The 566,436-nt window shown below is 53.1% G+C and overlaps 5 protein-coding genes, 2 long non-coding RNA genes, 1 other non-coding gene and 1 pseudogene across 24 annotated transcripts; 3 read left to right on the forward strand and 6 right to left on the reverse strand.

Moving 5' to 3' along the window:
* The first annotated feature begins 22,707 nt into the window (after positions 1-22,707).
* On the forward strand, positions 22,708-440,798 carry CDH23 (cadherin related 23). 8 transcript variants are annotated; one of them, XM_086679923.1, is made up of 68 exons: positions 22,708-23,077; positions 72,321-72,392; positions 79,687-79,764; positions 148,277-148,419; positions 148,960-149,007; positions 149,122-149,214; positions 204,346-204,540; positions 208,100-208,228; positions 215,987-216,065; positions 253,709-253,821; positions 255,439-255,627; positions 281,012-281,161; positions 281,628-281,786; positions 311,294-311,358; positions 313,029-313,266; positions 314,866-314,971; positions 317,265-317,392; positions 322,031-322,103; positions 323,826-323,942; positions 327,079-327,191; positions 328,378-328,485; positions 335,442-335,631; positions 335,969-336,114; positions 338,406-338,625; positions 340,109-340,261; positions 342,278-342,391; positions 345,271-345,419; positions 354,078-354,138; positions 355,076-355,224; positions 360,322-360,457; positions 362,022-362,410; positions 363,508-363,601; positions 367,778-367,938; positions 369,228-369,356; positions 370,278-370,406; positions 371,157-371,384; positions 408,989-409,210; positions 409,527-409,646; positions 410,286-410,466; positions 413,887-414,020; positions 414,566-414,775; positions 415,314-415,421; positions 416,866-416,968; positions 418,317-418,442; positions 418,768-418,971; positions 421,007-421,465; positions 424,526-424,642; positions 425,746-425,970; positions 426,562-426,731; positions 426,954-427,091; positions 427,982-428,101; positions 429,637-429,814; positions 429,942-430,153; positions 432,178-432,369; positions 432,521-432,634; positions 433,476-433,605; positions 433,714-433,965; positions 434,046-434,207; positions 435,721-435,977; positions 436,340-436,437; positions 436,853-436,973; positions 437,058-437,137; positions 437,277-437,317; positions 437,501-437,561; positions 438,029-438,158; positions 438,361-438,483; positions 438,850-438,954; positions 439,827-440,798. In XM_086679923.1, the coding sequence occupies exons 2-68, from the start codon at positions 72,326-72,328 to the stop codon at positions 440,151-440,153; spliced, it is 10,059 nt and encodes a 3,352-aa protein (XP_086536049.1). In that variant the 5' UTR covers positions 22,708-23,077; positions 72,321-72,325; the 3' UTR covers positions 440,154-440,798. The 8 variants fall into 8 exon arrangements, with proteins under 8 accessions (XP_086536049.1, XP_086536043.1, XP_086536045.1 ...); XM_086679917.1 differs by lacking the exon at positions 438,850-438,954 and having other exon boundaries at positions 22,715-23,077; positions 363,508-363,609; positions 367,789-367,938; positions 437,486-437,561; XM_086679919.1 differs by lacking the exon at positions 438,850-438,954 and having other exon boundaries at positions 22,715-23,077; positions 363,508-363,609; positions 367,789-367,938.
* On the reverse strand, positions 202,212-202,327 carry LOC112854915 (U2 spliceosomal RNA; annotated as a pseudogene).
* CD2H10orf105 (chromosome D2 C10orf105 homolog) lies at positions 346,956-363,381 on the reverse strand. 8 transcript variants are annotated; one of them, XM_086679935.1, is made up of 2 exons: positions 363,261-363,381; positions 346,956-348,911 (listed from the first exon to the last, which is right to left on the reverse strand). In XM_086679935.1, the coding sequence occupies exon 2, from the start codon at positions 348,904-348,906 to the stop codon at positions 348,538-348,540; it is 369 nt and encodes a 122-aa protein (XP_086536061.1). In that variant the 5' UTR covers positions 348,907-348,911; positions 363,261-363,381; the 3' UTR covers positions 346,956-348,537. The 8 variants fall into 8 exon arrangements, with proteins under 8 accessions (XP_086536061.1, XP_086536060.1, XP_086536056.1 ...); XM_086679934.1 differs by lacking the exon at positions 363,261-363,381 and adding an exon at positions 352,248-352,471; XM_086679930.1 differs by lacking the exon at positions 363,261-363,381 and adding an exon at positions 351,633-352,208.
* On the reverse strand, positions 377,847-400,072 carry VSIR (V-set immunoregulatory receptor). 3 transcript variants are annotated; one of them, XM_086679927.1, is made up of 7 exons: positions 399,791-400,072; positions 389,325-389,750; positions 388,771-388,827; positions 383,392-383,499; positions 380,504-380,531; positions 379,309-379,519; positions 377,847-379,148 (listed from the first exon to the last, which is right to left on the reverse strand). In XM_086679927.1, exons 1-7 carry the CDS (start codon positions 399,870-399,872, stop codon positions 378,969-378,971), a joined length of 1,092 nt encoding a protein of 363 aa, XP_086536053.1. In that variant the 5' UTR covers positions 399,873-400,072; the 3' UTR covers positions 377,847-378,968. The 3 variants fall into 3 exon arrangements, with proteins under 3 accessions (XP_086536053.1, XP_086536054.1, XP_086536051.1); XM_086679928.1 differs by having other exon boundaries at positions 379,309-379,505; positions 399,791-400,069; XM_086679925.1 differs by lacking the exon at positions 399,791-400,072 and adding an exon at positions 394,263-394,400.
* A 375-nt stretch (positions 440,799-441,173) lies between the features above and the next one.
* On the reverse strand, positions 441,174-475,268 carry PSAP (prosaposin). Its single transcript, XM_086679924.1, has 14 exons — positions 475,114-475,268; positions 457,054-457,187; positions 454,334-454,408; positions 453,637-453,762; positions 452,328-452,528; positions 451,623-451,766; positions 450,276-450,332; positions 446,365-446,496; positions 444,805-444,900; positions 444,319-444,505; positions 444,078-444,235; positions 443,661-443,741; positions 443,307-443,414; positions 441,174-442,221 (listed from the first exon to the last, which is right to left on the reverse strand). The coding sequence occupies exons 1-14, from the start codon at positions 475,151-475,153 to the stop codon at positions 442,186-442,188; spliced, it is 1,575 nt and encodes a 524-aa protein (XP_086536050.1). The 5' UTR covers positions 475,154-475,268; the 3' UTR covers positions 441,174-442,185.
* On the forward strand, positions 455,554-455,659 carry LOC112854936 (U6 spliceosomal RNA). The gene has a single exon (XR_003223008.1). It is a non-coding gene; the product is annotated as a U6 spliceosomal RNA (small nuclear RNA).
* Positions 460,508-466,872, reverse strand: LOC147575978 (uncharacterized). Its single transcript, XR_015241638.1, has 2 exons — positions 465,028-466,872; positions 460,508-464,968 (listed from the first exon to the last, which is right to left on the reverse strand). It is a non-coding gene; the product is annotated as an uncharacterized LOC147575978 (long non-coding RNA).
* A 23,653-nt stretch (positions 475,269-498,921) lies between the features above and the next one.
* Positions 498,922-500,551, reverse strand: LOC147575979 (uncharacterized). Its single transcript, XR_015241991.1, has 2 exons — positions 500,439-500,551; positions 498,922-500,260 (listed from the first exon to the last, which is right to left on the reverse strand). It is a non-coding gene; the product is annotated as an uncharacterized LOC147575979 (long non-coding RNA).
* Positions 500,552-557,791: 57,240 nt separating this feature from the next.
* CHST3 (carbohydrate sulfotransferase 3) lies at positions 557,792-565,795 on the forward strand. Its single transcript, XM_086679937.1, has 2 exons — positions 557,792-558,017; positions 559,521-565,795. Exons 1-2 carry the CDS (start codon positions 557,878-557,880, stop codon positions 560,818-560,820), a joined length of 1,440 nt encoding a protein of 479 aa, XP_086536063.1. The 5' UTR covers positions 557,792-557,877; the 3' UTR covers positions 560,821-565,795.
* Positions 565,796-566,436: the final 641 nt, after the last annotated feature.

The raw sequence follows: 566,436 nt of genomic DNA on the forward strand, positions 1-566,436 counted from the left end.
TCTGACCCCAGGATGCCAGCGCCGCTAGGTTACTAGAGCAGCGGGCGTCCCCAGCCTCACCTGGAGCGCCGGACGGGGTGCAGCGTGCTGTGCCCACCCCCAGAGCTTCTGATTCCCTAAGTCTGGGGTAGGGCATGAGATGCTGCCGGTCTGGGAATCCCACTTCAAGAACCTCTCTGCCAGACCACCAAAGGCTGATGAGGGCCCCTTAGGAGCTCACACCTGGCCCAGGGAGCGAGAACAAGGGCTCCATCTGCTCCAGTTCCAGTTGAGGGCTCAGGACTAGAAAACCTTTAAAGAAGCTACTGCATTGTGGACACTCAGTCATCGTTCCTTAAAAGTGATCGCAGATTCAGGGCAGGGCCTGGGCACTTTAAGGGCCAAAGTCATGTTCCCCGCTAGCCCCAGAGGTTGGCATCCAGTGGCTTTACCCCCTCGGTTGGCTCTTTCCCACCTGCTCCCTCCACCATAAATATTGAGGAGGGAGGTGGGAGGAAGGGTGAGAACTGACGGGCAAGGCAAGCCGTCCCACCCACAACTCGGAGGTGACAAGTTGGAGGGAGCTGTGGTCTCACTCCCTCCCCTGCGTTCTATAATTGGGCAACATCAGCACGGGGGTGCAGGGCCGCCTCCTGCCAGGGGCAGGGTCACACTTCCTACCTGTTCTCTGGGCTCATTAGCTGCTGAGGTGGTGGTAACTGCTTTTCATTTTGCTGAGTCTTCGCTGAGATTCAAAAAGGGAAATGAGCCATTACCGAACAGCCAAACAGCAACGCTTTTTGCAACAGAAACTGAATTGACTGCCTTTTCTGATAACCTTCCATGAGCCAGGGATGCAGAAGTCTGGCCTTGCTTTATCAAAGTTGTTCGGAAGAGAGTGGTCGGTGGCTCGCCTCCTGCCCACAAAGGTCTGGGAGAAGGGAACAGGAGGGGTTAAATGTCAAAATGTGCCGGGCCTGTTAGCACCATGCCAGCTGACCTGTTGGGAGGATGTTTGCACAGCAAAACTCTAAGAAGTCAGAGAATTCCAGATGCAAACCCGACCTCCCAGGTTGCCATAAAGGTATGTATGTCAAGGTAGAAGGAAGAACATAAATTTAAGTTTGCTAACCGACTTATAATGTACATATTGAGACACAGGGGATATGGGTCTCGATTTGTGCTCTTGCCCGGGGCCCACAAATGTTCCTTTTTTATTGTTAGAAGTTTGAGTTCCACTTCCTTTGAGCCAGACAGACTTCTTTAGTTTCCTCTTTATCTGTGCCTCTCTGACTTCCTGTACCCCGTCTTCCCAAATATTCAAAGCTGTGCCTTATTTAGACACGTGGCCAGGACTCATAGAGGTCTGTCGAGATTTCAGGGGCTCCCTTCTCTTCCTTAAACCACCTCTCACCACCCCCCACCCCCCCTTGAGACACACAGGACAGACCAGAGGCAGAGATCATGGGTCCTTCCTGGGCCTCCCTTTTGTCTCCTAAGCAGTTTTCAGGCAATGGATGCCTGCGCAGCTTCCGGGTAAGAAGACAGAACTTCATGATGCTATCACTAGGGTAGCCCCTAAGCCACGGGGACTGGATGATACTAAGCCTTGGGCTCCATCCCAGACCCTAGAAACCTAGGGGACAACTATAACAAAAGGGGTCCTGCCTGATCCTCCCCATCTCCACCCTGGTGGGGGAAGGTCCTCAGCAGACAGAGGGGAAAATCAGTCGGTGAGAGACAGCAGCCAACGGCTCTCCCCCCCTTTGGGTTCTCCCGACTCTTCCTGGCTCGCTGCTGGGTCATCGTCCACATTTTGCTCCATGTAAAACCCTTTTCCGACGTCCCCTTCCTGTTCAGACCCCCTTCGGCCATGCTGGGACTGATCTGGAAGTGGGGTTGCTTGCCTCTGTGAGTTAAGTCTCCCCAGCCCCAGAAGGGGAGACAGGAATAGCTGCCCCTCCCCCTCGTCTCTGTGGCCCTAGGAAAAGGCAGCAGCGGTGGGTGAAGACTTTGTTTGGGGCACATCAAATTCTGCCCAACGGCTTCCCCTGCCCTGTGCCTGAGGTGGCGGCAGGTAGAGAAGGCAGGGCGTGAGGGGACAGCCTGGTGGCGCACACAACGTGGCGTATCTCCTGCTCAGACCCGAAGAGGACGAGAGCAGAGGCTGCATAGTGGACAACTCCACGGACTGTCTCGGCCACTGGGTCTTCAAGCGTGACAGTGAGCTCCAGGTACCGTGCTGGGGGTCTGAGAGGTCACGAGCCCGAATCCCACACATGGAGGTTCTTCCCTTTTCGGTTCTCTCGATCCTGCCTACCCACAGGAGCAACTTCCGGTGTGGTGCCTGAAAGTCTTCAACACCTCCCTAAAACTTGCCATTTTCCCTTTTTAAAAAATTCTTTTCTTTTTCTTTTTAATTTACATCCAAATTAGTTAGCATCTAGTGCAACAATGATTTCAGGAGTAGATTCCTCAATGCCCTTTACCCGTTTAGCCCATCCCCCACTCCCACAACCCCTCCAGTAACCCTCAGTTTGTTCTCCATATTTAAGAGTCTCGTCTGTTTTGTCCCCCTCCCTGTTTTTGTATTCTTTTTGCTTCCCTTCCCTTATGTTCATGTTTTGTATCTTAAAGTCCTCCTATGAGTGAAGTCACGTGATATTTGTCTTTCTCTGACTAATTTCACTTAGCATAATCCCCTCCAGCTCCATTCACGTAGTTGCGAATGGCAAGATTTCCTTCTTTTTGATTGCCGAGTAATACTCCATTGTGTGTGTGTGTGTGTGTGTGTGTGTGTGTGTATACACCACATCTTCTTTATCCATTCATCCATCGATGGACATTTGGGCTCTTTTCATGCTTTGGCTATTGTTGATAGTGCTGCTATAAACGTGGGGGTGCATGTGTCCCTTCGAAACAGCACACCTGTATCCCTTGCATAAACACCTAGTAGTGCAATTGCTGGGTTGTAGGGTAGCTGTTTTTGATTTTTTGAGGAACCTCCATACTGTTTTCCAGAGTGGCTGCACCAGTTTGCATTCACACCAGCAGTGCAAAAGAGATCCTTTTTCTCTGCATTCTTGCCAACATCTGTTGTTGCCTGAGTTCTTAATGTTAGCCATTCTGACAGGTGTGAGGTGGAATCTCATTGTGGTTTTGATTTGTGTTTCCCTGATGATGAGTGAAGTTGAGCATTTTTTCATGTGTCGGCTGGCCATCTGGATGTCTTCTTTGGAGAAGTGTCTATGCATGTCTTTTGCCCATTTCTTCTCTGGATTATTTGTTTTTTGGGTGCTGAGTTTGATAAGTTCTTTATAGATTTTGGACAGAATGATATCAGGCCTCAGTTCAAGGTCTTGCCCACTAGAATTGAGACTATTTTGGCTTTATTTGCATTTCTTTATAAGGTTTTTTGCGTCCAATTTGTGACAGGTGGTATTGGTTTTCTATTAAAGTAATGATCTATAGTTTGCTTTTTTGCTTGTTTTTGTTTTTGATGAAGCAAACTCTACACCCAACGTGGAGCTTGAACTCATGACCCAAGATTAAGAATGACATGCTGTACTGACAGAGCCAGCCAGGAGCATCTATAGTCTGCTTTTTAGTCAATGTATGTAAATTGAGTTAAGGAATATTACATTAGGGGCGCCTGGGTGCCTCAGTAAGTTAAGTGTTCAACTTTGGCTCAGGTCATGATCTCACGGTTCTTAAGCTTATGAGTTCAAGCTCTGCATCGGACTCTGCCCACTTCGGAGCCCCGGTCCCTACCTCTCTCTGCCCCTCCCTTGTTTGCACTCTCTCAAAACTAAGCATAAAAAAAAAAAAAAAATTAAGAATGTTAAATTTAAATATGTATGTGGCAAATACCATTCAAATTTATTATTTTAGAAGCAGGTACACTGACACCCAGGCAGGAGTCCCCAGATCCTAGAATGAGTGTCCCTGACATTCAGGAAGAACACAGACATCTATGTGCCCTGAAAACCAGTGTTCTTCTCGAAAGTCAAGGGCTAAGTAAGGCCCCCTTTTAACTTTAGGCCCCATTAACTCTCCTTTCCTCGCTGTTTTCGCTATTTTCATTTTAGCCAATGAAAGTGAGAACTTCTGAAGTTATTCATTGTCCCCTTTCAACTCAGAGCACAAACCTGGCCATTTTCAGAGGCAAAGGGCTTCAGCCCTGGAGCCAGCAATAACTGGTAGAAAGGAGAGGAAGGGGTAAAAAATAGAAATGGAGAGAAGTGAAATGTAAGTAGGAAGTACAAGACACAATAGCTTCAACACTTTTAAGGACTTGAAACTGGAATAGGGCAGTTTCGTCTTCCAGACCGTTCCTGTCCTAAGTGGACAAAGCAACAGGTCTCTGACAAAGCTCTAGCCAAAGTCACTCTTTCATGCTGACACAACAATTGTTACTTGTGACCATGAATCTGATGGTTTGCCCGCCACCCTTGAGCACTGAGTAGATGCCTAGCACTTGGCTAAGACTTGATATCCTCTCATCAGTCCTCACAAGAAGGCCTTAAGTTAAAATCTTGGACTCTGGAGTTGCACTATCAGGGGTTGGAAATCTGGTCCGTGGAGCTGTGTCACTTCAGGCAAATTAATTCCTTCCCTAAGCCGGGTTCTTCCCCATCTCTCCAAGATGGGCATAGTATAAATACCGATCTCTTGGGCTCAGAAAGAGTCTATAACAGAATGCTCATCAAGGGTAAAAAGTAAGCAATCAATAATAAGGTCACTTAGTACTGATATTATCGGTACCAGGAAAGCTAAGAAGCTTCTGGGGCGCGGGGAGCGGCATCTGCCCAAGGTCACAGAGCTGAACAGGTTAGCTAGCTTCATGGGCTAGGCCCAGGAGTGTTGGAGCCTCGGGGCCCAGGGCTGGGATGGTGTGGCAGGAGCTGTCGGAGAGGGGCCCAGGCCGCGGATGCTCCAAGCTACCTCCGGACTCAGCTCCGTCTTCCCCGGGGGAGGGGAGGGGGTTCGGACTGGCAGGAGACTCACACCGCCTGGGGGGAGGTGGCAGATCCTCAGCCTCGCGAGGCCGCCGTCCCGCCCGGTGACTTGCGGCGATGCCGACCCGCCGCGCTCAATTCGACCGGGAACTGCTGCCAGCACCGCGGTCTCACCGCTCACGTACCTCACGCTCCTCTCTGGAGCCACTGCGGCCACCCGCCAGGAAACAGATGGCCCAGCGTGGCTTCCGGGAGCCGGGGGGCATGCCGGGAGCCACGCCGCGAGCCAATCCCTGTGCGGGGGCGGGCAGTGGTTGCCCGGCAACGGGCCGGGCGCCAGGGTGAGGGGGCGGGGCCAGATGGGCAAGGGAGAGGGTGTGGTAGCAGGATGGGGGGTGGGCCTACCAATCCCGAAGGAATCTTTCCTGTCCCTGGTCCCTGGGCTCCTACCTGGCCTTGGACGAAGGAGATCATGGGGCAAATGATAAACGAGAGTAAAGCATGGGGACTAACACTAATAAAAAAGATATTCATATTTATTGAACATTTACTGTGGGCCTGGCTCTAGGGGTTATTTCATTTGATCCTGTAGGGAAAAGATGATTACTGTCCACATTTTGTCAAGGAGCAAATGGAGGTCTTAGAAAAATTAGGCACCGTTTCCAAAGTAACTCAGCGAGGGCGTAGCAAGGCCGAATTGAATCTCGGTATTCTTGAACCCAGGTGGTCTGTGTTCTTGGGTCAGTTCAGCCAACCAGTCTGTGTTCTTATTAGACCTATCTGCAGGGGCCAGAGCAGCTTTTATGGGGCCTGACACATAGACAACTTAGGGGGCCTCTTTAGGAAAAAGAATTACAAGTTGCAAATATAAAATTAGTCACAAACATAATACTTGTGTAGAATGTTCAACCAGGACGAAACACCTGCTAATGTTACAGAAACATACGACCATATGTACACAGGCCTAGGGCCCTACACAAAGGCATCCTTGACCTTTAGTTCCCACTGAAGTCCTTCAATCAGACATCAAACTGCCTTGCAGACTTCTCTGCTGTTTCTCTCCCTACCCTGCAACCCAGCTACAGGTGCTCCCCTGGGTGGGGTCTAGCAATGGGTTTAGTAGGGCCTTCTGGCTGTGGAGGCAAGCTTGGGCCGAGGTTCCAGGGAGTAAGTGCCCTTCCTTGGAAGCAGTTCGCAAACTCCCGGACACAAAGTTGGCGGACGTCAACCCTCAGGTAGGATCATGCCAAGATATCTTTTACACCAGTGGCTCTTAAGTGTGGTCCCCAGACCTGTAGCCATCTGCACCGCTTGGGAATCTGTTACAAATGCATATTCTCAGGGCTGCCTGGGTGGCTCAGTCGACGAAGCGCCTGACTCTTGGTTTCAGTTCAGGTCACGATCTCACGGTTTGTGAATCCAAGTGCCGCATCGGGCTCCGAGCTGGCAGTGTGGAGCCTGCTTGGGATTCTCTCTCTTCCTCTCTCTCTCTACCCCTCCCCAACTTGCTCTCTCTGTCTCTCAAAATAAATTAACTTAAAAAAAGAAAAAAGAAAGAAAAGAAAGGCCTATTCTCAGATCCCGCCCCATATCTACTGAATCAGAAACTCTAGGGGGTGGGGCCCAGCAACTCGTGTTTTAATAAGCCCTCCAGGTGAGTCCCACACTCAGAAAAGTTTGAGAACTACTCTTCTACAACACTGGTTCCCAGAATGCCCTGTGGGCCGGAGCTCCAGATGCTTACAGCGGTAACCACACCTTTTTTGTGTTTTCCTTCCCTCGCTTGCCTCACTCGCTCACTCTTCACCTGGGGCTTCCTGGGATCATCTCCAATAACCCGCCTGCCCTTGAATCCTTGTCTCGGGTCTGCTTCTAGAGCAACACCACCTTAAATGAACACAGGAGGAGGTGTCATTGCCCAGCGGGGAGGATGACGGTGGCCGGCACCCATGGAAGGTGGAATGCCCTGCTAAATGCTTTGCTTTCATTGTCTCGTGCTCCCCAGCCCTGGACCCCGAGGAAATTGGGGGTTGGAGGATTTGAGTGGCTTGCCCAAGGACTTGAACCCAAGTCTGCCCGAGTTCTGAGGGCAAGCTCCTCACCAGTGAGGACAGAAGGGAGGCTCACACTTACATCACGCTCCCTAGTCATCTCTCCTGGAAGGAGGCAGGAATCCAGCCTTGTTGGGAGGGGTGCTACAGTCCGTGCACTCAGGAGAGGTGCAGAGTGCCCAGTGTGGGGGACTGCGCTCCCTCCCCGTGCCTGAGGTCCCTTCACACTAGCACTCTCAAGGCTGGTCCCTGCACCCACAGCACGTGCCCTTAACCCAGAGTTGGGCTTTTCCCGTCACAAACACCCGGAAACTGAGCCAGATCTGTAGCTGAGGGATGCTGCTTGTGGGGGGCGGGGGACTTGTCCCTGAACTCTGCTTTCCCTGATGTTCTGAGGCCCAGGGCTGCTTGGTTCTGCACATTTCCAGGAAACTACAGCCCTCACTTCCTTGTCACCTGCCCATTCCTGTGATCTGGGAAGGATGGCCGTGTTTACACGCAGGGGTTAGATGACAGTGGGGGGGCGGGGGGTAGACACTGACGAGAACACAGGCTTCAATCTTCGGCTGTGCTGCTGACTTTGGGTCAGTCTTTTTATTTTAACCCCTTAGAGCCCCGTTTTTCTCATCTACAAATGGGGAATCCGACTCGACGCCTCTGGGAGTATTCTAATGATGTGGTGCTCATGGCAGAGAAGCAATATACATACATGACACAGGCATGGGCAGTGATGGATACAAGTTTACAACCGTGACTTTCCTCGGCTTCTTCCATTACAATGAGGAGAGTACTTGGAGGCTGGTCTTGGATGCAGTTGATGCCCAAAAGGGGGAGCCCTCTCCCCAGGACCCTGCCAGCCCACCTTGCGGGGTGGGAAGAGACAGAAAGGATTACTTTGGCCATCACTAGGCTTCAGGATGCCCCAGTGCCTCACCCCATCAAAAATGGTCTCCCCTGACTCCCCAGTAGAAACCTGGGTGATTTCAAGCCCCGATGGTCTGTGTTCTTAATGAGCCCAAGCAGTGGAGACTCCATTCAATGATATCTCGCCACGTCATTTGTTTTCCCTTCATGGCACTCACCACATGTTATTTATCTGCCTGTGTGTCTTTTCAGCACTTTTTTGTTGGATGGAAATTTGCAAGCATTTACAAAAGGAAACAGAATATTACACGGCCTCCCTGTACCTATCACCTAGCTTCAAGAGTGACCAACTCAGGGCCACTTTTTTTTTTTCACCTCTACCCCCACACCCTCCCTTCCCTGTATGATAGAGGCATCATATCATTTCATCTTTAACTATTTTGGTATGTATCTCTAGATGATTAGGGCTCTTTAATGCACTATAGCCACAATACCATTATTATGCTTAGAGAGATGAACAATTCCTCGATATGTGATTATTGTTAAGTGTCTGTCTTCTTCCAGGAGACTGAGAGCTTTCTCTCATTTTTGGCTGTATCCACAGCACCTGAGACCTAGCAGACGGTTGCTAAGCATCTCTTGGATGGATGGATGGATGGATGGATGGATGGGAGAAAGGCAAGGGCAGCCTTCTTTCTGTGGATGCTGCCCCTGTCCCTTGACACTGGATGTGATCGGGGCCTTGCAGCCCCAGCGTCACTCACCCCCACTGGGCGAGCAGCACCGTGGAGCCATAAACCTCTCAGTTCCTCTCACTCCTAGCCTGCCTTCGGCTTAGTCGGGCAGCAAGTCATTAACCCTCTCCTGGTGGCTGCAGCCCGCTCCCCCTGCTCAGCTAATTCCACCTTCCGACTTAATCATTATACTTAGCACTCTCAATAAGGGCTTTGCATCTTCAGAGCCCTACTCAGGCATTAGCTGATTACTGTAATCTGTCTGACTCCCGAGGTGTCAGCCAGGATGGTGGGGGAAGAACTGGTTTCCCCTGTCCGCTCGAAGCCTCGGTTTTCCCATCTGGAAAATTAGATGAATATACCTAACTGGCAGGGCGCCTGCGTGGCTCAGTCGGTCAGGTGTCCAACTCTTGATTTCAGCTCAGGTCATGCTCCAGGGTTGTGGGATGGAGCCCTGCATCTGGTTCTGTGCTGAGTGTGGAGCCTACTTAAGATTCTATCTCTATTCCTCTGCTCCTCTCTCCTGCTCACAAGTGCTCTCTCACTCCCTCTCTCTCTCTAAAAAAAAAAAAAGCAAACTGGGGCACCTAGTGGCACAGTCGGTTAAGTGTCTGACTCTTGATCTTGGCTCAGGTCATGATCTCACGGTTTGTGAGTTCAAGCCCCACACGGGGCTCTGTGCTGACGGTGCAGAGCCAGTTTGGGATTCTGTCTCTCCTCGCTGCCCCTCCCCGCCTTGTGCGCACGCGTGCGCGTGCGCGCGCACCCTCTCAAAAACAAACTTAAAAAAAACCTAACTGGCATGGCTGGTGTAGGGATTAAATCAAATGAAATACAGAGACTGTTTGTCCCATGGGAACACGCAGGGATGATGACCTTTTCCCAGTATAACTCAAGGGTTCACGCTGATCAGAGAGCCAAACAGATCTTGGTTTGAATCCAGCTTCCTCCACTTACCGTGAAAATTTCCAAGCCTCCATTTCCTCATCTCTAAGTCGGGGTTTGAGGTACCTCCCTTACCTTTGAGCGTTTGCTGAAAGTACTGAGCCACGTGATAGGTGTATGTGATGTTCCCGGGCGCCTCGCCAAGTAAGTGCCTGTGGTTATTGCTGTTCCCACGAGGAGATGGGGGCAGGAGAAGTCTCTGGTGCCCTCTGGAAGGCGCCTTTACATCTTTTCTCCTTTGCAAGGTGTACAAGTCGGCAGAAGACATTCCTTGCGCCCACTGTCGTAGTCCCAGCCCTTCGCCTAGTGGTGTGCTCAATAAATGAATAAGCAAATGAGTTTGGTGATGTGGGAGTGGAAATAGCGTGTCTGAACAAGTCAGTTTCTAGAGGACTTGCAAGATTTTTCTTTTTCTTTCAACCAGAGAAAGTAAGCGGGCTAGGGATTATACCCCACAGGCTCCAGACGAGGAAAGAGGTTCGGGGACACAAACACTAGGCCTGTAAATGTTAGCAGCCGTGGCCGCTCCCACCCCAGTTTGGATGCAGCAGGAGGAGTTTGGCCTCTGGAGGAGTTGGGCCTCTGTCTCAGCTGGAATTACAGGATTTTGCCTGCTATTCCTTTGTCCTCCTACTGTACCTGGCATGGGGCAGCATCCTAGCGTTCTTGTTTTTAACCACTGAGAATTTCAACATCGGGGCTGACATGAACAGCCACCGAGGTTGTACACTGTGCAACTCCAGGGGGGCAGACATTGTTCACTGTGACAGCAGTGAGTCACCAGAGGTTACGGCCCACTGTGAAGCTGAAAGCGACTTTAGGAGGAGCTGAAAGGGCCTTTCCCATGTGCTGGGTAGACCCGGGTCAGGAGCACTGTGCCAGGAACCAGGGCTCCTGGGCCCTCCCTGCTTTGGTGTGGGAGGGCAGGGTCCATGTTCAGAGCGTGGGCATCCGGAGACTGATCTCCACTCTTCTTAGGAAGAAGGGTGTGGAAGCCCTGGGAACTAACTGAACCCTAGTTTTAAAACTTGAGGAAGTTGAGGAAAGAGAACAAGACTCTGAGGCAGGTACTTTATATACTCTATTACCTATATAAGTAATAATTTAATCTCAAGAACAAAGCTCTTGGAGAAGAACCATCTGCCCATTTTATAGATGAGTTCACTGGTGGCACACGGAAGTTAATTGACTTCCTCCAAAGGGTCACACAGCAAGGGAAGTGGCACCCTGTCCAACTCCAGGCCTCGCTGTAACCTGCACTTAATAAGGGAGGCAGCTGAGGCCCCGAGAGGGGCAGTGCCTTGCCCAGGGGCACACAAGCCAGCTAGTGGCCGAGCAGATAGTGAACCCCAAATTCTAGACTCTCAGTCCCAAGATGAGCCCATAAGGGCACCCGGCCCATCAGTTAATATTTGTGATAGAAGAAAGTCTAGGGAGAGAGACCTAGGATGGCTGGGGGAGGTGGAGCAGGTGGTGAAGGACAGAAACCAGGACTCCACATTTTCCACCGGGTCTCTAAGACTGGTTTCCTTCAGAACAGGGCTGGAGGGTAAGGCCCTGGTAACGGGAGAGGCGCCACGCGGCCCTCGACCTCTAGGTGGCGCCCCGCACTGCAGATCTGGACTCCCTTGGGAAGCCAAGCCACCGGGAATTGGTCTGGGGTGGGGGGGGGGGGGGGCGCCAGTCTTTCTCTGTAGTTTTCAGGGTGCCCCTGGAAAACAGCTCCCCTCTCCCCCCAGGCCATCTCCGCCCGGGGCTTTGGCAAGGAAGGGTTGGTAGGTCTCAGACCTGCGGATCACACCTCAACCCTGTCCTCCTTCGAAAGCCTTCCGCTTTCCCTTCCTCCAGAGGGACTTGGACGAGGCTGCCTCCAGATGCTTCCCTTGTGCTTGCTTGACCTTGGGCAGTTTGCTCAACATCTTTGCGCCTCGCTTTCCTCATCTGTAGGGTGGAAGTGGGTTTTATTTCCAGGACATTGAACAGAATCAGAGGGAACATTTTATGGCCTGTTGCAGGTGTTCAACAGATGGGAACTATTAGGATTGTTCCCGTGGACAGTGGCTGCCTGATGTTATTTCTGTCTGGCTGCTGTTTCTTCCTTTTTTTTTTTTTTTTTTTTTTTTAATCATATGATGCCAGCCCATCACGCCATGCCACACCTGTCACCACCAACCTCTATTACTCATCCCCTGTAGACCCGGTACGTCCTCGGAGACAATACAGAATAGTGGTTCAGCAGAAGGTCCTGAAACCTCCCTATCTGGATTCAGATCCTTGCTTCTATCACTTCCTATGTAGCCTTGGTCAAATTCCTTGACTTCAGATTCTCAGGGCTCACCACTACATCAACCAGCCTCCCTGGTCGTTAGGTCGGAGCCACGGGATAAACGGGTTCTGGTCAGAGAAACGGGAACACAGTGATGTGTGTCACTCCAGACCAAAGCAGTTCAGAGCCATGCCTTTTCTTGCCCTGTGACAGTCACCTGTGTGTGGCCAGATTGTACAGCTCTAAGACGGAAGCGCCCTGGGCCCCCACGCAAACTTTGGAGGGGGGCCGTCCACTAGCACTGCACCGTATACGAGGGAGAAGTCAACTTTTATTGCCACCGAGAATTCAGGGTGTGCTTATACGACCCCTAATCCTAGTTTAACTTCACCGATACAGCTTTCCCGCGCCTCAGTTTTCTCATCAGTGAAGTGGGGACAGTACCGCTCTCGTGGAGTTGTTGCATGGATTAAATGAGTTCGTGAATGCAGCCCTCTTCAAATGTAAAATCTTACTTTTTACGACTTCTCCAGGAAGATAGGGAAAAGACACAGAATGGCCTTAGATTCTGAGGGCAGGAGGGATCCTGTCATCTCGAACTCACTCTTCACGGTGAAAATGAGGAAACAGGCTCAGGGGGAGAAATGCCTTGTTCAAAGTCACCCAGGCAGAGAGTGGCAGGGTCAGGGCTGAACCCCAGGCCTTCTGACCTCTGTCTAGAACTCTTTCGGCTCTCTGGGAGCTTATGATTTTATTGGAAACAGACAGACATAAGAAGAAAAGGTCACTAAGGATTCCATACTATGTACGGGTATGGGGAGTCATCCAGATTGGGAGGATTCTGAGGGTCAGAGGAAGAGCTGGGGGTCCAGGAGGTGGTCAGGGAAGGCTTCCGGGAGGTGGTGGGACTTGAAGGATGGCTTTCAGCAGAGGGCAGGGGAGGACGGCGAGCAATGGCAGGAGAGAGGGCCGTGTAACCTAGGTGAGGGGCTAGGGGGGTCCGAAGAGCAGAGTGGCCCATAGGACAGATGAGCCCAGGTGCCACCTGTTTGACCAACCCCCTAATGAAGGACATGTAGGTTTCTCCCCCTTCCCATTATAAAGACCGCTGCCCTGAACATCTTTGTACTGACCTCTATGTGTCTGCCTATTCCGCTGGCTGAGACAGAGACTTTGTGGGGAAGCAAGTTTAGGGTGAGGCCTGAAAAGTATGCTGGGCCTCGTTTCTTAGGGTGAGGGGGCTGGGGCCTTTGAATGCTACACTGATGCTTCCACGTCATTCTAAGGGTCAGGACCTCCAATTTCAGCCGCTTACTCACGGCAGTGACAAACTCTGGCCAACCCATGTGCCAACTACACCATTATTCACTCTATTTCCATTTCAATCCCTCACTTTTCAACTTGTCTATTCATTCTTTAAAATCTAAAGAAAAGAAAATCTAAATAAAGACAGCGCTAGTGGCAATAAATGAAAGATAACAATAAAAATAAATACAACAGGGACATCTGGGTGGCTCAGTCTGTCGAGCATCGACTTCAGCTCAGGTCTTGATCTCACGGTTTGTGAGTTCGAGCCCCACGTCGGGCTCTCTGTTGTCAGCGTGGAGCCTGCTTTGGATCCTCTGTCCCCCTCTATTTCTGTCCCTCCCCTGCTCACGCTCTCTTTCTCAAAAATACATAAATATTTTTTTAAAAAAAATACGTAAATACAACAATAACAATACGATACCACTAAATACAGCCAGCCAGAGTTGCCGGCTGGAGGCTCAGACGAAGCCTGATCCTTCTGGTTCAAGGAAGAGGGGTTATGGAGTGGTAAAGACATAACTGCACAGAGATGATGTTCTGTGCGTGCTTGCATAGACTACAACAGACCTGAGGACAGAACAACCCTCTCTCTCTATTCGAGGGGCCCCCATCCCTGGAGACCAGTATGTAACCAGTACGAGAGTAAGATCTTCTCTGGGGTGGCTTGACTGCAGTGGCGTCCAGAGGTGGGGAGACCGGACCAGCTGATCACAGGCCGCCCGGATGTAAGATTTCCTGGTGTGTGACGAATGGGGGGTGCTCGGAGCCCGGACAGAACAAGGCTTGCCTACTGCTTCCGGTCCAGGCTGCGGACACTCCCACGGGCACTGCCTTCTCTCTGCCCCATTGTCTCAGTCAGGGCTGGCTCTGCGGGCATGTGACCTGTGCAGTCACATAGCACCCCAGGCTCGGAAGGGCCTGATGCTCAGTTTCGTGCTCTGTTGTCAACATCATTCTATGGAACACATGCTGGCAGATTAAAGAGAGGAGCCAGACCCTCTGTGTTCCAGCGTGGAAAGAGCTCCGGGACATATTTTAACAGAAAAAGTCAAGTTATAGAACAATGGGTGAAGTATGACTCGATTTATAAACAACAAATAATTCTCGAAATACACACACACACACGCACACACGCATAACTTTATTATTTCATTTTCCCTCCTATTGGCTGGTGAGTTATACATCCATTTACCGTTCTTTTAGGGTTAGCCTAGAGATAGACCAGATATCCTTGATTTATTAACGTTTCCCATACGTTCCCATTTTTACCCACTTCCTGGACAACGCAAGGACCTTAGAACAATGCTAACTCCATTTATCCCCTTCCTGACTCATGTGCTATTGTGTCGTGTATTTTAATTCCCTCTATATATTTGAGACATTAGTTTTATTGTTTTATCCAACCAAGATTCATTTGTATTTGCCTGTATTTTCCTTTCTATTCCTCTTCTTTCCTTCCTGAATATCCAAGCTTCCATCTGGGACCACTTTCCTCGCGCCTGAAGCATACCCTTTATATTGAGTTTTATATTTGAGCCATTCATATGGTTCGAAATTCAAAAGTACAGAAGTGTGCCATGATGGATGTCTCTCTCGCATCCCTGCCCCCAGCTGAAAACTATACATTTCCATATGGACATAGAACATTACTTGGAAGGGGGTGCCTGAGTGGCTCAGTCAGTTGAGCATCCGACTTCAGCTCAGGTCATGATCTCACAGCTCGTGGGTTCGAGCCCCACGTCGGGCTCCGTGCTGACAGCTCAGAGCCTGGGGCCTGCTTCGGATGCTGTGTCTCCCTCTCCCTCTCTACCCTCCTCCGCTCACGCTCTGTCTCTCTCTGTCTCAAAAATAAATAAACATTTAAACAAAATTTTTTTTTTAATAAAAAGAACATTACTTGGAAGGATACGCACCAAACGGAGAAAAGTGGTTTGTCTATGTGGTCTGAAATGTTTGAGATGATAACGTGTTCCTGTCTCCTTTGTGCAAACAAAAGGAAAGTCAGGGCCCGGGCAAGGTAGCCAGGAGGCCTGTCTTTCTGACCGAAAACCTCCACTGTGCCCCACAGTGCGCACAGCCTCTCTGTGTCACCCTCGTCCTCATTTGATCCCGGCCACAGCCCTGTGGGCCAGGAGGGGCAGGGTTCCCCATTCCCAGGACAGCGAACGGCCATGGCTCTGGGGTGCCATTTTATATTCATCAACTCGCTCAATCCTCATGACTCTTGTCACCACTTTCCAGATGAGCAAACTGAGGCAAAGGGAAGTTAAATAACCTGCCTAAGAGGCGGAGCCAGGATTCAAAATGAATCTAAACACCTCGGCTCTGGAGCTCAAGATAGTACTAACCCCATTTTACAGAGGAGGAAACTGAGGCCCCAGGAGCTTGAGCCATATACTCAAACTCACAGTCAGTAATGGCAGAGCAAGAACTCCCATCCATGACTTCTGGGATCAAAATCCACTCCCCGGCCCCTGTGCCCAGATAAATGGCTTTCCTTCGCACATTAGAATCACACAGGGAACTTTCGGGGTGCCTGGGTGGCTCCGTCGGTTAAGTGTCTGACTTTGGCTCAGGTCATGATCTCAGGGCTCCAGCCAGCCGAATCGCAGGCTTTTCCCACCACCTTTCCCCACCCCTCTGGAAGCCAAGCCCTGCCCTGCCCATTTTGTGCGGGGGCTGCGCAAGGCACGCGCTTGGAGAACCGGGGGTGTGCTTTTGTGGCGTGAGTCTAGCCTTGGTTATGGTGTTGACATCTCTCACAGCCAGCACATGCTGGGCTCTGCAGGGAGAAATTGCCCATTGGGAGGTGGTGGCCGACAAGCCTCCTCTTGTCCCCAAAGTCAGAGGGCCCAGATGGGGGGCAGGAGAGGCAGGGGTGGGGGCCCTGCTGGAGCTGGGGGTCCTGTATCCACTTGCCAGAGCCCAGGGCAGTCGGTACCAGTCCCTGCCACCAAGTGCCATTCCGTACCAATGCATAATTCATGCCCCCGTGTGCCAATCTGTGCCAGCTTTAATTAGCTTCTAACTTTTTGTCATTCATTTTGCTATGAATACCTTATAAATAAATGATGGGAGAGGGGAGCAGGGAGCAGGCCAAGAACGTGAGGGAAAGAGCCATGGTCCGTAGGCCACGCTGGGGAGGGGTAAGCTTCCAAGGTGGGGCCAGGGAAGCCATGCCCCCTGGGGGTTCCCTGGGGCCCTCGACTTTGCAGACGGGTGGCCCCAGCCCGCCTTGTCCGCCTTCCAGCCTCTTCTCTTTCACAAGCCGAGTCGAGCCACCACAGCTGTGCCAGGCTCCAAGGGCCCACAAACCAAACTCAGGAGCACACACGTCTGGTTTATGGTGGCAGGCGCTACCGCGGGAGAGGACCAGCGGGCTGGGGACGCAGACAGGAAGCAACAAACGGCTTTGCGCCAGCTCAGGGATGGGAATAGACGGAGAGAAGGAAAGGGTACTTCGTTGTGAGGAGGGACAGGGAAGCTGTTATGGAGGACACCCAGAGGAGAGGTGTTTATGTGCTTTAAAAATAATAATCGACCCTCGTGGGGAGGAGGGACTTGCATGCAAGTGTTGTTTTTGTTTTCACAGCTTATGAAGCGTCTCGATGTGTGTGTTTTCCCCTTCTACCTGAACGGCAACCCAGGGAGGCGTTCAGGGAGCCTGGGGGCTATCTTGCCCACGTACAGCCGAGGAAACTGAGGCCCAGACCGGTCGGCCAAGACCCAAGTCCACTGCATTTCTGTCTCATGAGCTCTGCATTACCTCGCACTGGCCTACCTCCATTTCCAGGGAGGAAGCAGGGGAGCAGAGCTCCCCACTGGGGGCTGGGGGTAGATGTGGAATCTGGTCCAAACCCAGGTGAGGTTTAAAACAGCACGTTTGGATTCATTCCTCTTCCTTCCTTTCTTCCCTCTCTCCCTTCCTCCTCCCTTTCCTTTCTTATTCGTGGAGAGTGCCAGTGAACGAGCCGATTATTTGGTGCTCAGGAATACAAAGACAGTGAAGGCAGGTGCCTCTTCCTCCAAGGTGTCAGCCCGGGACCAGCCGGGACAGTGCATTCTCTTCCTGTTCATCCTTCACCCTGTGCATCGGCATCGCTTGCTGAGTGACCCTCAGACCCAGCATGGCACGCCAGGCCCTTTCTGTCTAGCTCTGGTCCATCCCCTGAGACCCCTCTCTCATCCCTGCCCAGCATGCCTTGGTCCAGCCCCACCACCATATCTCCTGGAGCCTCTTTGCTGTTTGATGCCCCCGGGGATTTGCATACACTCACTCCTCCCCCTTTGACCCATCAGATGCCCTAGTGGCCTCATCTTGCCAGGGGCGGGTATCTTTCAAGGCTCTCCTTAAGCGGCCCCTCTTGCTGGAAGTCTTTCAGTCTCCTTGGTTGGGGTGGGGCAGATCTTCCTCCCGAGGGCCCTCTGTCCCTGTTGAACTTGGTCCTGGTTTCCAGAATGACACTATCCTATGCTTCCTATTTGTTTCTGTGTCTGTCTCTCCAACCGGACTAAGGACCAGAATGCCATCATGGGCTTCTCTGTGTCCTCAGCACCCAGTTCAGAGCCTGGCACACTGTGGCCTCTCCGGGAATGCCTGCTAAATGAAAGAACAAGACACTGTCCCTGCCTTTGAGGATCCTAAAATTGAGTGTCTCTCTGAGCTAAAGATGAACTGGAACCTACTACAGAGATGTGGCTATTTCTGGAAATTCCTGGACAAGGTATTCTTGTATGGAAGAAGCCAGGATATCTTCCTCCCTCCCTTCCTTCCTTTTTTAATTCTGGGAAAGGGGAGGTCCAGGTACTCACCGGTGCTGACCCCATGTTGGGCTGGGATCCCCCACGATTACTGGGAGAATCATCATATGGTCCATACCAGGCAGAGTTCTTATGATTGCCGGTCACAGCAATGAACTCTGGCTAATTGATGTAGAATATGAATGTCGTAGATAGATGAGGTGGCGGGGAGGGCGGATTGCACAACCTGAAGGCTGGAGGATCGGTCCAGGAAACAGCAACCAAACAAGGCTGGTGGCCAAGAATGCAGCTGAGAATACAGCCCAGGGCAGGCCTCAGGAGCTGTCCCTAGGCGTTTGGTGCTTTCCATAACCTCTCAACTGCTCTAACGGATTTCTAAACTTCAGGACTCCCCTCCAGGGGCAATGTCGAGAGCGGTGATTCCGATTGGCTAGCCTAGGCCACGTGCTGCACCCAGGAGGCGGGACCTGGGGGAACCTACGCCTCAGTTGCTGCAATCCAAGCGGGGGTTGGCCCATCCCTCATGTCCCATGGCGGGGCGTCCCCCCAACCCTCAACCAGAAGGAGAGGGGGTTCACGCTGCTGGGGCCCTGGGCAGTGAACATCTGTGTGGTTCTTTACTGCTGTCGACGTGCTTTCACTCCACCCCTGGAGGAAGGCCGGCCAGGCTGCACGATCTCCGGCTAAGGGAGCGGAAACCCAAGCTCGGAGAGGTTAAGCGATTTGTCCAAAACCACACAAGGTGGTGAGAGGTGGCTCTTTATCACACTGTCCATCTTCCTCCATGCTGCAGGTGCGTGGGGAGGGGCAGATGTTTTCGAAGGAAAGGGAGGTGGGGAGAACCCCAAGAGCTGTGTGGGTGGGCAGCCCTGAAATGCTTTGATGGAGGGCAACCCTAGCCCGGGAGAAATGCTAGATTTCCAGGGATTCATCCAGCTCGTCCAGAGGAAAGATGGAGTTCTTTCCCCACCTCCAAGTCTCCCGCAAACGCCTCCATGCTTCCTTTGGCTGCTTCTTGTGCAGAACATCAGGCCTGCTACTCACCTCCAGGATCACCTTTGCTCCTGCTGTTTCTCCACCTGGACTGTCCTTCTGCTTTTGCTGCCCGTGGAACTCCTGATCTTTGCAGCAAAATCAGCCCTCAGGTCCCCTGGTCCCGGCAGCCTTTCTGGACCAAACTTTCTTGGAAACCTGTCACTTCACTCTCCTTGGGGCTCCCTCTCTGCTTTGCCCCTCTCCCTTGCTAGATTTTAATTGATTTCTAGGTCTGCCTCTCTCTCTGTCTTACACCGGGAGTGCCTCAAAGACCGGGGGCTGGATTTTATTCGCCATCTGTGTCCCCAGTGCGTGGTGCTGGCCGGTTCCGCTCACGTCGGTGCCCCTCTCTCCTCTGCTATGCTCTGGATCCCAGCGGAGCTGCTGCTACAGGCTGGACTTCTCAAGCTCCCGGGTCTGCTGGCTTCTGGCTGGGGTCGACCAAAGGGAGGCCCGGGTGGGAGGCCAGAGGGCTGGGGGAAGGGAGACGCCAAGGTATGCTTCCTTCACACCAGGCTGCAAGCAGCGCTTGGCCGTGGAAACATCCTCAGTCCCCACCAGACAGGCCCGCGGTTCCATCTTGCACTGCATGATCCTGAGCCTGGTAACACTGCTTCCTCCTTTTGTCCCTCCAGCCCAGGGCGAGTACGGCAAGTTCTTGCCGTCACCCACCTCTGGGTTACCTTGCCATTAATTCCCCGTTTGAATTCTCAGCTCTTTCGTCGCCGTGCGGCCAAATTCGCTTGGAATTGCGTTACACACTCAGAGTGGCTCTGTGGGCTGGATGCGCCCTGGTAGACACCCCAGTTTCCTAGCAGAAAGGTCCTACGAGAAGAAGTATGGTGCCCGCGGCAGAGGAGGTGATGGTCTCCCTGAGCTGAGTGCTGTTTCGGTCACATGGAAAATGCCTGAAGATGGCTTGGGGAGTCAGTTTAAGACAGATGGGGGCAAACCAGAAACAAAGAAGGTTTTAGGGTTGAAGAAATTCTGAAGAACACCTCTCCTAGCACTTTTATTTCATGAATGAGAAACATGAGGTGAAGAGGGGCCCGGTGTCCATCGAGCTAACGAGGAGTCTCGCATTCAGAACACAGAACGCCCCGCTTCTGGCTCTGTCACCTTGTCTAAAATGTGACTACCTGTGACCTACCGTACCTCCAGCTCTACCCTTTCCCCTCAGGCCTCGGACTCGCGTGTCCAATGGGCGGCTTGACGTCATAGCACACGCTTCTCACTCAGCAGGTATTTGTCCCCCCGTGGTGGCCCTCCTCCCGCAGTCTCCAACTCGGGGACCACCCTGTGCATCTGCCTCCACAAGCTAGAAGCCCGGGGTCTCCTGACACCTGATCTATATCATCCCTCGATGGCTACCTTTCCCAGTCCTGGGGCCTTTTTGCCTCCTGAATGCCACCTCTCTCTCCACTTCCGTCACTTCCACCAGGTCCCAGCCTCTTTCACCTGGACAGCCGCCACAGGCAACAGGAATGTGAGCTCTGGGAGGGCAGGGATTTGTGTGCAAGCACGCGTGTTTTGTTCACTCACGTATTCTAAGTGTCTAGATTCACGGGGGTCAGCCACCGTTCTCTGTAAAGGGCCAAAGAGTGGATATTTTAGGCTTCAAGGGCGGCATGGGCTTGGCTGCAACCCTTTAATTCTGCGGCTGTAGTGTAAAGGGAGCCATAATGAGCATGTTTGTGTTTCACGGAAGCTTTAGTTACAAAAATGGGTAGCAAGGTAGATTTGACCTGAAGGTGGAAGTTTGCTTACCTCCGATCTAGAAAAGTTCCTGGCACACAGTAGATGATAGGTACATTTTTTTTTTTTTAAAGGTCATTTATTGATTTGGAGACAGTGAGAAAGCATAAGTGGGGGAGGGGCAGAGAGAGAGGGAGAGAGAGACAGAGAATCCCAAGCAGGCTCCGCACTGTCCGTGCGGGGCTCCAACCCACCGTCAGATCATGACCTGAGCTGAAGTCAGACGCTTAACCGACTGAGCCACCCGGGAGCCCCAGTAAATATTTTTAAATTGAATTGGTCCCTTATCATCCGTTGCCTCCCAATGAATTCCCCATTTTTCCAATCATAAATCGGATCATGACGCTCCCGTCCCGCAAGTTCCACCCCACCACCTGCCTCAAAGCCTCCACTCTTCAGATAAAGATCAAATCCTGAACAGTCTGGCTGCTGCTCCCATTCTGGCTCCATACTCACGGTCCTCCTGGCCATCTCTGCACCCTCTCTGGCCTTCCTTCCTTCCTTCGCTCCCTTCCATGTGCCAGCTCCTTCCACCCACAGGGCCATTGTGCGGGAGGTTTCTCCTGCCTAACGCTTTCTCTGTCTCTCCGTTGCTCATCCTTCAGATCTCAGCTCAGCGTTACCTCCTCCAAGAAGCCCTCCCTGATCCCCTAGGCCAGGTGCCATGAAAGCACTCATCTTTCTAGCACTGATTCTGGCCGTAATTCTAGCCGGTTATGCGTTTCATGGGTTGAAGGCTGGTTCCCCCATGAGAGGACCTCCTCCACCAGGCAGAAGGACCAACTGCTTTGTTCCCCATCATAGTCCTGGAACCTATTTCAGTCAACCAGCGCAGAGTAGCAACTGTGAATGAGCGAGTGAATGGTGAAGAACGGAAGGTCTGGGGTCAGACTCTCGGTTCAACACCTGACTCGACCACGTGGGTCAGTCACCCACCTCCCTAAGCCCGTTTTCTTACTGTAAAACCAGGCTAATGACAGGACCTACCAGAAAGGCTGTGTTGAGGACAGGAGCGGAGTCTCAGCCCAGAGCCTCGCTCCAGGCAGCTATTGTCAATATGCCCACTGCAACACTGACAGGTCCAGAAACCCTGTCACGTGGTAAACATGTAAAAGAATTCAGAATGTTTAGCCTGGCCAAGTGAAGATCAAGGTCAAGGAATGACCCTCCTCAGCAACAATTCGTGAATCAAATACGACTCCTCCCCAATCCAGCCGTCCGGAAAAGTCATGAAGTCTCCATCCCTATAGGTGGGCAAGAAAAGGCCTGGGGACCCTTCCTGCAGGATGGTCTACTGCACAAGTGAGGGTGTTCTGGTGACCTCAAGGCCCTCTTCCCATCCGGGGTCCTTCATTTGTAAGCACCGGGGGGCATTCTGAGCTCGAGTGAGGGAGACAGCGCAGGTGGGAGCGCCATGAGTGGTGTGGGCAAAGGCAGCTGGTTGAGCCAAGCGGCCTCGAGGACTAGAGGGACCGAGCCCCGCTCGGCGCTCAGCGATTCTGGGAGCAGAGAGGGGGCGCTTAAAGCCAACAGATGGCGCCGGCTCACCCAGGCCGTGGGCCGGCTCGCTGGCTCCGGCTTCCCGGGAGCGTTTCCCGGTTCGGCCGGAGGCGCGGAGCCGGCTGGAGGCCCGCCGGGCCCCCACCCCTCTGCGCGCCCCTCTCTGGGAGGGCGGACGGCCCTGCGGGGCAAGGCTCCCGCACACACCTGGGGCCGCTTCCGCGGGCGTCCTCCCTGCCCCTTGGGGGGGATTCGTCGAGTTGCCACAGCAGCCGGTGCCATGACATCGGCAGAGGGCAGCTTCGCCAGCACTGAAATATTCATGCCCTGAGCGCCTGGCCGGGCTCCGCGCGGCTCCCGGGGGTCGCAGCGGGACCCGGCAGGGGCCACCGCGATCCCGACGCGCAGCGTGGAGGGGGTGGGCGGCGAGGCGCGGCCCGGCCGGCGGGGGCCGGGGAGGAGGGAGCGCGGGAGGGAGCGTCAGGAGGCGGGGTCTGGGTGGCGGGGGCCGAGCAGGGCGGAGGAAGCGAGGGAAAGTTGATCGCGGACTTGAGCGGCGGCGGCGGCGGCTCGGGAGAGAGGGGCGCGGGTTGCGCGGCGCGATGCTCGGCGACAAGACGCGTCCGACGGCGGCCGGGCGCTGAGCCGGGCGGGGCGGGGCGGCCCGGCCCCGGGCATGGAGCGCGGGGGTGCAAAGCCTCGGGACGTTTGGGGTGCGCCTCGTCCGAGCCCGCGGCGCGCCTGAAGTTGCAGGCGGCCAGCGGCGGGCCCAAGGGGACGCTGGAGCGGCCGGCGTGCCGAGGGTGAGCCTTCGTGCCGGCGGCGAGACGCGGCGGTGGCCAGCAGCGGAGCAGGCGGCCCGTGGGGCCGACCCGGCGGAGAGCAGAGCCCGAGGCGCGACGCGGCGCTTCTCCGCACACGGTACCGAGAGCCGCGCACCGCCCCTTCCCTCCCCGCTTCCCTCGCTTTCTCCGCGCCGTTCGCCCGCCACGCGGCGGGAAAGTTGCAGCCGTGGGGTCGCGACCGCCGCCGCCGAACCACTTGTTCCGGGCGCGGCCCTCGCCCGCGGCGAGCGCCCGGGGCCTCCTTCCGTCCCCCGCCCCTGGCCGGGGTGCTGCGCCCTGTTCCCAGCCCGCGGCCGGACGCGCGGCAACTTTGATTCCCGGGAACTCGAATTCCCGCCGGGTTGGCCTAGGGGGGACAGGCACTGCACTCCTCACCCGGTTCCTGGACATTATTAGGTCGCTCTGCTCTCCGCGCCCTGGATTGGGTCGGGTCTGGGTCTGGGCCTGGGGTGGGGAGAATTTCGGCGGTAAAGAGAGCGTCGGGATCCCACTCCCGTCCCCTTCGCGCTCTGGGTCCCCAATTGGACAGTGGAATGGGGTGGGGCGCACCGCCACCGCGGGATGGGCAGTGGCGCTGGAGGGACCTCCAGTCACGTAGGTCTGCCCTACCCTCATCACCTCTCAGTAACCGCGAGAGACCCCAGAGGACCCCCGCAACCTTCCCAAACCGATCCGGCTTTGGGGAAATGCACCCCTCGCGGAGCAGGGAGCCTAGTGCGGCTTGCACTTCGCTTCCCCAGTCAGTCCGCGGGCAGGTCCACCACCGACGGTGCTGGCTGTCCCTGGAGGCCTGCGCTCGGGATTGCTGCCCCTTATCTCCCCTGCAGGTCAGCCCGGGACGCGTGGACAGCCCGCGCGTTCCAAGGTGGTGGCGGCATCAGCCGGCGAGCTCTCAGTACCTTGCTCTCCGTGAGCCGGCACCTAGAGTCGCTGCCTCTGTGCTCGGAGCGGAGATCCGGTGCCATCGCCGCCGGCCACCGCCCCACTGCGACCCCAATCCCCCAGCCCTGGTGTTGTCAGTGGCCACCGGGGGAAAATTAGCCTTTCCTGAGTAGTAACACGCGTCTTCCCTCCTGCCTCTTGTCTGTACTTTGCCCTCTTAGACCGGAGGCTTTGACCCTTACCGTTCAGGCAATTAGCAAGAGCCCCCACCCCAACTTGAATTTTGAAATAAGCTGGAGAGGCACGTGAGGATTGTGTGTGCGTCCCCGCGGGCGTATTGGGTGGAGTCAGTCCCTCGCCTGGGTGGGGGTGGGCTCCAAGAGCCATGGTTGGAGCCGGGTGCGAGGTGCTGATGAGTCAGCCCATGGTGGGGAGAGCTGGCTGGAGTTAACATTTGGGTCACGGTGCAGGGGTAGGCGCACTGCGGGCAGCACCCACGGGGTGGGGGACTAGAGGTCATTCTGCCGGAGGAAGGGCCAGGAGGGGAGGGGGCTCAGCTGCGAATAGGAATGCTTGGGGAGGGTTCCCCTCTGGCGGGAGAGGGTCAGAAAGCAGAGGACCTGGATGACAGGGAGCGGGGGTACCCCATGGGCTGGAGAGATAGCGCAAGGAAGTAATGGGTGTGAGCTAGGTGGTGGGAGACAGTGAGCGAGTGGGAGGCTTGGGGCTGGCATCCTGGACCTTATTTGGGCTGGGTCCCCATACACATGTCTGTCTTGGCCTTCCTGATCCTCAAACAGCTGGGGTCCTCACATCTGCCTGCTGAGGGGCTTGGTTTGAGGGTTCTATTGGCAGATGGTCATGTTTGCCTCCCAGATAGCTTCCTCTTCCAACAAGCCACCTTACCTGCAGTTTCACCATTTAGGGTTCATTTCTTTGAGCTTAATATTTTAAAGGGCGTCTTTCTGAAGTCCTTACTTTACATGTGCATATTTCTGGGAGGTGAAGGCATGGCGGAGCCTTGCGGTCCCGAGGGTGGCCTGTGGACACACAGCATCAGTATCCCCTGGGGGCTTGGTAGGAAGGCAGACGCTTCTTTCCCATCCCAGAACTCTTGAATCAGGATGTGTATTTGATAAGATCCCTGAGTGATTTGCTCAATAAAGTTTGAGAAGCCCTGGTCCACGGTATCTTCTAGGGACATGAGCATTTCACAACCTTTTGGTGCAGAAGGAGTGTCCCACATAGGGCAGTGGATCAGAACGTGGGTTTGAGAACGAGACTGGAACTTCCTTTCCTGGATCATGCTAGGGTCGGGTAACAGTTTTCTGCTGGCGCCTCGGGGCCATCCCCTGCTAATGCCAGAAAGTGTCTGTGTTTTGGGGACCTATAAACAGAGTCACGCAGCGGCCCAGCTTTCCGTGCAGTCAAAACGTTAGTGTGTGTGCTGCCTTTGGGCTGGTAGAGAGTGGGCACGGGGCAGGGTTTCTGGAATCCGATATACTGCTCTGCCCCTAGGAGCCCTGGGGCTGGATAGAGGCTGTCCCTCAAAGAGAAGGAATTGAGTAACTGTCCTCCACTTCATCTGTCCCTCCCACACGCTGGAGGGCCTCACTGATCACACCTCTCAGCGGCCACAGGACTTACGCAGAGGGAGCTGCATACGTGTTAATCTGGGATAGCCCACGGAGGGCAGGGTACTGACCAGGCTCCACTCTCACCCCCCCCAGCCCAGGCTGGACATTCCACTTTTGCCGCCCTGGGGCCGGGGGAACCCCTGAGCCCCAAGACACAAGGATGATGCCAGCCAGGATGGTGGCAAGTTACCCCCTGGTCTTCTGAAGGAATAATGGCGATCCGGAAGCCATCAAGGCTGGCCTGAGCATAGAAGATTTGGCAGATTTGGCTCAGCGGCCAGGTGAGGCCAGTGGTGTCACAGGTGAAAGGTCATGGCATATGCCCCAGCCCTGTCAAAAGAGGACTGCCCTTCCCCTAAGCTGGCTTCCTTGCCAGAAAGATGGCAAGCCTTCCGGGGTGCAGAGTGACCAGAAAGCCACGTGGGAGGACACAGGTCAGCCCGGGCGTGGGCCTGACCACGGTGACGCTGATGTGAGCCATTCCTTCGTCAATAAGAGTTCAAACCCAACTCGATGAGGAAAAGACTTTTTTTTTTTTTTAACGAACCCTCAGGTTTTTAAAATTGTAATGTTTTAGAATGTAAAGCTGTTTTTAAAAATTGCCTTAATTGCCTTTGAACTCGTTGATTTCGAGCAGTTACAGTGGTTTGGTTTTTTTTTTTTTTTTTTTTTTTAGTTCATTTTTTATTTTGAGCCCCGATTAGAGTGTTTCTTGGCGCTGGGGCCGTCTTCTTCGTGCGGGTAATAGGTGAGCAAGGTCATTCACCAGGTAGGCTCTTATGCATGGGGGTAGTTAGCCTCCAGGAAGAAAGGAGAGGGGATCAGAGGGGGTTTTTCTGTGCTCCAGCCTTGTGCACTTACATGCATATTACTGACGCTGTTTGGGGATCGCCAACCCTGGGAAGCCTTCACTGACTCCTCTCCAGCCCGTGCTCCCTCCCTCACCTCCTTCTCTGGCGCATTTTACTATTCTGCAGGGGTCTGACCCCTCCCCTGGACAGTGAGGCCCCCCCCCCCCCCAAGCACGGGCTGTATCTTACTCCTCCTTGTATCCTCAGGGCCTGCCACGCAGGTAGACTTATGCTTGTTGACAGAATGGCCTATTGTTGCCAGGCGATCGATCCCCTACTTCTAGCCCCGCTGTTAACTGGCCCTTAACACGCAGGGCATTTGGTGCGGCCATAGCCAGTTTTCACTGTTCACGTTGGTTACTCTCAACACCGGGCAGCTTTGCCCGTCCTGCTGTGTTCTGGGCCGCAGGCATATATATGCCCTTGGAGCGGAGGTCCCAAACTCACGTGCCTGCGAGGGCCGGGAGGCACACAGATACACGGTGCCACATGTGGGATGACAGGGAGTGGAGGGCACCGTGAGAACAGAAGGGCCCGGGCCCCGTACGAAAGGGGCCGCGGAAGGCAAAACCCGCCTCTGCGACAGAAGACGGAATCATGGTTGCCCGGGGATGTAATGACGAGGGCACGAGGTGTGCTTCTGGAGTGCTGGAAATTTCCGTACCTTGATCTGCATATCTACATCGGTGGTGACTAATCATTTGTGCAGAAGAGTCAGCTGAGAAAACTGGAGCATTTATGGGCCATATCTATTTTGGCTCAATATGAAAATAGCTCTATCGAATCCCCTTGGGCAGAAAATGCGTATCCTCACCAACTTTATCGACCAGAAGGGTGTCCGTGAGAAACTTGGCATATTTAAGAAGGAGCCACACAGAGACAGCTTTCTCGTCTTCCACTGTGAAATTTAATCTGGATCTGTCATGGGGAAGGGGGCAGGCCTCTGCCGCCCCTTGCCGGTCTCTATATTTGGGTCTCGGCCTTCGTGCTCTTAAGGCACTCTCTCGCATCGGCAGTGAACGTCCGTGTGGCTCAGTGTTTTGCCAAGGGGCATGGGAAGAGCGGATGTCGTCCTCGGCCTCAGGGGCCTCAAGCTGTGTCATGAAGGGGGATTGCAAACCTGTTCCCTTCGTAATTTTTGGAAGGCAGCTTGGAAGCAGGCGGAGAACACTGGGATTGAACACCAGTGTGTCTGCCCTTGAGCTCCGAAGCCTTGGTCCGGCATGCCGCCTTGCCCAGGCCTTAGTTTTCTCATCTGTTACATGGGAATCATTCTCAATTGCCTTGTAGGCTTGCTGTCAGCGTGAATAAGGGGAAAATGATAGAGCGAGCCTTTTGTGTGGTGCCTGGCTCACAGGACACATGCAAAATGTAGTAGCTTTCGTTCCTACCCCTTTTGATTTAGTCATGTGTGAGGCACGTTGTAGTCTAGCAATTTCGAGAGGTTGACAGTCTGTAAGCTCATAAATTGAATTCTGCCTGAAGGCGTGTGTGTGTGTGTGTGTGTGTGTATGTGTGTGCACGTGCGTGGCTGTGAGTTTTAATTTTAAATTAGCTACTAACAACATTAAAACGACAGCAGTTTTGCATGAAAGTCTAGGTTTCTGGCATCTGTGACTGGAGCTGGCGCTGGAGGGTCTGTGTTCCCAGTTGGCAGTTGTCGGTCTCTGCCGAATTGCAGCCTTTTATTTACTTATGTTTTTAGTTTAAAAATTCTTTGAAGCAGAGTGGAAATAGAAGTGGCGAACCTGTGCGCGTGTGCCTGCCTGTGTCGCCGCCACGCGGACGGGACGCGTTCCCAGTGCCTCGGCCGGCTCCCGCATGCCCCCTCCCAGGCAGTGTCACCCACTCCAGAAGTAGCCACTTCCGACTTCGCTCTGACTTCTGTCTCACATCTGAGGTTTGCCTGAGAGCCTCCCTTTAGATTTCGGTGAGTTCACAGCCTTCATTCTCCACGAAGCCCCACCCTCCCTGCCATCTCACATTTGATCCCTCTCTACTCATTTGCCCTTTAGTCGTTTGAGGTTGTGACCTCCATTCCAAGGGCTGGAAGGGTCCTTAGAAATAGCTAGACTCCCCCTGTTACAGGTGGGGAAACTGAGGCCCCGAGCTGGGGAATGGGCTTGTTCTAGGTCCTCTCCCTGGGTGAGGTATCTGGGCGGTGGCCGGTCAGGGGCTGAGCCCTGCTTCTCTTGCCCCAACATGAGGTGTGGAGCAGGCCAGGCAGGCCTTCGTCTCTTGGACCCCAGCAGCCCCGCGCCTGGCTGTGCGGTCACAGGCACCCTGAACCTCCCGCAGGCTGATCAGCCTACGAGGGAGGGAGTCTCTTGTGGCCCGTGCCTTCTTGGAAATGCATCTTCCCCCCAGGCAGGCTGATAGCGGCACTGCTTTTCTCTTTAAAGGCCATGCTCCATTTGGAGAGGACCTGAGATGCCATTTGTGACAAGGGCCCTGCGTGCCACCTTGATTGTCTCTGTTTCTGACAGAAGGCTGTAATTTGGGAGCCAGTGAAAGTGAAGGAGGGAGGGAAGGAGAGGAGAGAGCGAGAGAGGGGGAGGAAACAGAGAGAGGGAAAAAAAGAAACCCAGGGTGGCTGGGACCATGTCTGGGTATCCATTTGTATCACTGGTCCTGTCTGCAAGGGATACTGACTTTTCCTGGCTTCTAATTAGGGAACCAGCGGTGATGGAACTCGAAGCCTTACTGACCCTTCTACGGAGGCCCGTGGCTTCCTGTTAGAGGGCGATCTTCGGGTGGAATGCCACTGGGAAACCAGCACGTCCTGGGCAGTGGGGCAGAAAGTCCTTCCAAACTCATCCTCCTTTATATTTTAGGGTCTCATGTGCACTGTTGGGGAGGCCTCTCATTCAGCCATTCGGTCAGCGGGTACTGAGCATCACAGTGTTCTAGGCTAGCTCTATCCTCTATCTATCAGGGATTCATGCCGAGAATCTGCAGCATGGCTGGCCCATAGAAATATAATGCGAGGGGCCCCTGGCTGGTTCAGTTGATTGAGCATCCGGCTCTTGATTTTGGCTTAGGTCATGATCCCAGGGTCGTGGGATTGAACCCTACCTTGGACTCTGTGCTGAGAGTGGGGCCTGCTTAAGATTCTTCCCGTCCCTCTTCTCCTCTCCCCTGCTCTCTCTCTCCCTCTCTCTCTCTCTCTCTCTCCCTCTCTCAAATTAAAAAAAAAAAAAGAAATATAATGCGAGCCACAAATGCAAACCACAGGTGTGGTTTTAAATTTTCTAGTAGCCACTTAAAGAGTTACAAGAAATAGGTGAAATTACTTTTGATAATCTATTTTGTTTAACCCAGGACATCTAAAATATTATCATTTCATGGGGCGCCTGGGTGGCTCAGTCGTCGGTTAAGCGGCCGACTTCGGCTCAGGTCATGATCTCGTGCGGTCCATGGGTTCGAGCCCCGCGTCGGGCTCTGTGCTGACAGCTCAGAGCCTGGAGCCTGTTTCGGATTCTGTGTCTCCCTCTCTCTGACCCTCCCCCGTTCATGCTCTGTCTCTCTCTGTCTCAAAAATAAATAAATATTAAAAAAAAATTTTTTTTAAATATTATCATTTCAACATATTATCAATATAACAAGTTATTATTTGTTGTATATTTTACTTTTTTTTTTTTTTTGTACCAAGCCTTTGGAATCTGGTGTGTGTGTTGCATTTAGAGCACATCTCAATTTCGACTGGGTACATTCCAAATGTTCAGTGGCTCCCTGTGGCTGGTGGCTACTGTGCTGAACTGGGAGAGGAAGTCGGGTAATAAAGACACACCCAAGCCTTTTACAGATGGCCCCAGGTGCTACGAAGAAGACAGGTGACAACAGACACGTAAAGGCAGAAAATAGGGTGGTTGGGCTCCGGAGGCCTCTTGGTGGATGGGAAGACGTGGGCCATCTGTGTGGACCTGAGCCCTGGCAGGGTTGGGGAGGGGGTGGTAGGAAGGAGGGGCCCAGGTGTCCACTGCAGCCCCCACCATCCCCCACAGCACGCAGGACACCAGGCTTACTGAGCATATGACACCATGTCCCTGTCCATAGGAGATCCGAGTGGAGTGGGCCTGACATGGAGACTAATACTTTAGAAAAGCACTTTATCTCTGGTGTGTGTGTGTGTGTGTGTGTGTGTGTGTGTGTGTGTGTGTTTCCCCCATCTTCTCTGCACACTTCCCATGAGAAAGGTAAGGATTAAGTTCATCTGCCCCTTGCTATTTTATGCTGGGGAGTTTTCAACCCAGCGAGGATGGCAGCCTGGAAAGCTGGGAAGTCGCTTGCATTGTGGAGCATTTGGGGTCACGTCCTCTGGGGAGAACGGCTGGCCTGTCTGCAGTGGGGAGGGGGCGGCGGGGCTCAGGTGCCCAGGGACGGGGGTGATCCAGAGACCTGGAAGCTTGTCTCCTTTCCCGGACCGGGAGGTGGGAGTGGAGCCGGGAGGGGATCCTGGGGCCCTTGAAGAAGAGCCCGTGGGCAGATTGCTCTGGGGCTGGGGAAATGCAAACCTTACTTGCTGTCTGGACTTTACCCGTGACTGACCGGGACCAGGGCGGACATTCAGGTGCCTACGGCTTCCAGACGGCAGACGTTAAAGGACAGACTGGCTGCTGCATAGGCCCTGCGGCGAACCGCACATGCCCACCCCGTCTAAAGGGGGTGCCAACGCTTGCATTCTCTCCCGTGCTTGTCAAGCTGGAAGGCAGGCCAAGCGTGGCCACGCGCTGACTCCGAAATTATCTAGAAGTGCAGATTTTAAGAAATGCAAAATTTTGGTATTCTCAATGTTAGCAACTAATTCAAGTATTTAAAAACACCATGAGGCCATTCATTCATTTATCAAATACTTACTGAGCCCTTACTGTGTGCCAGGCACCGTTCTAGGCCCCTGGGACCAATCGGTGGCCCCTGCCCTCGTGGGATGTATCTTATAGGGAAAACCCTTCAGCAAGCTGCATGTGGCCCATGGATGACCAGTTTACTGTGACCTCTGTCATAGACTTCTAGAGCATCAGGACTGGTAATAATAACAGAAAACACTTCCTAAGCGTTAACTGTATGCCAGGCCCTGGTCTTAGCACTTCCTCAGTCCCAACAATAGCCCGGTGAGATAGGGATTGCTGTTACTCGTACCTTACAGGTGGCAGACCTGAGGCACAGAGAGGTTAAGCAGTTCACCCAAAGTCACATAGCTAGCAGGTGATGCAGTAGAATCTGAGCAAGGCGGTCAGACTCCTTAATCTTCAGTCTGTGCTTCATCCTGCACTGGGCTTGGAGAAGGCCAGAGCCAAATTCCTGATTACACAGATGGACACTGAGCTCAGAAAGGACAAGTGACCCACCTCGGGCCTGCACAGAGGCAGCAACAGGGGTAGACTCGGAGTCTAGCCCGTCGTGTGTGTTCAGTGCCGTCTGGACCTTACCTGTGACTGGCCCTGGTTTGGGTCATTCAGGTGCCTACAGCACCCAGGCATTTAAAGAGAGTGAGGCTGGGCAGTGATTTAAACGTCCATGGGGTTGAACAACAGGGCATCTCCCTGGCTCAGGGCATCTGCCCTGATGGGGTTGCCCCCATCCCAGAGGGTCATGTCTTCGGTGGTTTCTGCACTTGCCTGGACCTGGAGACCCCAGCCGGACCCCCAGCTCTTCCCACCTGTAAAGCCTGCGGGTCGAATGCAATGACTCCTGGTTGAATCCCACCCCACACTGCCCCTCAGCTGTTGGCCTGGCTGGCGACTAGCTACCCGCAGTGTTTCAGGCCAAGTGTGAAGGTGCTTGGCGAAATGTATTGTGATATGTAGAAACTGCAATCAATCAATCAATCAATATTTGTTAGTTATCACTATGTATGGATGACTTAAACTATGTGGGATTTATAAGATATATGCAGATAGATATTTAAATAACATGAAAATCTCTGAACCCAACAGCGGTGTCTTCGAATGGCTTAATGACTTATGCCCACTCTATCAATTTGGTGCCCATCTTTTGGGGCGAGTGTACGAGTCAGCACATATTTATTAAGCATAATAAATAAAAAAAATTTCTAAAGTACAGAAAGAGACAAGACAGGACCCTTCCTTCCTGTGGGCTCTCACACTTATTCAGAGTACCGTACTGGGGACAGCTGATACACTGTGTGTGTGTGTGTGTGTGTGTGTGTGTGTGTGTGTGACAGAGAGGAGGGGGCCTGCAGCTACCTTTGGAAATGTTAGCATCTCAAGCCTAACTCAGCCAAGGTGTTCCTTCTTTGCTCTTCCTCACTGACCCCAAAGCTCTCCTCCTTCCTCGAAGTGCAGGTTGACGCCTGGGGGCTGAGTTAGCACCGGGATGGCTGCATCCTAACAAGGGGGTGGGAAGGGCATGGGGGGGGGGTGGGTAAAGAGTGGGGATTGCCGCAGGCTAGGCCTGCCAGGCTGCTTGACCTGCCAAGCCGAGCCCGAGGGCTGTTGGAAACTGGAGCTCAGGCCGGAAGAAGGGAGCCCATGAATAATACAGCGGGAGGGAGGCTGTTAACTAGGTGACCTGGTTGCACCTGCGTGTTTCACAGCTTCCTCGGGAGGTGCCCCGAGGAGGGCCTGGCTGTCAGGCGAGGGCAGAGGGGAATGGGAAAGGCCAGGCAGAGACACAGCTTCTCTGTTATCCTTTCATCTCTCCGGCTTAGAAGTTCTTTGCGCTAACAGCTCGCTCTCCGTCTGACTTTGACCCACATGGCCTTGGCTGTGCGTGTGCACGTGTTCTCACAAACAGGTGCGCTGCAGTGGGCACACCTGGTCCCTCCTCAGCAATGGCCGAACATAAGGGTGGTCCTTCCCTTATGCCCTGCCCCCGGGCCGGATTTCCAGGGCTTTTAGGCGAACTGGGTGTCAGGCCTGCCCTGGTCTCTGGCATGGATGTGCCGTGTCACCTTTGCCAGGGTGGCCCCCTGTCTGGGCTGCTTCTGGTTGCCATGGACATAGGACTGTTTTGTCTCCCCGGGCTTGGGCCTCTGACAAGCCAGGACTGTTTGATGTAAGCCGGAGGCGGGTAACTCTGACTTTCTCTTCGGATGCTGTGGGGTCTGTCGTTTTAAGTGTTTGTCACTGGAGCCCGGATACGGCCACCCAGACCTGGCACCAAGGAGCTTCTGTACCGGCATACCCCCCCGGAAAACAAAGAGAGCCCCTGGCAGAGATGAGGGCCCCTTCCAGGCAGAGCAAAGGGCATGTGCTTAAACTGCAGCAGGACAGCTTAAAGGCAGATTCAAGAAGAAACTTGTGACACAGCCTGTCAGGTGAGGGGTGGAGAGTCCGAGATGCTAGAATTCATTCCCAGAGGAGGCTGGCTTTGCCTTAAAAGGAGCTGTTTCCAGACCCGTGGGCTGGGGGTGGGAAGCAGAGGGCCCCTGGCCAATGCCTACAAGGGGAACGGGGGCCCCCATCCCGCACCTCCTCTTTGTCCTGAGTGCTGTCAGCGGGGGTCTGACCTCTGAGAAGGTCCCAGGCCCTCCTCTACAGGATAAGGAAGGAACTTGCCCCCAACCCAGGCATTGGCTCCAGCTGGCTTCCCCAGGCTTAGGAGCCCAGACCCAGTGGCCGGGCCTGCCTGCTGTGTTTTAGTTTAGAACCGGGTTGGGGCGGGGGGTGGGGGGGTGGTTCAAGACATTACACACCTCATCCCTGTCCACAGACACGTAGACGCATTGCCAGCCTGGAAAGATGGCAAGCATCTCTTCATTTGTGCTTGGCCTGGGCGGTGTCCCCGGGGCCCCCGGCACGAGGCCTCATCGGTGGGCTCATGGCTGAAACAAAGTGTTTCTGAGCCAGACTACCCAGGTTCGAATCCTAGCTCTTCTAATTATTAGCGGTGAGGCCTTAGGCAACTCAATAAATCATTCTTTTCTTTGGTTTCCTCATCTGGAAAATTGGGATAACTGCAGTATTGACTTCACAGGGTTATTGGAAGGACTAAATGAGTTGCTGCATGTAAATTGCTTAGAAAAAGTGCCTGCCGTATAGTAAATGCTCAACAAATGCTATTATTATGTATTATCTCAGCTCCTGCATTCTGGAGGCTCACGGCCTTGCAGGCTGCCTGGGGATGTCAGGAATAACTATTATATCGATGAGAAAGGCTGTGTAGGTTCAAAGGAGGGTGGGGGAGGGGATTGGCAGTCTTGGAAGGCTTCGTGGAGGAAAGGGCTCCCTTGTCCAGAGGCTGTGGCTTTTCTCTGTGCCCACTGGCACTGTGCTCCCACGGTAGGCAAGCAAAAAGAGAGGCAGGGCACTGTAGTCTTTAGGAGAACTGATGGTGCCTATCCAACTGGGGCTTTTTAGCCAACTTTTTAATTGGAGTAAAACACATAAGAAAAGTCTCCAAATCATACAGCTTGAATTATTACAGTGACCACTCCCATGAAACTAACTGCTGCCCAAACTGAGAAAAAAAAAAAAAATATCAGAAGCCATCTCCCTGTCATCAGTCCCCAAAGGTAACTGCTAGTCTGACTTCTAGTGTCATACGTTCGTGTTGTCTCTTTTAAACTTTATAACATTTAATCATGCGGTGTGTTCTCTTTGTGATGTTTTCTCTTATTCGGCTTATTTGTGAGATTTATCCTGTCGTGTATAGTTACACTCATGCATTCTATTTACTGTGTAGTATCCATTGTGTGAATATTCCACAGTTTACCCATTCTACTGTCGATGGACAATTGGCTTGCTTCCGGTTTTTGGCTGGAAAGGATGTTATGATTGTTGGTTATGTGTCTTTTGGAATACCTATATGTTTATGCAAATTTTGTTGGGCGTATTTGACTGTCTGTGTACCAATACACACTTTATAGTGTAACTACTATAGCTTTGTACATGTAGTCTTGATATCTAGTAGTATAAACCCCCCAGCTTTGTTCATCTTCCACATTTTTGTTTACTTTCTGTTCTTTAAATTTCTATATAAATTTTAGAGTTGGCCTTTGAGGGGTGCCTGGGTGGGTCAGTCGGTTAAGTGTCCGACTCAGGTCATGATCTCACAGTTCGTGGATTCGAGCCCCCACGTCGGGCTCTGTGCTGAGAGCCCAGTTCAGAGCCTGGAGCCTTGTTGGGATTCTGTCTCTCTCTCCCTCTCTCTGCCTTTCCCCTGCTTGTGCTCTGTCTCTCTGTCTCTCTCTCTGTCTCTCAAAAATAAACATTAAAAAAAATTTAGAATTGGCTTTTGAAATTCCATAAAATCCCTGCTGATTGAGACCGGCTCAAAAATATGTAGGTCAACTTGAGGAAACTTGACATTTTTACAACATTTAAGTTTTCTGATCCAGGGATAAGATAAGCTCTTCCATTTACCTCGGTCCTAGTAAACTTCTTTTAAGAATGCATTTTATTTGTCTGTGTAGAGGTCTTACACTTTTTTTATTAGATTGCTTTCCCTGTGTATTATGTTTTATACTATAATAAATGCTATTTAAATATTTTTCATTTCTAATTGTTTCTGGCATATAGAAGTACAATTGATTTTTAAAATATTTCCCTGTATCCAACAACCTTTGTTAAATTTACTTATTAATTCTAAATGTTGACAGAATTTACTTTTTAACATCTAGAATCATGTGTTTTATAAATAACAATTTTTTTATCTTCCTTTCCAATATATTTTTTTCTTGCCTTATTGCAATGGCCAGGATTATCAGCATAATATTGAATAGAAGTGATGATAGTGGGCATGTTTATTTTGATTCTGGTGTTGAGGAGAAAGTCTTCAATATTTCACCATTAAGTATGATGTTCGCTGTAGGTTTTTTATAGATCTCATTTATCACATTAGGGAAATTTTCTTCTATTCCTCCCCCCCCCGAAATTGTGGTAAAATATTCTTAACACAAAATTCACCATTTTAATTATTTTCAGTGGATAGTTCAGTGGTATCGAGTATCTTCACAATGTTGTGCAAACATCACTACTATCCATTTCCAAACTTTTCATCACCCCAAACAGTAACTGTGTAAACTCTGTGCCTTTTAAATAATAACTCTCCATTCCCTCTCCCCTAGACCCTGGTAACCTCTATTCTACTTCCTGCCTCTATGAATCTGCCTGTTTTAGGTATCTCGTATAAAGAATCATAAAATATTTGTCCTTTTGGCTTATTTCACTTAACATAATGTTTTCAGGGTTCATTCATGTTGTAGCACTTGTCAGAATTTCATTTTCTTTTTAAGGCTAAATATTATCCCCTTATATGTAGGTATAGACCACACTTTGTTCATCCATTCCTCTGTTGAAGGGCATTTGGATTGTTTCCACCTCTGGTTACTGTGTATCATGTTGCTGTGAACATTGGTGCACACGTATCTGTTTGAGTCTCCACCATCAACTCTTTTGAGTATATCGAAGAGTGAAATTCCCGGATCATATGGTAATTCTACATTTGATTTTTTTCAGTTTATTTATTTATCTTTGAGAGACAGAGGGAGAGAGAGAGAGAGAGAGAGCGCACACACGTGAGGCAGAGAGAGGGGGAGAAAGAGAACCCCAAGCAGGCTCTGTGCTGCCAGTGCAGAGCCCCATGTGGGGCTTGAATTCGTGAACCATGAGATCATGACCCAAGGCGAAGTCGGAGGCTCAACCGACTGAGCCACCCAGGTGCCCCTTTTGCACTCTGTTTTTAGATGCACGAAAGTTTTTCAATTTTGAGGATGTCTGCTTTATCGTTTTTGCTGTTGCCAAGAAATCATTGCCCAATGTCAGTGTCACAGCCAAGAAATCATTGCCAAATCCAATGTCGTGAAGATTTTCCCCTAAGAAGTTTATAGTTTTAGTTCTTATATTTAGGTCTTTGGTGGGTTTTTAGTTAATTTTTATATATAGTGTAAGGTAAGAGTCCAACTTGATTCTTTTGCATGTGGATGTCCAGTTTTCCCTGCATCATTTGTTAAAAAGACTGTCCTTTCCCCAGTGAAGAGTCTGATACCGTTGTCACAAATACATTAACCGTGGGTGCAGTGGCTTATTGCTGGGCTCTGGGTTCTGTTCCAGTCATCCAGTCCTTACATCAGTGTCACACTGTTTTGATTACTGTAGCTTTGTAGCAAGTTTTGAAACCAGGAAGTGTAAGTACTCCAACTTTGTTCTTCTTTTTCAAGATTGTTTTGGTTATTCGGGGATCTTCTGAGATTCCATATAAGCCTTAGGATGAGTTCTTCTACTTCTGCAAAAAATCACCCAGTGGGATTTTGGCTGCATTAAATGTGTAGAATGCTTTGGGTGGTATTACATCTCAATAACGTTCAGTTCTTACAGTCTGTAAACGTGTAATGTCTTCCACTTATTTATGTCTTCTTTAACTTCTTTCAGCAATATTTGGTAGTTTTCAGAGTGCAAGTCGTTTGCACCCTAGGTTAAATTTATTCTTAACTATTTCACTCTTCTTGATGCTATTGTAAATGGAACTGTTCTCTTAATTTTCTTCTCTTCGGGTTATTTATTGCTCGCGTACAGAAATGCAGCTTACTTCTGCCCGTTGCCTTTGTATCTTGCAACTTTGCTGAGTATATTCATTACCTCTGACGGCATTTTAATGGAACCCTTGGAATTTTCTACATAAAGATCTTGTCATCTGTGAATGGAGGTCATTTTGGAGTTGGACATTTCTTGCCTAATTACCCTGACTAGAACTTTTAATACTATGTTGAACGGAAGTGGTAATAACAGGCATCCTCGTTTTGGTCCCGTTACTTACACCTTTAGCCATTTAGTATGATGTTAGCTGTGCGTTTTTCATCGATGGCCTCTTGTATTCTTCTATTCCTTTTTGGCTTGAGTTTTACCATAAATGCGTGTGGAAGTTTGTCAAATGCGTTTTTGCATCTTTTGCAATGAACGTACAAGTTTTCTTCCTTCTGTTGTGGCAAATTACATTGATTGATTTTCAAAAGTTAACCAATCTTGCATTCCTGGACTAAACCCAACCTTGTCATGATATATTATCCTTTTCATAATCCCTTGGCTGCTAATAGAATGGCTACAGCAGCATCCTTTGACTATATTTTTCATGGTGTATGTGAATTATTAATATTCTGTTTAAGTTTTTTTAAATCTGTGTTCATGAAACAGATCACCTGTGATTTTACTGTCTTATGACATCTTTGTCAAATTATACCTTGCAGTTATGCTCGCCTCATGATATAAATTGGAAACTGTTAACTCCTTTTTTGTTTTTCTGCAAGAGCAGGGATAAGATTTGTGTGTTTGTGTGTTTGTTGTTTTTTTCTTTAACTTAAATGTTTTAGAAAAATTCCATAGAGGAGCCGTGTGAACTTAGATTTCTTAGTGGGAAGGTTTTTGATTACAGTTTCTATTTCTTTAATAGAAATAGGATTATTTATATTTCTGTGTTCTTCTGTGTCAGTTTTGGTAAACTGTATTTTTTGAGGACTTTTTCTATTTTATATAAGTTTTTTAATGAATTGAATAATCTTTGTACCCTCTGTGCAATCTGCAATGATACTTTCTTTTTCGTTCATGATATCGGGAATATGTGCCTTCTCTCCCGTTTTCTTCAGCGTCTTGCTGATTGCTGGATTTCTCAATTTTGTTAGTCTTTTCAAAAATTACTTTTGTTTTTACTGATTTTTGTCTATGTAATTTTTTTAAAATTTCATTACTTTCTTGTCTTATTAAAACTTTTTTCATTCCCTTTCTAGTTTCTTTGGGTTTAATTTACTTCTTAAAAATTTTTTTTTTGAGGGGCGCCTGGGTGGCGCAGTCGGTTAAGCGGCCGACTTCAGCCAGGTCACGATCTCGCGGTCCGTGAGTTCGAGCCCCGCGTCGGGCTCTGGGCTGATGGCTCAGAGCCTGGAGCCTGTTTCCGATTCTGTGTCTCCCTCTCTCTCTGCCCCTCCCCCGTTCATGCTCTATCTCTGTCCCAAAAATAAATAAACGTTGAAAAAAAAATTAAAAAAAAAATTTTTTTTTGAGTTAGGTACATTGATGATTGCTTTTAAGATTTTGTTCTTTTGTAAAATCTGAATTTAAGGGCATAAACGTTAAGCACAGAATTTGTCACATTTTCATTACCGTATGGTCCAAAACATTTGCTGATTTCTGTTGTAGTTTCTTCTTTGACTTAGGGGTTTTTATTCCGTTCTGTTTACAAGTGCATTGCTTCATTTCCAAACATTTGGGGATTTCCTCACTTTTTTTCGTGGTTGTTTTTGAGCCTAATCTGCTACAATCAGATCACATACTTTTAATTATTTCATTTCTTTGAAACATCTTGAAAGTCCCTTTATGGCCCCGCATGGTGGATTCTGGTAAGTTTTCCGTTGCCTCACCAGAAGAATGTTTATTCTGTTATTATATGCAGTGTTTAATTTGGTCTGTGAGGTCAGATATGTAAATCATGTTTAGATGTTGGTCTCCTTACTGATGTGTCGTCTCCTTTTTTTTTTTTTTTAAATCAGTTTCTGAGAGAGATGCATGGAAGTCTTCCACTGTGTTTGTGGGTTTGTCTGTTTCTCTTTCTAGTTTTGTGCATTTTTGTTTCCTATATATTGAAGCTGTGTTAGCAGGCAAGTAAAAATTTAGAATTTGATTATCTCCCTACTTTCCTTATCTCCAGGTGATTTCCTGGTGGATTTACCCTCTGATCCTCTTGCAATGTCAGTCTTTGAAATGTCTATCCTCATTTCTGATGATCTTGGTAGCTTTTTCCTCGAAGTGCAACTTGCCTGCTGTTAGAGCACCTCCGCCAGCTTTCTCGTGATTGGATTTTGCGGGGTGTAACTTTTTTTATCCTTTTGCCTTCAGTGTTTATGTGTCCTTATAGTCAAGGCGTGTAATTTGTAAACATAATGTGGTATTTTAAAATCCAGCCTGATTATCTTTGTCTTAATTTGAATATTTCATTTGTCGTTGAAGTAATTACTGGTATATTTCTGTTATGGCCATTATCTTCATAGTTTTGTAAAAAAATTTTTTTAATGTTTATTTATTTTCAGAGAGAGAGGGGGGAGGGGCAGAGAGAGAGGGAGACACAGAATCCGAAGCAGGCTCCAGGCTCTGAGCTGTCAGCATAGAGCCCGACGCGGGGCTTGAACACACAAATCACGAGATCACGACCTGAGCTGAAGTTGGACGCTTAACCTACTGAGCCACCCAGGCGCCCCTCTTCACAGTTGTTTTCTATTTCCCACTTACTTAACTGCGCCCCTTTACTACTTTATTGCCTTCTTTTGGATTCCTTGGGTATTTTTTATTGTTCGGTGTTCCCCTCTATTAGCTTGTGTATGCAGTTTCTTTACTCTTCATGCAGCGGCTACTCTGGAGACTATAGCCAGCATCCTTAACTTACTCGAGTGTTTTTTTACTGCCTCTCAGAGAGTGCTAGTCTTTAGAACACTTTAACTCCATTTACTCCCTTTCTGCCTCTTCTGGTAATGTTGTTGTAAGTTGTTTTTTTTTTTTTTTTTTAATGTATTTATTTATTTATTTACTTACTTATTTATTTATTTATTTTTGAGAGAGAGAGAGAATGTGCTAGTAGAGGAAGGGAGAAGAGAGAGGGAGACACAGAATCCAAAGCAGGCTCCAGCTCTGAGCTGTCAGCCCAGAGCCCGATGCGGGGCCTGAACTCATGAACTGTGAGATCATGACCTGAGCCGAAGTCAGACGCTTAGCCGACTCAGCCACCCAGGTTGCCCATGTTGTTGTAAGTTTTAATCGTGTGTGTATTTTATATTCCACAAGACATTTATTGTTTTTTTTCCTTTTAGTCAATATTCATTTGCTTACATATTTACCCTTTTTGATGTTCTTTATCCTTCACTGTATTTCCTATTTTCCTGTGGACTAATTTTCCCATGGCCTACAGATTGCTCCTCTCAGTGCAAATATGTTGTTTAATTTTCTGTTTTTGTGCGTCTGGAAAGGTATTTATTACATTGTCACTTTGGGAGGATGTTTTTATTGAATATAAAATGTCCTTGTCACACTTTATTTTTTTAAAGTTTTATTTATTTTCAGAGAGATGGCACGAGTGGGGGAGGGGCAGAGAGAAAGGGAGAGAGAGTGAATCCCAAGCAGGTTCCACACTGTCAACATAGAGCCCAACATGGGGCTCGATCCCATGGACCATGAGATCATGATCTGAAACCAAATCAAGAATTGGCCGCTTAACTCACTGAGCCACCCAGGCGTTCCTCTTGCCACACTTCAAAGATGTCATTCCATCCTTTGTTTTCTGGTTTCTGTAGTTTCTTTCGAAAAGTCAGGTGTAAGTTTTATTAGCAGCTTTGAAACTAATGTTTCTTCTCTCTGGCTTAATTTTTTTTTTTTTTTTGCCTCTTGATCTCAAGAGTTTTACTTCATTTTATCCTGCTTTGTATTCATGGCATTTATCTAATCTGTAGCTTGCTATTTTGAATCAATTTCAGAAGATTCCTGGTCAATATCACTTCAACTATTGTTTCTGCCCTACGGTCTCTCTTTCTCTTTGGCACTGCAACTAATACCTGTAGTAGACATTTTCACCGTATCCCATGTATCTCATGACTTATCTTAAAAATCAATGTTTTCTGTGTGTTTTTCTCTCTGTGCTTGGGTCTGGTTATTTTCTGCTGGCCTATTTTCAGTTCACTTATCTTCTTTTCAGCTGTGTCTAATTCACTGTCATACCCATCTAGTGAGACCTCAAATTCCATTATATTATTAATTTCTGGAATTTTTAATTTATTTTGTAGATTTGAATTCTCAGATGAAATTGCCCATCTTGTCAACTATTTGCCTGATTATACCAACCCCTGTTTTTATTTATTTTTTATTTTTTGAGAGAGAGAGAGAGAGAGCACGTTTGTGCACACATGAGTGGGGGAGGGGCACAGAGAGGGAGAGAGAGAATCTTAAGCAGGCTCCACATTCAGCACAGAGCAGCTCCAGCTGGGGCTCGATCTCACGACCTTGGGATCATGACCTGAGCTGAAATCAAGTGTTGGATGCTTAACCACCCGAGGCACCCAGGGGCTCTACTAATCCCTATTTTTAAAGCCCATATTTGATAACTCCAGCATGTGGGTTACCTATGGGCTTGCTTCTATTCTCTGTTTTTTCTCTTAGTCCTGTCTATGCTATGGTTGGCAATTCTTATACGAATGTCAGTCACTTTGTGTGACAACCTGTAGAGACTCTGGATGCTGCTACTTTACTTCACAGAGGATTCACCTTATCATCTGGTGGGCGGTACAGCAGCCAGTCACCATAATCTGGTCAGGGACAGGGCTGACTCAGGACTGAGTTAAAGTCTTTATAATGCTTGCGTTACCTTTGGTGCATAGACACTTTGGGAGCAACCCTGCAGGGGTCTTTAACCGAGAACCTGGATATTAACCGAAGCCACTTCTCCTGTTACTCCTACACTCCATTTTTGCCTCCTCGATAACACGAGTCAGCTGAAAACTCCATTCTACTGTTCAGCTGCTCTCTGCTTAGTTCCTGAGCCTCCCTCCACAGCTTATGAAGTGGCAAACACCTTGAGGGGAAAATTGGTGTTGAGTGCTGAATTCACTTCTCTGTGCCTCCCTTCTCTCTGGGATCTTGGATCCTTAAGTGTGCTGGCTGCCTTTTTCGCCTCAAATTCCAGTTTTTATTTCCCCAGGCTCACAGGATGGCCAAAATTCCGCTGGCTTCCCCGCTCTCATTTCTTGCCAAAGCCCTGAGTGGAAAAGAGGCTCCTAGAATGTTGGGCTGATCTCTGGGAGCTCCCCTTTTCTCTGGATGTTTGCGTCTAAGGTTCTGTCTGCCCTGACACCTCTCTAGTGCTTTCAAGCCGACTTTTTTTTTGGTCCAGATTTTTCTAGTGTCGTCAAGATCCTCAGTCTGCTCCAAGTGACTGCCTCACAGCACAAGGTAGAATAGGACCCAATTGGGATTTGAATCTCAGTTCATTTATTTCCTGGCTGAGCAACCTTGGGTTCATGACTTCTTTCTTCTTTTAGCCTCAGTTTTGTCATCTGTGAAATGGGTATAATAATCATTGCGTCTTTTTTTATCAGATGGTTGTGAGAACTGAATAATAAACGCAATGCTTGACCAGATAGTATGTGCTCAATAAATGATAGCTCTCCCCGTCACCATCACCATCTTTGTCCTTGTTGTTGTTGAATGATGAAGTAAGTAATATCTCTGGCGAGGTGTCATAGGGTGTCCTTAGTATGACTTGAGGGGACTGAGGGTTAGCGTTCTTCTATGGCCTCAGCACGTATTCAGCTACCCCACCCCCCGCCGCTCCCCTGCCCTGCAGACCTGTGCACACTCTCCTCCACTTCCCTGCCTTCCCCCTGAAGCATTAGATTGCGCACAGCTTTCTTCCTAGTGGGGCTGGCTCTCACACTGCTCGTGCTGCGGGAATTGGCTCTCTGCAGAATGAAGGGAACTTAAGGGAGGATGAAAATGAAGAGGCATCCCCTCTGCCTCCACCCTGCCGCTGCTCTGTGTCACCCTCAACCCATTAGTGTGCCCATCCCCACGCTGGCTGGTAGGGGAAAGTCACTGGGGACTGCTCCCAGGCCCTTTAAGAAGGACGTGCAGAGACCTCTTCCCCAGGGAAAACCCCTAACCCATAGGAAGAAGGGCATTGGAGGGCACCTGGATGTGAAAAGCCACTTGAAGTTTTGTGTGGTTTTCATTCTCCTAATTTCCCCCTGACATTCTATCATGAATGGTTTCTTATTTTTTTAATTTTTTAAAAATTAAAACGAATATTTTTTTTTAATTTATTTTTGAGAGAGAGAGAGACAGAGTGAGTAGGGGAGGGGCAGAGAGAGACAGGGAGACCCAGAATCTGAAACAGGCTCCAGGCTCTGAGCTGTCAGCACAGAGCCCGAGGCGGGGCTCGAACCCACAAACTGCAAGATCATGACCTGAGCCGAAGTCGGACGCCCAACTGACGGAGCCACCCAGGCGCCCCTATCATGAACATTTTCAAACATGCAGAAAAGTGGAAAGACTTGTACAGGGAACACCCATACGCCCACCACCGGGATTCTGAAGAATTTACATTTTGTGGCATTTCCTTTTTCGTATGTATCCGTCCATCTATCCATTCCCCAAACATCCATCAAATCATTTTGTTGGGGGGCGGATGCCTTTCAAATTTAAGTGTGCACATTGGTTCACTTCACCTCTAAACATTCACATCACTAAGTGGTCACTTCATATAATTTTTGCATCAAATGTAGGGATCTGACAATTCAGACACAAGAACAGCTTTTTAAGGGAAAGTGAGCCAACAAGGGAGAAGGTGGTATCACTAGAAGAGTTTTGCCCGGAGGACCCGGGACAGGGATGGTGAGGCTGACGACCCCTCTCACCTGCCCGGCTGCAGGGCTGAGGTCTGTCTCAGCCTCTGCCGAACGCCTTGCACCCAGCGGCTCAGGGCTGGTGCTCGGGACGGGTTTGTTGGGCGAATAAATGACTTGCTTGGAAGAGCGGCACAGACTCTGTGTGATTCCGGAGACCAGAAGTCCAAAGAGGGAGCAGAAGTCTCTAGGAGGCAACTTGAGATCCATGAGAAGAAATTTGTCTTTTTCTTTTTTGAAATACCAAATTATCGTGTGTTTTATCCAAATTCACGAGGCCCAGACAGGTGACGCATCTCAGGCAAGCTCACACCCCGAGGTGGGCAGTCGGGATGTGAGTCCATCCAGGCCAGTTGCTCTCTTGACCCCCTGCGCTACTCTTTTCAACGTTTCTTGGCTCTGGCTTCATCAAAAATTCCCTCCAGGGGCCTGGCTGCGGTGTATTTGACGGAGGGAGTGAGCTCCCCGTCCCTGGACGGGGCTTCTCCACGGACGGCTTTGTTACGTTTTCCCCCAGCTTTGGTTGCTGCCTGTGGGGTCGTCAGTCTCCTCTCGTGTCTTTAGGGGGTCACAGGTGCTCCTCCTGCTCCCGTGAACCCCCAAACAGCAGCCCTTTCAGCATCTTACAAGGCAGGATGAGGTTTGCCCTCGCCAGCCTGTTGGCAGGAGCAGTGGCGAGGCTCAGAGTGGGCAGAGGGTGCTGCTCAGCCACGGAGCAAGGCTGTGGCTGGCAGGGAAGGTTCTCCGTGCTGCTTTCCTGGGGTTCTGCCTGTGCTCATGCTTAACCCGACTCTCCCCTCTCCACCTCCGACTCTAGGCCCGGCCCGAGGCGAACCTGTCTGCCTGGGGAGGTGGGGGGGGGGGGCGCATCTGGGAAAGAGGGAAGTAAAATTCTTCACTAGGAACAAATCTCATTTTCAAGAAAGTCTTGACAAAATGAGGCATTAAATTACAATATTTCGGAGAGCGTCGTAATTCTATTGCAGACAGCCCTTCATCATGGAATCTGAAAGCTGGGAAAATACAAAACTCATTAGATTAAAATAAACCACCTACTGCTCTGGAGAAAAGCTTATTTATCAATATCAATTTACTTATGATTACTCTGGCCTGCAATTTGTTATTTTTAAGAATTATGATTTGTGTATTGCTCATACAGATGTGAAATATTTTTTTCTTAAATTGAGTATTTTAAAAAAGATATCCTTGCCCTTAGTAAAGGTTAAAAAGTGGCTGCTGGGGAGGGGTAGAGGGTGGGAGGGTCAAAAGATAAAAGAGGCTGGGGCAGGGGATGGTGAGGAAGTGGGTGTGTGAGGGGCTGAAGGGAAGCAGATGTGGCCAGAGTGAACCTGTAGTCACGTGAAGCCTTTAGGTCTTTAAAAGATGCTTTTGGGGGGCACCTGGGTGGCTCAGTAGGTTAAGCGTCTGACGCTTGGTTTCGGCTCAAATCATGATCTCGCGGGTCGTGGGTTCGAGCCCGGCGTCAGGCTCGGCGCTGACGGCGAGGAGCCTGCTTGGGATTCCACCCCCCAACCCACCACCTCTCTCCGTCTCTCTCTGCCCCTCCTGAGCGTGTGCTCTCTTTCTCAAAATAAGTAAATAAACTTAAAAAAATAAATAAAAGATGCTTTTGGTCTTTTAAGAGGAAGGACACCCTAGTTAACCAAGCTATCCTTAAGATAGAACGCATTCCGAGTAAGTAGTGAGCTTTCCATCACTGGGTGTATACAAGTTCAGGCTGAGTTTCTATGGGCGGGGATCCCGTAGCACACAGCAGTCAGGTGAAGAGCCAACTGTGGTCCAGTCTTGGCCAGGGATTCTTCGGATCGCACACAGCGGGGCCTGCAAGGCAGGACAAGGTGGGGCAGCCTTATCGCAAATAGGAGGAGCACCGGGTTGGGTGTTAAAGAACCTTTATCTTGAATTCATTGGCTGTGGGGCTCCTGGCCCCAGGCAGCCCTTTGCTCTGTGGTGCCAGGGAAAGAACGCCATTTCTGGAACCGGAGCCTCTAGGATTCAAATCTCGCCGTCCTCCCTTTCTGCCCTGCGACCCCAGTCCAATTACAGACTCTCCCCGATTCTCAGTTTCCTCATCTGCAGAATGGGTCAGTTTGGACGCCCTCGCAGATAGTGCTGAGGATTTCTGAAGTTAGAAAGTCTAGCACATCATAAGTATCCTCAGTTCATGCTAATTCCCTTCCTGCCTCCGTCCCGGGCTTCAGTTTTGCTGTCTGTGGAATGGACAGCCTGCTGAGGATCTCTGGGTTTCTTCCGGCTCTAGATTTCTGCCCTAGGTTTTCAGTATGCGGAGGGAAGGTGGTTGAGGGGACGGGCTGGACCCCCCTGGGTCTTTAGGCTTCCACAGGCCTGCCCAGCAGTATCCAGCATGTCGAACCCCCTTCAGGGCTGCTTGTGCTGATGTGGGTGGTTTTGTTGGTCAGAGGACCAGCTGTAGGTTCTCCATGTGCTTGCCTTGCCTTTGGGACACCGGATCCCCATTTCACAGGTAGGAAAATGGAGGCCCAGAGAGCAGAGGAATAATGTGCTCAACTGCCTCCCCCAGAGCCCCTACCCCTGGCTCCTTTTCCTGTGCAGCTCAGTGCGCTGGGGCGGGGGGAGGGAGCAGAGGGGAAAGCGTTCACACTTCTTGGGAACATTTGGCGTTGGGGACATCCCTGCTGTAGTCTCTGGGAGAAGAGTTGTGCCCTGGCCCTCCGCATTCACTCCTTCCTGCCCTTCCTCTCTCCCTTCCACTTACTCTCTCAGGTTTTCAGCACATCGTACTGAACCCCCACCCACCCCCCCCCCCCCCCCCCCGTATGCTAGGACAGCCCCTGTGTTAGTCTGTGGAGCATCCAAGGTGAACAAGGCCCTGATTCCAGGGGAGTTCAGGGTTCCAGTGAAGGAGACAGATGTGTGTGCACGTGGGGAGCACCCGAAAAGGGGAGTCTGTTTGTCAGGGGCACAGTGTGTGGAGGAAGGCCTGCCAAAGCCCAGCAGGTGAAATCAGAGAAGACTTCCCAGAGGAGGTGATGGCCAAGCTACTCTAGAGGCAGGACGAGGAACCGCTGTGAATTTTGTGCCTGCAAGGAACCGGGGCTCAGGAACCACCAAATGGGCCAACAGCGCATTGCACCTGGGGCCGAGTTGGAAACGACTTCTTGCCCCAGGCCCCAGGCTAGCCCTTTGCCCCCAGAGGAGGGAAGAGGAATAGGAGGACCCTCCTGGGCTGGTGAGGAGCACATCAAGGTAGAGGTTAGCAGTAGAGAGAGGTTAGGAAGAGAGAGAGCCAGCCAGCAGCTCCAGGACAGGGAGGTGGCCGCTGTGGGTGGGTGCTTGCTGGGGACTGGGATCTGGGGAGGCAGGTAGGGCCGTGGCGGGAGGTGACAGCTTTGAGGCTCCCCTAAACTCCTGACTCCTAGTTTGGCCGGTCATGCTGAGGTCCAAGCACTTCAGGGCTTCGGGGTCATGGCTTTTCTCCTCCCAGAGATTCAGTTTCACCATCTGGAACACGGGGTGACGCTCTCGCCTCCAAGATGCTGTGAGAGCCAGGTGACATAAAAGGCTGGACAGCGCTGAGCTGGGGGCGGGGGTGGGGACGGGAGATGGTGTTCTCCGTTCTGCTCACCGCCACCAGGTGCGGGGTGCCTCTGGGGTCCGCAGCCCGGGCCTCTGAGCTTGCCGCCCAGGCGTGTGGGGGGCTGTCATGAGCAGCGACGTGCTCTACGTGGGTAACCGGGCTGCTGCTGCCCTCAACGTTTTGTGAATTGGGCAGAAGAGACAGGGACTGAGAAGGGAGGAAGCCAGGGGGACATTCGACTCCGTGGACGCTCCCCTTGTGCTGGGCGTACTTCTGGGCTCTCTCATTTAGTCCCCTCACCATCCCGGCCAAGGAGGTGCCATTCTCTTGGTTTGCGTGGAGGGGAAACTGAGCCTGAGCAGGGATTTGAACCTAGATCTCTCACTCCAGCCTCCTGATGGTTCCTGTGTAGAACTGTCCCTTTGTGCCACCTCAGTGGGAACCAGGTTCCTCACTGAGCTCTTAGTGGAGGGTCCGAAGCTCCTTTCCCCTGCCCCCGGGTCCCACTGGGTCCCCCTTTCTCCCTTCAGGAGCAGTGATATTAATAAGCATAAAAACAATCGAATAGCATCTCACACAATTATGTGGGGATGAAGTGGCTGTCACAGGCAATTTGGAAAAGATTTATCACTTAACTTACAGGGAAAACTATCAGGTTGCTGTGATACACGGTGCAAGCCTTGCCCTCCCTCCCCGTTCCCTGAGGTGGGGACACGCCCCCCCACCGGTACCCCGTACCCCAGAGTGCCTCCTCCTGCCGGCTGGTGGGCCTGGGCCTTCCCTGCACCATGGCCTCATGCTGTTTGAGCCAGAAGGGACCTCCTCGATTTATTCATTCAGCCCTTTAGTCATCGAGTGTTGACTATGCATCTACTATGTGCTGGCTCTGGGCTGGCTGGGAGGCCTTCCCAGCATAGCCAGCGAAGCCCGCAGGTAAACAAGGGCTCGTGCTGCCCTAGGCTCTTAAGTGCTTTAAAGCAGCGCGGGTCACGTGTTAGGGATCCCAGGCAGAGACGGAGGGACCACTCCTACCTGGGGTAGGATTGCAAGGGGCTGGAGGGAGGTGACGTTTGGGCATCTTCCTCACAGGTGAGTCCCCGTATGGCCAGGTGGGATGCACCCCTCTGGCTGTAGGAACCCGCCCAAGCAAACGCATGAAGTGTGATGCCCTTTGTGGCCTTTTGCAGACAAGGACACTGAGGCTGGGAGATACTCGATGCCTTGCCCAGCAATTTGTGGCTGTGCTGCATCTGAGAACTGCCCTTTGAACTTAAGGACAAGGAGGAGAGGCTGAGTGCCGAAGGGGGTGTCCATGAGGTACCGGAGAATGTCGTGGAAGGCATTCCGGAGGGAGAGAGGGTGGAAGGCAAGGGAACAGTTGGGCTATAATCATGGTGGGAGAGCGGGGAGAGGGCCGGGGAGAGGGGCAGGGGGGAGAGAGAGAGAATGGGCTCCCAGGTCACCGAGGAGGCATGGGGATGAAGAGCCTGGGAAGGGCCTCTGCCTGGGAGTGTGGCCGGCCTGGGCTTTACAGCTCCTGCATGGAAGAGGCCACAGCAGGAAGGGGCCACCTGCATGTTCTTTCCCCTGTGGGCCCCTGGGGTCCTGGGCCAGGGAGGGGGCTCGCTGTTCAGGTGGTAGGTCCAGATTCTGCCACTGACCCCTTGGCCAGTTCTCAGCATCAACTTGATCCTCTCAGTGCTCTGCTTTCTCGTCTGTGAAATGGGCACAACACCCGCTTATCTAGGTTGGCAGTCACATTTACAAAAAGCCTTTACACGGTTAAAGCCGCCAGAGATGTTCTGGCAGCCACCTGGAGTGGGGGTTCTGCCTCGGGACATAGAATGGAAACTGCTGGGTGAAGCTCGCCCAGCATTCTGGACTCCTTTGGGGCAGGTTTTGGGGTGCTGGGGGCAAGAGTGGGGAGAGCAGAAGGAGAGAAGGAGGTGGAGTCTTGGTACTGATGTGAACCCCTCCATCTGTCTGGTGGTCTTCTGACCTCCCTCCCACCCCTCTGCCTTGGGGGTACCAGGAATAAGCCAGTGGAAATTGAACAGGTGGCCGCTAAGAGTGGCTTTGGTCCCATCCACAGGTCCCTTGACTGCCTGCATCGCTCCTGAGTAAATGGTCTTGACTTTTTTTTTTTTTTTTTTTTTGGAGGGGGGTGGGCAGCATGTGAGAGGCTGAGAAGAACAGAGGTGGGAATGCCAGGAAAATCAAATCCACCTTGCTCTTTACAGAGGGGTGGGGGCAGGACTTTGCAAAGGCCACGCGGCAAGTAAGTGAGTGGTGAGGACAGGCTCAAGCCCTGGGTCTCCGTTTCCATCCCGGGCTCTTGGGCTGAAGGTGTGAAGACAAGGAAGGCGGCCTCCGTGGCACTCAGTTTCCTTGTCTGGAAAAACGGTTTGCGTGGCCCAGATCGGCTCATGTGGAGAATGGCTTCAGGAGCGGCAAGAGGGGGCTGTGAGCCTGGGTCGGGTGGGGCGCAGGACACGGGGAAGCAAGCCGAGTGTCTGCGCGACGGTCGAACGTGGCAGGTTAGCGAGCGTAATTCTGAGAAGCTTCAGTTTCTATACTAGCTTTACTTATTGCCTTATAAATTTATTTTAAAAAGTTTAAACAGCTTTATTGAGCTATAATTCACACATAATACAATTTATCCAGTTAAAGCGTACAACGCAACGATTATTAGTACATTCATAGCAAACTATAACAGCCGGCACAGTCTATTTCGGAATATTTTCATCCTCATGGAGAGACACCCCATACCCTATAGCTACCAGTCCCTTATTCTTCGGTCATCCCCGGTCCTCAGCATCCACTAATCTACTTCTGTCTCTATCGGCTTCCCTATTCTGGACATTTCATACACATGGACTCAAGTGCTGTTCTTTCGTGGCCGGCTTCTTTGGCTCAGCATGTTCTTAAGGTTCATCCATGTTGTAGCATGGATCGGGATTTCATTTTTATGCCTGAATAATATCCCATTGTATGGATATACTATACTTTGCTTATTCATTTGTCCATTGGGGGGCATTCGGGTGGTTTCCATTTCGGGGGCTATTATGAATAACGCTGCTGTGAACATTTATGGACAAGTTTCTGTGGGGACGTATATCTTCATTTCTCTTAGGTATATACCTAGAAGTGCTGGGACATCTGGTGGCTCTGTTTAATCGTTTGAGGAACAGCCAGACTATTTTAAAGTGGCTGCAACACTATATTCCCATCAGCAATGTAGGAGGGTTTGATTTCTCCACATCGCCTCCAACGCTGTTATTATCTGTCTTTTTGATTATGGCTATACCAGTGAGTGTGAAGGACTATCTCATTGTGGTTTTGATTTGCATTTCCCTCCCGACTAATGATATTGAGCATCTTTTCACGTGCTTGTTGGCTGTTGGTACATCTTCCTTAAAGAACCGTCTGTTCAGATCCTTTGCTCATCTTTTAATTGTCTTTTTACTGTTGAGTTGTAAAAGTTCCTTTTATAGTCTAGATAGGTCCCTTATTAGATATGCGATTTGCAAACATTTTCTTCCATTCTGTGGGGGCTGTCTTTTCACTTCTTTGATCGTGTTCTTTGCAGCAAAAAAAAAAAAAAAATTAATTTTGATGAAGTCCAGTTGAATCTATTTTTTTCTTCTATTGCTTGTGTTTTTGGTGTCCTAAGAAACCATCGATGAATCCAGGGTCATGAGTTTACACTGACTTTTCTTCTAAGAGATTTTAGTCTTGGCTCTTTCATTTAGGTCTTTGATCCATTTCGAGTTAATTTTTTTATATGGAGTGAGGTAAGGTCCAGCTTTATTCTTTTGCTTGCAGCTATCCAGTTCCAGTACTGTTGGTTAAAAAAGACTGATTTTCCCCAGTTGAATGTTCTTGGCATCCTTGACGAAAATCAGTGGAACATAGACACATGGTTTGATTTCTGAACTCTCAATTCTACTCCATTGATCTGTATGTCTATCCGTATACCTTTGGTTCTTCTGATGAGTGTTGCATGTATTTCCATTTATTTGTGTCGTCTTTAATTTCTCTCATCAGTGTTTTTCACCTCTTTGGTTAAAATTATTCCCAGGTATTTTATTGTTTTTGATGCAATTGTAAATGGGATTGTTTCCTTAATTTCTTTTTCTACTAGTATATAGAAATGCAACAGATTTCTGTACATTGATCTTGTATCCCACAACTTTCCAAAATTCATTTATTAGTTCTAATAGCTTTTTTGGTGGAGTCTTTAGGGTTTTCTCTATATAGTATCATGTCCATCTGTAAATAGTGACAGTTTTACTTCTTCCTTACCAACTTGGATGCCTTTTTGTTCTTTCTTCTTTGATGCTCTGTTAGAACTTCCAGTATTGTGTTGAATAAAATTGGACAGATTGGACATCCTTGTATTGTACCTGATCTTAGAGGAACAGCTTTCAGCTTTTTACCATTGAGTATGATGTTAGTTGTGGGCTTGTTGTATACGGCTTTTATTATGTTGAGGTATGTTCCCTCTATACCCACTGTGTTGTGGGTGTTGATCACGAATGGCTGTTGAGTTTTATCAGATTCTTTTTCTGAATCTATTGAGATGATCATATGACTTTTATCCTTCATTTTGTTAATGTTCTGTATCACATTGATTTGCAGATATTGAACCATCCTTGCTTCCCTGGAATAAGTCCCACTTGATCATGGTGAATGATCCTTTAAAGTATTGTTGAATTTGCTTTGCTGATATTTTGTCGAGCATTTTTGCATGTGTGTTCATCAGGGATATTGGTCTGTAATTTTCTTTTTTTCGTGGTATGTTTTTCTAGTTTGCAATCTGGGTAATGTTGGCCTTGTAGAATGAATTTGGAAGTGTTCCTTCCACTTCAGTTTTTTGAAATAGTTTGAGAAGGACAGGTGTGAGCTCTTCTTTAAATGTTTGGTAAGTTCACCTGTGAAGCCATCTGGTCTTAGACATTTGTTTGTTGAGGGTTTTTGAATTACTGACTCAACTTCATTACTAGAAATTAGTCTATTCAGATTTTTAATTTGTCCCTTACTAAGTCATGGAAGATTGTATGTTTCCAGGAATTTATCCATTTCTTTTAGGTTGTCTAATTTGTTGGCATATAATTTTTCTTATAATATTATACTCCTTTTGCATTCCTATGGTGTCGGTTAACTTCTCTTTTATTTCTGATTTTATTTATTTGAGTCCACTGTTTTTTCTTGATGAGTCTGGCAAAGTTTTATCAATTTTGTTTATCTTTTCAAAGAGCCAGCTCTTCGCTTCATTGGTCTTGTCTATTGTTTCGTAGTCTCTATTTTATTTTTTATTTTGTTATTTTATTTTCACTCTGAATTTATTATATTTTTCCCCTTCTACTAACTTTGGACTTTGTTTGGTCTCCTTTTTCTAGTTCCTTTACATGTAAGCTGAGATTATGTAGTTGAGATTTTTCTCGTGTCTTGAAGTAGACCTGTATTGCTATAAATTTCCCTCTTTGAACTGCTTTAGCTGCATCTCATAGATTTGGGGACATTGTGGTTCCACTTTCATTTGTGTCAAGGTATTTTTTGAATTCCTCATTGATTTCTTTATTGACCCGTTGATTTTTAGTAGCATGTTGTTTAGCCTCTATAGGTTTGTGTTTTATCCCTTCTTCTTTTTTTGTAATTGCTTTCTATTTTCATAGCATTGTGGTCATAAAAGATGCTTTATATGATGTCAGTATTTTTTAAAAATGTTTTGATATTTTTATTTATTTTTGAGAGAGAGAAACAGAGCATGAGTGGGGGAGGGGCAGAGAGAGAAAGGGACACACATACAATCTGAAGCAGGCTCCAGACTCTGAGCTGTCAGCATGAACTGCGAGATCATGACCTGAGCTGAGGTTGGATGCTTAACCAATGAACCACCCAGGTACCCTTATATGATGTCAGTCTTATCAAATTTATTGAGTCTTGTTTTGTGGCTTAACATGATATACCTTTTTTAAATTACTTAATTTTTATTTTTTTAAATGTTTATGTGTTTATTTTGAGAGAGAGAGAGAGTGGGGGAGGGGCAGAGAAGGAGAGAGGGAATCCCAAGCAGGCTCCATGCTGTCAGTACAGAGCCTAACATGGGGCTGTGAGATCATGACCTGAGGCAAAATCAAGAATCAGACGCTTAACTGACTTAGCCACCCAGGTGCCCCTAACATGATATATCTTGGAGTATGTTCCACATGCACTTGAATATGTATTCTACTATTTGGGGATGGAATGTTCTACATGCATCTATTAAGTCCCTCTGATCTAATGTGTCAGTTAAGGCTATTGTTTCCTTGTTGACTTTCTGTCTGGATGATCTGTCCATTGGTGTAAGTGGGACGTTAAATCCCCTACTATTACCGTATTGTTGTCACTTTCTCTCTTTTTAACACATTCTAAAAGCACTACATTTTTTACTGTCATCCTCCACATTTTATAGATATCATTTTTTACATATTTTTATTTTGTGTATCCCTTTATTATTGTAGATGTAGTTGATTTTACTATCTTTTAACCTCCGTACTACCTTTATGAGTGATTGATACACATACTGTTAGCATATATTTGCTTTTGCTTTGATCTGCAGAATTTTTTCTTTTCATAATCTTCCTACTTTTAGTTGTGGCCTTTTCTTTTTTTTTCATTTTTTTCATTTTTTTTTATTTTTTAAAATTTACATCCAAATTAGTTAGCCTATAGTGCAACAATGATTTCAGGAGTAGATTCCTTAATGCCCCTTACCCATTTAGTCCATCCCCCTTCCCACAACCCATCCAGTAACCCTCAGTTTGTTCTCCATATTTATGAGTCTCTTCTGTTTTGTCCCCTCCCTGTTTTTAGATTATTTTTGTTTCCCTTCCCTTGTGTTCATCTGTTTTGTCTCTTAAAGGCCTCCTATGAGTGAAGTCATAAGATTTTTGTATTTCTCTGACTAATTTCACTTAGCATAATACCCTCCAGTTCCATCCATGTACTTGCAAATGGCAAGGTTTCATTCTTTTTGATTGCTGAGTAATACTCCATTGTATAGATATACCACATCTTTTTTATCCATTCATCCATCGATGGACATTTGGGCTCTTTCCATACTTTGGCTATTGTTGATAGTGCTGCTATAAACATGGGGGTGCATGTGTCCCTTCGAAACAACACACCTGTATCCCTTGGATAAATGCCTAGTAGTGCAATTGCTGGGTCATAAGGTAGTTCTATTTTTAGTTTTTTGAAGAACCTCCATACTGTTTTCCAGAGTGGCTGCATCAGCTTGCATTGCCACCAATAATGCAAAAGAGATCCTCTTTCTCTGCATCCTCACCAACATCTGTTGTTGCCTGAGTTGTTCATGTTAGCCATTCTGACAGGTGTAAGGTGGTATCTCATTGTGGTTTTGATTTGTATTTCCCCAATGATGAGTGCTGTTGAGCATTTTTTCATGTGTCAGTTGGCCATTTGGATGTCTTCCTTGGAGAAATGTCTATTCATGTCTTTTGCCCATTTCTTCACTGGATTATTTGTTTTTTGGGTGTTGAGTTTAATAAGTTCTTTATAGATTTTTGGTACTAACCCTTTATCTGATATGTCATTTGCAAATATCTTCTCCCATTCTGTTGGTTGCCTTTTAGTTTTGTTGATTGTTTCCTTTGCTGTGCAGAAGCTTTTTATTTTGATGAGGTCCCAGTAGTTCATTTTTGCTTTTGTTTCCCGTGCCTCCAGAGACATGTTGAGTAAGAAGTTGCTGCGGCCAAGATCAAAGAGGTTTTTGCCTTTCTCTTCGAGGATTTTGATGGCTTCCTGTCTTACATTTAGGTCTTTCATCCATTTTGAGTTTATTTTTGTGTATGGTGTAAGAAAGTGGTCCAGGTTCATTCTTCTGCATGTCGCTGTCCAGTTTTCCCAGCACCACTTGCTGAAGAGACTGTCTTTATTCCATTGGATATTCTTTCCTGCTTTGTCAAAGATTAGTTGCATACGTTTGTAGGTCCATTTCTGGGTTCTCTATTCTGTTCCATTGATCTGAATGTCTGTTCTTGTGACAGTACCATACTGTCTTGATGATTACAGCTTTGTAGTATAGCTTGAAGTCTGGGATGGTAATGCCTCCTGATTTGGTTTTCTTTTTCAAGATTGCTTTGGCTATTCAGGGTCTTTTCTGGTCCATATAAATTTTAGGATTATTTGTTCTAGCTCTGTGAAGAATGCTGGTGTTACTTTTTTTTTTTTAATTTTTTTTTCAACGTTTATTTGTTTTTTGGGGGGGACAGAGAGAGACAGAGCATGAACGGGGGAGGGGCAGAGAGAGAGGGAGACACAGAATCGGAAACAGGCTCCAGGCTCTGAGCCATCAGCCCAGAGCCCGACGCAGGGCTCGAACTCACGGACCGCGAGATCGTGACCTGGCTGAAGTCGGACACTTAACCGACTACACCACCCAGGCGCCCCTGCTGGTGTTAGTTTGATAGGGATTGCATCGAATATGTAGATAGCTTTGGGGAGTATCGACATTTTTTTTTTATTTAAAAAATTTTTTTTAACGTTTTATTTATTTTTGAGACAGGGAGAGACAGAGCATGAACAGGGGAGGGTCAGAGAGAGGGAGACACAGAATCTGAAACAGGCTCCAGGCTCTGAGCTGTCAGCACAGAGCCCGACGCGGGGCTCGAACTCACGGACCGTGAGATCGTGACCTGAGCCGAAGTCGGCCACTTAACCGACTGAGCCACCCAGGCGCCCCTAGTATCAACATTTTAACAATATTTGTTCTTGCTATCCAGGAGCATGGAATCTTTTTCCATTTTTTTTTGTGTCTTCTTCAATTTCTTTCATAAGCTTTCTATAGTTTTCAGTGTGTAGATTTTTCACCTCTTTGGTTAGATTTATTCCTAGGTATTTTATGGTTTTTTGTGCAACTGTAAATGGGATTTATTCCTTGATTTCTCTTTCTGTCACTTCATTGTTGGTGTATGGGAATACAACCGATTTCTGTGCATTGATTTTATATCCTGCAACTTTGCTGAATTCATGAATCAATTCTAGCAGTTTTTTGGTGGAATCTTTTGGGTTTTCCATATAGAGTATCATGTCATCTGTGAAGAGTGAAAGTTTGACCTCCTCCTGGCCGATTTGGATACCTTTTATTTCTTTGTGTTGTCTGATTACAGAGGCTAAGACTTCCAGTACTATGTTGAATAACAATGGTGAGAGTGGACATCCCTGTCTTGTTCCTGACCTTAGGGGGGAAGCTCTCAGTTTTTCCCCATTGAGGATGATATTAGCATTGGGTCGTTCATATATGGCTTTTATGATCTTGAGGTATGCTCCTTCTATCCCTACTTTCTTGAGGGTTTTTATCAAGAAAGGATGCTGTATTTTGTCAGATGCTTTCTCTGCGTCTATTGAGAGCATCATATGGTTCTTGTCCTTTCTTTTATTGATGTGATGAATCACATTAATTGTTTTGCGGATATTGAACCAGCCCTGCATCCTAGGTATAAATCCTGCTTGGTCGTGGTGAATAATTTTTTTAATGTATTGTTGGATCCAGTTGGCTAATATCTTGTTGATGTGGCCTTTTCTGCCTAAGGAAGTTGCTATCACATTTCTTGTAAGGCCAATTTAGTAACTTTGGTGAGCTCCTGTAACTTTTATTTGTTTGGGAAACTCTTTCTCTCTCCCACAGTTCTGAATGATAACTTTGTCAGGTAGAGGATTCTTGGTTGTAGGTTTTTTATCCTTCTAGCACTTTGAATATATCCTGCCCCCTCCCTTCTGGCCCACAGGGTTTCTGCTAGAAAATCAGCTGATAGCCTTATGGCTACATAATTATTTGCTTTTCTCTTGTTGCTTTTACGTTTTACTCTTTATCTTTAATTCTCATCATTTTAATTATTATGTGTTTTGGTGTGGACCTCCTTGGGTCTACGTGATTTAGAATTTTCTATCTTCTCAGACCAGGATATCTGTTTCTGTCCCCAGGTTAGGCAAGTTTTCAGTTATTTTTTTTTCAAGTAATTTTGTCACTCTCTCTCTCTTCTTCTTTTGGTTCCTCTGTAATGCAAATGTTAGTATGCTTGATGTCCCTGAGTGTCTTAACCTGTCCTTATTAAAAAATATTTTTTTCTGGGCGCCTGGGTGGCTCAGTCGGTTGAGCGTCCGACTTCGGCTCAGGTCATGATCTCATGGTCTGTGAGTTCGAGCCCCACGTCGGGCTCTGTGCTGAGAGCTCGGAGCCTGGAGCCTGCTTTGGATTCTGTGTCTCCCTCTCTCTGACCCTGCCCCGTTCACGCTCTGTCTCTCTCTCTGTCTCAAAAATAAATAAACATTAAAAAAAATTTTTTTTTTCTTTTTGTTGTTCAGCTTTGGTGCTCTTCCCTACCCACCTTCTAGTTTGTTGATCTGTTCTGAGTCCTCTGATCTGCCGTGGATTCCCTCTAATATATTATTCATTTCAGCTACTATATTCTTCAGGTCTGCTTGGTTCTTTTATGTATTCTCTATCCCTTTGTTGAAGTTCTCACTGAGTTTTTCCACTCTTCTCTCGAGTGCAGTGGGCATCTTTATGATCATTACTTTGCACACGTTATCAGGTAGCTTGCTTATCTACATTTTGTTTATTTCTTTTTCTGAGGTTTTCTCTTGCTCTTTCATTCAGAACATATTTCTCCATCTCCTTATTTTGTCTGACTCTCTGTGTTTGTTTCTACGTGTTAGGTAGGTCAGCTACATACCCTCATCGTGAAAGTAGTGGCCTTATGCAGAAGAAGTCTTGCGAGACCCAGCAGCACAGTCTCCCCCGGTTTCCACAACCGGGCCCTCCAGGGGTGTCCTCTGTGTGGACTGCATGGTGTGACTGGGCCTTGACTGGGCAGGCCCAACCCTTGGCTTGGCTGTGGCAATGACTCGGTGCCACTGCTGTGGGTACATGGCGGGCAGGGCCGGCCCCGGTGTGGTTGGTTGAGAGGCCCGACTGTCGTTGACTATGAGCTGTTCGTTTTCACTGTTATAAACAATGCTCCGTAAACATCCTCAAAACAGAGCCCTGTGCCCTGATTCTGATGATCTCCTTAGGGAAATTTCCTATTAGTCGAATTGCTAAGTCAAAAGGTATGAATGCTTTTAAGGCCGTGGTTTGTTTGTGCCAAATGGCCTCCCACAAAGTTGTACCACTTATGCTAGAGGAGATTTTCATCAAAAAAAAAAAAAAATTGCCGTGTGGAATAGTCTGACTGAAAAGCAGAAGGATTCGCTGTTTTACCTTTTAGGGCCTCTTCCTGTTTCCATGTTCCGATTTCTTGCATCAGGGGAGACAGCAAGGCTTGTGCAGAGAAGATTGTCAAAGGGAGCCCACCCTTTGACAGAACCTTCCTCCACACCTTCTCTCCTTGGCCTTCACCTGGCCAGATGTCTGGGTCTCCCACCCACCCGTGACTTTAATGGTGTCGGGGAGACAGACAAGCAACCAGAGGATAACTCTTCATCTACAAAATGTGTTGAGAGGTATGAAAGGCAAGAGCAGGGTACAGTGAGAAAAAAAATAAGGGTGACCAACTGTCATAGTGGTTAGGGAAGGCCTCCCTGAGCAGGGGACAATTAAACTGACGTACGACAAAATAGGGGTCAGAGTGTGGTGTGTGGGGGAACTTCACATGTGGTGACTGGGCTGCTTTGCAGCTGGTGGTCCCCATAAGTTTATTCTTTATATTTTTAAAGTAGGCTTCACACCCAATGCAGTGCTTGAACTTACGACCCTGAGGTCAAGTCAGATGCTCTACCTACTGAGCCAGCCAGATGCCCCACCCCCCACCCCCCATAAGTCTATTCTGATTGGACCGGGCCCTGATACGATCGGTATGCCTGACTCTACTGACGGCTTATTAATTTTTTTTCTTAGTAATAACATGAGAGGAGCCTTTTATTTATAATAAATAAATATAATTAAATATGATAATAAATAACATTTTATTTATTTTATGTATACATATCATATTTTATTATGGCAGGATTTACAAAATGTAAATTTTGCCATTGAGTCATTTTTAGCATTTTTTATTGCAGCAAAATACGTATAACAAAATATACCATTTTAACCATTTTTTAAAAATGTTTAATTTTGGGGCGCCTGGGTGGCTCAGTCGGTTGAGCATCCGACTTCAGCTCGGGTCATGATCTCACAGTCTGTGAGTTTGAGCCCCATGTCAGGCTGTGCTGACAGCTCAGAGCCCGGGGCCTGTTTCAGATTCTGTGTCTCCCTCTCTCTCTGACCCTCCCCCATTCATGCTCTGTCTCTCTCTGTCTCAAAAATAAATAAACGTTAAAAAAAATTAAAAAAAAATAAAATAAAATGTTTATTTTTGAGAGAAAGAGAGAGGGCAAGTGGAGTAGGGGCAGAGAGAGAGGGGGACAGAGGATCTGAAGCAGGCTCCGTGCTGACAGCAGAGAGCCTGATGCAGGGCTTGAACTCACAAACCCTGAGATCGTGACCTGAGCTGAAGTTGGACGCTTAACCGGCTGAGCCACCCAGGTGCCCCTTAACCATTTCTAAGTATATAGTTCAGTGGCATTAAGTACATTCACACTGTTATGCAACCTTCACCACCATCCATCTCCAGAACTTTTCATCACCCCAGACTGAAACTCTGCACCTGTTGAACAATAACTCCTCCTTTTGCCACCCCTACCCCCAGCCTCTTGTAACCACCATTCAACGTCTCTCTGAGTCTGACAACTCTAGGTACTTCATATAAATGGAACCATACGCTCATTGTCCTTTTGCGACGGGGCTTACATCTCTTGGCATAATGTCTTCAAGGTTTATCCATGTCATAGTATGTGCCAGAATGTCGTTCCTTTTTAAGACTAAACAATATTCCATTATATGTGTATACCACACTTGGGGGTATCCATTCATCTACTGATGGACATTTGGGTTCTTTCCACCTTTGGCTATTGTGAATAATGCTGCTATGAACATGGGTGTACAAATATTTGCTCAGGTCCTTATTTCCAATTCTTTTGCATATATGCCAGAAGTGGAATCTCTGGCTCGTATGGTAATTCTATGCTTAATTTCTTGAGGAACCACCGTACTGTTTTCTACAATGGCTACACTGTTTTATATTCCCCCTGAGCAATACACAAGGGTTCCCATTTTTCTACATTCTTTCCAACACTTATTTTATGTTTTCTTTTTTTTTTTTTTTTAATTTTTTTTTTCAACGTTTATTTATTTTTGGGACAGAGAGAGACAGAGCATGAACGGGGGAGGGGCAGAGAGAGAGGGAGACACAGAATCGGAAACAGGCTCCAGGCTCTGAGCCATCAGCCCAGAGCCTGACGCGGGGCTCGAACTCACGGACCACGAGATCATGACCTGGCTGAAGTCGGACGCTTAACCGACTGCGCCACCCAGGCGCCCCTATGTTTTATTTTTTTTAATAGCTATCCTAATGAGTGAGAAGTGGTCTTTCATTGTGATTTTTATTTGCATTTCTCCAATAACTAATGATGTTGAGCATTGTTTCATGTGTCCCTTGGCCATTTGTATATTTTCTTTGGAGTAATGTATATTTAAATTTTTTGCTTATTTTTGACTTAGATTTTTTATTGTGCTGTTGAGTTTTAGGAGTTCTTTATATATGATAGATACTAATCCCTTATCAGATAGGTGATTTACAGATATTTTCTACGTGTTAGGTACAGATATTTTCTACGTGTTGATAGTGTCCTTTGATGCATGGAAGTTTTTCATTTGAATGAAGTCCAGTTTATTTAACTTTATTGCCTGTGCTTCTCGTGTTATCTCCTTGAAATCATTGCCAAATCTAATCGTGAAGCTTTCCCTCTGTTCTCTTACATGGTTATATATATTTTGTAGTATTGGTATTGTAGTCCCTACCAAACCACTACAACAATCATTTATGCTTACTTATGTCTGTGGGTCAACAGGAGGGTCAGCAAATCTAGGCTAGGGTCAGCAAATCATTAACATGATTCTGGGCCGTGTGTGGTTTCAGTCTGCTCACTCTGCCTGGGGTGTGCTCATCTCAGGTTGACAGGCAGGAATTCAAGAGGCACGCTCCTCTGCGTATGATTCCTGTGCCTCCACTAGTATGGAGGTGGGCCAAAACATCCATTGGTCCAGATGAGTCATACGGCCAAGCCCAGCTTAAAAGGTGGGACAGCACACTGCCTACCATGAGACCCCAAGATGGGTGCAGATGTGTAATCCTATGCAGAGTGAAGGCTTGGGACCGATCATTTGATCAACCACAGTGATGGCCAAGGGTTAGGAATGAACTTGGCAGGGGTGAGGCTTAGAGAGGGCAAGTGTGCCCAAAATATGATGATCATGAGGCTAAGGAGGAAACTGCCACTTACTGGCTGTATAAAATGTGTTTGTTAACTGAACGAAAAAGAAAAAGAGTGTATCAGTGGAGGTAAGCTTACTGAGGCAAGAAAGGGGAGCATGGGAACCTCTTTGGAGAAGAAATTGGGTCACTGTAGGATATGTTAAGTGTTAGCGACCTACCCAGGAGGGGATGTTAAGTGGGCAAAGGCTGTATGGGATAAACTGGACTCTACTTGCAAGGAGCTGAGGGCCTTCTGGGAGAAGGAGGGCGTGTACAAGTCTAGCCCCCACAGCTGGAAGAGCTGCCTCCAGAAATGCAAACCCAAAAGCCAGGGGAGCTGAGGGTCCAGCTTCTAGCAGGGATCCAGGATGACTTTGTGGAAGAAGTGACAGAGCTGTGCCTTGAAGGCAGAACTGGAGGTGCAAGATGGAACCAGGTGGCACTTCGGATGGAGAGAACAGCCTGGCCAAGGACAGGGTGTGGTGACTGGCAGTGACCCCAGTGAGGGAGAGGGTGTACATTGCAGCAAGGTCACAGAGCCGGGCCAAGGTGTGTTGGTTTTCACCCTACTGGTGAGCCAGGGGGTAGGAGAAAGCCAACCTTGGTCAACTCCATTCTAGCTCCATGCCCCAATGGGGTGGCGGAATCTGAGGATCAGGATCCTTAGCTACCTTTTCTGGAACTTGAAAAAATAGTGACCACACAGCTCTGGGAAAGGTATGGGGACACGCCCTTCTGTAAGAGTTGGGGGGAATGCAACTTGGTGCATCCTCTTTGAGAGTAGTTTGTCAACAGCTATAAAACTATGAAAGTTTCCTTCTTCATATGGTGCGTGTAAATATAGGAACAAGGCTATTCATTGTGGCTTCATTTGTCAAATTGCAAAGTTAAAAACAACCTCGATGTCCATCAGCAGAGATAAGTTATGGTCCCCCCCCCCCCCCCCCCAACTACAACTGTTAAAAAGAGCAGGCTCTGTATGTTCTGAAACAGAACAGTCTTCGGGATATATCATCATGCGGCAAAACGGACTAGGATAGCACGGATACCGCTTAGATTTTTCTAAGAGAGGGAGAGACCTGTATGCACATACGATAGACACTTCAGGAACCCTCCATCCAGCGTCCTCTCTGGGAACATGCGAGCTTGGGTAGAAGGGAGACTCACTTCCTGCTGGGGCTACGCTAGAAGGGAGACTAACTTCCTGCTGGGGCTACGATGGAAGGGAGACTCACTTCCTGCTACACACCCTTTTGTATAGTTATTTACCATGTCTGTGCATTACTTCCAAAAAGAACAGACTAAAATAAAATATATTGCCTACGGAGTGACTTAAAAAAAAAAAAAAAAAACGTATAGGTCAAGGAGACTCAGATACCAGGCTTCACGTGGAGGATGCTGGGCCACTGTGGTGCCCCTCCTGGGATTCTCAGTCCTGCCTCACTCATCTACCATCCATGGGCATCAGTCAGTGGGAACTTTGGGGAGGGATCCAGGGGAGGGCACAAACACACTGATCTTTTCCCTCCTTACGGGAAAAGTCCCGCTTAGTGACCTCTCACAGCAGCCTCCCCTGACAGTGGCCTGGACGGGGTGGGCTTTGAAACATGGCCATCAGTGGCTGACAGTGGCTTGTCCGTTAGTGGCCCTAATGGTGTCATCTGCGGGCACCTCCTTGCACGCACGAACCCCTCCATGTGTAGTGGTGGTGAATAATCCCCAAATTGTATTTGATTTCTGCTGTGTATTTCTGTATTTCTATTCAAAGCTGAGTGCATCTGATTTTATGGGAATTCATAGCAGTTCAAACTAAATTGTGGCACCCTGCTGTGAAAATCTTTCACTCCTGAGAAACTGAAAAGCTGCTCAGATGTCCCCTCCTGCCCTTTCCCTCCCCCTCGGCTCCGTTTCTTCCTGTTCCCTTGCTTGCTGGATGGAAGGCACTGCCTCTCGCCACCCTGAGCACACCCTCGGTTCCTGCATCCCCTGACTGGGCTGCAGGGAGAGGTGGGAGATGGTAACCATCGAGGGCCCTGACCTGGGGGTTGAGCCCGGAATGCACCGATTTCCCAGAAGAGGGGAGTGTGTCCTTTGTGCCTGCGGCCACAAGGAACATGCTTTCCAGTCTCCATCCGGGAGACCAGGCTGTGATGGGCTGTCTTGGGTTTGGTCCAGAAGCATTTGGTGACACCCCTACAGATCGGGAGGAGCTGTATGATGAACCTGGCTTCCTCCAGCCTGGGGGAAGCAATGGGGACAGGAAGGAGGGGCCATCCAAGGTTGGGTCAGGGGCATCTTGAGGGCACATTTCGTTCGGGGATTCACTGGGCCCAGCTTTTGTGTGTGTGTGTGTGTGTGTGTGTGTGAGCGTAGGAGTACCTTCGGACACTTGTTTTTCTTTTCAGTTGTTAGTCCCCACCTTCAGCCTGGGGCCTGGTCTCTAAGGCCAGGTTTAGCTCATACTGGTACTTACAAGTCCCCATGGCTGGAACGCAGGGAAGTCCTCCTGAGGGTGGGCGTAATCAGAACAACCCCCCAATCTGCCCTGGTGTGGGAAGGTAACAGGACTGGGCTGGGAGGCAGGGGTCTCTGAGCTGGGACCGCCTCGCCCCCTGTCCAGGAGGGAGAGAGCCCCTTGTCCACGGAAGGGCCTGAGTAGTGGCAGAGGGGTGTTATTAGCCAGAGGAACTTTGAGGACCCTCCCAGCCCTAAGGGTCTCCTCCTGTAGTCACATCTGGGGTGTGGACTTCAGGGAGGCTCAGCAGAGCATAGGACAAAACTTTATTTTTTTAAATATAAATTTATTTTTATTTTTTTATTTTAGAGAAAGAGCATGAGCAGGAGAGAAGGGCAGAGAGAGAGAGGGAATCTTAAGCAGGTTCCACACTGAGCATGGAGCCTGATGCGGGGCTCAATCCCACGAACCTGGGATCGTGACCTGAGTCAAAATCAAGAGTTGGACGCTCAACGAACTGAACTACCCAGGTGTCTCTAGGAAAGATCACTCTTTCTTTCTTTCTTTCTTTCTTTCTTTCTTTCTTTCTTTCTTTCTCTTTCTTTCTTTCTTTCTTTCTTTCTTTCTTTCTTTCTTTCTTTCCTTCTTTCTTTCCTTCTTTCTCTCTTTCTTTCTCTCTTTCTTTCTTTTTTCTTTCTTTTTCTTTCTTAATGTTTATTTTTGAGAGAGACAGAGCACGAGCATGAGCAGGGGAGGAGCAGAGAGAGAGAGAGAGAGAGAGAGATGGAGGCACAGAATCCGAAGCAGGCTCCAGGCTCCGAGCCGTCCGCACAGAGCCCCGCGTCGAGCTCCAACTCACGAACTGTGAGATCACGACCTGAGCGGAAGTCGGACGCTCAACCGACTGAGCCAGCCCGACGCCCCTAGGAAAGAACTTCCTAATCAGAGTTGTGTATCTGTTCACATGCTGCTGCCGATGTTTTGGTAGGATGGACATTAGCTAAGTCTCTGGTTGTAAAAACGTTGGGTGTTCTAATAGAAGATTTGGAAAATGCGGTGAGTGTGTAGAAGAATGTGGAATCAGCTGTAACTGCACCTCTCAGATGAAACCGTTTCACCTAATAGTCCTGTCCGTGCACGCGCTGCCCCTACCCACAGACACACACATACCCATCCGTATGTGGTCCTCTGCTTCTTGTGGACATCACACAGTGGAACCAGTTCCCGCTGGGTGTCTGGGCTGCTCCCCTGGGCTGCCGCGAACATCGCTGGGGCTTAGCGTTCATGCGCCGCCATAATCATTTCCTCAGCTAAAGTTCTGGAAGTGGAATCGCTAGGCCACGCGTTGAGGGTGGCTCTTTGTAGGTTTTAAACATTGATGGATATTCTCAGCCAAGTTGCCTCGGCTCGAGGGTGTTGGGATCTTGGTGATCTCGTCTCTCTGGTGGCTCCAAGTACCACCTACACGCCGATGACCCCCACGTCTACGTCTGCATCTCTGGCCCCACCTCAGGCCTGACGTCTAGGTGGGGGTGTCCTCCTGCCTGTCCCACGATGCTGCTGGGTTCTCAACAGCCTTTCCAAGCTCACCGTGCCCCAAACTGAACTTCTGCGCTCAGCTCTCAGCTCGTTCCCCCTGCTGCCTCCTCCCAGCTGGGTAGCAGCAACTCCATCCTTCCGGGCGCCTGGGCCAAACCCTCAGGCTCGGTCCTTTCTCACACGGCCTCGTCTTCTCCAGTAGGAGACCCTCTCAGCTCTACCTCGACACATGCCAGACCCCACACCCTCCACCCCAGTCTCTGGCCAGAGCCCTCAGATGTCTGGCCGCCACACCGGTCTGCCTGCTTCTGCCCTTGCCCCTGCAGTCAGTCCCCAGTAGTGCGGCCAAGTGCTCCAGTAAAACTTGACTCTTGCACGGCACTCTCGGGTGGCTTAGGACCATGACTCCCACGTGACTCCCATCAGTGATGGGCCCATTGTGTCTGTGGCCTCGTCTCCTGCCGCTCTCCCCCACCATGTACCCAGTTACAGCCCCGCTGGCCTCCTTTCCATGTGCGTTAGCACCCTCTTGCCTCAGGGCCTTTGCACAGGCTGTTGCCTCTGCCTGGAAGATGGCTAACCGCATGGCTCACTCTCCTGCTTCCTCACTGTTTGTTCATATAGCACCTTCAGTGATAGGCAGACTACCCTCACCCCGTTCCTTGCCTCTCTCCTTAGTACTTATTCCCAAGCACGCCGTAGAACTTGCCCACCTACGCCGTCTGTGTTGGTCTCTCCTGGAAGTGTCAGCCCCCACCCCGGAAAGGTCCTCAGCTTGTTTCCTTCTGTGCGCTTGTGTCTAACACAGTGCCTGGCACACGGCAAGTAATGTCAGGGCAGACGCGTGCGGTGGGGCCAGACCCGGCTTAGAAGCCTCTCCTTGCAGCTCCCCGGCCCTTGGGGGTGTAAATGGAGGCTATGATTGGGGAGGTGATTCCCAGGTGGGGTGACTCCCTAGATGCTGTAACCGTGCCACCTGCCGGAACATCCCCTGTGGCCCTCAGCCCAGGCCCGCGTGAGCAGCAGGTTTTTACAGGTTGATCACAGGAGAAGGCACAGGCCAGTGTGGGTCGCGTTGCTGCCTCGAGTACGGCTGTCTTTGCAGTCTGCTCCCTCCAGGGACAGAGGTGGTAACCTCTCGGGGATGGTGCCGGAGAGGGCCATGTGGGAGGAGGAGGCGGGGGGCTTGGTCACCTCTGATGGTGCAGACGTTGTCTTATTGGTAGCGGTTCTCGGGCCAAGGCCTGTGAGATGCCAATACGCCAGAAAGGCAGGCTAAATAGGAACCCACTTCCCGGCCCTGGCTGTCCCCCTTCTTCCTGGCACACGCACTCGGCCTTGCTGCTGGCTCTTGTATCCTGTGGCTGTGAAGCAGTTGTAAGGGTCGGGGCTGAGCCTGGGCGACCAACTTTTGACGGCCATCGGAATGGGGTTCGAATCCCGACCTGGCCACTTATCAGCTGTGTGACCGTGGGCAGGTCACTCAAACTCTCCGAGCCCCAGCACGGACAGCACGTCGCCCGCCGCAGTGACTGGCACGTCACGTGCACTCGGCAAACGTTAACACTGTGCAGCCCGCATCTCACCTCCTCTGGAAGGTTCAGGACTTCTCTTTCCATGGCCTTGGGCAGCAATGGTCTCTATCATTTATTTGACACCTGGCACATGTTCGTAGCCATCCTCCCCCAGGGCCTGGCCCCGGGCTTAGCATGAAAGAGGCTGTTGAGAACTGACAGCCCGACGACTCTGAGGCCTGGTTCTGTGTCTTCTTGGCAGTGGGTATGTTTGAGGGATTTCTGGAAGTCTTCCTGCAAGGATGGGCTGTAAGCCAGGTCCCTGAGAGATTTGGGGGCAGCCAGCCCTGACCCTGCTCCTACCCCTGGGGCACGTCTCTGGCACTTATCCCAGGCCCAGAGCAGAACCCCCACACGGAAGGCTGTGTGTCTGTGTTTCCTGGTTCGGTGGGGGCAGGTGAGGGTTGGTAGGAGCCCAGGCCCCATCCTGAGGTGGAGGAGGTCACGCAGCTCTGCCGGGTGGGAGGTGGGAGGGCTGGGAGGTTGGAGAACAGCCGTTGCACAGGGCAGGGCGAGGTCAGGCTCTCCCGGGGGACACAGGCCACTTGCTGTGGCCCCAGTGTCAAGGGAATGCCTGCAGGCAATGCAGCATCCATTGCGACGCCTGGGCTGGAGGTTGGAACGCAGGGGCCTCTTCCCACTGCCGTTAGCCTCTCTCTCTGGGCCTTGCTTGCCTTCCTGTAGCCAGAGAGGCCAGAGAAAAGGCAAGAACTGGGATTTCAGGGAGAACCCGGTAGCAGGAGGGACCCACTTTTGCCAAGCTACTCTGCTTCACCCTTTGGAGCCGGGGTCCCCGCGACCTACGGTCTCGGCTCCCTTGCCCCAAGCTGAGGACAGAGTCAGCATGGAGCAGACATCACCCCTGCGTCTAACGGCTTCAGAGCTGCCCCCCGCCCCCGATCCTGCAGAATCAGGGCTGTGTTTGGCTGCCCGTAACCCACAGAAGAGAGGCGCCAAGGCAATGTGACTGCCTCCGGAGGGGAAGCAGACGTTTAAGGAGACAGGCTGGGGACAGTGTGCCTGGCAGTGTTGGAGCCCGAGCCAGCGTCGTGGAAATGATGCGTTTGGCACATGTGGGTGTGTTGTGCACAAGTGTGCACTGCTTTGCAGACGTTCATCCTGTGTCTATTGTGCATTGTACTCCCGAGGGAGGGGCTGTGCCTTCCCTTTTATCTGTTAGGAAACGGGGAATGGCGGGCAGCAGCGTGGCGTGATGGAATCAGTTCCAGTCCTGGAGTGACCTCTCTGGGCCTTGATTCCCTCATCTGAAAAATGGGGACAATACGTTATGGGGACACTTCAGAGGACTGAATAAAACAACACCTCTGAAAATCCTTGGTCTGTGGGAGTTGCCCTCGTAAGTGTTTATTTTCTTCCTTCCTTCCTTCCTTCCTTCCTTCCTTCCTTCCTTCCTTCCGCTGCAAACTTCGTGCAACACCTTGCAGAATGGCTACACTCCCCAGCTATTTGTGGATGATGTTCTTGGCAGATGTTGTTTAATTCTTATAACATCTGGTTTGGGAAGGCAGAGGGCTGGAGATTTTTTTGAAAAAAACACTCACTCACTAGGAGATGTCAGATTGTCACTTAATTGCTCTGTGCCTCGGTTTCTCCACTTGTAAATCAGGGATAATGCCAGCAATGCTGGCTAGCTTCTTTGTAGGATATGCTATGGCAATGCAGGATAACAGATGGAAAGTGGTTTGAACGTTTAGAAAAAGGCATCCCGCTCAACCTCGCTAGTAGTTAGGGAAATGCAAATTAAAGCAACAATGCCATACCATTTTTCATGCATCCAATTGGCAGCCATTTAAAAGAGGGATCACTTCCAGGTGGGCACAGAGGCCCTCTCATACGCTGCCGGAGGGAGCGGGAATTGCCACAACCTTTCCAGAAGGTAATACGGCGATGTCTAATAAAGGTTTACATACATGGCCCGGGTTGTATCTAATCCACCCAGTAATGCTGCAGCTGGAGAGCCAACTTCAAGAGCAACCAAGGTCCCGACACTATTATTTTCGGAGGGAGGCTCCTCGTGGCATTACCCGTGGTGGTGGGAACCTGGGAACACCCAAATGCCCAACAGTAGGGGATGCTTGTCTCTCTTGCAAACACCCATGCTCTGAACTATGATTTAGCTCCTAAAAAGAAGGGCGCGGATGTAGCAGTGTTGACGTGGAGGGTCATCCGTGAAATATCGTGATGTGAGAAGAGCAAGTTCCTTTTGTGTAGAGACAGTTCCATCATTCTAAAGATAAACACAGCCGCACCGCTCCATACGTGTGTGTAATGCGAACGGATTTGCTTGGGTGCAGGGAAGGACCCGGTAGGACGCGTGCCCAGCCCAACCCACCCACTCTGGCCATCAGACACGTCCTGTTTGGCTCCTACAAGTTGAATTATTTGCCAACATTTAAAAAGTGAATTCATAGAAAAAGCCCGATGGTCGGCTTTTCATTGAGAGAAATCAGAAGCCCTGGCCGCGCTGGGCCCACATCCCTCTTGGCCGGAACACATCAGCGGCTGCCCCTCTTGGACAGAGCCTGTGGCCTCTGAGTGGCCATCATCCCCACCCACCCGGTGTCTCCCTCATTTCTGTTCCTGGCCTGGCCCCTGGAGCATCTCAATTTGCATCCCTGTGATGCTGTTAACATTCCAAAGCTCAAGGGGGTGGAAATATAGGAATATATGAATGGGGGGGGGTCTGTCTTTTATTATTTAAATACATCTTAGGATCGTTTATTCTGCAAATTACCGTTTCATGCCTAGTAATCAGGACATCAGGGAAACAAATGTTAGAAGGGAAACCAAAGGGCGTCACGGGCCATTGCGTGTTGTATGTGGCAGGAACCCCGGTGGGGTCGTGTCACAGGCCACTCGGGCCACTCTGGGTCTGGAATTAAGGGATCTGAGCTTGTGGCTCTTTTGGAATCTCTCGCCCCTGGATCTTGCAGACATGTGGAAGTCTCTCCAGAGATCCCTTCCCTTCCGTTCCCTTCACCTCCCCGTGGCTTTCCTGGCCTCTCATCCACGAGGGAGGCGGCCGGTCAACTTAGGTCCAGATGCTGAGCCTGGTGCTCGCTAGCCGGGAGTCTCTGAGCAAGCTGTTGAACTGCAGGATGACGTGCAGGCCCTTGGCTAGGCCCTGCGGGGATGTGGAGGCGTGTGGGCTGTGTCCCTGTACTAACAGGGCTGGCATTTGAGAGGGCCGTGGCATCCCTAGCTGAGGAGCGTGGGCCCCTCCTGGCACCTCTGCTGGTCTCCGGGAGGCCTGTCCCTGAACTGCTGCAGGGCTGAGAAGGAACCAGAGGACCGTGGCCCTGCTGTAACAGGGCCACCACTATGGTGCGAGGTGCAGTCACCCTCCCCGACACTCTTCGAGGGATCTCGCCTCGCTGAGCCGCTGGGGGCTGGGCTCCAGATCTCGCTGGAGCTTTGCTCTGAGCCCCTAGAAATTTGGCCTCAGTGTTCTACAGACTTGCTGTGGAACGCTGTGCAGTTACCTCCCCTCTCTGTGCCACTCTGGACACTGCTGACTGCCGCCACCTTTCATATCCCAGATTATGAGATAGTAGGGTGGGTAGGAAAAGTGGGAAAAGACATGCCCATTGGGCACTTAGGCTGGGGGGATCCGGGGTGTTGGGCCTGCCAAGCCCGGTCTTAGACCCCTGACTGCCCGCTCAGCACCTATCTCCTATCCGTGTCCCCAGGCTACCCAAGCCCCATCACTCCTGGGGCTGCCATCCTGGAGGATGTAGGCAACGGCCCCTCCCCGCAAGGGGCCCAGAATGCCTCGGTCACGCATTCCTGTGCCTACCGCTTAGCCTCGCTCACTCTCTCGCTCGCTCGGCTGTGCAGCCAGCCTCATGAGGGCAGACGCACCGTTGCCCCTGCCCCCACCCCCAGGCCGCTGAGCTATACCCAGCCCTGGACGATACGAAACCAAGCGATGCAGACCCTCTCTTCTTTCCCACACCCGCCTCCCCACCACGTGAGTTGATTCCCTCCCTTCTTCCCAGGCCAATTCTCCCCGGAGCTGCAGGGGTGGGCAAGTGTAGGAGGGGCTCGGAGGGCAGGCTTCTCACCTCTCCTTCCTTGTGTCCCCAGGAGACATGAGGTGCCACGTTGCCACCGGCTGCCTCGTGGCCTGGCTGTTTGTGCTGATCTCCGGATGCCTGGGTAAGTCCGATCCTCTGCCCTTCCTGCCGCCGCCAGCGTGGGGTTTGTGCACTGGGAGGGGGCTGGGGGTGGGGCGCGGCTGCTCTGGGCCCGCAGACCTCGCCTTGCTGTGTGTGTGATTGCACACACACTTCCCTCTCTGGGCCTCGGTCGCTTCCGCAGCACTCACAGGACTGAAAATACCAGCCTCCCCGGGAGGGAAGGGGAGGAGCCTTGAGAAACAGGTGAGCTCCAGGGGAAGGAGGCATCTGTGACCGTGAACCCCTTCTGGGATGCAGGGAGTGGCTGCAGTGCTCTTCGGTTTCAGAGCTGTCTTTTGAGTACCTACTGTGTGAGGCTGTGTCTACTGTGCCCAGTTCTGGGGTACGGGGCAGTGACTCGTGCTCAGGGAGCCCCGAGCCTGGTGGGGGAGGAAGCCACAGCTAGGATTTACTACCTAGAAGGCAGGTGAGTATAGTGGTAAGAAGACGGACATGGCTCTGGAGAAGCCCATCAGAAGAAAAGATTGATTGGGCCTGTGGGGACAGGAGGGACTCAGCCAGAGGGAACATTTAATCGGGGCTTTGAAGACTGAGAAGTAGTTTTAGCGTAGGGAAACAGGAGGAAGGGAATCCCGGGAAGAAGGAACAGCTTGAGCGAATCGTGGTGGTGAGGTGCCCTTTCCCCTGGCGGGGAGGACCGGCCCTCCTTCCCCAGCGGCCAGATCAGCGTCAGCTCTGGTGGCCGCGGAGGAGGCCGGGAAAGGCCTGGGCATTTGCCTGTCCCTTGGCTCCTGGACAGCTGGTGGCAAGGAGCAAAGCAGCTCTGGACTGCGCTGAAGGAAGGTTAGGACTGCAGGCACGGCTGGCATGGTGTGCCCTGGGGCCAGCGTGTCCCCGGGGAAGAGCTGTGGGCCCGGCCTGCCTGGTGACACGGGCAAACATATTCCTGAGTGAGGCCAGCTCCTTCTGTCACTCCAGGGAGCTAGGGAGTCGCTGGAGGAAGCCAGCCTCCCACTGGCTGCCTGAGAGTCCCTTGAAGCTCCCCTCTCCTGGCCACTGTGTCTGGAAGGATCTCTGCTGGAATGCCTCTGTGATGGGGAGCTCACTTCCATCCAGGCAGCCCGGGATTACGGCGCAGTTTCACGGACTCTCAGGGGAGAGCTGGAGGCGCTCTCAGACCCTCTCTCGAGTCTTGACCTCCTTTGCAGAGAAACTGACACCTGGAGATGTTACTGGCCCGAGGTCATGCCAAGCAGGGCGTGGCTGAGCCTCAGTCATGGTCAGGATACTGCTCCCACGGCCATTGCAGGAGACCTCAGTGGGGGCACATGAGATCGGCTCTGACCCTCTGGCTTTGCTGGATGGTGGGGGAGTCAGGACACTCTCCTCAGCCGGCTCTATGACCTTGGACACTCATGCCCTTCCCCCGCTGTTAAGAAGAAATACATCGGGGCGCCTGGTGGCTCCGTCGGTTAAGCGTCTGACTCTTGATTTCAGTTCAGGTCATGATCTCATCATTTCCGAGTTTGAGCCCCACGTTGGGCTCTGTGCTGACAGTGCGGAGCCTGCTTGGGATTCTCTCTCTCCCCCTTGCTGCCTGCCCCTCCCGGGCTTGCACTGTCTGTAAAAATAAAACAGGTGCTAAGAGCTCGGCTGTATCCTCAGCAGAGGATAGTTTCCTCTTGAGCTCTCTGGGTGGAAGACGGTTTGTGCATCTCAAGTGGGCACGAGGGGGTAGCACAGAGCCAGGACTCCTGGGTTCCCGCCCCACTTCTCCAACCGCTTCCCTCGGGCAAGTGTCTTAGTCGCTCTGTCCTTCAGCTTTCTTATCTCTAAAGTCAAAGGACAATAGGACTCTCCTCCTTCAGTTGTCAGAATGATCAGACGAGTTAATGCACATGTCAAGCACTTAGAATAGCGCCTGGCACGTATTAGGTGCTAAAATAAAGCGTTAGCTCTTTTATTATGAGCTGTATCTTTCTCTGGGTGAAGGAAAATGGGGCGCAGAAAACAGAAAAGTTAAGCAAGTTGCCTGGGGCCACACAGCAGCTCTGTGGCAAAACCAGCCCATCTGGGGACTAGTCTGCTTTGCACGTATAGGAGGGTCCCTCTCTCTCATTGCCGGGTATGGTCCTCCCTTCCTGGTGCCTGTCTGAAGTGGCCAGTGTTGTTCCTTTGGCATGGTGAGGCCATGGCTGACCTTAGGGACTGAAGGACACCGTCTTCCACCCTGCCTTTCCGACACCTGCCCCTGACCCCTCACCCTCCTCTCGTTCCCACAGACCCTCCCGCATCACTTCTCCCCACTTTGTTTTCATCTGACCCACAGGCCCAGTGGATCTCTCCTCCCATCCCGGGTAGTCAGAGATGGGTCAGGCTCACAGATGTCAGACCCTCTTGTCAGCCTGTCATCTTCTCGTTGCCGAAGCTTGTTCCGCCTTCTTCCCTCCGGCCTGGACGTGTTCTTCATCTGTGGGCTTGCTGGGGGGCAGAAGGTGGAGGCCGGCAGCTCGCATGGTGTGTTTTCTGTGAGCCTCCCCGCTCCCTTCTCCCCTCAGGCCTGCGGTGGTAAGAAGCTAGATGCTGTGCGGTGTTTTTCTGTTTTTTCTTTTTTTTATCATGAAATTTATTGTCAAATTGGTTTCCATACAACACCATACAACAGCTGCCCTCCTCAATACCCATCACCCACCCTCCCCTCCCACCCCCATCAACCCTCAGTTTGTTCTCAGTCTTTAAGAGTCTCTTATGGTTTGGCTCCCTCCCTCTCTTTGTTTTTCCTTCCCCTCCCCCATGGTCTTCTGTTAAGTTTCTCAGGATCCACAGAGGAGTGAAAACATATGATATCCGTCTTTCTCTGTATAACTTATGTCACTTAGCATCACACTCTCCAGTTCCATCCATGTTGCCACAAAAGGCCATATTGCATTCTTTCTCATTGCCATGTAGTACTCCATTGTGTATATAAACCACAATTTCTTTATCCATTCGTCAGTTGATGGGCATTTAGGCTCTTTCCATAATTCGGCTATTGTTGAAAGTGCTGCTATAAACATTGGGGTACAAGTGCCCCTGCGCATCGGCACTCCTGTATCCCTTGGGTAAATTCCTAGCAGTGCTATTGCTGGGTCGTAGGGTAGACCTATTTTTAATTTTTTGAGGAACCTCCACACTGTTTTCCAGAGCAGCTGTATCAGTCTGCATTCCTACCAACAGTACAAGAGGGTTCCCGTTTCTCCACATCCTCGCCAGCATCTATAGTCTCCTGATTTGTTCACTTTAGCCACTCTGACTGACGTGAGGTGGTATCTCAGTGTGGTTTTGATTTGTATTTCCCTGATGAGGAGTGACATTGAGCATTTGTTCATGTGTTGGTTGGCCGTCTGGATGTCTTCTTTGGAAAAGTGTCTATTCATGTCTTCTGCCCATTTCTTCACTGGATTATTTGTTTTCCGGGTGTGGAGTTTGGTGAGTTCTTTGTAGATTTTTGGATGCTAGCCCTTTGTCCGATATGTCATTTGCAAATATTTTCCCCATTCCGTCGGTTGCCTTTTAGTTTTGTTGATTGTCTCCTTCACGGTGCAGAAGCTTTTCATCTTGATGAGGTCCCAATAGTTCATTTTTGCTTTTAATTCCCTTGCCTTTGGAGATGTGTCGAGTAAGAAATTGCTGCGGCTGAGGTCATAGAGGTCTCTTCCTGCTTTCTCCTCTCGGGTTTCGATGGTTTCCTGTCGCACATTCAGGTCCTTTATCCATTTTGAGTTTATTTTTGTGTTTGAAATATTTAAAGCTGGTGGACTCCTCCAACTACTGTGTGGGGAACAATCAGTAGGCGTGTCTGGCAGAAGTGGGAGGAAGCCACCAGGGCGGAGCCAACAGTGGATGTGGACTCACGGGGAAGGGGTGTGTGGGGCACGGGAAGTTGGGACTCCCCCATGTCCCCTCCCCTTGTACATCCACTCACGGACCAGCTGGGCTGGAGGTCTCACACAGAGCCTTTGTGCCTTGAGAGTGGTTTTTAAGAGAACACCTGTCCGTGTGCCCTTTCCCCACCCCTGCCCCGTCAGCCCCCTCCTGGTGCCCAGGGACCGCACTGGCAGCCCAGGGCCACGGGGTCTCTGGGGGCAGCAGGACTGTTCTGAGGACCCAGGCCCTGCTTGGTAGGTGGCAGGAGACATCTGCCCCTGGGGCCCTGCCGGCGGCCAGTGCAGAGCACTCAGCAGGTGATTATCGGCAGGTCCTGTAAAAGAAAATTTAAAAATGAACAATGCTGCTGCACGCGGTGTTTTTTCCTGGCTGGTTTCCCTCCCCCAGCAGCCCAAGCCCACCCCAGAGCCTTCACCCGGGTTCAGCCCGCTTCCCATACTGGAGCCCAAGGCTCTTCTTGGTCAAAAGCATCCCTCTCTGGCTGAGCAGGTGGCTCCATTATTAATACCAATATTAATAGTAGTTACCATTTATCTACACAGTGCTTGCTGTGTGCTGGGGCATGGCGCTAAGCACTTTATGTATGTAATCTCACTTAATCCTCATGGCTGCCCTGAAGTAAGTCTTGTTACTGCCATTTTACACCTGAGTAAACTGAGGCATGGGAGGATCGTGTGGCTGGAAAGAAGCACAGGGAAGTTCCAAACAAAGGCAAGGCCCTTGGCCATTGGCCTCTTTCTGAGGCTGTTATGTGTGAGAGGGGTTCTGGATTCCTGATATGAGAGGATGGAGGAGTGTGTGTGGGTGCACGTTTGTAGTAATGGTGATCAAGGAGGGCTTCCTGGAAGAAGGGATGTCTAAGATGAAACTTGAAGGATGTCTAAGAAGAAACTTGAGCCCACTCCGCACTAGGAGCATCTCAAGCGGGAGGGGGAAGTGCTCCTCCTCGACTCCAGCCTTCTCACTTCCTGGGAGCTAGCCTGGCACCAGCCCTGAGACAGCCCCAGCTCAGCCGAAATGGGGAAAAGAAGGACGTCCCCGGAGGACCCAGCAGGGGCTCCTTATGGCTGCACGACATCAGCCCTGTGCGAGACAGACCAGCTACCTACCCCCTGGTTGGCAGGGGCAGAAAGGGAAGAGCCCTCACTTGCCTACTTCTCGGGTGTTTTCCATACCAAGAACCAATTCTCTGGACACCAACTGGGTGTCCAAAAATTTAATGAAATTCAGTCTGACACTATTTGGAGTTAGTGTCAAATTATACACATTTAAGGGCTCGGGCGCACAAGACAGCCCCCATGTCACAGGCCAGTCATGAGTCCTAGGCCACCCATACTTCTCACCTACCGGCCATAAATCAGGGCTTCCTATGACCCCCTTCCTCAGGTTTTATCAGCTAGAATGACTCACAAGACTCAGGGAGGCAGTTTACTTCCATTTCCTGGGTTAACATAAAGAGTACAGCTCCGGGGCAGCCAGATGGAATGGGGTGAGAGTGGAGCTTCTGTGTCCTCTCCAGGTGCGCCACCCTCCCAGCACATGGATATGTTCACTTCCTGAGCACTCATCAGATCTCTTCAATCTCCAGCTCCCTCCCCTCCCCAGAGGTCTGGATGGGACTAAAAGATCCCCCCACTAACAAGTTGGTCTTTCTGCCCACCAGCCCCATCCTGGGGCTGCCTAGAGGCTCCCCACCCCCCAACCAAGTCCCCTCACTAGCATAAACTCAGCTGTGCTCAAAAGGGGCTCCTTATAAATGATACTCCTCTCTCTCTGGAAATTCTAAGGAATTTTGGAGCTCTGTGTCAGGAACTGGGGCAAAGACCAAATATATATATATATATACACACACACACATATATATATACATATATATATTAAATATATATTATATATATACATGTATATATACATATATATAGAAAAAAAATTTTTTTAATGTTTATTTTTGAGAGAGAGAGGGAGAGAGACAGAGCATGAGCAGGGGAAGAGCAGAGAGAGAGAGGGAGACACAGAATCCAAAGCAAGCTCCAGGCTCTGAGCTGTCAGCACAGAGCCTGAAACGGGGCTCAAACTCACAAACGATGACATCATGACCTGAGCTGAAGTCAGATGCTTAACTGGTTGAGCCACCCAGGTGCCTCCAAATATATATTTTTTATTATACTGCACTACTGAAGGCTGTTAAGAGGAGGTTCAGGGGACAGGTAAAGCCAGCCTTGGGGAGGCCTTGTGTGGGGAGCTTGAGGTTTGGGGGGCTCTTTGGAATCACTAAATTCCTCAGCCCGTGCCACTACTTCCTCAACTCCTTCCAAACCTGGCCCTTGTCCCAAGGCCATCACAGAGTGATACAAGGTCAACCACCCAGGGGTCCCCTAAGGCCTGTGCCACTTACTAGCTGTGTGACCCTGGGCAAGTTACTGCTTATTCCCCACAGGCCTCGTTTTCCTCAGCAGTAAGATGGGGATATGATAGCCCCGGCTGTACCATGAAGATTGGTGGAGGGGACGTAGTGGCTGGCATGGAGAAAGGTTCTATACATGGCATTGTTGTCATTCATCCTATGGGGCCGGCTCACGTTCCTTCACACGACAAATACCTCCTGGGGCTCCTGAGTCCTCGCTCTTCTCTGAGCACCAGGCTGGTAGCCATCGAGGAGGATAGCCCTGGTCCTTGGTGTGCTCACATGTCATCTACAGCCAGGCTGCCTGGTGGGAGTACACGTGAGCCACATGTGTGAGTTGGAATTTTCTAGAAGCCGCATTAGAAAAGAAACACATTTTATTTAAAAAAAATTTTTTTAATGTTTTTATTTATTTTTGAGAGAGAGAGACAGAGCATGAGCAGGGGAGGGGCAGAGAGAGGAGACACAGAATCCGAAGCAGGCGCCAGGCTCCGAGCTGTCAGCACAGAGCCCGACGCTGGGCTCGAACTCACGGACCGTGAGATCATGACCTGAGCCGAAGTTGGACGCCCAACCGACTGAGCCACCCAGGCGCCCCAAGAAACACATTTTAATAATAAGTTTAACCCAATATATCCACAATATTTTCATTTCAACCCATGTTCAATATAAAAGGTTAATGAGATATTTTACACCCATGTTTTCATATAAAGCCTTTGAAATCCTGCGTGTATTTTATGCTTCATCATGTCCCAGGACTCATTAGCCATGTGGGGCTGGTGGCCTCTCTCGCCGTACGACCTCCCTACTGGCATTATTCCCCATTTACCCAGAAGCAGGACAGTGACTCGCTGAGGTCCTGGGAAGGTGGCCATGGCACTGGATGCAAGCTCAGTGCCCTCTGCAGCCCCTACTCTGTGTCTCCCTTGTAGAAGCTATGGCATAAGGTCCTTGACTGACACTCTTGTCCTCTGACTTCCAGGCCAGGTGAACCGACTGCCCTTCTTCACCAACCACTTCTTTGACACGTACCTGCTCATCAGCGAGGACACGCCCGTGGGTGAGTTGGCACAAGGGCTGGTGGGCATGCCGGGTGGCATAGGGTGGGCTTCCCTTCCCACAAGCGAAGGTGATCTTAGAGATTGAGGCCATCTTCTACCAATTATTGGAACCTCTTCCGTGGTGTCCCTCATGGGGGTGTGTATGGCCTCTCCTTGGGGATGGGGCGCTCAGTCCTTCCCAGGGCTGTCCCTTCCCACACGGGGGGGCTCCAAGTGCCCAAGGAGTTATCACATTGAGCCCAAGATGCGTGACTTCCTCCACTTCTGTTCTACAAGATGGCTCGTTCCTCTTCTTTGGGCAAACTTGAAGTTGGCAACTGTCACAGAGTTTGTTTTGTAGCCTTTTGCACTTTTCCGTGATCACCAAGTTTTCCGCAATGAGTCTGCCTGTTTTTGTCATTAGGGGAACAATTACCTATTTTGGAGGTGATCACAAACATCCCTCACACCCCAGCTTGAGTCACCTCATTACCCAGCTCTGTCCTCATGATCCTCTTCCTGAGGGCCTGGCCTCTATGCCTGTGGCTGGAGATGTGCGCACATAGCCCTGTGGCCTTCGCTCGGCTCCGGGGACCAGAAGGTTCTCGGGAAGTGCAGCTGCACTGATGGGAAGACCCTCATTCCTGTGAGAGGCCCCTCCTGCCTCCCCCCACACTCCCTCCCTTGTCCTCATTCTTGTCCGTGTCATCTTAGGGAAAATGCCCGTCATCTGGGGCTTCTTAAACTCAGGTCTGCCTCCTCCGTGGGTCTGCGGGCGGGGCTCAGGGCCAGTGTGGTGCTTCTTTCTGGAGCGTCGCTTGTCCTTGGAAATGAAGCAAGATGGCATGGAGAGAGGGGAGGAGTGTGAAGGCATTTAACGCAGAGGTCATTTTAAACACTCTCTTACGTAAAACCAAAGGTAGGTGTGTGATAGAGAAGATGCAAAATTCTTCATAGACATCTCTGCTTGATGAGGGGAGCCTCAGCATGCCCCGGCCTCTCCCCTGCTGTGTGTGCGACCAGGACGGCAACCCCTGGAGAGACCTTTCCTTCCATCCTTCCTGGTGGAAGCTTTTTTGCAGGTGGCTGCAGAGTATAGCAGGTGTTTCTGACTGTTGTGGGGATTGTCCCCACAGTCCAATTGCTCCTTTCTAGGACCCATGGGGTTGGGGGGGGCCCTGGGGAAAGTTGCAACTCCTTTGGTGATTCACAGCCTCCCTTGGATCAGTGCTGCAAGGCTGGATTTGTGGGTGTAGGTGCTTAAAGGCTCCTCCGAGAAGGAGGCTGCCCTCCTCTCTGTCTGCCTCTTCGTCAGGCTTAGCTTAACTCCTGGTGGGGGTTGGGGGGTGGAGAGGGAACCTAGAAGTCTCCCGGGGATGCTGCTGAGCTTCAGGCCATGTGCGTGGGCTTCTGGATTCATCTGGGGGTTCTCCCCAAACCCAGGCCTCGCATGGGGCTGGTGTGGAGGTAGGAGAGTAGCTGCCTAGTATATGTGGTTCGAGAAATGAATGAACATTAGCAGCCTTGTCATCAGTAGAGGCTCTCCCGGTTCACCCATCAGTCCATCAGCTATAGAGGGGTGCACCCTCTGTGCCAGGCCTAACTGCCATGCACCCAGAGAGGAATCCGACAGAAAGATAAAGAAGTCGATGTTGGGGTGATGGGGGCCGGGTTGTATGTCCGGTTAAGTTCCAGTGGGGCCTTGAAGGAGGAAGGTGTGTTCTTCTGGGGACAGAGCAGAGGCAGGAGGAAGCTGGAGAGGTTTTGGGGAGGTGGTGGCCCTTGAGCAGAGTCCCAAAAGACTCCCTTTCTGTTCCTTCACATACTGTTTCCTACAGCTGGTTTTTACAAGTGTCAGTTCTTTTTATTTTTTAACATTTTTTAATGTTTATTTATTTTTGAGAGAGAGAGAGAGAGAGAGAGAGTGTAAGCAGGGGAGGGGCAGAGAGAGAGGGAGACGCAGAATCCGAAGCAGGCTCCAGGCTCCGAGCTGTCAGCACAGAGCCCGACATGGGGCTCGAACTCAAGAACCTCAAGATCGTGACCTGAGCCGAAGTCAGATGCTCAACCGACTGAGCCACCCAGGCGCCCCTAGAAGTGTCTGTGCTAACCTCAGCCTCCCAGGGATTGCTCTGTGGTGGAGGGACTATATCTGGGACAGGGGGGGACCACTGAGGCAGAGGCATGGCCAGCCGTTAACTGACGGGGCTGTTGGCGGGGAGAGGCGAAGGCCGCCCTCAAGTGAGCGGTGCTGGCTGTGACACCCTATCTGTGACCCTGCTCAGCCCCGAGTGTGGCGTTCTCAGAGGCCTGTGGTGCAGGGAACGTGGTGGGGTGGAGTGGGTATTGCTTGGCCAGTGCTGATGGTGATAAGCCCCAGGCTGGATGCCCCCACTCCCAGCGAGCCCTCCCGCAGGCCCTGCTCTAGTTACTTTTGGCTCCGGTTCCGCAAACGCGTTCTGCAAATGCTAAGCATCGATCGGCTTCCGGGAGCAACTCCTAGGACGTGGCCCCATTAAGCCTGCACTTGGCAGTCACAGCAGGGCCGTCGATCTGGTGCCGTGGGGATTGATCCCTGGCACTAGGGGACCTTAGGAACGAGAGAGGGCTCAGTGAGCTGAAGACAGCTCTGTTCGTCTCTCCGGGCAGGGGCTGGTGCTGAGTTGGCCCACACCTTCCTGGCTTCCCCCTTCGTGTTGCATCAGGATGGGACAGCAAACTCTGGCCTGAAAGTCATGAACTTAGTTTTTGTTCTTCACTGTGTGGCCTTGGGCACAGCACTGCCCCTCTCTGGGCCTTACCTCCTATCTCACCAATGAGAGGGCATGGGGCCCATCTTGGGCGGCCCAGGCCCTCAGATAACAGGCCTGGAGGTGTCCACTGTGTGCTGTCACCTGTGTGGCCCTGGGCCATTCAGAGGTTGATGTGAACTCACATGGATGTGGCGGGGTGCAGGCCTCAGACCAGCAGAGGCCAGGGCGAGGGTGAGGGTTGAAACAGTTTGTCCAAGGGGCTGGCCCTTTGCTTGCCATGTGGAATGGGGTGGCCTAGAGACTTGGCTTGGAGGCTTGGTTCTCACTGGCCCTTTGCTTTCTGAACCTCAATGTTCCAGCCTGTAAAATGGGGATGGAATGGACCCCTCTCTGGATTCCATGCCTGGAATGGTTTGTTAGTGAACGGGGAGCCTGTGTGTGGCCTGGAGATGACTGGTTGAGCTGTCCTGCCCGCCATGGGCTGTGGAGGGGAGAGACAGGTGCACAGAGGAGCTGGGTCTAGGGAAGGTCACTATCGATGGCTGGAGGCAGAGCCCAAGCCAGTCTGAAAGCGGCAGGAGGTCAGAGCTGTGGGCAGACCAACTTCCAGCTTCGGTGCTGATTATCCGGCTTCTGCTCAATGCCCGACGGTGGGGAGCTCATGATCCCGGAAGACAGTTCGTTTTCGTGCTACGGGACGGTTCTGGGAATGAAAAATCCTTCCTAATAGGAATATGAAATCTGTCCCTGGAACTCCCACCCATTGAGCCTAATTCAGACCACTGGAGCCTTTCAGAATAATGATAATAATAATATATGATATACTGTATATGTATAATATATACAATCATAAAAACTATGTTTGTTGACTGCTCAAGGTAGGGTACAAAGTGTGTTAATCAATGTGTTTTCCAAATTCCTCTTAAGGTTCCGGAGGTAGAGTTGGCTGTGGGCTGTTAGTGTGTGGTTTCTGCAAATGTTCTCTCCTGAGCTAGAGATTGGGTCTTAGATTCACCCCAAACCTTCCGAGCCTTTCCATTCTTTATGCTGTCGCCTCGGTTTCGGCCGGCGGGCCAGCAGCCGTGTGCTGGGGAGCAGAGGGGGAGGGCACAGCCCAGCCGCCCCAGATCCCTCGCGGAGGCTACGCGTCGTGTCACTCTATCTCCTCACCCATCTCTGGTTCCAATTCCCTCTGCCTGATGTTCTCTTTGAGGACCATCTCCCAGCCGGAGAAGACAGGAGCAAAATGAAGTCATTACGGAGCCCTGCCTGTTAACATTCAGGGCCCCCTTGTCCCTGTGTGTCTTACTCTAGACACGAACGTCCATCATTGGCAGCTGAGCTGGCCGGGGAGGGGCAGAGCAAGGGCAGATCAAGGACTCGGTGCCCGGTCGGGCTGGTGGCATCGCCCACACCGTGGCCTTGGCTGTCAGCAGTAAATGACCACGTGGCACCGGCATCCGAGGGAGGGACACTTCCTGGGTGCTGTCTCCAGGTGACCTCCCGAATCCACTCCAGACACTCACCAGTATGGCCCACGTCAAGGTCACCAACGACCTCCCGGTGGCTGAAGCCAGTCCTTAATTCTCAGAACTGTGGCCTTCTGGCAGTCGGTCTTTTTCTCTTCCAGGGCATTGGCTCTCTGGCTGTGCCTTCTCAGCTCCCTTTGCCAGCTTCTCCACACCTCCCGCACCCCTGAGTGTTGCAGGGCCCCAGGCCCAGCTCCTGTGTGCCTTCCCCGTCCGTGTTCTAGCCCCGTGGCCATCAACTCTGGTCTCGCGGCTTCAGGTCCTGTCGTGTGCTGACAAGTCGGAGGCTGCTACCTCCTTCCCAGGCCTCCTTGCAGAGGACGTTCCAGACTTGTGTGTCTGCCTCTGTGCTCAGCATTTCTACTTGGGTGTCTGCAGGGCTCTCAGCCTCTGTGCATCCAGGCTGGACTCCTGCCCTTCCCCCAGGCCCTGTTTGCCCTACAGCCTTGCCCGGCTCAGTTGCAGCTGCACCACCTGCCTCAAACACCAGTTGCCCAGGCCAAAAACTCGGGGTCGTCCCTGTCTCTTTCCTCTCTCCCTCACCTCACTTCCGATTCATCGGCAAATCCTGTTGGTGCCATCTTCAAAAGCTTTCCAGAATCTTCTCGCTTCTCGCCCCTTCTGCTCCCGCCACCGCGGTGCAGGCCTGGATTCTCTAGCAGCTTCCTGATGGTCGCAGTGGTCTCCCTGCCCCCTCACCCCGCTGAAGCCTTCTCTCATCCCCGCAGCCGAGCGGTCAGGGGTCCTGAGACAGAGCCTGTCATGAGGTGTGCTCAAGTCCCCCGCCCCACTTGGAATGAGAGTGGCACGAAGGCTGTCGGCTGTCTGGCTACGTGTCAGACCTCGTCTCCTCCGCTCCCCCATGCTTGCTCCCCTCCAGCCACACTGGCCTCCCTGCGGTTCCGTGAGCGTGAGAGGCGGGTTCCTACCTCAGCCTTGCACTTGCCGCTCCTGCTGCCTGGAAGGCGGCGAGCCTCCGCTGGTCGGTCAAGTCCGTTCTGATGGCTGCCTCCTCCGTGTGACCTTCCTGGGTTTCTCCAGGCAGGGTTCGAGTGCTGCTTCCTTTGCTTTCTTTCCTCTCTGTTGGTCCCTGTCACAGTGCTAGTGTGGCTCAGTTCTCATCTGCCTCCCCTCTTGCACTGTGAATGCGCCCAGGTGGCCTGGACCATCTTTGTGTCCCCAGGGCCCAGCTCCGGCCCTGGCTTGTGCCTGGGGCCCGGGGTGTCTTGGGAAGGAGTGAGGTCTGGAGCGTATGGGCACGTGGGGAATGTTCCCACTGGCTCCGTGCCTGTGCACCCTCCTTCCTGCGGTCTCAGGCCAGGCGCTCCGCTCCCGAGGGTGTCAGGAGCGAGCTGTCGGTGATGACGGGGATGGCTGCCCAGGAAGTGGGCCCGGGAGAGCACGTGCCCCAGATGGCATGGACACCGTACGTGCCTGTGCTTGTGAATGACGAGGCCCACGCCGTGCCAGGGGTCATGTTTTGATCACCCCAGCTGCCTGCCGGGGCTGCATATGGTGTGTTTGCTAGGGACCCACAGGGAGTCACAGGTCTGGTGGGAGGTCTGGTGTGGAGACACCAAGCTGACCGAGGGGCTCTGTGAGGGGCGGAGGACATCTAGTCCACCTGCCTTGGCTCCTGAGCCCCTGGAGGGGGACAGTGTCCCTTGGGGCTGGGCACCAACGTCCTTCCTTCCATCCCAGTTCTAGACACTGCCAGCCAAGAGCCTCCCAGGTGCCTAGAGGGAGGAGGGAGAACTCTTCATCACGGCCTGTCACCTGCCACTCACACCCTGATCTCTAGTCACGGGGACCCTCTCAACACCCCAATACCTCACCTCTGTCTCCCCACACCTTTGCCATGCTGGTGCCTCGGCAGGGAAAGCTCTTTCCCCTTCCTGCCTGGTGAATTCCTACTCATCTTTCAAGGCGTAGCTCAGATGTCACCTGCTCTGAGGCCCCCACCCTCCCTCTGCTTTGTATTCGCCCCTGTGAAAGCTCTGAGCGAGTTCTAGCCGGGTTGTTGGTGTGTAACTCCTCAGCAGCTGCTCATTTTTGCTCACTCCTTTTATTAATATCGACATTCCAATTAATTAGCATTTTAGCATTTATGTATAATAGAAGATTGTAGAGTGGTAATATGAGCGAGCATTTATTGACTGCCAGCCTCCTGCCAGGGCCTCTGTGAAGGGTTCTCAATGCCTGGCCTCCTACAGACCTCACAGTGAGTCTCCGAGAGGCGGCACCGTCTCCATTTCATAGCTGGGCAAGCTGAGTCTGCATGTGCTCTGCGCCAAGCACGGCGCCCCCTACAGAGGGAGTCTCGGCAGACACTGAACGAGTATAGGGGGGCGAATGAAAGCAGGAGGGCCCGTGGATGCTGGATGTCTTGTTGAGCCCCCTCCCCTGGGCTCCTGGACCCTCCATATGTCGCCAAGGTCAGTGCCCGTCAGTGCCCGTGGAGCCGCCTCCCCCCCCACCCCCCAGCCCCCGCCCCCGGCAGACCCCTCACTACCGCCAAAAGCATCCTGAGTCACAATTCAGGTGCTAATGCCCACGCTAATCACCTGCGCCACTAAATTAGTCTTGTCTGGAGTCATTAAGGCGGGAGCTCGGGATTCATTAGGACGGATCGGGCCCAGGCAGCGCCTGGCACCGCGGCCAGTCGGCGCTGATTAATTTTCCTGCAAACCCCATCAGTGCCCAGCTGTTCCGTCTGGACCCGGGGAGAACAGTTTCCAGGTGGGCCGACCCCACGTTAGCCGTCTCAGTAGACGGAGGAGCGGGGAGCCTGCGAGCGCGCTTGGACGGCTCCCCGCAGGGAGTCCCCTACCAGGCAGGGAGCCGATGCGGGAGGGCTGGTGTGAGTGCGGGCAGCAGCCGTTCAGGGAGGGCCAGAGCTCCGGGCACGGGGCTCCGGAGCAGCCGTGGACAGGCCTGGGTAAGAGGGGAATCTGGGAGGTGTTTTGGCCTTCCCTGGGCCCATTCTCTGTACCTAGGGTCCTGGAGGGAGCTGTCCCTGGTCCTGTGCCCCTCCCCCTTTCTGTAAAGGGAAGAGCTCCCGTCTCAGGAGAGAATGAAGACATCACCGAGTGAGAATGTTGTTGTTTTTTTTTTCTCTTAACCAAAGGGTTCCTTTGGACTGACGTGCAGGAGAGGGGGTCACGGTCCCCCAGAGCAGTTCCCTGGCAAGGGCTGGAGGCAAAGCCTCAGTGGGGTGACGTGGGGAGGCCAATGAGGGGCTCCCAGACATCAGTGGAGTGTGTGCTCAGAGGGTGGTGTGGGCCTTTGTGCCAACCACCCGCGTGGAGGCAGCGGAGCCCGGTAGCTCCTAACAGCACAGAAAATACACAGCGTGTTAGATGAGAATAAATGCTGAGGGCAAATAATTATCTGTGGGTGAAGTTAGGGCCACAGGTAGACAGTGGGGACGAAGGGGCACCCTCCCAGGTTGGTGAGCTGTGAGCGTGGGACTTGAGGTTTGGAGAAGGGGCTGCAGGGGCCTCACAGCTGTCTCAGTCTGGGGTAGAGTGCTTCAAGAGGGAATGTGAGGTGGTCCAGAGGCTCCCTGGGGCTGCTGCCATTGGAGGAGGGTGTGGTGTGAGATTTTGGAGGGAAGGAGGTGACCCACTGTCTGTCCAGATGATCAGATCCTGGGACTGAGGAGCCCAGGGCCCTGGGTTCTTGGTGACCTCAGCGCAAGGATTTTACTATTCCTTCTAGGAGCCGGGGATGATCACAGGATCTCTGGAAGGGGCTGGCTGCTTCTGTGGCCTTGCCTCCTCTCTGTCTTTCTCCAGGGCAGCCTAGGCCCTCCAAGGGTGTGCCCTTGTGGGGAACCTTGTGATCTGTAGCCACTCCGGCGAGACCCCTGCCTGGTCACATCTGGGGCCCGTGGCAGCTACGGACGGACTGTACCACAACACATAGGTGGGGTGGGCCGGGTGGTTTGGATGTTGCCATAATAACACTAATGATAATGACGATGTGCCCACCTGTCGTGTGGGCAGGCTGTGAATGGCCTGCCCTGGGCACCTGTACTGGGCTGTGCTAGGGGGTAGGGTAGGGACATGCACATTCAAGATAGATGGCGAAATGGCAACTGTCTTTTACTACGCTGTGTCCAGGTAAGCTCTTCATACATGTGACTCATCGAATCCTTATAGCAACCCCAGAAGGTGGGCTGTGTAACCCCATCTTACAGATGAGGGGGCAGGGGCTAGTGAAGGATAAGCAACCCGCACAGGATCACACAGCTTATCTAGGCTGGGGATTGGGCTTGAACTTGCCTGACCCCAGGCCTGTGTACTTAACCACAACTTTGGGATTCTGTGTGTGGGTCATTGCTTTGAAGGAGCCCCCATTTGGAGTGGAGGAGGGGGCCGACGACCAGTGCCTGGTCCGCCCCAGGCAAGCGGGAGGCAGGAGCTACAGATGCTGTCAACGCTCAGAGTGGGAAAGAATTCATTCCGGACTCAGGGACAGAGAAGGCTTTATAGCAAAGGTGGCGGTAAGGGTTTTAAGAGGCTGAAGCCAGAGGAGAGGCATTTCAGGAGGTGACAGAATAGGCTGACCAGCCGTGGAAAAAGCAGTTTGTGTTGTTTCTTGGACAGCAGAAATAGGTCGTTGTGGTTAAAATAGAAAGAATAATATTTAGTACTTGTGTCTTAACTAGTTAGGTCACCTGCGTGGTCTCATTGACTCCTTGCAGCAGTGATGGGAAGTTTGTCCTATCATGACCCCCAGGGTATAGACTCAGGGAGGTCAGGCAAGCTACCCAGGCTCCCACAACCAAGTCAGGATTTGCACCCTAAGAGTTCACCATCCGACGTCCACGCTTGATCCCCCACTGTGCTACCTCTCAGGATTATGTGGGCCTTTCCTCAGTCTGTCACCCAGGAACAGGTCTCAGTGGCCAAGGGTCCACATAGGGTGAAGGTACAACGGCTTCAGGGAGAGGAGAGTGGCCAGCATGGCTCGGTCTGGGCACGCAGGCCTAGGACCAGGGCCGGAGCCTGGGTCCCAGGCGGGCTCTGCTCGTGCATTCGAATGAGCTTAGGCAAGTCCGTTTCCCTGTCCAGGCCTCTCTTCCTGGCATTACTCAACAGATGCTAATCCTTGCCGGGCACACGACACAGAGTTGGGTCTATTGCTAAAAAATGACTGGGGAAGAGGGGCACCTGGGTGGCTCTGTCAGTTAAGCGTCTGACTCTTGGTTTCGACTCAGGCCATGAGTGCCACCCTCCTGCTGATGGGATGTCTGCCTCCTGCTGTTGCCCCCTATTCGTTCTGGTCTGCCCAGCTCCTGGCGTCAGCCTGACTTCTTCTGACAGCTGCCCGGGCCTGCAGACAGAGGCCTGCCCCCGAGTGATTCCGGAGACCCTAGCTCCTGTGGCCAGCCCTCTGACTCAGGACAGATTTTGCCCACCTTCTCCCTCCTGGTCACCCTCCTGTCTTTGCTGCACAAAGGTTTTGCAGGCCTTGCTCATTTAGTCTTCACAGCACCCCATAAAGGCGTTGGTCATTAAGCCCATTTGACACACGAGGAACCCGAAGCTTAGGTTGTCACCTGCCCAAGGCTCATGGTCATTAAGTTAAAGAGCCGGGTTTGTGCGCCCGGGTGGCTCAGCCGGTTAAGCGTCTCACTCTTGATTTCCGCTCAGGTCGTGATCCCGCCCCCCCTCGTGAGATTAAGCCCAGCGTTGGGGCTCTGCGCTGACAGCACGGAGACTGCTCGGGATTTTCTCTCTCCCTCCCTCTCTCTGCCCCTCCCCTGCTCGCTCGCTTGCTCGTGCGCAAGCACGCACGTGCACATTCTCTCTCGCCCTCTCTCCCTCAAAATAAATATTTGAAAAAGAGTTGCAGAGCCGCATTCAAACCTAGGTCTTTCTCCCTCCGTCAGTGACACTTGACCCTCTGTGGGTGAGTGGATGAGAGTAGGCGGAGAGGAGACTCTGCCATCCCCATGGCTGCTGTGGGCTCCTCACTCACTCTCTCTGGCCGGTCTTTCACTTCCGCACCCTGCCTGCGTATCCCGGTGGATGCAGGGGTCCCCGGTCCCTTGGGGCCCCCTGCCCTGGGACGAGGGAGAGGGCGTGCCTGGTCTGCCTCTCTGTCCCCACCCCCGGTGTCACAGCGCTGCACGCGGACCTCCTTCCCTGCAGCAGGGCAGCGGCAGGGGCCTCGGCGCTTCCTAGGATTGATTTGGCCTTCGGAAAGGATAATTCACGATGAATATGCCGGCGTCCGACTGGAGTGAGATGGAGGGATTATTGAGTGTAGACCTGCTTCGCCGCATCAGCTGCTTTATGAGCTCTCTAGAGAAACCCTATGTTGGGGATAACTCACCCTGACGGGCAGGGAGGTGGTGTTTGTCTCCGCTCCCTTGGCGAGTGGTGCCAGCGGGACCCAGGCACCCTGCTCGCCCTCTTTGCAAGCAGGTCATTGTCCCTCCCACCTTGTCCATCACGTGCTGCCCCAGGGTGTGGGGTGACGGCATGGGTGCCCGCCTGCTGGGTCCCCGTGTGGCCTCTGGCTCCAGACTCCTCACACGGGCCTGGTAGAGTGGAGGCGAGTGCATTGGAGCCTGCAGACAGATCTCCTTGATGTCTGGTAGGTTGTCACCCCCGGGGGGCAGCCCAGCCTCACTGCCGGGGGTACCACCTCCGCAGGTTGGCAGATTCCCTGGCAGATCAAAGTGGGTCTTTGGTCCGGGGCCTCAGCGCACCACTGGGGAGGTGTCCTCGTGGGCTCAGCCTTGCTCAGCGTTGACACACGAGGGCACGAGGCCGGGGAGCGCAAAGCCCCTTGTGGCGTCCCGGCCACTCAGGTCAACTCTGGTCACCCTGGGTATTGGTCCTAATCAGCCAGCCCTGCAGTAACTCAGTATTCTGGGCTGGAGCCAGGGAATAGACCAAGTTGGAAACTCTTTGAGAGCAAGGACCACGTCTTAGGGCCTTGTTAGGTGAGGTTGCCTGGAAGGTGCAGTAGCCAGACAGGGATGGCCTTCCTTTCTTGGTGTCCCCTTTGGAGCCTGGCATGGGCAATGGCCACGGATGGGACTCCTCCTATGTGTATTGACTTCCGCATCTGTCCCGGGACAAGAGCACATTCATCCCTAGGCTTCGACAGCCTTAGATCAGGAAACCCTTTTCTGAGGGGCAGGTGCCCAGAGGAACCGGAAGGGAGACACATGGCACTGCTCAGGGACAGGAGAGCTCAGGTGGCAGGGACTCCCCTACAGCAGGGGTGCACAATAATAGTGAGTAGTCAGTGCCCTGGGCGGGACTAGGGGTGAGTGCTGGCGTTCTATTATTTGTAACACGGTCCATATCTCAGATCTCGCCCTTCTCTGTGCCCTGTCCCATCACGGGCCTCAGAGTACGATGGCAGTGCTTGGATGAGCCTGTGCCAGGTTCCTTAGCATCTGACCCCCTGGACTACCCGGTGGGACCACTGCTGTCCCCTCTTCACAGATGAGGAAAAGTTAGTGCCCTACCTTGAAATGTCGGTGCCAAGGTTTGAAGGCGATGGTCTGACCACCACCCCACCCCCCACCCCGGGGCGCACTTGGTTCCATTTTCAGCTGTGTGATCTTACGTAAACGCCCTCAGCTCTTCGGGCCTCAGTTTCCCCATCTTGTACACTGAGCAGAGCAGGCCTCTCCTAGCGTTCTTTCCGTTTCCCCAGCAATTCAGAACCTCCTGGAGGGCTTGTTAGCACATGATTGCTGGCCACATCTCTGAGTTTCTGATTCTACCCGTCGGTGGGGATGGGACCCGAGAGTTTGCATCTTACACATATTCTTAGGTGATTGTACTGCCGTTCTGGAAACCCCACTGTGAGACCGCCACCCTCGCCATGTTGCTTCCCGGCCCCTGGAATTGGCTCCTGAATCTGGCCTGCTGGACCTGCAGCCCCAGGGGCGGCTGCCCGTGGACGTGGAGCTGGGCTCCCCAGAACCGCCCCTCACCCGCCTGCCTGCGTTGCAGGGCCCCTGCCTGGGATGTCACCTGTGCTCTCCACACCTCAGCTGTGGCTCCTCCTCGGGGGGGCACGGATGTGGGAACTGAGAGGGGCCCAGGTGGGAGGCGCAGGAGAGCCGAGATGCAGATTCCCAGTGCCCCCAGCCCCGCCTTCGGTGTTTACATAGAGTGGCCGCAGGGCAGCCGAGGTAATTACGCCTGACGGCCTCCATTAAAAGCTCTGGGGCAATTTACAGTCAATTAAGGAGAAGGGACCTGCTTCCCTCCTCAGGTGCCCCCCACTGCCAGCTGCTTTGAGGGAGTCCTGCCCAAGGGGCTGTGATCTGGTGGAAGGGGCAGGTGTTTTAGGGCCTGAGCAGAGAAGGAGGTGGGGAGGGGGGGCGCGGGTGGCTTCTGAAGCCACCGAATCCGCTGTCCTCACAGTCCGCACCCAAGCCATCAGTCGCCAGCTGTAGGCGGAGGACTCTCGGTATGGTGTGAGGACCTGTGAGCCGTGGAGGAAGGAGCCCTGAGCCCTGGCTCTGCCCTAAGTGCGCCAAAGGGTCGAGTAGATCCTTTACCTCTGGGAGCCTCAGTTTTCTCATCTGTAACATGGGGCTGGTCCTGCATACTTTGCAAAGCTGTCATGGTTGTTGAGGGGGGTACTGGATGCGGTGAGCACAGGGCGTGCCCCCCACCCCCCAGATGCTCAGTGGCGGGGATCGTGACTCCTGTCCCACCTGGGGAGCCTCACCTGTCCCTGCATGCACAGGTGTTTTCTTTTTCTTTTTTAAAATTTGTTAATGTTTATTTATTTTTGAGAGAGACAGGGCATGAGCAGGGGAGGGGCAGAGACAGAGGGAGACACAGAATCCGAAGCAGACTCCAGGCTCTGAGCTGTCAGCACAGAGCCCGATGTGGGGCTCGAACTCAAGAGCCATGAGATCATGACCTGAGTCGAAGTCGGACGCTTAACCGACTGAGCCACCCAGGTGCCCTGCACAGGTGCTTTCTGAAAGCAATGTTGACAGTCTGAGGACCTCCTGAGCCTGGCCCAGTCCCTGCCTCACTCTTTGGACGCAGGAAACTAGAAGACTTCCCATCTTAGAGAGCCTCAGATCTGAGAGTGAACACCTCTCCTTTTGCCTAAATGCCAATTTAGGAAAATCAAAATATTTACCAGCTGCATTTCTGTCCATCTAAAATGAAAATAGCTAAGGGATGCCCAGGGGGCTCAGTCGGTTGAGTGTTGGATTTCACCTCAGGTCATGATCTTGCGGGTTTGTGAGTTCCAGCCCCGCGTCGGGCTCTGTGCTGACATCTCAGAGCCTGGAGCCTGCTTCAGATTCTGTGTCTCCCTCTCCTATCTGCCCATCTCTGACTTGCTCTCTCTCTTTCTCTCTCTCTCTCAAAAGAAATAAACATTAAAAAAAAATGAAAATAGCTTCATCGAGTCATGGGGGGGGCAAGGGTGGGGGAGGAGAACGTATATTTTACAACTTGGATTACCTACTTTATTGACTAGAAACGTGGCCAGGAGAAAGGTGACATTGCTTTTGAGCTCCAGAAATAGAAATATCTGAGCCTATTTGAGAAGTGGCAATAAGGAGGCTGCGTTCTGGAACTAGACCAGGGGCCACATCAAGCAGACAGCCTGCCTGGGAGCCCCAGGGTGCTGTCCCTGCTCCAGCCTGGTGCCCTCATTTGGAGGGATGACATACAGGCTGTGACATATGACGTGTGACATTTGCCCAGCACAGAGCCTGGCACATCACCAAGGCTGGTTAACCTCAGCCTGCCCTCACCCAGTTGGCAAGAATTGCCTTTGCCTTTCTAGTTATTTTCTGTCCAGTCTGATGCTATTAAAAGAATATTGAGGAATGAGGATGGGATTATTCTCCCTCTCTTCTACCCCTATTTCTCACCCTTGGGAGAGTCCCTTTCTCAGCTTCCCCTCTCTGGCTCTGGGGGAGGTGGGCGAGTGGCAGGGAAAACAGGACCAAAGGTGAAGGAAGTTCGCATTTTCTTACCAGTCAGCTCTGCTCAGCGTTTTCCTGCCCATAAACCAGGATGTTGACTCTCTCGTGACCAAGCACCAGTGGGTGTAAAGTCCCCAGGGTGTCCAAGAGCCAGGACCCTTGAGGTCAAAGTCATCTTTATGTTAGAACTGCTCTGTTTTGCCTGAAGTTCTTCTGGTGAGTTCCTCATCCCCTGCCCCTTTGCTTCATCTGGCCAGCGTCCTGCCATCAACATACTAAAACCCAGGGCTGCTGGGGTTTCTTGCATTGGCCGCTTCTTTGCGAGGAGGGCCTCTTAGGAGGCCTCACCAGAATATTTCACTCAACCAATGCATGCAGTACTTAACTCTGTATCAGTGATTGCTGTAAGCTCTTCTAATCCTTATAACGACTCTGTGGGGAAGGTGCTGTTGTTATCATTACCGCTTTATAGAAGGGGAAACGGGGAGACAGTTGCCCAAGATCATAGAGCTGGTGAGCGGGGGTGGAGATGGTATTTGAACTTGAGTGGTATGGCACCAGCCGCTAGCCTCTTACCCCGTGTGCTCTGCTGCCTCGGGATAATAGTGATGGTAGTAACAATGGCTTCTGTTTATTGAGCACCTATGAGGTTCCAGGTACCTTGTACATGTTATTGCATCCAACCTTCATGGTCACCCATCATGTAGGCATTTATGTCTCTATGTAGCTGATGAGGAAACTGAGGCTCAGAGAGAACAATGAACTTGCCCGTGGTCATAGAAGTAGTGAACAATCCAGTGCAGCCTATCCATGAGTCCCTGCCTGCACAGCCTTAAGAGATGGTCCAGGAGTCATTCCCCCAACTGGTCCTGCTGCACCTCTTGGAGGCTCTGGCTGCAGAGAAGACGGGGGTCTTCTGAGACCCACCAGTTGCCTGTGATGAGGACTTTTCTCAGACAAGAGCAATTCCACTCAGTCCCACTCTGCCAGAGCCTGGGCAGATGACTCCTCCTTATGGTTTGGGTGATGCCAGGAGTGTGAGGAATGGGGGTGGGGGGGGAGGGCGGGGGTACAGAAGAGGAGGGGGATGACGGTGCAGGGCAACAGGACCTCTCCCAGACAAATGATTGTTGACCCTGGCCATGTGTCCCACGTGTCCCTCAGCAGTGGCAGCTGGAGTTCCTCGCCAGTTAAACTGAAAACCAATGGCGGGAAAGTAAGTTACTTAAAGTGCTGCTCTAACCTGACACTCCTGAGTTCAAATCCCCCCTTCCTCCTGTCCTTCTGACTGTGCCCTATAGAGTTAATAAGAATTGTCACTTACAGAGGGCCAACGAGGTGCCCAGACTCCATATGCATTCTCTCATTTAGTCCTCATAATAACAGAAGAGGACCTATAGTCAGTTTGAGATACTACAAGCATAAAAGTGTAACACTGCATTGTCCCAAGCAGTAGCCCCTAGACGTGTGGTTATTTACCCTTCTGTTAATTACAATCTAAGTAGAAACATAAAACTCACTTTCACATTCACCTGGTCACATTTCAAGCCCCCAGTAGCCAACGCGGATGCACAGGACAGCACGGATAGAAAATGTTTCTATTATTGCGAATTTGGTCAGACCACAAACAGCACTGGTATAGAATATCTCAGTTTTTCACATGAGCCACCAAGACTCAGCAGCCTTCCAGTTGTCACTGGGCTGGGGACAGGAGACCCCCCACAAGGGAACCCCTGGGCTCTAGACCACTGTTGTCTGTGCCTGGCCATCATCCTTCTGACCCTGAGGGTAAAGAACGTTCTCCCCAGGTAGCAGCTGAGTGCTTCAGGTACAAAGAAGCAGATTATGACCTACTCAAGGTCAGAGGCTGGAGTTGATGGGCGTAATAGGAGCTGAGGGCCTGAGTCACTGAGTGCCACCTGGCTCTCCGGACCCCCAGCCAGGCCAGCTCCGAGCCTGAGCTGTGGGCGATGCGCCCACCCCCTGTCCAGAGGCAGCCCCGCAGGTTATGAATTTTTACAGCTGTTTACCTGACGTCGTTCCGTCCAGGAGTGAAATAACTCTCCCCACGGCCACTATGAATTCTTCGCTTCCCTGGGAAAAAAAAAAAAAAAAAAAAAAAACCCAGCCCCTGTGATTGGAACATTGTCTGCAGTCCTGTCAGGTACCCGGCGGTGAATGACAGGTGAGAGAAAGCAAACGGCTGAAAGCCATTACCCTCTTACTTCGGTGGACTTGGGAAAATAGTCATAAATTAGTGCCGTGTGCCGAACGAGGGGAGAGGAGAAAACGCGAAAAATAAAAAGACCTCCTCCCTGAGAAAGTCATAATTTTCCTCCCGAGGGCGGGAGGAGGAGGATGTTCAGAAGGGAATGTCTCAGCTGGAGCCCGCACGTCACCCACACCCTTGCTGGCCGGCTCCTGCTGCCACACCCCAGGGACAGAGTCAAAGCAGGAAGGTCCATAAAGCAAGAGGGACTTGGCTTCCCCACCCCCTTGATGGACCACTGCCTGCTGAGGCAGCTGCCTGTGTGCGCGCGCGTTTGTGTGTGTGTGTGTGTGTGTGTGCATGCCCACGGAGTCACAGACCACCTTGGAGGCTGCTATTTATTATGAAGTTAGAATCTCAGGGAGGGCAAAAGTACGCTTGTCAGCCCCGTAGGGATGCGTGTGCTCTGGGGTTATTATTACTCAAAGGACATCGGCTGTGTTTTTCTTTGTGGAGGATGGTAGGAGGACGGATGAGGAGGGGCTGGCTCCAGGCAAAATGGCTGACGGAGCCCCTTTGGAGACCCCAGAGGAAGAGAGGGAGGGAATGATCTCCAGGATTTGGGCTGCTGGGAACAGCCATCTAATTTCAGCAAGTTAAGCTTACAAACAGAAAAGTGTGAACTTGAATAAGAACATTCTGTGGGTAGAAAACGTATACACCAGTGGGTCTCAGACTTCAGTGTGCGCTGGAATCCTCTGGAAGGCTTGCTACACAGGTTATGGGACCCCATCCCCAGGGTTTGGTTCAGCAGGTGTGGGGCGGAGCCTGAGAATTTGCATTCCTCACCAGCCTCCAGGCGATGCTGATGCCGCTAATCTGGAGACTACTCTTTGAGAACCACTGAGGCACACCTTTAACAAAGTCCTTTACTGAATCCCCAGTCCCACAAGGCTGCAAGGTTGGTGAGGAGGTAGTCTGTGCAGTGGTTAAGAGCCTGGGAGCAGACTGCCAGGACTCAAAGCCTGACTCTGGCACCTACCGCCTGTGTGCCCTTAGGCAAGTGACTTCACCTCTCTGTGCTTGGGCTTCCCCTTCCGTGAAATGGGGATGATGAGAGTATCCGCCGTGCAAGGCTGGTGTGCAGAAATGTGGTGTAAGTAAACAGCTTAGAATTGTGCCTGGGATCCAGACAGCGCTGTGCGAATCGGTTACTGTTCTCCCCACTTTGCTCAAGAGCAGACTGAGGGTATGTGGAGCCCCAAGGTCACACTGCAAGTTAAGGAAAAGCTGGACGGGGAACCAGACCTTCTGACTCCATTTCGTGCTCGTCAATTCTTCTTTACTGGCGTCCCTTGGTTCCAGATGCCCGTGCGTCCTGCCCCTGCAGGGTTGTTTGTTTTTTCCTGAGCCTCCTTTCAGAGTGGGAGGCGGCAAGCCTTTACTTCTTCCCCCTCAGAGAGAAAGTAGGGATGAGCAAACCCTGACAGCCAGCTCTGGCCTCTGCCCCGGCCCCCGTGCTCCCCACTGCCCCCCTGTGCCGTGCTCTCCAAGTTCTGCCAGCGTATCTCCTTGCCCTGCCTGGCTGTGCACCTGCATCACACCGGACTCGGCCCGGCCTGGGGTGACGGGTCAGGGAAAGGGAAGGCAGAAGGGCGTGGGCAAGTCACACGCACCAATGTTTGCATGGGTGTGCCCATACACGTGCACACGCTTACACATTGCAGCGGTTCAGAAGCTTCGGGCTCCGGGCAGAGGAGGAAGCTGCCAGAGCAGTTTGTGACAGGCGGTCGGTAGCTGTGGGCCAGAAACTGGTCTTTGCCTGCTCTGCCCCGGCCTCTGGAACCCACCTTAGGCCCCACAGGACCTTCTGGGGAACAGACCGGCCGCGTGTCCTTGCCAGAGGAGCGGGGGATGGCAGGTAGCTGCGTTGGAGGGGCAGGTCCCCGAGGTTCCCACTCACTGTGTCCGGGGTGGCCCTGACTGTGGGCATTTGGGGCAGGTTCTCCCGCAGCGCTGATGTGCGCTGTGGCGAAGGAACCCCTACTGGAAAGTGAGTCTTTGCCCTGAGAAAGGAGATTCCCAGGGGCACCGGCTTACCAGGGATTCTGTTGGAGGGGGAAGGGCAGAGCCTTCTCAGCCAACCAGCAGTGCCCAGGCTGAGAGGGATGGGGGTGGTGCAGGAGAGGCATGCCCCGGGGCGGGGCCCAGGCATTGCAGTCAGACGCCACGTCTCTGCTGCACGTCTGGGCAGGTGCCCCCAGGATGCACTGGGGGCACGGTCGTGGTTGGCCTTTCCCGAAGATTAAGGGAGCACCATGTGTGTCTGAGGCTCAGTGTGCGGCACAGGCACTTGGACGAATGCTGTCCGGGGTCAGCCTCGTGCAGAAGGGAGATTTGAGGCAGGTCTCCGTGGAAGCCGGGCAGAGCCTCAACGGGCGGAGATGAAGAAGAAAGGCAGACTCGGAGGCAGGGACTGCTTGGGGGTCATTGCAGAGCCCAGGGTCCTGTTGCTACACCCCCTGTCAGACACCCTTCTTCTGGGGTGACAGGCAGCATTGGCTACTCCTCCTTTGGGCTTCTGGCTGTTTCACGTGACCTCTGTGTCACACGTAGCATGCTGGGTTCAGCCATTAGTTCCTTATCTGTCCTCCTACCTCCCCGGATGGGGCTGACCTCCAGGGGGGGACCATGACTCCAACATCCTGGTCCCCCTGCTCCCAGCCCAGAGCCAGACCCAGTTATTAAGCTCTCTGCTGTATGTGACATGCGTCCCTTTTCGTGTACCTTTCCCTCTTCCACGCCCCTTTCCCCCTGCCCTGTCCCTTTTCCTGTCATTGCTCAGCTTTCTTCTCCCAGATGTCCTCACTGTCCCCTGGGCCTGTCTCTCTGGTCCCCAGGACCTCTGGTCAACCCTTTTGGTGGCTCAGGAGAAGATGGCTGTTTTTGCCCAGAAAGGGTGCTCTGCTGTAAGAACAACGTCATCTGCCCCCAGGAGTGGCATTCAGCCCAGCCCTGCCAGGCGGGCCAGCCCTCCTCCCCCTCCCTCCTCCTTCTCCCCCTCCGTCCTCCTCCTCCCCCCTCTTTCCTCCTCCCCCCTCCCTTCTCCCTCCTCCTCTGTTCTCCTCCTCTCTCCTCCATCTTCCTGCTCCCTCCTCCATGTTCCATCTTCTGTCCTTCATCCTACAAATGTCACAAGCAGAGCCCTGTGTTTGGCACTGGGGGAGCTTTAAATTTATTGGTTTTTTCTTTAGTATTTTTTTTTTATTTTGAGAGAGAGCATGAGTGCATGCGCGTGCGCACACACACACACACACACACACACACACACACACACAATCTCGATCAGGGGAGGGGCAGAGAGAAAGAGAATCCCAAGCAGGCTCTGCACTGTCAGCCTAGAGCCTGGCGTGGGGCTCGATCTCATGAACTGTGAGATCACGACCGAGCCAAGATCAAGAGTTGAGTCACTGAGCCACCCAGGCGCCACATGTTTATTGTTAATATTAAAAGGAATTTTCTGGGGCGCCTGGGTGGCGCAGTCGGTTAAGCGTCCGACTTCAGCCAGGTCACGATCTCGCGGTCCGTGAGTTCGAGCCCCGCGTCGGGCTCTGGGCTGATGGCTCAGAGCCTGGAGCCTGTTTCTGATTCTGTGTCTCCCTCTCTCTCTGCCCCTCCCCCGTTCATGCTCTGTCTCTCTCTGTCCCAAAAATAAAATAAACGTTGAAAAAAAAAAAAAAAAATTTAAAAAAAAAAATAAAAAAAAAAAAAAAAAAAAAAAAAAAAGGAATTTTCAATTTGGTGGGAGGCACAGCCAACCACCTACATATAAAGATTGAGGTCAGTAACCAAGAGAGTCTGTCACAGGAGTTTATGATGGAGCCCAATCTAAATGGCAGCCACCATGAAGACATTCAGAGAGGGGTCATCACTGACACAGAATAACAGTGACAACAGTGATTGGGCACTTACTATGCAACAGGGCTCTGCTGAGACAGTGAGATCTCTCTCTGGTACAAGCCAGGAGACTGAAGGGTAGTAATGCCCCAGGGTTGGTTGCCCATGTGGGCGGTGGAGCTGGATGGGGCCGGGCACATGGAAAGTACTCACCGAATGTCACCTTAATGAATGAATAAGGAGGTATCTAGACAGGTTCCTCCAGGAGGGAGGAGGAAGCTTCCTCCCCTCCTCCCTCCACAGCCACCCAGTCCACCATCCACCTAGACCAGCTAGAGAAGTCATTTTAAAATGAAGATCGGGGCAGCCCTTCCCTGCTTACAACCCTGCCTGGGCTTTCCCTTCTAGTCAGACTTAACCCAGACTGCTCTCTTGGCCTGCAAAGTCACGTGGCCCGAGCCCCACCCACCTCTGACTGCTTTTCCTATCCCCTCCCTCCCTGCTTACTCTGTTCTGGCTATGGGACTTGCCTTTGGTCTTGGAACAAGCTCAGCATATTCCCACCTCAGGGCCTTTGCACTTGCTCTTCCTCTGCCCAGAACACTCTTGCCTTGGGCCCCTACAGAGAGATTAAAAAAAAACTGGGACCTCCTCGTTGTTCGTTTCTCTGGAAGCCTTCGCCGACCGCCGTCTCTAATGTGGCCCACACCTATCTCTCTTCCCTCTCTCCCATTACCCTGTTTTGTTTACCTCTTGACACCCAACTGCTAAAAGTATTCACTGTTTATATGTTTATTATCTGCCTCCCCACCTCTTCATCCCCCCCCCCCACCCCCTCCACAAGGGCAGGGACTTTGTTCTTCAATGCTGGGTCCCTGGTGCCTAGCTGGGGGCTTGGCACACAGTGAGACTTCCAAAGGTATTTATTGAATGAGTGAATGAACGAATGAATGAATGTCACGGATACCGATGGCATTTGGGTGAGGGGACACTGTAAGCAGAGTCCACGAGTGGCCTTGTGTGCCCAAGGAGAGTGGGTCGGCTCGTCCGGCTGCAAGAGGGCTTGAGGGAAGGAGTCATGGCAGAAAGATGGTGTGAAAAGGCATGGTCCCATTGTAGGAGCCCTGACACCAAATCCTCATTACCTGGATTTGAGCCTAGGTAATGGTGAGCCGTGGCCGGTCTTTGAGCATGATACACGCAGGGTCTTTGAAGCAATGCCCTCCTGGGTGTCATTCTTCGGCTCCACAGCCTTCAGGGGCTCCCACCACCCACACATCGATCCCAGGCCCCTTGGTCTACGAGGCCAGGCCATTTGTGATTGGATTCACCACCCTTCCGGCCCTGGCTCCCCTCAAAAGATCTGCTGTCATCCCCCACGCGTTCTCTGGGCTGTCATGTTCCACAACTCCGGGGCGGGGGCGGGGTCAGTTGCGCAGCATGGTGGGACTGTACTTATCTTGGGACTTTTCAGCTCGTGTCGTCCCTGCAAGGTTCTCCTCCACAAAATCCTCCCAGATGCACCACTGGAGGTGGTTTCCGTTGCCTGTGACTTCTGGGAGTCCTCCGCTTGTGCGATTCCCACACCCTCCCTTGTTCACGGTGAATTTTGTTCCTCTTACTGGAACGCTGGTTCCCTACACGGCTGCCACCGCCTCTGTGCAGGGACTGGTGGGAGGGTGGCGGGGAGGCAGGCAACTTGGCTCTCAGCCTCTGCTCCTGCCTCTCAGGGTTCTTCTCTGTGGGCCCGAGGAAGGCTCAGCAGCCCCCCCGTGCCCCCAGGAGCCCCAAGGTAGGCTCATGTCCCTTCCATCCTAAATCACAGCCCTCCCGGACCCCATACCAACTCTCCTTCCTTTTGTACCCAATTGTCTTTAGAAAAACAAGCTCTTCTACAACATTGTTGAGGTATAATTGACATAAATGAAAAACGACACCATTGCACATGTGTAGTTGATCATTTTGAGACATGTTACCTACTCATGAGACCATGACCACAGTCAAAGTAGCGAACCTATCCATCACCACCCCCCCCACCAAAGTTTTCTCACACGCCTTTGAAATCCTTCCTCTCCCCACCCTGGTAACCACTCCCAGGAAACCACTGATCGGCGTCTGTCGCTAAAGATTAGTTTGCATTTTCCAGAATTTTCTGTAAATGGTATCATACTGCACGTACTTTTTGTCTGTCTTCTGTCCCTTGGCGTCATCGTTGGAGCCATTTGTGAGATTGCATACGTCAACAGTGTGTTCCTCTTTATCTCTGAATTACGTTCCGTTGCAAAGATAAACCACAATTTCTTTATCCATGCACCTGTTGCTGGACATGTAGGTGGTTTCCAGTGTTGAGCTATTCCACATAAGGCTGCCATGAAATCTGTGTGCTTTGTGTGAACATAGGCTTTTATTCCTCTTGGGAAAAGGTCTCAGAGTGGGATGCCTGGGTTGTGTGTGTGTTTAGCTTCCTGAGAAACTGCTGAACCATTTTTCAGAGTGACTGTACCACCCCCCGCCTCCATCAACAGTGTGCATGAGCCCCAGCTGCTCTGGTCCCCAGCACTTGGCATGGGAGGTCTTTTCCTTTATTTATGTTTTAATGGTGGTGAAATACACATAACAAAATTTACCCGTTTTAACCATTTTCAAGTGTATTAATTCAGTGGCAGTAAGCAATTCACAGTGTTGGGCAACCGTCACCACCGTGTTTCCAGAACATTCTCACCACCAGAGACAGAAACTCGGGCCCCATTAAACAATCACTCTCCACTCTCCCCTCCCTCCAACCCCTGGTAACCTCCATTATGGGAGGAATTTTTAATTTTAGTCATTTTAGTAGGTCAATTGAGTTTCTCAATGTGGTTTTCATTTACATTTTGCTAATAACTAATGCTGTCGAACATCTTTTCACGTGCTACTCTGGTGAAGTGACTGTTGAAAGCTTTTGACCACTTTTGAAAAATGAGTTGTTTCTTATTAGTGAGTTTTGAGAGTTCTTTATACAATTCTGCATAGGAGGCTTTTGCGAGATGTAAGATCTGCAAATATTTGCTCCCAGGCTGTGGCTTGTCTCCATTCCCTTAGCAGTCGGCGTCTTTTGGGGAGCTGAAGTTGTCATTTCACACACTGGGCAGCCGGGCTCTTGACTGGGTGGGCTACACTTGCTTGCTCTTGACCTCAGTCCCCCCCCCGCCCCCCCCCCCCCCCCCCGTTCACTCCCCTGCCCTTTGCAGCCCTGCTCCTGCTCCCACACGCCACTGACGGGGCTCACGCTAAGGCCAGCCAGTGGCCTTTCCCGTGCCTGGCCCAGCAGGCGCTTTTCAGACCTTACCTCCCAGGCTCTCTGCCGTGTTTCTTTCTTTTTTTGTTTTCTCAACGTTTATTTATTTTTGGGACAGAGAGAGACAGAGCATGAACGGGGGAGGGGCAGAGAGAGAGGGAGACACAGAATCGGAAACAGGCTCCAGGCTCTGAGCCATCAGCCCAGAGCCTGACGCGGGGCTCGAACTCACGGACCGCGAGATCATGACCTGGCTGAAGTCGGACGCTTAACCGACTGCGCCACCCAGGCGCCCCTCTGCCGTGTTTCAACTCACTGCTCTTTGGGCACCCTCCTGCTTCCCTCCTATCTCTGTGACTGTCCCTTCTTAGTCTCCTTCCACCCAGCTGCGGTGCTTCCTGGGAATGTGCCCTTTGTCCCCCTTCACGTGTTCTCTCTGGTGGGACCTCCCTCTCTGTTCATCTCATGATCGCCCCCAAACCTGTGATAGCCAAGTCACCTTCTGGAGCCTGGCCGCGTCCCGAGCACTGAAGCACAGGCTGAATGGACCCCGCTGTGCCCCAGAGGCCATACAAGGACGGCCAGAGCCCGCTGTGCTTGTCATAACCCGCCCACGCTCTCCCGTTCCTTGCTTCCGTGCCTTGTTCTCATAATTCCTGCTTCCCAGTGCACGCTTCCTAGGTTTCCTTTCCTCTTCCTTTCCCTTCATCTATCTCCCGAAGTCTCTCTTCCAGGAAGCCTTCCTGGACTTCCTTCTTTGTGCTCAGTCCGGGGATACAGCCTAGGACCTGTCATATTACTTGGAAATGATCTGTTTATGTGTGTGTTTCCTTAGCCAGGCAGTAATATGAGGGCCGATGTGACGTCTGATTCATGTTTGTATCCCCCACACGCATAGGTGTGCCCGGAATGGCATCTGCGCTCAGTGAACCGTGGGGGATTCAATTTCAGGGCTGAGCCCTGAGGCTTGTTTGGCCTCGGGGCTGTTCTTGGCCTTCTCCAGCTCTGCTCTGAACTGCAGGGAGCTGACCCTGTGGGCTGCCTTTGGCCGACTCCCGGGTCAGCCAGCTCCCATCTGGATGTAGCCAACGGGAGGCCGTGGCAGGAGCCTGGACGGCGGGAGGAAGGGAGAAGCCAGCGTATTTGTCCCCATCGCTCTCTCCTGGGGCGGTGGCTCCAGCTCCCACCAGGTGACCACAGCCCCTAGGCTTTGGAAACATCGCTTCCTCCCTGTCCCTCCCGTGCAGAGTGGCCGTGGTGGCTTCCTGCTGTTGTTGATCTCTGGGTCACTGCAGCATCCTCCGTCGCCATGTGACCGATTCCCTTCACTGGATTCCCTCTCCGCTCCACGCTAAACGGTGCTCTGTCTTCCCGGTTGGACCCTCTCACAGCGTGGGGAACTTGGGAGCAGGGGGCTTCTTGCTTTTCCCGAGGACCTGCTTAGGAATCCTTCATCCAAGGAAGGCTCAGTAAATGGCAGGCATGAAGACCCAGGCCCCAGCTTGCTCTGCCCCCCGGCCTTTGGCCCTGAGGGTCCTGCCAGGCTCTCCGCCGCTAAGTGGGGCCTGCGTCCTGCGTCCTTGCGCAGGACGCATGGAAGGGGCGGCTGAGCCGTGGGTCAAGCCGGGGGTGGCAGCACCAGTGCCCCCCATCCTCTTGACGTGGCTCCTTTATCTGTTAAGCCTGCTGAGAGTTAAAAGCCAAAGTGGCCCCAGGTGGTGGGATAATAGCATCTTTAATTGTGCTCGAACGAGATTAACTTCTTATCTGACAGTTTGACATCTTTATTGTTATTAATGCCCGAATAATGCATTGTTATTTTTATAAGCTCCATGGTGGCAAACATTTTCCCTTTATTTGGATTAAAAATAGATGTATCTGTTACTTCCCCTCATTACCCTGGGAGGGACTCAGGGTCCCCAGCTGGGGAGCGGGGACGGGTGTGAAGGGAAGCCATATCTGCCAAGTCACCTCCCAAGGGGCCCCAGGGACCAGGTCCCAGAGCTGGTCACTTGGCAACAGCATAGCTGGGACCTGGGCGAGCTGAGGCCTCCGGGCTTCCAGTCACTGCCTGGGAAGCAGGGGTGCCTCTGTGTGCCCCTCCCTCAGCCCCTCACCGGAGAGGCAGTGTTCTAGGATGTAGAGTCCGGGGACCGTCTTGGGTGGGCTCAGGAGAAAGGCCTTAGTGGCCCCCGACTGAAATTCGGGTTCTCCAGAATATGAAACAGGTTGAGGAAGAGGAGGTAACAGGTAAGTAAATATAAAGACTCTGGAAGATCAAAGAGCTCGCCCTGCTTAGTCATTTGTTCATTTGTAAGCGTGTGTCGCTAACCTGCTGTGTGCCAGGTACGGCGTCAATGCTGGGTGTGCTGGCCTCCACATTGTCGCTTCTGGGGCTGGGGTCAGGGGGAAGGGTGGGATCACACGGAGGTCAGGAACATGGCTCTGGAGTCAGAGCACCTGGGTCCAAGTCCTGCTACCCATACGTCCCAGGGCAAGTTACTCATGGCCCTGAGCCTCAGTTTTCCTCCTCCGGAAAATGGAAATAATGGAAGGATTTATTGCTAGGGATTTGGAGAACATTAAATATCTGTGAAAACACTACGCTGCCTGGGGCACAAAGCAGCCAAACAATATTAAAGGTAGTTATAGGTGAAGTCTCCTTGGCCCTCTCGCTGCCCCAGGCTCCCAGGGGCATCCCTGCTATGGGGATAAGCCCCTGCGGAAAGACTGCTGGAGGGTCAGGTGAGCCCTGGGAGGGAACGCTCGTGGCCCTGCCCCCAGGGCTGAGAGCTGCAGGGGGACAGTGTCCCGGAGAGCCTTGTGTCCCCTTCGAGGGACCCTTTGCCCACTCCCAGGCCCCCTGTCGCCTCCGCTTACCCAGTCGTTAGCCCTGCTGACAAGGTCGATGATGCCTCTGCCTTGGAGACTGGTGCCAACGTCTTTATCAAAGCCAATATTAATTTTCACTAATTAGGAGCTGCCGCTAATGAGCGTCACAGCTAATTTAGCTCATCTATAACCCAGCGATGGTGCCACTCTTGTGCCAGGCTCTGGAGTCTAGGATGCTGGCACCCACCGCCTCTCCCGCCCCCTCTACGTGGTGTTGGTCACCAGCTGCCATTGCAGCCTGCACTGCCAAGCCACCCCAGTCAGCTCATTCTGCCAAGGGCCCATGACCCTGCCTCCAGGGAGTCCCCCAGGCAGGCTCAGTGGTGAGCTCCTTGGCAATGGGTGTGTCTGCCAGCCCCAAGTCTAGGAGGCTTCCTACTGGGAAGGCTCCGGCTCTATTCTGATGTCTCTGCTGCCTCCTCCAGGAAGCCTTCAGAGATTGCCTCAGCCCAACGAGCTCTTCCCCTTCTTGGAGAGCCCAGCCCTCACCTGCCAAATACTGGCTCTAATCAAGGGCTGTCTATGATAGTGTCTGCCAGGTTGACTTTTTCTGGGAGAGAGTAGAGCATGGTGGTCAGAAGATGGGCCCTGAATTCTCATAACTAGCAGCTGTCAGACCTATGCCTCAGTTTCCTCATTGGTACGATGGGGAAAATAATGTATTACTCCTGGTCATTGTGACGGTGAGCTGAACCCATGCATTGGCCGTGATCATTGCCCTTTCCCACTGTGGTTCAAGGGTCCACATGCTTAAGTCTCGCTTCTTTATCTGTCCTTGTGCCCGCTCTGTGCATAGTACAGGGCTCTCCCCAGAGCAAGCAGCAAGTGAAGAGCCCTGGCTGACAGGTCAAGTCCCCACTGTGGTGTCAGTAATTGTCCAAGGAATCAACAGACTTGGACTCTTATATCGCTCCTCTGAGCCTTAGTTTTCCCATCTGTAAAATGGGACTGTTGCCCGGATCAGTCTCTAAGGGCCCTCTCAGCCCTTCTGTCCTGTGATCCTCTGAGGTTCTCGGTAAGGATTAGGTGAGTGAGTGGACTTTCACCTCTGCCCTCGCTGGGAAGCCCAGGAGCAGTGATTTATCTTCCCTCCAGGCCCCTCAGTCCCAGTTCTCCAATGGGACCTGAGATCAGATGCGGGTCTAAGCTGTGCAGGCTTGGAACAGGGTCCCCTTGCCTGGGCCAAGACACAGCTCTTTCTTCCCCTCGCCACCCACCAGGCCATCACTTCCAAGGGGCCAGAGAGGTGATTCACCTGGCTTGACCCTCGAGCATACAGTGACATCCCCAGAGCATCCTCTGGCCCTTCCTGGCACCCCCAGCCACGTGTGAACACGCTGTAGGATCATGGCGGGAGTGGGCTTAGAAGGGAGGGCGCATGTGGGTGATGGGCTCAGAGTTCCGTTTGGAGAAGTTCCATTCCTGTCTCCTCTTCTCTGATTCCTTCTGCGCAGTCTGAGCTCTTGCTTGGAAGGGGGAGGGCCCGGAAGGGCGGGTGAGGACATCTTTTTTGCACTTATCACCTCGGAAAAGCGACCTTCAGGCCGAGCCAACTTTGGGGGAAGTGCCTTCAGCCGTGACAGATTTGACTATAAATCTTCGGTATTAATGCCGGTTCCCAAGGTCTGTCATTCGGTATGCCCGCGTGACAGGCGAAAATAGTGCGTGGCCCATCCGTCACCCGAGGGGTCCCCACCCCCACTGGATTTGCCTGGGATGGGGTGTTGGGTGGGGGGCAGGGGAATGAAGGAGAAGGAAAAAGTGGGGCAGATGGGGCCAGTGGCAGAAGGGCAGGGGTTGCAGCCGATGGCCAGGCGTGTGGGTCCTGAAGGACAGAGGCTGGAATCTTAGGGGGGACAGGCCCCAGTTCAGCCTGGAGGTGGGTGGGAGGAAGGTCAGCCTGTGAGTCCGGGCCTGGGTTTAGTTCTGGTTCCATTTTCAGTCTGCCGTGGAGCCTGGACAGGTTGGTTGCCCTCTCTGGGCGTCAGTCTCTGCTCTTCAAAATGAGAGGGTGATTTCCACGGTCCCTGCCATCTGGTTGTGTGTATGGAGCCCCCTGTCCCGCCCCCAGGGCTTGTGAGCCTTTGGTGATTTGTTTGGTGGGAGCCGACATAGCAGCACCCAGACGACAGCACATACGTTGCAGGGAACCGGCAAGGGGGCAGACGCATCCCCAGCTCCTCAGGGTTCTCCGCAGAGATTTGTGGCCAGAACGCTTTATGGCCAAGTGGAAAACCACTGACCTGGTTGAGGGGACAGCAGCAGCATTGGGAGGGGACACTGGGCAGCTTAGGGTTTGTCTGTTAGACCCTGTTCCATTTGCGCCCGTTTTAAAATTCGTATTTTTACTTTTGACCTCAATTGTGACACCTATCTCACAGACAAAAGAGTAAATAGACCTTGAACGTAGAGATGGAAGAAATACTACAAAGGGAACACCTGTGCGACCGCACCCTGAGCATTGCCGGGACGCTCAAAGCACCCTCCCTTCCCATGCCTGCTTGGCCTGGGCCCTATTCTTCAGGAGCGGGGATACCCCTCCTCTCAAAGCCCCTGCAGGGTGAGAACATTCTCTGGAACAGCCTGGAAAGAACACGTGGAAAGAGAGGGGCACCGGAAACATCGGGCTGCTTCATCCTTGACCTTGAATGTGATTTTCCATGCAGCGTCCCACATGGCCCACCTCTCTCACTTCCCCAGGCTCTCTCCCAGGCCTCCCCTCCTACCTCCCTGATCATCTTGGCCTCCCTCTCTGGCTCCTCTTTGAGCGCTGGTGTTCCTGAAGCCCCCGCCCACTGGGCCTTCCCTAAAGTACTGCTCAGGCGCCCCAGACACAAGTCCAAACCAGAACTTTTCTCCTACCTATCTTCCAGAATGCAGTGAGTGGTAGTAAGTTAGTTGCCTAATCCAGAACTTCACAAGTCAACCTTTCTGTCCTTGAGTCTGTTTAGTAAGTACGTCATTCAGTCTTGCTGTTTCTACTCCCGACGTGTCTCTCACGTTACCTGTCCCTTTCTTTCTTTTCGTTTTTTATCTTAGAGACGGTGTGAGTGGGGGAGAGGGGCAGAGGGAGAGAGGGAATCTTAAGCAGGCTCTACACGGAGCGTGGAGCCCGGCGCAGGGCTCGATCCCACGACCCTGGAATCACGACCTGAGCCAAAATCAAGAGTTGGGTGCTCAGCCGGCTGAGCCACCCAGGTGCCCCTGCCTGTCCCTTTCTTTCTATGCTGGGTTCTTATCTTCTTTGTTTAGCCCAGGATTGGTAAATCCCTAGCACACATACCCCGTTTTCCTTGTCTTGTGCCCACGCCAGACATCATTAGTCCATCGTCGCACTTTTTCTCTTCTCAACACAGAACCCCAGACAGCCATTACCAATCTACTGGAATTGGTACCTGAGCTGGAGATGATTTGCTATCCGTAATAACTTCCCACAGTGTCTTTGCCCGCAGTGGCTGCCCACGCCCATCTGTCTTCCGCACGACCGCAGAAGTCTTTTTCAACGTACAGAGTCTTTTTCTTTTTTTTTTTTTTTTGTAATTTTTTTTTTCAACGTTTATTTATTTTTGGGACAGAGAGAGACAGAGCATGAACGGGGGAGGGGCAGAGAGAGAGGGAGACACAGAATCGGAAACAGGCTCCAGGCTCTGAGCCGTCAGCCCAGAGCCCGACGCGGGGCTCGAACTCCCGGACCGCGAGATCGTGACCTGGCTGAAGTCGGACGCTTAACCGACTGCGCCACCCAGGCGCCCCAACAGAGTCTTTTTCAACATACAGATGGGGCTAGGCTACTCATCTACTTTAACATCCTTCCGTAGCCATCGTTTAATGGGTACGGAGTTTCAGTTCTGCGAGGTGAGGACTTCTGGCGACGGATGGGGCCGATGGTGGCATGCCGGCGTGCACCTACGTAATACCGTGGAAAACTGTGCCCTCGCGAATGGTTACGATGACACATTTTATGGTATGTTTGTTTTACCACAAGAAAAAAACATCGAAGGGAAATAATGAAATTCTGACACCTGCTATGCGTGGGTGAACCTTGAGGACGTATATTGAGTGAAATAAGCCAGTCACCGAAGGACAAATATCGTGTGATTCCTCTTACGTCAGGTGCTTAGAATGGTCAATGTCCTAGAGACAGAGTAGAGCTGTGGTCACCAGGGGCCGCGGGAGGGAGTGGAGGGAGGTCAGGGTGGGACGGTGACAGAGATCTAGAGGTGATAGTGGTGATGGTGGCACAGCACGGTGAATCTACTTCGGGCCGCTGAACCGCGCATTCAGATATGGTTCAAGTGATGAGTTTTATGTGATGGCTGTTTTATCACAATTAAAAAAAATGTTTTTTAATGTTCACTTTTGAGAGAGAGAGAGAGAGAGAGAGACAGAGCACGAGCATGGGAGGGGCAGAGAGAGAGAAAGAGACACAGAATCGGAAGCAGGCTCCAGGCTCTGAGCTGTCAGCACAGAGCCCGACGTGGGGCTCGAACTCATGAACCGTGACATCATGACCTGAGCCGAAGTCAGACGCTCAACCGACTGAGCCACCCTGGTGCCCCTATTTTACCATATTTTTCAAAAGTCTTTCTATGCGTCTTTCTTGCCAACAAAATAAAAGCTTCTCGGCCTGGCATGCAGGGCCCTTTCTGACTCAAGTCGCCTGCATCTCCTGTCTCGGCTTCTTCTACCACTGCTTCGTTGTCCCCTGCCCCCTGAGGATTTACGGCTATGTTGACACATCATGCAACCTCATGCCTCTGGGCCTTTGCACCTGCATTTTTTGGTGCTAAGAATCCCCACCTTCTAGTACTTCCTTCTTCCCCTTCAAGGCTCTATCTTCCTGGACTCCCGTGGCCACCTTCCACCATCACAGTGCGTTGCCCCACTCTGTTCTTCGGGAGTATCCTGAATATCCCTGCTTGGCAGAGCTCGTGGCAGGGGTCTCTTTGCTACTCTGACTGCATCTGACTCATCTTGACTGTTCCAGGCCTTAACGCTGTGCCAGGCGCACATGGTCCTCGGGCAGTCCACTGGATACTGTGGGGGCAGAATTTGGGGTGCCATGCCTCCCCTCTCCCTCCACTGTTCAGTAGTATATTAGTAACCCCTGTAGGTATATAGAGAGAAATCTAAGAGCCTATCCCCAAAGCCTGAAATATCTAATAAAAACATTTTCATATTTTCTTAGAGCCTCTCCTTAACAAATGCTTAACCAAAAAGGAGGTTCCCTCTCTCTCTCTCTCTCTCTCTCTCTCTCTCTCTCTCTCTCTCTCTCTCTCCTTCTTTAAGAATGGAGAGGCCGGGGCACCTGGGTGGCGCAGTCGGTTAAGCGTCTGACTTCAGCCAGGTCACGATCTCGCGGTCCGTGAGTTCGAGCCCCGCTTCGGGCTCTGGGCTGATGGCTCAGAGCCTGGAGCCTATTTCCGATTCTGTGTCTCCCTCTCTCTCTGCCCCTCCCCCGTTCATGCTCTGTCTCTCTCTGTCCCCCAAAAAATAAATAAACGTTGAAAAAAAAAAAAAACAATGGAGAGGCTGTGGGCAGGCAGGGCGCTGGTTTATCTGTCCCCTTGGTTCTTATGTCTGTTCTCTGGTCACATGGAGACTTACCGGCTTTGGGCTGGGGAATGGAAGGGAAGGGTCATTTACTGAGTGTCCATTTCAAAGCAGGGACTTTCAGATGTGTTTCTCCTCTTAATTCCCAGAACAGTCCTAGGAATCAGGAATGATTGTTCTCATTATATAGATGAGGTTCAGAGAGGTTCAGCGCCTTGCCCAGGGCCCCACAGCAGGTAAAGGGTCAGCATTCAAACCTACATGCCTCTCCGTTTCCTGAGGTTAGGACGGATCTGTAACCTGTCCACATGAAGGGAGGCAAGAAGGCAGGGCTACTGTGGTTGGGGTTTCCCTGTGTTCACTTCTTTCACCCTTTCTCTCCCCTCTCTCAAGGAGTGGTTCCTCCAGGTTCCTTAAGGGAGCCTGCAGGGTGAAAGCCTTTGGAAAGTTTGTCTAAGGAGTCAGCAGTGGGGAATGAGCTGAATCCCTTAAGAGAGCAGGAGTAAGGGGAAAGGGGTGAGGCCAAGCCTGGGCTTGCCCTCTGCAGGGGGACCTTTGTGAGGGGCAGAGTAGATTCAGTGGGACCAGGATAGGTTTGAGCCAGGAAAGTGTCCCTGCTCCTGTTTGTGCCAGAAATTCTACCATTAGGGTGTCATTCTTTTGTGTCTTTAAGTTTTTGATGCTTCAATACCTTATCGGTACTCCTGGAAAGCATCACCCCTTAGTTATTCATCATGATTCATGGGAGGGGCTGTCCGGTGCCCCACATTAGAGATTGGGGAGCCAGGTGAGGAGGGGGGCTAGGGGAACCAGCCACCCTGGGGTGATGGTCATGGATAGGGAAGAGGGCCTGGGGCCTGGAACCGACGTGCGGGAGGTGAGGCCATGCAAAGCACACCTTGCTGTGATAGCCACGCGAGACGTTCAGAGGAATGTGGGTGTGCATACGTGTACCTGAGTGTGCATGTATGTGACTGTGAGAGGACCTGTTACAGGGACTTGGAGAGCCACTTCGGGGCTCAGAGCCATGGCTGAGGTCACGTGCTCACTGCTGTCCTCTCGTGGGCTTAACACGATAGACTTCTTTCTCATCCCCACAAATGCAAAATGGGTGACTCCATGCGCACGTGGCCTCCCCAGGGCAATTCGGCGATCAGCCTGCTTCGCCCTCGTGCTCCTGCCGCTGTCTCACCACAGGCGCCCCTGGCAAGGAAGGAACAGTCAGGAGAACTTGCGTCTCCCCTTCCGTGCTTGGGCCAGGAGGTGACGCACGGCACTGCCTCCTGGGTACGGTTGACCAGAGGCCATCCATGGGCCCGCCCAGGTGCCAGGGGGCTGGGACACAAGGGCGTGCCTGAGAATATTAGGGTAGTAAAGAATGTCTGCCACTGATGGCCAGCTAGGACACGGGGTTCCGTCTAGCGTGTTTACCGATGTCTATGTATTGTCACCCCTCTCTAGTCGTGCCGCGTCATTTCCGCAGTAGCGTGTCCCGTGGGCGTTTACACTGTCCTACTGTGCGTCAGGATCCTGGGTCTGCCAGTTGAGCGAGGGCTCTCACGTTACCCAAGCCACCCGGCAGACGAGGGTGGGGCCACAGTGCTGGAACGTGCTCTCAGGGAGAGGACAGCTTGTTCTGCGGGCCCATTCCAGGCAGGCAGGCAGGCAGGCAGGCAGGCAGGCAGGGGAAATGGCGTTTGAGCAAGGGGGGTGGGGGTGGAGGGTGTTTTCAAAGTCCTTTCAAGAGGACTTTGTGAAAATCTGTAGCCTGACAGCCCAGAAACTTTGGGTTGGGGCTGAGGTTGGGGGAGGAGGATCAAGACCCCCGAGGAGCCCCATCTTCCAGCCTCGTTGTTGTCCAGCTGTGGCCCTGGAGGCAGCTCCATTCTGGAGAGAAGGCCCGGATCTTGGCTCTGCTCGTGGCGGCACTGACTTCTCCTGGCTGTGTGCAGGGTCCCGGCACCGTCTGGACCAAGCCTCAAAGCAGTGCTTTGATAAACAGATACGGTGAAAGGGAGAAAGTTCTCTGTCCCCAGAGGGTGCAGAGCAGTCTGGATGAGTGAAGGGCTGAGGGCTTGAACTGGGGGCTTACCTGAAACAGGTGTGTGGCAGGCAGGTGCCCACCCACGCCACCCTTGGGAGTCAGGAAACAGGGAAGGAGGGGGTGCGCGTTCAGGAGCAGAAGGCCCCCCAGAGTCCCAGGGAAGGGAGAAGGCTTATGAGAGAATCTTAATGGTGCCTCTTCTCAGAGCTCACATTGTTGGGTCCCCGGGCACCCTGGGCCAAGGCCCTGACCTGCCACGTCCCTCCGCTTGGGTGCCAGTCACCAAACAGTTCGATCAATACCAGCTTCTGTCTAAACAATGGGTAATTAGGGCTAGGGAGGAAAGCTCTTTAAAACCAGAAGCTGGAAAATCACTGGAGAGGGCAAACGGCAGGGAAGGACTTCTTGGATCAGTTTCTCCTCTGCAATTCCATGCTGAGCCAAGCTCTAGAGACCAAGGGTTTCCTCCCATCCCCCAAGCCCAGTCTTGGGAGGCAACTGTGGCCATGACCTCTGGGGCAGCCCTGGGGCAGCCTCGGTGTGGGGGGTCCTCTTGCCTACACGGGGTGAACGCATTCTGCTGGCCCACGGCGGCACGGGGATGCTGTCCCTAGATGGGGGGCATTGGATGCTGGGGGCCTGGCACGTATCTCCACTGTTTCGGGTCAGCTCGGTTGCAGAGTGGTCCCGGCAGAGCTTGGGCTGCCTTCCCTGCAAGGGCCCAGGGAGTCAGGCTGGCTTGAGTCCAATTTGCACTCACCCTTCCCAGAGGAGCGGGAGCTTGATCGAGGCCCTTTGCAACGGGGACCGGACCCTGAGTCCTGGCTGTCCCCGTTCTGTATGGTCCCCACCCCCGGGGCCCCCTCTCTCCCTCCTCTCCTCTCCCCTCCCACTGCATTTCTTTAATTCCTCCACTATTAAACCTTCAAGGCACAATTCCTTGACATCAAGGACCTCAGATCCTAGAATCCCTTGCAAGTCTTCTCCCACCCCACCTACCGCCACCTCTACCCCAGGAGAGAAACCTCTCTGTCTTGTCCCAGCCACAGGACTGCTTCAAAGTTAGTGCCAGAAGTTTCTGGCCCCCTTGCAAAGTTCTCCTCTAGGCTGGGGCAGACCCCGCAGGCAAGGGAGAGGCTGTCTCCTCCACCCCAGGAGGACACCGGTGGGGTGGGAGCTCCAGTGCTCAGGACCACAGGGGCCAGGCCACACTGCTGGGCAGGTGGAGGGTTGGGGATACTGTCGATGCTGCTGGGCTGGTTGTTTATTTCAGATTTCTTACTTCCCCGGGGCGGGGGCGCTTAACAGGAAAGCCCAGAGCGACTGGAGACACAGAGGGGGAATGTCACAGCGTATCCGGGGGAAAGCCAAGGGACTAGGTGGTCTCACTAGGTGACTGAATTGAGCAGATTCCAATATTTGGGTGTTGAGTTTGCCCCAAAGTGTCCTAACAGTGAAAGCCAAAACGGAGCCACACTGAGGCGTTTCCAGGCGACAGACAGCGTGCCCATTAATCTATAGGGTCCGTTTTCTCCCTGGAAGTAAATCTCTAGCAGGAATGGATCATCTGGGTGTAAGTACAGAGGACATTGAGGGACGCGGTCCGTGGTGCCTTCTGAAGTGGGGGGTGTGGAAGATCTGAAACGCTGCCCACCAGTCCTGGTGTTAACGAAGGGGGACAAAGGCAGGGGCCTCGTGATAAATCACAACACGGGAACAGCCCAGACCCCGTGTAGAGCTGGAGCCCAGGCCTTGCTTTCTAGGAGGCCCGCGTGATGAAGGGTAGTCAGAGGACTCAATGACCTAGCCTGGTATAACCTCGCCCTGCTCAGGCTGGAAATCACACCCTCACACCTGCCACGGGTGACATTCAAGATGCTTCCTAACCTTTCCAGCATGGGACATGCTGAGCGGAACAGACGCTGGCCTGGCATGGGGCTGGAGCAGGTCCCATAAACCCTCTGGTGGGAAGAATGAGTTCTTTGGGGGCAGCGGGGTGGCCAGTGCCCGGGGCAGCCGTCCATATCTGTGGCACGTAGCACTTGAACGTCTAGCCTCCAGAGTGGCCGTATGGGCGTGTCCCAGCCGAGTCACCCAGCTAGAGCCCTGTGCCTCCTCTTGTTCCTCTCTGCTCTGTTCCCAGCATCCTCAGCAACCCAGGTAGACACTCTCTCTCTCTCTCTCTCTCCTTCCTCTCTGACACTTTCTTGCTGGCACTCTCTCCCAGGAGCAAGTGTGCTTTAATAATTATAGCAATGGGAAGGAGAAACTCCCCACCCTTCCCTGGGCCGTCTACATCCTTGGAGCCAGACCCCAGTCTCAGTCCTTTGTGTAAATTATCTGATTTAATCCTCCCAGGAGTCTGTATGTGGATGTGGTTGTCGCACCCATTCTACAGACGAGGACCCTGGGGCTTAACAAGTTAAAGTTCCAGTCCTCGGAGAAGGTGAAGCAAAAATCACTCTGTCCCCGTATATGCTCACTCGCACACATTACCTCTGTCTACGATCATGCTCCTACACACACGAGCACACCTGCACGCACGCACCCACGCGCACACACGCTCTCCCACAGGCATATTCTCATGCCCTCGCTGCCTGAGCTCCCAGGGGAGGTGCTGGCTCCTGTCCTCCAGCCCGAGCGCTCCTGTCGAAGTCATAGTTCTGGGATCCCCTGCTATCCCACAACCTCCCATGACCACAGAGAGCGGCTGCCATCTTCCCAGGGCCTGTACCTGGATGGGGGGGCCCAGCAGCCCCATTACTCACGGGTAGGAGGATATGAGAACAGTCGGGCCGCTCTTAAACATCTCTCCACGTCGTCCTCATTAATAACTGTAATGCCAGCATCACTCGCTCTTAAATAGCCTCATTTATCAACAAGCAATTTGCCGTGGCGAGGTGGCAGGGACGCAGATAAGCAGACGGGGCCGAGGTGCCTGCAAGACACCTGCCAAGTATCTCCCTCTCCCCTCTTCCATCTCCAGGGCAGCGGGAAAGGGAGGAGGCAGTGGGCAGGAAACTCGGTGGAGGCACCTTCCAGCCTGGAGAGAGGCTCTCAGAATCCCCTCTTTCCAGGCACAGAGGGGTCCCAGTGTGGGGCAGGCACGGCTGATGGCAAGACCTTGCCCTGTCTGGGTTCCAGGGCTCGTGTGGTGCTCACGGTGGGTCCTCTGTCCTAGAGATTCGTGTCCGTCTGTCTGACAGCTTCAGCGGACAGCAGGACTGAGAGTCTGAGGTCAGAGCTGGGTCCTGCCCTGCCTCCCCCTGGCGATGCCGTTTGACCAGCAGTATGTCGCCCGCAAACATGAGCACCGATGGCGGGCGCCCTTGTCTCGTTTCTGATCTTGGAGGGCCCGTGATTAAAGTTGTTTCTGTTCAGGGTAACGCCTTACGATGCTATAGGTGTTTGGTCTATGGATTCTATGGCGTTATGGCAGTTCCCTCCTCTTCCTGGCTGGCTGGGGTTTTATTACAAACAGGTGTCGGTGCTGTATACCCCGATAGGCTCTTGATCTGTAAAACGAACTCCTCATGGCATTATGAGGACGGAATGAAAAATTTACAGAGAAGTTGTTGTGCCCTCTGACGAGTTCGTTGTTTAGGGGGGTATCCGGCTGCAAGTTACAGAAAATTGGCTGACGGCGGTGAAAACAAGGAAGGGCCGGTGGTTACCTCATCACAAGGTCGGAGGGTTGGCAGTTGCTGGAGCTGGTGGGTTCGTGGGCGCATGATCGCAGACCCAGGGTCTTTCGCTCTCTCACCATCCTTCCCCTGGCGACCTTTTTCCCTGCTAGAGGTGGCCACTGCTAGAGGCCCCACCTCTACATCCTAGGGAGGAACGAGGGAGAAGGAGACAAAGGCTTTTTCTTTGCCGTGCCTTTGGAAAGATGTTCCCATCTGCACCTACGCGGGCCTCCCCTTCGTCTCATTGGCCGGAATCAGCCAAGGGGAGTGGGACTCTGGCCGCTTTAGCTCAATCCTGATTCTGCGTGGACAGGTGGGCATGCATGCCGGGCACGTAGGCCTGTTTTCACTTGGGTGGCAAGAACTGGTCTGGAACCCATTATTCTAGGCCGATCTCCAGGGGACCCCGCTTCCCGCTTGCCCCCAGGATGCTCAGACCCCGACGAAGCTGGGTGGAGAGGGACGCACGGTCCGGGCTTCCCACGCTGGGATACGTGGACCTAGCTGGCACACCAGAAGCCACAGATACATCTGACATGTCTTCCTGGGGTGCTGATATTATTTGACGGTGGAATGGAGAAGCACAAATTTTATGTCAAAATAAACATGAATGTATTCTGGGGTACGATGAAGAATTCACATCGATCGTCGAGGCAGGCCCATTGGACTCTAAGCTCCTTGAAGACAGGAGCCACAATCTGCCCTGGCGATCACCGTGGATTTGTTGAGTGAATGAATGAGTTCGCCGTTTAACCAAACAAGTAAAATATTAAACGCAAGACTTGGCATTAATTCAGTCTTCGGGGTCTGCGTCTTCAGGCTCTACATCTCGGGAGTCTGCTGAGATACAAGTTTTCTTCTCTGCCTCTAGGGATATTTTGGTGTGGAGCACTGAATTAACTGATCATTTGGTGGAGACTCTGAGCTCCCTGAGGGTACTGAGGAGGAGGCAGAGAGTGCGGGATTATCAGGGAAGGCTTCCTGGAGGAGGCTGACCTGTAGCTGGAAAGGATGGGATGGGAGGAGGAGAGAAGCAGGGTGCTTTTGTGGCGTGGGTCAGCCTAGAGCAGAGAGTGGGAGTGGAGGCCGGAGATGGGATAAAGGCTGGGGCTCTACTGCAGGTCGTGTGGCTTAAGGTGGCAACAGTGTCTCTCTCCCAAGGTGTCCCCGCATGTCATGTCACACCAGGCCTCCACAGAGTGGGACAAGTGTCGTAGTCTTCGTTTCATAGGTAGCAACCGTGGCTCAGAAATAGCCACGGTTATAGTCAGTAAGAGGGAGGCTGCGCTTGAACCTGGCGTCGCAAACTCCAGCTCTCCTACTTTGGGGCCATTTCTCGCGGTCTTAGGCCAGGCTCCCCAGAAGCAGACTCTGAGATGGAGATTTGTAAGCAGGAGGGTTATCGGGGTGCACAGGAGGGAGGGGAGCAGGATTGGGCAGAGGGAGAAGCCAGGTTGTGCTGCAGTCACAACAATGCCTCAGCTGACTCTTGGGGCGGTGGGGGGTGGGGTGGGGTGGGGGAGGGCATGTCAGGCTTCAGGGCTGGGATGATCCAGGCTGAGGAAGGGGCCAGGCCTTTGCACCCACTCTCAGTCACTCATGGGGCACAGGCCATCCTGGGAGGGGGCACAAACTTAGTCAAGATGCGTATTGGCAAAGGCCGCCTCCCTCCCTCACCTGCCCAAGGAACATGTTGTTCCCTCTGCCTGCAACTGTCCGTCTCTCCTCTTACCTACAGAACTTCAGCTTATCTTCCAAATGCAAGTTCATGTGTCATTTCCTTTAGCTCTAAAATCTGTCAGAGATATAGCAAAGGGCAGGACGAGACGACTACCTGTATAGAAAACAAGGGGGGGAAATAAAGTCTATATAAATATATGTATATGTAGCTATATGTACATACATATTTGCTCCCGTGTGCATCACCTAAACATCTCTTTGGAAAGATACATAAGTTTGCAAGGTAAGGACTGTGTGGGTGGGGGCTTTTGTATCTTTTGAATTAAAAAAAAATTTTTTTTTAACCTTTATTAATTTTTGAGACAGAGAAAGACAGCATGAATGGGGGAGGGTCAGAGAGAGAGGGAGACACAGAATCTGAAACAGGCTCCAGGCTCTGAGCTGTCAGCACAGAGCCCAACGCGGGGCTCGAACTCATGGACCGCGAGATCATGACCTGAGCTGAAGTCGGACGCTTAACCGACTGAGCCACCCAGGTGCCCCTTGAATTTTTTTTTTTTAATGCTTATTTATTTTTGAGAGACAGAGAGACAGAATGCAAGTGGGGGAGGGCAGAGAGGGAGGGAGACACAGAATTTGAAGCAGGCTCCAGGCTCTGAGCTGTCAGAGCCCGACATGGGGCTCGAACCCACAAACTGTGAGATCACGACCTGAGCTGAAGTCGGACGCTTAACCGGCTGAGCCACCCAGGTGCCCCTATCTATGCCTTTTGAATTTTGGATGGCATAAATTATTTAATAACAGTGAAATAAATAGTCGTTAAAAACACAAAGAAGGGAAAGAATGGTGAAATCATTTGATGGGTAGGGCCTAGATACTCACTTTCCTCTGTAAGGCCCTAGCATCATAATTAAATAATTTGGGGTGTCATTATTTAGTGGGACCTGTCTCCACCCCCAGACTGGAAGCCTGTGAAGGCCTTCTCGTCCACCATAGTAACCCCGTGTCCAGCACACCTTAAAATGAGCATTTGACGATATCAAGACTTACGTCCTCAGGCAGACTGCTGCTTCTCTTTTCCCTCTGTCCTTCCCCCACCCCATGCTTGGAAACAAACTGCTTTCCTTCCATTTTTTGCTTATTAATGTTCTTTATGATCATGTATGCAACCAGCCTAGAGGCCCTTTGCATAATATATCCACCCTATGCATCGGGCGGGGAGAGTCATTGCATACATAATGTGCAGGAATCTGCATTTCCTGGGCCATGGTCCCTGCCACTGTCTGCACCTTTCTGAGAATCTCAACCCCTGTCCCCTGGGTGCCTACCTCAGGCCCTGGAGGAGAGCCAGGGTCAAAATCTCCAGGGAGTGGGGAGATGGACCACAGATGCATTTATTTCACGTGTCTAAGTGATTGCTCTGAGGGCAGCAAACACAGGCAGCTCTGGGGTGGGCTAGGGAAGGCTCTCCACTCTCCCCCACCCCACCCCGGAGATGTCCGCGCTGACATGGGAAGAAGGATGCTTTACCAGGAGAAAGGAAGGAAGGGTCTCCCAGACGGGGAAGCTTTGGCCTGGCACGTTCTCCTGAGGATAGCACTCTGTGAGTGTGGAGAGAGCGCTCAGAGAAAAAGATGGGAAGGTTTCCCTGCAGGAATGAAGTCTGCCCTCTGGTCCTGGACCCCCTGGGGCTGCAAGATTTGCCTTCCAGAGCCTTTTCCTAGCACTGCCCTGGCTACTATGACATCCTTACCCTATCATTCGGTTGGTCCTTTGTGTCCCCCCATAATAGTATGTTCCAGTGAGATACTTGCTGCATTTTGTGTGCAGACTTGCTTTGTTGGGTCCGCTCAGGGTTCCTTTACACATCTGATTGGTGGCCAACCCTTAAACATTGGGAAATTTGGGATCAAAACAAATCTGATTTGTTCATCAGATCTGGCGACAATCAGCTGTAACAGAAGAAAGTGGCCCCTGTTTAGGGCAGCACAGTCCCCACTGAACTTTGTTCCCTCCCTGACCCCTACAGTGACCTTAAGCTGTGACTTCATTCATTCCTGACAAGACCAGTTAAATACCTGAACGTGTCTTTGTTTCATTCCTGTCCTAGAAAGATATTTTTGCTTCATAGAGAATTCCAGGTTGACACTTAGTTTTCCTCAGCAAGTTGAAGGTTTCAGTCTACCACCTCCGGCATCCATTGTTATTATTGAGAAATTCGTTCCCGGTTTAAAATGGCTCCTCGAGGGGCGCCTGGGTGGCTCAGTCGGTTAAGTGTCCGACTTCAGCTCAGGTCACGATCTTGCGGTCCGTGAGTTCAAGCCCCACGTCGGGCTCTGCGCTGATGGCTCAGAGCCTGGAGCCTGCTTCTGATTTTGACCCTCTCTCTCTGCCCCTCCCCCATTCATGCTCTGTCTCTCTCTGTCTCAAAAATAAAAAAAAAAAATAAATAAAACGTACTTATTAAAAATAAATAAATAAATAAATAAAATAAAATGGCTCCTTGAGGGTTGTCTGTTTTCCTTCTCTGGTTGCTTCTATATTTTGTTGTTGTTGTTGTTTTGCAGGTTTACTATGACCTGGCTGGTGTGAATTTCTATTTATCCGGCTTGGGTTTCCTTGGGCTTCTTGAATCTATAGATATGGAGTCTTTGCTCAATTCCAGAATGTTATTCCTTCAAATATTGCTTTTGTGCATTCTTTATTTCTGGAATCTCAGTTAAATATAAGTGAGACCTTTTCATTTTAGCCTCCATGCTTCTTAGCCTCTCTGTTATATTTCCCATCTCTGACTTTCTGTGCTGCGTTCGGATAATTTCTTCCATTTTATCTTTAATTCACCAAGTCTTTGTGGCCATATCTAAACTTCAGTAAAACCAACGCATTTGAAATTTTAATGATCATAATTGGATTTCTAGGAGTTCTATTTGCTCTGTTCTTTAAATTTATTTGTTCCAGGGGTGCCTGGGGGGCTCAGCCAGGTAAGTATCTAACTTCAGCTCAGGTCATGATCTCGCAGTTTGTGAGTTGGAGCCCCGCATCAGGCTCTGTGATGACAGCTCAGAGCCTAGAGCCTGCTTCGGATTCTGTGTCTCCCTCTCTCTCTGCCCCTCCCCCACTCACATTCAGTCTCTCTTCAAAATAAACAAACATTAAAAAAAATTTTTTTTAATAAAAGAAGTTTATTTGTTCCTTGTTCATATTGGCAGGCCTTTCTTTTGGCTCTTGAAGCATAGTGAGCATACTTTACATTCTGTGCTGATGACTCCAATATCTGGAATGTCGGAGGGTCTGATCACGCTGTCCATTTTTTCTGCAAGTTTTCAGTCATGGTGTTCAGTGTCTGTTGATTTTGACTGTGCACTTCTCATTTGGTTGGCAGGGTGGGGAGGGATTCTATGAGACCTGAGACCTTTGGGTGGGTTACTCTGGACAGGATTTGTATGTGTTTTTATTAAGCGCTTAGGCTTCCTATTTGTCTGGGACCACCCTAACTTAAATTTTTTTGCTTAGGGATTTTTCAGCACCCAGGCGATGTGAACTCAGGCTGCAAAGGTCTATGTGGCCCATCTGGTGATTATGAATCCTCGAGGGCCGTATCCCTTTTTCTATTCAAGACCACAATTTCAGAAAGTTTTTTTTTTTTTTTAAGACTTGGTTCATGTGGGGGTACAGATTTATTTCTATACTGATTTTCTTAATATATTTATTTCTATACAGATTTATTTCTATACTATATTTATTTCTATACACCTTATGCTGAAGGTGTGGTTCTTGGGGGTCCCTGCTGTGGTGGGGATCATTTTCTAAATGGGGCCCAATGGGCCCTGGGTCTTTCCTCTTCTCTGAGCTCCGGGATATATAAGCCCACTTAAAGTACGGCAAATTTGAGAGCAGGATTTTTTCTTATTATTTATGTTATGACTTGTGTGTGTGTTTTATTTTTTTTAATGTTTTTATTTTATTTTTGAAAGAGAAACAGAGTGCAAGTGGGGGAGGGGCAGAGAGAGAGGGAGACACCAAATCTGAAGCAGGCTCCAGGCTCTGAGCTGTCAGCACAGAGCCCAACGTGGGGCTCGAACCCACGAACCATGAGATCATGACCTGAGCTGAAGTCAGATGCTTAAACGACTGAGCCACCCAGGCGCCCCTGTGCGTGTGTGTTTTTAATGTGAGTCCTATGACCAACATGGGGCTCGAACTCACAACCCCGAGATCAAGAGTCATTTGCTCTTCCGACTGAACCAACCAGGCGTCCCCATGTCGTCACTTTTGTTCATTCTCACTGGATCGTCCGTAAATGTCAATTGAGTAACAAATGCGTAGCTGAGTGAATAATGGGTGGGTTAGTTGATAGAATGGAAGATCATCATATTACAGATAAGGCAACTCGGCCAACGGACTTTTCCACACCGAGGTTGGTAGCTGAGCCAGAGCTACTCGAATGAGGCTTGTTAAGGGACAGCCAAGGGCCTGGTTCGGAACAGGAAACTGAGAAATCTCCATGAATGAATGGCTTTGGGAATGGTATTAGCAGCCAACACTCGCGGAACACGTACCTGTGCACTGGACCCTTCTGAGTGCTTTGCCTGTGTTAACCTCACTCTCACAACAAGCTCGTGAGATACCTACTGTCATTTTCCTTGTACAGGTGAGCAAACTGAGGTGCACAGAGGCAAAGTAACTTGCCCCAGGTCACCCAGCTAGTGAAAATGCAGACCCAGCATCCAAGGGCCCGGCAAATCTAGCTCCAGAGCTCCCCCTCCTAAGGGCCGTGTGAAGAGTGGCCCTAACTGGCCTTGGCCCCACCCCAGCGATCAAGACATTTCCCCCCCACCTTCTCTACTGAGGGACAGTTGACAAATAAAAATTGTATGTATCTAAGGCCTACAACTAGATGGTTTCATAGATGTATACCTTGTGATACGATGACCACAATCAAGCCACTTAACCAACCCATCACCTCACATAGGTTTTATTTCCTTTGAGTGAGTGTGTGTGTGGTGAGAACACTCAAGATCCGCCTTCTTGGCAAATTTCAAGTATGCAGTACAGTATTGCTAACTCTAGTCACCACGCTGTACATCCACCCTCTAGCATTTACTCGCCTTGCGTAAGTGAGATGCTGTATCCTTGACCTACCTCCGTCGACTGAGACTTTTGGCACCGAGAGGAAATCCACGTGGCCAGGAGTGCCAAAGGCACCGATTAAGTGCATGAAAGTGAGGCTGCCAGACCCTCAGGCCGTGTGGTCACAGCTGGGTTGAGAGTGGTTGATAGAGGTCACTCCAGAGGGTTCCCTCCGGGCTGGCCGTGTGGTGAGGTTGTGGGGAAGGCTTCCATGACTCTCTGGCAGTGCCTCAAGCTTATGCACCTCACTTGTGAAAGCGCCCCCTTCGACAGTGACCGTGCTGGAATTGTTTCTTTGCCATTGTGAGGCTACAAGGTGAAGAGGAATGGGGGCTTTAGAGAGGAGCCCAGTCCCTTGCCTGGGTGTAGAAGTCTTATGGGAGCCACTCTAGACTGGGCCTCTGAGAGGGCAGTATTGTGGAATCATGCAATCCTGCTGTGTGGCTGGCCACGGCCCCCTTCTGCTCCTTCTTTCCTCCCTCCCTTCCTCCCTTCCGTTGACATACAATATTATGTTAGTTTTTTTTAATGTGTATTTATTTATTTGGAGAGAGAGAGAGAGAGAGAGAGAGAGAGAGAGAGAGATGAGTGGGGGAGGGGCAGAGTGCATGAGAGAATCCCAAGTGCTCAATGCGGAGCTCAATCTCATGGTTTCTCACGAGTGTTTAAATGTAAGGGGCACCTGGGTGTGAATAGTGATTCAACAATAATATACTGTATGAAATGCTCACCGTACGTCTAGTTACCATCTATCACCACACAGTTATTACAATATTATTGACTGTATTCCTTACACGGTACTCTGCGTACCCATGACTTATTTATTTTATAATTGTAAGTTTGTACCTCTTAATTCCCTTCACTTATTTCTTTATCTTTGGCAAGAATGAGTTTGTTCTCTGTGTTTACGAGTGTGTTTCTATTTTGTTTTGTTTGCTCATTTGGTTTTTAGATACCACATATAAAGTGACTTATGTGGTATTTGTCTTTCTCTGACTTATTTCACTCAGGATAATAGATAGGCTCTAGGTCCATCCATGTTGCTGCAAATGGCAAGATTTCATTGGTTTTAAAGGCTGAGTAATAGTTCAGTGTGTGTGTGTGTGTGTGTGTGTCTGTGTGTGTGTGTGTGTGTGTGTGTTATCCATTGATCTATCGATGAACACTTTGGTTGCTTTCATATCTTGCTTATTGTAAATAATGCAGCAATGAATATAGGGTTGCGTGCATCTTTTTGAATTTGTGTTTTTGTTTTCTTCGGATAAACATCCAGAAGTGGAATTGCTGGATTATAGGGTATCTCTATATTTAATTTTTATAAGGACCCTCCATACTGTTCTCCATAGTGGATGCACCAATTTACATTCCCACCCATAGTACACAGTGTTTCCTTTTCTTCCCATCCTCACCAAAAGTTGTCATTTTTTGTCTTTTTGATACTAGCTATTCTGACAGGTGTGAGATGGTGTCTCATTGTGGTTTTGATTTGCATTTCCCTGATGATTCATGAACATTATTGAACATCTTTTCATGTGTGTTGGCCATCTGTATGTCTTCTTTGGGGAAACATCTATTCAGATCCTCTGCCTCTGTTTTAATTGGACTTTTTTTTTTTTTTTTTGGTGTTGAGTTGTATGAGCTCTTTGTGTCTTTTGTATATTAACCCATTATCATGTATATCATTTGCAAGTATCTTCTCCCATTCAGGAGGTTGCCTTTTTATTTTATTGTGGTTTTCTTCACTGTGCAAAGCTTTTAAGTTTGATGCAGTCCCAATCGTTTCTTTTTGCTTTTGTTGCCCTGGCCCAAAGAGACAGATCCAAAAACATATTGCTAAGACTAATGTCCAAGGCTTTACTGCTTGTGTTTAGGTTTCAGGTCTTACGTTTAGGTCTTTAATCCATCTTCAGTTTATTTTTGTGCGTGGTGTAAAAAACTGGTCCAGTCTCATCCTTTTGCATATAGCTGTCCAGTTGTTCCAACAATATTTATTAAAGCAACTGCCTTTTCTCCACTGTATATTCTTGCCTCCTTTGTCATAAATTAATTGACCTTACATGCATGGGTTTATTTCTGGGCTCTCTATTCTGTTCCACTGATATTTGGGGTTTTGTACCAGTACCATACTGTTTTGATACTATAGCTTTGTAGTGTAGTTTGAAATCTGATACTTCCAGCTTTGTTCTTCTTTCTCAATATTGCTTTGGCAGAATGGGGTCTTTTGTGGTTCCATATACATTTTAGGGTCTTTGTTTAAGTTCCATGAAAAATGCCACTGGTATTTTAGTAGGGATTACATTGGCTCTGTAGATCTCTTTGGACAGTATGGAAGTTTTAACAACATTAATTCTTCTAATACGTGAATATTGTGTATCTTTCCATTTATTTGTGTTGTCTTTGATTTCTTTCATCAATAGCTTATAGTTTTCAGTGTATAGGTCTTTAACTTCCTTGGTTAAGTTTATCCTTAGGCATTTTATTGTTTTTGATGTAATTGAAAATGGGATTGTTTTCTTAATTTTTCTTTCTCCTACTGTATAGAAATGCAACAGATTTCTGTATATTGATCTTATATCTCACAACTTCCCTAAATTCATTTATTAGTTCTAATAGTTTTTTTTTTTTTTTGGTGGAGTCTTTAGTATTTTCCATATATAGCATCATATCATGTCTGTCTGTAAATAGTGACAGTTTTACTTCTTCCTTCCCAATTTGGATGCTTTTATTTACTTTTCTTGTCTGATTGCAGCTGCTAGGACTTCTAGTACTGTGTTGGGGAAAAAAAATGAGAATGGTGTGTTGTTCCTGATCTTAGAGAAAAAGTTTTCAGCTTTTCACCATTGAGTATGAACTTAACTGTGAGTTTTGTCATATATGCAGGCCTTTCTGATGTTGAGGTATGTTTTATAGCAAGTTTTTGTGATTTTTTATCATGAATATTGTTGAATGTTTTTCAGATGCTTTTGTGAATAATTATATGATGACAGGATTTTTATCCTTCCTTTGGTTAATGTGGTATATCACATTGATTGGTTTGCAGATATTGAACCATCCTTGCATCCCTGGAATAAATCTCACTTGATCACAGTGAATAATTTTTTTAATGCATTATTTAATTTACTTTCCTAATATTTCATTAAGGATTTTTGCATCTGTGTTCATCAGGGAATTGGTGTAATTTTATTTTCTTTAGTGTCTTTGTCTCGTTTTGGTATCAGGGTAATGCTGGCCTTGTAGAATGAATTTGGAAGTGTTCTTTCCAATTTTTTTGGAATAGTTTGAGAAGGATAAATATGAGCTCTTCTCTAAATGTTTGGTAGAATTCACCTGTGAAGCTATCTGGTCCTGGATGTTTGTTAGGCGGTTTTAAAAATATCTCATTCAGTTTCATTACTTGTAATCAATGTATTCAGATTTTCTACTTTTTCCTGATTCAGTCATAGATGATTGCATGTTACTAGGAATTTATCCATTTCTTCTAGATTCCCCAGTTTCTCGGCATATAATTTTTCATAGTAGTCTCTTTTGCTCCTTTTGTATTTCTGTGGTGTCAGTTTATTTCTCCTTTTTCATTTCTGATTTTTGTTTATTTGTGTTCTCTTTTTCTCTTGATGAGTTTGGCTAAAGGTTAATCAATTTTGTTGATCTTTTCAAAGAACCAGCTCTTAGTTTCATTGGTCTTTCTCTTATTTTTTTTTAGCATCTATATCATTTATTTTTGCTCTGATCTGTATTATTTTCTTCCTTCTACTAACTTTGGACTTTGTTCTCTTTTTTGTGACTGCTTATTGTGTAGGGTTAGATTGTTTATTTGAGATTTTCCTTGTGTCTTGAGGTAGGCCTGTATCACTATGAACTTCTGTCTTAGAACTGCTTTTGTTGCCTCTCATAGTTTTTGTAACGTTGCCATTTTAATTTGTGTCAGGGCATTTTTTGAACTTCTGTTTGATCTCTTTCTTGATGCATTGGTTGCTTAGTAGCATATTATTTAGCCTTTATGTGTTTGTGATTTTTCCCCAATTTTTTTCCTCATAACTGATTTCTGGTTTCATAGCATTGTGGTCAGAAAAGATGCTTGATATGATTTCAGTCTTCACAAGTTTATTAAGACTTGTTTTATGGCTTAATATATGATCTATCCTAGAGAATATTCCATGTGCTTTTGGAAAAAATGTGTATTCTGCTGTTTTGGGATGGAATGTTCTTTGTACATCTATTAAGTCCATCTGATCTAATGTGTCATTTAAGGCCACTCTTCCCTTATTGGTTTTCTGTCTGGATGATCTACCCATTGATGTAAGTGGGGTGTTAAAGTCCCCTACTATTATGTATTGCTGTTGATTTTTCCCTGCATGTTTGTTAATACTTGCTTTATATGGTTAGGTGTTTCCATGTTGGTTATGTAGATATGTACAACTGTTAGGCCCTCTTGTTGGATTGACCCCTTTATCATTATGTAATGCCCTTCTTTGTTTCTTGTTACTGTCCTGTTAAGGTGTATTTTGTATGGTATTAAGTATTGCTATCTCAGCTTTCTTTTCACTTCCATTTGCATGGGATGTTTTTCATTTCCCATCCCTTCACTTTAAGTCTGCATTGTCTTTAGGTCTGAAGTGAGTCTCTTGTAGGCAGCATATGGATGAGTCTTTTTCTTAGTTCAGTCACCCTATGTCTTTTGATTAGAGCATTTAGTCCATTCACATTTAAAGTAATTATTGACAGCTGTGTACTTATTGCCATTTTGTTCATTGTTTTGTAGTTCTTCTCTGTTTCTTCTTACCTTGCTCTCTTCCCTTGTGATTTGATGATGTTCTTCAGTGTCATGTTTGGATTCCTTTTTCTTTATTTTTGCATGTATTTATTATAGGTTTTTGGTTTATGGTTACCATGAGGTTCATGTATGACACCCTATACATAGAAGTCCATTATAAATTGATGATTGCTTGAGTTGGAACATATTGTAAGAGTGCTACATTTTTACTTCCCACCTCCCCCATGTTTCATCTTTTCAACATCATATTTTACATCTTTTTATTTTGTATCTACTTTAACTAATTTTGTAGACAGAATTGATTTTACATCTTTTGTTTTTAACCTTCATATTAGCTTAATAGGTGGTTAACCTTTACTCTACATTTGCTTTTACCAGGGAGAGATTTTTTTCTTTCATAATTTTCTTCTAGTTATGGCCTTTTCTGCTTCAAGAAGTCTTTTTAGCATTTCTCGTAAGGCCAGTTTCGTGGTGATGACCTCCTTTAACTTTTGTCTGGGAAACTCTTTATCTCTCCTTCAATTTTGAAGATTATAACCTTTCTGGATAGGGTATTCTTGGATGTAACTTTTTTCCTTTAAGCATTTTGAATATATCATGCCACTCCCTTCTGGTCTGCAAAATTTCTGCTGAAAAATCAGCTGATAGTCTTATGGGTATTCCTCTGTACACAACTATTTTTTTTCCTCTTGCTGTTGATTCTTTCTTTTTATCTTTAATTTTTCACATTTTAATTGCTATGTCTTGGTGTGAACCTCTTTGGGTTCATCTTGAGTCTGGGGCTGTCTGAGCTTCCTGGACCTGAATGTTTCCTTCCCTAGGTAAGGGAAGTTTTTTAGCTACTATTTTTTCAAATAAGTTTTCTGCTGCTTTCTTTGTCTCTTTCCCTTTTGGGGCCTTATAATGTGATTGTTAGTGATGTCGTGTCCCTTAAACTATCTTAATTTTTTTTCTTTCTGCTGTTCAGTGTGGATGATTTCCACTATCCTGTCTTCCATATCACTGATTCATTCTTCTTCATTCTCTAATCTGCCACTGATTCCCAGTAGTGTATTTTTTTCATTTTAGTTATTGTATTCTTCAGCCCTGATTGGTTCTTTCTTATATTTTCTATCTCTTCCTTGAACTTTCCACTGTGCTTATCCATTCTTCTCCCAAGTTCAGTGAGCATATTTATAACCTTTACTTTGAAGTTTTATCAGGTAGATTGTTTACCTCTGTTTTGTTTAGTTCTTTTTCTAAGGTTTTATCCTTTTCTTTCATTTGGAACACATTCCTCTGTTTCCTCATTTTACCTGAATTTCTGTGGGTTTTTTTCTCTATGTATTAGTCAGATCAGCTATGTCCCCTGGTCTTGAAGGAGTGGCTTTATTTAAAGAAGGTGTCCCATGGGGCCCAGAAACACAGTCCTCTTGGTCACCAGAACCAGGTGGTTCAGGGTTATTTCCTGTGTAGGCTGTGAGTGCCCTTGTCTATGGCTGGGCTATGACTGATGCAGGTACACTGGTAGGCAGGGCTGGCCTCCAGGGTGGCTGCAACTGTTGTGACTGTGCTTGTTGGTGAGGCTCCCCCCCCACCCCGCCCACTGCCAACACTGCGTCCCCAGTGGGAACCACCTTGGAGGGGTGCTAGTCCTGGCCGAGGCCATCACTTGGGCACCTCTAGATTCTCTGACAATGGCACGTCCCTAGGAAACACCAGTCACCTGAGGTCCCCAATCAAGTAAACATACTTGCACAGTTTGGGGCACAGAGTTGGAATCAGGTTCTCCAAACATGACATTAGCCTTGGCACCCATTTACCAAGGAAGGACTTTGACTGAACCGTAGTGGTGATGGTTCATTTGACTGAGTTGCTGTTGGAGGAGTTGGTTTTTCTTTTACAACCTAAAGTGGGGTCACAGTCTATGCCCTTCTTTTATGATACAACCAGAAATATCACATTTTGTTTACTATGATTCTCTTGATATATCTGGTACAATTTGTGGGTAGAAGGGTATACAGCAAAGCTGATAGGTAGTGGGAGATACATTTTGGAAGAGATGAGGAAGGAAAACACTTAACTGTGACAAAGGAGAGCAAGATTTTAGTCCTGACTCTGTCACTGTATATGGGACCTTGTCCAGTCCCACCCACCCTGGGCCTCCATGTCCCTATAAGCAGTCTGAGGGCATTTCATGATATTTGAGTCCCCATCCAGCTCTGACACTCTGTGATTCTTACTGGAGCCAGAGGACGCCCTTCTCCACTGGAGCATTATGGGGTGGGGGGCAGTCCTGGCCACTACAACCCCCTGGAAACCCATTCAGGGGCTCTTTGCTTCATTGTGCCCAGCTGCACAGAGTGCCATGTCAGCCTTGGTTAGGTGGGGGTGGGAAGACAGCCAGTACTTCCTTCATTTGCTTGGTTGGAGGTAGGATATTTTCACTGGCATCCTACTATGCTCTCTGACCTTCTCTGGTGAGGAAATGGTCTGCTGGGCACTGGTCACCTGGCCCATACCAAGTCTGCAGTGAAATACAGAAGGATCTAGAGGGCATGAGGCACATGTTCTCCACCTCCCTTTCTAGGCCTCTTGAAGCAGAAATCAGAAAACAGTTTAGGAGCGAAGACCCAGCTAGGGAGAGAGAGAGAAAAAAAAAAGAGAGGCCAGAGTCTTACCCACAAGTTTCCAGAGTAAATTCCACCCCCAACATTCAGAGAACGTGGGGGAGGGGGCAGTACTGAGAACCATGATGTAACAAGTATGGCTAAAAAAGTCTCTGGGAAGTTCCTTGGCTAAATGGCAAGGGGACCCCTCTGCAGCCCACCCTAGGTCTTCACTCACTTGTTCCAACCTCCAACCCACTAGCATACACCATTTTGATGATGTGGGACCTGAGCTCTTGCAACTCTACCCACAGGGGACTAGGAGGAAGAACCCTGATTCCAGTGGACAGAGGACCCCCCCAGGACTCCACACACTTCCTCTCTGCCTAATTAAAAACTAAACAGACCTAATTAAAGAACATCCTTCTCAGTTAGACAGGCACCAGACAGTTTGCTCACTGGGAAGGCTCTCTGCCCCTCAAAACAAAAACATCAGGATAGTCCTTGGGATGTGCCTTAGTAGAGACTGGGGGTGGAGTCCTTCGAATGGCTTTTTAGCAATAGAAAAACCAAACTCCAAACTAAATCACATTGTGTTTACACAGTGATTCATCACTTCATTCATTCATTCATTCATTCATTCACTCATATATTCATTCCTTCATTCACTCACTCACTTATGTGTTTAACAGACACTGACCAAAGGCCAGACCCAGGCCAGGCACTGTAAAGGCTTTGGGCATAGAGCTGGGAACAAGGGTCACAGTCTTCGCCCTCAAGGCGCTCTTAGTCAGACAGTAGATTCAGACCAGAAGATCAGCGGCTAGAGTGTCTGAAGTGGTTTCGTTGGGGTCAGCTGTGGGGGAATTGAAGCCTCTTTGGGATGTCTGGATTTATGAAGTACTTCCTCTTATGTTTTCTTATGACCCTTGCCATAACAGTCTGAGGCAGCAAAGAGGTCAGTGAGGTGACAAGACTTGCTTAGGTTTCACAGATGGGGCCAGGAGTGGGAACTGGGTGTCTGACTCCAGTTCCAGGAGCCCACACTGGATGACTCTGGACTCCTCATTCAGCTGTGCTGAACTGTAGTTCCTTTGCCATTAAGAGAGTGTGTAGCCACTAGCCAGCCCACTGCCTGGGGCTGTGGTGCAAAGGACCTGGAATGAATGGCCGGGAATGCACTTTCTGAGTGTTGGGCATCATCCACATGTTTAGAGTTATGATGATTAGCTCAGTGTGTCAGGTGCTTAGGATTTGGCATGAGTAAAAAGCAGGTCACCTGATGTCCAGCTAAGGAGGCCCCAGTTCCCTCATCATGAAACAGTGACTTATAACCTGGTGGGATGAGGGGCTGATTCATCTGGAGGAGTGGTCCCAGACTCTGCAGTCATGTGTTCCTCTCCATAACAGAGATTTGCATATGCTCCTTGAATGAGAACAGCTCATTCATTTATTTGTTCTTTTACTCATTTGTTCATTTGCTCATCTGTCCATCCATCCATCCATCCATCCATCATTCCTCCTATCCATCCGTCCATCCGTCTGTCCATCAATGATTCCTTCCATCCACCCACTCATCCATCCATCTGTTCATCCTTCCTTCCTTCCTTCCTTCCTTCCTTCCTTCCTTCCATCCATTCATCCACCCACCCATCCATGATTCCTTCCATCTACCCACTCATCTGGGGAAAGCTGTATCTTCTCTACCACCTGTGCAGCTTCAGAATGCATGTTAATGTAAGAAAGGCTCTGAGAGGTCCTGCAGGAAGGAACCCTGTTTACATTTCTTTAATGCAGTGTTGCCTAGACCTTTTTGACCAAGGAGTGCATTTTCATGGAGTACCCATTAGCATCTTAGGGAATTAATGATTCGTGAAATACACTTTGGGAAGCATTCGTTTTAATTATAATGACTTGTATGGAATATTCATAAGATCTATTATATATGTACCTGCCTTCTTACATAGGAATGACTCAGCATTTAGCACTTTCTTGGAACATCATTGAACATCGCGATGAATAACACTCTATGACGATCTGTGTACGATCTATGATGATACACCATCATTGACAGGAACTAGTGGAGGGACTCAGATTATTTTAAGTTCTCACTTTTCAGGACGTTTTGATCTTTCCCTCTTGTGAGCAGCAGAAGTTACTGCTTTTTATCATTGTTCATGTCCCTGTTTGAGATTTCTATGAATTGAAAAAACAAAAAAACAAAAAGCAAAGAACAACCTAATTATGATTGTATATAAAGCAAGAGTAAACAGGCTCTGAGGCGGACCTGACCTTATCTCTGTTTTTCATAATGGTCTTAAAATTTAGTGTATGCATCCCCAAAGGCAAGGGAATTAAAAGCAAAAATGAACTATTGGGACCTCATGAAGATAAAAAGCTTCTGCACAGCAAAGGAAACAATCAACAAAACTAAAAGGCAACCAACGGAATGGTAAAAGATATTTGCAAATGACATATTGGACAACGGGCCAGTATCCAAAATCTATAAAGAGCTCACCAAACTCCACACCCAAAAAACAAATAATCCAGTGAAGAAATGGGCAGAAAACATGAATAGACACTTCTCTAAAGAAGACATCTGGATGGCCAACAGGTACATGAAAAGATGCTCAATGTCGCTCCTCATCAGGGAAACACAAATCAAAACCACACTCAGATACCACCTCACACCAGTCAGAGTGGCTAAAATGAACAAACCAGGAGACTATAGATGCTGGAGAGGATGTGGAGAAACGAGAATCTTCCTGCACTGTTGGTGGGAATGCAAACGGGTGCAGCCACTCTGGAAAACAGTGTGGAGGATCCTCAAAAAATTAAACATAGACCTACCCTATGACCCAGCAATAGCACTGCTAGGAATTTATCCAAGGGACACAGGAGTACTGATGCATAGGGGCACTTGTACCCCAATGTTTATAGCAGCACTCTCAACAATAGCCAAATTATGGAAAGAGCCTAAATGTCCATCAACTGATGAATGGATAAAGAAATTGTGGTTTATATACACAATGGAGTACTACGTGGCAATGAGAAATAATGAAATATGGCCCTTTGTAGCAATGTGGATGGAACTGGAGAGTGTGATGCTAAGTGAAATAAGCCATACAGAGAAAGACAGATACCATATGTTTTCACTCTTATGTGGATCCTGAGAAACTTAACAGGAACCCATGGGGGAGGGGAAGAAAAAAAAAAAGAGGTTAGAGTGGGAGACAGCCAAAGCATAAGAGACTCTTAAAAAATGAGAACAAACTTAGGGCTGATGGGGGGTGGGAGGGAGGGGAGGGTGGGTGATGGGTATTGAGGAGGGCACCTTTTGGGATGAGCACTGGGTGTTGTATGGAAACCAATTTGACAATAAATTTCATATATTGAAAAAAAATTTAGTGTATGGATTTTGTGCTATGACTTTTAGCTGCCCAAAGACCTTTGGGGCTAATTTCCTGATTTTCATCTCTGTTCTGGGTCACTGAGTATGTGGGCTATGACCCTTCGATATATAGTATTACTAAACTCCCAGAAGAGGGAAGTCCTCTGTGACTCATTTGGAGTCAGTACTGAATGAAAACGTTGTCTTCAGGGTCAGATGGACCTGCCTTTGAATTCTGACTCCACTTCTTCCTAGCTGTGTGATCTTGGGCAAATCGCTAAACCTCTCTGAGACTCAGCCCCTTTATTTGAGGGTGGGAATACCTTTCTCACAGGTCTGTGGTCAATAGTAAATGAGACTGTGTGTGTGACGTGCTTAACAGAGTACCTGTCATACAACAGGTGCTCAGTAAATGGTAGCTAGTGGCAAGGTGGGGCCTAGGGTGAGGCAGGAGAGGCACAACATTTTAGGGGACACTCTGAGACTTGTACAAGTATAGGGTCAGCACCTGAGAGTGAGTGCCATCTTGAATTTTGCTTCCTATGTGCCTCTCTTGTCTCATGCCTGGGCGGGTGATATGCTGTCCTGGAGGCTTCTGATTGGGTGAGAGAGATCCCTGCTCATCCCAGAGAAGCAGCCCCACCACCTGTAAGGGTCTCCCCACCTGAGGTGGCAGGGGCACCCGCAGGGAGGGCTGGCTCCGGATGAGGAAGGGTGTATCCGGGGAGAGATGGGACTGAGGGAGGAGCCCAGTGGGAAGGCCAAGGGGCTTGCTCACCTGGGGTCCTCCAAGGGCAGGAGCCACCATAGAGCCTTTCCCCTCCGGCCCCTGAGCAGAGGTGGCACCTCAGCCAGCTGGGCTGGACCCCCGCTTCCCTATCAAAACTTTTTAAAACACAAACAGTGTCAAGAGCAGCATTTGCATAAATCTCATTAGAAAAAGTGCAAGTTTCATAAATCTTGTGATAAATTAGCGCGATATCATTCTCAACGTGATGTATTAATTTTAGGGCAAAATGAATGGTGCTGTGATCATCGTGGGTAATTATGAGTCTCCTCAAAGAGGAAGTGATTTCTGGAGGGACTTTTCTGGCCTCCTTCGCGGTGGTGAGTGGGAGGTGGAGCAGGGGTGAGGGGAAGGGTGTCTTTCTCACCTGCTTCCCCGTGACACCATTCTTAGTTTCTGAGTATTTTTTCTTGCCGTTGGGAGGTAGAAAAGGAGCCTCTGGGCCTTGGGCTCTGGCTAAGGGATGGGACACAGGAGGGGCTGGCATTCTGAAGTCAGACCTTAAGGTTCAAATTCCCTTTGAAAAGCATTTTAAATGACTAGGACCTGGAATCTGGCGTGCAGCCAGGCCTGAGACCCACTGGACTTCCCATCGTTGGCCAGAGAGGGAAGGGACACGCCGGAGAGAGCAGCTGGTTAGCAGAGCCTGGCCCCCACCTTCGTGTTCACACTGCAGGTAGGGGCTGGTGACGGCGGCGGGTGTAACCGCGGCCTCATTCAGAGCAGGGGGAGTGTGAGCGTTGACTAGGGCATGGGCTTGGGCAGGAGGGAGAGTGCCAGGGTTCCTGCGAGCAGGAAGGAGTCAGCACGTGCCTACAAATGTTTGGATAATCTCTTTGTGAGCCTTTAAAGGCCTGCAGTGCTCTGTTTATTTTAATGATAATGTCAAGTTCAATTTGCCGTCATTTTTCCACATTTCCTTTTGTAAAGTTAATTGAACAGTTCAATGAATTGAAAAGTTTCAGGAGAAGGGAAAAAAAAATACCCACCCCACTATTATCACTGTTATTAAATCTGGTAACTACCGCTTGGCTCTCCCGGCCCCTGTGACAGGACTTCAGCCCCCCCTGGGCCTGGGAGCGGAAGAAGCAAGGACTCAGGAAGGTCAAACAGAGCATTCTGGAGTCCCTTTATTCATGGCTGCTTCTTGTTCAGGCTGCTATTCCTGCACAGAAAGGACTATCCAGTCCAGCCCAGACCCTGGCTGTCGGGCCTGACAGGTGAAGAGATACCCCGGGTTTCTCGACCAGTATGGGAAGCCTTGCCAGATGGGGCTGGGGTGTCTGTGCCCTTCTCTCCTCCACAGTGCCTTGCACACGGCCTTGTACATGGTGTGGCAAACGGGACCATAGTCTTGTAGGTATTTTAACTGGATGGGACTTAAAGAATTTTTTTTTTTTTTAGTGTTTATTTACTTGAGAAAGACATGGAGAGGAGAGAGGCAGAGAGAGAGAGAGAGAGAGAGAGCGCACAAGTGGTGGAGGGGCACAGAGAGGGAGAGAGAATCCCAAGCAGGCTCCACAATGCCAGTGCAGAGCCTGACGCAGGGCTCGAACCCACGAACCACGAGACCATGACCTGAGCTGCAATCAAGAGTCGATGCTCACCCAACTGAGCCACCCAGGCGCCCCTAACTGGATGGGACTTTAATGTGGTGTGGTGGGAAGGGTACTGGGAGCCCAAGACTGATCTGAGTCTCACTCAGCCCTGCCACCTGTCGCCGTTAGCTGGGTGGCCGCGGACTCGGCACGGAGATGCCCGGCCCCGCTTTCTCCTTTGTAAAATGACTTCACTGGCCTCATCGAGAATGTGAGTGTGGCGCGTGTGCAGCTAACCCCCCGTCCCCTGCTCGCATCAGGTGTCTAATGAATCACAGTGTTCCTTCCTGCTGAACCCACGCAGCCTCGAGATCCTTCCCCATACAGTGCCCGTGCAGCCGCGACCGGGGGTGGCACACAAACCCCTGGCCCATTTGCCGGGCTTGGAATGGATTCTCCCCAAGGACCTGTGTGCTTTCGCCGTTGCCTTCAGCTCCGTCGTGGTGTCAGCGGGGAAAGGGAGCTCAGAGAGGGGAATGAGTGCCCCACGATCACACAGGAGGTCATTGCTGTGAGCACCGACCGAGGCAGCCGTGCCAGTTCTATGCCTGACTGCTTCTCTCTGTCTTATTTAGAGGGATTTCACCGAGGCCGTCTTCCTCTCGAACTGTCTTCTGTGCCCTTTGATCCTGTGTCCCGTGTCCTCACTCCCCTGCCAAGTGATCATCCTGGGGGTCACAGCCCATGCGTGAACCAGGGCAAAGGGTAGGAATGGGGTTCTTCGTACATATGGACTGTGACCAAACCCCACACCCCTGGCTCACGCTTCCCCCGTGTGCCTGTGAGAGGCCAGGAAAAAAGCATGTAATGTCTGTAGCTGTGTCCACTGGAATGTCGACTCCAGGAAGGCAGGGACTTCTGTCCGTTTCGTTCACTATTGTATCACCAGCGCCCAGGACGGAGCAGGTGCTAGGCAGCGTTTGCGGAGTGAATGAATGAAGGACTGTAGATGGCGTCACCGGGGATTAGATGGGTGGCTGAACAATCCCACTTCTGTCATATGCTAGCTGTGTGACTTTAGGCAAGTAACTGAACCTCTCTGTGCCTCATAAGGTTACAGGGGCGTAGAGCACATTGATGGCTGCCACTGGGCCTGGCAGCCCTTGGCAATGATGATTTTATTTGTTCTCTTGTGCCAGAAGAGGAAGAGCTCTGAGTTTCTGAGACTCGGGGCCACGTCCCTCAAATATTTTTATGTCTGATCTTTCCTCTTGGGATTTATTGCTTTAAAACAACAACGACAGGTGGCTCCTCCTCTTCCCTGCCGCTAAAACTTCTGGTTTATATCATCCCGCCCTGCTTAATGTCTCCTTCTCTGCTGAATTAGCTTGTCCCCTTGGCCCTCGGACTCCTGCGTGCCCAGGTGAGCCAGCCATCCCTTCTCTGACTCTCACGAGGGACTCGCCGTCTTGCTAGCTGGTGACAAGCGGGCTGTGGCAGGGTGATGGAAGAGGGGGGGCCCACAGTCTCTGCCTCAAGGGTACTCCTCTTCGTCCCAGCCCAGTCACCCAGGGGTCCAGGGCGGCCTAAACTATGGAGGGGTCTAATACACGGAGGGGGTCTGGGGGGGGTCGGTCTCTGGCGGGTGAGCAGAGGGCAATGCTTAGCTTCTCAGATTAGGGCTTGGATAAAAGGCTTTGCGATAGAAACCGTGAGGGTGGTGGAGGTGAGTCAGACCGACTAGAGTTCAAATCCTCGTGCTGCCACCTCCTAGCTGTGGGACCTTGGGTCGGTCCCTTTACCCCTCCGCACCTCGCTTCTCTCATCTGCATAGTAGGGACGCTAGTCCCTCTCTGTGGGGTCACGGTGAGAAATAGATGGCAGTGGGAATGAATGAAAACCACTGGGCATGGCGCCTGGCAACCAGTAGATGCTCCGTGAGTGCTGGTTTCCTTTCCGCCTGACCGTTCGTGCCATCTGCTCTGAGGGGACCGAGCTGCAGGAGAGGGAGAACGTGGCCATGGGTTTTGCAGACAGACGGTTCCCTTTATCCAGAGCAAGGGTTTTCTGATGCGAGTGAGGAGGCGGGTCAGCAGAGGCAGGCCGGGGGGCCACCTGCCTCTCAGGAGAGGGGGGGTCTGCTTCAAGGCTCTCTCTGGCTTCCCCTGGGGGGATAGAGCAGGGCCTAGGACCCGCCAACAAACACCCAAAACAAAAATCAGCTCCTCGGAGGTCAAACCAAGTTCAGGCCCCTGGGGTGGGGAGGGAGGTATGAGGAGGAAGGAGCCTTACTAAAGGCAGAAGAATGGGGAGGGTGAACCTAAGACAAATGAGATTATCCGCAGAAATCAAGACTCTTAACAGGCCTGTCTGATCCCAGAGGAGAGACAAATGAGATTGTAGGCTCCAAGGCCAGCCCAGGCTCTGGGGGGCTCGTCCTGGGGGAGCGGCAGAGGGCAGGAGCCCCTGGCTGTGACAGAGACCAACACCAGTGCCGCTGGGCCCCCCGGACCAGGAGGAGAAGGGTGGGCTTGGGGCTTGTGCGGCAGATCCCGTGGCGATGGCGAAGGGAGGGTGGTTATTCTCAGAAAGACCTGGTCGTAACCCATGGCCTGTAATCTGGGGTCAGGGCCCGTCATCTGTTGCTCCTCGACTCAGCCACTCGCCAGGGCACAGCCCCGTCCCTGCCAGGACCCCTGCTTCTCCCTCTGCACAATGGGGCGCTTTGTTTTTTTGGTTCTCACTTCGGCCGTGACTAGCCCTGGTTTCTGAGCTTGTCCTAAGGCTCCACGTCTGATTCTGTCCCTTCTCACTGCCCTGAGCCTGGTAGGAGCCGACTACAAGGTCTGTGGCCCCTGGATGGGAAGGGCCAGTAGGTCAGGGCTGATGAGAAGTCCTTTTAGGTTTGCTTTCACACGCCTTTGCAGATTGGCCAGGAGTGGCTGCATACGACCAAGTGTTGCAAGGGGTTCTGGAGTTGACTATGGCAACAGAAAAGGGAGCCACGATCGATGAGCAGCGTCTGCTTGGGCAAGGGAAGGAACTGGCTAGCTCCTTGGCCTCAGAAGAGGAGCCACAGTTAATCCTGGAGGGGTGGGGAGGTTTGCCAAACACGTCCCAGGACATCAGCCTCCGTCTTCAAGGGGCGATGGCCGTGCTGTGCTGCATGGAGGTACAAACGGCGGCCCAGGGAGCGCCGAGGGGAGAGAACCGTGTGACCGGAGTGGCATTTGAGGCACACATCTACAGATGACTGGGACTGCGGGGCCGTGGCAAGGAGGAGCGGCCTTCCAGGCTGAAGGAATAGCCGCACAGCATAGGAGCGTGGAGACCACAGCGTGCCTGAGGGAGGGCAGCTGCCTGGCGGGCCGAGCCCCAGGGACGCAGCGGGAATGAGACTGGCCAGGGGGCTGAGCACAGGTTGGGAGGGCGTCGGCCGCCTCGGGAAGGAGTGTGTTGAATTCTGCGGGCGCCACGGGAGGGCTCAGAGCGGGGGGCGGCACAGGCGGGGGTTTGTTGCAGGAGGAGGCTGACGCCGGGAGGAGCGCAGTGTTCTCTGCCCTCCATCCGTCCTGTGGCACCCTGTCCGTGTTCGGAGAGCCGACAGCTGTCACCTTCCCCCGTCTAGAATAAGCACCAAGACTTGCTGCTACCGCGGCCCTGCCTAAGTTTCTGGCCCGCCCCTCGTCTGGCAGGCGAAACTCACAGCTCTCCGGGAGTGCCTGACACGCCACCCCCAGCCTGTGCCCCTCGGTGCAAATAACAATAATAGTAATAGCAGTCATCTTGGCGAGCGGCGTGGGCCCAGCACGGCTGCAGGGAGAGCTGTTATTGTCCAGCCCTTGCCAGGAAGACAGACGTGGCCTCCTGCTGAGGGGCTGAGGCCACTGTGGAGATGTGTCGCCAGCCTGTGCCTCTCAGGCGCATTTGTAGCCCCTGAGTGGATCGCCACCCCAGCCAGGGCCCCTGGATGGGGTCCCTGGCCTCAAGGATGTGGTACACAGCCCCCAGGATAGGGTCCATGGCCCAGGATGGGGAGGATGGTCCCAAGATAGGGTACATTACCCCTGGATGGAGTACGGCGTCACAGGATAGAGTACATGGCCCCAGACTGGGGTACACTGCCATAAAGGATCGGGTACAGATCTACTTCTTGAGACACTGGGCCCCCAGCCAGTGTCCCACTATGATTCTGCCTGCGCCCAAGCACTACTGGTTTGGGCATTGTTAGGTTTTGATTAGCCATGCTTTTTCCTGTCCATTAGTATACATAATTAGGAATTAGCTGGCTATATTCTCTCCCTTCCTTGTGGCTCACAGATCTACACAACTTTGGGGACTGTTGTTGCATAGGACCTCCGGCAGTTGGCAGGACTCGTTTGTTCACCCAGCGGCCCTTGATTGAGCGCCCCTAAGATGCCAGCCCCTGGAGGTACAACAGGGAACGTGACAGGCCAGGCCGCACCCCATGGGGCCGACATGGGTAGGCTTGTGTGGCAGGCAGGGGGCTGGGGCACGCAGTCTACAGGTCAGGTGAGCAAACAAAATCAGCTCCGAGCAGGGAGAGCCGTGAAGACCATGACACGGGGTGCAGGGACACAGAGTGACGGGGCCTCTCTTTAGATAGACTCTCTCTGTATGATCGAGTATTGGAGAAGGCCTCTCTGAGAAGGTAGCCCTTGGACTGAGACGTGTATAGTGAGGAAGCTGCCAGGGTAGGGACACTCCCAGCCGAAGGCACAACCGGGGCAAAGGCCCTGGGGCAGCCACAAACTGTTCAGGAACAGAAGGAAGGGCCAGGGAGGGGCAAGTCCAGGGGCCTGTGTGTGATGCGGTGGGAGGTGTCTCAGGCCAGATCGCTAGGGCCTTGCACATAATCCGATTTAAGTTTTGGTTTTAAGTTCTTTAATGGTGGTAAAATCCACATAATGGAAAACTTGCCATCTTAGCCATCTTTGAACGTTCAGTTCAGTAGCGTTCAGTGCATTCGCGTGGTTATGTAACAAGTCTCCAGAACTCTTTCCATCTTGCAAAACTGAAACTTTGCGCCCGCTGAACAACAACCCCCCATTCCTCCCTCCCCCCCAGCCACCGGCAGCCAACCTTCTACTTCCAGAGTCTGTGAATTTGACTACACTCGGTCCCTCATGTAAGTGGAACCATCCAGTGTTTGTCTTTTGTGTGGCTGGTTTACTTCACTGAGCACAGCGTCCCTTCCTTTTTAAGGCTGAATAACGTTCCGTTACATGTATGCGCCACATTTTCTTTATCCATCCTTCCATCGATGGACACTTGGCTGCTTCCACCTTTTGGCTGCTGTGAATGATGCTGCTGTGAGCATGGGTGTCCAGGAATCTCAGGTCTTCAAAGTCCTGCTTTCTACCCATGAGGTTAAGCTTGCCCGCGACTCCGGGTTGGGCTGGCACAGAGTGGAGAGGGGCTAGCCTTGCTGAGCTACCTTTCCCCGTGAGGCCGGGGAGGGGGGGGGTGGGGGCGGGTGCCAAGAACAGAGAGTCCTCCCGCAGCACTGATTGAGCCAAGAGCCCGAAGACTGAGCCTTTAAATCATCCTGGGGCCCGAGAAGCTTTTCTCTGCATCTAAAATGTGAGCCATAAACCAGGCTGACTTACAGGCAGTACTCGCCGGTCTGCTTGTTTATGGCCGGCATCCTTTCTGATCGGTTGATGCCTATACTGTGCCCATTGTTAAATATTTGAATATCACCCTGCTATAAACCAGTCCCCCGACTTCCTAACCTGGCTGTGCGGCGGGGTCTCTTGTAGGGAGAGCGGGGCTGCTATTTAAACGTTCACACTCTGGGCTCTCCTCGGGCCAGCGGAGTGAGCGGGACCTGGTCATCTGTCTTGTTACAGGCTTCTGGATGATGCTGTTGCCGCAATTTTAGGGGATATCTTATGTGGGTTCCCCCCAAAGCAGTCCTTGTGATGAGGGTTGAAGTGCAAACCGTTTGTTGGGAAGGGATTCTGGGAAGTGGAGGTGGGGAGCGAGGAGGTGAGACAGGGAGAAGATGCTTGACCAGCTAGACACCCTGCCCCCCGCCCCCCGCTCTGAGGGCCACTGGAGCTTGAGTCCCGATGGGGAGCTCAGAGAGCCGGCGTATAATGCGGCCTCTGCACCAGCCCCCGAGCGGTGAGGGAGCTGGAACCATTATCTGCCAACTCTTCATCCGAGGCTTTGCCTCAGTCATTCTTTGAGCACTGCGGCCAGAAGGCCAGAACCCTCAGGCACAGGGTCCCCAGGCTGGCATTTGGAGGTCGGGCTGGCATGTGTGACATTGGGATGTGCCAAGGCCCAGTGGGCAGGGTATCGGTAGCATCGGGTAGGGAGCGCTGCCCGGTTCCCATCTCTCCACCGTACAGGAGGCGCCCAGCCCCGGTGAATCACCGAGTGTCCTTCCTCCCACTGGAAGGAGCTCCAGGCCTCATCCCTTGCTGGTGGGATGCACCATATCATTGGTGCAGTTGCTGTGGAAGATAATTGGTGGGTCCTTAATAAGTTAAATGTAGAATTACCACAGGACCCAGCAATTCTGCTCCTAGGTATGTATTCAAAAAGCGCTGAGAACAAGTGTTCCAACAAAAACTTGTCCACAACTGCTCATACCAGCGCCATTCACAATAGCCAAAAGGTGGAAACAACCCAAACGTCCGTCCGTGGATGAACGGATAGGCAAAATGTGGTATCTCCATACGATGGAATGTTACTCAGCAATGGAAAGGGATTAATGTACTCATACGTGTCACAACAGGGTGAACCTTGAAAACTTTATTCTGAGTGAAAGAAGCTAGACCCAAAGACTACATCTCAAATAATTCCATGTATATGGAATATCCAGAACAGGCAAATTCAGAGGGACAGACAGTGGGTTAGTGGTTGCCAGGGCAGGGGGAGGGAGGAAATGGGGAGTGACTGCTTTGTGGGTTTGGGTTTCCTTGGGGATGAGGAAAATATTCTAGAAGCAAATGGTGGTGGTGGTTGGGCCACACTGTGAATGTACCGATATCACTGAATGGTATGCGTTAAAATGGTTAACGATGTATTTTATCCCAGTTGTACAACAAAACAAAGCCAAACTCCAGGTATTCCAAAGCCTGAGTCGCAGGGTGTATTGCCAGGAAACAAACTTAGAATGTGGGATGTGTGCCCCATGGTCCCATAGCCGGGATGGTTCTCCTGAGTGGCCGCTTCTAGGGCCATTGGGCTGGGGCTGGGCCCCATAGATTGGCCTCTTTCCCGGGTGAATGGTGCAGAGGTTGCTAGAAGCCTCCCTGTTGGAGAAATGAACCCCGTGCCCAGGAGAAGCCAAAGCGAGGCCCAGCTTCTACAGAGTAGCAGAACAGCCCCGGGCGGGGGAGCATGTGCCCAGCTGGAAAATTGCGGGGCGTCTTGTCTTAAATATAATATTAAATCGGCACCTTTAATTAGTACACTTAGAAAAGGTCACTAGCAATTACCTGGGACACAAAGAAGGCGTAAGCAGGCAAGAGCCTGCGAGGAAGCCGAAAAGGACCATTTTGAGCAGCACATAATTGAGGGGAAAATGGATAAAAGTCCGGGAAATTATAGGGTGGGTGACAGCAGTTGATGGCCCCATCCATGTCCTGCCCAGTGCCCCCCTTCTTGGAAGGGCCTGAGCACCAGGCCCGAGAGAGCCATTTGGGATATCAGACCGAGTCATCTGACCTTGGCTAGAGGGCCAGTGTGGTCTTTTCCAGAATCCCCTCGGCTACCAGAGAGCTTGGTCCCATATTCCCCACCTGGGCTGGCCCCTGAAGGTGGTTGGCAAGTGAAGTGTTCACTCCAGGGGGCTGCCATGGGCTCGTAGTGGACGGGCAGGACCTGTCCTCATAGGGAATCTCCCCAAGAAATTGGGAAGTAGGTCAGTGTTCCTCAAACTTTGCCATTAAAGGACACTTGAGGGTAATGGAAAGGATATGGGTATGCCTGGAAGTCAGGGGGAGGCTGGAAATTCTTTTATTGCTTTAGGTTATGTCTTTAAAAATAAATTGTTAGACGGGGGCTCCTGGATGGCTCAGTTGGTTTGAGCATACAACTTCGGCTCCGGTCTTAATCTCACGGTTTGTGAGTTCGAGCCCCACATTGGGCTCTCTGCTGTCAGCACGGCGCCCGCTTCAGATCCTCTGTCCCCCCTCTCTCTGCTTCTCTCCTTCTCATGCTCTCTCTCTCAAAAATAAATAAACATTAAAAAAAAATTCTCTTCAAAAAAAATAATAAATTGTTAGATTGTGTTCCAAAACGTTCCCATTTATTTTAGTATGAAACAATCGCGGGGCGCCTGGGTGGCTCAGTCGGTTGATCATCCGACTTCGGCTCAGGTCATGATCTCACGGTGTGTGAGTTCAAAACCAGTGTCGGGCTCTGTGCTGACAGCTCGGAGCCTGGAACGTGCTTCGGATTCTGTGTCTCCTTCTTTCTCTGCCTCTCCCCCACTTGTGCTCTTTCTCTGTCTCTCAAAAATAAATAAATGCAAAAAAAAAAAAAATAAAAAAAAATAAAACAATTGCTTGCCATTGAACAATATAGATGCCTTGTGAGGTGTTTGGTCTATCTATGACTTCTTCCTCCTTCCTCATCCAGAAAGAGCACTGTACTGGGAGTCTGGAAACTTGGGTTCTAGTTGACTGACTCTTTTTCCCACCATTGTACTTTGAGCAACTAGCTAAATGCCTTCAGCTTCTCCATATTTAAAATGGGAAGGTTGGACCTGGACTCTCCAAAATGTCTCTGAGGTCATTCCAACTCTGTTCTATGATTTTCCTCCTCTTCCTCCTCCTCCTCCTACCTCTCACCTTCTCCCATTATCTTGGATGCTGCCATATCCTGCTGTGTTGTGTGACCTTGGAGAGGACACTTTGCCTCACTGATCCTCAACTTCCTAGTCTGTAAAATGGGTAGAATAATGGCTACTAAACAGAGTTGCTGGGGGTGGTGGTGGTGGATTTCATGAGAGAACCCATGTGGATGAGCCTAGCACTGTGTCTGGTATATCCTAAGAGCCCAGTGATTGCCCAGTGTCTTCCTTTTCCAAGCGTTCGGCTTCTGGTTAGGGTCTGATAGGGTCATGTTCATAGAAATCCTGCATCTGGAGTTCACATATCAAGTGTTGAGATGTGTAGGGTCATGGGAAGAAACATGGGCTCTGGACCCTGAATGCCTAGGATCTGAATTCCAGCTCTGCCATTTACTGTGTGCCATGGTTAATTACTTAAACACTCTTTGTTACCTTATGTGTTAAATGGGGAGAATAGCAGTAAGGATCGAATCAGAAAGTCCACGGAAACCCGTTAGCCCACTGTCTAGAATGTGGTTAGCACACAGAAACCTTAGTTGTCATTGTCATGTTAGAACTGTCCTTTAGAAAAGCTCATTAGCGTTCTTTTCTAGATGACAGTCCCAGAGTTTGCAATCCTTTCTTGCTTAGCTTGATGATCAGAGCTATTCAGTAAACATAAGAATCTGTATTTGGGGAAGAAAGCATATCTGTTCCATCTTATAGGGGAAACTGAGGCTTTCAAAGCAGTGATTGGCCCAAGGCCATGATTCTAATCTAGCCACCCCTTTGAGAATCGGGCTATAGATCCTCTCTGCAGAAAGCAATACCGTATTCTCAACATTTTGCACAGTTCCTGGAGGCTTGAGGACCACCTGAAACTAAGGTGGCCAGCCAGTCCAGTTGTCTGGGACCTCCTGGTTTTAGTATGTGTTCCACCTCCATCCCAGACAAACCAGGGGGGCTGCGCACCCTGACTGAAGGCTACCTAGAGAGGGCTGTGATCGCCAGGAGAAGATGCCCTACGCTATCGCTGTAGGCCAGGCATCCTGGGGGCTTCTGGCCAGGGCTGTGATTCCTGGAGAAGATGGACAGCCTCACTCCTCTTCCTGGGAACAGAAACCTCACCTAAAGCCAGTCCTAGCCTGGAGTTCTTCGAGGCTGGGTCACATCTTCCTAACCTCTGTGTACTCCAGCACTTAGCACAAGGCCAGCACCTGGTCACTGTTGGATGAATGCCAAGTTTTGTAATATATTCTGAATTAGAAAGGGTGCTTCCATTTGCAAAAGGCAGAAATCCAGCTCATCTGACTCAAACAAAAAAACAAAAAAGAAGAGGGGGAGGCAGATTTATTAGCCCATATAGCCAAGAAGTCCAGAGGTTACAGCTTATATCAGGCACAGCTGTCTGCACACCCTCAAACTTTCAGGAGCCATTTTTCTGTGCAGCATTTGGCTCTGTTTTTCTCCTTGTTGGCCTCATTCTCAGACAGTCTCTTCCTGGGCAAGCCAAAGATGGCTGCCGGCAGGGCCAATTTAGCAACCCCAGCGGAAGGAAGGCTCCTCCTTCCCAGTGGTTCCAGCACAAATCCCAGGGCTGGCTTTGATTGGCTAGCTGGGGTCACATGCTCCTCCCTGAACCAATCAGTGTGACTAGGGAGATGGAATGCTTTGATTGGCTAAGGCTGAGATATGTGCCCATCCTGGAACAAAAGAACTGAAGGGCTGGCCCCCCATCTGAGCCAGTCGGAGAAGGGGGTCTCCAAATTAAAATCAGAAAAGGGGGGACAGGCACAGGTCACAGTTGTTCATTACACACCTAAAACGTGGTGAATGACACTTCCCGGCTACAAACACATACACAGTGTTGAGTGGCCACGATGGAGGCAGGCAGCCTGAGTCAGAGCCCAGAGATGCACCGGGCTCTTACAGTAATCACCTGCTGGCGGTCTTCTGGGTGGCTTCTCCCGCTGGGATTCAGCCACCTGAGCGAGGTACTGAGCAATGGACCAACCTCCCATTTTTGCCCTCTGATCTCTCCCATGGCTCTTTCAGGTTCCTCTGTGACCCAGTTGCTGGCCCGAGATATGGACAACGACCCCCTGGTGTTTGGCGTGTCTGGGGAGGAGGCCTCCCGCTTCTTTGCCGTGGAGCCTGACACAGGGGTGGTGTGGCTGCGGCAGCCGCTGGACAGAGAGGTATGACCTGGCCATAAGCCTACCCTAGTCCTTTCCTGGGGGCGAAGGCAGACACTGAGGGAGAGTGGCTCCTCATCTTTAAGGGGCTTTCCTCTGAGGCCCCATTCTCACCTTCAAGTAGCATTTTCCTGCCTAAATGGTGTCCTTCTTCCAGGGCCAGGGAATGGGGTTAGTTAGGGGTGTCCCCAAACAAGGGGCAACACTGGATGGGTAGGAAGGACAATGAGCCATAGAACGGTCGCTTCATAGTATGCACAAGTCTACCCCCCACGAGCAAATGTTCCCCTAAAGGATATTTTCCAGAGATGCGGGAACGGGTGACAAGCAGCCCTTAGCAAATTAAGGTATGAGTTTGAAAACCCCAACCCTTGTTTTCTCCTTACATTTGATGAAGTGGCCACAGAGATGTCTAGTGACTTGCTCAAGAGCACACGGCGATTTAGAAGCGTAGCCCGGGTTAGAGCCCAGGGCCCAGGACTCAGGAGCCCAGCGCGCCTCTCTCTAACTCTGCCTTTTCCCCCTCCCTGTCTTCTCTTTCAGACCAAGTCTGAGTTCACAGTGGAGTTCTCTGTCAGCGACCACCAGGGGGTGAGTGTCTCCTGCAGCCCCTGCTGCCCTGGGAGGCAGGGTCCCCGGCTGTTGGGTGGAAAGAGGCTGAGGCCTATGCAGATAGACAGTAAATCCCCACCCTTTTCTTGCCAGGTGATCACGCGGAAGGTGAACATCCAGGTCGGGGACGTGAATGACAACGCGCCCACGTTTCACAATCAGCCCTACAGCGTCCGCATCCCTGAGGTAGGAGCCCCCAGCATCACGCTTGAGGGACACGGGGTGGGGTGCATGCGGTCGGCCCAGGGCCACCTGGGAATAGGCTGGAGCTGGGGAAAGGACAGCTTGCGCTCCACTTCTGACCGCGCCTCAGCTGGGGCACCGGCTCTGGGCAGGTTGCTGACTATGCCAGCACCTCTGAGGCTAGGGACCCGCCTGCTGGCCAAGGAGAAGGGGTGATGGTAGCCTTAGGTCTGATGGAAGGCCTGCCTTGGACGAGACCCACCGCTCCAGCTGGACGCGGGACAGGACGAGAGATGGGAGGGGCAGTGTGACCTCTTTCCTTCCATTCATAGCCAGTGCGGGCCTTGGGCGCTTGGGTTGGCAGGCCTGACCCCAGGCTTTCTTGCTGTGGCCAGAACGGGTCCCCCCACCCCCAGGACACAGGAAGCAGGTGGCTCCAGGAAGGGACTCTCTTTCCCTAGCCTTATGCTTGAGCCCCGTTGTCTCCCTGGGCCTCTGCTCCTTTGGGTCGTCTGTGTACTCTGTGTTTGCATGAGCGCATACATGTAAAACCAAGCCATTGCTGGTAATTGAGAAGTACAAATTATTGCATTACAAACGGTTCATTAATGAGCTGGCTGCTGGCTCCCGATGGTACTAGGGTTCTCGTCGCTTACTGTCCCTCTCCCCGTGACTGATGGCAGTCTTCTGGGCTGGCAGTTAGCAATTCAAAGACCTTGAAGGTGGTGGGGTAAAGAGCTTCTACCGGGCGTCCCTCAGGCCTGCCCTCGGGGCTCTGGGTGGGGCGGCAGCAGTAAAGGGTTGGCATGGGAACGTTGAGAGATGGAATCCACTGGAGACAGGCAGGTCGGCACCACGGCATTAGAGTTCCAGCCCCTTTGTATTCTATGTCACGGATCAGGAACCTAGAAGCGTCTTTAGAAAGTATCTGTTCAGTGTGTGGATGAGAAAACTGAGGCTCATGGTGGAACAGTGACTTACCCAAGGTCGCACAGCTTTGACTTTGAGCCTCCTGATTCTCTGAGGGCAGCCTCAGATACCCTTAGAGATGAAGAGACCTCGTCTCGTGCCCCCCACGTTCCTGTTCCTGGCCCTCCTTGCTCAGCTGTGAGCCAGTTGTCCTATGCTTGTGCCAGATGGCAGGAAGTGAGGACAAATGTGTGGGTGAGAACACAGCAGAGGCTCCCACGCCCTTCCCCTGATGGGGCAGGACAGGAGGAGGCGAGCCCGCGGTCCCAAGCATGGGGACACAGTGCCCTGAGCTGTGGCCAACATGTCCGGGACTGCAGCTTGGCTCCTGGCCCCCTCTCATTTGGAAGTCTCCCTAATTTAATTAAGGGGCTCTACGTGCCAGCCTGCACTCTGGGCCCAGGCTCAGAAACCAAGGGCACGGCTCGGAGTTAATGAGCCTTGGACCCATTGCTCAGCTGCCATCCTGGCAGGCATGGCTGCCCTCTGCCTTCCCTCACAGGGGGCAGCGGGCAGCAGCAACGCAAGGGGACGACAGGTCACGTCCCTCCTCCCCATCCTTTGGGCTGAGGCCAGCCTTTCCCTCACTTGCCAGGAGAGATGTGACCTCCAACGCTGCCCTGCTGGAATCCCCTGGGATTCTCCAAAGGCCTCTGCCTCCAAGGAGAGAGCCTCTTCAGTCATTCATCTATTTAACAAATATTTATTGAGTGTCTGCCGTGGGCTTGGTGCTGTGCCAGACTCTCACTGCACAGAGACCTGGGAGGCCAGAGGAATGTGCAATGACAGGAGCCGGAACTGGAGGCAAGGGACCCCAGGCCCAGCCCCCCGCTCTGCTTCCAGATTGCCGAGTCTCTGCGGGCACGTCACTTAACCTCTCTGGGCAAGTCACTTAAACTCGCTGGGCCGTAGTCCTCCTTATCTAATAAAAACAGAGGACAGACAGGATAAAGTGGCCTGCCCGATGCCCATCTGATGAAGAGAGGGTGGGTTGAGAGGGGCCAGCTACAAGGACACACAGTTCTTGGAGGAGGTCCTGTGGGGTTTACTTGCTCATGTGTAAACATCCCCAGGTCACCTGCTTGGCTCAATACTCGATGCCCTAGTTAGGGCTGCTCCGTGTGGCTGGTCGGGTGTGGTGTCAGCTGGATGGAGGCCTGGCCACTCCTGACCCGAGGTGGCTTGGCACTGACCAGCCCTGGCCCGGTGTGGTCACCCGAGCTAGCTGCCTGACTCAGGCCCCAGCTGGGGTACCAGCAAAGGGCCCGCTGGCTCCCGGCCCAGAATTGAGCGGGGCTCTCCCGCTGGTCTTGAGGTCACCCTGGCAACCTCAGGCCCCTGTCCTTGAGAAGTGTGATATGTGGCAGAGGCCCCACAGATGTGAACGGGATGAAAATGCAAGTCGGAGACAGAGGCGGGCACTGGAGACCCCGTGAGGTGTCAGTGCTGGGGGGCTGCCAGAGTGGTCAGAGAAATCTCAGCAGGCTTCCTGGAGGAGGTGGGTTTCCAGCTGAATTTGGCCAAGGCGAGCCACGGAGCCCCTCTGTTGTACCGTGGAAGACGTCGAGACACCTGGGGTTTTGTCCTGGCTGTGCCAGCGACCGGCTGGGTGACACTCTGGGCCTATTGCTGCCCCTGCTGGCTTCGACGCCAACAGCTGTTAAACTGGGAAGGTGGACCAGATCCCTTCTTGGGCCGATATCCCGTGGTCTGAGGATGAATCCCAGCGGGACAAGCTCCTACTTCTCCTTCCATACTTCATCATCCCTTAAGGGACGGCAGACGAGCTCCAGGGGCTGTTTCCATCTACTGAGCTCCTCTTGTGGTCACACCAGCTACCTGCACCCCATCCCTCCCCTTCGCAACATTCGCTGTCCCCACCCCTAGGAGCACTGATAATTTGGGGGTCTCTTGTGCCCAGAACACAAGGATGGGTGTCAGGAGCATATATAGGGAGGCAAATTCTAAGTTTACAGAAGAAAGAAGTTTCTAATATTGAAACCTACTGCCCAGTCACCCCCCCACAACCCTACCAAAGATGTACTGAGCTCCCCAGCCCTGGAGTGATGCAAACAGAAACGGGAGAACTGTCTCAGTAGTAGTAGAACATTCGGTAGTACTGAGTGTTAGAGAAGGGATGAATCGGAAGGCCGCGCCAGAAGTTCCTGGGGGACTGGTTAGGATGCATAGTCCCGCACCCCTGCAATTCTGAACGTGTTGTTTGGAAAGAGGGGGCCCAGGCTCTGCATTTTTAACAAAGTCCCCCGGGCGACAGCAAGCGCTGGAGGATGACATCGGTGGCCCTCCCCACCTGAGCTTGGAAGGTGCCAGGGCAGCCCATCCTCAGCTGCCTGGAGGCATGACCCACGGGGACCCACGTCCTCAGGCCTGGAATGGGGGCCGGTGGGAGGCCGGATCGAGGCCAGTTACTGCCGCTTTCTCTGGGAGCTCATTGTCCCCGGCCCCCCAGCCCTGCCCCTCATCCCTCCTGAAGCCCCCCCCCCGCTGCCCTGGCCCCGCCCCTGCTCGGGAGAAGCCAGACAGGTGTGTTTGGATTTGTTTGTTCTTGGTTCCCCTCCTGCCCAGCCCTCTCCCCTCACTAAGCTGTTCTACATGTAATTATCCATTTTATCAGGGTGAAAGGCCCTGCAATTCACTTGTCGAAGCCCTAACGAGGCAGCGTGGATGCTTTCAAGTCCGTAAAGAAAAGGGAAATCCTGCTAGAATTGGCAACTTAATTCACCAAGCCAGCCTCGACAGACCTCATTAAGTCCCCGTGTATTCATTTCAGGCTAATGGCTGTCATGCTGACTGCTGTTTGATTTGCTGTAATAGACTTTTATGGCGTTCCAATTTGCTCAAACGTGTTTGCCTGTGTCTGTGCCCAGCGGCACTGCTCCGCTACCTCCATTAGGGGCGTGTGTCCGCCTCGCTGACCTTCAGCGCCTCCCCCGTCCACCGTGTCCTCCTGGGGCCACCCCCTCAGCCCGCCAGGTGTGCCCTGGGGAGGCGCCCCTGGGTCCGGGGTGTTTGGGCTGGACGATGGGTGTGAGGTTAGACGTCAGATGCTGCCAGGTGTCTCCTCGGGTCCAGGAGTCAAGGAGGGCCTCTGTGATCTCAGGGACGGCCGTGTCCTTGATGTTCTAACAAGTTCAGCCGCCTTCGCTGGCCATTCAAGGCTGCTACCCACCTGGCCTCAACCTGCCTTTCTCAACTTACCTGCTGGCTTCCTCCGCACGGATCGGCCCAGGGGCCGATTCAGTGCCTGTGAGCGTATGTCTGTGTCTCTCTTTTCTCTCGCTTCAATGCACACACATTGTACTTGTTCTAACTAGATCCGGAGTGTTTGCTTTCTGCTCTCAGCCTAACTCAATTCTGCCTTCCTTCAAAGCCCGGAGCTGATCCTGAGCCCTGATCTACTGAGCCCTGATCTACTCAACTTTTTTTTTTATTCTTTTTTTCTCTTTGTATTTTTTTTCTTTTTTTTCTTTTTTTCTTTTAACGTTTATTTATTTTTGAGACAGAGAGAGACAGAGCATGAACAGGGGAAGAGCAGAGAGAGAGGGAGACACAGAATCCGAAACAGGCTCCAGGCTCTGAGCCGTCAGCCCAGAGCCCGACACGGGGCTCGAACTCACGGACCGTGAGATCATGACCTGAGCCGAAGCCGGACGATTAACCGACTGAACCACCCAGGCGCCCCTCAACTTTTTTTTTTTTTTTTAAATGAATACAGCAAACATTTGCTGAAAAGCTATGGAGCAAGGCCCAGGGATTCTAAGCTGACTTGGACATGTAGAGGAGAGCAAACAGACTCTACCGCTGGCCAGCTGTGCAGCTTGGGGTGGTGACTTAACCTCTCTGGACCTCAGTTTTCTTCTCTATGAGATAAGAAACAATACTGGCCAGGTGGGGTCATTGTGAGGTGTAACAATGCAGGTGGGTAAAGCCCTTAGCCCAGTTTGTGGTACATTCAGTAAAATGCTGGTGATTAAGACCAAGGTCTTGTGCTTAGAGAAGGTAATCTTACAGAGACAAAAACACGTAAGAGGATGTCTAATGAGGGGTGCCTGGGGGGCTCCGTCAGTTGGGCATCCGACTTCGGCTCAGGTCATGATCTTGCGGTTCGTGTGTTCGAGCCCCTCAGTGGGCTCTGTGCCAACAGCTGGGAGCATGGAGCCCGCTTTGGATTCTGTGTCTCCTTCTCTCTTTCTCTGCCCCTTCCCTGCTCATGCTCTGTCTCTCTCTGTCTCTCAATAATAAATAAACGTTAAAAAAAAAAAGAGGATGTCTAATGAGATATAAATGTACTAAATGCCGTGGTAGCTTAGGGTGTGCCAAAGCAGGATGGAAGCAGGAAGGAATGACCTGGTCTATACGCAGGGCTATTTATTTGGGACCTCACAGGATGTGTAGAAGTTTGGTAGTCTGAGAAGGCGATTATGGTGCCGCTGAATATCATATGCCTTCTGACCTTTCTTTAGCTTCTTTTCATATGTTGGAATTTCCAAAAGAGGGAGATGAACTCTACCCCCGACCAGAGATCCTGTTGAGGAGGGACAGTGGCTGTTTGGGTATGTGTGTCCCTTGCAGGTACCCAGTCTTACCTAATGGAAATGCAGCTGGCCTGGAAGTAGGCCCCCTGGGTCCCTGCCCAGGTCACTGTGACAGGCAGGTCCTGCATAGATCTTTGTCACCCGTGGCTTCAGATGACCAGCTGTGAGATGCGGAGGAGGTTGGAGGAGGGAAGATTGGACGGAGATGAGACAACAGGGGCCCGAGAGACTGAGAGTACTTGCCTGAGCCCCCGGCTGGGGGTAGGGTCCAAGCCAGGTCTGAAGCCTTCTGGCCCTGGGTTCCCCTAAGCCGCATCGTCTCTCCATGTCATTTAGCAAGGACAGATGAAAGTCACTCCTCGCTGTAGCTCCTTACTAGAGACGGGAAAGCAGGGAGAAGGATATTCCTGGTGACCGTTTGTCGGTGAAACAAAATAACTCATTTCTGTGATAATAATAGTAAGTTGACACTGTGGTTACTGTTGAGGGTTTCCTATGTGCCCACGGCCACGCTTTCCGTGGGGGAGCTCACTGAGTGCTTTCTCCCACCTCACAGGCTAGCCGCACACACGTGTTATTCCCATTCTGCAGGTGTGGACGCGGGACCAGAGAGACTTGGTGACTGGCCCAGAGCTCATCAGGGCTGGAGCCAGGATGAGGAGAGACAGGCCCGGGTACTTGACTTTTGGCAGGTTGCTTCCATTCTACCCGAAAAATGGGAATAATTACGCCCGCCTTGCAAAATCGTTGTGAGGATTAAAGTAAATGGGACCGCGGGCGGGAAGTACTTAGCACAGGGCTCCGCATAAATACGTGTCCAACGCACGGCCGTGGCTGTAGCCCTCTGTACATTCGTCTCCCCAACCCGCCTGAGCGGGGACCGTGCGCCCTCAGCACCCAGCCCGGGGCCTGGCCCGTGGACGAGAACTTCACAAATAGGCAGAGCCCCGCGGCTCCCTCCACGTCTTGGGCACTTGGGAGGACAGCGGGATCATTCACACAAAGTGCTCTGCCCCCGCCAGCTCTCTTCACCCAGGCGAGGGGTGCCTTACTGCTCGGTGAGAGCAGCCGGGCCCGGCGCTGGGGTGGAGAGGGTGCCCACACCTCACAGGACGCCTGAGACCTCACTGCTGGAGCTCTCTAGTGCCCTCTATTGCCCGCCAGGTCCTGAATCTCAGCCCTGCGTCCTCTGAGCGGTGGGCACACAGGGAGCCCCGGAGTGGTGGCCAGACGAGGCCCCGAGCACGCGGAGGTGGGCATGACCAGACTTACTAGCACCCACTGGGGCCGAGAGTGGCGGCCCCACTGCCCTCCTCACGGCGTGCCCATCAGACGCTGAATGATTTATAAACTGCATCCTCGGTTTGCAGCGAGGGGTGGGGGGGCAGGGGGGCTCCCACTGGCTTGTGCCCGCCGCTCCCCCTGAGATGTCAGCTCTGCTCAAGAGAGTGTCGTCTCCCACGCCAGGAGATGCAGCCCCTTGACAGGCCATATTAATTTATACCTTGGGGCCATGGTGCCCAGCAGCCCCCTCTGCATCTATAACCACCCACCTATTGATCTGGGAGAGGGAGACCAATAAATCATCTCAGGGGCTCTGGATCCTGCTGACCAGAGCCAGAGTGGTTTGTTCTAGCCAGGCGGCAGCCCCAAGCCGTGCCACGTCTCTGTGTCCCTCGGCGAGTACCCTGAGGTGCTCATGCCCCCTCTGGCCCCCCGCCGTCAGCACGGTGACGCATACTTCCTCCCGCAGCCGGCAGGTGCCACAGCCTGCGGCGGCCAGGGCAGTGAGCTTTGGGCTCGTGGGGCTGGAGCGACATAGGCACGTGGGCAAAGCCGCAGGGCCACGTGTTTCTACGTCGTCTTGAGCTGGAGCGCCGCGTGCGTGCTTATTTAAGTAATATCATCGTCTCCATATCCGAGTGTTTTCAGCATCTTTCGTTTGTCCTCTTGTCGACTCTATAAGTGAGGGGAGAATTGTTCTTCCCATTGAAGAGACGGGACAAACTGAGGCCGAGAGAAGTGGACCGGCCTCTCCGAGTCCCCCAGAGTCAAGTGTACTTACGGCTGGCGTCATGGTCTTGCTCTTTCTCTGTCACGGCGTCTTGGCGTATGTCCTTCTGTAGCTTTGCCATGGCCTGCCTGTAATTTGCCCGAGGTTGCAGAGAAGAGGCCTTGAGGGAACTGGGACGGGGGCGGATGGGCAGGGAACTGGGGGCTGTCACCTCGCACCCCATACGCAGGCTTCTGTGGCCCAGGGGAGAAGCTTCATTCAGCGCCCGCTGCCCACTCTCCGGAGTGAGGACCACCTCTGGCGGTCAGGACCCTGCCGCGGTCATAGTGACACGCTTTTCCTAGTGACCTGCAGGGTTAGTGTGTCCCCACCTGTAAGATATCAGTCCCCAGATGCGCGTGCCACATTGTTCCGCGAGAAGCAGAAGCCCCATCCCTACAGGTAAACACCAGCCTGCTCCCCAGGGGAGCCAAGGACCCCGGGTCCCCCATGACCCCTGCGGCACCCCCTCCTTCCGTGCCCGTGGGGGCACGGCCAGGGCTGGGAGCACCCTCCACCACCCTCTGCACGAGGAAAGAGGGCAGCACGCACGGGAGCAGGAGACAGAAGGAGCCCACGTGTGATTAAAATTATTTTTTGTTTGAACGGTAGTAATGCTCTTAATCACATCAGTTTCCTCGCCAATTCTGGCTGGGAGTCTTCGGGGGCTCATATCATGTCTATTGCGGTGGCTGCAGGACCCTCGGCCGTGAATACGAAGCGGGGGCCTATGTGCAGAGCCCAGCTCACGTGCATTAGGGATTCTCTGGCACATGCTGGGCACCTTTTATTGTGCCCTCCGCCCTTTAAATAAAGACCCTCTGAATGGAAGGAATTGAGAGCCGGCTGCTAGGAGATGTTCCTGCAGCAGCATTGGGCTGCCAGCCTCACGTGGCCCGAGTCCACCTGTCGTGGCCTCCTCTCCCCTGTGGTGGGGCCTACAGCCAGAGGGGTCAGGTCTCTGGCCCTCACCCCTTTTCCGTCAGGCAGTGGGGTATCCTCAGACCCTGGGTGGGCAGCGGGCTAAGGAAACCGATAGTCAAAGAAGGAGCAGGTTTTGCCTTATTGCAACTGACTTGCGCTCCCTTTGTGACATGGGGACCCTGGTCCCTACTGTGGCACACTCTGTGAGACAGCCACGCACACACAGGTTCTGACTCCAAACTGGGAGGCCATGAGCAAGATGCTTAGTCTCTCAGGGCCTCGGTTTCTTTATCTGTAAAATGGCGGTACGTTGGGTTGTGGAAAAGTTCAAGGAAGGCACATGTATGAAGCACGGCATTTTGGGGGGAGATGACTGGTATTCCCGTCGTTATGAAGAATTCTCGGAGAACGTTGGGAAAGCGGCTTGGGGTCCAAGGAACCTGACGGAGAGGCTCCGTTGCTGTGGACTGATTGCTTGACCTAGGGGTGTTAGTGGTCAAGAAGCTTACGGCCCAGTGGGAGACAGGAAGCGTGTGGAAAAAATGAAAGGAAAACGTGACAAAGAAAAAAAAGGAAACGGTCATCGAAAAATAACTGACAATGGCCCGAGAGCAGGCCTTCCAAATGGGTTCCTGGGAACCAGCGCCAGAGGGACTGAAGTGACTTGATCCAACCACACATTCTGTAGAGGTCAACAAAACCAGAGAGAGGAAAAGATTTTCCCCAGGTCCCCCCAGAAATCAGTGGCAAACCGCTGAAGACCTAAGGCGATCAGGGAAGATTCTCAGGGACATGGTTTCCAGAACCCAGAAGACCGAACCCATTCCTCCGCAGGAGATGCGGCACTGTTTCCCCGGGGGAGGGGGGCATGATGCCCAGAGCAGGGACAGGGAGGGGTGCTGCCTCCTGGGCTCCCACAGCCCCCCGCGAGCCCCAGGGCAGTGGCCTGATGTAGGGCGCTGAGGCCCATGCTGAGTGTGTTGGCTGACCGCCAGCAGGCTGCCACTGTTTCTCCTTGTTCTGGGGGCTCTGGAATTTTGTCGCAGCCCTTTCGTTTGCCCAAACGAGTTGGAATATTGTCAGAACAGCCCGAGGACAGGCCTGGCAGCCCCCGTGACATTGAGCCGCCCCCCCCCCCCGCCCCGCCCTCCCCATTCCCACAATAGGCTTGTTTGGATGTGTTTGCAGGCTGCCTGACCCACCTTGTTTTCTACCAGGAGGGGGAAAACAGGGGAAAGCGAGCAATCTCTTGGTTGGTAGAATTATTATAATTTCTCTGATTCCTTAGCAGCCTTTAATTACTTTGCAACTTTGTGGCACAGGCTGGAAGCCAGGAGGGGCTGGGCTCTCCCTCTTTATAATAACCTTACGCGGAAACCTCCCGTCCGTCTATTAAAAAGACGGCTCTTCTCTCCGAACGCAATAATGCAGCCGAGAGATTTCACCCCGGGCGTAATCACTAGGTACAATGTAATCTTCCTGCTCACTGTCTTCATCACCAATCGGCCAGCCCACCTTCCAGGCATGGGGGACTGCCAGCCACAAAGAGCCGAGTGTCCGGTCATGTCCTTGTCCACTAGGGTCACAGGCTCAGGAGGGACCCTCTCCCAGTCCTTCCTCTGAGAGGGAAACGGCACAAAGGCCTTTTCCCGCTGACTCCTCCCCTCTCTGCGCCCAGCCGCGCCTCCTGCCATTCCCAGCACAAACCCTACATGCTAGAAACCCATCCCGTTTGCATGAGGTTTAAGCTTCAGGCTTTCCTGTGCTTCCCGTCCAAGATCCTCACTGTGGGTGGCCGCTTTCCTGCCGCCCTGCCTTTGCTCATGCTGTGCCCTCCCCGGAGATGCTCTCATCCATGACCCCTGCACGTCTTTCCCCCAAATCCTATTCTTCCTTCCTTCCTTGGAATGGTACAGTGGGGGAAGTGGGTAGTGTGTCCCCATTTCACAGACAAGCAAGCCAAGCGTTAGAGAAGTCAGAAGACTTGCTAGGTTATTCCCTTTTTGGAAGGGGCTGGCTGGGGTGAGATCCCAGCCAGCCCCTTACCTGGGCTTCTCTCTGCTGGGCTTGAAGGCACAGGCTTCTTTTAGTCCCTGCCCTTGGAGTTGCTTCCTACACCCACTCCATCCTGGCTTGTAAACCCCACTCTGAGATGTACCTTCTGCCTCCTGACCGTGGCCTGACTTTTTCTGCCTTGCGGTGGCCTCAGGAACACTGTGGGCAGAAGTTAGCTGGATAAAGGCCTGGTTGCTGAGCCTTCCTGGGGCTGACTGAGCCAGGTCTTGGTCACTTGTCTGTACAGCTCAGTGAGTTAGAGTGGGGTGAACTCTAGCCTGGAAGGAGAAGGAAGCCCACCACCTGTGGCTGGGAGACGGGTCAGGCACTTCCCCCTTCCAGGGCTGCATGTGTGAATTTGCCCCTCTGTTAAATGAGACTAGGAATCCCGGACCTGACCATGCCATCGTGGAGATCAAGGACAGGACTGATAGGAAGGCCTTGAGCTTAAAGCCTTGTGCAAGTGGGACAGATTAACCCCTAGAGTATTTTCCCCCATGCGCCCTTCGCCACCAGCTTCATGAGTTTTCTTTTTTCTTTTTTGTTTTTGTTTTTGAGTCTATGTATTACTTAAGTACCTTTACAGAGAAGTGAACAGTCATAGGTGGTCAGCTTTAGAAATAATTGCAAAGGGAACCTATTTGTGTCACTAAAACCGCATCAAGAAACAGAAACTCTCAGGGCACCTGGGTGGCTCAGTCGATTAAGCGTCCGACTCTTGATTCGGCTCAGGTCGTGATCTCACGGCCTGTAAGTTGGGCCCCGCGTCAGGCTCTGCGCTGATGGTGGGGAGCCTGCTTGAGCTTCTCTCTCTCTCTCCCTCTCTGCCCCTCCCCTGCTCATGATTTCTCTCTCTCTCTCTCTCTCTCTCTCTCTCTCTCTCTCTCTCTCCCTCTCCCTTTTTCTCTCCCCCCCCCCAAAATAAATAGGTAAACATCAAAGAAAAGAAACTCTCTAGCACCTAGAAGCCCCATCATGATTCCCTGTCTCCCCTGCTAAAGGGCAATCACTACCTTAGCCTCTATCCCCATGGAATACATTTGCCCGGATTCATTTTTTTCTGCCTACCCTCTGGTTTTTATTGGCACCAAAGCCCAGGAACGGGCAACCTCCTCCAGGAGGCCACTTCCCACGGTGGTTAGGATCGGCGTGTGGGTTAGTGGTGTCATCCTGCTCACCGCGTCCACCTACAAGTCCCTGGGAAGCGTCCCGTCTCTGCCAAAATGGGTGTGGTGCAGACACAGGGGTGCCGCTGTGCTCATCCCACAGTGTTGCTCTGCCTGGGGCTGTGATGCTGTGTGTGCGGTGTTCAGGGGGCAGCCTGCGCTCAGAGAGACTGGAGGGACTCTCCCCTGCAGGCATCCCCCGCTAGGCAGCCTCTCCCAGGGTGGGCTTCTCTCTGCAGGTGGATATGGAGCTGCCCAGCTCCAGGACAGGAGGATGCAGGGGAAATGGAAGCTAAACGCAGTGAGCAAAACTTGGGCCGCGTGGAAGGAGGAAGAAACACAAGGGGAGGGGCCCTTTCCCCTTAGTGCCTCTTCTGGACCCCACAGGAGTCCTTCAGGTTAGTAAGGAAGGTCTGATTGTCCTGACATGTTATTATAAGCCAGAGAAGTGAGCCCAGGCAGGTTAAATGACTTGCCCAAGGTCATACAGCTAGTCCCGGATTTTGTCCTCATTGTACTGCCCCCAAAGCAAGTCCAAATGCATTCTACCCGCCAGCGTATCCACTCAGGGTTTGGGGTTTAGTGAAAGTGTCTGCTGCCTTCAGAGGAGCCAGCCTTGAGTCTGGAGAAGGTGGAAGGAGGAGGGTGTCTGGTTAGGACAAGGATTCTTCCGTAGTGACCTTTATTATGTTCTAGCACCTTCAGTCTCCCACAGAGCTGTGGCTTATATCAGCAACCCAATCTGAGCTCTGCGTGCACACACACACACACACACACACACACACACACACACACACACACAAAGATCTTTAAAGGCTTCTTAGCAGCAGCTTGAAGTGGTTGTTTTTTCTTCCCCCTTCATGGTCAGGGTTGGGGCAGGGCCAGGGCGATGGGAGAAGACGAATAAAATCTCCTAAAGACCTGTCTTTCTCCCCACCTCCCCAAACCATCAGATCCCTCAAATTCAAGGGCCACCAAACCTTGAAAAAAATCCCCCCAGTACAACCCAAAAGGTGGAGACGCAGGGAAATACAACAGCAGCTATTGGGGCGGAAAGCCCTAAATGGTGTGGAAGTAATGTCTAAAGTGTGCTGGCGATTACAGACATTTCCACGGGACCACGCTCAGGCTGCATGGGTCGGTGCCGGCAGCGGTGGGGAAATAAATAAATAAGTGAGCAAGCGTCGGAGATCCCGTTAACTGTTGCCGTGCGGAAGGGAGGGATGGGGCAGGTTGCTGGTGAGGGAGGAAGGAAGGTAGACAGGCTCATTCATTCGTTGTTCCATCCATCCATTCATTCCACTGTCCTGAGTCCCTGGGAGGCACAAGAAGTACTGCTAAAACCTTTCTGTAGTTGGTGGCCGGAGTCCCACAGGCTGGTGGGGTCTGATCCCAGCCTCCCTGCCAGCTTCCCCGTGACTCTCTGCTTCCCTGCGCCTCCACCTTCTTTCTGGTCCCCGAGAGCACCATGCCACAGGGTCTTTGCACGGCAGTACCGTCCGTTTTTCATGAACTCGAATCCCCTGAGATCTTCGATCCCTGATTGATCTCTTTTCCCAGTACAGAACCTATCCCTGTGTTTTGGGTCTTTGGAGCATCATAGCTGTGGTCTTGGGATATAATTAGTCACTTATTTCCAGGACTGCTTGATCACTGTCAGTCTCCCATGTGAGACAATGGGCTCCACGAGGGGCATGCCCATGTGGCCGTTTCTCCATCACTGCACCTTCAGGATCTTGTGTCCTGCGGGGACCCAGTAAAGATTTGTTGCATGATACAGTTGACGCTGCTTGCCTTCTAGGAGTTTCTCTTCCTCCTCTCCTCGGCGGCCCATATCCTTTCAGTGAGCAATTCCCTGGACCAGTGCTTGGCATGCCGTACGATGGAAGGCACCTCAGAAGTGCTAGCAAGTTCCCCACCAAGGCCTTCGGTCCCACCAGACTTCCCAGGCAACCAGCGGGAAATGGTGGGGCTGTTGGAGGAAGGGGTGTCATTAAAGGGGCTGGGCTGTGGTAGACAGAGGAATAGCCCCAAGGTTGTCCATATCCTAATCCTGGGAACCGTGACTGTTTCCTCGCATGGCAAAAGGCTCTTTGCAGGTGTGCTTAAGGACCTTTGTGGGGAGATATCCTGGCTTTTCTGTGTGGGCCCAATGTAACCCCAAGCGTCCTGATAGGAGGAAAGTGGGAGAGTCAGAAGGAGAAGTGATGTTGGAGGCAGAGATCAGAGAGACAGGTTTGAAGGTGTAAAACTGCTAGTCTGCCCGGGGAAAGAAGGGTCCAGAAGCCAAGGAACATGAGTGGCCTCTTGAAGCTGGAAAAGACATGGAAACAGATTCCCCTGCAGCCTCCAGAAGGAATGCAGGCTGCTAACCCCTTGACTTTGGTCCTGTAAGGCCCATTTTGGGCTTCTGGCCCCCAAAACTGTAAGATGCTCAAGTCGCAGGAATTAGTCGCAGCAGTGAGAGGAAGCCGATACAGGGTGCTAACAGGGAGGCATGGTGGTGGCAGCATGCGTTCTACAGGCCACCCCTAGCAACCCAAACTCAAGTTCGCTTGTTCCTGTGAGATGCTTCAGGCAGGAGGACTGGCGTCCCGGGGGTGGGCTTCTAGATATACATAGGTGTGAGGCTGGCAGTCACTGGGGATGATCCATGAGGGCTAGCCATGGGGCAAGGGCCCCTGGAACTGGGGAGGGCAGCTGGCTGGGAAGGGGCCCTGTAGAAACCGGGAGGGGTGAGGTGGGTGAGTCTGAGTGCCTGTGTGGCGAGCGTGGAGAGGGAAAGCTTTTAGGTGAGTGGGGGAGAGCGGTGCCGGAAGGGGCTGCGTCCGAGAACTGGCCGCCACACCGCTGGGTCCCCAGGGAGCCCTCCCATTGCACAGAGGATGGCTTAGCAGGGGCCAGAGTGCTGGAGACCCTCCTGGAAAGCGTGGCCTCAGGGCACCAACCAGCCCAGAGACCAGAGAGAGAGGGGAGTCTCTGCTTGGCTTGCTTCCAAAGTGACAATGACTGCAGGAGTGTCAGCTCCAGGCGCCTGACCCCACCGTCGTCCACTCATTCATCAGACATTGCCTGGGTGCCTCTAGACGCCACGCCCACGCGGGATGCTGGGGACACAAGACCATGAGCCACGGTTCCTGGCCCCCAGGAGATCCTGGCTGGGCCCTGCTCTGTACCCACAGGGCACCCTTTAAAACGGGAGGGGAGGCCAGTGCTTGAGGACCTGGGCAGCTACGACCCAAAGCCAAGCTGTCTCTAGGTTGCTGAGGGGTGGAGTGGGGCCCCCCACCCATCTCCGCTTTGGTGCTACAGGAAACCCGGGTCATGCCTCCCACCCGCCCCGTCCTGGCCCCTGAGCCCCTTAGGGCACGAGGCATGTATTGCTGGCGAGTGCGTCTCCCTCCAGGCAGCAGAATTGGACAAACAAGTTCTAAACGAGCTTAGCAAATTGGTTCTCTCTGCTCCGTCCCACCCCTCTGCCGCCCTGCCCTGCGGCAGGCTGGGCCTACCTGTAGGTCGCTCTCTGTAGGGCTGGGGAGGGAGGGAGCAGGGACTGACTTGGGTCTGAGGCAAGCAGAGAGAAACCCCCCCCCACACACACACACACTCCATCTCTGGACCCCCATCTGCTTCATTATATCTGAGGTGGATAGAAACCCCACGAGAGGGGCGCTTGGGTGGCTCAGTTGGTTGGGCGGCCGACTTCGGCTCAGGTCACGATCTCACACTCCGTGAGTTCCAGCCCCGCGTCGGGCTCTGTGCTGACCGCTCAGAGCCTGGAGCCTGTTTCAGATTCCGTGTCTCCCTCTCTCTGACCCTCCCCCGTTCATGCTCTGTCTCTCTCTGTCTCAAAAATAAATAAACGTTAAAAAAAGAAACCCCACGAGATGGAAACGGCCCTCCCAGAGGGTTCAGGGGCATTACGGAGATGGGGCAGGGCACGGGCCTCTTAGAAGGCCTGGCACAGGTTCGTGATCATACCTTTTCCTCTGACCTCCTATCCCAGCCTCTGGTTTATACCATTTGTCTGATAGGTGGGTCCTCCGGGTCCCACGTTCCAGCATTTATGATCTGATTAAAGATAGGGTCTGTGCCTTACAATTCCTTGAACCCATAAGCTCCGGGGGTACTGGGCATACGGGAGGCGCGAGGAACGGCAGAAATGACAGTACAGGAGACTGTGTGTACATTCACGCGTGTACTTGTTAGGGCCAAGCTGGGGTCTAGGTGCTAGGACTATTCCCGTGTTCAAGGCGGGGAACGTGAGGCTCCGAGAGGTTAAGTCAGGGGCAGAGCCAGGACGTGAGGCCTGGCGGTGCCACCCCGAGGCCCCCCAGACTGTGCTGCACCTGTGTTGACAGTCAAGGGGCTGAGCTGTGACATCTTCCTGTCTTGTACAACAAGTGCCCGGGACACTCAGGACCCAGCAGGCAGCAGACCAGCGTAAGACTTCTGGGCCGTGGTTTCTGGCAGGCCTCTCGAGGTCTCCCCTCATCCTTCTGTCCCAGGACAGTGCCCGGTGCGCCACGGCCGGCATGGGCCAGAGGCAGTGGTGGTGCCAGTCACCTCTCCCAGGCCTAGAGAGCCAGGCTGGGCCCCGGTCCTGGGGAGACAGCCTTCTCACCCCGCACCAATGCACACACGCATGCACACGCCTCAGGCATGACGTCCGCCCTGCCTCCTCCTGGCTTGTGTCGTCTCCCTCACGGGTCAGCGCCCCAGAGTGGTAAATCATGGACGAATCGGCCACAGCCAGCGGGAGGCCAGGAGGACAGAAGGAGGGGACACTGCCATGAGGGCCATTAACACCGAGCCGGCCAGGCAGGCAAAAGCACAGCTGATTGGGGCAGAGCAGACCAGCCTCCTCTGGGCCCTGCTCTGTAGCCCTCTAAGATGTGACATGGGAGGGGACACACACGTGGAACATGCGTGCTCCCTGGGAATCACTGAGCATGCAGGGTTCACGGCATGGATGCTTGGTCAGGCCTCCCCCATGAGAACAGTTTGCAGACGGGGACAGTCACTTCGCATGGAAAGTGGCGAGAAGAGAGAGGCTGGTTTCTGCCTGGAATCTTTGGACTCGAGCAGACCTCGTTCCCCTGCCACCCTCCATGGACAGCGCTGGACTGGGATTCTTCCATACATCCTTGGGCCTCCCTGGGTCTCAGTTGACCCACCTCTACAGTGGGGTTAATCCCCTTAGCTCTGACCAGCTCCTTGGCTGGTCAGTGTTATAAGAAACAGATGAACCAATGATGTTATGGGGTGTAAACCATGGCCCCAGTTCCCCGGCCGTGTTCCTGTTGAGTGATGCCATTGGACCATGGCATGAAGAGGGGGGTCTACATGGCACCCCTGCCCCCGGGAGGAGAAGGCAGAGCTACTGTTGTGACACAGAGGATCGCCATAGAACAGGCCACCCGGGGCGCCTCTCCGGACTTGGACCTCAGTGTTCCTTCCCCAAGGTCGAGGGCCAACCAGTCCCAACAGTTGCTGAGAAGTGGGGGCATGTGTTGGAAAACTGAGGTCGGGGACCCCGGTGCCCTCTCTGGGTAGCCGTGCCTTGGGACGGGTCCCTTCCCGCAGTGTCACCTGGAGGGATTGCAGGCAGGCAGGCCTGTCCCTTCTGCACGGCTGGCCTTGCAGCCGGCCTGCAGCAGACACGGCTTTTTTGTTTTTGGTTAAAAAGCCTCATTGGAGCGTTATGATATTGGAATGTGAAGGGTAATTGAGCTGAAAGCTATTCTCTTCCTGCGACCGGCACGATAGGAGTGATTGAGGCGCCCGGGCCTGCGCACCAGCCTGGGAATCCTGATGAAAGGTCTGTGCAGAGATGGGGGTGATAGATGGAGTAGAGCGAGGCTCCCCGATCCTTCTTCTCACCCCCGGGGCCCAGGCCCACCCTGCAATGTGCTCCTCTGAGACTCTGAGCTGCCAAGCTAGGCCTCCACCCACCTGGGGTAGAGATGGCCAAGGCCTCGGGGGGCTGGGCGCAGGCAGAGGGTCTCCAGGGACAGGTCCACAAGGAGAGGGCTGGACATCAGACTGAAACCAGCAGAACAACCTATTAGCTGCAGCCTCTCCACTTCTTACTGCTTTCTCTTCTGATAGGACTCAACTCCTGCCTCTAGTCCTCAGAGGGGTCTCTCTAGACTTTCTGCATTTCTATCCCCCCATGTTCTACCCGACCTCTGCCAGTGTTTGGACAACTGCAGTGTTTTCTAAACTGTTTTTTTTTTTTTTTAAGTTTGTTTATTATTTTGAGAGGGGGCCGGGGAAGAATCCCAAGCAGACGCGGGGCTTGATCTCACGAACTGTGAGATTGTAACCTGAGCCGAAATCAGGAGTCAGACACTTAACTGACTGAGCCACCCAGGCGCCCCTAAAATGGGAGCCCTATTAGCTCACATAGGAATCAGCTGAGGATCTGATTAAAATGCAGATCCTGATTCAGTGGGTCTGCGGTAGGGCCTGAAACTATTTCTGCCATGCTCCCGTGTGATGCCGACGTTGCTCCCACCTTGCTTTGAGGAGGAAGGTTCTAGGAAGTAAGCAGGCTCCAGATTCTCAGTTCAGGGCCCAGCTGTGAGGAGACACCACTTCCTGAACAGGGCTGCCCTCTGTGGTTGTGCGGGTAGAGCACTGAGCAAGGAAGGGTGTGCTGGTGCAGTCCAGCCCGAGCGTTGCTCTTGAAGCTGGGTACCTGGAACTGGGTGGCATCACCTGGCAAAAGGAGCACGTTTTTCTTGGCACAGATGGGCAGTTCGTGCACCAAGCTATGTATTCACAGGGCGGGGTCCACTCTGAAGGGGCGCCTTTTTCTGATCTCGTACAAAGGCGCCATACAGACCTTGCCCCCAGACTTCGAGCTGTTGCTGTCGGCCTGCTTCTGCCCACCCTCATCCTCTTCCATCCCACTGCCCAATCACCCACCTTCTTCTGGCGGAATATGGAAGTCCAAGGAAAAGGGAGACTGGAGTGCATTACACTCATACGCTTCTCCCTGCACACTCACCCCAGCCCCTGCTGGGTGGGGAGAGGGGGCCCAGGCCTTCCTGAGCCCCGGACGCCTAAGGAACAGATCCTTTCCAGCCCCCTGCTGCCTGCTGCTCCCAGAGAGCTCTCAGCTGGGTGGGTGAGGCTGGGACAGGCCCCTGTGTCCCAACTGGGGTCTGCTGCAGGAGGGGGTGTCCTTGAGGAAGGAGACTCTGGCCCACCCCAACCCAGCCTGTGCCCTCCCCCCAGCATGTACACACACACACACACACACACACACACACACACACACACACCATACTCAGTCTCTCGGAGTGGCCCATTATTAATTGCCATGCAGGCTGAGCTGAATGGGTCCCATCAATATGTGTTCCAGCAGCTTCAAGGAGCTGGGGCCTTTGGTGGGACGCCACAGCTTATCTCTCCCAGCCAGGCTTTCCCTGCACAGGACTCCATTGGCATATAACGAGCCCTCCTTGGGGGCTTCTGGGCCCTTGTGCCAGGCCCAGCAGAGGGAGAGAGGCCCGCCCCTTCCGGGCTCTGCCCTGCCGGCTCCCAGCTGAGCACAGGCCTGCCTCTTGCCCTGCAGGTGCCTCCAGGCCAGGTGGGGGCCTCTCTGTGGCAGCAGAGTCACAGGACGGGCCTCTGCAGCTGCCATGCCAGGTTCCCAGCCCCCACACCCGGCCTGAAGGGACCCGCTTAAGCCTTAGACTTGACTTCCCTCATCCTGCTATGCCAGCGGTTGCAATGACACTGTCGTTCTTCTGGCCTGGTGGCATGTTGTCGGTGGGCACGTGTGCAGGGCTGGGTCTCTGGTCTCGCAGGTGGGCAGAGCACCATCTTTCCCAAGCACCTGCCACAGCCTCTCCTCTCGCATCCAGCTGCCTTGGGTTGGCATTCACGGCCCCTCCGACCACCGGAAGAGGGAGGAGTCCAGATGGTCGTTTGTTTCACCTCTCCTACCAGCGAAGAGAGTCATATGCACAGTGACTGCTTTTTGGACGATTAATGCTTAATCACACACGTTCCACGTGCCAGGAAATGTGCTTCGTTTCGTTCTTAGACCATCCTGGGGAAAGGGATATTCCCTCTTCTCATTAGGCAGATGAAGAAGCAGAGACCCAGAGACGTTAAGTGGCTGGCCAGGGTCACATAGCTGGCTAGCAGCCCCTATGATATGGATGACAGATCTAGTGCCTCTGTGTGGACACTTGCCCGTGACATGGAGCTCTCAGCTTCCTGGGGCCACACAGGACATGTTCGGCCATCTCAAAATAAGGAAATTACCCCTATCCATTTATCCAGGCTTGCTGGCTAGGATTGGGCTCTGCGTATGAACGTGCCACCATGGGAGGCTGCCGTCGGTTGAACCCACTTCCGTGGGCCCATTAGCACCTGTGTGTGAGCCTCTGGCCGGCTTGTGACATGTTTGATAGGAGCAGAGGGGCCTCAGAGTAATCTCTTCTTCTCCAGGACTCCCCCAGCTGTGGACCCCTGGGCCTCATCTGCTCTAGCTCTTTGACAGGGAAAATAGTGAGTACTCCCACCCCCCGGAGGTCATAAGCCCAGTGTCCCCTGTTCAGGATTCGCAACCCCCTCTGTTGGGGGTCCCCAGACTCCACGGGTACTAACACGCCTCTAAAAGTATGGCTTTTCTTGCCTTCTAAGATGCCATTTTGCCCCTCCTTCTAAAATATATGAAATTGGGATTCATCTGAGTTAGCCACCTACAGCCTGTGCCTGCACAAGTAGTGACCACAGTCACCTCACCAGAGTGTGGCTGCTCTGTTGCTCCTTAGCTCTCTGCAGCCCCAGGAAGTGGCCCAGGGCTGCTGCCCTTGGAAGCATGGGCATGGCTCACCCCTCCCAGGCCCAGCAAAGCCAGGCTGAGTGGGGGTGGGAGCGGAGGCAGGGGCTGAGGATCAGAGCCTCTAAAGGCCATCACTTCTCTGATCCTCTTAGCCATAGACAACACCCACATTTGGCACGAGAGCGGCCTTAGTGAGGGTCAGATGGGGCTGTAATGAACTGAAGACGTGTGACAGCTACAGAGGAATAAGTTCCTGTGTCGGCAGGAAGTGCCGACATTTTGGACTCTTCATCTCGGCCCGCTTCATCAATAGTGTGGTGTGTCAGTACCAGTCCCTTTGGACCGAGATTTTCCGCATCCCCTGACCCCGAGTGTGGAAGTCGGAGCCCAAGTGGGGGGCAGCAGTGGTAAGTTTTGCATTCTGTTCACAAGTTCAGTTTCTAAGGAGTTGAAGAGTTGGGGACTGGACTGAATACTTCCCACTCTTATTCAGAAGACCCTTAGTCCTCAGGGAGATTGCTAGCCAGCCCCTCCCGGGAAGAGGCTGACCCCTGCTATCCACAGCAAAAGGCAGAAGGAGCTGCTTGGGAGCCGGGGTGGAGACCTCTCCAGGGTCCTGAGACTCGGGGAGCTGAGTAGCTTAGGCATCGGGACCTTTCGGAGGGAAGCCAGTCAGCCCCCTCCTCCCCCACTGCCGCCCTTCCCAGAAGTCCTCAGGCAAGAAGGCTCTAATTGATGAACTTGTTCCTCTGTAGCTGTCACACGTCTTCAGTTCATTACAGCCCCATCTGCCTCTCACTAAGGCTGTTCTCTTGCCAGCCTCCCGGCTGGTCTGAGGGAGAAAGCACACGTAGCAAGAGCAGCTGGGATCCGAGGCCCCGTGATTATCTTGGAGAGTCCAATCAGGGTAATGGCAGGTCCTTCTGGAGGGGGAACTGACCATCAGGACAGGGGTGCTGGAGGGGGGATCTTGAGGCGGTTAACCCTTAGCCATCTAAATCTGGAGGCCAGGGCCACAGCCAGGCACACCTTGCTAGTGCAACCCTGCCAGTGGCTTGGGAGTCACTTGACACACCTAGGGGCTGGGCCGAGACTCAAATAAGCGTGGCCTTTCGAATCTGTAACCCTGAGCTCTCCTTTGACACAAAGCACTGGAGCTTTCAGGCTAGGAGTGTTACGTTTGATTTTTAATTGCGCGTGTGCGCCCGGCACCGTATCTGGCACCATGGGGCGTGACCCCCCGCGATGTTCTGCGTCTCCTGGGTGGGCTCCCGCTCTTGGTAGAGTGTGGATCGCCGGTACTGCCTGAGTTCTAGATGATGCTCCGTAAGTGTGTCATTGAACAAATGTGTGGAGGGGCAGTCTGCTTCGCCGCCGGATCACAAGTCCCCTCTGATGCCAGTCCCGTCTTTGCCACCAGTCAGGTGACTCTGAGTGCCATTCACTATTGGACTTTGCACCGTGAGGATAAGACCACCTCCTTGCCCACCTCCCAGGGCTAGGCCCCGCCATGCTGTATTTGGCCTTCGATTTTATGGGCGGGACATTCAACAAATACTGGCTCCTAGGGTACAGAAGATACAGCCTTGCCATCCGAAGAGACACGTAGAAACCCACACAACTGTTGAGCCCAGGCTCCAGGTCACATGCAAATACCCACCGGGGGCTGCAGAGGCTGAAAGCCACTTAGTCGGGGAGGCGGCCTTTGCTCCCCACTAAATGGGCTGAGGTGGAGGGGAAGGGTTGCCCAGGTAGTGGGGGGGGGGGGGAGTCAGCACAAGGAAAGGCCTGGAGGCTGGAAAGGGCCAGGTATGCTTGGGGAAGAGTAAGGACAAGGTTCTGGAACAGGCCCAGCGGACATAAGTGAAACACAGATTGAGTAGAGCCATAATATAAAGGAGCCCGTGGTTTGGACTTTCTCCTCTCTGGTAGTAGAGAGGGGTGGAGCGCCTTTGTGCCAGAGAGGGATGCAGTCAGAGCTGGGCTTTGGGGCAGGGTCTCTGATGGCGGCAGAAAGAACGGATGTGGGTGGCTAGACGTGTGGATATTCTCTGCTCCCCCCGCCCCACCGCTACATCGTCAAAGCTGTCTAAATCTCTAACTCCCTGTTTTAAAGAAGGCACTGTCCCACTTCGCGTTTTCCCGCATTATTTTTTTCCTGAGGTTTCAGAAAACATCTCCTTTGAGGCTCCCACTGTTCCCTCCTCATTTCCGGCCAGGCTCTGAATTTTAACCATTCTATTTTCTTTACCGATTTTATGATAAACAGCCCATGTTTTCCGACGCCTTTCCTAAGTGTGTCAGGCTGTCCCTCAAGGCGCTGATGCGTCCCTTCACTCCGAGATGCCCAATCTCATCCCCACCCGGCGGCGTGATTGTCCCCAGATCTCACTGGTGCCTTCCGAGTGGCCGGCACATCTCCAGCCCACCCCAGATCCATAAAATTTGGGGGTGAGTGTCCATCATCTCAGGCTGAATCTGGGTCACTCTGGCTCATAAACTAACCCACAGAAACAGACCCCTTCAACTCGAGCAAGGGACATCTGTCCTGATTTTCACAGTTTTCCTGCCACTCCCAGGTCTGGAAGGACTGGCTTCCCCTGGCAACCACTAAATGCACCACCACTCTGCTGAGCAGAACTCTGCCACGCCGTGGAATCCCCGCCCCCCCCCCCCCCCACCCCGGCTTGGCTGATGCCTGACCCCAATTCAGGCTTTGTTGCTGAGAGAGAAATGAAATCAGTTTATTGAACCTCTCAGAGCGGGGTGCTTTCTTGAATTGCCTCTCATTTCTACTGTTGAGAAGGATCTTGCCAGCTTGGTAGGCACACCCATGTCCTACCCCCCACCCGCCCCCCTCCCCCGCCCCGGAAGGCTGCGGCCACCACCGGCCACCTCTCAGAACCAACAGTTAAGCTCCTAGGATGGTCGGACCAGGTCACCTGCAACGTTAGAGCCCAGTGACATTTTAAGTCTTCCACCCCCATTAGCTCTGTGCTGAGGGGGGTAATCCCCAGGTATGCTAGGCGCCAAAGGTAGGACAGATACAGACATTGCCACCGGCTACTTCACTCGAGGACCTGAACTCTCGGCTCCCGGAGCACCCCCTCCCCGGGCTTGGACAGGCAGAAGGAAAGGCCCTTTCAGACGGGAAAGCCAGCAGTCCCGGGCCTGATGCCTGAAGAGCCCCCGTCTTGCCCTCCCTGCCCCGGCGGCCAGGAGAGGGCCCTTGGGGGGGCTGGGTTCACTCGGCCTCTGTCCTCTGGGGCTCTTCAGGGAAGCATGGCTGACTGCCTGCTCCATGCCCAATCTCTTCCATCCAGACTGTTCATTGCACTTTTTATGGCTTGGAGCTGGTGGTTTATGGAGCAGGAGAAAGACAGCAGTAGAACTGAAGGAAGGGCAGACTGGTTGGGGGCGGGGTGGATGGGGCTTGTAACCTCTGGTTAAGCCCAAAGACATTGTGTAAATTATGGCCCGTGTCTTCCTTCATTCTCATTTTGCATTCCTGATCAGCTCATCACTTTCCGCCGGGAGGGGGTGAGCTCCGGTCCCCCTCACACGCGGCCCGGGACCCTCCGGCCCTCCTGGGTCTCGTTCTAGGTGCCGCGTCGTCTTTAAAGCCACAGGCACCAAGAGTCCGTTCATTTTTCAAGTTGATCCTGACTCACAAATATATTGGGGCTCATGGCATCATAGAAGGCTTTGCTCTACACCCTGGGAGCCCAAGAAAACTGCCTCATGCTGAGACCACTCAGTGGGTTGTGAGAAACAGGAAAGAAGCTCGGTTCACGGGCAAACCCCCATCGTAACGGGCTTTTACTGTGTGGAGCTTTGCGGGGTAGGATTTGACCTGTGTTCTGCCCGTAGAAGGGTTTGAGTGTTCTCTGTGCCCGTTGGCACTCGCCCTGGAGCTGGCTAGCGGGAGGAGACTCACCCCTCGTGTCACCTCCCCCAGGGCAGGTTCATCAGACTTGGATAATCAGGCCAGGGCATAGCTGGGGCCCACCCTCACCCGTGTGCCCTGGGACGCGGTGACTTATGTGAGGCAAGGGACATCACATCTCCACTCTGTCACCCAGAAGCGCTGACCAGGCAGCTGTCTGCGTGTAGCTTTGAGTTTGGACACCAAGGAAAGTGCCCATAACCGAAGCAGACACCATCAGCCCAAAAGAGAGAGTCCGGGAAATGGCTGAGGAGAGGACACATGCTCTTGGTTGACGTTCTTCGTCCGCATGTCGAGGGCCTGGCTGCCCTGGGCTCCACGCTGGCCAGATGTGAGGGGGCAAGCAGAAGGGCAGGTCCCCTCAGGCTTGGCATGGCCCCTGCCCTCAGGTCGCCTACATTCCGTCACAGGAAAGAGAACCTAAAATAGAGGGGCTTCATGGGGACAGGGAGACAGAGGGGCAGGATTGCTCTGTGGGGTGCAGGCTGTGGGTACTTCTGGGGAGACCTGTGGGGACATAAGGGCCTACCTCTGTGGAAGGATGACTAGAGCCCAGGATAAGGTCTGGACAGATGCTGAGGTGATGACGGAAGTGGGCAGAGGAGCAGAGGCGGGGACCGTGCGGTGTGGTTGGGCTGGTGAGGAGGGCTGGTGTGACCGAAGCAGGGCAGGCATCCAGGGGAGGGGGGGCTGGAACCAATGGAAGGAACTGACCATGGAGGGCTTTGAAAGGCATGCAGAGCATTTGCTTTCCAGGCAGTGGAAATAACGAGCCTCTAAAGGCTTTGGGGTGATGGCGTGCCACACGGGAGTGGATTGGGAAGGGGACTGCCGTGAAATGGGTTGAGTGGGCAAGGCTGCTGGGGTTTGGACTGCACCTTCCATCTAGGGTGAGGCTGGGGACCCGCTGAGGGCGCGAGGTCGAGTTGAAGACCAGGGGTCATGGAAATCCGCCATTGATAATCCGTCCATAGTCCTTCTGTTCCTTCCAGACCTAAAAGGGGGTCAGCGGGGCATGTGGCGTGACAGAGGAAAGGTCCTCACGAGCCAGGGCCACAACAAGACAAAGAGGCTGGGAGCCCATGTGTCAGGTGGTAAGAGGACGGACTCGTCAGAGCGCATCAGTCGTTAAAGGGTGAGCGTCTCAGACACGTTCCTCATGCCACAGGAGGCTTCATGGCCCTGGCAGGTGGTTCTAGTCTGGCCTATAAAACGGGAACAAGAGCTTGGACTGTTTGGATATTTGTTCGCAAGACTGTTCTTGAAGGTTCCATGTTCCTTTGACGCCGTAGATCTGACAGAATCACAGCACGAGCCAATGTTGACCACTCAGCTGTTCCCCACCCTCCGTCCCCATCTTCCCAGCTCCCACTAGGTCCACAGCTGAGGGCCAGGAGGTAGGAGCAAGGCACAGCAGTCACCCTTCGGGGCCGCAGCCCCTACTCCCCAGACAGAAGGGCAGCTCGGTTGAATAGTGTGTGGAAATAATGGGATTTCTCCAGAACCATCGGTTATGTTTCAGAGCCAAATCATAACAAGAAAGTCATTAGTAGTAATAAACACAGCAGAGAGGATCCGTCAGGGGCCTGACAGAGACACAGTGGGGAGGGGGACGGCATTCCATTTGCATTGTCGTTAGCTAGCAGAATGTCACCGACACCCTCCTCTCTCCCCGCAGAAGTCCAGATTCACAGAAACGCATTAATCCGAAGGATTTTTCTCTGGTGTTGTGATGCCAAGGACAACACAGCCAGTGATAGCCTTGCCTCTTCCAAGCGGCTCTTTATTTCCTTTAAAAACTGAGAGTTATCAAGGCAGTTTCCACACTCCCCTCCCTTCCCCCTTTGCAGGGCCCAGAGGAGCCCAGCAATGAATGAACTCTGTGTATGCCTGTCCTGGGCCTCTGGCTTGTCTCTGCTCCCTGCCCCGCCAGTCTGGCTCTCCGTCTCCCCAGCCCACCCCCCAAAAAGAGCCAGCTGCCAGCCATCTCAGTCACTTTCCAGGGCCCCGAACTAGCAGCGTTAGCCGCCATCCGCAGAGTAGCGTGGGCCAGCGCCGCGGTGACCGACTTCAAAACGTCCACGCATTTCCGGCTCCTGGCTCCCCCCGAGATGACAGCGTTAGGATCTTATTTCGCCAATGAGACCGAGACCGAGGAAAACTTAAAAAGTCAGCTACCGGAGTTCACTTGGCTGGTGTAGAGCAGAACTGGGATCCACACCCGTGGTTTTCCCACCTCCTTCCCTGCAGGGTGAGTGCCCAATAAACGCGTTGGTTCATTCCTCGCACAGCCCTCCTGAGTATGACCCAGGAGCCAGCATCGTCCTTTCCATCGATAGGAGTTAGCTGAGGCCCAGAGACGTTGCCGACATTCTACGGCAGGCAGAGGAGAAGGTAAACAGGTCCGTGTTCCTTCTGCCAGCACCCACGCCCACGAGTCTCCTTTGGTTATGCCGCTCAGGGAGGGGCAACTGGGAAGGTGATAAGTGCGTTAATTTTCAAACACACTAAGGGTGACCCCAAAACTGTGAGCTTCTCACACCTTCCCACGTGTGCTAATAACTCACCGCCAGGTCCCCAAGGAGCCAGGACAAGGAGGGGAATATGTCAGTCTGGTGCTTAGCTGTTTGTCTGGTTTGTGGTTATGACGGCCACCAACGTCCTAGGATTCCGGGGCCCTGACTGGCCTCGGTGGCCCGCTCCTCACTTGACATTTGGGGAAACTGAGGCCCAGAAAAGAGAAGTGAACTGTGCGTGGGCACACGGTCGGCGGGACCCTTGGTGCCCCCCCAAGACCCCTTCTCTTCCTGTTCCCCGGTCGTACCCAAAATATCTTTTCCTGCGGTTCAGATTAATCTGATTTTAGCAAAAACAGAATAGAAAGCAAGCGCACCGGAAGAACCCTCTGATGTTGGGGCAAGTGTATCCTGGCAAATGACAGGCAGCCAGAAGGACCGCCTTGTTGGTGGATGCATCCCACTGTGAACTCCCAGGAGTTAGCTATCGATCGTAACTGTTTGTATTTTCTTGTCTTTCAATGAGCACATTTGGGCTCTGAAAGTGTACCAGGTGATATCGTGTGCACGAGTCTATGAAATCCTCACCCACACCTCGTGAGGTCGACAGGACAGTCCTCATCTCTCCGGTACAGATGAGGAAACGGAGGCTGCGTTCACAAGGGAAAGGGAAAGGACTGGGAATCGGGAGACAATGTGTGAGTCAGCAAGAACCCTGGGCTCTGTGACTGCTGTCCCCCGCCCCCAGGACTGTTCCTGCCTGTCTCCTGGGAACCTAGGGACATGTCTCAAGTCCAGACATGTGTCCCTTTCCCACTCACTGCTTCCTGTTTCTGTTCTCCCAACTGGCAGGCGAAGCAGGTGACAGCGCCCTCTTAAGGCCAGAGGCCTGCACTCGCCCTCCCCATGCCCCCCTGGTCTCTCGCTCCGCCCGGGGAAGCCCAGCCAGGAACTCAGAGTGAGCCCCTGGGTTTATGGTGCTCCCCAGGCCAGGACGGACTCCTCTCCTGCCTGTCCTGCCCCTGGCCTAGCACGTCACGCCTCCTGGCTCCTTTAAGCAGGGAATCAACTCAGAATAAAAGTCTGCAGCCTCGGCTGTGCTCAGAGCCAGAGGAGGGCCACACTTCTGCCCGCCCCCTGCCTTGCTTAGCCTCTCTCTCTCTTTCTCCGATGCCTTTCTTTGCCTGCTTGTGGCTTTGTTAGACACATGTCAGGCCTGATGAACTAAATGATGCAAAGCTGGAGATATAACAGCTCCTTTTATCTCTCATTTCAAAACCCAATTTGTTCTTGCTGTCTCCTGAGGGCTGCACTACGAGCCCAGCCTCTCCCCGACCTGAGGAACTCTGCGTATCCTGTCCCTGTCCCCGGCTCTCTCAGCCCGCGCTCTCTCCCTCCCCTCCTCTTCCCCTTCCCTCTTTCCCCATTTATCCACTTCTCTGACTTGCTTGGTGTCTCTGTTCCTCTCCCTCCCTCTCCCTCTCCCTCTCCCTCTCCCTCTCCTGCTCGCCCCCCTACTCATCTTCCCGCTTCTCTCCCTGGGGACAAGCTGCATGCATTCGCCTTCGTTCCATTAACCCATTAGCTGGAATAAGAGCAGTAGCCGTGCTGGTCGAGACACGGGTGGCCGCGTGGCTGGTGGTGCGGATGGCAGGGAGTGGGTTGGCTTCGTGACCTTGCAGCCTGGATCCTGGCTGGGGACTCAGGAGCCTCTCTTCTAACAGGACCCCCCTGGGATTTGGGCGGGGTGGGGGGGGGGGGACTTTCTGCTCCTTAGGGTTGTGGAGCACCCACCACTATCTCAGGTGTCCAGTGATCAGGTGACATGACTTTTCTCCTGTCTCCCCACCCCCACGGCCCTGGGTGGTGGGATGGGGCCCGAGGGGGCCGAGGTCCCTCACAGACCAGAGTCCACGACCCTCCCAGGCTTGCACTGGGAACCTACCCCGTGAGCAGCCTAGACCCTGGAGCCAAAAACGGCTCCTCATCCTCCACCTTCCCCACACGTCACTTGGCAAGTTCGGCCTGAGTGGGTGACTCGGTGCATGATGCCGAGCCACCTGGGATCCTGCGGGCAGGGCTTATATGGCCTAGTTACTTGACCGTGGTTGTAGAGTGCCCTGCCCATCCCAACCCCCCCGGGCGCAGAGCTCGGGCCCTCGGGGCTTGACAGAGGAGTGGGGACCGCTCTGATCGCCCTGCACAGGCCATGCACGTGCTCCTGGTGATGACCCGATATGCCCTCCACTGCCCCGAGAGGCTGGGCGCACGATCACCCCAGCCTATCCCTTCCCTGCCCCCTTTGAACAGAGGAGGGGAAGAGCTTGAGATGGGCCAGAGAAGACCCTTTCGGGAAGGAGTGTCTCCTCCTACCTTTGTCAGGCTGTACCGACTAGACGCCAGCCCGGAATCGCCAGCCTCCCGGCTCTGTGCTAATCTGAGGTCCCCGGGGAGGACTTCCCTTGGGCCTCTCTGGGGCCAGGGATAGGGCTTGCCCAAGACAACACAGCAGATCAGACTGCTGCCTGGCCTGGTTGGGATGTCTCTGGTTGGGACGGATGGTCTCCCTCGTGAACCCTGCCGTCTCCACCCCAAGGCCTGGCTCTTGGGGCCTCGGATTCCTGGCAAGGAGACCCCGCCGAAGCCCATATCCGGGGTGGTCAGGAGGAGGCCAAGGATAGGGCCCCCGCTCTGCCACCCCACATAGCTTTCCCTTGTACAGTTATACAGGCAGCCAGAGCTCTGTTCCTCCCATATACAATTCTCATGCAGCTGATGGTCCCCTTGGAAATAGACAGTCATCAGGCTCTTATGGATCTTTCAAACCCCCTTTTCTCCCTAATAATCCCTCCTCTGGGGTGGTATTGATTCCTAGCCGCCGGCAGCCTCTTGGTATGCCAGGGCCCAGTTTGGGGTGGATAAATCGCTGTGCTGTCATTTTCACGCAGCAATTACCCGCTCTGATTCCTCTCCTCCCGGGCCCCTGCGCCAGCCACACAGCCACCTGCTTATTGACAGCATATCAAGACCAGGCCACCTGGGCAGGGGGCCCGCACACTCAGGAGCCACGGGAAGTTGGCAGGCACAGAACTTTGGGAAGGCGGGCCTGGAGTCCGGCTCTGGTCTGGAGGGCAGGAGGGAGGTAGGTCCCCAGGGCTGTGGCTGCTGGGTGGAAAGCTCTGCACCCCAGCCGTGGACCGGGAGCATGCACGTGGTGTGGCCCGGTGCTTCCTGTGACTCCCTGTGCCCTGTGAATAGAGAAGCGCTCTTCCACCCAGCTTCCTCCCTGAGTCTTTCCACCCCAGGCTACTCCCGAGGGCTCGGAGCCCAGACCCAGCTCAGCCTTGTACATCAGGGCTGAGCAAACACGTTCCGGAAAGAGCCTGACGGCAAATGTCTCTGGCTTTGCAGACCACGCGGTCTCAGTTACGGCCACTTAACGTTGTGGTGGCACAAAAGCAGCCACGGATGACAAACGGGCACGAGTGTATTCCGATATGACTTCATGGGTGCTGAAATTTGAATTTAATGCACTTTTTCACATGTCACAAAATAGGATTCTTTGACTTTTGTTTTTCAAAACACTGAAAACCGTAAAAGCCATTCTTAGCCATTGGGCTATAAAAACCATGCAGTGGGCTTAGATATAGCCCATGGGTCATAGCTTGCTAAGCCCCAATTTAGATGGAAAAAGGCCTACAAGGATTTGTGACTCCCCACACCCCTCCTCTCCCCATGTTCCAGATGAGGAAGCCCAGGTTCTTAGCCACATACAGGAGGAGGGCTCCCTGTCACAAGGGATCTGTGGGCACATGCAGACCTTCTTGGGGGAAAATGGGGAACAGTGGGCTAGAGGATGAAATAGTCCAGAAGGAACTTCCAGCTCCAAGAATAGTGATTAGTTTATGACTGATTATTCAGCCCTTGTTCCTTTGTCTAAATGTGTTTCGAGAGCCTTGGTCCAAAGGCCCCACCTCCTACAGCAGGACTCAAGGCGCGGCCTCCCTGTCTATCTAGCGGATATCTGCTCTCCAGGGTCCCTCTGCCTATGAGTCTTGTCTCTGGAGCAGCATTTCTCGGGGCTTTTCAGGGAGGCTGAGCTCAGCGGGTGCCTGGCTGGGCAGGAGGCCGAGGAGATAAGGCCAGCCAAGGCCTGGCCACTGACACCTGGCGTGAAATTGAAAAGCACCAGACTCCTGCCTGCACAGCCCGGTGCCCTGAGTGAGAGAAGACCAGAATGGTGAATGAAACCTAACTGGCCCCAGCCCGGCCACTGGGCTGGGCTCCAAGCCGCCACACTTCAGTCCTCCTGGCCCCTCCTCCAAGCAAAAGTGTGGGAACAGTAGGCTCTTCTATGTTTGGCTTCTTTGAGGATGCCAGTGGTTCTGACCAGGGAGCCCCTTTCCAGCGGTAGCTTGGAGGGGCTTTCATGGGCCGGGATTTGTAGTGGGTGTAGTGGCCCCTTGGGTTTGGAGGGAAGAGGGAGTCATTCGGGAAGGGGGTTGGTGAGTGTGTAGACTTTGCCCCTGTGGAATTATGCCCATCAGGACGGCCTGGTGCACAGACTCACAGAATGCTCCTGCACTGGCCCCATTCCACAGGTGAGGGTACCAAGTGAGTTAGCCGCATGGCCCACGGTGTGCAGGGAGTCAGGTGCAGACACAGGTCCCTGATTCCTGGGACAGAGCTCTCTCCTCTGTTCTAGAAAGTTCTGATCCAGAACTTGTCACCCTCTGAGCCTCCTGCCCTGCAGAACTCTGTCATCCAAAAAGCCCTGAAAAGAAACGTTGCTACAGAAGGCCTGAGGGTCGGGCCCGGGGCAACCCTCCTCTCTTCTCACCCTCACTGATAAAGCACCCAGTAGGGGAGGACAGATGTTGCCAATGTCCTCTCCAGGGTCCAGCCCCCAGGGGCAACTGACCAACTGCATGCTTATTAGGATCCCTACACCACCGATGCTGCTGGGTGATTTCCTGTAAAAACACCAATTCGTCATAGATGGTTCCAGTTATAACAATGTGAGCAAACCGGGGGGGGGGGGGGGGGAAGACCGCCATCTTTCTATCGGCGACTTGAATTTTCCCATGATTCCTCATACTTCTCCTGACCACTCTGGCAAGGGAAAAGGTTCTCGGTTTCCACTTGACAGATGGGAAGATAGAGGCCCAAAGGGCTACTCTGATCACCCTCAGGCGTTCCAGGAGTTTAGGGGCCAGGGTGGAACTGAACCCCCCAGCCTCCTGTGCTCAGCCACCTCGACCCCATGATGAGGAGAGGGGCCGGTCTGCCAGGAACTGTTGCTTCTGAGTGACTCGGTTCTCCCAAAGCTACTGAGTACTGGAGGCTAGAGTGAAGAGTAGCAGATGTTGGGCCTCTTAAAGAGCTGAGAAGAAGAGAAAAGGGTGAGAAAAGGCAAAGTGGAGGCGAGAGCAGGCTCCATTTTCCATCCCTACAACCCTCTCCTGCTTTAAGGGGCCAGCCTTGTCCTTGCGGAACGCGGGGAGGATGAAGAGGCAGGTCTCGGCTTTTAATCAAAGTTACACTAGCTGGAGCTTTTCTCTTTCACCTGGCTTTATTATAGCTATTTTTACTCTAAGGTGAGAAGTTAATGTTCCTGATTTTTACCGGACTCCGGTCTACGTGGCTGCCGTAGACGCAGGCAGGGTGGAGGAGAGCAGTGGAAAAAAGGGGGGTGGGGGAGAAATCAAGTCGAATAAACTCACCTCACCCAGCAGACCAAGAGGTGGACAGAAAACAACTTTAATAACAGGGGAAGCTTCCAGAGGTGGGAGCAGGCTGGTGAAATCAGGCCTAATCAGCCCTAGCACGAGGGGTGCCAATCACCCCCAGCTCCACCAAGGGGAGGGCCACGGGGAGAGTCTCGGAGCGGGGGGCCACGGGGGCTGGACAGCGGGCAATCAGGGCCCTGGGAGGGGAGCCTGCCCCGGCCCCGGCTCCCACCCCCTCCTCTGGGTTCTGGCTGTCAGCGGTGGGGGGGGGGGGGGGGGCGGGTGCTGGCAGAGAGGTTAACCGGTTAGCGACCAGATGAGGGAGAGGCCCAGGGGCATGGGCGTGTTGCCCCCAACCCTGAACACCCTGCCCACATTCTGGCATGAAGCTGGGGTCACCAGGGCCACAGACAAGGCCATGAGGCAAAGACCCTTGGCCACAGCCGTCTGGAGGGAAAAGACACTGCAGCTTTACCTCCTTCTCTCTCCACCTTCAAAAGGAGGCCTGTCATTCTGAGTTGACTCCTCAGCCGATCTAACAAATGACGTTCTAGTTTCTTCACAGTTTGGGAGTCGTTTTCTGGCTCGATGCACTAAATCTAGAGCAGTGAGCGGGTAGCCCGTGGCTAGGGTCTGGTATCCATCCGCCTGTGACTGCAATGTGGTATAACCTGTGTCAGCCCCGGGCCGGGGTCAGGGCTCCCCACTCTAGCCATAGCAGTGGCAGAAAATGAGCCCTGCCCCGCCCCTGCCCCCCATAGATTCCTGTCCCAGGAAAGACTGGCAGCCTCTGGGCACAACCCTTAGCCAGAAGCCCCCGATGAGATAGCCAGAAAGCCTCCCCAGCCTCTTCCGGCCACGGATGGTCTCATCTTCCCAGTTCCTCCTAGAAGGAAGAAAGAGGGCTGCCGAGAGGAGAGGTAGGAAGGGGGCACGGGTGTCCCAGGCCCTGTTTCATGTTCCAGGGACAAGGGGGGGGTGTCAGGGAGGGATAATGGAGTGTGACCCTCACAGAGGTCAGTGGCCTGGAGAGAAACCCGTTAGGCTGGTCGTACCCACCCTGGAGTTCCATTCAGAGTGGCTCAGGGCTGCAGCTCTCAGCCCAGCAGCCAGCACCTGCTGGATCCCCTGGGTGGGGCTGCAGGTGGACATTTTCCATCTGCCCCACTGGGAAACCTTATTCTCTAGGAGCCTGTGCCTTTTGCCTAGTGAGGGTCAGATGCCACAGGTCGCCTCCCTATCCCTTTGCTCAGTCAGAAACAGTTCTTGAGGGCCTACAGTATGTCGGGCACTGGCCTCAGAGGTGCGGACCCAGACCGACAAAACTGACAAGGTCCCTGCCTGCTGGCAGCCTTCCCCTTGTGGAGGAGACAGCCGAACCGACACATAAATCTGTGTCTGTCGCTGAGAAGGGCCATGAAGGAAAACAAAGCAGGCAGGGGCTCTCGCGGAATCTGTGGCCAGGGAAGCCTCTCTGAGGACGTCCAAGCAGAGACCTTGAGGGAGTGAGGCACACAGTCTCCTGGGGATGACGATGCCAGGCAGGGACCACCCCCCACCTCGTACCCCACAGCATGAGGGCAACACCAAGAGGGCTTCTGGAAAGGAGCGGACATCGAGGGGTACCCCAGGGCCAAAAAGTGGAGGGGTTTGGAGTCTTGTAGAGCCGGGGCGTCCAGGCTTGCAGGCTTCTGAGCCCGCAGCCTCATTTCCCCTCTGATCTGATGGCCATGGGGCTCTCAGGCTCAAGGCAGGGACGCTCCAGTCTTCTGACTTCTATCCCCCCTCGTGCCTTCCCTCTTCGTTAGTGGCCATGGCCTTCTCACAAGCGCCCTTTCTCCATGTTTCCTTCAGCTGACTGCACCTCTGTCCAGGGTATCTCCCCTCTGCCTTTAAAGCTTGTGGAGACACGAGTGGAAAAAATGGAGGGATCTGTTCATGCAGAGAACAGATATCAAATGGCTGCTCTGTGCTAGGCAGGGAGCAGCCCGGGAAGGGGCCTCCGGAAGCTTGTAGAATGGACACCCAACCCAGGTTTGGGAGTTAGGGAAGACTTCCTGGAGGAGGTGATAACAAAGTTGAGACCGAATACGCGTAGGAGTTTGCCAGCGTGTCCTCTGCACCTAGAACACTGCTCGATACATACTAGGTGCTCAGTAATTATTTGTTGGATGAATTAGTGAATGAGGAAGAATGTTCCAGTCGGGAAAACAGCATGAGCACAGATCCAGCAGGTACCAGATCCGGGTGATGGTGGAGCTGGGAGCCAGAACTCAGACTCAGACACCCTGAGTGACACTCAGTGCCTGTCACTGACACCCTCAGATGGCCTTCCAGACAGCACGGATCTGCGTGCCATCACCACCTAGCAGACTCCAGAATGTCGGAGGCGCTCAGTTAGGATTTGTTGAATGAATGCAAGGGAGAGATTTTGGAGCTGGTGTGTCCCGAGGAGAGTGTCAGTAGGGGGGTGCCCGGGATGTCTCTCGTTCAACAAATGTTGTTCAGCGCCAGCCATGTGCTGGGCCCTGGGGGCACAATGGTGAACAGAACCGGACGTGGCTCCCACCCTTCAGGGGCTTAGTGGGGGGAACAGAGGGAAATAGAGTCACATAATTATAAGGTGAGATTGGAGCCCCCAGGAAAATCCCAGGGGGCCAGTGCAGCCAAAATCTGAGCTAGACTGGGGGGTTCAGAGAAAGTTCTGGAGGAAATGGGACTTGGCTGAGATGTGAAGGCTGAGTAGACGTGAACGGGGGTAAAGATGAGAAAAGAATTCTGGTGGATGGACAGCACCGGTGGCTCAGAGGCCGAGAAGCACCTCGTTCCTGTGAGGGGGTGAAAGAGGGCCCCACGTGGCCGAGGCAGATAAGGACAGGACGGCTGGTGAAGGAAAGGGGCTGGAGACCTGGGCAGGGCCGGGCCGTGCAGGTTCGTGGAAGGGATTCTCTGACATTGATCTGAAGGTCAGCAGGGAGCCACTGGGCGGTCATTGGAGCACAGGCCACGCAATCAGATCCATGTTTGAAAGAGTTCATACCAGGCCCTGGTGGAGTCTCCACTGCAAGGCCCAGGCAGGAGGCCGCTGCGGCGGCCCAGGCGGGTAGACACTGGGAAGGGCAGACCAATGTTTGGGAGAAGAAGTTGCTTGGCCGACTCTGGTTTCTGGCTTAGCAACCGGATACAGAGAGAATGTGTTGCCATTCACAGGGCCAGGGCCACGCTTCCCAGGGGAGATGCTGAGTTTGTTCTTGGACGAGTTGAGTCTAAAAGCACCTTTGTGACTTTCACGTGGCTTGTTCAGAGCCCCTAGGGACCTCCAGGGAAGCTGGGGGTCCCTTGGCTGCCGCAGCCGGGGGTAAGGAGTGGGTCAGCCTGTCTGGCCTCTGCCAGTAACAGAAGCCAGAAGGGAGGCCCAGCGGGGTGAGGTCAGTCAGAGCCTGGCCACGGCGCTCCAGCCTGCCCGGGGCCTGTCAGTGGAGTGGTGACGGAGTGCATTTCTCTGCACCAGAATAGATTTGAGCTGAGCAGTTGGCTCTAAGTGCTTTTTGCCCTGACGTGTGGAAATGAGCTCTATGGGCAGCGGGAGGGCTGGGATGGGGGAGGGAGCCCAGGGGACGGGAGCCACGGCCTGCGGGGGCCTGCTGCTTGCCTGAATAAATACATGTTTCCCTGACAGCCACATCATAAACTGTCATCTTGGTGGGGAGTGGGGGGTGGGGGTGTTTCAGGGCAGAGAGGGGAGAGTGTGTCTGTGTGTGGGTAGTAATGGCCTATGGGTTGGTGCCCCAAAGTCCAGTGGCATCGGAGGACAGGAATATCTCAAGGTCCGGGTAAAATGGACAGAGCCCGGCAGCTTCTTCTCCCTTCTGTGTCTTCCTGCATTTAGCAAAGATCTTGGCCAGAGGCGCTAACTCTCCTCCAAGCCAGGAATTGGGAAGCAGGGGAAGCAGAATCTGAGATGGGCATTGAAGTGGGCTGGGAAGAGGCAATACAGAGCCCCTGGGGAACCAGGGGAAAATCCAGTGTGCCCACGCAGCCACCATCTGGATCTCTAGGGCTCAGTGCCAAACCTGGCCAAGGACACAAGGAAGAAGGAAGCAGTACAGTCCCCAGGGAAATACTTAGTGGTTGACATTTCTTGTAGGGGAACCAACGAACAGCTTTTGTATAGTAAAGGCTTCATTTAGGATCAGTGTCGCGCAACCCCTCATCCAGTGGCAAAGTCTATTCCCGTGGAGCGGTCATTGCCTTCGCCACTTCTGTGGGGTGTAGCCTGCGCTCAAGCAAAGCCTTCTGAGAGTTCTCCTTGAGAAGCCAGCTGTGAGCGTGGTTAGACTGCCTCTGTCTTGGCTTGAGAGAAGTGACAGGCTGCCTGCAATTCCCGTAATTGATGGCTCATGAGGCAGAGACAGTAAATAATTGTTCCACAAGTTTCGAGACTGAGCGTAATTAGTACAGTTAACAATCTTAGGTGATTAATTGGTTCATTCAGTACCAGTGTGAATGGGGGAAAACGTGAGCAGGAGAGGGGGCTGGAGTCCCCCCAAACACCTAACTGTGGGCTGTGGCCCCCTTCTAGCCGGCATCTCATAGCCAAGTGGCATTCACCTTCTACAGCGAGGACTCCTGGGGCCAGGGCGGAGGGCAGGTCATAGGGCAGCGGCCAACACGATTTGGCCACGTTAGCAGCATCTCATGGGTGTAAAAGCTAGATTTGGCTCCCGTGGTGTGTTACCTGTTAGCCAAAGGTCAGAAAGCTGTTGTACGAGATAAGACCGGCCAATTGATTCTCTTGGGCGGGAGGGAGGAACTGATTCATGGAGTCCCAAACTCCCTGGATTCGAAGGACCCAAGAGGTCATTTAACCAACCTCTTGGCTACCGTGCTGAACTGCTCTTGGGCGTTCCCGTCAGAAACTGGATCCTATTTTAAAATCCTCCAGGGAGAGATGTTCTAAACCAAGGGTAGCAAACAGCTCTGAAATCATGTGTCAACACCAGTTCACGGATAGAAGCTGCTTAGAGCCCTGGGCTGGGAACCCCAGGCTGAGTCTGGGGAATAGCACTGCGATCTCTTGGCACTTTCTGCCCTGCGTGCAGAATGGAGGAAGGGCAGCCTGTGTGCCAAGGATTTGCAGAACTAAAACCCACCTGGGTCACCCAGGCCTGCCTGATGCTTTCTTCCAAGTGTGGTTTCCTGGGACCTTCCGGATGGCCCTTTTGAAGCAAGAGTGGTCTTGGCCTCAGCTTCAGGGAACTGAGAGGGTGTGAGAAACAACCAGGGTGGAAACTGTAGACCCAGTTTGTTGGTCCCTTTCTGGCCCCCGCAAGATTACAGCCCAGAGCCCTGAGCCAGGGGAATGGAGAGTAGCAATTGGCTGGTCGGGTCATCCAGGCTCTACCTAGTCTCCACCAGGATACTGACCTTTCCGGGCAGATGGCAGCTTCTCCTTGCAAAGAGCTGGTGTATTGGGAGCTTGGGGACCAGGCAGAGCTGAGTCCCACGCATGGCCCTTCCTTACTCGAGCTGTGGATGGGTTTGAGCGCTCAAAGCGTCTTTTGTGCCCTTTCCGATGAGACAAAGCCTCTGGGCCCTGGTGAGGACTGCCGTGGAGAAAATGGATGCTACTTCTAGCACAGTGCTGGTCATCGGGCCCCTGGATTCTGTCCCCAAGACCCTCAGGGGCTTGAAGACCAATCTGACGTGGGGAACCTCGGAGAACAGACGGCTGCTATAGCTGCACCCATTCAACCCTCATCAAGCCAGGCTCCACCCCTGGGCCATGTTGTTTTTATTCCTTTCCCCACTACCCCTTTCTTAGGGACAGAGTGTATACTGGGTGTGCTGGATAGGGCAGACCAATAGCAATCACACCCCTTACACGGAGTCCCTAAGCCTGGGGCAGGGCTCTGGGGACAGAAGTTCTCTGGAGGCTGAGGTGGGACGAAGAAAGGGAGGAAGAGCAGGTGCAGGGAGGTCCGGAAGAGGCTTTTCGCTTTCACTGCCACAGAGCCAGCCGCGACCGGCTGCCTCCCCCAGCCAAAAGGCGAGGGAACACTCGCAGCAGAAAACATATACACATATTTGCAAGCTACAGTACAAACGAGCCGCAAACCTAATGATTCGTGATTATTATTTGAAGGGTCCCACTGTTACAGATTTATTTGTCATTTCTTGTAATAACACCAACGGTAATGAATTCATTTGTATTAATGTGAGTGTCACGAGGACTTCCGTCGAAATTCTGCATTAATTAATGTACCATTAAAACAAAGTGTCGCCCAATTAATATCAAATGGAGGTAAGGCTGCCAGGGTCCTCTTCATCTGGGTTTCATTTGTAATTCATGGTATTAGCACCCCTGCTTAATGAAAGTCATTTGCAATTCCTACCCGTAGTGTCTCCTACTTCCTGCGGGAAGGCCAGTGTGCCCCTCTTTCACTGGGCGCCCTGGGGCCAGGAGAAGCAGAGATGGGGAGTACTCTTTCTTGGTAGACATTGGTCTCCACGTTCATAATTCCAGGAGGGGCTTGAGGGGACCTTTGGGAGGTCCTAACCAAGTTGATCGTCAACTTGAACCACCAGGAAGGTGTGTGGAACCACTTTCTCTGGGTTCTGTTAGGAAAGGGAAGGCTGGTTTCTTTCTTTCTTTAAATTTTTTAAAAATTTATTATTTTTTTGAATGTTTATCTTTATTTTTGAGACAGAGAGAGACAGAGCATGAGCGGGGGAAAGGCAGAGAGAGAGGGAGACACAGAATCCGAAGCAGGCTCCAGGCTCTGAGCACAGAGCCCGACACGGGGCTCGAACTTGTCAACTGTGAGATCATGACCCGAGCCGAAGTCGGACGCTCAGCCGACTGAGCCACCCAGGCACCCCTAAAATTTATTATTTTTGAGAGAGTGAGAGAAAGCACGTGAGGGGGGGAAGGGGCAGAGAGAGGGGGGAGGAGAGAGGATCCAAAGTGTGCTCTGTGCTGATAGCATAGAGCCCAATGCGGGGCTGGACAGACCATGACCTGAGCTGAACCTGGCGCTTAACTGACTGAGCCACCCAGGTGCCCCTTGGCTGGTTTGTTTCTTGGTCAAGTCTGGTCTTAACGGAGGCAGCCATGGCTACCATAGGACTGCCTTACCCTGGGCAGAGCAGAGTGCTTCTGGGATTCTGGGTCTCCGTCTTTTCTCGGGGTCGGTCTAGTAGTCTTCTCATGGTTTTGTGTGCCAGGCTTCTGGCTGTCCCTAAAACCAGTGACGGAGCCCATGTGCCTTGATGTACTAGCCACAGTAGACCAAGGAATTGGAACCCCTGCCGTGTGCCTCCCACACCTCCCTCAAAGGGTGCCCACCTCCCCAGATCTGTGGGAACAGATGCTCCATGCCACCCCAGCCTTTAGAGCCCTCACGGTCCCCTACTATGGGAACGTTCCCAAGGACAACAGAGAGGGGTATCCTCCCTCCTCGGGTATGTTCCTTGGGTGTCTGGACCTCCCTGGGCCATCCTTACCCAAGTAGGAGAGTGTCATCCACGTGACCTCCATCAAGTCCCCTCTGCTCTCTGGGTCTCAGCGTTCTCATCTGTAGAGTAGTGACTGGGAAGGGCAGTGCTCCACCCTGGCTGTGCATGAGAATTCCTCGGGGAATTTAGAAGCACAGAGGCTGGGGAGGGTCCTGGCACTGATATTGTTTCCAAGCTCTCCAAGATTCCAAGCCCTGGCCTAGGTGATTCTTCAAGTCCTTTGTAGCCAGGATAATTCCAGTCTCTGCCTCTTGACTCTTAAGCCATTTCCCAGCTCCTCCACCCCCACCAAGGCCAGTGAGTTCCTTCAGCTGCCCTGTCTCTGCCTGGGTCCTGGGCCCACCAACCCCCCTCTCTCCAGCCCTCAGCTCCCCTGCAGCCTATGTGTGGTCTCCCCCAGACTGTCGGCCCTTAAGCCCCGGGGCTCCAAGTGACAGGTTCTACTTATCACATCACACTGCCTAAAGGGCTGGCAGCATTAGCCACCGGGATTGGGGATCTAACAGGGAAAAACGCACCAGGCCTGTGCTGCCTCCTTTACCCACCCCTTCAAAACGCACACCCCAGCTGGGGATAAAGGGGCACACTGGTGGGCGGAGCCTGAGGGGCATGGGGAGGAGAGATGAGCAGAAGTTGTATTACTTGAGCTGTCTCCTTTTTCAGAATCCACTTATTAGCCTCAGCTTCCCATAGATGTAAGGCCTGCCCTAAGGAGATTTGCATATTCATTTTGTTTAACATGATTCATCATTATGCAGGGGAATGAATCTGGGGGCGGGGAGATGGAGCCCCATTTGTGAGCCACAGAGCCGTGCACCGAAAGCTCAGGGCAGCATTGGAGGCACCACATGGCCAGCGGGCTCCCCTGGGACAGAGATGGGGTGAAGGCCCCAAGGAGGCTTTCCCTCAGCCTTTTATCCAGGCCTTTTGTCTCTGCTGAGAGCAGAGCAAGGACCTCACCCTTCAGAAGCATCCCCTCCCCTTCCAGACCTCCCCACCAGAAGTAACATTTGCAAAGCACTTTACAGTTTATAGACCCTTACACGCACCCCGAGAAGGAATAACATTATGATAGAGCCTAAGGTGTATTGAGCAGCGATTTTGCACAAAGCACTCATCGTGTGTTATCTCCTGTAAGCCTCATGATAATCCTGTGAGATAGATCTTCTTATTCCCATCTCACTGTAAGGAAACTGAGCTTCAGAGAGGTTGCCTAGCTTCTCTAAAGTCACACAGCAAATAAGGGCTGGAGCTGGGACTCACACTATAGTTTCCCTGATGTATTTGCTCTTTCAAAGCCTCCCTTTGTCGTGTCTGTCTTCCTCCCCATAAATAACCACCTGGAATTGCTCATAACCATTTCTCTTTCGGAGGGGTGAAGAGTGTGAGTGTGGCCAACATAGTCTTGAACTGTGTTATTTGATAAATGTGTTTGGGATCGCTGGATGAAAGAACCAGACAGCTCCTGATAGATGACTAACTCTTACACTTCCAGCACCTTCCTGGTGATGTCTGACACTTGTCGCTTTCTGAACCTGGAGCCTCTGGGTGGCCTGAGTTGTCCTGTGGCAAGCCCCTTAAATGTCACTAGTAGACCCTGGCACTTAGCCGGCGTGACAGGATTCCCAGTTTCTCAAGGTCATCTTGGCCATCCCCCTGCCTCCTAGACCTCGTACACTTTGCTCACTCATCACTGAGAATAATATAGCATGGTGGTTAAGAGCTTGGGCCCTTGAGCAGCCTGCCTGGGTACAAATCCCAGGATTCCTGCTTACTACCACGTGGCCTTGGACGTCTGGATAATGGGAATGGTAATAGTGTCTGCTCCAAGGCTTCCATAAGGAGTGTACGAGATAGTGCATGGAAAGTGCTTAAAACAGGGCCTGACATATACGATGTCTTCAATAGATGTGAGTTATTACCTGAGACCCACAGAAGTCTTTTTCTTACTTAAAAAAAAATCCCAGGAGACTCCACGCATCTATTCATTGTCATTTTCCGTAATCTAGCAAATCTCAAGACGACCTCATGCCTCAGCTGATCCCTGTTTCCATTCAGAACTCAGCACCCTACAGTCCTGGGCTCAGGGACGGTGTCCTGGAACCTAGAAAACCCAGGTTCTGTCCCTCCAGGGTAGCTTTTTAGAGAGAATTCTTCTGTAGGTCACATCCGACCTTTCCCTAGTTTTTTTTCTCTTCAAATTGTCTACTTCTGCAGAAGGTGGTGATTTTTATTTTGACCTTTGAGTTTTCAAAGCACTTCCTCCACTGTTAACTCATTTTGTCTCCCCTGCAGCGCTATGTGGAAGGCAGTTCGGGAATTGTTATACCCATTTCCTGGGTGGGAAAACCGAGGCATCAATGTTTGCATTAATGCTCTGTGACAACAGAGAAGAAAGTCCTGCAGATAGTTATTGGAAAGCCAGAATGCGACCCAACATTTCAGAACTGTTGTTTCTGGATTTTTTTCCAGTCAGGCCAACATGCATGGGGAGTAATCATCACCTAATGAATGCTCCCAGGTCTCCAGAAGCTGGTTTCTAAGTCCCTGCCAGGGGAGGGAGGCGGGCTGGCTTCCGGGAGCCAATCAGCTTAACTTTCAAGTTGGGGAGGGGTGTGAGAGTAAAGCTAAACAGCCCAGGTCATCCGGATCCATGCCTCCGCTCTGTCACTCCTCCCATAACACACAGAGAGAAGCAGAAACCGGTTCCCTGGGGGAGGGTGCGGCACTGCCTGGTGTTGAAAGCAGCATGCTGTGGGGACTGGGGCCGGTGTGGGCACAGGGGCCACCCATCACCATGGCCCTCCTGTCCTGTGCTCTCTGCACATGGCCTTCAGACAGCTGCTGGCCTGTCCATGGTGCCCTGTGCTCCCGCAGGTCAGCAAGTGAGAAGGTATAGAAAGTGTCTGGGGGAGGACAGGTGCGTGGACAGCCCTGGAATGTGGTGCTAATGGGAGGTGGCACTTGGTGGAGGAGGTGCCTTGGAACTCTACTGCCGTTCCTTATATAGGAAGGACACTGGGCTGGGGCTGGGGTGGGGTTGCTGCAGTGAGGGGTGAGAAAAATGGCCTGGGGTTTCCTTAACCTCTGAATGAGGAGGAGCGGGGGCCTTTGCACACTTAAGGATCATACCTCGCTCTGAAAATCAAGCTTCTGAGAAGGGAGGGAGGGCCCAGATGTCTATTGGATGAGGCTTCTCCCAGCCCTGCACACCCAGCACGTGTGTAAAGGCCAGGGCCTATGTGTGTGGGGTGGAGAGAGAGCATCTCAACCTCATCCTGGGCACATATGCCTAGAAACCTGGGGAGGCAACAGCCTTTTCCAGGAAGGGAGTGTTGTCTCTATATGCTGGATGGTGATGCCTACTCTCCAGGGAAAATACCAGAAGGAATTTGGATGGAGGACACAGAGCACCATGAGCAAAGGCTAGAGGTGGGCCCACACCCTGGGGGCTGCCCTGTAGAACAGTCTGGCCAAAGCAGAGTGTCTCAGTGGGGCAAAAATGAAAGCTGAGTTTAGAGAGGGAAGCTTTGGTCAGACTGTGGTGACATTCAAGGCCCAGGAGACCTTGCCTTGGAGGCAGTGATAGTGTCTGAAGAGGAGAACAAGCTGGGAGATTAGTGCTTTAGGGCAGTGACTTTCTGGGATCAATTACAGGGTCAAGGCCCAAAATAAAGAGGAAGGGTTGCAGTAGACCAGCCTGTAGGGAGATACAATTTTTCCACTTTTATATTAATTTTTATCAGAGTCATATTTGCATGAGTTTAAAAGTTAGGTAGTAAAGCCAGGTTTGTAATAAAAACATCAATGCCCCATCTTGCCCTTTCTCATTCCTGATTCCCACCCTGAGACAATCTCTTTCAATTTCTGATCGTTACCTTCTTATTTCCAAATCACATGCGTGTACATTTTTCAGTTTTAGATATTGACTTCCAGCTCTGAAGGATGAGAATGGCACTTTTGCCCCACCCTCTACCTCATCTCTGCGGCGCACGCACACACACACCCCACTCCTAACATGCTCTACCCATCCGCCTGACCTAACCAGAGCCCACATGACATTTAGTGTCTAAGGCATTGTGACTGTGTACATATTATTCAAACTGTGCCACATAGCGTACTGAAATTTAAAAAAAAAAATCCTTTTTTGTTTTCTCTAGAGTTAATGATTACCTCTCTTTCTTATTTGTTTGCTTAGGGTTCTGTGAACCTATCACTTACTCTAAATATTCTGACATAATTAAGTACCTCCCCTCAGTATATTAAAAGTATATTGATTTTTAAAAAAAATTTTTTTTTAACATTTATTTATTTTTGAGACAGAGAGAGACAGAGCATGAATGGGAGAGGGTCAGAGAGAGGGAGACACAGAATCTGAAACAGGCTCCAGGCTCTGAGGTGTCAGCACAGAGCCCGACGCGGGGCTCAAACTCACGGACCGCGAGATCATGACCTGAGCCGAAGTTGGCCGCTTAACCAACTGAGCCACCCAGGCGCCCCAAAAGTATATTGATTTTTTTATCAGTTTGTATTTCTCTTGGCAGCATTCCCCTTGGAGTATCCATCCTCCAGCTCCACTCCAGACGGCTGTGCTCTGATTCACTTTGCTCTTCTGGAGGCTAAGTGGCTGAAGACACCTGTGTGGGGCATGGGGGATGAGAGGGGAATCACCCAGAGAATTTCTTTGTCTCTTTCTACATGGGTCCCATAGTTTTCTCTTTCTTGGTTCACACTCTCTGAAAAGGGATTCATGGGATTTTTTTTTTACTCTGTTTGAAAAATGTGTTTATTCTAAACAGATATTTGTTGATAGTTTAGCTGGGTATAGAATTCTAGAATGAAATCGTTTTCCTCATAATGTAAAGTCATTTCTCCTTTGCCTATAATGTTGCTGTTAAGAACTTCAGTGCCATTTTGATTCCTGATCCTTTGACTGTAGACTTTTGTTTTATCTCTGAATGTGTATCAGATTTTTTTTTTAATCTGAGTGTTTGGAAACTTCATAGTTTTATGCTTCAGTGTGGGTCTGTCTTCAGAACACAGTGGCCTCTTTCCATCTGGAAACATGTCATTCAGATCTGGGAGATTTTTTTTACCTCCCTTTTCAGATAATTTCCTTCCCTTCACTTTCTCTGTTTCTTCTCTCTCTGGAACCCCTATTAGTTGGGTGTTGGATCTTCTGAACTACTTCTCTAATTTTATTTTCTCCCCCAGTCTCCATCTCTTTGAGTTTTGTCCTACTTTGGGAGAAATTTCTTTATCTTCCAACTCTTCCACTGAGTTTTTCATTTCTATTATCTCTTCCTCTTAGAATGTTCTGATTTCAAAGATGCTATGTCTTGTCTCTCTGGATGTTAAAGACATTCACTTTTGGGGTGCCTGAGTGACTCAGTTAGTTAAGCATCCAACTTGATTTCAGCTCAGCTCATGATCTCAAGGTCATGAGATCAAGCCCTGTCTTGGGCTCCGTGCTAAGCATGGAGCCCGCTTGGGATTCTCTCTCTCTCCTTCTCTCTCTGTCCCTCCCCTACTTGTGCATGCACTCACATACACATGCACTCTCTTGCTGTCTCTCAAAATAATTAATTAAACATTTGAAAAAAGTTACTTTTGTTATTCCTTCCCACTGTCTCCCTACCCACCCCTCTCTGTCTTTCATAGTAGAGGCTCTTCTCAAATGTTTCATGACCCTCAGTTGTATGTTTATATTTAAGAGTGTGTTCACATTTAGGCACATGGAAACCTGCTGTGTGTGTTAGGGCAAGGTAGGGTGGAGTGCTCTTGTCAACCAGCAGACTTCACTATGGGGTGATTTGGTGAGGACCTAGCTGTTTCCTTGTGAGAACTCTACCATGTTAATATTAGTGTTTTCTCTTGGGCCAGTTTTCCTATCTCCTGCCAGGCTGTCAGTCTTCAAGAGGCCGACTGGCTAAAGAGACCTGATTGGGGATGGGAGCGAAGGAGAGATGCAGATTTTCATTGGACCTCCTTGTTTTCAGTGCCTTATCCAGCTCCCAGCCTGGGTCCAGAGCCTGACTAACTTGGCCCCTTGAGAAAGTAGACCTCCTGTCTTCTGCACAAGCCAAAGAAGGCATTTGGGAGTCTGACTACTCTTTAAAGATTTGCGGTTGGTCTCCCTGGTTTGGGCATCACCTGGTATCTCCAGCTTCTGATTTTCCAGAGTTCTGAGTTGCCAGCCTGAGCTTTGGCTTGCCCCTCTTTCCTAAGGCAGGCTCCTGTCCCATCAATTCCTAGTTTCCAGGATTTTGTCAACGTCTCTCATCTGCTTTTGCCTCCTCTCCTGTTCTTTTTGTCCTTGTGGACCTATGCATTTTTAATTATCATATTGTCATTTTGGTGAGGGGTTGGGACAAAAACAGAAATAAATGGACGTGTTCAACCTGCCCTGTTGAATAGGAAGTCCCGATTCTGTTAAAACATTTATTGAATGCCTTCTATAGATTTGCAAGTGACGATGCTAGGTGTCACTGCAGAGGTGGCCAAGGTAAATAACAAAGAGAAAAGGAAGGATGTGAGGAATGTTGAAGCAACAATTGTCAGGTGCTGGTGCATAATGAAGAATGGGGAGCAAGTCCAAGATCACGCTGGCAGGCAAAGACCCTCACAGGTGTGGGGAAGTCAGGTCTGCACTTTGATGGGTGTCTTCCTGGGATTCAGAATGGGCAGTGCACAGCTGGAGGCCAAGAAGGAGGGAGGGACTCAGATGGACAGGCCAGAGCTGGCCCCAAGGAGATGTGGAATAGCTAGGAAAGTGCTTTAATCATACCAGGGTGTGTGGCACTCAGAGCTCAGCCCTTTGGGGCTCCTTCTGCCCACAGGGCTTGTTCCTCCACCCAGCAGTCTGCCCAGCTCTCAGGGAAGACCCAGCACCTTTTGGGGTCCAGTGCACATCATGTGAGAGACAGCAGACACTAATAGAGAAAAGAGGCGTTGTGAATTGATCTCTTCCAGACTCTTCTGCAGAGAGATGTGCTGGAGTGCCCATTATACACATGCGGGCTTGTGCACAAGCCAGTGTGCCCTCTCCCTGACCAGAGGGGACCACCTGAGACATCCATCGGGGCCCTGTGGGCACTTGCCTCTCCAGGTCCCCCTCAAAGCACTGTTTCTCCCTTTGGACCTGCTTTCAGCTGGAGCTCGCACACTCTTTCTTGCCTCTTTGAGAAAGAAATATGGTCCGTCTCCCACAGACCCCGTTTCTCCCCTTCCCTAAGCTGGAATGCCACAAAGCCTCTATAGCCTCACATTTGGAATGACACCCTCCCCAAGACCCCAGTGGGCCCCTGCCTCCAGAGTCATCAGTGAAGTGGCACTGCTGTGGCATTCGATGGAAACTAAAACACCAGCACCTCCCCTTTGCCCCAGGAGCCCTCTTGTCAGAAAGGCCTCTACTTCTGATTTGACTTCTTCTTGGCCCAGTGGGAGCTCATTTCCTGATTCCCAGTAGAAGTGTGCAAATTTTGGGACACTCTCTTCCTTCTGAGTTTTTGGGGGGCTAAAGCTCCCCATCAGCCTTCCTTTCTCCAGTGCAAACAACCCAGAGCCCCCACCCCCCCGTCTTCGGCTCCCATGTCATTCCCAGCCCTTCCAAGGAGGGAAGTGAGTGAATCAGCCCTACTTGAGCAGGGGCCCTGAGCCCACTCTCCACCCTCATCTGCAGGGTCCCTGAGGTCTCGGGACACAGAGGTGACCTGAACTTGAATCCTAAAATTCCATCACTCACTTAAAAGCTGTGTGACTTGAGACAGATTGCTTCATTTCTCTGAGCTTTCATTCTTCCGCTCTGGGGGAAAAGGAGGTGATGAGATAATATTTGATGGCTCCCGGGCCTGAGGATGGAGGAGTGAGCTCCCTCCCCGCCCCCCACCCCACCTCGGGTGGGGGGGGGGAAAGGGGGCGGGCAGCAGCCCAGCCTCTGAGCAGCACGCGCACGTTCCAGGAGCGTCTGTTCCCAGCTCCGATTCACCAAGGCGCCCGCACCTTGTCAGAACTCCATCTGTCAGGAATTTATTACTAATGCATTTTATAACAGGCTTTATAATAAGATATTAAAGACTGTGGCGGCATCCAGCAAGCATTCCATAAATATTAATAACGCCTTTAGAGACGACACCTACAGTGGAAATGGTAGGGCTTCTTGCGGAGGTGGGGTCGAAGGTACAGAATAAATCGAATTGAGGAGGGTACACCGCGAAGATGAGAGGCTACGGTGTGCTCTACTTCCTTTCTCTTGGCACCTCGAACTTTTGTACTTTTCCTTTGTTCACAACTTTCCCTCTGCACTCTTTTTCTCCCTTTCAGTTTCTTCCTCTTTCCTTCCCTCTCTCTTCTTAGGCGTGCTCTCCCACCTCACCCCCATCGCCCTTTGCTCCCCTGTTGTGCTCTTTCACTGTCCCCTCCTAGTTTCCTTTGTCCCTGTCACCTTCTTCTCCCTCCCCTGCCCCCTTCCTTACCATCTCTCCTTCTCCGTTTCCTGAGCCCTCCCTCTCTGCCGCTCCACCTGCCCGGCCCCTTCCTCCCTTCTGCACACACCCCCACCCCCACCCCACTGTTCCAGTGAGCACCCCGAGCCACCTCTGTAGAAGCCTGGAGTGTAATGTAACTCACACTGCATGTGAGAAGTGAGCTATTTATCATTATTATTAACGAACAAGATCCCTTGCACAGCAGAACATTCCCAGAGTCTATTCCCTTGTCACCCCAGGAGTAGCAAAAAGATTTATTTGTCTCTGAATTGCACAGGGTGGCCCATTTGCAGCGGGTCCATCAGAAGTGGCATGGAGCTTAACCGGGAACTGGAAGAGGCGGGGGCCTGCCCTGTCTGCGACCTGCGTGGAGTGGGCCCCTGCTGAGAGGGACCCAGCTGGCAGTGCAAGTGTTTTGCGGGGGGGTGGTGCCTAAACACTGGTCCCTGCCTCCCAGGAGGCATGGGCGGTGCATCTGGGGAGATTTCCCTTGAAATGGCCCAGAACCTATGAGGGAGTGGGCAGGCCTGGGCGGGAGAAGGAACGGTCATAGAGGAAGGGGTGCTAGGAGCAGAACTGGGGCAGAGAAGCAAACCAAGAGGCCTATCTCAGAGGCAGGAGCAATCACGCCCCGTGGAACCTTTCCTCCAAAGACCAGCCACCCCTTTCCAACAAGAAAGTGGACTCAGGGCCAAGTCTACAATGAACATGTGGGGAGAAGTTGCCCTAGAACGGGGCGGCCCACGTCGACTGGAATGGGCCTTTTGGCCCTGCCTCCACAGCTCAGGACCACCCTGGCAATGCTTCTGTAGACCCCTGAACCCCAAGCCTAGACTCCGTAGGAGTACCTGCCCCTGGTTTCCTTGCCTCCAAATGGGCAGAGCCTGGCCTTGCAGAGCATTGCTCATCCAGGCCTGTCTTGGCTGAGTGTGTCAAGCCCATGATCAAGCTGTCCCCTGCCTGCCCCTGCCACCTCCACATTCATGCTGATCATTGCAATGACCTGAATGGATTTGCATGTTAAATGGAGTGTCTGGGGACGCTTAAAAAGGAGAGGGAGCCCGCATTCATTCATCTAGGCTGTTTTATTCTTCTCCCCATTATTACCTCCCTTGCCCCCAGCAGTCTAGGAGCAGTGGTAGGGAGCTTTGCTTTCTGTGGCCCAGCCTGGGCGTTAAAAGGACGGGATCCCTGCAGGCAAGAGTCAGGCTTAGCCTGGGGCAGAGCTGCAGGAACGAGGAGGCCTTGCCTGTGGCTGGATACATTCTGGGGGTGCCACGGGGCAGGCAGGAGCTGAGACCCATGGAGGACAGTGTAAGCCAAGGGGGTAGCCACGGGAAGGACAGCCCAGATTGAGTCTCTACGCCACAGCCAGGGATAGAAAATGAAGTCCAGGCAGGGCCTGTGACGACCAGGGTAGGGGAGGCTCTCAGAGGCCTTTGTCTCTGCTTTTCTGTCTCACTGTGCTCATTGTCATCGCTGCACATGGGCTTCCTTGGCCTGCCCGTGGCTTCTCTGCTGCCTGGTAACTGTGGCTTTCTGCTTGCCACGGTGCCCACCCCAGCCCGAACAGATAGCAAGAACCTTTGTCAGGTTTGTGCAGAAAATTGGTTTAACTTGCAAGGCCCCATCTGATTGGCCTGTTTGAGTCAGGTGATTACCCCTGGACCAATCAGATGTGGCCTAGGTCTGAAGGCGCTTGGTACAAACTTGGCTGCCTACATCCATCCCCTTGAGCAGAACTGTGAGTACAAAGAGCATCTTTACTTGGAAAAAGTGTGGGCTGGGAGGCAGGGGTTGGCAGTCTCTGGGTGGGGCAAATAAAGCACTATATGTAAGGCGAGGCATCATATTTCCAATTGTGGCTGGACTGGATAATCCCCAAGGCTCCTTCCTGCTCCTACATGCAAGCCATCCCCGAGTGGTGCATGGTCAGGCCTGGCCTCGGGTTCAGGAGCTGTCTCCAGGCCCCCCCTCCGACCCCTTCCCCAGACCCCAGCCCTCCTCTCCCAGACCCTCCAAACCGGCTGGGGAGGGTCTCCAGATGTTCTCCTACCCTGGATCTGTCCGCAGCAGCCATGAACCAATCAACAAAGATGTTCTCTTTCTGAATTTTTAAATGCCCGTTTGTCTAGGTTGACGATGAAGAGATTGATTGGCTGTTTTTAATATCTCCCTTTAAATAGAGCTCATCTCACCCTGCTTGTGATGGTATTTTATTACCATAATAATAATTGCAACGACCGTTTATTGAGTATGGTTCAATATTGCCGTGTGCCTGTCAGCAAGAAGTTTTTTGGGTTTTTTTTTTTTTTCGTACCTTGTCTCACTTAATTCTTTCTTACAACCCTGGAGGTAGGTACGGTTAACAACTCCATTTTTACATTTTCCCTGGTACAGGGAAACTGAGCCAAAAGAGTAAGTTCAACAGCAGAAGTTTGAGGTCTCCAGCCAATAAGTGGAGAGAGAGGCTGGGACTCAAACTTGGTGGGGGGGGGGGGGGGGGGTGCGGGGGGGGGGGTCTGACTCAGCATCTCTGCTCTGAGTCACCAAGTTCTACTGTCTGCTTGGAAGCCCAGGTGTACCTGGCTTCACAGAAGAAATCTGCTTGCATTGAAGGGGCAGATCTTTAAAGGGGGTACATCTGCACATTTGCATGAAATAGCTTCGTACTTGGAAAAGCCCCCATTGTCGGTGCTGATGAGCACCACCCCCCGCCCCATTCCCCTGATAGAGCATGGCACCCGGGACCTGAAAAGCAGGAAGTCAGCATTCTTTTCCCTCCAATGGCTTGTCCCTTCTAAGTATATGAATGTCTCTTTGCCAGGCCCGTTTAAAACCTTTCCTAAGTTACGCACAAATTAAATGGGTTTTCACTGCCGGGCATGAAACATAATCTAAGAAGGTCAGACACAGGGCCATTCCCTCTTTTTCCCCCTTTTCCCTGTCTTCTTGGATCTCGCTTTTGAATCCTCTAATCAGTTGCCCAGAGAGCCTTTGCCCCGGACCGTGAGGTATGCACGGGTGAAATGTCCCCTGCTCCCCGAGGCAGGGGGCTGCAGAGCTGACATTCTCGAGGGAGCCATCCCTCCCCTCTGGGCGCTGGCTTCATGTGGGGTGTGCTCTGAAGTGCTGTCTAGCAGCCTCACAGGGGGCTGGCTGCTCTGAAATGGGAACATGTCCCTTCCTCCGGTGGCAGAACCCAGGCCCTGATGGAATGGCTTGGAGGGTTAGGCTGGCTCCGGTGCTCACATGTGCTGTGCGTGTTGGATCTAGAGGGAGAACCGTAGTTTGGCTGAGAGGCTTGTAAAGATCTCCTCAAGCCCCGTGCCGTCGTGGTGGCATGTGAGGGCGGGGACCGGCTCCACTGAGCCCAGTGCCAGAGGGCCTCAGACTTCGGGCCCCTGCGTGCGGTGGCCCCGGGTATGTATGTTCAGAGTGCCTGTGTCCATCAGGTCCCCGGGGAACAGTTCATCTCAGTTCCAATAAAGGCATTTCAGTGAAGAGACATCTTACAGAGGGTGGGCAGGGCGAGGGGGCATGAAGGGCTGTTGAGGCACCTGAGACCAGCAGCAGCCCTTAGGGCTGCCTGCCTGGACCCCACTGAAGGCTGCAGCCAGGGAGGAGGGGCGGCTGGCCTGGAGTGGAAAAGTATCCCCCAGGCTCCTTCTCCTCCTGCCTCTTTCCCAAACTCTGAGCTCCTACCAGCACCTCCCCCTGGCAGAAGCTAGTCTGCAAGGGAACCTGGGGGTGGATGCTGTCCACTGAGGTCTTGCCGGGGGCAGGGGGGTGGGGAGACAGAGCAGGGTACTCTGTGCATCTGGAGGGTGCAGACAGAGGATGCCCAGCACGGTATTATTAATATTCATCGTGCGTCTTGACACCTGCCTGCCCTCCCCTCGAAGGCGTTCTTGTCTACAAGTCTTCTGGAAGGCACCAGATGACAAAAATCGCAACTGCCAACTTCTAAGCACTTATTACATGCTGGGAAATTTGCACTCCTGAGCTCACGTTCTCTTCACACTAACCCTATGGGACGTTATTGACTCCGGTGGACAGAGAGGGGATTAAGGATCAGAGAGATTAAGGAACCCAAAGACACACAGCGAGGCTGGGGCTCCAGCAGAGGCCTATCGATCCCTGAAATCCTGGCACTTGTCCACTCTGCCCCCTTGCACACTTGATGCTCTTCTGGAGGGAAAGAGAGCATCTGTTTTCCAAGCCACCGAGCTGAGGAGGGAAGGCCTAGCAAAGGAAAAGGAGGTTCAGAGGCTCCAAGGTGTGAGGCAGCCTGCTGGGTTTGGAAAGTACAAATAGCTCTACCTACCAGGAAATATTAAACTGATAAGAATAGATGCTACACATGATCTTAGCTAAAGGCCACGAAGGGATACCTGCCAGGAAATAAAGTATGAAGGAGGAGACGGGGTCAGACCATGAGGGCCTGTGTCCTATGCAAAGGGGCACTGGGGAGTCATGGATGGTGTGGAGGAGAGGGGCCTCCCTATCTGCCTCCTGTGCTCAGTGCTGGTGGGAGAAGGACAGGTTATGAGCCTGTTTATTCAGCCTGACACATGCTCAGCGATGGGGGAGAATCAGCACACTCAGAAAGAAACAATGGCAACTCCATCACATCGTTCTCCCGAGGCCCCTTCCAGCCTAAGCAGGGGTCTTGTAGAGAACACTCTTGCCTCAAGCAGATAGTCCCGGGGAAGGGTTGCCAGCATGCCCCAGTGAAAGAAGTTGCTCAAAGCGGTGACACAGGGCCCACGTCATGGCCAGCAGCACAGACAGGAGGCAGCAACGCGGATGCCTTCCTCGAGAGAGACCCTGCAGGTGACAGAAGGGACCCAGTCATTATCCCAGCGTGAAAAAAAACGCAGGACCAGGAATACTGTCTCTGCCCTCAGGGAACTTACGGCCTAGTCCCTCACTCCTGGCCAGGAGGCTTCACTCAGGCTGGCAGCTGACCCCTTCACACAGAAGAGTCAGGACGAGAACTGCCATCGGTGTTTTAGAGAAGTATTTAGCGTAGAGCTTGAGATTGGTGGCTTAGAATTGGACCTGATTTCAAGGCCACCTTCTACCATTGCCTAGCTGTGTGCCTTGGGCAAGGCACTTCACCTCTCTGAGCCTTAGCTTCCTTTTCCAAAACCGGATACTAGCTGCCACCTAGAAAGCTACTTGTCACAGAGGTGGACAGACGCAGCGCACAGCACAGGACCTGGCACGTAACAGTCAGTCGATGGGAGCGGGGATTGTTTTTACCCTCTCGTCTCTACGAAGAGCCTCATTAGCTTGCCCATCTTCAGATGTGCCCAGAGCTCACTAAATTATGAATCGGTTCCTTCGCCCAGCATTTTGCCGGCATGGCTCGCGTGCCAGGCCCTGTGGCGGGCTCTGCGGTGACGAGAGTTGGCCGTCCGGCAGAGATGCAAACAGATCCCGAGAATGTGCTGAGCGCTCTCTGGGCGGCTCGCGCATGTCTTGAGACAGGACACTGACTGAACACCTGCCGTGTGCCAGGTACTGTGCTAGGCAAGGCAGCTGGAGCCCTGTGGCTTCCACGGAGCACGGGCGCTGTGAGGGAAGACAGGTGGGGGCCAAGGAATTATAGAAGATATGTGGATGATGAAAGCATCCAGGGTGAGGTGGGAACCTTAATATAAACAGCGGGGGAGGGTGGGGGCGGGGGAGGGGCTGACCTGCCTTAAGGGTCTAGAAGGTTCCATAAGGAAGCAATATTTCACCAAAGACCCCAAGCCGCAAAAGGGCAGGGGTCCGTACGTAGTGTATAGCAGAGGGAATCATGGCAGGCTCCCAGGAGGTAGTAATATTGGAGTGGGTCTTGTGGGCCTCTCGTAGCAGGCTGCCATGGCCCAGGGATGGCTTGTGGATGCCCTACCCCAGGGCAATCCGAGTAACCTCTATGCTGCCAGCAAAGCCCTCGGGGCCCCCGGCCACCTGCCTGTAGTGCACACCTGTCAGCTCCCTGCCCTTGAACCTCCCGACACACTGACTCCCAGGTGCCCCACCGAACCCCCCGAGCCCGAGGCTTGGGCAGAAAGGGGCACTCAACGGACGAATCAGCACCGCCAAGAAACAGGGGGCTTGGGGACCAAAAGGCCCTCATCCAGAACTCCAGGATGAGCAGATCATCTTTAGAACTGATGCTGTTACGGCCACCAGGAGGCCATCAAAAAAAGGAAAAAAAAAAAAAAAAAAAACAAAAAAAAACACCAGATACTGCATTTTAAATTCCTCTGAACCCTCTTAGAATAAAAATGACAAAGCCGCGGGTCCGGTTGGCTGGACGGACGTGGTTAATGGGCTTCGGGGGAATAGTCACCCGACGAAGGCAGCTGCTCCGAGCACTTCTCACCCTTTTGTTTGCTTTGCTTCACCCCCAGAACACACCGGTGGGGACACCCATCTTCATTGTGAACGCCACGGACCCCGACCTGGGTGCGGGCGGCAGTGTCCTTTACTCCTTCCAGCCCCCCTCCCTGTTCTTTGCCATCGACAGTGCCCGTGGCATCGTCACGGTGATCCGGGAGCTGGACTACGAGACTACGCAAGCCTACCAGCTCACCGTCAACGCCACGGTGAGTCCCGCGTGGATGTCTGCCTCCCCCCCCCCACCCCGGGGGAGAGCAACGGGACATTGGCGTCCTTCCCTGCTGGTCAGGCTCAGCCATCGTGATGCTGGCGATAGTCACAGGGAGACCAAGGGCCGGGCTGGGCTGAGCACTCGGGTAGATGGTCTCCATGAATCCCCACGGCAGCCCCAGCTCATAAGTAATAAATACCAAGTGACCCATGTTACAGACGAAGAAACTGAGGCACGGGAGCCATTCGGGTGACGGTGGTGACTCAGCAGCTTCACTCCTGTGCCCGCGCTGGTAATCCCACAGGACATCCGTGGTGTGGGGTGTCCCCTTGCTCTCTGGAACGTCAGGCCGAGGTGGGAAGCCAGCTATGTTGTGACACCACCCGACATGCAGGGACCAGAGGGTCCAGGCATCCTGAGTAGGGCACGCTATGTGCTCCAAGGACCGTGCTGGGGCCTGGAAATTCCGGGTTCAGTTAGTGAGGAGAGAGAGGAGAGAGAGAATCATCATCCCCTTATATGGCTGACGCTGTTGAGACTCACAAGCCTATGAGTAGCAGGGAGCGAGCATTCAAACCTGGCTTATCAGCCACCCGTCCAGGGCCCCCACGGCCAGGAGTTTCTGAGTTTCCAGAACATCACAGCGGCTCGGCCTCTGTCGCCTGCTGTTCGGGAGGACCTGAGGGACAGGCAGGTCACACCCTAAGCAGGTTCCTACCCCTGCCTTCCTGTCTTGCCTGCTCCTGCCTCTTCTCCAGGCACAGCTCGAGCCCTCAGCAGGCCGCAGGGCAAGAGCCGGTGGCCGTTTGTCCCTTATCGCCTGACACATGCCCTCTGGCCCCGTGTCGCTGCAGCGGGGACTGCCAGTGGTGCTGGGGGCTCCGCTTGGCAGGTCACAGAGCCCGGATCCTAGGGTAAGACACACGGACTAGGTCGAGGGTCCAGTGTGAAAGGTGGGGCTCCCCCAGGCTTGGACAAGGTGGAGAGAGGCCCCAAGAACGAGGAAACGCACTCTTTTTCTGGGGAGGCCACCACAGGAGACATTCACATTCTTCCCTTTCTCCCCTGGTTCCGTGTTCGTCGCCTGGGAGGCCACGTGTGCTGCTGTTAGTAAACCTGACTTCTGGGACCGACGGGGCTTGCGAGAGCAGGGTCCGCTTTCTGCACGCACCTGCACCCTTGTGCGCTCCCTTGCCCCCGCACCCAGCTGCGGTGTCCCTCCCGCCACCCGCCATTTGCCCACACCGGGGCCCAGAAATGCACAGACGCTTGCTCTCTTTCTTGCTATGAGCCTGTCCCTGTGGAGTAATTTCCATCTTCCGTAAAAATGGCTTTGGGCTGGTGGGGGAGAGACCAGAGCCGGGCACAGGCTCAGGTCTGGGTGGCCGGGCCTGTCAAGAGGCCTGGGCTCAAGCTGAGACGGTGAATACAGTTAAATTGCTGTTAATCTCCCAGCGCTCAGGCCCTGAAGCAATAGAACGGGAGCAGCCCTTCGATATTGATGGCTCCTGCACCTGCATAGTCCCCCCTAGGACCCGTGCTGTGCCCTTGGCTGCTGGGCATTTCCCCAAGGAGAGTCTCCTGTGTGGCATCACATGGAGCAGGCTGGGGTCCCAGCCGCCACGGGGTGGGCACCAGGTGGGGAAATGTGAGGACTTCCCCGGAGACGGCTGCCGAGAGCTGCAGGCCCCAGAGTGGCAGCTGGGAGCCCAGCGTGTCGCCTGCCCTGCCAGGGTGCCCCCTGCCATCCCCATTCCCCAGCCGTGGAATCCGAGATAGGCTGCGTGGGGACATCTGTGGCGGGAGCAAGGCTGTGGCCCCAGGACTGCGGGACGGAGGGGAGGGCACGTGCCAGGCTGGACAAAGCCAGCTGCCCACAGAAGACTGCTAACGGCAAATGAGGATCACTGGCCTCCCCTGCTCCGAAGGTCAAGGGGCTTTCTGTTCCTCCCACTCTGGCCCTGTCTGCCTGGTTGTTCAGGTCCCTGGCGGAGAGCTCTTACCACGGGCAGCCCCCAAGCCTGGGCTGTGGGTTCCATTGTCTTAGAGTCTGGGAAGGTGTCTCCCTGGTGGATCCTCTGCCCAGCTCCTCCTGCGTCCAGACTCTCCCCCACCCTACCGCACGCACCCCTCATCCCCAAAGTCCCTCACCCTCTCCGTGACTGTCCCTGAGGACTCTTAGGACAACCTGCCCTCTCCCCCCCCAAAGACTCTACTGCTGCACCTGTGTACCTGGAGGGCAGGAACAGGCTCTAGGCTTGTTGAAATGGGGAGAATGCTTTGCATCAGTCAGGTCACCCCAGACCAAGGGAGACCCCATCAGAGGACGGTCACTCCCAAATCCCAGACCAGAGAATTTACAGGCCTGAGGGTCCACGGAGGTCATTGTGTTGAGCCCCTTCGTCTCCCAGAGAAGGAAATTGAGACCCCATGAAGGAAGAGAACTTAGGCAGAGTGACCCAGCAAGTCAGGGGCTGAGATGATGTCGGGGCCCCGGATCAAAACAGGGCAGGTTTGTATTGCAAAAGGATCTGAGTTTGAGTCTGGGCTACACATGCACCATCTGCGTGACTCTGGGCAAGTTACTTAACCTCTGTGAGTCTCGGTGAACATATCTGAATAATGGGCACATAGTATCTACAAAAGCAAACAAGGTGCGAGCACAGTGCCTGGTACTGAAACGTGTATTCAGCGTGTAGTTTCTGTTCCTCTTGGCTATCGTTATTCGATAGCAGTGGGCTATTTAATCAGTTTATCATGGGGGGCTGTGTATTTGGGGGTAATAGAAGATGTGTTTCTGATTTCCTCTCTTGGTGAGCTTTCGTAAGACTAAACTTCCAATTGACTAGGAGGGTTTAAACACGGCCTGCCTGGCCGCAGGGGGATGGCCTACACGACCTCTCAGGATTTCTTCCTGGAGTCCCCCAAATGTCACATGCCCCGGAGCTCCCCCGGCTGTTCTGTCAGAAAAGTTGCTTGACCACTAAACCCTGGGTGCAGCGGGGAGGGGGCGGGGATACAGGTCTCAGACTAGCCCCCTGTCCTGTGAGAAGGCCTTTCTTCTGAGGAACGCCCATCCTGGTCCTTCCCTTGCTGCCCTGGGGTGAGAGGGGGCAGGAAGTAGGCATGACGGCAGCCAGTGGCCTCTGCCTGAATCAAGAGAAGTTGCTAAGAACAGCACTGTCTCTTTACCCCAAGCCGGTCATCCCACCCATGAGGTGTCCAGCATGATCAGGGCTAGGCTGGGGGGGGGGGGGGGGAGGAGATCTACCCTAACCCTCCTCTGTGACACTGGATAAGCCACCTTCTGCTGGGCCTTGGGGACCCTGTTTGCGTTTTCCTGCACAGGTCAGAGATCACCGTGGGTTCTTAGAGTTCTTGAACTTCTGTGTACTAACGATCTTTGTGCAGGAGTGCGGGAACCTGTGCGTACATAGGCACACAGGTTTGTGTACATGGGTGTCATGTGTGCAGGTGTGTGTGTGTGTGTGTGTGTGTGTGTACGCGTGTCAACAATGTCACAACCTAAGGCTGTGTATTCTCTGTCCTCTAAGGATCAAGACAAGACCAGGCCTCTGTCCACCCTGGCCAACTTGGCCATCATCATCACAGATGTCCAGGACATGGACCCTATCTTCATCAACCTGCCTTACAGCACTAACATCTATGAGCATTCTCCTCCGGTAAGATGCTCCCTGGCCCTCGTGGGGCTTCCCTCTGAGCTTCCGTTGGGGACGGAGGCCCTGTTTGGTAGGACAGACTCTTCCTTGGCATTTCTTATTCCCTTCAGTCCCTGTGCATGTCAGTGATGGGTGTCTTGGCACAGTGAAAACCCAACCCCCTCTTCATACCGCACCCCGTGTCCTCACCCTCTCACTTCATCCCCAGAGGGTTCCAAGAAGCAAAACACAAAGACTTACTAGCATAAACGAACAGGAGCAGCTCAGAAAGATTTATGTGGGATACTACGGATGCCTGTGGAACCAGCCTGGTCTGGAGAGCACATTTGGACTCAGCCAGGCTTACCCAAACAGATTGGGCTCAGCCATATTCATGGGTCGATCTGCCTCTCCCAGCCAACCAGTGCTGCCTAAGATGGCGGCCGTTTACCCCCCTCTCCCCAACCCTCTCTGGCCTGGCTCTTCTCTGAGAGCACACAGCTCTGGCTGCTCTTCCTAACTGCTGTGTCTTTGGATTTCTCAAGTCCACGTTTTCAAAAGAGGCACCTGATTGGCCGTGCTCGTGATTTTGTGCCACATTGCACAGTCACAGATCTCCAGCCAGCCTGGAGATTGGCTGCCCTTGGGCTCTGTGTCTGCCTCTGGTTCAGACACAGCCTCTGGTTGTGACTGGGAATCTTCGAGACCCAGACGTGCTACTGCCTGCTTGGCAGGGGCTGGGAGCGGGCAGCTTCACTCGCCCATCCCTTGCCTGGTCGCCATCCGTGGTTTTGTGCAAACTCGACTAAAACACACACACTGGGCTGATAAACTAAGAAAAACTGGCTCCTCTCAGCAGGTGCAACCCTGGACAGGCAGCCTGGGGAGTCTTTCCTGTGGAAAGAAAAACGTGCCCTTCCTTTTGACAGAGCTCGGTGTGCTTAGAGGAAAGACACACAAGTTGGAGAGCAAAGCAGGGCACCCACATGCACACCTGCATTGGCTCACAGGATTAGGTTATCAGTGAAAGGCAGGCTTCCCTTGATCAGGGTGAAGACTGTACCTGTAAGGCCACCACAGTCCAGGGAAGCCTGACCTCCAGTTTGGAGGCTGTGGTCCATCCTGACCATGGCATCCTCGAAGCACTGTGCTTTAGTCTCCGGGTTTGTGGGGGGGGGTAGTAGCCACGTCTTTCTTGGGGCCAGGTATGGGCTGAAGGACCTAACAGGCAAGATCCTTTTTAGTCTCCTGCTGCAGGCATCTGGAGATGTTTTTGGGGTGGAGGGGGACATCTCAATGCCCCCCCTCCTCACCTTCTCTTTCTTAGTGGTCCATGGACAGCAGGACCTCTAGCTTTTGAGGCTAAAGGCTATCTCCTTCCAAAGTCTCTTTGCTACCCCCACATCTTCTCAGCCCAGGGAGTCCTTCCCTGGCCTTTCAGAGAAGATAGGCCCTTCCAACTGTCCCTGGCCCCTAGATGTCCCCTTCTTAGCACTCAGCACTCTTGGACAGCTGGCTCAGCTTCTGCTTCCCTGCTGGACTGGAAGTGTAGTTGGGCAGGGATTGGGACTGCTGTGGGCATAGCACATCAGGGGTGCTAAGGATGTGTTTGTGGAGTGAATGAATGGATGAATGAACGAACGAATGAACGAACAAACGAACAAACGATGTCCTGGTCAGACCAGCCCTCTCACCATCCTGCCATCCTCATCACCCCTTATGGCCACTCCTATCACCAGTACAAAATCTGCCCGTCTGTTGGTTCCCAGCTCACTGGCCACCTTTCTTTGATTTTTTTTTTCCTGGCTTTATCCTCACCAGCCCGTAGACATAACCAGCCATTTCTTTCCCTCAGCCCTCCCTGTGCTGCATAATTTACCACTGAATTATAGTTGTCCCTATAATGTTCACCGACGTGTGAGTGCGTTATTTTGGAGCTCCTGGTAGTCAAGGTACTTGAGTCTCTGGGACCCGGTCTCAGGCTTCCAGTGGGTCTCCCAGGGCATCGTGCCCAGGGCTGAGTGCAGAGAAGATGCTCAAAGCCAACTTGTTGGTTGAAGTGAGGATGTGATGGCGACCAGGCAGCCAGGGAAACTGGGAGCAGGTCCCCGCACCCACCTTGGCCATATCACACACACTCTGGATGGCTTCCTCGCTGGGAAACAGACTGGGAATGTCTACAGTAGTGTCTCCATCCCCCGAGGGCTTCAAGGATTAGAGGTTGCATGCTTGTGTAGAGTACCCAGCGAGGCATTTGGTCACAGAGGTTATGAGTCGGTTGTCCCTTTGGCGCCGTGAGGCCACTAAAGCCAATGCCCCAGGAGCTCCCAGGGAGCAGGTGTGAGCCCCACCACTTAGGTCACAACTGGGCTCAGGGGAGCCAGACGAGGAAGTAAGGGGGAGGTTTTGGACTTTCCCAGGCACCCACAGAATCTTCTCGTGGGCACACAGCTCGGCCTCTCCACCCTGTCCCCACACTTAAAAGGAGCACTGTCACTTGTGTGTCCCTAGCACAGCTTTTTCTGCTGCAGGCCGATTCCCATATACTCCAAGCGTGATTTTCCCAGGCTTCTAATCGGTTTCCATGCCTTGATCCGGGCCCTGCGTGTCCCTTTACAGTGTGGAATCCTGACTTAACTCAGTACTTCCCAGGCCGGCCAGGGCCAAGGAGCACTGTGGCAGGCCCAGCCTCCTCGACCCGAGGACCCAGGCATCCCCACTCCCAGCCTTGCCTCTGCTGGCCTCGGGGCCTCCATTCGGACCCCGGCCCACTCTGCCTCACTCTTCCTCTTTATCTGCGGCTCCCAGCATGTATGCCTCTCTCTATCAGTGTATCGGGCCAGCATGCCTCATCTAAAGTGTATATATTACCTAATAAAATCCTTCTTATTTGGGATTATTGCATCAAATTTTAATTTCCTCACTCGAGCAGCGGCATGTCGACCTGCCCGTCAGTGAAGGACCGATAGAAGGTGAAAAGAGCGGATAAACTGCACAAATTACTGCCAGCTGATGCCTATCAGCCCTTTGACTGGAATTGACTGGAATTAAGGACTGAGAAATAGGATTTTCTGCCTCAGAATCTGCTGTGGCAGCTCTTGTCGGAAGTCCCCTGCAGCCCCCACGGGCCCCCTCCCCCCACGGGCGCCTCCCACCTCCTGAAGCAAACTGTGTCCACCTTTCAAGTCCTTAATCCTGTCATGGAACTGGGAAAGCAGTCCCAGGGGAGAGAGGTGGGCTGGGACCCCCGAGGCCCGGCAGAGCCTGATGGGTTATAGCTCCAGCTCCTGTCCTGGCCGGCTGCTTTGGAAAAGGCAGGCCACACAGAAGGGAGACACAAGTCCCTTCTAGAGAAGTCTAAGCTCCTCTCAGCTCCGCCCCCGACTTCCCCGCCAGTACCCAGACCTCGGAGGCAGGGGCCGTTTCGCACACCTCCCCCACCCCTGGCTTTGGCACACCAACTGGGCACAGAGCCCCGGGCCTGTCACCTCTGCCAGCCGTGGAGTCCCCCAGACCCACCTCAACCCAGCCCTCCATTCCCCAGTCATCCGCACCCGACCCACTCCCCACACTTTGGGACGTGAGACCAATTCTGGAACCTCTGAGCCTCCGTTTCCTCACATATTCCCCCGCACTGGAGCTTGTGAGGAAAACGTGAGAGTACCTGTGTTGGGTGCCCAGCGCGGTGCTTGGCACAGAGTAGGTGTTTAACCAGTGCTAGCTCTCCCTGGGCTGTTAGCTGCCCTCTCTATAGGACACGCAGAAAACACCTTACCCGTAGAACGCGTGGTATGTTTCTGGAGTGCTAGGGAGTCTGAACGTGCCGAAGTCCTTTGGAACATCACATGCATGCGCTCCCTACGGAGAGGCAACTCAGCTTGCATCAGATGCTCACGGTGGTCCCCGTGAACACTGACCGTCACGTCTATAGCATTTGCTGTGCGTCCTGGGTGCAGTTCCAAGTGCTTCACAAATATCAGTTGCTCAGGGGTGGAGGCTGTCATGATACCCATTTTATAGATGGGGAAAACAAGGCAGCGAGAGATCAAGTAACTCACTCGAAGGGTTTGCAGCCCAGACAGCCTGGCACCAGTCAAACCCCGAGCCCCGTCACCATACTGCTCTATCCGCCACAAGGAGCCGGGACCCTGGGGGCCTGTGCCCCCTTAACCTCTCAGGGGAGCCTCCTTTCCCAGGAGGCCTCCTGCTTACAACATGGGTTCCTGTGACAGGAGGAGCCTCGTGGCAGGATGGACCCTTCCCTGACCCTCCTGGGCCTTCCCACCTACTCTCCCAGCCAACCCCGCCCCTAGCTGGAGGGCCAGCCACTTAGGGGCCTGGCTCTGGGCCGGGCAGGGGCCATGCTTCCCCATCCCCCCATCTTTGGAAATAAGTTTCAGTATATTGAAAATATAATTACTGAGACTCCGAAACAAGAGCCGTGGGATCCCAAGAGCCCCCATTCCTCCCCGTTAATTCCTTCTCATAACATTTCCAGTCTTTGTGGCTGCACTTGTATTAAAAGCTCAGGGTTTTATTAAAAATGGATTTATTTACCCAAAAAGAGATGAAACCCCAAACTTTGTCAGGAGCCTGTTGGATCTCACTTCCCAGAAGCTCAGGTGTGGCTCTTCCTGGGGAGAGCCGGCCTCCTCGTCATCTCGTCCTGGATTGCCTGGCGGCCCCTCGGAGCCCCACCGGCAGCCCAGGGTGGGAGTGCCCGTGGGGGAGGTGCTCCCAGGGCTCTTTGGCCGCCAGGTCCCTTATTTGCACGGGCCAACACCGGTCCCGTTTCAGTCCTGGGGGGGCTCACTAGGCCCAGCTCAGCCCAGCCACTCCCGGATTGTATGCCCGGAGACCTGCGGTCGCCCCTTGAGGTTTCTTGTTTAGTGACCTTCTGGAAAGGTGCTCTGGTAGCCTCGGGGCCCAGTTAACCTGGCAGGCTAGTCTGTGCCCTCAGCAGGCCAGGGGCTGCCTGGGACCTGGAAACCCTCATACTGGAACACGTTTGGGGCCCAGGCCACATGGGGCTCTAGAAAAGGGGGGATTGTTCCTGTGTCCAGAAAGCCCATCCTGGCACCCGAGACTCACACGGTTGGGACCTCCCCCTGGGGACAAATCCAGGCCCCCCCTACGTGAGGAGTGGCCCCCAGAAAGGCAGACACCCCCAAAAGTGCCCTGTGTGGGGTGATACCAGGGTGAGCAGTTAGCATAGACGCTGCAAATCTGATGAATGCCTCCTGAATGACCCCCCCCCCCCCACACACACACACAGATGCCTGGGTTTGGGACCATTAACTGATGTTACAGGAGAAGAGTCTGTCATCAGACCAGAAAGCCCAAGAGAGCAAAGGCTAACAGGGTTGTTGTTGTTGTTGTTGTTTTAATCACTTTACTAACTTCTAGGAGCCTTTACTACACTAAGCCCAAGGGAAGGATGGGATATGTAAGTGGTTCCGAATGTGACATGAGCTAATGCTTGTGAAGTGCTTAGATTGGTGCCTGCCACATCACAGGGACTTTCATAAATGACAGCGTCATTATCACAGAAGCTGGTAGACAGGCAGTGTTGCCTGGAGGGCAAGAGCATTTTGGAGGCAAAGTACCTGACTTTGAACCCTGATTTCACCATTCATTTGTTGCAACGGGACCACGGCCAGGTCCCGTAACTCGAGTTCCTCAGTTTCCTCATCCGGAAAGTGGGGCTTCTGGAGTAGGTGTGAGGGGGAAAGGAGTTCCTAGCAGGCGTTTGCCGCAGCAGAGTGAGTGCTTGAGAAAGAACAGCACCTGCCTCAGCGGGAACTTCCTGGGCTCTGACCCCCTTTGGGTCCTCAGAACCCACCTGGGGAGATGCTCATTTAATGATGTCTTTCTCTGACTTGGTAACAGTCTATTTCCCCCCAGGGGGTGTCGTCAGAGCTCCGAGATCCCTTATCCCAGTGGGGGGGGTGGCCAAGGAGGGAGCCACATCTGCTTTCTGCAGGGCCTTGGCCTCGGGGCAATGGCCATGTTTCTCCTGGAACATTCTCGCCTTCCCTCAGCCCACCCTAGAGGTGTTCCAGATTGCTGCACACCTGGGCCCAGGAGAGGATGGAGGGAGAGCTGTGCAGGGTCAGCACTGCCCCGAGTGGGTGAGGTGGTGAATGCCCCTTCTGTGTCTGGAGGGGAGGTGTCTCCCCTCCCCCCTCAGAGGGCCTCCGTGTCAGAGAACAAGACTCTCTCCACGGGAGAAGGTGTTCAGGAGCACGTGGCCTGCAGACTTCACCCTCTAGCTGACGAGCAGCAAATGAGTGAGAGGCAGCATATCAAGGCCACAAGAGTTCATCATTAGACATGTAAATGCCAGGGTTGACATTTCCCTAGGGGATGGGGACAGGGCTGTCCTGCTCATTATTTAATTTTTTTTTCTTTTTAACGTTTATTCATTTTTGAGAGACAGAGAGGGACAGAGCGTGAGCAGAGGAGGGGCAGAGAGAGAGGGAGACACAGAATCCGAAGCAGGCTCCCAGCTCTGAGCTATCACCACAGAGCCCGACGCGGGGCTCGAACCCATGAACCGCGAGATCATGACCTGAGCCGAAGTCGGACGCTTAACTGACTGAGCCACCCAGGCGACCCTGTCCTCCTCATTATTAACCAGGGAGAACTGTAGCCCAGGCGAGAATCTCAGGCTGGCATGGTAGACAGGCTTGGCTGGCCAGACAATGGTGTGATAGGGCCTGGAGGCTAAGGTGAAGGTTGCCGTGGGCAAGGGACGACCCAGCAAGTGGTGGTGGTGGTGAAATGAGAATCGTCTTGTATACGTTCATTCATTCAATCAGCCAACCGACCCATCAACTGACATGTGAATGTGCCCATTATATGACAGGATCTCTTCCTGGAGAGTCTTATGGCTCCAGGCCTCTACCCGTGCTGCCTAGTTTGCCTTCCGGATCATTTTCTCTCCCTGGAAAACTACTCATTTCTCATGACCCGTCAAAATGTTGCTGCCCGTATAACCCTTTGCCAGCTCCTCCAGGTGGACTTCTGTACTTTGGGGTACATTTCCGCATCTAAGCACCCTAATGTGTGTACAGCAGTGCCTGTGAATCTGTCTGCAACCCCTCCCCATAGGCTGTGTACTCCCTAAAAGCGGGGACCCCCGAGTCCTCATCCTGGTGGTCCCAGAACCTGGCTCCTTCTCCCCCATTGCCGCAGGGAGGATGAACAGGGTGTGGGACAGAGCCATTTGAGGCAGGAACTGTGGGTGGTACTGCTGGATAGGGCATGGCTCCTACGGCCTTGGTGGCCTCCTGGGTCATCCCTAGAGATACTCACTTTCAGGATTTATGATGCTTTCGTTAGTAGGGTAATTGATCCATGTTCTCCTTTACTGAAGTCCTAGTGAAAGCAAGGTCCCAGGGTTATTGCTGTCACCCATACTACGGTGGGACAAATGACACCAGAAAGGTGCAGCAACCCTCCTGATGTCCCACAGCAATTTGATGCGTGGTTGAGATAGAGATGAGATCTCTTGTCCCCCAGCTGGATGCTCTTCTTTCCTGGGTGGTCACACCAGATGGAGGGAGATGGGGAGGGGAAGAGAGAATGATAGCATCAGCAAGATTGGGCCTCCCCATGGGACTCTGAGGTGTTTGCCAAGGCCTCAGTGTTATGTCCCCAGGGTGATGGGGACAGCCGAGACCTGAGCACTCAGCAGCTACTTCCTAGGCTGGCCTTGCAGCAGGGAGGCCGCCCGGGGGCTGGACAACCAAACTCAGGTCCCTCCTCTCTCCTGCCCAGGGCACAACCGTGCGAGTTATCACTGCCATTGACCAGGATAAAGGACGTCCCCGGGGGATTGGCTACACCATCGTCTCAGGTAAGGCCTTGGGAAGGAACTGAGTGGATGAAGGAGGGAGGAGCCAGGAAGGAGGAGAGAGAAGTGCTTGGGACTGAGGCTAAGATGTTGGGGGCTGCTGGGGTGGTGTCGGGTGACAGGAGTGTGTGCCACTGTCCAAGGTCCGAGGCATCTGAGCACTTTGGGGCTCCGAGCCCGGGTCATTGGGGACTCCCATCTAACCTTCTTCAGTGCTCTGTTTTTCTTTGTTTTCTTTTCTGACTTGATGAAAGGGTGGCATTTGTACATCATTTTAGAATGAATACAGCTACACCTCAGCTGATTTCATGCTCCCATCACATTTCTGACCATTGGGAGTTCATGTCTGGTCGCAAGGGAGGCACAGAGCCCCTCCTCTCCCACCCGCTCTCTCGGTTGAGCGGAATGGTGACTGGCTACAAAGAAGGTTCTGGGTGATGGCGTCCCTGACCTCATATCCCCACCCAAAAATGGATCATGTAGCAGCTCCATTTGGCTGTCCCAGGACTGGGTGGCTTTGGAGAGAGGGGGCCGGTGACAGGCCCATGAGAGGCTGCTCACTCACGCACACTCTCTGGGTCTGTCCCTGTGTACCCTGCCCACCACACATGTGTCCTCCTTCCCTGCCCACTGGTCCATGAAGGGTCAGCCTAGTGCATGTGGGCAGGCCAGACTGATGGCCAGGAGGATGGCAGGCCACCAGGCCAATGTCTACCCCGGTGCCTCTCCTGACCACACCTCCACAACAGAGAGCAACATTTTGGGGACATATTTTCCCTAAAACTCAAAAGACGCCAAGGTGTAATGATGAAGAACGTAGAGGATGGAGTCTCGTGAGTGTATTGCCTTGGGATGGTCTCCATACCTCAGTTTCTCAAACATAAAATGGGAGCACTAAGAGTACTTACCTTGGATGGTTAAGGGTCAGAAGGCTTAATATATGTAAAGAACCCAGTTAATGGATCTAAGGTCCTTTATAAGTGTTAGTTGCTGTTATTATTTTTATTGCTAGCAGCCAATAATAACCTTTCAAAGTTGGGGATTAGCTGGTGGGAAGAAGCACCCCCCATCCTCAGGAACGTAGGAAATCAGGAGCATTGTGGGTTCCCTGTGATCTGCAGTTGCTGGCATGACTACCATTGTGTCTTCCAGCCCAGGACCCAAAGCAAATTCCACCCCAGCTCATGTGGTCAGCAGCAGCATAGATTCAGGCCTCTCTTCCCCCACCCCACTTCCTCCCCATTCTGGTGCCCCACACAAGACTCAGCAGAGTAAACACCAATATGTACTTGTGGAAGGAAGGGAGGGAGGGAAGGAGGGAGGGAGGGAGGGAGGGAGGGAGGAAGGAAGGAAGGAAGGAAGGAAGGAAAGGAGGGAGGGAGAGAGGGAGGGAGGGAGGAAGGAACGAACGAACGAACGAAGGTAGTGACTCCAGGGTAGTGGGTTTTCAAATTCCAGAATGCCCAAGGATCACCTGGGGCTCCTACCAAAAATAGAGTCCTTGGCACCCATGGAGAGTTTCATGCTGTGGAACTAGGGTGGGGCCCAGGAATGGTCCTTTCTCACAGTGCCCCAGGTGCAGATGGTCCTTAGGCCAGGGTGTGGGAAAGCTAGTCCTAGGAAGGAAACCATTCTGTGGGAAGGCAGAGTCCCCCCCCCCCCCAGAATTTGGGGGCCCTCTCCCACTGAGCAGAGGAGGGAGGCCCATGCTGGTGTTGGTCTCCTTTATGAGTTTTTCAATTTGGGAAGCAAATCAAGTGCCTCCCAGGGGCAAGGGGCTTGTGCTGGAGAGCTGCAGAAACACCGGTGAACCCTAAGGATGATAGTTGAGGGGTCAGGATAAGGTAACAGCACGAAGGGGACACCAGGATGGGTGGGGGATTGTCTCCTCATCTCATTGCCTGTGTGCTGGTTCCAGACATACCCCCACCTGGATGAGGTGGGGAGCAAGGAGCCAGGAGCTAGCCTGCAGTCACGGCCAGACGGGAAATTCCTGCAGTGACACTGAAAGGCCATCCTCCAGGGTGTTGGTCCATTCCAGGTTCATGCTGGGTGCTAGGCCACCAGCCTCAGACCCTGAGGCCCTCTCCAGCCTTCAAAGATGGCCCCAGCCAGCTCTCCCTCCTCACCCCATCCCCTGGGAGCAGGAGGCTGGAGGGCAGAGCTGCTGAGCCTTGGGTGTCTGGCTGGGCTCTGGAACCTGAAGTCTGGGGCCAATTGCCTGTGGCAGCATCCTACGAGATTTCCAGGGGCATGCTCTCCTGGGCCAGCTCCCCAAGTATGAACCGCAGGATGAGAAAGGAAACCCGGAATGTGAAACTACAGGTAGGCGATGTGTGTAAAGGTGGGGGCAGGAGGCAGAAACTTCTGGAAGGCCTGGAGCACTTAGCGTAGCTTTATAGGATTCCCACTGCCAGCAAAGATGTGCTTTGAGGGCTTTTTTAGAAAGGTTGACAAATGGGTTTCCTCTCACATGCCAACTGTGATTGATTGGTAATGGCTGCCTGAAGAGGACCCGTGAAGTCAAGCAGGCTCAGTGCGGTACTCAATTGGTAGAGCCTGTTACTGATGTGGAAAGAGAGAGGGCAGCATGTGCAGCAAATAGTTGCCATCCTTGCCAAGACAGCACTTGGACCTCGCTTATAGGGTGGCCTTGATGGTCCTTTAACTCCTTCATGGGTGTTTGTCGCCACAAAACCCGCAGCCCCACCCAAATGCTTTTCAGGCAGCTGGAGGAAAACGTTTCCCTTTTCCTTCCCTCCCGATCCTGCTGCCCACCTGCCTGTTCCTGCCTGCCCTTCTCTGGCCCTGGGATGGCATGGTCCTCCTGCAACCTGGCCTCACTGTGAGCCTAAAGCAGGCAGACCAGCAGAAGGGTGAAGTCCCCCAGGGGAGCAGGAGACTGAAAGCTAGGATGTGGCCTCAATTCTACTTCATTTGACCACCATAGACACTGCTGCAAAGCACATTGTCTCCCAAGGATCTGGCCTCACACACATGCCTTTCCAGTGATGTTAAGTCTCGGCCCTTCCCTGGGAGGCTCAGCCAGTGTCTGTTTGGCTTGAAGCAGAAAGAAGGAGTGCCCCCCAAGGGCATCTTCACATGGACTGCCCCAAGTTGGCCCTGAGTACCCTGTGGGAGCCTGCTTCAGCCCTCAATACTAGGGAGCCATTTTCATTGGAGAGGAAAAACGAGGGTCTTGGTGGCTCCTAGAGCCAGGTGTGAGTCCCGACAGCCACGGAGGGTGACCCAATCTCTGGGCACCTCCAGAGCCTGGGAAGGGGGTGGCTTTGTCTGTATGTGGGTGGACACAAGTCTGAGCCCATGAGTGATCCATGGCGTGCGGTTAACCTGCTGGGCTCCTTGAGGCCCCCATCCCCTCTGGGCTGTTTATCAGCCCTGCAGCTGGGGGGATTTATGTCTGCACACCAGCGCTTTCGCCATTACTAATGACCCCTTTGTTTTGCCAAGAACAAAGAGGCCTTCAGAGGTAAGTTATGGCTCCATTGCCATCAATTTGTTCTCAGCCTCTTGTGGCCAAACTGAGACTGAAGAATGACAAGGTTCTTTTCCACAGAGGACCTGGCACGGGCCCCATCTGCTTCCTCAGCCTGTGCCTGGCCTGCCACTCACCAAGGGCATCACTTCCTTCAGGACCCGAACAAAATGGGGCTCCCATCCCCAAAGACCAGCCCAGCCCGGGGTCTCAACAGACACCTTCCTTTGCCAGATGGAGACAGTCCTGCTTCAAGGGGCAGCTGTGGCCCTCCCCATACAGAGCACTGGACTTGCAGTCCAGAGTTGTGGGTTCAAGGCCCAGCTCTGCCACCTGCAGCAGTGTGTCAGAGAAAGGCGTTTGACCCCTCTTAACCCGATAATCTTTAACCATGGTACAGGGTTAATAATCCCTATGGCAGATAAAATGGTGCCAGAGAGACTCTAAAGGGCCATAAAGTATTAAGCATTATTAATTATCAAGGAAAGATCAGGCCCAGGGGTCCTAGGAACTTCTATTCACTCATTTCTTCCTTCATCCATTTAAGCAGGGAAGCAGTTGAGAGGGCAGGTTCTGTGGCTGCTGTCCAGGGTGCTGACCGCTAGCTGTGCTGGCCAGTACGGTTGCCCTGTGGCTACTGAGCTCTTGATATGTGGCTAGTCTGTAAGATAACCCAGGGGATTTTGAAGACTTATTATGCAAAACAGGTTATAAAGCATCTCTTTAATAATGTCTTATATTGATGACATGTCGAAGTCATATTATTTTAGATAGACTGAGTGAAATACAACATATTATTAAAATTAATTTCATCAATTTTTTTAATGTTGAATGTTTTTAATGTTTAATGGCTACTAGAGAATTTAAAATACCACATGTGGCTCACATCCTATTTCTGTGGGCAGCTCTATTCCAGAGTCAGACCGCCTTGCTCGCCTGCTACCACTGACTGTGTAACCTGCATCAGTTTTTCAGTCTGTGAAATGGAAAGTAGGAGTAGCCTGAGCCTCATAGGGAAGCTATGCACATACAGAGAGCAAAGACACATAAGTATGTAGAAGAGTGTCTGATTTTATAGTAAGTGCTCAACAAATGTGCGCTCTTGGCATCCACCCGCATTGGATCAAGGGTTTTCTCTAAGCCAAGAGCTGTGCTAATGTCCTGAGAATGTGTGGGACTGGAGGCACTGTCTCAGCCTCTGGAACCTGTAGGGTAGGTGGGGAAGCAGACTGAGATACGTGGGCTGCGTCGGTAGCTATTGACATGGAGTGATGGCTCCCTGGAAGGTCCATTAGACTGTTCTCTCTACTTCTCTGTATGTTTGAAAATATCTGTAATAGGAAGTGAGGAAGAATCCATGGGAGGGGCCACCTCCCCCAGCCACCGCTGGGGTGAGGACACTCACCGAGAAGAGATCATCTAAGCCACCCCCCGACTGATGAGCAGGAACTACCCGGGAACTGTGGAGTTAGGGTGTTACAGGCAGAGAGCACAGTGTTTACCAGGATCCCGGAGCAGGAGAGAGTGCGGTACATTTGTGGAACCGCAGTAATCCAGCACGGCTGAGCACAGCCTGCAAGGGAGACCTTGGGGAGGGGAGGCCACAGAGGGAGGCAGGGCCCAGCCATGCAGGGTGTGGAATGCCCAGCTCAGGAGAATGCCAGGCCTTGCTCCTGAGGTTGGTAGCAAGCCAGTTCTAGGGGTGGGTGGGTGGCGGGGCGGAGGGTGGTGGGAGATGTTGTTGAGGTGTGTTGTGTGAAGCTCCAGTGGTCAGACTGGAGCCAGTGGGCTGGAGGAGGGCAGGCAGAACAAGCAGGCCCAAGGGGAGGCTGCTGTGGTGTCCCCCAACTGGCTGTCACATTGGGAAGCCAAGATAGCAGAGCCAAAGGAGGATGAGGAGGCCGAGGTGACAGGAGGTGACTGATGGGGCAGGTGGCACAGGACCCGCCCACCGCCTGAGACACCTCTCGAGCCCCCTTGAGCAGGGAAATTGCTTACTTTAACATCTGACTATTGTTTGTTCCAGAGAGGAACCCTGTTTTCCTAAGTACCCTTGAGTGGGTGACTGAAACTCTCAAAGGACTAGTTTCCCCAGTTTTTAATGGGGCCAGTCATATCTTTCTCGCAGAGTTGTGAAAATAAGCATAAGTGAGGCCACTGTCTAAAATCGGCAGCGTTTGGTGAGTGTCGCATAGGTCAGTTGCATGGTAGGCCCTCAAAAGAGGCCAACCATTTATTTCCCTCCTCCCTCAGGAAAGCAGGATGTGGCAGAGGCACGCAGGTGTCATGCTGCCCGAAGCCTGCATTCCTAGCCAAGGCCACTCTCACATGCTAGCAAGCTGGGCTCCCCCAGTGGCCAGGAGCCCAGGTTGAAGGCTTCCATCAGTCATCCCCAAGGGCACTGAGGATTCTGTCCTGCCGTCACCTTTCTGCAAATACCCAGAGTTTTTGTGGTTTCTCCATCCCCTGATGTAGGGAGCCCATCTACAAGAGGCTGTAGAGCAGCGGTTCTCAAAGTGAAGTGGGGGCCGTGGACCAGCAGCAGCCCCTGAACTCTTGTTGGACATGGGAGCTCTCAGGCCCCACCCTGGAACTACTGAATCAGATGCCCAGGGCAGGGGGCTTAAGGAGCCCTCCAGGTGGTTCTGACGCCATCTGAATCCTTATTGGAAGCGTTTTCATTTTCCACACGTGCTAGACTGATGGGTTCTGTCATTTAATTCTCTCCTTCCTGTAACTGATGCTGAACGGACTCCTTTCCAGTGCCTGGGGTGTGAGGGTGTGGTGAACAAACCCCGGACAGCACTTTCTACCGTGTCCTGCCTTACAGCCTCTATCTCAGCCCAGCCACACCTTCCAGGCTACAGAAGCCCCGCCTCCCTCATTGTCCTTGCCTTGCAGGCCACGTCCCTTTTCCCATCACAGCCCTGCCTGCCTGGGCCTTCTGCAGCTCTAGAGTGTTCCCCAGGGTGAGGGGCAGGGAGAGCCATTTATTGGGTGCCTGCCATGTGCCAGACACTGGCTGGACACATTTATCTCTCACAGCAGTCTGTGAGGGAGACATTATTACTCCATTCTACACACAAGTAAAGTGAGGATCTGCGAGTACATAGACTGGCCAAGGGTCACAGCTACTAAGTGGAAGAACATGAATTTTTTTTAATATTTAAAAAAAGTTTTTTAAATCTTTATTTATTTTTGAGAGCGACAGAGAGAGAGAGAGAGAGAGAGAGAGAGCATGGGAGGAACAGAGAGAGAGGGAGACACAGAATCTGAAGCAGGCTCCAGGCTCCAAGATGTCAGCACAGAGCCCAACGTGGGGGGCTCAAACTCATGAACCATGAGTCCGTGACCTGAGCTGAAGTCAGACGCTCAACCAACTGAGCCACCCAGGTGCCACTTTTTAATTTTTTTTATGTTTATTTTTGAGAGACAGAGTGCAAGCAGGGGAGGAGCAGAGAAAGAGGGAGGCACAAAATCTGAAGCAAGCTTCAGCCTCTGAGCTGTCAGTACAGAGCCCGATGCAGGGCTCGAACTCATGAACTATGAGATATGACCTGAGCCAATGTCAGACACTTAACCAACTGAGCCCCCCAGGCTCCCCAGAAGAACATGAATTTGAACCCATGTCCCTCGGGTTCCAGAATACATCCATTTTTCATGATGACAGTGGTCTTCAAAGTGTGGTCCCCAGACTGGTGGCATCAGCATCAACTTCTAATAATGGGAATTATTAGAAATTCAAAATTTTGCACCCCAGTCTAAGCCTACTGAATTGGAAACTCTGGGGGCAGCGCCAGGTGATGCTGAGGCTGCTGGTCTGGGGACCACACTCTGAGAAGCACTGGTCTGGAAAAGCATGTGTAGTCGATAAGGGCGATATCACCCGCAAGGAGGCAAAAGTGTGTTATGAGTGTGAAAAGTTTTTACTCTGTTTATCAAGCACAGCTGTATATGTGCAGACATATCTGTGGTATTGGAATTTCACGAGGGGAAGCAGTTAGGAAAAAATATCTTAAATGTCTGGTAACAGGGGCAATAACGAAAGGAAGGTTGAGAAACAGTGGCCTGGAATCGAGAATCAGTGAGCAGTGTCAGGGCTGAAACCCCTCACCCCTGTTTGAAAGGCAGCGGCCTCACTTCCAGTCATGTTGGAGACTTGCCCAGGTGTGTTAGTGAAGGACAAAGCCCTCACTTGCCAGTCCTTTGATCTTATGTCAATATTAACAAGTGAGGACGTTCCTTGAAAACACATTGAGTGCTTTGATATGAAGGCTGCTTGTGTGTGAATGCACGTACGAGTATGGGTGTGCGTGTGCGTGTGTATATGCATGCGTGTGTGTGTGTGTGTGTGTGTGTGTGTGTGTGTGTAGAGAGAATAGTCAAATACAGTCAGACTTGCTCAAGCTTACACCTATGCCAATAACTGGACTGGGCCCCTGGCCATGGCCTGGCAGGGGGTACCTATCACAGGAGACCATATTTTGAAATACATCAAAGCCCTTGTGATTAAGAGGTCTGGTGTTTTTTCTCCCCCACCCCCAAGAAGTGAAAACTTGGGAGAATCAGACGTGTCTTTGACACCTGAATCTCATGCCACAGCCCCTGGCTTGGGGTAGCATAGCCGGTGCCTGGAAGCACGTGAAACTTCAGGACATCTGGCTCGGCACAGGGCGAATGGCCCACCTGGCTGGAGCCAAGAGGTGGCCAGGGAGAAGTGAAGGGCAGATCACAGACAGGTGGGGGTGGGGGCAGTTGGTACAGGGCATAGGAGGCAAAATAAGTGGGTTCTTGAGCAAGGCTGGGGGTGGGGAAGGGGAGCAGGGGGCCATCAGAAGATTCATCTTGTCTAGACGGATTGGAACAGGAGGCACGGGAACGAGGAATGATCTGCTAATAGACTGTCACACCAACTGGGTGGCGGGGGTGGTCATTGAGGAGATGTACGGGAAGGAAGGCTGCAGGCTCTGGCAACATACTGAAAATAGCACAAGAGAAGGAGGGGACAAAGAAGCTTCTAATCTCTGAGTCGAGGTTTCTGGGGTCCTGGTGGTGGCCTAGACAGAAAGGGGCATATTCATAAGGAAAGTTGATCTGTTTACACCTGTGATTGCTACCCTAGACGTGCATCAGCACACATACCAGAATTTACTGATCGCATACTGAGGCAGACATCACTAGCTGATTCCAGCACACTTTCCCACCAGCCTAGGCAGACCACCAAGGCTTACCCAGCCCTCCAGAAGCCACTGACAGTTGGTAGGCACTCTCTCTAGAGCTGGAATGAATGTGTGCAAGGTGTATTCCTTTTGCAGCCCATGGCTCTCTTTTTCAAAACTATCTGGGGACAGTGCCTCTGGCAGGTTTTTTATGTGATTATACAAATACATTGGCACGTTATTTACAGTTCTCCCCCATCACCACACCTAAATGACAGTGATGAACCTCAGGAAAGCCTGTACTTCATTCTCACCTTGATATTTCTCCTTCCTCTCTTCAGGGGCGTGCTAACCAGCCGGCCTGTTCTTGCTCTCGGTGGCTCTCCTGTGCGCCCCTTTGTGATCAACCAGAGAAGTCTTTGCTCTTCCCCCCTCCTTTAAGAAGACCCTATGTGCTCTTTGCCAGGATCAGCAGTTTGCCCCTTGCTTCCCATGGATAACATTGGTCAGCAGACTTTTGAGAAGTGTCATTGCCACTGGGTCTGAGACCCTCCCTTCCAGCTTCTTCTCTCTCTCACATCCTCTTCATGGGCAGGAGTCTCTGTCCTGTGCTCACGATACTAGAGAACCTCCTATGTGTCCTGTGTACTGTGGGAGCACCCCCCAATATCTCCCTCTTAGGCCCAACTCCAACCTCTTCTGCTACAGGTCAGGTCCACCTCCCTAGCTGGGCAGGGAACGGACCTCAGCTCAGCTCAGGGAACCACTTCTCTGGGGTCTGGCAGACCAGTCACGGCTGGAGGTTGCTCACAGGGAGGTTGCTCACAGCTAGGTTATCCTAGCTCTTGGCTGGAGGTTGTTTGGCAGGGAGGTTCTAGTCCGGTTTCCCTATGTCAACAAGCATTTGTCTTTTTAACAAAGTTGACCCTTTTCCACTTTTCCTCATCTGTAGGGTAACTGCTTTGTATTGGACTTCCAGGGCTTTGAGACCTTTGGGGGATTATGAAATTAGCCACCATTTATTTTGCATTCTCTTTCTGTATTACCTCAAGCACAGGGAACTGATTCAGACATAATTCTTGGATCATGATCAACATTGGTCTATGTTGGCCCTCTTTAGTTTCATTATTAATTTTTCTTTTTTTAAAAAAAAATTTAATGTTTATTTTTGAGAGACAGAGACAGACTGCGAGCAGGCAAGGGGCAGAGAGAGAGGGAGACACAGAATCCGAAGCAGGCTCCCGGCTCTGAGCTGTCAGCACGGAGCCTGACGCGGGGCTCGAACTCATGAGCTGTGAGATCACGACCTGAGCCAAAATGAGACATTTAACCAACTGAGCCACCCAGACCGCCCCTCATTACTAATTTTTAATGACACTGTGGACACCCATGAACCCACCAACCAACCCAAGAGCTTGACTGTCACCCATACCTCACATCTGGCTCTGTTCCTCCCCATCCCTATAGCCTTATCTTGGAATCTTGTGTTTTTTTCATTCCCTTGCTTTTAAGAACTATTTTGTCACATATAAATGGATCACATGTTGTTTGGGTTTAGTTGTCTTTGAACCTTACTTAAAAAGTGTCATGTTATGCATGGTCTCCAGGGACTTATGTTTTCTACCCAATATTATGGATCTGAGATTCACTCATATTTTTTTTCGTGTAGGTATCATTTGCTCATTTTTATTACTGCACATTATTCTATCGTGTGAAAATACCCCAGGCAATCCACGTTCCTATCGATGGGTGCATGCATTGATTGCTGCTATTACAAACCGTGCTGCTACGGACAACATCTTGTATGTCTGTATGTCACAGAACATGTGTGAGAGTTGCCTGGGGCCAGACATCATCTCTGACCCTCACCATCACTCAAGGATGTGGCTGACCAGAGCCATTTACAAACAAGGAAACAGCTCACGTGCTTAGGGTCATGCAGCACGTAAGTGGTGGACGCAGGATTCGTATCCAGATCCTTCTGCTTCCAAAGTCCACATTCTTTCTGCCATCCTTTACTGTTCCGCCTGGGAAATGAACTAATTCCTGTCCACCCACTGGTCTGTGTGTGGACTAGAATCCCAGGATTCGTTCACTCATTCAGTTAACCGTGAATATTGATTGAGTGCCTACCGTGGGCCAGGCTTCATGTTAGACCATGGGGACCAATGGCGAAGTGAAAGCCACTATCACTGCTCCCCGTGGAGCTCATGTTCCACTGGGAAGGAGGGGAACTAAATAAGTCTGCAGAGGCAGTGCCTGGTGGCTGTGGGGAGCACTGGGGAGGAAATACCGGATGAGGAGAAGGGAGAGGGACCGTCTGGAAGGGGGTCAGGAGGGCTGGGCTAGGCAGGTTGTTGTGCTTGACTCAGTACCCGCCCTACCCCACGCCCCACCCCCCACCCCCCCACCCCCCCCACCCCACCCCCACCCGCAGGCTGTGGGCATTGGAGGAGACTTTGCCCCTCCCCTCAGAAAAGGTCTCAAATACCTTTTGGGGGCTTTGAACCTGAGATGAGCCCTCTAAGCAGCTCAGATTCCCAGCTCCCTTTTTCATCTCACTCCCTGGATGACTGCTCAGCTTTCAAGGCAGCCCCCAGCCGGGGCTAATCTGAAATAAAAGTTTTTATTTATCTAGCTTGATACCTGGTGCAAGGTTAAATCATACAAGAGAAAAAGCAATAAAAGAGAAAGATTAAGCGAAAGGCGCCGTCTTAGGCATGCCCTTTTGCAATATGGTTACAAAGATATTAAGCCTGAAGTCGCCCAACAACCCCACGCTGCGGTTCCCAGTCTCTCTGGGCTCAGCTCGGCAGGCGGGGCGGAAGGAGGAGGAGCGGACGGGGTGGGGGCGCAGGAGGGGGCCGCCCTGGGGCTCCCCGACTGGGTAAGTAAGCAGATGGAGTTCTAGGAGCTCAGCCCATCACCATCTCCTACCCCCACACAGCTCTGATTCATGACTTCCCGGGGGAACAGAACCATTGCATCTGCCCCTTCGTTCCTGTCAGCATATCCACGTCTTCAGTGTTTTAACTTCGTGCCGGCTACGGGCAGGGCACCCCAGGGAGAGAGGGTCTTAGACCCGGTGCTCCTCCCGGCCAGCCTGGGCTCCAGGGGCAGGTGACCCCGAGCAGGTCGCTTCTCCTGTTTGTGCCTCGGTCTCCTCATCTGTAAAATGGGAAGGTTAACGGGGTGAACATTAGCCAAAACATTATCGTCTGATGACAGGCACAGACAGGAAAAGATACTAGCGTTGCTCAGCATGTAGGTGGGAAGGGAGTCTCTAAAAATACAAAAGTCATTGGCTCGTGCCTGTCTCCCCTGCCTGCAAAACCTAACACTTCAGCTCTCTGTAAAATCCCCAAGTGTCGCAGGGGCCCCTGGAGGAGGGGGGGTGGTGGAGGGGAGAGGGAGAGGGAGGCGGTTCCCATGTGCTATATGATTGACCTGGTCTTTTGCCCCTGACCCCTTGCGGGTATCCCCTGCACCAAGACGGAGGTGGGTGACTCACCAGGGCCCCTGCTGGCAGCGCCTTCCACAGCCGTTGGAACGGCCCAGCTTCCCTTAGACGCGCCATGACCCGGAACCAAAATGGATCGTGGGCAGAGACGGGCTGCTTTTCCTCCCCTAGTGCAGCTGTGCTCGGGATGTGGGCCCCATGGCACCCCTGCTTGAGTCCCTGTGCACTGCCTGCCCCACCCCTGTAAACAGCTCCTCCAACTCCAGCCTGTGGTCCTCCTCTCTGTAGGGCCCAGACAGGGACACGGGGACACCACGCCACCCTCCCCACTCCCGTCCCTCCCACAGAACCGTGCTTTAAAGCAATTTAAAACAAGAAAGGGAAGGGAAGGGACCTTTCTTTTAGCCAGAATGTCAGCCACTGAAAGCCCGCCCACCAGGTCACTTGGACATGTCCAGTTTGGGCCCCAGGGAGAACCCAACTGCACAAGTGATTCATCAGGAAAGCTTAAAGCAGAGCGTATATAACAGATACCCCAGGAGGTCAGAAAAGGGTTTGCTCTCTGAGAAGACAGCCATCTTGCGATGATTTGGGGACCGTGAGGAAGGGAATTGTCACCAGCCAGGGCAGGGAGGGTGTGAGCACACAGGCAGGGGACTTCCTCTTCTGCCCTAACACCCTCTTACGGCATTGGGACTCACACTGGAGAGCTCTGAATGCCAGACTAAGGAGCAGCCGTGATCAGTAATAATAATAATAGCTAGCAGTTCGTGAATGCTTAGGAAGTAACCCACATGCTTCGTCGGCATCCACTCTTTTAGTCCTGCCAGGAACCCCAGGAGGTGGGTTCTCACTATCGTTGTCGTCCCCTTTTATGGATGAGGAAACTGAGGCCTGGTTGCCCAAGGTCACATGGCCGGTGGGAGGAAGAGCAGGCTGGCTCCACAACCTGTACCTCTCCAGGAGCCCTGGCCTCACTGCCCCCTGCCCGTTCTGAGCACCTGTTGGGGCTGCCGAGGTTTGAGAACCACCAGACCTACCTCTGGGCTCAGCCGTCTCGCTGTGCCCCGCGGCCTCTCTGCCTCTCCACCTCTCTGTCAAGTGCTCCGCCCGAGTCAATTAACTAGCTGCCCCATTCAAATATTTGACCAATGTCCTGGAAACAGAGATTTCAGGGCAGATACTTTCAGACATTGATTGAAGTGAACAAACACTCTGGCACAGAATGAATTTATTGTTCTCACGGTCTCCTGCCGCGCTGTGCTCCATCCTGGCCCCCCACCCCAGAAGGCGCTGCTTTCGTGGGGGGAAAGCAAGGTGGAATCAGGCTGCCTCAGTTTTCCAGCTCACGCCCCTCCCACCCGCTCCTGCTGGAGGTGCAGGAAGATACCCCACTTTGAGGGACCACATCAATGAGGCGCTTTTGAATCAGTGCAAATACAGGCTGAAAGGCACTTCACAACAGCGCCCGGCATAGCAAGGGTTATTTTAAAGGTGCCAGTGGCTGATTTTTCTTCATAAGGATGGCGGGGGTCTTTAGTTCCACGAGAGCAATTTAGGTGAGACTTAAGGGAGTGTTTTGCGAATGAGGACTTGAGGTCCTGGGGTGTTGTTGGTCCTCTAGAAGTCTGCAGGGATGGGAGAGTTGCCCGCTCACGACTCAGCAGATGCTCAGCAAAGTCTTGAGCTAACCCTCCCTGCTTGGCTGTCCTGGGGAGACAGGCTCTAGAATGGAAGCTGGAAATGGAAAACCCTTCCATCAGGAAGCTTTGAGGAGTTTGGGGAGGTGACCTATGAGAAGTCGATCATCCGTCCACAGAGCACCCACTGAGCAGCAAGTGTTGTCAGTGAGTCCTTAGAAAGATCCGAGGAGGGTGGGCAGTGCCAGGGGGCTGGGGCTGGGGCGAGGGCAGCGGCTTCCCCCACATGCTGATCCCCCAGAGAGGTGATTTTAAGTGGTGCACGGGTGGGGCGTGAAATGACATCGAATCACACAGCGAAGCGGTTATCCCTCTTCTCAGTTCTCTCTCAGAATGTCTGGTTCTGTCAGTTCTGTCCAGGACAAAGTCCAGTTGGGTGCTCACACCTTTAACACCTCTCTCCTTTGGCTTCTCTTCCCATTTAAGGAGAGCTGGCTGGAGCCATCAGATGTCAAGCTGATGCGGCTAAAATCTACCCACGTAGGCTCATTTTATCCATTTTACAATCAGTCCCCATTATGGTCAGTGAGCTGGTTCTCCGTCTGTGAAACTCCTAAATACATTCTGTTGGAATGAGTTGTCGAAGAAAAGAATCAGATTAAAGAAAATAGTAAATAATAATAATGCAAGGTGCAGGCAGATATGGCAAAAATTGGGAGGGTGGCATCCAAATGGTTGAGGCTTAGGCATTTTGACGGGCAGGAGACCTGAGCTGGCCCTTTCCCCAGCTGTAGAGTCGGGGGGTGGGATGGTGGAGGCTCTGAGAGTCACATCAATACACGCAAAGTGCTCAGAACAGCTCCTGGCGGGCAAGAGCTCAGGACGTGCCAGCATTCTGTTGGATAGGATCGCGTAATGAAGCCACCTTGGAAATGGGGGAGTGCTAGCACCCACAAGGCGGTATCACTGGGACAGAGGGTGAGTGGCTTAGATGGGGAGGGAGGCATCCTGGGAAGCGGGTCTGACCAGAGCAGAGGCTTAGTCAGAAAGAGGACTATTCATGAAGAGTCTACAGGGCAACCGACTAGCCAGGCTGCAGAATAGGGAAGATGATTTGAAGGGTCTTGAGGGCCAAGCAGAGGGGCGTGGAGTGTTCCTTTCAGGGCATCTGTGGTTCCAGGAATCTGAGAGCACTTAGGAAGCTTCAGGAAAGGGGCCTCCCACAGGAACCCCGGGCAGACCCTCCTCAGAGTGGGGCCTTCTGCGAGGAGGAACTGAGGCAGGAAGCTTGAGTACGCTCTCCTTTCTTACAGAGTTTCCCATGGTTACCGTAATAAACCACTACAAAGTGTGGCTTAAAGCAACAGAAATTTATTCTTTTATGGCCCTGCAGACCGGAAGTCCAAAATCAGTCTTACAGGACTAACATCAAAGTGTCAGCAAGGCTGGATCGTTCTGGGGAGCCCAAGAAGGATCCATTTCTTGCCCACCCCAGCAGCTGGTGGCTGCCAGCTTTCCTTCATCGGCCCGTGGCTGCACCCCTCCAATCTCTTTTCCCCTGGCCACGTAGCCTTCTCTTCTGTAGTCTCATCTCCCTCTGCCTCCCTCTTCAAGGCCCCTTGTGGTGACAGGTAGAGCCCAGAAGGTAATCTCTCCATCTCATCATGCTTAACTGAAAAACATATGCATGTAAAGTCACATTCAGAGGTTCCAGGGATCAGGAGCTGGCTTTGATGGCCATTATTCAGCCCACCTCTGCATCTTTTCCCCACCCTAGTTATTGCCCCACTCATCTCTCTCTATCCCACTGGCTCCCTCATGATCCCACCTGGTCCATGATGACCATACCACCCCCTCTCCATCATGGCTGCCCCTGGACTGTCCTTCTGTCTTCCGTCTCAGCTGTCAACCAGCTTCATATTCTAGTTTTCTAATTTCAGACTTCCTGCAGGGGGTCAGGTTGGCCAGTTCATCATCACCAGCAGTGTCCACGAGCCATAGGGAGCTGGCAGCCTGAGGCGGTGTCACCTGAGGCAGCCGGTACAGAAGAGGGCAACAGGGCCATGAGCAGGGCGGGCCCTAATCCTTCCAGTACATCTTAAACGATAGACAGATAGGCCAATGGGACAGAATGCAGCTGTTAGAACTAGACCCACATATAAACACGGGAAGTTGATATATGGAAAAGGTGGTGACGCAAATCAATGGGGAAGAGAGGACTTGTTTAGTAGCCGGTGTTGGGGAAACTAGCTCACGATGTGGACAAAAAATAAAGCAAGAGCCCCACCATACACCGTATACCAAAGTGGACTTCAGATGGATGAAAGACGTCAACATGAACAGTAAAATATAAAGCTCATAAAAGGAAATGTCGGGGTATATCTTCATGACCTTGTGCTTGGAAAGGACTCAGCGCCCAAAGAGCACGTGCCGGAGATGAGAAACGGATCTACATCAGAGGATTTCCAATTCAGTGGGAATTAGATAGACGAAGGTAACAACAGAGGACCTGTAGGGAGAAGATTTTTGCAGCAATTGTAACCAACAAGGGTCTGTAGGCTATAGGAGGAAGCCCTGTAAATCAGTAGGGAAAAGTTGAGAAATTCTATGGAAAAGTAGGCAAAGTGTATTCACCAGGATGGGAGAGCCCGCCGACTAGGGAGCCCCAGTACAGAGGTGCTGAAGCTGAGTAGAAATCAGGGCATTGCGAGGCGCCTGGGTGGCGCAGTCAGTTAAGCGTCCGACTTCAGCCAGGTCACGATCTCGCGGTCCGTGAGTTCGAGCCCCGCATCAGGCTCTGGGCTGATGGCTCAGAGCCTGGAGCCTGTTTCCGATTCTGTGTCTCTCTCTCCCTGTGCCCCTCCCCTGTTCATGCTCTGTCTCTCTCTGTCCCAAAAATAAAAAAATAAACGTTGAAAAAAAAATTTAAAAAAAAAAGAAATCAGGGCATTGTAATGGCGCCTGCGATGACCAACCTCTTCACACCCCCCAATGTGGGCACCTGGGCCACGTGCCCCCCCACTGCCTGTTTCATGTGATCTCAGAGCTAAGAATGGATTCCAAAGAGTCATTTTGCACTTGATATCGTGCTAGTAAATCCTATCTTTGAACTCCGCTTACGTGCAATAGTATCTCCTGCCCCCGAAATTCCGTTCTCCTCACTCGTAGACCTGTATTACAAAAAAAACTGTGCTCAATTATTGTTGCATTTTGAATTTCACCAAAAATGTTGTGGCAATTTGTTTTCGCTCTTGTTAGATAGGGACCAACATAATGTCCTCAATTTTGCCTCAAGACCTGCAAACTCGAGAGAATGTACTATGGCCTTTTACAGAAAATGTTTGCCAACCCCTACACCAGTACTCTATATCAGACGCCACAAACTAGGAGGTTAAATCACATGAAATCACTATTTTTGCAGGTCAAAAATGGTGGAATGTCGGCAATTTCACATGGCTCGGCTCAATAGATGCGCAGACAGCAGAAGAGATAAATCTTTACAACCCAGTGTGGAGTGGTAAAAGAAATAGAAAGGAATCGCCTAATACCACATATGTAAGGTTAAAAAGCCAATAGCAACCGTGGATATTTAACAAGAATACGTACATGTGCAGGGACATTTTAGCAAAGCACTGGAACTAGGACTTTGACTTTGGGACAAGGAGGTGGCAGAAGAAGGGCTAAAGAGGAAAACCCAACTGTGATAACACTTATCACCATTTATTGGGTAATGGCCACGTGTCCTGCTTTAAGCAGCTTAACTGGGTTCATTCATTTTCTCCTTATAGCACCCCGGCGAAGAGGGTACTATTGTTCCGTCACAGATGAGGAGCACAGAGCTCAGAGAGGTTAAGTGATTTGTCCAAGGCTGCTCAGCTTGTCAACATTGGAGCCAGGACTGGACACAGGCAGTTGGGGCTCCCATTTTGGAGATCAGATCTGAAGTCAGGAAAGCTAGTGAAACCCAGAGGGATGTAGGTGCACCCAACAGATCTGGCTCCACCCTTGTCCCTCAAACCCAAGCTGTTCTGTGCCCAGCAACCCCCTGCTATTCCCTTCTCACTTCTGCACAATTCAGAGCACACCCACCTTAGCAGCTGGCCATGCTACAGGCAAAGAGCCAAAGAGTTAGGAGGTATGGACACTGTCCCTACCTTGACCCCACCTTGGGTGATGGGATGTGCCACCCACAGGATGAAATAACCGACCACATGCTCCCTGAGAAATGGCTCTGGCTTTGGTGTGCTGAGGCAGCAACTTTGGATCTGCTCAAATCCTGGTCTGAGCCAGGTCTGAGCTCAAATCCTGGCTACCAGTGCCACAGCCTGTGGGACCTCGACAAATCACTTCCGTAAATTGAGGTTAAAATACGCGCTGCAGAGGGAACAGTGCTTAGCACAATGCCTGGCATATAGTTAATGCTTAGTAAGTTACTATTATTCCCAAGTTCATTGACTTCACCTAGGGGAAGCGACCATTTCCCATTGCATGTTCTTGACAGAAGGACGGTCAAGAAGAGTGGGCAGGGGCCTATCTAGCGAAGAAGCCTGTCTCTCCCTTATCCATCTGTAGACATCCTTTCCTTGCTTTGAACCTGGTCTTCCCGCCCACTGCCTCCAGAAGCCCTCCCTGACCACCCAGCTTTCACGGTCTGGTTAGTTGACGGAAGCAGGTTGGTCATCGGATGTGCACGCTCTCCAACCAGCTCACCTTCCATTTTCTCTCTGACCTGTCACCTCCCGCTGCATACACAGCCCCATGCCACCTCTGGGCTATGACTACCTGCTGGGCTCAGGAGTTCACAAGGCTCTGCCCCCTTTGCCTCATTCTCTCCCTCCCCATCATGGGGATCGTGGAATCCCCTGGAATTCACATGTCCATCAGGCCCCCGGGATGTGAGCCGCTGAGGCTGAGGCCTGTTTGGGCCCCAGCCACATTGCCCTGAGAACCCAGAAAGAGGCCAGGCTTTCCGGAGCGGCTCATGTGGACTGAGCAGCTACAGGGGACATCACCTAAGTTATCCGTCCTCAGGATGATACTTCAAGGGACGGCTGCCTTCCCACTTTACCTCTGAGAATATGGAAGCCCACCCAGTGCGGCCTGCCCGGGAGTACCCAGGTCATGTGTGGCATGGCCAGCACTTGGCCCCCAGCCATCGGCATCCCACACCCAGGACCTCTGTCACTCCCCAGCCACCTCTGCCCAGAGGGGGCCATCTAACACCCACGTTGCTACTGTGATATTCACTCCCCTCCCTGTTTCTCCAGGGAACCGAAGGCTGCACCAACCATCTCTCCTCCGTGGCCCTTGTGACTCAGAACAGCTAACTGGGGCTTGGCTAACTGTGAGCTGGCTCCAGGCAGCCCTCCTGCGGTCAGCACCGATTTTCCTTGGTTCCGAGAGTGGTGCCTTCTGTTTGGCTCCACTCCGGGGCAGGGGAAGATTTGCACACAATGTGGGCCCCGCACGGAGAAGGCACTGGCCTAGAAGGACAGCCGAAAACAGAAAGCTGCCATGAGCCCACTTCTCTTGGAGCTGTAGTTGGGATGCCAGTGGAGTCCCACCCAAGGATGTCACGCGAGTCCCTCTACAGAGGCAGCATCTTACGCTTACAACCAGAACTACTGCTGCCCCCGTGTCACAGATGAGAAAACGGGATCAGAAAGGTTGTGTAACATGTAGGGTCGAGCCAGGTCAAGAAGTGGCAGGTCTGTGTGAGTCTGGAGTCCGTGTGCTTTCCACGAGGCCACCAGCCTCACTGGATTGTCGCGACGATGCCCGTTACGTACAGACCCTACCTCCGCTGTTCCCTTTTCACAGGTGGGTAAACCGAGACTCAGGGAGCTCCAGGAACTCCAGGTTGTATGGTCGGGCGAAATGGTAGATACTGAACTGGCTCCTGATCCAGTCGTTATTCTGTCCATTGCATACAGAACTTCTTCACCCATACCCAGGTCTGGGCAGCAGAAGCGTAACGAGGTAGGGTCATCCTGGGAGGCCTGGTGGGTAGAGGGGTCAAGGAGGGCCAAGTTGCAGAAAGTGCTGGAAGCTAGGCAGACTTGACGGATGGGGCAGGAGGGCCTATTTAGGGTCTGGCAGGACAAGTGAAGTGTCTTACAGTGTCTGTCTGCACAGCCAGTGCTCCCTCCCCTGCAGGGTGGGGACACCCGGGCCGCTGAGGTCAGGTCTTTGTTTGAAGGACAGATAATTAATCCCACAAAGTAATCCCCGAAACACTCCGGCAGATTTATGGAGATCGCCTCTGTCCCAGGAACTCTGCCTTCCCATCTTTCATTTCCTAGGCAAAGCAAGTGACTTGTTATATCACGGGCCCCACGCCAGTAGGAATTTCATTTAGGGGAGTTCTCCAGGTGGAGGGAGATTGATAACCCAGGCTGAGAACCCACGGTGGCGCTGGGGTCAGGCAGGGAGGGGAGCAGAACAGGAACCATGCTACCTCCTGTCCCTTTGCCCACCGCCGTCCTTCTCCCAACACTGGGGGCCCAGTTTCGTGGGGCTCGCCTGCCACAGGCACCCAGGTAGCATTCCGTCTGACCGTTCCGAGTCACAAATGGGCAAAGCAAGGCCCAGAGCAGGGAGGGAAGGGCCTATTTCCCAGGCCAGCTCTTTCAGCCGCTCTGTTCCACTCTTCCCCACGGTTACCTCTCCCCCAGCCCCACTCCCTGCTCTGCTGGGAAGCCGCCCCAGAGGCAGGAGTCAGAGTTCAGCACTGGTGGGGGCTCCTCAAAGCTCCCCAGTGGGAGTCCTTGGAACCTGACTCCCAAGGGGGGCTTTTATGGTGGAGAAGGGGGGGGTTGTGGGCAGTTCCCCTACCATGCAAAGAGGGGAAGGGGGGACATGGTCCTGGAGGTCATGGTCGTGGCTTCTGGCCTGATGGCTCTGCCTTGAGCTTGCTGGGCCATCTGGGAAGCTTGTCCCTCTTTATAACACAGACTTTGAGCTAAGGTGATTACTCACAAATGTTTATCAGGCACCTCTCCTCTGCCAGCCTCTGGGGATATAATGCGAACGAGACAGATAAAGCTGTTGCCCTCGCGGAACTTACGGTTTAGTAAGGAAAATAGAAAGGTGAAAGTAAGCCAACAGATGAATGCGTGAGATAATTTTAGAGAGTTGACAGGTACTCGCAAGCAAATAAAACACTGGTGGGTTGGGGACAGATTGGTGAGTGACTGAGCTGGGACGACTTGGCTGGTGTGGTTGGGGAAAGCCTCCTTGATATGGTGACATTTGAGACGGGCCTGAGCAACGGTGGAGGAGGCAGCCATGTAGAGCTGAGGGGGAAAAGAGTTCCAGGCAGAGGAAACAGCACATGCAAAGGCCCTGAGGTAAGAATGAGCTGGTGTGTCTTAAGAAACAGGAAACCAGAGAGGTGTGGTGGGGAATAGAAGGTTGGGTATAGGAAATTCAGAGAGCTGAACAGGGATGGATCATTTAGGGTCTTACAGACCAGGATGAGGAGGTGAGATTTTATTCCACTTGCACTAGGAAGACATTGCAGTGCAGTAACTTGATCTGTGGTCAGGCCTTTAAAAGATCAGAGAAAGGTGGAGCGTGGGCTGGAGAGGGTCAAGAGGAGAAAGCAGGGAGGCCAGCTGGAAGGCCACTGCAGTGATGAGGTGAGAGAGAATCTGGAGTGCTTGTGCCAGCTGTCCCAGGCTCTGTCCCTTTGTCCATCCAGCCACTCGCAACCCTTCCTCACCACCCCCAGCTTCTCTGGCAGCTCAAGACAGAGCTCTGTGGTGGGCCAGCCTTAAACTGTTCCTCCTGCGTACCCTGCCTCATCCACACCCCCACTTGATCTCACCCCGCCCTCGAGGGCAGGGGGCCAGGCCGTGGGCACCCCAGAAGTGAAGGGAGAGCTGGGTCACCACCAGGAGAGAGCCGGGGATGGCGTGGCAGCATGCAGGACCGTCCTCGCCAACTTGGCACCGCCTTGTTCGACAGGCACCGAGCCTGGTGGGGCTGGCTCCTTCCTGAGGCTCACACCCGGCACTGGATAATTAAAGCCATAAGTCACCTTCCGTCAGGGGAGCTGCAGGCTGGGGCTCATAGCTGGCACGGCTCGGGGCTTAGTGCTGGGAGGGAGAGTGGGCAGGACATCTGGGCAGAGGTTGGGGGTCTGAAGATCAGAGACTACCGTCCCTTCTGGCTTTGACTGAGGTGGTGTTTGGGCTCTCAGACGCTGCTCGGTGCCAGGGACGGTGCCAGGAGCTCCCTCCACAGACGAAGGACTTAGTTCCTCTTTCCCGTGGGCTCTGAGTCTCAAGCTTGCAAACACCCCCCCAAAATGCCATCTGCCTGCAGGGAGATTCTATGCTCCTCTTCCCCCTCCAGAAGTGTCTGTTCACAGAGCATGGATTGGGGGTGCCGTAGGGTGTCCGTCCCCTTAGCCGTGCCGGGGAGCTTCCCAGAGAAACGCCCCCCCCCCCTCGCCACCAAGGGAGTAGGTCTGTAGCCCAGATCAGCCCCTGTCACTGAGAGGACCCCAGCCGCATATCCCAAGGGTGGCCCCGTGAGAAGGACCCTGCCTTCTGACCCGTGACTTTCTTTCTCAAAACCGTGCCTGGTCAGAGTCTTTGCCAAGATTTTGGTTGCTGACCGTCCTTGGCCCAAAAAGGCAAGGACGTCTCTCTTTCTCCTGTTTCCTGCTTGCTCAGCAGAAGTTCCTGCCTGTGCGAGCCAAGGGGACGGGAACATCTCGGGACACCCCTCCCCGTCCAGCTGGGCTCACTCGTCAGGCATGCTGAACACCCACTCGGTGTGGGGTGCTGGGCCGGGCCCCGGGGACATAATGTGACAAGGAGGACTGATGCTCAGGCTGCCGCCCCACCACAACCCTGTCCGGGACCCCTGGCCTTCGTCAGAGAAGCAGGGCCAGGATCACCAGCAAATGGAAATATCACACTTTTAGAAAAGTACAGAACCTGCTACAACACACCCCCTTGTGTTCACCCACCCAGATGACATTTTGCCTCAGCCGTTTCTCATCTTTTTTGCTCTCGCTTTTGTTCTCGGTTAGGCGATGAAACTTGACGACGTTTCTTGCATTTTTCAGGAATCTCCGAGGCTTGGGCTCTGAGGACCGAGAGCAAAGGGTCAAAGCCTCCAATCCTAATGTGGCTTCAAAATTGGGCTTCAAAAATGTGCTTGAATGTGGACTGTGTCTCAACTGACATTAGGAATCGTTCATTTTGTTTAGTGTGATAATGACAGGTTCAGTGCCCTAAAGAAGTCCTCATCAGAGATGTGTAAGGATGAGCTGAGCTGGCTGTAATAACTAGAAAATGTTGCCGGGGGTGAGTTTGATAAGTGATTGACAAAATGCTGATGATGGTTGAATCTGGGTGATGGGTGTATAGGGCCTCGTCGTGCTCTTATCTCCACATTTGTGTATGTTTGAAACCGTCCACAGCGAAAGCTTGTTTCTTTTGAAAAGTGTGGTCCCCAAAGCTGCCGGGGGACCCACCACTGGCCTGGGACCCGCATCTGACTGTGGCCCCAGGGAGGCCCCCAGACTTGAACCAGACTTGAGGTTGACCCGTCAGACCCAGCTCTGCCTCTTCCATGCCGTGCGATGTCGGCCAGGTTTCTCCCCATCCCTGACCCTCCGTTCCCCAGGGGAGATGGAGAAGTTTGAACCTGATGGGCTTTTAAGCACTCTTCCGTTTTCCGTCTCTGACACCGCACACATCTAACTTGAGTGCTCAGAGACCCCACCAGAGGGTAAGTGTGGGAACAGCCCTTTTTACACCTTCGGTTACCTCAGTGGGTTTCCCATATCACCCCTCAAGAGAGCGCGTAGAAAAAAGGCCCTATGGCCAAATAAGCCAGAGAGACATTGCATCACAACATCCTTGCCCTGGCAAGTCACAGTGCACGTCAGCACATTAAAGGCTCTGACGAGTCCTGGGGTGAAGATATCTGTTCTGTGTTTCCAAAATGTTTTTGATCTCAGAACTTTTTATTTTATTTTTTTAAATTTTTTTAATGTTTATTTGTTTTTGACAGAGAGAGAGACAGAGCATGAGTGGGGGAGGGGCAGAGAGAGAGGGAGACAGAATCCGAAGCAGGCTCCAGGCTCTGAGCTGTCAGCACAGAGCCGGACGCAGGGCTCGAACTCACAGACCGCGAGATCATGACCTGAGCCGAAGTCGGACGTTCAACCGACTGAGCCACCCAGGCGCCCCGATCTCAGAACTTTTTAAAAGTTGGCTTTTCCTATATCCCATGCGTCAGAGTTCCCGGAGATACCCTCTAGGAAAACCTGACCTTCTTGTTTTCAGATCGGGGGCTCCTACCCAAGAGGACAAATTTGCCATCTTTTCTTGGGAACGTCATGATTTCTGACCCATTTTCAGTAGAACACGAGATTTTCTGTTTTCCACACTGATGGGTGGGTTTTGTCCTGAACTAAATTGGTAGTTATTTCCCCTAGTCTTTCCCTGACCAGAAATATCTGCTTTGATGTTACAATCTGAGTCACTGACCAGATGCCGGAAAACCCTCCAACATTGGGAAACTATGCCTGGCACAGTCTGGGGCTTTCCTGCTGAGGCCTTCTAGAAGCAGCGTTTCTAGGGAGGGGTAGGGCTTTGGCATTAAAAGCTGTGGGTTCAGATTTCAGTTCAGCCACTTAGCAGCCACAGGACTGGGGACACATTAGCCTCCCACATCAGTTAAGTAATCAGTGGGTCCCCACGAGGCTTAAGCAGCATAGGATGTAGCAAGCTCCAATTGTCCTTTCTCGAAAAGAATTTACAGCAACAGCTAATATTTATCGAGTACTTGCTAGGTGCTGGACACCGTGCAGGACTAGAAAGAGGCACTACCAGCTTTGGCATTGGTATCGGCTCTGTGAGATAAATATTATTCCTCCCCTTTTACAGCCAAGGGAGCTAAAGCCCAGAGAGGGTAGTTAACTTGCCCATAGTCACACAGCTCGTGAGCAGCGGTGCTGATGTTTTAACGCTGGCCTTAGGCACTACGACAATGTGCCCCTTTCAAAAAGATCAGATCCGGATGAAGACATTAATCCTCTGAGCCTCAAGAACTACACCTGTCTGGTCTTCAGCGTCTCTTGGTCCTAGGATGACCTACGCGGCACGATGTCAGGCCCTGTGCATCCTTGGGGATGCACTCGTAGACAACCATGGAATCTTAAAAGTGAATGAGTCCATGGAGACTTCCAAGTTCCCTAAAGCCCCCAGCCTCTAGCGCCATCCCGTGGGGCCCCCTCTGTGGGCGAGGAGGGTGCCGAATGTGCTGGACTCCATCAGTCCCCCCTCCCCCAACCCCGTCATCTGCTTCAGCCAGGGCGGTTAGCTCAGTTCTTGACTGTTTTATATACTGGGGTTCTCTGCAAAATTGTGTCTGATAAAAGGGTTTGCTACCCAAACAAAGACATTTGAAAAACCACTGCCGAAGGAAAACCCGTCTGTTTTAATTTTTTTTTTCAACGTTTATTTATTTTTGGGACAGAGAGAGACAGAGCATGAACGGGGGAGGGGCAGAGAGAGAGGGAGACACAGAATCGGAAACAGGCTCCAGGCTCTGAGCCATCAGCCCAGAGCCCGACGCGGGGCTCAAACTCACGGACCGCGAGATCGTGACCTGGCTGAAGTCGGACGCTTAACCGACTGCGCCACCCAGGCGCCCCAACCCGTCTGTTTTAAACAAGGGAGGACCCTGAAGCCCAGAGAGGTTAAGTAACTTGCTCAGGGTCACCAGCCGTCCTCCTGGGCGGCAGGCAGATCTCTGTCCTGTCTTCAGGACTCAGGACAGGGGCCAGGCTGAGGGGGGTGCTTCGCAGCCCCCCAGGGAGCCCCTCAAGGTCAGTCGTCCAGGCCGGTTCTGCCCGCTGGTGGCCAGTTTCTATGAAGATAACTGTGTCTGAGGCCGGCTCCCTGAACCTCGTCCGACCACATCTATTTCTGGGCAGCGGAGCCCTGACGGAGCACAATTTGATTCATAAATTACCCAGCTCAAGGTGTGTGTGATGGGTTCTCCTTCCCAGATTTGAAAGTCATTCAGTCCAGAACTTGCAGTACTTGGGGCTGGAGAGGGGGGGAGGGGTGCAGCTGTGGGATTGTCGGGATCAGCAGTCACAGAGGGGAGGTGGCGGGGGAGATGGGAGGACTCGGCGACTCAGGGAGCATTGCTGTGAGCCGGCCTCATGCTCGTGGACTCCTTAAATCCTCCCAGCAACCCCAGCCGGTGAATTCTAGTATCATCTCTGATTGGCAGGTGAAGAAACTGAGGCTCAGGCGGGCGAAGTCATTTGCCCGAAGTCACGTGGCTGTAGTGGAGCTGGGATTCCAACTCAGGGCTCTCTGATGCCGGAGTCTCTCCCACACGATCATGGCGACAGCAAGGCAAGGAACACAGAGCAAGTGACATTTAGAGGACGAGGCTAGACCCTGGGAAATAGGGTAGGAAGGGGAGGTTCGTTCGGGTCACCAAGGCTCCGGGTTCCGCAGACTTGGGTGTGCACCTGCAGCTGGTCTGGCTCCGCACCCTGCCCCCTTCCCACAGTCTTTGCTGCCTAATGCCATTCAGTTCCGGGCAAAGCTTGGTTCCACCTGCCCCTGGATGCTTGGGTCATCATCCTTGACACCTACCTGACGTAGGCTCGGTACATTACCACTTGCAAAGCCTTTTCGGATCCCTTATCTCACTGAACCTCCAAATAGCCCTGCGAACAGGACAGATATTCTCACCCACAATGAGGAAACTGAGGCTCAGAGCGGCCCACAAGCCCACAGGTATGAATCCAGTCTCCTAACTTCATGTCTTCCGCCATTATATGTAGGTTTTGTCCTTCTGGAGGTGACCAGTCCTCCTCATTAGAATGTGGGCATTTGGGGGCATTACCCATGTCCCCAACCTGTGCTTGGCACCTAGAGGCTCAAGGTGTGTGTGATGGGCTCTCCTTCCCAGATTTGAAAGTCATTCACTCCAAAACTTGCAGTACTTGGGGCTGGAGGGGGGGGTGCAGCTGTGGATTGTCGGGATCAGCAGTCACAGAGGGGAGGTGGTGGGGGAGGTGGGAGGATTCAGCGACTCAGGGAGCTGCCTGAGGGCCCCCACTGCCCAAGAAACCCCTTCCCCTGCACCTGTCTTTCCCACGTCCCACTGCTAGGACAGCACAGAGGTGTTGGAGAGGAGGGGGTGGTGGCCCGCAGGCTGACAGCGCACCCCCCCCCGCCCCCGGCTTCCATCTCCTTGGGCATCTGATCACCGTCCTCTTTGTTTTCTTAAGTGTCTCTCCTCCTCCCTGCCACCCCCCACCCCCACCGCCACTCCCTCTCCGGGACAAGGCCTTTCAGATCATCAAATATCACACTCTTCTTATGCGAGGTCTGAGATGGCTTTATCGGAGCCCGTAAATCTCCCAGAGCCCTGACGCCCTCCTGAGTGCCAAGCCTCAGGTGAGTTATGTGGGCTGGGCCCAGCAGCGGGCGGCACAGGCGGGCCTCCGGGGAACACGGCCGAGCGACCCAGTGCACCTTGGCGCCCACCCTCGGCTGGGGGAGGGGCTCCAGCTGAGGGTAGGAGTGGATGTTCTGGGCCCACCTGCCGCAGGCCATGGAAGCAGCCAGGCTCAAGGCAAGCGAGCAGGCAGGTTCCTGGGGGATCTGTAGCCCTCCGCTTTCCTTGTCTCCTTGGTCATCGCCAGCCAGTCTCCAGACCCACACAGGAGAGACCACAGCGTCCATGAGGGACATTTGAGACCCGAACCACCCCGGTTCTAATCCCAGCATGGTCACTGAGTAACCATGAGTCCTTGAATATGTCACCTCCCTGACTGAGCCTCAGTTTCCTCATCTGATAATTGGGATGGCAGATAGCAGATTCTCAGATAACATTCTGAGAATCCAGTGAGCTCACACATGTGAACGAACTTGCCAAGCACCCTGCCAGGGGGAAGAAGCACGTATCTTCCCCACCTCTCGGGGGCAGCCTGGCCTGTGCACGAAGCCTTACAGCCTGGATTCAGCCAGCCTGGCCTTGAGCCCTGGCTCTCCCACTTACCAGCTGCGTGACTTCAAGCCAATCACTTAGTCTCTGTGCCTTGGTTTTCTCACCTGTAAAATGGGAAGAACACTAACAATGGGGACGATGAGGATGATGATGCCTGCACGTGGAATTGCCGTGAAGCTTAATGGACAGATACACGCAAAGGGCTTAGAACCTTGCCTGCCACACGGTGGGCCCACACTAGATGGCCCGTGTTATCGCTCCTTTTGTCGCTATCATCACCCCTTCTGTGCCCGCCTCACCAACAGGCCTTCCCGCCTCCAGAAACTCCCCACAGGACACAGGTCCAAACTGCTTACCCGGCGTTCAAGGCTCCCACCTCCTCGTGTCAGCTGGTCCTGACACCACTGTGTGTGAGCCCTGCTCCTCCAGCCGGCTCCCCCGCCGTGAAAGGCTTACTCTGCCCTCCCGCTTCTGCTCTTGCTAGACTCCCAACAGGAAGGCCTTCTCCCCTCCGTGCTTACCCAGACCTGCCCACCAAGGCCCAGTGAAAGGAGCTCTTCCCACACCGGCCCCCATGAGCTGCCCTCATCGGGGCCGGGCACCTTTTTGGGCACAGGTGCCATTTTCTCATCTAAACTGGACGCCACTTGGGAGCAGAGACGTCATCTTGCGCTGCTCGGCCTCTCTCTCTTTAGTGGCTGACATGACTTCCATGTAATAACTTATTTAATTCCTATTCCTGGACATGGAGGCTGTTCCTAATTTTCTTTATGAAGCAGCTCCTTGGTGAACATCCTGTGCAGCTGCACGTGTGGGCAGATGGGGTTGAAGAGAAAATGTTGCCCAGGAAGTGGGGAGATTCTGATCCCAGCCGTAACCCCTGGCGATGTTTCGCTGATCCCCATTAAAGTGTCCTCAGAGGCCCCGAGGCCGCCTGCCTGAACCACCTGTTTTGCAGGGAGCCACGCGCTGCTGTGGGTGAGAGGGCCGTCGCTGGAACCCCAGCAGCCCTACGTAATAAGTTTTACTACCCTTGACTACTCGGGTTAATGTTTCATACATTGGAGCCAGTTATTAGCAAATTAATCAGAGTCCAGTTTGTGGTCTTATTAGGAGAGGTAATCATTTGTTGGTTTAAGTGAGCTTGATGAAACCCGCCGTTCTGTGAGATGCCTGCAAGGCAAGCAGACTGCCGTTCGCATTTCCTTGAGGGACTGAAGGTTGTCTTTCCCTGACTGGACGGTAGTAACGGTAGTTAATGCAGGAGGCACTCAGCTCAAGAAACATACCACTCTGGGTGCGTCAGGAGCGTTATGACGGCCCCAGTTAGAATCGCTTATTGGCCGATCCCCCCCTCAGAGCCCTGGAGCATTATGGTCTCCGTGACATCTGACGTTGCAAGTCACGCCAGTACCGGGGCGCCTGGGGGGCTCAGTCGGTTAAGCATCAGATTTCAGCTCAGGCCATGATCTCGCGGTTTGTGAGTTCAAGCCCCGCGTCGGGCTCTGTGCAGACAGCTCGGAGCCTGGAGCCAGCTTCGGATTCTGTGTCTCCCTCTCTCTGCTCTTCCCCAGCTCATGCTCTCTCTCTCTCTGAAAAGTAAACATTAAAAAAAATTAAATAAGTCACGCCAGGACCGTTCTGCCCCACCTTTTACACCAGCCTCAGAATGGCCCCCGGACATCCCTGTGTCAGTGCGTTTGTTCGTTCAAACAGCATTTGCTGAGCCCCTTCAATGCATCAGCTGGTCATCTGGGGGAAACCAGTCCTTCCTCTCCTGGGGCTTATGTTGCAGGGAGGAGAGACAGACCATAAGCAAACACGCAAATGGGTGAAAAGAGAGGTTGAGAAAGTGGAAGTGTTCTGAAGGCAATAAAACAGGCTAATGGAGCGGAGAGTGAAGGGGTGTGAGGGGCCGGCGCGGGGATTAGGGAGGGCTCCTCTGAGGAGGTGACGTTGGAGCTGAGGCCCGAGTGTGGATAAGGCACCCTGCAAGGTCTGCAGGGACAGGGTCGGGGCAGAGGGGCTTCAGGAGAAGCTTCGGAGAGGAGGCCTAATTCCCTGCCCCTGCCTCCTCCAGGGTCCTCCAGAGGGGTGGCATGCTCTCAGCCTGTGTCCCCTCCCCCGGTTGAGAGCAGAAGTAGCCCCCCCCACTGGTTGCCATGTGTTGATCACAGAGCTGTTGAATGCAGCCCGGCCCATGTGCCACCCAGGACGCCGGCCCCTTTTGTCAGCAGGCAGTTAAGTAACAATTTTTAATTCATAAGACATCTTATCCAAAGCCCACGTCTCGGACTGACTCCCCGTTTTCAGTATACGGCCTTAGAGTCAGACCGGTCGGTGCCGGGCCCGTGGGCCAGCCTGCCCCACTGGACCCATAGAGTTGTTTCATGGTCTACCCCTGGCACTGGAGGAAGGAAAATCCAGGGCCCGTGAGACATGATCTCTTCAGCTGCGTGAGAACTGAGTTTAACTCTGTTCCACCCCTCACCACCTGAGTGCCAGTTATTTTTAACTGCTCTGTGCCTCAGGCTCCTTAGCTGTAAAATGGGGATGCAGATATCTATCTCATGCGCGGGGGGGATGTGAAAACGTGTAAAAGATAATGCATGCAAAAACACCGCGCGGTACCAGCCGCGATTCCTGTCGGCTGCTGTTCGGAGACTTGCCGCTCCTTCTGGACGAGACGGGCCACGGTCGGGAACGCCCTGCTTTGATTCTTCCATTCAGGAGGCAGGCGTAGCGGGGAACGGAGGACCAGGCACCAAAGCGTGCACCTACTATGTGCCAGGCACCACAATAGATGCTTTATGTACAGGATCACGCCTGATCCTCACACAGCCTGGTGAGGTGGGAGCTGTTATCTACACTTTGCAGATGAGGAATTTGGCTCAGAGGAATTAGCAGTTTGTGGGAGGTCTCACAGCTGGTAAGTGGCAGATCTTTTGCCGGCACCTAGATCTTTTTTTTCATCCTGGGCACAGTAGGTGGTCTCTTCACTTGGGTGTTGATATAATAGGCTCCAGGCAGAGACGGGGACTAAAAGAGAGACCCCTGGAGAGAAGGGGCTGCAAATCCCAGCCCTGCTGTCTTCCCTGGGAAGGGCCCCTGACCCTGGACCTGAGGAGGGCAGGGTGCCAACTCAGAGGCCAGGTGACGGAGCAGACACCCATCTCCTGACGCTTCCTTCCTCCATTCAGGGACTGGCGTTTGAGTGGATGGCTGTTTGTGCCCAGAAGCCCAACCAGATCATGAGCTCCTCATAAGCGTGGCCTTTTTTCCTCTTCTTCCCTCCACAGCCCCAGCTCAAGGCCAGGCCTGCAGCATGCCCCCACCTAGTGCTTACTGACCCTTCCTGGTTGCTACAGAGTGGGGAGCGAAACTTCAGGCATCCAACAGATATGTCATGAGCGTCGTGCCATGGGGGACAGAAGTGGGAAACCCTGGCCCTTATCCTCTAGGCCACACTGAATCTCGCTGTGAGAACCAGGGTCGCCCCGCGGCCAGCCCAGCACCGTGGCTCAGCGAGTGTGATATGGCACAGCCCCCAGGATTGGTTTTCCTGAGGCCTGTGCCATTGGAGGTGGATCTTAAGAACAGGAAGGACCAGGGTGGAAACCATCGCTTTTCCCTGAACTCGGAGGCCCGCAGGACCGGTGGCTGTTAGCCCAGCGGAGCAGACAAAGCAATTCAAAGTCACGCCTGTGTTCCCACACGCACCATCAGCCACTCGCTAAACTGCTTCTGTCCCAGACCTGGCTCGCTGCGGGTCAAGATGCTGCCAGGGAGATAACAAGGGGACGAGAGGTGGCAGTCATGCTGTTTAGCAGGGCCTTGGAGGAGGGGTACCTGGGGAAGGGGGGAGGCTGCCAGCCTGGGAGGAACAAGGATGTGGGCAGGTGAGCCCCCCACGGCCCAAAGAGAGAGCTGTGCCTCCTACGGCTCCCCGTGTCTGACCTCCTGTCTCTCCCTACTCCCTCCATCCAGCTTCCCTCTCCCACAACCTCCTGCCTTTGACCGGCTATAAAACACAGAAGCCCTTTGCCTGACTCTGCTGCGCCCTCTAGCTGCCACTGGGCCTCTCTCCTTGTTTTGTTTTTTTTTTTTTTTTTACTCCCCAAGCATCTGCACCTGCACTCACTGTCCCCACATCTGTGTCCCACCCGCCCGCAGTGTCTCACAGTCTGACCTCTGGGGGCATCTGAAGATCCAACCTGTGGCCGGTGCTGGGATCTTCCCTCTCCTTAGCCTGACCCTACTGACCATCTCTCTCTCGGAACTTCCTCCCCTCCTGCCTCCGGGCACCTGGCGCTATATAATTTCCAGACTACTGCCTGTCTGCCTAAATTCTCCTGCTCATCCTCACTGGAGCCATAGGTCTGCCCTAAAGGTAGCCTTGCCAGTGCCCTTTGTGTGTCACCACCTCGGTGCTGACAGCTCCTGCCTGCAGCCCTGCCTTCCCACTAGTCCCCACCACAGGCCCTCCTGGCCACCACCTGGGGGACCTCTACATGTGGGCATTCTGCTTGCTACATAAATCTTCCCTGGAGGAATGTATCTAGAACTTTGGAAATGTATAATGTTTTTACCTAGGACTCCCTCCTGAGGAAAAAAAAAATCAACTTTGTTACATCCATTCTATGTGGGATGATGATCTCTTGTGTATCACTTAGCACAGGGCCAGGTGCAGAATGGGTGCCAACGCGGTGTAGGGCCAGTGCCTGTGGGGCAAGGAAAAGAGAGACGTAAATGTACTTCCAAGCCAGCCATTTAGCAGCCATGTGACCTTGGACAAGCTATTTAACATCTCTGAGCCTGCTTCCTCGCGTTTGACGTGGGCTCTGTTCTTACTAAGTCATTGTGAGGAGTAAGTAATATGGTTGTGCAAACGGCTTAGCCTCAGTGCCTGGCATATGGAACTGCTCAGTAAGTACTGGCCACTGTTTTTAATAAATAGGGGAAAGAAGGCTGGGACTCCCCCCTCGGCCGCCTTTCATGCTTTAGCAGACTCTGTTCACATCCCCGCCCCACCCCCGCCCCAGCCTTTCTTTTGGGAATCTGAAGAGGCCTTGGTGCCTGGAGCTCCTAGAGGAGATGGCTGACCCCAAGAGAACCGGCAGGGTGGTAATGACCTGCTTCTTCTCTTTTGCAAACGCTGTAAGTCCCCAGTTCCCAGAACCCTTAGGGTGCTGAGGCCAGCCCTGCTGCATCCCAGAACCACCCCCACAAACCAGGTCTATGTGCAGGCACCATGGACAGCACCTGTCGACCCAGGGGAAACAGCTGCCTTTCTGCTCAGTGGTGGGGGCTGAACAGGTGAAAGGCGTCCCCGGGAAGCCTCCCCAGGCCCCCCCAGGCCCCCTGGGACTCAGATAAAGAAAGTCCGGGAGACCAGAGGGCTGACGGGGTGGTATCAGTTTCCAGGGTAGCAAAGAAACTTGTTTGTGTGGCTGCCAAACCCACAGAAAGAGAGGATGGTGGGAGGGGAGCTAAGGGAGAAGAGTAAGGAAGTGGTGACCCACTCCCCACCCCGAGGGCAGAGCCCCAGTGAGATGGCCTGTGAGATGCCCTTGACCTTGGCCTCAGGGCTACCAACTTGTACGTATGAGCTTTTCGTTGTGAGGCCCTCCTGGCAAGAGGGCAGGCTTGGCTCAGTGTTCCTGCTGGGCAAACAGCTCTAGACACAGGCTTGTGGGGTGGGGGTGGGAGTGGTGCAGGGGGTCCACGGTGGTGTCATCTTGGGCAAGTACAGGTGGCCAACCCTTGTTGAGAACTTCCTCTGCGCCAGGCACTGTATCCACTCATTTAATCCTTGCAACAACACTCTGGGGTGGGTACTATTATTGCCCCCAATTTACAGACTAGGAATCCAAGATCATCCAGGTATGTTAAGTAACTTGACTGAGGTCACCCAGCTAGCAAAAAGCAGAGCTGTCTGAGTCCATACAGTCTGCCTCCCGAGAGCATAACCTTAACCACATCTCTGTGCCATGTTGCCATGTTGCTTTCCTTCGGGAGCCTGAGCTCAGCAGGTACCTGCTTACATGTTCAATAGCATGATTATGTCATCAGTGTCGATCTTTGCTGTGAGACGGAAGGCATGGACCTTGCCTGCTTTTCTCTGTGGATTCTCCAGCATCCTGCCCACAGTAGGTGCTCAATCTGAACCCAATCAAATGGGTGATCTAATCAATCCATCAGTCTTTGAGCCCTGCCCTTGGCCCCCACTGCTTAGGGCACAGGGCTCGTCTCCCGTCTATGCCTGGACCAGCATCCCGGTGAGGACTGCTATTGCCATGGTGACAGGAGACCATCAGAGCCAGTGGCTCACTCAGGTGGCCCTGTCAGCTCCCTGGGTATAAGCCTTCCTGGCTGCTGGTCCTGGGAGTTAGTGATTCATACTTGGCAGGAGGCTGAGGTAGATATGGAGAATAAAAGGATAGGTGTGGGTGGAGGGGGGATGTGTTGGGGGAGGGTCCCCAAGCTTGAATGTGTACCAGTTGGAGAGTATTTGCCTGCTGGTTTGTTGGAGAAGATGCCTGGGTCAGGGAGAGGGGATATTTTATGTGCTGGAGACAGATTTCAGGTTGGGGATGGGCAGTATGGCCATGACTGGGGCAAAGGTGCTGAGTGGGGAGGCCCAACTGGGTGTTCCAGGGTTGATAACCCCATTTTTCAAACAAAAACCAAAGCACATCATTCAACAAGGGGCTTCTGGTTTGTGAATGATTTATAGGAAAAATCTTGCAAAGATAAAAATTGAATCACATTTAGTTAAACATTTGAGAGGTTCCTTTATTGGGAAGAATAAATTTATATGGAAATTTGGAATGATGGGATGCTAGCCCTGGAGCTGGGGAGGCCGGGCCCACGCTGGTGGCGGGGGGCGGGGGGTGGTGACGGGTGACAAGAGGCTTTGAGGTGTTGCCTCAGGGCAGCCCTTCAGCTCAGTATTAGGGGCTCAGAGGACACAGCGCCCACCTGCGATGTCCATGCTTCACCCCACCTCAACCCTGATCACCCTGTGATGTGAATGCCTGGTTGAGGGCTGCATCCCCTGCTAGAATGTGTCCCTGGCACATCATAGGAGCTCGGTAATTGTCAAATGGATTAGCTAATGACAAAAAGATGAAAGCATGCATCCCCTTGTTTGCCCGGCAGCAGAATTCCTGGCTAAAGAAAAAGCCCTTACACTCATGCGTGTCTCTGCCTCCTTGCAGCCCTGTCCTCCCCACTCCACGCACTCAGCGGGAAGGTACCCAGGTTTCTCTATGGCTACGGGAAGAAGCTCAAGACAAGGGGGAGGCTGGAGTGACGTCCCATCCCTGGTCAAGCCCCACATCAGATCCCCAAAGCCCACAATCAGAGCTGCACGGGCTCCGCAGTCATCAGCTGCCTCTCCCCTGCCTCGGCCAAGCCCTGCGGCGGGCTGGGAGGACAGCGGAGGGCAGCTTCCAGCCACCAACCCAGTAGATATGGGATGCCTTGCCAACCAGCAGAGGTTTGGCCGAGAACAGTCCCTGTCCCCAAGTCTAAAGTGAGAAGAGGACATTGTCTGCTCTGTGTTTTCCCTGGTCGACTGAAGACACGATGTGAGCCCCTAACTGTGCACAGATCCCTTGAGAGCCGGGGCCACGGGTGAGTGAGGAGATCCAGTAGTTTCTACCTGTGTGTGTTGAAAGCCTGAGGATCCGATCACACCTATGGAATCAGTGTCCATCAACCCCTTCCCCAGTCCTGCCCATCATCCAGGGCCCAGCTCAAGCCATACTTAGCGAGTACTTACTTTGTCCGGGAACTGTTCCAAGCCTGCATACATACTGTTTTTCACTCTCATTTAATTCTTATAACCTTATGAGCGAGATCCATTATTATCCCCCTTTTACAAATGGGGAGACCAAGACATAGAGGGGTTAGGTGAGTTGCCCAAGGTCACACAGCTGCTACACAGTGGGGCAGGGGATGAATGCCACCTCCTCTGTGAAGCTTTCCTTCCTTGAGCCTTCCCCTGTGTGAACAGTCTCTCCCTGCTGAGAACTCAGAGATGCTACATCTCCTACGTGTCAAAGCCCCGTCATCAGGCTGCGAGTGCCTCCCTCCCCATCCCCCACACCACCAAGCACAGGGTCCGGCCAGAGGACATGCGCCCTGGAGATCGCGGACTCTGTAAAGGAATGGCAGCGTGTGCGTATGTGAACGAACCAACAAGCTGGTTAATGAGGGCAAGAGAAGAGCGGAATTGGGATCTGCCCGCGTGAATTCGCAGCCTGGTGGGAAGGGCACCAGGACAAGTGTGGGGGCCGCAGTGGGCTGGGAGCAGCGATCCTTTAGGAACCTGCTTGCCACTGGGTGCCCAGCACTGGCCAGGCTCCTTGAGGGGCAGTCATGAAAGGCCCCCGTCTTCAGGCTGGCCGGGAAGACCGCATGAACACACGGGCAGCAATGGGAGAGAGAACAGAGCAGTAGCGACTGCCCGTGAACACAGAGGGCCAGCCAGAGAAGCAGGGCCACCTTCCTGGAGGAGGAGGAGGGGTGGCCCTGTGTGGGAGGATAGGAGGTGTGGCCAAGAGAGGAAGGTGGACACGGAGACAAGAGGAGGCAGGAATGGACATGGTGATTTGGGGAAACTGGGGAGGCCCCCAGGGGGACACGGGGTGCCTGTAGAGGGAAGCATAAAATGAAGTCGGTGAGGGAGAGAGGGGTGGACACAGAGGCCTCAGTCCCCACCAGCATCACCTGTGTGTGATTTTTGCCAGTACTTTAAATATGCACTTCAAGGTTTTTTTAAGTTTATTTATTTATTTTGAGAGAGAGAGAGAGAGAGAGAGCACCTGAGTATGAGGCAGGAGGGGCAGAGAGAGAGAGGGAGAGAGAGAATCCCAAGCAAGCTCAGCATGGAGCCCAATGTGGGGCTAGAACTCACGAGACCGTGAGATCATGGCCAGACCTCAAGTCAAGAGTCGGACACTTAACCGACTAGGCCACTCAGGTGCCCCTGTACTTCAGGTTTTGATAAGTACTTAAAATAAAGGCTTGTTCTTAAAATCGAATTATATTTATTGTACAAGGGAATTGTACCACTGCTATGTAGAAAATCAGAATAGGATAGAATGGAATAGAATAGAACATGAGCCTAAAAATAACCAAGCAAAGTGGGCTCCTGCTTTAGTCCATTCGGGCTCTATGACAAAATACCAGGGGTCGTACGGCTTACGGACAGCAGACATTCATTTCTCTGCTGGAGGCTGGGAAACCCAGGGTCAGAGCACCAGCACGGTCAGGGAAGGGCCCTCTTCCCGGTTGGCAGAAGGGCACTTCCTCACTCTGTCTTCACATGGTGGAAGGAACGTGGGATCTCTTGGGCTCGCTTTTATCAGAGACCAGTTCCACTCAGGAAGGTTCCACTTCACGACCCACGCACCTCCCAAAGGTCCACCCACTAATACCGGCGTGTTAGGGCTTTGGACGTCCCCATATGCATTCTGCAGCGGGGGGAGCAAGCATTCAGACCCTCGCGGTTGCTGAGTCCTGGCTGCGTGCTGCTCCCTTTGGAAGGCTCCCAGCCAGAAGCCTGCTCTCTCGGTGAAAAAAGGAGAACGAGCGAGTGTTAAGAGAGATGCCAAAGGCATACTAGCACCAAACCAAGGCTTCCCCCTTGACTCAGTCGGAGAGACGGAAGAAGACTGAAGAGCTGAAAGTCGTCACTCTGCAGGTCACTGCTGGCTGTGCCTGGGCCCTGTCCTCCAGAACCCTTCCCATTACTCCTTGAGCCAGCGTCCGCGTTGTTACTGGTTTGTCCCTAATGCACAGAGAGGAGCCCTCACCGAAGCCCACGTCCACCTGCCCTGGGCCCCAGGCATACCTGGAATGTTACTCTCTCCTTGCAGGGAATACCAACAGCATCTTCGCCCTGGACTACATCAGTGGAGCGCTGACCTTGAACGGCCTACTGGACCGGGAGAACCCCCTGTACAGCCATGGCTTCATCCTGACCGTGAAGGTGAGAGCCCGGGGGCGGGCACCTGCAGCCCGTGTGGAGGGGTGCCCACACTGCGGTGCCAGCCTCCAGCAGTGCCCCCGGTGAAACTCGAGGAGGGCAGCGCCCCTGGCCTCCCACCCGGCGTGCCCAGGGCGCTGTCAGGAACGGACAACACTAGCCAAGCACAGGCCACATCGGGGGCCTTGCTGGGCACCTCACAGCCATTGCCAAAAGTCACATAGGATTGGGACTTTTTCTCCCACACAGTAGGTGCTCATCCATGGGGCCACGTTCTGGTACTCATGATGCCAAGTTCTCCATCGTAGCTGCCTCAGATTCTTACGTTTACCCCCTGTCTGGGATGTGTCCCGCTTCTAGCTTCCCCGGGGCTCTTCCCTGGTTAGGAAGCAGCAGCACAGTGGGGAGAGGTGGAAACTGCTAAAGTCCTTCCCCTAGAGGTGTAGTGGAGCCACAACCCCCAGGCGCCTGTAACCCCCTGCCACCCAGGGCCAGTTGTAATTAAAACCTGTGCTTTGCAGAGCCATTCCCTGGGAACCCCATTTAGGGTATGGACCCTACCTGGGCCACAGGGGTCCTCCCCAGCCCTACCCATCGGTTGAGGCAGGGGAGGGCACAGGACTGAGGAGAGGGGCTTGGGGAAGGAGGCCCTTCCATCCTGAGGAGAATAAGGCAGCCCAGCCTGGCCCTCGATTGCTCTCCTTGACCTTGGGAGGGGCTGCAGCAGCGGCCAGTTGATTAGCCCTCCCTGGCCAGCCGGCTTCTCTGTCTCCACCCAGTGTAGACATGTGGGCCGGTGAGGGGAGGTAGGCTAACACCGCCTTTCCCCCCCACCCTGCATCAAGCTGCCAGCCAAGCCGTGGGCCCCTCTCCGCCTCCCTTCCTCTCTGCTTGCTTCCTGTGGAGGCACACATTTCGGGGTGGAGAGAGCTGTACCCTGGCCCCAGGGGACACTGAGCTCGGTTTTTCCATCTTTATATAAAATGTGAGGGTGAGTTCCCAACTTTGGATGTGACTCCAAATCTCCTGGGGAACTGGCGAAAGGTACTTAGTCCTGGGCCTCCCACGCAAAGATTCGGGTCCAGAAAACTGGAAATGGGTTTTTGGGAGCCGGGGGCCTCTGCCCCAGAGACTAGGCACCCAGGGATTTGAGCCCATCTTTCCTGAGCCCAACCCAGACCCTCATGGCACCTAGCTCAGTGTTTGGGCCATAGCCGATGCCAGATTAAGTCTTGATTACCTGCTAGCACAAAAACGCTTAGCCTCGGTTTTATCATCTGCCGCATTGAATAAAGAGTCTCCCTTTGCCCCTCAGTGAGCCCCCAAATCTGTCTTGTCATCACCATGCCCCCTCGTCCCCTTGGTTCTGGAATCCTCCTGCCTCAGTTTACTACCTACTCTGACTGCTGTCCTTATGCAAGTTACTTAACCTCTCTGAGCCTCGGTTTCCTCAACGGTAAAATGGGGACGCCTATGACAGAAACTTCCTCCTGGGGTTGTGGTGAGGGGATGGGATAATTCACGTAAAGCACAGGAGATAGCATTGGGAAAGCCTTCGTAAATGATGATAGCGTGACTATGGACGCCTTCATCTCTGGGATGTTTGTCCTCTACCTGCAGGGCACAGAGCTGAATGATGACCGCACCCCGTCCGATGCCACAGTCACCACAACCTTCAACATCTTGGTTATCGACATCAATGACAATGCCCCGGAGTTCAACAGCTCTGAATACAGCGTGGCCATCACTGAGCTAGCCCAGGTCGGCTTTGCTCTACCCCTCTTCATCCAGGTAGTGGACAAGGACGAGGTGAGTCCCGGGAATGCGTGGTCTCTCCAGACTCCCCGCCCTTTCTGGGCTTTGCAACCCTGAGAAAGATGCCAGGTATTTCTAGGCTTCCAAGTCCCCAGCTAAAAAAAATAGAAACAAACGTTGCTACCTCCTCCCCTGCAAAACTCAGCAGTCTCTAAAGCTTTGACCCCCGCCCCCACCTCTGCAAAAGCTATTTGAGCACACACTTCCAACGTGTAGTTCTTCATTTAGTCATTTATTTAGTAATGTATTTAGAAATATATGCCCATCGGAGCACCTGGGTGGCTCAGTCGGTTAAGCGTCTGACTTCAGCTCAGGTCATGATCTCGCGGTTTGTGAGTTCGAGCCCCACGTCGGGCTCTGTGCTGACAGCTCAGAGCCAGGAGCCTGCTTCGGATTCTGTCTCCCCCTCTCTCCGCTCCTCCCCTGTTCACTCTCTCTCTCTCTCTCTCTTTCTCTCTCTCTCAAAAATGAATAAACGTTGGGGCGCCTGGGTGGCTCAGTCGGTTGAGCATCCGACTTCGGCTCAGGTCATGATCTTGCAGTCCGTGAGTTCGAGCCCCGCGTCAGGCTCTGTGCTGACCACTAGAGCCTGGAGCCTGTTTCAGATTCTGTGTCTCCCTCTCTCTCTGACCCTCCCCTGTTCATGCTCTGTCTCTCTCTGTCTCAAAAATAAATAAACGTTAAAAAAAATTAAAAAAAAAATGAATAAACGTTAAAAAAAATTAAGAAATATATGCCCATCTTACTAATCTAGTACGTGCCTTATAAAGCATACACTGAAAACTAGAAATTTTAAAAGTTGGAGGCTCTTGTATAAAATCTGTTTCTGGAAAAAAAAGTTTGTTTTCTGCTTTTGGTGTAGTGAGGACTCCTGCTTTTCCATGCGAGGAGCTTGAATGTTTTCAAGGAGATCCCAGGCCGCAGGAGACCAGAGGTCCAGGAAGCTAGAAATGGGACACACCCATTGTGTGTCCTTGCAGGGCCTGCCTGGCTGAGGCCAGTCTTGAGAGGAAGGGACATGGGCTGCGAGTGAGGGAGAACTTGAGAAGGACAGGAGGAGGGAGACTTGGGGATGGGGCGCGTGCCCCTCCAGGCCGGGATGGGACGGGCTTCCGAGCTGATGGGGATGCTCTCGGCCTGCCTCCTCCCTGCCCCTCTCAGGCACCAGGTCTCCCCTGCCCGTCAGCAGCCACAATCGTTAATAGCACTTATATTTATTACCACTGTTCCCTGGCCCATTCTGCTCAGGAATTCCATTAGGTTTTCCAGCCTGAGGGGCTTCTCTGCAATTACTCCTCCCTTCTTGGGGCTCCCGCACTGGCCTTGCTCCAGGCCTGGCTTCCTGCTCGCTCCTCCTGCCCCTCTCCACTCTGGCTGCTCAACAAACCAGCACACCTGCCCAGGGGCCCCCCCTCCCACGATCCACCGCTCTCCTGTCAGCTTCTCTCAACCGGACAAGGTCCTCCCCCTCCTGCCCTAACCCCCCAGCCCCCTTCCCCGGCACCAGCTCACCCCCGTCCCTGCCCTGCTCCGCCCACCCCACCAAGGACATGACCGTGAAGAGGTCAGTCCCAGTGTGCGCGCGGGCATGCACACACAGCACATCTTTCCATCTCTTGCTAAATCATCCCATACCTAGCTGTCTGGATAACTAAAGTATGTACTGAGCACCTCCTGTTTATAAGGCGCTATATATTTGGCCCCTTGAGGGAGTGTAGCCCACGGTCACTGTCCTAAAGGGCCAAGCGTGCTTATACAAGGGCAGTATGTAGTTTCGAAAATATACGCAAAAATGTCAAAAGTTTAAAAGGTGGAGATAGATAGGTATAAAAAGAAGTTCCAACATTTTCTCACACCCCAGGGGGTCATCTTTTATCCCTCTGGAGTGCAGCACCCCCTTTAGACACCGCTGTGTGAGTGAGAGCCTCAGGAAAAGTCCCATCTCTGGTTTCAGGCTATCACTGATGTCCCAGAGAACAGAGACACTTGGTACCAGGGTGCGGGCCAGTGACAACGAGCAGCGAGGGCTCCAGAGCTCCACTGAGGAAGGGGGAAGAAGGGGCCAGAGGACCAGCAAAGGCTCTATGGTGAAAGGGGGCCCAGGGCTGAACCTTGGGACACAAATAAGATGGTAAAAGGCAGCCAGGAGGGCTGGTGGGGTGGGCAGTGGCCCACGGAGAGGCCCAGAGGAAGGAACCTGTACAAAGGTTTGTGGAGTCGGCTGGTGGGAAGGTGGGCCAGGACACAGGCTTTTAGGGCCTTGAATGCCAAGCCAAAGAACTGGGGCTTAATTTTGGAGGCAACCCAGAGAAGAGGCAGCTTGTGTAGTGGTTCATGGCCCAAGCTCTGGAGACAGACGGGGCCTATGTTCAAGTCCAGCCTTGCCATTTGCTAGCTCTGCGACTTTGGGTGAGTCATTGACCCTTTCTGAGTGTGGCTTTGCTCATCTGTGTGAAAATGTATGTTTCTATCGCAGTGACAAATTAACCCTGAAACAGAGGGTTGTTTTTTCCTCAGAGATTTATTACTACTCGTCTGGCACAGGTGGGCAGGGGGACCCCGCTCCGCGTCGTCGCTCAGGTGCACGCTCTGCGGTCACGTCGGTCACTGCAGGAGGGAGGGGGCAGCTAGAGGAGGAAGCACCAGCTCTTCTAGGCTTTGTCCTGGGACTTCTGCCCAGTTCTAGGGACAGGCCCCACCTCACTGCCAGAAGGCTGGGGACGTGGACAAGCGGCTCCATGTTTGCGTCTGCCACAGAGAATGCCAACAAGGCTCAGAGATAGGAGATCAGACCATTAGTCTATAGGACTTAGCCCAGCACATGCCACCCACCCAGATGTTAACCAGATGGGTCCAGGGAGCATTGCCACCAGCAGGGCCAGAAACCCCAAGGCCCTTTCACCATGACTGGTTGGGGGATTTCAAGGTCACCCGGACCCCTGGGGTTTAGCTCAATCCTGCTTTGCTGGCAGCCCTGTCCGAAGCATCTGCAGGAGTGCTGAGGGGTGTCTGGGTCCAGCCTGCCTCTAGTGGCCACCCCCCTCCCAGGCACGGGCAACAGCATGCCCGCTGTGGACAGGGTGCCCAACACTACCAGCGACCATTTCACCGCTGCCCCGGGGAATCGACCAGTGTGTGACAGTAAAGGGCTGGCCCCATGTCTCCAGGGCACGGTGAGGTGCAGAGAACCACTGATAAAGAAGGGCAGCCCAGAAGCCCAGACTCCCCACCCTACAGCCTTCTGGGTCACCGTCCAGCCTCCCCCAGGAGAACTACACCCAAACCATCCCAGACATGGTCCTGGACCGATTCCTAAATAAGAGGGGAGAATAAATTGCTTTCTAAATTGCCCTGCTCTTTTGTACCTCCCATCTCTCCTCCACTCTCCAGAATTCTGGAAGGATCCAGATCTGGATGGGGTAAATGCTCCCAAGACGCAGTCTTGGGTGCTGAGGGTCGGGCCCCAGGTTCCCAGGGTGGAGCGTTTAGCCACATTGCCAAGAGGGAACAGAAGGCAGCGGCCACCGGCACTCGAGCACTGGCCAAGTTTCCAGAATCTGGGGGAGATCAGGGAACCTCAAAGAGAAATCAGGCATCTTTTATAAAAAGAGATTTTTAAAAATGCGTCCTTTCTTCCAGTTCTCTTTTGCGGGGGGAGAATGCATCTGTTGGGATTTGTGTCTGGGGTGAAGGTGACTGGATTTGCTAGGGTGACAGAAAAATGTGTTCATCGAGCCGGCTTGGATGGAGGAGGGAAAGGAGCACGAGGAGAGGTGAAACCCCTTTGTCGGGGTCTAAAGAGCCACGTGATTCTCCCCCGCACTCACCATCGTTGTGGGTTTATAGTTACTAATGTGATGATCTCAATAGTATCTATCTCCCCGATTAGACTGAATGATGCTCCCCGATGTAACCCAGTGCCTCACACTCTACCTGGCACCTGGGAGGCACTGCAGAAATACGAACTGGTTCAATTAAAGTATGATTAAATGATAAAAGTAGCAATGAGGTGGCTCCGGGCTTTATCCAAACTAGATCATCGGTCAGTGCCCCTGTGCTAAAGGCCCAATTCCCGCTGAGTTTCTGTGAGAAGGTGACCTCAAAGTTCCACAGTGGGGCAGTAGAGGGTGCCGATGGAAAACAGAAAGGGAAGGAGGAAGCAGTTTATCCCGTCAGTTAGCACTTTGTGGCAGTCGTTCCTAGTAAGGATGCTAATCTAACTCACAAAGACTAGATAATGCCACCATCCCCTCCACATGGGAGATTTTGCCCAGTTTCTTGCTGAATCTCAGGCTCTGCAGGAACATTCAAGACCACAAAGGTGCTTGAAAGAAGCCCTTTCTGTCTCCCAAGGACTCCGTCCCCATTGTCAAGTCCCGCTGAGTAATTTCTTCTCTTTTGCCCAGCTATAGGAAACTCACGGAAGCCAGAGAGGGAAGGGATAGGGTGGGCTGAAACCACTAACAACCCCTTTGCACAGCATGACAGTTGAGATGCAAATAGATGGTTGTAATGCAAATCACAAAAAAAAAAAAAAAAAAAAAAAAAAAAAAAAACTCTCAAGGCAAAGGCCCCAGGAGTCAGCCTTGGTGTGGAGCGCAATCTCTGAGTTTCAAATTAAAGGTTGTGGCAGCCTCATTCCCCTGCTCCTGGCTACTGGGCGTTCTCCTGTGTCTTCCTCGGTGTTCTGGAAACCCACAGGAAATTAGCAACACACTCACCCACTGGGATTCCTACCGTATCCCCACCCACCCCCTTGGCCGCAACATGTTCTTTTGTGTTTTCTCCAGTTTGGTCCGCTTTTCCTCTCCCGATCAAGCCTGCAGCCCTCCCCACCCCGTCCTGCCCACAGCTGAGCCAGCCGGCCACGTTTTCCCATCTGCACGGGGTGAGCTTATTAGGATGGTTGGAATTTTCTGTTCCGTTGTCCTAAATTCCACTCTTCTCCTTAGAAGCAATCAGATCCTCTGTGTTCTGCGTCCTGCCTGTGCGGTGGCAGTGAGTGTAGGAGATCATCCGTGCCTCTGGCTTTACAGATTCCAGCAAAGGGCTTTGTTTTTAAATACCGTTCGGCATCGGGCACGACCCCTCCCAGCAGATTTTTGGGTCGCCGAAAACTGGTAGTACCTCTCACCTGCCCTGTACCTTTCTTCTCAGGAGTTGGGAGCCTTTGGTTCTCTTCATTTCTGTCTCGTTTCTGACCCCAGCTTCTCAGAACATATTTCCTGCTGTCCTTAAGACATTTTTGCAGGGGCGCCTGGGTGGCGCAGTCGGTTAAGCGTCCGACTTCAGCCAGGTCACGATCTCGCGCTCCGGGAGTTCGAGCCCCGCGTCGGGCTCTGGGCTGATGGCTCAGAGCCTGGAGCCTGTTTCCGATTCTGTGTCTCCCTCTCTCTCTGCCCCTCCCCCGTTCATGCTCTGTCTCTCTCTGTCCCAAAAATAAATAAACGTTGAAAAAAAAAAAATTTAAAAAAAAAAAAAAAAGACATTTTTGCAGAGGGGTGGGGTTGGAGTGGGGAAAGGGACACCAAAGTCCCCCAGAGAGGCCTCTATTGCCTGGTTCTGGCTGTTTGCAGGAATTGGAATCATCTCAGAATGGCCTTCAGACTTCATTAATTTGCTGGCCTCCTGGCCTTTCTGAGGGCCTAGGCTGAAATTTACATAGGTGAACGATTATGTATTCATTCACTCAACACACAGTATCGTGCACCTACTATGTGCCCACCATTGGGGAGTTAGTGCTAAAGATGCGGTGGTCCCCGCCCTCCAAGAGCTTACATTTCATCCCAGTGGGGCAGCTAGAGGAATAGGCACCAACATCGTTGTAGGTGAAAATGAATGTCAAGAAATCAATAAACAGGGCAAGTGATGGGGCACAGGAGGGGGCTATCTTTGGCTCCATGGCTCCAGAAGGCCTTCCAGAGAGGTGCTGTTTAGAACGGAGGTTAAGAGGCGTAGAGGAGGCAGCCACACGGAGCCGCAGAGGGAGAACGTTCCGACAGCAGGTGTTTGGCTGCAAGGGCAGAGGCCCTCGGAAAGGGAAACGGCTGGGTATTTTCAAGGGGCAGGAATGAGACTGGTCAGGGGGCACTAGAGAGGAGGCAAGGACAAAGCATCGAAGCATCAGGCAAAAGCCAAAATGCCTGGGGAAGGCTTTTCTGTTACTGGGAGCCCAGTGGGGAGCCGGGGGGTTGACATGCTCTGAGTCACCTTTCTTAAGGAGCCCTCTGATTGCTGTGTTGCAAATGGGCTCTCAGGGGCCAAGGGTAGAAGCAGGGAAATGTGGCAACGTGGCATGGAAGCCCCTCCCCCTCAGCCACCTGTTCCGCCCAACGTGTGCTTTCTTTCCAGCATCTAACTGGAGGTTCTCTTGCAGTCGGGCTGTTTTCCTCTTAGGGTGGCGAGAAGCCAGAGAACCCCAACCCCCTTATTAGGAAACCTGAGAAGTCCCTCAGAAACCACCTTCAGAACTCTGCCCAGGAGGACAGCGTGAGTGGCCACCTTTGGTCTTTGTGACGGAGGCTCCCGGGTTAAAATCCCAGGATTCAGAACCCTGGCCGTGGCGTTCTGCTACCAGACCTACCCCAACTGCCCAGGGAAGGTGGTAGAGAAAACCCCAGAAAGCCAAGCCCCACCCCCATTCTGCTCCTCACTCACAGTGATTCCAGGCAAGGTGTGGGGCCCACTCTGCCTCAGTGTCCTCTGGAAAACCATGGGTTGGGCCGGTCAGCCTCAATTAACACTCTCTAACCTTTAGGTCCAAGAGGACCGTGGCGGGAAGGGGAGGGTGCCACCTGAGCTTCCCACTTCACCCCTGCCCCCATCCTCCCTTCCCTGTTGCTGCATCTGCCCTGCTCCCTGCTTTGGGGCTCGGCCCCACCACCCTCTCCCAGCATGCCCGTGTGCTTGTTTATTTGGTATTACCTGGAGCGACCTTTCTCTAGTGAGGGAGGGAGAGGCAGCTGGAATGGTGAACAGGAAGGACTTTGAAGCCAGACCGCCAGGGTTCAAATCCTGCTCTGCTACCTTTGATCTGTGGAACCGGAGGGGACTTAACTTATCCTCCCTGCAAAATGGAGACAACAGCAGTACCTGCCTCACAAAGCTGTTGTGCGGATTCGATGAGTTAATCGGTGTGTTTGAAACAGTGCCTGGCCCATAAAAAGCCCTCTTTAAATCTTAACCATTTTTTATTATCCCAACCGTGAGAGAGACGGGCATATTGCTGTGTGTCCTCAGAGAGGAGGGAATCGAGGCTCAGGGAGGTTAAGGGGCTTCCCCAAGGTCACACAGCCAGCGGGCACAGAGCTTGGCCTCGAACTCTCCATCCTGTGATTCTTGCATGCACTGGGGAGCCCCCCTGTTCTCAAAGGTTTGGTCCCACCCAAGCAGGTGTGTGCTCTACCTCCAGCATGGCTGGGGGGAGGGCAAGGGGGGAGGTAAGGCAAGGGGGGGGGGCATCTGCTCCGCAGAGGTGAACGGGGACACATCTGGCAGGAGCTAATTCCTATTTCAGGCAGGAGATGACACGATTCATTTGTTTGAGGGGCATAGGGAAAAAAAAAAAAAACAAAAACGAGAGAATTACCCACCTCCCCAAGGAGAAAACATCACCAAATAAATAAATAAAAGGAAACAAATGACAGGGGGGAAAAGCCGTATTCTGGAATACTAGGTTTACTTGTAGGGATGGAATGGAGGCGGGGGGTGGGGGGGGGCAGTGAGCAAGGGAGATTGCTCTTGTTCTGCTAATCTTGGCCTTTATTTTTATCCATCACCCTCATTTTCCATTCCACACGTGTTCCAGCCTTGTCAGGGAGCCCAGCCCGCAACCTTGTATTTATTTAAATTTGTTTTCACATGTGTTCTTATTCGTCAGTCTGTCCAGCATGCAGTTTCTCTGGCCCCTCTCCCCACCCAACCCTGCAAGGTTGTGGCGGCAGGCTCTGGCGGGGGGGGGGGGGGGCTCTGCCAGGCTTCCTTTCAGCCCAGAGGTTCCTAGCCCAAAAGTGGGGGTCCACTGACTCCCTAGGGCATCCAGGACCCTGGATGGAGAAAACCCTGTATCTTTGTTTTCACTAACCTATAAGCGACCTTTAGCACTCCCTTTAATGATGAAAATAGAAACAAGAGGTGCCTGGATGGAGCAGTCGTTTGAGCCTCGACTCTTGGTTTCAGCTCAGGTCACGATCTCATGGTTCATGAGTTCGAGCCTCACACGGGGCTCTGCGCTGATGGCATGGAGCCTTCTTGGGATTCCGTCTCTCCTTCTCTCCGTCCCTCCCCCACTTGTTCTCTCCCTCTCTCTCTCTCTCAAAAATGAATAAATAAACTTAAAAAAAAAAAAAGATTTTTAAAAGAAACAAACAACCGTGGTATCAGTCGTAGCTAGGGCTTTAACCCCAAAAGAAACCTCAGACATTTGCATACCACATTTCAGGTGTCATAGGGATCTCAATCTATCATTTGCAGTCATCGCTACTTTAAAATGACAGCGTATGTCAACCCCGTGCCAAATCTTACTGTGTACAGCATTAAGAACTACATAATTCTTCTTTAACACCCTTTTAAAATGCCTGGTGACTGCATTTCAACATAACAAGTTGACTGTATCTTATTTTTTTGCAATTAAAAATGTTATTCTAGGAAGGGGATCCCTGGGCTTCACCAGACTGTCAGAGGGGTCCTTGGCACAAAAACGAAAAAGAAAAAAAAAAAAAGATGAAAAAACCCTCCTTAATCCCTGCTCACGAACTAACACCTTTTAGCCCAGCTCCCTCCATGGGCTTCTGCCATAAGGCTAACATTCTGCTAGTTCTCGGAGCAGGGGTCCTGAGCCACACATCCACTTGGATGAGGTAGGAACAGGGAGGATCTGTGTCACACGTTCAGCTGAGGGTCCGTTTTCCAGCTGCGGATGGTCCAGGCCGCTGTTCAACTGGCCCCGTATATCTATCTACCAGGATCTCCTTTGCAGTAGAAACACAGGAAATATACATTCCCTTGCCCTAACCTCTCCCTCCCTGCTGATGTGACCCAGAGCGTGGACCTCCGTTTCCCTATTTTCCAAAGCAATTTCAATGAGAAACCAAACTCTAGAAGCAGTGAAGAGGTGGGGAAGAGAGGGAGGGGCAGGCTGCCAGCATCCACGGAAGCAGATGTAAGTTTTTATACTTTCTGTGGATGTATGATTATCCAGGGATCCAGACCCTTATTTCCCCTCGACTAAGGAGATAAGGGGGATCTGGCTGGAAATCACCCACCTCCCACCGAATCCCCTGGGTGGCGTGAAGGATGTAGATAGAATGCCTCCAACATTCTGGACCTCTCACCCAGCTTATGATTTCATCAGCGGAGCAAAGCTAAAAGGAAGGAGGGAAGGAGGGCTCTGGTCCAGGGAGCAACCAAGATGAGGTACATACATAAATAAAGGCCAGCACTGCCCTTCCCCCAGTCTCCAGTCCCCGGGCCACGGTGCCCATCCTGGCTGCTCCTATTTCTAAAAGGTTCTCCGGTGATTTGGTTGCAGAGCAGAGTGAAGCATCCACCCGAAGCAATGTCCGCACAGCCGGTACCTGGAATCCGTGGTGCCTGGGCGAGCCTCGCTCTGCACCTTTGTGTGCCTGGCAGCGGGCAAGGGACTGTTTGCAAATTCTGCTGGGTCACGGCTTCAGCTCCCATTTCTAGGGTTCTTCTCCCAAGATTTAAATTCTCCAGGAAAATATCTGTGGACTTCAAAGCAAAGCCATTCTGGAAGGGAAGCCAGGGGGAGCAGGGCAGCCCCATCTGTTCTTTTTCCTATTAATTTCTCCCCAGTTGCCTTCACTGAGGCTCTTATTATGACGATGGTGATTATTAGGATTTTTCTGTGCATGGCTGCATCCCGTGGTGTGATTCCTCCCAGCATGCTAAGCTCCAGCCTCCCTGAGGACCAGAGGGTGTCCTCGGTGTGATTCTGACACCTCCTAATTTAGTCTCATCCGTAAATCTAATTAGCGTGCTATTTACACCAGGCCCAGGAGCCCTGGTGGGGTGTGAAGCAGGCAGCCTCTTTCCTCACCTCTCCCCTCCCCAGTGCCTGCTCCCCGGCCGGCCAAGTCCCCTCCAACGGCTAGAGGTAGACTTTCATCTTGGATGTGGGGGACTGTACCCCTTTCACCCACTGCCCTGGCAGCTGTCCCCTCCTCCACGCCCCCCCCCTCACCCCTGCTCACTACGGGACCTTGCGGGAGTCATTTTGTCTTTGGAGTCACGCTCCCTAAATGCAGAGTCTGGTCTTCCTCAACATCCCCATGGGGATCGGAAGCAGAGCTAGCGCGCTTCATCCTGCGTTCTCTTCCTCTCCATTACCTCCTGGCCGCTTCATGCCCACTCCAGCGCCCTTTTACCGTGGGCACCTGTTTTCTTGCTCCCACACTGCCCCACCTGCCCCATCTGCCACCCCCACCACACCCCTGACAGCCGTAGATGGTTTGTCTTGTTTATTTATCCCCCTTTCTCAAAGAGTAGGGGTAAGCACAACCCAGCAGGGAGGGGTCCCTGCGTGTCTCACCCCGTCACTGTGCTGATGGATTGGAGACTGGGCAACAGTGGTGAGGGTGGGCCACCAAGCCGGGCATGGAGCTGGCAGCCAGCTCTGCTTTGCTCCTGCTGAGTCTGTCCCCCGAAAGGGGGAAGTGGTGCAGGGGTGGCCGGGGGCGGGCAGGAGGAATTTCGTGGCTCTGTTGTCACTCTACCCAGGAAGGCGCAGGGTAGACGCTCACTCCCTTCTCGCCCTCCAAGGAATTGGGCGTGGGAAGAAATTCCCAACATCAAGGTTGTCATACGTTTCTATCCCAGGTTCAAAGGTGCAGCTGTTTCTCTGCTTGGTCCTGACATGTGCCCCGAGCCCAAGGGCAGGTATCTCTGCTTCTCACACATGGGCAAAACTGGCCTCGGAGGAGACCTTCCGCTAAGTCCGCGCAAAAAGATACACTGCGGCAGCCGCTGGAGGGCAGGGTGGCCAGCACCCAGAGGCCTGGGGCACGAAGAGTAAGAGATGCCCTAGAAGGACCCTTGCAATGAGCAGGGAGGTGGGTGGGAACAAGTACTTGTTGAGCACCTGCTGCATGTCAGATGCTGTTCTGGGCACTGTTCGCAAGTGAACACAACAGCCAAAGTCCAGCCCTCGGGCAGCACATGACAATGAGAGCCATGGAGGAAGACAAAGCAGGGTGAGAGGGGTTTAAAGGAGTCCCGGCGGGACGGAGGCCTGACGGAGGGAGGTGACATTTAGGAGAGACCTCAGTGAAGAGAGGGTGAGCCACAGGACAGGAATACTTGGAGGAAGAGCATTCCAGGCACAGGGCACAGCAGGCACGTGGCTCTAGGCAGGAGGACGCCCGCCCTCGGGTGGAGGAGGGGCCAGGAGGCCGCCGCCCGGCCTGGCCAGGAAGGTCAGATAGACAGCTTTGCTGTCAGGGCTCTGCTTGCACAGGAAGGGGGCAGGAAGCCACCTGAGGGCAGTGAGCAGGGAGCGAGGCACGCACGGACTGAAATGTCAGAAGGACAGTCCATGCAAACGACCGAGGTGGCCATCCACCCCTGAGCACATAGAATGTGGTGGCTCCCCACGGGATATTACTCAGCCATGACGGTAACGAAGCATCGATGCGTGCCACCACACGGATGAACCCAGAAAACCTTATGCTAGGCGAAGAAGCCAGTCACAAAGGGCCACAGGGTGTCGGATTCCATTTGTACGAAATGTCCGGAACAGGCAAATCCATAGAGACAGGAGCGCAGATCCGTGGCTGCAGGGACTGGGGGTGGGGGTGGGGGTGGGGAATGCGGCGTGATTGCGCATGGGTGCGAGGTTTCCTTTTAGATGGACATGTTTTAGAACAGGATGGAGCGGCGGTTGCACAACACTGTGGATGTACTGAAAACCACTGAATTGTACACTTTATGATGTTCAAATGGCGAATTTTATCTCAATCAAAAAAAAATTATTTCAAAGGATGCTCAGGGCAGGGCCGTCACTGGGAGGGAAGGACAATAACTGGAGGTACTGTGGCGGGGGTGGGGGGGGGGTGGGGCGGGGAGGAGTGGTCAGCTCCCGGCCCGTTTTGAAGAGAGAGTTAGGATTTGCTGGTGTGTGTGCGTGCGTGTGTGTGTGTGTGTGTGTGTGTGTTGACCTTTGACCTGAGCAGTTAGAAACACGGGGTCCTTCCTGCCTGAGACAGTGAGGTAGTAGGTTTAATGAGGGGAAGGCGGAGTCCGTAGGTTAGCTTTCGACACATTATGTTTGACGTGCTTGTTAGACAGCCATTTGGAGACATCGAGAAGGCAGAGGGGGGTGCTGATAAATGTCCAACAAGCGGCTCTAGGGTGGGGGCCCCCTCATCTGTAGCACTCAGTGGTCTTTATGCCGTAAATCCCCCTACCATGCCTACCTCGAGCCTGACCGCGGGTGCTCACCGAGATCCTGAAAATCTAGCACCTGGCTCTCCGGAGTCCACGATGTGGACCCAGAATGGAAATGGAAATGTGAGCATTGCCAGCATCTGGACCATATTTAGAGTCACAGATCTAAGCTGGGCTCACGGAGGCAAGGGGTGTGAGTATGGAGAGGAGAGCTGGGGCGCCCCAGTGTTCACATGAGGGGAGATAGGGACGAGCCAGCGAAGGTGACTGAGAAGGAGTGACCCCGAGGGAGGAGGACCAAGAGGGAGCATTGCAGGACCGGAGCACGGACGGACGGGGTGGGGAGGCGGTGGGCAGGTGCTATCAGCAAGAAGTGGGGTAGGGCTCAGGAGAGGGAGGAGGCAGCCAGCCCTAACAAGCAGCAGTGTTTGCCAATTAGCATATGGATCTGTGTTTACTTTTCTGTTTTCAGCTTAATGACTCTTAATTGCCCTCATTAGGGAATGTCCAAATCCGCCAACGTTTACAGAGCAGGCCAAGCGGGGCTTTTTTTTTTTTTTTTCTTTTTTAATCCACTTGACCCTCTTCTCCCCTGCCTTCAGGGCCCTCCCCTGGCACACTGGATGGCTCACCTCTTAGAAGGATGCCGGACTGCCCCCTCCCGCTCAGCGCCTGGTGAGATGGCAACTCAGTCCTCTAGGGACGGAGCTGTGCTTAAATAAGCAGACCTCTACGGGAAAGTGAGAATCGGTGATTTCAAAGGCAGTATAGGAAGTGAAAGCAGCCAGTCTCAAAGGCTACATCCTACATGATTATTTTACGTTCTCAAAAAGACAGAGAACCCAACAGTGGTTGCCAGGGGTTGGGTGTAGGAGAGGGGTTGACTGTAAGCGCAGGGGAGTTTGGGGGGCGGGGCCGGCGGCACCGTTCTGTACCCTGGTTGTGATGGGGTAGCATGACTCTACACATGTGTTAAAATTCATAAAACTGAATGGGCGCCTGGGTGGCTCAGCCGGTTAGGCGTCTGACTTCCGCTCAGGTCAGGATCTCGCAGTTTGTGGGTGTGAGCCCCGCATTGGGCTCTGTGCTGACAGCTCAGAGCCTGGAGCCTGTTTCGGATTCTGCCTCTGTCTCTCTCTGCCCCTCCCCCACTCACGCTCTGTCTCTCAAAAAACAAAAAAAAACAGTAAAAAATTTTTAAGTTCATAAAACTCAATACCCCAAAATGTCAATGTCACTGCACATTAATTATAAAAAATTATAAATTATTGACAACCTCTCCCCCCCACCTCTACCCCCTTCCGGAAAAAGATGAAGTGAAAGGTAGCCGCATAAATAGCACCACTGGTGAGCTTTTAGACTCCACGCCATCCTTCTCTCCACTATCATTTGATTCAGCCCGTCTGTAACGCACACCCCCTACAAAGCCAAAAAGGGAGACTAGAGGGCCTTGAATGCCGAGATGAGTTTGAACCTATTCAGCAGGCAAGCGGGAGCCATCGATGGTTCTTGAGCATGAGTGGTATCCTCAGAGCTGTGTTTTAGGTCAATTAATCTGGACACCAGGAGAGTGAAGAGAGCAACAGAGGATGACGGGAGACTGCAAGGCAAGCAGGGACTGGATACGGGGTCTGTGGGAGAGGCAGGGGTTGGAATGCCGCTAGGGTTTGGAATACCGGGGACAGGAGTGGCAGAAACCCAGAAGGGGGAGCTAGGAGGAGGAAAGACAGTGGGAGCTACCATCATCGTCCGCCAGCCTCCTGGGCAGTGGCCAGGCCCTCCTGGTCTCTTTACCTCAGCTTGGTTCCTCATATGAACACCCTCCACCTACCATTGAATCTATTATCGTCTCTTGCCCTCCCCCCCCTTCCCAGCCTTCCTCCTGTCTCTGTCTTCCGATTTTTTCCTCCCACTCACACATTCACGGATAAACACACGCATATCCCATTGATTCTTGCATCCATCCGTTCCTTTTTCCATGCAGTGTAGTTGTTTTGTGCCTGACCCGAGTGTGGAATGTGTCAAATAGAAGGGACTCTTCGCAGGCCTGGCCAGCTGTGCCAGGGTCAGACTTCTGGGCTGCCCAGTGACTGCTGAGTGACACATAGCGCTGTCACCATTCATGATCCCCCTTGTGCCTGAAGCCCAGCACCCTGTCCCAGCCCAGGACCCATCCCTGAGGGCATTTGTGATGTTGTTCCTGGGAAGGGGATGCAAAGCTGGGCAGACCTCCCTGGCAGGGGGCTAGGATGGGAGATGAAATCACTGTCCCCCTTTTGGCTCCCAGATCCCCACAGCAGGTGCGTGGCCTCCATAGAGTCTTGGGCTCTGTCCCTCGGGGCCTCCTGAGGCGATGGGATCCCTTATTTTGAAAGGCAGCCCAGAAAGGGCAGTTTGCCTGAGGTCACAGAGCTGGTCTGCTCCAGGGGCTCCCCTCCCCTTCCCCCACCCGCTCAGCCCCGCCCCCCCCCCCCCCCCCGGGCCCCCAGGCCTGGGGAAGTGGACTTGCAGTTGGAGAGGCAGAGGAATACAAAATGGTGTGATTAGCGGCAGGCAGCGTGCCCTCCCCATTTCCATAAGGCATTTAGATTTCTTTGCCTTGCCACACATTTTTCTCTCTGTGGGAACAGGGAAATAGTTTTAGCATGGTAAATAGACAGCGCCAGGCAGCTGCTGAGTGCAAAGCCCAGCTCCCAGCTCCGCACAGACCCCCTCCCCGCTCCTTGTCCCGAGGCCCCTTGGGGGCTGGATGCCCCCTCAGCCAGCCAGCCAGGCTCATCCTCCTCCCGGAGTGGCCCTGCCCCTAGAGTCCCCAGAGGGACAGTTCTGGGCTTGGGGCAGACTGGGATGCACACTCTTTTTTTTTTCCTGCATTTTGGGCTCTCCTTCCTGCACATCTGAGAACACTCATACCCCGCTTCAGCCCCCTGCCCCGGTCCCAGCCAAAACTCCCATGCAGGGTCTGCCAGCGGAATGAGGGAGGGAAGGAGTTGAAGCCAGGTATAGGGGTGAGGTCAAAGTTGGCAGATTCTGATCGGAGTTGTAGACCTTGAGGGGAACGGTGTGGCCACCCTTGCTGGGAGGCATGCCTGGGCGGCAGGCAGGAGCAGAAGGAAGGTGCTGTGGAGCTTTCCACTTGAGGCAGGAGTCTTTCAAACAGGGTCCCTCGGAGGAGGGGCGCATGGCCTAGAGGATCTTTGGGATCTGGGGGGGTTGGGGATGGGACATGTCATCCTGAATGAAGAGCTCAGAGCCTGGGCCTCATGAATCCTACGTGGCCCCCTGTTCTGTGCACATGAATTTCCAAGTGGCTTGGAAAGGTCCCTGTGATCCCCTGGGCCTTCCACATAAGGCTTGCCCTTTGGCCATGCCCACAAGCACTATTCAGGTGAGCCTAGCCCTCCTGGCCAGTCCCCCCAGGACCACTTCATTTCTCTCAGGACTCCCTGGGCTGATTGGCCTGACACCTAGATGTCTAGTACAGCCCAAAGATTTGGATTCCACCAGAAATGTCTATTTACCTGGAGCATAGAAATGAAGCCAGAGTGGCCGGTTCCAACTCTGGGGGTAGGGACATTTAGCTCTGCTGTATCTGTTGGACATAGGGGGCACCTCCAAGATGGGACCCTCCCAGAGCAAAGGTCACCAGGGCTGGGCAAGAGCCCTTGGTCAGCTGTGCAGCCATCCTCCCTGGCAGAGGACCAGCTCCTGTGTGTGAGCTGCATGGACACTGGGGCCTCTGAAGTGGTTCAGCCTTCGGGGAGCGCCTGGAGGACACAGGGGCTGGAGTGTCAGATGCTCAGAGCCTTGTTTTCCATACCAACTGCATGACCTCCCCACCTGACAGTGGGGACAGCTTATCCTGCCGTGCTCTCAGACATGCCTCGTGGAGTTGGGCACCGGCCCTCCTGTGCCCACTCGGGCTTGCGAGTGCCTGGGTTTTAGCACCTTGAGTCCTGCGTCCTGGGAGCCCTCACAGTCCCAGGCAAGCCAGGACAGCTGATTGCCTAGGGGCAGGCCGGAGAGGTGGCCCACCCCCAAGGTTGAGAAACTGAGGCTCGGAGCCAGACAAGCCTGGAATGCCGGAGAGAGACAGGTGGTCAGGTATAGCTGGGCTTTGGAGGTGTGAGATTCCCACAGTGCACTAGGGCGGTGGGTTGCAAATTCGGGAAACAATTTGAAAGCACCTGTCCCTCATTTACCTTAATGCAAGTACCCAATGCACATTATAATTCACTTCCCAGAAGTGTCGCTGCGGGGCCAGCGACAAGATCCCTCCTGAGGGAGGGAGGGAGGGGAGGCCTCGTGCCCTCGTCTGTGAGCAAAATAATACGCACGTCCACGCGATGAAATTGACAGCTCTCTAGTATTCTTTCCCCAAAGTGCCAGCTGCCGATCGGATTGAATTAGATTTCACAGGGGTTTTTGCAATACATGGAATTCACCAGCAAATTACTCTTAAAGAGGGAAAATCAATCATTTGGAGCAGAGATAAGCTGAAGGCAAGGCAGCCTTGGATTGATCCCGTCTGTGCAGGCGTGTGTGGAATTCAGCAGATAACCTGGGGAGAGGAGGAGGGAGAGGAGGAGGTAGAGGAGGAGGGGAGGAGGGAGGGGGAAACAGGATGGGTGAAGGAGGAGGAGGGAAAAAAGGAGAAATGGAAAAGAGAAAGGTGGGGGGGGTGGAGAGCAAGGAGAAGAGGGCTAGAAGGGAAGGGAGGAGAGCAAATGAGGAAAAGGGGAAGGAAGAGGAAGGAGGGGCAGAGAAGGCAACAGCAGAGGAGGAAGTGGAGAGAGGCCTTAAGCGGCAGGGGGAGCGGAGGCAGGGGGAGCGGAAGCAGGGGGAGCGGAGGCAGGGGGAGCGGAGGCAGGGGGAGCGGAAAGCAATCTGAGGAAGCACAACAGGAATTAACGGCCTTAGGAGAATCATCCCGGCTTGCAGATCTGGAAACTGAGGCCTTGCCGCAGTCACACAGTGAGCCATGGCCAATCCAGGGAAAACGGTTCCTGTCCACACTGCTCAAGGGCCCGATCCACAGAGGAGCCGGGGAAGGAGGGTCTGGGTAGGCTGAGCACCTGACACTAGGGCAGTGTCCTTCGCCCCACGTGGGCCTGAGAGGCAGCCCGCTCCCAGGGCAGAGAAACTGAGGCTCTGAGCTGGACAAGCCTGGAATGCAGGAGAGAGGCAAGGCTGAGCGTGTGCCGTAGTCTTAGCTGGGGCCCTGCTCCCGGACAGGGCGTGGGGTGGGGGGACCGTGAAGAGACAGAGGGTGGTCCTTTACAAGCAGGTGCCGCGTCAGTCCTCCCGGACTCTGAAACGTGGAAGGTCCCTGGGGGTCGAGGCAGACTTAGGGGATGGAGGCAGTGACCACCGCAGGGCTCCTTCCCATTGCCCCCTGGACTCCAGCTTCACGTGGGCAGCCTGCCCTGGGGCAGCGGGCAGGGCCAGAGGAGTGTGGTACGCCCACTAGGTGTAGGGGACTGTCAGGAGCAGTGATGGGAAGGGGTGCTGAGAGGCCCGCCCTGCCAGGGTTCACATTGGCATGTCTGATTGGGGTTAATTAAGTGAAAGGCTGGACAAAGGAGTGATAAAGAATCGATCTTGGGTGGACTTTGATTTCCTGCCGCTCGATAGCATGGATTAGACCCACAGAGCACAGGGGAGAAGGGAGACCTACAGCCCCTGCCCAGGCGGGAGGGGGCTCACTCACCCCTGCACACATCCAAGCCTTTGCCCTTCTCCGCCTGCCCCTCTCATTCCTGGCCAATGTCTGGAAATCAGCCCTTCCCCACGGCCACCTCCTCCCCTCTCCCACTCTTTCCCAGAACGAGAAACAACAACCCTTACTTACTAAGCACTCGCTCAGCCCCGGGCACTTTACCAGGACCTTGCAGCTCACCCAACAAGAGTGCTATCAGGTGGCCCTCATGCTTTCCATTTTGTGGATTGGGAAATTGAGGCTCAGAAGGGTGAGGTCTTTTGTGCCAAGTCACACAGCTGGAAAGGGCGGCGCCTCGGTCTGGAGTAGTTCCAGCCCCCAGAGGCTGTGCTTTTAGCCTCCACTAAAGCTTCGGGCTCCACACCCTGGAGTTTCTGGTCACGGGGCTCTTCCCTGGCAGGTCTGAGTCCTGGACACGGCTTCTGCGAGGGTGGCGCTAACTCTCGGGGCACATCTGGGCACTCCGGGCCCCAGCCCCATTCACAGCTCAGGCTAAGGGTGTCTCACCAGCCCACAGAGCTCCTTGGCTCTTCTCTGTCTTACTTCACAACACTGCCCGCCCCCAACACAAAGACCTTGGCCCTTGCTGGCCTCCCCTGGCCCATCATACATCTGCGTGACCCTGGACTTTCCTCTTTTGCAGAGAGGAATTAAGGTCCCTACCTGGGTAGAGGGTAGTGCACAGGGTAAGGTGAGTACCTGTAGCGTTTGGGGTACAAAGGGGGGAAAAAAGCACAGAAAGCTACTTCTAGGAGAGCCTCCTGTCTTAGGCAGGAAACCAGAACTCACGTCACCCACCAAAACAAGACAGGGCAAAGAGACAACGCCGCTCCTTAATCCTGTGGGTGTGCCTTCACAGATGAAGCGGGATCAGGCTCCAGGATTGAGAGTGAGTTGCCCAAGGTCACACAGCTAGAAAGCGACAGTCTAGTCCCCAATCTGAACCTTTCTCTATTGCATCCTATTATTGGTCACCACACAGCTACTCCCCTGATCTATGGCAGAGAGAGATGAACCTCTCCAAGGGGCGAACTGGCAGGGAGGTGCCCGAGGAGGGTGGGCAGAGAACCAAGCAAGAGCTGTGAAGGAGGCATCTGCAGGCCTTACGTGCAGGAAAGGAGTCTGGGGGCCGAGCCAGGCCTGCCTCTCTTTGGGGACCAGGTCGTCTGCGAGGGACATGCCAGTGTCTAGAACCTGCAGGTGATGACCCAGGCAAGCCGTGTTCAGGAGTCAGGCGCAGACTCTGAGAGAAGCCAGGCCACCCCCATGCAAGCCCAGGGCAGGGGTCTACCTGAGTCTGAGTCCTGGAGGAGGGAAGGGTGCCGCTGTTGTGAATGTAAACACCCCCCTGGGCCCTCCCAAAGTTGTGAGCGTTCTGTGAGCTGCTGCCCTAAGAGGGCCCGTCGCACACTAAGCTCTCAATGACTAGTTGGGAAAACGCCGCTGGTCCACTCCATGGAGTCCGGTGACCATTGGGACTGAATGTGGGTCCCCTGGCTGTGGGAGCTGCGAAGAGACTGGGGGGGGGGATGGTACTAGGAGGCAAGGCTTGCAAGGCCACCCCCCACTTCCGGCGGTGGGAGGTTGGGGGGCAAGGTGTAAGGGGAGCCGAGGGGGGGGGCAGCCCCTTCTGGCAGCGGCTGATAAGGAGGGCCCGACCAGGACGGCTGCCCTCTGCAGGGCAGGGGTGGGGGGGTGGCAAGCCTTCATCACCGGAAGCAAAGCAGGGCTGGCTGCACGGGAAGGGGTGGGGGACGGCAGGAAGCGAGGAGTGATCTCCTGTGTCCTTCCCCCTTCCACCAAACAAATAAAGCAGAGCTGTCGCAGCCCCGCAGGCAGCCGCTGGCACCCCAGCCCGGTGCGGGAGGGCAGCGTGCGGCTCAGCTCCGGCTCTGGGACCCGCGGCTGCTGGCTATCAGCCTTCTCATCGCCTCTCCCAGCTGGAAGAGAATTTAATCCACCGGCCTCCTCTCCACACGCACTGGGACTCCTTTTGATGTTCCTCTTTATCTCCCTTCCCAACAAAATTGCCCCTCGACAGCTCCAAGAGGGCCTCCTGCCGCTCCCCCGCCCTGCTCTCTCCCTCCCAGTGAACAGCCCTCCGTTGGGCCTGGCAGCGAGTGAGGGGGCAGGCTGGCACCCCTCCACCAGCCTGGGCCCCCTGACCTTGGCAGAGGAGAACTTCCCCCGGGGCCTCACCCCCGCAACCGGAGGACCACCGAAGTCCTCCCGGGGCCGGTTCTTTGCTTGCATGGGGAACAACTTCCGCAGTGGGAGGGGGCTCTCCAGAGCCGGTGGTTGAGAGCTCAGGCTGCCGAAGACAGAACAGACCCAACTTCAAATCCTTCCCTGGCAGCTCGGAGGCCTGAATAAGTTGCCCGCCCCGACCTCGCTTTCCTTCTCCATGAAAGGGGTGGATGGACGCTGATGTCCGTGAAGAGCCCAGTTAGGTCACAAGAAGCACACAGTTGGGGCTTGATAAACAGAAGCTGTCTGTCCGGAGGGCTGCCGTTAACAAGGGTTGTGCACCGCTTTCGTGAACTGGGTGAATATCACACGCGTGTCCCACCCCGAGGGGCTGACGGTCATAAGCCAAGAGTCCCAACAGGACATGGCCTTCTGGGCAGATTCCGAATGGGGCAGGCTGAGCATCTGATGGCACTTAGCGAGAAGGTTGCCCTGGGCTCTCGGGACAGCCATATATGGGGTCCTGACCACCGCGGCCGCAGGCCTGAGTGAACTTCCAGCCCCTGGTGGCAAATCTAGGAGATTTTAGTTGAGACCCAGAAACCTGGCCTGAGGGGCCGGTGCTCCTGCCCCGCCAGGGATGCAGGCCGAATCCACCCTGAGCTCAGCACCCGCCTCACCAGGCACCTCCTCAGTGCCGCAGGCTGGTCCTCCGCCCTTGCACCGCGGTGGCCGCTCCAGCCCCCACCCACGCACCCCGTGAGGGATGCGCTCGGTTTTCTCTCTCCAGCTGCCCATTCAGCACAGCTCGATGATCCCTTTTCTTCCCCGTTCTCAGAATCGCTCCCGCCTTGCCTCGCTCCACCCCTCGGTTCTCAAACTCCCATCAGAACACCCGGTGGGCTGGCTCCACAGTGCTGGGCCCCGCCCCTGGAGTTTTCGATGGGTGGATCTGGGTGAGGCCCGAAATGTGCATTTCTGACAAGGTTTTAGGTAACGCTCAGCCACCGGTCCCTGTGCCACACTCGCAGAACCACTGCTGTGCCCCGGTATTTCCCACTCTTGGATGCACACTCAAATGGATAAGGTGGAGAGCGTTCCAAGGTCCTGAGGTCTGGTCCCCCCAGCCCACCCACGTCTGATTTGCTTGCTCCGGGGTGTGGCCTAGGCATGGGGCTATTTGAAAGATCCCCAGCTGACCTTGATGGCTGGTCGGATGGAGCACTGCCTCTCCGCCTCTCCCCTGTTCGCCCCCATGGATCTCTATGAGCGCCACCAAGCCCCGGCCTGCCCCTGCTGTTGTCTCCTCCAACCTTGGCCGTGCAGCACGGCTCCCCAGGAAGCGTGGGAAAAAATGCAGCTTCCTAGGCCCCACCCCGAAGATTCTGACACGGTGGCCGTGGGCATCTGTGTGCCTGAGTTTTAGAGCTCTCCTGGCAGTTCGGATGTGCAACCAAGTGAGGAGGGCGGCCCCAGTGTGACCTGCGCCCACTGCCCAGTTCACCTTCCTCGTTTTAACCACCGTTCATCTGCCTCAGAGCTTAGAGTGGCTCCCGTTGTGCACGAACGCAGTGCCGGAGCCCTCCAGACGGTGCCTGCGGCGGGACTGTCCCCCAACCTCCTGCTCTCCCAACAGTCTTGCCAGCTTCCCTACAAGCACCCTTTGCAAAGCAGCTCGCCTCGTCTGCCTCATCGCTAGTCCTTCGTTCCTGCTCCTCTGCCTTTGCTTAGGCCAGCGGCTCTCAAAGGGTGGTCTCAGACCAGCAGCGGCCTGGCAGGCAGCACCTGAAACTTGTTAGAAGTGGAACGCACGTCACAGGCCCCAAACTACCAAATCAGGTATTCCCGGCGGGTGGGCCGCAGGCTTGTGGCTTAACAAAGCCTCCAGGTGATGCTGATACAGGGCTAAGGACAGAGCTGGCTCCGCCTGGAATCCCTCCTCTTCGAGCTCATTTTCCCTGGGTTCCCGAAGCCAGTTCAAAACTCCCCTTTTAGCCCGGGGTGCTCAGCGTTACCATCTCTGTTCGCTCTGGGAACTCAGATTGAGCCGGAGCTTCTGGTGGGAGGCGTCCTGACCCCGCTTCCCTCGGCCTGGGAGCTGGGCCTGGGCTTTTGTCCTCACTCTGCATCCAACAACCTGTGCAACCTTGGGCGGCTCACTCAACCTCTCTGAACTGCCATTTCCTCTGGAGGGGGTTCTAAGTTCCAGTGGTCCTTCAGCTCCACCCTAGGGCCCGTGGGATAGAGGATGCACAGAGTAGTGGGTGAGGAAAAACTGCTGGAAACCAATGGCTTCTTGAGCACCTACTGTGTCCCTGCTCTGATGGGGGATTACACCGCCCAAGGCACTCCCAGCCAAGGGCTCCCAGCATTCCACGGTGACCACAGAGGGTTATTCTGTAGCTACTCTGAATGTGTCTGTGTTAGTAATACCGGCACCTATTTATACAGTTACGGAATGATCGCCAAGGCATAGTTTTCAGTGACAAAACCTAACCCGGAACAATGCGAGTGGCGTGCTATTTGCATCGGGGTGGGGGGAGGGGCTAGATAAGGTAGTGCTCCTCGTGTTTGCGTGACAGAGCCATGGACAGGATATGATGGTTGCCTCTGGAGAAGGCTCTCCAGTGGCTGGGCCGGTGGGGACAGGGAGACCGACGTGTGCCCTTTACGCTTTTTTTTTTTTTTTTTTTTTTTCCAAAAGCTTATTTATTTTGAGGCGGGGAGAGGGGCATCCCAGGCAGGCCAGAGCCCAAGGTGGGGCTCGTACTCACAAATCGCGAGATCGTGACCCGGGCCAAAATCAAGAGTCAGACACTTAACCGACTAAGCCACCCAGGTGCCCCTACACTTTTGAACTATGTGAAAATTCTCCATATCCGTATTTATCACGTCTTAATATTTTCCGTGTTAGGAAAATTAAAACCTGACAATGCTTGGGGTCGTTTTCTGTAGGGGTTTGGTCCAGGCTCCTGGGAGTAGGACATAGTGACATGACCCATCTCCCCCCACCCCCACCCCACCCGTGCTGCCCCCACCCACTTCCCTTTGGGTGAGGACCAGGTGATCTGAGGAGCCCTAGTCTCCCCCCACTATTTGCGCCCTAGGACCTCTTCCTCGGCTTCCCTCTCCCTCTCTTCTGGGTAGGGGGCTGCACAGACCTCCCCACCCCCCTGCACTCCCAGAGGCTATGGCCCCGTCAGATACGAAGGGGGCTATTCCTCTGGAGCAGCGTGTGCTCTTGGGGTCCGCTCGGCCCCTCTCCCTCACCCTGACCTCGGATCTCACCATCTTTTCTCTCTGGTTCCTTCCTCCTCTCCGTACCTTTCCGGCTCCTTCTCTGTCTCCATACCTTTTGACTGACCGACTCCCACTGACAGAACTTGGTAAGTGAGCCTGGGAAGGGCAGGGGCTGGGGGAGGATGGTGGGCATCATGGGGACGGGGCTTCAAAGGGGGAGTTGCTCTACCTGCCCAGGCAGAGCTCAGCCCGCCCCCACCTTCTTGGGCCCCCGGGTCCTATGGTGGAGGGAGAGGTGTTGGTGTCAGCTGCTCAGAGCTGTCACACTCTGCCGCTTTTGGCTATTAGTGCCCCTTCGGGCATTTAATTGACCCCTCCTTCTGACGGACGGATTCCACGCCAGGGAGAACTGAGGACCCCACAACCTGACAGGGCCAAAGGAGCGTTGCCTATACAGTCTGCTGGAGTCACTTTGCACGCAGGGGTGGGGGGGTTGGGTGGTTCTGGACGCCCTGCTGCTTGTCTGTACCCCAAGATTAGCAGTGTTGTTTTGCCAACTTATAATTGCAAATAGAAAAAGAAGATAGAGACTGATGGGGACATATTAACATGCTTTTGCTCCACAAATGTGTTTGACCGCCTGTGGGACAGGTCCAGGACCGTAAGAATTTTGCAAACTGTCAGGCTTCACTGAGGGCATTCTTTCCAGCCAGGACCATCCCCATCTGGAAAGACTTCCTGGTGGCCTGGCTGCCCCACCTCACGGCAGGAACAGGTTCTGGAAGAGATCCCTTCCAGAGATCCCTCTGGTTACAAACACGTACACCGAGGAGCGGGGAGGGGCACCAGGCCAGGGGTGGGTAACACAGGATGAGCAGTGGGGACATTTCCTCCTGGGGCTGACAGCCCAGGTCTGAAAGCCACCGAGCACCTGAAATAAGGATCGGGAGACGCTCTCCACCGGTTGGCTGCAAAGCGTGAGCATCTGCCTAGGTTGAAGGAGGCTTATTTGGGGGTAATTTCTCCCCATGGAGGTTGAGTCCATTTCTGAGCAGGTCAGACCCTGGGGAGTCAGTAAGTCACCTCTGCCACCTCCACCACTGGCTCTTTTGATCTGGGGTCTTGGGTAGCCTGAAGACCTCACACGAGGTGTCAGAACGAGCCTTCAGCTGCCGGGCCACAAGCAGAGCTTGTGAAGGACATGGGAGCTCTGAGCTACCTGGGATCCAGTGTCTTCCAGGCCCCCACTGGCTGGCCAGTGTGGGGTACACAGGGGTTCGCTTTGCCATTCAGCTGCTTGGGTGATCCCATCCCCTGTGTAGGGAAGCCAGCGTTCTCCCTGGTTGACACGTTTCAGGGGGAGGAAGGGGAAGAAGTTGTGTCCTGCTGTCCCTCTCCTGCCCAAGCCTACTGGGGACACTCAACTTGCTTCTCTCCCCTCCATTCCCTTCTGACCCTCTTTCCTCTGTCTCCCTGCTGGGTCCTCCAACTGCAGATCATTCCCAGTTGGGGTCACTGGGACTGAGGAAGGGGACAGGAGGTGGGAAATGAAATGAACCAAACCACCTGGAGGGGACATTTTAGGCATCTGAAGGGATAACGAAGGCAAAAAGACCTGGTCGAGACTTCCAGAAGGCCCAGACAGGGACAGGAGGCAGGGTCAGAGAGCTAGGCCAGGGTCACCCAGAGGAGGCCAGACCGCTTTTGGGGGGGGGGGGGCAGGCAAGCCCCACCACGGGCACCTCATCCACCTCCAGCAAAGCCACTCGGCTCCTGACCTTGGCCTCCCAAGCCCTCTCTGACTGGTTTTTCTTCACTTTGCCCCAGGGCCTGAACAGCATGTTCGAGGTGTACCTGGTGGGGAACAACTCCCAGCACTTCATCATCTCCCCCACCTCTGTCCAAGGGAAAGCGGACATTCGCATCCGGGTGGCCGTCCCCCTGGACTATGAGACTGTGGACCGCTACGACTTTGATGTAAGACCCCCCAACTTTGCTGGGTAGAAGCTATCAGGGGAAGCAGGGGTGATCCCATCCCCTTTAAACTCCCCTTCCACCTCTCCCCATTCTTGCCCTATGTATCTGACTCTGAGAAGCCCACGGAGCCCCTGACAGGCGCTGGGCTGAGCCCCCCATTTTCAAGGAGCACAAGGAAATGTCTGGAAATTGAGCAGAATTTATAAGGCATGATCACAGCCTCAGAAGCCAATAGTGAGCCTCACTGCCCCAGCCCCTGCCAGCCCAGCCACCAGCAGAATCAGTGACCACCCTGGCCCTCTGGACACTGATGGGGGGGGACTCACAGCAACACACACCTGGGATGGGCAGTGACGCAGACAGGAACTCCCTGTCAGGACCTGTAAAGGCCCCAGGGGGACTTTGTGGGGGAGAAGGCTCCAGGAGCACGTGAGAGCTTACCCAGGCCTCTGCTCTGCACACCCAGCTCTTTGCCAACGAGAGTGTGCCTGACCACGTGGGCTATGCCAAGGTGAAGATCGCCCTCATCAACGAGAATGACAATCGGCCCATCTTCAGCCAGCCACTGTACAACGTCAGCTTGTACGAGAACGTCACCCTGGGGACCTCTGTGCTGACAGTCCTGGTGAGTCTTGCTCTTCTACGGGGCCATTGAGCTCTGGGGATGCCCATGGGGAGGCAGCCAGAGGGATCTGCCCAAGAAACCTGGGCAGTCAGGGAGGGGGTGCCCCCCCAAGCCCCCAGAGGCTGTGGCGTTTGCATATTAAAGCATCTGGACTCTTTATAATGGGGCTCCCGTGGTCAGGGAGCACTGCGGAAAGAGCGCCAACCCGGGGGAGGGTGGGATCGGGCCAAGGACACTGGTTTTCTGCCTTGGCCCTGAGAGGCACTGAGCCTGAGTAGGCCAGGAGCCCTGGCAGTGCCCTCTAATAGAGATAGGGGCCAGCCGGCTCCGAGGAGGGCCACCCTCGCTCTTTGAACACAGGCACCAGGCAAGAATGGGCTTCTCAAGGGTATCTGGCCATCCCCAGCGGCCCTTGGCTGGGACTTTGACAAGAGGCCTCTCCCAGGGTCCGTTTGTATCAGTCGGTATTCTTGATGGCAAGGGACACAAACCCTTAAGTGGTTCAAGTAAAAAAAGGACCAGCTCGTGTAATTCAAAGTGTAAGTGATTTCAGGCGTGGCTGTATCCAGGCGCTCAGTTAGCAAGAATCTGCCTTTAGCACCGAGGTGCTGCTTTTTTTTTTTTTTTTACGTGGGCAGAGAGGAACACCAGCACCCCCAGACTTGCTTCTTACCAATTTATCACCCATCGTGGGAAAACCGTCTTCTTTTTGAGTAGTTCCAGCAAAAGTCCCAGAGCCGATTCTCCTTGCTGGGCCCTCCTGGACCCAATCATCATGATCCTGAAATACCAGAGATGGGTCACACTCCTCCCGGTGGGGCCAGAGGTTGCGTCAGCTGCATGCAAATTCTATGGGCTGGAAATGGGACAGGGGCTACGCCAGAGGGGCTCCTGTTACCAGAACAGAGAGGGTTGGTTGCCGAGCAGATCCAAGTGGCAGTTTTATGGTATGCAAGCTCAGCTCCCACGCATAGTAGGTGCTTCGTGAATGTGATGCAGTTCAGCTCACCGCTGCCCTTCCCTGCCCACTCTGAGGGCCTCAGGGGCCCCGTTTCCATTTCTTGTTCCATCCTTACTCCGAGCCAACGCCTTGCCTGCTGATCCCAGGCCCCCCGACTCCGAAGTGTGTTTACCGACAGATGGTATGAAACCGTACTGAGCCCCCAGGCCCTTCCCATCTGACAGTTATTAATATTCCAAACAGATGTTTAGCTTGGCGGCCGTTTTCCTCTCCGCCTGCTTCCCCAGCCCGTGGCCCCGCTGGCTTTCACCAGGATGCTCCTTGCAATCAGTCACCTGGTGCCTGAGGTCCCACGGATCCTCTTGGCAGCCAGAGAGCAAGTGCCGGAGGCTGAGGTCGTCAGCTCCCCGCCCCCAGCCATCTTCAGATATCGGGCTGAAGGACACCCAAGCAGCCTGCGCTTTAGGGACCCCACCCCAACGGGCCCGGGGCCACATGGCAAAGATTTCAGGCGTCCGGCTTGGGGGGTGTCCCTGGGGATGGAGGTCCCACTTTGCACTCACAGGTTCCCACAGCCCTGGAGAAGGGTTGCCGAACCTAGGGAACAGGGGTGGGGAGGCACACCTCTTGGCTGGTGGCCAGTTGCTGGGGTCAAGGACAGTGTGTTAGGCCCGCTCTCCTCTGGGGCTGCCACCAGAGAGTAGGTCCTCACACTGGGTTTTCTCAAGCACCAGAGCAGTTCCTGGGCCTGCGTAGACCCCGGCCCGGCTCCCACAAACGCCTTCTCCAGTTGCTTTCCAAACGCTCCACGGATGTGTTCAGCTTCCTCTGAGTGTCTCTTCCTAGGCCTGGCTGGTCTGGGCAGCCTCCAGTGCCTGAGTCTAAGCCTTGCCCACCTCCTTTTCAACACCCCTGACCCCAGGGTTGTGGAGTCGTGCAGATAGGAAGGGGCTCTTTCACCCAATGATAAGCTATGGTCCCAGGGCCGTGTGCCTGCAGGAGCTCCGGAGAGCACACGAAACTGGGTGGGCCCTGCTTTCCTTGCCTTTGGTGTGCGTTAGTCTAGCGACGTCACCTCTGAGAGCCTTCATTTCCCCATCTGCAGAATGGGCATGAGGCCGCCCAAGACCGCCGTCAAGAGGTGTGAATGTTAGGTGCGAAAGAATCCCCTGCGCGGCCCCAACCCGACCGACCCACCATCATCTCCCAGGGAGCTTCCACAGCTCCTAGCAGGTGGCAGGTTTCATGGCCTCACCCACCCCCCTGCCCAGGCCTGACCTGGCCTCCCCCACGCTGCCATTTTCTGGGGTCAGTCTGATCTTTCCCCCTCCTTTGCTGCAGAAGGAGCTGAAGTTATAGCTGTCTGCTCAGGGACTGTGAAATTCCTTCTCCATGACCTTTTCTGGGATGTTATTAAAATGTTTCATGGGCAGTTGTGTCAGAAAAAAATTACGCAAGAAAAGGGAAATGTTTTAATTTGCACTGAGGAGGGCTGGGGCAGAGCCTGCTGTGAGGGGCCTCCCACACAGCACTGGCCCCTGCTTCCGTGGCTTATCACCTGCCCTGGGGTGGGGGGCGGGGGAGGCAGCAGGTTGACAGTGGGGAGGGGCAACCGGAAGGAGAGGGTCTGTCCCCTCCAGCCTCGTCTCTGGCCAGGCTGGAAGGGCTGGACCCTTGTACCTCTCCGCTCCCTGGACCTCCCCCAGCCTAGATTTTGAGACCCTTCTAGCCCCCAGTTATAGCACAATGAGTTTCCACTGGCGGAGGGGAAAGCGTGGGCACCCAGAGTGCAAAGGCTTGGCCGTGAGCACTGACTCCTTGGATGCCTAGGGCTGCTTCTCTTCTTGTACCTTATCTGTGAAATGAACAAGATAGACTAAGATGTGTCCTTGGTCCCTTCCAGACCTAGAGCCTGGGGCCGTCATGCCCAGAGGAAGGGGGATGGCGGAGCTGACCTCTGAGGGCGGCTACCCCTGTTAGTGTTGCTACTGCAATAATCATTTCGGTGGCCGTCACTGTTGAGTCCTAGCTGGAAACGGGCACTTTACATGCGCTGTCTCTAACCCAAGAATGCGCTGCCACTCTCATTTTACAGGTGAGGAAATGGACGCTTAGGTTAAGTGATTATAACTTGCCCGGGCCCCCCAGGCTAGTAAGTGATTGAGCTGCAGTCCCCAAAAAGACTGTCTGGCCCCAAGCCATAGGCCCTTAACCAGTGGGCTGCCCATCCAGAAGGTTCTGAGTTGTGCCACTGAGCCTGTCCTTTCAGTAATGTTCAGAGCTGAGGGTGAGGAGAGGAGCCAGGAAGTGCCCTCTGCAGGACCCAGGTGGGCAGGCCACAGGGTTGCTCCAGGCATTCTGTCTCTGGGTGACCCTTGAGCCCTTCCAGAACCTCTGGCACCATCAGGTGAATTTTGGGCTGTGTAGGTCCCGAGCTGCTCAAGGGTCAGAACTGCGTGAGCTACTCTTACTGACGGGAAGACCAAGTCGGGGAGACCAGAGCGCTTTGCCCAGGGAGACGGGAACCCCAAGGCAGCCCGGATTAGAAGAGGCTTCCTGGCAGGAGGGAGGATGCAGGACAGATGTCCATGCCAGCCGGGACCGGTCCTCTAAAGGACGACCATGCAGGGGGAGGGTGCAGGGGCACACGTACCCACGCATGTTCGGGGGGGGCACGTGAGGTATGCTTGCGGCGGGGGGAGGTGTCCACACAGGCATGGTCTTGTATCCGTACACGCACATGCGTATGCAGCTACGTGTGCCCAGGGGCATGTGTATATAACACACGTTTGTGTTCATCAACATGTATAAAGGTTCCTGTATCATGTTGGTGGCTCCCCATCCTCTAGATGGCGCTGCTTGTTCCCCTCTCGTATCCCCAAGCCACTCTGATTCTCACCTTCCAACCCCACCTCCTGACGTGACAGCAAGAGTCAGGTGGGAAGGCTGTGGGGTGTCTTCCTGGGATTCTGCTGGGCTCGGGGCAGCCCTGCAGCCTGACCAATTGGTACCTGGCACCTAGCAGGGTTTCCTGGACAGTAGGAAAGCAATCCAACCCTTCGTTCATTCAACATATGTTTTACGAATACCTACTATGTGCCAGGCACGTGGCCCTGAGGACAGTAATGATGTGAATCTTGCCCTCATGAAGTTTCCAGTCTCCTGGGAAAGCCTGATGTTCATATTAAGAAATGAATCTTTAATTATTATTTGCTACGAGGGAGAGATCGGGGGATCTATGAAACCTATCACAAGACACCTGACCTTGACTGACGTCAGAGAAAGCTTCCCTAAGGAAGTGGCAACTGAGTAGGCATTAATAGGTGAGTGAGGGGAGGAAAGCACATTGGACAAAGAGGGAATGGCATGTGCAAAGGTCCTGTGGCTGAAATCTAGTGAGGGGGGATGTGCTCTGTAGGGAGGTGGACTTGTATTCTTTGGACATGGACAGAGCTCAGCTCTTTCTCTTTTTGTCACCCACCCCAAATATAACCATTGGGCTGCTGTTCTGACAATGGAGAAGTCCTGTATCAAAGCATCCTCATTCTCTTACCTCTTCCTTCCTGGTGGCCCGTGGCAGGCATTTGGGAGACAGCTGACAGAGGTGGTACCTGGGATGTGCGATGAGCCAGCCCAGCCTCCCACAATAGGGTGCTCGTGTCCCCAGATTTATTAGCTCCATGTCCCTGGGCAGTGGAAGAGGAATGCTGAGAAGGGACAGCAGCCAGGAAAGAGGTTACTCCTAGGGCAGATCTTATTGTCATCCAGGGCCTCTGTCCCTGTTCCAGGGAGACCGGGTAGAGCAGGAATGGGCAGAAGATGGACAGTCTGACAAGATGGGATTCTTCTCTAGGCGTAGAAATCAAAGCAGGAAGGAGAGACACATAAGAGCCCTGACTGGGCTGGTGTGGGGTCCCAGGACCAGCTCACAGTTCACTCAGCGCAGGGGCGGAGTGCTACCCCTCAGCTCCAAGTTGGCCTTATAGGGGCCGATAGGCATGGCTCCTCTCCCTCCTCCCTGCCCATCTTCCCAGCCTGTCCTTGGGAGACTGATAATGTCTTGGGCAGGGTCAAGAATCCTGTTCTGCCGCGGGCTGGCCACTCCATTTCCCGGTTTGGTTCCCTTGCCCCCGGCTTGGGAAAGTACCACCTGCCCAGCACACAGGGCTGGGTTGCTGGGAGACCCCAGGGTGGTGACGTGGATGTAAGCAGTCAAGGGCTTACAGTCATCCGGAGTGGATTTTCTTATCAGTGGCCTTAAAGGACCCTGATCTGGCTGGCCTGTACCCCTTCGGCCTGCGTACAATCCCCGTTCTGCCAAGATGGGCCCTTGACAGTCAGCTGAGCCTGTGTCGTCCCCTCCGACCTGGGGAGGTGTGCTGAGAGGTCCTGTCCGGGAGGGCTGTTGTTAGAATGGAACGGGACAGTTGGGGAGGGCCCTCGGCACCAAGCCCGGCCAGCAGCGCGTACTCAGAGGAAGGCAGGCAGACAGACAGCAGATGTGACAGGAGGGCTGGCTTCCTGGGTGTCAGGCCTGGGCATGTGCTCAGGGGCCTGGACTCCAGAGGCCCCACACTTGGCCTGTCAGTGTCTTGAAATTCTTAATTTTTGAACCAGGGGCCCCCCGTGTTCACTTTGCACGGGGCCCTGCAAATTATGTAGCTTGTCCTGGCTGTAGGAGCTTTATAATGCCCTGCCCAAAGGCACGCCCTCTGCTGTTTCCGTGCGTTCCCACACTCCGCGCACGCTCGGTTAATGCTTGCTCTGTGCCGTGCTCTGGACAGGGACCCTCAGCACATGTTCCTATCACGTAAGAAGCCACCCAAATTTGGCTGCATAAAACAGGAGCCGTTTTCTTACCCTCACGGATGGATTGGGTAGGTCAGGAACATGGAAGGGGCTCAGCGGGGGCGTCCTTCTCTGCTCCTCCGGGTGTGGCATGCCCAGCAGCTGGAGGCTTGTCCCTCCCGTGTCTGGTATCTAGGCTGGGCCCACTGAAGGTCTGGGTCTACCTGACTGTCGTGGGCACCCACACACGGCCTCCCCCCACGGTGCACACATCTCACACACACGGGTGCCAAGCAGGAGCCCTTTGGAGGAGCCCTCTGGGGAAAGAGTGTCCCAAGAGAACCAGGTGGAGGCTGTGTGGCCATTTCTGACCCAGCCTCGAATTCACACATTTGTGCTGAATTCTACTGGTTATTAGAGAGTCACCAAAGCGAGCTCACATTCAAGGGAAGGGGATGTAGACCCCCCCCCCCCCCCGCCCCGCTCAATTCTCAATGGAAGGAATCTCAAAGCACAAACACTGTGCTCCAACACAGAGATCTCGGAGCCACTTTAGTGCTCACTCTAACTCAGTACCCCTTTACTGAGATGTCCTATGAGAGCATGGTGCCGTGAGAAAGCAAGTGCCCTCTCCTCCTCCTGGATGCCCTGCAAAAACCAGCCGAAGGGGAAACCCTTCAAACCCTGTGTTGAGCCTAGTCAGAGCTCTCCAAGAATAGAAGGGGGGGGGAGGAAAAGAGAGTAATCCCTGCTGCCCCCAGGTACCCCCTGGCCAGTAAAGTTCCAGTGCCCTAGGCCTGGGTTGGCATTCGAGGCCTCCACACCCCAGCCCTGAGCTGTTTCCAGCCCTCTGCCCTGCCACACCCCTCACCCTCCTCTCCTGCTGACCAGATTGCCCCACTTCCCTTTACATCACCCACACGCTCTCACACTTCTCCCCCACCTAACTCTTCCTCCCTCCTGTCTGAGACCATCAAAACTCTGCTTAACCTAAGAGCCGGCCCAGTTGCTAGCTTCCCCACAGGAAGCCCTCCCCCTGATAACTGGCAGTCTCCCTTCTCCCCAGCTCCCCTGGGTACCCGGCACCTTGTTTTCCCTGGCAGTTCTCACGGCTCAGGGCTTTCGTGGTTAATGTCCTTTCCTCCCCACTGCACTTAGAAACGTCACTAGGGCGAGCTTAGTCTGGGGATGCAGACCCCCAGCCCAGGAACAGAGGCACGGGGGCTGGGAGGTGCAAGGGCCACCAGATTCCAGGATCGCCTGGGCCTCCCAGTCCTAATCAAGACCTGTGATTGCAAGGTCAAGGCTGAAATGCACCCAGCCCCTCAGCCTGGCTCTTCGAACAGGTGAGCAGGAGCTGACCAGGCTCCCTTGGCTGTTGCTGGGTGGCACTGGGTGCCACTGTGCCCCTGTGTCTCTGCTGCAGAAGCCTTAGCCACTGTCCCCTCCCAGAGCAGGACTCCATACTCTCTGAGACAGAGAGGCCCCCAGATAATACTCCATTCAGTGGCTGTTTAGCGAGGACCTAGAATGACGGCAGTGAAGAAGACAGACATCCCTGCACATTCCAGGGGCAGGAGACAGACGGTGAACAAGCAAGCCCAGAGCGTGTCAGATGGGGATAGGCGTCACGGAGGAAATTACAGCGGTGCGGGTGGGGAGCAACAGGGGTGGCGGTGTTACTGTGTTCTCTCCAGAGGTCAGGGAAGACCGACCTCGCACAGAGGGGGGCAGTGGATAGAGGCCTGAAGGAAATGAGGGGGGAACCCGGGAAAGAGCTGCCCCACGCTGAGGGAGCTGCAGGTGAAGACTTGAGACAAGAGCCTGGGGGTGTAGGTGGAGGAGAGGTGGCCAGAAGGTGACTGGCTAGGACAGGGAGCCCATCAGAAGTGCCAGCCAGAGAGCTCTGATGGTCACCGTGTGGGGAATAGGCTGAGGTGGGGTGGGGAAGAGGGAGGGCATGAGAGCACCAGGGTGGAAGCTGGGAGACCAGGTGAGAGATGACGGTTCCAGTCACAGGTGGCCGTGCTCACGCCCAGTTCTGGGCAATGGCTTTGCCGTTCTCCGCAGGCCCAGCACGGCGCATCCCTCTCCGTCTCCACCTGACTTCCGGGTGAGCCCTGCACCTCTGCAAACACAAAAGTGGGCAGACACTGGCTAGGGGTCCTGCCTCGGCTTCTTACCGGCAGGTTGGCCTTGGGCTTGTAACTTCCTTTCCCTGGGCTTCAGTTTCCTCCTCTATAACATGGGAGGATAATTTCCATCTCAGTAGTGTTGTGGAACCATCTATGGAAAGGTTGGAGTCCAGAGTCCCCACGTAGCCAACGCTTTGATAGTGGTATCAGCACCTGCTGCATGCCAAGTGTCCAGGACCCTCTGTGCTGTTCTAGAACAGTGGCCTCTCCGTGCTTCTGATAGCATTGGTTCAACCTGATTGTATCCTTGCACAAAGATGGCAACAGAAATTGCCAACACGAGGGGCGCCTGGGTGGCGCAGTCGGTTAAGCGTCCGACTTCAGCCAGGTCACGATCTCGCGGTCCGTGAGTTTGAGCCCCGCGTCGGGCTCTGGGCTGATGGCTCAGAGCCTGGAGCCTGTTTCCGATTCTGTGTCTCCCTCTCTCTCTGCCCCTCCCCTGTTCATGCTCTGTCTCTCTCTGTCCCAAAAATAAAATAAACGTTGAAAAAAATTTAAAAAAAAAAAAAAAAAAAAGAAATTGCCAACACGAATTACTAGTAAGTCTGGGAGATCACGTGAGCTGATGAGCGGGTCTCGTCTAGATACTTCAGCAAAACCCAATAGAGACAGGCAGGTCAAAGCAGGGAAGAGCCCAAGCTAGACTTCTGGGACAAGCCTGGGCCACCTCTTCCACCTTCCCCTTCCTGAGAAGGGCCTCCTGACCCCCCTACCTGGTGCTCTCCCACCCCACCCCCTCCTGACACCCTTCACTGCAGGCATCTTAATTGATCTCATTGTTCTCCAGTCCCTTGAGACAAGACTCCAGCTGTGCTTAAACAGAACAAAAGCTCTTCCAATTTCCCCACCGTTTAAAAGAAAATTGAATATCTGCAGCCTGGGGAGGGGGAGAGGGAGGTGAAAGACACACACACATATACACACACGCATACACACAGTCAGCCCAGCCCAGCTCCCAGGCTTGACTAGAAGGCCTTTGTAGACACACCCTCCCCCATTCGGGGCGTGTCCAGGCTGTACTTCCGGACCCTCTAATCTACTCCTGGGTTCATCGCCAGTCGGAGGGAACAGGTGCTGGAGGGAGCAGAGCTGGCTGCCGGTGATTGACGGGTCGAGTTCCTCTGTCTGTCAGGCCTCAGTGCTCCTGGGCTGTGTGTTATCTCTTTAATCTAAATATCAATCCGTAAAACCGAAATGGGATGGGATGAGAGGTAGGACAGGCACTAAGGAGAGACAGAGAAAACAGCAGGCTGCCGGCTGCCCACCACCACCCAGGGCTTCTGGAAGGAGCTTTGGCAGGGCCTGTATTAGGACCGAGAGCTGCCCGCCCCCACCTCTGCCCCTGAGATGATTGCCCTGGACCTTGTTTAAGGTCTGACCATTTTCAGTCATCTCCCATAGCTACTTGATTTTTGGCAAATTGACAGAAAGCCCCGTTGCCTATCAAGCTCTGGAACCCTCCCTCCCCTGTGCCTCCAGAATCTCCTGTCCTTGACCAGAGCAGCTCTGTCACTGACCTTTGCCCCTTTACCAAAAAATGGAAAGAACAAGCCTTGTGAGCTTAGCAAATCATAAACCCTTTGCGATATGTTAATCGTCTCTTCTGGATCCGTGGTACAGAAGCAAGCTGCGGATGTCTGGGGAGGTCAGTAACCTGTCCAGGGCCAGCCAGCTTAGTGCGTGTCCAAGAGCCAGGATTCCAACCTGGCTCTGTCTGACTCCAAAACCCCTGGACCCCTCTTCTGCTTGCTGGTCACCATCAAGTGCCACCCCACACTGGGCTCCAGCCTCTTGTTGGAATAGGCCAACTCGAGAGTCCAGGGAGATGGGCGGAGCACGGGCCTCGGATACAGGAGCTGCTCAGTTACCTGGCGACCTTGAGCAGGTCCCTGGTTTCTGGGGCCTTGGTGTCCTTATCTGTAAAATTAAGGGGTTGTGCCTCACTCTCTGAGGCCCCCTCAGCGCTAACAATGTGTGACTTCCTGCCCCGGAGAGTTCCCCCACCTGCGCCGAGAGCCTGTGGTCCCCTGCACTCTGCCCGTCAGAGTCCCCCTTCAGTAGGTTAGCTGCTGATTGTTCCTGCTCAGGCTGTTGCTCACAGGACACCAGAGCAGAGAAAATGGGCCCCCTGGGCGAGGGGACAATAGGAAGCGGTGAGAGTGGCCAAGGCAGAATGAGTTCATAAATGCAGTCAACCAAATGCCTGCACAAAAGGCACCTGTGCCCCGTGCTGGGAAGGTTATGGGCCCTGGGATGGGACCACAGGGGCAGGATGGGCTCCAAGCAGCCCCCAGAGCCTCGGCCTGACAATCTGTCCAGGGGGCAATTGGGAGAAAGGGGGCCCACAGAGGTTTAGGAAGAAGTTGAGCTGGGCCTATGCATTTGGGGTGACTTTGTCTTGCTGTACAGTCCCTGTGGGGGACAATGACAGCTGTGGTTCCTGCCAGCTTCTTTCTAGGAGGGGTTCAAAGTCCCTATACCCCCATTGGTTTAGTGTTTTCCAAACTTTACTATAATCCATAATAAAAACTACATTTAACTCCATGGCCCAGAGTTAACACACACATCCATATCTAGAACACAAACAATACTTCCTTACCACATGTAATAATACACTCTAGCATTTTATTATTATTTTTTATTCTTTTTTTAAATTTATTTTTTAATTTACATTCAAGTTAGTTAGCATCTAGTGCAACAATGATTTCGGGAGTAGATTCCTCAATGCCCCTTACCCATTTAGCCCATCCCCCTCCCACAACCCCTCCAGTAACCCTCAGTTTGTTCTCTATATTTAAGAGTCTTTTATGTTTTGTCCCCCTCCCTGTTTTTATATTATTTTTGTTTCCCTTCCCTTATGTTCATCTGTTTTGTCTCAAAGTCCTCAGATGAGTGAAGTCATATGATATTTGTCTTTTTCTGACTAATTTCACTTAGCATAATCCCCTCTAGTTCCATCCACGTAGTTGCAAATGGCAAGGTTTCATTCTTTTTGATTGCCGAGTAATACTCCATTGTATATATATACCACATCTTCTTTTCATTCATCCATTGATGGACATTTGGGCTCTTTCCATACTTTGGCTATTGTTGATAGCGCTGCTATAAATGCTGGGGTGCATGTGCCCCTTCGAAACAGCACACCTGCATCCCATGGATAAATGCCTAGTAGTGCAATTGCTGTATCATAGGGTAGTTCTATTTTTAACCTTTTGAGGAACCTCCATACTGTTTTCCAGAGTGGCTGCACCAGTTTTGCATTCCCACCCGCAGTGCAAAAGAGATCTTCTTTCTCTTCATCCTCGCCAACATCTGTTGTTGCCTGAGTTGTTCATGGTAGCCATTCTGACAAGTGTGAGGTGGTATCTCACTGTAGTTTTGATTTGTGTTTCCTTGATGATGAGTGGCGGTGAGCATCTTTTCATGTGTCGGCTATCTGGATGTCTTCTTTGGAGAAGTGTCTATTCATGTCTTTTGCCCATTTTTTCACTGGATTCTTTGTTTTTTGGGTGTTGAGTTTGATAAGTTCTTTATCGATTTTGGGTACTAGCCCTCTATGCGATATGTCATTCGCAAATATCTCCTCCCTTCCGTCACTTGCCTTTTAGTTTTGCAGATTGTTTCCTTCGCTCTGCAGAAATTTTTTATTTTGATGAGGTCCCAATAGTTCATTTTTGCTTTTGTATCCCCTGCTTCTGGAGACGTGTTGAGTGAGAAGTTGCTGCGGCCAAGGTCAAAGAGGTTTTTGCCTGCTTTCTCCTTGAGGATTTTGATGGCTTCCTGTCTTACGTTTAGGTCTTTCATCCATTTTGAGTTTATTTTTGTGTATGGTTTAAGAAAGTGGTCCAGGTTCATTTTTCTGCATGTCGCTGTCCAGTTTTCCCAGCAGCATTTGCTGAAGAGACTGTCTTTATTCCATTGTATATTCTTTCCTGCTCTGTCAAAGATTAGTTGGCCATACGTTTCTGGGTTCTCTATTCCGTTCCATTGACCTGAGTGTCTGTTTTGTGCCAGTACCATACTGTCTTGATGATTACTGCTTTGTAGTATAGCTTGAAGTCCGGGATTGTGATGCCTTCAGGTTTGGTTTTCTTTTTCAAGATGGCTTTGGCTATTCAGGGTCTTTTCTGGTTCCATACAAATTTTAGGATTGTTTGTTCTAGCTCTGTGAAGAATGATGGTGTTATTTTGATAGGGATTGCTCCAGCATTTTATTCTACTAGATTCTGGGTTTTTTATGAGAACTTTTAACATCAACTCTCTTAGCAATTTTCAAATATACCATGCAGTGTTATTAACTGTAACCACCATGCTGCACATTACATCCTCATGAACAGTTTATTTTATAACTGCAAGTTTGTATGTTTTGACCCCCTTCACCCATTTTTCCCTCTTCCCACCCCCACCTCTGGCAGCCACACCAATCTGTTCTATCTGTGAGCTGGGTTTTTTGCTTTTTAAGGTTCCACCCATAAGTGAGATTATACAGAATTTGTCTTTCTCTGACTTATTTCATTTTGTATAATGCCTTCAAGGTCCATCCATGTTGTCACAAATGGCAAGGTTTCTTTCCTTTTTTATGGCCAAATAATATTCCATTGTAAATATACACCACATTTTCTTTATTCGTTCATCCACTGATGGACATTCGGGCTGCTTCTCTCTGTTGGCTATTGTAAATAATGCTTCAGTGAACATGGCGGTGCAGATACCTTTTCTAGTTAGTGTTTCCATTTATTTTTGAGATAAATACACAGACGCAAGATTGCTGGATCATATGGTATTTCTATTTTTTTTAATTTTTTTAAATTGTGTATTTATTTTTGAGAGAGAGAGAGAGAGCAAGCAAGGGAGGAGCAGAGAGAGAGGGAGTCACAGAATCTGAAGCAGGCTCCAGGCTCTGAACTGTCAGCACAGAGCCTGACACAGGGCTCAAACTCACAAGCTATGAGATCATGACCTGAGCAGAAGTCAGACGCTTCACTGACTGAGCCACCCAGGTGCCTCCATGGTATTTTTAATTTTGGGGGAGGGAACCTCCATACTGTTTTCCATAGTGGCTGCACCCATTTACATTTTCACCAACAGTGCACAGGGTTTCCTTTTCTCCACATTCTCTCCAACACTTGTTATTTCTTGTCTTTCTTTTCTAGCCATTCTGACAGGTGTGAGGCTATATCTCTTTGTGGTTTTAATTTGCACTCAATGATCAGTGATATTGAACACCTTTTCACGTTGGCTGTCTTCTTTGGGAAAATGCTTATGCAGATCCTCTGTGCATTTTTTTGAATCAGATCTTTTTCTGCTGTTGAATGGTAGGAGTTCTTTATATATTTTGGATACTTACCTCTGATCAGATTTGTGATTTGCAGATATTTTCTCCCATTCAGTAGGTTGCCTTTTCATTTTGTTGATGGCTTTCTTTGCAGAAGCTTTTCTTTTTTCCCAAAGTTTAATTTTTTTAATGTTTATTTTTGAGACAGAGACAGAGACAGAGCACAAGCAGGGGAGGGGCAGAGAGGGAGACGCAGGATCCAAAGTAGGCTCTAGGCTCCGAGCTGTCGGCACAGAGCTGCATGTGGGGCTCAAACTCACGAGCCATAAAATCATGACCTGAGCCTAAGTTGGCACCACCCAGGTACCCCACTCTGCAGAAGCTTTTTAATTTGATGTCCCATTTATTTATTTTCGCTTTTGTTGCCTTAGCTTTTGGAGTCAGATCCAAAAAATCACCAAACCTGATGTCAAAGAACCTACTACCTATGTTCTCTTCTAGGAGTTTTATGGGTTCAGGTCTTACAGTCAAGTCTTTCATCGATTCTGAGTTAATTTTTGTGTACGGTGTGAGATACTGGTTTAGTTTCATTCTTTTGCATGTGGCTGTCCAATTTTTCTAATACGATTTATTGAAGAGTGGGCTTTTCTCCATTGAGTATTATTCTTGGCTCCCTTGTCGAATATTAGTTGACCGTATATGCGTGGGTTTATTTCGGGCTCTCTATTCTGTTCCATTGATCTCTGTGGCTACTGCTGCTTTTATGCCGATGTCATACCGTTTGGATTACCATAGCTTTATAATACAGTTTGAAATCAGGGCACGTGATGCCTCCAGCTTTGTTCTTTTTTTGTCAAGATCGCTTTGGGTCGTTGGGGTCTTTTGTGATTCCATGCAAGTCTTAGGATTGTTTGTTCTGTTCCAATGGGGGGAAAATGCCATTGGAATTTTGATGGGGATTACATTGAATCTATAGATTGCTTTGGGTGGTATGGGCATTTGGACAATATTCATCCTTCCAGTGTATAAGTATGGAATATTTGTTTATCTCTGTCATCTTCAGTTTCTTTCACAATGTCTTATACTTTTCACCTTAGTATATTCTATTGTATTCTACTAGATTTCTTTTTTTTTTAATGTTTGTTTATTTTTGAGAGACAGAGTGTGAGCAGGGGAAGGGCAGAGAGAGAGGGAGACACAGAATCCGAAGCAGGCTCCAGGCTCTGAGCCATCAGCACAGAGCCCGCCACGAGGCTTGAACCCATAAATCGCAAGATCATGACCCGAGCTGAAGGCAGACGCTCGACCAACGAAGCCATCAGGCACCCTTACTAGATTTCATTTTTAAAAATACTAGTCCTGACCCTCTGAATTGATTTCATGACCAACTAAAGTCTGGCAACTGAACATCTCTAGAAGGAGCCCCCTCTACTTTACTATGCAATGATGAGGATGATGGTGGCGATATTATCATCTCATGTTCCTCAAGTGCTTGCTACAGGAGGCAGAGTAGCAAAGACCCCAGGCTCCAGACTTAAACCACCCAAGCTGATCCTGACTCGGCCACCTGAGCCATATGACTATGTTACTTGTATCAGCAATGATCAGGACAGCTACCTGTCGCAGAGGCCCCCCAAATAGTTTCATAAACAAGATTGAACTATATTTTCTCTCCCATGTGAAAGCAGTTTAGAGGTGAGCAGCCTTAGGTGGCCCCTTCAAGCTGTCTTCCCCCCTGCCCCATTTCTAGTTATCTTCATGGTCCAAGGTGGCTGCTAGAACTCCAGCCATCATATCCACACTATAAGCTGCAGAATGGAGGAAATGAAGAAGGGTACTCGCCCTCCCTTTTAAGAAGACTCCCTAGAAATGTCTTGCAAACCTCTGCTTTCATCACATTAGCCAGAACTTAGTCACATGGTTGTGCTTATCTACAAAGGATGTTGGCAAATAGTATTTAGGCAGATAGCGTCGTTAACGCCTAAAACTAAATTTTTGTTCATTTGAAAAAGAGAGCATGGATGTTTAGTCTGCAGAATAACCTCTGTGTGCCTCGGTTTCCTCTTCTGGAAAATGGTGATGAGGTTCATTCCTTCTGGATTTGTGGTGGGTCTTCGAAGAAATAATACATGCAAAGAACTTAGCACAGTGCCTGATACAGAACAGGTGCTAAGCGACAGGTGCTAATATGAAGTGCTTGGAGCCAAACTCAGCCCCTACGTGTTATCTCCTTGAACCCCCATGACAACCTGGTGAGGTAGAAATGAACTTCCCCGTTTTATAAATGAGAGCATTGAGACTCAGACAAGTTAGGTGTTTGCCTGAGGTCACACCTATGGAAAGGGCAGAGCTGAGGCGTGAACTCTTGTCTCTAGAACGCCCAAGTCCTTTCCCTTTGCCGTGAGGTAGCACAGCCTCCTCGTGGAGACTGCATCTCTCCCTGAGAGCCTGGTGAGACTGCGGGCCAAGAGGTATGACAAGAGGCGCACTGAACTTGACTGGCCGATGTCCAAGCTGAATTGAAGGCCAGAGCGCACTCTGCCTGTTCGGCCACCTGCAGCAGGTACCCCCTACCTGGAAGAGAAACAGGGCCCGGACAGAAGGCCCCTCTAAGCTCCCCTTGTAACAAGATCTGTAAGCTTAGGGTCTGGAAGATAAGGGCCTTCAATTTGTCGAATGGTCCTGGGCAAGCCCCTTTTCTCTGCAAGCCTGGGTTTCCCCATGTGCAAAATGGGTGAAATGCTGTTCATCCCCTCCCCCCTGTTCTGGGGACATTGTGAACAGTGTGACCCGCATGTTTGATCTTCTGGGGAAACAAGTCTTTACAAAGGAGATACGCTGCGTTCCTATCAGTGAGCTTCCCTGTGTTAGAACCTTCTGGCTGTTGGAGGTGGGGCGGGCAGGGGAGTGAGGGCACACGAAGTCTGTGAGCGGGGACTGCCTCTCAGGCTCGAGGGCTCCCAGCACGCCCTCCCCACCCTGCACTCACACACAGAATGGGGCTGTCTTGCCGTGAAGCCCTGGGCTGAACTGGCCCAGGTGAGTGAGGGCTAGGGCTGCAGGACCTCTGCTGGTCTCCGAGATCACGGGTGATTTATAGTTCCTGCGTCGGACTTTGACCTTAATTTCTTCTGTCGTTGCGGGGCTGTAAAATTCATTAGGGACCCGCAGGCGGAGTGATGGAGATGTCAGGCGGGCAATCATGTGGGTATTTAATCTATCAGATGTGTGGCTTGCCATTTAGGGAGACAACAAGAGAATGTGGAATCAATACGCTTCATTAGCGAGCAGCACGTGCTGGCCCAATCAGTGCCCACCAATGGCAGCGGGCCTGGGGGGCGTGCCACCCGGGTTCTAAGTCACCTTGGGATGAGGACACGTCCTGGCACGCGTGTGGGGCCAGCCCCAGCCCGGGTACCTCTCACCACCTTCTCACGAGACCTGGAACTGCCTGTTGCACCCCGCAGGGGCTGAGGAAAAGAGGGAACGGGTCAGAGTCAGGGCAGGGGTGTATGGTGAGATCCAGTAATGGGGGAGCCATGGTTCGACTGTACCCCCAGGGGGTTGATTAGACTGTCTTTTCTTCCTCCTTCCGTCTCCTCTGCACGGAAGGTCTCACTTAACTGAGACTCAGCCCTGGTGTCTGGCCGCACATCTCTCCGGCACCCTCCCCTCCGCATCCTCTACCCTATAATCCCAGCTTGATAACTGGCCCCAGAGAGGCTCTGAGTCCCTTCTGATTGTGAATGCCTCGTTCACCCCCAGGCAGCCGGCTACCCTCCCTCCTGCATCCCCGGAAAATGGCTTTCTGTATCCCAATTTTCTTTGTTTGACGGTCAGATGTGATTTTGTTTTATTTTTTTAAAGTCACTCAGTTGAGTCCTGCTCAAACCTAAGGCATAAGGGAATGGATGGTGGCATCCAAGGGTTCGGAGCTGAAACTTTCTTCCTTTTCATTTTGCTGTGTATGAATATCAGAGAGACTGGGGTTCGAATCCCAGCTCTGCCGGTGACCATCTGTGGGACCCTGAGCCGCTTGCAGCTGTGAGGACAGGGCCATGCTGTGTGGCTCACCGTGTGTGCCCAGTCTGTGTCTGAGGCCTGGCTCCCCCCACAAGCACACCCCGACACAGGACTTGCAGGCAGGCCGTCTCCTTGGGACGCGGCCCCGGGTAACCCAGGACTGGGAAGTGAGATAAGGTCACCCAGGGGGGGCATTGCGAAGCCACTTACCGTGGATCCCAGTGGAGCTCCATCCACTGGGACATCTGAGGGCGGAGATGAGCCTTTCCACCCCAGGGCCACGAGTCTGGGGTATTGATCCATGGACTCCAACCCCTGTTGACAGAGGGCAGCTTCCGGGATACCCTCCCGTGCCAACAGCTTCCTTGGGAAAGAAAGCCCGCAGGCTGAGAGTGGCTCAGGCGCTCTGAGCAAAGCAGCCCCTCCCGGGTGGAGGTGGGCACCGGGGGGTTTTGCGTGGCGCCGGCTGCTTGTGCCAGTCGGGCGCTTCCCGCATCCGTAAGGTGAGGGTGTCTGATACTCCTCTCCCAGAATGGCAACGGAGATGGAACGTGTCAGTACACGGACTTCTTAGAATAATGCCTGGAGCCCAGTCGGGACTAAACAAGGAGGAGCTGCCGTTAACTGCTGCTCCAGTTAGCACCAGCTAAAGTTACTTCTTCTGTAAAATGGGATTGTGACCTCCGTCTTGTCGGTTGCTTTAAGGATTAGGGACCAATCAGGTCAAGTTCCTCGCGCAATGCCAGGCCCACAGGTGACACTCAGCAAGGTGGTGGTCTCAGTTATCCCTGTGCCTCCGAGGGGAGCCCCCACACCCCTCCTCCGGGCACCGGCTCCCGCGTCCTCCTGGGGACCACCAGGCGCGGCCAGGCCCTGGGCACTGGCAGCCGCCGGCCGCCCTGACAGCCTTTGACATCCTGTAATTGCTTTCCCAGGAAGACTCCTTTAAGCACAGAGCTGCTGGCCAGAGCAATTTGCTCCCCATCAATTTTTATTTCCACGTTTTGAAATAAAGAGAAATAAACAAGGGGCTGGGGGAGCCCAAGAACAACACCGTGTCTGCAATAACAAACATGCTGGGGTCCCCACTCACCTGTCAGCCCGACTCTCATGCCTCCTCCCCCTGCCACACAGGACTGACCCCTTCATACCTGGGGTGTGGACCTGGCTCCCACGGGGCTCGGCGACCGTCCCTTCCACCCACACCTGGCCCGCAGCTGGCCCAGGGCTGTTAGAATTGGGGGTGGGGAAACTGCCACTTGCTCTACACGATTCTGTTCTCACTGCCGAGCGCTGATCTGAAGCGCCTTACGTGTAACGCCTTTAGTCCCCGTAACAACCCCGTGAGGCAGGTATTATTATCAGCCCCATTGAACAGATGAGGCTTAGAGTAGATGTCACTGTGGTTGTTCCCTCGTCTCCCGCCATCTCCCTCCTCCCTGTCGCCTTTCCTCCCGCCCCGTTGTATCCTTCTGGTGTCCTTGCCTCCCCAGAAATCCATCTACTCAGGACCGGGGACTCCTGGCTTGTCACTGGTAGAGAGGACCTCATAAGTCATCAAATAGAATCTTTTCATTCGTTCTTTCATTCAGCTCCTCTTTGTGGAGGGTCTCCTGTGTGCGTTCCACTGGTTGGGGGCTGGTGATCTATGGGAAGCAAGACCATGCCTGCCCTCATAAAGCTTACAGTCTGTGGGAGGAGGTAGCCAGTGAGCGTTCACCCAGATGTTCCTGCCGAAACCGGGCCCTCTGCCCACTATGTCCAGCCACGAGCAAGGCCTGTCCACTCCAGCGGAGTCTGGCCAGTTCCCAGCACAGCCCTGACCACCCCCCCACCCCCACCCAGTCCAAGCCCTTTGCCTCTCACCACCACTGATCGCTGTGACCACCTCGGCTCTTAGCCCATGCGGCGGCCAGCGGGCAGCCGAGTGAGGCTTTACAAATATAAGTGGGTCCTGGGAGCTGAGCCCCCGACGGGGAGAAGGAGCGCCGTTGGCCCAGGGAACGTAGTGCAAGGGTTGTGAGGCAGGAGCAAGCCTGTCCTGTCAGAAGCCTGAAGACTGAGCGGCGAGAGCAGAGTGATCCAGGGATGGCTCGGAGAGGAGGTCAGCGGCCGCAGAGGCTGGCCCGCCTCGGGGGTCATGGCAGGCAGCTTGGATCCAAAACGCCCAGGGAGCCTTCTGAGCTGGCCAGTGGCGTCTCATGGCATCAGCCTGGCTCTGATGGAGGCTGGGCTGCGGATACCAGAGCAGAAGCGGGCAGATGGGTCAGGAGGCGTGCAGCCCAGCGTCTTACGCAGGTCCCGCAGCTGTGTGGTTAGGGCACTCTGCCATTTTGTCAGCATTGTCGTGATCCCACACTTAGCCCAAATCCTTTCCGAGGCTCTTGGTGCCTGGTCTTGTGCTGTGCGTCCCAGTCCCAAGGAGAAGGACGTTCTGACCCTCAAGGAGCAGAGAGTCCAGCAGGGTTAGCAAAGAGGCTTTAACTTTAACACAACTTGCACAATTAGCTGTTGGTAGCTGGAGGGAAGACAGGGTTGAGAGATCCTGAGGACTTTTCTGCACTCAAACCATGATGATTTAGTCTGCCATGGGCATGGGTGATGCAATGGTGACTGTCCATCCCCGATCCATAATGGGACATGAGGGAGGAGGGGCCCCCTTCCCTCTCTCCGCAGCCCCACCACCAGCTGGGTCCCTACCCTTTTGTAATTGCTTCCCCCAACTCGGTGACTCCACCTTCCCATGGGCTCTGAGCCTCTGTCCCCAGCCCCAGACTCTCCAGTGGCACCCTCTCGTCCTCAGGTCTCCTACATGCCCGGAAAGCTGAGAGCAGGACCCAGGGGCTTTCCTGAGTATATTTTTCTTCCTAGGATCCACAGGGTCACGGTGATCTCTCCTGCACCCCGTTGTGCACTCCCTGGTACCACTGCCCGTCTGGAACACTCCCTTCTTATCCCCTATATGCCATTTTCCTTACAGCTACTACTATTTCCTCCCCTCCCAGGAGTGTGTCCATTCCCCTGGCCAGGACCCCCGCGAAGGTGCTCGACCAGCAGCTTCCAGCCAAACCCTTATGCCCACCTAACCCCCGCCATGCGCCCACCCATCAATGATGAGGGCACCTGACACACCCAGCATTGCCCCGGAAGTGTGGGGCAGACTAAGTATTTCCCGGCCGTTGGCTTCTGCCTCGTGTCTTAGGAAGAAGCAGAGATCCTCTCGCAGAGCACCATGGGAGGGAGTGCGGGAACACGGGAGGGGACCGGGCCTCATGGGCCTGATCTGGCCAAGTGGAGGTCACCCAGCCTCTCGGCTACCAGGTTCCTTCTGCGGAGTCCCTCCTGCTCTCACCGGCCGCACCAGCTTCTCTGCGCTTGCCGGAGTGCAGTTAATCTCCCATAGTTTAAGGAGTTATTCAGAGAGGCTCAGCGAATGATGAATGTGGAAAGCATTACCAGCAAAGCGCCGGGGCTCCGTGGAGCTCTTTAAAAATGCATTCTCCCATGTAAATTTCTGCTCCATCAATCCTTATGACATGTCAAACATTGCTATTGTTTCCTGAACAAATTGTACCGTGTGCCCTTCTCTGCAGATCTGTGCACGGGAGCAGAACTGCTCGCTGGCACCCGCTGCCTGCCACCATTGCCGGGACCCGGGGCCGCTGGGGAGGCAGCTGGGCCCGCCTTGCTTCAGAGCGGAAGCCCCGTGCAGGGTGTCTGGGCAAGCATGCGTGACAGGGGTGCGGGCGCTAGCGGGGAATGATTGAGTGAGGGCCTGCCAGCTGCCAGCCTGCAGGGAAGGGCACACAGGTGGATGGGAAGGGGTGTGGAGGGGCCACAGGGGTTGTGATCAGGGGTGGGGTGGGGCCTGAGACGGAGGGTGAATGCGAGCGTGTGCGTGTGTGTGTGTGAGATTGTGGAGCGGGATGGGGTCTACCTGAGCCAGGCAGAGAGAAGATTTCCATGGGAGGCGGGAGTACAGGAATGTACTAGGGGCTGCCTGAGCCACAGAGAAAGGAAAAAGGAGAAAACGCGCGCACGCGCACGCGAGAGAGAGAGAGAGAGAAAGAGTGTGTGTGTGTGTGTGTGTGTGTGTGTGTGTGTGTGTGTGTGAGTGTGTAGAGGGAGTGGGAGGGAAGAGTGAGGACACGGGAAGAGAGAAGATACAAGGACAGGACTCAGAAGCTGTAGAGAAGAGTCGTGGCTGTTTGAAACCACGAGAGACCAGGGCGTCTGTCCCCAGGGAAGGATCAGCACTATCAGAGAAGAGCAGCACCCAGTGGGTGGCAGTTCAGAGGAAGACCCAGGGAAAGGCCAGGGCAGGAAGGAGCAACTTGGGGCGTAAGGCCCAGCGTCAGCGATGGGTCTCTGCAAGGCTAGTAAGAGGGACGGCAGTGAGGTGCAGGGATATAGGGGGACAGTGTGTCGACAAGAGAGGCTCTTGGTCCAGAGCAAATGAATGGAAGAGGGTGGGAGACGGTGACTACTCGGGTGGGAGATGGTGACTACTCGTCGTGAAAATAGTCTGGGTCACAAGGGGGCCCTTGGGGGGGGGGGCTGGGAGAGGGGAGGACCTGACCGCTTGTGAGGTAGTGGGTGCCGAGAGTGGCCGTGAAATGTGATGAGCCAGGCTGGGCGGGGCCGATGGCATACAATTGGCATACGTGTTGAAGGGAGAGCTGTATCCAGAAGGTGCCAGGTGGAGAGCCCTGGGTGGGTTGGGAAGGGTGCCTACAGCCAACCAGGCTGCCCTGGCCTTCAGTGGGTGACAGCGTCTCCCAGTCTAGGTCCTGAGTCACCTACACATACCAAGACCAAGCTTGGGCAGAAGTGGGGGGACCTTATTTGAGGGCCAGGGGCCTTGGCTGAGGGCCTGCATCCTAGGAAACCGCAGCCAGAGACCCCTGCTTCCTCTGCCGACGGGCACGGCCAGCGGTGCTGGAACCTACCCCTTCTAGGCAGAGGCTGGGGTAGGACCATTAAGGCAAGAAGGAGACTGCTGTGGGGATTCATCTAGCTTCTAGAGGGCAAGGACAGTGACCTGGTAGGAGCACTCTGGATCCTATGGCTGAGCCCTCGAACGGCAAGACGACCCCTCTCCCCCAGCTCCATCAGCAGGCACAGCAGGGGAGGGGAGTGGTTAATAGCACACCAGAGCGCAGGTGAGATCCTATCTGGTACTGTGGCCATTTGACCTTGAACAAGTTGACTGACCTCTCTGAGCCTCCGTTCCATCTGTAAAATGGGGATAATGCTGGTGCCGGTCCCACCACCGCCAGGGCAGAGCCGTCGGGAAGATGGAATGAAATAAGGTGGGGGAAATGCCACGGTGCATAGCACGGAGTTTGTGCTCCAAGGGAGATGCTGCCCTCCAAGGGGCAGCATCTTAGCTTCCCCCTGCCCCGTAGCCGGGGCCAAGATGGGCATTTGTGACTCGGGCCCGGCCAATCTGGGAATTTGGCTCTCCCCCCACTGCAGGCTCACCTTGTCTTAACCTTTGGAATTTCCCCCACCACGCGTATTTATTTTTTTTTTCCTTTTTGTCAGCAGAAGAAAATTACACTTCTGCCGGCATTGTCCATCACGGAAATAAGCACTCGCGATGCAATTATAAAGGCCCAAATGAGGGAATTAGTTTTGCTGGTAATGCCAGTGTTGGGGAGAATCAGTGTAGACGCCTTATCAATCAGGCTCTGGACAACAGCCAGTCCCAGCCGCACCCTGTCTCCATGTGCCATCGGCAGGGACGGCGGCTGACCCGCAGGCCCCTGTCCCCGGGCTGCACGCGCTTGCGCTGGAGGAGGCTGGTGCCGTGAGCTGCCTCCGAGCTGGGTGCCGGCAGTAGGGTCCTTCCCCAGGAGCTCCCAGGGCCTCCCAGTGTCCAGCCAGTGGCTGCCCCGTAGACCCAAATACACCTGGCCAAGGAGGTCTCTCCCGGGACTCATCAGTCTAAAATAGCAACCCCAACACCTACTAGATCCTTTCCGGCTTTGTTTTCCTCACAGTCGTGACCGCTGTCTGAAATTCTATTCCTTAGTTATTTCTCCCCTGTGTTCTTGTCTTCTCCCCCCGCCCGACTGTAAGTCACGTGTCAGCCAGGATGTCGGCACACTTTTAGCTGTGACTCCGGTGCCTGGTCCAGTAGCTGGCACACTGGAAGAACCCAGAAAATATTTAGTGAATACATGACTGAGAGTATCTGGTCACTGTCTTCACAAAGGTTCTTGCCGTGGTGTGCCAGGCGTCCTCCACCTGTCCCTCTAGACCCACTCTGCTCTTTCCCACCTGCTCTGCGCATGCCCCGACAGGCTGACTACCTGGGCCATTTGGTGAGTCCCCTACTCAGCCTGCAGAGCTCAGGCCAGACATCAGAGCTTGAGGGACTCCTTGGAGGGGATTTAGAAACTCCAGCTGCACCCCCTGCACCCCCTGGGCAACCTGATCGGCCCCGCTCTGGCTGCCCACCGCCCACCGTGGTATCTGCTGATGGAAGGCATCAGAACCCGCCCCCCCCCACCCCCCCGAATGAAGGTCACGCCAGCCCTCAGTGGTTGGCAGTGGAAATCCCAGATTTTACGAACTTCGGCAAAGATCTGGATCCCTGTGCTGGGCGCAACTGAGGATCCGAAAACGAGTTAGATACAGACTTCTCTGTCAAGGAGCGGAAGTGGGGCACACGCAGGTAGTTTTCAAAAATGCCAGGGTGTACCGCATCTCCCAAAACAGGTACAGCCTTAGATCGAGAACAGTGAGCAGTCAGGGAGCTCCGTAAGTGAGGGGGCACTTGGAGTCGGTCCTGAGGGACGGGCTGGAGTTTGGATGGCAGTTCCAGAAGGCGGTAAGAGAACAGTCCGGATGCATCACGGAGAGGTGGATACAAGCCTGCCAAAGCCAGTTGGGCCTTGACACCAGGCTGCTGGTCTGGATTGAATTCAGCAACAGTAGGGAGCCATCGAAGGTTTTTGAGCGGGGGAAAATCATTGTAGCCATTGCCTTTGACTTCTGGCCCCTGGGCCTCTTCTGGCAGTCTTGGGGAGCAATAGAGTGTACTAATACCTATGGGTAAGATTCATGCCCTGAGGGACAGTGGCGGGGACCTAGAGGCCCCCGAGGGGAGACCTGCAGCACAGCTGAAGTGCCCGCCTGGAACCCTGGTTTGGCATTTCCCAGAATTGCCAGGGACAGTATGAGAGCCACCCAGCCTGGCCGGCTGGGCCATCCCCTTCCCCCATCCCCGAAGCCGTCTGACTGGCCTGTGAGACCCCGGATGTCACCCTGCAGGAAGATGGACGTATGCACTCCTGGAACATGGCAGATGGGATGGTGTTCATGGCATGAGGAGGACGTGTGTCCTCTGTGCACAGACCCTAGTCACCGCCCAACCACTCCTTCCTAAAGTGGGCTCAAGGGTCGCTGTCTGTTTGGCCCTGGATTCGTCCGTTGACCCTTTCAGATGCTCAGGCACGCAGCACGCCTGGGGAAGGAGGTTGTGTGAAAAGCGCAGGAGGAGCCAAGTGGGGCGGGATGTGGGGTGGGCAGGTGCGGGCCCCAGCAGCGCCCTCCACTGGACCAGCTCGCACGGCTGAGCCGCCCCCTGGCTTCCGCAGGACAGACTCGGGGGTTGCCTACCCATCAAGGTGCTGGACGGTCTTTTTTTTTTTTTTTTTTTCCAACGTTTATTTATTTTTGGGACAGAGAGAGACAGAGCATGAACGGGGGAGGGGCAGAGAGAGAGGGAGACACAGAATCGGAAACAGGCTCCAGGCTCCGAGCCATCAGCCCAGAGCCTGACGCGGGGCTTGAACTCCTGGACCGCGAGATCGTGACCTGGCTGAAGTCGGACACTTAACCGACTGCGCCACCCAGGCGCCCCTGGACGGTCTTAAACACAGAGGGATTTGGAGGCCAGCTCTGCCACTTACCAGCCATGAGATCTTGGGCAAGTTACACGCTTAGAACCCTGTCTGCTTCCTCGTTGGGTAAAGGCGGGGAGCAGGGGGTTGTACCTAGCTCCTAGGGCTGCGGCCAGAATTATACACGTGTGTGTGACCGCATGTTGTGGTGGTGTGGATGCAGATGTTGCTGTAGGTGACAGAGATCATGAGCCCTCCCGTCCAGGCCCCGTGACCCCAGCACGTCCTCCGTGGCACGTTCAGAGCTTCGAGTGTTTCCCGAAGGGCCGAGCCCTAACCCAGCCTTAGGGAACCCAGGAGGACAGAGGTGCGTGAGCCAGGCGGGAGAGGAAGGAAACGGTCCTGGCAAAGGGAACAAATGGGCTGCACCAGTCTGGCCCAGAGCTGCACTTGGGCTAGCCTGGCTCAGTGATGAGGCTTGAGCCGGCGGCAAAGTCCAGAGGGCAGGGACACCCGTGTGTGTCCCCTGAGGACACCGGGGGACCCAGGAGGGCCTCTGGCAAGGCCGTCGGGTGATCGGATTTGCTGCCTCCTCCCAGGCACAGAGCCCTCGCTCTGTGAGAGCCCTTGCACAGAGTCCCCCTGTGGCTGGCCCTGGCCCGAGTGCACCGAGAGGCCCCCTGTGTTGGTGCTAGCTGCCCCCACCCTGGCAGGGCCACAGAGGCAGCTTTTCATCCTCTTATTCTGCTTCGTGCATCTGAAAAATGAAAGTTCTCCCTCTCCTCTTCACCGGACATGCATATTTCATACGGTCATTAGACGGTGGCACTAAAGGACTCACAAATCTTCCTTGGTCAGCATCAGCGGCTTGGGCGGGCAGCGAGAGGCCCCAGGGGAAAGAGGTCACTGTAGGAGCCATGGTTGTGCCTAGTCCCCCGGGGGGAGGGAGTGGGGGAGGGAGTGGGAGGTTTGAGGCCAGCGTCTGCCTGGGAAGAGAAGACCATCCCATTTTGTTACCTCATTTCCCTGGGCCTCAGCTGCTCTGGGCCCCAGGGTGAAAGGGCCTAGACAAGGGGACCTCAGGGATCCTTCCTGCCCTGAGAGTCTGAGTGTGGTTCCATAGTGCACCCCGATATGAAGCGCTTTGTCCCGGGGCCAGGAACCCCTCCCATGGTTTGTTTGTTCTTTTAATGTTTATTTTTGAGACAGAGAGAAACAGAGCATGAACGGGGCAGGGTCAGAGAGAGGGAGACACAGAATCTGAAACAGGCTCCAGGCTCTGAGCCGTCAGCACAGAGCCCGACGCAGGGCTCGAACTCAGACTGTGAGATCATGACCTGAGCCGAAGTCGGACGCTTAACCGACTGAACTACCCAGGCACCCCCTCCCTTTTTTTTTTTAATGTTTATGTATTTTACCCACCCCCCCATGGTTTGATTGTGCCCCTCGCTTCCTGCACGGCCAGCCCTCTCTTCCTCTCCTCCTGATCTCCTCCACACCTCCTAGCTGCTCTCTCTGGTCCCCGTCCCCTTCTTCGGCTGTTTCTGCCCCCTCCGCTTCGAATCCTCTCTCCTCCTTGGCTTTGCTCCCTCTCCACTCCCCCTCTCTTGCTTCCCTCCCCTTTCTTACTAGAAATTGTCCATTCCCTTCCAAGCATTTATGAAGCATCGCTCTGCTCCAGGCACTGTCTATGCTGGGAGGTGAGCCCGGGAGACGCGGCTCTGCCTGTGTTGTTCCCCCAAACCCTTTCCTTTGACGTATGAGGATGCTGAGGCCTGCGGGGGGTGGTGTTCGGTCACACAGTGACCTGGGCTATCAACACTGGCCTAGAACTGGGGTCTCTCCACCACACTGCCCCCTTACCAAGGGTCCCCCAGACCAAGCCGCTCTTATCATAGTGTAGCCATACCACACATGGTGATTATTAGTGAAACGAAAGGGCGCTTAGGGGCTCCTTCCCCCCTTCTCTTCTGGCCCTGCGGTGGGGAGGAGAGAGGCTAATTCTGAGGAGCTTTGTCTCCTCTCCCTGGAACCTCCAGGTGCAGGTTCCCCTGAGAGCAAGCTCTCCTCTTGACTTAGAAGCAGTAACACACAGAAGCGAAGGGCATGGCGGTAATTGTGAGCAGTGGCTCAGGGCTCCGGGGAGGGTCTGTCGGGCAATCGGTCCTGGGTAGGAGGGTGTTACAGCGCTCAGCGTCCTCCTCGTCACCTATCCAACATGCGTCCCTAAGAAGCTGTGTCCTCAGAGCCTACCCCGGGGGAAGTCCGCACACAGTCTGCTGGGACGCAAGTGGTGGGGACATTGAATGGGAATCTGGGCACAAGAGGCAGTCCTGTGCAAGTAAGCTGAGCACAGTCCCAGAAATGGCTTCGTTCTGTGGAACCAGGTTTTTGGGGGGTGACTAAGATCTGAACCCCTTGGGTACAAACATTTTTTTTCACTTGAATCATTTGGTATAGAAACATACTATTTACTTACCTGCCTTCCTGAGCTAAGGATACTAAACACAAATGTTTCTCAAAAATTCGGGTTCATTGTATAGAACATGGAATTTAATAGACTTCAGAGAATCTAGGAACTTTATTTTTTTTTAATTAATTTATTTTTTTGAGAGAAAGAGAGTGAGTGAGCAGGGGAGGGGCAGAGAGAATTGGGGGGGGGGAGAGAGAGAGAGAGAGAGAGAGAGAGAGAGAGAATCCCAAACAGGCTCTACACTGCCAGCACAGAGCCCAATGCAGAGCTCAAACCCACAAACCGTGAGATCGTAACCTGAGCTGAGATCAGGAGTCAGACGCTTAGCCCAATGAGCCACCGAGGTGCCCCAAGGATGTAGGAACTTGAAAAGAACCTCAAAAAATACTTAGTACGAAGATATTGAGGGTGGGGGGAATAGAGGTTGGCAAAAGGGTACAAACTCGTGCCCAGAAGATGAATGAGGTCCAAGGCTCTAATGTATAACAACATGGTGATTATAGTTTACAACACCATATTGTAGAATCGAAATTCGCTAAGAGAGTACAGCTTCAGCGTTCTTGCCGAGAAAGATTTGAAAAGGTATAGAAGCAAGGTGACGGATGCGTTAATTAACTCAGCGGGGGCATCCCTGCACAACGTACACGGATATCAAATCATCACGTTGTACGCTTCAACTACATTACCATTTTATTTGTCAATTAGGCCTCCATGACGCCCCAAAATAAAAGCATTGAAACGAAAGTTTCTATTAGCGGAAAGCCAATCACAATCAGAGAGAAGCCCTGAGAGTGAAGCACGTGACCCTAGGGTCAGCCCAAGGCCTTGCCCTCCTGGCATCTGGGGGCAGCTCCAGGGCAGTGAGTAGCCTGAGTGACTCCAAGCAGGGTCACCGTGCCTGGCACACGGTGAATGCTTAACAAGGGATGAATGAATGGTGTCATTAACCTATACTGTGGGCTGCAACCATGCCAGGGACAATGCAGGAGCCAGAAGTCCCAGCCTCAGAAACCAAACCTCTGCTAGAAGCACTGTCATCCTAGAGAAGGGAGGAGATGGAGAGGGGCCCCACGGGGGTGGCCGAAAGGATGGATCCCCGGGCTGGGAGTGAGGATCCCTGTTTCTGCCCCACTTTGCCTATAACCTGCTCATGACCTAGAACGGGACAGGAATACACAGGGCCTTGCTGGAGAGTGGGCCTCAGTTTTGTGATCTGTGAACTGGGTAGAAACCTCTGTCTTCCTCATCATGGGGGACGGTTGTGAGGATAAAATGAGGTCTTCGAAGATGTAAAAGGCGTGACGACAGGACAGGCTGGCAGTGGTCACCATCACTGCTACCGTCATCAGCATAAGGCAGGCGTCTCTCCCTCCAGTCTCTTCCGACTGCAAGTGGCAGAAGCCCAGTTGGACCAGACTGCGTGAAAGAGGTCTTGTTGGACTCACAGACTGAGGCAAAGGGAAGGGATGTCAGGGTCAGGACTCTAGAACACGTAAGCTTCTGCCCCTCTCCTCCTAGCTCTCCTCTGGGGACACCTTTGTCCCCCCTACGCATCCCAGCAGCTCTCAGCCCGTAGTGTTTGGGCTTCAGTGCCCCGGAAGGAAGCGTCCAGCCCCAGCGATAGCCAGAAGAATCCCAGAGAAGGATTCAGATAGGCCCCCACTGCGGTCAAGGGCCTCTCGCGGCCCGGTGCCCGTGGCCGTGGCAGAGCAGGCAACTCCCACTCAGAACACTTGCTGCTCCCCCAGAACCGTGCTCTCCAGTGTGCATGTCAATAGCCGTTGGCGACTGGTGGCAACCGTATTGAACAACGCACCTCTAGAAAATGCAGCCCGAGGAGTCGTGTGGGAAGACCGTGGGTTTGCTGTGGACGTTTCCTGGTGACATCAGGAAGTCCGCCGGGTCCGGCAGTAACGACTTCCTGTTCTCCCCTTTGCAGGCAACAGACAATGACGTGGGCACCTTCGGGGAGGTCAACTACTTCTTCAGCGATGACCCTGACCGGTGAGACCCAGCCCCCCGCCCCTCAGAGGTGGCACTCTGCTACTCGTGAGGTTCAGGAAACTTCTCAGTGCCCAGGGAGGGTGCCGTGCCCCCGTGGCTAGAGCACTGAGCGAGGAGTCGGAACCCACGGGCACCGCTGCTGGTTTGACCCTGGCTGTGGCACAGTCTCAGTCAGGTCCTCTAACCTCTCTTGGGGCATAGTTTCTCTGACATCCAAATGACAGCCTTTAGCCTGGGGAATGAAGAAGCTTTGAAACACCAGGGACGGCACAGCAAGCGATTGCCGTAGCAGCAGCCAGCATTTAGGACCCCGGCCAGTGCGTCAGGCCCTCTGCACACACATTACCTGGCGTCATCCCCACAAGTCCTGGAGGAGCTCAGTGCTAGGCACTGCTATCACCCGCGCTTTACAGATGAGGAAACCCAGAGAGGCTGAGTCCCCTGCCCAAAGTCACACAGCTGGTGAGCTCGAGGGCCAGGCCTCTGCCTGCGGTCTTCGCCACCAGGATGCACGGCCTCCAGCAGGACGGGGCTCTCAACATGCCTCGGCCGCTGGGTGGCTGGCTTGCCTCACCACCTGACCTGTGCCAGCCCTGCCCTGTCACCCACCGCGGTTCCGGGCCTCTCTCTCCCATGTCTGCAGTTAAGCTGAAAGGGAAGCCCTCTCGTTTTTAACACGATCAAAAGCCAAGCTGGAGTCCGGGGGCAGGTCTGCTTCTAAAAATGAAGTGTCTGATGCATCTGGAGACTCAACAGGGTCCGTAAGACAGTGGCTGTCAGCTTGGATTACTGGCCCTGACGATCTGTGTGGATGGTCAGGAAGAGACAGGGACTGTTAGGTGCATCTGGCCATTTCCTGCCACTCTGGACGGAGCCTCAAAATGGGAGGAAGGAACTAGCAGCAGGAGGAATTTCCTGTCCCTCGGGACACCCTCAGGTGCCTTGTCCTGATCATCATGGATTTCCTGTTCTCTTCCCATCTTCTTTCCTGGGCTTGGAGCCAGGACCTTCTGGGCTCGGTGGCTGGCAGCTGTGGACCAGGTCTGGGCCTACAGATGTCAACTGACAGCTCAAGGGAGGCTCCTGAGGGGATGTTGAGAGGAGGCGGGTCGAGGGACCGTCTCGCTGGACCTTGCTCCTTCTGAGGACACAGTTCCTGGGCTCTTACACAAGGCTCACCCCTTGAGCAGAAGACCAGGGGTATTATTCCCCAAGAGATGACCAACCCGCCCACCCCTCCACCCCCCGCCAAGCTGGATGCTTTGCCACCCATTTAAAACATTTTGGTGCAAAACCATCTGGAATGGCAGAATCTCTGACCATGACGGTTCTCCGGCATCTAAATATCTGCAGTGGGCAGAAATTCCTATTCACAACAGGAGGAGGGTCCTTCTGCCTGAAATTCCTCTTAGATGAAATTAACCTGCTCCTTCCCTTTCCGTACCTGACTCTCACACACCCCCCGCCCCGTGTGGTCCTGATCCCTGCCCACCACCTCCCACCCCACTCTGCATCAGAAATAGTGGGGCTTTTCTTATTTAGGGCAGATTCCTGACTCCGTTCATTCCTGTTTATCACCTTGGGCAAGGACAGGCTGGTACATACAGGCCTTACCTACAAGCTGCCTTACGCCAGGGTCCCTTTCTCTCCGTCTGTCCTACCTGACGTAGGTTCTCTCTGGACAAGGACACAGGCCTCATCATGCTGATCGCCAGACTGGACTATGAGCTCATCCAACGCTTCACCTTGACAGTCATCGCCCGGGATGGGGGTGGGGAGGAGACCACAGGCCGGGTCAGGATCAACGTGTTGGACGTCAACGACAACGTGCCCACCTTCCAGAAGGATGCCTACGTGGGGGCCCTGAGAGAGAATGAGCCTTCTGTCACACAGCTGGTGCGGCTCCGGGTAAGGGAGATGCCAGGGCCTCCTGCAGTCCAGCCCTCCTCCCATCCTTCCCTCTGTGCCCTCGTCCTGACCACCACCCTGCAGAAGCTGCCACGAGAGCCCCCAACCTGCCATCCACAAAGAATTTGGCCCAGATTTGTGTCAGGCCTCTGAGCATTCCCTCCTGTCCCTGGTAACCGAATGGGCCAAGTATCTGTGTCAGCTTAAATTTCAGGTCCCCATTGAGTAAAGGGATGTCCTCCCCATCTCCCTTAGTAGGTGGCAAGCAGGATCTCGCATAAGGACCCCTACCTGGGCCCCTTGGTGGCTGCTTGGAATCGGGAACTGCCGTAGCTGGACAGAACCGGAGACCGTGGGGCACCGCCCATTTCACAGAAGGGGAGACAGGAGGGGAGACACAGTCCCCAGAGGCACAGTCCCCAGAGGCATAGTTGGAGTAGTGAAGCCAGGACCAGAACTCAGGACCGCACATTCCCACCGTCCTCCTGCAGTGGGATTCCCCCCACACATTGTAACTCTGACCAGAGACTCCTTCCTGTCCCCACTCGCCTTCCCCACTGTGCCCACCCAGAGTGACAGGACCCAGAGCCTCCATTTAGGATGGGTTTCTGAAGCCAGCAGGGATGAAGCCAGGTAGCCGGGGTGGGCACGGCGGCAGGGGCGGCGGGGGGGGGGGGGGGGGTTATGCAGAGAAGGCAGGACCCACCCACCATGCCCGCCCTCCCCCACTCAGCTCCCGGTGCACCCAGAGTGGTGGGACGGCCTTGGGGGCCTCTAGGATCAGAGACATCTGAAAAGAAGCCCCAAAAGAGAGTCATGGGGAAAAAGGATCTCTGACCTCATTCCAGTGCATTCTCCCTCCATGTGGCATTCGTGCCGTATGCAGTGACACCGACCGTGTGCTGGGCTGTAGGTACACGGCAGTAATCAAGAAATGTAAGGTTTCTGGGGCGCCTGGGTGGCTCAGTCGGTTAAGTATCCGACTTCAGCTCCGGCCATGATGTCACAGTTCGTGAGTTCGAGCCCCGTGTCGGGCTCTGGGCCGACTGCTCAGAGCCTGGAGCCTGTGTCAGTTTCCGTGTCTCCCTCTCTGTTGGCCCCTCCCCTGCTGGCGCTCTGTCTCTCTTTCAAAAATAAGTAAACATTAAAAAAGAAACGTAAGTCATCTGCTTGCACGGAGCTGACCGTGTGGGTGAGGCCAGCAGAAACCGAACAAGAAGCTACAGTTGGGTGTGGAGGGGTGGACGGCAGGCTCGGCACAGGGCCTGCCTGGTCCAGAGGTCGGGGAGGGCCCCTGTGGGTGGGCCGTTCAAGCTGAGACTGAAGGCTCTAGGAGGTGGTCATACCGGATATGGTGGTAAGCCTCTCCGTCCTCCGGGGGAGCCCCGGCCTTCCCTTTTCCCGGGGTCTCCAGCTGACCTTCTAGATCCCCACGCCAGCTCCACACCCCAACATGGGAGTCACCCTCCCGCGGAGGGACAAGGAGGGCCCGGATCCCCCAAAGCAGGGGACTCTGGAGGGGGCCAGCCCTCCCCTCCCACCCGCCCTCTTCCAGCCCTGACCCCTGAGGGCTCACGGGCCCTGTCTGCACAATTCCAGGCGACAGATGAAGACTCACCTCCCAACAACCAGATCACCTACAGCATCGTCAACGCCTCGGCCTTCGGCAGCTACTTCGACATCAGCGTGTACGAGGGCTATGGAGGTAGGTAGGCGTGCGGCGGGACCGAGGGCCCAGCCCAGGGAAGAGGGCCTGTGGGCCAGAGCAGGGCCTCACACTCACGCCTCTTCTCAGGATGGGGTTGGCCATCTGCTTCCCAGCACCCTGGCCAACCCAGGAGACCGCCCCATAGCCCGTCGGCTGGAGCGACGCAAGCCAGGGATCGCCCTCCTGTGGGATCAGGATCTGGGTGTCTGATCAGCTATATCCGTCTGTGGGTGTTAGGCCATGGTCAGCCCAGCGTCTGATGTTACCACAGTCTGCGGGGCCGCTATTTCTTACCAAGCCTGTCTGGGCAGGTCCATGGGGGCTGGTCGGCCATCCTCCCGATCCTTTGGGTGCGCCTCAGCCGCCCCCCCCCCACCACCAGGCTGTGGCCACTTCCTGCTGGGTCCAGGCACAGTCCCATACTCTGGACCTCGCCCTGCCTGCCCCGCCGTGACTCCTGAACCCAGGCAGGGAATCGCAGCAGCCACCTTGAGACCACCTGGTTTGGCAGATGAGGGGCACCCGAGGTCCAGAGAACAGGGAGCGACTTGCCCAAGGCCGTGCGGCAAAGGTGTCCAAGGAGACCCGTGTGATCTGGCTCCTGGTTCCCTCTCCCAGCCTCCCTCTCCCAGCCTCTCTGCCCACACCAGAACCCAGCCTCTTTGAACGCCTTGACACTCTCTCCCCTCAGTGGTCATCTCTGTGTCTTTGCAGACTCGGTTCCTCCTGCCAGGAAAACCCTTCCTCCCTGTCTCTTTGCTCTGCCTCCCTTCGGCCATTAAGCCCATAACCTCTGGCTGGCTTTAAGGGCTCCTGTGGACGTCCCCTCCTCTGAGAAGCATCCCGAATGCTTGAAGATGAGTTAGGTGCCCCCAAGGCAGAACGGATGTGCTTTGGGTGACTCTGAGTTCAGCGCTCACCCCTCCTGCACCCCACGGTGGGGTCGGAGAAGTGTGGCTGCAGAAACTGCGGTCCCGGCTCCAGGTGCTACAGCCTGATGGTCTCTATAAAATCTGCGTACCCCGTTTAAAAACCTTAAGTTCCATGTCTCTGCCCGCTTGCACACCCCGGCCTCTTCTTGACCCTCCCTCAGGTTTTATATTACCAAAGCAATAATTTTGCTCCCATTTGCCACATCCAAAGTGGTGACTTCATACTGTTGTCAGGACTTCGCAGACCACCAGTGACCCCCACGCCCGAGCCACTGTGCCTTCCCTCCCCCAAATGCAAGAGCACCTATGGGAGAGTTCAGGCATGTGCACTGGGGAGGGGCATTGGAGGGGGACATCTCAGCTCCCTCAAATCCTGCCTTTCGTCTCTGCCCACCTCTGGCTTTGTGTGCGTGGCAGGGGCGGGGGGCGGGGGGTCTTTACCACCTTCAAGCAGTGTTCTGCTGAGAGTAAAGTCTACAGCACCGTGCCCTGAGTAACCCCTCAAAGGGTCTAAGCAGTGCCCAGAGCAGGCCACTGGACGGGCACAGAGAGCCCATGGGGTAAAGGGAGGAGATGAGGGAGGGAAGAAGAGAGGAGAAAGTCCATGGGGGGGAACAGGCGGGGCCATAGGAGATGGAGGAGGGAGCTGCTGTCTGCACCCCACTGCTGGCATCACCCCCAGTAGCCCCGAGGCTGGGCAGTAAGTGGGTGCTTCTTTGGAGGGAGAAGTGGTAAGAGACTGAACTAGACAGACTGAGGCATGACCTTGTCCTCTCGAGCAGCTCCCAGACTAATGGAGAGTGCCAGATAAGTAGGTGAGACAGACAGATAAGCAGCCAATGGCACCCACCGGGAAGGAGCCTGGGCTCTGGATTCAGAGCCTATGCCTCTGTCATCGTCGCTAGCTGTGTGACGTTGGGCGAGTTACTAAACCTCCCTGAGCTTGGTTTCCTCATCTGTAAAGCGGTGCTTATATTACCACCCAAACAGTTCACACCAAGTGTGCTCAGCACTGGGCCTCGCATGTATCAGGCGGTCAGTAAACCTAAGTCAAGACCACGAGGCTCCAAGAGTTCAGGGGAAGGAGGGGGAAATGAGGCAGGGCTGGCCAGCCCGAGCCAGCCACGTCCTCCCTGCCCAAAGGAGACCCCCGGCTGGATGAGCATCTAAAGTCTGCTTATCGGGCTCCACGCTGACAGTGCAGAGCCTGCTCGGGATTCTCTCTCTCCCTCTCTCTCTCTGCCCCTCCAATGCTCGATCTCTCTGTCTCTCTCAAAATGAATAAATAAACTTTAAAAATTTAAAAAGAAAAAAAGTCTGCTCAGAGAGGGCCTGGGGCCCTGTTCCTGTCATTTCAGTGATCAGTGTAAGCCGTCCCCTGGATTATGAACAGATACCCAACGGGCTGATTTATCTGACAGTCATGGCCAAGGATGCTGGCAGCCCTCCTCTGAACAGCACTGTCCCTGTCACCATCGAGGTGTTTGTAAGTACCCAGGGGTGCCCGTCATGCAGGGCGAGGGGTGGTGAGTGCTTCCCAGAGTGTTGGGGGCCCTGCCTGAGCCCAGTGGTGTCAGACCGTGTCCCCACATCCTCGGCTGTCCCACAGCTCTGGGAGTCGCCCAGCAGACTGCCCCAACGGCTGCCCCCAGCAAACCTGTCATGCTGCAGCACCCAAGCTGCCTCCGAGCTCAGCCAGGGAGGCCCAGGCCCTGGGGTGCGAGATGAGCCTAACGGTCCCGCTCCAACTCTATCAGGGGCCTCGGGTCACCCGCTGACGGGGAACAGGAGCCAGGGCTCAAGCGGGAGGAAGTGTCACGGGACTCCCTCATGTACAGCCATACTTTGTGAGGTCCGAGGAAATTACTAGAAGGTCATCTTCTCTCTTCTGTCTCTCCGAAACCAAACCACAGCTTGTCTGACATGAGTGCCGAGCACACGTGAGTGCTCTCCGGGTCTGAAATTATTAGTCACTGAATCTATCTCCACTCTGGTTCCTTCGCCCCGTGCCGCTCCCCCAGTGATCCCAGGGGTGCAGGGGCCCCAGGGGGCCTTTCCCCGCCGGAGACCTCCTCACGGCATCTGCACAAGCACACCCCCCTCCCCATCTCATAGAGACTGCTCCCAGCAGCACAGGGTGGAGGCGTGTTGATGGCAGAGTTAGTGCATCACCGGCTCCAGGAGGATTAGATCAGATTGTCAGGTGAGGAGATATGCTGCGATCTGACGTGCGCTCGGGAAAATCCCTTCCAGAGAGGGCGTGCTAGATGACCTTCCTGTCCCAGCCCGCCTCGCCGGTAGCTTCTGGCACTGCCCCACACCTGGCTTTACAAAGCCTTGTCCTCTCGACCCAAGACAGAGGCTCCGGGGCCAGCTCCTGAGCGCGAAGGTCCTTGTCTGGGCAGGAACCCCTACTGGCTTGCTGCATAGGATGGGCTGGCAGTGATGAGGCCAGGGCTGAGGCCCTGGGGGGAGCCCTGCAGGTGGGCATGTGGGAGCAGGATTTAGGGGTGGCCTCAGAGGGTAAGGCTGGGCAGAACCAGCAAAGGGAAGAGCAGAGAGTCTGAGGCCCTGCTTCAGGGAGTGGCAGGAGGCCCCGGGGGGGGGGGGGGTGGGTAGAGGGGGGCAAGGCTAGAAAAGAAGGGAGTCGCAGAAGCCTAAACACTCACTGCTTGCCTTTCACCTGCAGCGCAGCTCCCCCCTTTGAAGTACCGAGCAGAACCAGAAGGCTCTCCCTTCCAATCGTGACCACATCTTGGTTTTCTAACCCACATGACCCTGACCCTCGTTTCCCGGTCTTGATTAAACACTGCCCCCAAAGCCCCCCCCCCCCAGTCCTGGTCACGCTCCTAACCCTGACCACCCCACCCATTATTTCCAACCGGCTCGTGTTCTCTGCCCAGGCAAGCAATGACTTCCCCCCCACCCCAGTCCCCAGGCAAGCAATGACTTACCCCCCCAACCCCCACGTGTGCAGGTTTGCAGTAGCACATGGGCGAATGTGCCTGCGAAGCCAGTTCTGCCCTAAAGGGGGCGCTGTGGACGGAGGGAGGAACGTAGCTGTGGAGGTTTATGGTTCTGAAACGGGGCTCTGCCACCCGCTAGCTGTGTGACCTGGGGTCCTTAACCGTCTCTGGGCCTCAGTTTCTTCATGTGCAAAATAGGGATAATCGTGGTACTGCCTCAGGATCTTATCATGAGGATTAAGTGAGATCATGCTGGTGACACTCAGCACCTGTAATGTTGGCTGTCGTCACGGCTGATAAGACAGATGTGCATACGATCGGCAGCATCCACGCCCAGGCTGTCTCTGGTACAAACGGGAATTCCGGAGAACTCGGCCAGACAGAGAAGAACCCCCTGTAAGTTTGGGGAAGACGGATGAGGCAGAGGGTGGGAATAGGGGAGGTCTAGAGAAGTAAGGTGAGGTTGTTTTACACCAGCCCGGGGATGGGCAGGCCGAATTGGCCAAATGGAAACGAAAACTTCTTGAGCTCCAATAATATGTGAGGTGCTTGCACATTACACAATCTCTCTTAATCCCATTTTACAGATGAGGCAAGTGAGGCTCAGGAGGGGAACAGAGCAGGGGCCCAGATCACCAGCGCCTTCCTCACTTTTGGGCTAGCAAGTGGCATTTGAATTTGCTTCTGGTCCTAGTAAGCTAGGATTGGAATCCTGACCTGTCTGACTCCTGAGTTCACCTTCTTCCCACCGCCCTCCAAGGCCTGAAAGCCCTCTGCGTGTGATTGAGACCCGTACTCCTCTAGGTCCGTGGAAATTTCCTGGAGCTCTTCTTAAAATGCAGATTCTTATTTAGTGAGTTCAAGGAAGGGCTGAGGCTCTGCAGGCCTAACAAGGTCGGGGCAATGTTGATGCTTCGGGTCAGGGGACCACCCTTTGAGTAGCAAGGCCTTCCAAGCTCTGCCCTGATGGGATCTTGAGACCTAGGGACTATGCCAACCTGTGGTTCAGTTGAGGAACCCAGAAAGGGCCCCTTTCTCCTTTTGCCTCGGCTTCTCCAGTGGAGCCAGGGCAAGCGGGAAGAGGGCGGCCAAGGAACCAAGCTAACCTTTCATTCACTGGGAATCGAAGAGTGGTCTCCCGCCCTGAGACCAGACAGCAGGGTCTCCATGTGCAGGGGTGGGTGGGGGCAGGAATCCATTTGGCCTGGAGCTACCTGAGCCCGGCAGAAGGGGTCGTTTTCAAATCCCCTCAAAGCTGTCACGCAGGTCAGTGAGGGCCCTACGCTTTCCTTCCATGTGTGCCCCGGCCCCTGGCAGCAGGGGGGGCGGGGCAGGGGGGGAGCGGTCTGGCAACAAAGACAGGTGCCACCTTGGCTGTGAGTGAACATCCTCTCTCAGGCAGGGCTTTGGGATGATAGAGTCGCTCGTGTCTAAGGACCACACTTGAAAAGGTCACCGCCTTTGGGCTGATTTTGCATGTGGGTGATTTTTAAGTAGCTGTCACTTGGCTAAGCTGCTGCCTCCATCCACCAAAGGGATTTTCTCTCAACTGGGGGGAGAGGGGGGAGAAAAACCCAGTGCAGATGAGTAGCTTATGGCGGCACTCACTGCACAGGCTGGGGGCGGGGAGAGGCAGATCGGGCCGACAGGGCTCCTGAGGGAAAAGGAGGCGGGCGAGAGGGGCCAGGTGATTCAGGTGATTCCTTTTCACCCACTGCTTGTTGGTTTTTAATAAAGAAGTCAAACTCGGTTTGTAGATTTCCCATTAGGGGACAATAAGCTTTTGTAGAGGGAGCCACTGAATTAGAACTAATAGCGAATGCAGTGCCAGGATCCGGGGAAATATCACCGCTAATAAGTTTCTGCCTCGTGCTCTGTCACTGACATTCTCGACGCTGTCTCGCGCAGCCAAGCAGAAGGCTTCGATCTATCCGTATATGGGGCACCCGCGCTTGCACCAGAGGGATGCCCAGGCAGGCTGTTGGGGCACCGGACGTCAGGCGAGTCCTCACGCCATGGGTTCTCTGAGGCGGGGGAGCTGCTGCACAGCCCAGAGCCCAGGGACAGGCGGGGGAAGAGGGGGAGCACCACTCCTTTCTGGGCACCCACAGTCTGGCAGGATGGGACTGTCTTAAGTCCCAAGGGGTAGACAGCAGCTTTGGTGCCTCTCTCTCTCTCTCTCTCTCTCTCTCTCTCTCTCCTCCCCCACTTCTCTCGTTCATTGCTGCTCAGCTAGAAGGGACTCCAGCAAAAGGAGCTCCCCCTCAAAGAGCTCCCGGTTCCTTGGGGAATGAGGCCCTGGGGGGGCAGTGCCGCGAACACTGCGGACTCCCCCGGAGGCCACCGCCCCAGTACCCCTGTCCCCGCTCCCCAGCTCCCAGGGGAAGGGGAGAAGGCTCTGAGTCAGGTGGGCCAGTGGGGGCTTCCTCCAAGAGGCCAACGGGCAGAAATTCTCACTGATTGATTACAAAAAGCCGTGGGTGAGGACCAGAGTCTTCAAGGTGGGGGGAAGTCGCCCCTGGCTGGGCAAGAGGGAGACAGAGGAGCCAAGAGGAGGCAGAGGCTGTGCCTGTTCAGCCCCTCGGCCCACACCGGCCCTGACCGCTGCCCCGCTTGCTGGTGAAGGCTGGGCCAGATGAGGGACTGCTCAAGACCTGGACGAGGTGGGCTCTGGGAAGCCGCCTGACCCTGCCTGCCTGCCACTGCACACTTCTGTATCCTCCGGGCCAGAGTGCTCCTTGCTCCCTTCATTTCTGGGGGCCAGGAAGGTTCTAGAACCTTCACTGTCATGCTGGCAGAGCTGGGAGGGAAGTTGCAAGCGGGCACCCCCAGCGTGGAGGACGATGAGCTGAGCAGGAGAACAGGAGCGAGCTTGGAGCTGCACCAAAACCCCAATGGGAGAGCAGGGAACCTGCTGCTCCCTGCTGCCTACATTCTCCATCTTCCTGGCCCTCACACGTCTCCCCAAGGCCCGTCCTCCGTCCCTGTACTATAGCCCAGCCAGGGGAGCACCTGGCCCCTTCGTGACACCCCACTTGGTTCTGGTCGTGCGTCAAGGCCAAAGCCCCTCAGCGCCAGCCACGCCCAGCCTCCCCTTGGCCGACAGACCAGCCCTGCAGGCCTTCCTGTCCCCTCCAACCTGTCTGTCTTCCTTCCAGGATGAGAACGACAACCCGCCCACCTTCAGCAAGCCTGCCTACTTCGTCTCCGTGGTGGAGAACATCATGGCAGGTACGGGCTCGGGCGGGGGAGGGTGTGAGGGCACGAAGCCAACAGACACCCCCATGACAAGTGAGGGGAGCCTCTGGAGAGGTCCAGTCATCTGCCAGCCAACAGCCGTTTACAGAGCACGAGCCCCTACTATGTGCAGGCGCTCCGCCGGGTACTTGGTCCCCACTCTCCCGCAGCTGCAGCCTCGCGGGAATGGCCACCCATCAGTAATCCGACAACCTTGATTAAGTGAGTGTATACAGAGTACTGAATCCCAGTGCTGTGAGGCAGGTCCCAGGGCCAGGGTGGCCAAGGGGGTGGCCTGAAAGGATGCTGTGCGTACCTACGTGAGAACAAAAGTGGGCCGCTCATCTCTCGGCTGCGTCTCTGGTGGCAGGGCCCAGCTTGCAGACCCGGGGCCACCAGCTCCACATTCAGGTTCCGGGGGACCCGCTCCGTCCTTCCTGACGGCTTCACCCTTACACCCAGGGTGGACTGTTCCAGTGGGGAAACCGCCCTATCAGGAATTGCTGTAGCATCCGGAGGTGGCAGGGGTGACCTTCTGTGGCACCATGGAGCCTTCTCTAGGGAGTCTCCGGGTACCTTCCTGGTATCTGATGATTTTTCTGGGTGGGTGCCAGGCTGTGCCCAGCCCACCCTTCCCTGTCCCAGTCGGGCATCTCCTGGAGAATAACACTGCTGAAGCTACCCCTGTGCACTCCCCGCTGTCCCCGTGACCTCTGCTTAGGAGAGGCCTTCGTCATGGCACTTAGTCCGCTTCCAGCTTGTGCTTGGATAAAGGGTGTGTCAGGGCCCGTGTACCTGTCCTCCTGCTCAGGGTGAGACCGAGAGTCGGATTAGAGGCTTCACAATCCCCGGAAGGGGCCAGAATGACCTGCCTATCGCACAGCCCTCTGCCTGGCCCCTTGGACCCCCAGGGACTGTTGATTCACGCACACAATAGTAACGGCAGCCTGTGGCTCAGAGAGAGCTGCCACGGGCCTGCACCCTGCATGGCCTGCTTCCCCTCCCCCATCCTCACCAACAACCCCGCAAGCTGGCTTTCTTTCCAGGTAGACCCATTTCACAGAGGAAGAGGCTGAGGCTCAGACAGTTGCCAGAGGGTCCCCTGGGGTTCCAGCCTGGGCGTCATACACCAAACCTCCTCGGTGGGGCAGTCGGGTGGCAGTGGGGACAGGAGGGGGCTGGAGCCCCAAACCCGACCGATAAGGGTCTGGTGAGCACAGCTGGGAAAGGCGGATCCCCCGACCCCGGATTTCAGGAGATGGAAATGAAGGTGAGGGCCTTCATTAGACATTACAGGGAAATAAAATCCCTTATAAATTCCCCTTGTGAACGAGATGAAACAAGACCGAAATTGAATACGGTAAATGTGGCATCATGTAACATGGGGCTTCATTTCTTTTTGACTCAAAGCCAAAGCTGGCCAGTCTGAGTGTATCGCCCATGGCGAGCGGCCAGAGAGAGGTGGATAGCAGTGGTGGGTCGCGAGCTTCTGGCACAAGCCACCGCCACCGCAGGCTCCGGGACCCCCTTCGTGGAGCCTTGTCCCCACGCAGCCCAGGGAGCTCTGGAGGTCGAGCCTCCCCGCCTCATCCCTGGGTGCCCCAGCAGCAGGCTCCCTGCCTCCTGAAGGCTGGTCACCAGGAGGTCCCGGGTCCCCCTCCCAAGGCCTGGGGCCGCAAACCCGGGGTGAGCGTTCCCCACTTTGTCTCCCGGAAGGGGCCACGGTGCTGTTCCTGAATGCCACGGACCTGGACCGCTCCCGGGAGTACGGTCAGGAGTCCATCATCTACTCCTTGGAGGGCTCCTCCCAGTTTCGGATCAACGCCCGCTCAGGTGAGCACCCCCCCCCCCGCCCCGTGGTCCCCGTCACCTTCACCTCAGGCCGGCTCCCCACGCCCAGCCCTGGTCCTGCTCCTGGGCCAAGTTCTCTCTCCCTTTCACAGGAAGCCCTCGTGTGGAGCATGCCAGCTTTGAGCGCCTGGTCTTATCCCTGAAATATTAACCTGAGTGTGATTACTGATCCTACACGACCCCCCAAAAAAAATTGGAACGTGAATGTATCCACTTCAGGGTATCTTTCAATGGTGAAGAGCCCTGTTAGGTTTAAAATGTGTTCCATTTTACCAACAGCTGGCCAACATGCCACCCTTTGGGGGCTCTCTTTCCTCAAGTCTCCATGTCCCCCTCCCTCAGAGGCTGACCTATTTACTGAACTCTGGCTTCTCCTCTTAACACTGTGTAAGCCTTGGTTTCCCCCCTGCAGGACGAGGATGGTCACGTTAGGGGTGGAGTGTGGGTCACGTGAGTGATTGCAGGGAGCGCTCATAGAGTGGTCCCTGGCATATAGTAAGTGCTGACAGAATCACGTCTTCATCATCATTGTCTTTGGTCTTTTCACCCAGAGGCCCCCATCCCCGGCTCCCTGGTCAGCCCACGGAGCCCTCACCTCTCTTCCCCCTTTCCCCATACGCCTCCCTCCAGATCTCTCTCCCTTGAAGCTGGTGGGGGGGGAGGGGGAAAAAGCAACAATAGACCCCAGATCAGAAGCTGGGAAGGGATATGAGGCCCTTGGACATTCATTCATGTATTCAGGCTTCAGTGGGGACCTGCTCTCCACCAAGTGCCAGGCTGGGTGCTGGGGCGCAGGATGGAATCAGACATGACCTGCCCTCCTGGGGTTCCCGGCCCATTTAGTGGACATGCAAGGCCCCCCGCTTCTGAGTCCCCGATTCTGTATTGTAAGGGCACTGCCGATGCCAAGTGGGCCAACCCTGAAATCTCAGTGGCTCAACACGGCAGAGATTCTAACTCACACGGCGGTCCAGCACCACGTCCAGTGGACAGCCTTCTGCATGGTGATTCTGGGACCCGGGCGCCTTCCCCGTTGTGGCTCCAAGGTCACTGCAAAAGGGAAGAGAGCCTGGAGTGCTGCCGAAGGAGATGTCTATGGGCCAGGCCCGGAGGCGACATATGTCACTTCTGCCCACATCCTATTGGCCGGAACCAGGCAACGGCCCCGCCTAGATGAAGGGGACCTCGGGAAGGGGTTTCTGGCCTGCCAGCCCCTCTCAGGCAGTCATGCTCCCTTAACACAGCTCCTTCAGCTATGAAGGTGTGTTTTCCTCAGAGCTCCTTGGTCAAATTAGCCAGGCCTGCTCCACAAAGGTGGCCTTAATTGGATCTAATTTCCCAGACAGGGGTAGCCATCTATCACACCGACAAGTTCACGCTTAAAACTTTTCAGAGATTAATTTCTTCCTTGCCCTGCCAATTAATCGACACCACCCCAGCAAGGAGCACGGTGTGGTTGGCAGACCTTTGCCAGTCTTTTGTTTTTGGCCTCAGCACCTTCACTGTCCCGTCCCCATGCTCAGCTCCCCTCTCAGCCCTGCACAAGCCAGACAATCTGCCAGTGTGGCAGGGAGGCAAATGTGAGACATCTGGTCCAGCTCCATCATTTCATGGTAGAATAAGCCAAGCACAGAGAAGTTGAGTAACTTGCCGGGGGTCACACAGCGCAGGCAAGAGGGATTAAAAAAAAAAAAAAAAAAGACAGTCCCTGCCTTGGTGGTATTCTCACAGTCTATTGAAAGGAAATAAGTCTTTTCTGAGTGTGGAGAGCTTGACCTGTAGTTACGTAATCCTCACAACAGCTCTGATCCGAAGGCATACTAATACCCATTTTACAGATGAGAAAACTGAGACCCACTTTTCCAAGGCTGAACGTGTAGAAAGGGTCGTTAATCAGAATTCAGATGTGGGCCTCACTGTCCTCAAGGCATCGCTCGTTTCCATAGCCCATGTGCGCTGGTAAATGGCCTGCCTACCATGACACCCTGAGGCTGGCCCACCTCACAGCTGCTCCTGAGAGCCAAGTTCAAGCATCTCCTCCGCTCTGTGTTCAGTGCCATCCAGTCAGTAGCTTACAGTGGCCCTGGTGGGAGCATTACAACCTGAAAATCAGCAAATGCCTTTTTGTTCTTGTTTTAGGGAGGCGGTTGTCAAATGCCAGCACGCCACGTGACCCGGCGTGACCTCCACGTTTTAGTTATATCAGAATACAAAGAAAAGCCAAAAACGGGCTGATAAATGATCCATTTTTTGAAAAATTTGTTTAACATTTATTTTTGAGAGACGGCAAGCACAAGTGGGGGAGGGGCAAGGGAGAGAGGGAGACAGAGGATCCAAAGCAGACTCTACCATGAGCAAAGAGCCTGATGCAGGGCTCGAACTCACGAACTGTGAGCTCACGGCCTGAGCCGAAATCAAGAGTCGCATGCTTAACCGACTGAGCCACCCAGGTGCCCCGATGGTCAATTATAATTGCTTGTATTTCATGAAATAACTCGTTTATACACTGGGGGAAAAAAAAAACACCTCAAGGCAATATAATCACGTTACAAGGTAATTAAGGAAATTCTTTTATAACTGTTCTCAATACATTGTAAGTTACTTGTCCAGTAATGAGTCACCAGGGTGAACATGTGTGAAACATACATTTCAGTGCTGTCCTGTAATAAACAGCGCCAGGCACTGTTCTAAGCCTTCTGTGATGTCAGCCGAATTAATCCCTCAACAGCCCTATTACTTTTCCCTTTTGACCAGATAAGGAAACTGAGGCACATAGGATTTAGGTAGCAAGTCTCAAGTGATAGGGCTGCTAAGATAATGTCAAAAATCTTAAGAGAGGTCTTTTGTGACCTGTCGTATTCTCCATCCCCTAACGCCATTATCGGCCCAGATTTTCCCACATTAAAAAATGACTTTCCGATCAGAAAGGTGTTGCTACCTCTGGCTTCTGGTTGCCAAGGCATAGGTGCTATCCCTGTCCCTTCACGAGCGTCACCTCACACCCCAGCACATGCACACACGTGCAAACACATGCTGTCAGCTTGTGCAAACGGCTTCACCCCCTCTCTCCCTCCTTCCCTGCTCCCTCCCTGGCCCGCCCAAACCCTCTCTCCTGCAGGCGAAATTACCACCACCTCCCTGCTTGACCGTGAGACCAAGTCTGAGTACATCCTCATCGTACGAGCGGTGGACGGGGGCGTGGGCCACAACCAGAAAACCGGCATCGCCACCGTGAGTGCCCGCCCCCTGCTGTGACCCCTGCTCCCCAGCCCATCTTTAGGGTGCACCTGTGTCCCGATGCAGTGTGAGGCACGTGGGAGCGGGGTGAGGGTGGCAGTTACCAACTCACTGTCAGCCAGGGTCAGCCCTGGGGCCGCTGCAGCCGCAGGAAATAAAGGCATTCCCACCTGGGACGTGGTGGCACATGGGAGGAGCAAACGTCCCCCAAAGACCAGCGGGGCAAGAAGCAGAAAGCGTGCACTCCATAGGCCCTTCCCTAGGGGCTCCTACACAGGGCACGTATTCCTGCCAGGAAGAGTGGCCCAGAACAGGAGGCAGGGCCCCCAACCCTCACCACCCCTCACCTTGGTGCTGAGAGATGATGCCTAGATTTCCCTACCATGAGTAAGCGGGACCCATAAAGGCCTAGATTCCCCATCCGAGGCCTGGTCATCCCACCGAGGTGCCTCAGATATAGGAAGCTAGAGAAGGGACATCCGAGGGTCCTGACCGGGCTCTGGGCTGCACGAGAGATGGGGGGCAGTGAGAAGCAGGAAGACGCGCGGACCACTCACTCTGGCCACCTCCCTTCCATGACCCTCCCCTTGCTTTCTCTGGCTGCCCCTCAGGAGCCCTCCCCGACCTCTCCGCACGGCCCTCACCCTACCCACCGCAGCTGCCCCCCATCCTTGCCCAGCCAGAGGGGCTGGTGTCAGTATTTCTTGGCCAGAGACTTGGCAGAAAAATCCCCAGTACCCCGTTCAGTCATGGGAGGCCCCTGCTAATAGGATTCTGAGCCCTATAAATAATTTACGTGGGTGGCAGGGGAGCAGGGAAATTGCTTGGCTGGTAGCTGAGACTGACGGAATCTCAGGGGATTCTACTAGGTCCCCCCACCCTGTCAGTCACCTTCCGCCAAGACAGGGGTGGGTGAGAGAAGGCCCAGGTTAGAGGAAGTATTTCAGGGGTCACTTCCTTCATTCCTCTGCTTCCTGATGGGATAAGACCTAAGCTCTCTCCTGAAGGGACCTGGCTCCCTCCTTGAAAGCCCAGGCCTGCCCCGAAGCCCCCAAAGTGGGTGGAACCAGTGGAATTAATGCAGAGATGCCCCGCAGGCACCCGAGTATGTCCCCCTCGTGGGCACTGCCCTTGCACAGCTCAGCCAGGTGCCTCCCCCCCAACCCCCATGGCTTCGCAGGTGAACATCACCCTCCTGGACATCAACGACAACCACCCCACCTGGAAGGACGCCCCCTACTACATCAACCTGGTGGAGATGACCCCTCCAGATTCTGACGTGACCACGGTAAGTGGTGGTAGGACAGCCGAGCCTCCGGGCTGCCCTCCTGAAGGTGTCTGCCATTCCCTCGTGAGCCCCATGGGCCGGTCCACGTGGGACTGATGGATGTCATGTCTCCCTCTGAGCCAGCCCACGGAGCAGATTTCCAGAAGCTCTCTTGCATGGTGGAAGGTAGTCAGAGTTTGGCGGAAAACCCTCACCTGGGCCTCAGAGACAGTGGGCTTTGGGCTTTGTCAAAGGGAGCAATGGCAGCCCAAGGACAGTGACAAGGCAACTAGGGCTGGTTCAGCTAGTGACCACACTTGGCAGAGACCCCGGGACTCAGTCCGGGCCACAAGGAGTGCTCCACCCTCCCCAGGCGCCTTACAGGTGTCCTCCTTAAGTCCTACAGCATAGATTCTGCCCCCCACCTTTCCCTCACTGCTTCTGTCACCGCAGCGGGAGCCTGGTCAGCTCCCCCCACAGGCGGGCCCCAGGGCTTTCCCAGTGGGGCGTTTGAAGTTCGCCCAGGGATTTTCTGGCCCGGAATATTCCAGGTTTGCCCAGGCCCCTGGGCGTGCTGCGTGCAGGGATATGACTCAGAGTGGGGAGCAGGGGAGACATGGCCAAAGCCTCAGGAGTCCGGAAGGGAGCCAGCCTCCTGGGGAAGATGAGGAAAGTCAGGGTTGCATACCCCACTTGGTCTGCTCTGGAGTTCACGTTTGTGAGGCTGTCTCTTCCCCTCACCCGTGTGCCCCCTTTGGCCTCATTTGAGGTGGCTTATCCCCAGTGTCCAGCCCCATGGCCACTCCGCCAGCTGTGACGAACATGAACCTGATAGTCCATGATAACCCCACATATTGAATGTCTGCGACATGCCAGGCTTTGCCCGAAGGCTTCTCATGATTTCTCTCTCATCCTCATGATGGGGCAGGTAGACTCATTGCTCCCATCACACTGTGGAGGAAACCGAGACTTGGAGTTTGAGGGGTTTGTCCGGGGGCCCAGGGCTAGTAAAAGGTTGTATCAGGACTTGAACCCAGGTCTGTCTGATTTGGAAACTACCTGGTCCAGCCCTACATCCCTGCTGGCTCAGGGAGCCCTGGCTGGTGGGCCAGGTCCTGAGAAACTGGAGAGTGTGTGGGGGGTGGGAGAAGGAGGGCACATTTCATATCCAGCTCTCCAGGAAGGCTGCCCACCCCCCTTTGAGGCTTAGCCTCCCCACCCCCGCCCCTCATCAGCCATAGCCAGTAGGACTGGTCTAGACTGGTAAGGATGTCAGCCTCGAAGGGAGTCTCCTGTCCTCCTTTCCATGTGTTCAAGATCTGAATGGCTCTCAACTGGTGGGTGTATCCCCCTCCCAGACATTCCAGTAGGGTCTGCGTCAGGTATCTGGGATCTAGTTTTTCAAAGCCCCAGTGGGAGGACTCCTTGGAGGCCAGGGCCAGGTTTGGGAACCACTACCTTGGGCCTTTTCCTGGCTCTCTCAAGTGCTCTAGACCTTGTGGGCACTCTCTGCTGCCATCTCGTGGGCACTTGGGCTCTAGCCCAAGACCACTCCAGCCCGGGACCCCAAGAGAGCCTACCTCGGAACACCTGCCTGATCAACCCTTACCTTTGCTTTATGTTTCTGAGAAAATATTCCCAGAGGGCATTGAGAGGCAAGTGAGACAGGTGTCCCTGGGAGAAAGTGGCTGCATGGGACACTAGCCAGAGGTGCCATGTTTGAAGAGTCTACCTGTCAGACAGAGAGAAGGTTTGCTGGACTGGGACTGCACTTGGCCTTGGGCATTTCCCAGATCTGGTCCCCAGTGGCGCTTTCCGGGTCTCCAGCCTTCCTTGCAGCCTTTGGACTGTGAGCAGGTGTGGACAGTGGGCCAGGGGCCTGCTGCCCAGGGTCTTCTCACTCCCCGGGAAATTCGGCAGACCTTCAGTGAGCACCTGCCGTGTCCCAGGCCCTGTGCCCGTCAACCTTAGAAGCACAGAAAGTGACGACATTCCCCTCTGTTTTCAGGGAGGTTTGTGCCACTTTTCTGCTTAAACCCACCACTGGTTCCCATCTCGCCCTGTGTAAAAGCCAGAGTTCTTAGCAGACGGACCTGCCCCACCTTTATCTCTGGGGAGTCGGACATGTGAACCCACCCCTCAGGACAGGCTCGGCATGGCCGTTCCTCCCACAGGGTGGGGATTCCAGTGTTTCAGTGCCTCCTGCTAGTGTTTGAGATGCCCCCCGCCCCTACAGTGTCATGACTCAGAAGTTGAAAGAGAAAAGGGCAAAGTCAAAATTAAAACTTATTATGTCAAACGTCTAGCCAAATATATAATGACAACTTCAGCAATCATGGGATTTAGCATCTGAAAAACTTTCATTGCACTTAAGGACAAATTGTCGGTTAGATTTTTTTTTTCTGTAATTCTTGAGAATTTTCAGAATTCTCTGCAATTCCCAGGTATGTGTGATCGTTTCCGGGAAACCAGGAATCAGGAAGCCCATACATTAGTCAAAGGTGTCATAGCAAAATAATTTCAAAAGGGATAGTCATGAAATTCTGCTAAATCTTATGGTGTCTAGGCATTTACATGTGGGTACACTGTAATGCCGTTGGGGGTGCTCCCTGAGGCCTTCTAAGGCCACACAGTGGCCCTGGGTGAAGTGGGGGCTGTGGCTGAGATATGAGAAAGGGAGCTGGGGGTGGGGAGGGGGACAGCTGACCCAGAAGTGACATCAGGGAGGAGGCCATGTTTGCATAGGGGCTGCCCATCTGACACATGTCCTCCCACCCGTCCCCAATCCGCTAAACTCTTCCTCCCCTCAGAGCTTTCCACCCCCTGCTCCCCCCCTGCAGAGCGTTCCTCTCCCTCTACCCCTCACCCCTGCTTTTCCCACGGCTGCCTCATTCTCCTCCACAGCTTAAAATGCCACTTCCTCAGAGAGGCCCTCCCTGATCACCCTGCCTAAGGTAGCTTTCTACATTGTTTCTTCCAGAGCTGATCCCACGTCTGTGTTCATTTATTTATTAGGTTGCTTGCTTATTCGGAGACACTATAGGGATTAAGAGAGCAGCCTTTGCTCCCAAAATGTCTACGGTCTAATCCCAGCCACATCCCTTATCAGCTGTGTGACCTTAGGCAAATCACCATACCTTTCTGTGCTCCAATGGTCTTATCTAGAAAATGGGACAGTGAGAGCCCCCACGAATAGAGTTGTGGTTTGTATTTAATGAGCCACGGGGTGAGTAACAGAGAAATGATAGCTGTCGTCACCATGCCTCCTCCTCTGGGTTCATACCTGTCTCGTTCGCTGTTGAACCCCAGTGCCTCGCACGGTGCCAGGTGCATTGTAGGAATTCAAAAACTAGGGCGCCTGGGTGGCTCAGTCGGTTAAGTGTCCGACTTCGGCTCAGGTCATGATCTCACAGTTCGTGGGTTCAAGCCCCGCATCAGGCTCTGTGCTGACAGCTCAGAGCCTGGAGCCTGCTTTGGATTCTGTGTCTCCCTCTCTCTCTGACCCTCCCCTGTTTGCACTGTCTCTCTCTCTCTCTCTCTCTCTCTCTCTCTCTCTCTCTCAAAAGTAAAATAAACATTTTTAAAAAAAATTTTTTTAATTAAAAAGAATTCGCAAATGGTCAAATGCTAGTTGTTGAGGGTCTTGTCCGACTTTGTTCCCCGCTTCACCTGGCCCCCCAGTTCTCCCAGGTCAGGTTGGGTCTCCCTTGTCAGAGGGAGATGAGGGTGTGTGGCCCAGAACTCTCCCAAAGGCCAGTGACTTCCCAGAGCTGCGTGTGGACAAGCGTGTGCCTGTATCCTGGCGTACCGGGGGTGGTCTGGGCTTGCGCACCTGTGCGCTCCCAGGGCATGCACCTGCATCAGGGCGAGCCCGCGCATGGCCCCTCTCGGTTTGCGGGTGAGATTTGGGCCCAGCCTCCCTCCTAGCTCCTGCAGGCTCCTTCAAGGACCTGGCTGATGGGCATTGATTTAGAGCCTTTCAAAGCCCTCCAGCAAAATAAGAGAGGGGAGAGGGAGAGAATTATTCCCCGTCAGGCCGGGAGAAAAATGACAGTGTGAAATGGGAAATGAAGAGGGAAAGTGGTGAGACTTTACACAGTGACCAGGAGGGAGCCTGCGGGAGGGGTGACAGCCAGCAGCCCTCCCCTGTGTCCCCAACCCCGCCCGAAGACCAGGGAGTGGCCCTCGAGGCCAGAAGTCTGGGCCCACCTCTGGCTCTCCGGTCAGAGAGAGAAGACGAGAAGCCCCCATCCCCATCCCAGATAAAATTGATCTCTACATATTCAGCAACTAGCTGCTAGCCCGGAGCAGATCTTTGAACTGCTCTGTACCTCAGTTTCCCCATCCAGAAAAACGGTGATAAAAACCTCCCCCTCCTCCTCTAGAAAGAAGCGCTGTAGAAACGCGAGGCTTGCTGGTCCCTTCTGTCCGTCAGTGGGATGATTTTTGCCTGGCTGAAGCCACACCCGGAGTGCCTGAGAGCCCTGCCTCGCCTCCTGTTGTCAACACAGGGGTGATTGGGTCCCCTTTATCGAGGCTGGGGAAACTGAGGTGACGTGCCCCATAGCACAGCGAGGGCCCCTCAGGCCCGGGAGGCCGGGGCCCTCCCCCAATCCCTGCCCCCGGGTGCAGCCAGGCCAGGAGGGGATCCAGTGTGCTTCTCTGAAACAGAAGGAAGGTCCGCAGGGCTCAGGGTTCAGCGCCAGCACTGGCCTCTCTCCCTGGCCACTCCTGGACCCAGGGGCAAGATGGGGGCCTGTGGCCAGGGCAGCCCATCTGTCTGTTCTGGTCTGGTGGCCCCAGAGACACCTCCGGCTGGGGATTAAGCCAGAGGAGGGACAGATTCTGCCGCCAAAGCACAAAAGGCCCCACATCAAGTAAGGTGAAGGAGCTGACGAGGCTAGGCTGTCATCGCCGAGTGTCTTGGAGTTAGGAATGACATCGTCCTGATGCAGCCCTGGGGACTGCGGTCCCCATCCCCCCACCCCATTGGTCTTGTCCACCTCTGGTACCACAGTGAGCTCTGCAGCAAGGGCAGGGGTGGGCTGAGGGGCGGGGACCACTGCTGTCCTGGGACCCTAGGAGGTGTCCAGGGTGGGAGCTGGGTCAGCCCCAGGGCTGGTGCTGTGTGACCTTGAGTCTTGCCCGTGCCTCTCTGAGTTCTGCTTTCCCCTTGGCAGGGGTGGGTAGACGCTAGAGAAGTTTTCCAAAAAGCAGGAGATTGGCAGGCACGGGAGCAGGGAGGAAATGGCTTGGGGGTTGTGCCCTCCTAACCCAGGGCACTCAGGTCGATCCCTTCTTGGGGTGAGGCTTACAAGTGGGGAGCCAAGTGTGGGGGGCTGGAGAGGTAAAGGGGCCTCTGTCCCGAGGCCTTCCCCCTTTTCAGGCAGGGAGACTCAGCCCCCTCTCTCCTCCAGCCTCCCCCTCCCCCAGCCGCACAGCAGCCCCAACCTGCTGAGACCCACCCTCTAAACAGGACTCCCTTCCCCTGCCCTGTCATTCCTGGGGTCACAGAAGCCTGATTCTCTTCAAATTGCTGGTTAACTGTCCATCTCTTGATTTCGGCTCAGGTCATGATCTCACAGTTTGTGCCCAGGTTGGGCTCTGTGCTGATAGTGTGGACCCTGCTTGGGATTGTCTCTCTCCCTCACTCTCTGCCCTTCCCCACGCACACTTGTGTTCATTCTCTCTCTCTCTCTCTCTCTCTCTCTCTCTCTCTCTCTCAAACATTTAAAAAAATAATAAAAGTCCATGGGAATGCAAGCTAGTACAGCCACTCTAGAAAAAAGTATGGAGGTTCCTCAAAAAACTAAAAATAGAACTACCCTAAGACCCAGCAATTGCACTACTAGGCATTTATCCACGGTGTGCTGTTTCGAAGGGACACGTGCACCCCCATGTTTATAGCAGCACTATCTACAATATCCAGAGTATGGAAAGAGCCCAAATGTCCATCGATGGATGAATGGATAAGGAAGATGTGGTATATACATACATGGAGTATTACTTGGCAATCAAAAAGAATGAAACCTTGCCATTTGCAACTATGTGGATGGAACTGGAGGGTATTATGCTAAGTGAAATTAGTCAGAGAAAGACAAAAATCTTATGACTTCACTCATATGAGGACTTTAAGAGACAAAACAGATGAACATAAGGGAAGGGAAACAAAAATCATATAAAAACAGGGAGGGGGACAAAACAGAAGAGACTCATAAATATGGAGAACAAACTGAGGGTCACTGGAGGGGGTGTGGGAGGGGGGATGGGCTAAATGGGTAAGGGGCATTAAGGAATCTACTCCTGAAATCATTGTTGCACTATATGCTAGCTAATTTGGATGTAAATTTTAAAGAATGAATGAATGAATGAATGAATGAATGAATGAATGAATGAATAAAAAATAAAAGTCCAAAAGAAGGAAGAGAAGTTTCGATGAGGAGGATCCAGTTCCCAAAATCCAGGGTTTCAGAAGCTTCTGAGAAGTTCTCAACCTCCCAAAGAATTCCTAGTCCCCAAAGAATTCCATGACCAAGGCCTGCCGGGCACCCCCTGCTCCTCCAAAAGCCCATGAACGTGTCGCCCCACGTGTCTGGGAAGGAACGACACCAGGATGTGCTGGCGGTGTTGCCCGCTGGCTACTGGCCCAGGCTTTTGCTTCTACGAATCAGAAGGCTGGGGCTTACGTGGGGAAGGGGACTGGCCTCAGGGCAAAACCGAGTGCACACCGGCTGCTGATCCATTTTGTGAACCTCCTGCCTGCCATCCCCCCATCAGAAGCCCTGCCAGAGCTGGAGGGAGGAGCAGAGGGGGTGGGGGGGGAGCAGGAGGTGGGGGGAGCAGGAGGGAGGAGCAGGGGGGGTGGGGGGGTGCACGAGGGAGGGACCCGCGTGTCAGCTCAGACCACCCAGGAAAGGCAGCCTGGGGCCCGGAGACTGGGGCTAGGCTCCACAGAGGGTCCGTCTCTTCCTGAGCAGGTGGTGGCCTTGGACCCGGACCTGGGAGAGAACGGCACCCTGGTGTATAGGATCCAGCCGCCCAACAAGTTCTACACCCTCAACAGCAGCACGGGCAAGATCCGCACCACCCACGTCATGCTGGATCGGGAGAACCCCGACCCCCACGAGGCGGAGCTGATGCGCAAGATTATCATCTCTGTCACTGACTGTATGTGTCCCTTGCAGCCCCACGCTGCTTGGCTGTGGCCTCTGACACTCAGGGCCCCTGGGACCTCTCCCACTGACTCGTCCTCCATGGGTCCTGAGGCCTGGGTATGGGAGGGCTGTGTCATCACTAATAATGGAGGAACACTCACTTGCCAGTCGTGAGCCCCAGGAGTACCCTCGGGGGGGGTGGGGGTGGAGGTTGCTGGGGCCGCAGGGCCAGGCTGCTCCCTAAAGGGACCCCTGGGATGGAAGGGGTCTGCCTTCCTCTCCCCACTCCCCATTCTCCCCTGTCCCTTTCTCTTTCGCACCCCTCTTTCCCTCTCCCCCTCACCCCCTAGGCGGCAGGCCCCCTCTGCGAGCCACCAGCAGTGCCACAGTGTTTGTGAACCTCTTGGACCTCAATGACAATGACCCCACTTTTCAGAACCTGCCTTTCGTGGCCGAGGTGCTGGAAGGCACCCCGGCGGGGGTCTCTGTCTACCAGGTGAGTTTCTCTTTCCTGGCCTGAGCTCCTGGTCTGCCTCCCTCACCTCGTCTCACCCAGTCAACAAGCAGGCACAGGGTGCCCTGGGTGTCTAGCTTTGCAGTGGGAGAGGGGGGCAGGGGGTGCCAGCTGAGACCACCAGACGGGATGGTCTGTGCCGGGCTTGGAGAGCCAATGCTCTGGGAGATGTGATGGAAGGCTTCCTGGAGGAGGAGGGGCTTGAGCTGGGCCTCGAAGGACAGGTGGATGTGGAGCGGTGGAGGGAAGGTACCAAGGGAGCTGACAGAATTCTGGGTCTGAGTATGGAGGTCATACTCCGAGCTTGTGGCTGGGTCTAGAACACAAAGAAGGTTGGTGGGTGTAGCCCAGGCACCCTGCCTCCGTGGGCAGGCCACTCTCCCACGTTCTCCCGTAAGCCCCAGAGCAGCTCCACACAGAGTAGGGGGTGCTCTCCCCACTTTGCAGGGGCCGAAAGAGACTTGCTTATGTCCCTGCGGCCAGGAAGAGGTACGGCCTGATCTTGAACGCGGCCCCTCTGCCTCCTGCCCCATCACCCTCTGGGAGGCGGCCCTGAAGATGCTCGTTCAGGGAGAATGACACCCTTTTAGGAACGGGGGAAGGCCCTCATGGTGAAGAACATAGGCTTTGGAGTACAGCCAACATGAGAATAGACCCCAGCTCCTCCGCTGGTGTGCTGTGTGGCATGGAACAAACAACCTCACTGGGCCTCCGTTTTCCCACCTGTGCAATGGGGATCATAATAGCACCTGCCTGGCTGTGCTACAGGGCTTCAGGCAGACACACATGGAAAGCAACCTGCACTTGGGCTGCGGGAGACCCACGGTAGCTGACGGGCTCATCATGATGGGTCCTGTGGGGGTTTATGCCTGAGACCCAGCGGGGTCCAGTGGCAGAGGCTTAGCCTGACCCCACTCGAAGAACGCAGGATTGTTTGTCGGGATATGCCACAGCGCGTAACTCTGGTGATGCCTTGCAGGCCTGCTGTGCCTCAGTTTCTTCATCTGCGGAAGGGGATTAATAGCCTTCTTTGGGGATCCCCGGGAGCAAGCTCTCCAGCAGGACATTCTCCCAAACGCCCAGCAGGGGGTGCTGCGATCCAGGGAGAGCAGCCAGTCCCTGAGGAGGAGGAGCCCCCAAACAGAAGGCGGGAGGAGGGCCAAAGGAGGCCCGTTCTCCTCCGGGGGCTCACAGCAAAGAGAGCACAGCTTCTGAGTTCACAGAGGAGCTGACTCAGGCATGAAAGGATGGTTGAAGGAGCTCGAGTGTTTAGCTTGGGAACTGTATCCTCAGATACAGAAAGGTTTCTGACTGGAGCTATGCGTTCCCCAGCCTCCTCTACAACCTGGACCGAAAGTGATATCTGCTGGCTGGGTGGAGAACTTTCTCCAGGAATTAGAGCTCTATGCAGATAAGTCAGAAGTAGTGAGCCCCCCCATCCTGGGCAGCATTCAAGTTGAGTCTGGACACCCTCTTGTCCAGCTTGTTGGATGTGAATTAGACCAGCTGACCTTGATGTCGTCTCTCCATCTTGAGGGTCTTGGCTTCGTCATCCAAAGCTTTTATTTTTAACTCTCACGTTTCCTCAAAGGTCCCTGATCCTCTTCTGTAAAACTCTGACTATATCAGGGTATACCTGAGTATATCAGGGTATATCTTGAGTCAGGAAAACTCTCGTCAGGGCTAGAGGTGCAAGTGGGAACGGTGTAGGGATTGGGGAGGAGGCTTGCCTACGCATGGCCCCACATGACTTTTTCCAAACGGTAAATCATCAAGGGAGTTTTAAAAACTGCCCCCTTCTATTGTCTTGATGTCATCCAACGAAGCAGGGGGGAGAGCGCCTGCGATTTTGGGTAGTCGAGGAACCCATGGTGGAAGGGCTCCTGGAGGCGTAACTGTTGCTTCCAGCCGGCAGTCGGGAAGCCTGCTGTGACACAATGGCACCCGGAGGCCCCGAGCCAGCCAGGGCCCATCTGGGGGGCTTGCAAGGGGGGAGAGCAGGGTTTTGAAGAGGAAAGCTGCGGTGACCCGGACTCTTGTCCTAAAAAGTGCCTTCCCCACCCCACCCCTGGCCCCGCTCAGTGTGCCTGGATGCCTTTAGTTGAGCCACGCTGCCCTCTTAGCATCTGGGAAGGCGCGCTGGGAGCAGTGGCATGGCCCGAGGCTCTGGGGGAGGCAGGTGTGTCTGCACGGGTCGGCGGGAAGGAGGGGGCACTTCTCAGGAGGGATGCCCTCGTGTCCCCACCCCTCATGCGGCCCCCGCTTCCCCGCAGGTGGTGGCCATCGACCTGGACGAGGGCCTGAACGGGCTGGTGTCCTACCGCATACAGGTGGGCATGCCCCGCATGGACTTCCTCATCAACAGCAGCAGCGGCGTGGTGGTCACCACTGCTGAGCTGGACCGCGAGCGCATTGCCGAGTACCAGCTGCGCGTCGTGGCCAGTGACGCAGGCACACCCACCAAGAGCTCCACCGGCACGCTTACCGTCCGAGGTGAGGGCGGGGCTGCCTCCTACTGTGTGTCGAGCACGTTGGGCCCTGGGGCAGTGCCAGGCAGGGTGGGGAGCCCGCGAACACCACTGCTGTCCCTGTCCTTGCGGGCACAGGATGCCTTGCTAGTGGGTGCCCTCCTCGACCGTGCCACTCAACACAGAGTCTTCCCCATCGCCACCAAGTCAAACGCTCCAGCGGGGTCTTCTCTCTCCCCACCCCGGGGCCACTGTACCCCCAGGGGTCTGGACCCACTGCCAGGGTCCCCTACCCCTCCCAGCCTCTTGGAACCCAGCAAAGAGCAGAGAGGTGCTGCACAGGGTTGGGGCCCTCGGGGTCAGCAGCAGGGAGGGGAATTTGCAGAGCCCTGCACCCCCTGTCTGGGCAGGGCCAAGGCCAGTTAGCATTTCTCCTCCATTCTGATCATATCTTTAATTCTTGGGGCAAAACAGGGACATCGACACGCGCTGTGGCCAAAGGGCCCGAAGTAACCACGGGAAACTAAGTACAGAGCGTGACGGGCAAGATGTGGCCTGTTCTCTCGCACAGGCCGGCTCCCAGCTGGGCTCCTGCCTGCCTCCGGGGCATTGGTGCAGGCGGGGGCTGGCTCCGTACAAACACCCGCCTTGGTCCCAACCCGAGACGCGACTACGCAGTCTCTCATCTGCTGGTCCCACGCTTGCCCGGTGGGTTCCCGGTGCCAGTTTGGGGACCCACTTCCGTGCCAGCGATTGACAGGGAGGGCGCGCTCAGTTCTCTCAGGGATGGCCCCAGAGGACTTTTCTCTAGGGCTCAGCAGAAGCCGTGTCCTCGAACGGGCGCGTCGTTTCTCCTGGTGCCGTGACAAAGAGTGAGCCAAAGCAGGGGGATGGGATTGTTTCACAGGGAAGCTCGTCCCAAGCCCCATCAGCTGAGAAAACAAATCTTTCGGGGAAATTAGACTTCTCTGGGAGGGGGCATCCTCAAAGCCAGCTGTTTTCCTGGGACCCCGTTGCAAACTAGGGGCAGGCCTCCCCAAGACCCCCACCCTGCCCCTCTCTTGCTCTCTGACTTCAGACAAGTGACTCCGCTGCTCTGAGCTCTTGTCCCCTCCTCTATCTGGCGTGTCTAATAATGGCTGCCTCACGCGGGTGTTTCGAGGGGGCTCATGGGGTGCTGTACAGGAAGCACTTAGCACAGGCCTGGCACGTGGCAAGAGCTGAGATGTCGCCGTCCTCGCCACCATCATAACTGTTGTGGTTGTGAGGCACAAACTAGAGAGAGGCCCTGCGGTTTTCTCTCCTGCCTTGGGCAGCAGCAGCGGCAACAAACCGCCAGGGGAACAGGACCGTGGGAGGCTGAGGAGCTCTGGTCAGCTTGGCCCTGACCCTAGCAGGCACGAGGGGCCTCAGCCCAGGACCGAGAGGTGTAGACCCCCGCTGCCTTTGGAGCTGGGTTATCTGGAGCAGAAGCCAGGCCTAGCCCTGGGTGCTGACTCTGTCCACAGTGCTGGACGTGAACGACGAGACGCCCACCTTCTTCCCGGCGATGTACAACGTCTCTGTGTCCGAAGATGTGCCACGGGAGTTCCGGGTGGCCTGGCTGAACTGCACTGACAATGACGTGGGCCTCAATGCCGAGCTCAGCTATTTCATCACAGGTGCAACCAGCCTGGGTGGGGCCGGAGAGGGGGAAAGGGCCCCGAGTCAGCCATCAGCCGTCAGGCTTTAGCCCCTGCATGAGCCCCCTTGGGATTTTTCCCAAGGGCTTTGTAGCTGGGTCCCTCCTGTCTGGCTCTCTGGGGGCCTCCTGGACCTATTGGGAGATTGGGAACTTACCGAGGTTCAGTCTGGAGGGAGGTAGAGCCCGTGACTCCTGGGGAAGAGCCCTGCCCCCCACTCCACCCCCATGTCAAGGTGATGAAGCAGACACTGGGAGACTGTGGCCTTGTCCTTTCCCGGGGACCCTTCTTTCATGAGAATTCCTGTCTGTTTAGAGACAAATGGTTTAGATCTTTCTAAATAAAATGGTTGCAGCTCAAAAAGACCAAGCAGAAAGCTGTGGAGAAATAGTATGAAGCCTTGCCCTGGCTCAACAGGAGAAAGGGAGTCATGATCCATTAGTGATGTCTGCCATGACAGTAGACTTGGGAGGTGGTGGTGAATATGCCATGTATTAGTCATGCCTGGGTTAGAACAGTTGCTCAGCATTCTTTAGTCCCTGATACAGCCAAGACATGCTGGGATGGCACGGGGCAGTTCTTTCACATTCCTTAGCTGTCCCTTGGCCATTTTGCTGGTTCAGTCCTCTCTCTGTCCATGGCCTGCCGGCAGCCACGTTACTCACAAGCTCATGTGCGCACGTGTGCATGCACATGCATTCAGCACGCACACCGGTCTCCCTGATGCCTCTGCCCCTAGAGCAAGGAATGCCAGGTTCACAGCCCATCCTTGCTTGCTGCAACCGAGGGGACCTCCCAGCCCTCAGCCTCTCCTTTCCAGAATTTTCCCTCCTGCCCCTCCCTGTAGGGACCTAGCACCCACAGGGCAGTTCCTCCCAGTCTAGTCCTCCAAACTGCTCCAAGAAAGTCTTAGTTATCCAGACCCTGCCCGCCCCCTGCCCCGTGGACCAGTCATCGTTCAGCACCCAGCACTACTTGTGTCTCAGTTTCTACCCCACCCCCTAGAACCCAGACCTTGTCCCATGTGACTGGTGCTTCAGACCATCCACAAGGATGTCTGGGGTTTTCCCCCAGGGACAAACTATGTAAGGACCAGGGAGCATCTCATGGCTCCCAGGATGATTTCCCAGCACCCAAAGTGGCCAGTTCCTACTGACCTGCTGAGAGCCTTCCTGGGTTGGGTGGGATTCTCAGATTTTGATTTGCTCATTCTGCAAGTTGCCTCTCATGGTCCAGGTCCAAACCCAGTGCCATGGCGCCCTCTACTGCCCAGAACACCATATTGCCTGCCAGCTGAACAGGGAGGGGTCTTTGCACTGTTTAGATGGGGGGGGCGGGGGGGGGGAGTCCTTTCCTGTCCACCTTGGAGAGGGGACCCTCACACTTCCTACCCCATCCACCTGCCCCTACTCTTCACTCGGTGGAGCCTCGGGGAGTCGCCATTCAGTCCAAGATTAGGGACCTGGAAAAATCTTGGCTGACCCCCAAGGCCCTGGCCACATATAAAAGCCTCGACCCAGGCTAACTGCTCAGACACTTCTACCAGACAGGCAGGTGGCAGAATGGCGAAGGACACAGGCTCAGGAATCAGACTGCCAAGCTGGCATCTTACACCCAAAATAGGTGACTGTAACCCGGGACAACACACGTATCCTCGCTAATGGGCCTTCTCCCCTCTCTGAAATGGGCTTGTGATAGTACAAGTGAAATGAATTAGCCCACATGAAGCCCCTGGTACACAGTAGGTGCTCAGTGGATATTCAACCCTTATGATTTCAGGCATTCGGCACCCACACCTGAGCCCACACAGGCCACACCCTCTTCAGAGCCACCCCCCCCAGAACCCTGTTCTCGGGGCTGAATGGGCAGCATGGCCTTTTCCTCCCAGGCTACCCCTGGAATGTTCTGGCTCAGAAGCAGAGCTGAGGTGCCACCGCCCTTTCCCTGGCAAGAGCCCCGGTTCCTGACAGAGGCTCCATTGTCTTTGGCCCGCAGGTGGAAATGTGGATGGGAAGTTCAGCGTGGGCTACCGTGATGCCGTTGTAAGAACAGTAGTGAGCCTGGACCGGGAGACCACAGCCGCATACATGCTCGTCCTGGAGGCCATCGGTACGCACCGGCCCCGCCTGCACACCGCCAGCACGGTTCTGGGCACGGTTCAGTGAGGTGCCCTTCGAAGGCCAGGCAGCCCTGACCCCGGGAGCCAGGCCTTGAGTCGCAGTCTGTGTCGACACCGGTGGAGAAAGGGCAGCCAGACAGCCTATTGCTGAGCGCGGGTGGCCACGAGGCTTAGCTCACAGTGCTACAACGCAAAACATTTAGTTGCTGGGGTGGGAGCCACGGGGCAGCTAGACGGGAGACCGCTGTGTGGACAAACCGCTGCAAAACCAGGCCAAAGGAAGCCGAAAGGGGGAAGGGAGGAGCCAAGAGTATCGGGCGCACAGGGAGGTGCAAGCATGTTCAGGGGAAGGGTGTGATCAGGGAAGTCTTCTTAGAAGAAGTGTCTTTGGATCAGCATCTTGGTTGCAAGTTTCAAATAAACTGACTTAAGCAATATGGGCTCACAAAACCAGTCCGTAGGGTGATGGAGCTTCAGGTGTGACTGGACTGGGGGCTCAGGGGATGTCACCAGGCTTCAGTCTCTCGGCATTGGCTCCCTCTGCCTCCTGTATGTTGTCTTCATTCTCTGGCTGATGTGGTGACAAGTTGTGGCCTCAAACCTGGTCTCAATCCTTTTGGGTTCAAGTGCTGCATCGGGGAGACAGCACTGGTCTCTTTCCTAGTCTCCCCAGCTAAAGCCCCAGATGAGCTGTGATTAGTTCCATCTGCCCCAGTGCCTGTCCCTGAACCCCTTGTCGTGGCCAGAGGAGGAAAGAGGTGCTAGTGAAGCCTGAATCACATGCCCATCCCTGGTGCCCAGAACCCCGGGCCTCAGGGTCAGGAAGGCGGAATTCTCAGAGGGACCTTCAGGATACGGGCCGGCCTGTGAGAGCAGCATGGGGCAGCTGGGCAGATACCTTGAAGGCTGAGTAATCGTCACATTGCGGGCCAAGTAAAGTTTCAGTAAGTCTAGAAGCAGGGAGGGCGTTTCAGGCAGAGGAACCAGCTCAGGCAGAGGCCTGGTTGTGGGAAAGAGCTATGTGTGTGTGTGTGTGTGTGTGTGTGTGTGTGTGTGTGTGTGTCAGCATCTGGCTTGTGGTGTGATGTGTACTGGGGAGGGGGAGGCTGCAGTCAGGCAAGGCCAGCTTTTAGAGGCCTTAAGTTGGGCCAGAAATTTGGTCTTTGGTCTCCAGGTAGTAGGGAGCCCATGAGGGCTCTAGATGAGAAGAAGGATGTGATGAGACCTGTCCCCCACCCCCCTCCCCCACCACCCAGGTACGCTGCATCCTCCCAGGAGCATCCAGTTCAACATCTGCAGTGAGCTGTGGGTGAGAGGGAGTGAGCATTCTGCGTCTCGCTCTTTCCTCTTTCCCACCAGTAGCTCCTCCCCAGCCCGCCCACGCCCAGATGCATCTGCCCTCTGGCGGCTCTCCTCCCACCCTCTGGAGACCCCTCATTCCCCCTGCGTCCAGCACCGTCTGGCAGGAGGAGAGGGCTCGGGATCAGGCCTCCGAGGGGGCCTGGCAGCTCATGCTGTGTCCAGCTAGGCCAAGTAAGCAGGAGCTCCCGTGGGAGGCTGGGCTTGGAGAGGAGCTCCAAAGAGCAAGACCAGGTTAGACACTTGTGCCCCAGCATGTGGTCAGCTGGCCTCGGGAAGAAGGACTGAGTCACCCCTGGTCCTTAGTCAATTCCAGCTGCCTGCGCTCCGCCCTACGGGTGACTCTCCTCGCCTGGACGCATAGCACGGGGCCCAAGTTCCTTCCTCCAGGGAGGGCAACGTGACAGCTGTCCATGGGGCTGAGCCCCTTCCCCAGCCCCGGGAGGGTCCTGCAGGGAACTGAGGGGGCAGAGCCCCTGGATATTTCCGGCTCGGAAATCAAGCAGGGCCTGTTTCCCCGAATGCAGAGGGTCCAGAGGCCAAATCTGTCCCGTAGGCATGTGTGACCCGTCTCTTGTTTCGTACAGAAGGACAGTTGGTTGTGAACATTTAAAAATCAGGAGATTTTATTTAGAAGCTCAGAGGTTCAGTTTCTCTGGAGAAATCGGAAGGTCTAGTGTCACGGGGCCCACGATGGACCGGCGCGGAGAAGAGCTGCCCTCGGGGTCACCCCTCCCACCTGTGCCCCCATGGGTCTCGCCCGCCTGGCCCCGTCAGCAGTTGGCTTGTGAGCTGTTCCTGGATCTGTCTCCGAGGGCTGCTGTAACGAATTACCACAAACTGAGTAGCTTAAAAGACTAGAGATTTATGTTCTCATGGCGCTGGAGGCCAGAAGTTCAAAATTAAGGTGTCGGCAGGCCTGCATTCCCTTCTGAAGGCTCTAGAGGGGCATCCTTCCTTGACTCTAAGCGTTTCTGGTGGCTCTAAATAATCCTTGGTTCGTGGCTGCAAAACTCCGGTCTCTGCCTCCGACTTAACCTGGCCTTCTCTTCGATTCAGGCCTCCCTCCGCCTTTTTCTTTTAAGAACCTTTGCCATTGGGCCTGTGGCCCACCCAGGCAGTCGAGGATACCTCATCTCAAGACTCTTAATTACATCTTCAAAGACACTTTTTCCTAATAAGTTGACATTCACAAGTTCCCAGGGATCTGACGCGGGTAGATCTTCCAGGGGCCACGACTGAAGCACTTCGTGCCTCCGTTACCTCCTCTGTAAAATGGGAATAATAATCACAGCACCTACTTCACATGCTTCTCCTGAGGGCTGCATGAGTTAGAATAGCGCCTGGGACAGGTTAGATATTGTTAGTGTTATTCTTAATCTAAGAAAAGGGGGAAAAAAAAACCCACCCCTTGCGATGGCCAGAGCAGGTGGGATGAACAGGACATGTGCCCAGGGAAATCTGTCCCTCAGGCAGCCACTAACAGCCCGTCTTCCTTCAACTCCCACAGACAACGGCCCCGTAGGTAAGCGGCGCACGGGGACGGCCACCGTGTTTGTCACCGTCCTGGATGTGAACGACAACCGGCCCATCTTTCTGCAGAGCAGCTATGAGGCCAGCGTCCCCGAGGACATCCCTGAGGGACACAGCATCGTGCAGGCAGGTGGCCATGGCCCCTTGGGGCTGTTGGTGGGCTGGGGGCAGGCATGGCTGCCACGTGGAGGGATGGAAACAGAAGAGGGTCCCGCTGCTGCTCCGGAAGTATCCAGTCGGCAGTGGGGAAAGAGGGAGCCAGGCACCCTCCTCCCTCCTGGGGATGGTAGGCCTTTAGTTTCTGTGGCCTAAGACAGCACCCTGGTTCCCCGCAAAACAGAAGGAAGGCCTTGCCTCCCTCCCTTCCCCCACAGCCCTCTCCTCTTCCCCCACCCCACCCGGAGGGCTTTTTGGAACAGCAAGTGGATGGAGCTGTCACATTTTCCCCGGTAGGAGGTGAGGGGGAAGAGGCAGGGCCCAGCTAGGCCCAGAACAGAGCGGCTTTCACGGGGCCCTCGGCCAAAGCTCTCCTCTTAGGAAGTAAACAGGCACAAGAAGAAAGAGTTCCTTTGCCCAGGGTGCAGGACAGCTCTGAGGCTCAGAGGAGAAAGGGGAGGACCTGAAAATGAGGCTTAGGTCCCCTCCCCCACCTCCCCCTGGAGGCCTCCGTTGCTGGATGCGGTGGGAGGCCGGGGCTGAGCCAAACACAGCAAATCTGGGCCTGTCCGCCAGGGCAGACTCCCAGGATCCAGGATCAGAAGGGGCTGGAAGTGGATCCACCTCCCTGCATCGGGGCAGGAGGAAGGCAGGAAATGGGCTGGGAGCAGGGTGCTGACTCCTAGAGGAACGGAGAGTCCAGGAAGCCACAGGGATTTGCAAGAGTCTGGGGGTGGTTCCAGAAGGAGGAACGGGGAGGTTTTCCTGGCCTCAGCTTCTCCTCTAGCCTAATACCTGCCACCCCACTCACTGACAGTCTCCCAGGACCAAACTGAGGACATGCCTAGAGGTGTGGCCAGAGCTTTGTGGGCCCCCCAGCCCCCGCCCTCCCTTTCCATCCCCAGCTATTCCTTCTCCTCAGGCCTCAGGGCAGCCTTACCCCCTAGTCTCCAGGAAGAGAACACCTAGGACCGAGCAGGACGCTGGCCTGGGCATGACACCGGTGACTGTAGGCCGAGTGCATCCTGGGATGTCTCAGGGAGGCCCTGGGAAGGGAGCCAGGAAGAAGTTCACAGGCTGGAAGGGAGAGGGTAACAAACCCCTGTGGGAGGAGGCCTGCCCCACTTTCTAAACCTGAAGAATTGGTTTCTATTTACACAACACTGCACAGCCTGAAATTCTAGAGCCCGTGAGTAATACAGGGCAGCCCTGATTCTCCCCGTTTCTCAGGAAGAAATTCGGGCATTAGTGACTTCTCCAAGGCCTTGGAAGTTTCTGGCCAAGTTGGCCTCACTCTCTTGTGTCAAACTGACCTAGAAGGAAGGTACAGTGGGCCTCACCAACATGCTGGAGAGAAAGCTTCTGTCTCAGGGAGAAGATGGCTTCCCCCCACCTCCCCAGGACTCCTTAAACTTTGGGGGGTTGGGGCACACCCAGACGGGGCCATCCTTCACCTGGGAAACAGAGGCGTCCTACTTCTGTGCCTGGAGCCAGTGAAGCAACGTGAAGGTTTGGACATGGTCTTGCTCTCTGCAAGCTTCCAGGCTTGTAGGAAGGACACGTAGACGTGGATCGCCCCCAATGCCAGGAAGAAGTGATCCTTTCTCTGAGAGATGTGAGGAGCAGGAGTGGTTCGAGGCAGAAAGTGGCTTTCCGCTGGAGAGCAAAGAGGGCTTCCCGGAGGGGGTGCCTTGGGAAGCGTAAGCCACGGCCTAGGGACAGGTGGTTCAGTTTGTCTGGAGTCTCGGGTGGAGGTGAGGCTAGAAAGCTAGTTTGAAGCCAGCTCCCGGGGGACGCCGATCACCACACTAAGGAGCCGTGGCTTTATCTAGCTAGCGGTTGGAAACCAGCGATGGTGTTGGAGCTGGGGGGTGGCAAAGCTGGAGCTCACTTCCTGAGAAGACCTGGCTGGCTGCATTGGGAGTCACAGCAAGGTGGGTCCCGGCAGCCCTGTAGCAGGACGCAGGTGGCAGGAACTAGGCAGCTCATACCCCGTCCGTCCACCCTCCAGATTTGGGACCCCGAGTGCATAGCCGCACCCTGTGGGGAGAGTTGGGGGTTTGGAATTCCGAGAAGCCCACTCTAGGGTAGGATTGCTTTGACAGGTAGCCAGTCAGTGGCACAATTGCCAAAAACTCAGATAGCATCCCTAATGTGGTCCAGACCTGAGGTCCCACAGCTGTCCCGGAGAGGTCTGGACCCTCCTACCCGAAAAGGAGGAGGCCTCCTGCCCTGGGCGAGGCAGGAACGCTGTGATGTGTCCTCGGACCCCAGGTGGCATCACCTCTGGCTTCTGGCAATGCCTCCCACCGCTTTGACACAGCACAGCTCCTTGGCCTCACAAGGAGCTCTTTAACCCATTCTCAGCCCCTTCCTGGTCCATTGTGACATAGGTGCCTTGAAGGGGGGCCACCAAGATGGCTGCCAGGAGGGTGACTGGCTAGGCAGGGTTGAGAGCCTCCTGTTCGCCCTCCTCCCAGCAGGCACACGGGCATCTGACCCACAAGGGTGCTGGCTGCTCCCAGGGATTATTAGGTGAATGCTGGTAGGTCCCAAGATTTCAAGGCGAGAAGTCCCTGGCTTGCCTCTTGCCTCTGGCACTGAGTTGGCACAAAGGCAAGACAGTTCCTTGCCCCCCGTGTGGACGGAGTATTTCGTTTAGCTGGAGGGAACCTTTGGCCATTCGGCAACTCTAACTGGAATCCGTGCTGGACTGTGGCACCTGGAAGGTGGGCAGGACTTCTGTTGGGAAGCAGGGGCACTGCTTCCTGGAGGTGGTTGGTGCCTGGTTGCCAGAGAAGAGTGCTGGGGGTCCCGGGTTGTACCCTCTGGAGCCCGGAGCCGAGGGTCAGATGGCTGCAGGTACCCCGCTGTTGGCCCAGCAGTCTTTCAGCAGGCAGCAGCTGCAGAGTCGGCAGAGAGAAAGGCTTTCCTCCAGGGGCTGCCTCTGGGAAAGGCCACAGGCCTGGACGCACAGGGGACCACTGTGGCTGAGCGTGTGGCCCAGGTCCTTCTGCAGTCCCTGGTTCCAGGCGGTGTCCGCGGCAGGAGGATCCTCTGGTGGGTCCTGGGTGGCGGGGACGCCCCATCACATCTTGGTAGATTCCGTGCAGTCACAGTCGAGGTTGTCCTCGCAGCCCGGCAGGGGGCGTCTGGGAGCAGGCCTGCCTCTGCGGAAGCTGTGCAGGGAGCGGCGCAGAGAGCCCAGGCGTTTCCAGAGCCTGAGCTGGGGCTCGCTGGGGCTCCCGGGGTGGTGGGGCATGCACTCCCGAGCCCTGCGGCTCGGGTCCAGAGCGGCCGGTTTGCAGAGGGTCATGAAGAGCAGACAGCTGGCCAGCAGAAGGAAGATGCAGGCCAGGGCGAGTAGCGCCGGGAGGGGGTCAACTGCCTCTGTGGGACTGCCGGCAGTGACAGGGGCGGTGAGGAAGGCGAGGGGGCTGGGACCCTGTGTGCTCATGGCTCCTGCAACAGGAAGGGGAACGTTGATGGGGGCTGGGTGCTGCTAAACTAGCCGCAGACAGCATCACAGCCATTGTACAGGTGAGAACAGTGAGGACCAGAGAGGTGACAAGTCTCAGGTCACACAGCAGAAAGTGATAGAGCTGGGCCTGAACCCAGGTCCCCTTTCTGCTCTACCCCCGGCCCACTTGCTACAGAGGAGGCAGCAGGGTGATGCCTTCTGGCATTTTTAAATCAATCCTCATGAATTACACTAGTCTTCTGCCTGAAAACCTGGGATATAAGACCAACTCCGTCAATAGCTTGCTCTGTGACCAGGAACAAGTTATCAGTTATAGGATGCTGCAGCTGGCAAAGGCCCTAGAAATTATCTAATGTTGGGGCTGCAACCTGGGGGCCCGCAGGTACATTTCATTGGGTCCTTATCGTGTTTTTGTAAATGTCAATTAATCACGAGTATTTTTAAAGTCACAAACCCAAAACGAAGGGATTTCACATGGCTGTCTGAATGTCCGGCTGCTCTTGAAATTTGAGAATTGCCACACTGGCAGCCAGTTCCTGCCTGGCACTCAGTAGCTGAGGCTGAGCAGCCTTTGTCCCCTTTAGAGAGGTCTCTGGCCCCCAGGTCACCGCACTCCTTCACAGGTCCACCACACACCTTATTTCACCTGCCTCGCCCCATGGGCGTTCCTGCTGGTGCTTCCCAGTGTGACCCAACCTGCTCCCATGACAAGGAAGAAACTGAGGCCCCAGCAAGGGAAGGCCAAGCCCATGCTGTGAGCCAGTGGCCAAGCGAAGACCAGAACTAGGTTCCCTGACTCCTGGCCCTGTGGCTCCCAATCCTCGGAGATCACTGAGCAGCTCTGAGAACAGGTGGGAACCCACAAAGAGCTACACGGTTGACTCCCCCTCCAGACCCCAGGTACCTGTTATCACTCACGGCCATCCCGCTAAAGGGAGCTCAGCAAACAATCTTTGTAGATGGAAAATCAGGCTGAGCTTCTGGTTGGATAGGTCTGGGATTGCAAATAAAAATCCTTAGAGCACATGGCCGGTAGATAACTTGTGACAGAGGACCCTCAAGCAGGTGGCGGTGCCTCGGCCAGGCTGATAGAACGCAGGCCCGGCTCTTTCCGGTTTCCCAAGAGAAGCCAGAAATCTGGATTTTTCAGGCAAACGTTCCTGGCGTTTCAATGTTGGCAAGTAATGCAAATTTGGTTAAACCAGGAGAGGGGCACAGGAAGGGGGATATGGTGCCAAAGTTAAACAAACTCGACTCCAAAATAATGTGCAATGAATTTTCAAATATGTAAAACACTACAACAGGCCAAACAAAACACGCAAGCGGGCCACCGCCAGCTCTCAGGCCAGCACTGATGATGTTTGATTTCTACAAACGCAGGACAGGAAGTCCAAAAGAGGGCCTAAAAAAAAAAAAAAAAAAAAAGATCCTTTATTTCTCTTTGACCTTAGATACTTTCGTGCGGCGGGGACAGCAGGTTTCCCCCTTTCTCCCGGCTTGTAGCTTAGAGTAAACTTACGGTTGAGTTTCCAGCGTGACGCTCTGCAGAGTTGTGCCAAGGCTCTGTATGTGGGTTGCCCAGAGCCCGTGTCAGCAGGCAGTGGGGAGTGGAGAGGGCCCCCCGCCCCACCCTCTGGAGCCCCTGTCCCTACCCCGGGCACTCACCAATGGCGGCAGGACCTGACTCCCAGCTCCCAGCGCCCAGCCTCCTTCCTGCTCGCAGCCTCACCCTGCGCCCGGCCAACTGAGGGCACACAGCACAGCCCGCCTCCCACCCATTCCCTGCTACCACTCCTTCCCACGTTTCCAGACAGAACACGACCCCTCCCGGCTCCCAGCTGGAAACTTTGATGCCCGTCTAGCTGCCCAGGGCCGCTGCCTTTCAGGCATCGGGCCTAGAGGGCACTCCAGCTGGGCGGCCATATGTGGTTGGCCGTCCCTTGAATATGAGCATGGAAAAGGGATGGGGTGTGCCCACCACAGGGAGAAAACTGAGAAAACGTGCCCCCTCTCCTACCCTGGGCAATCTGAAGCGGGAGAAGTCTCAATCCTGCTAGTCCGGACAGTATTTCAAGGCTGTCACATGAGTCTGGGGACCCTATCAGACCAGCAAAGCTGGCCCAGACTCCAGTCCTTGGGGGAAGCACTTTAATAAAAAGGCACGTGAGGCTATAATTAGCATCTTAGTAGTTTTCTTGGAAGCGAGCGATTCTAAAAGGGCTTGAAGACATCAAGCCACCCTCCCTGGAACACACAGCAAAACCAGCTACCAGACCCTTTTACAATCCCTCTGATCCACCAAGGGTCAGCTGGTTGCAGGGAAAAGAGGCCTCCACCAGACCGAGGCTAGGAATGATCTCGAGAGCAGGTGAAGCTTCTCCCTGCCCGCAAGCCCAAGGCACGCTGGCAGGCCCCTGCTTTAGACGGATCTCTGCAAGCTCAGTCAAGGACGTTCTTTTTTCCCTCAGAAGTCCCTAGAACAGCAGCACCTGCTGGAACAGAAGAACTAACCTCAGGGTACATCTTGCTGTGTGGCCTTGGGCCAGCCACCGTCCTTCGCTGGGCATTGTTTCCACTCTGCAGAAAGCAGAAGGACCCCCCAGGTCTGCACGCACCCTCACACCCTCCCCCAGAGTCCCCCAGCAAGGGTCTGGCCCCACTTTCCTCACCACACCTTCTCCTGCAGCTCCCCGAACTCTGACCTCAGAGCCAGCGCTCAGCAGTCCCAGGCTGGGTAGAAAGGTCTTCTTAGCTGTGCAAGAGAGGCCCAAGGAGCACCGGGTGCCACCCGTGACCCCAACTTGCCCCGGCCTCTGCCGTGCCCTGTGCCCCTCAGTCAGCCAGGCTGGGCAGAGCGAGCTGTCTTCACTCACTCTCCAGCTAGCCCTGGCTTTGTCTGGAAGAGTTTGGGCCCTGCCTTGGGGGAGGGGACAGCCAAGAAGGGTAGGGATGGCAACTGGGCTGGGCAGAGGGAGAGGGGAGCCAGGCAGAGGAGCCCAGTTGCTCCCCAAGCCTTCCCGGGGCCTCACTTCAGCTGGTCTCCTTGGAGCCCTCTCAGCGGGCAGGGTGGAGGCCTGGGGGAGTCACGGGGAGGGTTTCGCTGCCCCGGCAGCAGCCCTCACCTTCCCCCATCGGGTGTTTGAATGGTATGGTCGGTAGCCAGAGGGTTGCTATTCAGTGCCTGCCAGCCTCCAGGTTACCCGGGAGAGGGGAGAGAGGAGAGGGGCTACAGCCCAGCAGCAGGGTGATAGGCCCTGGCTGCTCCCGGGCCCCTCCTCCCCTCCTGCACCCCTGCGCCCCTCACCTCCCAGGCTTACCACTCAGCTTCCCAGAAAAGCACCTGCCCTTTGAAGGTGTCTCGCTGCAGAAGGGAGGGGTGAGCGATGTTTTCAAAGGTCAAAGAGATCTTAGGGCAGAAAGCACAGAGTTGAAGGCCAGCCGTGGCTATGTTCCTTATAGTTTGGGTGGGCCCTTGGAGACCCTCCAGGTGGTGTTTCTCCAGCTCTCCCGCACCACACACACACACACACACACACACACACACACACCCCTCCCCAATCATCTTTCTTCCCGGAAGCCAGAGCCTCCCCAGCAGCCAGCTGCCTGCAAAGGAGCCTAAGTCGTAAGCAGCTTCCCCGTCGAGGACCCCCCCCCCCCGCCGCCCAAGCTCCCAGAAATACAGCACAGAGATCATGGTGCCTGGGCCATTGTTCCAGAGACTGAGGATATAGCAGTGGACAAAGTCCCTTCTCTCCGTGGGAATATAGATAGTAAACAAGGTTATAGTATATCAGAAGCTGATGGGGGTGGGGACAGCCTGGGTATTGGAGTGGTGGGGAGTGGGGGGGGGGGCTGCAGCTCCACATACAGCAGTCAGGGAACAGATGACATTTGAGCAGAGACCTGAAGGCGATGAGGGCGCGAGTATAACACAAACCCGGAGGGAGAGCTGGCCGGTGGAGGAAACAACATGTGCTTGACATTCAAGAACCAGCAGGGAGATCCGTGTGGCTGGGGCAGAGCTGGTGAGGAGGGGGTTGTGGAAAATGAGCTCAGATACTCCCACTTCTCACCAGTAGGAAGGTGGACTCGCTCTTTCTCTGGGCCCAAGGTCCAAAATCTCAGCGAAGGAGCAGACTGACCCAGTTTTGATGAGGTGCCCCCCCTCGCAGACCAGCCACCGCTGGCCCCGGTCAGTAAGGACCCGGCAGCCTCGGTGCTGCGGTGAGAGGTGGAGAGAAGAGGGCAGATCCAGAAGCGAGAGGTCCAGGGCATCACAAGGCAATTCGCCACAACTCGAGACGACACGCCGAGGCCCCGAGTCCGCCCGGCCATGCCATCGGGCCTCTTCCTGCAGCACCCTGCGGGGGAGCGACCTCAGCTCGCTTCAGGCACGTGGCAGTAGAGTAGGTGTTCGGTTCTTGGTTCGACAGGACCCGCCTTGGGGCTGGCGGTGACTCTGCCAGCAGCCTCGAGGCTGGACTCCTTGTGAAAACGGAGAGACCCTGGGTGGGGTCTCTGAGTGAGAACAGCACACCCCAGGTCCCACCAGGGACAGCCCACAAGCCCCGGTGACCTGAAATAGACCGGAGCGAACGCATGGGTGGTTGAGTACGGAGCCACCTGGCGGGAGGTGGGATTTCTGGGGTTCCACCAAGTGGCTGTTTCGGTACCCGGTGCCCAGCCGGGACTCAGCGTGGCCAGAATGGCTTCCACCCGGGAAAACTGGGGGCGAGGTGCAGCCGCACGTCCAGCCCCACCCCAGATGAGGCTCCTGGGGTCTCAGAAGGAGGAAGGAGGAAAGCAGGCTCCCGTGGGCTGACCTAATCAAGCCTGGATCTAGAGAGCTCCAGTGTGCCACCCTCCACCCTCTTCCCTACCCTCCCCAAGACCCTGGTGGAGGATCAAGGAGCAGAGCTGACGGGTCCCCTGCCAGGACAGGGCAGCATAGAGCCCTCAACAGGCGTCCTTGTGGGGGTCGAGACGGGCATGTCCTTCGCCTCTGACGCTCCCCCGGCTTCTGTGGGCAACCACAGGTTGTCCAGGATGGGCTGGGGGCGGCGTGGAGGGCGGGAGAGGGGCTTCACCAGCGCCTCCTCTCCCCGTGGGGTGGCGTTCAGGGGGTGACATGTCTCATTCTCCCTCAGCTCAAAGCCACAGATGCAGATGAGGGCGAGTTTGGGCGCGTGTGGTACCGCATCCTTCACGGTGAGTGGGTTGCCCTCCTGCGCTGAGGAGGGCCGAGCTTCTCCAGGCTGCCGGGAGTCTGGGAAGGGAGGCCAAGGAAGCCTTAGGCGCCATACAAGCCACACACACGGGCGGCGGGCGGCGGGCAGAGGGGGGAAACGGACATTCTCTGATCGTTCGCACCAAGTTGGGTGTCTTTGAAGTGAGCCTGCTGCGCTTGATTGCTGTCCTCCTGGAGTGCCTCGAGTGGGAAATCACCCTGACAGAGGGGGCCTTGGGGGAGGGCGGCCCCCGGCAGTGAGCCCCCCAGACATTGTCACCAGCCCAACATCACTCAGACACTGGGAAGGTGCCCTCAGCGAGCTGGCCGGGAGTCTCGTTGGGCCAGCCAGCATCACGTGACCATCCCTGACCCGATTACTATTGGCCAGAGATTGAAATACGCCGATCTGCCCGCTCTTGGAATCGGGGGTAAAACCACCCCTGCGCAAAGCACGTGGACTGATGGTGGAGGAGGGTGGACCCCCCCAGCGGAAAATCGGCGTGCTCTTACCCCAGGACGGTGGAAAGTCCTGGACCAGCCCAAAGATATACACAAAATCCTCACTTCAACAGCCCACAGAGAACTTGCCTTTGTGTCTCTTCTTGTACTGTCCCAGATCTTTCTGAAATTTTGAATCCCCTGAAACGTCGTATAGGGGTCTCAGGGGACCCCCAGCCTTCCCATAAGGAGGGTACAAGGTGGGCTCCCGTCCCCTCCCTCAAATCCTGCCAGGCCAGGGCAGCGTGAGGCAGAGGCCTCCTTGCCATCGTAGGCTTTGTCCAGGCTGCTGAGACCTCTGTGCGGGGTCAGCATTCTAGGGGTCCGGGCCCCACATTTTCCCCATCGCCATGCTATGAACATCCCATGCCCTGCTCCAGGCCAGAGCCCATGCATCTCCTCTGTCCCTCGGCACAGGTAACCATGGCAACAACTTCCGGATCCACGTCGGCAACGGACTCCTGATGCGAGGGCCCCGGCCCCTGGACCGAGAACGGAACTCATCCCACGTGCTGATAGTGGAGGCTTACAACCATGACCTGGGCCCCATGCGGAGCTCCGTCAGGGTAAGGTGGGGGGGGGGGGGGAGGAGGGGGAGGGAGGGGCTGGCACATAGCCAGTCAGCAGGCCGTGAAGCCCTGCCTCCCCTTCAGCAGTGGCCTCAGAGCTGGGCCGAGACCACAGCCGGACCAGAGATGGCCACCAGCTAAGGCTCGGTGGGGGCCGGGAGCCACTGGTTTTAGTTGCTGAGTGACCCGGGACTAGGTGTGTGGTCGAGGAGGCCAGAGCCCAGCCTGGGATCTTGGAAGCGTCCTTTTGTTCTGAGCCTCAGTTTCTCCAGATGTGGAAGGGGGTCAGCGATACCGATGTCGGTCCTAAGAGACGGGAGGGGTGTCCTTACCCTGCTAACCCCCACAGCCACGCCACTCGCTAGGGAAATCTCACAGTTACGATCTCGGAAATAGAGACGTTGCCAACTTCAGTCTGCGTGAGGAAACTGAGGCACAGAGGCGTCGCTAGTGCCGGACCAGGACTCGAGCCAGGACTCCTGAGTCCAGGCTCCGCGCACTTCCCATTGAAAGTGTCCCCCAAAATATTCCAGTTACCGCTCCCGGCTGCTGCAACAAACGTATTCTTTTCCGCCCACCCTCACTCGCCTCGAGCCTCTGCCCTACGCGGCTGAAATCAGGTTAACCTTGATCTTCCCGAATGGTCGAAAACAGACACACCGGTACCCCTAGTGGCTGGGCCGGTTTATACACTATTCTGCCCCGTGGCAGAGGGATGGCTGAGGCAAAGGACACGACCTCTCGAGGCCACCCCACCCTACCCCCACTGCACACTCAGCAGCTCACAGCCCCTTCCCCAGCACCAGGTGGAAAGTGAGTCAGACCCCAAAGGTGAAGAGTAGGAGGAAGGTGGGAAAAGCCGGGGTGGGGAGCAGGCAGGGACTTTTACCCAGGACTGAGTATGAGCTTCTTATCAGCCACATCTCCACCCCGCTCTTTCCCCGGGGCTGGAAACAATGAACAGAAGCCTGGGTCACCATCATGCGGGAGGCGCTAGAGAGTAGGTGACTCGGCCTTGGCCCATCTGCTGATGCCCCCGCAGCTTTGCCCCAGGAGGAGATGGAAAGAGAAACCTGGGTCCTTACAGCTGCCCCTCTGAGTGAGGGTCTGTCCAGGCACGGACGGCTCAGGGAGTCACACCCCCTTGGGCTTTCACACCTTGGGGCTGCTTGGAATGATTCCAGCGCCCTGGTGACTGCCGGTCGCACCACGTGCCCCGGGGCATCCCCCCACGGCCACGTTCACCTGCACGACTGCGAATCGCTTGCTCGCGTGCTGATTAGCGCACTCGCGTCACGGCTTGCTATTTGTGGAGCCGACTTCAGGCCGCAGAGTGACTGATGTCAGGGTAGCTCGGGTTGGCTCCCTGGACTTTTGGCTTCCTGATCACGGCCCCCCTTGTGGCCCCTCACTCCCCACCCTCCCGGGAGCAGGTGGGCACTCTCTCCAGGGCCTGCCCCTGTCGGCCTCGGCATTGTGACTGCAAACCTCCTTTAGCCACCAACCTTGGTAGACAAAATGGTGTGCAGTGCCCCAGGGCATATAGATCGAAGCCAGGCTGTGACGGTCAGCGCAGGGATGAGACACTGAGAAGCACACCTGCTTGGACACGCTCCTTTCTGTCCTCTCCCCTTGGGCCATGAGGAAGAGCAAACCCTCATGTGAACTCGAAGTGCTTTCTGTCCTTGAACCCTTTCCTCTTTCTTTTTTAAATTTTTTTGTTTTTTAGGAGGAGGGTGGGGAGGAGCAGAGAGAGAGAGAGAGAGAATCCCAAGCAGGCTCTGCCCTGTCAGCACAGAGCCCGACACAGGACTCGATCTCACGAACTTGAGATCATGACCTGAGCCAAAATCAAGAGTAGGACGCTTAATGGACTGAGCCACCCAGGCGCCCCTGTCATTGAACTCTTTTTTTTTTAATTTTTTTTTTCCAACGTTTATTTATTTTTGGGACAGAGAGAGACAGAGCATGAACGGGCGAGGGGCAGAGAGAGAGGGAGACACAGAATCGGAAACAGGCTCCAGGCTCCGAGCCATCAGCCCAGAGCCCGACGCGAGGCTCGAACTCCCAGACCGCGAGATCGTGAGATCGTGACCTGGCTGAAGTCGGACGCTTAACCGACTGCGCCACCCAGGCGCCCCTCATTGAACTCTTTTAACCCTCCTAACAGCCCTACGAGGGAGGCGTTGTCATTATACCCATTGTACAGAGGAGTAGACTGAGGCAAAGAGGGGTTGGCCAACATGCTTAGGGTCCCATAGCAGTAAGGGTAGAGCTGGGCTTCACGCCCCGGCCGTCCAGGCAGGTCTGTGCTCTCAGGTACTACACCGTGCTGCCCTATATACAGGCCCTTCGGAGCACAGAGACCGCTGCCCAAAACCCGAGTCATTTTAAGGTGGGAATTTAGGAGCCGGCACCCAGGGCGGGGGCTTGATAGCCCTTGTAAGACACAGCCGCCACACCTCTGGGCCCCAGGAAACCTGGGAGCTTCCCTGAAGACAGTGTGGGGACTCCAGCTTTGCCCCAGATTCACTTGCCCAGCAGCAGTGGAGACGGCCCCTAGGCACCACTCTATTCTCCAGTTCCCACTTCAGAGACCAGGGCCCGGGAGCACAGAAAGTCCCCCTAGAGACCGGGGACCTCACATGCACACTGCGATTTTGCACACGCCTGTGCACACATCTCCTCCCCTGTCCCTGTTGGAGGGCACAGCGCTGGGCAGACAGTGGGGCTGGTTCTCCAGGGAGCCTGGTGGTTCGGTCGCTGAGCCCTCCCGCTCACAAGAGCTTGGCAGACCTGGGCGTTTCCTGTACATCTGTGTCTCTCAGGTTTGTAAACCACACCGTTTTGCCTCCTGTCTCTGCTGCTAAAAACAAGGCTGAAACCAACAAGAGGCTTAGAGGTATGGAGACAGCCTCATAGAAGAACGGGCCACACCCAGGCTCCATGCCACCTCCGTCCTCCTTATCGTGCTGGCAGAGTGGCCCTGGTTTTGTCCCCACGACCCTTGGAGGAAAGGCCATTTGGACGAGCACACTCGGGAAGGGGAAGGCTGACGGTTTTGAAAGATGGATGGTTAGTTTCTGTTTACAGAAAGAGAGTTCCCGAAATTCGTCCATGCAAATTCCCCCCACACCCACCCCACCCAGCATCTTCCCAGCCAAGTTCTTGGTGAAGCCAGACTTAGAAGGTTCCAGTTCGTAAGCAGCTGCACTCCGGGGCGGGCACTTTAGTTTGCATAGTGGGTTCTGGGCGTCTGGACATGAAAATGTGATGACACAGCAGGGCTCAGGAACCCCAAGAGCAGGGAAGTAGAAAAACCTTTGCCCGCATGTGCCTCTCTGCCCCCCTACGTCTGCTACCAGCCTCCCCCAGCCCCCAAGTCCTCTACTGGTCAGGCCACCGTTTGTGCTTGTGCTAACAGAAGCCCCTTCACTTTCTTCAGCAACTTTCCAGCTAAGCCCAGAAGAAAAGCCAGAGTAGGGGTGCCTGGGTGGCTCACTCAGTTAAGCATCCAACTCTTGGCTTCAACCCGGGTCGTGATCTCACGGTTCTTGGCATGAAGCCCCGCGCCGGGCTCTGCACTGACAGTGCAGAGCCTATTTGAGATTCTCTCTCTCTCCCTCTCCCCTGCTCCTGCTCTCTCATGCTGGCGTTCCCTCTCTCTCCCTCTCTCTCTCTCCCCCTCTCTCTCTCCCCCTCTCTCTCTCCCCTTCTCTCTCTCTCCCTCTCTCTCTCTCCCTCTCCCTCTCTCTCTCTCCCTCTCTCTCTCTCTAAATAAATTTAATAATAACAGCTAAAGAACCCAGGGCTGATCCCAAAGGCAGCGATGAACCAGAAACCCAATGTTAGTGCTCTCACATTGCCTGGGGCACAGTCCCCCCCATCTTGGAGAAGAGGCAAAGGCCCTGGGCCTCCCTGTGGCTCCTTAAGCACCAGCGCTCTGTGACACGCGCCCCTTCCCTACCACACTGCTCCTTCTGGACACAGACCTGGTCCTGCCCATCCTGGGCCAGACCCTCCCCGTGCCCCTGTGTGTAGGTGAGGGGCAGGGGCAGGTGGTGTGGCAAAAGGAAGAGCCATGACCCTGATCTCTAGCCACAGACTCTCTCTCCACTAACAGCTCTTAAACTGTTTTCGTTCTGTTCCGCACAGACACATGTTCTTTAAAGAGCAATTAGAAAGTACACCTAAGCAGTGATGAAAATTGTGCCTAATTCTGCAGTTCGGATATAGGCACTTTCTTGGCCAGGATCCTCAGAAGCAAATCCTGAGACAAGAGTTGCTATGAAGGTGATAAGGAGAAAGGATCCCCAGGAGAATTTGCCAAAAGGGGCATGGGACCAGGAAGGAAGGGCCGCCCTGTGGGAACTTTGGCTCAGTCCCACAGAGAGCTCTGGAGAGAATCACTCCAAGGACCCAATCAGGGCTGAGGAAGCCAGTGTTTATACTCCACGCCCATCAGCCACTGGCTAAGGACCGCCCCTGGTGTGTGTGTTGGGGCGGGGGGGGGGGGGTGGACAGAATTCCCAGGCACTTCTGGCTCTCTGGGTGTTGGTGTTCAGCAGCCTGGGTGGGCTGGGGTTAGTCCCCCAAAGAGAGCCACGGTTCCTGGCCGCAGACAGCAAGAACATTCAGAGAAGGTGCCTGAGCATCCACAGGGGTCTGAGCACCAGCGTCCTCTGCTGATGTTTGAATGGGGTCACTTTCAACTTTTTAAGTACTTTTGCAAGGCCTGGCTGGTTTTGTCTTCATAACAACCCTAGAAATGGCTCAGAGCATGAATCATGACGCCGATACGTTACTGTGTCATAGCTGAGAAACTTGACGGCCACAAAGAGTCACGGGTTCCCACAGGGTTAGTGGCGGAACCAAGAGAACGATAAAATGATGTTTGAGCACCTGCCCCATGCCCGGCACCGTGCAAGGTCGGGGGACATGGTGACCAACCAGATAGCCCCAGGCCTTCCATAGAGAGCTCACCGCTGGCCCGGGAGAGCAGCGGCCACACATGCAGGCCCAGGTGGGCCCAGCCCTGGACTTCTCGGGTCTCCACCCAACCTTGACCTTCCACCCCCGGTCTGGCTCCTACAGGTGATAGTGTATGTGGAGGATGTCAATGACGAGGCCCCCGTGTTCACACAGCAGCAGTACAGCCGCCTGGGGCTTCGAGAGACCGCGGGTATCGGCACATCGGTCATCGTCGTCCGAGCCACAGATCGAGACACTGGTGAGGCCGGCTGGGGAAACAGGGGAGTCCGGCTCCCTAGAGTGACCCCCTCCAGCTCATCCCTCCTGCTCCTGTGGAGCCTGTCTTCCTTGGGATGGCTCGGGCTCCCCCATCCAGCAGCTCCCAAGCTGGGGAGGGGCTTTGGGGACAGTCCTGGTAGCATCCCCACCAGATGCACAGGCCTAGAAGGACTGAAGTCAGGGAGTTGTTCCAGTCTCCAGATGGAGAGAGGGTAGGTCCCAAGCTTGGAAAGTCTAGGTTTCTCACTGGGGGACCCGCAGCTCCTGGCTAGCCTTTGGCCAGGGGCCGGGCAGTGCTGGGGGAGGTAAAGGACTTGTCACACAGCTGGCTGAAGCCTGCTGCTCCAGCCAGAAGCGGCTCCGTGTCCTACAGGCCTAGCTCAGGGCCTGACACACACTTGCTCCACAAAGGGCAGGGTTCTGCAATGCTCTGAAGGCAGTCGAGACCTCGCCAAGGACCCTGAGCGCCAGAGAGGGCCCCAGGTGGCAGTGCACAACAAAGGAGAATGGGGCCAGGTCACTGTGGCCCTCTTCATGGGGCCCAGCTATGTGGGCCACTACCCCCAGCCAGGGATGCAGCCAGAGTGGGACCCTTTCCTAGGGGTCCACTGCCCCCCTGGAGAGGCTCCCTGAGCTGCTCCCAGCTTCCCAGCCCCCCAGCGTCACCTCATGTCAGCCCCTCTCCGCACCCTCAGCCCCGCTGGGGCACAGGATGGGGTGGCGGGAGCAATAGGCCTGAAAACTCTCAGGTCGGTTGCCATTCCTTATATGGCACTTTCGTACGAGTCAGATCCCACACGTCACCGTTGCCCACTGCTTCGTGGCCTTTTCTGGGTCAGGGATCCTTTTGAGAAATTAGTGAGAGCTGTGCATCCCTCCCTAGAAAAATCCCAGAAAGATGTATATCCATCCCGAGCTTTGCAAATGCTTTCAAGGAAGTCTGAGATTTCCTGAGTGGTTTTATGGCCATTCCCTTCAATGCCTGTGGACTTCAGCTGAGGAATCCCAACTCGAACTCCTGTTGAAGAGCACGCTGAGGCCAAGGGTTTGAAGTGGAGGAGTGGGGGGTGGGGGGGGGTGGGGAGGTATCCCTGTTACTAGAACCCTTTGGCTGGAGGGGCCACAGGGAGTGTCGGTCACTTCTGAGGATGCTGCCCCTGTCTGACACTTTGTAGATGAAAGTTCCCCCGACAAGAGATCCCTAATGTCCAAATACCCAAGGGAGATACCTGAACTTGAATTTGGAGGCTCCAGAAGCAGAACCAAATCCCACCAGTGCCTCTCTCATGCCAAAGCCAAGCCCGAGAGGGGTTGTGTGTGCTGGGCCTTGCTGTCCACACAGACCTTGACCCCGTCCTCTGCCGCTGCTCCTGGGACAACCCAGCCCACAGGGGTGGGGGACAGTGCACACCGGGCAGGCCGGCCAAGGCCCCTCACCCTGTGTCCCTCAGAGTCAGCAGCAGGTGTGCTGGCGGCACCTTGGGAAGCCCCAGGGCAGCCCCACACCGGTCTGGGACAGCACAACCTCTTGGGTGTTCCCACAGGGGACGGTGGCCTGGTGAATTACCGCATTCTGTCCGGCGCGGAGGGGAAGTTTGAGATTGACGAGAGCACGGGGCTTATCATCACCGTGGATTACCTGGACTATGAGACCAAAACCAGCTACCTGATGAACGTGTCTGCCACCGACCAGGCACCCCCCTTCAACCAGGGCTTCTGCAGCGTCTACATCACTCTGCTCAACGAGCTGGACGAGGCTGTGCAGTTCTCCAATGCCTCCTACGAGGCTGCCATCTTGGAGAACCTGGCCCTGGGCACCGAGATTGTGCGGGTCCAGGCCTACTCCATTGACAACCTCAATCAGATCACCTACCGCTTCGACGCCTATACCAGCACCCAGGCCAAAGCCCTCTTCAAGATAGATTCCATCACGGTGAGGGAGACTGGGAGCAGACACAGCAAGGGCTCTAAGGGGCAGGAAGCTCAATCCTTTTACAGCTAACCAACATTTATTGAGCTCCTTCAATATGCATGGCACTCTCCTCTTCGTCATAAAGTGTCTTTGAGATAAATATCCCTAGGAAACATTCCTCTCCATATTCAGGGTTAAGGTAAAGTTTATATGTAGGCAACCCGGTAACCTTCTTGTTACCAGACAGCGACAGCTAGGTAAGTCATCACATTTCTCTTTTTACCTTGGCTGTTAGGAAGCTCAGATATAAAGTGCTTCATCACAGTAGCTAGTCTTAGCTCGGTAGCAGCCAGTCTCTCATCTACCGTCTGGATCTTACTCTTCCATCTTTGCTTTAACGTGTCTTTTCTCGGCCTCCCCTCTTTGAAAATAGGCAAGCGTAGGGGCGCCAGGGTGGCCCAGTTGGTTGAGCGACCGACTTCGGCTCAGGTCATGATCTCGTAGTTTGTGAGTTCGAGCCCCACGTCGGGCTCTGTGCTGACGGCTCGGAGCCTGGAGCCTGCTTCGGATTCTGTGTCTCCCCCTCTCTCTGCCCCTCCCCTGCTCATGCTCTCTCTCTCTCTCTCAATAATAAATAAACATTAAAAAAAATTTTTTAAATAGGCAAGTGCACAGTGTACAGGCCTTATCCTAGGGAATACTGGGTTCACAAAGATGAACAAGCGTTCCCAGCCTTCAAAGAGTCCTGAGACTGAGAGGAGAAGCAGGCGTAATCAAGGGTGCACATCAGGGCACCGCAAGGGAAGATGTAAAGAGAACTACAACGCGGGTGTGATGTTGCTGCCTGAGGCCCAAGCGAGAGGGATCTTACCTGGCTGGGGAAGCCGGCAGAGGTGGCATCTGAGTGAGATCTGAGAAAGAAGTAGGGTTTGGGCCGACAGAGCTTTACGGGGAGGTTCTGCCGGGCAGAGGGAGCGACAAGGAAGTGGGGAAGTAGGCAGAAGGTTTGGGAGTAGCGAGGACTCTGGTTTGGGGAGCGCGGGGCTGCTTGGGGGCGGGGTGGCCTCCGCCCGGTGGGTAGGACGTTGTCACTCGCCCGTCTGGCCCCCTCCCCACAGGGTGTGATCACAGTCAAGGGCCTGGTGGACCGGGAAAAAGGCGACTTCTACACCCTGACGGTGGTGGCAGATGACGGCGGCCCCAAGGCGGACTCTACCGTGGTGAGTGGGTCCCCGGGTGAGAGCCCCACAGGTATAGCTCACTGCCCCCAAGGCACCCCAAAGCCTGCATCTTCACCAGCCACCCCACGCACGGGCCAGGCCACAAATGGGTGAGGCTTTTGACCGCTGTGGCCAGTCGTGCCACACCTCCCCGGGTGGCCCAGAGACCACAGACAGAGAGCCGGAGGGAGGGGTGCGGTGCGGGGGGCGTTGGCGGGTGCTGGGAGCGCTGCAGACTGCTAACTGTTCGCACCCTTGCCTCTTCTCTCCCGTGGCTTCCCGCCGGGCCTGCCTACAGAAGGTGAGTGGCCTGTGGACCGGGGCTCCCCCCTGTGTGTTGGCTGTGGCCGTTGTCGGTTCGGTCCCCATGTAGCCCTGCACTTTCCTGCTTCCGCTGGAGACAGGCACAGGGACAGGCCTGCAGCAGGTTCCTGCCCAGCCCCCTCGGGCCCAGCCCTCTCGGGCACATTCCCCATCTCCGGCTCTGCCCTTCCCACCAGCCCACGGGGCCCGGGGCGGGGACCCTAGCTCGCCGTAGGTGGAACACACGATGGAAGGAACGCTGAGGCTTCGCCCCAGCTCTGCTCCTCACTGGCTGGGTGACACGGGCAAGTCGCTCCACTTCTCTGTGCTTCCCCTCCTTGGGTCTAAAATGAGGATGGTGCCAGCAGCCCTGACGCTGGCGGGCGGTGACGGATAAGAAGCCCTTTGTAAACTAGACCCCAAGACCCAAGGAGCATATCATGGGAGTGGCATCGGTAAAGAGGAACCTCGCCCTCTCTCGGGGGTTGGGGGAAGGAGCGCATTCTATTACTGTGCACGTGAGGTGGGACACACAGTGCCAGGGCCTGAGGGGTCCTAGACAAGGGCAGCCATGGTCACAGGGTGAGTCACTGCCCTCGAGGACTCGAAGGGCTTGAGGGCAGAGACCACATGCTCAGAGCGTTTTGAGGAGCATGACTGCCGAGGTCACAGGTGTCAGGCAAGGTTCCTAGGAGGGTGGGAGAGGCAGGCAAGGGACCTCAGGCTGGGAGGCTCGGGCTGAAATGCCCCGGGGTGGCATCCTGCAGTGACGATGAGAACATTGACAATTGATTCGGCTTGGGTCCCAGCCAGTCCGGGCAGGCCGTCTGTAGGTCACATGGGGCAGCCAGCTCAGCAGCAGTCTTGGTTACGACCACATTTTCACTCCCCACCCAGTCCCTATCACATTAGCCTAGAGGGATAGAAATCAACCTATTGTCCAGGCTAAGAGCCAAACGCGCTTGCTTGGGGTTCTCTGCGCCACTGCCCCCTGCAGGTACTCAGTTCCAATGGCCCTGGCGGGGGCTTGAGGGTACCCCAAAGCCCCCGCCATCCACGGGGCCAGCCTAGGGGTAGTGAGGCCATGAGCAGCCGGGAGCCACATAGCTCCCCTTGGCCCACTAGGAGTCCCAGAGGGCAGCCGGTGAGCAGAACCCTCAGTGGGGGACACTAGGCAGGTGCCCTGTGTCCCGTACCTCCCAGCTCAGGCTCCTGGCGACCCCAGCCAGAGTTGCTGAGACTCGGGTTCCATGGGGCCCTCTCACTGGGCCTTGGCAGCCTCATCTGCAGCTTGGGCCCATTTGCAGCTCACCCATCGTAGTGTGGGGAGTCTGGGAGCCGAGGCCAGGTGGAGCCTGAGAAGCAGCAGGATGGTTAGGACCCTCCCCACCAAGGCTGCGGAAGCCCTTCTTCCTCTGCATGGGCTGGGCTGGCAAGGGCATTTCAGAACGTGCACTTCTGTGCAGGCCCCTGGATTTCCAGTCACTTCACCCTCTTCTAGGAAGCAGGACCTATGGCCTTTTGCTTCTGCCCTGGCTTCCTCTCAGGCTCCAGGGGCCACTGTGCCAGATACACCTGCCCTGTCGGCCCAAGCACTGTCGGAGGTGCTAGGGTGGAGGCAGGCTGAGGGGCCTTTTAAAGGTGACACCATTTCCTCTGCAAGGCCGGAACCCCCAAACCACAGCTCACCTACACCTGACTCCTCCCTGACCCCAGCAGCCCCCGTGGGCCCTGGGAGGGGCGGGGAGGCAGCAGGAAGGGACAGACTGGGGCAGGCTCTTGAGTAACACCATCAGGCCTTTGGGACCAGGGGAAGAAGATATAGATCGTGAGGCCCTGGGCAGGAACACAGACCCAGATCTAATGCTGTAAACCTTGGCCCCTGCCCTCTGTTCTCACCCACTGAGGCTGACTCCCCATGCTGGGAGCACCTCACAAAGGACACCCCAGTGGTGATCCTAGAGGAAGCACTTACTGTGTGCCAGGCTGTGGGCTGGGCTCAGGGTACAACAGGAAACCAAGATCAGACACAGCCTCTGTCTTCACAAACATAAGATACAGTGGGAGAGGAGAGGAATATTGATTAAGTTATCACACCAGTAGGGGCACTCGCGTGACTCCGTCGGTTGAGCCTCTAACTTCGGCTCAGGTCATGATCTCACGGTTCTCAAGTTCGAGCCCCGCGTCAGACTCTGCTGTTAGCGTGGAGCCCGCTTTGGATCCTCTGTCCCCCCTCTCTCTCTGCCCCTTCCTCCCTCCCTCCCCCCCCAAAAAAATAAACAAACGTTAATAAATCAATAATCACACCAATAAACGTATGCTACAGGAAAATGTGTAATAAGATGCCAAGGAAATTGAGGAGGGCTTCCTTGAGGAAATGACTCAAGCTGAGATCCACAGAAAGCATAGACAGACATTTACCCAGCCAAGAAGGAAGAGTGTGAAGGCAGAGGGAATAGCATATGCAAAGGCCCTATGGTGGAAGGGAGCACAGGAAGCCTAAAGCAGGCCTTGACCCCGGCCAGAGAGTTTGGGAGGAATCAGGGCACAGAAGCCTTGTCTGGTTCTGCCCTGACAGCATGGTGGGCATTATTGTACCCATTTCACAGGTGAGCAGACTGGGGCTCTGGGACTTCACAGAACTCCCTGACCAAAATCATGACGGATGGGCAAAGCCTTGGCTCGTGAGATCACGTGTGTCTGCCAGGCAGGGCACGGGACGGGGACCACCTTGTCCCACCCCTCGACTTCTTGTTCGCTCCTCCATTCCCCAAAGCCTCCCGGTGCTGTATGTGTTTTTGTTCCTACTTTCAGTTGAAGAAATGGAAGGTCAGAGAGGTTGAATAATTTTTTCCAAAGCCACACAGCCAGTAAATGGTGGAGTTGGTGCTGTCACTAAGCCTGGGCTTGTTGCCTGGCGGCTGTGACAGCTGCCTAAAGGTACGGAGGCGTGGCTAGGATGGAAAGAAGGAAGACCTGATGGGCAGGGAGGATGCGGTGATCTCCTCTGTGGGAGCGGGGGCCTGTATACACTGGGGGTAGGCAGGCAGGCCTGGGAGCCCCTTAACCCCAGGCCCGGGGAAGGAGAGGATGAGGTCTGGCCTGGAGCGGGGCAGTGGGAGGAAGCCTGGCCTGGGATCCCTAAAACCTGAGCCTCCTCCCGCCCTACCTGAACCCTCACGTCGGTGAACCTAAGGAGCGGTGTGTCCGTCCGTCCGAGAGCTAGGAGCTGCAGACACAAAACAGCATGCTCTTTGTCTGCAATTTGCACGTTCCCAGTTTTCATCTGACAGTTGGAAATTCCTCTCCTGTCCCCACTGGGGCCCCCAAGCTACCTCACGGCCCCCTCCTGTGCCTAAGCCCTATTTCCTTCCCCCTGACCCAGATGCACAAGAGAAGAGGCCTTCGGGCAGTCTCTGGCGGCCAGATGTGTTTTGGCCAGCCTGCACATAAGTGTTTCCTTTAGTTTTTATTAATCACCACCGAATTCCTCATAAAAATGTGGGTTCCTAGTTCCTCTTGAAAAACAGGAAGCCCTACCAACGCCAAGCTGGCACTCCTCATGGATTTTTTTCCTGAGTAGCCTCTGCCCCCTTCAGCCAAGGCCCACGCCTTCTAGCTCTGAGTCCCCCACACCCTTCCTTGCTGTCCTGGCCCCAGCACAGCGGTACGTACAACCCTCTCCCATCATACCGCTGGGAAAAATGTGCCCGAGATCCCCGTGGAAAGTCCAGACTGGCCCAGGCAGGCTCTCAGCGCTACCTGCCATTTCGGAATCATCAGAGGTCTGGTCCCCACCGGACCCACGGTGGGAGCCTGGCGTTTGGAACCGGGAAGGGGAAGGAGGGGCTAGGTCTCTGGCTACCTTCCCCACAGGTCTACATCACGGTGCTGGACGAGAATGACAACAGTCCCCGGTTTGACTTCACCTCCGACTCAGCAGTCAGCGTGCCTGAGGACTGCCCCGTGGGCCAGCGTGTGGCCACCGTCAAGGCCCGGGACCCCGACGCTGGCAGCAATGGGCAGGTGGGCGCCACGTAAAATACCAGGATCTTGCCTGCCAGTAGGAGGCTTCTGCAGCCTCTCAGCTCGAGGAGAGTCATTCAGGTTCCGCCCAGCCCCGGGCAGCGCTGCCCTGCCCTCAACCCGAGTCCACGGTCAAGGAAAGGAGGCAGCGCTGTGCAGGCTGTTGGCCCTGCCCGGATCCGGTGAACACAGAGCCCGAAGGCCGGCCACAGCTCAGCCCTCCACGGCAGGCTAAAAGCACAAGGGTTTATCTCTCCCGGTGACTCCTGCCTCCCCTTATCCACACCCGTGTGCCAGGCCCCAGACCAGCCCTCCCAGTGTGGCCCCAGGTCTCAGAGAGGACGTGCCCCCTCCTCCCTCCTGCTTTGGCCGGGTGGGGCGTGGGGTTCCGTCCCACAGCAGGAAATGCCCCCTCCACACGCACTCTAGCTCCGGCCACCCCAGAGCACAAGGAGGAGGGGCGATAGAGCATATCAGTCGTTCCGTGGCTTTAATCTGCCCTGTCAATTGGGTGGTACGTTTGGGGAGCTTCCCGCCGTTTACAAATGGCTTGCACACCTCTGCGGGGCTGGCTTTGGGGTCAGAAGCGCAGGCGTTCGAATCTTCGCTCTCTTGGGCGTTTGCGAGCCGTGTGATCGTGGCCAGCCGTTCTGTGTTTCTGAGCCTCCTGGCTGCAACCTGAAGAACATCTCCCTCTGACCGTTGTTGTGAGGGCCAGACGGAACTCCTCTCACACACTAGGGCTCATGCCTGCTTCTGACAGTCTCCAGAAGTGTCAGTATTTCCCCACTCCTGTCCTGGGAGACATCCGTGCAGTGGGACTCACACCCACCCCTCTGGCCCCTAGGCCAGTATGTTGACATTCCCCCCCGCCCCCGCCCAGGAACCTGCCACAGGCCTCACGCTGCCTCAGTGGGCCTGCCACACACATTTTGAAGGGCATAACCACATCTCTTTTTAAAATGCCTTTACTGGGGCGCCTGGGTGGCGCAGTCGGTTAAGCATCCGACTTCAGCCAGGTCACGATCTCGCGGTCCGTGAGTTCGAGACCCGCGTCAGGCTCTGGGCTGATGGCTCGGAGCCTGGAGCCTGTTTCCGATTCTGTGTCTCCCTCTCTCTCTGCCCCTCCCCCGTTCATGCTCTGTCTCTCTCTGTCCCAAAAATAAAATTAAAAACGTTGAAAAAAATAAAATAAAATAAAATGCCTTTACTGAGCAGAGGGCTGGGGAGGGACCCTTGGCCTGACCTAGCAGCCTGTCCTCACCCTCACCCTTCGTCCTCCCTGGCAGGTGGTCTTCTCCCTGGCCTCTGGCAACATCGCTGGGGCCTTTGACATCGTCACCACCAATGACTCCATTGGCGAAGTGTTCGTGGCCAGGCCCCTGGACAGAGAACAACTAGACCACTACATCCTCAAGGTGGGGACCGCCCCCCTCCCCGGCGTCTCTGTTGACCATCCAGAAGAGAGGTCGGCACACCCTGGCGGTCAGCTTCCCCGTGTCGCTAGTCCCCAGCAGACCCAGAGCAGGCAGCTACACAGGTGTCCGTCCCCACCATAAGAACCAGGAGAGAGAGCCTGGCAGAGCCCAAAGAGCCCCGACTCTCCCACACACAACAGGACTTTGGGCAAGTTGTTTACTCTCTCAGCGCCTTGGTGTCCCCTCTTGTGTGACGGGCAGGAAAAAAAAAAAACCCTGGTCTGTCTCTGCTCAGGTGAGAAAAAGTGCAGCTGTGAGGACTCACCAAAGCCACCATTATTGCTGAATTGTTGTGACTGGCATGTTTCCTGGGGAGTCTGGGGACTCCACGGGTGTATTTCTGCAGGGGTCTGAGCCTGGAGAGCCCTTTCTGCTGCCCCGGAGGCATCCAGGAAGCATCTAGGCTCCCAGGGATAGGCTCAGGCTACGGGGAGAACTCCAGCTCATTGGAAATGATTATAGGAGGCTATTTGCCAGACTCCACATGAGTGCATAGAACAGAGGTATTGGAAGCTAAAGGCAGGATCCCTGGGTCACAGGCCCAGGTCATGGTCAGGGTCTGGCACAGCCCAGAATAAAGCCAGAGGTAGGATCAGGAGGGAAAGCCTAGGCACATCAGAATCAGATTCCAAATGACGGTCCCAAGCCAGATAATAATTAGGCAAGGGTTGTTTGCAGCATGGGGCAAAGGCAAAATCCTGGGGAGAACCCAGAGCTGGCAGGCCACCCAGGGACAGGGATGGACCAGTGAATCTCTCCGCCCTCCCAGTCCTCCCCACCAGGCAGACTGCCCTTTAAGACTCCATGATCCTGATCCTTCCCCTACCTTTGGCCCTGAATCCAGTCACCTCCCTCCTCCAGGTCGTAGCATCCGACCGTGGCACCCCTCCACGGAAGAAGGACCACATCCTGCAGGTGACCATCCTGGATGTCAATGACAACCCTCCCGTGATTGAGAGCCCTTTGGGGTACAATGTCAGCGTGAACGAGGTGAGGGCGGCTGGCCACCCAGGGTGGACAGTGGGTGTGAGTGACCGTGAAGCACCCGTTTAAATGTCTGCCTGGCCCACTAGTCTCTCGGATCTCGTGGGTGGGGGCGTGGCTCGCTCACCCACAATTCCAGCCCTAATGCCAGCTCCTGGAACACAGTATCCTTTTGTGGGAGGCATGAAGAAGGGACCAGAGGAGAGAGAAAGAAGAGAGTGGCCTCTCACCGCCGACAGGGCACTGAGAGATCTGTCCCGGGAGAGCTGCTCTTAAACGAGACGACACATTTATCGTTCAGTCGCAAGACTGAGCCACTCGGGGAAACTCTTGCCTCAGCGTTGCTGGGTAACGTGCCAGATTAGATGTCAATGATAGCAAGACGGTGTAGGGGTTTGAAGGCCAGGTCTCAGGCCAGGCTCCCGTGAGTCAGACCCTGGCTCTGCCACTGACAGGCTGTGTGACCTGCATACGTTCTTTCTCCGTGCCTCGGTTTTCTCATCTGTAAATGGGGATGACTCATACCTCACTCAGAGAGTTACGGAGAAGAATCGGTGAATTAAGGCAGCCCCGCATGCAGTGGGTGCCCACAGGAGGTTCGCCACCATCATCTTTATGCTCCTCATCGGTGCTCCCCGGTAGAGCAAAACTTTCTGAAGGCCCAGGTGGAGCCCTCGGGCTCCCAGAAGCAGGCGCTACCCTTTGCCCCCGGGGGCTTCGAATCCAGAATGACCTCTTTCCCCGCTCTCCCCACAGAACGTGGGCGGGGGTACTGCTGTGGTCCAGGTGAGAGCCACCGACCGTGACATCGGGATCAACAGCGTCCTGTCCTACTACATCACTGAGGGCAATGAGGACATGACCTTCCGCATGGACCGGATCAGTGGCGAGATCGCTACGCGGCCCGCCCCGCCCGACCGCGAGCGCCGGGGCTTTTACCACCTGGTGGTCACCGTGGAGGACGAAGGCACCCCCACCCTGTCGGTGAGTAACGGCAGCGGCTGCGGGCAGGGGAGGGGGCGTAGGGGGCAGCTGCGCCTTCTGTCCATGGGGGAACAGGACGCGTGGGACCGGAATTCCTACGGTGGGTAAATCCTCGACAGCTCCTTTATCGTGCCGTTAGGTGGCCAGCCTAGAAGTGTCTATGGCGGGCCCGCGCATGCTGGTTCACCTGCATCCGTAGCCACTCAGAGCCTCTGTGCGGTCCTCTCTGCTCCAACAGAGCACTTCTCTGGGGTCGTACAGATTGAGCCTGTGCCTTGGGGCCTGGGCAGCCCCCACTCCACCCGCCAAGCCGTGTACCTGTGAGGCTGCATTAACCCATACCCTGTGCCAGGCAGGAAGAGGTACTCTCTTCCCCTCCGTCATGCTGCTGTGACATGCCATCACGGTACATCTGGGTTGGAAGAGACTGATGCTCTTGGTCCAGTGTGGTACTTGAATGGGCAGAGCCTCTGCCCAAGGCAGTGTGCAGAGTTTGCAAGGTTAGAGAAGGAGGTGAGTCCCGTGGGGCCGGACGGCGAGATGGTCCGGGGCGGGGGGTGGGGGTGGGGGAGGGGGTGATGGGCCGGAGTGGGAGCCATGTGCACATTGAGAGTGGAAGACTTGGCCCTGTGAGCTGGCTGCACGAGTGCTGGCAAGTCAGAACATCCCGGAACGTTGGTCTCGTCCTCTGCAAAGGGAGATGATGTCTCCTCTTAGGTGGTGTCTGGGGAATTGAATTAGCTCGTGTCTCTGGAAGTGCGTGGTAAACCCTGTGGAGGATGTACGGCTGCGGGAAGGCCACGCGGCCAACCAGACCAGAGGGATGGAATACAACTGCCGATTTAGCGCAGTTCTACAAGCTGGCAATTTAGACCTGGTTCAGCTGGGCTCCCACATGTGTTGTGTGGCAGCTGTGTGTCATCGGACGGCTATGATTTTAGGGGTGACATTGGACGCCTATCAGCTGGGGTGACAGGGCCACCTGTCTCTCGTCTTCCAGAAGGCTAGCCCGTGCTTGTTCATGTGGACCTGGAAAGGGGTCCAGAAGATAGGGTGCCTGGTGGCTTGGTCAGTTAAGCGTCCGGCTTCGGCTCAGGTCATGGTCTCATGGTTTGAGGGTTCGAGCCCCGCGTCGGGCTCTGTGCTGACGGCTTAGAGCCTGGAGCCTGCTTCGGATGCTGTGTCTCCCTCTTCTCTCTGCCCTTCCCGGCTCTCACTCCGTGTTTCTCTCTCTCAGAAAAATAATAAACATTTGAAAAAAAATTAGGGTCCAGGAGAGACAGCAGAAGCCTGCAAGGCCTCTTGAGTCCAGGCTTAGAACCGGACCGGGGCTACTTCTACCACATTCTCTTGGCCAAAGCAAGTCACAAGGCCAGCCCAGGTTCAAGGTATAGAGAGATACACTCTATCTTTCAAAGGAATGAGCTGCAAAGTCCCATCGCTAAGAGTGTGGATACAGGGAGGTGTGAAGGACGGAGGACGTTTTTGTAATTTGTGCCCTAGAGACCTGATCGTCAATGAGGCCTCAGCTCTGTCCCTCTGCCCCCAACAGGCGACTCTGTCAGACCCTAGCCTTTGGCAGCAGCACTAGGGAGTGGGGGGCAGAGCAGGTCTGGGCGGGGCTGCTTATCTGGAGTGTCTCTGGGGAGGATGGTGGAATTCGGCCAAACCACATTCTGAGATGCTCAGGAAATGGGAAGGCTCTGGGCACGCCCTGGGCATCCTGAGCTCCATAGCTGTCAGTGTCACCACTAATCACTTCAACCCTTCACACCCAGTGGGCCAGAGGCACATTTACAGGACACATATAACTACCTGAGGGGGGAACAGGTAGGGGTATCAGTTATTGTGGTGACAGGGAAGGACCCCATTTTGACAACCCCTCGCTAATTGCACCAGGCTTCAGGGAAAGTCCTCATCCTGGTCATCTCTCCAATTAGAGACGTGTTTGGCTACAAGTGACAGAAACTTAATTCTAGAGTCGTAAATAAATCAGAATGCATTTTATCCACATAACAAAAATCCTGGAGAGAATCACGAATGTTGATTTTGCACTCCATGACGTCAGAGCTGATGCCTCTTGACCTTTCCCCCATGGTGCCTAGGTGGCTGCTATAGCTCCAGCCATCATGTCAGAATTCAAGGCAGGAAATGACAAGAAGACAGAGCTATGCGAGCCATTTCTGCCCCTTCCTCAGGAAAGCAAAGTTTTTCCAGAACGACTCTCCAGACTTCTGCATATGTCTGTGGCCAGAAATGGTTCCTAGGGCATCCTAGCTGCAAGGGAGGTTGGGAAAAAAAATGACAGAATTGTCAGGATTGACCTATTTATTATGTGGGAGCCACATATATCACTGCCTCCAACAAAAGCAGGGCTTGTTAGTGAGGGAAGGGTAGAGAATAGGTCCGGGGTGGGAAACCGAGAGCATATGCCCGGCCAGTACTCTTCGTCCTGACCTAGGCCGGTGAACACACCGATCTCACCCCTACTCTCCCCTCCCACTCCCCTACGGTACTAGAGTTTCCTGGGGAGGCAGTCGGTGAGACCTGTGACGTTGTAAGACTCTGAGTTTTGGAGGCAACATCTGGCTTCCTTTTGGCCCCCACTATGATTGGCATTTGCCTCCAAGGAGCACCAGACCCTAGAAGATTTGCCTCCACTGATCAGACTGTCACCTCTAGACAGTGAACCCGCAGGACTGAGCACAAAGCTAAGGGCCAAGCCAGAGGTGACCAGAGGATGGCCCTTCTCTGCTCCTGGGCAGATTTCACTAGATGGTCACTCAAGGCAGTAGGGTTAAGCCCTCCTGCACCAGCCAGAGCCATGAGCAGCATCAGACCAACCATCCCAAAGGTTCCAGGAAAGGTTCACCATGGTTTTATGGGCGGATGTCACCCTGCACATATCCGTCCAGAGGTGCCCAGCAGACCCACACACCATCCTCTTGTTCCCACCTGCAGTCATCTGCCTGGCTCAAGCCAGCCCTCGCTGGCACAAGGCGTCCTTCATTCAACACCAAATACGTGCCGGGCCCATGCTTGAAGCTAGGAAGTCAGACCTGAGTTGGGCGCAGTCCTGCCCTCAACGAGCCTACGATCTAGCGGGGGAAATGGACCTGTAACAGAGAGGTACCACTCTGTGATGTGATAAAGTGCCGGGAACTCGCAGCCAGGAACCAGGGAAGGTTTTCTGGGCATCGTTTGCGTTCGTGACTTACATAGCGAGGCTCCCTTAGCAGGGGGCCTGGGATTCAGCTGCCAAGAGAAATCGTGTATCCGAGCCCTCTTATTTCTTTGTTTCTCCCTGGGCCCCCCCCCCCCCCAGTTTCCTGAGAGCTGTACATTCCTGTCCCACCCAGCTCTCAGCCCCGTATCACCAGCTGTGCAGCTACGGGTATCCGGGCCAGCCCAGGTCTGTCACACAATGGCGTGCCACCCAGCCAGGGGAAATCGTTGTACAGCCTCAGCCCTCTGGCCAGCTCCGGGCCGTGGGCTGGGGGGCCAGGCTCGGGGGGGGGGGGTCAAAGTGGCTGTCAGGGAGGCCTCTGCAAGAGGATGGGCCGGGCCCAGGGAGGAAGGACGGAAGGCAACTGGGAGGTCAGGAGCTGAGGCCCAGCCACAGAGGGACCTTGGCAGGAGGATGGAGAGAGGAAGGGCCTGAGGGGGGCCTCCCTGCCACACCAATCACAGCCAGCAGGTTAGACAGTCCCAGATAACAAGCTCTGGCTTCTCCAGCCGGTAGGGACCTGCAGAAGTCACCTGTCCAGGCAGAAGGACGGAAGTCTCCCAACACCCACTTGCGGGTACAAGAGTTGCCAGCAATAGCCCCGTGAAAGTCTGTGAGCTGGGACATTGCTCTTGGCAGTTGACCTCATGTCTTCAGGGCCAAGAGCTCTTCTGTTTGTTACATTTGGACCCTGTTGTTGGTAGCGAAGCCTGCTTCCCCTGGCTCATGAAAGCCCAGCCTGGCCCCTTCCCCGTGCTGTGCACCCAGCAAGCCAGCCGCCTCCGGCCCAGGCTGATTAAATTCAGATCCTTCCCTCACCCTGCTTCTTGAGGGATGTTCCCCAGCGGTCACATGGCGCGCCTACAACCTGCTCAGTTCCTCCAAGAGACCCTGGGGCTCTGCGGTTAGTGGAGAGTCGCTCCCTTGCCCTCCCTCGCTCTCAGCAAGCTGGGAGGCACGGGCCCCCATGCCTACAGGAGTCCTGTGGATTCAGGGTTGCCGTGCAGAAAAAGGAGTGGCAAGAACGATGCAGAAGGGGTGGAGCCTTGGGCTTGTGGGCACAGGTTCATCCCTCAGGGCCTTGGTGTGTCCTGTAAAGTCCAGGTCCTGGCCTGTGATGCCATTCAGTTCAGAGAAGAGGAAGGAGCACTGGCCGGAGAAGCTTTCGCCCCAGTTGCACATTCACTTGTGACAAGACCCGTCTCTTGGAGGCCTCGCTTTTCCTGTGCATTAAATGGAGACAGTAAAGCCTCCCAGGGTTTTCTGGCGGGGGAGGGGGATTCAAAAAAGTCACAGCACGGGTGTTAAGTGGTTCGGCCGACGCAGTGCTGGAACGCAAAAGGCAGAGGGATGGCACGCGGCCCACGTCTCCATCCTGTGCCCGAGGCACATGGCTAGCTGATGGTCAGCGTTTTCTCATTAAGCCCTCTCGATACTTCAGAATCCCTCTCAACGTACACTTGGAAGTCATGCCAACAGATCAGAATTATGAAACAGAAGGAAACCTCTGCCCCCCCGGCCCGCGCAAGCTCGGGGCATCACGTCGCTGTTCAGACGATCCCATCGAGCCCAGGCAGAGCCGCTAGGAACTAGACCCGGCAGAAAGCTGGAGGGGCCCCTGTGAGGGGCCCAAAGAATAGGATGCTGGCATCCTGGCTCAGCCCATCGCCCTGCGGCTACGCTTCAGCTGTCAGCTCCGCAACCGGGCCCGAAGGACAGGCCGTTACTGGACCCCCGCCCTTTTGGAACTCGGAATCGTGAGGGAGACACAGCATCCATGCAGGAAAGACAGGCCAACAGTGCCGAGCAGGGCGCAGTGAATGCCCAGTGAAAGGGCGAGGTGGCCAGGGCTCCCAGGGGGTTGGGACACGACGCGAAGCTGGGCTCTGAGTGCCCGCTGCTTCGGAGGCCTTTGCGCCCGGCATCCTGGCTGGCAACCCCTCTCCCTTTCCGCCCATTGCTGTGTCCCCAGAGTTGCCCGAGCAATCATCCCAGCCCCCAACACAGTGAGACCAGCCTTGGAGTGCTTCAGCTGACACCCAGGAGGGGCCCCTCCAGGAGGCAGTGCCCAGGCTGGGGAGGGGCAGGCCAACCCGACCTCTGCAGGCCCCGGCCCGGCTCCGCGCTCCTGAGGCCCTCAGCGCAGAGCACTTCCTGAAGCAGCCACCAGGGCAGGTGTCTCTAGGGGCACCACCCACCCCCAGGCAAGCAAGGAGGCCTACCCAGCCCCAAGACATGCCTCCCCTCGCTGGCAGGGAGGACGCCACAGGGCCTTTGGGGGTGGAGCGTGTGGTCATGGATGCAGATGGAGCTTGGAGCTCAGAGTAAATTTCACTGAAAACAGGAAACCACGAAGCTGAGATGTGCTCACTTGTAAGGGTCCGGAGAAGTAGAGCTGGAGGCCGTGCGGGAGGAAACTGGGGAGGAAGTGTGGTGGCTTTCTGCTTGGGGCCTCCTCTCTCCCGCCACATAGCAGCAGCCAGGCTTGGGGTCTGATAGCCAAATTCTTAGAAATTATATGTGCCTGGACGTCAGAAGCGGGGGGCTGGGCCAGACTGGCCTCCGCCCTGGGGCAGGAGCACTTGCAGAGCTGGGGGACAGGGAGTCTGGTCTGTAGGCTTATCCTTCAATCCTGGGGGCAGCCCTGCTCTGCCTTGAGCAGGTGTCACCCTGCCCATCCCTGCCGCGTGGGCCCCCACAAGCTGTAAGAACAGCACCCTCCTTCTGTGACAACTGGCACTGAGGGTCCCTGGCAGCCGATGGACTAGAAGAGGGACCCCACCCCCCCACCAAAGACAAAGCAGGAGCTAGGATTTTGAGGTTCTGGCCACTGGAGGTGTCCCTGCGGTCTCGAGGCCCATGCCCAGCATCGCAGGACACCCACACTGGCCCATGTCCTTGGGCGTGACCGGAGAGTTTGGGAGCAGTGCAGTGCATCCGGGGGGTTCCTGGTTCTACCCGCAGGCCTGGGGGCTCGCTGCTGCTGGAGAGCCTAGAGCTGCTCCTTTGTTCCACCCCCAACTCTTGTCTCCCCCGCCCCAGGCGATCCAGCGGGTTCTGAGTCCTGGCTCTCAGTACCCAGGCCCAGCTCGGCAGAGCCGCTCTCGGCTGCCGAGGGATGAAGGCCTTCCTCAGTGCAGTGCCCGGGCCCCCACGCGGCCCAAACTCGCCCCTTCCCCCCGGTGGGTCCCCCTCCCTGTTTCCACCCCAGAGTCTACAGAGGCCCCCCGCTCCTCTCCATGTTTTAAAACCCTTTAATCGAAATTCCACAAAGGATTCCCTTGTATGTGTGTATAAAACAAATCCAGGGCATATGCCCTGAAGCAGGAGACAGAGCAGAGGGTCCAGAGCAGAGTTGCCACAAACCCTCCCGTGTACATGCCCACCTGACAGGGCCACTCTGCAGCGAAGACTCAGCAGATTAAATGGGACGGAACACTGAAGACCGGGGTGGGTGGAGGAGGGCTCCCCGGGCCTCAGGCACCCCTACCTAGAAGCAGCGCAGGGATTAAAACCCAGCTCTTACAGTCCGTTCACCGGGTTTGCACGTGTTGCCCGTGTAGTTAATAGGACTCCCTCTTCACACTCAAGAGTGTCACAGTTGGGACAATACAGTATGGGGTCACCTTCTGTAGTGAGCACACTGAGCACTAGAGCGGGGAGGGAGGATGGGAGGTGGAGCGTCTCCACTCACCTTCCCAGCAGGCTCCACCTGCTCCCCCTCCCCACCCCCTACAGTGGGTATTGCAACCTCCTGCCTGGCCTCCGTTACCCAAGATGCCAGTTAGCCCATAGTGGCCACCATGCCACCATGTGCACTTCCTGTTTCAGGGACCCCGGTCAATGAACTCTGGGAACCAGAGGGCAGGCAAGGGGAGCCCAGATTTGCTGAACCCGTTGACAGCTGTTGGGGGAGGCTGCTGGGAGCAGGCAGCGGGGGAAGGCTCCCATGGCCCGGACGCAGGCAGGCCCAGCCCCAGAGACCCGTGGTTACAAAGAGGGAGTCTGACAGATGAGCAGAGGCGAGATCACCACGGCAGGGAGGAGTCTTTCCACGTCTTGTCCTGTATCTCGCGCCTGGCAGGATGGCACTGGGTCGGGGAGAGTTCCGCCCAGTGCCCATCGTGTCCCCTCTGTGTTGTCAGGTCCCAAAGACTCCTGTCCCAGGGGAGGAAGCTGCCACAGAGCTGAAAAATTCTTGGGCTTCTAGGATGTAGGCCTTTTGGCATTTGCAGCTGGTGAATCTCGGGTCTCTGGGTGGGATCCCGGCACCCCACCATCCTTGAGACAGGGACTGAGGGATCCAACACCTTCTCCCTGCTGCCGTGTAGCACCCAGAGGAGTTGAGAGTCTGGCCATCAGAGGTATCTCAAAGAGTCTGGGCTCAGAGCAGGAGGGAGGGAACCAGGGCCAAGGCTAAGGGACCACTCAGAGGGCCGGCTTGACCTCAAATGCGCCTGCCCCAGGCCCAGCCACGATCGCCCACTGGCCCCAGCTGGCCTAGATGGCCTCAGAGGTCGGAGAGTCAGGCACGGTGTCTGCAAAAGAATGAAGCAGAATGAATGAGGGGCTCCTCTCTCCTCCATCCTCTAATCCCACACCATGAGACTGGGAGGGGAGTAAGGCTGGTGCCCTGCAGGCCATGGGGAGGTCATGACCTTGCGGGCCATACTGCCCCAAGGGTTGAGAAGCACTCACCGAGGGTTGGGAAGAAGACATCCCCAGGGCCTGGTGGAGACACAGGAGTGCAGGGCTCGGAGAGCAGGTGCCGGCCAGACTCCGAAGGCTGCCTCTGAGCCATGTAGGACAGTGGAGGCCTGGGCTTGGCCTCTGGCATCCCGTGGGAAGACGGAGAGACCTCAAAGCCAGGGTTTTCGATTCCTTGAGGGTTGTTGCTAGAAAATCAGAGCTGAATCAGTCAGTTGTACTACCTGGGTTTTGGCCCCCTGCCCTCCTGCCTGTACCCCTCCTCCACTTCCTTACCCTCACCTGCCTTCGCACCCCAGGCCTCAGCACCCTCTTCCGGCAGGAAGGGAGGGTCCAGGGCCACAGAGAAAAGGCCATGGGCTGCACTCTCCCATCTTCTCTGAGCCGAGGGCATCTGATCCCAACTCTACCCTATTATTTGACCATCTGCCCCGGGCGTAGCCGGGAACCCGAGGGTCAGAGACACTTTCAGGACATTCAGGAATCTGGGGACAGGTTTCTCTTTGGTCAGTAGAGTTAATGGCATTAAGATTGAATGTCCCCACGGCTTGTCTTAAGCTGAAAGGAGGAGTTCCCTTTCCTTCTTCGTGACTGGGAATAGGACAGCCGCTAAAGACATCCAGGTGTGCTGTCCTCCTTTGCATGTTTCAGTGTCTGTCCCCAGTTCAGCTGCTCTCCCTCCTCCCCCACCCTGGCCAGTTGACAGGGAGGCCCAAAGGTGGGTGCCTGGCTCATCCAGGCAGCGTCAAGAGCTCGGCCTGCTGGGTGAGGGGTGGCAGGGAGAACAGCCAACCAGCACAGATGTGTTGGCCTCAGTAGCAGGTGCTCTTGTAAATACTGTGCTACATGGCTATACGGGGACCCTGCTGCACAGCTGTCCTTCCTGTCAGCTGACCCAGGGCCCAGGGAGGACCGGGAAGGCCATGTCTGTGTTCTGAGCCCTGTCACGGTACAACCAGTTATCAGGGAGGAGAAGGGAAAGGATCCTATGAAGGGGGAAGTCGGTCCTGGTTAAAAGTTACCCCTCTCCCTTCTACATTAATTCCAGCCACGGTTTGGGTATAGACGTTGCCCTACAGAGCCACAGGCCTGCGGAGAGGCAAGAAGAGAGAGAGCCTGCCGAGCTTTGAGTCGGGGCCCAAGCAGCTGCAGGAAGGTTTCTCAGGAAGGTCTCCATGGGCCTTACCTGTCCATCCGCACCAGCTCCTGGGCACCTAGGGACACACAGACAGACAAGGCCGTCACAAAGGAAAGGCTTCCCTAGACAACATCCCTGCCCCCCACTGACAGATGCCCTTCGAGGAACTGGTGCAAGACCAGGCCGGGCCACGGTCAGCCCTGGATCCCACTTGTGTTTGCTCTGGGGGCCCGTACTCTGGTGTTTATCCTGCAAGCGAGGCCTCAAGGAGCCGTGCGTTTTAACCAGTGATAGATGAAACTGGGGCTGCATTTCACAAGTATAAAGGACAGCATTTGTCACGAGGAGGCCAAAGGCAGCCAATGCTTTCTCCTATGGCTCGATTAGGGGTCGTGAGACCTTCTGGATTTAAGTATCAACCAAAGGCCTGACTCCTGAATTGGCTGTTTCCTGTTTGGACTTTTGCCACGCTCTGGTCCTTCACCACGATTTGCTGAGTGGGAGTGGTGTAAGGTCAGTTCCGAACTGGAGGGTTCCTGATCCTCTCTGGCCCGTCCTCCGTGTTACCCGTAGGTGGCCTTAGAGGTGACATCTCTTAGAGGAAGCTTGGGGGCCCGAGACCCCATCACTTCTCAGACATCCTGCCACTTTCTGCTCTTCCTCCAAAGCTATTGCCACCCCGCCCCACTCTTGGGATTCCCCACCCCGACACTGGCCACCAACCAGATACAGTGGCCCCAACTTCCCTCTTCCTCGCAGCTCCGATACGCTTCTCATTTGTAAGAGCTTTACCATGACCACTGTGGGGAAACATGGGCCGGGGGGGGGGGGTGGGGGGTGGCTCCACGGAACACACAGGGAAGTTGCACAAAGGTTCCTAAAATCTCGGCTCTCGGAATCGTGGCTGCTGTCTACCAAATGTGTGCGCAGGTGCCCAGCGTTCCCTGGGCTCGTCCTCTCCACCCTTTGGGGGAGGGATTTCTGGCCCCACGTTAGAGCTGGGGGACCCAGGCTCCATCTGACACTGGCTCGATTTCCACACCCATCAGCCTCCGCAGCAAGCTGCTGACCTCAGTGCTCCCAGCCCTTTCTCTGTGGCTCCCTGAGTGTGGCTCACTCCTGAGCACGCCCTGCCCACAGCGACCGCAGGCTCCCTGTCTCCTCCCTGACCTGCGACCCCACCCCCTCACCCCCCCCCCCCCCCCCCCCGCCTCCGCCCCGGGCGCTTAGCCTCTGCTTTGTGGCCCAACCCCTGGCATCTCCCGGTGACTTCTGTTCCCATGGCTCCAGCAGCAGCGCTTCTCCAGAGTCTAGATGCAGAAATCACCCCAGTCCTCGGCGTCCGGTCCACCTGCCCCATCCCGGTCCTTCCTCTGGGGAGCCCTCAGCTCGGACTCAAGGCGTCCCGGCACACGGAATAGGAGATACTAGGGGCCAACCCCAGGCTTCCCTCGCGTCCTCAGGATACCCCTACGGTGTTCGGGCCTGGGGCCTGCACCCAGCCAATGCCCAGAATTTGTTTTCCCGTTCCCTGATGGAGGCAGCGTTGTGGTCTGAACTAAGGGGGACAGAAAGCACCTCTTTATCTGGGAGCTGGGCGTGTCTCCCTCCTCGTCCATTCCCCGCCTCCGTGAAAACGCTGCACGGGTGAGCACAGGCTCACTGGCAGCCCCACGGTGATTGCTTGGGCCCCCGGGTTCTTCTTTCTGCTACAACCCCCTTACCTGCCCCCTACCCACCCCCACCCTGGGGTACTTCTGGAGGTAGGCCATAGTGGCGTTTGCGAGAAGAATATGCGAGTAAGGGAAAGGTGGTCACAGCCCCTGAGTGAGCCACTGCGGGGCTCCGGGTGACAGAGGTCTCAAGGTATTACAGTCCAGCCAGAGGAAATCAGGTGTGAGCCAAAGCCACCTGGTGGCGGAGCAGCCCCGCTCAGCTCCCTCCTGCAGCCGAGCAGAGGAGAAGAGGTGGGGGAGGTGATGCAAGGGCCAGGGCAGAGGACTCTCCAGCCTCCTGCTCCTGGAGGACTCAGACTAGCCCAGGTTCATGGGTGGGGTCAGAGGAAGGGCAAGGGGCACTGTCACCACAGAGGAGGGTGAAATGGTGTTTGCGGCCGTGACTTGAAGCCTGGCTCCACTGCTTACTCACTGTGAGGTTCCCTAAGCAAGTTACTGAACCTCCCTGTGCCTCAGTTTGCTCCGTGGCAAGGGAGGAACAATTGCGGGACCAAGTCCTCGCGTTGCGATGAGGAATAAGCGAGAGAAGGTATATAACAACCTTGGCGTGGCACCCAGCACAGCGACGCTTCCAGGTAGGGGTTGGTGGCCAGGACGCTCGTGCTGGTGAGCATTTTGATGATAGGGTGGGATTATAGTCTCTGGAAAAAGCATGAGCTGAAGCTCTGGGTTTGAGTCCCCGCTCTGCCGCTTGTTAACTTGCATAACATTTGGTTAATTATCTAACCCTGCTGAGCTCAGGTGTCCCAGCTATAAGCTGAAAGAACTGAACTATTATCTCCGAGATCCCTTTCAGTTCTGATCATCCAAAGGTCATCTTTGTCCCGACAATTGCTCCGCTAGTTGCAAAACAAGCCTACCCAGACTTTAAAGCAGGTCCCCAGAGGATCGCCAAGGGGCAGCATTTTTATAAACCCACTTGAACTACTCCATGTGGTCATTCACTCATTCAGCAGATATTTTGTGAGTGCCCAGCCAGCACCGTAGGGGGCTGGTGGGCCCTCGGGCCCCCCAAATGGCACACCTGGGTCCCCTCCTCTCTGTACCACTGAGCCCATCTCCTTGCAGGGCCTATAGCAGCTGCCATCTCCGGAACAGAGAGGAAATGTGCCTGCCTCTTTGCTAATCCCAGAGGCAGGGCTGGGGGCTGGGGCCGACCACTCATACAGTCACCCATCCCAGGTAGGCAGGGATACTCACGGCGGTTGGAGGCCACCTGCCTTTGCTTGTAGACCAGGAGCAGGATGAGGGGAAGGCAGAGAATGCCCACGATGCAAGCGCCTGTAGCCACAGCAGCAGCCGTGATGCCTGTAAAGGCAGAGAGACGGCCAAGGTGAGGCCCCGTTCCCCCTGTTCCTCCTGAAGGGAAACTGAGGCCCAGCGAAGGAAGGTCAGGCCGCAGGGGGACCCAGCTTTACCCAGGCCGCACAGCCAGACCCTCAGTGACCTGCAGAGGCACAGGAGGCCCGGGGATCCCCTTTCAAAGAGAGCCCCATGCGTCCTTCCCAAGTGGGCTTAGGGCGCACAGAAATGAGACCACGGGCTTACAGTGGAGGCAGCTCCAGGGAAGAGAGAAAAGGGTTTTCATCCCAGCCCCTTGGGGACAGTTCAGCTGCCCTGGGCCACAGGTTGTTCCCCGTAAAGGGAAAGCAGGCCCTTCACAGACCCCATGCCATGAAGTTCAAGGTCAAAAGGAACCCAAGTGCTGTAAAACTTTTGGAGGTAGAAAGCAGTAATGGTCGCACAACATCGTAAGCATAATTAATGCCATGCTTAACAGTGGTTAAAATGGCGAATTTTATGTTCTCTATGTTGTACCACAATAAAAACAAACAAACAAAAGCCCCACTCAGCCTGAGAGACCCCTCAGCTCTAGACACAGCTTCCAGAAGTGATCTCGCACATGAAAGTCACAGGGGAAACTTGGGTGAGAACTGGAAAAATGTGAATCCTTGATCTGACATTTAAAATTGTTTAACTTCCTAAATTACAAATAAAGAAAAAAAACCTGTAAGTTAAAATATATTCAGAAGTTCCCTCCTCTTCCTCCCCCCAGGTCCCCTGCAAAGACACAGTCACTGTCCATGCTTTTCTTGCGTGTAGCCTAAATTTGCTCCTTGCGTGACTGCATGTATGTGTGTGTGTGTGTGTGTGTGTGTGTGTATATATATATATATATATATATATATATATATATATGCTTTTCATGACAATCGCTTTCCCCACTGAGCATGGCTTGGACATCTCTGTATCACACAGAGATCTACCTCGTTCTGCCTAGGGCTTTATCACAGGGCTCACCCCAGAATTTATTGCAACAGTCCCCTATGGGTAGCTATGTAGATTACTTCCATTTTTCAACATAGCTAATAACGTAACAGCGAACTCCTCGTGTCCGCATCTTCGCTCACTTGGGCAAGTACCTCTGTACATAAACTCCCAGCAGTGAAAATGCTGAGCCAAAGGGTAGGCGCGTTTTCTTTTAGGGTATTGCCTAATTGCCCTCCACAAAGGCTGTACCGCTTCACGATCCCACCAACAGCGTGAGAGGCTTGACTTATTTCTGCCCATCTGCTGACTCCAGAGGTTCAGCTGGGAACAGACATGCCCTCAAAACCACAACCAGCGTAAATGCATTTTTTTTTTCCTGATTTTAGCCCTTCCCAAAATATGGGCTGGGATACCCTGTCACGGTGTCCACTTGGCCCCGGGAGCTTTGGGAAGGTGGACGGCTGTTGTCTCAGTGTTGCCTCTGCACTATTTATTTGGGAATAAAGGCTGTTTTTATCTCATTGTATTGCTAAATAACCTGATGGTGTAAATAAGCTTTCTGGGGGTTTGTTCATCCCACGGAAGAGAACAAACTGTTTACAGGCATTTTAGACATACCCACTGGTACAGGAACAGTGGCTATGCTAATTACAAACCGAGTTCAACTTCACATTAAAGCGGGTTCCCTGCAGATCTTGGCAAGGCTGCATTTTGATGTGGACTGTTGCAAGTAGACACATTCTACAATTTAGACGTTTGAGGATTTCTAGCCCCCCAGGCACAGGATCTTCTTGAGGGCACTGAGAAGCGAGTTACAAAGCGCTCTTTTTCTAGGTACCAGAGCAGGTGTCCAGACTGGTACTAAGCCACATTCGGTGAGGTGAGTCAGGTGCTCACTCATGGTGGCTCCCTGTCCGTGGCCTGACTCCTGTCCACAGGCAGAGATCCCCCGCTGGGGCCACTCCAGGGGATCAGGGTTTGGTTTCTTTGCAACCTGGGCTAAGAGTCGAGGCCAGGACAGGAAGGCACGGGTCTGGGGACAGCTGTGTGGGCCCAACTGTCCTCCAAAGCTGAGGGCTCTTCTGCAGAGCCCCAGCTCTCCATCCCTCCCGCCAAGCATGGCCAGTACCTGGGCAGGAGAGGAGGGAGCCCTGCTTGGTAGCCATCCAGAGCCTGGCTCATGGGGAAGGTGATCAGGCACTGGCAGGGACAGCTGCCAGGCCAGCTCTGAGACTTGTGCCAGACCTTTACATAGCATGCTGCGATGGGAGCCCCAACCCCCAACCTGCTCAGCAGTGCCTCCTTGTCTAGAGCCTGCTGGTACCCTGTGGGTGGGTAGGGAGGTATGAGAGGGGAGGAGGGAGTCCGGTCAGGCTGCCCGGTTCCCCCAGGAGGGGGCTGGACAAAAGCAAACCAAACATCCTGCTGTGCAGGGGGACAGGGAGGTGGCTTTGTGGGGAGATATAGGCTGCCCAGTGCCCCCGCTTCCCTGGGCTCAGTGAAAAACCATACAGCCACTCAGCAATTCAGGGTTCCTTGGGGACCAACTGCCTCAGCCTCTCTCCCCTCCTGTTGCCCCCACCCCCGACCTCAGACTGATGTGGGCTTTCAGAGGATTTCCTAACCAGCTACCCCCACACTTTCCAAAAAGAACATTAGGAGACAGGGCAGCAGATAGATCAGGAAAACTCAGAGCTGCCCAGGGTGGAAGCATCCTTAGCAGATCAGGTACTAAGGTTGGCCGTGGGACACCTGTCTTAGAGCGAGCAGGGACTAGGGTCTTTCCAAAGGTAGGCAGCACAGAGGGCAGTACCCAGTGGCCAGCCCTGAGGCCCACCCAAGCACGTGGGTCACCAGGCAAATGTTTCTAAACCATCAGGAAACATGGGGCGCCTGGGTGGCTCAGTCGGTCAAGCATCTGACTTTGGCTCGGGTCATGATCTCACGGTTTGTGAGTTCGAGCCCCGCATCGGGCTCTGTGCTGACCGCTCAGAGCCTGGAGCCTGCTTCAGATTCTGTATCTGCCTCTCTCTCTTGCCCCTCCCCTGCTTGCTCTCTCGCAAAAATAAATAAACATTAAAAAATAGAGAGTTTATGTAAAATCTGGACTTCTAACTGTGCTTGAAAATGGAGTGGCTCTGGCAGCCCCAGGCCCCCTCCATGCATGCAGCATTTGGAACTGCGCTTACAGGCTGGCAGCTGGGTGCCCACCACAGTCTCCACCCCTCCCTACTGTCTGACTCACCAGGTCCCCGGCTCAAGGGGCGTTTGAGTTTTTGATCCCTGATTCAGCCTCTTGGGTAACACTGATTGCCTCCCTGTTTGTAGGAAAAGGACACCCTCGCTCCCATTTCTGAGTGGACACATGACACCTAGAGAAAGGGAGGGCTGTCCAAACCCTCCGCACCGCACCCAAAAGCACAGCTGGGTTTCTTTGCATCTGACCCCATGCCACCTTAGCGGCAACACTCCGCCAGTTATAGTCTCCAGACCTCCAGAACCAAGAGTGTGGAAAGGGATCGGAAAGGGACTTGCAGAGGCCATCAAAGCCACCCCCCTGCTCTCAACAGCTAGGACAGAAGTAAACACATCCCTCTGGCCCTGGGGGGGCCAGGTCACTGTGGACAGCAGCTCAGGGAGGCAGGGGCCAGAGCGAAGCCACACATCCCTGTGAATTGGAGAGTCAGCCAAATGTCAAAACCTGAGAGCAGAGGAGCCCAGCCCTGACCCACGCCCGACCATCAAGTTCAAGGCTCTGCCTCACCCTTGGGTTCTTGCCAGCCAGACACCTAGGGTTTCCCAGGTGACTTCTGTTTCCTTAATTCCCACAGCTCCTTCTCTAGAGTCTAGGTCAAGAGAAATGAGCCAAACCTCTGCTCCCTCTCTATTTTGTACCTGGTTTCTTCGTTGTCCCCACTGGCATCTCTTGTCTGTGTCCCCAGGACTTCAATTCATACAACTAATTTCCAGAGAATTGGTACTGACAGAGGGTAGGACGGCCTGGACCCCAGGCAGGGTTTGCGCACTGAGAATCAGGCGCTCTGGCTGAGGGACTGGGAGCAATCCCTTCACCTGTCTGAAGCTCAGTTTCACCATCGGTGAACCGCGGGCAGTGGCAGAGGTGACGGTCCCTAAGGGAGCTCTGGGGGCTCCTGGAGGAAGAAGCGGGACTGGAGGGTTGCTCAGAGTGGAAGGAGCAATGGGGAAGTAGAGACTCGTGGGTCCGGCCAGGTGAGGCTCGCCCCGTCCAGTATGCTCGTGCGCACGGTCGTCCGCCCTCGCTGGGGAGCTGCCAGTGGAGGAAGTGAGGACAGCAGTGGCTCAGTGCCGAGGCGACACATAAGGGCTGCGGTGCGCGGGGAGAGGGGCTTGAACCAAAGAGTTCCTTAGTTCGATGTGGGTCTGGCTCAGACCGAAATGTGTGTTTTAATTTAATTCCTGGCTAAACTGTCGGTTCAAAAAAGAGCAGTGTGAGTAGAAAGTCACCACGACCCTTGAGGCGGGCTTTGGCGATGTCTCCCCTTTGCCTGCTGTCTCGAAGCTGCTGGGCGTTCTTTCCTGGCCTCTGGGAGCCCCCACATCCCTTACAGCAGTGCCCCCTTCCTCCACAGGGTACCCCTCTGGGCAAACAACCAGGGGGCTGACTGCCACCCACTGCCTTACGCATCCCTCCAGCGGGGGAGAAGGTGGAGTGACCACAGCCCAGCTGTGCTTCCCTGGGCATCTGTTTCCATGCTTCTAAAGCGAAGATGGTGCTGCCTACTTCAGAGGGTTCTTATCAGAATCCGCTGCGATACTGGTACTTGAAAGGACTTAGCACGGTGCCTGGCACGTAGTAAGGGCTCTAGGAAAGGTGGATCTCTTCCCCTTCTGGAGCCTCTCCGTCCGCCCTCCCCCATGCAAAGAACGAGGAAGTTTTAAGTAGGTGCAAGCCAAGAGGAACCCCACAGCCCTGTCATTGTCCCGGGTGGCGGAGGGCTGGTGGGCAGGAGAGGCACACACTGAAAACAGCCTGTGGCACCAGCACCTGTCATGGGAGGCACTTGGCCAAAGGTCACTGCCAGGGCACACCCCACCCAGGGCTTTGAGCCTTGGAAGGGGAATATAAGTCCCTTCTGGGAACTACAGCCACCTGGCTTCAATGAAGGGGAAAGCAGAAGGGAGGGGCAACAGAAAAGGAGGAAGGATGGGGGGGGGGGGTCCCGTGGGCTTGGGGTGATGAGGTCAGAGTTTGGAACGGGCCCTGGGTCCGAGATGAGGACAGAGGAGAACAGAGGACCCAGAAGGGCCAAAAGAGTGGTCCCTTACTTTCACTCTCCCTGGGGGAAGGTGGGTACAAGATGCACTGGGGTGAAGCTTCTTTGTCTGCAGGAACAAAGAGAAGGGTTGGTTAGGTGGGCTTGAGGCCAGGGAGGCTTGTCCCAGCCAGCGCGTGCACACACACACACACACACACACACACACACACACACGCACACACACACTCCCCAGCTCACACCCCCGGTCCCATCCCATGACCACCATGTTGTCACGAGCATTGGCATCCCAGCCTACGTTTGTACACCTCCTCTCGTTACACAGAATGACACACGCTGCTGTCCATCACGCCCCACCGACCAGAGATTTCCACACACTATGGCCACTCTGTCTCGCATACGTCCCCGGAGTGCCAGTGCCACCAATATACAGGATCACACACTCTCCGACACAAAATCACCCACGGTCGCACCATCACACGCACAGCAGCACGCCCCCAGAGTCACTCTGTCTTCCTCCCCGCTCGCCCTTCCGGAGGGGTGCACGCACCACCCCCCGCAATGACCGCACCCCACCCCACGCTGTCCCACAGAGGACGCCCTCACCTCTCTGCACCTGTAGCTCTATGGCACCGTGGACCCTCTGCTCCGAGTGGTGCTGCCTGATCTCCACCACCAGGCAGCAGTAGAGGCCGCTGTCCACTGGGGTCAGGTTAAACACGGTGATGGAGAAGTTGCCATGGTGGTCAGAGACGGATTGCAGCCCGTGGCGCTGGGCCAGATCCTGGCTGCTGTTGGCCTGGTGGCCGCTGTGGTGCAGGTGAAGGTCCTGGAATGTGAGGTTGCGGATGGGCCGGCGCTCCGAGCAGAGCTGCACTTGGCCCCGCGAGCTGCGGTACCACGTCTTGTAGTAGGTCACGTCGTGCCCCTTGGCCATGGGGCCCAAGATCCTGCAGGTGAGGGTGACGTTCTGGCCCTCGGGGCACACGTACAAGGAATACGGTGTGGCGACCTTGAAGGCCGCCACCAGACCTGTTCAGAGAGACAAGAGACTGTACCTTCTGAGCCGGCACCACTCCCAGTTCCCCCAGAGCGGGGAAGAACCTTGGCCTGGGGCTCCAAGCCCTGGGTAGGTGCCCGAGCCACAGGCCCCAACAAGTGAGTCCACCTCCCTGGGCCTCAGCTCCTTTATTAGCTCTTGAACCTGATTCCCTCCTGGGCTGTGTGGGAGGAGGAGCTTCTCCAGGTAAGGGACACCCCTGACCCCTGGAGAGCGGACGAGGTGTAGGAGAGCAGGCAGCACACTGGGCCCAGCCAGTGCGTCCTTCTCCTCCCGCCCCCACGGTAGGCACTGTGGCTCTGCTCACAACGGGCCTCCGGCACGTCCAGCCTGCGTGCCCAATGCTGTCGGGTGGAAGGCAGGATGAGGAGCACAAAGCCTGTGTGGGAATGGCGGCCCTTGACCACCCTTCTGGGGCCATTAGCACCTTTGGCCCTTCCCTCTCCCGGGGCTGGTCATGCCTTCCCACGTCCCCATCACAAGCACCAATGGAGCGCCTGTGTGTGAGGCCTGTGCCCGGTGCTACATCTCACCCGGATGCCGAGCACACGTGGCCTCCCCTTGGGAGCTCGTGACCTAGCTGGGTAGACTGGGCGTGCATTCCTGGCAAAGCCACCCCACAGGTTAAAGGGCAAACCAGTGCCAGCCTTCAGGGCACTTGGAGGAGGGACGATACAGCCGCCCCGAGGATGGTCAAGAGACTTCTGGAAGGAGGAAGCATCTTTGGGGTTGATGGACGGATAGGACTTTAGCAAGTAGAGAGGGTACCCTGGGCCGGGTGGTGAGGAAAAGCCCAGGGGTCTCGGGGACAGGGACAGGGAAATCATGAAAGGTCCCTTCATCCAGGTACCTATTGCCATCCAGTCTTCTTAGAAATATTTCCTAGTTCATTCTGTTTTCAATAAGCAAATGAAGCCATCCCCCGGTCCTCTTTACCCTACCCCATTCCCCCGGCATTTAACCATGTTGACTCCCATAAGCACTGGCCCCCAGAAGCAGAATGCTGGGGCTGCAGGCCCGGCTCCTTTAGCTGTGTGAGCCCCACCTTCCTCATGTGGTCATGAGAAAAACATTCGCTACTTCACGTGGTTGTGAGAAGCCTGAGCGAGGGAAAGAGAACACGACAATGTGAGCTCTAATGCCCTCTGCGGACATAGGGAGGATAGCTACAGTTATTATACATTAGCAATATCTGAATCTTAATCGGCATGTCAAGGGCTGTTTTAAGTCAGGCAGACAGGGAAGGAGAGTTTGGATATGTGTACGGAATCCAGACTGGAATGTCTCTTTCATTGCCATTGCCTGAATCAAGATAATGCCGCTTCCTCCTGCGGACACCCCCTTCCCTGCCTTTAGAGCCTGGGACCCACTAGCAGAATTGAAAGCCTTGCCCCATCAGGAGGAGGGCAGCCTGGTGTAGCTTTGGAATTGGACCAGCCTGCTCTGGAGTCTAGCAGCTGGGGTCACTTAGACTCTGAGCTTCAGACTCCTCACTAAGAGACAGAAATGAGAATTCTACCTGCCAGAGTTGAGGCAAGGGTAACAAATAATTTACATGAAGTGCCCTGTAGCACTTTGCCAGTAGTCGGTGCTTGCTATGTGGAAGCTAGGCAGCTCTCTAATTCGTCTTGGCAAGTCCAGAAACATTTCCTAGGAGTGAAAATAGTTCTGCAGAACAGAATGGAGAAGCCAGCTTCAAACACTCTTTCCCACTAAGATGTGAATGACTGATAACAGCTTGTGATCCAATCTTGGAGTACCTGCCCATTGAAAGCAGACTGTGGGGGGTTAGCAAAGCCATGGCCCCGAAGACTATGTCTGCAAGGTGGAGTTTTAGGCCCTGGAAAGTAAGGAGGACAGACGCACACTAGATGCTCCCACTCACTCCATACACATGTGAGAGGGAGTCCTGTCTGAGAGTCCCAGATTTATGGACAGTCTTGGCCAAGGTGAGCAGAGATTTCAAAACTTCCTGGCAAGATGCTGATCTCGTCCTCAGGCAGAAACGTAGAGGCCCCGGAGGGGAAAAGTGATTTGCCTGAAGTGAGGCAGAGGGTATAGACTCAGAATCTGGAGCGTGGGAAGCTTCAGGTAAAGCCCGATCTAGTTAGAACTAGCAGAAGAAAGAGCATGTCTCCTGCGCGATGCTACCTACTTATGGGCGTAAACAACCCTATGGAGGTAGGTGGTGGTGTTATTCCTCCTTCACTGAGGAGAAAACACGAGGCACAGCGATGTTAAATAATTCACTGAAGATCACAGCAAGTGACTTGACTCCCCCTCACAGGCCTGTGTGGTGGCTGTCACCACAGAACTATGTGTGCCAGTAAATGGAGGTGGGGAGTAGCTAAGCAGGGGACCCTCCCAGGCACTCCGAAGAAAAAAAACCCACTCAAAGAGCAGACCAAGGAGTTGCCTGCCCTGCGCTCCCCCTCTCTCCAGCAGGCCCCAGCTGGGCACCTCCTCCCAGCACCTCTCCCAGCTAGCACCCCATCTTCCCTGTTCCCGACCCCACCCCCACCCCCGAGAACCCAAGGCCGGGAGCCAGATCCAGATCCAGCAGCATTCGCCAAGAGCACACACACCTTGCAGGCTGTGGGCAGAGCTGGCTCAGCAGAGGCCGGGGCCGGGCGCGTCTGGGGTGGCTGCAGGGGGCCAGGCGGACTAGAGGTAGAGACAGAAGCAGGAAGTGGCATACAGAGCTGAGACACATTGGACTGGGGGCTGTGGAGTGGACAGAGGTGTAGATGGGGTGGGGCTGAGATGTGGGCAAAAGCTGGAGGTAGCTTGTCGGGGGGAGGGGGGGGGACGGTGGAGCAGGGTGGGAGCAAGCACCAAGGCCTCCAGGGGGGACACCAGCCGGGGTGGGGGGGTGGGTTGCGGCCAGAAGGGCATCACGCTCCGGCTCTCAGGGTCCAAGCAATGCTGTCAATGAGCACCGAATTGCCTGGACAGCACTGGGGAGAGATTTTCAACACTGGAAGCAATTTCCTTGAAAACCCACAGTGGGGCAGAGAATTGTTGAGACCGGCGGGGGGGGGGTGGGGAGGAGGAGGGGAGGGGGGGTTGTGGTACATTGCTCAATTCCCAACACCCGACACTCCCCAGAGGACCTCTTCCCCTTTTAGAAAAAGGAGAAGCTGCAGGGGATTCAGATTTGGGGGGTGGGGGACAGTCTTCAATTTCAGCAAAAAGACCAGAGAGCAGTGGGCTAAGCGTTCACGGGATCTTGTCCTGGGGGCGGCAGGGGATAGGTGGGAAGCATCCGTTTGTTGTGTCTAAGACTCAAGCTGGCCTGTCCCTGGGAGGATGCTCAAAGGCACAGAGTCGGGGAAAATAATGCACACATCCATGCCATCCACAACTGCACGTGCACATGTGTTATCGGGGAGATATATATATATAGCACAGCTGGATTTATAATTATTTGGCAGGAGGATGTTGCTTATTGTCAGGAGCAGAGCCTTTTGGACACCTGGGTCATTGTCAAAGCCTGGGGCGAGTGGGTGGGGAGGAAAGCCCCTGGCTCCAGGGTGGCCGGGAGCATATGAGACAGGAAAACAGCCCTGGCCCCGAGCCTGCGCCCAGGCAGGAACCATCCAGTCATGGTGCTGCTGGCCCACCCCGGTCCCCACCTGTCACTGGGTTAAGGAGGCAGAAGCGCCTAGAGGAAGATTGCTAGGAACCTGGAAAATTCCAGGTCTCAGGACTAAAACCTTGGTCTGACAGATCCCTGGGCCCCAGGCCCCACTTAGCCCTGTCCTTGCTGTATGCCCTTGGGCAGGTCCCACTTTCCTTGGTGCCTCCCTCTCTTCATCTCAAGAGACTCCCATGTTCCTAGCCCTTTCCAGCTCTTTCAGAGAGTCGTCCAGACTTTCAGTCTGTGGCCAGAGAAAAGGGCTGTGTTTCCTTAGGGCAGAGGAACAGGGCAAGAAATGGGCCACTTCTTACGTATCAGGACTTGCTTAGTACTTTATACCCATGTCACTTAGTTCTCATAATACACCCTGATGAGGGTATTATCAACCCACTTTAAAAGTGAGGAAACAGGGGCACTTGGGTGGCTCGGTCGGTTGAGCCTCCGACTTCAGCGCAGCCTGTGAGTTCAAGGCCCCCATCGGGCTCGCTGCCGTCAGCCTGTCAGCACAGGCTCTGTCCCCCTCCCCCTGCCCCTCCCCGGCCTGCACTCTCCCAAACATAAATATTTTTGTAAAAAAGAACAAAAAACAGTAAAGGTGAGGGAACAGACTCAGAGAAGTCAGGTGACTTCACCAGGACCACCCAACCGTGTGTGGCGAGGCTGAGAGCCACGCCTCCGACACATTGCTGCAGGAAGGAAGAGCCCCCCCACCCCCTGCCCCTGAAGCAGGTAGCTTCATTCTCCAGCTGCTCAGATGACCTACTCATCTTCCACCCAGTCAGCCTTGCTCTGCTGCCTCAGACCTAAACTGAAAACATCATTCCGTCATTCCACAAATATTTACCGAGGTCCTAACATGAGCCAGGCCCAAGGCAAGAGAGGCCGCGGGGGTGCAGAGTTTCGTAAGGGATGTCCGCTCAGAATTTAGGCTTGCTTCTGCCACTTTCTAGCTGTGGGAACCTCAGCCTCTTGTAGAAGCTTCTGTTCCAGTCCAGGGGAGAAGGGCTTCATCTCGGGATGCTAGTTTTTGTGACCTCACCTCTTTCCATCCAGCAGGCACCTCGTGAAACCCTGTGGGTGTGCACGGGATGGGTGTGAGTGTGGGTGTGGGTGTGGGCAGGCCTGTGTATTTTTCCTGACGGGGCATGAGTTTAGCCTACGGTTGCCAAGGCGACGCCCCAGCCTCTGGAGGTGGGTCCCCAGCTTGATTAGTCAGGCCTGGGAAGCCCAACCCAAACAGCTGAACTCTGTCCAGTTGCTGTGACGGGTTGTAAGTAAACAGTCACTGATCTTCTGCTGTGGCTGGCTGTGTGCTAGGCGCAGAAGGCCAGGTCCCCACCCTCAGAAGGAGCACCAGACAGACTGGTCTCCAGTTCCCTGCCAGGCCCTGTTCCCCAGGACCGTCCTTGGAGGGTGTAGGGAAAGGCTCGGTTCCGTGTTCATCAAGCTGCGGAGCACAGAGGGAAACAGAGTCGAGGACCAGTCAGGACTGAGTCTGCCAGTGCTTAGTTAGAGGAAGTGCCCCCGGTGCGGGGGGCTGAGCTAGCAGGTCGGCCCGTGAGGTCTGTGGCCAGCAAGGACAAAGGGCATCTCAGATGTGTTTATTGATACCTGCCCCCGCAGGAAGTGTCCATTCACATCAGACCAAGGAGTCTGGGAAGGGGAAGCCAGGCTCTATTGGAGGAAGCAGCACTTCCAGCACCTTGGGAAAGCATCCATGCATCCGGGGCTGGAGGCTCTTGGCCAGCACGCCTCCCTGGAGAGGGCCCGGGCGGCTGGCCAGACGCCCTGCCAGTGGATGCTTCTCTGGATGCCTCCTTCCCAGACTCCCCCAGGCCCTCCCTGAGGATGACTGTGTACGGCCCAGAATACCAGCTTGAGCCAGCTTCCCCCAAGAGCCTGTGCTATGAAGACTCTCTAAGGTCCAGGTTCCGGTCTTTGGGGGCCCTGTCCTCACTGCAGGCGGCTCCGTGGTGGTCGAGGTAGCCCGGGACTGACCAGACGCCCCATCTCCTTCCTGTAGAGGGAGAGGTGGCCTGGCCGGTGAGGGCTCAGCTTGCTCTCCCTCCCTCTCCCCGTCCCTGCTGTTGTTATCGGGATGGCTAATTGGCCTCAACGTAAGAGAGGACCCAGCTGGAGCTCCTGTATTTGTTTGGACACTGTCTTTATTTGAGGAAGGCAACAGGGGCTGGGAGAACTGGGGGCTGGAAAAGGCCCAAAGAAGCCCTCCGACCGTGCCCCGACCTCTTAGGATGGGAAATACTGTTCTCTTTCTTTTCCTCTGGGGGAACTGAACTGCCCCCTGCCACCAGCTAACACTCCTCACAGTGGTGAGTTTGCTTCTGCGGTGAAGGGGAGGGGACAACAGCAACTATAACACAGTTTTACTTTTAGTTTTGTGGCGTAACATTGAATCACATAGGGAGAAGGTTATCCTCCTCCCCCACCTTTTTTTTTTTTTTTTTTTTTTTAAACAAGGGACAGCGGTTTCGGGCTCAGAGCCTCCCCCGGACGATAGTTTCCGACTAGAATTTAATACTCCTATTTAGTGTTCTTATTAGGTACTCGTGTGATTTTGTTCTATTTACGGCAAGCGATACTGGCTTTCCATTGGTGGCAGTGATAGAAAGTTTCCTTTTCAAATCTATTGACTCAAGGAAAAGAATGAGTTGATTGGAGGGGGAAAAAATAAGTACATGCGATTGTCGGATGCTGCAGAAATCCCAAAGGTAATGAGCAGATGACGGAAGCTCGGGAAACACCACCATGGAACTACCCTTCAGAAGGGGGTGGGCAGCCTCACTGAAACCACGGCACCCAGGCTGCCCGTGTCTCAGGGAAAGAGACTGGTCCCACAGTGAATGGAAGAGGCAGGACTTGAACCCAGGTCCCCATGGGAAATAGCATCCCATGTAGAACATTCAAAGGACTGGGCTTGCTTGGGCAGAAGCACAGCAAGTTCATTACTGAATGATGGATGGGCACGACAGCCACTGTCTTTCTCTCTGGGGACAGTCAGCCACAGTAAATAGGCTAATTGCAAAGATCAGTTGCAAGATCCCAGTGAGACAGGCAAACCCCGAGCTGGTCTTGCCTTGAAGCTGCAAATTCCCCATCTCTAGAGAACACCTTTAAGAGAATCTACCGGTACCTCCACGGACATTTCACGCTTTAAACACTTAGAGGTGCCGACAGGTGGCTGGACCGGTGCATCCTTCAGACCTCCAGGATCCTTAGAGTCCAGTCCTAGTGAAATCGGTCAACGCCCTCCCACACCCTGGGCTCTCTACTGGCTCTGTAGGCAGCAGGGAACGTAGACGGAGAGCCAGTGGCATGCGGCCTCGGAAAGCCAAGAAACAGCTTAATGCTCCCCAGGTGCCGGGTGCTGTGCCGAGCTTGTGCACTGACCCTTCACAGCAGCCCTCTGAGGGAGGTGCTGCCATCGTCCCATGTTAGAGATGAAGGAACTTGCTCAGAGATACCGAGTAACTGGCCCAAAGTCACAGCAGTCAATGGCCACCGTGGGATTTGGACCTAGTTCTGGCTGACTCCCGAGGCCAGACTGTTAAGGGACGGGGCTGTATGGGAAGCATGCAAGGCACACAACTTCGGGTCCCTTGCTTCACCATCCCCATGCGGGGTGGCACGCAGCCCATGGCACGCGGCACGGCCAATCCCAGGTTCACCCCGTCCAGGTGAAGCCAGACTGCTCCTGGATGAATAGCTGACCTAAAACGGGGGGCCTCAGGCTCAGTATGTGGGGCTCAGTGCTGGTTGAAGGGGTCGCTGCCAATAGGCCGGATGGGTACCCAGGAGCCCTCCCTTCTTTCCTTCCCTTGATCTACTAGGGTGAAGACCCATATATATATGTATAGAGGGAGGTGGCCTCTTTCAGCTTCCCAGCTGTTCCTCCCACTTGGGCCGCCCTCTCCCAGGAAGGTCAGGCCCCAGCAGGGAACCTTTGCCCTGCTTGGGGGAGGAAACAGGAACAGCTGGCCCAGCTCGGGAAGGGACTCCCTGGTATTGTTGGCTGTCCCCAATATTGGGTAGATGCCCCCTTGTGCCCAATGGCCGGCCTCAAGAGCCACCTCGGGGCCTCTGGACAGAAGGTAGAGGATTTCCTAAGAGCTGACCTTTGCTGTGTCAGAGGCTTGCGCCACTGGGTTACTCAACAAGACCCTGCAGTCCCGTTTCCCACGAAGGGGAAGAAGGGGTCTCCCCTCCCTGGCCTCGGTGCACTTCCCTGTGCTAGTCCCAGAGTCTGGGCCTCCTGGACTAGCCTATAAGGACATGGTGAGGACAAGAGCTTCCTCAGGTCCTAGGAGTGCCCGTAAGGGAGGAAGGGTCTCTGCCACCCTTAGGGTCTGCCGGGTCCTAGCTCTTCCCTCCACCCACCTCACCCTGAGTCGGGTCCAGGTAAGGGGCATCTTCAATTCTTACTGGGCTTCTGAGCAGCCTGCTCTCCACCCCCATTGTCCTCGGTGCCGACCCAACCCCGGGAGCTTACAAAGAAGGCCTACGCCAGCCACCCCCCTCTCGCCTTCCCAGACGTGGAGGCTTTGACGTTGAGCAAATCCTGCCCAAAGCAACCCAGCACCTCAGCAGGCCAGGGAGTAGGTCTTTCCAACTCACAGACCCTTCTGACCGTGCCTGCGACCAAGCCCTCCGTCTGTTCACACCCGTGTTGCACAGCGTACTGGGTAGTGTGAATATTCACGACCGTGCCCATATTACCGTTAAGACTACTGAGGCCCAGGGTAGTTCAAAGCTAAGAGAATGCTTCTGACCCCTTTTAGGGGAAAGCTGCTTAGAGCCCTAATCACTGCCGTGAGCTGGGCCCAGGGAGCGATGGCCCTTTGGGGTGCCAAGCTGAGTACCAGAACCACTAGGGGAGAAGGCTTCTGGCTATGTAGACAATATGGAGCCAGGGGTGCTGAGCCTTTCTGCTACCGGCTACTCTGCCGGGTGGGCCCCTATGCCTTGTTCTCTAGAACTCAGTTTCCCAAACTGGGGCTGCTAAACAGAGAGCAGCCGCGGGGCAGGGGTGAGAAAACAGAAGGGCCTCTTGAGGTCACTTGAGGCGAAAGGGGCGGGGCAAGTGCTCTCTGGGGGGTGTGGTGCTGGCCTTCCTGCCTGCCACCATGCCCTGCTCCTTCTGGAAGCCACGTCCTGCCATGCAGTGTGGCCTTGGTGCCGAGACCGCCACCGCCATCCTGGAAGTATCCAGGCCAGGGCTGGGCAGCTCTGTGGGGAGGGGTGTGGGCTCCCTCCTCCTTATCAGAGGCCAGCCTCCAAATGCTGAGATAACACACTGCCTACAGGCACGCAGTTCGTTTGGGAGGTACATTCCAGGTCCTCTAGACTCCCTCCTCTCCTTCCTCCCCTGTGCTCCTCCTCCTTTCTCCTTCTGACACACCCACTGGGTCCCTGTGCCAAGTGCCCCACCTTCTTCCAGCCTCCCTGACTCCCTGCATGACTCAAGCTTTCCCTGGGCCTTCCCCATAAAGTGTAGTTCACAGGCTGCTTGCTGGCCCCCTCTTCCCTTGAAATCCAGCCACTCCGGCGCTGGGCAGGCAGGAGCCAGGGGCCAGGCTGTGGGTACCCCGACCTCTGCCCTACCCCCAGGAGCCCCAGCCAAGATTCCACTTGGACTTGTGACAGTCTGGACTTCGGAAGAAGAAAGTGGTGCCGCCCTGGTGTGGGGCTTCTGAGGAAACTGAGACCAAAAAGATGTCATAAGTTATCCCAGGACCCAGAACGGGCTCACGGGTGAGCTGGGGAAATACCCCCACATTCTCCCCAGTGCCCCCACATCAGTCCCTGAGCTGCAGCTTAGCCAGATGCCAGGAATCAGCTGACTCTTCAACTCTCAGCAACCAGACCCTCAGGATAAGGACCCGATGGGCACCCACATCGGGGTGTGGACCAGTGCCCCCCAAGGGTCAACCAGGAGTGTCACCAGGGAACAGGGCGCAGAGAGTACCACACCCCCTGTGCCCAGTGAGATCCTGGAGCCCTGAGGCTGGAGGGGCAGGGAGAGACCACAGGAGTCAGAAGCCAGTGGCAGCCACTAGAAAATGCTGGGGCTGTCCCCACCGTTTTTGTCTCCTGCCCTACAGCAGCTGCTCCTGCCCGGGGGCTCTCTGGGCAGGGAAGGGTCAGGCGAGAAGCAGTTCGGGCAGCTGTCAGAACGTGCAGATGTACCCAGCCAGAACACTTGGCAGGGAGCTGCTGGCCCCTGCCCAGCAGTCCCAGCAGGTAGGAGACGCGCAGGCTGAGGGGGGGGGCGCCCCCCAGCTGCCTGCGACCCCTTCCCCCACCCCTTGTTCTCCCGGGGCACTTCCCCAGTGCCCAGGCTCCTGCCGACCTTACCTCGGGAGGCAGCCAGGAAGAGAGTGAGGAGCACAGGCCCCCAACGCCGGCCACCGGCCTCCGGGACTAGGGGGACGCCCATGTCGCCGTCGGGCGGCGGCGTCTGGAGCCCCGGGGGCCGGAGCGGGACCGCGGGCGTGCAGGGGGGCTCCTGCTGCTCCGGGAGCGGCGGGACACGGCCAGCCGAGAAACCTCCGGTCGAGTGAGTGCCGAGAGAGTGAGCGCCCTGGGCGCCCGAGAGCGAGAGCCGCTGCTCCAGGGCCCACCCCGCCTCCCCCGCAGCGCCCCCGGGGGGCCGTGGGGGGAACTGCCTCCTCGCCGAGGGCCCCGCGGGAGGGGCTTCCCCTCTGACTCACAGGGCACCGGGCCCTGTAGGTAGGGGAGGCAGCCCGCGTCCCAGGGTCAGCTGCACTTGACTGCCAGTGTTAAAGTCTCTTCTCCTCTCTCCCCTTCCCCTCTGGAGAGGATGGGTATTGTCGCACAGCCTGAGAAGCGCTACCTCTTAGCAGCCTGCCTAATCATCATAGGTTGTGTCTGACCTCCCCCAGCGGCCTTTGTCCCCAGTACCCTCTAGCCCAGCTCAGGGCCTGGTGTGAGAAAGAAAGAAAGAGAGAGAGAGAGAGAGAGAGCAGAGAAGAGAAAGAAGAAAAGGAGAGGAGAGAAAGAGAGAGGGAAAGGAAGGAAGGAAGCAAAGAAAAAGAAAAAAGAAAGCTAGCTTTTGTAAAGGGCTAGGCAAGTTGGAGCACGCTTGACTGTAGATTCCAGAACCTGCAGTACCCTTGCGGATGCATACAGGTGCGTGCACACACGCTCACACACGCACGCACGCACGCAGATGAGGCACAGGTGCAGGAGCACACGACAGGCTTGGCACGTCCTCACGGGTGCATGTGTGCGTGCCTCTCGTAGCGTGTCCTATAGCAAATCGTCGCGGCTCCTCTCCCACCAGGCCCCGGCAACCCTCTCCACTCTGCACCCGCTCTCACTCCCTGTACCCCAGGCATCCACAGGACAGTCGTGCCCTCCGCCTCTAGTCCTCCGCTCTTGCACCCCCAGCCAGCGCTGGCGCCTCTGGTGGTGTCTCCCTCCTCCCCTCTCCCTCAGGGCTCCACTCAAGTTGTTGCCCTTCACGAAGCGTCCTGAGCTCCCCGGCGGGCACCCCTCCAGGCCTCACTGCCTACACCCCTTTCAGCGATCACGCCTCAGTTGCCAACCAGCTGATCCGCACCCGGGCTGATCCGCCCTCCCGAGCTAGACTGTGAGCTGTGGGGGACTAGGGCCTCCATTGTACCCCAGCCTTGCTGAAGCTTCCAGGGGCTTGGCTGAGCCATGAGGTGTCTTGAGCTCACGCAACCCCCCGGCCGAAGGTCAGAGCACAGCCAGAGTCCATCTGGGTTGGGAATCAGAGTAGAGGAACTGGAAAGTAGCCAGGAATTCTGGGTGCCCCGTGGGTGTCCCGATCCTAGTCAGAGGCTCTCTGGGAGCTCTGTCCTCACTCCTGGAAGGCAGGCATCATGCTTTTACTGCTACGTGATACTGCCATGGCCCAGGCCCCCCCTGAGATGGGAGCCCCAGAGACTGCCAGGACAGAATGGGGGCCTTTATCGTGATCCTGACCTTGTGACCCCACTTGGGGAGACAGCCCAGGGCCTTTCCTGCTGGCAGAGTATGAGTTCTTCCACCCACAGCGGGTAGAAAGTCGATTGAAATCAGGTAGATCCAGGGGCGCCTGGGTGGCGCAGTCGGTTAAGCGTCCGACTTCAGCCAGGTCACGATCTCGCGGTCCGTGAGTTCGAGCCCCGCATCGGGCTCTGGGCTGATGGCTCAGAGCCTGGAGCCTGTTTCCGATTCTGTGTCTCCCTCTCTCTCTGCCCCTCCCCCATTCATGCTCTGTCTCTCTCTGTCCCAAAAATAAATAAAAACGTTGAAAAAAAATTAAAAAAAAAAAAAAAAAAAAGAAATCAGGTAGATCCTGGGCCCTCTTCCCACCCTGGCCAGCCTCTGACAGAGGTGAGGTGGGGTCACTGAAGGGTGAGACCCTAGAGCACCTGGCCTGGCCTCACCCAGACCGCCTTGACCAGACTTCTGCTGCCCCTGGGTCTAGAAGGTGGATAAAGAGAGCCTGGGATTAGTGGGAGGGAAACCCCTCCCCCAGTGAGCTAGGACACCTGAGCAGGGCCCAGTGGCACTGTCCTCCACTCCCCTGCCCCCACAAAGTCCACTAGTGAGCCTCCTGGGCTTGCATCAGAGTGAGATACAGAGGCATTGCTCAAGGTGTGGGCACAGTCCAAAAACCTCAAGCACTGTTGCCTCAATGCCAGGGCAGGAAGGACTCAGCTGAGAGGGCCTTTGGGTCACTGACTTCCTCCTCACCCACCTTTTCCTCCTAGGTTCAGGCCCGGTCACAGAGAGAAGGGGCTGTGTGGGGCAGCCCCCTCTCCCAGCCCCTGCAGCCTGCGTGATGGCTAGACCTCCTTGTGGGATCCTGGGGAAGTGGGAAATGTCAGCACTGCCGCTCCCATCAGTGAGGCTGGAATGCAGCCCCTTCCCTGCAAGGGGGCACTCCTGGGCTCCCGCTGGCATCTCGGGGGTCTCAGGAGGGCTCCATGCTGGCTCCTGGCCGGTGACGCGTGCTCGCGGCTGCATCCAGGACCGTGCAGAGCCAAGAAGTGAACACGGTGGCTTCCCTAGACGGTCACCTTTTCTCAAATGTTTGAGGCACACACCCTTTATTGACATAATGGGCCTACAATATTGTATTCGTTTCAAGTGTCTATCGTAGTGATTCAGTATTTTATACATTATGGAATGATCCCCATGATAAGTCTAGTTACCATCTGTCACCATAGAGCGTTGTTAGGATATTATCGACTGTGTTCCCCCTGCTGTACTTTTCGTCCCCATGGCTTATTTATTTTATAAGTGGAAGTTTGTACCCCTTCATCCCCTTCACCTGTTTCACCTGCCCCCGCCCCCCTTCGCTGCTCTGGTAACCAGCCGTTTGTTTCCTGTATCTATAAGTCTGTTGCCGTTTTGTTTTGTTTGTTCATTTGCGGTTTTTTTTATTCTATATATAAATGAAATCCTACTGTATTTTCTTTCTCTACCACGTTTCACTGAGCATAGTATTCTCTAGGTCTATCCATGTCTTCACAATGGCAAGATTTCATTCTTTTTTGTGGCTGAGTAATATTCCATTGTGTCTATAGACCCCATCTCTCTCTATCCATTCATCTATTGATGGGCACTTGGGCTGCTTCCATAATTTGGCCGTTGTAGAACAATGCTGCTGCTCACATAGGAGTGCATGGATCCCTTTGAATTTGTGTTTTTGTATTTTTTGGATCAACACCCAGGAGTGCAATTACTGGATCATATGGTAGTTCTATTTTTAACTTTTAAAGGAACTTCCATACCATTTTCCACAGTTTACATTCCCAACAGCGCACAAGCTTTCCTTTCTCTCTATATCCCCACCAACACTTACTGTTTGTGCTTTTGATTTTAACCACTCTGACAGGTGGGAAGTGATATCTCATCGTGGTTTCGATTTGCATTTCCCTGATGACGAGTGATGTTGAGCATCTTTTCATGTGCCTGTTGGCCATTTGTATGTCTTCTTTGGAAAAATGTCTATGCAGGCCCTCTGTCCATTTTTTAATCAGGTTATTTGTTTTGCTAAGTAGTGTAAGTCCTTCCTACATTTTAGATATTAACCCCTTCCTGGATATATGATTTGCAATTATCTTGTCCCATTCGGTAGTTGTCTTTTTGTTTTGATGATGGTTTGCATGAAAAGCTTTTTAGTTTGATATAGTCTCGTTTGTTCATTTTAGCTTTTGTTGCCTTTGTCCGAAGAGACTGAGCCAAAAAAAATAAAAATTGCTAAGTTAACATTTAAAAGAAAGAGAGAGAGGGGAAAGAAAGAAAGAGAGATGAAGGAAGGAAGGAAGGAAGGAAGGAAGGAAGGAAGGAAGGAAGGAAGGAAGGAAGGAAAGAAGGAAAGAAGGAAAGAAGGAAAGAGAGAGAGAGAGAGAGGCACCTGGGTGGCTCAGTCAGTTAAGCGGCTGCCTCTTGATTTCTGCTCAGGTCATGATCTCACAGTTCATGAGATTGAGCCCCACCTCAGGCTCCACACTGACAGCACAGAGCCTGCTCGGGATTCTCTCTCTCTCTCCCTCTCTCTCCACCCCTTCCTCACTCTCACTCTCTCTTTCTTTCTGTCTCAAAATAAATAAACATATTTTAAAAAGAAAAAAAGTGTTGCTCTTATATCAAAGAGCTCATTGCCTATGTTTTCTTCTAGGAATTTTATGGTTTCAGGCCGTATTTTATGGATTAAAGTCTTTAATCCATTTTAAATTTCTTCCCATTGTATATTCTTTTTTAAAGTTTATTTATTTATTTTGAGAGAGCGAGCAAGTGAGTGAGCATGTGGGGGAGGGGCAGAGAGAGAGGGAGAGAGAGAGAATCCCAGGCAGGCTCTGCAGTGTCAGCACAGAGCCTGATGCAAGGCTAAAACTCACCAACCATAAGATCATGACCTGACCTGAAGTCAGAAGCTTAACCAACTGAGCCACCCAGTTGCCCCCACTGTATACTCTTGCCTTCTTTGTTATAGATTAATTGACCACATATGCATGGGTTTTTTTCCTGGGCTCTCTGTTTTATTCTATTAATCTCTGTGTCTGTTTTTATGTCAGTACCACATTATTATGAGTACTATAGCTTTGTAGTATAGCTTGAAACCTTGGGGATGATACCTCCAGCTTTGTTCTTTTTTCTCAAGATTGCTTTGGCTATTTGGGGTCTTTGTGGTTTCATACAAGTTTTAGGATTCTTCTAGTTCTGTGAAAAATGCCTTTGGTATTTTGATAGGGATCACATTGAATCTGTAGAGTGCTTTGGGTAGTACAGACATTTTAACAATATTAATTCTTACAATCCATGATCATGGTATGTCTTTCCATTTTTTCATGTCATCTTCAATTCCTTTCATCAGTCTTAAAGTTTTCAGAGTACAGGTCTTTGACTCTGGTTAAAGTTATTCCCATGTATTTTATTCTTTTTGATGTAATTGTAAATGGCATTGTTTTCTTAATTTCTCTTTCTGATAACTTGTTATTAGTATACAATTTATGTATGTTCATTTTGTATCCTGTGACTTTTCTGAATATATTTTTCAGTTCTAATAGTTTTTTTGGTAGAGTCTTTGGAGTTTTCTCTATATAGTATCATGTCATCTGCAAATAGTAACAGTTTTACTTCTTCCATTCCCAGTTTGGATGCCTTTTATTTCTTTTTCTTGTCTAATTGCTGTGGCTAAGACTTCCAATATAGGTTGAATAAAAGCAGTAAGAGTGGACATCCTTGTCTTATTTCTGACCTTAGAGGAAAAGAGCCTTCAGCTTTTCACCACTGATATTAGCCATGGGGTTGTCATGTATAGCCTTTATTATGATGAAGTATGTTCCTTCTATACAACCTTGTTATGAGTTTTCATCATAAATAGATGTTAAATTTTGTCAGATGCTCTTTTTGCATCTATTGAGGTTTTCATATGATTTTTATCCTTCATTTTGCTAATGTAGTGTATCAGGTTGATTGATCTGTGGATGTTGAACCATTCTTACATCGCTGGAATAATTGCCACTTGATTGTGGTGTGTGATCCTTTTAATGTATTGTTGAATTCGGTTTGCTAATTGAGGATTTTGGCATCTATGTTCATCAGGTATATTGGCCTGTCATTTTCTTTTCTCATGGTCTGTTTGCCTGGTTTTGATATCAGGGTACTCCTGGCCTCAAAAAAAGGAATTTGGAAGCATTCCTTCCTCTTCAATTTTTTTAGGATAATTTGAGAAGGATAACTACGAACACTTCTTTAAATATTTGGCAGAATTCACCTGCAAAGCTGTCTGGTGCTGGACTTTTGTTTGGAGGGAGTTTTAAAATTACTGATTCATTTTTATTACTTGTAATCGGTATATTCAGATTTTCTACTTCATGATTCAATCTTGAAAGGTTGCACGTTTCTAGTTTTTTCGTTTCATTGATCTTGCTGTTGTTGGGTTTTTTAGTCTTCATTTTATTGCCACTCTGATCTTTATTTCTTCCTCTTACTAAATTTGGGCTTTGATTGATCTTTTTTTAGTCCCTTTAGGTATAAAGTTCAGTTGTTTATTTGGGATGTTTTCTTGTTTTCCGAAGTACATCTGTATCACTATGAACTTTCCTCTTAGGACTGTTTTTGCTTTATCCCTTAGATTTTTTTTTTAATTTTTTTTCAACGTTTATTTATTTTTGAGACAGAGAGAGACAGAGCATGAATGGGGGAGGGTCAGAGAGGGAGACAGAATCTGAAGCAGGCTCCAGGCTCTGAGCTGTCAGCACAGAGCCCGACGCGGGGCTCGAACTCACAGACCGTGAGATCATGACCTGAGCCGAAGTCGGACGCTTAACCCACTGAGCCACCCAGGCACCCCTGTTAATATTTGTTTTATACATTTGGGTGTTTCTATGTTGGGGACATAAATCCCTACCACTATTGTTAATGAAAACTAACACAAACACATTATGGAGAAGACTGTAAAATCTGTATGAGCTTTCAAAGATAACATGAGAGATTGTGAAGGTATTTCCTTCTCTTTTTTGAATGTTTTATTTTATTTTTTGAGAGAGACAGAGTGTGAGCGGAGAAGGGGCAAAGAGAGAGGGAGACACAGAATCTGAAGCAGGCTCCAGGCTCTGAGCTGTCAGCACAGTCGAACTCACAAACCATGAGATCGTGACCTGAGCCCAAGTCAGACACTTAACTGACTGAGCCACCCAGGCACCCCTTTGAAGGTATTTCCTTCTTAAGACAGACACTTCAGAGTATACCTCAAAGTCGGTGCAAGTGCCCTCTCCACTCCGGTAGAAAAGTTTGAGAAATGTTAAAATAATGCATTTCCCCTCTGTGTGTGATTACTGTTTTAATAAAGATTCATCGAGGGGTGCCTGGGTGGCTCAGTTGGTTGAACGTCCAACTTTGGCTCAGGTCATTATCTCCCGGTTTGTGGGTTCAAGCCCCGCGTCAGCCTCTGAGCTGACGCTCTCTCTACCCCTCCCCCATTCACACTCTGTATGTCTCTCTCACCCTCTCTCTCTCTCAAAAATAAATTTTAAAAATAATAATAATAAAAATAAAATAGGGACTCCTGGGTGGTTCAGTCAGTTAAGCGTCCGACTTCGGCTCAGGTCATGATCTCCCAGTTCGTGAGTTCCAGACCCGTGTCAGGCTCTGTGCTGACAGCTCAGAGCCTGGAGCCTGCTTCTGATTCTGTGTCTCCCTCTCCCTCTGCCCCTCCTCACGCTCTGTCTCTCTCTCTCTAAAATAAATTAAAAAAAAAAAATAACAAAAATAAAAAGATTCACTGAGACTCTAAGACCCAGATGAATGCTTCCCTGATAGTGGGATTTATTCCACATGACTTATGACAGCACACCAGAACCCCAGAACGCTTGAACTGGAAGGGACTTTAGATATAAAATCAGGTTCTTTATTAACAGAAAAAGTCCAGAAAGGAGATGTGGTATGCCCAAGGTCACAGAGCTCTATCTCAAGGTTGCCAACCCTACCTGCTTGGGAAACAATTTTAGCAACCACATGACCCCCACCTCTCCCAGCTCCATAGCCGCTCAGTGAACCCATTGCCTCCTCAGAGGCAGTGACAATCTTCTCGGCTGTAGGTCTACTGCTCTCTGTCTGTCTCCCCACAGGGGTTTCCAGAGCCACCCAAGGTAGGTTTCAAAGCCCCAGAAAAAAAGATGTACACAAGCTGTCTCCATCCAGCTTTTTGTATCACCTGCTTTCTATTCTCTGGCCTTGGCAATGGCCTAGTCATAGTCTCTCTACCCAGGCATTTTTGCATTATTATAACCTTATTATCTTCTATTAGTCACTGATTATGGTTTGTCTTAGGGTCCTGGCAGGAAACAGATGGCACACTTAGGGCTCCTCTGAAGCAAGTTTAAGGGGGGACTATGTACAGAGGGCTGGTGAAGCACCCATAGACCAGCAACTGCAGGAAGCAGCTACCACCCATGCATCCAGAAGGACAATGAGAGGAGGTGAGGTGACATGAGCCCAGGGAGAGCTAGAGCCATGGAAGGAGGGCCACCCAGCTGGAAAAACACAGCCACTGGCAGAACTGCAGTGAGGAGAGGAAGGAGTGTGGAAGAAATGCCCTCACCCCTCTTTCTTCCCTCCTCCTGGCTTTTTCCAGGACTTCCTGTTTCTAAAACCCCTCTGTAAGCTACATGGCAAAGGAGCCCAGATGAAACAGTCTACAGGGAACATCCTCCCAGGTGGGGAAGCAGAAAAAGGAAGGGGGGCAGTGCAAGGAACAGAGAATACCAGCACGTGGCTAATTTCTTTCTCCCATTTATGTACTCTGCTTGTAAAGTGCCACATCAATAATTTCTCTCTGTTTCTTGAGCGCTGATCACTGAGTTCCAGCTGGCTGGATATTTTGTGTGGTCTTATTAGACCAAGCATCAGCCAGAAATGGCCAATTACAGGACAGCATATTGCAGAAAATGTTCTTACAGTGAAGTCATATTCTGTGAGCTTTCTTTTTCATGGTTCAACAAGTTCTGCCAATTTAATTGCCCCAAACCCAATGTCTTTCTTCTTAAACATGCTGAAATTAGATATCTCTTCCATTTACGTGAACAGTGGGTGAATTTTAATATTGTATTGGGCTGAGAACATCACATTCTTAACTTTCGTGATCTAGCAGGAAGCCCAGGATCAGTAAGGCCCTGGCCCAAACAAAGCTGTGGGCTAGGGGATTGGTTACTGGGATTCATCTCATATGTCAGTTTGAATCACTAGATCGCTGTGCTGACAAGGATTATGAAGTTGCATCTCAGCAGTGCCACAATTGATTAGTGATGTCTGTCATGGGCATAGACAAAGGAGCAGTGATGTAAGTGCCATCTTGGACCTAAACAGTTACCTAGCTCGGCTTTTGGTAGCCTCTGTGATTTCCTCCTCTACCAGCCTGTGACTTTCCACCCTCTCATCCTTCTCTCTTTCTCTCACCATATTGTATCACGCTAAGTGATCCCAGCCTAGGAGAATATCCAGCTGGCTCCACTGGTCAAACCGTCTTACCCAACTGAGCGAGGAACCTGACCGTATTGTTCTCCACAGGCCACCACTCATGTGTACGTGACCATCGTGGATGAGAACGATAATGCACCTGTGTTCCAGCAGCCCCACTACGAGATCTTACTGGACGAGGGCCCAGACACAATCAATGCTAGCCTCATCACCATCCAGGCACTAGACCTGGATGAGGGGCCCAATGGCACAGTTAACTACGCCATTGTCGCAGGCAACATCATCAACACCTTCCGTATCGACAGACACACGGTCAGCAGCTGATGGCGGGGTTTAGGAGGAGGTTCAGCTGGCTAAAGGGGTTAGAAGGGACCTTAGTGACATCATGGGAGATGGGAGCAAAGCAAAGATGGGAGTCTGGAGGAAACTTGGGGGGGGGGGGAGGGGCATCCAATGCAGAAGGAGGCAAAGCTTGGGTGGGATGGCAACAAGGGTTCCCCATCCTGGCCAGGATGTCAGAACATGCCTCCTGGGGTGGTCTGAGGGGACCGCATGAAGAAGCTGGTCCCCGGGGTGCCCCAGATCCACCACCCATTGATCCACCCTGTCCCCTCTCTTATCCCCCCAGGGCATCATCAGTGCTGCCAAGGAGCTGGACTATGAGATTAGCCATGGCCGCTACACTCTGATGGTCACTGCCACGGACCAGTGCCCCATCTTATCTCACCGCCTCACCTCTACCACCACGGTGGGTGGGCGGGTGGGACAGAGCCTCAACTTGGGGAGGACAGGGCCCAGAAAGATTGTCCGGGAGAAACACCTAAATCCAAGAGCCCTATCCTGGTCTTGGCAACCGAGCCGAACTTGATGTGTGACTGAGGATCTTACTGAACTTCTCTGTGTGGCTGCATCTATCAGACAGATCGTGACACCTGCCTTCCTCCCCTTCATGGGAAGAGCGCAAACTCTGGCCAAACCAACAGAAGCTCCTACCCCTGCTCTCCACTTCCTAGCTGTGTGACGCTGGGCAAGTCAGTTAACCTCCCTGAGCTTCGCTTCACTCCTCCATAAAAGGGAGATAATAAAAACTGTCAGGGTGTGGGAGGGACAGATGAGACCATGGGGAATGACCACAGTGCAGCAATAAATAAAGGTTGGAGCGTAACTATTAATAATGTGATGATGAAGCCCATATAAAGGCTTTAACAATGATAGTAACTCATCCACAGACATAGCTTAAAAGGCCTTCCCCCATCCACGATCCCTGAGGATTTTGGCATCAACCCGATGAGACAGGGTTATCAGATCCACTTCACAGATGAGAGAACTGAGCTCAGCACAGGGCTGGCTGGGATGCAGCCCCAGCTAAGTTTATCCACCATCTCAGGTGCTTGTGAACGTGAACGACATCAATGACAATGTGCCCACCTTCCCCCGAGACTACGAGGGGCCATTTGACGTCACCGAGGGCCAGCCGGGGCCCCGAGTGTGGACCTTCCTGGCCCATGACCAGGACTCGGGCCCCAACGGGCAGGTGGAATACAGCATCGTGGACGGAGACCCTCTGGGTGAGTGGGGCCTGAGCCGGGCATGGAGGGCGACACAATCCGGGGGCCTCTCCCCCCACCTCACTTAGGAGCCGTGGCCTTGCTCTCTCTGGGCCTCAGTTTCCCCCACCCATCAGATGGTGGAAATACTCTTCTCCCCACCCCTTCTTCATCGGGATATGTGAGAACATTCTGAAATCCGGGAACAGAGACTGGTAGCCTTGGAGGGTCAGAGACCCCTTTGAGAATCAGATAGAAAATGCCCCTGTGTCATACCCAGAGAAATAACTCCAGCACGGAGGGAGGACGAATATCCTTGCCCCAAACCATCAGGACCCCGTAGATGCATTCAGCACCCAGATTTTTCTGCACATCTTGTTACCATGAAGAGCCTTCACAGCTACCTCAGTGGTTGTCCTGGGGTGACGAGCAAGGCTTGCCCTGGCCAGAGAGGTTCCTCAAGTCAGTTTCCACTCGCTTCCATAGAGTAGGAATTCCAAATTTAAATGCCTGCTGGTGTCGGGCAGGAGACATACATGGGAGAAGGGGTCTAGGCAAGACAGTAGGGAGTAGCGGGGGCTGTAACAGCCTGCAGCCCAGCTCCTGCCAGCGTGGCCATGTCAAAATATGGGCCCAGAGGGGCGCCTGGGTGGCGCAGTCGGTTAAGCGTCCGACTTCAGCCAGGTCACGATCTCGCGGTCCGTGAGTTCGAGCCCCGCGTCGGGCTCTGGGCTGATGGCTCGGAGCCTGGAGCCTGTTTCCGATTCTGTGTCTCCCTCTCTCTCCGTCCCTCCCCCGTTCATGCTCTGTCTCTCTCTGTCCCAAAAATAAATAAACGTTGAAAAAAAAAATTAAAAAAAAAAAAAAAAATATGGGCCCAGAGAGGCCAGGTCTTCCCATTTTCAAAAGAAAAGCCAGAAGTCCAAATCTTTGCAAAACATCCTGATTTTTAATTGATCACGCAACAAATATTTATTGAGCACCTACCATATGCCAATCATATGCCAAGTGCTGAGGATACAGTACGGTACACAAGAGACCCAAATCCCCGCCCTTCTAGAGCATGCGTTCCAGTTGAAAGACACAGGCAATGAACATCACTGATTCAGGACCTGAAGGTGGATGTGGGACCTGCAGCTGTCAGTCAAGCCCGTTCCTCAGACCCTTCATACACCCTCATCCTCCCTGAAAGCCCCCACTTCCTGCAGAGGACTGCCTGGCCTTCCTTTCGGCGTCCCCCTAATGATACCAAGACCTGCCACGGATTCAGCACACACGAGGGGGACCCGGCCTTGTCTAGCCCCAGCTCACCCCTGCAAGTGGCACCTCTTTATTGGCCCATTTTCCATACGAGGACATCGAGGCAGGGCCCAGTAACCATGCCCAAGGGCACAAAGTAGTGAAGTCAGGATGCAGATGGAAAGTCTCTGCTTTTTTTTTTTTTTTTATGTTTTTATTTATTTTTGAAGGAGAGAGAGAGACAGAGCATGAGCAGGGGAGGAGCAGAGAGAGAGAGGGAGACATAGAATTTTGAAGCAGGCTCCAGGCTCCGAGCTGTCAGCACAGAGCCCGACGCGGGGCTCGAACTCACGAACTGTGAGATCATGACCTGAGCTGAAGTCGGACGCCCAACCGACCGAGCCACCCAGGCGCCCCGGAAAGTCTCTGCTTTTAACCCCTATCTCCGAAAGGAGTAGAATGGCATGAAGTTCCCTGGGGCCAAGCCACTGAGGATAATTTGTAGTGTGGGGGCCCTTGGCCCGCCCACCTCCCTGATCTTCATTCCTCGAGCTGATCTCATGGAGGTCTAGCCTGGGCCCAGTCCCCCAGAGCCTTAGACCTGCCCCCCCACCGCCCCGAGTTCTCAGGATCCCTTTCCTTCCTTCAAGAGGGCAGCTGGCTTTGGAGAGCGGGCAGGAGGCCATCTGTTCGCACATGGTCACGGGGCTGAGACAGGGCTGGGAAACCCCTAGAAAGGGAATCCCCAGTTCTCATGAGCCCTTGGAGTATCAGGCTCAGGAAATCCGGCTCCAACCAGTTTCCATTTCTCTAGGAGGGGGCGGCCTGTGAGGCTGCAGGTGGGCCACAGAGGGCTGTTACTGCAGTCGGAGAGGCAGGGGTGGTGAGTTTGGGTGGAAAGGGTAGGGAGAGGGAATGGCTGGGTGTTTGGGCCTTCACCCTCGCCATGCCCCTGTGCTGTGTTTCCAGAGCAAGTCAGTGCCCCGCTCTGGGCCTTTTCCCCCAGGTGTCAAAGGGAAAGTGAAAGGAAGTAGCTTTCTCTCTGTCCCCAGGTCCCGGGGGAGGGCACAGAGGCAGCCCCCCTTCCTCATGCTCGCCTCTGCCCATCTTCTCCATCGCCTTCCCTGCCCTTCTTCTGTCCACCTGGGCTCCCACCTGCTCCCCTCCACCCTTCCCCTCCAACCGCTCTCCGTCCTCACCCCTCCCTCCCAAACCTCCTGCCCTGATCCACTCTGATGGTGGTGTCGGGAAAGACCACCGTCCCAGGATGCAGCGGGCTGAGACCCAGAGCCCTGGATTTGAATACTGGTTCTGGCGAGAACTGCTATGGGAGCTTAGAAAAGTCGTCACACATCTCTGGGCTCTCAGTTCATTTTCTAAACGACACTCAATGGTCTCTGAGGTCCCTTCCACATCAGCCTGAGGATCTGAGGTTCTTGCTATAGACCCTCTCAGACATCTGCCCCCTCAGCCAAGCCAAAATAAGGACGGAAGCCAAAGGGCCAGCTGAGGGTTTTCCAGAACATCAGAGAAAAGAAGTCAGGTCTGACTAGAGGCCACGGGGTGGCCCCAGACCTGGCAGAACCCTGTGTTCTGCACACCACACACAGCACACCAGCTGTGGCTCGATACCAGGGCTGTAGGGAGAGCAGCTGGGGGCTTCCCTGCCCTCAGACCCTCCAGCTCTGTCCTGCCTCGGTGCCTCACCCCTAGCAAGGCGTTCCTTCAGTCCCCAATATCCGGTTTTCCGAGACATGGCATCTGGAAGACATTGCACGTTACAAAGTACCCGAGACCCTCGCTAATCAGTTTCTGATCAATAGTGATTTGGGTCAGTGGTGGTTAGAGGGTGCTTGTGTAGAAAGGGACCCCACTTTTTCAACACAACCCTCTTACTCAGGGTCAGTCCCTGCCCTGCACGGGGCCCGGGGAAAGAAACCAGCCTGGCCTCTCAGGCACGTTGGGCTATAAGCGGGCCCGTAAGCACCTGCACCCCTAGCCGTTCTCTGTCCCCCTTGCTCCCGCCCTGGCCAGCCCAAGCGAGGTTCCCTGTGGATCGGAAGCAGGGGACACAGGAGGACCCAGCCAGCTATCCCCCACCCCTGCTGAGGAAGGTTCGCTGGAGAAAGGAGGGAGAGGCCTGGGCTTTCCACAGCTCTTGGCCATTCCCAGCTAACTCCACCTCCCTTGGGCAACACCCAGGCGAGTTTGTGATCTCTCCTGTGGAGGGGGTGCTGCGTGTCCGGAAGGACGTGGAGCTGGATCGGGAGACCATTGCCTTTTACAACCTGACCATCTGTGCCCGCGACAGAGGGGTGCCTCCACTTAGCTCCACGGTGAGTTTTGGGGCCCCATTCCATTGGCTTCCCCTCACTGACCCCTTCACTGTCGATAGAGATTTCTATAAATGCCCACCCTGTACCCAGAGGCCACAGGCTGACCAGGAGCCAGTCCAGACCCTCAGGGCCCCCACCGGATTTGCCAGTGCCTCTTGGGGCTCACTGGGGCCTGGCGGCCGTGGCCATTCAGAGCTCTGCCCACCCAGACGGCCCGGCTTCCGCACCTGTCACTCTGCCATCGCCACCCGGCCCTCTGCCCCATCTCTGCCCCTTCGCCCATTCTGCTTGCTTCTTATCCTCACTTTCATCCTCTTGCCTTTTTTATTACCATTTTCCTCATCTTCTCCCTTCTCCGTGACCACCTTTACCTTTCCTTTGTCAATTACCATGGCCCTGACTCTCCTGCCCCATCTCACCCATCCCTTCCGCCTCTGCCACCATGTCTAACAGGACCTTCTCTTCCTTCTCTCTTCTCCCTCCCCGCCATGCCCCCTTTTCTCCTCATCCTGCACCACTTCCTCCTCTTCCCCATCGTGCCCCAGATGCTGGTGGGGATTCGCGTGCTGGACATCAATGACAATGACCCCGTGCTGCTGAATCTGCCCATGAACATCACCATCAGTGAGAATAGCCCCGTCTCCAGCTTCGTCGCCCACATCCTGGCCAGTGATGCTGACAGCGGGTGCAACGCCCTCCTCACCTTCAACATCACTGCAGGCAACCGAGAGCGGGCCTTCTCCATCAATGCCACGGTAGGGAGGCCCCCGGGGTTCCTCTGGGAAAAGAGGACCCTGCCCTAGAGGCTTTTCTGCTCCGCTATCTGGGCTCCTCCTGGTTCAATCTCCTCCCCAGGCTTCTGCCCTCTGCTGGGACGTGGGCGTCTCTGGCTGGTATGGAATCTTGGATTTCCAGCTAAGCCATCTCTGGGGTCCCTGTCATCCCCAAGGCTTGTCATGTGCAGAGATGGAGCCAGAGCCTGAGCTCCTCTTGGTTCATTACCAAGATGCACCAGCAAGTCCCCGTCGTCCTCTTGGAGTATTACCTACCAGCTTGAACACCACGGGACCCTCAGGGGACCCACCCTTTGAGACAGCAAGACCTGGGCATCGGGGACTCACTCTTTTGCTCTGGCAAGACCCTGCCAGCCCGTTATGGCCTTCTAGACCATATCTCTGGCGATTTAGGGAGAGAATTCACAGCTATTCCGCGAGCCGCGGGTGAAGCAGTGTGGACCAGAGCCCAAAGTGGGGGATGGGGCACTGCTCAGCTCACCAGCCGTCCACATCCCAGACAGGGGTCATCACCGTGAACCGGCCACTGGACCGTGAGCGGATCCCCGAGTACAAGCTGACCGTTTCCGTGAAGGACAACCCGGAGAACCCACGCATAGCCAGGAGGGTGAGGCCAGAGGACACGGGGGGGCGGGGAGCGGGACTGCACGCTGGAGGTGGCAGGCAGTATGCCTGGGGATCAGATGCACAGGTTTTAGAGTACGCGAGTGCTGGGTTCAAATCCCTGTTGTGCCTGCCGTTGAGCGTGTGGCTTTGGCAAGTAGATTTCCTCTCGTATCCCTTTTTCCTTCTCTTCGGCGAAATGAAGACCAGCCCTGCCCCAAAGTTGTGGAAAGGACTTGAAGGAGCCAGTATCTATACAGTCCTCAGCCCAGTGGCTCGCACGTGGCCAACACTCAACACCGGCTGTCCTCTTTCCTCCCCACGCCACTGCTACTTGGGCACACGCCACAGCTGTGTGTGCACACAGGCCTGCACTCAGAAGCTCATACTCTGGGGTTCTGAGAGGGTTGCATATTCCAGGTGGCTTTCCCTCAAAAGCCAAGAAAGTTGGGTCTTTTTGCCAGGAGGGGGTGGGTGTCGCAAGGCAGTCCCTTTGGGGGTAGGAGTCTGCCCTCTATTCCCAGCCCATGAGGTCTGGGGCAGAGCCCTGGCCAAGAGTCCTTGGGTCTGGCTCATCTCAGCTCTGCTTCTGACTGGCTGCCTGGCTCGGTCAAGGCGCTGCTCATTCTGCGCCTCCGGTTCCCCATCTGTATGAGCCCAGGAGACATTCAGCTGGAGGTGGTCATAAGCCACGGGCCCCTCACCTGGCGTTCCTCTCCTTTCTTCCTTCCTCCCTCCTCTCACTTCCGACCTCCTCCTCTTCCCCCCCCCCCCCCCCCCCGCCCACCGGGCTCTCATCCCCCTCCCTGACTGTGCTGTAGGAGGGCGGATCACCCTGGAAGCAGCAGCATTAAGTGGTGGGACTCGGGAAGCGGGGAGGCTGGTCCCCACTCTGCCACCAGCTTGCCCCGTGGCTCTGAATAGCCGCCCCACCTCCGGCCCTTCGTTTCTTCAGCTGTGCAATGGAGATAGCGTCCAGGGGTATGGAGAGGTTCTGAGTAAGGACTATACTGTGGTTTTGGAAAGGCAGGAGGTACAGCACTGGGTGAGAGTTTGTTTGAGCCCAGACTGGGGCATCAGGCAGGTCTGCAGGGTCTGAAAGCCAAGACTCATCTTCCTGTCTGAAGTCCTTTACCAGCAGATGGAGCACGATTAAATGTTGTTCGCATCCATCCCATTCAGTTCACAATACCTCTGTGAAGGAGTTAGGATTCCCGTTTGCCAGATTGGAAAACTGAGGCCCAGATAGGGGAAATGATTTGCCCAGGGGCACCAAGAGAGCTGCTAGCACATCAGGGACTTGAACCCAGGTCTCTGGACCTGGTAGGCTTTTTAATTATCTACCTCTCTGCCCTGACCCGCCCCCGCCCACCTCTCAGCTCCCATCCAACTGGAGCATTTTGCTAGAACGTGGCCTACAACCTAACCTCCCTTTGTGCCTCCCTCAGGATTTTGACTTGCTGCTGGTCTTTCTGGCAGACGAGAATGACAACCATCCCCTCTTTACCCAGAGCACCTACCAGGCAGAGGTGATGGAGAACTCTCCCGCTGGTAGGTGCCAGACCCACCTGGGAACTCCTGCTGCAGGCACCACCCAGGCCCCAGATGCCTGAGGACCTCCCTTGCACTTGATAGGGGCCCCGCTGAAGCCTGGCTGGGGAGGCAGGCTCGCCACCTGGCTGAACACAGACCCAGCAGGTGCACAAGCGTATGGAGGGAGGAAGGGGCACAGCCCTGAGGGGCTGGTGGGCCCCTGGTTGCCACATCTTTTGAGGACCAACCGAAGAGGCCATAGGTCTGCTTGGAAAAGACACCTGTGGTCATTGGTCCCCAGAGGACTCTGAAAGCAGCCCATAACCACCCCCCCAAGAGGGGCAATTAAGGTGTGAAGACCACCCAGGAGGGGCTTTGCTCACCCCTCCCTGCTCCCTCACCCCAGGAGCCCAGGGCATCTTAGAGGCTTCTGGAAGCTCAGGGAGCACCTGGAATCAGAGGAGGGGGACCAAGCGGCCCTGGGTAGGCCAGCCTAGCCCTCTCCCCACACAAGTACACCGAGCCGCCCCGCCTCCCTTCAGAGGGATAGAATCTCCTTTTCACTGTGTCCCCGGGGAGGGCCCCTTACTCCGCCTCCAGCCTCCCCAGACCCGAAAGCTTAGGTCCTAAATCAGAAAGAGGTGAGCTACGTAGGACGTTCCTGTCTCCGGCTAGGCATCCCCACTCTGTTTCTTAATCTTGCCTGTGTACCCGCTTACACATGTGTGTGCCAGTACATGCCCGTGTCCGGGCACACGTGTGGGCTTACTCATGTGCACACACACACCTAGGTACATGGGTAGGGGCCTACACAGTGCATTCCGTGTGCAAATGTGCCCGCTTGCAGAGGCAGACAGGTGCCCAACCAGGGGGGATCCCAGGCCTGCCAGCGCTCCTGCTCAGTGCACATGTGTGCTCATGACCGTGAACACGAAGTCCTGCACGCTCGTGGGTGTGCCTAGCCGGGTACAACCAGACGCCTATAGGGAGCGTCTTGTACACCTGTATGGACAGACTGGGCTGGAAGCGCATAGCTAGACAGGGCCCACACGCTCAGGGAGCCCCCGACCCTCCCACGGAGCGACCCTCAAAGGCTGCTGGGAAGGCAGGCGCGCTCCGGGCGGGCCGGAGGGGCTTGCTCACCGCTGTTGTGTTTTCTCCCCAGCAGGGCTTTGAGGCTGCTCCCCAGGCATCTGCGTCAGTCTGCCAAGGCTGCCGCAGCCCGGCCCAGGGCTTCCCCCACCCCGTCCACCTCACCTCCCTCCCTCTCATCCATCGTCAGCCATGGCTCACGGGGGCACGGGCGGGGGAGGGGGAGGGTGGGGGCCAGACTGGCCCTGCGGTGACCCCTCTCCCCCTGGCCCAGGGACTCCCCTCACGGTGCTCAATGGGCCCATCCTGGCCCTGGATGCGGACCTGGACGTCTATGCCGTGGTGACCTACCAGCTGCTGGGCTCCCAGGGTGGCCTCTTCGACATCGACAACAGCACGGGTGAGGCCTCTGTGCCACCCCAGCACTCCGAGCCGGGCTCCAAGTCTTTCTGCTGGGGTGGGAGTGACCCACTGCTAGACCTAGGGCCTCCCTTCTCAGTGACATCCAGGCTCCCCATGGAGACCCCATTCCTCACAACCTCCATTCCACTGGTTGTTAAGCCTTTGGGGAAGAAAGTCACTGTGTCGCCTTCTCTGCCCCTCTCTCCTCTCTCTCCCCTACCATGCCCCTGTCTTTCTCTGTCCCCTCCCGGTTGGTTCTTGCCCTGTCTCCCCACCGTACCCCTTTGCCTTTGTGTCTCCCGGCTGGTGGCGTCGGGCACCAGGCGTGGTGACGGTGAGGTCAGGTGTTATCGTTGACCGGGAAGCCTTCTCACCCCCGGTCCTGGAGCTGCTGCTGCTGGCTGAGGACATTGGGCTACTCAATGGCACAGCCGACCTGCTGGTCACCATACTGGATGACAATGACAACTGGCCCACCTTTAGCCATCCCGCCCTCACAGTCCACCTGCTGGAGAACTGTCCGCCAGGTAAGCAAGGAACAGGCCCCGGGCCCCAGGCCCCAGGCCCCAGGCCCCAGGCCCCAGGCAGGAGCTGCTTAGTGGTCCTTGGAGATCAGAGCCCCACAGGTTGGAGGCAGAATTCACCTGCAGTGGGAAGAAAGAGGGGCAGTAGGGGGTTGGAGAGAGCACTGGGGAGGGAGTCAGAAAAACCAAGCCACGCTTAATTCTCTGCTCTGACACAGTGTTTATCTGTAAAATGAGATTATTAAGATATGTTCCATCTGTGTTCCTGGATGGAAAAACTGTTTTAAATTTTTTTTAACGTTTATTTATTTTTTGAGAGAGAGAGAGAGAGAGCAAGTGCACAAAGGGGAGGGGCAGAGAGAGAGGGAGACACGGAATCTGAAGCAGGCTCCAGGCTCTGAGCTGTCAGCACGGGGCTCGAACTCATAGACTGCGTGATCATGGCCTGAGTCAAAGTCGGACATTTAACTGACTGAACCACCCAGGTGCCCCTAAAACTGACTGTTTTAAAGTCAAAATAGGATTAATGTGATTCCCAGCAAAATCAAATATGGTTTGGAGGTTATATTTAATTCTAAAGGTCATCTGGAAGAATAAGAACATTTTGAGATAGAAGTATAAATAAGACAGATTTGCCTTACCAGATATTATTACGTATTACAAAACTGAGGTTTTTAAAACCATATGATATGAGGGGCGCCTGGGTGGCTCCCTCGGTTAAGCATCAGACTCTTGATTTCCACTCAGGTCATGATCTCAGGGTTCACGGGTTCGAGCCCCGCATCAGGCTCCGTGCTAACAATGCAGAACTTGCTTGGGAGTCTCTCTCTCTGTCTCTCTCTCTCTCTCTCTCTCTCTCTCTCCTCTCTACCCCTCCCCTGTTGATGCTCTCTCTCTAAATAAATAAATAAACTTAAAAAAAAAAATTTTTTTTAAACCACATGATACAAGACTCTGGGACAGAGTAACCCAGAAACAGATACTGGTTAATTAAAGAAGGTAATATTATGTAATAAAGGAAACAGTGAAAGGCTCCTGGCTGGCTCAGTGGGTGGAACATGCAACTCTTGATCTCAGGGTTGTGAGTTCAAGCCCCACACTGGGTGTAGAGATTACTTAAAAATCAAATATTTTAAAACAAGGGTGGGGGGCACAATGAAGTCAGTTGTGAGACCTACCTAATGTACAAAATATCTGTTAATATTTAGTGTAGAGGGGCGCCTGGGTGGCGCAGTCGGTTAAGCGTCCGACTTCAGCCAGGTCACGATCTCGCGGTCCGTGAGTTCGAGCCCCGCGTCAGGCTCTGGGCTGATGGCTCAGAGCCTGGAGCCTGTTTCCGATTCTGTGTCTCCCTCTCTCTCTGCCCCTCCCCCGTTCATGCTCTGTCTCTCTCTGTCCCAAAAATAAATAAACGTTGAAAAAAAAAATTTAAAAAAAAAAAAAAAAAAAATATTTAGTGTAGATTTTCACCCTCTATCAGACACTGAGACGAAACCTAAAGACATTCCAGAGAAAATACAGAAGAGTAGAAAGCATTTACAAATAAAAGGAAAAACTCTAGGTAAATATTTTTCTGATTTCTGACGAAGAGGTTCTAAGCATACAAGAAACAAACCTTAAAAAAGGAAAAATATTATAGTTTGATGCATACCAAACTAAATTCCTTTACACCAAATAATAACAACCAATATTGAAAGGGAGACAACAAACTGAGAAAAAGGTATCTGTCACCAGTTACCATAACTATGTAATTTGTACAAATTGACAGATAAATGGACACAGGTCAAAGGCAGACAATTTGCACAAGATACAGCTAATCGTTAAATTACTACAAATTTTTCAATCTCTCAGTCACAGACTATGAAATAAAATGAGATACCATTTACCTACAAAGTTTCAAACATGGGAAACATACAAAAGATAACCACTGGCAAGACGGTGGCAAGAGGGGCCCTTAGGAACCACCAAGAATGTATCTGGCATAAGGTTTTTGGAAGAAGCCACTCTGCTCAGTCACTCCCCATACCCACCCCCACAGGATTCTCAGTCCTTCAGGCCACAGCCACGGACAGGGACAGTGGCCTCAATGGGGAGCTGATCTACCGAATAGAAGCTGGGGCTCAGGACCGCTTCGTCATCCACCCAGTCACTGGGGTCATCCGTGTCGCCAACGCCACCATCGACAGGGAGGAGCAGGAATCCTACCGGCTGACAGTAGTGGCCACCGACAGGGGCACCGTTCCTCTCTCAGGCACGGCCATCATCACCATCCTTATCGACGATATCAATGACTCCCGTCCTGAGTTCCTCAACCCCATCCAGACAGTGAGCGTGCTGGAGTCGGCTGAGCCAGGCACTGTCATTGCCAACGTCACCGCCATTGACCGCGACCTCAACCCAAAGCTGGAGTACCACATCATCGGCATCGTGGCCAAGGACGACACTGACCGCCTGGTGCCTGACCAGGAGGATGCCTTTGCTGTGAATATCAACACAGGTACAAGGGCCTGCTCCCCTCCCACCCCACCCCTGACTCCCTGCCCGTCTCCTTGCCCTCTGCTTTCTTCCCGATGCCCCCTTCTTTCTGTTCCCTCTCTGCTCCTCCCCTTCCCTCAGCTGCTCCTCCTACTCTCTTCCCCTACCCCCACACCACATTGTTCCCTCTCTTTTTCCTCCCTTCCCTGGCTCCTTCCCTCTCTCTTCTCTCCTCCTCCTTCTCCTTGGACCAGCTCCATCTCGCCTTCCAGATTCCCTCACTCTACCAGCGTTCCATGAGAACGCCCATCTCACCACACTCTTGCCAGTACTAAATAAACACTGTTAAGTTTTCACATTTGTAGTTGTATAGGAAAATCATACCTTGTTTTAATGTGTATTTCTTTAATACCCAGGTGGTTGAACACTTTCTTCATATGTATGCTAGTCATTTAGGCCACTGTAAATTTTACATGTACCCTTGATGATTTTCTTACACTATCACAAAACAAGGAGAACTGTGGTTTATCTTTCACGATCTACGCAGATTATTGTAACTTTGATGGTTTTCCCATTTCCCCAAAAGTTTCATGTTTTTGCTACTCCAGGGAGTTAGGAAGGGGACATGGGACCCCTACAACTACACTTCTTGGAAGGCCCAGAAGAGTGACAGAGAACTAATATGGCTATGACAAAATGCTAAAAATCATTGTTATTCAGAGAAACGCACAGTAAAATAGCAGTGAGATAACAGTTTTCCATATGTAATTAGCAGATATTAGGATGCTGGACAGTATTGAGTATTGGTGGCAATATGGGGACATCAGAACACTCGTATACTACTATTGGAGTCTAGACCACTTCCACCATCTAGACAGCAATCTAGCACAAAGTACACTCATACCCCATGACTCAACAATTCTGTTCCTTGGGTATGTGTCCCAAGGACATTCTCAGGTCAGTAACAGGACTATATGTCATGTTTCCTGCCATGTTATTGGTGGTGGGAGTTGGAGGCCACCTGGGCATCTATCCCTAGGAGATTGGAGAGTAAAACATGGTGAGTGTACACCATGAATACCATGCAGCAATCAGAAGCAGTAGATTACATTCACAGAGAAATGTGCGTAGACCTTAGAATGGGATATATATACCACAATCCCATTTGTGTAAATGTAAAATACACAAACACAATATATGATTTTCAGGAACGCTTTCAAGTGAAAAATATACTTCAGTCCATTACAGTGATTGACCAAGGGGAGAAAGAGGGAGAGGGTTGTGGGAATAAAAGGGAATAGATACATACATAAAACAAGAGTGGTATCAATGACCACAGGGTGCAGTGAACCAAAGAGTATGATTCACTCAATATGCATCTGAGGCCCAGAGTTAAAAAGAAGACAGGAAAACCATGAGCACTAGGAGAATTTAGACAGGTTAGCCGTGTCCCAGGTTAGCAAAATTCCCCCCACAGTAGTTGGTTAGGACCATGGAAAGCTGCCCTGCACCCTGCTCCACCTTATGTTCCACTGATGCCTCTACTACCACTCTTCTCTGTTCTCCCTCCCTATGACTGATTCTCTTTTCTCTATTTTTCTTTCCAGTGTCTTCTCTGCCCCCTCTTCCTCATGGCTTCCCTACCTCACCTGCTTACCTTCCCTCCCCTTTCTTCTTGCCAGAGCCTCAGTCCCCTGAGTGCTTCTATCCAATGGGGCTCCCACTTGCTCCTGGCTTCCTTCCCCCTGCCTCTTCCCTTCCACTCCCTTCCCTCTCAAACCTCCTGCCCTGGTCTGCTCTGAACCCTACCGTTCCCCATGCCCTGCTCTACTCCATCCCCTCTGCACCCTGAACTAACTGATGTTAACCCTCTTCTCTCTTCCTCATGGCTGGCAGGCCTGCAGGTTTGAGCTCTGTTTCTCTGTCACTTCCCACCTCATCTCTGCTTCACCCCATTGCCTTCCTCCATACCACACCCCTACCACCCTTCCCATCCTGTGGGGCCCAGGCCGTGGCCCAGCCTTTGCAGACTGAATGCAGCCACCCTCTCCCCATCCTCGCTCCCCAACCTCGGGGACGGGGAGCGAGAGTAGGAAGAGGAGGAGGAGGAGGAGGCAGCGGCCCAGGGTAAGTGACCACCCAGGGGGACCCGAGGAAGACAGAAGCCCAGCAGGGGATCTGCCAAGGGGGAAGGGAATCCCAGAGGCCACACTTTCTGAGAGGGAGCTGGAGAGAGCAAGTTTCACCTAGGATCTGGCCACCAGGCCCTCCAACAGAGCCAGCCCTGAGATTGGCCCAGCTAGGTCTGTCCAGTCCAAGCCCAAGCCTCTGGAAGTTTCCTCTGCGATTCAGGGGCAGGCAGCAGCCGTGGGAGGCAGTGGGCAGGAGAAAAGAGAACACCTCCTTGCTAGTACTTCCACAGGACAGTCCTCGTTCCCCACAATCAGGCCCTGTCATGCCCACGTAATCAAGACAAAGAGGTCGGCCTGACTATCCAGCCTGCCCCACCACCATCCCCTCCAGGGAATACCCTCAGGACTTCTTAGCTGCCTTGACCTTCTATTATACTTGGTCCCCCTAGAATACAAGCAATTTTTAAGTGATAAAATGCACGGAGCATAAAATGCACAATCTTAATTCAATAGTTCGATAGTTCAACAGTGTTCAGTATACTCACATTGTTGTAGAATGTAAGCATTCTTGGAACAAGCGATTACATGGCACTATGCCAAGCACTGTTCTGAACCCTTTGCAAATGGAAACTCGGTTTACTGCCATAATCCTCAAAATAGCCCTATGCAGTAGGTACTCATTTCGTAAATGAGGAGGCAGAGGCACAGAGATGTTAAATAATTTTCCCAAGTCCACCTGGCTAGTAAGCAGTGAGTGAGGGGCTGAGTGAGGTGCCCCCAGCTTGCAGGTGGCTGTGGCCTCATCCCAGCCAAAGATGTCACCAGCCTGTCCCAGTTCTACTGGGGGACCACTGCCCTTGGTGTGGTTTGGGAGAGCTAGCCAGGAGAGCCCCTGGGAGGCCCAGATTTTAGGGGGCTCCCCTCAGACTGAACCCAGTCTGGTCTTACAGGGTCTGTAATGGTGAAGTCCCCACTGAACCGGGAGCTGGTTGCCACCTATGAAGTCACTCTCTCAGTGATCGACAATGCCAGTGACCTACCAGAGCGCTCTGTCAGCGTGCCAAACGGTAAGGCTCCCCCCGGGCATCTCCTTTGGGTCACTCAGAGCCGATCAGGGCAGGGGCAGCAGGCTGGTAACGGGCATCAGGCTATGCAAAGAGCATGAGAGGTGGCAGCTACCATGAGGCTCAGGGTGGCCTTGTGTCCCAGTGGTCAGAGCTCAACGGTGGGGGTCCAGAAGCCCAGGGCTATGTGTGATCTTGAACCCAAAGTCTCAGAGTGGGAAGGAGGCTTGGGTAGAGGCTGGACGGGCCCTGAGAAAATGACAGAACAACAGAGACGTAGGCCACAATCTCATTATCAGAACTGACAAGGAGGTGTGGCTGGCATGTGTGACAGGAACCTCAGATCTGATAGAAAGCCATGGGGTCCGCCCAGAGACAGGAAAGTGCAAGGAAACATGAATGTCTGTGGAGGCCACGACACCACTTTGGAGGGCACAGGCGCCAGAGCAGAGAAGGGCACAAGGCCGCCCCCCCCACCCCCCCCTCCTGCAGCCCTAGGCATGAGCTGGGAGGGGCTGGAGGGGATTTTGTGTGGGCGGAGCGGGAAGGGGAGGGGGATGTGGAGAAGGGGTAGCCTCAAGTCACCTCTGCCACCTCTGCCTCATGTCCATGAGGCATGGACAGCGGCTGGGGTGGGGAGATAGGCCTGGCAGATATTGGCTGCTTATTATTACAGACCAGAGACCCAAGTTTTCAGTAAGGAAGAGCAGATCTGGTCATGGCCTACATGTTCTCCACTCAGAGGGCAAAGGGCCGGGGCAGGCTATGTAGAGGGGACGACTCAGACAGGAAGTAGAAGGCTGAACCGTGGCAAGGGTCTTAAAGACCATCATAGTCCTACCTCATTGGACAGCCTGGGAAACTGAGGCACAGTCAGGGCCAGCAGCTCCACCAAGGTCACCCAGCCAGTTCCCCTACGGAAGAGTGAGCAACCAGACCAGAGAAAAGGGTCACGTGCTACCACACAAGGGTTGGGTCAAGCTCCAGGGAGTCCCGGGAGGGCAGTGAAAGGCCCCACCCTCTCCAGCCTTGACTGAGACTTAGGAAGCCTGGTCCAGCCACAGTGGCACCCCTCACGTCACCCTCACCTCCTGCCTCCACGCCAGCCAAGCTGACCGTCAACATCCTGGACGTCAATGACAATACGCCCCAGTTCAAGCCCTTCGGGATCACCTATTACACGGAGCGGATTCTGGAGGGGGCCACCCCAGGCACCACACTCATTGCCGTGGCAGCTGTGGACCCCGACAAGGGCCTCAATGGGCTGATCACCTACACTCTGCTGGACCTGACGCCCCCAGGCTATGTCCAGCTGGAAGACTCCTCAGCAGGTAAGTGGGAAAAATCTGCCAGAAGAGGACTGGGGGACATGTGTCTGTTCCTGCTTAGCCTCCACAAGGGACCATGGCCCACTTGTCACCCTCCGGGCGGGACCCCACCATAGCCCCTCAGTGGGCTGGGCCAGATCCAGTATGGCCCACACTGCCGTCACTCACGGATGCCCAAACCACAGGAAGGGACAGAGCGCCTGGTCCTGGGGGTGGGCTGGACCGGCCCTTTGAGGGCCGCTGGGAACCTGGGATGATATGTCACCAGCATCTCTACCACCCAGGCTTCCGCTCTCAGGATCACTGAGGGGGTGAGAAAGCCAAGAGAGCGATCTCTCCGAGGTGGTCCCGGCCTTGCCGGAACTCATCCCTTTGACTTGTGAAGCTTTCTCTCGCCTCCAGTGAGGAGAAGAGCTGGACACCAGTTGCTGTCGGCCTCTGGCCGGCCTGCCACTAGGCAGTGCTGCTGGGCCACCACTCTCCTTCAAGAGACCACATCTGCCCCTCAGGGCTCCAGATCCTTCTCTTTATACTTTGGAGAGTTTCCATGTGTGAGGAGTGGTAAAACTGGCGGCAAGTGCCTCTGTGTCTTAGGGAAAGTCATTGCCAACCGGACAGTGGACTACGAAGAAGTACACTGGCTCAACTTTACCGTGAGGGCCTCAGACAACGGGTCTCCGCCCCGGGCAGCTGAGATCCCTGTCTACCTGGAGATCGTGGACATCAATGACAACAACCCCATCTTTGACCAGCCTTCCTACCAGGTGGGGGGCCGGGCAACAAGTTGGGTCAGGACCTGGGCCCATTCCTTGGGGCCTTCGGGCATCTTCTACCCTTACCCTGCCAGCCTCTGAGCCCCAGGGGCATGACCACCCCGTGAGCAGCGTGGTGCCCTGGGCTGTCTACCATGGTGAGTTTTTAGGGAAGGGGCATAGACTCCAGGACTGACCTTGGCCCACTCTCTCTCCCTGCCCGCTGGGTTCCAGGAGGCCGTCTTTGAGGATGTGCCTGTGGGCACGGTCATCCTGACAGTCGCTGCGACTGATGCCGACTCAGGCAACTTTGCCCTCCTTGAGTACAGCCTGGGGGATGGAGAGGGCAAGTTTGCCATCAACCCCGCTACGGTAAGCAGGCAAACCGGGCAGTGGGAAGGGCCCAGGGTCGTAGGCTGAAAAGCCACCAAAAGTATCATAGTCATCCCGGTTTCTGGGTCATGCCACCAGAACGTCTGTAGCCTCAGAGGTTTTTTTACCAAGTCAGCAAGCCCCGCTACAGTCCCAGACATCCTGTAGACCGCACTTTCTTTCCTGGGGCCAGAGACCTTTGGAATTCCCCCAAACCAGAAAACCTGATGCAAGTCCACGAGGCTGCTTTTTAAAACTATCAAAAGAGAGGTATAGGAAGCTCTGCAGAAAGTGGGCGCGGTGTTTGAGCTCCTGCTGTATACATGGCACTGTATTCCGTGCCGGGGGAGGGAGGTCTCAGACTTGTGAGAGAGCAGAAACTCAAGAGAAAGGACGGGTGATGACTTCAAATGACTGTACATTGGTTCAAAGCTGCTAGTTCAGCACAGGAGAGACCATGGTGGCCTGGGGGCGGTTGGTCAGGTAGGGCCTTCCCTAGGAGCTGGGCTGGAACTGGACTTTCCCTCCTACTGCCTCTCCCTGCCCACGTCCCCCAGAACTCTGCCCTGTCAACAGGGTTCTGTCCTTCCTGCTTGGTGTGAACAGTCAGTCATGGTCCTGGCCCGGCCCTAGGAAGGGCAACTATTTACAGAGTACCACTCTATACCTGGCCAGGGAGTGACTTCCATCCTGGGCTGACCGTCCCATGTCCAGGCGGATTGGGCACTGGGGATAAGAGGAGCCACTGGAACCAGAGCTCCGCGGGGGCGGTCATCCGTTCTGTCCAGTGCTGCACCTGCAAAGCCTAGAACAATGTCTGGCGTATAGTGTATACTCAATAAATATCAGTTGGATTGATGAAGGACCTGATTCCACCCTCCCCCTACTAGGGTGACATCTATGTGCTGTCCTCTCTGGACCGGGAGAAGAAGGACCACTATATTCTGACTGCCTTGGCCAAAGACAACCCTGGAGATATAGCCAGCAACCGCCGAGAAAATTCGGTGCAGGTAAGGGCCACCAGCCTGGGCCAGGGACACCGAGGACTAGAATTGTGGAGGCATCAAGCAAAGCCTTTCCTTTAGATAATGCTTCAGAGTGGGAGGAGAGCCACCCGGTCTCCTCAGAGACATGGCGGCAGAGGAGGAGACAGCAAGAGCTTAGCTGGCTGAGTCAAAATGGCTGTGGCTTGGGGAAGCGGGGACTCTTGAAGAGAAATCTCTTGTGCCAAACCCCTGCTAAGACAGTTGAAAACACCTGAGTGTGACTTGAGTCAAACCTGGGGTGCCACGTGTCCCACTGTCCACGGTGACCCACGGAAGGAAACAGTCTAGCAACCAAACATAATCATAGAGCGATTATCTTTATTTATGTCTCTTAAAGAACATTAGCGAGGGACCCAGTTCCCAGCCCCATTCCTATTCCAGTTCTGGCACCGATGCCATCACCCTGAGGCCAGCGTACCACCTTCTAAACTCTATCCCCACTTCTCTCCAGAGTATGCCTTGAGGCTTTGCTTTCTCCTTCTTTCGTCCCCCCTGTTCTGCCTTCTCCAGTCCTGTCATTCTCTATCCAGTTCCTCCACATCTTCCCGCAATAACCTAACCATCCAAGGTAAAGGGTGGGGGGTGGGTGAGAAGTCGGGTGGGCAAAGACAAATTCTTGTGAGCAGGTAGGGGGGCGAAGGGGCTGGGAGCTCTCACACGTACCCGAATCCTGTCCCTGTCACATGGGCTGTGTCGTGTCACACGTGCTGTGATGGGAAAAGCCCATTATTTGGAGCCAGAAGACAGAGATCCCACTAGCTGAGCACCCTGCATCTGGCATGTGACCTCTCCGAGCCTCAGCTGTCAAATCTGTAGGGGATGGGAGAAAGGGCAGCAATGATGATGCTTCCTGCCCAAGGCAGTGGTGAGGCAGGGAGATGGGGAGTTGGCAAGTGCTTTGTGCACAGAGAGGGGTTCTTGAAATCACCGCCGTGAAGGACTCGGATGAGGCTGCTGTCAGGGCCATGGGAGCTACGCGGGGAAAGGGCCTCCTCACCTGCTGTGTCCATAGGACCCGCCCCGGGCTGTGGGGTCGGCAGAGGGAGCCAAGTCCCAAGCCAGACACAGATCCCTGGCAAGAGAGAACTTCTGGGAGTGGAGGAAGCACAGCCCAGCATTAAGATCCAGAGATCAGAGTCAGATGTCTAGGGCCACTGTGGGAAGCAGCAGAGGGCAGAGCAGGAGGTGGGCGAGGAGGGCTCCCTGCTTCTGGGCCCAGACGCAGATGATCCTGTAACCACAGTACTAGCTGCAAAGCATTTCCTTGAGCCAGGCATTGGGCACACATACCATCATGGGTGAGCCTCACTAGCCTCTGAGAGATAAGATGCTACCATCCCCAAAGGCGAGGAAAACTGAGACTCGGGGTTAAAGAAATTGAGGTCAGACTCCAACAGTGGGCACTGTCCACCCTGGCTTACTCCCGTGTGACCGGGTCACCTGAAGCAGCAACCTAGTATGCTCCTGACCTTTGACCTCAACCTCCCCCCCGCCCCCAGGTGGTGATCCAGGTGCTAGACGTCAATGACTGCAGGCCACAGTTCTCCAAGCCCCAGTTCAGCACAAGCGTGTATGAGAATGAGCCGGCAGGCACCTCAGTCATCACCATGATGGCCACCGACCAGGATGAGGGTTCCAATGGGGAGCTGGCCTACTCACTTGAGGGCCCTGGCGTGGGTAAGTAGTCTGCTCCCCACCCATGATGCCTTGGGCGTGAGAGGGGCAGCCCCAGGGCCAGGAGGAGGAGGGACGGGAAGGACGTCTCAGCCAGAGCCAGGCCCTGCTCTCTTGTCCCACCTGCCAGAGGCCTTCCACGTGGACATAGACTCAGGCCTGGTGACCACAAAGCGGCCACTGCAGTCCTACGAGAGGTTCAACCTGACCGTGGTGGCCACGGATGGCGGACAGCCTCCACTCTGGGGCACCACCATGCTCCTGGTGGAGGTCATCGACGTCAATGATAACCGCCCCGTCTTCGTGCGCCCGCCCAACGGCACGGTCCTCCACATCAGAGAGGTACTGCTGTCCCCTGGTCCTCCCGCCCACCAACATCTCCCTTCCCATATCCGGCCCACTCCCTCCTCCTGCAGTCACGCCTGGGAGACTGAAAGGGCCCCTCTGTGAAAGTGGGGAAGCTGACGCCAGAGTGGGAGACAGACTTGTTCAGTGTCACACAGCGGGTAGAAGTATGAGCTGAGCTGTGCCAGCACAAGGGGCCCAAGTCTGACTCTGTCACTACTAGCCAATGACCTTGAGAAAGTGACTTTTCTGGGTGTTTTTTAGATGCCCCATCTCTTGCTCCGAGAAGTCTACCAGAAAAGCCAGTCTCCCCGGAAACTCACACCCCCCCATATTGGTGTCTCAAAATAAACACATGTTCCTTCCGTCTGTCTGTTGTTCCTGCTGATACCATGCCTAGGAATTGAGTACCAGCATCAAAATAAGAAACAAGGGGAAGTGGCTGAGGTTCCAGAATTCCCCCACCCTTTCGTTCCTTGCTCTAAATTGCCTTGGAGGGGCGCCTGGGTGGTCAGTCAGTTAAGGGTCTCACTCGTGACCTTAGCTCAGGTCATGGGATCAAGCCCCATGTCCAGCATCATGCTGACAGTGCAGAGCCTGCTTGGGATTCTCTCTCCCTCTCTCTCTCAAAATAAACTTTTTAAAAAAATTGTTTAAATTGCCTTGTAAAGACAGGCAGTACTCCTTCATCTGCCCCTTCCCTCCTTCCTCTCAGCACCCAGGCCCGACCTGCCCCCTGGTGGTATAATCAGGGTGTCTCCCACTTGCTCTCTGTTCCCCAAACTTCAGCATGCCTCCACCTCTCAGAATGTCAGCATCAAGTCCTTGTCGTCACTCTGTCTCCTCTGAGAGGCCCCACAGGAGAAATCTGTCCCAGGGCCGCGCTCTAGGAAACGCTGTGCACCTACCTTGTGAGTTGCTTTTTCCAGCACCTGCTGCAGTGACAGAGTAGTCCTCTTTGCACTGCCCGCCGGGGAGCTCAGAGCAGTCAGCCTACGCCAAATGACCCCGCAGGGACTTAGTGCACAAACCTGGACCCCTACTCCTCAGTTTCCATCTTCCTGCCATTTTCTTTTCCTTTTAAAAAAAAATGTTTTTAAGTTTATTTATTCTGAGAGAGAGAGAGAGCACACGTGCACACAAGCAGGAGAGGGGCAGGGAGTGAGGGAGGGAGAGAATCCCAAGCAGCTCCTGTGTTGTCAGCACAGAGCCCGACGCAGGGCTTGATCCCACAAACCTCAAGATCGTGACCTAAGCCAAGATCAAGAAGAGTCAGACACTCAACTGACTGAGCCACCCAGGTGCCGCCATTTTCTTTTTCTTTACCCCGATTTTTTTTTAACTTGTTTGCTCTTATTATAACTTATACATTCTTATAAATTGTCTCAAATCTTTTTTTGTGGAACGAGGCATGGTATAAATTAATAACAATCTAGTTCTTTTTCCACAACAAAGGCCCATTTGCTACGTTTTTCCCTTCAAGACTCCAAATTTTGAAAGATTTGTGTCTCGCAGAGAACCAGCTGCGTTAAGTAATTTTCACGTACCCTCATTTTCATGTACCCCATTGGGTAGACGGTGTTGTCTGGGGACACCTAAGGCTCCTGTGATTAGGGTAGCAGAGAGCAAGACAGACCCAGCAACAGAATGGTAGCTGTGGCCTCAGCTTTTGGATTCCCCTTCTGCCTTCCAAATCTCAGCATGCAATGGGATCCGAGGGACGGGGGAAGGCCCTGGAAGGGCAATAACCCTGAAAGACTCTGAAGCGTGGTGGATGGAGACCAGCTGGGACCATCACTGGGTAGTGGAGTGGGGGTGGGGTGAAGGGAGGCTCTAGCAGGTGCCAAGACTCCAGGAGAGTCCAGCTAAGCAGGCAGGCGTTTCCTAAGGATGCCAGAAGGTGGCAAGGGCATTCTGCTAAGTGAGGACAAAGCACAAGAGCTCCATCCGGGCGTGGGAGCTGGCATTCTCTCAGATGGCCCAGGAGCCTCCCTGCCATGCCCCTCCACCCCCCACCACAGGAGATCCCGCTGCGCTCCAATGTATATGAGGTCTATGCCACAGACAAGGACGAGGGCCTCAACGGGGCCGTGCGCTACAGCTTTCTGAAGACGGCCGGCAACCGGGACTGGGAGTACTTCACCATCGACCCCATAAGCGGCCTCATCCAGACCGCTCAGCGCCTGGACCGCGAGAAACAGGCTGTGTACAGCGTAAGGGGGCGGGCCCCAATGCAAGGGGCGGGGCCGAGAGGGGCTGTCCTCTAGGCGCAGGGCCACCACCTCCCCACCTAGAATGCCCACAAGGGCGGTGACCTGGCCCCCAGGGAGTGCCCTCCTCGGACTGTGCCCCTCCACCCCCCAGCTCATCCTGGTGGCCAGCGACTTGGGCCAGCCAGTGCCATACGAGACCATGCAGCCCCTGCAAGTGGCCCTGGAGGACATCGACGACAACGAACCTCTCTTTGTGAGGCCCCCGGTGAGCTCGCCCATCACCCCCCACCCCCCCGCCCCGCACCCACACAGGGACTCCCCGCCTGCAAGTACACACACAGGGCTCTCCTGTGCACACTGTGCCATATACATGTGGTTACGTTCAGAAACTGCATGCACTTCCTACAACATTTATTGAGCTGCTATTTCAAGGCACTACCCAGCAGTCAAAAAAGCAGGCAAATACACCTGACCCCTAGAGCTGTAACTCACCTAATTGCACACACAAGAGCACACAGGAAACCTGAAATTGAGCTTCGCTTCACCCGGCTGGGGCCAGCCGAGCTGCTCGTGTAGACTCATACTTCACAACTTGATGGGGTTTTTTCTTGTATTCCCTGGAGGCTCTGAGTGCACATCCATGTGCATATAAGAGTGTGCCCCCTTGGGGCACCTGGGTGGCTGGGTTACGCGTCTGACTTTGGTCTAGGTCATGATCTTGTCGTTCCCAAGTTCGAGCCCCACATCAGGCACTGTGCTGACAGCTCAGAGCCTGGAGCCTGCTTCAGATTCTGTGTCTCCCTCTCTCTCTGCCCCTTCCCCGCTCAAGTTCTGTCTCTCTCGGTCTCAAAAATAGAAGTATTTTTTTTTTAAGTTTTTTTTTTTTTTTTTTTTAAAAGAGTGTGCCCCCTTGTTCAAACATCCATTCAGGTGCTGGGATACTTCATAGAACCTGCCAGACCAGGCCCAGCCCACGCTCCCCTGAGGTTACAGAGGTCCTGCTCACCCCACAAGCCTTGGGCAATAAAGTCCCTCAGCACCTACAAAGGTACTGCGCAAGATCCTTTGGCCTTGGCCCTCATGTGACATCCCCCTCCCCCCTGCAGAAAGGCAGCCCCCAGTACCAGTTGCTGACAGTGCCTGAGCACTCGCCACGTGGCACCCTCGTGGGCAACGTGACAGGCGCCGTGGATGCGGACGAGGGCCCCAACGCCATCGTGTACTACTTCATTGCAGGTGGGGCCTGCCAGGGCTAGTGCCCTACCTACCCTGGGGCTGGAGATGACCCAAGTATGCCCCACCCCAGCCCTGCCCCTTCACCCTGTGCCGTGGTCCCATCCTCAGCCGGCAACGAAGAGAAGAACTTCCATCTGCAGCCTGATGGGCATCTGCTGGTGCTGCGGGACCTGGACCGGGAGCGTGAAGCCGTCTTCTCCTTCATCGTCAAGGCCTCGAGCAATCGCAGCTGGACACCTCCCCGTGGGCCCTCCCCAGCCCTCGATGTGGTCACTGACCTCACCCTGCAGGAGGTGCGCGTCGTGCTAGAAGACATCAACGACCAGCCCCCGCGCTTCACCAAGGCTGAGTACACTGCAGGTGCAGGGGCCAGAGCCTGGGTCTGGGGGGCGGGGCGGCCCCTGCCCTGCCGCTTACACCCACCTGCCCGTTCTCTGCAGGAGTGGCCACCGATGCCAAGGTGGGCTCAGAGTTGATCCAGGTGCTGGCCCTGGACGCAGACGTTGGCAACAACAGCCTGGTCTTCTACAGCATCCTGGCCATCCACTACTTCCGGGCCCTTGCCAATGACTCTGAGGACGTGGGCCAGGTCTTCACCATGGGTAGGAGCCTCCACCCAAGACCTCTGTCACTGCTTGGACTGTAGTCTGGAGGAGATGGGGTCTGTGTGGGCACCACAGGGTATGAGTGGCTGGCCAGCCAGCCATGTCAGTCCTTCGGTCCACCCACCCATCTGGCCATCGTTCAGCCAGCTATTTGTTAATCCGTTCATTCACCCACCGATCTTTCTAGTCTCTGATCCCCCTTTCCATCTCTACATCTACCCACCCACTTTCTCCTTCCTTCCATCTCTCCCATCTTCTCATCCATTATTCATCCATCCATCCGTTCACCCACCCGTGTGTCAGTCAGCCCATCCATGCATCCGTCTACCCATCTACCCATCTGTCCATTCATGCACCTTCCCACCCTCCTTTTGGTGTGTCCACCTATCTTCCTATTTATGCACCTCCCCCTCCCCCGGGCCAGGCACTGTGCTAAGCACCGAGGAGCCAGAATTCAAAGAGCACATATGTACCTGAAAGCAAGCATGTTTACTTGTGCATCGGCCTGTGTGGACAACTGAGCCTCTTGGGTCAGGTTCTGCAAGGCCTGGAGGGTGTCCCATTACCCAAAACCTTCCCCATTCTTCTCGCCTACAGGGGTCAGTCTAGACTCCTTGGCCTGGCTTTCAAAGCTCACCAGGTCTTCCTCCTGGTCCCTCCTCTTCCTGGCTCCACAGCCCCCCACTATCTGTAAGGGCCCCAGGCCCACCCAAGCTGAGCCCCTCACCACTCACTCCTTCAGCCTGTTCTGTACCATCTTCCATTGGCCTTCGCCCTGTCTTCACTTCCTGAAATACCATCTTGACCTTCACCTCTGTCTTCAGATATGCTCCCCCTAACCATCCTCCGAAGGCTAATTCACAACCAGTCACACAACCAGACATCATCCCTACGTCTTCTCATCTCCTACTGCTTAGTTTAGTAACTTAAGACACAGAGGGGCTGTGTACCTTGCTAAAGGTCACACACTGAAAAAGTGGCAGATCTTGAACCCAGGTCTATGGTCTTCTAAGAGAAGACTACTGTACGACCTCTGGTTATGTCTCTAGTATGGCTGTGGAATTCTGAAGTGCATGTGTGTGTGACAGAGACAGACACCGAGGTGTTCACACGTCTCCCATCGCCCCTGCCTGGGACAGCGGAGTCCCAGACTTGTCACCCTTGGGACACTGCAGCCCACAGCTGTGTTTTAACTTGCAGTGTTTAAGTAAAACCTTAGAAATCTCTAGAAGCACCGGTTGTGGCAGCACTGGCTGCATTCTCCCAGGATAATAATCCACCAAGTGGAGGTCAGAACTGCTGCTCCTTCAGATGAACGGAACACTCATGCTCACTTGTCCCCCCCCCCCCCCCATCAGCTTTGCTCTGCTAGGCCCTGCGGGGACTTGTGGCCTGAGATGCAGCCTCCCCTCAGTGTGTCCAAATGCCCCTGGCCCTCGCCCCTCCCCAGGGGATTGAGGGGCACTGGGTGGCCCCTGAGCTGCACCCTGCCCGCGGGCTCTTCCTGCAGGGAGTGTGGATGGCATCCTGCGTACCTTTGACCTCTTCATGGCCTACAGCCCTGGCTACTTTGTGGTGGACATTGTGGCCCGGGACCTCGCAGGCCACAATGACACGGCCATCATCGGCATCTATATCCTGAGGGATGACCAGCGTGTTAAGATCGTCATTAACGAGATCCCCGACCGCGTGCGTGGCTTTGAGGAAGAGTTCATCCGCCTGCTCTCCAATATCACCGGTGCCATTGTCAACACTGATGACGTGCAGGTGCCCCATGGAACCCACCCTGAGTCTGCGGGCTATGAGGGGAGGAGGACCACGCCACAGGGATGGGGCACTGCCACTGCGGAAAGGTCAGGGGAATGAAAGGGGGTTTCTGTAGCCCCTCAGTCATTCCCTAGCTACATGGCCTTGGGAAAGTCCTCCCACGTCTCTAGCCATCAAGCATCCTTACCTATAAAAATAGGGCCAGTGATAGCACCTGGCCCAATGCAGCCAAGTGACTGATACCACGCGTGGGCCTCCGTGAGCACTCAGCAGTGATAGGTTTATCGGCAGGGTAGGCCAGGAACAGCTCCCCATCCCATTCCTTGTTCCTGCCACGCCCCCTGACGCTTCTTCTCACCTAGTTCCATGTGGACAAGAAGGGTCGGGTGAACTTCGCACAGACAGAGCTGCTCATCCACGTGGTGAATCGTGACACCAACCGCATCCTGGACGTGGACCGGTGGGTGGGGTCTGGTCGGTCCACCTGCCTGCCTGGAGCCGGGGAGGGGACCCACCGAAAGAGGCCGATAACACCATCAGGCCTGCTGTGTGGGGCTCTCGCCCAGAGGTGGGCAGGGCTAGTAGAGAGTAGTTTGCGGGTATGAGCAGAGCTCCACCCCTCTGAGTCCTACTCTCCCCATCTGTAAAATGGGGGAGTATTACATGGATGGTGAGGAAACAAGCAGGATCCTGTATGAGGAGTGGTAAACCCTGTAAGATACAAAACCATTCTAGCTGAGTGGGATTTGATCTTGCAAAGCTTGGTGGGGGTGAATCTGGGGGTCGGAGGCAGGAGCGCAGCAGAGCCTTCTGAGTGGGATGAGTTCTTGAGGAATGGCTGAAGAGGGAAGCTGAGGCCCCCTCCCCTCACTCAGGGTGATCCAGATGATTGACGAGAACAAGGAGCAGCTGCGGAACCTCTTCCGGAACTACAATGTCCTGGACGTGCAGCCTGCCATCTCTGCCCGCTTGCCCGACGACATGTCCGCCCTGCAGGTAGGTACTCCTGGTGGCGCCCCGTCCCACCACCCCTCTGCCCTGGGTGCTCTCGCCCACTCACGCCTGGCCCCACTCCCCCAGATGGCGATCATTGTCTTGGCCATTCTCCTCTTCCTGGCTGCCATGCTGTTCATCCTCATGAACTGGTACTACAGGACCGTGTGAGTGACTCCTACACCTCCCTGCCCTGGGAAAGGCTGACCAGCCCTGCTCCTGGGACAGTCACAGAGGCAGGCAGGGCCCTGAGATGCCAGCCCCACCCAGCCTCCTTCACCAGCCCCTCTCTCTGCTTCTCTCTAGACACAAGAGGAAGCTCAAAGCCATTGTGGCTGGCTCGGCAGGTGAGCAAGGGCTACGATGGGGGACTGAGGCGGGGCAGGGGGGTGGGGGGGTGAGGATGACAAGGCAGGAGGGGCCTCTGGGGGCCTAGAGTGCCTACCTAGGCCTCATAAGGTTGGCTCAGGCTCCACCAGCCCCAGCAGGGTGCCTCCCTCCCCTCCATGCCCCAGAACTTCTCCCTACAGGAAATCGTGGTTTCATTGACATCATGGACATGCCCAACACCAACAAGTATTCCTTCGACGGGTGAGTGGGGCCCCTGAGACCTCAGGGTCACTTTGAGGAGGCATGCCCAGGACCCAGTGGGAGCGGATTGTCTGACACCCCTCAAGCTCTGAGGGACCAGACCGGCTAAAATCTGGGGTGTGGGTGCCCCCTGGTGGCCAGCTTTCTCCACAAAGCGTTGGCTGAGCTGGGATTGGGATCAACACCCCAATTGGGCCCCCAGTTCCAGCAGACATAGACTTGGACTCCAGGTGCAGAGTGAGGCCTCTGTACCAAAACTAATCGAGATCAACATGTCCTGGTTCTTGAGGGATCCTAGCGTGGCTGTGCGCCCAAATGCAATGGGCTAGGGGCCTACTTCTCAAGGCCATGAACCTCCAGTCCCAGGAAGGTACTACCGTTGGCCAAAGAAAAGAGCAGGGGTTAGTGGTTAAGCTACAGGGGCATCTGTCCCTCCGCACCCCACCCACCCCACTCCCCACCTGCAGGGCCAACCCCGTGTGGCTGGATCCTTTCTGCCGGAACCTGGAGCTGGCCGCCCAGGCTGAGCATGAGGACGACCTGCCGGAGAACCTGAGTGAGATCGCAGACCTATGGAATAGCCCCACCCGCACCCATGTGAGCCCTGGCCAGAGCTAGGGGCAGGGGGTGGACAACCGTGCGGGACGGGGTGGAGGTAAAGCAGGTCTTTGCCACTGCCTGCCAAGGAGCTGGGTTCCTTGGGGGATGAGGGTGGCGGGTTGTATCCACTACCCTGGGTGTGTGTACATACGTGTGCATGCGGTCTACCTCTGCTCCGGCTAATGTCCCCTCTCCCCAGGGAACTTTTGGGCGTGAACCAGCAGCAGTCAAGCCTGATGATGACCGGTACCTGCGGGCAGCCATCCAAGAGTACGACAACATTGCCAAGCTGGGCCAGATCATTCGGGAGGGACCCATCAAGGTGAGCCCTCCCCGCAGGCTTCTGCACCACACCCCCTCAGGGGCCCGCACCCAGGCCTCTGGCTGAGCTTAGACCAGTTCCCCAGGATACAGGGATGGGGGAGGATCCTGGGAAACCGCTTTCTCCACCTCGAGGCTCAGAGAGGCCAGGGCATCTGGCTGACCAGGAGCTACCTCAGCCTGCAGTGGCCTGGAGCCCACGTGGGTTCTAGCTGGCCACTGTCACCAGGCTCTGCTCCCAATTCTTCCCCCTCGGATCAGGTGCCTACGCACCTTCCATCACCTCCATCCGCGTTATGGGAGTGAGCAAGGGGTATGACAGGCAGGGGAAGGCCTTGGTGGGGGGTTAACCCTCTCGCTCCCCCAGGGATCGCTGCTCAAGGTGGTCCTGGAGGATTACCTGCGGCTCAAAAAGCTCTTTGCACAGCGGATGGTGCAAAAAGCCTCCTCCTGCCATTCCTCCATCTCTGAGGTAGCCGGGCGGGCCCGGAGCTGTGTGCTGTGCCCCAGCCCTGGGGGTGCTCATTCGTTCCCTCCCTCCCTCTCTCGCTCAATCTCTCGTTCCAGCCACCCACATCCTTCTCAATCCCTAGAGTTCAGCAGCCAGGGCCAAAGACAGCAATGGGTGGGGCCCAGGAAGTCAGCCGGCAGGCCCAGTCTACTTTCTGGGCTCTGCAGTGGGCTTTCCTAGAGTGGGTGCTGAGGAGTGTTTCTCAGACTTGAACCCCAAAAAGATGCCTTTAAAAGGCATCTGATGTCCTTATAGGAAACAGGCTGCAGGGTCGAATGGGCCTACATAAATTTATTTGCCTGCAATGATGTCAACACTTTAAAAATTCACTTTCTTCAAAACCCCAGATTTCCAGTGGGGCCAATTCCCAAACGGAATAGGCTAACAATGAACAGTTCCACCCGGGACAAAAGTGCCACCATGTGTTGAGTTTCTACTATATCCTATCACCCCTCCAACTTCACCTGTGGACTCCCTACATGTCCTGCTCGAGGACAAGTTGTTGACAAATCCAGATACCAAAACTCCACCACAGGACCCTTCTCAAAGCAAATACCAAAATTCAAGATTCTCATGGGAAGCAAGAACACATCCCTAACACCCTAAGTGTCCGGGTTCCCCTCTGTACCCAGTTTGAGAAACACTGCCACCAGCTGGACAGGCCAGCCCACTGCAGCACAAGCCTAGAGGTGCTTGCAGAGCTACCTGTGGGCAGTAGGAAGGAAATGGACACAGGAGGTGGGACTCTGGGGCCATCCACCTGCTCAGCCCTTGGGCATGACCTTGAGCATGGGTGGGTCTCAGAGCCATTGGGGGATCCTGGCCTCTTGCAGCTGATCCAGACTGAGCTGGAGGAGGAGCCAGGGGAGCACAGCCCCGGTCAGGGCAGCCTGCGCTTCCGCCATAAGCCGCCGACAGAGCTCAAGGGGCCTGACGGGATCCACGCGGTGCACGGCAGCACGGGCACTCTGCTGGCCACTGACCTTAACAGCCTGCCCGAGGACGACCAGAAGGGCCTGGGTCGCTCACTGGAGACGCTGACCACAGCTGAAGCCAGTGCCTTTGAGCGCAACGCCCGCACAGAGTCGGCCAAATCTACACCCCTGCACAAGCTTCGTGATGTGATCCTGGAGAGCCCCCTGGAGATCACAGAGCTATGACCAGACGGGAGCCTCGCCGGTGTGAGCAGCACCTGCCCCCATCTCTCCCAGGGCAGAGCAGGACCACAGTGTGGGCCCCTCCCCAGGCTGGCTCTGGGCGCACGACCTCGGGCTGGCCTGGTGGCAGCCCGCACCAGCTGCTCAGATTCCACTTCTGCCAGATGCCCATTCAGCACCTGACCTCTATCTTCATAAAATTTGTTATTTTTTTAAGAAAACCAAACAAAAATGTTAAGCATCTAAGGACACAGGTAAGGAGGGTCACCGGGGGCTCAGGAGCGTGAGGACCAACTCAGCCCAGGCTGAGCTCTTAAGAGGCCAAGCGGGGCCTCTTCCCCTCCCCTCCCCCGACTTTCAGACCAGAAGAGGGAGGCCCAGAGCTGGAGTACCCTGCCTGGCCTTGGCTCCCTGACTTCAGTTCAAGTCCCAATGCATTTCTAGCACATCCCCAGCTGGACATCCAGCTAGGGGCTGACAGTGATCCCTGCCTCCCCACATGGACATGGTCAACGTCGGCGAACCGCATTCTCTACATTTCACTGGCTTCCCAAACGTGCCCGGCTCCTAAAGAGAAATGACTGGTGTTCTCTTGGGTTCTGAATGTGTTTGTGTGTATTCCTTTTTTAAATTAAGTTATTCCCTTAACATTTTCCCCTTGATTTTGTTTAACTGGTACTCACTGAACGTTTCTGGAATGGTCTGAATTTTAAATAAGAAAAGCAACTCACAAGGAATCAGTAATTCAATTCATTCAATTAGCTCTGGCTCTGGTAAACTACCCTCCCTTGGGTTGGCCCAGGGAAGGGGGGAGGGTGAAGGGCAGGGCAGATCTGGGCCTGACTTTCAGGGGTTCCTTTGACCCACTGCGACCCTGGGCCGATCAGAGAGGAGCCAAGTAGGATTTCTTTGCCCACTCTGCTTGCCTTCTGTGGCCAAGTGGGGCTATAGGACTGCTGGACACCCACAGGTCAGAAACCAAACTCCCCTGGCTGGGGTGTTACGGAAGCACTCAGGCTCAGGTCTGGTTAACAGACTTTATTTATTATTAAATCACAGAAACTTTAGTGCAAAACAAACCAAAAAAGTCATTAAGTCCATTTAATAGCAACTTCGTATCTCGCTGTCTCCTGGCAACTAGAAGTGGAAAAGAGGAGGCCAAACGGAGAGGAAGCAGGGCGGCAGCTGAGGCCCCTGGACAGCACACCCAGCAGACCCTCTACCTGAAAGCCAAAGGCTTAGGAGCTGGTCATCCACGTTTATTTGAAGGTCAGAAAGAACATCTTCGAAATGAGGATTGGAGCAGAGAGAGCAAAGGCAGGCCCTGGGCAGCAGTACGGACGCACAAAAAAGCAAGGCTTCCACGGCCACGCAAACACAAAAGCAAGAGGTGGTCATCACTGTCCACGCTCACACGCAAAAGCAGACCCACAGGACCTCCACGTGGAGCTAGCAGATTACATTCAGGCAGGTTTGCCCCTCCCACCCAAACCCACAGAACCCCAAACAAGGCATCACCAGCAAAGACACAGGAAAGCTGAAACGAAGGTCGACACAAACCTAAGCCTCACCCAGGTCTCCTGAGCAGCTGCTTCCTAAATCCTCCCTATGGTGAAAACGCGGTTTTAAAAAGCCTAATTATTCTGAGCCTCTAATCTTTCTTATAAAACTGCCTTTGTCTTGCTGCTATGAATAGCAGCCAATCGGCCCAGAAGAGGGGCGGTCCCCGCATGGGGTAGGCAGAGGGCTCAGAACAAGGCCCGGGCCGGGACCCACCACAAGGGCAGGCTGAAAGACTCCCGGCGCACAGGACACCCTCACCTGTCTAGGCAAAGGAAAGGGACACTGAAGCGGCTATGGGTGGCAGAGGGCAAGACGCCTCCCCCACTGACGGCAATGCTACAATCAGGAGACAGGAAATGAGGGGAGGGGAAAGGGGGTCCTATTTTTATAACAGAGTCGACAGATCTGTGTTCGCTGCCCCCAGACACACAAGTAGGAAAAGATGCTGCAGTTTCTCCAAGGAACATCCCTTCTAGTTCCACACGTGACGTTTGCAATGCTCGACAGCCTGACAGGAGAGAGGAAACTGCGTTTAGCCTTCATGTGACAAATTCCACCCCTGGCCCATTAGTGCATCAGACATCACCCAAAACTGGGACCAGCTGTCTTGTCCTGAGTCAGCTAGACAGCGCCTCATTTAAAACTGGGGAGCGCGTGTCCACCCCAGTGTTGGGGACTCCTGAGGCAAGCATCCAGGGCAGCAGCTACAAAGCACTTGCATGTTTTCCAGATGAGCACCCATGCACGTAGGGCCCAGGTCCCCTCCCATCTGATTACACTCGGAGTCCTGGCACTCAGCAGGTGGCACGGAGGGGCCCCCAGGGCAAAACTCCCCACCCAACTGGGTGCACACCAGCTCTGGCCCGGAGGGCAATGGCCCCTCGGGCACATCTGCCCGGAACAGCAGCAAAAGCCTACTCCTCTACTGACTGTGCTGTGGGCCAGGCCTGGAGGAACAAGGAGCCCCTTGTGGCCGGGATGGGCGTCGCCAAACTGATGCAACCACACCAGCACAGTCATGCCCCATGGTCACGAGGAACCCGCTCGAGGAAGAAAAAGTTGCACAAAGGAACATTAGGTAACCAACTGGTCCACACACGTCTCCACCCAAGAAAGCAGCGTGGGGCACCGCCGGCGGCTGTGCGGTCAAGTCAGCGCCACAGCACCCTGCAACACCTGGGTGGTGCCAGCTCTCAGGACCATTCGAGAACAGCCGTCTGGTCTCAGGTGAAGATTCAGGCCGGGCTTAAGACCCACCCAAGGGATAGGACTTGTGCAATCTCAGGGGTGGCCTCATGTGAATGTGAGCCTGACCCTGTCACAGGAGAATTAAAGCCAAGAACAGGAAAGCAGAAGCACAAAAATACTGAAGCACACCCCCACCCTTCTCAAGGGCAAGAGCTCAGTCTTCCTGCCTTTACTGGGCCAAGATAGATAAGCCTAATCGCTCCCCTGGGCCTCATATATCCCCCACCCCCTGGACATGAAGGCAGGGCAGAGAGCTGACTGCAGAGGGGCCTACTGACACAGGACTGTTGTGGGAGCTGCCCAAATGACAAGGCAGGCCTGCGGAGCACTCGCTAGGCTACTCACATTGCACTGGGTCGCCGCCTCCATGCTCTGGCACCAGTAGCTAGGGCCCCAGACACACTTCTCAGTTCCCAAGAGAGGCTTACGGACTGCAGGGCAGGCTCCAATTTTCTATACGGTGAAAAAAGGGGAAATGGAGGAGGAAAGAATTAGATCCGCTCTACCGATCCTTTCCAAAACCAGAGATCACCGGCTTTTAGAAGCAGCTACAATCAGAGCTCCGACATGTGCTTCCAAAAAGTCAGCACTGCCGAGTGAAGTGCTGCAGGCCTAGAAATGTCCTCCCACCCCCCTGCCCGAGACTTTGCCGCAACCTCAGAGGAGCCCTTCCATGCAGAGCCACCCAGAGGAACTTACCAAGCACACGAAGGAAGGGTCCATCACCTCCACCAGGACTTCGATCAGCACGGGCTCATACTCAGTCACAAACTGATCGCACTGTTAGGTAAACACAGATGCACACCCAGGTCTAAGGGTGTCCACACAGAGTGGGGGCACAAAGGAGGGGCGCCACACATGTTCTTCCAAAAGAATTCCTGCCACTGCCAACCCAGGACCCCCTTCCCAAATGCCCACCCACCCACACTCAGCCTCATCTCACCTGCTCCTGTTATCTCTCCCAGTGGCTCCCCCTGAGCCAACAGACTGCCTCTAAGAAACAGCTAGCTTTTCCCCCCAAAAACCTCAATCACAGGTACAATCAATGAGCTACCCCAGCCTTTGTGCTCTCCAGGCAGGTTCTGACATTCTGGGCCAAAGCAGCCAGGGGCATACCTGCTTCTGGTATGGGTCAGGCAGGAAGCTGCAGCCTTTCTCAAGAGCAGCCAGGATCTCCTGCTTTGTGCTGTTTTTCTCCAGGTTGTGGTCCAAATAGCTCACCAGCTTCTTGCATACCTCACAGAAGCCACCATCCTTCGGCTGAATCACGCGTACTACGCACAGGGAGCACAGGCTGAGTACTGGCAGGGCCCTTCCAAGCCGAGGGGCCAGCCAGCCACACCCTCACCCTACTCACCAGGCAGCACAGGCAGCCCCTGGGTGGAGCAGAGATGCAGCACGCTGCACACCACTTCAGGGCTCACCTCCTGCAGGAGGATGGACAGGATGGAGGAGCCGTAAGTCTCCACCACCTCTTGGCACTCTTCAGACAAGGATACAGGCAATTTTGAGCACACGTTACCCAAAGTGTGAATTATTTCTTCCTGAAACACAAAACAAGAGGATCGTATCAGAAGATGGAGAGGCTGGACAGGCCTAGGAAAGATTCTCAGTAATACTAACATGACCAGGAAACCAGCCAACAGCAAGATGCTCTCTCCTCCCCAAAAAGACAAGACCTATGAAACAGGCCCGACCCCAGCCCAGAGGGATCCACTGGTGCGCAGGGGGTATGCAGATTCCCAGGGCTGGTGTCCACTGCTAGCGATGGCTGAGTCCACCTCTTCGGCCGCTTCTGCCTTTGGGGAACGGGGGTACTCTAGCATTCTAGAAATGCACATACCTCGGTTTTGTTGTTGTCAATCAGCTTGACCACCTCCTTCACCACGTACTCACACATCTCGCACAGAACATTAGCCTTCGCCTGGACCATGTCCTTCTGTTGAAAGGGGAGGACAGCACTTTAATGCTGAGATCCTCACCTCACCCTGGGCCCTGCTGCTCTAAAGGGAAAGGGACACCCTATGGCCAGGAACAAGAGATTGTCACCCAAAAGGTGGCTTCCTCCCAGTGTCCAAGTTCCTGTCCCTGCTGGTTTTACATGGTGGGAGACCCATCCCTTTGCACAATCCTCTACCACCACCACATCCCGCCACGCACCCCCCACCCCCACCCCACAAAAACCAGTGACCCATACTTCAGAAGACAGAAGCAGTGAAAACATCCCCCAACCCCAAAGAGCTGCCTGCATGATGTATCTGGTCACAATCATTTCATCATTCCGCAGTCATTTGGGGAAGGTGGATGGGGGAGCAGGAGAGTGAGGACTCACTTCCTGTCTACTGTTTAGAAGACAAAGCTTTAAACACATTTCAGGTCTGCCCCTAAGTGTCAAGTCTCCTTATACCCGAGACTGCTTTCCTACAGCCCGCCTTTAGTAAAGTAATCCTGCTGAGTAGAGCTTTCTAGGACAGGAGGAACGCTCTCCCCCTCTGCTGTCCAGCAGAGCAGCACGAGCCACATGTGTCTACTGAGCGCCTGAAATGTGGCTAGGGTAACCAAGGAACTGATTTTATGTAAACGTGTAGCCACATGTGGCTAGAATACAAGCTGTGAAACTCCCCTTCATTTTCTCTGGCCAGTAATCCAGTCAGCAAGATGGGGCAGGTGGAAGTGCTTCCCCCACCCCATCTGACTTCGTAAACCTGTGGTCCACACGCTGCACATGCTGAGGGAGGACAGAGGAGGGAGATGAGACAGCCAAAGGTCAAGTGCCATGGCAACTTCAGAAGTGTGTGCATGTGCCATGTGATAAAACGTCACGTGGCCCGGACCCTTTTAAGAACTAAACTGCAAGCCCGATGAACACCAGGACAATTTTGTTCGCCACTCCAGGTCAACGGTTTCAGGATTCCATCTCTAACACACTGCTGGACCCATAACAAGTGATGAATGTAAGCTGATTCTGGAAAACGGTGGATCTTTACTGAGTGAAGGGTACCAGGGAAACGAAAGCAGACACCCACGCATGCACGGCAGTACACCGAGAAGCTTCTGCATGAGCCCTGGGGTGTTCTGGGAGTATCAGGTTTGCACTGCGGCAACAGTGGGCAAGGTGGAGGGACACGAACATACTAGAAAAAGCTAGACGTGCTACACATGCAGGCTGATCCTGTGAAGCACTCGGGTTTATAACTAAAGAAATAAACGCACTCAGGGCTGGGAGAGGGGTACTGCACTGGTAGAGGGGACAGCAGAAACTACTGAATGGTCTCAAACTCAAACACCTTTAGCAGCCAAGCAGGGAACCAAAAAAGCGTGAGCCTCACAGAACGTGGTATAATGTGGAGTGGCCTGGGAGTTGCACAGCCCTCGCCAGTACAAAACGGGTGACACCAGGTACCTTAATGGGCTCCACCAGTTCCAACGCAGGGATGACGTTCTCGGAGACCACTTTGGCAGGGACCAGAGTCTGCATGGGCACCTCCTTCACTTGTTCACAGAACCCAACCAGGCCACAGATCTCCTTGGGTTGCTAAAGAAGGCACAGAAAAAGCAGTCACATGCAGGCCTGCACCCACCACCCCCCTCAGTTCCACTCTCTAAACACAAAGGGTGGAGTGCTAGGGGGGCACCCTGGTCACAGCATCAAGCCTGACTGCCAAACAGGCAAGATTCCTCATTGAACCTGAAGGGACTCCCACGAGTGCGGATGCACTGGTTTCACGCAGGGAGGAGGCCACGCAAAGCTGAGGGGAGAGCAGACAGAACCACATCCCTGCTCCAACCAGAGAGTGCCCCAGGAAAGCGAGACTTCTGGTGCCTGTTCCCTTTCACAGGCAAACAAATCCTCCTCCAAGCACAGCTGGTCTGCTCTAGAACCTGTTTCTCGCTCGAGCTGGTTCACTCTCAGTAGGAAATAAGCCGCATGTTCTTTCTAGAGGAAGAACCGCCATGCCCATAAACTAAAAAAGCCAAAAATCTTGGAAATAAGACCACACTTTATCTTTCGGTGGCAGGACCATTTAAAGAAGAAATGGATGGCTTTTTGCAAACTGCATTCTATTTTCACAACTGCATAAACACAGTACACACAAAAACCCAAGGTCCCAAAGCGATCAATTCTTTCAGGTCATAGATGCTCCAGATCAATCCCCTTTCCCACCCAGACAGCAAACCACAGAGAACTTGTAATTTGGACATCTTAACCGTTTCACGATGATGATGGCCAAGAGTGAGGAAAGTATACACACTCTGTATCCTCTGTGAACCAAATGCAACCAGCAACAAGCTCTGGGCCTGACAGCGATTGCCTCCCACCACCAAACCATAAAGCGTCAGGACAGGACTGCTAAAACGAGCGGTTTTGCAAAAGAGCTAGACCGTGGCTGTTGTTCACCTTGTTTTAGTATCGAGAAGTCTTCAGAATTAAGATTAGGGAAGTCTGAAATGTATCCTAAATACCCTGTCTTTGGCACACTTTAAGTATGGGGAGAGAAACTAGAATGGGGCCAAAGACAAAGCAAGCTTTTTAGAAAAAAGACAAAGACTCAAGAGGTATGTGGCTGCTTTGTCTCAGATGAGCTCTGTTCTACTAACTCCCTGGGGCAACAAGTATTTCAGCCAAAGTACTCTCCCATGAGACTTCAAAATACCTTTGAAAAATCTTTATTCCTATTGAGAAATGCCAGTGCTCAGAAGGGGGTACTGCCTCAGTAAGAATGGTCTGGGGACTTGGTCCCCATATTATGCCACCAGTGGCCTGGCTCTTGAGCCATCTGATATGGTTCTAGGATCTGCAGGACCCCATCACCCAGAGGGGCAGAAGCCACAATCAAGAGACTGTTTCCAAGTCTCTGGATCCAACAGACAGGAATAGTCTGCTCACTATTTGCAAATGATTTGCACATGCAGCAGAAGCATTTCTGAGGTGATGAAAAACAGGACTAAAGACATGCAATGCCCTTCAGTCATCACAGAAACAAGGTGTCCCACTGGAAGTCAGGCCTACAATTAAGGAAACAGTCATCTCCGGGGTCACCTATGGTTCCCCATCATCACATTGGTGGCATGCACATGGCCAGCTGGGTGCTGGTTTTTAACCAGAGTCCAAGCCCTGCTCGCTTCCTTTTCTGGCCCCTTGAAGGGGAGAGGAGACCCCCCCAAATCACAGGGGAGAAATGCAGAAGCTCCCCCACCAGCCTATGTATTAACACAGGTCATGCCATTAAAAAAAAAATTGAGCAAAATTAACTACAAGAAGCAGCAGACCACTACTACAAGCAAATCCCCCATCACATACCTGATCCTGCTGTTGAACAAAAAAACAGGAAATCGGAGATGAAAATAAGAGAAAGGAAAGGACACAACAGTTAAGAAAAAATTAAAATAACAACATCAGTTAACCAAGGTTGTAAGGATGTCACCAGAAGTTCAGGGGAAACCTTGCAGTCACAAATCAGCAACCTACCTTGTTCCTATTATTTCAGGGGGCCCTGAAAGTTATTGTGGCCCTCAAGGGACAGAGCACACTGTCCAGCTTGTGTGTGCACTGTCCCCATGCTCCCACCACACCAAATCATGCTCAAAAACACAGGGCAACAGGTCCCAGGAAATGCCAGGTGATGAGGAGCTCTCCATCCTCAGAAGCCTCAGTCCACCGTGCCTGCAAGGCCTTCCCCTCAGGTGGTAAGCAGCAAAGTGGGACAAGACACAGGAGTGCCCAAATCGGGGGTGTGTGCTGGAATATACACCCAGAGGGGTCAGGGGTCCTGAACCACACACCCTCTGCTGCCTCGGCCTCAGGGCACCAAATGCCAGCCTGGAAGGCTGATTTGACAGCAAATCAAAAGCCTTACCCCTTGATTCAGCAATTCCAGTGTTAGTTCTCTCTAGTAAGGGAGAAACGGGGATCTGCCTGTCTATCTAACTGGTAGGGTGCTGCTCATCATGCTTTTGATCCCAAAAGCAAACCTCAAAGCAACCTAAACATCCAAAGGGGACTGGTTACATACATGATGTTCTACCCAAACAGGTTATGCAGCCACTTAAAAATCCTTTTGTACCAGAATGTTTAATGACCAATAAAACATATTTTTGAGCAAATAACTGTAAACTACAAAGTTTAAAGTACTATATAACCATATGACCCCACTGCTATTTTTTTTTTTAAACCACAAATGATTTTTGATTTGGGATGTATTACACGTGTTTTCAAAAAACATCTATGCAGTAAATCTTTTATCATGAGAAAATTTTATTATTTAGCTACGAGAAAGCACTAAACCAAATCGAGTCAAATCAAAGGCTTATTGATTTCCTCCTCTAGCTCCATGTCTTTGTAAGCTGCCTCTAAACTACTTTTAGAACAAGGCATGTTGTAATAATAATCCCAATGCCTGGCCGGGAGCCCTTGAGCAATTACAGCAGGGCCACAGAGTAAATCTTTCAGGCATTCCAGGCTGTGAGGTCTCAACTATTCAACTCTGTTGTTGCAGCACAAAATGGGATGAGCATCACTGAGACCCAGCAGAACTTTACAAAAACAGTGGTGGGCCACAGTTTGCTGACCCCTGGTTGGAGAACAAACTCAAGGACCCACACAGGTCAATCTCAATACAGTCAGAAAGTCAGCAGGATGGAGACAAAGTGCAACCCACCCCCTCAACTCCAGCAGCTTAGATCTCAGGAAGCCAGGGCATGTTCCCAATTTAAGAATACCATCACATCACCCTGATTCGTACAACAGTTTTCTGCATGGAGCTAACTAGCTCATGTCCACGATCAAGATTTTCTACCTCTAGTAAGGGAGGGATGCCCATACCACCCAGAAGCATCAGAAGCAAGTGCAGGAGTTAGGAACTCAGGCAGCAGCTAGAGCTAACACTGCTGCAGAGTGCAGGACCAACTGTGGGAGGCGGGATTCCCCCACACCTGCAAACTCCAGCTGCAACGTAGCAATTCTCAGCCCTGGCCTACCTACCAGAGCACACTATTCCCACGGGCCCCAGGGTGAAAGGCAGATACCAGAAATCTGATGGCCAGCTCACATATGCACAGGCAAACAAATCACCAGGAAGCCATCAGGGCAGTCCTGGGGGTTGAGCTGCCTTTGCCTTCTCCCTGGCTGGGGAAGGTAAAGGGGAGGAGGTACTGAGTTGCAGTAGAGAGTCTGCTGGTTGAAGAAGGTTCGTTTTGACCCAATTCGTTATCTGAAGGGAAAAAGGGAAAACTAAACCATGTAATTTTCAAAATCCTGAGAATCACGGAGTTTGAGACAAAGAATGCTAACAGGGAGCCTCCCCTGCCACCTACCATGTGCATCATCATCTGGACAGCAATGTCAGAATACTGGTTGATATAGTTCTTGCACTGAGGAGAGAGAAACAGGTTGTCAGTGACACTAATTGCCGCAACGAGACACCAAAACCCCAGCATTTCCGACAATGTCAACAGGCAACTATCAAGCAGTTTCCAAGAGGAGAGTCTTACAAACGTCTGAGATAAAAATGGCAATTTGCTTATCCTGTACGTTTCAGGAAAAGGTGTGCAAAAGGTGTTTTGACAATGTGTCCCAAAGGCCCTTAGAGAAAAGGTCCTCCAATCTCCTTTTACAGCCCAAACTTGCCCCAAGATCATACAGCAACTGCTCAGGAGCAATTCTGAACATGGCTACAAGACATGCCACTACAAACACGAGATGACTTTTCAAACCCATTCACACATTCCTAGACAAGGTTATAAAGTTAAAACCCAGCAGAACCAAGTTATAATGATTTTCAGCACACCTACTTTCATACACATCTAGTTATTGCCTATAGACCTTCACAGAATAGCCCTGGTCCAGTGAGGAAACCAAGGGAAACAGGGCAGCCCTCACACAGGGTTGAACTGGGAAACCAAGTCAGACTGTGATATGCAAAGATACTTCAATGAGGCCAAAAGACTCCCGACAGAAAAGAACCCAGAGCTCCCAGAACCAGCCATTCCTACCCAGGAAGGCTGCTCTAGATCCTAGACCCATGGAGTTATTACAACCAGCTTCCCTACATCCAGTCTAGCCAAGGTTGTTCGGTTGCTGGATACAAAACTAGCATTTTGGCTTTATGTGTCAATTTCATAGGCCCCTGGTTAAAGTGAACAGGGTCCAAGAAATGAAACCCCCTAAGAATCTAACAAACTGAGTTTCTTAGCCTGCAGGACTAATATTCAGCAAGGTAAGGAAAGCATCCCAGGTGGATCTGCCGTAAGCCTGCACGGCTTCCCAAGGACAACAAGCCCACTGGCTGTGGGGAAGGCACACCTACAGCTATGAATATGTAACAGCCAGGCTTCTAAAAACAGGGTTATAAAGGATTCTAATGTTCCTTATACATATGGTGACTGGGAGGGGAAAAAATTCTTCACAAAAGTGGTCTCCTTATACTACTTTATTCCAAATGTTTTGTTACATATACAAATTCAAGTAACCAACAAAGCATTTAAGTACCCACCAACTATTCCAGAAGGGAACAGGAGTTGTTTGAACAATCTCTTCCTCAAAGCCCTTGGGTTGGAACTTAAAATGGTACCTCAGGAATTGAATTTTTCTTGGCTCCCCCACTCCAGAACCCAGGTCCCAGGCCCAGGACATCCTCCAATGCATGAGGAGATAAGGCTCACCATGTCGGCCATGCCAGGCCCCAGGAGGTCACACTGCTCCTTGGCATGGTCCACCAAGGCCTCGACAAAGGTGGAGTTGGTCCTTACAGCATTCTGGATATCAGTCACCATCTGGATGCAGTCCTGGCAAACGTCCCCACCAGCCTACAGTGACAGGGGTTGATGGGTGGGTGGGATGGGGTGTCAGGCTGGAAACACTGCTCCTATGATAACTAAGAGGATTCAAATTCCCAAGAGAATTTCCTTATGTGTTCATGACCACAGCACAGTGACTTACTGAACAGTTGTAGGTTTTTAAAAGGTGTTTTTTTTTTTTTTTAAGTAATGTCTACAACCATTGTAGGACTCGAATTCACAACCCCGAGATCAAGAGGTGTACGTACACTCCACCAACTGAGCCCGTCAGGCACTCTAGCTCTGTGTTTTTATAGGCTCTGAAATTATCAACAGGCTTATAATCAACTGCGGCCTGATTTCAATAAAATTTAACTGGAACAGAGAGAAGCCTTTGCATAATTTAAATACCCCAAGTTCTTCAGAACCTCCATGACACAACCATTTGAAAGGTGGCTCATCTAACTGCAAGATCAAATGAAGGAGTAAGTCCCCAGCTTGAGAACTGCACACACGTACCGCCCCTCCCTCTCATGCCTCATCTCTAATCCGACAGAACCGGGCCCTAAGTGGCTGGGCCTACTGCCTTACCTTCGGCTGGGGCTCGCTGTGGGGGCCGTCCTGAGGGTAGAGGAGGAGGGGGATGTTGGCCATGAAGGGAGCCACCACCTCAGCCACATCCAGTTCCGGGATCTTATTGGACTCCAGCTGTTTCTGGTGATTCAGTTCTGCCAGGTGCTTCTGAAGAGACTCGCAGAGATTGAGGGCAGAGCACACTTCCCCAGGATGACTCTAGTGAGGAAACAAGTCCAGCTGGAAATCCTCTCCCCAGAGGAAAACAAAACTGCCACCTGGTGCCTGAGTCCCTGTCCTTACCTCGTGACCTGACTCACACACACAGGCCTCAGTCACAGGTATTTCCAACAAAACCACCTGCTTCCCTCCCCACCTCCACTTTAGCAAATGGCTCCCCCAACCCCACTCCCAGCAGCTCAAGCCAGAAACCTAGAAGACATTCATCACTCCTCCCTCTGTCCCTTCCTTCTTCAGCAGGTCCAGTCCATTTCTCCTCTGAAACAGAATGTGTCTCTGTCCGCCTCCACTGCCCCATCACATCTCACACCAGACTGTCCTGCCAGCTTCCCCCCTTCTAACTCCCAATTGGTGGGACCTACACATTTAAAGAAGGCACCTATGATCATGTCCCTCCTCTGCCTCTCCTTGAACCCTCCAAGGACTTCCTGCTGCACTTGCAATCCTTAAATAGAGCCTAAAAGGCCTTGCATGGTGTGACCCCTGCTAGTCTTGCCAAAACCTTGGTCCAGTCTCAGGACCCTTCCGCCCCTCTGGCCCTGTTATTTGGGCACCTCTTCTTTCTTAGCGTCTTTCAAATTCCACAGACCCGGCTCCTTGTTTGTTGCTGAAAATCCAACAAGTAGCACACGATTTACGCACAGCAGACACTTATTTGAATGAAAGCAGAACACCCTGGTAGCTGAACCCATGAGTATATTCCCCGAATTATTCTTTGGGATAAAAATCACAGAAATGAAATGAATTGCATGCTCAAAGGGAGAGCTAAAGATCTGACAGGAGTCATCAAATGGGCACATGTAAATGTGACACCATATTTACGACTTTACACCACATTTACAATTGAATCAGTTTACAATTCCTTCAGTATTCTGCAAGGTCCCATTTCCTGCACCCTTCCCAACCCTTGAAAGTTACAAGCCAGAGTGTTCCACTGGGCCCAAGCCCTCTTGTAAGTCAGAACGGTAGGAACAAGCTATGGAGAAAATCCAAATCCAGGAAAAGACTTTCCACTCTAACCACTCCATTCTGGTCCGGCACCTCCCCAGGCCCCGAAGTGCCCTCGAGTCTACTCTCCACCACGTACCATCTGTCCTTTAATCATGTCCAGGATGACTGGGAGGTAGGTGTCGACCATCTCTTTGCATGAGGCAGACAGGTTCTGATTAGGTAGCCAGTCACAGGTCCTCTCCAAGTATACGAGGATCTCTTGCTAAAGGGATACAGACAAGGGCCAGATCAGGATGTGCATCTGCTCTGCCGACGACTGAGAGCACAGGCCCTCCACGGCTCCCAGCAAACGGCAGCCTTGGGGAAGAACCCTGGGAGGGGGCCAGCGGGCAGCCCTGGCTCCATCAGACAAACAGGCAAAAAGCAGACATTCCTCAAAATACAGCCACTCTGACTTGCAGTCTCCTGGGCATGGGGAATTTTGAGCAGAGATGCCCCAAACGGACGTACAGGTAGCGACCAGCAATACAAAAGCCCCCATCAAGCCTGGGCATTGAACACCTAGCCCAGGGTCAGCAAGCTAGAGCCCACAGTCTGTTTGTGTATAGCCTGTGGCCAAGGATGGTTTTTACATTTTTAAGGGATGGCGGGGTGGGGTGGTGGGGGGGGGCTAAAAATCTATGTAACAGAAGTATGTGGCTCACAAGATCTGAACTACTTCCTACCCAGGCCTTGACCACTCCTCATTAGACCCCCAGAACCACAGCTCTTTTAAGGAATGGGTGCACACGGCCACTGCCCGCACGCGGTCACACACACTCATGGCAGCTCACCTCAGTGGCATTGTCTTTCAGCATGTCCCCAGCTGCAGTGATGACATCTTTGCATATATCACAGGGAAGGGATTTCTAAGAGGAAAGAACAAGAGGGAGAGAGATCTGTGTTTGTAGGATGTAACCCATGCCGTACACAGCTAAAAAGTCCTCTGGGCCTCTGTCCTATTATATCTAACCAGGGGTGTCTCACACACCAGCACATCCCGGTTCCCCAACCTAGACTGAGAAGCACCTTACTCGGCACACACGGCACAGGCCAAATTTCACATTATTGCTCACAATAGCTCTGGGAAGAAACTGAGGCTCAGGAAGGTAAAAACTCAAGCAGCAGAAATCAGACAAAACCTGTCACCTGGGAGCAACATCATTAGCACAGAGTGAAAGGGGCGGGGGGTGTGCAAAGAAGCAAGCCCAGCCGACACCAGCACGGATCCCTGCACTCTATCTACCTTCCACCTCCCAGGCGCTATGCTCAAGTAGAAGCCACATCGCCACCCCAGACCTTTGAAACATCCCACTGGCCTTCTGATAAGCCTGGGCACCTAGGGCCTCACATGGCCCAGGACATGGAAATTCTATTTGGTTCTCAAAGGCTGTAAGGAGCTCCCTTCTTGAAGTCAACTGATTTTCAACCCACGAAGAGGGAAGGAACTAACATGTCTGGGTGAGAAACATCTGGGATTGACTCAGCTGCACTGAAAGAAATCAGTTGGAACCTTCGGACCGAAGGCTAATACTGTGCATGGGGCCATCCAAGAGAGACTCCGGCCCCCAGGAGACTGTCCTAGCAAAAAAGAAAGAGTTAAAGTCCTCCCTTGACACACTGGATTTGAAAAGAGGAAGCCATTTGAAAAACAAGATGAGAAGCAAATTAGAAACCAAATCAGAAAGTAATTTTGGCCACAGAGGATAGTGTTCCAGTGAATTCAGAAACGATTTCTACAAGGACAGCGTTGTAATTGCTCTTCTCTTAATGAAGCAGCACTAGTAGCCGCTCATGACAGGTTTTAGACATGGAACTCCACGCAGTCAAACGTGGCCCGCACCACAGGAGATGGCACGTCCCGGAGCCAGCTGCAAGCATGTTGTGCAGCAAAGCTCAGGCGTCTCCTGAGAGGGCTTAGGTACCACACAGAATGCACTTGAGCACGCCCCATGAGAACCCTACATTAATATGCTCTAACACCGTTTAGATGAAAACTCCATAGCATCGTGCTGTGCTCACTTCAGCAGCACATATGCTGAAATTGGAACAATGCAGAAAAGATTAGCATGGCCCCTGCACAAGAGGACACATAAATTCACGGGAGTCTTCCATTTAAAAACAACAACCAAAAAAAACATCAAGGGGACAAAAAATCTATAGCAGTTTAAGAAATTTCTGTGATAATGGAAACAATCTAAAATTTTCAGTATCCAATAGAGAAACTAGCCCCATGTGGCTACTGAGCACCAGAAAAGAGGCTAATACCAATGAAAAACCACTTCTAATTAATTATTTACTTTTAAATGTTTTATTTTTGAGAGAGTTCACACATGAGCAGGGGAGGAGCAGAGAACAAGAGGGACAGAGGATCTAAAACAGGCTCCATGGGACAGCTGACAGCAGTGAGACCGATGCGGGACTCGAACTCACAAACCGCGAGATCATGACCTGAGCTGAAGTCAGACCCTCAACCAACAGAGCCACCCAGGCACCCCTGAAATTTTAACTTAAACTCAAATAGTCACACATGGCTAATGTCTACCTTACTGAACAGCACAAGTGAAATGCGACACTTTCGTTTTAAGTATAAAGAAATGCAGAGATAACTTATCCACATGTACAGCAAAGCTAGCAACAGCAGCAGACACCCATCTTATTTAGGAGCCTGATGTTCACTCTTCCTTTAAACACAATTACTTACTTGAGCTTTCTTAAGGATAACAGTACACTGCAGGATATAAACAACATATACAAAATGGATTTTTAAAATGACCCACTGACTCACAGATAAGCACGTTAGGCAATCATGTTGCAATATAAACCTATCTAATCAGTATGTTGCCCCTTAATTTTACCATGTTATAGGTCAATTATCTCAAAAAGCTGGGGAAAAAAAATTTTTTAAGCTGGATAAAAATAAATTGTTTCTCTCTCTCTCTCTCTCTCTCACACACACACACACACACACACACACACCAGCAGATTCTTTTCCAGTGTGGCTATAGCTGAAAATAAAATTTTAAATCACTACTAAGCTTGAGGGTCTGAATCTATGATCTGCCTGTCTGAGAGAGACAGAGAGAAAACACCAAAAAGTGGGGAAGGATTTGAAAAGCTTAGCATTTACTTATTTGGATGACCAAGGATGGAGCTGTGTCCGTGGCACCCCGCCTGGGGAATGGAGGCTATGAGCCGGCCGGCCCCTCATTGGGAGCGGATGCGTGGGGCACACACAGAGGCCCGGAAAGCAGCACGGCACGCACACAGAGCTGCCCACGGGCGGACCTCATCCTCTCACTGCCACCAGCAGATTGAGTGACCCTGGGGGAGCAGAACTAAACCTCTCTAAGTCCACTGTGTGGAAAATGGGTCCACCTGCAATGGGTCCCGCCTCCTTCGCAGGGTCCCTGAGAGGAACAAACCAACGAGGCAAAAAAAAAAAAAAAAACTTGAAAATGGCAGCAGCTACAGCTGATACGAAAAGACCCAGCACAGTAGCAACGGCACTCACCACCGTCGGCTTGTTCCAGACGGTCTGCAGGCAGTGCTTCACGGCCCCGCACTCAGCCGCCGTCTTCACGTTCTGGCACCACACTGCCGAGCCTCTGGTGCATTCTTTCAGTCCTAGGACAGGGCTGGCTAGAGCTGAAAGACAAACGACCATGAGAAGGTGGCCCCCCTCTCTCACCCACCCAGGATGAAGGACTAGCCTGGGCACAGAGCTGGAGAGCAGGGCATGCAAACCACACGGCACCACTGGGTCCAGGCGAGACGCTGTGTGACCATCTAGGTCAGTCTAAGTCAAGGGCTGGGAGGGACTAATTTATCTGGTTTGCTTTTCTCCTCTCAAACTATTGTATTTTTAGTTTATTTATTCTGAAAGAAAAGAGAGGGAGGGAGGGAGGGAGAACACGCACAGGGGAGCGGCATTGAGAGGGAGACACAGAATCTGAAGCAAGCTCCAGGCTGTCAACACGGAGCCTGACACGGGGCTCGAACTCACGAACCATGAAATCATGACCTGAGCCGAGGTCAGATGCTCAATCGACTAAGACACCTTGGCACCTCTCCCCTCAAACTATTTATAAACAGTATCAGGCCTTTTAATCTTTATAACCTTAATTTTTTTCCATGCAGTAATAAAAGGAATCACAGGATTTAATTATAGAAAGAAATATAGAGGGGCGCCTGGGTGGCGCAGTCGGTTAAGCGTCCGACTTCAGCCAGGTCACGATCTCACGGTCCGTGAGTTCGAGCCCCGCGTCAGGCTCTGGGCTGATGGCTCACAGCCTGGAGCCTGTTTCCGATTCTGTGTCTCCCTCTCTCTCTCTGCCCCTCCCCCGTTCATGCTCTGTCTCTCTCTGTCCCAAAAATAAATAAACGTTGAAAAAAAAAATTTTTTTAAAAAAAAAAAGAAAGAAATATAGAATGAAAAAAAAATTTTTTTTTAATCTGTGGGGGAAATAAGATTCATATCCTTATTACAAAAAACAATGATTCTTAATGTTCTAGAAGAAGAGCCCTTTTATAAATCTAACTTTGTGCATATTTGCACATAAACAAGTTTACTAACAAAGAAAACTACATAATCCGCTTTGGTATCAGTGAACACATGTGCACTCAACACCAGGTGCATAAAACGACATTACTTCTGTTGTGGTAATGAAAAAAAAATGCTCAGGCAGAAGTCACATGCACAGAAATGAAATTAGGGGAAAATTCAAGAAAGGTACAACATCAGCCAGGACCAAAGAAACCCACGCTACAGCAGGAAGGTGCCATATTTTAAAAGTTAAATCAGCCAATGGAGGGAAAAAGTGACAATTTTGTAGTAAAAGATGCATCTGTAAGGCTGGTAAGTGTGACCACTAAGGACTTAATATATGAACGTATTTCAAAAACTGGAAAAATAAAATCCCTCTTCAAAAAGTAATCCACTTCTAGAAATACATTTTAAGGACATACAGCAATCCAGGAGGCAAAATGTGATAGGCATAAATATATGTATTAAGTGTAATTCACAATACTAAAAAACTAGATGTAACCTGAAAAAAAAGTGTAGCTGTTAAATAGACAAGTGGTATAATATGTCAAAAAGGAAAAATTCAAGAATACCTATATTTCTTAATACAGGTCTACAGCAGCCTTCACTTTGGAACAACCTCACCTCTACCAAACAATTCAGCTAGAAAAGAATAGAATCTATGAGGCTACACAAAGACGGATGATGGTGCAGGAGGCCGACCCCAGCAAATACCCACCTCCCCCCCCCTGTACACAGGAAACACATGGCCCAAGACTGAGAAGGAAATCCCAGAGCCACCTACAAAGTACCTCGAGAACCTCAGGAGTCATGCGGCACTTTGCTTCAATTTGTGAGCCCAATGAGAAGGCACAGTAATTCTACAGACATATAATACACAGTACACAAAGAATGCCTGTCGGTGGTAGGTACTCTCCCTCCAGGGGAGGGAAGACAATGAAATGCTGTCATTTCGAGCTTTTCAACCAAAGCTATATTCCACAAACGATTCACACAAAGACTGAGTCACAGGTGTCCAAAAAGCTCAAGCCAGATTATCTGCACCCTTTCAGACACCAGCAAGTGAATGATTCATCTCCTGCCCAGGTGATAGCCTTCAATGCCCCTTGGCGGCAAAAATCACGTCGACGAACTCAACAGAACTAGCCGCATTCCAAGTCCAAGATGGCTTGGACTCTGGTTTCCAGAGGAAAACATGCACCGGATTCAAAACAGTACACACGAATCCCCAGATGGTTCACAAATGTTTAGTACCTATAAAGTAGCCAAGCTAGGCTGGGGCCAGTCCTCAGCTGTAGGTCTGGGCAAAGGGGAGGGGGCGTTAACTGTGTCACAAGGGTCAAGGCTCTGAGAAGTGTGGCAGTCAGAGACAGCACATGGAGCCAGCAGGTCCCAGCAGAACCTCCCACGCTCCTTCCAGGCACTGGGCCCTGGGGAATCCTGAAAACGCCCAAGAGAGACAAACTGGTTCTACCTCTAACTGGGAGAAAAAAGCCGGAAAAATAACAGGAAGCTACAAAATGAGTCTCTAGGCAAAGGAACACACAGTGATACACAGGGAAGCCAGAAAGAGGTTGGACATCAGCACACCAGAGCCAGACAGGATTAAGAAAGGCAAGGCCAGTGAGCAGTCCTCCCCACAGAAGCCCTGACCACCATCCTCTATTCTCACAGACGCAGTCACAGAGAACTCTGATCCAGGGGGGTTTCTCCAACCATCCCAACCAGGAATTGGCTTCAAGGGCCAAAATCTATCAGGCTTCAAGAACCGGATGCACTATCACAGGCCCAAGAGGCAAGAATATGTTGTAGCTTATTTATTCCTTCTAGGAACTGGAAACAGTAACCATTTGCAATAATGACTTTGTTACCAGTTTGGGCCAAACTATTCTGGACTAAAAAGAGCCTCGGGCAGCTGGTTATCTGAGATTGGTCCAGCTAACAAATCACAAGTCATTCCCCAATCTCCACAGTTACTCTTACCTAATAGCCCACCTCAGGACTTTCAGAAGTATAAGGTATGCGTGCGTATGCTACCGAATCTGGGAGGCCTATCAAGTCATCAAAATCAAGCCTAAAGAAAGATTTCATGGACACTGAGAAATGAAACTGAACTCCCAGCTGGGAATTAAATTCTCAGTAGGACGTTCCCATATACCTCCAACAGAAAGCCCAAGTTTTTAAAAGTGCGTATTTTTTTTTTTTTAAATTTTTTTTTTCAACGTTTATTTATTTTTGGGACAGAGAGAGACAGAGCATGAACGGGGGAGGGGCAGAGAGAGAGGGAGACACAGAATCGGAAACAGGCTCCAGGCTCTGAGCCATCAGCCCAGAGCCCGACGCGGGGCTCGAACTCACGGACCGCGAGATCGTGACCTGGTTGAAGTCGGACACTCAACCGACTGCGCCACCCAGGCGCCCCAAAAGTGCGTATTTTTATAAAAACAGTCTGTGGTATACAACGAATGTGATATCCTAAAATGACCCAAGCTACGTTCACAACCGTGCGTCCTCAGGACGGCTACCGTGAGGCTAAGACGCAAGCGTGGGTGATGCCGATGCCAGTGAGCTACCTGCTGAGGTTCGGGCGCTTATTTCAGGAGCTGATCCCCTGTGAGGGAACCAAAGGGTGGGTCAGAACACTCGTGAGACACGAATCCTTTTCCCGGAAAATATATTTGTATACGAAAGCCTCACACCATTTCAGGGAGCTCTCAGGCATCTCTCAGGGAGATCCCAGCTATGGACCGAAGGGCTGTAAAGACAAGCCTGGTTTTTTGCTACCCAAGCGGGAAGACGACGGAGATGAAGGCAGGACTATCAGACTCCCCTGACTGGGAAGACAGTGGCACTCCGGCAGAACAAAGTGGGGAGACAGGCTCTGTGACCCCACGTGAGAGGCACGGACACCCAAAGGGAGAAACAAAAAACAGAAACACAAGGAACGAGATCCCTGGGACAGCAAAATTACTGGGGAGCTGGAGGAGGCTTCTTCACAATGACGTTTTTGAAGGGACCCCTGACAAAAGAGAGACAAAAGACCGGCTGAGAGGGGATTGCTGAGAGGGGATTCCCGAACGTACCAAGGGAGAGAAACCTCCTCTGTCTCTTCAGAAGCCAGCCTGCAAAGACAGACCTCAGGCCCGGTAAGAGGGCCTCCGCCAGCAGGCTCGCACCCGTGTGAAAGCTCACCCTGTGGGCTACAGCTCCTGCCAGGGTCTTAACCCAGGGGCGATGTGGCAGAACTGAAAAAGAGGTGGGAGATTCAGACGAGGGGGCACCTAACTGGAATGGAAAGCGATTACCAATGTTCCAAGTAAGAAGTGGTAGCAGCGGGGCTGAGAGAGAAGCCAACAGAGAGACCCCTACAGAACAGAGAGCCAGGAAGATGACACTCCGTGTAAAACTTAAACATGGAGAGCAAGGGCCAACAGCACAAGGATGGAGGTGGTGGTCAGAAGCTGCAGCTGCAGGCCCACTGACAGGCGGCGGGGCTCAGGCCTGTGTGCTCCGCTTCCCAGGAGACAGGGACAAGCTCGGCAGGTCAGGAAGGCGGGGGCACGTGACACCACTCCCGCATCCCCTAGAAGACTGCAGGTGCTTGGCTGGGAGAATGTTTCCAAGAAACAGTCACCTTCATAGGGAAAGGGCACCTTCCAGCGATCACACGAGAGCGGATCTGCTCTGTACGGTTTTGGACCCAGACCTCAGAGCAATAAAGAGGTTAAGAGAAGCAGACCACAGCTCGAGATAGGGGACACCCACAGGGTTACAAAATGGGCATGGGATGCCTCGTCAGGTGATGACCTGTCCAAAAGCAGAAGCAACCAAGCAGAAAGCAAATACCCAACCTACAAGGAATTCTGTGTAAGAGAAATTCTGAGTGGAGAGCAGGGCTAAGTTCTTTAGGTGCTACACGTCTTCACTCTTGTAAAATGAGGCAAACGACCTTTTCAGTGTTTACACATAAGCAATACATAAAAATCACCGTAAACCACTTTCTTATCAGTTATTTCTCAAAATGTGTTCCCAGCAAAGCTTTCATCTCTATTCTGTCTCCCACACTCTGCCCCCAAATACCAACTTTCTTCTCTACACCTGGTTTTGTTGTTGTTGTTGTTTTTAATGTTTATTGTTGAGAGTGAGAGACAGAGTGCAAGCGGCGGAGGGGCAGAGACAGAGGGAGACAGAATCCGAAGCAGGCTCCAGGCTCTGAGCCGTCAGCACAGAGCCCTACGCGGGGCTCGAACTCACAGACCATGAGATCATGCCTGAGCTGAAGTTGGCACTTAACCCACTGAGCCACCCAGCGCTCCCCAACTTTCTTCTCTTGAGGCAATATGCTGAACTCTAAGAAAGTTCTTAGAATGTGTGCCTGGCCCACTGGAGAGTTCTGATTAAATGTGTCCTATTAAGACACAAACACTCCTGAGGACAAACAAGCACTACCTCTCTCAGCTCCAAGGCCTGCCATTTGAGCCCTCAAAGACAAAAGGCTAGTACACTGAAATTAGAGAAATTATCACTTCAGAGACACTAAAACCCTATAGGCAAGTTCCATTTCATTAAGGAAAGACAGGCTTTGTTTTAAGACACAAGACTTCCATTGTATTTTCTCAGCAAAGGGATGGGTGCACTCTGTTCCCTTTTTACTCCCCAGGCCCAGAAGAAAATAGACATATTCTAAACAATTCCACATGTAGGTCATTTATAAAAAATAGGCTACAATGGAATTTTACTGTATTGAGAATGGCTGCCATGAGCTACACCAGAAATGGGCTCTGCGGCAGCTCTGGAGTCTAGATCTAGACAAAAAAACCTTAGTGGGCCTGGAAGGCAGAGAGAACTCACTAGAGCCACATGTGTTTTAGGTGTGATAGCTTCTTGCAAAAAGAAAAGTAAATTTTGAGCCTAGAAAGTGAGACATCTAAGGTAACTGACATCACCATCTAAATTAAATGTTTTTCAAATGTGGGATACTAAAATCAAGATCTTCCTCAAGTCCCTCCCAAATGACCTTCAGCAAATCACTCTCCTGAGCTTGTTCATCTATAAAATGAAGACGCAACTACTGGAGTCACTGAACTGCTGCTGAGAATCAACAGGACATGGCTGTTATGCGCTTTCAACTACCAGAATACATCTCTCAGCCATCACGCCTTCACCATCATCTCTCTGGCATTTTAATTTATCTGCATAACTGAACTCCCCTACCACACTGGCTTTGAAATCAGTCAAGGGTTCAGATCATGGCTCCACCAATTCTAGTCAGGCGACCTTAAGACTTCAGTCTTCCAATCTGCAAAACGGGCCTATCGCTAGCACTCCCAGGATTTTGTAAAAATTAACCAGTAACTGTAAAACACGGAGCTAGCATGCTACAGAAGTGCAGTAAGTGCTATCAGCATCATCAACATCCCCTACAGTAGCGACAGTAGGATCTCGGATCCACTACCTCACCCCAAATGGTTGCTCCCACAAACAGTAGAATCCAGGCTGGTCTGTTTACTCTGCAACTCATCAAGTAATTAACTGGCAGCTCGAAGACCTAAAGAGTTGTATCCCCAAACCTCAGAAGCTGTTGGTTAGCCACAAAGAGTAAAACAGGCTCCACTATAAGCAGCCCAGGAGTTGATACTACCTACGTACGTGCTAAAAAAGAAGTTTTGCATGAGCAAGAATGAGAGGTGCCCCGTGGGTTGAGCGTCCGATTTCGGCTCAGGTCATGAACTCACGTTTCATGAGTCCAAGCCCCGCGTCGGGCTCTGTGCTGACAGCTCGGAGCCTGGAGCCTGCTTCCGATTCTGTGTCTCCCCCTCTCTCTGCCCCTCCCCTGCTCGCACTCTTTCTCAAAAATAAAGATTAAAAAAATTAAAAATGTAAAAAAAAAGAAAACAAAAGCACCCTTAAAGCCTGTACTCTTCTGGAAGGGTGAGGAGGCAATAAGACAACATAATCACTGCCCTCAGCGGTGGTGTCTACTAAAAGCCAAGACCTGGACAAGTAATTTCACCACAATCTCCAAAATATGAGGGAAAAAAGAGCACCCCTTTCTCAGGAATTCTGTGAAAATCAATGAGAAAGTAGAGAAAGGACCCAGAGTGCCTGGTTCCTATGAAGCTCAGTTAATTGTACCTAACTGTTAATGATAGTGGACTTGAGGGAAAGAGCCACCAACAGAAGGCATTCACGTTCTAATTTTTATATTGTGGTATAATTTTCTCCCAGGTTACCTTCAAAGGCAGAAAAAAAGCTAAACCACCAGTTTCAGTGAACAATTACTGCCCAATGTGGCAGAAACTGAAACTATATTCCACAGGGTTAATGAGACTCAAACTATCAGGAAGTTTAAAGCTGGTTTTTCAAAGCCCTGTTGCTCCCAAATCAGCTGTTGTTTCTTTTTCAAACCCCACTAACAAATCCACTAGCTATCCCTGCAGAGGCCTGAGCTGAAGGTCACTGGTAAGGTTCCAGCCAATGAACAAGCAAGCCCTGCATTCCCTACCAGTGATAAGGAGCCCAAGACCTCATCCAGTTTATCCAGGCTCTTGGAGCATGCACATAGCCCCTCTCCTTGTCCTAAAAGGACCTCCTGATGTCAGGACTCCAACTTTGCCCTATTTTATGTCTCCACCCTAAAATGAACATGAACAATAGTAAGTTTCATGTATGTTTGCTCAATGCACATGCTCCATCTTTCCTCATCAATAGTCATGAGTTCCACCCCCCTCTTTTCATCAATATATATGTAATCTCAACCCCTATAATTATAAAAAAAAAAAAAAACCTTGTTCTCTGCCCCTTCAGAGAGGCGGATTTGAGGCCTGCACTCCCATCTCCTTGGCTGGCTGGCTCTCAAATAAAGCCTTCCCTTGCTGCACACCTGAGTCTCAGTGTGCTCTCAAATAAAGGCTCTCAAATAAAGCCTTCCCTTGCTCACACACTGAGTCTCAGTGATTGGCTCTGTTGCATATGCAACAGATGAACTTGGGTTTGGTTACAAGACCACAAATTACTCCTTATGTCCATTCCCCACTCCTTCCAGAGAACCAGCTAACCATGTTAGCTATAGACATGCCTGCCAAGATTTAAAAACTACATTTCCCAGTCTCCCTGGCGGCAGGGTCTGGACAGGAAACCACATTCTGGCTAATGAGATGTTAGTAGAGGTATCACATCTTTAAAGGCAAGTGTGATGGCTGGATCTTTAGCACTCACGATGGACATTTAGAAAGGGACTAAGTCTGAGTTCTTCTGGAAGTAGAACCACAACACTGCCTGGCTCCTGGCTCCTGAACTTCCTGTGGAAGGACAGGACAGTTCTATCATATTTAAGCCACTATTATTCTAGCTGTCTGTGGTCTGCAGTCAAACCTAAGCCTAACTAAATACCAGCTTAATCTATTTCATTCACCAGAATAGTCCCCAAATAACAAGTCTTTTATAAGGCTTACCTCCACTAAGGATATTTAAAAGCCCACATACACAATGTAATTACCAAAGATTTTCAAAAACATTCTCAGAAAGAACGGGACGACCTTTCCTAGAAGGTGTATTTTATAAGCTCTATGTGTTAAAACAATCAGCCTTATTATTTTAGCCATCGTTTTTCCTTGTAAATATCTTAAGTAGCATATGCTAAATACTGTTTGGAGTCTAGTTGCCCAAAAAAAGGATAACAGAAAATACAAGCAGCTTCCCAGCACCAACAATCAGTGCATACATTCCACAGGGCAATGGATCTGCTGCCTGGCTAATTTAACACCATGGCAACAGGCAGGCTGCTAGGAAACCAAGAAAGGCTAACCCCGGGAGGGCCAGCATCTACCGCAGGTTCCCTCCATTCAAACATTTCCCAGAAGAATTCATGCACTTAGATCCCCTAAGAGCAGGACATAAAGCAACGCACTCAACACTGACTACTCCAGCAAAAGGCTGGTGTCACAAATACCTTCTATGGCAAAAGAGCACTTGTCTCTTCTTTGCAGGATCCTGCTCTTGGAAACATTCTGACGAGAAGAATAAAAAGCACTGCCCATTTAATCATTCAGAAGAGCATATGCTCAGAGGCAGCCTGCCTTGATCTGAAGAAAGTCCAAATATTCCTCTTATCACAAAAGAAATCCGTGGCAATAAAGGTCTCAAGGTCGCCTCGCTGACATCCCATCACCTCTGGCCCCAATAAGCTATTATTCCTGTTATGTAAGACAAGGTTCTTTCTTCCCTGCTTCTCCTCTCCCTCCTTAGTTTTTCCCTCTTCTTGTCCCTTCACTCTTCTCATAAGTGAGATCATTCCAGGGCAAAAAAACTGATCTCCATGGAGAAGGCAATAGAGTCCTTGGGTAAATTAGCTTGTGCGGTGATAACTGAGACACCGAGGGACAAGAACGCAATCCTCTTAGATTACACAAGAGTGATACAAGTGGCATAATTAATTTTGGGAAGGGAAATTCCTATCTAGTTCATTCAAGAGCACTCCAATCCAACAAACTGCTAGCAAAGCTCTTCTTCCAAAGCATCGATCAGCTGATGACCAGAGATGAAAGTAAATCACCTTAGATAAGATGCTGACACAAGTGGACCGTGAAGAAATGAGCCCCTGGCAGGACTGCCTAGGGTCTGGTCAGGCGAACGGGTACAGGCGGAGGTCAGCAGCACATCTGCACGGCTCTAGACCCGGCCCAGGTGTGCAGAGGAGTCGATTCAGTCAGCCAGAAGCCGGCATGGGCTCTACCTCAGCCCTGCTGACAGGCTGGGTGGTCTCTCCACACCCGTAGAAGACGGTAATATGCTGGGGCACCTGGGTGGCGCAGTCGGTTAAGCGTCCGACTTCAGCCAGGTCATGATCTCGCGGTTCGTGAGTTCGAGCCCCGCGTCGGGCTCTGGGCTCATGGCTCAGGGCCTGGAGCCTGTTTCCGATTCTGTGTCTCCCTCTCTCTCTGCCCCTCCCCCGTTCATGCTCTGTCTCTCTCTGTCCCAAAAATAAATAAACGTTGAAAAAAAAAAATTAAAAAAAAAAAAAAAAGACAGTAATATGCTAAAAAAGATTTCACGCGAGCCCCACTAATAAGGAAACTCAGTGTTCCGGGCTTGTCCCACACGATCAACTAAAAAATCGCAGATACGTGCAGGTCAGCTATAAATGTAACTTTGACTTACCTTAGTTAATACTTTATAGGAATACCACCCTTCAGCCTTTCATCTGAAGGGCCGAAACCTAAACTTCAGTCCATGGCACAGATAAGAACAGAATGGTAGAATGCCCTAGCACTCTGATTTCGTTGCTCTTACCTCACAGGTCTGTTGTGAGGATTAAATCAGTGTTAGGCAAAAAGCACTTTAAAAAGTACTGGGTACACAATAAACCCTCCGTGTTAGCTATGATGCCTGTAGTTCCTGCGAATCAACTATTACCAGTAGTTCTCAAAGCATGGTCCAGAGAACCCTGAGGGTCCCAGAGATTTCCTCAGGGGGTCTGTGAGGTCAAAATTCTCCTAACAGTAATAATACCAGGGTGTTAGTTGCCTTTTTTACTCATTCGTTCCCAAATGCGCAGTGGAGTCTTTCTGGACGCGTAGAGCATGTGACACGGCGGCAGACTGAATGCAGAGGCAGCACAGAATCCTGTCAGGTGTTTGAAAAAAACACTGCAAAAATGTAGAACAAGCCATTCTCTCACTAAATATATTTGTGTTTAAGAAAAGTTATTTTTCATGAAAATTATATTAACACGGGTTAATGGGTTTATCATTTCTAAAGGATTATTTTTTTAAATTGCCAGCTTAATTTGTAAGACAGTAATATTGAAAGCTGCAGCCTACATCAACAAAAGCTCTTTGGGGTCCGTCAATAACTCACAAGTATACAGGGATGCGGAGACCAAAAGCTTGAGAGCCACCACTTACAACAACCCATATCTGGAACCCAGAGCAGGGGAAAGAACTTCTCAAATTATGGCTGGTTCCCTTTTCAGATTTACCTCAAATCACAGCCACCACAGGATTATCTAAGTTCTGTTAACCACAGGGTATGTAAGTCGTTAGGTTCCTATGTCCCTACCCGCCACATAATATCCTAACAGGTTTGAGGGTCCCCCTAATCTGGACATAAACTATTATAATGGTCAACATTTCACTTGAGCTCAAAGTCACTGATCTGTCAACCCCTAGACACCAATTCTAAAACTACTTTCAGTAAATAAAAGACTTTTTTTAATCGTGATAAAGACTTGACACCATTAACCTACCAGCGCCTCCTGAGCTGAAGTCTACTCGGCCGCACCCCACACCGCCACTTAGCAGCGCTAAGCACCTACTATGGGCTGAGCACACTCAAACATGCTGCAGACACGGCAAGTGATCAAGACGACAGATATACATACCACAGAATGCCCGGTGCTGGGGAATGCTATGAAGAAAAATGAAGCCAAGCCAAGAGAAGAACAAGACTAGAGCAGGACAGCATGGCCATGCAGACAGTGCAGTGAGGAATTCTGACGAACCAACAGATGAGCAGACAACTAAGTGGAGGGAGGAATCCACATGGATTGTCTTGGGAGGAAAATGTTCCAGACAGGTGGAACCCAAAATGCAAAGGTTCTAAGCAACGGTAAGGCACCAGAAGCTGGAGAGCAGCCTTGACCTGACAGAAGAGGGAGAAGAGCCCTGAAAGGTGGCCAAAGACAGGGTGACGTGCAAGCCTGCAAGACAAATTAAGTTTTAACCCATGAGAGACAGGAAGCCCCAGGACCCTCTGGTACCAATGCCTACACTTGCAGGAGAGCACCCCATTACCACTGCTGAAGAATTTTTTTTTTTTTACCGTAATAAGTGACATCACAAAGACTAGCCAGAAGAATTTTCTAGAGTATCTCCTTCAATCTTATTTATGAGATTTCCATTAATGCAAATAATTTCTTTTCAAAAGCAGCATCTGCCCAAATATGGCCAAGATTCAATTTTAAAATTTGGAAATGTTATTAGGATTCATCTCACTTTTTCAGAAACAAAGATGTTCATCAACGAGGTTAACTAAATTGACTCATATAGGGGCGCCTAAGTGGCTCAGTCAGTTGAGCATCCACCTCCCGATTTCCGCTCTAGGTCATGATCCCAACCGCATTGGGCACCCTGCTGTGTGTGAAGCCTGCTTGGGATTCTCCCTCTTTCTGCCCCTCTGCCCCACTCACATGTTCTCTCTTGCTCTCTAAAACAAAAATAAAAAAATAAATTGGCACATACATACAATGAAACCCTCTGTAACTATTTTTTAAACAGCTGGGAGGAAGGAAGAGATTAAGACATGACAACTAACTGCAGTGTGGTACCCTGGATTTGATTCTGAGATTAGTGGGAACATTGCTAACGGCTACATGAAGTGTGCAGTGTAGTTAATGACCCTGTCCCAATGTTCACTCCTTACTTGTGACAAAGGTATAGTGGATACGTAAAATGTTAACAATAGGGGAAGCTGGGTGAAGAGTAGATAGGAACTCATCACACTATCTTTTTAATTTTTCCATAAATCTCAAATTATTCTGAAATTTAAAAGACAGGTCTATCCATACTAGCATGAAAATGCAAACCTAATCACTCTTTTATAAAACTGGCAGTTTAAAGTCCGACAATATCAAATGTTACTGATGCAAGTAAAATTGCTTATACCATGGGAATATAAATTGCCAAAATATGTGAGAGGAATTCGGCAATTCCTAAAGTAAACTATGTACAGTCCACAACTCAGAAATTCTGCTCCTAGGTGTATCCTCTAGAAAAATGCCTGTTCATGTGCACAAGAACACTTACAGAAGCAGTTTAAGAGAAAAAACTAGAAATAATCTAAATGTCTAGCAACAGAGTATACATGACGTAAATGAAATACTATACTGTAGTGAAAATGAAAGAACCACACATTATCAACATGAATGAAGCTCACTAGCCAAAAAATAAATAACCCAAGAATATATGCAGTATTTGTACAGTGTTTAAAATACCCAATACAGGGGTGCCTGGGTGGCGCAGTCGGTTAAGCGTCCGACTTCAGCCAGGTCACGATCTCGCGGTCCGGGAGTTCGAGCCCCGCATCGGGCTCTGGGCTGATGGCTCAGAGCCTGGAGCCTGTTTCCGATTCTGTGTCTCCCTCTCTCTCTGCACCTCGCCCGTTCATGCTCTGTCTCTCTCTGTCCCAAAAATAAATAAACGTTGAAACAAAAAAAATTTAAAATAAATAAATAAAAATAAAATAAAATAAAATACCCAATACATACCAGTCATACTTACATGTATGAGAGGATAAAGACCTACAGGGGAACGATAAACACCAAGCCCAAGAAGGTGATTTACAAAGGGAGGAGGGATTTGTTAGGCCCTGTTTCTTAACCAAGTATTGCACACACGGGTGTTCATTCTAATTATTCTCCCACTTTTCTGGATATCTACAATGTTCCACCTGTGAAAAAGACCAAGCCAGTGTAATATGTTTATTACATACTTGTGTTATAAAAAAAATAAAATAAAAACATTTTTTTTACATTTGTGTTAAAAAAAAAAAAAACGAGAAAGGGGAACCCCACACAATTATATGCTGCTCTGGAAGGCTCCTAAAGGAGCTAGTACCAAGCTGTCTCTGGGAAAGGTCTGGGGGACACTGGTGGGACGGAAACAGACTTTTTACCCTTCATTTTTTCACTGCTGGACTTATTCACTATGTGCAGCTATCATCTCAACTGTTCACCCCCACGTATGGACAGGGAAACCAGAGGAGAGGACTTAAAACAGGTACGATGGTTAGTAACAACGGGCCTAGATTATGAATACTCGGATTACCAAAACCAGGCCCTGATCTGCTAGACTGCTGATAAAGGCTGATCTAGCTACACACCAAGTCTAGCTAACTAGCATATAGACTTCCACCCCCTCTTAACTGCTGACTGCCTATACCCTCGTTTGTTTTCCTGACCCAGTAATTACATACAGCACACGTATTTATAAGTCAATTTAATTGTTTTATTAAATTTAAAACATTCTTTGAAATGAAAGAAGCCAGGGGATGTCACAAAATCAAGGGCAGAGGAGAGTCGCCTGTGCAGGTACAAGAACACTGACAAACATGATATGGTTTTTATTCGTGGTATAGCAGCCAAGCTTACAGTATGTACTACCTACATCCTTCCAGAGTGAAGTCCTAAAGCGTCACGGCAACCCTATTAGATCAGAATGATCAGTAACCCTATCTTGCAGATGAGGAAGCACCACTGTGTAAGAAACTTGACCAAGGTCGTACAGCTGTTAGTGATGTGATAAAATTATTTTCCATGGTATCATCTCAGTCCCATTATAATTACAAATTCCAAAAGAAAACATGGAATTTACAGATTATTTAGCAGTACACAAACTATTACCCCAAAGACATAATTCTGGTTATTTTCTGGAATTTCACGGAACAAAACAAAAAGCAAAGCAAACCAGTACTTCTGCAACAGCCAAATTCTTTATCCCAATCACTGTCTTTTTCACCATTATTTTAAAATTATTTAGGAAAAAAAAGGCAGGGTAACATAATTCGTATTTTCTGTTGATTTAAAGAGAATCTAGACCTTCCTTTCTCATGGCAGAACCAAATAAGAGCCAGAGAGCAAGGCTTCCAGCTATCTGAAATGCCCATGCTAGAAAACCGTTTCCAAAAGCTTGGCACACACTTGCCCAAGTGGCACGGTCTTGGCTTAGAGAGCTTCCCACGCCTCTATCAGGTGCTTTTCCCAGGCAGCAGCCCCCTGTCTGCCCTCCCTCCTCCCCGTCTAGTCAAGCCCCAGTCTGGCCATTCCAGTTTCACAAACCAAGAAAATGGAGGAACAAGTTCCCCTCCCCTGATCTAGAAAAATCCAGACCACCCAATCCAACTTGTAGAATATATTGGATGTGGCTTGTCAAATGCAATCACTCAATCCAACTTGTAGAATATACTGGATGTGGCTTGTCAAATGCAAGTAAAGCAGTTAACAAATCCTTGACTGGTTAATACAAATAAACCTTTCATGAATAACATTAGTATTTTCAGAATAAAACTGATTATTGATTGAAAATTGAGAAATCAGATTTATCCAAAATTCCTGTCAGGTGAGAACTGAAGTTGTGTTGATATTCAGCAGGCTACACCACAAACTCATGTCTTGAATCATCATAAATATGAGCTTCCAAATGGATTTATATATATATATAATACATATATATACATATATAATACATATATACATATATATGCATTTTATACACATATATACATATATAATACATATATACATATATGTGTATGTATATGCATTTTTATATATACATATACATACTATATATATACATTTTATATATGTACATATACATACATATACATATACATACATATATACATATATACACACACACACACACACACATATATATATAAAATACCTTCTAACATCCCCCAAGAGCCTACCTTCCTCAGTGTTGGGCAAACACCATTCACATGGTTAGCCACCACCCAAGTGACAGTAACAGGGCACCGAGGTTTCACTGAGCACATACCACACCCCAGGCACCATGCCACGTGCTTTACACACATCACCTCATTAACACTGGCCCTGTCTTTGTCCACCACAGAAGTCACCCAACAGTATGCCTTACCATGGCTCCATTTGCAAAAAGTTCAAAAACAGTTATTTTTTACATCTATGGTGCTGGAAGCTAACAGAGTGGTTTCCTTTGGAGCAAGTGAGACAAGGCAGTGAATGGGTGAGGTACAGGGGATCTGATGCTCTCTATCCCTTGACCTTGAGGGCTGCTTAAGGTGGTTATGTTCGCTCAGTGGTAATCAATCAAGTTCTACACCTCACAATGTGCATGTTTCTGGTATGCAAATTACAACCCAGTAAGTTTGTAAAAGGTAAGAATTGATGAGAGGCTACAGAAAGAGCAAGCACTGTCAGGAGTCCTGGGTTCTGATCCTGACCTCCCCAGTACACGGCCTATGATTTGGGAGAGTCAGCTCTGGGGGCGCATCAGTGTCCTCATTCCTTACCAAGAGGTTAGATTAGATGCTCTCCAATTCTCTCGGTACACCATTACTTTACTTTCTTTATCAGGTGGGGGAAAAGGAAGGACCACTGGATGAGTCCGAAAATCTCAAAAGCAAGGGTCTCCATCACCAGGTCATCATTAAAAGTACGGGATGCCACCGCACTACGTAGTGCCATGCTGGAATGGCAAGTTCGAAGCACCTCTCAGCAGAGGATGGCTGTAGTCACCACATACCTTCATTAACAAACTCAGTATCATTAGAAACTCATAACCTTGGGATAATCCCAAAGGCCGGGCAGCAAGGTTAGAATAAGGCCTAGAATTGTAACATGGTCCCATTTACTCAAGTGTTCAGGGAAGAGGGTCTCTTGGTTAACTAAATATTCTGGTTAACCATACTCCCAAGTACACCAAAGGAGGCTTTTACACTTCAAAAGAAACAAGTCCCTTTCTAGTGATTTGAATGATTCAGAACTCACAAAGGTCTTGTGAAGAGTGACTCACTGCCAATAGGAACTGTGATACTGAACAAAAAATTGTTCTCAATCAGTGCAGAAAATTTAGAGACTAGTATTAGTTTATTACACAGATGATGGAATAGCAAATAGGATCAACCCCAGAGAGAAATACATTTCCTTCAGTGACTACAAAATCAAGTATCTTTCTTTATAAGCAGATCACCTTTCACAACCTACAAGTAAAACAAGTTTAAGAGCGTGGTTTAAGGCTAAGACACATTCCTGGGAGGTGCTGAAAGCTACCAGAAGAAAAACATCTTCAATTTATTTCATCTGTAAGTATCTTATTTCTTCGGTTTTCCATCAACTCTGTCATCCATTTTATTAGTTTATCGAAATCTTAACAGTCGCATGATAGAATGGAAGAAAGCTCCTGATTACAGTTAACTAGAAACAGAAACTGAGGTTGGCCCTAAAGGTCGGGTTTATTACCTTTCAGTGTATTTCCTTTCCTTTCAGCTGTATTACCTGAAAAAACCCAGACTTGGGATCCTCTCCGTATATAAACTAAAATCTGGCTCCACAACTATCAAACTATAAAAGTCTGATAAGTACTCAACCTCACTCATTTCCCTTTACTAGGATTTAAATGAGCACGAGTTTGGAGGAATAAAGGTCACAGTAACATGGGGAGGGCGGAAGGGCTCCTTCTAATTCCAGAAGGCCATGCGGCTGGTCCCCAAGCATTGCCTTAATAGCCTGCAATGATTTTAATAACCATCAGTACTATTTAAGGGCAACAAACAAATGTAAGAATATTCCTGTGCACAGCTTCTCACGTACTTCTATTTTCCCCTAAAATAAAGGCCACTGCGAAAAAGGGCCAGCGGCTGTGCCAGACATTTTAAAGGAGGTGAAATGTGAACTTCATTGCAAAATCATCCGCACAAAACCCCTTATCATCTGATTCAAGACGTAGGATCAAGAATAAAATATCTATGTAAAGATAAACATCTACATAGATGACATACTTATGTGCTTCCTGCAACCTCAACATTCTTTAAAACTGGGGCAGCTTGAGGCCAAGGACCTAAGTGTGTCCCAATGGATGAGGCTCCAGGCCATCTCGATCACGTGCACCCAGCCCAAGCATAGCACAGGTGCAAGAGGGGTCACCCTCCAGGCCCACTCCCAGAGCTGGGGGGAGGCCGCGGCGACACCATCTCGAACCCCGAGGGAGATACTACTTCTCCCGTCCTGCCCGCCTAGCCCACTCGCCCCGGCCCTTAGTGGCGGGCCCGGGGGCTTCTAGGAGACCGGTCTGCCAGCCGCCTCCCAAAGCCCCTCCGCCGCCCCGCAGCTATCTGCGCTGCGCAAGCGCCTGCGCAGTGAGCGCCCCTCGTCAACCCCAATAGAGGAGGGCCGAGGCCCGAGAAGGTCCGCTCCAGAACGGGTGGGCAGCGTTCTGCGGGGAACCCCTTCCCCAGACTGGGGGGGTTGGGGGTGGTCTCAGGGCTTACCCGCGCCCAGGCAGCTGGCCAGGAGGAAGAGAGAGTACATGACGACGCCCGACTCCGCAGTCTGCAATGCGGAGCGTCAGCTGATCCTCAGCGGCTATAAACCTGCCCCGCCCCAAAGCTGCGCACTGCGCAGGCGCAAGCCCCGCCCCGGCCAGGCCTGCCTGAGCTCTCCCCGCAGCCTGACTCAGCCACGCGCAGGGCGCCTGCGCGACTGGAGGGTGTCAGGTGGAAGGAGGACGAGAGGGGGGATGGGACGAGAGGGGGGATGGGACGGGAGGGGGGAAAAACGTGTGGTGGAAGGGAAAGGAGAGGTCGTTCGAGAAGAAAACTAGTACTTGAATAAGTCAATATTAGAGACTTTATGTGTATATTTTAAGCCTCACATTTTTTCAGTGAGGTACCGCTTTCCATTATTATAGAAATTATGTAGAAATAAATTTCTATTCAATTTTTCTGGTGAGAATCCAAACTCAAAAAGGTTAATGACTTTATCTAAGCTTTCAAGGTCATTATGCAAACTCGGCACCCCACCACATTGTCTCTTAAATGATGTTTATATATAATTTACCTGGCTGGGGCCGGTGTGCGGCTTCATTCTGGACCTCGATTTTCCCTCTTAACATGTCATATCCACAATCTCTTCTCTTCATGACCCACAGACTGGTCTTCAGTATTAAATACAGTCCCTCCCGAGGTCCTACCATTGTTTGTCCTGGAGTTGGCCAGGGTGGAGGGGAAGATGGGGGAGAAGAAGTGCCTCAGCCATTGAAGAAGGGAACAAGAAGCGAAGCCTGAATTTGAGAGCCTGGCTGTACATCAGCCAGAGCCCCACGCTGTGCAACCCTCCATATTCATCTTATTCTTGAAAATAAGAAAGGCCCAGGTGGCCCGCACAAAACCACTTGCCCTCTACCTGCGGCTACCAGTCTAATTCTGAGCAGGGAGACGATCCAGCCCCGCCCTCTCCCAAAGGAGTGCCTACTAGCCCAAGGGAAGGAAAGGAGGGAAATCTCAGCCTATTAGGACAGGTGCTGAAAGGTCATTTAGTCCCATTCCCTCATTGTAGTAAAGGGGAAATTGAGACCAGGCGAGGGAAAGACATTTATCCAAGGTCACACCTGACCGCAGGGGAGCAAACCCAAGGTTCCATCTGCCTCTGACAATCTGTACTCTCTTAGGAACAGGCCACAGACAAGTCTCAGAGCTTTTGGTTCGCCCCCACCCCCACCCCCACACTGCAGTTCTTACTTCCCACTGGGGAGCTAACTGGGAAGTGTGCACCATAGAAGGTGACATAAGAGGGCTGAGTAAAGTTGGGACAAGATTTGATCTAAATCGGGTGCCTCACTGGTTGGCCTCAGTGGTCAAATGGCTGCATGGTTGCCTCATCTGCTGCCTTCTTAGGTCCCGGCACAAGCACAAGGCCGATCACCCCAGTGGCCAGATAAATGCAACGGAGGTAGGGCTCTAGGACACAGCCCTGTCCCTCAGCTCCAGCCAAGCAACCCTGTGTGCCATGCAGAGATTACAAGACTCTATGCCAAAAGGAAGCTTACAGACCTGATCATGTGCTCTCACTTTGGTGGAGTTACTGAGCTCTCAAAGCTGCTTAATGACAGAGTGAACCAACCACGACTCTTTTTTAATACTCCCCCCCGCCTTTCTCATAACTAGAGGGATATATCAATGTTTTTAAGATGCACTTTTGCTGCCTTCATTTGCATACCTGGAACACAATAATGTGATCCTGTGTCCACCTCTCTGCCTGTAAGGACAGAATTTTAATGAAGAATATAAAAACAGTAAGCAGATTATTATAATTTTTCACCAAGTCAATAAATGCTTAAATCTCTTAAAACACTTTCTTAGGCATCTGTGCATAGATGATGAAGAGCCATGAAATTATTTGGACCCTTTGACCCTATAATATCATTCCTACCAATATACCCCCCAGGGAAATAGTCTAGAACTAGGAAATATTTTATCCAAAGTGGTCACAGAAGGACCCTTTATGACAGTGGATACTGGAAAGATCTCAAATGCTGAACAATCATGACTAACTAAGGAAAGTGGCCTGGATGAAACACTGATACTCAAATCGCCTTTGAAACATGAGGTAGTGGGGCACCTGCGTGGCTCAGTCGGTTAAGCGTCCGACTTCGGCTCAGGTCATGATCTCGCAGTTTGTGAGTTCAAGTCCTGCATTGGGCTTGCTGCTGTTAGCACAGAGCCCATTTCAGATCCTCTGTCTCCCTCTCTCTCTCTGCCCCTCCCCTGCTCGCTCGCTCTCTCTCTCTCTCTCTCAAAAATAAACACTAAAAAAGAAAAGAAACGAGGTAGAAGCAGCAAGCACTGGTACACAACAGGCCCAGGAGGAATGTAATTTCCAGAAAATTCCAGAGCAAGGCCCAAGCCCCATTGTCCACTTCAAGGCCTGCCATGACTTCCCAGAGGGGAACTCAGAGCTGGCAAGGGAGGTTCGAGGATCTCCCGCTCCAGGCATGCACTGACCGGGAAAGTGAAGCCCTCTTGCCCTGTCCCCCTTAGAAGTGGGGGGATTTTGGGGCGCCTGGGTGGCGCAGTCGGTTAAGCGTCCGACTTCAGCCAGGTCACGATCTCGCGGTCTGTGGGTTTGAGCCCCGCGTCGGGCTCTGGGCTGATGGCTCAGAGCCTGGAGCCTGTTTCCGATTCTGTGTCTCCCTCTCTCTCTGCCCCTCCCCTGTTCATGCTCTGTCTCTCTCTGTCCCAGAAATAAATAAATGTTGAAAAAAAAAATTAAAAAAAAAAAAGAAGTGGGGGGATTTTGGGTGAGGAGAGGAACAGAGAATCGGAGGTGGGGAGAGAGCCTGCTGACTTGGATTAGCTCATCTTTGCACTATTTCACTCATTACAATGTCCATGTGTTACTTCACACTTTTTAAAGAAAAAATTATGGGAGAACTTTAAAAAGAAAAGAAAACCCCCTTCATTTCCTCCCTCCTGGGAGCTCAAGTTCTCAGGAAACTGAAGAGATGTCTTTCCTCAGAAATGTGAGCCATGCTGGAAATCCCAGCAGCGATCCTGATGGTTTTCCAGTTCCAGGGCCCAGATCGTCAGGAGGCCCCACTTCTAGTGTCTGAGATCTCTTGACCTGCCTGTCAGATCCACTTGGATTCCACTTTTGGCCCCAGAGGGCTGCCATCTGTTACTCTTTCGACACCTGGAAGGGTCCTTGGCCAAGACAGCCGATGTAACAGAAGCAGCCACCGTGAAGGCCCAGCTCCCCAGTGTGGCCCCCCAGACAGCCACCACGGAACCTCATCCTGGAAGCCTCCTGTCCCGCCATGGCTGTGTCTCGAACAACAAAGTTCAGACTCCTCTCCCTCTGGCGTCTTCCTCATCAAGACCTCCAGCCTTTAGTCTCCCTGCCTGCATTTGCCTTTCAGCCTCCTCTGCACCCCTCAGGCGGCCACTCAAGTATCAGCCTCTACCAAGGACCCCTCTCCCCATCACCCTTCAGTCACCCAACCACCAATTCCCAGCCTCTGATTTCTCGTCTTATATCCTCACCTGAGACATCTGCTGGAGAATTAACAGTCCCGGCTAGGCTCGCACAGCCCTCCCATGTGTCCAAGGCTGCTGTGACCTCCTAGTATCTTTCACCTCTTTTCCCTTGATTCTGAGTAACCAAGGCTCCCCCTCCCGCCGCCCCCGCCATTTCTGGCTGGGTAGATGACCACCCAGAATAAAGACTACATTTCCCAGCCTCCCTTGCAACCATGGGACTTTATTCCGGCCAATGTGATAAAAGAACAAGTGCCTTTTTTGTGAATTCTCGGTACTATTCTTTTTTTTTTTTTTTAATCTTTATTTATTTTTGAGAGAGAGAGAGAGACAGCGTGTGAGCAGGGGAGGGACAGAGAGAGAGGGAGACAAGAATGCGAAGCAGGCTGCAAGCTGTCAGCACAGAGCCTGACACAGGGCTCGAACTCACAAACCGTGAGATCATGACCTGAGCTGAAGTCGGACGCTCAACTGACTGAGCCATCCAGGCGCCCCTCGGTACTGTTCTTGAAGAGACACATCTAATGCAAATATTTAACAACTGGTACAGCCAGGACATGGGGCATAGTTCTGAGGGAATGCTAAGGAAGGTCCCAACTGATCCAGGGGATGAATTGGGAGGATGAGGAGGTTGGCATCAGGGAGTCATCAGCTATTACCAGCTGGTGGAGAAGTATTTTAATAATTTTACTACTGAACAACTCTGATTTGTACCAGCTGAATGCTGTCCTGGCTACAAATTCCTTTCTTCTTCTCACTACCTGGACCGCAGACACGATGGCAGGAGCTTAAGCATCCATCATGGACTATGAGGTAGAAGTCTTATTAAGGATGACAAAGCAGCAAGATAAGAGCCTGGATCCCTCATGATTATTAACTGCTTTATGTGGTCCCTCTCCAGACTTTATTTATGTAAAGACACACATATCTTGTTTAAGCTTTCATTATCTCCAGTTTTTGTTATATTCCAGATCTTCTCAACAATGCTCCAGCCCCTACCTCATCTTTATCTTTATAGTCATTTCCTATTTGACCTCTTCACTCTATCTCTGAGGAGGGAATGCCTTTTCTTCTCTGTATGAGGCTAAACTGTAGCTGATAAACTGTCTGATGAGCACTCTCCTCTTTGACATCTTCAGTCTCTCGCCTTGCCACAGACTCGTCCCCTGGAGATTACAAGTATACCCAATGCTCTCCCATCTTAAAAAACAAACAAACATTTTCTCACTCCTGATTTCCACTTCAGCTCTGTGCTTTTTCTCACCTCCCTTCACTACTCTCTGAAACAGTCACCTACCCTCACCATGTCCCTACTTTCCCTCCAGACTGACTCTAAGGCAGCCCGGCGCTCCATGGAATGGCTTTCTGGAAGTAGATGGGAAACTCCTACTTGGAAGGTCCCCCTTCTCATTTCCTTTGGCCTCTGACTCTGTCGGTGTGTTTCTCCTTCCTACAACTCTTCCACTTGGCATCAGTGACACGGTACCATGCTGCAGGGATGCTGACCGTCCAGCCCACAAGCCCACATGCCCATTTCTTCACCCAAGGCAGACATCACTACTAGAACTTGACCTCCGAAGCCCTCTCAATGCAGTACTCCAGCTGCTTTTACCAGCTAGTCAAAGTTGGCTCTTGGATTGAACTACCTGCCATCGGACTCGGGTGGGGTCCCCTGGGCTCTGAGGCTGAGATATATGGGCAGAAGTTCATTGGGGCATGCTCTCAGGCTCATACTTCTGAGGTGATGAGGGCAGCAAGCCAAGGCAGAGGGGGACAGTGAAGTGCCATGAAGTTGCAACAGAGTCCTCAGCCTACCCCATGTTGAATTGTCCTCGACCGAAGCAAGGGGAATGTTTGTTGTTTTTTTCAAGTTTTCTTTTATTTATTTGGGGGCGGGGGGAGAGAAAATCCCAAGCAGGCTCCGCACTGTCAGCACAGAGCCTGATGTGGAGCTTGGACTCATGAACTGAACTGTGAGATCAGGACCCGAGCCAAGGTCAGGAGTTAGACGCTTAATTGACTGAGCCACTCAGGCACCCCAAGGGGAATGGTTTTTAAACCTCTACGTAATACTGCTCCCCCAGAAAGGTGTAACCTTGGGCCAGGAGCTCTGTTTGGCTGAGGGCAATTCTTGAAGATGGGCAATTATGGACCAAATGTTTGCGCGTCCCCTCCCCAAATTCATATATCGAAGCCTAAACCCCCGTGTGGCTGTGTTTGGAATTGGGGCCTCTAAGGAAGTAATTAAGGCTAAAGAGGTCATAAGAGTGGGGTCCTGATCCTATGGGATTATTGTCCTTAGGAGAAGAAATGCCAGAGACCTGCCTCTCTGCACAGCGCCCCCACCCCATCACCTGCACACACCGAAGAAAGACCACGGGAGGATATGGTGAGAAGGCAGCCATCTGCAACCAGGAAGAGAGCTCCCACCAGAAATCAAATTAGTAGAAACCTGGATTTTAGACTTCCAGCCTTCAGAACGATGAGCAAACACATGTCCGTTGTTTACGACCCCCAGTCCATGGCATTTTGTTGCAGCAGCCTGAGCAGACTAAGATAAGTGCACGGTTGTGAGTCCCCCACCATGCAGCCTCCAGGTGGCAGGGAGCCGAGTTCCTTGGTCCCGAAAGGGAGATCTGGTTGTACACTGCGCCACTGTATCATCCCTGCTCTCAGATGTCTCCACCTGCTCTGACATTTCCTTCCCGAATGCAGGGCCTTGGACCCAACCCAATCTCTGTTCCCCCAAATTCCCAGCCTTGCCCTGCACCCCATGGTCGTAGCCACTCTGCCCTACTGTTTTATGGTGGCCTAAATAAGCCATGAAATTTCACAGCTATGTGCCCTATATATACCCTGCTTCCCTACATCAAATTCTTTTCCCTAGTGAACTTCCACTGACCCTTCATAACCTGGTGAAAATGACACTCCCAGAGAGAGGTCTTTTCTATGCTTTAGGAAATGGCCAAGACTTCCCCGTCACTGCTCCTACTGTACTTCGTTTTCTTGTCAAGTAGCTGTCTTGTTAGTGTTTAGGCAATATCTTTATGGAGCCCCTAGCATATACCAAGCACTGTACTAGGGGCTGAGGACACTGAAGGGAAGGACACAGGTTGAATGGAAAAACCACACAAGGGTTTCTGTGATGATACCTCACCCCCTCTGGGGAAGCCAGAGTCCCATTTGGAACCTCGAGTCCCTGCCACCCCTCTGGGCTGGAGATGAATGAGCACCGTCACAGGCAACCAGTCTATTCTGGAAGCTAGCCCGCCCCCAGGACATGGCCAGGCCCCAGAACTCTGCCCACAGATGTCCTCATGGTATCCTGTGCCTGGCTGCCTGCCTGAGCCAATCTGATGTTCTCTTGGGGAGCTCAGACAGGGGCAGCTAAGAGCTGGTGCTGGTGAGTCAGCAGTGGGCAGCAGAGCCCCCCCCCCCCCCCCCCCCCCCCGGGGAGGGCTGAGTCACTGGAAGAGTCTGCAAGTCTGTGAGGCAAAGAGCCTTTTGAGAAGCTGCTGAAAGCTGTGAGCACTTTGCCAGAAAATGCTCAGACACGACCTTTTGTACCGTTTTCAAGAGATTCTCAGGCCTCTGCCATCCATCTGTGAATATCAGAGTGAGAACTTCCAAAGAGAGGAAGTGACGGAACCAGTCACACGGCCAGGAAATCACAGAACTGGGACCAGAACCAGCTCTCTGGATTTCCAGCCCTCTCGATTTACCAGCTCAGTCTCTCTGTCCCCAGCACCCGCCAAAACCTCCCTTTGATTTCAAGGTCCAACCGCATTCCACCTCCTGGGAGGCTCCCTGCCCCTGCTAACCTCACGCAAGGCATCCTTTTCCTCCTCCTCCGGCTTCTCGAGCACCCTCAGACCTGGCTCTGGGCCAGGCTCAGAGAGTAAACAACAACAGGGATGAGATTAGACTGAATAGTTTCTGCAACTGAAAGGGAAAGCAAGACCTGGGCTATAATCAAATTGACCACAATAGCTTATCTTTAATAAGTAAGGTCTCCTGGGCGCATGGGTGGCTCAGTTGGTTAAGGGTCCAACTCTTGATCTCAGCTCAGGTCTTGATCTCAGAATTGTGAGTTCAAGTCCTGCATTGGGCTCTGCGCTGGGCATAAAGCCTACTTAAAAAAAAAAAAAAATCATTAAATAAATAAAAAGTAGAGCTCCCTAAGGAACTTGGAATTTGGCAGGGGAGGAAGAGAATAATCGAAAAGGCAAAGTAGCAGTAAATAATAGTAGCAGTTAGAACAACTGGCATTAACTGACTGCCTGTTGTATGCCAGGTTCTCTACTGACCACTCTACATCACAATCTCAAATCTTTAAATCAAGAGTGAATTACGCCCATTTTACAGATAGAGAAACTGAGTCTCAGGAGGCTGACTTGCCTAGGATATCCCTGATCCTGGCAGGACCAGGATTCAAGTCCAGGAAAGTTTGGGACTCAAGTCTATGCCACACTCTTCCACTGAGAATGCCCAGAGTTGCCCAGAATGCCTTGACTAGTCCACTTACCTTTGTGTTCCGGGCGAGGAGACACCAACCACTGGGATGCATCAGGGCTATCAGGGCCTGATGCCATCAAACAACTACCCTTCTGTGTTCAGGTGCCACATGCCCCCAGCAGATTTCATAACTTGCCCGACTGGCCGGGTGGCAGAGAAGAATGCACTCCTTGGCTGGGTGGATGATGGAATTCAGGTGACAGGGCTATTTCTCAAAGTGATGACTGTTGGTCTGGTCTTTATATCAGACTCATGAATTTGTTTATAAGCCTCATCAACTCCAGGCCCTGAAAATAGCAAACTTCTGTTTGGCCAGGTGGACCAAGACCCTTGGAACACTATAACTTCAAGGTTGTGACACTCTGTGCAGCCAGTTGGAAACAATCTACGCCCACAGAAGGAATCATTGTGACTCTGGAGGCATAAGCCTTTTTCAAGGTCAGATTTGCCTATTCAACCACAAATTCAACTAATCCGTATTCATGGCCAGGAACTGGGTAAACACCCGCAGTTTCTGAGCAATCTCTTTTCCCCTCCTCTCCACGGAGGATTACAAAGGTAGGCTTATTATTATTATTATTATTATTATTATTATTATTATTTTAATGTTTATTTATTTGTTTTCAGAGAGAGTGAAGAGTGCAAGCAAGGAAGACGCAGAGAGAGAATCCCAGGCAGGCTCCGTGCTATCAGCACAGAGCCCGACGAGGGGCTCAAACTCACAAACCTCGAGATCAAGCCCTGAGCTGAAACTAAGAGTCACTTAACCGACTGGGCCACCCAGGCGCCCCAAAGGAATGCTTTGTAATGCCGCTTTTAAATTTGAGACCCTTATCCTTCACCAAGGGGACCCACGCAGTGCCTGACTCCATGAGAGGCTCTCCAAGGTTGATTCTGATAGTTCCTATATATTGCAACCCAAAAAATGAAGGCCCACGCCACGAATCTAAACCTACATCAGCCTGCCCTTATGGGCAACACCTGTCAGGGAAACCTACACCAGTCACAAGGCTCTGGCTCTACTTTAGCTAGCTTACTTTATCCTAAAAAACAGGACCTGCCAGCCTTAGGAAGAAATCCCAACCTCCCAGCCAGTCATGCCATCTCCCCTGTTGTCCCATGCTTGCCCCAGGTCCCTCTGGAAGGGTGTTCCACTGCTTGTGAGGCACTGTGCTCCCCCGTCCGTCCGTGCACTGTTTTCTCTTGAATCAAACACATCAGATTCATTACTAAATTGTTTCTGTGTTGTCATTGACAGTTCTCAACAGGTCCCCGCCCCAGCCGTCAAGGGGCCCTTAGTCTCCCAGGAGCTGGGAGCAGGACCTGAACAGGGCCGGCTTCCCATTCAAAACCCTGCTACACAAAGCTAGAGAAACAGTAGAAAGGTTGGGGGCGGGGCGGGGCGGGGCAGGGGGGGGGGGCGGTTGGGTGCGGAGGATGAAAGGTGGAATTCAGAGGATTTTGAGGGCAGTGAAACTGTTCTGGATGTAATAGTGGATGCATGACATTGACATTGTGCATCTGTTAAAACTGCAACACAGAGAGTGAACCCTGATGCAAACTATGGACTTCAGTGAACAATTGTGTATCAGTGTTTGTTCATTAATTGTAACAAATGTACCACACTAATGCAAGACAGTATTCATAGAGGAAAGCGGGGAGGGGAGGGAAGAGGCACATGGGAACTCAATCATCTGCTCAAGTTTCTGTAAACTTAGGACTTCTCTAAAAGATGAGGTCTATTAATTTAAAAGAAAGTAAAAACAAAAAAAACCCTGCCATAAAGACCAGACCATACAAGGCCTCCTGGATTCTGATGCTAGAGATGCCTGATTTGTCCTCAAAGAAAATTAAAGGCTCACGATCCTGCAGACACACTGGGATCTCCAGTGGTTCTGATAGCACTAAAGCAATGTTGAAACCTGTAATAATATAATATAAAGTAGAAAAACAAAGTACAGAGAAGTTGTTTAATATGTTCCATTTGTGTGAAGAAAAGAACATTTGTGCATAATTTTCATATTGCCTAGAATATCTCTGGAAGAATTCAGGGCAAGTGGAATGGAACATTTTCACTAAACCTCCTTTAGAACTCATTGGGAAGCCACATAAAGGAATTTCCTATTTTTAAAAAATAGGTTCTTTTTTTTTAAGTAAACTCCCCACCCAACATGGTACTTGAACTCACATCAGGAGTCCCATGCTCTACCAACTGAGCCATCCAGGCTCTTGGATCTATTTAAAAAACAAAACAAACCAAAAAAAAAAAAAAAAAAAAACCATGGGCACCTGGGTGGCTCAGTTGGTTAAGCGTCAGACTTCAGCTCAGCTCGTGATCTCCAGGTTCGTTGAGTCGGAGCCCCACACCAGTCTCTCTGCAGTCAGTGCAGAACCCGCTTCGGATCCTCTGTCCCCCTTTCTCTCTGTCCCTCCCTCCCCTGCTCACTCGCTCTCAAAAAAAGGGGGGGGGACAATCAAAAACCCATACATATTACATGGCTGCATTTATGTGAAGTGTCCAGAATAAGCAGACCCACAGAGGTTCGTGATTGCCAGAGGCTGAAAGTGGCGGGAGAATTGGGGATGACAGCTAAGGAGTACAGGATCTCTTTTGTGGGGGATGACGTCCCGAAACTGATCTAGAGCTGGTGGTGATGATGGTTGCATAGCTCTGTGAATGTACTAAAAGCCACTGAATTGTATACCATACCTACGCACATTATACGGTATGTGAATTCTATCTCAAAGCTGTCTTTTTGAAATATAGTTTTTAATATTTTGAGAAAGTATTTCCCTTAAAACAATCCGGGCCCTAAATGTCCTGGGGAAGAGATGCCAGGGTCCAAGTGTCAGCTTCATCACTTGCTGTATCAACTGTGAGCCCCTGGGCAAGTGGTCAAGCCTCAGTGTCCTCATCCAGAAAATGGGGAGAACAGGTGCGGCCGCATAGCAGGGCTGCTGTGAGAACGGGATGAGACTGGGCACGTGAAGTGCCATGAACAGGCCCGTCACATGTGTCAGCACCATGCAAATGGAACCAGCAGCAGGAGGGGGAGGGCGTGGGGTTTTGTTTCCTTCTTATTTATTAAGCGCAGGAGAAGGAGGCTTTCTCAACTGGACAAAAAAAGTGGGGAAACAACCCCGGAGCCTACATGTGGTTGTCCACCCCTCCTTACCCCAGAGATGGGCCAATATCTGCCCCATGACTTTGGATCCCTCGGGACTGAAAGCTACAATCCCTCCAAATGTAACCACCCCACAGCCCCATCACCACAGGCACCTCACCTCTGTGCTGGGGGCAAGGCCAGGGGCCCCCGCAGTGGCTGGAGTGGCTGGGGATGTCAGTGTTGAGGGAAGTAGAGGTCCCCAGCCCGCTCCCACCAACCTCCCAAACCAGCTGTTGTTGAATGGCTTCCTCACTTCCTCTGTTCTGCCCACAGCCTGCACGTGCTCCCACAGCCCCCATCCCCCACCCCAGCCAGCACAGCAGGTGGTAAGAGAATGTCTGCCTACATCCAGACTCAAGATGGTGGGAGCCTACCCCCTGCTTCCCCAAGGAGCCTTTCCTGGGCCGGAAGGTTGGGGCCCAGAGAAAGCACCCTGATAGGGCTTGAGAGATCTGGTTCCTGCTTTCCGCTCATCACAACTGAGCTGCAGGACCTCCCTGGCTTGTCCCCATCCCCGATGGGATGGTGACAGGCTAGGGTGCAGGCTGTCCAGGCCCCATTGGGGTCCTGACCCCTGCGGTGATGCTCAGAAGCTCAGTGCTCCAACCCCCTCCCCACCCCCCAGTAGGAGTTCCTCACATGACTGGACATTCACATGCCTGTCTCTCACCGCAGAAAAGAGTAAGAGGAAGATCTGTGACCCTGCCCGTGTGCGGGGCTCTGAGACCTCTGCACGCTTCATCTCACGGAAATCTCCTGGCCTATGAGCCCCTGTGACCAGAAGGTCAGGATCCCCCGTGCCCTGAGGTTGGACGGCCCGGCTCAGTCCCAGCTCCACCACAAACTAAGTTGCCGATGACCTACGCGAGATAGTGGAGCTCTCTGTGTGTTCTGTTTCCTCATTTGTAAAATGGAGCTAAGAGTAGCACCTTCCTTACGGAGGTGGAAGGAAGGATTAAATGCGTAAATACGTGAAAATGCTTAGAACAGTGACTGGCATGTGTTAAATGAGCTTCGACACGGACAGCTACTATTACTCCCTTTTTAGAAGGGACCTGGGGCTCAGAAAATTTAGGTGACTCACCCAAGGACACACAGCTAGGAAATGGTGGGGCCAGGCCCTCGGCCCAGGTCTGTCTGATTCTGAAGCCCATATCCTTTCCACCAGACAGCACAGGGCTCCCTAGAAAAAAATCATAAAATGAGCGGAGCGGTGGGTGCCGATGGCTTCAGGAATGGAGCTAAAAAAATAATAATAACAGGCTTTTTTCCCCGATTGCCAAAGCAGTTCATGTTCACCGCCAATGATTGAGAAAATGTGCAAAAGCACAAAAAGGGAAGTAAAAATCTCTTTCCTCTATGGCTTGATAAAATCCTTATCTCCTGAGAACTATAGAAAGGGAAGGGTTCTTCACTCACTTTAAATTTTTTTTTTTTTCAACGTTTATTTATTTTTGGGACAGAGAGAGACAGAGGGTTCTTCACTCACTTTAAAGCAAGGCCTCACCTAGGGGGCTCATAAGGGCCAGTGCCTACCCTCCTGGAGCAAACGCAGCCCCTCCTGGGCCCTCTTCACTCCCACCCTGGGTCTCCAGGCCCCCACATGGAGTCACAGCCTTGGGGAAGTTCACTGTAAGCCCCAGCCTGCAGCTGCCTGGGTCACATGCTCTGGTAGAAAGCCTAGCCACAGGGCTCAGCCCCTCATAAAACTGTCAGGATCTGGGCTGCTGAGAAGGCCCACGGTCATATGCTAAACCACAGATATTGGCCTAATGTCACCACTTCCAGAAAATGAGAGACAATCAAAACTACCTTACCCTTGGGTTTCTGATCTCTGGCCAGCAGCAAATTTCAGTGGAGCCCTCGGCCAGAGGACCTTGCATGGCAAACACCGTGTAGGCTGAGGAGACCCTGCCCTGAGGCACCAAAACCAGTTAAAATATGATTTACATTTCCTCAGAGATCCTCCTAGGGCAATGGGCTGGCTGTACAGAAGGGGAAACTAAGACCCAGAGGAACAAGTGATTCTTCCAAGGTCACCCAGTAAGGGGTTAGAGCTAGAGCAGATCCCCAGCTTCCTGACTCCCTGGACAATTCTTTTTCCAGTGCTTTGGGACTTTGCCCTCGATTTAATCTGCTGAAAAAATTAATTTGGGATTTCATTTCCTCTAGAACCTAAGGAAACTTGCCCAAGAAGAAAGGAAGAGGGATTATCAAGTTTAGATCTGGAAGTTAGATACTAGGCTTCACAGCAATGCTGGGAGCTGCCGTGTGCCTAGGCTAGTCACAGCTGGTATTTCTGGGAAAGGCTTGGCCTGGGCAGGTCATGGCCCAGAGGTGTGTTGGGGAGTGGGTGCCCCATGAGTCAGCTGATCTGGCGTTACTCCCTCAGTTTGCCTTTCCCGTTCAGGATGACCCTGGATTCTAGCCTTCTGTGGTCTCTCAAAGGTGAGCCGTGGGTGGGTCCCACCCCCTCCAGTGGAAGCACCCTCTGATGTATCATCCTGACCAGGAGAAGGGTTGAGAGTGATCAGAGATATCTGGTCACCCCACCCAACTGGAGTCCTGAGCTTTATGATGGGTTAGAGGGTCAGTCAACATGGGGATTAAGGACCCACTGGGCATGGGGTCCTGTACCTGATGGGAAAGAGAAACTGAAGTCCCTGTCCTGGGAAATCTCCATCCCAGCACACAGCGGTGTGACCTAGGAAGGTAAAACAGAAACTGTCGAAGCTGAAGGGGCCCTTTGAGATCTCTAGGCCAGTCTAGATTATTGCCCTTATTGTACCAATGGAGAACCAGCAGCTTGGAGAGGCCAAGGGCCTTGCCCAAGGTCTCACCCCAGAAGAGAAGGGATTCGGACCCAGAATTTCAATTCTCAGCCCAGTGTGCGCTATGCCACTCAGATCCTTCATACCCGAATTCCCCCCACGGCCACAATACACACACCCACCTGCAAGCTCGCCAAAACTCTTGCTAGCACGGGGTTTTGCAAATTGTTTCTTACCCTGGACTGGTATGTGTCTTTGTGTTGGGGTGGGAGGGGGGGACTTCCTAGTCCTGCAGCCCCTATGGGCAGCCAGGCTCTGCACGTAGTAGGGCTTTGGGTACTTTGGGGGTCTCGACTCTCCCCATTGGAACCTCAGCAACATGCTTTCAGAGGTCAGCCTGGCACAGAGCAGGTCCTCAAGAGAGGTAACTGAGGCCAGAAGTGCTTCTGTGAGGGAAGAACAGGTTGAACAGGGCAAGCCAAGGCTCCTGGGGCCCGGTGACTGCTGTTTCCTTTCTGCCTGTCCTCCCACCTGTGAACTGGACCATTTCAATCATAATTGAACAATATGCTGATTAAAGAGATGCCCTTGAGTGGTGAGCTTGGGCTGTGGGAAGCTCAAACAGTCACCAGGAGTGACAGCCAAGCCGGGGTTCCGCGTCACTAGTCCTCAGCACCCTGAGTTTTTGAGAGTCCAAGCCTTGGAGGGACAAAGCAGTTAGCCCGAGGCTGAGTCTGGAGAGTGGAGTCCCCCAGGTACCCAACACGCTGGCCCTTCCAAAGTCCTCCTCCTCACCTCTAGCTTTACAGCTCCCTGACACTTAGGCAAGACTGGGTTCATTTGATAAATAAGCCGCAAGGAGGTTGAGTGACTTGGCCGGTGTCAAGGTCACACAGCTGCTGAGTGATAGGATCGGGCCTTAAGTTCCTAGACATCTGCTCTTTGTGCCAGGCCTGGGATCGGTCACCTTTCCAAAGGGTGCTGGGCTCTGTTACATGGAGGGAGCCCAATGTTTCCTAAATTCCACCACCTCTCACGACATCCACTGGTACCACCCTAGTCCAGACCACTCCACGCTCACAGGATGGTCTCGGTGGCCTTGGGGGTCTCCCAGCTCCCTCCCCCAGCTCCCTGCTCTCCACCTTCCATGCCAGGAATGTGAGTGCCTCTGTGTAGACGGCACAGCAGTATCCTAAAGCACCTGTGGCCATGACCCTGGGATGCACAAAGAGGTCCCCTTGGCTGGAAACCCACCTGTCCTGCTTTCTCAAGTCCTTGTTCCCAGAACTCCTTCTCCCACTTCTCACCCCTCACCCACCCAAGTCCTCTGTGGAGCACTGCCCCATGGAAACTGCCCAGCAGCCAACGAAGGGGCAGTTTGAGAGGGCACCTGGAGACCGAGCCCAGGTCCCTCAACATACCAGCCAGGGCAGAAATGAGGGCAGTGCTCCCTTGGCTGCACAAGACCCCCTGAATCCCCCAGCTTTAGAGCTCAGAAGTGAAGAAGCAGTCATGGGCACGCATGCTTATTTGAATTTCAAAAGGGAAATCAGGGGACTCTTGGTTTTGGCTCCGGTCACGATGTCCCGGTTTGGGGGTTCGAGCTCCGCATTGGGCTCTGTGCTGACAGTGCAGAACCTGCTTGGGATTCTCTCTGTTCCTCTCTCTGCTCCGACCCTGCTCACATGCTCTGTCTCTCAAAAAAAGAAAGTTAAAAAAATAAAAGAAAAAGGGAAATCAGTATTTAAGCTTTAAAAATTTCAATGACTATTAGTTGGGGCCAACCTATTCCTTGTTAAGAAGGAAGATAATTTTGATCTGTAAGTTTATGTGTAGGAACAGAAAGTTTTTAGTAAGGATAAGTCACACGAAGCAATTCAAAAGCTCTCCTATATATCACACAGAAGTCATAAGGGTTTAGGGGTTCATGATAACAGTTACGTTTCCAAAGATAATGCAAACAAAAAAGCCAGAAGCTCTCTCCTAAAGGAGTGTTTATTGTATTTCCCCCCCAGGACTCAGACATGGTCCAGATCCCTAGTAGGATTAAATTATCCGTTGTGCATCTGTGAGAAATTTGAGTTGTGGCTCTTGGGTTATTGCTCTGTCGCTTAGATGGCAAGTGAATTACAGAACAAGCTTAAGTGAACAAAACATAAGAAATAAAGATAAAAACTAAAATCCAAGGTTTTCTGGTGCAAAGTAAGTCTGTCTTGGCTGACCGTGATGACAGAGTGTGATGGGGGAGGACACTCGTCATAAGTCAAAGGAGTTATCCCCAAGGTTGGGTTAAAGGAAATATTTGAGGGGCGCCTGGGTGGCTCAGTCGGTTAAGCGGCAGACTTCGGCTCAGGTCATGATCTCGCGGTCCGTGAGTTCGAGCCCCATGTCGGGATCTGTGCTGACAGCTCAGAGCCTGGAACCTGTTTCAGATTCTGTGTCTCCCTCTTCGTGACCCTCCCCCGTTCATGCTTTGTCTCTCTCTGTCTCAAAAATAAATAAACGTTAAAAAAAATGAAAAAATAAATAAATAAATAAAATATTTGAAAACATCTATAACATATAGGAAGCCACAAAATGTATCATTTGCAAGTTTAAATCTATAATATAAAAAACTTCAAGTGTGTGTATGTTTGTGTGTATAAGCTCTATGCCCAACATGGGACTTGAACTCACAACCCTGAGGTTACGAGTTGCGTGTTCTTCCCACTGAGCCAACCAGGCGCACCCTTCAAATGTGTTTTAAAGGGTGCCTGTGGGGGAGAAGTGTGATCATTGCCTTGTTCAAGCAATCTTTTACAACATGTATCAGATCACACTGTTGTCTGCTCAAAAATCTCCAGGGACATTTTGTTGCTGTTCCCCCTCAAACACACCCAGCTCATTCCCGATTGGGAGGGAGTTGGCCTTTGTTCTTCCCTCTGCCTAGAACCTTCCTCCCCCAGATTCTCCATCCAATGTCTGCTCCCTGACCACCCCAACCAAAATGGCTTCCACCCTCCCCCCATCTGTCACCTGTTGGCATTTTCCTCTTGGCCTTATCTTTGGAGTTGCAGCATATGTTTATTTTCTGCCAGTATATTTGAATATAATTGTGATGAAGGCCCAGATAATCTTGCCATATCGCTGGGCACTGGGTCAGAGCCTGGTACGTTGTAGGTGCTCTGGAAACATTCTCCAGAAACAGAGGTGACACAGTGATGGTTTGGGTTCAGTTTGGGCCACAGATAAGCATGATTTGAAGAATGAGTGAGTGAATGAATGAAGGAGCAAAAGGATGTGGGTCCATGTCCTGGAATGCCTGCACACTTCCCCCGTCTGACAAACTCCTTACCCAACCTTCACAATCCAGTTCCAGTGTTACCCAGTTTTTTGAGACCTTCCTCACTTCCACAGGTGAGCACGTCTCCCATGATGCATGAGGCAGCCTCGGTAGGGTTCCAGTACCTGTACCTGCTGCCTCCCCTTCCAGCCTAGGAGCCTAGTCATGCCTGGGTCCCAAGCTCCTAGCGCTTCATGGACAAATGGGTGGTGACGAGGAAGGAGAGACCCATTATGACACCCTGTCACTCATTCAGCCAACACTTTGTGCACCTACCATGTGCCAGGCACTAGGCCCCTAATCTCAGCCTCCATTAAGTGGAAACAATCCATGTCCCTTATATTTTAATGTTTTCCCCATTTATTTATATACCTTGTCAATGAAAAATGCAGTTTTTAAATGACTCTCAAAAGCATACTCACTGAGGGAAAAATTGGAAAATACAGGAAGAGAACTATAAGGAAGACAAGTACACTTCTGTAAATCTGTGCCCCATTGGCTCACAACCAGCTCTGGGCAACTTGACATTTCACCCTTCCCTGGTCCCCAAATGAGCACCCCCCACCTCCAGATTTGTAACAGGATGGATCAAGGGTCTTTGGGGACAGGGCTCTATAAAGACAGAGATGAAGTGGGGACAGTTTGCATCCAGTCGGAGCAGCAGATGTGTTACTAGTTCCTGAAAGGCCATGGGGGTGGTTAACTCCCTAAGAAGCCAGACAGGTCTTACCCAGTGAAGTTCCAGAAGGGACTCATGGGCGGGTCCTGAGGCCAGAAGGAGGCCAATCCCTGCCCAGGGCTTTGCTTCTTTCTGCAACAATCCTCATTGTTCTCCAGCTATCTCTAAAACACATTATGTGGGTTTAGGGACAACAGGACTCACTGAGAGACAAGCTAGGCCTTCTTCCTGGGCAGGGAGGCAGCAGTAGGCTGGTGATGACACAGATAATCATTTCCCACAGCCTTTTGCTGAGGGCCCGTCGTAGCAGACACTGCAGGCAGGTGCTGGGTGTTGAGAGGAGGGTATGGCAGAGCCCTGCCTTCAAGACATTCTCCAGGGGTCCACCGAAGTCCCATGTGGACCAAGATATGACCTCTGATACATTCTCTCTGCCATGTCCACCTCCCACCCCATCTCTGGGGACTCCCGAAATCTCAGAGGCCACTGTCACCTCCACAGCCACCACAAACGGCTTCACACAGGCCATTCCATCTGATACTACCAAGACCTCACAGCCTAAATTTGTCATTTTTTAAAAATTTATTTATTTATTTTGAGAGCGAGAGAGAGAGAGGCCGGGGGGGGGGGGGGAGCCGAGGGAGAGAGAGAGAATCCCAAGCATGCGCCATGCTGTCAGCGCAGAGCCCAACATGGGGCTCCATCTCATGAACCATGAGATCCTGCATGACCTGAGCTGAAACCAAGAGTCGGACACTCAACCAACTGAGCCACCCAGGCACCCATCTTTCTTTTTTTTTTTTAACAGACAGTAGGTAACAATTTTATTAGTCATCATCCCCGTTCATAGCATAGTCTTCATGGCAGGCTTTATAGCTGTGAAAAATGGAAGAATCTGTGAGACCAGGACCTGGTCTGCCATGACTGTTACTGAATTCCAAGGGCCCAGAACAGTGTCTGCCACAAAGGACCTCAACATTTTTTGTTGAGTAAATGAGTCTTGGGAGAAATTGAAAAGATTTGCCCGGCCAGAGAGATAGGTAGAGATGGGGTTGAACCCAAGTCTCCAGGCTGATTTTACAGAGCTGGGTCCACCATGTTTTGTAACATCATACCCGGCTACCATCTTGTTGCTCAGTAATTTTCACTGTCTCTCTACTGCCCACAGGGCCAGTGCCAAACACATCTCCCCGACAGTCAACACTCAGTTCTTCTCCCCCATCTCTCACTTGTCTCCAGCATGCCCTCTTTCCTTTCAGCCCCTGTGCCCACAACCTGCAATGCCCATCTTTCCCACTCACCTCCCCGTCCAAGCCCCCCATCCAGCCAAGCAGATGCCCTCACACCTATCACTCTGTGCTGCCATCTTGTCTCGGCTCACGCCATTTCTTTTACCCAGAATGCCTTTCCTCCCCTTTGCTCATCTGATTCCCACTCACTCTGTGAAGTCAGTTCATATCCCACTTCTTCCAGGAAATCTCCTGTCATCATCCCAGCCCCCCTGGGCTCCCACAGCATGCTTGAAGTCTGCACCTTTCAGAGGACTACACCTCATATGGCCTTCTGTACTTAGGTCTCCACACACCTTCCACTTATCCCCCCAAATGTTTATTGAGCCCCTGTTGTATGCTGAGCATTGTTTTGGATAAAGTTGATACAAGGTTCAAGAAGACAGACACAATACATGCCCTTAAGAGACCTCAACCAGTCTGTTGGGGTGACTTACAAGAGAAGGGTCAAAGGTCATAGAGAGGGTGAGCCGATTTAAAGGGAAGGGCTGCCTTGGAATCACATGGGAGCCACCCAATTAGGAGCTGGACAGTCCTGGAAGGCTTCCGAGCGAAGGTGGATCTAAGTTCGGACCCAAGGACAAGTAAGAATCTGGCAAAGGGGACAGAGCATGGGAATCTTCCAAGCAGAAGTTCCAAGAAGACCAGGTATGCAGAGCTCTGCAGGGTGAAGGGGTGTGGACCTGATGGAAAGGGCTATCGGAAGCCTGTGATAATCCCACCCTGCTTCCTTCAACACGTCACTCTATGGAGCAGAGACTGGGTGCCTGCCTCCTCTCCTCTTTGGCATTTCTGAGGGTGCACCAAGCCAGACACCCAGTGGGAGGCCTTGGCTAACCCTAGTGGAGTATGTGACTGAATGATCTAGGGCATGCATGCGTGCGTGCCTGAATCCAGGCGTTCTAGCACTGTTTCCCTGAATCTTTCACTAAGAACCTTTCAGCCTGCGGGCAGGTCAAGAAGGAAGGAGATCCCTTAGTTTCTCTACCCCGGTTTGCAAGAAAGGGAAAAATAAGACCATCTGGGTGCCAACAAGCCCCTGTTCTTTCTCCCAGGAGAGGATGGCCTTGAGGAGAAAAATTGCTGTGGTCCTGGGGAAGACACCTGGACATACCCCACACAAAGCAGGGGAGATTTTCCAGCCAGATCCCTAGAGGAAACTTGGAGAAAAAGGTTTGGTGCTGTCCCAGAGAAGGAAAAGAATAATAATATCCAACCCCATCTGACCTCTGGGAACAAGGTCAAGTGCTTTATCTTTCCAGCCACATGGGAAGGAGGACAGGAACTGGAGGAAGAAAATGGAGGTCCAGGGAGGTCAAGTGATTTTCCCCAAGTCACACTGTCAATCACAGGGCCTGTCATGACTTGAACCCGTGGTACCCTGCTCTCTTCACTAAACCACAGGGAGGGAGGACAGAAGTGGGGAGCACTGAGTGTTTGCAGGGCAAAGATTCAGACAAGGAACCAATCTTGCTTGGAAATGAAATGGAAAATGATCTGTCCATGGTGGGCTCATGCATGGCTGCTGCAGCAGAGACAAGTCTACCCTCTTCCAGAGCAATTTGGAAACGGGCGCCCAGGACTTAATAGTGTTCCTTCCCTTTAGCCCGCTGATTCAACTGCTGGGAATTGAACCTGAGCCTGAGGATGGAAAGACATTACGACAAAGATGTTTATTGCAGTGTTGGTCATAACGGCAGAAGGTTGAGATGAGCCAAACATCTGATAGGAAGAAAATTATTAAGAAAACCGAGACAGTCATAGAATATTACATAGCCAATAACGGTGCCATTTGAGAAGGCTTTTTCCATTGTGAGGAAAGGCTTCCATTAAAATGCAAGTCAGATAAAAAACAGGATGTGAAATTCTTCATGCCAAATGACAACAGCTATCTAAAGTAGACACAGGGAAAAAAAACAGAAGCAAACGAGCGGAAGTGGAACTGCAGAAGCCTTTGGGGGGGTGGGTAAGAACCAAGAGGAACTTGGGTTCTGTATTCTGCTTTTCTGTATTTTCTCTAATAACTATGTATTACTGGTAATCTTTTAAAGGAAAATATGCTAAACATTTTTCTGATTATAAAATTATACCTCTTTTTTTTTAATTATTTTTGATGTTTATTGATTTTTGAAAGAGAGAGACAGAGACACAGAGAGACAGAGTGAGCGGGGGGGGGGGGGGGGGAAGGCAGAGAGAGGAGCCACAGAATCTGAAGCAGGATCCAGGCTCCGAACTGTTTGCACAGAGCCCGATGTGGGGCTCAAACTCACGAACCGCGAGATCATGACCTGAGCCAAAGTTGGACCCTCAACCAACTGGGCCACCCAGGCGCCCCTAAAATTATACCATCTGATGGTAAAAAATTTTTTAGCAATACAGGTATGTTATGAAAGTAAAAAGTGAAAGAACTCTATAACCCCACTGTCCAGAGATAACCAGTATTAATACCCTTTTAGCCATAAATACACACATACAGATACACAAAAACGCACAACTCATGCACATAGACACATATACACATGTACACACAAATACACAGACATGCACATATATACTCATACACATAGATATACACACACATACCTATGTACATGCACACATATACATGCACATGTATGCATACACAAACACACACACATATATTTACTTTTATGCAAAAGTGGGACCATATCCAAACACCATCTTGGAGCTTGTTTTCTTTCATGGTAATATAATGCATCCATTTCTCCATGTCAACATCCACAGATCAGACTTATCCTTTTTTTCAACTTTTTTTTTTTTTAAGTAGGCTTCACACCCAATGCAGGGCTGGAACCCACGACCCCAAGATCAAGAGTCGCATGCTCTTGGCTCTGAGCCAAACAAGCACACCCCCGGACTCATCTTTTTTTTTTTTTTTTTTTTAATGTTTATTTATTTTTGAGACAGAGAGACAGAGCATGAATGGGGGAGGGTCAGAGAGAGAGGGAGACACAGAATCGGAAGCAGGCTCCAGGCTCTGAGCTGTCAGCACAGAGCCCGACACGGGGCTCGAACTCACGGACCGTGAGATCATGACCTGAGCCGAAGTCGGATGCTTAACCCACTGAGCCACCCAGGCGCCCCAGGACTCATCCTTTTTGATGGCTGTTTAATATTCCACAGTGGGATGCAGAATAATTTATTTTTGCCACAAATACTTCATTTCTGGATCTTTATGCTGTTTCCAATTATTTTAATCATAACATATTTTACATATATCTTAGCATATGCATTTTTTCCTAGAAATGGAATTGCTATGGCAAATGGAAGGCACTTTTTAATGTTTTTCATCTGTATTACCAAATTCCATCTAGAAGATTGGATGGGTACGATTTTTTTTAATGTTTATTTATTTTTGAGAGACACGCAGAGAGAGAGAGAGAGAGACAGACAGAGAGTGTGAGCGGAGGAGGGGCAGAGAGCGAAACGGAGACAGAATCTGAAGTGGGCTTCAGGCTCTCGGCTGTCAGCACAGAGTCGGACACAGGGCTCGAACCCACTAACCGTGAGATCATGACCTGAGCCAAAGGCAGACGCTTAACCGACTGAGCCACCCAGGTGCCCCTGGATGGATATAATTTTAAGAAGAGTGTCCACTTCCCCACATTTTTGTGACATAAAGCATTTCACCTTTGCCAATGGTATGGGTGGGAAGATGTCATCATTGATTTCATTTGTGTCTATCTTGGTGGGATTCCTTTTCACATGTTCACACGTGTTTTGGATTTCTTTTGTGAATCACCTACTCACGCACATCTTTTGACTCTTCTTTCTTTAGTAGAACTGTATTGTCTTAATAATTGGAATTGTGATATAAATCTTAATTGAAAAGGAGGAACACATATCCAGCTTTACCCAGGGATCTGTGAATCTGAAGGCAGAGAAATTTGCAAAAAAAGGTGATCCGAGGGGCAGAACCCTGGAGTGGGCAGCAAAGAGAGAGAGAGCACAAGCAGGGGAGGGTCAGAGAGACGTGGGGGGTGGGGAGGGGGAAGAATCCCAAGCCCTAGGCAGGGCTGGAACCCACCAACCATGAGATCATGACGTGGGCTGAAATCAAGACGGACGCTTAACTCACTGAGCCACCCAGGTGTTCCCCCACCATGCATTTTTAAGGGAGAAGGACAAGTCTTGAACAGCATGTATTGTACATGATCCCTGTGTTTTAGGAAAAAGCCTACCTTTAAAAAAATTTTTTTCTTAATAAAAATAAAAGGGGCGCCTGGATGGCTCAGTCGGTTAGGCGTCCGACTTCAGCTCGGATCATGATGTCACAGCTCACGAATTCAAGCCCCGCATTGGGCTGTGTGCTGACAGCTCAGAGCCTTGGAGCCTGTTTCACATTCTGTGTCTCCTCTCTCTGCCCCTCCCCTCACTCACACTCTGTCTCTCAAAAATGAAGAAACGTTAAAAAAATTTTTTTAAGCCTACATATGTGCAACATACAATATCGAACACACGTTTCTACATGCATGCAAAAATAAATGATACACATCAAACCTTCCCCATCCTTACTACAATTTGTAGTTCTGCATTTATTTGTTTTCCCATTTATTTGTCACCCACCTTCACTACGCAGCAAGCTCGCAGAAGAAGGAACCATGTCTATTCATCAACAGAGCTTTGGAGCCCAGAGCATCTCTGGCACATGATGGGTCCTCAGGTAATATTTGTTAAAAGAGAGACCAACAGAGAAAGAGAGAAGAGAAACTTGTTCAAAGAGAAGAAGAAAGGCCGGAGAAAGAAAGAAGAAAGTTAGAGTTGAAATTTCACTTACAACTTTAATTGGTTGACTATTTTTAAATTTTTTATGTTTATTTATTTTTGAGAGAGACAGAGCACGAGCAGGGGAGGGCAGAGAACCAGGGGGACAGAGGATCCTGGGGCCCCACGCAGGGCTCAAACCCACCAACCGTGAGATCATGACCTGAGCTGAAGTCAGAGGCTTAACTGACTGAGCCACCCAGGCGCCCCAAATGGTTGAACATTTAAAAAATAGCTTTAGGGGCGCCTGGGTGGCTCAGTCGGTTAGGCGGCCGACTTCGGCTCAGGTCATGATCTCGCGGTCCGTGAGTTCGAGCCCCGCGTCGGGCTCTGTGCTGACAGCTCAGAGCCTGGAGCCTGTTTCGGATTCTGTGTCTCCCTCTCTCTGACCCTCCCCCGTTCATGCTCTGTCTCTGTCTCAAAAATAAATAAACGTTAAAAAAAATTTTTTTTAAATAAAATAAAATAAAAAATAGCTTTATTGTAAAAGAAAATACAGACACGGAAAAATCCGTGTGCTCCAACGTACGGCTTAACTCCTCACTGCAAGGTGCGCCCCACTGAGCCCAGGAGGACCTCTGCCAGCCGCCCCACCGGGCTCTCCCCGTGTCTCCCCAACGCCCCACCCCGCGGTAACCGTTACCCCGACTTTTCTAGGGCACGGTGTCGGGCGGCAGGGGTAGGAGTGGGGGCTCTCAAGGAAGCTTCCCCGGCCCTCGGACACCCCGCTCCCCTCGCAGCTTTCGCAAGACCCTCCCGCGCGGAAATCCGCATCCCCTTTCGAAATGCAATTTCATGCAAATCCCAGCCGACCGGCAGAAGCGAAAGAGGATCCGAAACCGCGCGCTGAGCGACGTCAGGTTCAGGGCCGCGCAGGCTGGAGGCGCGGGGGCGGCGGGGTCGCTCCCCCGCGCAGGGGGAGGCCCCGCGGGCGCAGGCCGCGCGTCGGAGAGAAGGTCCGGGCTCGGGGGCCTGTGCGCGTCCACACCGCCGCCCGAGGAGACGCTGGAGGGTGGGGGGCGCTGCCGGCGGTCGGGCCTCTGCAGAGGACTCACTTCAGTTCCTTCCACTCCTTTCTGTGGAAAGGAAACGCTTTCCAGAGTGTTTATTGATTTTATGTACGCACGCACGCACGCCCGCCCCTCCCTCCTGCCCATCTTCCGGGTCCCCTCCTCCAAGAAGCTGCCTCCCTCTCCCGGCTCCTCAGGAATTCTCTGGAGCTTCTCTTTCTGGAGCCAGTATCTGCCACGCTACCGCTGTTTGCCACACCGTGGAAGAGTCGCTCCCTTTCCCTGGGCCTCAGCCTCCCGGTCTGTCAAATGGGGCTGACACCGAGTGGTGCTGAGCGCCCCCTGGCCCCTATCACCTTCCACCCCGGAAAGGGAAAGGAAAGGGGCGGGGGGCCTGAATTCCACCCCATCCCCACCTCTCCCCTGCTCAGACCCTGCCAACAGTCTGCTGTTCTCTGGCCAAGTCACCCCTTCGTTGGGTCTCCCTTTCAAACTTCCCTAACATGAAGGAGTTGGCGAAGCTCAGGAATTTTATGTTCGTGCTGTGGAAATGATCACGAGGCCTGCCCTGGGGCTCTGGCCTCATTCGAAGAAGGCTTTCCAAACCCGGGTTGCCCTCTGGCCCATGTTTGCCCTCCTCTCTCCCTGTCACTCTCTCCACCCCCCAAAGGCAGGCCTCCTCTTGGAAAACAACTGCCAGGACATTCCCGTGGGGGCGGGGGGGGGGGGGCGACGGAAGGGGGGGATTTCCAGATCAATGAGGAAGTCCTTCCCGGAGCTGGAACTGGCCACTGAGTCTGTGCCCTGAAGGACGCGTGTGACCTGCACGGCCTTGAAGGTTTGGTTTTTAAAAACATACTTTTGATGAGTTGCCAACACTGAAGATCAAGAGATAACAAATCGAATTTGGGCTGATTTCCTGCAGGATCGTAGTCGGTCTGCCGAGCCCTTCCACATGTCCACTTCTGGCCCCACCAGGGTCCTTTGGGGCCTTCGAAGCAGAGATTTCTGTTTGAGGCTGAAGAAATGTGTAGCAGTGGAAGTCAGGAGGAAGGACTTTGGAGTCCAGAACGCTGAGATTCTGCAAGGGCAAAGGCTGGCCTTGCCCCAGGAAATGTTGCGTTAGACTCCCGGCCTCAGTTGCTCCGCTGCACAATGTTCGGGCAGACTAGTTCAAGGATCCCTGAGGACTTCATCCGTGATGGTCTCTTGTTCTGTGTTCACTTGGAGGGTGCATTCCTCAGGCCTGTGGCCCAGGCCCGTGGTCCCAGAGTCCTTGGGGTCCTGGCCTGCCCCGAATCCTTCCTCTCTCCCTTCAGCCCTTCTCCCTCCCTGAGAGGGGCCTGTGTTTGGCCACCTGAGCCTCTCATGACCACCCAAACGTGTATGACATTGTTCTCTGGGCTGCACAGGCTGCTTCCCACAGCTCATTCCCCGCCCCCCCCCCCCACCGGCCCCAGGCCCCTTCCCAAAGAAAATTCCCTCCAGGTCCAATGGGGTCACCTACAACTTCCAGCTTACTCTATTCATTGGCCTCATCTATCAGTCCTGAGATATTATAAACCACAGCCGCCAGCCCGGTGTCAGGCCTGTGGGGACACAAGGGAGAACTAAAGCATTCTTAACCTCTGTGACCTCACAGCTCTCACGGGGAGACAGACCCATGGATAAGGATAGTGAAAGATAAATTCTCTGATGGGCGAGTACAGGGCTGACAGGGCACTTGACTCAGTTAAGAGGGTAAGGGGGGGCTTCCTGGAGGAGGCAGTATCTAAGATGAGACCTGGAGGTTGAGTTACCAGGCCAGCATAGCAGGTAGGAAAGGGTTTGGGGGCAGAGGGACTAGCGTGTGCAAAGGCCCTGAGGGGAGAGAGAGAACATGGTACATTCAGGGCCCTGGAGAGATGAGGCCCTGGGGGAGACCATTCTGAGGCCAGGAGCAGTTTTGGAGTTTAGAAAGGCTACATTCCCTGCTACCTCCCTGGCTATCCAGGTCCTTCGAGGCCCTGACGTCCCACAGCTTCTCGAAGATAAGGTCATACTGATGCTGTTCAGCAAATATGCCTGGATTCACCAGCAAGCACCCAGCTCCAGGCCAGCCCCCTCCCCACGGGGCCAGCCGAGGGCCATGGACACAGCAGACATTACCAAAGGCAGCCAGCCTGAATTCATAGGCTGCTGGCTGGGTGCCCACCCTTGGCCCAGCCCTGCCTCAGTCACCCACTGCGATGGACCAAATGTTTGTGTCCACCCCAAATTCGTATATTCAGATCCCAACCCCTAATGTGATGGTATTAGGAGGTGGGACCTTTGGGAGGTAAGTAGTTCATAAGGGTGGAGCCTTAATGCATGGAGTTAGTGCTCTTACGAAAGGGACCCCAGAGAGCCCCTTTGCTTTTTTCCCACCGTGTGAGGATACAACGAGAAGTTGGCAGTCTGCATCTTGGAAGAGGGTCCTGTCCAGAACCTGACTGTGCTGGCTCCCGGGTCTCGAACTTCTAACCTCCAGCACTGTGAGAAATAAGTTTCTGTTGTGTCTGAGCCCCCCCACTCTGGGTAGTTTGTTACAGCAGCCCCTTTGGACTGACACCCTTTGGGTGAGCGGCAAGTCCTCAGGGCCCTCGGCCTGGATCTGAGGCAGAAAGTCCCACAGGGGGCGCTGTCCCTGGCATTTCTGGTATTCGTGCAGGCGTCTTGGCTTCTCGCAATGACGGGGTGGGACAAGAGGGACTATGGGCATTTGGGGCAAGGCAGGAAGGCTGACCCTGCAATGCTCAGGGCTGCCCCTTGGGGCAGAAAAATTGTTCCCAGCGTCCTCTCCTGATTTTTACATGTCCCTTCAGATATTCATGTCATAGAAAAATCCAAGCTCCATCTCACAGTTAAAAATTGTTTTTAATGTTGGGGCGCCTGGGTGGCTCAGTTGGTTGAGCATCCAAATTCGGCTCAGGTCATGATATCGCGGTCTGTGAGTTCGAGCCCTGCATTGGGCTCTGTGCTGACAGCTCAGAGCCTGGAGCCTGCCTCCGATTCTGTGTCTCCCTCTCTCTCTGCCCCTCTGCCACTCGTGCTCTGTCTCTCTCAAAAGCTAAATAAACATTTTTTAAAAATTAAAAAATAAAAATAAATACAAAATTTAAATTTTTTGTTAATGTTTATTCATTTTTTGAGAAAAGAGAGCGCGAGCGGGGGAGGGACAGAGAGTGAGGGAGACATAGAATCCGAAGCAGGCTCCAGACTCCGAGCTGTCAGCACAGAGCTCAACGCGGGGCTTGAACTCACAAACTGCGAGATCATGAATGACCTGAGCCCAAGTCGGATGCCCAACCGACTGAGCCACCCAGATGCCCCCATCTCACAGTTAAAAACAAGGTATTTTTGCATGTTTTGAAGCACACTTTGGGAATGCTAATTAATGGAAGACTGTACTTTTTTGTGTGGCAGGTCTACCAGGAGTTTTAGCCGTCTCGGAAAATTACAGTTCTGACAGCAGCCTCTCCTGGGATTCAAGTCCCCAGAACAGGATCCTTAAAGCCACCTGCATTTGCAGCCGGTGTTGTGCGATGCGCTTATTGTGGTGTGAGCGTCTGGCCGCCTTGCGCCCCCTGGTGTCTGTTGGTGGGATTGGCTGGGCATTCACCTATTGAGATGCGCATAAATGTATTATGACTTTTTTTTTCCTTTACATGTTAGTTGGGGCATTATACTGGTTTTCTTTAGAAAAAAAATACGTGTGTGGATAAGTTTGGTTATCTGTGTGGATGATTTTATCGTGAAGCCCCTGAGACCCTCTCAGGACAGTACTAAGACACTGCCTTTCTCATCACGGACATTTGATGATGCAGAAGCCAGGTCAGTTTAACTGGCTGGAACCTCAGCAAGAGGTTCCCAAGCTGTGCAGGGGGGGGGGGGGGGGTCTCCCCAGTATCCTGCATAGACACACACTCAGAGTGACAAAAAATGCCAGCGTCGTCTAAGAGGGTCCTTGGTGAAACAGTAAAAATGATAAATTTCATTGAATCTCAGCCCTTGAGTGCCTGCCTTTTAATATCCTGGGTGATGACATTAGCCGTGTGTCTAGAGCACTTGGGCTGGTACCTGCGTGGAAGACTGCAGGGACAAGCACTTGTGAGCTTGTCTGAGTTGGAGGCAAACCAGCCTCTCTGTCCACAGATCACCATTTTTACTAGGAAGCACAACCCACAAACTGTGGGTGTTCAGACTTTGCTATCTAGCAGGCAGCTTTTCAGAAAGGAGCAAAATGACCTCTCCCTCCAAGGAAAAACAGTTGATCCCATTTGTTGTCAATGATGAAATTTGAGCTGTGAAACAGAAGATAGAATTTTGGAAAACTTGTATCCACTACTGTGAGCTTGACAGCTTGCTAATATTTAAAGACTTTCCTGATGAGATGAGTGGCCATGTTAATGAATGAGGTGTTTTTTTTTATTTTTTTTTTAACGTTTATTTATTTTTGAGACAGAGAGAGACAGAGCATGAACGGGGGAGGGTCAGAGAGAGGGAGACGCAGAATCTGAAACAGGCTCCAGGCTCTGAGCTGTCAGCACAGAGCCCGACGCGGGGCTTAAACTCACGGACCGTGAGATCATGACCTGAGCCGAAGTCGGCCGCTTAACCGACTGAGCCACCCAGGCGCCCCATGAATGTGAGTTTTTACATTGTTTAATGATGCGTCATCTTTTGGAAGATCTGTGCCACTCAGCGAATGAAAAATTTCCAAATGACCAATGCATGATACTACAAGATCATACCTAGGTAAAAGATCCATTTCAAGTGCAAAATAGACCCATGCATTTTTTTTTAAATAAGAGTGTATGAAATATTCATGGATGCGGTTTCAGATTCCACATGGCAACGAATCTTTAAGAAACTGCCACTTGTTGAGTTCTGGCGTAGAATCAAAGAGGACACACGATTATGGGAAACACTATTAAACCCACTCCTCTCTTTTCCGACTACATGTCTATGAGGTCAGATTTTCTTTAATCAGAACAACATGTCGGGGCGCTGGGGTGGCTCAATGTGTTAAGCGTCTGACTCTTGGTTTCAGCTCAGGTCATGATCTCACGGTTCATGAGTTCAAGCCCCGCATTGGGCTCTGTGCTGGCAGTTCAGAGCCTGCTTGGGATTGTCTCTCTCTGTCTCTGCCCCTCCCACATGCTCTCTCTCTCTCTCTCTCTCTGAAAATAAATAAATAAACTGAAAAAGAAAGAAAGAAAGAAAGAAAGAAAGAAAGAAAGAAAGAAAGAAAGAACAGCATCTCACAACCATCAGTGCAGAAGCAGGTACAAAGATCCAACAGTCTTCTATTAAGATAGTCATTAAAGAGATTTGCAAACATGTAGAAAACTGCCAATCTTCTCACAACTTCTTGGAAGTTGCGGAAATGTAGACAGCTTTCGTAAAAATCTGGTCATTGTTCATGAATATATTTTGTTTTATGGATATATTTCGTAACAACATTTTGGCTTCTAATAAACCTACTATATGCATGGGTTTATTATTATTTTCATATGAATTAATAAGTATTTTTGGTCTGTAGTAATTCTTAAAAGTGCCGAGGTGTTCCAACACAAAAAGTTTGAGAACCACTAATCTATGCATCTAATTTGAAAATTGCAAGAGAACTTTTCAAAATGTTTGTTTTGGAAAAGGACACATCGGGCCACCACTTCATACCCACCGGGACGGCTGTAATAAAAATCAGTAGCAAGTGTTGGCAGGGACGTGGAGAACTTGAAACCCTCACCATACGCTGCAGGCGGGAATGCCACACGGTACAGCTGCTGTGGGGAAATGTCTGGCAGTTTCTGAGATTGTTACGCACAGAAAGAAACAATCGCACTCCTGAGTATATACACCCAAGAGAAATAAGACATGCCTCCAACATAAAAATCTGGGCACCAGTGTTCATAACAGCATCATTTATGATAGCCAAGGGTAGAAACAGTCCGAATGTTCAACTCATGAGTGTACAAAGTGTGGTATATCCACGCCGTAGAATATGATTTTGCGATCAAGGGGAATGGAGTAGTGATCCATGCGAGGACGCGGATGAACCTCGAAAACACTGTGCTCAGTGAAAGACACCAGCCACAAAGACCATATACTGTATGATACCATTTACAAAATGCCCAGAATGGACAAATCTATAGAGACAGGGAGCAGATTAGTGGTTGCCTGCGGCTGGGGGTGGGGCAGGAATGGGGGAAGCAACTGTTAAGGGTGGGGGGACTTCTTTCGGCAGGGACGAACATGTTCCAAAATTAGATTTCGGTTGCACACCTGTATGAGTATACTTAAAAATACTGGATTGTAAGCTTTGAATCTGTGAAGCGTTTACACTATATGATATAGCTCAATAAAGCTGATAAACAAAAAAAAACAAAAACACCCTACTTTTTAAAAAGGCGGAGGTTGGGGCGCCTGGGTGGCGCAGTCGGTTAAGCGTCCGACTTCAGCCAGGTCACGATCTCGCAGTCCCTGAGTTCGAGCCCCGCATCAGGCTCTGGGCTGATGGCTCGGAGCCTGGAGCCTGTTTCCGATTCTGTGTCTCCCTCTCTCTCTGCCCCTCCCCTGTTCATGCTCTGTCTCTCTCTGTCCCAAAAATTAAAAAAAAAAAAAAAAAAAAAAAACATTGAAAAAAAAATTAAAAAAAAAAAAAAGGCGGAGGTTGTACGTGGGAAGGATGGCGTGGGAGGGTGCTGAGAACCCTGCCCTCTGGCGGCCAGTTTCAGCATAGCATCAGGAAGGTGAGGGACCTGGCCCTTGCTATCCTGGGACTGACCACAAGAGGGCAGAAGAACACAACAGTTGCCGGGGCTAACCTTGGAGAAACTGCTCTTAATCTGAAACTTCACGCCCAGTCAGGTGCCCAGGGACAGGGACTGGGCTAGGAAGCGTCAGCAAGAGTGACCTTACAGAGCTGCCCACAGTAGTGATGTGTGAAGTGACCCATTAGCGGGCTAAGCTATCTCCTCCCGCTTCCACATAAGCAACCCTAGGGAAGGGCACACTCCCCCCCCCCCCCCCCGCCAGACCCCGAAACCCAGAGGGGCTGAAGAGGACGCAGAATTGGGTAGCAGCAACCCAGAGAGATATTGGATGCCAACTCTGGCCACTCTTGCCTTGGCTCTGGGAAAATCTGATATCTATAAGACTTTTGGTTGTTAATAGGTGCTTAACAAAAGCATTTGCTCATTCATTTAGTGAAGAAAAGATGTCTGAGCACCTACGAAGTGCCAGATACTATACTAGTCACTGAGGACACAGTGATGAGCAAGAAAGGCCGAGGCCCTGCCCACATGGGACTTAGAATCTAGTAGAGGAGATATGCCAGCAACAAAAAACCACCCAAATTAAAGGAGGAGGAGGAGGAGGAAGAGGAGGAGGAGGAGGAAAGGGAGGAGGAGGGGGAAAAGGAGGAGGAGAAGGAGGAGGAGGAAGAGGGGGAGGAGGGGGAAGAGGAGGGGGAAGAGGAAGAGGGGGAGAAGGGGGAAGAGGAGGAGGGGGCAGAGGAGGAGAGGGGAGGAGGGGGAGGAGGAGGAGGGAGGAAGAGGAGAAGGAGGAGGAGGAGAAGGAAGAAAGGAAGAGGGAGACGAGGGGGAGGAGGAAGAGGAGGAGGAAGAAGGGGAGGAGAGGGAAGAGGAGGAGGGGGAGGAAGAGGGGAAGGAGGAGGAGGAAAGGGAGGAGGAGGGGGAAAGAAGGAAGAGGAAGAGTGGGAGGAGGGGGAAGAGGAGGGGGGAGGAGGAGGGAGGAAGAAGAGAAGGAGGAGGAGGAAGAGGAGGAGGAGGAAGAGGGGGAGGAGGGGGAAGCGGAGGAGGGGGAATGAGGAGGAGAAGGAGGAGGAGGGGATGGAGGAAGGGGAAGAGGAGAAGGAGGAGGGAGGAGGAGGAGGGAGATGAGGGGAGAAGGGGGAGGAGGAAGAGGAGGAGGGGGAGGAGGAGGGGAAGGAGAAGAAGAAGGAGGAGGAGGAAGAGGAGAAGAAGAAGGAGGAAGAGGAGGAGGGGAGGAGGGGGATGAGGAGGAGAAGGAAGAGGAGGGGGAGGGGGAGGGAGAGGATGAGGAGGAAAGGGGGGAGGAAGAGGGGAGGGGGAGGGGAGGAAGAGAAGAAGGGGGAGAAGGGGAGGGGGAGGAGGAGGCGGAACCAACAGTTACCTAGGGGCTGTGAAGGAGCACAAGTACTCAGGCCACCTGAGCGAGAGGCCTTGTTTATCCTGGGAGTCAAGAAAGAAACATAAAGGGGCACCTGGCTGGCTCAGTTGGTGGAGCATGTGACTCTTGATCTAGGGGTTGTGAGTTCAAGCCCCATGTTGGGTGTAGAGACTACTTAAAAATAAAATCTTTGAAAAGAAAGAAAGAGATGTAAAGAAGACGTAGGAGTTCATCAGGTGGTCGTGGGAAAAGGAGAGTTTCAGGCAGAGCAAGCCATGTGCAAAAGCCTGGAGGTGAGAAAAAGCATGGTGCCCTCCAGGAGTTGAAAGAGGCCCGTTTCACTAGAGTGTTAGTCATCCACGAAAAGGAACAAAGCAGTCATACGTGCTGCGACATGGATGAACCTCAAAAAAATTATGCTAAGGGCAAGAGGTCAGTCACACAAGGTCACGCACGGTATGATTCCCTTTTGATGAAATATCCGGGCTAGGCAGATCCACCCAGACAGAAAGCGGATGGCCAGGGCCAGGGCAGGGCAGGGGAGCGACCGCTGAACGGGTGTGGGGCTTCCCTCGGTGGTGATGGAAGTGCTTTGCAACTACATCGGGGTGATGGTAGCCCAACGTTGTGCAGGTACGAAATGCCACGGACTCGTGCACTTGAAAATGACGGAGCTTCTGTTATGTGAATTTCACCTCAAGGAAAGAGTCCAGGGGGTGGAGTTTAGCGAGGTACAGGGAGACGGGCCAGGAAACCCAGATTCTGCTTGGCTGGGAGGGCAGGAAGGAGTACGTTTTTGCTCAGGGATGCGGAAGCCCTTGGAGGTTGAATGGGGACAGGCTCCGTGTGACCACTCTGACGGCTGGGCGGAAAGAGATGACACAAGGGGCCGACAGGTCAGAGCTGATGACCCAGGGTCATGGCAGAGGAGGCAGCTCCATTTACTGTCCTCTGAAGAATGGCCAGGACCTCACCTGAGTCAGGAGCTCTGAGCCCTGGTGGGGCAAAGGGGAGGGAGGTCACCTGCCAGTGAGACGCGGCCAATCCTACGGTTCCCATTCCGCACTCGGCCTGGAGATCTGTCCTGTGTCGCACCAGGTGCAGTCACGGGAACCAGCCCCTTTTCACACAGCCCGTTCTGTCATCGGGCTGTTCTGATGTGACAAGCACTTCCTTATTTCGAGCTGAAATCGGCACCTTCTGCACGTTGGTGACACTGTCCTCTGGGCAGGCTGTACTCTTTCCCACAACGATCTCTCTGTAAGTCGGAGGCTGAGTTCCCTGGGGATCCCCTACGTCTCCTTGAATGCCTTCTGGTCTTGCCTGTTGCTCTTTATCTAATCTATCACATCACTTTGTCCCCCTGGACAGGTTTCTATCTCTCGTGAGGGGTGGTGTCCAGAACGGAACCCAGCCCTCCTAGTGTTATGGGAGATGAGTCAGAGGGCACGGATCCTTTGTTCCTGTCCAGGACTCTGGGCCAGCCTCCATGGGGACCTTGGGGACGTCCACGTCCACACAGAGCAGAGAGGGCAGAGGGCTGACTGCCCGTTGGACAGGCTCCCACTGCCTGCTCTCCAGAGTATGTAAGACCCAGAGTCCTTTGTCAGCTCTGCTAAGTAACCAAGACCCAAGCTCCCACAGGAGTGCCTCCTGGGCCCGTCCCCTGCCCCTCCTGGACACACGTCCTCTCAGAGCCGCTCATGTGGGCCTGAAGCTAAGTAAGTGTCCCTAATTTTTTCCTTAATGCTCAAAAACAGGGAAAAAGTAGCTCCAAAGTCACCCCGAATCCCACCACTCTACAAAGTATACAGTAAGAAGTGAAATTTTCCATTTTGTCCACCCTCCCGTCCCCTGCCCTTACCCCATTCTAACCAGTTACCAGGTTGGGGCATGATCTCCTCAAATCCTGCCCAGGTTTAAGCAGACGTAGCTTTACATGTAAGTTTATAGAAAGTACACAGCAGACTACATTTTTCCCTTTTCTTTTCAAAAATGGGGGGCGCCTGGGTGGCTCAGTTGGTTAAGCGTCTGACCTCGGCTCAGGTCACGATCTCGCGGTCCCTGAGTTAGTTCGAGCCCCGCGTCGGGCTCTGGGCTGATGGCTCAGAGCCTGGAGCCTGCTTCCTGATTCTGTGTCTCCCTCTCTCTCTGCCCCTCCCCCGTTCATGCTCTGTCTCTCTCTGTCTCAAAAATAAATAAAAAACATTAAAAAAAATTTAAAAAAAAATGGGATTATGCTATTAATAATGATCTGCATTTTTTCACTCAGGAATACATCACGGACATTTCTTTCAGGCCAGTATTTATAGATCTACTTTATCCTTTTAAATCATGGCATAGAGGGATGCCTGGGTGGCTCAGTCGATGAAGTGTCTGACTTCAGCTCAGGTCACGATCTCGTGGTTCATGGGTTCAAGCCCCGTGTCAGGCTCTGTGCTGATAGCTCGGAGCCTGGAGCCTGTGTCTCCCTTCGGATTCTGTGTCTCCCTTTCTTTCTGCCCCTCCCCTGTTTTCTCTCTCTCTCTCTCTCTCTCTCTCACACACACACACACACACACATACACACACAGACACACACAAATAAATAAACATTAAATCATGGCATAGAATTCCATTATTTTCAGTATTACAATGTTGCAACAAACATATACATGTACATCTATAACTATAAACTTGTATCAATCTCTGACTGGTGTTTCCAGGCATGCTATATTTCTACAGGTGATTCATTCCTAGAAGTAGGATGGTTAATTCCATGGAGGGGGCACATGGAAATAAATTTTAGTGCCTGCCATCAAATGACTCCCCTAAGAGACTGTACCCATTTACAGCCCCACAAAGAGGATGAACGTGCATGTCTTCACGGGCACCCAACACTGGGCTCCATCAGTCCTTGAGCCGTCTGCTCCCCTTTCTGCTTCATAAAACCTGAGGCCACCCTGGTGGGATGGAGGAGACTGAGTGAGGCAGTGTGGCCGGTTGAATAATGCCCCCTCTGGGATGTCCCTGTCCCCAGGACCTGTGGATGTTACCTCGTGGGCAGAAGGGCTTTGCCGATGTGATGAGGGTTATAGGCCTTCGGGTGGGGGGACAATCCTGGATCGTCTGGGTGGGCCCTATCTCATCAGGTGAGTTGTTAACAGTGGAGAACCTTTGCTGGCTATGGAAGAAAGGCCAGAGAGATGTGAAGCTGCTGGCTTTGCAGATGGAGGCAGAGGCCGTGAGCCAAGGAATGTGGGTGGCTTGTGGAAGCTGGATGTGATTGCTCCCTGACCTCCAGAAGAGGACGCGTTCCTGCTGCCACCTTGAATTTAGCTAGGGAGCCCCAGAAGCTGGGACTTCTGGCCAGAGAACTGTAGGACAATGACTTCGTGTTGCTTTTAGCCACTAAGCTGCTGATGAGTTGTTATGGTGGCGCTAGGAAACTAATACAGCGGACAAGCACAGAGCTAGTTGCCTGTTGCCCCCTGCCAGTCTCTCCAGCTCCCAAGCCCTCTTTCTGGAAGAGCCGTTTCAACACTCTGGTCTCCTCACCACACCCAGAACACACCAGGTTCCTTCCTGCTTCTGTGCTGATTCTCCCACGAGGGAGGCCCTGCTTCCTCCCTTTGAACGGGGTCCTTTACCTCCCTCCACACCGGCTCCCCATCCCCCAAGCCTTCTGGAGCCCAGCCAGACGGCAGAGAGTTCTTCCCGTAACGGAGTTCAGTTGGGCTCCCCTATATCTCTAGAGGGTCTAGAAACTGAGCATGTTCATAGGCAGAGGCAGGAGGGTGTCCCCAACTCAGGGAACAACACACACATACAAGGGTGTGGAGGTTAGAATATGTGGCTTACTTCTGAGGATTTACCACAGGTCGCAGCTATGATGGGCGGGCCCACTGTCTTTGTCTATTCAGGCCGCTATAAGAAAATCCCATAAATTGGGTGGCTTAAACAACAGAAATGTCGGGGCGCCTGGGTGGCGCAGTAGGTTAAGCGTCCGACTTCAGCCAGGTCACGATCTCGCGGTCCGTGAGTTCGAGCCCCACGTCAGGCTCTGGGCTGATGGCTCAGAGCCTGGAGCCTGTTTCCGATTCTGTGTCTCCCTCTCTCTCTGCCCCTCCCCCGTTCATGCTCTGTCTCTCTCTGTCCCAAAAATAAATAAACATTGAAAAAAAAAAAAAAACAGAAATGTCACGTGAAGGGGGTCATACAATCCACACTGCTTTATTTTGTGCCATTCCCCCTCAACAATGATGGGAATGTTTTTCCGTGTCAACATTTTTATTTATTTTTTTAATTTTTTAATGTGTATTTATTTATTTTAATTTTTTTAATGTTTGTTTATTTTTGAGAGAGAGACAGAGCATGAGCAGGGGATGGGCAGAGAGAGAGGGAGACACAAGAATCCAAAGCAGGCTCCAGGCTCTGAGCTGTCAGCATGGAGCCTGACTCAGGGCTCGAATCCATGAACTGGGAGATCATGATCTGAGCTGAAACCAAGAGTCAGAGCTTAACCTACTGAGCCACCCAGGTGCCCTGTCCTGTTTTTGTTTTTTAAATCAGACCCAAAGATGGGACAAGAGTGATATAACTACTATTGGAATTTAAAATCTTCTTTCTGGGGGCGCCTGGGTGACTCAGTCGGTTAAGCGTCCGACTTCGGCTCAGGTCACGATCTCACAGTTCGTGAGTTCGAGCCTCACTTCGGGCTCTGTGCTGACAGCTCAGAACCTGGAACCTGTTTCAGATTCTGTGTCTCCCTCTCTCTGACTCTCCCCCGTTCATGCTCTGTCTGTCTCTGTCTCAAAAATAAATAAACGTTAAAAAAATAAAATAAAATAAAATAAAATAAAATCTTCTTTCTGGCCTAGATTGTCTCTGGACAGGTGGCTTTCAGCTGACTGGGCCGAAAGGACCAGCAGGTGATGCAGGACTGGGGTGCAGAGGCCACCCTGAGTGGGGCTGGCCCTCCAGCAGAGACTCAGGACAATCTGTTCCTAGCAGCCAGTTTGCAAGGGGAGATGCCGTCCCTCACCTCCCAACCTCGGCCATAGATTATTTGTATCCATCCCAATCACCCCTTAGCCTGCAGCCCTGTAATTTGGGAGCCTGGCCACCTCTGTGGGCAGTTCCCCCGCAGATGCTCAGAACTCGAGACGGCCCCTTCGACTTGCACTTGGGTGATGCTCCGTAGCCATAGGCCTCTTCTGCAAATTAAAGTCAGGGTTCGGGGTGATGCAATCAAAACGGGGGTAAGAGAGGATGTTGGGGCCTCTGCATTTTCTGCAAGTGCTTCTTCTCAACCACCAAATTGGACTCGGTGGTTATCTTAGAAACACGCTTGTGCTATCTCTCCTCAAAGGGACAGGTTGGGGCTGAGTGTGGGGCTGGCTTCACGACGGCGAGGCTGGGGGAGCAGCAGGGGACGCGGCTCAAGCTCAGGTAACCTTTGGTGAAGTGCATCCCTGGTTTTCCCCACCTGGTGCGTGTTCACTTGCAGAGGTCCCGACTTCCCTGGCCAGCCTGGTATGGCATCGATGACATGCTCAGATGCTGTCCTAACTCAAGGAAGACTCTGGGGACTCTCTGGGTGCCTGTCATGTTCTTTCATAGAAACTCAACCTCCACCATGCCACCCCTCTAACACCCACAAGATGAGCCCCAACTGCTCATGCGGAAGGGAATCTAGTATATTGCTGAGAACTTACAGACCGCCCGACACAGTTACAGTTGGTTTGGTTTTAGCAGAAATTCGTTTATTTAATGAGTATATACACAGAAACTTTAACAAAAGGGGGAAAAAAAGGCTTTGTAATAAAAAAAAAAATTCAGAAACTGGATGGACTTATTTGGTGCATTGTCCTTTGTTTATCACCGGTACTGAGTCTGGCTGAGAAATAGGTCCTTTTTTTTTTATTTTTTTTGGTGTCATTTACTCTGCTTGGTTAAGGTTTTTGTGGTGTTATTTGATCCTCATGACATCCTTGGGAGGCAGACGTGCTTCCCTGAGGGTCAAAGATGAGGAAGGCGAAGCTCAGATTTGGGCCAGGAGCTTTGCAGAGGCCAGAGCCCCTTCCGGGCACATTTTCTAAAGTAATCTCCCTCGCCAGCCCCCGCCCCTCCTGTGAATCCTTCTCTGCCCCTCGCCCTCGGTTATATTTTTTCTGAGCCCTACCCTCACTTGCAAGCCTGTCACACCACACTCTTCTTCATTCCATTATATTATTTGATTGTTTGTGGCCTGCGGCTCTTGCTAAACTGAAGCCTTTGAGGTCAGGGAGCTCGCTGGCTGGTTTTGATCACAGCTGCTCCCCAGCACCCAGAACAGGGACAGCCCTCTGTGGGCACACAACAGGTTTTGCTGAATAAATTCAGGGCCAAAGCCTAGATTTGGACACAGGTCTGCCTGATTCCAAAGTGGGTGCATTTTCCATCCCACTGTCCTGGCAACGAAACCAAGGCTCAGTGAGGCTCCGTGATGGATGGAACCAGCGGGAGGTAGATCTCAGGATCTGAACCCAGATCCCCCGATCCCAGGCTCTCCCGGTGAGATTCCTGGCAAGAGAGGCCAAGAGGGGATATTTCCAACCTCCCGTGCTGCTTCCTCCTCCCTTCTGCCTGGAAAATTCCAAGCAAAGGGATTTGAGTGTTTGGTGGGCACCGGGGATATTTCTGAGCAGGGCGGCAGGGCCTGCCTATTCAAAGGGCTCCAGCAGGGTGGGGGCTACTAATCTGAGCACCCTGGTCCAAAACTCCCTCTCCACAGCCAAAGGGGCAGACCCCTGGCCAGCTTGGACCTGTCGCCAGCGTATAGTAAGAATCAGATGGGCCCTTGTGCTCTTCAGTAGTCCTTGGAAGGCATTCTTGTTATCATAGAAACTGGGCCCCTTGGCTTCCTTCTGAAAATATCTTTGAACAGCATCCTATCAACCCACAATCCCCAGCCCACCCCCCCACCCCCCGCCACCGCTTCCCAAGCTGACCCTTGAGAGAGCTCCAAGTGGGCTGAGGCCTCCAAGGCTTCCGGCATGACCTGTTGACCTATTGATCAAGATCCCATGGGGCACCTGGCTGGCTTAGTGGGTACAGAATGAGATCCTTGATATCGGGAGTTATGAGTTTGAGCCCCGTGTTAGGTATAGAGATTACTTAAAGAAGAAGAAGAAGAAGAAGAAGAAGAAGAAGAAGAAGGAGAAGGAGGGTGAGGAGGAGGAGGAGGAGGAGAAGGAGAAGAAGGAGAAGAAGAAGAAGAAGGAGAAGAAGAAGAAGAAGAAGAAGAAGAAGAAGAAGAAGGAGGAGGAGGAGGGGGAGGAGGGGGAGGGGGAGGAGGAGGAGGAGGAGGAGAAGGAGAAGAAGGAGAAGAAGAAGGAGAAGGAGAAGAAGAAGAAGAAGAAGAAGAAGAAGAAGAAGAAGAAGAAGAAGGAGGAGGAGGAGGAGGAGGAAGAGAAGGAGAAGAAGGAGAAGAAGAAGAAGGAGAAGGAGAAGAAGAAGAAGAAGAAAAAGAAGAAGAAGAAGAAGAAGAAGAAGAAGAAGAAGAAGAAGAAGAAGAGGAGGAGGAGGAGGAAGAAGAAGAAGGAAAAGAAGATTCGAAGAAAGGAGAGAACACCAGGCATTGGTTCATCTGGCAGGGAAGTATGTGTGGCTGGAGGCCTGTGTTCAAGGCTGGGAAACAGAGGAACGCAGAGCTGCTGATCCAGAACATGGGGTCTGAGCATAAAGAGGTGTCCCCCACACTGTATCTTTCACGTAATGACGGTGGCACTACAAAACGCACGGTCGCCCTCTGTGCTGGTACCCATGCTGCAAAGTCTGCTGCTGCCCCATCTGACAGATGAGGCATCCTGCCTCTCATCCTGGTTGCCTTGCTCTGGAAAACTTAGCGCATGTCCGTCTTGCCACCAGCATGCGAGCCCTCCAGTTCAGGGACAGTGTCTCAGTTCCACCTCTGTCTCCCCAGCACCAAGCGTAGGGCTGGACATGTAACAGGTGCCAGGCAGATACTTGCTGAATGAATGAATGAATTTAAATTGCAAAGCTCTTTTCCAGTACCTGATTTTTATTTCTTCTCTCTCCTTTTTCCCTAACCTTGATCCTCCCTTAACGATTAAGCCCATCTTGGTGGCTCTATTTCCTTTACATCTGGAAAGGCTTTGGAATCTCTAGACCTTCCAAGGGTAGAGCTGCAGCTTAGCATAATGGCCGTCATGGCTAAGAATGCAATCTTTAGAGTCCAACTCCCAGGGTTTGAATCTTGGGTCTACTATAGACTAGTTGGGTGACCTCTGTGAGCATCGGTTTTCTCACCTGTAAAATGGGGATAATGAGGGTGGTGGTGATATTAATGATGGTGGTGTATCAGACACCGCTTAGGGGTGACTTCAGATGCCCTGAGCCTCTGCTGTTACTCATTCTAAGCACTGCAGTGGTGACCAGCTCTGTATGGACTATGAAGAGCCTCGCCTGGGTGCAACCTGGGAGCATCTGGTCTCCTGTCCACACTGTATGCCTCTGGTCTCCTGTCCTGGGGCTTCTCTGAGGCCATCAAAGCATGGATGCTGCAGAGCTCTGCTTGGTGTCTAACCCTGCATAACCAAGAAGTGTTTGTGTAGTGGGGGAAGCCCTCTGGGGTGGACGTTGCCAATGGGAGACAGGAGCTAGTGAATAAATTCATCCTCCTTTTTATCCTGGTCCAACTGTCCTGGGCTCTGTTCTATATGCCTTCTTGAAGGATATTCCCAGGGGATAGGACATTCGTTCATCTGCTCTAGAGGCACCTTTATATTAACTCTGCCTCCTTCCCTGCTCCACTCCTGTCTGTCCCTCCCTCCTGCACCTTAGGGGTGCGCCTCCTAACAAAGCAGTAAGCGTCAGCCCTTGGCTTCTTAGGCTTTGTTTTATAGGCATCCAGGCAAGACAACCATTATCTTCCTCTGAGAGCTCATGAGAAGGTGAAATTAGCTCATTAGTGTAAAGGGTTTAGATCAGGGTATGCCATCAGAGAGCCCTGTGTCTTACCACTGCTGGGTCCCCCCCGCCCCCTTCCCATGTCTGGTCAATCACAAGGCCCCACTCACTCTACCTCCTGAAGTAATCTTGACAAGGCCCACCTCTCTCCATCCCCACAGCCACCATCTTGTCCAAGCCACCACCAGCTCCTCGCCTGGACCAAACTGGGTGCTGACTCCAGCCTTCCCCTGCTGGGAAGCAGCCCTCCTCCGCTCTGCATCCGCAGTGACCTCCCTAAAGTAAAAATCTGGTCTGCCACGCTTCTGCTTTCAATCCTTCCATTTCTCCCCATTGCTCCTCAAAATTGGTTAAGCTCCTTAGCGTTAAGGAGACCCAAGACCAGCTCTCCCGGTTCCTTGCTGGCCACCCCTGTCCCCCACTTGTGCTCCAAGCAGATCTCTCTTCCTTTCAGCTCTTTACCTGCATTGTCTTACCTGGAACAACCTCTGCCTGTCCTGTTTCCCTCTTCATCAGGGTGACATCAGGCATCACAAGAAACAAGCCGCTTTCACTGGGCTTTTTATCGAAGAAAAACTCAAATACATATACAGTGGAATGATTAGTATAATGAACCTGATGTGCCCATCAGTTATCAATATATGGCCAATCATGTTACAGCTATACCCTCCCCACCACTCCTCCCTCCTCCTCAGATTATCTGGAAGGAAATCCCACACATCGGGCACATCAGTTCATCTGTAGCGATTTCACTGTGTACCTCTCTCTAAGGACTCTCTTTTACAAAAACAGTACTGCAACACCATAATCACATCTATAAACCTTAACAATAGTTCCTTTAAATCATCAAGTATGTTCTGAGTTCTTATTTCATATTTTATGAATTAAAAAAAATTGTTTGTTTGGATCAGGATCCAAATAGTCCATACATTGTGTTTGATTCATGTGCCTCTTTGATTTCTTGTTTTCAATTCAATTTCTTCTTAAAAAAAAAATTGTTTTTTAAGTTTATCCATCTCAAGAAAGACAGAGACAGTGTGAGTGAGGGAGGGGCAGGGTGAGCAGGAGAGAGAGAGAGAGAGAGAGACAGAGAGAGAGAGAATGGGAGAATCCCAAGCAGGCTCAGCACTGCCAGTGCGGGGCCTGGCAAGAGCCTGATGCGGGGCCCAAACCCATGAAACCGTGAGATCGTGACCTGAGCTGAAACCAAGAGCTGGACACTCAACCAACTGAACCATCCAGGAGCCCCAATTTAATTAATTAATTTATTTAAAAAAAAAAATTTTTTTTTTTAACATTTATTTATTTTTGAGACAGAGAGAGACAGAGCATGAACGGGGGAGGGGCAGAGAGGGAGACACAGAATCCGAAGCAGGCTCCAGGCTCCGAGCCATCAGCCCAGAGCCCGACGCGGGGCTTGAACTCACGGACCGCGAGATCGTGACCTGAGCCGAAGTCGGACGCTCAACCCACTGTGCCACCCAGGCGCCCCTCAATTTAATTTATTTTAATTTATAAGTTTCCCCTCCATCTCTCTCTCTTTTTTTTCTTGCAATTTTTTTTGTTGTTGTTGTTAAAAACTTGGGTCTTCTGTCTATAGAAATTTCCACAATCTGGGGCGCCTGGGTGGCTCAGTCCATTAAGCATTCGACTCCTGATGTTGGCTCAGGTCATGATCTCAGGGTTTGTGAGATCGAGCTTTGCATTGGGCTCTGCACTGAGAGTGCAGAGCCTGCTTGGGATTCTCTTTCTCCCCCTCTCTGTCCCTCCCCTGCTTGCTCTCTCTCTCAAAGTAAATATTTTTTAAAAACTAAAAAAAAAAAAAAAAAAAAAAAAAAATTCCACAGTCTGAATTCTGTCGATCTTGATGGTACCATTTTAGCAATGTTCCTTCTTTCCTTGTATTTCCTTAAATTAGTAGTTAGGTTATAGGCTTGATAAGAGTCGAGTTTCTTTATTTAATGGGCCATGTTTTGTTCTTCCATCACGAGATGCACAATGTCTGGTAACCTTTCTTTTTGTGACATTAGCAGCCACGGATCCTTTAACTCATTAGGGATGCAAAATGGTGATATTTCGATTTGATAATTCCTTATTTTTTTTTAAATCATGTTTTTTATTTATTTTATTTTTTTCACTTTTTAAAAATTTTATTTTAGAGAGAGAAAGAGCAAGAGCAGGGGAGGGACATAGGGAGAGGGAGAGACCGAATCTCAAACAGGCTCCACGCCCAGGGCTGAGCCTGATACGGAGCTCAATCCCATCATTCAGGGATGAGGACCTGAGCCGAAATCAAGAGTCACTGCCCCGGGGCGCCTGTCACTGGGTCACTGGGTGACTCAGTGGATTAAGCTTCTTAAAACAGGGAAAAACAGGATAAAATAGGCAGAGAGAGGAAAGGTCAGGACCTGAGGTCCCTGGGTGGGGAAAAACACATATTTTGGAACAATGCTGGCATTATCTGACCATCGCAAACCCCCTCGGGCAGGCATAAGATTCCTCTTGAAAGTGTGACCGACCCCACCTACTCTCCCTCAGGTTTTCCTCAGGAATTTGACAAAAGGTCACTGTGACCTTGACAAAATAAGTAGATCTTGAAACCTATGACCCACAGAAAAAAATCAGTACGGCCATAGACCACTCTCCACGCAACGGAATCGAGTCAATGAGGAATGGACAGCCCAGCAGTAGAGTTACCAAGCCAGCAGGGGTAGAACCTGCAAAGAAGCAGCAAGGGGGAAGGGAAGGGAACTGACCAAAACCCTGTAACACAAAGTCCCTTGCCTATAGTCAGGGGCCCCCTCTCCGCAAAGAGCTTTCATACTATTCTTACTTTCTGACCTTATGCTCTAATACACTTCTGCCTGCCGCTCACTTTACTTTGTGTCCACCTCTGCATTCTAAGAAGCGGCGAGACAACGAACCCGGGGTATTGAGGCAAAGAATCCAGCAACGGTCTGGCTCTTGGTTTCGACTCAGGTCTTGATCTCTGTTTCTGGGGTCTGAGCCCCACATCGGGCTCTGCACTGACAGAGTTAGCCACTCAACTGACTGAGCCACCCAGGCGCCCTTCTAGGAATCCTTCTTCGATTATTAGCTGGTGTTCTGGAAAAAGGAAGCATAGGCAAAACGACCTCCAAAGGCCAAAGGAGCTGTAAGATCAAAGAAAAAGTCCAAACAAGCCCCAGCTTGACAAGAAATGATTTATTAAGGGGCCATCTGCAGGGGAGTAGATTTGTAACCCCACCTCCCTTAAGACCACCCAAAAGAAGAATGTTTAAGAGCAGGCATAATAGTCATATCTCCAGGGCAGATCAAGGACGTTATGCCCAGAGGGGAAGGTGTGTTTAGCGAGGTGGTTAAACAAAAGGAAAGAATGTGGGGAGGGGGGCTGTGCTCAAAGTTTCAGATCACAGCCAGGTCATCATGGAGGATTTGTCCGAGGTCTAGTCTGGTGTCACACACCTGGGATATTTCCTAAGACTTAATGCCAATCATTCACCAATCTTTTTTAATTTTCTGCATCTGATCCCTAGTGGATTATCCAGGAAGGGTTCAAGAGAACAGTATTGCTCTGGCTCTCCCATGTTCATAACAGCTTGATTCCCACACTTGATGGTCAGTTTCACTCCATAAAATCAGTGGCTCACAAGTCCTGAAATACTATATTGTTTTATATTAAACATTATATTGGCTTCTGACATAAAGCATTGCTGTTGAAAGTAAGATGACAACTTGTATTTTTTTTCCTTCGCCAGTGATGTGGTCTGTTGGCTAGGATTCCCTCTATTTATTTTATTTTTTAAAAGATTTTATTTTATTTTTAAAAATTTTTTAATGTTTATTTTTGAAGGAGAGAGAGACAAGAGTGTGAGTGGGGGAGGGGCAGAGAGAGAGGGAGACACAGAATCCGAAGCAGGCTCCAGGCTCTGAGCAGTCAGCACAGAGCCTGATGCGGGCTCGAAATCACAAACCGCGAGATCATGACCTGAGCCGAAGTCGGACGCCCAACCAACTGAGCCACCCAGGCGCCCCTAAAGATTTTATTTTTAAGTAATCTCTACATCCAGTGTGGGGCTTGAACCCATAACCCTGAGATCAAGAGTCACATGCTCCGCCGACTGAGCCAGCCAGGCACCCTGTTTTCTTAAAGTCCAGCAGTCTTCCTAGACTTGAGTCTCTGGGTTAGCTAGCCTAGTTTTTTAACCTAGTTTGTTGTTGTTGTTGTTGTTGTTGTTTTAAGGTGGGGGTGTTGGTGTATTAATCTGTTAGGACTGACATCATAAAACACAACAGGCTGGGTGACTTAAACTTATTTACTCAGGGCGCCTGGTAGCTCAGTTGGTTGAGCATCTGACTCTTGATTTTGTCTCAGGTCATGATCCCAGGGTTATGGGATCGAGCCCTGTGTCAAGCTCTGTGCTAAGTGTGGAGCCTGCTTGGGATTCTCCCTCCCTCTCGCTCTCTTTCTCTCTCTCTCTCTCTCTCTCTCCCTCTGCCCCACACCCCCCCCCCACACTCACACTCTATTTCTCCATAAAATAAAAATTAAAAAAAAACAACTAAAAAAAACCCAAGAAATTTATTTTCTCACAGACATTCTATCTTCTGCCATCTTTCCAGAAGAAGAGAGGCTTTGTTTGGCTGGAGTCCACACTGGCCAGTCCCCCTGGACAGGGAGCAGAATGGAGAAGGGTGGGCAATGCTCTTGGCGGTGAAGGGAAGGCATCCAGCAGATGACAAAGGCCCTCGGTGGCTGGGCTTCTACCTATGTCTTCCTGCCCACTCTTGACACCCACTGGTTTTTTTCCCCAGGTGCTCTGGAGACAACAAACTGCTTCTCGGGGTCCCCAAGCACACCATCCTGTTTCTGGCCTCTTTGCCCTTGTTCACCAAGTCACGACTACCTGGAATGCCCTCCCTCACTTCCCCACCCACTTCTCTCGAGTTCAAGAGCTCCTATTTATTTCCACCTGTAGCATTCACCTCACCTCGGGCATCTTCTCTAGAATATCTTCCTAAAAGTCTTGCTGGTGGCAGGGACCCACCTCCATGCTTTCACAGCATGTACGTGGGCACTCACACACTCCCATGCACAGGACGCAAAACACAGACACAGACACATAGTCACATACACACTCCCATGCCACCCACCCACGCCTGCTCCTTGCACCCTACCTGACTGCATTGCAATTGTGTCTCTCTCTGAGTAGTCACAGGTTGCTGCGAGCTCCGGGAAGGTGGGAGGTCTCACCCCGTCACCTGGAATAAGAACAGACCAGTTGTTATTCCCCTGGTCCCAGAATTCACTATCTAGGTGGTCACCGTGGCTTCATAGTGGGTATGATGACTTCTTTGCCTTAATGCCTTTAGGTCTGAGCATGGCATTTGCTTTACCCAGTGATGTCAGCAGAGCTTTTAAGAGTGCGGGGGTGGTTTGCTTTGTCTCTTGTACTGCTGTGATCTACCCTGAGAAGTGTCGCAGGTAGCCACTGGACCACGTAGAATGTGGGGACGTGAACAGTAGAGCTGAAGCCAACACAAAGGCTGACCCCAAGCCCAGTCAGCTCGTGGCCTGAAGCAGAAATCCCTGTTCAACTGCTGACCTATTTATGAATGAAGAAAACCAACGCTTGTTGTAAGCTGCTGAGATTTGGAGGAGGTTTGTTTTGCAGCATTATTGCAGCAATAGCTGACTAAAACATCATTCATCCTTGTGTTCCCAAGCCCAGGGCAGTCCTGGGGCCAAACCTGTTTGTTGGATAAAAAAGCAAATACATTCTTTGATTCAATACCTTTGCAGTGTGGGTTGGCTCAAGTCACTGCACCACCCGAGACCTTTGCTATGTCTTCTTTCCAAAGGGCATCGTAATTGTTTCTTTGTGGGGTTGCTACGAGGATAAATGAAATAATGTGGGGAAAGCTCCCGGCACTTGGTGTTCAATAAGTGACATTTTTCTTCCCCCATCTCTGCCCCTTACCATCTTTTTTTTTTTTAATGTATAAGGGTTATTTTTTTAAAGTTTGCTTATCTATTTTGAGCGAGAGACGTAGAGTGTGTGTGCAAGCAGCAGAGGGGCAGAGAGAGAGAAAGAATCCCAAGCAGGCACCGAGATGTTAGCACAGAGCCCGATGTGGGACTCGATCCTGTGAAAATTGAGATCATGACCTGAGCTGAAGTCAAGAGATGGACACTTAATTGACTGAGCCACCCAGCCCCCTGCCCCTTATCATCTTTAAGTGAGCTCTTTGGTTAAAATGATCAGGGAGTAGAGGAAGCTGAGATGGGGCAGGGTGGTGGGGAAAGGGGAGAGTTTACTCTCTGTTCTTGAGTCTCTGGGCCCATTTACTCCAGCTGGGGAACCTCTTTATATTCTTCTTTCCCTCCTCCTTTACCCCCAGAATTCTTCCTTAAGTCACTGCCAACTTGCTCTTCTGGACCCAGAGAGGAAGATTTACCCCAGATCCCAAGAATGGCTCAGCGATTCCCTGGCCCAGCACAGGACTGGGCTGCCTTACGAGGACAGGCAGCTTATGCTTCCTGTCCCAGAAGCCAGTTGCTATGTAGGGTCTGTCTACTCTGAAACTGCCGTAATATGAGGACACCCAGGCTGTGTTGAGGAGCACTGTGCTGAGGTGACACCCTTGGCAGTGAAGCCTTCTTGGGCTTTCCAGCCCAGCCCAGCCCAGCTGCCAGCTGGGGGCAGCAGGGTGAGTAGCCTCAGCTGATGCCAGATGGAGCAGAGGAGCCTTCCAGATGTACCCAGTCAATCCACAAATTTGTGGGAAATAGTACATTTTTGTTGTTTTAAGTCATTAAGTTTTGAGATAAATTAATAGATAAATAGGGGCGACTGGGTGGCTCAGTTAAATGTCCAGCTGCAGCTCAGGTCATGATCTCATGGTTTGTGAGTTCAAGCCCCACATCGGGCTCCGTGCTGACGGCTCAGAGACCAGAGCCTGCTTCGGATTCTGTGTCTCCCCCTCTCTCTGCCCCTCCCCCACTCAGGCTCTGTCTCTCTGTCTCTCAAAAATGAATAAATGTTAAAAATGTTTTTAATTAATAGATAAATGAAATTCTTTCTCTATGACACCTATGTTATATATACTATGTGTAATGTTTATTTTTTTAAGATTTTATTTTTTAAGTGATCTCCACACCCAACATGGGACTCGAACTCACAACCCCGAGTTCAAGAGTCACACGCGCCACCGCCTGAACCAGCCAAGTGCCCATAATGTTTATTTTTATTAGTCTTTCTGAACCATTTGACAGGAAGCAGCAGAAATCATGACCTTAAATATCACAGTGTGTATCTCTAATGAATCAAACATCCTCCCACATAACAGTATAGTTCTCAAATGCAGGAAATTGAACACTGACACAATATTCGCAATCATTTGGCCCCTATTCGTATTTTCTCAATTATCTAAACAATGTCTTTCTTAGTCTCTATTTTTTTATTTTTTTTATTTTTTATTTTTTTTCAGTTCCAGGATGCAATCAGGATAATGCATTGTACTTAGTGGCTGTTATCGGCTGTATGTAGCTGCATATCAAGTCACTCCAAACCTTTAGTGGCTTAAAACAACCATTTTTATCATCCCTCAGTTTCTGTGGGTCAAGAATCTGGATGTGGCTTAGCTCTTTCGCTCTGGGTCCCTCAAGGCTGCAGTCAAGGTGCTGGCCAGGGTTACTGCGATCTCAGGGTTCAGCAAGGACAGGGTCCACTCCTAGCTCATTCAGCAGTTGTTGGCAAGATTCAGGTCACAGCAGAATGTTGGCCTGAGGGCCTCACCGCCTTGCCACACGGGGCTTTCCACAGGGAATCTGGTAATTCCAACAGGCTGAGAGGAACCAGAGAGAATGTAGCAAGACAGAAGTCACAGTCTTTTGTAACCTACATTACGGTCTTTTGTAATCCAGAAATGACATTCCATTACCTCTGCTGTAGTCATTAGAAGCAGGTCTAGGCCCACTCAAGGACAGGGATCCCACAAGGGTGTGAATGTCAGGAGGGACGTCTTTGGGACCATCTGAGAAGCCTGCCTACCACAGTGCTCACCTGCTCATACTTCCTTCATCTCTTCTAATTTGGAGTGGTTTCTTAGTCATTTTCTTCGGCTTTTGGGTCACTGACATTTTAAATATTACAGGCCAGCTGTTTTTTTGTTTTTTTTTTTGTTTTTGCTTTGTTTTTGAGGGAGACAGTGTGTGCATGAGCAGGGAGGGGGCAGAGGGAGAGAGAGAGAGAGAGAGAGAGAAAGAGAATTCCCAGCAGTTTCCCTGCTCAGCCCCAATTCAGGGCTCGATCCCATGACCCTGAGATCATTACCTGAACCTAAATCAAGACTTGAACACTCAAACACCTGAGCCCCCCAGGCGCCCCCCAGGCCAGCTGTTTTATAAATGTCCCTCAGTTTGGGTTTGTCCGATGTTTCCTTGTGATTAGATTCCAGTGATGCATTTTTTTGGCAGGAATGCTTCATGCTCAACATTGTAACCTTTCCAATGTATCACATCAGGAGGTACAAGATGTTGGTGTGTGCTCTTATTAGTAATTTTTTTAAATGTTTATCTATTTTTTAAAAATTTTTTAATGTTTATTTTTGAGAGACACAGAGAGACAGAGTGTGAACAGGGGAGGGGCAGACAGAGAGGAGACACGGAATCTGAAGCAGGATCCAGGCTCTGAGCTGTCAGCACGGAGTCCAACGCGGGGCTCAAACCCACGAACCGGGAGGTCATGACCTGAGTGGAAGTCGGACACTTAACTGGACTGAGCCCACCCAGGCGCCCAGGCTCCACATTCTAACCACTCTGCAATTCTGCCTCTGGCCTGGAAAGTTCTTTTTTCAACAGGGTACAATTTTTCAATTTTTCAAACAGGGTAATAAAAAACGAAACAAAACAAACAAACGAAAAACAAGACCAAATCTCTTGGTGGAGCAATTGTGAGAAGAAGTTAAGCCTGGAAACTATTGTACGATGAAAGTTCCTAATGTCCTGTCAGACGTTTACCTTCTCCCTCTCATTTGCAATCAAGACAGCCTCCAACGAAGGCCCAATTATTAGCTGTCATGCCAGCCCAGAGAAACTCGTTTCTTTCAATTGCTGGTCGCTTTACCTAGAAAGCTCTGTCCCATCTCTGACTTCTCTTCTGCCTGCAGAATTCTGGCTCATCTCGGAAGCCCAGGCCTGGGAACTTCAGCTCTGAGAATAAGGCTGTAGCACTGAATGATTCCCAGGGCTGACAGTCACATCACATTCCACCTGCCCCGGAGCTGTGTAAGCCTGTGATCTTGTTCTGGAGACACCCATTCCCTTACCCCCAGCCCCAGCCTCCCCTCACATAGCACATTGTATCATTAGTATTTATTTAGACTTGGATCTGTCTCCTCTGGACAGAAGGTGGGACCACAACTTATCTACCTCTGTGGGTCCCAGTATCTAGAATGTGCTCAATAAGTATTGGGTGAACACAGGAATTTCCCAGTGGCCACCTGTGCTGCTCCTCCCCATGTCAGTAGCACAAGCCGTTCTCTATAATCTGGCGATGACACAGTCCTAGGTTTCAGCCTTTGTATTCCCTGACGTGCTTACAAAGTTCTGGCACTAAAATCCCAGACTCCATGTGTCTGACAGGAAGGCCTGCCTCATAAGGCCAGCAGGTGCAGTTAAACATAGCTTCTTGACAGATCTGTGTGCCTCAAAGGAGGCCCTCCCTTCAGAGAAGAGATGATGGAGTCTGGAGAATCCACCCCCCCCCCCCCCCCCCCAGAAACTGATTGGAGAACATGCAGACGGATTCCAGAGCACAGGTCCTCGCCCTGTGGATGTTGAGGCTAGGGAGATACGGAGAGGGACTCAGGATGCTTACCCAGGAGGTGATTTAGGGTCTAAGCTCTCACCAAATTTCCAGTCCCCTGGAGGTCACAGAACTGTTAATAATAGAACTGAACCCAGTCGGGTTTTTCTTCCAAAAGAGACACCAAGGTCTCACTTCACAGTCTGGAGCACTTTGCCCAGGTCCCTCCAGACCACAGTCCTGGTGGAAGCTTGGGCTGGGCTGGACCCAGATAATAAACAGGGCCCTCTGACTTCCGCCACCTGTGAGGATTTCAGCCCAGGTTAGGCCGGGGCCATGCTCCATTCTGTTCAGGTTTCTTTTCTACACATGGTGAAAATGACCAGGGCGGCATAAGTGTAGATGTTCAGGTTGTTGCTTTTTAAAAAATTTTCCTATTTCTTCTTTTCGGGAAATAACCTCTTGTGTCTAAGCCCTGGACTATCCCATTATAATGTCAGAACCACTGTCTTAAAGAGGCCTGAATTAGCTCATGGAGCTAAGCGTTGAGAAGCCTCAGGAGAAAAACCCTAGCAAGCCCAGCTCAAAGCCCGGGAGGCCGGGGCACCACAGGATGCAGGCAGCTGACAAGGAGTCTCGGCTTGTGTTCCAATTCTGAGCACTTCACCACACTCCAGGTTAAGTTGGCCTTGTACCCGTGAGCCGGCGCTGCCCGGCCGGGCACTGCCCCGCGCGTGGGAGGCAACACGCTGCCCGCCAGACGTCCAGCAGCACCCACCCCACCCTCCGCGGGAGGCGCCGATCGCCACCCCCAGGAGGGTCGGAAGATTACGCGAAGCCGCTCTGGCTGGTCCGCGTGGACCCTACTTCCCTCTTGCTTCGCGGGTCTCGTACTAGGGGAGCCCCGGACTGGAGGCGCGAGAAAGCGGTAGGGCGGGAGGGTGACCTGTGACCGCCCAGAGAGGGTGTGCTTTGGTCTTTGGGGACCGTCACTTGGATCCACCACCCCAACCCCCGGCCTAGAACCAGCGCAGCCAGGGGGATGTCTCCGGCGAGGGATAGGATGGGAGGCCGGTAAGGGCTTGGGAGGCTCTGGCAGGGTGAAGCCGCGAAGATCCGCACGCCGCCTCTCCCCCCACCTACCCACCCCGGGGCCGGGAGCTCCTCCCAGTCTCTCTGCGAGGAGGTGGGGGATCCGAGAGGCCCCCAGCGAGTCCCCGGGGAGGGCGGGCCGAGGTGCAGTGCCCGGAACAAAGGCCCACAGAGGGGTCCCGGAGAGCGCGGCTCCCCGGGGGCGGGGGCGGGCCCCCTCCCTCCCTCCTCAGCTCCTCCCTCTCCTTCCCTCCTTTCAGCCAGAGGCCGGGCCGGCGCGCTGCCCAAGCTGCGCCAACTTCGCCAACGGTTCCCAAGTTGCTGGGCGCGCAGGGCTGGGAGCTGGGTGGGGTGAGGAAGGAGAGGAGGAGGAGGAGGAGGAGGAGGAGGAGGAGGGCTCCCCGGGCGCCTTGGACGCGGTTCAGGAATCCGCCGCCGCCGCGGGCCGCTCGCGGGCTCGGGCCCGAGCGGGGAGGGCGCCAGGCAGGACCGCTCGCTCGCTCGCTGCGCAGGACGGCGCCCGCCTGGCGCCGCTTCCCGCTCGGCGTGCGAACCGGCGGGGCCGCGCCTCCCTCCCAGCCGCCGCCGCCGCCGCCGCCTCCGGGGGGGCACAGAGCCCGGGCCGCGAGGGATCGGAGCCGCTGAGCTGCTTCTGCCGGGCTCTACGCAGAGGAGGGCAAAGTTGCGAGCGGATGCTGCAAGCGCCGGACCCCAGCCGCGGACAGTCGGATCCGCCCCCGCCGGAGGAGGTTCGGCGGGCGGCCGGGGTAAGTAGGGCGCCGGCGTCCCGGAACCGCCTCCGAGGCCCGGGCAAGGCCGCCCAGCCGTGCGCCCCCCAACCTTCCCCGTCCGGGCGGCCCGCCAAACTTTGGAGGAAGAGGGGGCGAAACGGAGCGTGGGAGAGGGAGTTCCCGGCCCAGGGAAAACTCCACGCAGGCACCCGCAGTCCCTAGACCCAGCCCGCACCCAGATTCACAGCTGCCAGGTACTCGCAGCTCATCATCATGCAAGCCACAGACACATCGCGCACTCGCTCTGAGCACACGCCACACGGACTCCGCACACCGCGCAGGCCGAAATGTACAATTCCGGGGGCGCCAGGGTTTGGATGTTTAGACCAAGCATGCCCTCTTCCCGCCTGCCCTCAAGTAAATCCACGGTCTTTGTCTGCAGCCCCCCCAGTGAGGAGCCCCCACAGCGTGATGGGCCAGGGAAGAGCTGTCTTGTCTTTACAAGTCGTGGCCGGCACCCCGAGGCTAGAAGTGGGGAGGGGGAAACCAGACACTGCAGTTGGATCTCGGGGTTCGGCAGAAGCGAGTCTGGTGTGGAAAGTCCGTGTCTTGGTGATGTGTCTGGGTGTGCGCAGCCCTTCCGGAGGCGAGGCCGGGAGAGAGGAGGGAGTGATTCATAAAACTCAGACCCGGCATGCTGGGCTCTGAGCAGAGTGGAAAAAGCAGCAGGCCGATGCTGCCCTGCGCGGGACAGCAGGGTGGTGGCAGTGACAGGGCTTGCGAGGAAAGCACACAGACCCTCCCCCCACCCCGGGCGGATGTGCTTCCTCAGAGGGACTTCCAGGAGGACCAGCGAGGAGATTCCAGCCCTGGATGGGTGTGTCAACCGGGGTGGGGGACGTTTAAGGCTCCCAAGGTCTTGAAGAAACCAGGGCAGTGCTGGAGCCCTTCTCATTTTCACTGCACCTGAAGCTGTGTTTATTTTCAGGTGCCCTAGTGTGCTGGGGCCCTGGGATATTTCAAGGATTGTCCTGGACCAAGCACAGTGCTTGGCACACAGCTGGTACTCAATGAGTAGTTGTTTGATGATTAATGGCACCAATATTAACGTTCGCTAAGGACTCACTGTGAGCCAAGCCTGGTGGCCTCACCTGGGTTGGATTTGGTGTTCCTGCAGAGGAGGCGGCCCTGAGTGGTTCCAGGGAGCTCTGCCTGAGCTGTCTGGAGAAGCGGCCCCAGCAGTGTCTCCCACTGTGCCCTGTGGGCTGGCCCTGCGGTCTTGAATCTCATCGTTGACCTATGCTCCCCTAAGAGGGGCAGCAGGAAAGCCTCCATGTCTATACCTGGCTAAGCAGGGGATGGTGTTGCACGCTTCTTCCTGGCTCCTGCTGGCCTGGCTGGAAATGGGTCTCACGAAAGGTCTAGGGGCTGTGTCCTCCAGCAGGGGCTTGGCTCTGGTGGCAGCAGGTGGAGGGGGGTAGTCGCAGTCCCTGTACCGAATGTTGGGCGGGTTTCTGTGTGCCCGCGGGCGTGCCTTTCCCAGAGGAGCTGAAACATCTCATGTTCCCGGAACTGGGATCGCAAGCAGTCTTGGGAGTGCTTCCCTACCGGCATGGGATTGAGAGGGTGCAAGGGTATGGGACAAGCTGGCCGAGGAATCACAAGGAGATGTGTCATTCCCCTGCCCCTTTGTGAATAGGTTCAGTCTGCATTTCGAGCTTCTACATGGCCTAAATGCTGAAATTAGCAGAGCACGTGGGCAGCACCAGAACTATGTGGGTGGCCCCAGGTGAGAGAGGGAGTGAACTGGACCTGGCCACCTCCTGTTTCGGGTGGCGTGCCACAACCAGTGCTTCCCCGTATGACCTTCCCACCTTGTGTCTTCTGTGAATCAAGAGCCCTGCATACGTTATCTCATTAAGCCTTTCCATCCCTGTGAAGTTAGCATTTTGTGGCCATTTGGCAGATTAGGAAACTGAGGCTCAGAAAGTTACTTAACTTTCGAAGTCGCACTGCTGACGAGGCACAAAGCTGGGATTTGAACCTGGACGGTCTAACTCTGGAACTCACGCTGTCTCCACCATGGGAGGCTGTCTCCAAGGTCCCTACTGGTTCTCCATGGCAACAAAGAAGCCACACTGGCTACTTGCTAACGTGGTCTTGGGGCCTCTGACTGCAGTCCTTTTTCCACACTCTCTGCCCAGACTGGGCTACACCATGGGCCATGGGAAATTAAACTCTGGGTGGCTTCAGGCCTCTGGAGCCTTCCGTGTAGAGCTGGAGTTGGGAAATGATGAGAGATTTGGAAGTGAATTGAGGGAGATGTTGCAGTAATTCCAGTGAGAGATGATTTGCTGCTTCTCCGAGAAGACAAAGCTGTCACTTGTGACCATACAACTCATAAGTTTGGGTTTGGGAGAAATTGCCAGGTAGACATCCTCAGATGGTATTTCCTTTTTTTTTTTTCCGGCCCTCACCAGAGTGGAAATCTGTTAACACAGGGAAATCAGTCCTCACCTGCCCCCGCCTGCCTGGTGAAGATAGAGGGACATGTTGTGGCTGTCCTTCCTACACCTACCATGTGCCCCGGGGCAGTTTCTGGTCCCCAAGAGAGATGGGTGGGACAGAGCTGGGGTGGGGAGTGATAATGCATGGCTCACCTGGTCCCTAGCTTATGCTTTCCCACATGGGCCCCACAGGGACAGCGGTTATCAACCCCACTTTACAGATGAGGAAGTGAGGCTCAGAGAGGTGCAGTGGATGCCCAAGGTCACGAAGCTAGGAGCCGGCAAGCTATCTGCCTTCAGGCCCCCCTGCAGGCACTTAGGGGCCGCCATGGTCTCAGTCTGGTTTGTACTGTGTACCCCCCAAGGGCTGAGAGGGCTACCTCTCACTGCTCTGCCCACTCCCATCTCCGGCCAGCATGTCTATGGTACGGGAAAAACTGGCAACCTTAGAAAAAGGAGCAGGGGCGCCTGGGTGGCGCAGTCGGTTGAGCGTCCGACTTCAGCCGGGTCACGATCTCGCGGTCCGTGAGTTCGAGCCCCGCGTCAGGCTCTGGGCTGATGGCTCGGAGCCTGGAGCCTGTTTCCGATTCTGTGTCTCCCTCTCTCTCTGCCCCTCCCCCGTTCATGCTCTGTCTCTCTCTGTCCTAAAAATAAATAAAACGTTAGAAAAAAAAAAAAATTTAAAAAAAAAAAAAAAAAAAAAGAAAAAGGAGCAACTACCCAGCTGGCCCCTCCCACCTTCCCCAGGAAGCCCACTGGGGTGAGTTCCATGAGCCTTGACAGTGTTGAGCTGCAGGTATCGGCATCATCTTCTGGCTCCATTTGTGGAGTGGACACGCCGTCCAGGATAGAGGTTGGGAGACTGGGTGTGGGGAGAAACTGCCCCACCCAAGGGACAGGGGCTGTTCGTCTGTGCACCCTGGCTCCATCCCAGTGTCTGAGACGTGGAGGCACTTAGGAACACTGTCAGGTGATGGGTGAAGCCCAGGGAGCGGCTGCGAGCGAGCACCTCTGCTGGGAAGTCATAAAGCAAGGGGAGCCAAGGGAATCTTAGCTGGAATCTTAGCCGTGAGGAAACCCAGAAGTCTCTGCGCGTCATGAAGTCACGTAGGAGGAAAAGAAAACAGCTCTCCTTTTCATTCCTTAAACAGAAATAAGAAATAATGTCACCTTTTCTTCCCTGATGACTAACTAGATGATAGAATGCTGCTTGTCCTGCCCTGAGCACGTGGCTTCCTCAGCTGGGTGTGGGGTGGTCCCTGTCGGGCTGGACAGTCTGTTCTGTGCTTGGAGGGGGACACACTCAGTCTTTGGCTCCATTGCCCCAAATCTGGCTGCTTGCTCCCCCTGCCCTTATCCACCACCGTGGAGAGAGAGGTGGCAGGCAGGCCATGGGAGCGCCCGGCCACCCGTAGCTTCATATCCACCCTCCATTCCTCGCCCTCTTGTCTCTCCCCTCCATGTTTCCCTCCCTCCCCTCCTCTCCCCTGCTCCACAAAGATGTCTGTGTGCTGAAGGACTGTGGGTTTCTCTAGGCCCTGGGAAATTTATCACTGGGGTTCTAGAGGACTCTGAAAAGGATTTGGAGGAAAGTGTGGAAAATAAATAAGCCAGGTCCTAGTTCAGCGTCTCCTAAATACCACAAGTAAACAGCCATCTCGGAGGCCAGCCTGGGAAGCACTGTTCTGGCCTCCCGTGGTGACACCTGGCTTACTGGCTGCTTTCACCAGCTCCCTCCTCCCTATCCCCTCCCTGTCCAGCCCCTCCTCCTTGACTTTGGGAGCCTCAAAAGTCAGGGAACACACCGGGCCACCGGGCTGTCCTTATGCTGCGGGAGGCTGGCACACTGGCCACCGGGACCAGGAGGAACATGTGGGAGAAAAGTCCGCCTAGGGTTCCAGCTCAACCCTGTACCATCTGAGCAAGTCTCGGCCTTGGTCCCACTCAGCGAGGCAGAAGGTGGTCTCTCTGTTGGTGAGTTTTACTTTGATGGTGGAGAATGGTGGGGCTTTTTCCAGCTTTGTGGCACCTGATGAAGCTTTGTGTCTTAAATGTCAGTTTCGAGTGGATGGACCAAAGCTAACTTCCCTCTCTTATGTCCATCCAAGGTGGGGCTCACTTGTGAAGAAACCTTCAAAACCCATACATTTAGCTTGAAGGGCTTTCTGGACTAACTAGAATGTCAAGGCTCTTTGCTTTGGGCCGGAGTCATATCAGATTAGGCCATATCAGCTTAGGGTGCTGGTGGTCTAAAAGGTTTCAAGAAGTCCCAGCACTGTTGTAAGTTACTATGCCTATAGGGTAGGAAGCAAATTCATGATCGCTTCAGAACTTCAGTGCATTTAATTGACCACTCTAAAACCCAGCACCTAGTGAGGAGAGCGAGCTGGGGCTCTCTGTGGGGGCAGTTGCTGGCTGGGACCTAGAGAGTGGCTGAGGGGCCTTTCCATTGGATGTGAGCTGGGTCAGCAAGCGCAAACCTCCGGGATCTGGGGAGCAGGCACTGCCGGAAGGCTCTGGGTCCTGCCTCTGGCCAGGGAGTCCCTTTCTCATGCTGCTGCCAGGCTGCAACAGAGAGAGTACTTGGGTGTGAGCCCCATAACTTGCAGCCTTGGTGGGTTGATAGGAGAGAGAATGCATACCCATGTACTCACAGACCATCACACGTATCGTCATGGGCATTTCAACACATACACACACACACACACACACACACACACACACACACACATTCAGATATGTCCCCTTCCCCGCCAAACACAAATATTTCAGTAAACAGCTAGACATAGTATATACCAAAACATTTGTAGGCCAAGTGCATGCATACACAAATACACAAACACAGGGACACACTCATTCCAAAAGGCAAATTATGTAACGGTTAAGAGCACATAACCTAAAGCCGGAGTGCCTGCAGTACTGCTTAGTGACTGTGTGACCTTGGGCAAGTTGCTTAACCTCTCTGGGCCTTAGTTTCTTAATCGGTAAGAGATTAGGTCCTAGGTGATAGGGCTCTCAGTGAATTAATATCTGTGAGGAGTTTAGAAACGTGCCTGTACGTTGAACTAGGTCTGTGTTATAAGTATTATTCACCACATACTCTCTGCCCCAGATACTCAGTCCTGCATTTACAAGACTTCCCAGAGAGGTGCTCAAAAGCTTGTTAGTGAATGGAATCAATCACTTTGCACATTCTGAGCCCCGATTTCTCAGAATGTGTGGCATTTGCTATACTAGACACAAATTAGAATTTATTAGGAAAATAATTTCATCTTCCCTCAGAAAGCTCATTATTTTAACAGTGTTGGTCCTAACTCCCCCAGAGAAGGCCAAGATTCCTTTAGCAGCAGAGGTTTTCAAACTAGGTGCCACGGAGCCCCAGAGTTCAGTGGGGACCCCTCCGAGGCCTGACGGGAGGGGGCTCCAGGCCTCTCCCTGCCGTGTCTGTGGTATGCATCGGGCTTCTGAGGGAAGTTCTTGTTCAGAAGTCTCCACAGCTCAGCCATTTGAAAGCCCCCCTCTACAGGCAGACCTGCTTCCCTTCTTGTGTGTGTGCATGCCTGTTCACACACGCCGAGCCGGTGCCGGTGTGAGCCCACACAGCCACCTGAGGTGGGGCCCCGGGGCCTCCCCGATCTCCTTCCCTCTTCCGTCTTCTCCCTTGCCCTCCAGCTGCCTCACCATCTGCAGAATTCTGGGAAGTGCTAACAAGTCTGAGCCAAAGCAGCGCTATCTGAGGAAATATTTTGAAAACAAACTGGGCCACCCCCCCCCCCCCCCCCCCGGCTGAAACTACACCAGTTTTCAGCAAGAAATTTCACAACTCGAATCACGCCTGGGGCACGTGGGCCTGGCTCCCCTCCAGACAAGGCCTGGGGCCTGCAGGGTTAAGGACAGACATACCTGAAAGAGGCCCCAGATAGAAAGCTATAGCACCTGTGAGGAAGGGGAAGTCAGCCTCACAGGGGGGATGAAGAACCGAAACACCCATGACCGTGAAGGTCAGGCGCCCTATCTTATTTTTGCTCTGAGGAGCTGTTTTCCTCTGACGGTTCCTCCATACACATCTGGGTGCAGGTGTCCAAGGGGTCAGGGGCACGGGAGGCATTAGTAATGGCAGCTAGCATGCACAGCACCGTGCTCTTAGAACCTTCCGGGCCTGCGACCGTGTTCTCACAGGAAGCTCTTAAGGGACGTTTCTTGTTATTGCCATGTTACAGACAGGCAGACGGAACCACAGAGGCAGAATGCGTTGCCCACATCCCCCGGCTCGAAAGTGCACAGCGGGGTCTGAGCCCTGTGGCCTGGCTCCCGTAACCAGTACCCGGAACCCTGCCACAACCCTGCCGTGTGTGAACCTGCGCGCTGCCGTGGCTGCGGCCCGAGGAGGGACAGAGAGAGTGCACGCAAGAGCAGGCATTTCATAACTGGCCAGGGCGTGCCGCTGCTCTCTGGCCAGGAAGCTCTGGGGAGGCTGGCTTCAGGGGCAGCTCCGTGAAGGCACTGCGGGTGGGAGTTCGAGCCCTCGGCCTTCCCCAGGCTGACCCGGACGGGGCATTTGTGATGGTCCGTCAGCCTCTTTTGCGAGGCCGGCCATGTGCTTCCCCTTGGCAATGATCTGGCTTCAGGAACTGGCATAGATGGCAGGAGAAGGGATTTATTTATTTATTTATTTATTTAATTTTTTTTTTAACATTTATTTTTGAGACAGAGAGAGACAGAGCATGAATGGGGGAGGGGCAGAGAGAGAGGGAGACACAGAATGGGAAGCAGGCTCCAGGCTCTGAGCCATCAGCCCAGAGCCCGACGCGGGGCTCGAACACGCGGGGCTCGAACTCACGGACCGCGAGATCGTGACCTGAGCTGAAGTCGGCCACTTAACCGACTGAGCCACCCAGGCGCCCCAGGAGAAGGGATTTAAACAAGTAAGGAGGAACTGGCAGATCAGGGCGGTCCAACAAGATAGGAGGAGCCCCACCCTGGGGTAGGTGCCGAGCTGCTTGGGATGCCAGCGGCTTCCATGGGCCCTGAGATCTTCCCGCTGGATAGCATGCCCCAGTTTCCCCTTCCCCAGCCCTCACCTTATCTTCACTCGTCCACCTTCCAAATTATCCTCTTTACCCAGACAGTGCATCCAGCTGTGCCTCTCCAGCTGCCAAGAACATTCTCCTTCCTTCTTTTCTGGTGACCAGCTCCCATTCAGCCCCAGGCCTCAGCTTAGGTGTCACCTCTGGAAGCCTAGGTCAGCTGCCGGCATGTCTCCCCCTTGTCACACTTTACCCCACTGTGTGGCCATTGCTGGTTTCATGGCCTGTGGTCTCCTATGAGTAGTGAGCTCTGTGAGGCAGGACAGCGTCTGTCTCGTCCCCCTTGGTGTCCCCAGTGCTTCCACAGCTTCAGTGAGTCCCCACCTGACTGTGGAACCGTGAGTGGTGGATAGGACACAAAGCCACACCGTGCAGGAGAGGACAGTGCTCAGCCTCCCGGATGGGATGCGCTTGTTAGGAGGTGGTCTGAGTCTGCCCCCTCCAACTCACCATGACTCCCACCATGACCCAGCCCCAGCCCCATCAGCAAGTGCTTCTCAGTCCTGTCCCCTTGTGGACGGATGTCCGTTCAGCCCCTCCAGCCCCTCCGGGGCTCAGCCCCACCCCCAGGTAACGCAGATCTCCTGTGGCTGAGTCCTTTCCCCTGAGCCCAGAGAAGGAAGCCCAACTGGCAAGCTGCCTGGGGGTGGGGGTGGGGGTTCCGGCTGAAGCCCTCAAGTTACTCTTGCAGAAGTAGTGGAGCCCTGAGTGCTAAGTTCTCCTCTAGGCCACCCAGGGAGACACATTAGGTGCTTCAGCCCTGGCATCGCCTGTCCAGATACTACATGCCTGCTCATGCCTGACACTGCGCAGGGTAGCCTGGGGGTAGTAGCAGAAAGTGCCCTCGGGCCAGACGGGGAGAGGAAACTTGGGCACAGATAACCACCCTGGAGTCCAACTGTGATGAGCCCACAAAGGTGGACACGAGGGAGGACTTGGGGAGGGCTTCATGGATGAGGTGGGCATTCAGGCGCAAGGAGGGAACTTGGGCAAAGGCAGGGATGGGAGAGTTCAGATTGAATGCAGAGGATGGCAAGGAAAGGAGTCCATTTGGACTGAACTGTAATTTGAAGGATGCACGAAGAGAGATGAGGCAGGACGGAGTTGTGGTTGCAGGTGCAGCCTGTAGAGCCAGGCTGCTTGCAAGGGAAGGGAACCCTGCTCCCCACATGCTGTGTGACCATGCCAAGTTGCTTAACCTCTCTGTGCCTCAGTTTTCTCATTTGTAAAATGGAGATGCTAATAGTACCCACCATATGGGGGTGATAGGAGAATAAAATGTGTCCCTGTGCGAGTGTTTACAGCAGTGCCTCACACAACGGTAAGCATCAAGAAGAATGAGCTATTGGGGCGCCTGGGTGGCGCAGTCGGTTGGGCGTCCGACTTCAGCCAGGTCACGATCTCCCGGTCCGGGAGTTCGAGCCCCGCGTCGGGCTCTGGGCTGATGGCTCGGAGCCTGGAGCCTGTTTCCGATTCTGTGTCTCCCTCTCTCTCTGCCCCTCCCCCGTTCATGCTCTGTCTCTCTCTGTCCCAAAAATAAATAAACGTTGAAAAAAAAATTTAAAAAAAAAAAAGAAGAATGAGCTATTATTTTTTTAATAAATGCAGCTAGAAAAGTAAATTGAGGTCAGATCACAGAGGCCCTTGAATATCATACTTTACATTTGCTAAGCACCTGCTGTGTGCCAAGTATTTCACAGACCATCTCACTAAGCCCCATACAACCCAGCAAGGTTGATAGCAATGTTTCCATTTTATAGATGAGGAAACAGGTTCAGAGAGGCAGGTTAACCAACCCGAGATCACTTGGCCAGGAGGAGTCAGGAGCAGTAATGAAATCCAGGTCTTTCTGGCAGTTAGGTCTTCCCTCAATGTGGAGTTTGGAGAGACATGACAGGGAGCATGGGGGTCACAGCTAGGAGCAGAGCACCAATGCTATAGCCGTGGGTCCCGGGGGCAGGGAGGACAGGAGGTGCCAGGGGAAGGAGAGATACCATGCAAGCCTGAAGGGCAAGGAGACAGGGAGGGCGCAAGGCCCAGTACACAGCTCCCATTCACAGCCCAGGGGTACCACTGAGTCATCCTGGGAAAGCATGACATCACTGAGTCTCACGGTCTGCTGCCTACCTGCCAGCCTGCCCTCTGGGGTTCTCTGGTGTCCTTGTGCCCAGAGTCCTGCAAGGGGCCTTTGGGTAGCAGAGTCAGTTCTGCCTTCTGGCTTCCTGTCCTGAGTTCTCCTCTCCGGCCGCTGTCTCCCACCTTCCCCGCAGTCTCTTCCCTGCCTGGGGTCTCCCGTACCCCCACTCATAAGCTCAGCTTTGGCAGGAGCTTCTGGAAGTGGTGATGGACATGAAGAGCTTCCAAAAGTACATCCTTGCCAGGCCTCGGGTTGTAATTCTGGGAATCCCAGTGTTGGAATCGCTTTTAAAAAGTAAAGTCTGGTTGAGCTGTGTGCCCAGCACTCTGACAGGTCCCAAAGGCCTCTGCCTTCCTTGTAGGTACAGTTGAGTATCTGAGAGCTCTGTGTGTACTAAGCATCCTCAGGCTGAGTGATTTATTTGCATCTGTCTGATTGCATGAGGTAGCCCCATTTTACAGATGCCAACACTGAGGCCCAGAGAGGTTAGGTGACTTGTCCAAGGTCACACAGCCAAGATTCAAACCCTCAGCTGTCCAATTAAAGCTGTGCCTATGCTCTTAGCCACTCCACCATCCAGCTGCATGACAAAGCCATCAGAGAATCATAGGAGATAAGGCGTATGAACCTATGTCTGCCAAATAGTGTGGTGCAGACAGGAAGTGCCAGGAAGAGTTTTCATCCTTCAGTGTGGATCACTCCCCAGAGTTTCTTGGAGATTGTGGATCCATTTAGGAGGCGGCAGAGAGCACCCAGCTTCTTGGCCATGCAAACCCTGCTGACATGGCCATTTAGGGTGAGACTCACCTCTCTGGAAGGAGCACGGGGCTTCAGAGGATGCCTGTTCTGTTTTTGGTGGGCCAGACCTGGAAAAGGAGTGTGAGTCAAGAGAGGGGCTGAGTGCCAGCTTCCTCGGCCCGGTCTGCAGGCGCAGGATGCCAGGCTGACGCAGCTGCTGCTGGGACTCCCAGCCCCGTCCCACCCCAGCCGCTCCAGCTGGGAGGAGGGGCCCATGGCCAGCCCTGTGCTGAACGGTGTCCTCCCCCTCCACAACCTCACAAGGGAGGCATGGTCACCCCCATCTTCCAGGTGAGGACACTGAGGCTTAGAGAGGTTTTCTGGCTCACCTGAATTCCCTGGGCTGGAAAGGGGAGAAATGGACACTCTTAAGTCTTCTTTTCTGCGGAGACAGAGGAGGGAGGAGTTCAGCTGCCCTCTGACACCGAGAGTACAGGCCAGCTCTGTTCTCAGGCTTGCATTTCTGCTTCATTCTGCCGTCACTGCGTCCCTGTGTTGCGGAGAGAATGGCCCTCTGGGTGAGAGAGAAAAGCTCGGATTTCCCTTGGGCTGTGAGTTACCATTTTTCCAGGAGTACTTTTGAAGCCACAGGGGCCTCCTCAGGCCTCCAGCACTGGCTCCTTCTACACCAGATAGCCAGCCCCGCCCGAGTCCTGCCCTGGAAACTAAGGGCCTCCACGAGACACCTGGCTTAGGTGATTACCCAGCATGTGACTCAACCGACCGGTGCTGGATTCTCAGGGGTCCCTATCCCCTTTTTAATGCCCAAGTCCCAGGTTAGCACAAGTCCAATGGCCCTCCCCACAGCTATGTGGGGATCCCCCAGGATTCCACAGCCTGCAGGGTGGGAATCTCCTGACACTGTCCCCCACCCGCCCCCAGCCCCCAGGACCCCTCGGGCTTCAGGGGTGGCCACGCCCCCCTCACACCTAGAAGGGAGGGGACCCAAACCAGTGACTCCCCCCACCCCCCAACATAGTAACAATTTCCGGAGAGTTGTTGCTTTTCTTGCGGGAACATAGACTGTTAAGTTTGACTGTAGGGACAATTCTGTTTCCCGTTGCCTCCAAATTTTCCTTTCGGGCTTTGCCTCTGCTTAAATTTTCATACAGAGGCCTGTTAAAATGACTTCTAAAATGGGAGTCTTCACCTCAAAAGAACTCTGGCTCTACCTCTACAGGTAGAAAACTGGTACCTGCTTTTAATTTTTTTTTTTTTTTAGTTTTAAGTTTTATGAATTCAGTAATACATGCCCATGGTCCGAAATTGGAAAGGTACAAAAGGATATATGGTGAAATGTCTTTCAAACTGAGGCGCTACCCAGAGAATAGCTGCCCCCAGACAGTGTGATCACCGTCCTGGGTCACTGCTAGGCCAGTGAGTGCTCCCTCCCAAGCTGTGCTGGCTGCCGCATCCCAGCCTCCCGCCACCCCTCCTCCCCTAGCAGTCACCTTCGATTCTTCCACCCACAAGACACAAAGGCTCCCACGTCCTTCATCCCCTCCAGCCCCAGCATGGCCCCTCAGCTTCCAGGGGAGCATTCTTCTGTGCCCCCAGCTGCCGCCTCTCCATTTTCCCCTCTTGCCTGGCTGGGCTGGGGTCTGCAGCTGTGGCCTGTGGGGTCAGGGCCTGACCATGGTGATCGGACCGGACATGCTGCCTCTTGGCCAGACTGCATGTTCAGAGTCCCCTGGGTGTGGGGGCTCACATAGACAGGTCGACCCTTCTCCACCGCCATTTGGAGTGTGACTGAGGGTGACCTAGGCCTCCCTTGCTCCCCTCCCCTCCCCCCCTTCCTTCCCTTCATCCCTCCTCCTTTCCTTACATGTTTATGTGGTGCTGTATAGCGAACGTTAACTTTAATATGTATGAATGGAGCAAGGCAGAGAAATAAATAGTGCCAAGAGAGCAACGTGCTAGAGATTTGCTGTAAGCCGACCCCGCCTTTCACTTCGTGGCCTTACATCTCTAGCTGGGTGACCTTGGGCAAGTTGCTTACCTTCTCTGAACCTTCCTTTCTCACCTGGATAATGAAGGCAAGGATGGCGGTAAGGATCCAGACTGTGCACAGGGCTGGCATGAGGACCAGGAGTAGCAGAAAGGCTTTCTAAGGAGGAGAAGGTGACATGTGTGTGGGGGTGGGAGGGGGCAGTGCTTTTACTCTGGGGGACCGATGATGGCTGATGGCTGTGGGGGCTGGATCAAGGAGGGCTCTGGGGACAGGTGGGGTTTGGCCTCAGCCTTAGCATAGACTTTGGCCAGACACAATGAGGGAGGGGATGACCCCTGGGTTCTGCCTGCCTTCCCGTGGGAATGCCTTTTCTCTGTTTCCACCCAGTAATGGACCCTCAGCGTTGTTATTTTTTAAGTACTGACTTTATAGTTTTTATAATAGTGTGCAAAATAGATGCTTAGTGTGCAAAATTCAAGTAAAATGGACAAATGCAGAGAAGAAAGCAACAAATCCCCCCCCCGCCACCAGTCCCACCACCCGGATGTAACCAGCTAGTTATTTCATCCACATACTTCTCCGGGCACATGTACATGGAAGAGGGGGCGGTGGAGAGAAGGTTTTACAAACAAGGGGAAATGCACAGTTTAGTTTAAGTTTTAGGCCAGTGTTGTAAGGAGGCCGTGTTCCAAAGCAGCCCCTCTTATTGTTCAAGGCCTCCGGAGGGCATTGTGTGGGGGAAGGGAACTCACACGCTGTGATCTTTAAAGCCTCCTAATTCAGACCCCTTACAAAAGGGGAGCCAGCTGAAATAGGTACATACCGGCTCCAGAAGAGTGCTTATTAACCTTCAGACCAAAACCTCAAAGATACGCAGAACTGAAACAAAACTCTTACGAAACCCGTGTGTATCTTTATGACACGTGCACTCTGATATTTTTGGTTCTATACGGTTCTATTTTATTTTTTACAAAAAAGTTTGCCGACCTACCAAAGTGATGGCAGGCTGGAGTTTTCAAAGTATTGCTCTAGAAGAGTGATTTTCAAACTTTACAGCAGACTCACCTGCAGAACTTGTTGGAGTCCCCCCCAGAAATTCTGACTGAAGAGGTCTGGGGAAGGGCCCGAGAATGTGCATTTCCACCAAGTTCCCAGCTGCTGCTGCCACTGGCCCCGGACCCCACTTTGAGATCCGACCAGCCTAGATTATTTTTTAAAGCAAGGTGCTTCCTGGCAGAGACTTCCAGAAGACTTGCTTTATTCAGCAGGTGAGAATTGTCGATGGCTAACACGAGAATTAGGTCTCTGGCATTTTTGAAGGTGCTGGTCAGGCACTATCTTTGGGATCTTAAATGCCACCCTCCTGAAATCCAGCTTACTCTATTAATGTCAAGTGCTGCATGCAGAAAAGGTCTGCTAAGCAAAGGGACATTTTTGCCCAGCCCTGGTTGAATTACCTGCCTCTTAAATCCCAAACCCACAGAACATAAAACCCTCCCAGCCCTTTTGAAAACACTGTTCTTCTATGGGGAATGAAAGGTGCCATTTACTATGCAGAATTCACCTTTCTGGTTTTTTAAAGGGAAGAAGGTAAGTCAAGCATGACCACCCCATGGGGAAAGCTGTTCCTCCCACTCCGGTTGGGGTCTGGTGGGTTTCACTGGCTGTCGCTGGGTTCCCAACTTTCACCAGAACCTCGTCCTGACTCTAACTGAGCGCGCATCAGCAGTGGGGTTTCCCAGCCCTGCTGACTTGTGAGACTGGCCTAATGTTTTACGCTGCTTCTGCTCCTCCAACCAGGGAACTCTCAGCCCCCACTCCTAATCCTCCCCCTTCACAGCCTTGGGGCCCCCTCCCCAGTCTTGCAATCCTCTAGAAGCCAGCCCTCAGCTGGGAGCAGCCTCGTGAGGGAGGGAAGTGTTAAATGGGCACAGAGCCCCTCTGTTCCATTAACAATGGCCCGTTGATGACTGGATTCAGCCCAGGACGGCCCCCTTGACTGGACTTTGGGGAGGAGGAAGGACTCCAGGCCCCCCCGCCCCCCCCCCCCAGGCAGCCATTTCTGGGTGTGAAGTTGATTCCAGTGCTGGCTTCTGCCCACAGAACCTCATTCTTCAGGCCCTGATGCAGCAGTGAGAGATCCCCTCACCCTTCCTATCCCTTCCCAGGGGCAGTTTGGGGCCCCAGGAGTGATTTAGTTCAGTGTGATTCAACAAACATCTATTGAACAGCTGCTGGGCAGGAAGGCTCAGTGCTAAGTAGCTGTGGGGAGTGAGACTAGCTGCTGACACGGGTTCAGTGCTTATTATGGTCAACCCCATCCCTGGCTGCCGAGCAGAGTCACCAAGGAGCTTATAAACATTTCAGTGTGCAGCTCACTCCACCCCGGATTTTCAAGAGTGAATCTTAGGCCCTGATGTTTTATAAAAGCTCTCAGTGATTCTCATTCCCAGTGGAGCCTCCTGTTGGTTAGACACTGTGCTAAGCATTGAACTTGTAGTACCCATTTTATGAGGTAGGTGCTTGTGGGAGGCTGAATAATGGCTCCCCAAAGATGTCTACACATGAACCCCACTCTGGATGTGTTACTTCCCCACGGTAAAGGGACTTCGCAGTGTGACGAAGTTAAGGATTTTGTGATAGGGAGATTATCTGGGAGATACCCTGGATTATCCAGTGGGCCCAATGTAAGCATAAGGGTCCTGATAAAAGGGAGATTTGAGGGCCACCTGGGTAGTTCAGTTGGTTAAGTGTCCGAATTGAGCTCAGGTCATGATTTCACAGTTTATGGGTTTGAGCCCCATGTCAGCTTATGCTACCAGCTCAGAGCCTGAAGCCTGCTTTGGATTCTGTGTCTCCTCTCTCTCTCTGCCCCTCCCCCACTCGTGCTCTGTCTGTCTGTCTGTTTCTCTCTCAAAAATAAATGAACATTAAAATTTTTTTTTTTAGAAAGGGAGATTAGACTATAGAAGAGGAAGTCAGAGTGATGCCTCAAGAAAAAAAGACTCAACCAGCCATTGCTGGCTTTGAAGATGGATGAGGGGGCCATGGGCCATGGAAAGCAGGAAGCCTCTAGAAGCTAAGCTGGAAAAGGCAAGGAAGCAGATTCTCCCCTCAGGCCTCTAGAAGGAATGAAAGCCTGTTGACACCTTGATTTTAGTCCAAACTGACCTTGGAATTCTGACATTCAGAACTCTTTTTTTTTTTTTTTTAACATTTATTTATATTTGAAAGAGAGCACGCATTCGTGAGCGGGGGGAGGGCAGAGAGAGGAGGAGACAGAATCTGAAGCAGGCTCCGTGCTCTCAGTGCAAAGCCAGACAATGGGGCTCGAACCCATGAACTGTGAGATCATGACCTGAGCTGAAGTCAGATGCTCAACTGACTGAGCCACCCAGGCACCCCTGACATTCAGAACTCTTAAGGTAATACATAGGTGTTGTTTGAAGCCACCGAGTTGATGGTGGGGTGTTACAACAGCTATAGGAAATGAATACAGGGCTATTACTACCTGTTTAACAGGTGAGACACAGGGAGGTGAGACAGTCACCTGGGGTCACACAGCTGGTGGGTGACAGAGCTGGAACAGGAAGAGCTCAGGTGTGTCGGACCCCTCACTCAGTGTTCTCTCCACCTCACTGCACTGCCCCTCTTTGCAGCCAGACAGACATGGGTCTGAATCCAAGCTGCGACCCATTCTTTCCGGTGTCCTTTGCTAATGGTGGGGTCCATTTGGCCAGGGAGAATATATGCAGGGGTGGGCGGGCGGGTGGAGGAAAGCTAGGGTGGGCCAGGTTGTCCCCCAGTGGAATGCCCTGTTTGAACTTCGTTCGATTCTGGAGGAATGGTGCCCACGGGCACTGTCCCCGGTCTCCTCTGCTGCGTGTCATGACGCCATCTTTCAAGGTCACGCAGTCTCTAGGATCTGGCCCTACTATAGCAGACCAGCCCCTGTTCAGAACCACAGGGTTGGGCAGGAGCAGCTTCCGCTCAATGTCACCGGCAGCCAGCACCAGCTGCTTATCTGGGACAGCCAGCAGGCTCCTATTTCCTGGGAGGCCGGCAGTGGCCTTGTGCCTTCAAAGGATGTTTCTTCCAAGACTCTAAGAACCTTGTATTTGAGGTCACGTGTGTCTCTTTGAGGAGTGTGAGACAAACAGAGGGTCTAGAGGGTTGTCTAGAGTCACACAGCAAGTAGGTGACAGGTCCTGGTAGACCAGTCCCAGCCAGAACTCTCAGCTGCCCGCTGCTATATGGCGCCCACCTTTTGGCTAAACCGGTTTGTTCAGTGATTCAGCATAGTGGTTGCATTCATGAACTGTGGAGCCAGACTGCCTGGGTTCAAACCCCAGCTCTCCCTTGTGCCCGAGGGCAGATTGTTTGGCCTCTCCTGGCCTAGGTGGGGGTGGTGATCAGTACCTAGAAAGGTACTGCCCTACCTTCCTGTAGGGTTGTCCTGAGGACTAAACACATATGTGTGAGGTGCCTTGTTTCTGGTCAGGGTTAACTTGTCAGTATTCAGCTCCCCTGGGGCGCAGGCTGTCTCTTCCCCACTCTGTTCCCAGTGCCTCAGCCCCTGCTTGGCCCAGAGCAAGTACTCTGCAAATGAATTAACTTGTCCAATGTGAGCCTTTATCATCCAGAGAAGTTCCCTAGGTGCTTTCCCCAGACTTTTAACTTTTTACAAGTTCTACCTTAGTTCTTCAAACCCTTCTCCTGCTCCTTCTTGCCTGGGAGCTGCAGAATGGCCCTAAAGCAGCCAGGGGCGTGCCCAATTCTCACAAACCGTGAGTGCCCGTGTTACACAGTTGGGAAGGCCCTGCTGAGCTCTCCCGGGGGTCCGGGCCCTGTGGCAGCACTCTTTGCACACCAAGTCTTGTGTGGCCTCTCCTGGACCCTGTGCCTGTTCCCAGCGTCTCTTCCGCTGGGAAGCCAGGCCTTCCAGCTGATGGGGGGCGGGGGGTGGTGGTCACAGACCATGTCAGTCCCTCCAGTCCTGCCTCCCTCTTCTGCTTTCTCCTTCTGTAAGGATGGGGCTTCCTCATCAGGTTCTACTTCCTCACTCAGCCTGCCCCACAAAAAGCCCCCAAGGTTTATCCTTGCACCTGAATAGATCCCAGGGGGTCACCAGCTCATGGTTCTACAAAAAGCCAGACTCAGAGTTCCAGTTTGGATTCAACTGGCTCACTCTCCTGCCCCCAGGAAGACCGTTTCTGCTCAGGCTTCTTGCCCACCTCTAGCAGTATTTTCAAAGACCTCTTTCAACCCTGCCTCTGTGGTGAGAGCCCGTTTCCTTTCTTTTGCTGTTCAATTAAACTTTTTAAATTGTCTAAGTTTTAAAGTCTAGTTAGTTGACACACAGTGTTATATTCGCTTCCGTATATCACCCGGTGCTCATCGTGACAAGTCTACTCCTTAGTCCCCAATTTTTAAATTTTTTGAGGTTTGAGACAATTATAGGTATACATGCAATTTTAGGAAGTAAAACAGAAAGATCCCATGAACCTTTACCCAGTTCCCCTTACGGTAACATTGTACAAAAGTCTTACACAAGATCACGACCAGGACAGTGACGCTGACAGTCGAGACAGAGCCCCGCAAGGATCCCTCATGTTGCCTTTTTTTTTTTTAACGTTTATTTATCTTCGAGACAGAGAGAGACAGAGCATGAATAGGGGAGGGGCAGAGAGAGAGGGAGACACAGAAGCCGAACAGGCTCCAGGCTCCGAGCTGTCAGCACAGAGCCCGACTCGGGGCTCGAACTCATGGACTGCGAGACCATGACCTGAGCCGAAGTCGGACGCCCAACAGACTGAGCCACCCAGACACCCCTCATGTTGCCTTTTATAGCCCTAACCACGTCCCTCCCGCCCCCACCCCTAACTTAGCTCCTGACAATACTAATCTGTTCTTCCGTCTTTACAGTTTTGTCATTTCTAGAATTTTATATAAATGGAATCATGCAGTGCGTAACCTTTTGAGACTGGCTTTTTTTCGCTCAGTACCCCTGGAATGCATCCAAGTTGTGTGTAGTTATAGTTCATGCCTTTTTTTTTTTTAAGTTTATTTATTTTGAGGGGAAGTGGGAGGGGCAGAGGGAGCGGGAAATAGAGAATCCCAAGCAGGTTCCACACTCGGCATGGAGCCCAACTTGGGGCTCGAAGTCATGACTGTGAAATCATGACCTGAGCCGAAATCAAGAGTCTGGTGCTTAACCCACCGAGCCATCCAGGAACCCCAGTTCGTGCCTTTTTATGGCTGAGTAGTATCCCATGGTTTAGGGGAGCTGGTCTTAAATGGACTGCTCCAACACAGACCTAGACGTTCCCCCAAGTGCTTGTGTCCTGAGTGAAACAAGGAACACAGACCTGTTCACCTGGCATGGCCATCTGTCCCTGGTCAGCAAGGGATCAGCAACCCTCCCTCCCCGCCCCCCGCCTCCCCTCCCCCACAACCACCAGTCTGGTCTTGCTCCTGAGCTGGTGCCACAGGCAGGTGCTCCTTAAGCAAGCTGGATGGGCTAAAGCCTGGCTTTCAGTCCTTGCCCATTCTAGGTTAGAATCACCTGCAGAGCTTTAAACAATCAATGCCCAAGCCATACCCAGACTAATTCACTCATAATCTCTGGGGGTGGGACCCAGGCCTCAGTAACTTCTGAACACCCCCTCCCCCAAACCCCTGCCCCAGCCAGGTGACTGTCACCTGCTATCAAGCAGAGTGCAGGCTGACTCTTAGCAAAGGCACAAGAGCCATGCTGTCTCTCTAGCCATGGCAGACGTCACCAAGCAATCACAGATAGCACTCTTCTCCTGTGAGACGTACTTTTTCAGATACAGCGCGCTGGGCAGCCACTTCCAATTGATCAGCCTTGGCCCAGGAGTTGAAATTGACTTGCCCTCCCAGTTGGGAAGCCTGAAACTATTTGGCGATGGCCATGTTCAGGCCTGAGGTCTGGTGCATTGCATGAGTGTCCCTCCCAATAATGCTTTCTAGTGACCAGTAGTCATAGGGGCAGCAACGGCTACAGTAGGCAAGGATTGTCTGGGCTGGTCCCACAGGAAAAGCAATGAATCCACCCGCACCCTTCTCCTGCAGCAGCCTACACCCCAGCTGAGTGAGAGATGCTCAAGGGGAGTGCACACCAACAGCACTCCTAGCATGGTAGGCTCTGGCTTATAAAGACCAGCCTGTATGCAGAGCCTCCCACAAGCTTATCCGATGCTTGCAACAGCTCAGAACAGTTAAATACCTTGCCCACGGTCACCAGAGTGAATGGGAGAATAGGGACCCAGTCCAACTCGGATTCTAAGTCCAGGGTCCTCTGTCCAGTGCTCAGAGTAGACAGCTGACTACCTGGACCTCTCCCCACCCTCAGACTCTCCTTTCCCAGGGCCGGGTACAGATAGGCTCCGTCGTGGCCGTAGATCAGCTCAGACCATAGCAGAAGTCAGTGTGGGCTAGGACCCCTCTGCCCCTCTCTCTCCTACCCCTGGCTGCCCCCCACAGATGCAGTAATGGTTGCATGGTGGGCAGAACTCCCCGGTGAAAAAGAGAAGAGGCTGGGTCCCTTTTTTTTGGTCACAAGGAATAAAGCCCCTTCCTACTGCTAATGTACCATTATATGGGGGCTTGAGGAAACTGTAGGACTACAAGTACCCCAGAGGATCCAAACTCTGTTTCTTCTGCACAAAAGCCAGGAGGGTTGGAAGAATAGGGAGCAAAAGAAATTCTGTCCATCCTGTCCTGTACTTGGAGGTTTTCTGGGCACAGAACGTTCTGGAGTCCCCTTAGGAAGTTCAGTAAGTAGGATAGAGCAGGAAGGGGGTCCTGGGCTTATGTATTGAGAGTTTTTCCTCCCCGGTGATCTCCGAAATGCTGTTGTGGACTTCTCTTCACAAAGGCACAGAGTGAGGTGGGAAAGCTGTGTGACCATATTGAGGGGCACCCCCGGTCCCCCCCGCAGCAGCCACAGGCTTCTCCTGAGCGTGTTCACCTACGATGTCCCCGTATGCGTGTATACATACTGGCACACGTTTCTGGTTGAAAGGTTGCTGATCAATAAAACTAACAAAAGCCCCCGAACCCGCAAATGAACACAGCCCTTTGTAGAGAAATCAAAGGGCACATAAGGAATGAGGGAGGAAAAGAACTCCATGGCCCAGAAGATTCCTAGCCTTCTTAGGCTGCTCCTCCTGAAGTAAGAATGGCAAATATGTGACACACGTGTCACCCCGTTCCCCTCTTACACACGTGGCAGACATCACTAATCAACCACCACATTCCTTCTCATGGAAAACAAGCTTGACCTCAGTCTTCTCACAGGGCTCTAGGCAGTCAACACCAGTCTTCGGCTCATGGCTTTGGCTCGTGGGTTGAGAATTATTTGCTGTCCTCAGCTTCACAGCATTCTTCGGTTTAAGATACTGGAAACCTGGTACGGTCACCATCTTTGTCAGGGCTCCCTCTTCCTCATGCTGGGTTGTTTCTCCCAGAGCTTCTTAGACACACTTGGTCGATCAAGTAAATATTAAGCACTAACTGTGTAGCAGGCAGTGGATTAGAACACAATTCCATATACTCTTTTTTAGTCCAGTTTATTTCATAACCACTTCCTTTTATTCAAGCAATACAAGCAATACAAGAAGGTATCCGTGAGAAGTGGGTCCCCATTCCCGCCCCTGTTTCCCAGTTTCCCTCAGCCACTCTTGCCAGTTTCTCGTTTTTCTCTCTTAGAGGCATTCTGTGTACCAGCATTTGTGCATGTCCACCCCCAATTTCCCCAGATGGTAGTAAGACCTCACACGTTCTTGCTCCTTGCTTGTATCACTCATATCTTGAACAGCATTTCACATCAGCCCATAGAGAGCTGTCTCTTTCTTTTTAATCAGCATAGAGTATTGTGCTGATAAAGGTACCATCATTTATCTAACTAGTTTTTTGTTTTGGGGGTGGGTCTTTCTTTCTTTCTTTCTTTCTTTTTTTTTTTTTTTTTTGGCCTATTAACACACACTAAGGTTATGTTCAGCCTTTTGCCATTAGAAACAGTTTACTGTTGTAGGTATCCTTGTAACTGTGACAGTGTATCTGCAAGTGTTATCTGCAGGATTAATTTCTAGAAGTGGTATTGCTGGGTCAAAAGGAGTGCGTATTTAAAATTGTAATGGTTTGGGGCGCCTGGGTGGCTCAGTCAGTTGAGCATCCGACTCTTGATTTGGGCTCAGGTCATGATCCCAAGGTCGTGGGATTGAGCCCTGCATTGGGCTCTCTGCTGAGAATAGAGGCTGCTTAAGGGTCTCTCTCTCTCTCCCTCCCCCCTGCCCCTCTCCCCCTGTTTTCTCTCTCTCTCTCCCCCTACCTTTCTCTCCCATTCTCTCCCTCTCAAATAAATTAAATTTTTAAAAATTGGTGATGGTTTTGCCAAATTGTCCTTCAAAAAGGATACTCCCCAGGGGCGCCTGGGTGGCTCAGTCGGCTAAGCGTCCGACTTCAGCTCAGGTCACGGTCTCACGGTCCGTGAGTTCGAGCCCCACGTCAGGCTCTGGGCTGATGGCTCAGAGCCTGGAGCCTGCTTCCGATTCTGTGTCTCCCTCTCTCTCTGCCCCTCCCCCGTTCATGCTCTGTCTCTCTCTCTCTCTCTCAAAAATAAATAAACGTTAAAAAAAAAATTAAAAAAAAAAAGGATACTCCTATCAACAAGAGGGTCCTACGTATCAGGACAGAACAGCTTGTGCTGCAGTAACAGTCAGACCCCCCGATCTCAGTGGCTACACCCAACAAAGGCTTATTTTTCACTTACGCTACATCTGGCTCAGGTTGGGGGGCTCTCCAGGCAGCAGCTCAGGATCTGTACTCAGCCAGCTGGAACATGTGGCCTCCAGCGTTGCCACAGCAAGAGAAGAGAGGGCCTGAGGAATGTGTGGGATCATCTGGAGGACCAGGCCTTGACGCGGCTCACGTCACTTTAACCTACGTCCCACTGATCCGATCTGGGTCACGTGCCTCGACGGGCTGGTGAAGGTGGAGGGCACGTGGGCACGTGACGAGCACCAGGTCCTTGCTAGTCGTTTCCCCATCCTTTGACCTGCACAGTATATTCCAGAATACGTTGTCCTCTGATCTGATATGTCAAAAAAAGGGGAACCATGCGTTATTCTGATTTGCCCTTATATGCTTTAGGCAATTGGCCTCAGCCTTTCTCTGCCGTTGTTCCCCTAGCAGATTATGTTCACACTCAAGACGCACTCCAGTGGGCTTGCCCCAATTTTCCCAGAACCCAAAAAAACATTTTGTGGGGAAGCCCTAAGACTTTTTAAATTTTGGCTCTTATTCATAAAAACATATAAAGGCATGCGAGTAATAATATAAAATTAGCCGTGTAAAGATCTTTGCCAGCTGTGGTGTGGAATGGATTGGCAGTGGTTCTGTGCAATTTCCTAGGCTCTCTGTAACTCCGCCTCCACTCTCGTTCATGGAAGCACAAGCCAAGTGAGGGAGAAAGGTGGAATTATAAGAACCTTGTGTCCATTCCAGTTCTTTTCAAAAGGCCTTTTTTTTTTTTTTTTTTTGCAAATTTTGGTGCCTTAACTATTCTTAGTAACCTCACCATTAATTATAACCTGCGGTGTTTTGTTCAGTAAAGGGCTTTATGGACTAAATCAAAGGCTTGGAGGATAGATACACAAGGCACATGTGCTTGAATAGAAGGTTTATGTAAGAGGAGACCTGGAATTTGGGCTGGCATTGCAGGGTGATGTCAGATCATGGCATGCCAAACAAAGGGGTGGTGAGGAATTCTGTTTGGTAGCCAGTAAGGATCCTGTAAAGTTGGGAGGGCAGATTGGTTTTATCTCACATGATGACCCGAATGGATTGGCATTGCAGTGAGAAGTGAGGCTACATCCAGTCTTAGCTGAAAAGGGGACGTTGATTGATTAGTGATGTCTGCTTCGGGCGCAGGGCTGCTGAGTGGTGACGTGTGCCACGTATTGCCATCCCTGTACAGACGCTTCTTAAGTGGGCTGAGCTGTGAGCGTCAGACCGATGACGCGGGGCAGGGCCAGCACTAGCCGGCGAGACAGGAGACCTACGCAGTCGAGTTTTGTCACTATCCACTTTGTATGCCTTGGTCTCTCTGAGCCTGAATTTCTACAGATGAAAAATGAGGAAGGGTGGATAAGAAAATCACCAAGTCCTGACATTCTGCAGTTTTAGGGCAAGAGCCATGTTCTTTCATGATCCATGGGGTGGTATGCAGGACAGATTTCTTTTGGACATCCGGGACACCAGCTTCCCCTGGAGCCCCTGTCTGGGCAAGTGCAGCAAAGCCCAGAGCAGGACTCCACTCCGACCCAGCCCAGGGCCCCAGGTTCAGTGTGAGAGGTGCTGGAAGTGTCTTTGCTGACAGGGAGGCCTGGGACCATTCTCTGGGGCCCTGTATTTCATGAACCCGTTTTACACAGGCTCTGGGGTTTTACACAGGATGTTTTGCCCACAGGGCTGAGCAGGCCCTGGTGAAGCGACTCTCAAATGGGGGTAGAGCGTGTGTTCCCCCTCATCCCCACAGAGCGAAACAGGGCGGGCTCCCCGAGAGTCTGTGGCAGCCCTGCCCCCACCAGGCTGGCCCTCAGCCCCCAGGTCCACCTCGTGGCTGTGGCCCTCAGCTTCTCACAAGTTCTTGGCTGTCCACGGCCGCTCAGGTGATACACACCTTCACCGTTGGCTGCTTCTACTCTGTCTCTGTCTTGGTTGAGGCGGAGCGCATGCCCGTAAGGAAGTCACAGAGGGGTCTGTTCCTGGGAGAGGAAGCTGGAGCCCTGGAATGTGAGCAAGCCCGAGGAGTAATGACAGCCCCAAGCTGCAGCAGGGGGCATCAGCCAGACGTTCGTTCGTTCACTTCATTCTTTTATTCCTTCCCTTCTTCCTTCACTCGCTGATGCATCTAACAGCCCCCCTAGGCATCTACTCTCCTGTTAGACACTAAGCTTGAGATGCAGGGGGGCCTTGGTTCTTCCCAAGCCATCCTTGCTGATGTGGAATGGAACCTAGCTTGAACAGGCCCCTGGCTGGGCTTCTGCATTCTCTAAGCAAAGATCGCCTACCTCATGGGCAGGCTGGCGTTTGAACTCCTCCTCCCTGCCCTGCCCTGTGTTCTGCTCTCTGGGGGATTCCGAGACAACTCACAGAAACCCTCCTTATGCGCTTTGGTGGCATGGCACACTTGGGGCACCTCCTGGCCCCCCAGGGCTGTGGCCCACGGGTTGTTGGTGTAGAGTTCCCCACAGTGGGCTTCACGGCTCCCACGGAGCGCCCCCCCCCCCCCCAGCTTCTCTTCTCTGGGTGGCTCTTCCTCTGATGGAGCAGCTGTGGGATCGGGGCCTGTGACCGCTGCGGCCCAGCCCCCACTGCGCTCCTGGGCCCAGCAAGTGAGGGGAGTGGAGTTTTGCTGCCTGATGCAATGCCTGGCAGGGCCCGTCCCTTATCAGAGCTCCATTCACAGCAGACTCTAGGACCCCACCTCCCCCTAGGGGAGGCAGGGGGAGGCTGGGAGGCATCCAAGTAGACAACTGTTGTCTAGTGAGGGCCCCTTGCCAGGCGGGAGGGAGGCTTGAGCAGAAAGGCCCCTGAGGAAAGAGGAGGGCAGGAAAGCCGGTGCCTAGAGTTAGGGCCTCAGCTCAGCCCACTTCCTTTTCGGTGTTCCCTCACGAAGCTTTGCCTGGGCTACCCGTGGCGGGTTTCTGCCCTCCCATCATTAGCACATAGCTATACAGGCTTGAACTGAAAGCCCCGAGGCTCAGTTTCTTCATCCCCAAATGACATCCCGGATTGATAATGATAATTCCAGAGACTGATGTATGTGAAACCCCAAAGCTTGAAGTTTTGCCCATAGTACGCACTTGTAGTATTGGCCTCCAGTACACACTCAGCACATCCTTCTAGTACACACTCAGAGCACACACTCAGCACACACATGCACATGCTCTTCTCTTCTCCGTACTTCCCATCCACGTAGTGTTACGGAGCACCTGTCCTGTGCCCAGTACACACCCCGACTAGGGCAACTGGGATTCTGGGCACAGCGTAACGAAGGTGGAACAGACCGACAAAGCTCTCTTCTCATGGAACCCACTCCAGGGGCTGAAATAGGCAAGAAACAAGCACATTTCGGTCCAGGAAGGAAATAAAGCAGGATGCTGAGAAGGGAAATGATGGGGGAGGGGAGATGGTCAGTGTGAGGTCGGTGGTCAGGGAAGGGCTCCGGAGGCGGACTCCAGAGCTGAGCACTGGGTATAACGGGGCCAAGGGCAGCTGTCCTACCACCTGCTGCATCCAGGCAGAGCTGGGCTGGCCCGTGCTTCTGGCCTCCTTCACTCTTGGCCCTGGTGCCCTGGAAACGGGACCTTGGCTGGCATCCCACCTTTGCCTTTGGCTGTCACATCACTTGCTGGGTGTTGGGGGCGGTGGGGGGAGGGTATCAAGTCCTCCCCCGGTGGGGGGCATCTCCCAAGAGGAGGAAAAGCTGCTTTGTTCTTCCCACGAGCTAAGCAAGGGTGCAGCACGGGTTTGGGGAGGGAGGCAGCACCAAGGTTTGACTAGTGTTCACAGCTGTCACAGACCTACTTCTTACCGAGGGCCTCTGCCTGGAGCTTTGTCAGGTGGCCGCCATCCTGGCCCCGTCTTCCTCCTTCATGACCCTATGACCTCCTGGCCTCTCTGGGGGTCTGGGGACCTCCTCTGCTGACTCCTGGGTCTGGGGACCTCCCACATTCCCCCTGGGACCGCCAAACCTCTCTCACCTGCGTGCCCACCATCCACGGGGCTTCCAAAGCTAAAGCTAGGGCCAGCCTGCTGGGACAGGGCAAAGGAGCCAACAGTCTGCCTTGTGTGTCGTGTGGGAGAGAGTCTTCACCATTGCTTCTTCCTTTTAGGGCAATGCCGAGAAGGTTCTTGAGAACCCTGTATTTTTCGGTGGGGGGGGGGGTGAGGGGACTGGGATGGCAATTCAGAAATAGAAACCGTGCTTGGTAGGGAGGGGAGGAGAAGGTGCAGGAGCTTTGTCATCAAGGCAGCCAAACTTCTAATCTTACCAAAGACCCAGAAGGGAGACGACAGTGAAGGCAAGTCCCCCCACTCCACCCCTCCTTTTCTCCCCTCTTGGATTTAATGAACGCTTACCATGCCCCAGATACCATTCCCCACAGCAGCCTTATGTACAGGTTTTTCATGCTATAGGTGAAGAACCCGAGGCCCAGAGAGGTTAAGTCATTCATACAAGGTTGCACAGCATGGCAGACATGCAGGAAAGACTAAAATCCAGGACTTCTGGTCTCAGCTCCTTCTGCTTCCCTCGCATCATCAGACACAGGCAACTGTCAGCCAAGAGATGAGAGGGCAGAAAGTCAGATTTCAGTCCCTTCTGCCCTGCAGACTCTGTTGGGTCTCACCCTTCCAGAGCGACAGGCGGCCTCACACCCCACCCTGGGCTAAACAGGGTGTATGAGGAACCTGGCTCTGTCATTCTGCACTCATGCTGACAGCCTGCCAGGCACTGAGCCAGGCATCAACTTTGAAAGGTTTGATCAGTAGTGGGGGTTTTTTGGCAGCTGATATATTCTGGGTACCATTCTAGATGCTAGTCTCTACTTCAAGGGGCACGGGGTCTGGGAAAGGAGGACAGACAGACCATCCGCTGGAAAGCCCAACCATATGGGCTACAGTGGGGGTGACTGGGGGAGCACTGAGAGGCTCGAGTGACCTGGATCTCGGGTGGGTGATGAGGGCGGCTGCTGGAGGAATCTTCGACAAGTTATTTAACCTCTCTCAACCCCAGTTTCCTCATCTGTAAAATGGGATAGCTGCTACCTAATAGGGCTTCTGTAAGGATCTGATGAGGAAATGCAAATCAAGTGCTTAACACGGCACCTGGCAGAGTGGTAAGCACTCAATAAATTTCAGCTACCACATCATTCCAGATGGCCCTTCCAACCAGAGCGTAAGCCCCATGAGGGCTGTGGGCCAGGTCTGCTTGTTCACTGCTTGTATCCCCAGTGCTTAGACCGGAGGCTGGCACATAGTGGGTGCTCAGGAAATAGTTGTTTAATGAGTGTGTGGGGAAAGGCCCGGAAGAATTAGGAAGACGCAGGAGTATTCCACTTGCTCTGGAGCTGACCCCACACCACTCTTCCCCCCGGGCCCCTCTCCACCCAACCACATCCAGGAAGCCTCAGCACCACTCTACCCTGTGCAGCCAGGGCCCTCCACTCGGCTGCCAGGTTACACATCTGCCTCCTCGTATTGCAGAGCCCCGCCCCACTGTTTTCCCCAAAGGACAGATGGTTTGGCTGTCCCTCTAGCCACTTCCATTATGTGATGAAGGTCAACCCTAGGACCTGCCTTCCTGCCCTCCTTCTCCCTTACGTCAATGTCAGCTGCTTCTGTGGGAAAATCTACCTTTTCCAGAGAGAGAGAGAGAGAGAGAGAGAGGGAGAGGGAGAGAGATGATCCTGGGTGCACTGCACCAGGTCATAAGATTTTTCCAAACTTGGAGCAGATAGTATCCCATGGATGAAGGTCCTTAAGGAGAAGGGATAGATTTTGGGATGGAGGGTGTTATGCTGGAATCGGGCTCATGATGCAAGACAGGGGTGTGTGTGTGTGTGTGTGTGTGTGTAGAAATGTATATACATCTTCCGCTGAGGGTCATTTGTTCATTTATCCACTCTGTCATTTGGCAACCACGCATAAGTAGGTCCTGTGTGCCTGGCCCAGTGCTAAGGGATAATGAGGGGCCTGGACAAACTCCCTGCACTCCACGAAGGACGATCAGCATTGAACAAGTCATTACAAGTGGGCTCACCTTACGACAGTCTCAGGCACTAATAGGAGTCTGCATGGCAGTGGGGCCAGGGGACCCCTAACCTAGTCAGGGGGAGGCTGCTCCCGGAAGCTGAGACGTGAAAGGCTGAGGACACGAGAAGGATTTTGGAAGGACCCAAGTGAAGGATCTAATATATATATTAGGTTATTAACATCAGCGTTTATAGGTCCACCTCCATCATTTTTTTTTTTTTTTCGGTATTTGTAGTCTTTTGTTTCAAACATTTATAGTACATGGAACACTCTTCCATGCACTTGCCCTTGAGTTATGTGTGAGGTCAAAGGATAAATTCATGGAAGTGGGAGGAATTAATCAAAGGGCTGATTAGCGTTTTAAATGACTTGATTTGCTCTCTCATCTATGGGAGAGTGGCTCTGGGGTTCTGGCTGCCAAGCAGGGCCACGACCTTCAGAAGTTGGTGGGAAAACCCCTCTCCATTCCTCATCTCCAGACAAGGGTGTCCTGACCACCTGTCTCTTCACAGGACAAGGGTGTCCCCCACCTGAAGACGCGGAGCCAGGTCCTGAGCGATGCTCCTGAGCTGAGCGCCCACGGGCCCCCTCTTTCCCCATGGAGAAAGGACTCGCTTTCCCCCAGGACTGCCGGGACTTATTGCACAGCCTGAGGATGAAGAGCAAATATGCCCTTTTCCTGGCTTTTGTGGTGGTGGTTTTTGTCTTCATTGAAAAGGAAAATAAAATCATATCAAGGTGAGGGGTGCCAGCACACGTCTTCCTTATCAGGGAGGGGTGGGTGGAGGCTCTATGTCTTACAAAGGCAGCTCTTCAACCAGTCGTCACCAGGCCCCTCCTCTGCCCAGGCAGTGGGTCACGCGCACGTCCTCATCACTGCTCCGGGGTAACACTTGGGCTCTGGATTCAAGCAACTTGGGTTGGAATCCCGATTCCGGCCCTCACTAGCTGTGACAGCTTGGACAAAATCACTTTCTCTGTCTTAAGTTCCTCTTCTGTAAAATATGGGTAACGATGGGGCACCTGGGTGGCTCCGTCCGACTCTTGATTTGGGCTCAGGTCTTGATCTCATGGTTCGTGGGATCGAGCCCCACATTGGGCTCCATGCTGACAGCTCAGAGCTTGGGATTCTCTCTCTGTGTCTCTCTCTGCCTTTCCCCACTTGTTCTCTCTCTCTCTCTCTCTCACACACACACATACAAAGTAAATAAATATTTTAAAAATATGGCTAACAATGGGGTCTTCCTGGTAAAGATTAAATGAGGAAATGTAAAACATTAACTCAGCGCCTGGTGCGCAGTTGGTTTCTAGTATTTGCTGACCATGGTTATTATTACTAATTTACTTCTTGGCTAGGATAAAGCCTCACATTATCAGCACACCTCCTATACCAGCCTGAAGCCATGGATGAGGGTGAGTCCATGGAAAGGCAGGGTTCTGGTACACATACCTGGTAGGTGGGGCTGCCTACCATGTGCTGCCTCCCATGTGCAGTTGTTCAGGTTGTGTATTGCTAAACGCCAGGGGTGTGCACTCACCTCAGCTACACTGGGAATGCTGCCGCGTGGAGTTGGCAGTGTACCTTTGTGTGCAGTAAGTGCCTCTGCTGGTGAGCCTGCAGATTACAAAGCAGGCTGGTGAGCTGCAGAGTACAAAGATTTCTTAGACCTGCTCTCCCAGCACAACCCCTGCAAGAAAGCATCAGCCACATGGATAGATTAGGAACTGGACTGTGCAGCAGGCAGTCACTGCCCCACCTGAGTTTCTCAGCATGAACTGTTCCAGTTCGTGCCCACGGGATCCTGCTGCAAGCCTCTGCAGCTCTCCACCAGAGAACTTTCTCTCCACCTGTACATTGGCAAGCCAGGAATGCAGGGAGTAAATGCCTCTGGGAGCAGCCCTCAGCCAAGGCCAGCTGGGAGCTTCATATCCCTTAGGCAAGAGAATCCTCAGGTGCGTCCTCCCAGGTGCCCCAGTGGGATTGGTTTGCTCACGGGGACAGCCCGCTCACCCTAGACTGACTTTTTTCTTCCCACCCCTCTTCTCTGCCTCTCTGCCAGTTCTTTTTGTGATCATGTTCTAAATAAACTACTCACACCCAAACCCTTGCCTCACGGTCTGCTTCAGGGGAAACCCAGCTAAGACAGGCTTTGGGTGATCAGCCCTGCAGGCTGCTTAGGGGTGCCCAAGGGATGGAGTTCCCCGTCACTCACTGACTCCGATTTCCCTCTGTCCCCCCAGGGTGTCAGACAGGCTGAAGCAGATCCCACAACCCCTGGCAGACGCCAACAGCACCGACCCAGCCCTCATCTTGGCCGACAATGCGTCCCTTCTGTCCCTGAGCGAGCTCGATTCAGCCTTCACCCAGCTGCAGGGCCGCCTGCGAAACCTCAGTCTGCAGCTGGGTGTAGAGCCAGCAGCGGAGGCCGCCGCCGGAGCCCAGGGGGAGGCGGAGGCCAAGGCCAAGGAGCCACCCCGACCCCGCGAGGCCCGGCCGCGGCGCCACGTGCTCCTCATGGCCACCACCCGCACCGGCTCCTCGTTCGTGGGCGAGTTCTTCAACCAGCAGGGCAACATCTTCTACCTCTTCGAGCCGCTGTGGCACATCGAGCGCACCGTGTCCTTCGAGTCGGGAGGCGCCAACGCCGCGGGCTCGGCGCTCGTCTACCGCGACGTGCTCAAGCAGCTGTTCCTGTGCGACCTGTACGTGCTGGAGCACTTCATCAGCCCCCTGCCGGAGGACCACCTGACCCAGTTCATGTTCCGCCGCGGCTCCAGCCGCTCCCTGTGCGAGGACCCCGTGTGCACGCCCTTCGTCAAGAAGGTCTTCGAGAAGTACCATTGCAAGAACCGTCGCTGCGGGCCCCTCAACGTGACGCTGGCGGCCGAGGCCTGCCGCCGCAAGGAGCACATGGCCCTCAAGGCCGTGCGCATCCGGCAGCTGGAGTTCCTGCAGCCGCTGGCCGAGGACCCCCGGCTGGACCTGCGCGTCATCCAGCTGGTGCGCGACCCGCGCGCCGTGCTGGCCTCCCGCATGGTGGCCTTCGCCGGCAAGTACGAGGGCTGGAAGAAGTGGCTGGCCGAGGGGCAGGCGCGGCTGGGGGAGGAGGAGGTGCAGCGGCTGAGGGGCAACTGCGAGAGCATCCGGCTGTCGGCCGAGCTGGGCCTCCGGCAGCCGGCCTGGCTGCGCGGCCGCTACATGCTGGTGCGCTACGAGGACGTGGCGCGCTGGCCGCTGCAGAAGGCGCGCGAGATGTACCGCTTCGCCGGCATCCCCCTGACGGCGCAGGTGGAGGACTGGATCCGGAGGAACACGCAGGCGGCCCAGGACGGCAGCGGCATCTACTCCACGCAGAAGAACTCCTCGGAGCAGTTCGAGAAGTGGCGCTTCAGCATGCCCTTCAAGCTGGCGCAGGTGGTGCAGGCCGCCTGCGCCCCGGCCATGCACCTGTTCGGCTACCGGCTGGCGCGGGACGCCGCCTCCCTCACCAACCGCTCCGTCAGCCTGCTGGAGGAGCGCGGAACCTTCTGGGTCACGTAGGGGGGCCGGCGGCCGCGCGCGCCCCTCCTTGTGAAAGGCCCGCCCTGCCTTCCTCGCACCACCCCCTAGCGCCCCGCGGGCGGTGACACGGTGGCTCTCGCCGAGGGCGGGCGGGCGGCGGCCACGCGCGGGGCAGGCCGCCCTTCCGCCGTAGAAGTAGGCCCCCCGCCAGCTAGCTCCCCCACTGCAGCCTTGGGCCCGGGGTCTCTCGCCGAGAACAGGACAGTGCCCGTCCGTGAGGGCCGCCAGACCCAGACCTGAGGGGCTGCGGTCTCCTGAGCAGGCTCCCCGCAGGCCTGGAACTTTTGACAAGCCTTTTTTTCTCTGTCACTGTCTCTGTGTCTCTCTCTCTCTCTCTCTCACACACACAGACACACACACACACACACACACACACACACACACACACAAGCATACACCCAAAACTACATAAATGCCTGTAGACCTCGTGGGCCAGAGTCCAGATGTTTAACCCGAAGGGGCTTTGGGCACCCACCAGCCGCAGTCAGACCTTCTGCTGTACTCACTGTTCACATGTCAGTCTCTGGATTTCTACACAATCCAGTGTGGAATCTGCATGGGTCTGAGGGGAGGGGCTGGAACAGCCCAGAATGTCAGAGGATGACAGCTAGGGCTTATCAACGAAGAATGATTCAGTATTTTCATGAATGGAATCGCTGTGCGGGTCACTGACACCAGCCCTGCGTAGAACTACAAAGCACACATACACGTGTAAAAGACAGGTACCTACATATACCAGACACGGACACAGAAACATCATAGAAACACAAGTCCACACACCTACGCACATACCCACCACAGGCTTCCCTGTTGCTTTATGCCCACGGAATTGAACTATCACACACCTGAAGAGCAGCCTTTAATTACATGTTTAGAATTATTTAGGGACATGGAAGGAAACACAGTCATGGGCCATGACCCTGTTCTGACCAGGTTTAGGACTGAGCGGTGGATACAGAACCTCCGAGTCTGCGGCCCCTGCCCGCCTTACATTCTCCTGGCTACCTCCTCTGGCCCACGCACATCCTCTCTGCTGGCAGGCAGGATGTTTTGAAATGATGTGGCCAGTCCTCACATGACTGCAGCCCAAAGGCCCCGTCCCAGCTCCACTGGCTCCCTGAGAGCGAGTCCATATTTGAAGGCTGCCTCAGGTCTGACTGGAGGCAAAAGGCAGCTGAGGAGTCCTGCCATTTCTGGCCAGGCCTCGTGTGGGGCAGGGCCCAGAAGAGTGCAGAGTGCCCCTGGGGGAGAAGTCACATCAGGATACCCCTCCCCCGAGAAGACAGGGGACAGAGGTCAGCCTCATGGTTGGTCACCATGGTTACATGTTCGTATCTGTAATTCCTCCTTTTAGGGCCCTGGGAAAAGTGTTGCTCAACTTGGGGTAGGCTGGGTATTTTATCTGGGTGTTTTTTTTTTTTTTTAAAGTTATTTATAGTTTGGTATCTTGTTTTGTGGCTATGTTTTTTTATTTTGTTTCTACAGAAGTGCTGCGTGACAGCAATCTTGGGCTTTAGGGGGCTGGGAGGACCAGCAGGGAGCACTCTGGCTCTTGCTGGAGGGAGAGGAGGAGGAGGAAGAGCCTTTTCCCAGAAGGACCAGAGCCTGGGCGGCCACATGGCAACCCACAGTGCCCCACGGGCGTTTCTGTTTGAACCCCATGTGGAACGAATCTCAGAAACCACCAGTGTTCTTTGCTGTGTGTCCAGAAGCAACATAAATTAGCCCTCATCCTCTCCCTGAGACGAGGCCAGATTTGAACATCTCTTTCAGGTCCAAATGCATTTCCTGGGGGGGGCAGGGCCTAGGCCAAGCAGCAGATGCCCCCACAGTGGAGGTCCTTTTCTACCCCCAGCCCAAACTGGGGAGCAGAGCTCAGTCCACCCCAGAACTCGAAGAGCTGCCCCAGTTCACTAGGGCTGTTTCTGATTTCCTGGACAACTTCTATGTCAGATCTATCCTGTTGTCAAACCCAGAGGGCTGAGTTTTGGATTGAGTAATATGGACATGAGGGAAAGAGAGGATCTGAGTCCAGCTGGTGCTGCCGTGGGGAAGGGAGGAGTGTGTCTGCCCAGCAGCTACAAGCTGCTGTTTGAGACGGTGAGGACTGTAGCCATTTTGTGGGGTCTCTCACAATCACCACATTTGAGCTGCTGGGTCTCCATGAACTTCAAGTCGTTCAAGGAGGCCTCCAGTCTAGGCTCTCCAGTCCCGAAATAAGTTGTGCAGGGAGCTGGCTCTGATTTGGGGTCCAAAGGGACTCCAGCTCTGAAAACTTGACCCTGGGGCAGAGACAGACCAGGATGTTTCTGGAAGCCCGGAAGCACTAGCTGTTTTTCCCCTCCCCACACTGTTCCCCACACGGTTCCCCACCTGTGGTTGGTGGGGGCTGGGGCAGGGACGGAGGCAGGTACCTCCATCTGGGGCTCTTCTTGGGGCCCTCCTGGTGTGGACAGCAAACTTCTTCCTTCCTTCCTATGCCTCTGCGGCCAAGGTCTCCACCCCTGAGCTCCGAGGACTGTGCGGAGAATGGACCTTTGGGACTTCTCAGGACATTGACAATTTGTACACTGCAAGTTGACTTAATTTATTTATTTTGTGACAAAGAAGAGACATAAAATACCTTATTTTTTGCAGGGACGCAAAGCTGTACCCAAATCAAGAAAGACAAAATAATACTAGAAACCGTTGACTCACTCCATACACACAAGGACACTCGAAGACGATTCAGAGCACAAGACTAAAACCAAGGGCACGGAGTTGTGCTGGCCCCAGGGTGTTGTTTAGGGAGGTACCTTGGTTTCTTCTTGTTGATTTGAAGATGCGGCATTTAAGGCCCTTTCTGCTGTATTACCTTTGCCCTGGTGTCTGAAACAGGGCACAACTCAAGCGAGTGTTGCCTTGGGACTCGGCAATGCTCCCGGGAACCCTCGGGGTTTGGGGAAGGACGGGGTGGGGGCGACTACTGACTTTATTCTATGGGGGGCCTGGTTGGAGTTACGCACTTGTGGTTTTCAGCAGGCAGCTGGGCTGAGGAAGGTGGTCCAGCTGGGCCAGTGCCTCCTTTTCCAGTGAGGCCAGTCCGGGCTTCTCTACTCTTACTGCTCCATCAGGAGCCTCTCCCCTGTATGGCGTCCACCTGCCCGCAGACAGAGGGAGCAGCTGAGGCCTCACCTCTGGGGCTGCCGGCTTCCCGGGAACAAGAGGCCCATTCAGCAATGAGTGTTTACTCATTTTCTTTTTCTTGATGAAGACCTCTTTAGCCCGGCCTATATAAATAGTTCAGAACATTCCAGGCCTTGGTGAGACAGGGTAGTGTCTAACACCCACAGGCTGTCACCACTGCTGCCTATTCCTGGCTTCTCCTCTGGCCTTGTTTGTAAACCTCGGAGAGGATGAGGGCACCAGGTTGGGGGCAGGGGTCTTTGGGAACAGTCGGTGGGGAGCAGGGTTCCTGAGTCCCCACAGAGAGGAAAGAAAGCAGATTCACAACTCTGTGGCACACCCCCACCTCCCGCAGTGGGTTATCACCAAGTTATTACTGAGATTGAGAGACATGAACAAATTCTAGCCTTTGGTCCCTTTATGTGATACACACACTTGAAAATAAATAACTAAATGAATAGAAAAAAAAGTTTACTGAAGAGTTTACTCCCCATCTGCCAGCGTGCTCAGCCTGGAAGCTACTGCCAAAGGCCGGTCTAATGGGGCAGCTGCCGACCGGACCCCTGAGAGCAGAGGGCCCACCCAACCCATTCCAGTGACATCTTTCCCCACCACCTCTGTCCTGTCCTTTGCCCTGTCTGATGATGAGTGAGATCCAACAGGAGGTCAGGGGATCCCTGTCCCAGAAGAAGGGGGCCTGGTCTAGAGATGGAAGCATCAGGTGGTCTGGTCCCGACCCGGAAGGTCTCTTCCAGCCCTGGTGGTCCTCTCGCACATTAGGGCCTATTTTAATTGCCTGTAGGGCCTGGATTATGGAGGACAGGAGCAGAAGACCAGACGGCTGCATCTCTGAGGCCATCCCTCGCTCCCAATCCCATGGCTGAGAACAAAGGCAGGTCCTGGGGGGATGGCTTCCTGGGTTGGGGAGAGGTGGGGGTGGGGAAGCATGTCTGCAGAAACCAAGTAGGCCTTGCTGATCTGTACTAAGTGAAAGGAGCACCCGCTGAAATCCAGGGGTCCCAGGTTGGTGGGTTTGCTAGTGAAAATTCCCAGGACGTGGTCCAGCTGGACAAGAGGCAGAGGGCCCAGGGCTTCCCGAATGCAACCATATCGCCTCTCCGCTGCCCACAGTTTCAGGAATACTGGAAGCTGCTCTTTACCTCAAAAGGACTAAAGCAGAATTGGCAAATTCAGATGTCTTAAGAGCTTTGAGATCCTTTGGTCTCCGTGTCCTCTGTCATTCCAGGACTATGTGCCTGGGGGACGAATTGGTTGTATGTGTTTCCACGGATATGAATGCAGTGCCAGCCCCATGGACCCAGCTCATACTGTAGACCAGGTATTTCATTTGGGAAAATACCCTGCTTCCTCTACCATTGGGCTTGAACTGGGCACCCCTGGAGTCTCCGTCTCGTCTGTATGTTCCAGGCCAAGTTCGCCTGGCTCCCCTGCTCCCTCCTGGATCCTGCAAACTCTGTCTTTTTTGCCAAGACCTCGACCCTGTGTCCTGTTTCATGGCCACGTGGTACGGGACACTCCCTTCGTGGCCATGTGTGGCCAAGGTGTGTACATAATGGTGTGTACGTTGCTCCCGCCCCCTTGCCATCAGTGTCCCAGATGTCCTTGCCGTGGCTACAATCTGCCATCTCCTGGAAACGCAGGGGCTGCCCTTCAGAGAGCTGGCGGCCACCGCCGGTCAGGGTCTGCTTTGCGGAACAGAATGTGAACCCATCACTTGATGGCTTACTTGACTTATTTAATTAAAAACGAAAACATGCAATGAGCAAAATCTGAAGTGTGTCTCCGCCTTTCTTTTGCACTTGTTCTCAGCAGCAATCAAAAATTAACAAGAAAAAATTAGCAGCAGTAGGAAAAGGGGTGACTTCTCACATGAAGCAGGGTAGAGGTAGGCCCCCAAGAGTGACAGACAGAGGGAAGGAAGCCTGGCGAAGCGCAGGGGGCGGTTGATGATGGTCGTTTTTGTTACCAGGATGGCAGAGCCGGTGAGGACTGCTCGGAGCCAGCTGCAAGGGTGAGGTCCGAGTCATGAATACCTAGGAATCACAGGGCAGAGACAGGAGCATTGGCTAGAGGCCAGGGGACCTGGGGACAGGTCCCAGATTTGCCACTTCTGGCCCCATGACCTTGGACAGGTCACTTTCCTTATCTGAGCCCTAGTTTCCTTGAGAATGGGGAGTGTAATCAGTGGTTTACAGCAACTGTTCCAAAATTCAGCTGAAAGAGTAGACAGTGCCCTTTCACCCAGAGCACCTGCGTGTTGACCCGCTTCACATGTTGAAATGGCACCTAAGATTCCCTTGACCTTCACAAGGTCTCAAAACCCACACGAGGACATCAGCTCAGAAATGTAATGAAGTCCTTGGAAATTGTTATTCCATTGCTCTATCAGTCGTGATAACTTCGGTGCGA

The sequence above is a fragment of the Puma concolor genome, chromosome D2 (genome assembly GCF_028749965.1).
Source record: "Puma concolor isolate L17-30 chromosome D2, mPumCon1.1.hap2, whole genome shotgun sequence".
In the NCBI taxonomy this organism is placed as follows: Eukaryota; Metazoa; Chordata; class Mammalia; order Carnivora; family Felidae; genus Puma; species Puma concolor.

Excerpts from the sequence above, each read along its gene's own strand:
- CDH23 (XM_086679923.1), top strand. The coding sequence starts at position 72,326 with ATGAGGTGCCACGTTGCCACCGGCTGCCTCGTGGCCTGGCTGTTTGTG. Across the intron at positions 354,139-355,075 it reads GTGGTACCGCATCCTTCACG|GTAACCATGGCAACAACTTC; the intron begins GTGAGTGGGTTG and ends CCCTCGGCACAG. Across the intron at positions 430,154-432,177 it reads CGGTCCTCCACATCAGAGAG|GAGATCCCGCTGCGCTCCAA; the intron begins GTACTGCTGTCC and ends CCCCCACCACAG.
- CD2H10orf105 (XM_086679935.1), bottom strand. The coding sequence starts at position 348,906 with ATGAGCACACAGGGTCCCAGCCCCCTCGCCTTCCTCACCGCCCCTGTC.
- VSIR (XM_086679927.1), bottom strand. The coding sequence starts at position 399,872 with ATGGGCGTCCCCCTAGTCCCGGAGGCCGGTGGCCGGCGTTGGGGGCCT. Across the intron at positions 383,500-388,770 it reads TTCCCCCAGGGAGAGTGAAA|GCATCACGGCTGCTGCTGTG; the intron begins GTAAGGGACCAC and ends CTGCCTTTACAG. Across the intron at positions 379,149-379,308 it reads TGTCTTCTTCCCAACCCTCG|ACACCGTGCCTGACTCTCCG; the intron begins GTGAGTGCTTCT and ends ATTCTTTTGCAG.
- PSAP (XM_086679924.1), bottom strand. The coding sequence starts at position 475,153 with ATGTACTCTCTCTTCCTCCTGGCCAGCTGCCTGGGCGCGG. Across the intron at positions 457,188-475,113 it reads GGCCAGCTGCCTGGGCGCGG|CTCTAGCCAGCCCTGTCCTA; the intron begins GTAAGCCCTGAG and ends TTTGTCTTTCAG. Across the intron at positions 442,222-443,306 it reads AGGCGGCGACCCAGTGCAAT|GCTGTCGAGCATTGCAAACG; the intron begins GTGAGTAGCCTA and ends CTCTCCTGTCAG.
- CHST3 (XM_086679937.1), top strand. The coding sequence starts at position 557,878 with ATGGAGAAAGGACTCGCTTTCCCCCAGGACTGCCGGGACTTATTGCAC. Across the intron at positions 558,018-559,520 it reads GAAAATAAAATCATATCAAG|GGTGTCAGACAGGCTGAAGC; the intron begins GTGAGGGGTGCC and ends CTGTCCCCCCAG.